Source organism: Serinus canaria, chromosome 3 (genome assembly GCF_022539315.1).
Source record: "Serinus canaria isolate serCan28SL12 chromosome 3, serCan2020, whole genome shotgun sequence".
In the NCBI taxonomy this organism is placed as follows: Eukaryota; Metazoa; Chordata; class Aves; order Passeriformes; family Fringillidae; genus Serinus; species Serinus canaria.
In genome coordinates this window covers 100,024,638-100,601,353 of record NC_066316.1, presented here as the reverse complement: position 1 = coordinate 100,601,353, position 576,716 = coordinate 100,024,638, and the positions used below count along the sequence as shown (strand labels likewise).

The 576,716-nt window shown below is 36.2% G+C and overlaps 1 protein-coding gene across 1 annotated transcript; it reads right to left on the bottom strand.

Moving 5' to 3' along the window:
- Positions 1 to 150,431: 150,431 nt before the first annotated feature.
- LRATD1 (LRAT domain containing 1) lies at positions 150,432 to 154,692 on the bottom strand. Its single transcript, XM_050972721.1, has 2 exons — positions 154,568 to 154,692; positions 150,432 to 153,990 (listed from the first exon to the last, which is right to left on the bottom strand). Exon 2 carries the CDS (start codon positions 153,951 to 153,953, stop codon positions 153,099 to 153,101), a length of 855 nt encoding a protein of 284 aa, XP_050828678.1. The 5' UTR covers positions 153,954 to 153,990; positions 154,568 to 154,692; the 3' UTR covers positions 150,432 to 153,098.
- Positions 154,693 to 576,716: the final 422,024 nt, after the last annotated feature.

Below are 576,716 nucleotides of genomic sequence, written 5' to 3'. Positions count from 1 at the left end.
ATAAATCATGACTGCTGTCAGGTCATTTGCCAGAGCATTCCTTGAGAGCTTTGTTTAAAACAACCTCGAGGCATTTTCCAGTACATTGTAAATGGCATTGTAAATTGCCCTTTTTGAGCACAAAATTATATTTCTTGTCTTTATGACACTGTTTTTATCCCTAACTATGTCTTGGTGACAATAATGCCCTGACTCCTCCTACAAGGAATTGCTTATTCCATTACAGGAATGCTTAAAGTAACTGGCAGATTTCAACCATCTAAATAACTTTAACTGCTTAATTGTGCATTAAGATAAAAACTTCCCATGGACATATTTTGTGGCTAATCTGCATCCATGAGTTTCTTAATATGCTTAGATATGTGTGACAGAGAAATAGTAGTTACTTTGAAGAGCTTTGGGGATATAGGCCTCAGTCTGGCACCTTTTGCAGCCATAAGAAATCCTTCAAAAAAAGGAGAAAAACCAGACCATACTATGTTAATAGGATAAAAGTATAGATTATTAACTAGATATAAAGCATAGGTGATTGCAGATTTAATGCTAATATGTCAAAAAATGTTTGTAAAGCCAAGACAGCATTTAATTGTTTAATTACTGAGTTTCATTGGATTTGGAGAGCACCAGACAACAATTCCTTACACAGAGTTACCTCAATTTCTTTGGAAAAGACCAAACTGAGGGTAATCAGCACTTTGTACCAAGAAGTTTGCAGGATTTTGTGTTAATAATATAGCTGGGAGCAAGATCTTCATTCAAGGTAACATTAAACACCTGTATCAACTCAGTCACTGATGTTAATGGGGCTTAAGCTTCTGCTTAATACTTTGTTAAATACAGATGTCTAAGTATGAATGGTTGAAGGCAAGTTCCATGGGAGATAGTGGTTGATTGGAGAGCTTAGACACCAAGCAGATTTCCAAACACCTTACTGCATTGCAGAAGTCATCTGTAAAACTCTTTCTATCAATAAATAAATCAACTCACTTTTCATAAATCAGCTCCAATTTTTGTTGTTGTTGTTGTTTGTATTTTTTCTTTGTTTTGGGTTGGTTTGGGTTTTTTGGGGTTTTTGGTTTTTTTTGTTTGCTTGTTTTGTTTGTTTTTGTGGGTTTTTTGGGTTTTTTTTTTTTTGGTTGGTTTCATTTGGTGGAGATATCATCAGACCAACAATATAAAAAACCAGTTCTATTTAAAATACTGTTGCAGTTGGTGTTTCTGGCCAGAAAGAGAGGATGGGAAGGTGTCATGGTTTTGGAATGGTATTCTCCAGTTAAGTGTTTCAACTGAAAGCCACTTGTTCACTCCTGCTTCCTCTTCCTCCTCTACTGGAGAGGAGAAGTGGAGACACAAAAGGTAAAGATCAGAACAATTTACTGGGAACAGGAATGAAATAAGAAAATGATCAGCAACACCAAAAAAAGTGCACAAGAGATGGAAGAGAATCATCACTATACCATGTGGAGCCTAAAAATACCTTACCACTTCCTGGCCATGGTACCCCAGCCTGGAAAAACCATTTTCCCCTTTCCTGGAAAATCATGTGATGTGCTAGAAAATAGCCTCCATGTCCCAGCCATGCCCACTCCTGGCTACTGCCAAAATTGACCCTGGCTTGTCTGGAACCAGGGTAGAAGGATCAAGAGGAGGCAGAGTGAAGGAAAATTTAAAAAAGAGGATCTGAAACACGGGAGTGGGTATTCAGTCAGGGCACATCACCAAAATCTGGGTACCAGATTTTGGATACTATGGTTGTGACTCTCACTTACAGCTATATCCCTGAACTATTGCTGTTTTCCTACTTGTAGTCTGGAGGATATGGATGATCATAATTTCTAATAAAGTTTATTATCTATACTAACATTATAAAAACATTTAGACTTACCAAAATAAGTAACTATTTTTTTCCTCCAAACTAACTTTTATCCAGACAAATAATGATTAATCAGACTGCTTTAAACCCAAAATTTCCTTTGTCAGCTGCAGTTTGCAATTCTGGTATTTTGCTGTTATTTCTGTATTTTTTTCTAAGCAGCAGAAAAATATGCACATTGAACTTCAGTCTTTTTTGCCCTTCCACAATTTTTTTATTATTCTTTCACTGCAAAATTTCATATTCCCTTAGTTTAGGTTGCTCTTTTTCATTGGTTTTAGCTGTTGTGTCTTTTTCTCCATCACCAATATTGTCAGCCAAATTGAAAGTGGATTCACATCAGTCACCTGTTTCATAGGTTATATTTACACTATTTTAAATTATGACTCCATTCTTGCTTCCTAATATCTGCTTCTACTTGCTTTGTTCTTTTTTACACTTTTTAGTGAATAATCTCTTTCAATTTGTTTTGATTTGTTTTTTATGAACTGAATTAGGTTGAGTTTTGACACCTCTTTCATTTTATTCTATTTTTTTCTTTTCCATTCATTCTGTGTATTACTTCTGGAATACTTCACAGACAGCTTGAAGTTTCTTTATGCAATATTTTCACTTGTAATTTAGGATGTTCCACATCACCTTAAAGGAAGTTTCAAACTTTCAGTGTGTTCTTGTCCTTTATTTTTCATTTACACTGATTTTAGTAAATAGCTCAAAGTCATCCACCTTGAAATGACTGCCTTAATTACAGACTATTTAATTTAAATTTATGACTACTGCTTCCAAGGTTATTTTTCCAACTAGCTCTTCTGAAGTTTCTTCCTTGTAAACAAAGCCAAATCTAAGATAGCACTAGCTTCCGGAATGTTAGGATGGAATTTATCTTAATTGTAGCAGACATATAAAATATCTACTTTTGAGTGCAATGGAATATTTTCTAGAAATGACAGTTATTCAACAGTGGCTGTCCAGGGAGTGTAGAATAACTTGCCTAGGTTTTGGCAATTAATGGTGTCAGTTAGCCAAATGAGCTCTTTTTTTGGTTCATTCCAAAATCTAGCGAACATCACTAATGTCAGAAAGAATTCACCAACCAGTTATCCTTTATATTTCATGTGTAAAACATCAACTAATGCAATATCTCGCAACACTCTTCATCATAAAGCACTTAAAAAGGAATTCAGTGTTTAGGAAGATGCTTCCAAGTGTGATATGCCCACATCCCTTTTTCCTAGGAGCCTTTCCACACAGTGCATCCTAGTGAATGTCTCTAAGAGCCAATGAAGCTCATGCTTAACTGCAGAGAGCAACAGGTGTCCAAAAAGGCTTTTAAGGCAGAGGGATTAGGACCTTGTCAGATGGTGTGCACAACAGAGATTGTTGAAGTGTGTAGGATGTGATGGTGGGAAGTGTCACAGAGAACACTTGATTTGTACTACAAATGTGAATGATTCTGTTCAAATCACTGCAGGCCTCTCTGCCTATGAAGAGTTCTTCTGCAGTCATTTTCTGTCCAAAGACAGTTCTGCCTCTCTGTTACCCTGAGAACTGTTTCAAGTGCCACTATATCTGCTTTCTCAGGATTTGCAAAGACAAGATGGAAGATATAAGGTGCTGCTAGAGAAAAATAGCAAATAGTTTATGCTTTGGGTTGTGTAGGGCTAAATTAACTTTGGATTCCTTTCCCACTTTTCAGACTCTATGAAAGACACTGGGTCTGGATCAGAAAGATCCAGAACTGGAAAGCATTGTGGAAAGATCCAGAATTGGAAAGCATTGTGGAAAAAAGGTCTTTTTTCTACATACAACAGAAATTCCAGAGTAACTACATGATGACAGATAGTGCCCAGTCTCAGCATCTGCAGCTGTAAAAGCTCTGGAGGAAATAATCTATTATAGCCCTGCTGAGGTAAGGGATGTTTTGAGGGGAAGAATGCGTAGAGGTTTCAAAACATTTTTGTCATCTTGTGAGAGAAAGTTCTGTCTATGCTATTTTTTTTGTGCTTCACTTGTAGGAATCTATGGGTGACTGCACAACAGAACGGAGTTCTCAGGTTGCTGCTAAATGAGCCTGAAATAGGAAGTCATTACCTTGGGTACAGAAATATTATTCTTAATTCAGGCTGTTTTTCAGCCCCAAGTCACTGTCAGTGCTCATCACCCTGTCTTAAAAAGATCTTCTCTTATGCTCAGCTACACATGTTGTATGGATCTCACCCATACAATCTACAGAAAGACTGGAATCCAAGATATATCAGAGTACCTATGAGTAAATTACTTTCTTTTTTTTAGTCCTTGTTATCTGAATTCAATCCAATTATAAATTCAAAGGAGAATGTAGGAGGACTTGTAAAAGTAGGACTGGAAGGAAATACTTGTGGAACCTCAGGGATAGAAATAGGTGATCTTGATGTGGACATGTGAGCACTCAGCAGATGCAAAATTGAGATGAAGACTTCATACTCTAAGTAGGTTAGGAAGGATGAGAATGGCTAAGAAGGGATGGGATGGAGAGGGAGAAAAGACAAAAGAAGAGAAGCCATGCAAATTTCTGCAGAAATATCTTACTGAGACTTTCCAGCCCTATTCCATTCCAAATGTACTCATCCAGTCAAGTGTCTTGTCTGCCGACTGCCTCATCCCTTGTCCTCATGCATTCAATGTCACTGAATATTGAATGAACAAAGCCCTTCTCAAAAGCTCTTCCATATATATAATCTACAGTGAAACATTTAGATTCAAATTAATTTCCAACTTGTATTTCAGGAGGCCTTTCTGAAGTACTTATTTTTCAAGGTATTAGAACCGTAGAATATATTTTTCAGTATTTACAAACCTCGTGCATATTTATTTTTTGAAGTAAGTTAATATACAAAGTGAAAAGGAAAGATTACATACAACCTTAAATTAATTTTTCATTACATAAGCATTATGTTAATTATGCACATGCCTTATCAATTAGTCTGTAAGCAGGAAATGAAACTGCTCAGCATGTTAGGCAGTGAAGCATGCTGTTCACATATTAAGCATTCCAGATTCTCAGGGTATTCTGTTATTTTGCTTTGATTTTGTTAAATATATACGTAAAACTTGTATGTTTCCAGAAATATTTTTTTGATGCAAAAGTGGTTTAAGTTTCTTCTGTCCCCATTCTGTCCCCTCCTTGTCCACTCTGTGACTCCATGTATCATCACATGGCTTCTTCCAATACAGTTGGCTTGGGAGTCATGGGTAAATCAGTTCAGAGAAAGATTATGACTTCCTAAAGGTTGATTCAGCAGAGAAATCCACAGAGAGTCCTCGTGGCAGAGCTAAGAGGTGACATCGCATGGAAGGCTACACACAGTGGCTGTACTGTTAGAGAAATGTCTGTGCACATGAGACACACCTACCCATAAATCAGGGTTTGGGCCTTCTGAGCACTCGTGTGTAATGCTATCCAAATATCCTGCCTGCTGCTCCATCAAGCCACAGGCTGAACCTCAGATCTTATTAGTCCCATGCAGCCTGGCTGCCATGGCAGGTCTCAAGTAGGAAGAGACACATGTGAGTGGGCACAGAACCCAGGACCTCCTGCGAGAACACAAAGGTTTTAGGATGAGGATTCAGTTTAAGATTACAGACCTGGCAGCTGTCTGGTCTCCCATTCAGCCAACAGAGGGCTTCTCAACACAGCTAGCAGAGTGATATGCCAATGTAGTTCACCCTCAGGCAGACTCCTACAGCTGACTTCAGTCACCTCAGCACAGGTACCCATTGGATACAGGTGTCTCAGGCTGTCTCCTCTCTGAAGTCAGCTGAATCACTCTGTGCATGAATTGCATTTCTTTACATTAAGTGCCCTAGAGTTTATATACCCGGTACCCATGTCAATATATTCATGAAGATACCTCAATTCAGAGTTTTTGATCTTAGCTCATTGTAGTCATAGCTAAGTGTGATGAGATCTGCCCCTGAACTGTGTATATCTCAGTGATTTATGGAGTGAAGAAAACCTCAAACTCCACTCTACCTCCCCTGTCATGCTGAGACAAATGTTCATGAGTCTGTAGCAGAGGCAGATGACAGCAACAGCCTGGGTTAAAAACAGTGGTTTGTTTCAGATTGTTTCAGTGTTCCTATTCACCAGCATGGCCAGACAAACTGCTGTGCAAGCACAGCTGGAGAGGTGGTGTATCCAACCAGTGGTGCTATAATGACAGGGCAGGAAAGTGAAGGGGGTTGGAAGTTCTTAAAGTTGTTTTGCTGAAGTCAGAATAACTATTCCTTCAGAAAGAGAAGTCTTGGAGTCGAAAAAGGTATTTCCACTTGAGCAAGTACACCTAAGGATAGTTAAAAAAATGAAACCTTGAAGAAAAATAAATGCTGGTGAAATGTTAACAATAGTTTTCATTCAGATTTCGCTTGTGCAGAATAGTTTTTAGTACAATTGCATGCTGCAGATGCTGTGTTGGTGTGACAGTTGGTATTTAGGGACCTACACACACTCAAAGGCTGTGAGTGGTCTCCTGGGGAGGCTGGTAAGAAAGGATGGTATTAGATGAGATCACAAATAGCTAAGTTAGTTGCTGTTCTTGAAATACAGTTTCTACTTCTTATATCTTCCTGTGCTTCATTCTCACTTTCCTTCTACTTATCCTGGTGTTCATTTGATATCACAATAGATACTGTGTCACTGTTTTGTTTTCTTTTATTCATTTTAGGTTTAATAAGTGAGTTTATATCAGGGCAGGTTCTGAGAGGCACCAGATGATTTTGAGGAATTACCATGCAGACCACAGAGAGATGGGATAATCTATCTTTTAGAATGAGGAATGTCACTTTTACTTACCACATTACAATACTCCTGCATGTGACAGATTCAGAACATGCAGCCTAGACAAGCTGGAAGGTAGAAATTTTGTGCATGAACTGAAGGTCTCTGATAATTTCAGGCCAATATAATTGCAGGTCACTGCTGGTGGGATGGCACTTTTCTGGCTGTTAAATGCAGCTGCAGTTCAATATTGGTAATACACAGAGTACAACTGAACTGAAACTGAGAAAGAGATTGACTTGAAGAGGTATAATGTATTTTCTTAAATTATACTTTTACATTAAGTAAATTATACTTTAAATTTACTGAGCTGTCTTTTCACATGGCTATATAAGCATAATGCTGGCACTTGGGATGTGGTAAGTATACATACTTGGAGGCAGAACATCAGGCTGGATTGCTGTTTCTCATTCAGAGACACCAAGGTCCCAAGGAGAAAAATATCTATGCTGCAAATCCACTTTTTCATCTTGGCTTTTTACCTGTGTGACAGCATTCTGCACCTGCCTGTCTACTCACTTCACTCACTTCATAATTTTTGCTGCCTGTTGCAATTTCCCTGTTTGGCCATTCAAAGCTCAAGACCCTATGACCACACTTCACAAGAAGGTAGCACACCATGAAGATGCTCAGAGGGCTGGAGCACCCCTCCAATGCAGACAGGCTGAGAGAGTTGGGACTGTTCATCCTGGAGAAGAGGAGGCTCTGGGGGCACCTCTTAGCACCTTCCAGTACCTTAAGGGCCTACAAGTGAAAAGGATTTTTTACAAGGGGAGAGAATGACAGGACAAGGTGGAATGGCTTAAAACTGAAAAAGGGCAGGTTTGGGTCAGATATTAGGCGGAAATTCTTCATTGTGATTGTGATGAGACACTGGCACAGGTTTCCCAAAGAAGTTGTGGATGCCTCTGCTCTGGAAATGTTCAAGGCCAGGTTGGATGGAGCTTTGAGCAACCTGGTCTAGTGAAAGGTGTCCCTGACCAAGAATTGATCAGGGACACCTGATCAAGAAGATGGAGCTGGGAACACCTGTAACAGAAGATGGAGCTGGGAAAGCCTTTCCAGGGAGGCAGGAGAAGGAATTGTGCCCCCCTGGAGCAGCCTGTTGGATGGGATGCCTGTAGCTATTCACAGTCCTCCCGTGTTTCACCGAGGCAGATGATGGCTACACAATTGTCAATCTCAGTAAATTCTATTGGTGAAACTACAACAAATTTCCACTGGAATACACAGAACTTTAGACACAGTTAGTTTGTTACAATTAAATACTTTGCAAAGAGTGAGAGTGTATACATTGATATAATAGGAGTTAATTGTGGTAAGATTAAATGAAAGTAGCACCTAAATACATTAAGATGACACCTTGATGCATAACTTTAACCTCAAGAAGAGAAAGAGAAAACAGAATACTCTCTCAATCGTCACTGCTTCACTTTAGTAAAAGCTGGTTGAGTTGTTGAAGCTGATAAGATTTTCTCAAAATTTATCTTATTTATATCATATGATTTTAACCCAATGTATGACATGAATGTCTGCATTAAAAATAATTTTCTTTTTTTTTTTTTTTGAAAATGTTACTCAGGAAAGGGTTTGAATAAACCCCCAGATAAACTAATACTCTCATCTGAGTCAAGCTGTATAGAAAGAATCCATAGATTTGAGACTACATCAATAGCTTTGAGGGCAAAACCTGCCCTCTGGATAAAAGATATAAAAACATCTTTTAAAAAGATAAGCTGGGAAGGTTGCTAAAAGATGAATAAGCTACATGATTCTGCTATACTTTGAAATCCTACACTCACCGCTACAACAAAAAGATTTCTTGTGCCACATTAATCTCTCAACTACCATATTCTTTATTTAAATTATGAACTAATGGCCTGCATAATTTGTTTCATTAAAAAAGACTGTTTTCTATTACAGATTATGACACTGAAGAAGAACAGCTGTTGAGGCTCCAACACTGCAGAACTGGTTTAAAGTCCAGAGTTCTGAAGAACGGTGAAGCTGAGGGCGATGCCTTAGGCTTGTGTCTTTACCAGAGTGGCCTGACTAAGTCAGAAAACCAAGGGCTAGCAAGCCAAAAATTTAGAAACATCTTTTAGTCTGTGTCTACTTTATTTGTAAAACTGTTTTGAGGAAGAAGGCATTATAGCCCACAATAAAAACTTAACTAGGAAAAAGATAATTAAACATGTTATTTAAATCCTTGGTATTCAAAATGGAAAATCTGGTTTTCTTCAAGATCTGTGTGCATTAATTAAGTGCTAAACTCAACACAGTACATGTGTTAAAAGGCTGGTGAGAATGCTTACATGCAGGTTACTCCATGATGTTTCTGTCTTTGTCTTATTATGAAGATTAAAAATATTGCTTTTTAAAAATATATTTTTATTACTCTGAAGATATACCACCAAAAGAGTTCCAGAACTTAGACTACTCAGAACAACATATTTCCTAGGTAAACAGGCAGTGTAGATACAGACATTTTATTTGGCTACAGTCATTTCTGTACTTGGTCTTCAGCTATGCAGACTCTCTAGTGTTCAACATACCCATTCACAGTTCAGTTTGCTTACAAACAGGAGGTAAAACTTAGACCAGAACATTCCCCATAATCTAAGGTCCTGTCTGCTTGATCTTGTCTAGTGGACTGTGAAATCATTGCAGTGCCTCAGTGAGGCACAGTTTTCTATCATCTCCCTGACACCATCTCACGTGGGTCTTGGAGTGAGAGATAGAACATGTAGTGGCCTAAAATGCCAAATGTCATCACTAAACTGGGAAGATGGGGGAATGCCGAACCTTGTGTTCAAAGAATGGCCTCTGAGATATCTAGAGCATTTAAAGCAGGGTGTAGCTGTTCCAAAAAGAGCATAATTATGTTTGTACTAGTGGCTATAGACTTACTTAATGATAAAATTAAAACTGTATTGCTGGACGTACTCCATACTGTATCCTGCATTCCATAGGGATGAAGGCTGCTGGTTTGTCTGTCTGGGCTCCTGTGATCAGGGCCAGGGAAATCCATGTGGAGGGAGCAGGAAACTGTGCCTTCCTAAGTTACTGGACAAGCTAAGCTGGGAAATATGGGTGAGAAATAGAAGAACAGGAAACGGTGAATCATCACACTGCTAGAAACTGGCAGGTGCCTTGCTGGGGAAAAGGTGTGACATCCAGAAACAGAGCTACAGAATACCTTAGAGCTGACTGAAATACAGGAAATCTTTAGGACAGGACTGAGAGCTTATAAAAACCCAGAAAGCCACTAAAGTCTGCTGGAAAGGCAGACTTGTGGAAGACCCCTCCCTTGAAAAGGTGCAGGTGAGAGGAGCAAGATCTTTGTTGATCCTTTGTTTAGGATTATCCCACAACTGAGTCTCACAGTCCTGCTGTACATACTTATGTGTGAAGGATTCTGCTTTTCCAGTGTGAACCTTGTACTGTGAAGAAATACTGTGTCTAATAATACAGACATATTGTAAGTTGCTGAAGTACAGAGCCTGGTGGTATGCTCACTTTAAAGAAATATGGATGGTTTCCCAAATCTCTGTGGTTCCAGGTTTTGTATTCATCACTGTCTCCAAATTTCTGGTGTGATTTCCAGAGTATGCATAGTATGCATGGTATACATAGTGACATTTGATTCTTTTCAAGAAGGATTATTATTTATGAATTTGGGTAGGAAAGCTTTCTTCTAACTAAAGGGGCAAGCTATAACAGAAAAATGCATACAGCTGGCTTCTTTTTATTTGGGCAAACCCTCATCATCACATGTCATTTTGCTTTGTTCCTGATCCCTGATTTTCTATTACCTTTTATTTTAAAAAGAGGGGGCTTGCTCACATTACTAGTACTCCTACTCCCTCCCCCCCCACCCCTAAATTACTCAATTTTAGTAAGTCTGTAAGTATCCATACTAATTCCAGCTGAACTAGGATTGTGGCTCTGATCCTTTTACTGTTGCTATTAGTGGCAATGTAGAAATTTTGATTTCTACTACACTTTCTGGATCCTGTTTTGTTACTGGAAAATGTATATCTTTCCAGAGATTTCACTTTCATGGAGTCAGTTCTAATGCCATACCACATTTTCTGAAAGAATTGCTCAAAATGTTTCATTTCCAAGCCAAAAAAGGGTTAGAAAGTATGTTAACTGCATCTCTACACCTGTTACCAATACCTGTTACCTGTTACCAACAGTCTCAAATTTCTGCCTTTGATATTTTTTACCAGATTTTTTTTTTAGTTTTATATGCATCAAATAATTCCTGATTTCTCTTATTGATTTGCTTGATCCAAGAGGCCTGTTTCTCAGCTTTCACTAGTGCAAATTTTTAAGCACTGATAGTAGATATTTTAGGATATTGCTCACCACCTTGGCCTGAATCTGTTTCCTATTTCATATGATTTCTTAACAATCTCTTTATTATCTTAAAAGCATTTTACATCAGTCTATTCAGCTTGAAGTTTTCTGGTTTTGCAAAAATTTGGCTAAAATGTGGACCTTACTCATACACCACATTGGTATGTGAGAAAGGTCCACATCCCTATATGCTGGTCATGCAACTATATTCACTATAACATGTTGGTTCCCTAATACCAAATTAATGTGAATAATAACTATGTACTGAAAAAAAAATCTTTGTTGGCATAATGCTTTCCTGTTGATGATCATGATTTACACATTTAAGAGACATAAAATTATTTATGTCTCAAACATAAGAAAACATAAAGTTTTCTCAGTTTTAAGGTCCTGCTTTGACTAATTCTACATTTTTTCCATATCTGTGTGGCTATTAAGTCTTTTCTGAATTGCACCTTTAGCTTTGGTCCCACTATCCTCTAATTCCTGAAAAAACCCCTGGCAGTTAGAGACAGTTCTGTTTTAGCTCTGTGGATAAAACAGACATGGCTATTTGCCAATTTATCCTCAAGCTGCCTCCAAGCAATAACTCTAGATTATTCTCAATGTTTCACCTGTGTGGAACTCTACATCTCAAAAACAAAGAGGAATATATTTTCAGGTTCACTCGTCTTACATGATGTTTAAAGACACAGTCTACAATCCCCAGTTCTTCTAGCACGACATTTACAATCTTCCTTGAGATCTTTTTCTCTCCACTGTATCTTGAATAAACTCTGCACAATTTTCCTTTACCCTGCAGATTCATTATCACAGATGACTGGGATAAGGTGGTGAATAATTTGTGCTCTGGTTTAGGAATGACAAGTTGTGGAACTTGTAACTTCACTTTTATAAAATGAGAGAACTGTAGTCAAGAGTGAAATAGCCAAGATGCTCAACTCTTGAAAGCCCTTCTTTCTGTGTGGTGTGTATGATTTGGGAGGTGAAGACTCTGCTTCTAATCTGCCCTTGTGAGACTCCACATTGAGTGCTTCAATCATCTCTGGGGTCCTCAGCACAAGAAAGATGTGGTCCTGCTTAGAGACCCCGAGGCAGGGCCACAAAGATGGTGCCAGGGCTGGAACACCTCCCTTATGGAAACAGACTGAGATAGCTGGGGCTGTTCAGCCTAGAGAAGAGAAGGCTTTGGTGACATCTCATTGTAGCCTTCAAGTACTTAAAGGGAGCTAATAAGGAGGGACAGCAACTTTTTACACGGACAGATAGTGAAAGGAAAAGGGAAAATGGTTTTAAGCTAAAAGAAGAGAGAGTTAGATCAGATGCTAGGCAGAAATTCTTTACTAAGAGGACAGTGAGGCACTGTAACAGGTTGTTCAGAAAAGCTGTGGATGTCCCACAGTGTTCAAGGCCAATCTGGATGGGGCCTTGAGCAACCTGATCTAGAGGAAGGTGGCCCTGCCCACAGCTGAGGAGTTGAAATTAGCTGATCTTTTAGGTCCCTTCCAACCCAATCCTTTCTATTACTCTATAATTTTTGTGGTATTTTCTCTTAAGCTTTCGTAATTAAGAAAACTCTGCTACTTCAAATAAACCACTGTCTTCCAAAGTCTATTTGGTTTACTGCTAGTTTTCTTGCCTTTGTTCTGTAGTTCCTAGGCACACTGACAAACCTGCCAGATTTCTCACTCACAGAGAGGGAAATGCTGTGCTCTGATCTGGCAGGATCAGAAGCAGAAAAGAGGTCATAGCTCAGCACTATGGGTGAATGAACCACGGGCCTGAGTAGGAGGGAAACAATGTGATATAGCAGTTGTCTGGAGTTCCCTCTGTGCAACACTTGACAAAATCTCTGTAGTCGTGCTGGGCAGCATTTTGATGTTCCAGTGAGGGAATCAACAGCAGCTGTCATTTTGAGAAAGTTAAGGGCAGATACTCAGTAATTTGGAATTAGTTGCAGGTTACTAATGCTCTGACAGAGCTGATTGGAAGAGTTCAGCATAGCACAGCTTGCTATTTACATGTTTTTGTGTCCAGAAGACATTAAAGTGTTTTATTTCTTAATGGTTCTGTAACTAATTTTTTACTGTTCCCTTTTACTGTCTTGTTTGTGGTAATAATGAAATTGCTAATGCAGATTTACTATAATAAGAGTCTTATGCTAAGTACTAACCTAAACACAAATTTACCTGAATCATATAGTGCAATTATTTTCCTTGGTTATCTACAGGCTAATATGTAAATTTAATGGGAAAATATTATTTCCTGCTTTGATAGAAAGTGTTTTAATTATTAAAAAAGTTTTGAATTAGGAGATGCATGTCTTAATTACTCCACCCTTGCCATTCACTCATCTTACAAACAGCATCTTAGCAGGATGTTGTGTACCAATATGTTCTATAGGAACCTCATAAAATGCAGGCTGAATCTGACTGTTTCTTCAAAGCATTAACAGTTGAAAGCAGCACTAACAAATAGAAATTCTTTACTTCTTTCCTATTACTATTTATCAGTTTTCTATTTTTCAATTGCTATTACTGCAATAACTATTTCACAGCTAAGTCTATTTAGCAGGGTTTTTTTTCCTTTTTCTTTCTTTCCCTCTGACAATTTATCCTTCTTCTGTTGCTATTCAAGTACTATAAAAGAAACTTAAAAAAGGAGGTAGTGGAGCACTCTAAAAGCTGTCAGATTTTAGATTGTCGAATCTCTTCAAGGCAGCTCATTCCACAGTTGAGCAAACTCAAATATGAATGCTTTATCTATTCTATTTTGTTCATGATTAAAAAGGTGCTCAATTTTATGCATAACTTGCAACCATGTCAGTAGTCCAACTGACTTTTAGAGAAGACATGCCTGGGTTTATATCTGTTTGAAATTTCCTCACTGAATCAGAGCTTCAATTCAATGTCTGGGCATCTCTCCTATCCCAAAGAAAAAAGTTCTTACTGTGTCACAGGGAGATGAGAGTGTTGTTGCTGAGATACCTGTATTTTTCAAACACAAGTGGTTGAAAACTGGACTGAAGTCTTCAGGTAGTAATAGAAGAAGATTAAAGGGAACAATTTTGCTATGGTTGATTGTGCTGAGAAGGGTAGTAATGTGCTCCACACTTGCTAAGGACTTTTCCTGAGCTCTATCATTAGCCACAGGCACAATGCACTGCAGAAAATCCTTGCTGAGTGTCAGCAGTTTTACTGGTATGACCTGGCTTCTGCTTTTACTGAGAGAGAAAGAAGTTATGGCACATGAAATGGCACATGAACTGTCCATGTGCCATAGCTGCTCTGGGGGGACAAGAGCCCTGGTGAGGCAGAAAGGGCAAGAGCTTCAAGGTCACACGAGGTACAGTTCCGCTGTACCTGAGCAAGAAAAGCAAGTAGATCTGGTTACAGTATCCAGGCTCATCCTGAGATCTTTGGACTCATCTACAGTGGCAAGGCCAGGAGATCAAGCCAGGATGCCAAGGACTAATCTGAGATCCAGTCCAGGTCAGGGAGGTGCACAGCCAGGCATGGCTGTGACAGCAGGAGCAAAGCAAGGGGTTGAGCTTAAGTGCAGCTTCTGCTGAGGAGGACAGGACCTTGCTTGTCAGAGGATTTTCCCAACAACTCTATCTACACATCTGTCTGATTCAAGGCTGCCTGGCTGCAACATTGAGCCTGACCCTGAGCCTAGGCAGTCAAACCTTTGAGTGCTCAGGGCCCTGAGTAGAGAACTGCAATGGAAATGTTACTAAATGAGTAACTCTAACTACTTATAACCATAGTTATACTTATATAGTTATAACTATAACTAACTAGTACTCTAGTTAGATCTCTGGTTGTGCTTCCTGGTATTTGGAGAGCATATTTTTCATCTTGTTTGAATTCATATTGATAGCCTGTAAGCTTTTATTTCTAGAGTGAGATTCAGGTTAAGACAGTCAACACACACTTTGACAGGGTAATCTATACTCACTGAACCTGGTAATGGTGAGAAAAATGCTTTCCAAAGGTGATTTAGAAAGCTGTATAGAAATATTGCTATTATTTTTGGATGCCATTACCTTCAAATGCAGGGGTCTGTCAGAGATTTCTCTCCCCTCTGAATAGCACTACAGGCAAAATGCTGCTATCCACTTGGGAGCCAAAGAATAAAGATCCCTTCTGGCAATAGTAATTAAATTAGTTTTATACATTTTTCTATGACAATAGGTATTGATGGTGTTTTTTTGAACTAGTCTGGCTGTTCAAGAGCTCACCAAGAACAAATTTGCAGGGTGTCCTCACCTGGAAAATTTACCCCAGGGAGAGACTGATCCCTGATCTTTTATTTTGTTGGTCCATGTTAGAACTATAGGGTCTTTCACTACAGCATCTTTCACTGTACACTTCCTTTGAGTCTGCACTACTTTGCAGAAAAGCATGCAAGTCATGAAGGTGAAGGAGAACAAATGAAAAGAGCAAAATTCCAACCCAGAACTAAGGGAACTTGTCTGAGAGCCTGAATTCCAACTTTGCAGTTCCTGGTCCTTTGCTGTGTATTTACACTGCTCAGCTACAGAGCAAAACAAAAATACTTCAACAAAGAGTTTTGCAGAGCTGACTTAAAATCACAGGAACCTTCTGCCAAATTAGTGGCATCAGCGAGGATGGTTTGACAAAAGAACTCTCCTGAAGGGTTTTTATTGGAAGGGAATTAAGCTGCAGCTTCAGTCCCCCCTTCTGCTCCTTCCTCAAACTCATAGCAGCATTCTTCCTTTTACTTCAGTATCCCAGCATAAGGAATTTGTAGCTGAAAGTGGTTCTTAATGCTGAGAGGAAAAAAAAAAAAAAAAAGCTGTTTTTTTTTCTTTGAATTCAGCTTTGTTTCTGTTATCTCTGTTAGTTGGCTTGCATGGATTTTCTTGTGTAGGCAAAATGAGAGCATTCCAGTGAGGGGAAATTATGTTTTAGTCTGGAAAAGCTGAAAGCAGATGGTTCTATAATGCCAATAAATATTCAAGTGGCATTTAGTGCATTAGGAACTATGCACTGCCAGTGTTGAAGTAGTATCATTGACAAATCTTTTTTTAAGTGTGGCAATATTCAGCAGTTACTGGTACGCTAGTGGCAGCACAAAAATATTAATAAAAAGTGTGTTTCCCTAAATTTGTGTGCATTACTCTAAATTGTCTTTTACAAGTCACTGAAGATTCAAAGGCACATAAACTGATGAAAGACTGTTGTTATATTTTGCTAAATATTTGAATTTCTTCTTGAAAACAAAGATTTGTCGGAAAGGGATGTCACTAGGCAGATGCAGCTGTGAAGAATTATGGCTTTAAAATGTGCCAAAGAATTTTTGCTTACTAATGAAGTTCTTGTCATGGACAGGTGCTACGACCAGCTTGTGATCATTTTAGGTTCACTGAAGTCACACTCTGGAACTCTCCATCCAGCTCCTGCATGGCCCTTTCCTCCCCACCACATCTTTGTGTGGAACCAGTCAGGTTTTTTATATGTAAAGCAGAGGATTAATCTCAGCAAATATGGACAACAAAAAATTCAGCCTAAACATTCATCTAATTCTCAAGTGGAAATTTAAAATACAGTAAATGAATTGTGAATAAATATGCTGCTTTCCACTGACTGTAAAGAGAATGCATACATTCAGTTCAAATTTAAATTTCTAGATAGGGAACAGTGAATTTTTTGTTAAAATTACTCCAATCAGAAGTTGTAGTACATGATTTTAAAACTTGCCTTTTTTCAGTTGGATTTTCAACTTAGAAGATGACAAAAAATAACACCACTATGAGGAACAATTTATATTTAATTCACACTATATTCTACCTTGAATTCTGACTCAGAAATAGCAAGATTGCTTATAGATACCTAGTTCCCATAGCATGTCAGAAAGCTACACACTGTGCTTTGTGTTCCAGAGTTACTGATATTCACAGAGAAAGGATGATGATTAGGAGCCTTTGGGAAAAAGGCATCAATGGGACAGTGAAGATGTGGATAGCTGGACTCAATTTCAGCTCTTCATCTCATCTCAATTTCGTCTCTTGTTACAAGCATACCATATGAAATGTTCAGCTTTCACATCATTTAAATACTAGAACAGGTAAAACAATCAGAATACTTTTTCATTAGTGGCCAGGAAAGAAACATTTCATATACGCCGACACTAACCTCAGGACTTGCACTGTTCATGTCATGCTCAGCATATCAACAAGAAGGCTGATTTCCCCAAATTGAAAGGTGATCTCTTACTAGCAGCTGAGCTGAGTGACTACCTCTCATTTAATTTAGCCAAGGGCTATTGGTTCCTAATAAGAAGGTTGTTTCTCGTTGCTCTTAACAAAATTGATCGAGGAATTGAACGAGTTTTAAATACAAAGGTATTCAGAGGAGCCTTACCCATGCAATTGTGGATCTGAAGTGACAACATGATGTCATTCATCTAGAGAAGCACTGCTATTTTTTCATGGTTTTTGTCACACAAAGTGCATTTTCCATTGTTTCATCTGTGACCAATATATTCACATCCTTTACATCTTTCTTAAAGGTCCAAGATATTGATATAGTAATCCAGTTGTTGGAAAAGCTGAGAATTTCTTTGTATCTGAGTAAGCTATGCTTTGAAAATACAATGTTAGGGGGATGTGATTGAATCTTCTTTGCAAATGGACTACAGGTTTCTTTAACAATTTTTAAATACCAGTATCCATGTTAAGCCACTGGACATGGAGTATCAAGGAGCTAGAGTTAAGATCTACATGAATGCTACATAATTCAAGATAAAAATTGAACACAACAATTGTTTTATAATGGGGGAAATAATGGTAATAAAAATGTCATAAACTTTGACAACTTTTATGCAGTTGACCAAATATTTGGCTTCTCTAAGTAAAACAAAACAATGATTTTAGAAAACTATTTTAGAGATGGTTTCTAATGATGTTCCCTTCTTCACATCAGGGCAAAAATTTATCTGAGTGACTTGGAATTACATTAAAAAAATAAAATGTAAAAGCTTTTCTAATTTAAGACTTGACATAATTGACAAAGTTGGCTTAAATATTTTGCTCTGTTTGGGAGCTGGTTTGTGAGTGCGTGAATGTCACATTTAAACTCAGATCATCAAAGAAAGGTGTTTAGCTGGATAAGCTCTAATCATCAATATTTTATGAAGTTGTATTTTTAATCTTTTTTGTTTGTAAATGGAAGCATTTCCTCACCTCACAAATGTTTCACTGGAGCACACCATGAAGATCTTTGCTGTTGAGGAGGGTGAACAGGTACTGTGTGTTTATAAAGGAATGCAGGAGTTGTAACCAGGCAATTGATAGATTTTTTCTGGCCTCATAAAAAACTTCCGTGTTCCTAAGGCAGAAATTGCCAATCTATCTAAGTCCAGTAGGCACTATCTAAGTCCATTTAAAAAACAAAATCCCTTTGCAACTAGAAACATCCTGGGAAGACTTAGAGTACTTGGGCTAAATACCTCATCAGTGGCCTTTCCAAGGAAGCTGGAATACCATGATAAAATCATTTACTGCTTCAGCTTGCTCAAATCCAGTAAACATACAAATGGGACTTCTGCTTCCAAGCTGTCAATCAGCTGTCTGTCTGAAAACTAAAATATCATAAAAAGAAACAGGTGCTGCTGAGCAAGAGAAATAAAAGAAATTGAATCGTGAGGTTTGTTACACCAGTTAAAACCCCACAAACTGCATTCACAAAAGGTAAAAGGGAATGAAGAAAATAAGCCAGATACCAGAATAAAGCAATAATTGTAAAGTGAAATGAGAACACTAAATGCAGAAGATGATAATAGTTTTCAGCTTTAAAAAATACAAAATGAATAGGAATAAATGAGTAATCAGCACAGAGGTAAAAAGAACTACAGAACTACAATCAGCAAGTGTTAGGAACCTAATAAGGAATAATAACATTTGGCATTATACCATAGAAAATTGTATAAAAAATCCTTGCTTTTCAATCCTCTGGGATGAGCTCTAAATCTTCCAGGAAGTTATCTCCTGTGTTGTTGGAGTTTTTAATTTTTTTTCTTTTGAAATAGGAGTTACAAGCTTACATGGACCTAATTAGAAATTGAAGTTGATTTCTTTTCATTCAGGGGTATTAATCTCCTTAAAAATGTCATAGTTCCTGTTACACCTGGAAATGGACACTGAGGAGCAAAAATGTTGTTCTGAGTTTGGTGAAGCAAACTAATCTGTTTTTTAGGAATATAGCTGCTGTCTCAAGCATTAGCTCACAGTCTGCTAAATCCTGTACTGCTTCTACTTTGGAAAAGAACTATAAAGAAGGTCTTCAAGAGTTTCTGACATTAATTCCATTCTGAATACAATTAATCAGGATATAAATTTCACTTTTATTTCCAAAGCAGAGGGAGAAAGCAATAGGATAATAACATGCTGATGTAAAATCTGAAGAAAGAGTTAAATTGCCAAGTGAGTGATTGTGAGAAATGGGAGCCAAATTTAGTGCAACATGTGCTGTGCATATGGGCATCAAAGGGAAATTTTTAAAAGGAAGGCTGGCCAAAAGAGAAAAATTGTCTATTGAAATACATATTACCAAAATATAGCTGAAAGAAAAGAATCAATCATACGTTGTGGTCTAGCCCTAAACTATTCCTTGGGGAAAGGGTATGGGTAATAAAAATGGACATGTGGAGCTAAACCTTCAGGAGAGGATAGAAAATGTAATAGATTTGTACTGCTGACCTCATCATCAGAGCAAATGGAGAATAGAGTGTTGTGAGACATTTAAAAGAGTGAAAACTAATAGAGCAGCAATAATGAATTATTTCAACTGCACTCACAAAAATTAATCAAATATCACAATAAATGTCAGAAGTAGTTTCCTACTATTTTAAACAAGAAATTCTTAGAATAATTATTTTTTAATGTGTAAAAGTTAAGAAATTCCCCTCAATCTGTTCTCTTGCATTTCAGAGAAAATAATGGAAAAAGAAACAGCTGAGGTGAAGGCTTTGACAAATACTGTCCATAACATATTGAGAAAAAAATCTCCATTCTCTCCGGGGGAAAAAACCCCAAACTCCAGAATGTAATCAAATACCAGTTATCTTCACAAGTTATTATTAAAATGCTACCCTTAACAAACATTCTCTATAAAAATCAAACCACAAAACTCTTTAACTCTGTAAATGAACAGATAATGGAATAACTCCTAATATCCCACAAAGAGAGAACTGATTTTGAGCAGTTCATATGCTTTGTTCTAAATGTCTATCAACAAAGCACAATAAATCAGTGGCCACAGGGTACCTGCATTCCAGAAAGATGAGCAGAGACCACCCCCCAGAGTGATAATGCCTTGTTTTCATAAGGGCATGTGCCTAAATTAGAAAATCATGTTAAAAAAGAATTAGAAGGAACAGCTGTAAGGGGATATATTTGCACATTACATGTAGATGGCTGTGCCATGATGATATGACATCAGTATTATGAAAGAGATTGAGAATCAATACAAATAATAGTTAAGAACAGGAATTTCTTAGAAAGAAAATGAAGGAAGAAAAAAATACCCTATTTTCCCCCCAGTTAAATGGTGGGCTAAATCCTAGATAAAAAAAGGAATATGAAATAAAACCCATAGCAGATTAAATTAAATCAGTAGCAAGGCTGTCAACAGAAGTTTGTAGAAAATCATGTAGAATCCTTAAAACTTATTAAAAAACCCAAAACAACAAAACAAAAAACCCAAACACATTGGGATACGGGGAAGCCAGAGATTATTTAGGGAAAACAAGATCAATATATACAAAGGGCAGTTTGAAAAGATAAATCCCTTACAGAAAAACTAGCTTTTACACCTACGGTCTGTGGGTTGGAGAGGGCAAATAGCATATGATGATGATTTAATGCAAAGTGAATTTGGAGATTTGTCTAACATTTGTCTACAAATATCAGTAAAATCATTATACAACAATTGAAAACAATAAACAAGTACAGCTAGAAAGACATGGAGATATCTAATGGAACTAGATGAATTATCAGTTGTGGTTTGCAAACTCGTGCATAAATGGAACTCAATACCAGTGATTCAGAAGTTGACACTTATGATGGGAATTTCCCAAACTATTACCTGGGAGAATTAAAACTACTGTAGACAGGATAATCTGTATCAAATCAATTAGCCAGGGTGTTATGGGGCATTTGGATGAAGGAAAAGAGTTAAAACCAGTTTTGTAACGGGAGGTCATCTGTTATGAATCTATGCACTTCTATGAATGAATGAGCCTAATTAAGGGACCTGCCGATTACATACACAATTTTCTCCAAGGCAACACCATTACCAAAATCTCTTAGTAAAGATGTTGTGAGAAAATAAAGATGGTGTCTCCATAAATAATATTTACAAGATAGGAAAACCTGTGGGAATATGCAGCCCTTACCGTGAAGGGAAGGCACTTTGCATTTTATGGGGACCTTTGATGTGTTCACAATATTATGTGCTGATAAACAGTTATTATGATTGTCAAGTTGTTTAGAAACACAGAAGCTGAATGTGAAGAACTGGAGAAGGACATTCCAGTACTGACTGAGTGGTATAGTATCAAATAAATGGGTTATAAAGTGAGGCATTGGGAAACAACCTATTAGCATAAAGATGAGCTTTGAACTGAACATTCATTTTCAAGTGCTACAGTCCCAAGGATTGGGATTTTAGCTTTGTAATGCTAAAACTTTAGCTCAATTTCCTGTAATTTAAAACATATAAAAATTATTAAGGTTAAAAAAAATAAGAACATGAAAATATAATGCACAGAGTATGTGCACTAGTAGTACACATCCTGAATGGCATGTGTTCTTTGTGTCCTTCATTAAAAAAAATGTACAGACAAGATTATCAAGGTAGTCAAAAGTATGGTATGAACTTTCTTTAAGATACAAGAAAATCTTTAAGATGTAAGAAAAGGAAAGGATTTTGTGTGGTGCAGAATACTACAGAATTTTGAGTGTCATGGGGAAGGTAAATAAGGAACAAGAGTTCTTATCTCATTTGGAAAAAACAAAAGACGTAATTAGTTTGCACAATATATAGACAAGATTATGTGCTTGTCAGAGGATAACCTGGATGGTAAAAACTAGCTGAGATTCAAAGAACAGAAACACATAAAGTGATGAGTTGCAAAATTGAATTTAGATTTGAGAAGTACATGAGCTATTAAATGTTATTAAGACTGGATGCCTTTCATTAGCTTTGTGTGTTTGCCAGAGAACACTAAATTAAAGGGGGCTTTACTTTTTCCTCTATGAGCTTTCTTATAGTCTTTTAAGTCCTACAGGTGCTTGATACATTTTCCTGGATTCTCTGACTCAGGTGCACAGAACTCTTTCCTGACATGAAGATTGAAACTGTTGTCTCTCAATGGTTGCACTTCATCAGGTAAGGGGGAGGAGAAGACATCATCTCTGTAAAATGGCACTATGTGATGGAATGGTTTTTGTTCAAACTGTCCTGATATCAGACATTAGGTATGGTTGTGGATACAGATCTACCTTATGAGTCATGTTATTTTCATTTCAGTGATGTGATGATATTGCTGTTTAGATGACTTGCTCTCGACACAGAAGCAGAACGAAGGCTGTTGGAGATTTGCTGTGCCAAGTGCTGTGCACAGCAGGTGTGCTGACATACATGTGATGTATTCCTGCTTATTCTCAATTGATATTTCTCAGCTTCACCTACAGATTAAGACTGACATCAGGAGAGTCTTTGTCCCGGTTTAGAGCAAATCTGGGAGAAAACCTCCAAAGGGGGCCCCTTCAGAATGCAAACTCACAAGGCTCCTCTCCCCCTGCCCCCAACTGGTTCAGGAAAGATTCCTCAGAGACAAGTGGAAAGAACCTGCTTATTTAACAGGCACAGCACCCCCCAGCACACAAAATGAACAATACTGGATGACACCACTCTTTCACCCCTCTGAGAAAGGTGACAAATTCAGAAAGTCTCTTCTGGGGTGGTCGCTGTTATCAGTCCCTCCAGCGCTGGGGCAGCTGCTGCAGCTACAAGGTGCAAACTCTCGGTGTTTCCCAGGTCCCAGTCCAGAGCAGGTTCGAGTAGTTCCAAAAAAAGGAAAGGAAAAACAGTCCAGAGAAAAATTCGGTCTGCCTAGCTAAACTAACAAGCTAAACTAACTAGCAAAAGCCAGAGCAAAAGCAGGAGCAAGAGCAAAAGCAAGAGCAAAAAGCCAAAAGCAGACTAAGTACTGCCCTGTCTGTGTCCTGCCGACTGTGAGGGAGTGAGCAGGGTGATAACCAAACAAAACTTTGATTTTCAGAGCCAGTCTTGAAGGCACAGAACATAATATTCAGCAGAAACAGAACACATTGATGGGGATACAAGCATCATAACATAATCCTAGGACTGTCTTAAATGAGGGGAACTTCCAAGAATAGATTTGAAGCATAGCTGGAGATCACCCATATAGGCAAGAAAGAAATTGAATAATCCAGGTCAGAAATCTGTAGAGAAATTTTTTCGTATATAGTTTTATTTAATCTTAGAATATAGTTAATTAAAACCTATTTAATAAAGAGTTGTCTGATAGCAGCTGTTTCCTAGAGTTTTGGAATTCAGATAATTGTCTTGAAGTTGCTTAAAAAGAGGGAAGAATATTAGTCTTTCATCAGTTGATTTGGAAATGTGGAGTGAAGAAAAGAACAAATACTACGTGCAAGGATCTGGAGTACTGCTTAAATGTATTGTAATACCCCAACAAGGCAGGTTACTGCAGAAAATGGCTTCTGTGAACATCAAGAGAGATCAGCACCACAGAAATATGCTATTCTCATAGTTTTATGTTTGCATTTTCAGATAGGGAAAAATAGTTGCAATTGTTCCTTTCTGTTAATGGAACTAAACTGTTAAAAATATTGATCTTTAAAAAAAATACATTATTTTTTTATCTAGAACAATTATATATCTAGATGATTTTCCTAGAGATCTTTCTTTATATGTTTTATGTTTTGTAAATAGCACTGGAATTATATTTTAAAACCAATTTTTTATTCAAAAAAGTGCAGCATTTCAGAAGACAACACGTATTCAGCGCTATATTTTGTTCCAGGAGCAACGCAGACATTCCAATGGACTCTAGAAAGATTCTGTGGTAATATGTGAATTTCCATGCTTAACATTTAGAAGAAAATAATGTCAAATAAACACCAAATCAATATCTCATCAACATGACAAAATCGTGATTGTAATTGTATATTACAATCTTGGAAAGCAACATAGAAAAGGTTAATCTTAAAAAAGAAAAGTGATTAGGAATTCATGTTTACCTCTAAGTGCTAGTTTCTTTTCCAATTAAGAGTCATCTGGTCATAGTCTTTTTTATGCATATTAAACATGATGCTCAAACAAAACAAAATGCCAAGTATTCATGCAGAGAGGAAATAACATCCTCATTAATGAGAATTCTGCATAATTTCTATTATTCAGGCACAAAAAATATAGTAATCTAATGAGCTATTTGTACTTGTTGCAAACTGTCTTGAAGATTAATCTTTGTTAACCACTTCTTTAATGTTATAGTTAATAATTAGCTAGCCTTTAGTCCTATATCATCCATCACTTTACTGAACTGAATCAATTCTTTTTTTTTAACTTTTAGGGGGTTGTTTATCTTTGCTTAAGGCTACTTTGGATGAAAGATATCTGAAAGGTTATAGAGTTCTGATTCTGTGAGAGTTTATTCTGCATGCCAACCACAAAGCCTTCTTTATGTTTCCATATTTATTGCTTTCAACAATAAAAAAGAAAATTTTATTGCCATTTTCTCCAACATAAGTGGCAACCACATAACTTTAAATCCTGTTGACTCATAAACATCTTCATACATTCTTCAGTGGAAACAGGACTAGTGAATTAGCATAAGCTATTGGGCACTACAAATATTTTCTGAAAACTGTAAAGGTTGGCTTCTAATTGCTTTTAGTTTGGCAGAGAACCTCCCCTACTTTGGCTGTTTAGGGTCTAATAAAGACTCAGGAACAAAATATTTAATTCTGGTATTTAAGAATTAAACTCTGCTGCTTGTAAGACCTTGGCTGGAAGAGGTCCATTTAGAGGTCCATTTAGCACTGGCTTTTCTGCCTAGAACTGTATTTCAATATTTGACATCTTGCTGATTTGTGGATTATCATCTATGTTCATTTTGTATAATTGTTTACCTAGTGTAATGGGTTGGGTGGGAATAATTGTAGTAAAACTAAAAAGGTAAAATGATAAATAAATAGAGAAAAATAATGCCAGAAGTTAGTCTTTATTTTCACTAAAATCAGCAAATTAATAGTTACAGTTCCCACTGTGGTGATATCTCAATCCCTTGGCACATATGTTGCATTCTGGTTTTCAGCACGATATTAGCTTTAAAGCTTTAATAGATTTATACAAAGCAGCTGAGTTAAAACTGCTTGGGGGAATATAATTTTAAATATGTTGTCTTTTGTGTGCATAACACCACAAACATAATTCCCCATTAACATATTTTCCCCCACTTAATTCCATAAAGAATTTATTATGCTCCTCCTGATTTTCTACAGAACAATTAGCTGAATTTTCAGCTAGTGAGAATAACTCAGGTGAAATCTTAAAACTACAATTGTTTGCAGCAACTGAGACTCTGTCCTCGTAGGATAAGCATGGATGGGATACAACAAATTAACAGCAAGGCATTGCAAGGTCCTTACTTGCCTTGCAATAGACCTTCCCTGAGATTTGAATGTTAATTCTAGTCCCTTGGGAAAGAACAGCTGCCTGATCCTGTGCTCAGTTACACAGGTGTAAATCAGAAAGGACTACCTGAATTCAGTGGTTTTTCAAGTGTGAAAAACACTGTGCTACCTTCATCAGATCTGAAAGATACAGTCTAAGGTGACCTGAAATAAGCTTGTAATAAGAAGTGCCTCTAAAGTACTTTCATTTGGTGTATAAATAAAGAGCAATTTTAAATATGCACTCTTTTCATTGTCTTCAGAGATATTCTTGGAGCAGGGAGAGCTGATAAGGTGTATTTTTTTCCTTCTTGACTTATAAATCAGAGGCTGATTAAAGGAACTTCAGAAATTATGTGGAACAAAGACTGCTGTTCATGGTAAATATTTATTGAGCTATTTATTCTTTGATTTAGTACCTTTTGTAACATCCATCACCTACTCAATTTTAAAACTAATTATTGCCAACTGAAGTAAAATTATTTCAGAAATTGATATAAAATGCTGCTGTTTGGTTTTCAAGATATTGCAGTACAAGGCAATTTTGCAAATTGTGAAGCAATGCTCCAGAAAGGCACTCTGATTTCTGCTTCTTTATTGCACATAGTGTGTCTTCCCTGGCCTGGACTGTAACCATAGTGGTGAGAGGGTTTGGCCAATTTGTGGGAAATTTGGCTGGCCAAATTTGTCTTCATCACTGCTGCTCTAGAAAAGGAAGCTATTAATTCACTTCAGGGAAATGAGCAGGTTGTGGAAACACCTGTCAAGGGAATGGAAGGAACATTTGGAACTCAGCTTTCCAGCTATAGCTGTGAACCTGAGCTATTTGACAATTTTATTTGCTGCCTAGCTTCCAGTGGCTGATGATAGAGTTGAAGCCACTTATCATCATTTCTCTGTTTCCAACATTACAAGAATAAAATCCAGCTGTGGTAAATGCAAGCATAACTCTGGAAATCTTTAAAGTGACTCTGCATATGGAAAGGTCCTGAGATATGTGACCTGCAGGAAAGAGTAGATGAAACTCACACCTTTTCCTTCAGTTTCTGTCGGGAGTTGCATGACGTGAACTCAAAGCCCAGCAGAAATAATTTTTTGTTCTTGTTTAACTGAAATACATGCCTGTAATTTATTCCCACAAGAAAGAAATCCAGTTTGAATTATGCTTATGTTGTTCTGTGGTCTGACATATAACGTCCATCAGATTGATGCAATAAGACTAAAAATGAAGTTTCCCTAATACCATCATTTAGATACTGTACTTTCAGTGCGTAATATTTTATCCAAGCCAGATTTTCCCATTCACTTTTAAAAAGAAATTTTTGCTTAATAAATTACTTAGTACTTTCTAGAATGTAAAGCTTTATTAAATCTTCAAAGAGTTTTAAGTATTGCTCTGTGTATTTCTGAAGAATCATAGTATCACACAAGTTCTAATTCAATATAAACCATAAAAGATCCTTTAAGGTAGCATAGATCATAACTCCACACCATCATTAATAAGTAAGAAAACATCAGATCCTAATTTTTTCTTGCATAAAAGCTGCTATGATTTTTAATGGAGAACAGATTTATACTTCCCCTCCTAAAAACTAATTCCTCATTGTTATTGGGAAGTTTGGCAAATGTTTTTATTGTACAAAATTAAGGACAGATAAAATATTCAATTATATCAAAAGCAGTGTTGTTTCATTTTACACGTTTTGGTATAATTTCCAACCAAAATTGTTTTTTCAGGTTGTGAGCAGTCTACATTTGAATATACCAGTGTGTGTATTAACTGAAGGATTATTGATTTATAAGGGAATTGTGTAAAAAGTACAGAAATTTGAATTTGTTTTTTGCCATTATTTTAGGTGTAGTGTAAACTGGATGGAATCATGACCAGATCCAAATACCTCCTTGGAAATGTTGATACTGGCAGCATCCCATTGAATCCCACCTTGATGAATCTCTATGTATGAGCTGCATAGTTATTCAGCTGCCACGTTTCCTATCTTTAAAAATCACAGAAAGTAGAGTAGATATTGTCACCTACTTTTCTAGGGATGAGCATGTGAGAGTAGAAGTGATGCACCCTGGTTGTGCAGCAAGTGCAGCTGACTCAGGACCAAGGTCAGCAGTGACCAAGTCTCCATTCCATGGTGATCCTAGTGTCTGTCATGGCAAGTGAGCACTTTCACCCCAGATGAACTTTGGTTTATAGGTTTAATGTGCCTTTCATTAATTCATATGCATGTTTCTGTTTCTCACACAGACAGGCTTCATCCATCAGAACTGTCTTCTCTTTGGAGACATATTAAAACCTGCTGTCTTAAGTATCCCAGGGGAAAGGTACGTGTTGATATGCAAGGAAACCATGGCACTCTTCATGCCTTTTCCTGATATACAGTCAATTTTTGACTTTGGAAATGGTAGCCTGGCAAAGGCAAGACCCACAGAACAACCTTCACAGAAAGCACCTGGTTTTCTTTGGTCACACAAGGCTCTGAAAGATCATTTCATGATGCAAAAACCAGCACAACTATGAAGTATTCATCTAGGAAAATTAAATTAATTACAATGTGCTATCAATAACTTAACTTTTCACATGCTCACAACTTTCCAAGACTATATCTGGGCATCTTATAACCTGGCATGTTATTTCTAAATGTACAGACTTTGCTGTAGTGACTTGAGACTGGTGCATTCACTTAAACTATCAATTTATCAATGAACAATTTGTCAATTATTAAGTAGAGAGATAAAAGCCAGTTTCTCATTCAAAAGTGTAACAAGACACAGTACCAAATGGTTTAGGAGAATACTTTGCTTATCTGAAACCCTTGATTATAATTTGGCCCCTTACAACTGAGATAAACTGACAGATTCAAAAGGGTTTACCTCCAGTTTAATAACAGGGAGTCAGCAAACACTTGGGTGTTTTGAGGAGAGGTGGAGCCTCTTGCCCTTAAATTAGAATTGACTTATGTTTTATGTCTCCAGCTGGTTTTATAGGTAAAATGAAAAAGCTTCATTTTAGCAGAAAGTTACAAGATTGTAATTTACCTAGATACTGTCAACCTCTATGCTCTGTAACTAAGTTACTGGAGGTGGGATTTCTTCTGACCTAACCTCCCTCACTTAAAAATAACTTCAAACCATGTAGCTCAGCCACTTGTAACAGCGTGAAGATATTTCCAAAGGAAGTGTATTCCTCACCTCTGCCTTTGTTTGAAGTTTAAACTCTACTTTTTTCTTTTTTTCTTTTTTCATCTTCTTAAACTTGATTTGCTAATCATTGCTTTGTGTTAAGGGCTCTGTTGGTAAGTTTTATTTGTAGGAATCAAATTTGCCAAACAGAACTTCAAAGAAAAATAAAAGGAAGTTTATTTTTATTTATTTTGAGAGATTGTGAAGGTAGGGGCTACCTGAGTCAAAATTTGCAATTTTCTAAGAGTGAATTTTTTTTATACTCTCATGAACACAGAGCTAATAAACAACAACCTTGAATAAAACTTTCATGTAATCAAAATCTAATAATCTCATAATCTACCTCTACAGAGCCATGAGAGGACAAATGTGGGAAAAGGAAGGATCAGATGTGTTTCATCTGTGATAAACTATGTTTGAGAATAGTGGAAATAGCTTCACTTGGTTCGGTATTCAGGATTACATGATGAATCCATGTGTGTGAGAACTATTTTATTATGTGAAGTTCAGGTTAGCTGCTCTACAGGGCTTGATACACAATGACTGAAATTCTTGTCTGATATTCTTGGGTAACATGAAATTCCTCCTGTCACCTTATTGCTGTCCTTAGGTTGAAAAGCCAGTCAGGGTTGTGGGTTGCCTGTGATACAATACTTATAAGAAGATTATTACTGTCCTTATTTCGTATTCTCTCTATATATTGTTTATTTTTTTTCAAGGTACACTGAATAGAAACAAAAGGTGTTTTTTCAGATTGTCACTCTTGTTTAAATTTTCCACTCTTCCCCTCAGCACACCCTCCATGATTATGAATACATTGCAGCAGCTGAACTGAGGTGCAATGATGCAGCGGAGGTGTATGAATATATTTTGAGTGATAAATGATGGCACAAATGCCATTACAAACCAGCACTGTTATGCTTACTTTACTATATCTTGAATTTCTTGTTTTTCCTTTTTGTTTTTTTAGTCTAATCACTCTATCATCCTACTTTGGCAGAGGGAAACATGTTGCATATTAAAAGACGCTGTCTTTCATTTATCTTCTCACCTTTCATGCTCAGGATCTTGTGAATTTGTAAGCTGGAAAGAAGATAAGCTTTGTGTTGTATTTGCTGTCCTTGAGCAGTCAGTCATGATTTCTGCCATCAAAACAGGCCCTGATGTTTACACCAGTAAATTGACTGTGCAGTATCATTAGATTAATTGGATGACACTTCATATTTGTTTAAGACATTATAAATCCCTGAACACTTTTCTGATTTATTTAGTTTCTTTTTTTTTCCTAATGGAATGATCCAATTTTACATATATTTCCCTTTATTTTCTTCATTTCCCCTCTCTCATTACTCTCTCCTCTCTTAGTATTCATTACTAACTTCATATCCCTGTTTTGTAAATCCATCTTTCATGGCAACACTTCAACTGTTTTAACTCCTGTTTTTAAGTTCCTTGAAGTGAGTGTGCCCAGTTTCAACCAAATTCCTTACAATTTATATGCTGCACTTTTCAGATAGCTGTTCACCCAGAACTCCACTGGTTGTGTGTGGCTCTTTATAGCCAGGATCCCTTACTCATCAAACAGAGTCGTGACCAAACATCAAACAATGCTCCATGCCAACATCATGAGGCCCAAACAAACCAATTTTGAACAATATTATGTTCCTTTTATGAATAAAATAATGATAGTATTGTTCTCAATTTCTGATCAACAGCCTGCTGGATGTTACTGTTATCATGTAAAATTTTCTATTCTTTCCCAGTCTTCAGACCTCTGGTTACTGTTGATTGTACCTTCCTAGACTGCAAAAAATAATTGTGCATTCATGGCACATGTTATAATTGTGGAAGTCTCTTAGTCAAAGTGCACATATTTAGTCCATTGATCTGAATTTTGGGTTCTTCAGCAAGGTTGTTGATATATCCCCTAAGACCATCTTCAGCTAACAGTGACAAAGTTCAACCTCCAAAAGTATTTCCAAGTTATTTGTTCACAAAAACGTTATACTATTTTGGATTCAGAACTTCAGAGAACACAGGTTTCTAGTCAGTTGAAAAGATGGCCTGGAGAGTAATTGTCCATACTTTCCAAAATTATCTAACTATTTTTCCTAGCTGAAGGCTCTCTCTACATCTCTAAAAAGGAAATATGTTTCAGTTTCTATGGCTTACCATATTCTAAGAATTATTGATATGTCTTGCATGTTATTTGTATGACATTTCAAGAATATGAAAAAAATTTGGGAAACACTATTGTTATAGCTACCTAGATAAAAATCTTGAAGTCTTCATGTATCTCTTCTGCCTTTTAGCCCCTCTTCTGAAAAATTAGAGGCTTTAAAGTGCATTTCACATTTGCTAGAGAGCCATCCATTTCTTTAAGAATTTGCTAAAACTTTAGTTGATAGTGTTACAGAGATGAAAGAACAATATTTTTTTCTGGTGGTAGTTTTTACCAGAGGCTAAACAAATCCTCTGTGAATTTCCAACTGCTCTTCAGATGTGTAAGTTGAATGATTTTTAAAATCTTGTTTTTCTTTCTTTTTCTATTTTCTTTCTTTTACAATATTCTGCATCATAGGCAGAGTTATTAAGTGAATCTGTTATTAAGGATGACTGACATTTTCTATTATAACACCTTGTTTTCAAAGGCCTGTAATTTTGACAAAGCATAACCACAGGGGGTAAAAATTTACTCACCAAATAACTGCATAAGGTTGATATCCTGCTTTCTTGCTTGAAAAAAATCAATTCTTTCATTTCCTGACAATAGGACACGCAGAAATATTGTTTTCATATATTATAAAAAGTATTGCAAACATTTTTAAAGAAGGTCTAGCAACTTCATTTGGAAAAAAAGAACTAAAAACCTACAGGAGTTGGTTTTCTGGGGAAGAAAAGTGATTAATCATCCTAATAAATGTTTTCTAAGTTGGATGACATCTGCAAAACTTGATGAAAAATTGAGAACTTGCTTATTTATTGTGCTCAGTAAAAATGTTTTTGATTATTTTTAAATTTTGGCTAAATTTGCAACTCACCTGAATTGCAAATCCACCTAAACTGAACCACACAGAGCAAAGACAATGTTGAAGCAATGCATTGTGACTTGGATGAGCACATAGAAACATAAAAATCTAATAAAGAATCAGCTTTCTTAGAGAAAAAATACATTTACACGTCTCCTCACCCCCTCTGCCTCCAGCCTTCCCTCTTCCACTTTCTACCTTTCTTTCAATGAAAGAGGAATTTTGCTGTTTTGGGACTCAGAGTTTCTCAGAGAAATGCAGTGAGAGTGTCATCCACCTTCTGCTTCAGATAATTTTTTAGGCAAAAAGTCCCTGCAGTTTCCCTGCCCAGTGAATACCATCCAGCTTCTGCAGTTGGTTCCTGTATTTTCTCTTATCTTCCTTGCCAGGAGCCCCAGAGCTCCCTTTTCTTCCACTGACCACAAATCAGAAAAAGAATCCAGCTTCAGAGTCTTGAAACCATTTGTTTTTCTGTGCCCTGCTGGTGACCATTATGGAGAGGAAAGGAAGGCAGAGGTGGAGGTTTGTGGTGAGCTTTATCTCTGTCCCAGGAATCTGTACTGGTCTAGAACTGAACAGAGAGTGAGCAATAATGGGAATTATTGCAATTCACTGGCAATAAGAGAACTTCACCCTGAGATGGGAGATCTAACCTGGCAGCTACAGTTTTGAAATATCCACTGAAAGAACAGGCTCGAGCATTTCTCACAAAGGTCCAAGCTCATAAATTGTTTGTTCAGTCCCTGGCATGGGCTTTGCCTAAGTTAGCATTCAGTCCCTGGACAATTCCCAGGGAATTACCACTGGCCACAGTACATCCCTTTGTGCTGTGGTAGTGGCCAAGAGAGTTTATTTATTAGGATCTATGATGCACTGCTATTTTGTTGAAGGACTAGAAAGTGTTCCAAAGACAATATTATTTTCTAGTATAGAAGTATACTTTATATCACACTTTGACAATATCCTGACACAGAGAGATTGGAAATGTTTTTTTTTTCAACCAGATTTAAATGTGACATCACATTATAGCTCCCTACCCTCAGAGCATACAAGTACCTGGTGTGTGTGCCAAACTCTTGAGTGAAAGGGTAGGGAGGGGCATTAAACACTGACAAAGATGAGCACAGCCTGGCCATCATAGTAGAAAATGCCATATTCAGTGAAAAAGCCAATTAGAAAATTCCTGGCATCCTTTTCTGTGCCACTTGTTTGCTCTTTCTCTCCATTTTAGTGTCCACTGTACTTACAGAATTGTCTGTGAATTCATATTTAACCTGTTCCATTGAGCCAGTCTGTGTCAAATGTGAGAGGATTTAGTCTGGGGGATTATTTTCCTTCTTTGCCACTCAGGTTTGGATGGACATTGCTCAGCCCTCATTTGTATTCAACTGCCTTATGTTTTGGTTTAAATGAGCTGGTGCAGCAGGACTGCAGGTTACTGAGGAACATCACAGCAGAGTGACTGCACCTCCATGGGAGATGGGATGTGTGATGTCCTTAAGTATCTGAATGGTGAATATTAAGTGTTATAGGTGTTGTTGAGAAGGACAATGTTTCAAATGTTATCTTTTTTTAAGAAAATGGTGAATTAAATTGAGACATTAAATCAATGATAAAATCATTTGATGATCAGCAGAGATTCAGTTTTGGATTTAGTTGATGGGAATTTTTTCCAGGATTATGATTTGTTTTCTTTTCCCTTTAAAGTTAGGCTGAACTGACTGGGAATCCAAGAAGTCCAAAGACACAGAAAGGGCACTTACAGTTATTTAAGAAATTCTGCCTCTTTGAAAAACAATTAAATATAATATACATTTGCAATTGCACATTCTTCCTGCCTAAAAGATACGGGGCACTTTACAGCTCTTTCACGTGCAAATTACAGAAAATAGAATATAGAGAGAGAACATGGACTTGGGTCTTATCACAAATTAACAGAATAAGAAAGTGGCAGTCATAAATTTTGAAGTCAAATGTTACTCTCCTAGCTACCTGAAAGGTAGCTAACAAATTCTGTATTAAACAGCCACCAGTGGAATATCCCTGGTTGTTTGCAGGTGAGGGAAAACCAGCCACCCCTCTTTTAACATTTCCTAAACACACTCTCTGTGGCACTTTCTTCTGTACAAGAAAATTCTCCACATTCTGCTGGGCAACAAATTTTTTTGAGCAGCAGGAGGGGATCATCTTGCTCCTAGGGAGACATCAGCACAGCCTGGTCTGAACAGCAGGGAGCTGGAAACTCTGATTTATTCAACTCTGTCCATTTAGTGCTTTTGAGTAAAGGGTGATTTTTGTAAAACTTGTGTCACAGCCCCACCAAGCTCTCTGCTGTGTGTCAACTCTTCTACAGAGCCAGAACAAAAGAATGCAAATATAATAATAATAATAATAAGTATAAAACCTCTTTGAAATAAAACATGGAATGGCTGTGCTATGCAGAGATTACTGAAGAGTTAGTTCTCTACTTTCCTCTGCTGCATTAAATATTTCCTATATCCTATGCACTGACACAGGAAACTATTGTGGGAACTAATGTTTCTTAAACAGATGTCACAGTCTGCTATACACAAAATATTTTGGCATTATAATCATTTGGTTTTGAGACCAAAAGTTACCCCTTGACAGTTCTGCCAGCACTTCATTTCAGCATTATATTGTTTTTCTCTGTATGTGGTTGCATGATATGCAATAATACTATTTCAGCTTTTAAATCCTTAAACAATGTATTATTAAAATACATTATTATATAAAGGGCTTGAGCATAAGGCAATATCACATGTCACTTTTTTTAGCTGTAATGTGGTCTCAGTGCAATTAACCTCCTCACACACTGTTCTGATATATTATTCTAGTTGTTTAGTGATCAGGAATTTGTAAAAATAAAAATAAAAAAAAAAACAAAACAACCAACAACCAGACCTCAAAATATATTTGTTGGATAAATCACATTATTCATTAGCTCTATCCTGTTATTTCATAAAAAGAAGTTTAGGTAAATAGTTGCCTAATAAAATGTTATGTTTGTAATAGTATTTTGGAAGAGACTTTTATATAGCAGTAAGTAAATGTGAAATTATCTCCTGGCATTCACCAGATATGTACTCTGGCAGGAAATCAGCTCTTCTGATGTGATGTTTGTGATGACACAGAACTCAGATATGTGGCAGTATCAGACAACACTACAGTGAACTTCAACATTTACTCAACTGAAAAAAGAGAGCATAAGCTATGAATAAAATATTGCACTTTAATTTTTTATTTATTCTGTAGTGCATCTTTCAAGGAATGCAATTTTCTTCTTTCTCTTGTATGAATATTGTTTCATTTAAACCTCCTGCTGGAACCAGTGGACTTCAAAAGGTTCTCCCTTGGTGGCACCTTTGAACACATCTGGTCAAGGTGCTGCCCCCAGAGCATCTGCAGCTCTGCAGGGGAATAGCCTCATCCTGGCTGGCTTTCCCATCTCAGTACAGCACTGTTGGGCAAAGGTTCCTGTTTTCAGGGAGCATTCACTGCTGCTGTTCTGCATGAAACTGCTCTTGGCAACTGCACTGACAGTGGGTGTTTGAAAATCCAGAAGAGATTGTGTGGTTTTTACACTCCAGTGCCAAATGCCTGGCCTAATGTTACCATATAGGAAATGTGAATCCCCAGTAGTATCAGAGTCCACATAGGAGAATTGTAAACCCCACTGGCAGGAAAGGGGAAATGCTCATCAGTCTGCTGGCTTCACTGTTGTCTTTAAGTGCTTATTTAAGAGAAGGTCATCAGGACTAGAAAACTGATGAGGTCTACAAGTGTTTTATTAATATGGGTTTTTTCAGGTCAAAATTAAGCTGGTGCTTCTTGCCATAGCATTTCAATAGATGTTTTAAAAAACTGATATTTTAAGTTTTGTAGGTATAACATGGAAGATACTAAGGACATGCTCATTTTCTTACACCATACTTTTCTTACACCATACTTTTGATACACATTTCCCTCAATATCTTTTATAGTATTGCTAAATTCAGTGTAAAACATGGTAAGGGAAAAGGTATTTATCTTCCAAGAACCAGAGGTAAATTATTCCCCTAATTACAGGCAGTTAACTTTCAGTTTAACTCTCCACCCTGATGTGTGAAACTTCTTATTTGTTGTTATAGATCCTGTTCAATGTAGTGTCACATGATGACAACCCAGCCTGTTGGGTCACATGCTGTTACTGTGACTTGTGTTTTCAGCTTCAAGGCTAAAGAGGGTATTGCCCTAGACAGACCTATCATGCAATAACATTGGAATAATGCTCAAGTAAAGAAGTAATTGTGAAACACTATAGAAAAAGCCCCTCTGTTTGTTAAGAAATCTGTGTATAAAACGAATTAATTCACTAAAAGAAAGGTATAATATCGTTCAAAGTAACTTCCTAACCTGGTGTTCTCCTAGTTAAAAGTTGGCCCTCTGTGGTTTAGATTTAATTTCACAGAACTGCAGAATGGTTGAGGATGGCAGGGACCTTTGGAGACTTGTCTACTCCAAATCCCTGCTCAAAGTGGGGTCAGCCAGAACAGGCTGTTAGGAGCTATGTCACTTTATTCATATCCCCAAAAGCAAAAACTCCATGACTCCTCTGAGCAACCTGTTCCAATGTTTGACATCTTCAAAGTAAAAACTGTCTTTGGGTTTTTGTTTTGTTTTGTTTTTTCTTATATTTAAATAGAATTTCCTGTATTTTTTCTTGAGCCCATTGCCTCTTGTCCTTTCTCTGGAGACCAGTGAGAGGAGTCTGGCTCTGTCCTCTTTTCACCCCCACTTCAGGCATTTATATACATTAAATAAGTGCACCCAGAATCTTCTCTTCAACAGGCTAAAAAGTCCCAAGTGTCTCAGCTTTTTCTCCAGACCCTTAATCACCTCAGCTGCCCTTCCCTGGACTCTCTCCAGTATCTCTATGTTTCTCCTTTACTGGGAAGTCTGGAAGTGATCCCAGCACTCCATGTGTAGCCTCACCAGTGGAGAGCAGAAAGGAAGGATCTCCCCTCTGCTGGCAATGCTTTTCCTCACACAGCCCAGGATGTTCCTTTGCTTCCAAGGTGCACCACTAGCTCACAGTCAGCTCTTGGCAGCTCTCAAAATCAAAGCCAGTTAATTGCATGCAAGTTTTTGGAATTAAATATCATCTGAATGGGTCACTTGAACTTGTCTTTCTTTCATCTGTTTTTAGGCAGACATCCCAGATGTATCCCAAATTAACAATTTTTATAGAACTTCTAGTGGCTTCACAAGGAGAACCTGCAATTTGTTTCAGAGAACTGTGTGGCTTGTTAGTCTGTGATCTGGCATTAGAGCATACTGAATCATCTAAATTGGACATTAGAAAGCCAGGTTCTTAACTTTGAAATAAATTTCTTGACTTGCAGTGCCATCAAAACATTAGTGTCTCATTTTTTTCCTAATTGGAAGTCTGTGCTTCAAATACCTTTTGAATGAAGATGCTTGTATTCTGAAGGTGTGTATTGATGAATTGTGTTTCTTTGAGAACTAAGGAGTTCAGTGAAATTAAGAATTTGACAGCTACACAAATATTCATAAAGAAGAAAGGTGCCACAATTTTTTTTGAGTACTAAATGTCTAGAGCTTTTAGAAACTGGAGACAAAGATCTGTAGCAGGAAATTCAGTGTGCTTTGATTGCCTAAAAGTGAGTCACTTTGTGGAAATATTCTAAAACCAAGCAAATAAAAAACTATCTGTGAAAAATAAAGATTATGTAAAAGACTTCCACATTTATTTGATAATTTAAAAATTATTTAATGCTGCTTTAATGCTGGTTTAATTCATTCCTTTTTGTTTGAACTAAACTGTGTTTGTATTGATTCTGAGAGAAAACTGAGGTGTTCAAGCACGGACAGATGTGTTCTGGTGATTTATTTCATACTGCCTCTTCTCTTTGGATTTGAAACAAGTAATAATGAGCTCCTTCCAATTCCATTGTAAGCTTAGGCCAGGGCTTTGTGTTCTACAGCCTACACATCACACAAAATGATATGGGGCAATTATATGGTATAGCTGGTTGCCCATAAGGAACAAAAGGAACAAAACTCACATTTTGGTTTTGATTCTCAGGCTGCATTTAAATTGTATACAAAGAAATTTCCTCCTGGTCTGATTCTTAAAGACCATAATAGCTTCTGGAATTCATGCCAGAGTACTTAAAGGTGGTAAATTCAATTACATTATAAGTATCTCCCTGGAATGATTTTGCCCCTGCTACTTCAGTATGCTTCTAATTTCACAGAAAATAATGCTTGTGGTTAGTGCTTTGGGGTATTCCTGAGTTGTGTTCCATTATTATCTTTCAGTGATGTACTTGCATAGCATGCAAAACTCAGAGCATTTAGGAGATGTGGTGTTAAAAAGTCAAATTAATAAGTCAAGGTTCATGATCTATTAAGATTTCCTCTCACCCTGTTCTACTTTGTAATACTACAGGGCTTCAAGAATGTGAGGGTATGAAGGAATTTTCAACCTTCACATTGCTAATGCAGGCACCCTTGGAATGTGCCTTTTATAAGGAAGACTCATGGTGAGACTGCACTGTGAATTCCTCTGCTGCCCCTCTCTGAATTTGCCTGTAGGGAAGCATTGTTCTGAACAAATGTACAGAGGTTAGGGGCAGGTTAGGAATTCCAGGAATCCCACACTTGATGCTTACAGGCATTTCTGTTGCTGTTAGCCATGTTGACCTTGTAGTCCCCAGAGATCTGCATGTAACAAGGTTCCCAGATGTCCCCTCTCAGCTTTTGACAGCTGAATATGCAAGGAAGACCTCTGATGCCTTCAGGCTTCCAACTTTTGTCATGCCCCTGAGGCCAGCATCCCTTGCTATGACACTGTGCTACAGTCAGCCTTGCAAACAGCTCAGTAGTTTCATGTCTTGCTACATAAATAGAATGAAACCATTCTTGCTGAAGAATGTCTTTCTGTCCAGCTTAAACTGGACATCGTTTCTCTCATGTGGAGAGTTCTTTGTTTTACTTCCTCATCTTGAAGGAAACCAACCTCTCATGACGACCTCTTAAGAGAGTCTCAGCACACAAAATAGACCTTCATAAGTCCATATTCCCTGAATGCCATTTTCTATTACCTATGTCTGTCTGTCAGACCACTTGGTATTTTAAAAGGAACAACAGTCTAGGGTCAAATCCTCTGTGCTCTTCTCCATTGTGTCCTCAGGGATTCTCCAGGTGTGTATTTATTGCTCACCAAAACTCTTCTACCAGCCTTTTACAGTCTAAATCCTTCTCCAGATCTTTTGATCACTTAACCTTTCTAATGATTCCATAGCTAATTCAAACAATTATACTAATTTTAATTTTAATAATCTTAATTTTGTATTTAACTCTAGATATCTGTTCCCTTAGAGGACATATTGAGTTATCCAAGTAGCAACAGATATTTTTCACCACTCAGGAGTTAGAAAGGACTTCAGTGATTGGGACTTGCATGCCAGCCATGGGCAAGGGAGTGAAGAAGGAAAAAATATGACTGCAAACAATCATGCCCCAGAAATCTAGTGAATTACAAGTCAATTTGTCAAATGCTTTTTTAAACTGGCTTTTTTTTTACCTTATGGTTCTTAAAGACCTTATTTTTCTATGCCAGCCTTACAGACTCCTTGAGTGTGTAGCCTGAGTGTAGCCTAGTTCAGGCACAAAGGAGGGGCAAGTCTTGAGGGGAGTTGGCAGGGGGATTGATAAAGACAGTCACACCAAGAAAACATCCTTAATAAAGAAATACATTTTTATGCAGACACATTTTTTCAATCCTTCTAAACATACTTATCATTTGTCATAACATTTCAAGCTTGCTGAAGAAGTGAGTAAAATTCACAGCAGCCCCAACACTCCTGTCTGTTTGAGTGAGACTGATTTCTGTTCCAGTTTCTGAATGGCAATTTCTTGAGCTGTCAGACAAACACAGGTTGTGTGTCAGCTGCAAGGAATGTGGTCCTCCATATTTCTGTACAATGACTGAAGGCGTGTTACAGCTCGATGGAACATGAGAAGGAATTTGATCAAAACATTTTATATAGAAAGGGACACTACAAAAGACCTACTAAGTCACAAAAGCACTTGAAGGAGGTTGTATGGGGACTTGACAGATTAAAAGCTGACAGCACAACTGTCACAGTCTTAGGAGAAATCCAGCTTGATCTCATTATCAACAAGGTGTGAGAGACACACAGGAACAGTAATGAAAACACATGAACAGTGGGGAAAGAAATTCAGATTACAGTGGAAGTATCCATTGTATTTTTGTGTGCTCTGGTATGCATAGGCCAGAAATAAACCCAGTACAGGAGAGAAAGGTAGTATAATATAAAAAATGAATGAGTTAATGAAACTCAGAATTTAGCCTTTTTTCAAAGCTTTTTTAGAACAGTTTTTTGCACTAAATCTATATCTACAAAGGAGTTTGTGTCATAATAAATTATATCAAAATAATGAGAAACTTCAAGAAGAAAATCCCAAATGATAAGATGACTGAATTCAAAATGTTTTCAATTTTTTAAAATTTTCACTCCTGTCAGTCCAGCTCAGACTCAAAGTGAATGAATTTTTAACTTCTCAGGGTGGTATAGGTGGGATAACTTCTTAATAAATCAGCTACAAAAAACCCCTAAGAATATTTGGCAAAACTAATACCATCTTGTATATGCTTTTGGATGATGTAAGACTGTAAATCCTGACTACCTAATATGAAACCAACTCTCTAATTGTGTAGGGATGCTTTTTATTTTAGTTTGAAAAATACCATTGGATGTTTTAGAAATGAAATATTGTAGAATAATTCAGATTTTAATGTTTTTGATTTTTGTGTGTGTAATATAACTTTATTTCATTCACACCCATGAAACACATTAATTATTATTAAATTTTATTTCATTTATCAATCATTAAATTAATTTATGAAGAACAAAATAGAAATCAATATCTGCTAGGTAGTATTTGGGATAGGCAGCTCTAGAAATGGTGCCTAGTTTCCTCATTTTTCACCAACAAAAAGAAATTGTAAAATATGACCCCAATAAAATAATTTCACATAAAAATTTGAGAATGAAAGAAAGGTTAAAGATTAAGGTCTTAGTATTTTTTGCTGCAAGTAAATACTTTACTTCTTTTGTGGTGCTTCAAGACATCCTTTGGAAGATTTTATAAGATAATGATTTACATCATTATCTTATAAAACTATGACATAGGCTTTAAATAATAGAAATAATAGTTTTTATTCTTCTCATAAAAAGGTGTTTCTGAGAGTGACTCATTAAGCTTAACTGATCTTTTCTTTTTCCATTAACAATTAAAAATATACTTCAGAGCTACCCAGTTTCTAATCCAATAAGAGAGTTTCCTCTGATCCTGCTCAGCCTTGTCCTACTCTTGCTTTAATGCTCCCCAGGCAGTGTGTGTGTGTTTCATTTGAGTAGAGCTTCCTGAACAGGAACTTTTGGGTTCTTGTGTTTTTATTCTAATTAAAGGGTACTTTTACTGTACAAAGAAAAAATATGCCAGAACTGTCCAGAGAGCTCTTCCTTGATGGAGAGGCAGGTTTTTCTGCTTTTCCAGTCCTCTACCTCTTGTTTTGCGTGGCTCAGTTTTTTTGCCTAAAGAAGGTGAGCAGAGTCATCTGGGTCCCTTAAGATTATCTGAGACATCCCAGTGGATCTAGTAACAGTGGCAAAGTGTGGGGTTTGGCTGTCCGTCTTTGCTCCCACACACGCTTAGGATGGTTCTTGCACGCTGGGCCTCAAGAGATGAGTCTGGACTCTAAGGTTTTTCGGTCTTCAGAATTGTTTATTGTTTCTTATCTACAAAGTCCCTTCTCTGCCCGACTGGGATCTGACCAGCACGGCAGCCAAAGGCACTCTGACCCTCCCCCAAGGCAGTTGCATCTTTTATAACAAAAACTACGTATATCATATTTACTTTTTATCCCCAATACCTATCACCCTCGTCACCAAGTGCACCTTCACCCCAGACCAATCCACAAGTGCCAACACCACACCAGAAGATGGACGACAAGAAGAAGAAAGAAGAGTCTTGTGACATGCCTTGATTCCTCCATTTTGTCTCCACAACCCCCCTGTACCAAAACCCCAAAATCTGTGATTTACCCTATAATTATGTCTTCCCTTCACCATTCACACCCGAGTGATTCCCACAGGTTCCATCTCCTCATGCATCGGTGGCACATCCCTAGATGGATCAAAATCAAGCCACCAAGTGCTTTTGGCAACATTCCAAGGCCCCCGAGCCCCCCCAGGGGTTCTCTCGGTAGCTCTGGACATCAGGAGTGATGTGCTGGGTTCCCACAGCAAAGGCCTGAGAATGACCCATTGAATGGACAGGAAAAATACAATAAGGCCTCTGAAAATACTGTAGATTCCAACTTTTAGACAGCTAGACTTGATTGGCTGAATTCATCCTGTCTTAAACGGAACATTATATTTTCAGTAGTGTTCAAAAAATTATTATATTTATTCCTCTGGAATGAACAGATAGATTTTCTTTTTTCCCCATCAATGGACATCAGCTTCTGTGGTTCAAAGTGCCAGTCTATGTTGTTTCAAGAGTTACTATTTCACAGCTCCTGGTCTCTTTAATAGTTGTATACAGACAATGAAGGATTACATGCATCCCATCAAGCCCAGAATTCACAGGAGGACATTTGGGAAGTGTGCACTCAGGGAATGACCAGGATGTCAGGGAAAAGGCTAAATGTACTGAGAATTACAGTGGCCTTTGTATAATGTCAAGTCTGCACCATTACTCTGCAAACCATCCTGATTGCTTGCAAAATTTTGGGTTAAAAACATCAATACTTAGCTCTGTGACCACAGATCACAGTCTCAAAAGTAAGTGTCAGTTTATTGTAACATAATATCACTACTGAGAGCAGATTCCATGTGCACTTCCTGTTGGAGCCAGGTCAGAGCTCTTATTATTTGGGGGTTTTAATATTTGTATTTAAATTTGTATTTGTATTTGTATTTGTATTTTATTTGTATTTATATTTGTATTTGTATTTGTATTTTTTTTGTGTTTGTATTTGTATTTGTATTTATTTGTATTATTTGTCAGAGATTTGATTTGTTTGGTTTTTTTTCTTCCATCATTCATACATTTTTGTGACCTTCAAGGAAGTGATCTCTCTGCTTCCAAGAAATTGTCAATATTCTTTTAATTTGCCACAAAATTGTGTTATATCATCACAACAGGCATGCCTGATGTGTTGCACAGATCTTGCTGTGGCACAAGTGTCACGTATGCATGCAATATCGAATTGATCAGTGCTAAAGAATGGGTAAAAAGAAGGTAAATTTCATATTCCCTCCTCTACCCCATCCATAGAAATTAGTGTCTAAAGCAATCTTCTTCATTAATCTCCCAAAAGAAACCTCGTTTGAGTCTTAGAGCTACACCCTATTGGCTCTCTGGGTGTAGCTGTAAATGGGGGTGAACACAGAGAGAAATTGTTGACAGGTCTGCTTCCTGGGCTATGCAAATGGGCAACATCAGCTCCCCATTCAGCTGTTGTGGCATTTACAGCTAAAGCTGGTAAAACACAAGAAGATAACTGTAGTAAGAACAAGAAGATAAGCAGGTACCTGCAAAACTTTACTGAATGTCAAAGCTGTTCAGTTGCATCACCTGTAAGGCAAAAATTGAAAAAGGCATGCTCTTTATCTCCATAGATGTAATTTCCATAATGCTCAGAAGACTTCAGGTCAATTCTAAAAATAAAATGTGCCTGCAGTAGTTAGCCAGGATTTGTGTCTAATTCAATTCACAGCAGTTGCAGAGGTGGAAGACACTGGATGTCTCTGACCTCCCTTGGTTAAGAATCAGGACCATTGAAATTGTTTGGTTGAGCTGGTGATAACAGTGAGATGGGGGTCAGATCAATAAAAACCTTTGGATCAAATTGTAAGGAGAAGTTTCAAAGTATCTTTTAGCAAGAATTGGCAAACCTCTCATATGCTGATGCCAACAATGCAGACCAACATGTAAAACTATGATCCATTAATCAATCTCCACTGGTATATTGTCAAGAATTAACAGTGTGTGATAACTACTGTACCAAAAATGACCTTGTTTCTAATGCTACTGATTAGCTGATGTAATTGCCAGGCCTATAGTTTATATTCTGAGCTGTTTCTGCTGTACTGCAGAAATGTCATTGAGGGTAGGTCTGAAAAGGGAACTGAATTTACAGCATGCATGAAGGATTAGCACTCAGCTGTACAAGTTTCCCTTATTCTGCATTAGCAGTGATACCTAATACTGTGCTGCTGGTATTATTTAAAAGGCTGTTTTAAAGTACACTGATTTTTAAAAATTTTCAGTTAATTACTGAATGAAAATGATGAGAGTCATCAACCTGCTAGCTTGCAGGAACTTGCAATGGAAATATAACAACCAATTGTAAAATGGGAAAATCATTGTGCTGAAGTGGAACATTGAAAATTGTCCATATCCTTCTTATAGACCTATGTTTTTTAAAACTTAGAGTAAGCAGAAAGATAGATTGTGAAATATTCATAGATTCTCACAGCCCATGCTATTAAAAAGACACCAGATACTGTTATATAGTGACTTTTGACTTAATTTTTCTTTTTGGAATACAAGTTATTATATTTTTAATGATTGTATTGCTTTTCTATTTGTTAATCATGATAGAATAATGAAATGATTTTTTATATGACTAGACAAGTTTTGTCACAGATTTTGGCATACTTTTTCTTATTCTGTAGATTCCAGGTGAGATTTACCCTCTTGGCATGTGGAAGCAAGCCATCTTACTTTGAGGGGCATTACTAGGGAAGATTCAACATGGATGTATGGGGTAGATGCAGCCCTTTTAGGACACCTTAAGTTAAAGGTTGAAGTGAAATCAGGGCACCAACAGTTTGAGCCAGTTTCCTAGTCAGCAACACAAAATTTTGGATGCAGATTATTGGACCAAAATTTTCTTCCAGCTGTCAAGAGCTTTGCACTCACAATTTTGTAGTTGCTCTTTTGCAGACAAAACTTACACTATGTGTGGGTACAATTTTATTTCCTTCAGGTTTTTGAAGGTCTGCCTGCTCTTACACATTGACCTGTTATACCTCATCTATAGGGAAAATTTCACAGATTTAACCTGAGATGTTAACTCACACAGATTTTTGTAATCCAGAATACACCTCTTCTAGTTAAATTTATAGATCATAATTTTGATTAATATAGAAAAGGCATGGAGTAATCTAAAGAAAGGAAAAAGATAGTGCAAATCAAATTTAGTATGGCTGAAATAAATTACAAGAATATTGCTTTTAAGTCAGTCTAACAAAAAAGAACCTATAAGCACTTAATATTATATTGAATTATTAACATATGACTTCCATATAATTGCTTATAAGCTTGAAGTCTGGCATTCCCTCAAGTGTCTGCAGAATCAAGAACTAAGTGTTCTGAATTCAGCTTATAAATTCAACACAAGGCTAGAGTTTGGGGCTTGAAAAGTTAGCTCATCTAGCAGTAATGGAAATATATATGCTCCATGCTTGTTTGTTTTTCTTTCTTATGTATGTGTGTATGAAATTCTCCCTTGCTACTAGTTATTTCACAGTATGAAGTGTTTTCAATTTGTCAAAATAATAAAAAAATATAAATCAGAAGAATTGCATCTGGTGAAGAGGGTTTGGGGAGTGGGAAAAGTCAGGAAAATGACAATCAATATTTCATTATCATATCTCTAGAGGCTTCTAAAGCACAGTTTACAAAGCATGAGACATTTTAAGACAGAAAAATATTGCATATAAATTGCATTAAAAAGTGAGCATTTGCCAATTTCTATTAAGGGAAAAGCATAGCATATATTTTCTGCTCAATAGCTTTATGTTTTAATAATTTAATATACCCTCAGCACACAAAAATAGTGGCTACTTTTTCTATTTTTTCCCTTTACACAGAGATGTAGAGAAGAAACATGAAAAAAAAACCATAGTCTCTGAAAGAGTCAGTGCAATATGTGATATCAAAATGGGACTTGCACTTTTCTGACCTTAGAAGTCAGGTTGTAGAACCAACATTCCTATTCATCCCAAAAAGCCTGGTCTCATGAAAGGTGTCCCTGCCCATGGCAGGAATGCCCAGTATTCCCATACTTCTTGGGAATGAAATGGTCTTTGAGGTTCTTTCCACCCCAAACCACTTTATTGTTCTGTGATTTTTGACTGAAGGAAAGCCACAGTGAGTGGATGCCCCAGAGAGAGGTGGAGCAGAGAAGACAAAGGGTAGAGTAAGACAGTCTGTAATCCACTGGTGCTGCTGTGACAGGTTTATTTTATACACAGCACATAAAAAAGGGTACATGTGCATTTAGGACAACCTAAGCATGACTTCTTTATACTCATAGGTGAATGCTGCCAGTGCTGTCTTCCATGTGGATAATGCAGAAGGACACAATTTTCTTTCATTTAACTAACTAGCTGCAAAATGCTTCTTCACTAAGGAGATTTGTAGCTGACTAATTGTGGCATCTTCTGCCAATGCCTTTCAAAGTAAACATGGTGCCAGAGTTTTCTTTCTGCCTTTTATTCCAGCTAGCACAGTCTGGCCTCATATATACTAATAAAATGTATTAGATCTCTGGCCAGGGCAATCCAAACTGCTTACTGGGAATTGTATCTATCCTATGCTGTTAAAACATAGCCAGAAATACTTTGGGAGATGTGATCTTGACTGAAATTCCAAAAACTTTGCACTGTAGGTAGTTATAGTCCTGTTACTTCAAGTGCATCTGTGCATTGCATAGTTCTTTAGTGCACATGCAACTTTAGAAGGAATTCCTCTCACTGAGCACTGATTTTGGGAATGACATTCAGCTGTAGATTAGAAAACCTAAATTAATTTATTGGAGTATAAACATCCACATGAATGCTGATTATCTACACTCCAAATATGAACAGAAAAAATCAAATTTCTAGAGTTATTGGAGCCTATCCATCTTTTGGTGAAGAGTGATTTGGCATCAATCATTGACCTAAGACTGGGCAGTCGGTGCAGTTTTTTGAATCATAGTGTATATAGGAAATTCACACAGCTATACTGAATATGAAAGGAGCCCATGGAGTGCTCAGGCCTCTCTGGAACAGCAGTTGGAAGCCAAAAGTGATACACTGGGCTTCCAGCTGGAAGACAGGACAAATCAGTGTCTGGAAACTTGTAATTGTTTCAATAATTACAAAGGGAACCTGGCATAGTCTTACCATTACTACCTGCTGGATGAATTCAGCTGAAATTATCTGCAAGTAAATAAGATCACAAATCAGTCCATATATTTGAACCTCACTACTATATTGAAAACAAGTATGTGCTTTAATCATTTTGCTGGTAAGAAGTGAAATTTGTAATGATTCTGCTGCCATTCTAATATATTTGAAATAAGTGGTGATATGCAGGAAATGATGAGAAAAGTAGTCCTGGAGATGTACAATGGTAAGAATTAATTTCTGACTTTTTAACAATAGGATCAGCTTATACTTATGACTGCTGAGCTGATTGAATTCTGTTCTATTATGCCTTTTGGACAGTTTCACTGCTGAATTCAAATTATAGAGGGACTATTTGGATGTAAATAATACATTTGTGGTTATATTTTTTTTATTTTTTTGTTTTTCTGTTTTGTTTGGCTTCTAAACTGCACATAGGTGTTAAGACTTTGGCAGTGACTTAGCTGCAGACATGTCCTCCATGGGAAGTGTTTGGTGGGCTGCCCCGTGCTGGGGCACAGCTGGTTCCATCTGGTTCCAGCTGACTCTGCAATGGACCCACCATATGACACAGCTGAGCCCACCAGCTGTGTGGGACTTCTGTGAAATTGTATTTAAGAGGGCAAAAAGGGATTGCAAGGTACAAGTGGATTAACACAAAAATAGTGGGGAGCAGCAGAATGGAGAGCAAGGTTAGAGGAGGTGTTGTGTGGAGTGAATAGCCACTGCAACCTGTGGAGGAAGCAGACTTCCACAGAAGATGGAAGGAAGGGAGAACAGATTAACATTTCTTGAGGGAATAGCAACCTTTGGAGGACTCATGCAAAAGATGAGGTTTTTTTTTTTGAGCAGGGCTGTATTCCCTGGGAAAGCTAGTGCTGGTGCAGAAAGCTTGAAAGCAGTTGCAGAGAGGAACCAATATGTACTGATCTTAATCCCCCATCCCACTCTGCCTCTGCACTGCTTAGGGCAGTAGAGAAGTCAGGAGTGAAGGAGTGAAGCTTTTTACCAAAACCTGCTAAAAATAGAACTCCTTAGCACCACTGTAGCATTCAGAAGCTGGCGTTATGCATTTGGCCAGATGTACAGGGGATAACACCACCGAGCGTACATGCTGATTATAGAAAAAGCTCCTGCTTAAATACTGAATTTTACATCCATATTCTTTGAGTTTTCTGCAATAAAAACACATAGGATAATCATTCCCCCAAAATCATTAACAGATGTCCCCTCCCCTCTGAGCTTGAGTTCTTCTGTCCTGGGGGTCTCCTTGGTGGTGCTTGGTGGTCAGCACCCCAGAGTCATTCTGAGCACCTGTTGAACTGGTAAAAGTTGGCACAACTGGGCTAATAGCTTTCCACTTCTTCCCACAGGAAAAGCGTTGTGAGGTTCCATGAGCCAGTGGTTTTTGAAGAATAGGCATTGTATTAAGCCACCAGGTGCAAACAATTCTTCACCTGGAAAACAGGCTGAACCTGGAAGAGGTGGAAGGAAAGGTGCTGTTTAATGTTTCTATTTGTTTCTCACAACCCAAATCTTTTTTTAATAGACTATACATAAATCTGAGTCTGCTTTGCCATCAACAGTACTTGGTATGCAATCTCTCTGTCCTTATCCCATCTCATCATCTTTCTCATTCTATTTTCCTCCCCTTCCCCTTAGAGGAGGAGGAGTGAGTGAGCAGCTGGGTGAGCTTTTGTCTGTTTGCCAAGTTAAACCAGTGCTATTTCAAACACAGTTGAGTTAGCATGGAATAGAATGGAATATGTAATAATTTCTAAAAGTCATCTCTGAAAACGTTGTATATGTACTGAATTTCTTCATGACATTGTAATTAACATTTTACACTGATTATGTTGCCTAAACCAGGGCTGAAGCACAAGAGCAGCTACTATGAGCTTGACTTGTCCATATGTAGGCATCTCACACCACACAAACTACTCTGGGGGGCATCTGGCTTTTCAGAAGGGCAAGTTTCCTGCATATTCTATTTCTTACCCAAGATATTACATACACATATCTTTTATATCTTATGAATCTGAAATCACACCACATGCTAAGAGTTAGTAAAATAGATCTGTCTTTATACTCTGCTAACAAAAGAGACTACATTTCTTTGCACTAACCTAACAAAACTTTAAAGATCTCAGTATGGTCTTGTTTGTTTTGGTAACTATCAAATTCACTGTTACCCTTACCCTTACCCAACCCTTTGTGCTCTGGGGTTTTTTTCCTACCTGTTTTTCTGACTTGCTCACTGTAGATGTGAGAGACAGGAGGGCCATACTTTCCTTAGCTTGGCAAATTTTTCTTGTCCAAATTAACAAGTCATGTTTCCAAACTGATGGTTTTATTTCTTGAACTAACAGGAAAATATGCTTACAATTGGAATGAATCTGTGTTGGTTGTACACCTCAGAAAACTAATTTTCTACATTAAATTACATTCTGGCAAATTCACTCAGCCTTAGGCAGAATATTATGTACACAGATGCCCTTTGTAGTTTAAAGTTTGGGAAATATGCTTTAAGTAAGTTGAAAATAAAAATCTTTAATTTAGGCTGGAGGTCTTTTTAGCATGACTCACCCTCATCATTATCTTGCCCTTACAGCATTACTAAAATACTAGTGTAATTAAGATGAGTATCTTACAAGATTTCTCCCAAGGAAATTTATTACAGGAAAAAGAATGCTTTCTCCTTTTTGACAATATGAGACATAAGTTTCCTTTATTTTCATAAAATTGACAATATATGAATCTACTTTATGAGAAGGAAGAATTCTATACTATTAATATATTTAAATATGATGCTAATAATTGCAGATTGCCAAATGGGTAAAACTACTGTGTTATGAATAATATGACTTCACAGTCAGAATTAAAATGCTTAATAAAGTGGCTCCAATGTCAAGTTCTATTTTCAGTCATTTCAAGTATACATTATTATCAAGGAATCTAAATTTGAGCCAATATTTTAAAAGACATAAAAGGCAGATAGCAAGATAGAGAAGTAAGAATGCACATACACACACCCACAAGCTGAACAACTTTTTCTGAGTTTTACAGAAGTATTTATTGTTGGTATCAAATATGAACCAGATCAGGTATGCATGACATCACATACCCCGAGATCTTTTATTGAAACTGCGCTAAAAATAATAATAATAAATGTCTTGATGTCCACAATCAACTTCAGAGAAAACATAAACATTTTTATCCATGAAAAATGGTTAGCTTTGTTTTGTTAAAAAAAAAATTAAATCAACAATGGTAAAAATCTGCAAAATGACCAGTGTGACTAGTTTGTTTTATCACCTCAAGAAGAGCTGAATTTTTATGTTATCGTCTTCACTGTGGTTACAGTCACAGAAGAATTTATGGGATTAGTGTACCTGAAAACAAAAGTCACCACTGTATTTTAGTGGTCATTTTATAATTTTGTCCACTTAGTAAATGTCATTTTATGTACCATCATAAAGACTGTGATACCTGCATTGTCCCTACACTTGCTATCTCAACATATACTTGCAACTGTCTTCATTACACAAGTCAACACAAAAAACAAGGTTATCTTGTTTTTTGTGTTGACTTATTTTGTCTCTTTTGCAAACTGACACTGATGAGATTATGATTAGGTAATAAAAATGAAGACTGACTAATGATATCCCAATGTAAGAGGTAATCCCTTAAATTTCTATTGATATTTATGTTTTGAAATCTAATCTGCAATGAAGTGACCAAAGTGACAAATCAGGAGGTTCCAGAAAAACTACAGAGGAAAATATTAGTAAAAGAAGAGCTAACAATGAAATCCAAATTTTTGATTTTGAAAAACCTCATGATTTTGGGGTTAGTATTAAGGATACTCCTGACACTGACTTTTGACAACGTTGTATTAGAAATGTAACACCCAACATCAATCATCCAATATAGAGCAACTAGTGTTCCTTCTCAAAATGTTCTCAAAATATTGCAAGAATTGATAATTTTATGTTATGTGTGGGATCTAAAACAAAACCCACAGATTTTCTTATAACACTTAGCACTTTTTGGCCTATCCCAGCAAAAATGACACAGTAAGGAAAAAATATTAAGAGATGCGTGTGCCCTGTAAAATCACATACAGAGTTTTAGTGGACTTTTAGTTGCTTTTTAAAAAGCTAGCTTCAGTTCTTGAAATAATCTGGCAACAGGGAAAGGGATTTTTGTGGGTTTCTTCACTTTAGATGTGCTGTCCCGATTTCAAAGAAATCTCACGGAATAAATAGATGAGAAGCTTGTACGAATAGATCAATTCAGCAACTCAAGGCTGGTTTTTTTCCCATATAGAGCAGTAAAAACAGTAATAGTTCCCTTGTAGAAAACTGGAGGACAAGGAATGCTTCTAACTCTAAAGATACATCTGAAAAAAAATTTCTTCCATTTTCCCTTTCAAAATGAGATTCAAACACTCTACCAACAAATCTGGGTTGAAGACAACAAAATGGAATGAAATGCAGCAGATTTACTGATTTCACAATTTGGGGAGAGGGCCTTGCTCTGTGCACCATTTCTTTGGGCAGTCTTTACCTTACGAAGGTTTTAAATCCTTCAGCTCAGCTGGTCAGTGAGATGGTAGATTGCAGAGGCAGCAGTTCAAAGCTGCAGGAGCAGGATCCTTTTTCACTCTCTTTTGAAGAGACATGCTAGAATTATTCCAGCCAGTTCAAATGGCAGAGAAACAGGGAAATCAAAATGTAACAGAAAGTACAAACAAAGTGCAATGTCTGTGGGGTCTCATTCCCATACCTGAGCCCTTCCAAGTGCAGAAGGTTGACCCTTGTTTTCCTTTACATTTAAAGGCCAATTCCTCCCTGACCCCCTGTAGATATGAGTCAGAGGAGTCAGTAGCATATGAGGGTCTGTGCTTTCCTCTTCTCTGGCTGTCTCCTATCGTCATCTCAAATAGTTGTGGCTTTTGTGTTCTATACCCTACTTTTTCTTTAAAAACTTCATTTATGATCTGAGGCCCTTTTCCTAAATAGACCCTAACCCCTTTGGCTGCTATTCCTTTTTTAACTGGGCTCCAGTCTTCTATGTCAGCTGCTGCTAATTGGTCCCTTAGTTGCAGCTAGGGAAATAATTGGTTTATATTGGTCTCTTTGAGCTGTGATAGGGTTTTTTCATCTTATCCACAATACTCCTGAATACCCATCATACAGAAAGATTCAGAAGATAGAGGCTTTAAATATCCCAATACATTTGGTATTAAAAATTAGTCCTCAGAGTCTAAATCCTTTGGATTTAAGTAAAGTTGCCACTCTTAACTTCTACATTCTGAGGTAATTTTAGATGAAGAATATGCACAGAATTGCTTGAGTGGGTCCAGCAATCAAAAGATCTGCTGCTTTCTAACAGAATGCAGTTACTTCCTTTCCCCATAGAAATGCACATATGCCCTTCATGGAAATCCTGCCAAATGAGGTGAAATTCATCTCCACTGTGGGCTGGGATCATACCAAACAAATGCTGAGCAATCACAGTCAAATCTATGAAAAAAACACTGATAGATTATGAAACAGAGAGATGACAGGATGTATTGTTTGTGGAAAAAAAAAAGACTTGTGGCAACTTGCCTGCTTCCCCAGGTCCTGGAGCACAGCCAGGTACATCATTATTATGACACAAATGAGTTTGTAAAGTGCATTTAATGGTGTATCAACCTTTTTCATTTACCTGATAGCAGCTTTTGATCATTCTCAAAAATTTGCAATTTATTCTGTTTGCTTTTCATTTTTCATTGTAGTACATCAGCCATCAAATTTTTTTTGCATGAATTTCAATGATGCTTACATTACTAGATCAGCAAATGTAAGAGGATACTGCATTTTATGGGATCATTTTGATATGTTGTTCATCTTATCTTTTTACCAGTGTCCAGCAATAGGGTTCTTTAATTATCCCATTTATTTTGTTGAAATAGTAATCAACTATACATCTGAAGTAATCAGCTTTAGGAAAATGAATATTTTTTTATGACTTTCAGCTACATAATTTCATAGCAACTTACAAGGTGTGACTTCAATGAAGTTTAGTCTGAATTTTTGGCATACTTCCATTAAATTTCATGAGGCCATTTTAAATAGAAAATTATTTTAGCAAAATAAAGGATGGGAATTCAAAACAAAGTGGGCTGTTTTCTGAGCTCTCTTCCAGCTTTCTCTGAGCACATATACTTGCACAGGGAGCAATGAAAATATAGGTTGTGATACTGCAGCAGCCTGTCCATGTTCAGCTCTATGAATTGCACTGTAACTATTAAGGCCTGCAAGTGAATGAGACTTCTGGGCTCATGCTGCTCCTTCTAGATTCAGCCTGAGTATAAGCTATGGCTTTCAAGTACTTCAGATCCTGTGTTTAGTGGGGGGCAAATTCCCTCTGGACTACGAGTTAATATTCTCATTGACATAATGAATTAACACAAATAAACTCTATTTCTAAGTTTTGGAATGTGGAGCAGAGGGAATGCTGTGCCTGATCCCTGTGTAAAGGCTGGGGTGTCTCATTCTGTGAGGGGCTGCCACCACAGGGATTAAGCTTCTGACATGAGCATGTCCTCTCTCTCCCTCAAGAAGAATTGTTTGGTGCAGAAGACCATGGCCAATATTGCCTGTCTCTTCTGATAAATCCACTCCTGAAATAGTCTTTGTCTCCAACTCTTAATTGAGCAGTGACTGTATGGATGTGACAAATATTGGTTTTACCCTTCTGGCAAACCTGAGAGACCCTGTGAACACAAAGTAAAATAAAACATTACCTCATTTATGCAAATTAATAGTTAACTGACTACTTTCAAAGGGTATTAAAAAAGTAAAATAAACATTTCATATGTTGTTTGCTCTTAGTTTAAATCTATCTATCTATCTATCTATCTATCTATCTATCTATCTATCTATCTATCTATCTATCTATCTATTATTGTTATTTTAGTATTTTGACCCAAAAATTCAGTATTATTTCTCAACACTGTGGTAAAGCACCCAAACAGTAGTATGACTGAAGGAAGAACTGAGTTGTATTACTGTAGTTGTATTACTGAAGGAAGAGCTGAGTGATGAGATTTCTCAGAGGAGCACTTAATGAAAAGCCATATTAGCTATTGAGTGCTACAACAAACTGTAATGAGATTTAAAGACTGGTCTACCTATTCTTTCAGAGCTACAGAAGGATTGTGTCCTTGGAGAATTTACTACAAACACAGGAATGCTATAACCAATTTAAGAGTACATCTGGATATTTGTACAAAGGAGGAATTTGTACCTGCTGTTTAGATTAAGCTCCCTCCTATTCCTGAAATATGATGATTTAAGGATTCACTGTCATGCTATATATTAATATTTTATCCTTGCAGGAGGATATTGATCTTGAACGTAAACTGCAGCATTTGCACTATTCAGATCCAAAGTTATCAACAAGTCAGATTGATCAGCACTTATTATAAAGGTTATTGTGAGGCTTAGTTCAAATGATTCATTTTATTCAGCAAATGAGTTGGAAAAGGACAGAATTTTATATGTTGTGACCTGAAACCATGGGTACTGAATACTGAATTCTTTATGGTTGGTTGAAAAACATTTTAAAGTGGATTTTATTTGGGTTTTCTCTATCTGTTGGACACAGCTTCAGTCTGTTAAATTACAAAACAATAATTACTGAGACCCTAAAGGAGAAGTTGGAAACATTAGTACAAGAACAGTCTTTCAAGTTGTCTTTAATTCAGTGTAGCAGAACAATACAGTCAATAGCAAAGCAACTACCCTAAACTGAACTGAAAGCTGAGAACTCCCATGCAACAAATTAAATTAACCATTTCACACATAATGCAACAAACTCGAATAAATATGCCTCTAAGACCTAAAAGCAGTTGCTAACACTGAGATTGTATTTGTGCTATTGGTCTATTATAAATGAAATTAAAAAATACTCTAGGTTGAAAAGCCCTGCCACTAAAGAGACTGAAGTATTTCAGATGTTGACTCTTTACAACCTAAAGGGAAGAAAATGAAAGTTTAACAAGCAAAGAATGTACCCAGTGAGAAAATGTTTCATCATGCATGCACACAGACTTTCATGCTCTTTGAACTGAATTTCAGAAGAGAAATAAGCTGTCCTATATCTTTAAAGCCACTTGGATAATTTAATGCACTTTCAGTGCTGAGATATTTTTCAATCAGTTTGTCTCCCCAGGGAAGGGTGGCAGGGTTCTTCCTCTGCCCTGGACAGTAATATGATCCGGGTCACCCTAGGGTGTGTCATCTTGTAAGTTTCAGCATAGCTGTGGGGAAGACAAAAATTTTAGGATTGCAATAGACATTGTACTTGTGGGGTGATCAAGTTAGGTGGAGGCAAGGGAATTTGGCTAAGAATTTCTTAACTGTAAAAATAGCTCAGACATAATTAGTATTGGAATAACACATAATTTGGTTTTTAGCATGTTTGAATGTATGTAACAATTTTTTGGGTTTTTTTTTAACACTGGCTTAGTTATTCTCCTATGTAATGTTAGCACTAAAATGGGAATAATATTTAATCTCTAACAACAGAAATAGAGAATATAATCAATGATTTATTTCAATATGCCTACCTCAAGGTTATGAATAGCTTTTACTTTTACTTCTTGTTGTAGCAAAATCTCTATGTCCCCCGAAGTAATTAGTAGCACATTACAAGCTTTGGCACTGTATTACTTAAACATACCTATTTTAAGAAAGTAAGAAGGAATTGCAGATTTCTGTGGTTCAAAACACAAGCTGATTAGTTTAAAATTATATCTACCAAGAACAATGTCTCTCTCAAAGCAGTCTTTTCTGTAGGTGGTTTTATGGAAATCATGCCATATATTAGAAGAATAATTTAAAACATTTTTACTCTCTGAAGTAAACTCAGAACATCATCTAATGATGATTTGTTTTGATAAAACAGTATTTTTAAGTTTAGTTCCTGAGAAAATTCTCACTTCATGCAGTGTTGGAAGAGTTAGAAAGAGTTTTGAGAGTGTTTTCCACAAGATCTATTTTTTTAATTCCCCAGTCTGAATCATTTCAAACAGGTTGGTTTATTTTAAAATATGTGAAAAGACAGAAATCTCAGTAGACTAATTAATCTTTTTTTCTCCCTCTGGGTTGAAAATAAGAGCTGTTTCTATCTTTTTTCCAATACTTTAGACTGACGTAAAGGAGATGAACTGTTCATACAAGATTTTAGGTATTTTGGGACATAATCTATGTCCATTTTGGATGAGTATTTGCCTCATAATTAAAATTTTGGGTGATGTTGTTTGTGAATCTTACTTTTCTGTTTTGTCAGACTTTTGAGAGATTTAGCAGTTAAACTACACTGATTTGCACAAATTGAAGATCTTGTATTGAGGATGTTGACCCATATGCTGTGTGCAGACAGGGAATACACTTCATGAAATCTTGAAGAGAAAAATTACTTCTTTCAAAATGATGGTATGAATGTAAACAAACAACTTGAACAGATCTTGAGGTAATGAGACACCTGATATAGAAAGTAATTCTAGACCCTTGAAACTAGTGTGACTCCCCATGTGGGTGTTAGAACAGGAAACACAAGGAGGTAGTAATGAAACAGAAGGAGAGAGAATGGGAATACATTTTCTCTATTTCTTATGTCATCTGAGTTGGCTGGTTGTATTCTGTCTTGCATATTTGTGCATGGTGCAGTGATCTGTCATGTAAATGCACCTTTAAGAAACTTTGTGGCTGATATTTGGTGCTGTTCTCAGTGACTGCATAGTTTGCATAAAAGCTTATTGGATTTTTTTAAAATATCCTTGATAGTAAATTAGGTCTTCAGCTGGAAATGCACAAGTCAGCTGATATTTTGATTGCTATAGATAAAGAACTTGAAACAGAGAGGTCAAGCCTTATGAAAAGTTTGAATTTAATTTTTGTGACTGTTCCCATTACTGTATTTTTTTTTCCTTTACTGGAATTCCATTACAGCAAATTTACAGTATTTCAGTACGCTGCCCTAGTGACATTTCCAAAGCATTTCTTGCAATTTTTAATTCATTTGATGGTGAGCAGACTCACAAAATCAGTTTCTTCATACAAATCTTCAAGTATTTTATGTACTGTTGATTTCATTAGAACTTCTCCCATCTAGAGTCTGTAAATGACAAATTCATGCCATCCAGTGGGAACCAAACAGCATGTCACCAAAGTCAATCTGGTGCTGATATGCCTGCTGCAGTTAGTGTCCCATAAAACAGAGAGAGTAGTTAAAACCCATAGACCATGGCAGAGGAGCATAAATGCAGGATTTACAAGGTCACAGACCTTGAAGAGAAAAACATTCACTCAGATCAAGAAAAATGAGATGAAAGTCATGATAATCTCTGAACCAGGAACAGGCAATATGAAGATGTAGGCAGTAATGGGGAAGCTCAGGTGGTATTGTATTTCTGGGACAGAGCTGAGCTTCTGCAATTTAGGGAACATCCCCTACTTCAACTGAAGTGATAAAAGCACTGCTTTCCTTTCAAAACTTAAAAATAGTTGTTCAATAAGAAATGCCTTTTGAGAAAAGGACACTTGTATTCAAAATACAGAGAGCATTTTGGGCCTTTGATGCTATCACAAATTACAAATTAAATACTGGAAAGACAACACAAATATTCAGTAAATTATATAGGACAAAATTTCATTTGTCCTCCTCTCTTGCTTCCCATTGACCTAACCGAATTTTTACTCAGATTATTCTGTGTTTCCAAAAGATAACTGCAAAATCAAGTGTGTGCAAGCGTCCTTTTTCTGAAAAATTGGGAACTAAAGAGATTTTGCATGAAGACCATGAGAAGCAGATTAAAACATTGGCACATGGACCTTGGTTTGAGATTTTTTTATACTTCTTATGAAATCACTTTTTCCCCCAATATTTCTCCCCTGAAGTAAATTAAAAGGAAAAAAAAAAAGAATATGAAATGAGAAAACCCACAAACATTTAGAAGGTAATGCAAAAAGTGCACCCACTTTTCCACAATGCTGTTTATTATCTTCATTGCTGTCTTTGGTGGATGGTTAGTTTTGGGGAAAAAAAGTTCTACCTTTTAAATAACTTTTTCTAGTTCTACTGTTACTGAACTATATTTGCTTATTATTTTACTTCATTACTTCATGTTGTTTACAAGAAAAGCACTGACATTTTTGTTTTCTGTCCCACTTTCAACTTTTAGTTTTGCTTTTTTTGCATACAAAGGTCATTTGCAAATGCTTTTGTCTAGACTATAGATTATTTAGGATAGAACAGTGTCTTATTGTACTGGTTTTGAATGGGGTAGAATTAATTTTCTTCACAGTAACTCATATGGTGCTGTGTTTTGGATTTGTGGCTGAAACATTGTTGATGACACACCAAAGTTTTAACTATTGATGACCAGGGTTTGCACATCTGTTTTGCTGCTATCAGTTTGATAAGGAGAAATTACATTTTGAGACCCTCTCTCTGCTGTAATTTTTTACATATGCATAAACTCCAATTAAGGGATTGAATTTGGTGGTGGGTAAGCAGTTCAGTTTTCCAAATGACAAGTCTTGAATGGTCCTATCTAAATTTACATAAGGGAGTGTTAAAAGCTGCCCAGTGTAGTGACCAAGAGGAGGGGCCCATAGCTTGCTCTTGTTTGCCAACTATTTCATTATACTTACACTTTTCAACACCAGCACAGAAAATTCTTCATCTCGTTCTTTTTGAAGACAGAATAGAGGAATCCAAAGTTTATTGAAAATTCCTTCTATTGTCAGTAGAATTTCTGGCATAGCATGTCATTAACTAGAAATTATCTTCTGAATTTCCTTAAACTTCATATGTATTTTATAATAAATATCTTGAAATTCTAGATTTTGAAGTATAAAATAAAATATAAGAAATAGAATTATAGCTCAATTCTCAGCAGTGACCAGTTTAGGAATGTGTGTCACCTTTGAAAGAATGAAATGACAATCCTAAACTAATCTCATATATCAGAGGTCTCAGAGAACAGGTTAGTCAAATGTTTGTAAAAAATAATATAGGCACAGATGATCTCGACTTGAGAATGACAAATTAGATAATCTTTTGAAATTCCTTCCAAAACCAACCTCTTTCAACTTGTCTAAAGTTGTACTGCTACTAAATTTTTATAATTTCATCCTTGACTTCCCTTTATCTAAGGAATAGTTTGGAATAAATATGCTGTTGTTCCAAACTTTCTGTTAAAAGAAATATATCACCTGAAAAAAGCTGAAAATTTTTTTCTGCTATCCATGTCATGACAATGATTTTCAATCTTTTGCCTCAGTATCTTACAAAGGAAAAAAGGAAAAAAAAGTGGAGGAGAGTGGAGAGGAAAAAAAATCCCCAAAACAGCTGCTTAGTGGGAAGAGAACCCTGGTAGCTTTGGGGAAAACAATTGATTCACTTTTTTTTAAAGTGACTGCTTGTTGTTTGGGAATAGGAATGACTGTACATTTTAAATCTAATGTAGCTCAATTCGTGTATTCAGTACGAAAAAAACCTCCATTTAATTTATGAACATTTATCTAAGAAGACATTTAATGATCTCATTTGTTCATATTTCAATCTAAAAGTAACTTTTAAGAACTTGCCACCCTTTGCACAGATGATACCCCCTCTGAAATGCAAATGTCATAATTTCAACTGGAAGACTGTAATTAGTTGTAGTTTCTTAAAATATGCTAATATGAGCCACTTGCAACCATGCAAATTGAATAGAGTGCACTATTTTCCATACTGTAAATATTGTTTTTGTAACAAAGGTAATTGCCATTAGAAATCAGAGGATATATCCCTTTTGATACTTTCCCAATAAAAGGAATCCTGCTGCTAATGCAATATTAAAATACAAAGACTTAGCATTTATCTAAACCCAAGAGGGTTCAGATGAAGTAGGTGAATTATTTCTATTTTCTGATTATAATAACACACTTGTGTAGTCCTTTCTAACATTAATCAATGAGTCACCTCTTTCTTATTTCCTATGAATGCTAAAAAATGAAGATTTTTAAATCCTCTAGGGTTTCGAGTTTGCCTTTAACTATGGACAAAAGGCTGATCAAATAGAAAGAAAAAAGCTCCACATTATTTTTGTATGTATGTTTTTTGCAAATAATTTGTTCTAAATTATGTACTTTATTTTAAACATTTCTGAATATCTTCCAGTTATTTATGTAATGTTTGCAGATACTGAGTGAGGAATTTAAAATTAATGGTTATTTGTCCAAAATATACATTAAAACTATTTGATAATCAATATTATTTTCTCCAGGAAAAATGAATAATGAAAATTCATCAAAGGATTTATATATTTACCGCCTATAGAAGAATGGGAAAGCAACATATGCAACAGAAATTACACTGGAATACATTTTCTAAACTCTCCAAACTAAGTGCAGCTGCAAAAGAAAGGATTATAGAAAAATTCCAAGCTTATACAGGCAATCTCACTGAGACTGAACCAAAACCTGCTAAACAGCAGGGACTTGATTCAGGTTTTGATTTAAGCATCAAGTGCCATTTGATGCATTGTAGGTTGTGCTTCCTGGTATCCTGCTGTTGTAGGAAAGGTCAGGTGTCTCCCACTGCTTTTGTGTCACATCCACCAGCCCCATATGGAGTATTTTGGGATCTTATGATATTGCAAAGGACCCAGTGAATGGAGCAGTAGGTGGCTATGTGCAGCTGCTTCCAAAAATGTTGGATGACTGAGGGTCCATGGCAGACAATAGAGACCTAGAAGCTTGAATTAAAATTGATGCTAATATGAAGTTAATTGTCCCTACACAGACACTGAGCACCATTTAAGATAAAATCTTTTGTACAGCCTTTATCTGAAGATCCAAAAAGATTTATGTCTTCTACAATAGTTTTATCATAAGTACTAAATTTGTGCCAACCTCTTTTGTACACCCAAGGATGTCTGACTCAAATGACAAATAAACATTTATTCATTGACAACTGAAAGAGCCCCTAAATTTCAATACTTCATTTCTAAATTGAATCCAAATTCTCTCCAATTTAATGGAGAGATGGTGATTGATTCCTCTGTTTCCTTAATCAATCTATTTTCTTTGTCTTTTCTACTATTGTAAATCTGATACATTTTTCACACCTTCAACCCTCAGCCTTCCATCTGTTTTCCCAAATTTGAAATTCCATTTTATTCAGAACATTTTTTTTCAGTAAAACATGTAGAAATATATTCTCTATGTTCACCAAAGTACTTTCCATGCTTTCTAGGCCATATATATAATTCCTCAGCTTTCTTAATTAAGTATTTTCTTGTCTTCAAGAAAAGACAAGAAAATACTTAATTAAGAAAGCTGAGGAATTATTTAAGTTTAACTTAAACTAAGTAGAAATTAGGTTCACATAATTTGTTTATTACTGACTGCAGCTACCAGTAACTTAGATTTGGAATCTTATGTAACATGTAGGTCAACAGAGAATTCGAAATGAGGTAATTTCTTTAAAATTAAAAATATATTAAAATAATAATACTACTAAACTAATTCAGTTCAATTTGAAATGCACAGTTTCCTTAATTTTCTTCCAGAAGTAGAAAAGGTAATTCAGAAGTCTATAATCTTCCAGCTGATGCTCTCTGAATGATAGTGAACCAAATTTTGCATTTTTTACGCATACATGAGTGGAATTGTCCATTATGAGTAGTCTCAGAGATTTATTAACATGGTAACCACTGTAAGTTTATGAGTTGACAAAACTGGCATATCTCAAATGTTTTCATATAGGAAGAGATAAGTTGCGGTAAAATTAACATGTTACAAGTGGTGTGAATGCAGAAAGGTTGTACAAAGATAACTTTCTTTTGAAGAAGAAATCATAAGTTCCTCTATTTTTAGCCAAGTATTTTACCAAATTGAAATTGTTTTAGTCGATTATCTAGTGATCATGTCTTGTCATGGTGACCAGTGCACTGTGTTCAATTTAGAGCAGGGATGAAATATCTGTGTTTGAACTATGACAGGTAAAGGATTTGGGTTCAAAGACCAGGATATCAGACTTTCTTCTCCTGAGCTGAAATTGCGTATTGATGGCAGAGTAAACTGTGTCAGATATGATGAAATCCAGAAAAGTAACAGACTCACAAGTAGTAGCTACAGTTATTCTATTAGTTTATTTTTATTAATAGATAACTGAATTGCATGAGAAGTACTTTGGGCATCCTGTCATTTCCAAATCCTAATACTGCTTCTTTATTGTAAACACCTGTGAAATCAATTGTACATTTCACTATATACAGCATGAGGATAAGAGAAAGCCATCATGGAAAGCAGAGTATTTTAGAAAGAGAATGTTGACTATAAATAAATGATCTCATTTTGTTATTTTAGCTTTCAGTGCCAAATGATACTACTATGAGACTTATAGGAAAGATATTATACTTACAGTTTTCCATATTTATTTTTATATTGAATCATTTGTTCTTCAAGTCTGTATGTATCATGCTGGAATTTTTTAGAAACTTAAAAGAACTAAAGAGACAGAAAACTATTTTATAAGTACTTTCTTGATTAAGAGAGAGATTATTGGCAAGCATTGTTATCTAACATTTAACAAACATTAAAAAACCCATTTAATTTCAACATTATTAAAATGTTAAAAATAAGACAACAAAAGAAATTTTTCATTTTGTTAGCACTATTTCCTAAATTTGAATTAATATATTGAATGACATATCAAGAAGTACTTGAAAAAATATGCTACATCTCTTGTTTAAAATGCTCGAGTATATATATATATATATGTGTATATTTAGATCACATATATGCCACATGTATGATCTATCTAATACACAGTCTTGTTAATTTAAACCCATGGGGATCTGCCAATAGACTTCCACTAGCTTGATAAAGTTCTTTGACTGAAATGCTTACCAGGATTTCTCTTGGTAGTATACTCTGGTGTATTTATTAATGACTACATTGCAAGATAAAATATTGTAGTAATAGAGACTTATTTCTATATTTCTAATTCTCTGTCTTGCTGTCACTTTGGAGATGAATGTGGCAGGAATGGGTAAGTTTCTGTGGCCCCCAGAATAGCACCTATTTGTGATGGAGACTGCTTTGAGGAGGGAGAGGTTTTGGAGCAACATTGGTGCTCTATGGACTTTCTCCTGTCTCTCTGTGTCCCAATGCAGGTACATAGTAATAGAGTTGAATTGTTCATCATGTGTTTCAACTTATGGTGAAAACTGTAGACTTTGCCTTAAAACACAACCACATTGATTCACCATATGGCTCTTTGAGATACACTCTCTGTACTGATCTTGGGTAATTTTCAAAGACAAAGATTAAAAAAAATACTAATTTCATCTTTACCATAATTTTTCTCCTATTGATCCTTTTAAAATCAATAGACATATGTCAAGATATTTATTGGTGCATGACACCATTGTAGTCACACTGTGTGACTACCAAATTAAGTCAAGGACATCCCTGTGGAACAGTTTCAATATAAAACTGTCATTTAAAAAGCACCTGAAAGGGTCTAGGAAATAATGCTTCTGTAGTTGGAAGATTACCCAATTGAAGATTACTGGCTACTGCCCATCCAGACATGGTTTGTCTTTATTTGGTCTAAGAAAAAAGTTCAACTGAAGAAAATAAATTCTGCCATTTTTATTTTAAGGTTAAGGCTTTTAAGTATTTGGAGGAAGTAAAAATAGGAAGATTCTCTCACAGAAAGATTATTTAAATGAGATCTTTGTATAATCCATGACATCAACAATTTTGCCCCACTCTTCCTTTTTTTTTCCCTCTATAGTTATGGTTTATTTCTGTGTTTAAATTAGAGTGATGTTCCAGTTGAATTATAAGTTTTAAATCATGTTGGACATGTTTGAATAGAGGTTGGTTGAATCCAGATCCGTGTTTATATAAATTTACATGAGGAAATGGTAGTAATAAGTCTTGTTGCCTGTGACAACACTTTGTGAAAGATCCAAATGATTATGAAGCTAAAATGAGGCTTATGTAGGATTTAGATCATTAAAAACACTTCTAAAACTCTCTCCTCCATGAATAAACGTAGTTAAATGCATATTATCATGTGGATCATGCCCAGAATTAACATTCTCCTGGATAAACTGATCCTATAAACACCTATCTTCAGTTTGGGTTATAATATCCAAGTGTTCTTCTGACTAAGTCTATGAGTATTCCTCTATCACAGTTTTCAAATCTAAATATTTTAAGCAGTCTATGAAAAATAAACTATATTTGTGGGACTCCTTCACAAGTAACTTTAAGCAATAAGGTGCACCATCGAATTCCTCCATATTTGCCCTTGTTCTGGTGTCAAACTAATATTCCTGAGTATATGACAACAGATTCCTTCCCTTGGATATTTTGTTTCCCCTTAGGACATTGTCTCCAAAATTGGGAGCAACGGGTTCAGACTGAAGAGTGACGAGAATTGCTTACAGTTTATCCCAATCTCAGTTTTCTTCAGGTTTGAATTAAATCCCTGGAGTGCAGGTGTGTTTACCTCACCAACAGGAGTAACCTCAGAGATATAAAAAGTATTTCTTGAGAGAAAATAACACTGCCATGCTGAAAAAGGTGAAATATACTTAAATAGGGTCTTTTTCACTCATAGATACTATAGAATCACAAATTTTCTGATTGTGATATAATTTCCATAACACTGTTGGGTACTTCCTGGTTATATAGATGTTTACTAAATATAAAAAAAAAAAAAGTTGAAAGCTTCAAAGATTTTGAACGTTCAATGTAATGCTGCAAAATGTAATTGTGAAGATTGCTTGCACTTTTGGACCTTTGTGTGTACATTAGAGCATATCCTTCCTCCAGGGCTCAGTTTCACTTATTGTGCAGTTAATGAACAGATAGTGGTGTGGTCCCATGTTGTCTTTATTACACTAAAGACAGAAGTGATAATATTCCCTACAGGTTTTTGTAGCTATCCTTAATATAATAATATTCAAGTGCTTCACAAACACTGATTATTTATTATTTTTTCTCAGCAGCTTCATAATATGAAGACATGTTTTTCTAATTTGACATATGGGGAATCTGGAAACAGAGGCATGACAGTCAGAAACATCCATTGTTTTTGGAGGTCAGTTTTGAATATCTAGATCTGATTTATGTCAGCATGCATTGCATCATGCAGCACTCTGGATTTAAATATAGCACAGTTTCTATAATTTCAATTGCAGCTGAAAATATTCAAACCAAAAATCACTGCCTTTAATTAAAAACACAGGAAATTAAGAACATGCAATTAATGATCACCTGTTAAATGTTTGAGTTGAATGATTTTTCCATTACATAGCCAGCACTCAATTCCCCAAAGCAACACTTATCTTCCTCTTTGATAAAAGCATTGCTTTCCCTTCCCCAAGTACTAGACATTTCCAGCTTCTGTAGTAAATGGCACAGGACTGCATAAGTTTCCATTTCACATAGCTCTGCTTCATCTACAGTCTAATTCTTTTCATTCTGTTCTTGTGCATTAGTGGGAAGAGCTGTTCTATAATATCAAAATGTTATTGTGCATACAAAAATTGGTGTAATTAATCAAAACATTAGCACTTGGCAAAAGCAGTATGAAAAACGACCAACTATATAGTTAACATTGCTAAAATTGTTGCAGGGTTATGATGGTCTCTTAATTCTCTCCTAGCCTTTCTTGTGTTGAAATTTGATGTCCAAAAATTGCTGGAAGCATTGACACTGAGGTGTAACCAGTGCTGAGGAGAGTAGAGGGATTGCTTCATGTATTCTCAGGGCTTTTGTCTTCATGCACAGAGGTGTGTGTTGTCTTTTTGCAGCTCTATGACCTTGTTTGTCATTCTCATTTCAAGACTTCAGTGACTCCCACACCTTGTAACATTGCCACCTAACCACCAGGTTTGTATCCTGTGTTTGTGCCCATAAGTCATATCTTGTACTTGTCTCCCTGAATAGCACCCAATTTTTATCTCTCTATCTTCAATTTGTTGAGATTGATCAGAGCTCTAGTCTTGTCTTCAAACATATCTTGAAGATTGCACAAGGATTTAATTTTCTCTGGTTTTTCATCCATTTTATTAACTAAAATATTGAATTGTTCCATATCCAGAGTTTAGGACAGATCTTTCAAGAGCTGTATTGGATATGTCTTTAATTTTGATAGACTGCCACTAATAACTACACTCTAAAATTAGGTTTTGAATCATTCTTCTTTAAAAATACATGAATGTTTTATCTTCAACTATGTTACTTGGTCAAGCTGTTTATGAGAAGGACATCTGAGACACTGAAGAAATCATACAGCAGTCAAGATAAATGATACATGCTCTTTTTTTCCATGCTCACAGGACCAGCTTCCATTTTGCAGAAGTAGTTTAGATTGATTTGCAAGTTTTCCTTATAAGATTGTGAAGGCTTTTATTCATCTCCATACTATTTTGTAGGTAATTAGAAATAGTCTGGCTACTTTTTACGATATTTTTCTGTAAGTAGAACTCAACTGGTCTATACTGACTGGTTTTTATTTGATGCACATTATGGTTGTTTTTTCCAACCTCCCAGTGCATCACATATCCTACAGTGTGTCAAGAGGTCCAAAATTTTCCTAACCAGTTTTGTAATTAAACATATGAAAAGCTAAAAAGAGCTTTCTAAACTAAAAATGATTTTTACTGTGCCTTGCTTTTATTCAGCTGAATTCATAGCCTTTTCTTACTACTTTACTGCCAAAATTAATGTTTTTATGGCTCTATGGTTATAAGCATTATTGGAGGTGAAGATATATGGAAAGATTAAAGAAAAAAAGACGTGTTAAACACTTCAGTCTTTTACAGACCAGATCCTCTCTCTTACTGGTATTTAGAAATGTACTTTCAGAAAGATTTTTTTCTAGTGTTAACAATCCTTTCAATTTCCATATAATTCTTCTCTTGATATTTCTGACTTAACTACTTATACAATTCTGCACTTATGATCACTAAACAGGCCATATTTTAAACATTCTATGTAATGTTTTCTTCTTTTTAAATATTGACCTCTTTCTGTACTTTCTGTCTTTTCTCTGCAACCAAACATTTAGTATTTATGTCCCTTAAATCAAACTCCTGCCTTTTCTTTTTACTTTTTTTTCCTTTCCCCTCCTTTTTGCTGACTTTCAAGATTATTTTGAATTGTATCTTTCTAAGACCTACATTTTGTTCTTTTGCCTTTATTTTCCTCATATTCTTTATGTCATTAATTCCCTTCATTTAATGATCTTTTTGTCATACAAATTCTTTCTTTAACATAGAAACATAGTTAACATAGTTGACCATTTCCTCCCTCTTGAAATACCAGTTGACTCACCTTTAGTTATTTCTCTATCTTTTGTATCAAATACTTACCTGGAAAAAATTGAAAAAAATTACTTCTTTGGAAAAAAGAAAATGGAAAGAGGGAATTCCTCATAACTTCGTTCTACTTCTGTACTTGCTCCCTTGGTCATTTGGGGTTTTAACTGTTTTAAATATTAACTATGCTAACATTTTTATGGCAATAAAAGTTGGGCAGAGAGCGCACTTAAAAGGACTTTGGATTTCTTTTGATAGTGAATCTAAGGAGAAAATTGAGGCAAATCCAAACTAACTTAGCCTTGGTTAAGTTGGGTCTCATCATAACTTTTGTGTTTCTCCACAACATGACCTGAGAGAAATTATAAAAGCACTTTGATATATAAGGCAGCATTTCTTTTTTTCTTCCCTACAGGCAGAGGATATATTCAGTATATTTTCTACTGAGATGGAAGAATATTTAGGTTAATAGAAAAAGTATATGGAGATAAGGGGCTAATGGAAAAAATTTATGGAGAGAAGATACATAAGTATCTTACATAAGCACAAAGTTAGCACCAAGTAGACAGATGACTAAAAGGGAACTACTTTATATTAGTAGCTGACTCTTTTCTGGGACATGATTGATTTTGGGAACAAGCAGAGATTTGGCTTCATTAAAAAGACAGAAGTCTTTCATGCCATTTTCTTTAGGTATAGTTTCTAAAAGACAGTAAGAAATGGAGTGATCTCCATTCTGATTGATTTATCAAGAGGCATTTGGAACTTTGCAGAATAAAGGCAATAATGAGTAAACTACAATTAGGTTTTACCTAATCAGTCATCCTTTGTGCTGTTATGCAAATATTTGGCTTTTGTCAGACTAGAAATTCTTTGAAGGGAAGAATGTGATTTCCACTTGTGCCACTATCGATCAATTAGACTGCAGAGCACAGAAAATCCACATGAGTTACTCTCAGGAACAGAAATGCTCTGGGGAGTGAGGCAGCCACAGAGGGAATGGGCTAGAAGTGGTGGTTCTGCCCTCCCCAGTCTCTGACCCAGAACTCACACACTGCACCCAGCAGAATTAGAAAAGCAGGGGGTAAAGGCCCAGCTCCTGTCTACAAATTTATTTCTGAAAACGTTGATGGAGGTGACTTTAAAAGGGAGGCATTTGCTGAAGGAGCAATGACTTTTGCAAGCCTGTGTAGTTTGCAGTGCAGGGTTTGGAAAGCCATAAAAGAAATAGAACTACTCTAATGGAAAATGATAAAGAAATGGATTTCGGTCAGGCTTGCACTTCAGAAAGAAAAAATTCTGGCTACATCCCAGAAATCATGTTAGATGGATTTCAAGGCAAAGAAATGTAAGGGGAAACGGTAAATTTATAGAAGGTAATGTGTACTCTGACCTCTTAAAAGAACTTGCATTTTACAATGTAACAATTCACCAGTTCATCTCTGTGCAGTCACATTTTCTCTTATGCTCCTCCCAACTCTCTATCTCTAAAAAGTAATTAGTTATTCATATCTTGCACTCTTTATGTATATGAAAATCAGGGATTTATTTCTAAATTGTACTGTTTGTATCATTACTAATGGAGCTGCAGCTTTAAGTAAGGAATGTTTACTCAGGCACATCAAGTATTCACTATGAAAGCAATTAAAGGGTTTGATGTTCACAGTCAAGTATTAATATTAATGTGTGAGAAACTGCATCCAAATCATTTAGAGGTGGTTAGGAAGACCTCTGGGAGTGAGACAGCCATAGAAAGCAGTGAAATGATTACAGCTGTATGGGAAAATAATGGAAACAGCTACTCTCTAAGCATCCTCAATAGGGAAGGAGGATCCTCAAAACCTAAATGAATGTGACTATAAGTGGCAGCATTTAAGTTTGATTTGCCTGCTATAAAACATTTTACATTAGTAAGTGTCTAGAGCCTTTGCACTCAAATGTATTTTTATCACTTGTCTCCAAATCCCTTTATGGATAGTACAATTAACAGCACACATGAAACAAAATTGCATGACAATAATTTGCAGACCATTATGATCTCAGAACTGGAACTGTAATTTTCATCTTCTGTTCCTGACACTACCTACTGCCAGACCTAGGGTGAGCCATTTAACTATTGGCTTGATTTTTCCAGCTATAAAATTGATGGGAAAGTTCTAATGTGTCTCAGGGTGTATTTGGAAGGTTAATCAATAGCATTTGTAAAGTCCTCAGAATATTGCATCAATAAGATATAAACTTAATTTGCTGAAAATGTGTTTGGATTGACTACCAATCTAGAGATCTCTATTTACTATGCAGCCAAAAGGATAAAAAATGAACAAAAAATTAATAAATAAAATGTGAATAAAAAATTATGATCCCTGAAGGATGACTAGAAACTGGCTTTTTTACAAGTCTCTGTGACAGTCCTTCCTTTTCCACTGCTTCAGGAGATTTGCTTTCAGATTACAGTTTCTTCATTTTTAGATGACTCCACAGGAGTTGCTTTAGGCTTGAGAATAGGATAAATCTTTCAGTGTATCTTTTTTTGGTTTTGGTTGACTTACAGGAACTGATTTGGCATTTTGACATTCAGCATGAATTTTATGCCTCTCTCTCTCTCTCCTGTATGCATGTTGTCATGGCTGTGTATGCAAAAAAGCACAAATGCATTGCTGAGGGATGTCTGTAAGTCAGTGGTTGAGGGGGAACAGCGTAGTGAAGAGAAACATGACATTCCCATAGCAACAGTGGCAAAGCTCTTTATGCTGATGTTGAGTAGAAAATTGCCAGTGATCTAAAGGACAGCAGAAATAAGCTGTGTAAGATTCTAAAAGAATTTCTTACTTTGCCAGAAACAAGTCAATTTAAGGTCGGTGTCAGACCCAGTAGCTGAATAACATTAATATGGAGCTAAAGGAAGACATTTGAGATCCTCATCATCTGAGGAGTGTATATTGTGCTATGAATTAAAAACCACTATTCATGCAACTATTTCAGAATATTTCTTGTCTTTTATCACTCCAATTTTTTTTTTAAACAAAATGGATGTTTTTCTGAACAGTCTTAATATCAAGCCTGAAATGTTCCTTTTTTTGCTGTCTTAAGGAAACATTAAAGATAATTTAATTTGGTAGTGTTTACCAAAATCTGAGTGTATTCCCCACTGGGTTTTACATCTTGCATAGCATCCATCTATTAAATTTTACAGCTAGACATGTTCTTACTTTTATGAGACCAGTATTTTTTGGGTGTAGAAACAAATTTCTAGATGCCTAAAGCAAAATAATTTTCCAGATTGCCTTTTGAGAAGATTTCTGTGAAACCCAAGATTTTTCATTGGCATCTATATTTTTATTTCTGATTAAAATTGCAAATAGAGTAATAAAATAACTGAAAAATCTGCAAGTGGCAGAAGAGTCTGCAAAGATCTGGTTTTAGTTTTTCTGTCAAAATCCTAGCTGGTTATAATTTTTCAAGTCATTTCATGCAGTGAACCAATGTTAATTACACCATGGTGTATCACAACAACTATTTAGAATTTTCTGCATGAAATTACCCTCCAACAAGCAAAATAAATTTTTCTACAGGTAGGAGATAAATCCCCACATTATCCCCACAAACAATTTTTAAAAAATCATATTGGAAAAAAGATCTAGCATTTAGTAACTCATAAAAACCTCAGCCATTTGACAATGATGTCCAGCCATTTATTTTCACAACCCATTGCTAGCTTTTCCCTTTGGCTAGGCTTTATTTTAAAAATTATATTCAAGGTACAGCATTTTGTTACTTCAAAAGTTAAAGCTACTTCTTGGAGTGCTTCAGGGAGCATCACTTCTTTATGAAATACTAAATTAGGGGGATATGCCTATCAGTCCAGGTTGTTCAGCATCACCCACAGGTTGCTGCTGTAGTGGTAATGCATTAGATGTTGGTCCCAACTATACCATTGCTGGTGTAAAAACAAAAAAGAAAAAGACTTTTCTTCTTTAGTGTTGGTAGTTTCTGACAGAAAAAGTGCCAAAACAAGCATAAATTGGGAAACTGATATGAAACCCTTTAGGCCTAATGAATGTATTTTTTCTTTAAATATAGTGAGTTCCAGCTCTTTAATAATTCCCACCACAATCCAAACTGCAGTCATAAGGAATTTTTCATATGAATGTAAAATTTATGGAGATATGTGTGAGAGGCTTCTGTAGAACTTATTCAAATAATTTCATCTGGCTGTAGATATAGAATCACAGAATGGGCTGAGTTGGAGGGGACAGATCAGTCTTGTGAAGACCAACTTCTGGCTCCGTGCACGACATCCAAGAATCCCACCACTGTCCAAACACTTCTTAAACACTGTCAGGCCTGCTTCCCTGGGGAGCCTGCTGGAGGGCCCAGTCATTCTCTGGGGGAAGAACCTTCTCCTGATATTCAGCCTAACCCCACACCTCCCACCCCAGCTCAGCTTCAGACCATTCCCTCAGGTGCTGTCACTGTCACCACAGAGCAGAGATGAGTGTCTGCCCCTCCCCATCCCCTCCCAAGGAAGCTGTAACTGCAGTGAGGTCTGCCCTCAAGTTTATAAAAAATAATTATTCAGATATGTAATATGCTACCAAACATTCTATTGTGGTTCACACTATGAGCAGAAAACTGTAATCTCTTGTGCTCTCCATTAACTCAGGATACAACAGCAAAACAGTGGCAGTAGGAAATGCAAACCTACTTTTAGCTGCCACTTCAACACATGTTGTGACAGTGTTGGTGCAGTTTCAGTCAGGGCTATATTTATTAGTTTCTCCAAATGATTGAATTGGAAAGTGATAAGGCGTATGAGTGTATATTTATTATTATGATAACTTTGTGAAATGTGATATTAATTGAAGGATTAATTCCAAAGTACTCTAGTGCCTGAATTTGCAGATTGCATGTGAAGTGGGCAAAAAATCTTCCTCCATTTATAATGCAATGCTCTTATGGTCAAGTGGGTGATATTACAGGTAGAAGATAGAAATAAGGTATTTTAATCTCAAAATGGTTCGAAACACTGACCCTCCAGTTAAAACTGTATAAGGGAATTACCTTTAGATTAACTCCATAGTCGTCATTGCTTCAAAAGTGTAAAAAAAACAGGTGACCGTTTGATTTTCTCCATTAAGTCAGGAAAATGCTTAAAATCTGTACAATGGGTCGCTGGAACAAAACATTTAAAACAGTTAGTAGGAACAACAAAGAAACTTTCACACCTATTTCATTCTGGATTTTGGCTGAACAAAAGTATGGTCAAATGATTTGTAAGTAAATATAAAATGCTCTAAAATGGAAATATCTGACATTTGAAGAAAACAGAAAGGTGAGAAATCTGGAGCAACACTAGTCACAATACATTACTTTTGTTCCAAAGGCCCTGTCATTTGTTCTGTTATCTGCTCAGTGTCCATTTTGCAATAAAATATATTTTCCATGCAGCTATAGGTAAAATTATGAACAATCTTTTCAATGTTACAAGAATTATTCTTGTCTAGAGAGGAGATTGCTTATTAGTGGAATATTTTTCCCCAGTCTTTGCAGTTTTTGTGGCTTTTAGTTTGAGTCTTCAGTAGCAAAAATGTTTTCCTCTCCTTATTGTTTTGGACCTGCTGCTTTACACTGAAGAATTAATAACTCTATTTTGGAGCTCTCTGTAGTCAGGATAAGAAAAGGAAAACACTGAATTTCGATATTTTCTTTCCTCAATGCAATTTCCTGTCTTACCTTCAGTACTGTTTTCATTTACATTACACTTTTTATTTTACAGCAGGGCAAGCACAAATAAAATACATTACTTGTTTCCTATTACCTTCCTGCACATGCTAGTGGAAGAGCACAATACTGCCTTTATGTAAAAATGAAATCCTAAGCTTATCTCTTTTCACTATTAATAGCAAACTTGCTGACCAGCATATTAAAATTATATACAAGAAAAACTGCTTTCTTGGCTGTTCATATTGAGTCAGTTTCATTCATTATGATTCTATATCTGAAGGTACAGACAGCAAAATGTGGGGTTTCAAACTGAAATAACGTATTAATATTTACAGAAAATATATGTCTTTAGATATTTGGGAGTAAGGTTTTATGGGATTTATTGTTCACTGAATTCAACAGTAATGTTGCCCATGGCTAATGGGAACAAAATGTCATGGTCATGTCAGTCTCTGACCCATCTCCTGATTTATCCTGATACCTTAAAGGAGATTCTTCCCTAAGAACTGGTTTCTGCTTCTATAAAATGAACTTGTGAAAGGTTGCTTAGCTGCTTTTGCTGCAACCTGGTGAGACATAGAACTATCTGAGTTGACTGTACTTCACTCTAGCTTCTTTGATGATGTTTTAGAGCTCCTTCATCAGGAATTGTGCCCTATACATGCAGTTTTGGCTACACATGTGGCCAGGCCGATGATTCAGGTTTCAGATTTTATTAAGTTTTGTAGGTTCCATAACTTGCTACGTTCCTAAGACTGGTTCCCTTCCCCTATAAGCCTTAAGCATTGTGATATTTAACACTACAGTGCTGTAATATAGGCCCTCAGTGCTGGGAGTGGATGCCTTTGACATCCAGCTCCTGTGGAATTTTTATTTATGTATTGGCATTTTAAATAAACAGGATGCTAAATGCTTGCATGCCTCAGTTAGGAAAAAGCATGCATTTCAAATCCTATGCAATCTGACATATTCAGCTGGATTTGCATTTGTTCACACAGATACAGAACCACAGATCAAGCAGCTAGACCAGTCCCTAACCAGTCAGAAAAAAATTGTCTCTGGAGAAAATGTTCATACCCAGAATATTCTCACCAAAATTCATTGTCTCTGTGATGATAAACAGCAGGGGAGATCTTTGGTACCTGCAAATTCAGAGCTGGTGCCTATCCTCTGAGGTTAGAACACCTGGACTTTGTATGTTGGCACTGTTCTTATCTACATTTTGTCTAAGACATCATCATCAAGTACAAAGATAATGTTGGCAGTGCCTTCTAGAGTTCAGCCATCATAAGTGTTAGATTAAGGCTGCATACCTAAAATTTACAGTGGTTTTAATTTCCTTTTTTCCCACCTGCATCTTCTGCTGCTGCTAGCTGCTTAAAAACCCAGCATCAACATACAAAGCATGGGTCACTGTCTTCCTTTAAATCTGTAAAGTGGGAGGTGTGAATCTTTCAGCTGAAATGATTCAAATTGCAGAGGATTATGCAGTTATTTTGTTTCTGGAGTCAGGATTTTAAGATTTGGAGAAAGATGACATTGGAATATTATATTAAAACCAGGAAAGGGTACCATCATTGGAAGTGTCTCTGATCAACACTTCTTATGTTAAACTTAGTAATGATAAAGCCAGATATCTCAGTTAGATACTTCACAAATATGAGCTGAATTACCTTCTAGGGAAGTAACTCCACAATCACTATAAGGGGAGCTTAATGTGATTGGCTTCAAATCTGGAAACTATATTCTTAGTGTCTAAACTTTGATGGTTTTTCTTTTTTGCTTTCTACTTTAAGATATGATGCATCCCGTGACTGACTCTGGCCAAATACAGGTACAGGTCAGGTACACCCAGCAGGAACTCTAGGCCAGCTTGTGATTTGTACTGACAAGCCTCAGCTCTGCAAGGTTTGTCAAACATTCTGTCTGCAAAGCTGGCAGTCCTCCAATCTGTCCCTCTGTTTGTGGTAAAGATTAAGGTATGCCTGGAGACCTCTGATAACTGTATGCAAGTAAAAAGCATATTATCAGGTCTGGCAGAAGAGCAAAAAAAGGTAGAACTACAAAGAGAAAATGGAACCCCCTCAAGCATGAACTGAAAAGTTGAGGCTGATAGGTAGAAAACCTGAGAGATTTGTAAATGATAGGAAAAGTGTCTGAAATCATACAGTCCCCATAAGCTTAGTGTTTCTCAGTCTGTAATCAGAACAGGCCTCAGGCTTATAGTTTTGGACAGACATTTGTTGCAGGACTGTCTTTAATTGCCTGCACCTGATTCAGTGGTTTCCTCAGTTATCATTGTGCATCATTTATCACTGCCCCACTGCCTCAAAAAATCACCACCAGCAGCAGAGACATGAGTAGTTTGAAAGTGAAAATTTTCTGCATTTAAACAACTGAAGATTTTTCTGCTTTTTATTTGCACTCCATCTGTAACAATTGCCCTCATTTTGAGCAAGAGTGTTATTGCAGACAATTATGCTTTAAACAAAGCTAAAGGGGATGAAATTGAATATGAGCGTTCAAGAACCAAGGATCCCACTTTGTGTCCTTGTTTTTCTAAAAGTTACTGGATCAACACTTCCACAGGTTTCATTCTCAGGTGCCCTCTAGAGAGATTATCTCATTTTGCATACATGTACATATATCTCAGCACTATGAGATATTTTTCCCTGGAACCCTTCTAGGTTTGACTTTATCAATAGATAAAGAAGTATGGACTGTACAACTCTAATAGTAATGATTTTTAATTCCGGAAAATACCTAAAACTGTATCAGAAATTAGCATCTTATTTTTCTAAGTGCTGTGTAAAAACTAAGAGAGCAGTTTCAGTGCAGAAGTTTATAAATTAAATGACTTCATGCACATCTGGTATTCAGAGCTTAAGGGAAGCAGAAATTATTTGTAGGATCAAACAGGCAGAGACCCTGTTGGTGAACAGAACTTCAATTCTGGAACATGTATAAGCAATCCCAAATGAACTATTTTATCTTCTTTCAATTTAGTTTTCATTTGTCCACCATAAACTCTGCAATCCAGGTAGATTTTTCTTCCTCTTATTTGCTGAGCCGACCACAGCTGTCAGAAAGGAAACTTTCTCAACTACAGATCAATCCTAGTTAGACTCTGGGCAAAATTTCACTGGTATTTCATATAGCATGCAAGGTAGCCCAGCAACCTGTCATAATTTTAAAACTTCGTGAACTCCTAACTCAGTAACTTTTATTGATACAGTTGAAATGCAACCACACATTTCAAATAAAACATTGTTGGCCAAACCAAGATTGTGTTTCACAGGTGATGTAAATGTAGATAACAAGTTGACTGCTGGAATTGTGTAGGTTGGAAAAGACATCTGGTGCAACCATTAACATGACACTTCCAAATTTAGCCGTATCCCTAAGTGCAACATCTACCACACATCTTTGACATATCTTCAGGGATGGTGACTCCACCACTTCCTCAGCCAGCCTGCCCTGATGCTTGCCAACCCTCGCTGTGAAGAAATTTTTCATAATACCCAGACTAAACCTCCTCTGGTGCAACTTGGAGCCTTTTCCTCTTGTAAAGTGAGAGAAGAGCCCAAACCCTACTGGGATGCAACCTTTTTTTAGATAGTTGCAGAGAGTAGTAAGGTCCTCCCTGAGCTTCTTTTTCTCCAGGCTAAACAACCCAAAGCTGCTCTTCATCACTCTTGTGCCTGGGTTTGGCCTGAAGAGCATCCTGCAGTGAGGAACCTCCTTTAAGTAAGCTGGAATAAGTACTGGTTTGACAGTGACTTCATGTTGAAAATGCATTTCTTTACCCTCACCATAATCACTACTACTGAATGCAGAGAGCATCCATCTCATTCATCTCAGCTCCCGTTGCTGGTTCCCCACCCCACTTGGAAGAACAGTTGTGCTGAAGCTGTGTCCTCTGCCTAATAGTTCACTTGTGTGCAAGCCTGTAATCTTCCCTGTACAGCCACTTTTATTTGGCCAGCTTTCACCATGTACAAAAAGTTTCTACAAGCAAGATTCATGTAACTTGCTAATGTACTGCAAGTTTTTCCTGTTAATAACAGATGGCAAGGATTGTCATCTTATTGACATTAATATGTTCCCCATTCCCACTGAGGCACCCAATGAGTCCCTGTTAGCTGTAGGAATCAGCCAGTTGGAGTAGAATCAACCTCCATTATTCCTTGAGGCAATTCCTCCTTGAACTTGTTTTTCTTTTCTGACTCACTATTATTTTTAGTGCTTTGGATTTATATCTTTTTAAAACTCTTATTTTGAATCCTCAAGTTAATATCCATTTCAACATTCTTTGTGTGTTTTTTCTTTTCTTTTCTTGCATAGTTTTACCTTACGTTCTGTCTTACAGCTAAGGCAACAGATTTCTATGTAAAATCAAGTCAATATGATGCTGCTGTGACTCACAAATTGAATTTTCAGTCACAGAGATGTGAACCTCAAGGCTGTGGGTTAGCTGCCTATTCAGAGTCTCTGTGTAGTAGTTTCTCTGGTATAGTCATTTGAAGAGGTTGTTGTGCAGAGGAATATTTTTAAAATATGCAGGTTACTACCAGAATTACAGTTTGTGTGTGGAGAAGCATTGTGAGAGAAAGCAGCATTGCAAAATACCCCTGCATCCCTGATGTTAGAAACATGTTACTGTACTTGTAGGTGGCTGATCATAAGTGGCATGGGGCCCAAAATACAGAGACACATGTAAGGCTCTTGAGGGACTACTCCCAGGTGGCTAATCTGCCTTGATCTCCCCAAACCCCATTTCCCCTTTGCTTGTTTGTTTTAAGCAGGCAGCTGGCTCATATTCCTAGGTCTGCTGAAGCTGCCATTACAGCTCTCTGGTCAGGTTTGCCCTGGAACTTACAATTCCTCAACTGCTGAAACGGACAAAGGATGTTGGAGCCTCCAATTCATCTTGTACTTTTCATTGCCTTTCATAGTCATGACTACAGGATGGAAAGGGACACCCTGCTGAGAAACGCTCTGCTGTCAGAGCAATTTACATTTTGCATCCCTTTGACTTGGCACTGGCTGTTCAAAAGATCTGGAAATAGCACATGTTCTCTCCAGGAGCTTTGTATGAGCACCTGAACAGATGTCCCTGAAGAAGAAGATGATGTCGAAGACACTGCGAGCTTTTGCACTTACGTTATCAGGATAGAAATACCACGGGGGTTCTCTGGGATATAACCAGCCAAACAGAGGCAAAAAGACCATTTTTGTTGTTTTCTTTCTTTTTTGCATTCATGGAGTCCCAGAGCCCAGCTTACGCTAGCATAAACTGAGAACTGATGGCTTTGGAACAGTTTTAAATACCTGTTCCTGAGTGAGTATTCTGGCCTCTCCCAATCCTACAGTGGAACTAATCCCTTCTGTGTGAAGTGAAAGCAAAGGTCTAGAAACTGTACCTGCACATTTGCAGGTGTCTCCTCCTCCTCAGCCTTGCTCACACTTTTTACTTACTTGGGTTATAAGGCAGTTGCAGAATGACCAGAGCTGTGTAGACTTTTCCAGGAGATAGAGTTGAATTTTTCCTCTCCTGTTTGCCTTTTGTGTGGCTGCTAGATGACTAAACACTGCCAGATTAATGGAGGGAGTGTTCCCCAGAGAAAGCAGATGGGCAGTGTATTCTTTGCACACACCTGGTGTGAAAGGAGAGAATTACTCCCATAAGACATATAATTGCAGCATTTATTTTTGTCTACTAAATGTGTGTGTTGCATGACTTCTGTCCCAATTTTTTCTCTAAAAATTAATCTGGTCTCTTATAATCTCTGTTCTTGCAAACAGAACAACTTGAAAAGTGAGAATAATTTTTATATGTCACAAAATTTCTAGGTCTCAGGAGGCTTCACCCTGTTAGATTCAGAAGATTCTGACTTGGATCTCTTTATAAAATATTTTAATTAATATCTTTTGTATTGATTGCAAAAATGTGGGGTTTATTTTCAATATTTTAAATATCTGACCAAAACTGATTCATTAATATTATGAGCAGAAAAAACTTTCCCATCCTCTTTTAGGATTGTCCAAAAAATGAGTCTAAATATATTGTTGTCACTAAATGAGTCTTAATCTTGAGATGACAATGAGTTAGATTTTTTATATTTATTTAGAATTCAGCAACTCACCACTTTTATATGGAAATAGAATTGTAAAGAATGTCTGAAAAACAAGTTCTGCCTTTCTGTTTAGAACAGGCTGTCTATTGATCTTATTTTAATTATTTGATTTTTTCTTAGAGAGTCTGAGTATTCCTCAACCCTGTTGAGTATCAGCTCCCCAGGAATACAACAAAGAAAAGAGGAATATCTGTATGGATACATTTGCAAAGCTGCCATCACTTCCCTCTAATGAAGCTAGTTGAGCACTAATAGAAGGTCAGTAATATCCTGAAGTGAGGAATAAAATATTTCATAATCTGTGGCTTTCACATTACTTGAAGACATACATATAATGTGCTGAATGTCACAGATATGCTCTAACCCTTCCTGGGAGTTTGTTGTACTTTCCCCCCCTCCCTTTTTTTGTGTGTAATGGCACAATTCCACATTACTGTTCTGTCCTCTTTAGGATGTTGGCATCCATATCACAGTTTGACAGAAGTTACTCCTCATCTCCAGGTCAAAAAGTTCCTCTCCTTATGGGAGAGCTTTACTTTTCTTTCTCTTTTATTAATACTGGGAACATTGTAGCTTTATTGGTTCTTCTGTTTTCTAGTGTTCATTTTTTATGTAGGCTATTCCATATGAAGTCCAAAGATAAGTCTAGACACTGTTTGAGTTTCACAGTCCCACCAAATTTCAACAGCTCATAGCCATTTAACTTATTTATAACTGTCTGGTAGACTGTTTTATGTAACTTTTCCTTCAGGCTTTCACAGTTCCCAAGACAAATACTGCTGTTTATTGAAATGACCAGCAGAAGCACAGAGCAGCTTTAAAGATATTCATTTATTTATTACTTTTTTTCTTTTCCTATGAACTGGGTGTTCTTTCCAAATTGTTATTAATGTAAAAACCTCAATACAGTTCCTGAGAGAACTTTTTGAAGGTCAGCTGAGAAAATATGAAGAATTAATAAGAAAGTTTTACTTTTTGGTCATTTTTAGCAAATCAGCCTTTAGAAAAGGTGAGGCTGTTATCATATGCTCAACAATACAAGTATCTTTTTGAAGGAACTTTCCTTTGTGAAGAGAAATTCTTCAGGGGCCACCAAAGGCAGTTTTTACTGGTATGTCCATGACAATTCTTTCCTGTATTGCACTGCATGATAATCCATGAAAGATGACAGCCAGGAAACATGGTCATTTATCTTGGTTGAGATTGGGGAAGGTCATTGACTAATGAATCAGTTTAAAGTTTTAGGTCTGGTTAGGACCAAACTAGGAAAACAGTTTCACTCATGAAATGAAATCTCACTGAGAAAGCCCACAGAAATATCTCTATGATTATCAGAGATACGAGGGGACACAGCAATATGACTTGTTGAAATCTTCATTATCTGTGCAATGTTATATGAAAAAGACAAAGAGGAATCCTAATGTTTTTATGCACAAACTGAAAATATAAAAACAACCCTCTGGCATCACTTAGGTTTAGTGAGATAATGTCTGGACTGGAATGTTGGTGTAGAGTCTGATCAGCAAATATATCAAGGAGAAAATATTGTATGTAGAGCACTCCAGAAATATGAGATGGGAAGCACAGTGAGATTTGCTTGGAAGGAAACAGGGATGTTGTAGGAAAAGTCTATCCTAGAACCTTACCCTAGCAGGTAGACAATGTTTTTCTTTGACCACAGGATAAATATTTTGGTAACACCAACATTCATTCCTTGATTACTGTTTGGAGAACATTAACCAGATCACTTTTTTTTTAAAAAAGAGACATTTCTGTAAAGCGCAGAAGTAATAAAGGAAATTCAAAGGATTGGTAACACAAATCAGTTATTTTACATTTGATTCTAATTTGATTTTTACTGAGTCCCAAAGACTGATTGAAAAATTGAGATGGAGGGAAGATAATTTGTGCAAAAGCAATCACAAAATTTCATCATTTATATTTCTAAAGAGACAAAACAACAGAAAAATGGCAATGGACTTTGAAAATCCCAACAAAACAAAACAGACCTCAGACTCAGCTTCTGTGGGTCAGCCCTGACCTGAGAGTGTTTCCATGAGACAAGGACAGTTGTCAGCTTCTAAAAGAGAGAATGTTAAAAAAAAAAATCTTTTGAATGGCCCCTTAAACATAAAGGTGCAAAGCCCTTGAACCACCACGCCAAGAAGACTTTGTGCTGAGTATTACTGAAACGGCCGATCAGACGTTCTTTCGCAGTGCCTCTACCTCTGCCTCCTTTGAGATGGGTCTTTCCTCTAACCCAGCATGACAATTCTATTGTGGTTCTCTGGATAGTGATTGACCTACCTGCAAGAAAGGGAAGAGTTATGTTGACCGTAATATGGCTGCCTATTCCAAGTACATAATCTAGATATTGTAACATTTAAAAAGGGCACATGGCCAGCACAGAGTGATTCAAATCAACTTTTTTTTTTTTTTCCATTTTGTCACTGGTCCTTGAGTTCTATGATAATTCAAATGCCATTTGTTTTAACTTCACCCTGAATTTACCATGCAGTCCATGAGGTCAGAGTGAAATTACAGCAATGGCTATCAAGTCCCTTTCTCTAATGGCAGGACTGGTTTAAGCTAAACCTACTAAGAAACCCCCTAGAATAGTTTTATTTATCATTTTAATATTCATTTTAGTGTTAATTTTAGTGCTTCATTTTTTTTACGAAATAATATTCCTTTATTTTACTTACATCCAAATATTTCTATACTTTATTTGTCTTTAATTCTTATGTAGTCAATATGAATAATTGAATCCTGCTCTCTTCATATTAGTACAATTACTTGCATAAAGTTATTTTGTCTTCTCTTGATATGTTTCTCTCATATAAACCTCTCTGGTTCTCTCCCTTCCTTTTTTGAACCTCTCCCCCTACTTTAGCTCCTTATATATTCCATGACATTTATTACCATGCAACTATGCTCCGAATTGTATGTTCGTACCACTTTGTGTGAACTGCAGAGAAAAGGATTGCTTAAATCCATCCTAACACCTCAAGATCATAAACGTAGCTTTGATTGTTTTAGCAATTCTCGTGAGATTAGTTTTGGAGTTTTTTTTAGAAACTATTTCAAAAATGAATGCTACTTCCTTTCTCCCAAGAGGGTGGCTCTGCTGGCCTCCTGCTCCATGGTTCAGTCTTGTAAATTCCTTTTTCAAGATGAACAGCTCAGCAGGTCAGTACAACTTGATTGGCTGGTCAGAGTTTAAAAGCCTTATTTCTGAGAATAAAAAATTGCAGAGCTACCAGAGGTGCAAAATTATCCATTGAGGACAAAATCCACCCATGCCCTATTGTACTGAAAACATTTGATTTCGTAGGTGTTGTACATGATAGAAAATCACAGTGGCCATTGCTATGGGAAGGGAATCTTCAGCATTCAATGCCAAATCACAGGACAGTTTTTAAAATGAACTGTTGGAACAATGTCATTTTTATAGCAAGGTGTTTCTTACTGTGATTCTCACATAATATCTGGTTTGAGGAAACATCAATATTCCTTGAGTAAAGAAAAAACACTCTACCAATTCTTTAACACTTTTCATGAACCATTTTCATGAACCTTGAAAACTATCAACTTTTAATATGGACAGGGAAGAAAACAGAACATTAGTTTATAAACACTCATACTCAGAAGAAAATAAAATTCCCAGAGTACTGGAAAAAGTGTGAGGAACCAACACCTGTGGACTCAGTATGTAATCATCAGACACCCCTTATTAACAGTGAGGGCTGCTAAGAAAGATACTGTTACTAGATTTTGTGCATCAGCACTTCAAAGCATTACGTTAATTGTTTGATGTGTGTTGTGATGTCTTGATGAACACCTCAAGCACTTCTGGTATTATATTCTTGTCAAAGATTTATTTAACCCTCTATATGGCTCAGGCTTTAAGCAGGAGTCAAGGCAGCTGATAATTTGAGGTCTCCTCAGCCGGTATGGTGCAGCCCTTCCACCAGCAGTGAAGCAGAAGGTTTTGTGGCAGGCACAAGGAAGTAAGCTTCTCCATGAGACATAAATAAGGCTGGGTTTCTTAACAGTGGGTAGGCAAAGGGCAAATGATGTTTATTTGAACATGTCAGTAAAATCATGTCAGTAGGGAAAAGAACAAACCAGATGGTGCTCAAGTGGAGGAGAGTCGTGACCACCAGCTTGCTCTGCAAGCAGCCAGAGTGGGAATCCCTGAGCGAGCAGCCATTTCTGCCCATTACCCCAATGTAAGCACAGCAGGCAAGTCATTTGCTCTGTACCTGGCTTTTAGACTGGAAAACCTATCCAATAATCCTGTTACAGCAGTTCTGTTAAATTGTGCAGCCTAAATGCCAGACAGTGCGTTGTGCAAATACTCTTTTGTACTTTCATTTTTTTATTTTAATATTCAGATGCAGATTTGCATGAATTCCCATGGTAAATATGAATACACTAAATCTGAACAGGTTATTATTATTTTACTGAAATTTTTTTCTGTCTCTGAAAACTTACTCTAAATTCATCAAAGACTCTGAAAAACAGTAGAAAAAAAACCCAACCAAGCAACTAAAAAAACCTAACCAAATCTGGATAATCAGTGGGTAATTATATTTATTTATTTTTATAGCTTTTATAGCTAAAAGTTAATTTTAAAAATTAGTATTATTCACAGGTAAATTTAACTGAAATGTTGATATATGGATGGAGTAGAAGATGAGCTGTTAGGGCAATGAAGAAATTTAATGTTAACATAAAATATTCTTTAAATTTTTTTCCTAATCTTTTTCATCTTCTGGATCAGGGTGGGGAAAAAAAATTCAGACTAAAACTTAACATGAGGGACTGCTAGTGAAGGTGTAAAATTACTGGCAGTTTGACAGGTTATCTGTGGTGTCACATTTTAGTTAAATGTGTGCTCTGTCTCTCCCCTCGAAAATGTACGGTTTATTCCAAGCCTGTGATCCCCCCTGAAGTATCATGGATGTGTAATCCCATTGGCCCAGATCTTATTCTGGGCCCACTTTGAATCTCCCTGCTAAGCTGTGAGGGAGAGACAGAGGCGCTCTTGGCTCTTTGCTCCCTAGGCTCTCCCTCTCTCCGCCTCCCTGCCTTCTCCCTCAGAAACCACGGGGGTGGTTTATTGGGTGGGATCCCCAATAAACCCTCATCTAATCAGCACCCTCAGAAGCTGTGTGGAGTCTCCTTGCCTGCCTGCTGCTACCAGAAAAGGAACAGCTTAGGGGGTGCCCCTGGGGACTCCCCAGGGATCCCCCAAACCAACTGCAGCAGTTATCAATATTAGAAGTCCATTATCAATGACAAATTTATTTTCCCTGACATTTAATTGCAAAATAGAAAGTCCACTCTACCCTTGATAAGTTGAAGCAGCGCAGGCTGCAGTCTGTGCTGCTTTTCACACAGGAGCTAGCTAGTTAATCGTAGAAGAATCTCTTTTTCCTGAAGGCTCATCTGGCTAATAGGATGCAAGGGAGAGAACAGCAATCCTACTGCATTGTGCACAAAAATGGGCCACTTGTACCTCCTACCAGTAGGGTGAATTAGAAAGAAAAAGCACTATAAAATTACTATAGTTAATTATAGCTGCTATGTACTACCTGATTGAATTAATAACTACCAAGATCACCTTTCTGGAAGACTGTTAAAACCCAGTTTTAAGAGTAGTTAAAACCCAGTTGATTTATTTAATTTCTTCATTATCATAGATATTCTTCATCAAATTAAGTCTCAACCCATCACTGACTACACACAAAGTGATTTTTTGATCCACATGCTCACACTAAACAGTTTTACATGTATGTTGGAGGCTACTTTAGAGGTGTGAGAAAGAGAAGGAGAAGAGAGCTTCTCCTAGATGGTGGGTTTGTCTTTCCTGAGCTTAATCTGTACTTTTGTATCTTGAAAAAGTGTGGAGCTAAGAGCTAAAGCCCATTGCAAAGCAATTATCCTTGATGTTCCCATTTCCTGCAGTTCCTTTCAAGGGAATGACATTGTACAGAGCTATGAATCAAGTATCACTTACCTTGAAGCCAGACATTCGTCTATTTAGATGAGTTAAAAATCAACGTTTGAGAAAACTGGGCTAGCTGCAAATGGCAATAAAAACTAAACTCTGTTTTCAAAACATTCAAGACTAACTGCAGTTAAGCAAGCTGACCTGATGACCCATCTCTGAAATGTCAGGAATCAGCAACTGGGAAAAGTTTCTCACTCTTTGATGGAGTTCAGTCTTGAAGTGCATGAAGGGTAGAATGGTCTTATTTTAGTTGATATGTGTGAACAGCAAGTGTTCCTGCACCTCAGGGATTCTAAGCAATTTTTTTTTTATACCCTGCTGAAATTTATTAAAACAAAATTGTCCTGTCTCTTCTGGCTGCTTTACTGTTCTTCTAGGGAGCCTAGGTACCTGTACAAAACATTAGGTTACTCATTAGGATTGCTCTCCTCTCGAATAGATGTATTTAAACAAAACTATCTCAAGACCTTAAATATCAATAGCATTCCCATTTCAAGATTATATGATAAATATTATCAGAAAGAAATTTTAATTATCTAAATATCCTCCAAAAAGACTCTGCAATTGCAAGAGCCACCAAACTTTGATTACTTACAATTTATCATTGGCATTGTAAGTACCGACAATACCTAGAACACTTTCAAAGCAAAATATCAACACAAAGTTTTAAAAAGAGGTATGAAATTGTCAAAGATTGATACAGACCTCTTGAAGAGAGAAAGCAGGACAAGAAAATAATGAGTTTTCTTTTAGGAATGCAGTGTGATTTTGTAAAAAAATCATAAAAATAGAAAAGCTGAACTGGTTTATTAATATTTTTTAAAATGTACTTAAAAGAAGCAGAACAGTAGATTCTGAAAAAAAAACAAGAAAAATGAGGAAATTGAGGAAAACATAATTAACATTACAAGCATAATATAGAATAACAAATGCATAGAGTAATGCACACTGTAATGCCATTGTTTTTTCTTTCCTACGCTCTGCTGGTACTCCTGTTATATTATCAAAATATGCATTCAGGTAAAATTATTAAAGATTTTAAGGTCCAAGAGAGGGCAAGTTGCACATCCTGCTTAAAAGCCCCTTTTAAATATTTATATGATATCTGGAAGTTATGAAGATGAACTTATCATTAGGTATTAACCAGATCCCTGTAGTAATAATAACAATGTCTTGACCTTCTGTAAAATCATTTGTCCATGGATCACAGATGCAATCCTCAAACTAGAGGAGATCTTGTCACTGTGTCCACTTGAGGTTCATGTGAAAGTTCTGTGTGTTCACTTGAACTTCCTCTTTGAATAAGTGCAAGTCACAGAATGACCCAGTTTAAGTAAGACATCCAAAATGCTTTTTTAGGTAACTGAAGTTTGCAAAGTTTCAAGAGAAGGAAAAGTAGTTATTTACTTGCTTGAAGACACTTATGCTTTAAAAGCAGAAACATGACTGGAAATAAAATATAGATGTTTTTGACAGATTTCAGATGTAGATGATACCTTTTTTCAAGTATTGATGATGACATTCAAGAAGAGGTCATAAATTATGGGGGTTTTTAAAAGGTAGTAAATCAACTATCTTTTTTATGTGTTTGTGGAAGGATGAAATGAAGTAGCCAGTTGCACAGTTCCTGCAATGATGAAAGAGGACTCTCTTGCAAGGACAAGGACAGTAGGAATGCAATGAAGATATCTACTTAACTAGATAATAGTTAATTATGTATGTTAGTTAATAGTTAATACTTACGTATGCATGTTCTGTGTGTGGGGGTTGGGTTTTTTATTTTTCTTTTATTTGCTTCTCCTTTTATTTCTTCCTTGTGGATTAGCTCCTGCAGGAAGACAATACCTGGCTAAGGACAGCAAGTCACCTTGCTAAATCCTCACTTTGTTCCCATACAAGTCAAAAGAAGAGTGATTTGACTAAATACTCTCTAGTTCTTAGATTAAGTTAAAGATATTCTCAATTGTAAGAGTTGTGAAAAACTAGTAGGAATATTTCTTTTTAACCAAGAAAATCTTATAAAGATAATTTCTACAATTATTTTATTTTATTTTATTTTATTTTATTTATTTTATTTTATTTTATTTTATTTTATTTTATTTTATTTTATTTTATTTTATTTTATTTTATTTTATTTTAACTTAGTTCCTTCTGAAAGTTATTCTCTATGGTTTCACATAAAACTTGTTCTTTACTGTGGAATTAGAACACTGTATCACTTTGCTGACTTTGCTATGCCTGCAAGATACTTAAAATACTAATTAAAAGTATTAAAGGAATATATCTCTCAAGTAACATGAAAGAGGACTAGGGTAGAAGAGCAAGGAGGAAGGTTTAACATTGTCCAGGTGTAAATAGAGATGAGTGAATAGTGCTACAGTTTATAAAGTGTATTCTTTACAGTCTCACGTGGTAATTTTCTGTAGCTGATAGATTCTAATCTCTAGAAGTTGCCAAACCACTATATGTGTATTTCCCTATGGACTAATATATCTGTATAACAACATTCAATTCCTTTAGAGCAAAGTTCATTAATGTGAGTGCAACTGTATTTTCCAAGTGACATTTGCATATCTAGAGTAGGGAAATAAGTGGGCTGCTGTGGGAAACTTTGATACTTGTAACATTTTAAAAAAGATTACAATTACCAATGCTAAAACTGGTGTTCCAACTTAAAAATGCTTTGTCATAAAATGTGTTTCTGGAAACAGCTGTATAGCACAAGGAACTGATGTGAGAAGGAAACCACATAACTGGTTCTATAATGCAACTTGTTTTCATGGACAGAAAAGCATATATTCTTAAGTGAAAATGAATGTTCTGTTGACCAAGACTACATCAACTGTCGCAATAGTGTTGGAAGGACTTATTCCAAGAAGGCAGGAAAAATTTGCTAAGTAAAAAAATACATCTTTAGAAAAGCCTTCAAAAATATCACCATGTAAAAATTATCTTTACACTCTGCTACATAATGTTCTAAATTAAGAGACTCAGGTGTGATTTGTGTCTTGTTCTGACAATTTATTATCACCACTTACAAGCAAGTGTTGCTGTGGTGTTTGACAACTGGGAATAAGGGGATGATACTGTTTAGGAGACCAGAAAAAAGTTAATTGTCAGCAAAAACCCATATATGCAACTTCAATTTTATTTTTTTTCCCTAGATGTGTCTCTTTGTACTAAAAATTCATTTGCAAAATGACTCCTGAAACAAAGTCTCTCTAGTGTAAATAGCATGCAGTAATGCTACTGCTTCTTTCTAGAGAAAGCATTCATGCTTTCATAATGCAATGCATGCATTTTGACTATCACAGGTCCACTGAGAAGATGGAAATTTTCTAGAAATTATTCAAGTTTCCTAATTAATGTATATTCTTGCCTTAGACCATATGCTTCTGTATAAATATACACATATGTCATTTAATATAGATTATAGTAATATATATAACTCAAAGCAGTAGCATGTTTAAGCACAGAAGTTCAATTCTATTGAAAGATACTTAAAAATATAATTTTATATTTATCTATAAATAGGAAATAATTTCATAAACACAATCTTTTCTAAAGTTTTATCAGCTGAAGGAACTGGAGAGAATTCATTTTGTTGGCCTTGCATATGTGAAGCACTTTATACCTGACTGGAGTGGTTATAGGCCCAGCTGGAGATGATACACCACACAGCTCAATTCTCACCTTCTCTTCCCTCCAGGGAATGATGGGTGGAATGTGGAGGAGAATTGAAGTAACAGTTGTCTGTCTCCTGTTGAGATAAAAACAGTTGTCTGTTGAGATAAAAATATTTTAATTAAAAATAAAGTAAAATACAATACCAGTGGTAAATAATAGTAATAGTAATAGTAATAGTAATAGTAATAGTAATAGTAATAGTAATAGTAATAGTAATAGTAGTAGTGATAATAATGATAATAATGATAATGATAATGGTAATGATGATGATGATGATGCTGCTGCTGCTGCTGCTGCTGCTGCTGCTAATAATAATAATAATAATAATAATAATAATAATAATAATAATAATAATAATAATAATAATAATAAGGATGTAAAATGAAATTGGTCACCACATGCTGACAGATGCCAGCCCCTCCTTCCTGAACCCAGACTGGCTCCCTTCTGGGTAACTCCCCCCAGTTTATATACTGGACATGTGGAATATTCCTTTAGTCAGTTCATGTCACCTGTCCCAGCTAAGTTTCCACCCAGTTAGGTTTTTTTTTGTTCCTTCTCAGTGGCAGAGCATGAGACAAGAAGAAAATTTCCTTAGGGAAAACATGACTTAGCAAGAAACCAAAATATCAGTGTGTTAGCAACACCATTCTCATTCTGAATCCAAACTACAGCAATTTAACAGCTACTGAGAAGAAATTAACTCTACTTTTGCCCTGATTCAGGCATTTTGTGTGTCTCAATTCATGCAATTTCTATGTGTTCAATTGTCAGGATATTTGGTATTTTTAAAGACCTAGCTCCTGCAATCCCTTGCTCATATTCAAGTCTTAAAGGCATATTTTATTGTCTCTGGCTTTTGCAGAAATACTGAAAGTATGAACATGAAAAAATTAAGTGTCAATTACAAAAAAGACTGATCTTTGCTAAAAAAACTTTTAAGTCTCAGGAGCCTAATCACAATATTCATAGGCAATGCATTCCTTGGTAGTGCTGTGTGGGTGAGGTAAAAGTCCTTGATATCTGTGGAAGAAAATGAGACTTTTTTTCCTATGTGATAGATAATATTTTAGGGATGTTTTTCATGTTCCTTCTTCAGGTGCATTTTAAAGAGCATTCAAGTAGACCAAATGATCCATATCTTATTTGGGGTAAATTAGCACTGTACAAAAAGTTCTCAGTTTTAAAATCTGACGTGCAAGGAGACATAGTCATTAAAATAAAATATGTGTGCCTTTTTCATAACTCTCATAGCGTTTCTTCATAAAAGGATTTATGCTTTCTTTTAGGAGGAAAAGAAACAAAAATGCTTACAAAATGTAGGTTAGGGTTTTGTGTTTTATATATATATATATATATATAGATAGATAGATAGATAGATAGATATAGATAAACATGGTAATTTACATCATAAAAATAGAACTACAAATAAGTTGGTGTTTGTGTGCTGAGGAAACTGCCCCTCTGTGCATGTACCATGCCTTTTGAGCATTAAAGTTTTATTGATTAATTCAATACAAATCAGAGTGACTTGACATTTAAAACAATTCTCAATTGTCATTGTCACTCCAATGCATGGGGTTTAAAAATAAACAAATTAATAACTAGTTAGAAAAAATAAATGGAAGTGTTTAATATGTCTTCTAAAAGTCCTTCTAATTGCTTTTAAGAATTTGCCTGTGTAGTTGAATATAATGTAAGGAAACCATCACAATATTCCACAATTGCTTTCAATTCCCATCCTGCTACAATGTTAATAAAAAAATCCCTGCAAATAATAATGTCTGTCAGTTTAAAAAAAAGTGAGTTATTTAAGACTTTCAAAACTGTACATTTCCTTTATTTCCATATTTAAATGTCAGATAAATAAGAGACAATTTTCAAAAAACTCACTTGGCTCCATTGGCTGCACAGGGATGATGGTCTTACAGTTGTCTCAGGAGTGCTCTTTCATCAAACAGTTAAAATTATCTGAGGTAGAATGAAATCAAGCATCAACCCTTTTCCTAGGGAAAGGAAGTGATAAGAAGAACAAGATAATATTTTAATAGTTTCCCAATACTAAGATGCAGATTTCAGAATAATTGACATGAGCAATTGCTGTCAAGTTCTTTGAAGACCTTGCGTCCATTTAAGAAAAATAGACCTAAATTGAATTCTTAACTTCAAGAGAAGTAAGGCAGATTTTCAAACCCCAAAATGGGAAAAGCAGTGGGAGCTGTGGTTAGCTGTGTCACATAGATGCTGAAACAGGAAGACTGATATGCTAAATAGTTTCTGAAATACAATACTAAAATTTTATTTTCCACCAACTTAATTTCATAAAGATTTCATTGCTGCCTTGTCTGGAGCAGGGATGTGGGGTCCCAGTTTGCCTAACAGGTAATCATGCAGCAGTGTGGGCTGAGGGCTGAACCTGTTGCAAAGCTGCTCTGCAGAGAAGGAAGGACCTGGGAGTCAACAAGCTGTCCATGGGTCAGCAATTCCCTGGTAGCCAGGAAGGCCAGTGGTACCCCAGGGTGCATCAGGAAGAGCCAGCAGGTTGAGGGAGTTGATCATGTCCCTCTACTCAGCCCTGGTGAGGCCATATCTGGAGTGCTCAGCCCAGTTTTGGGCTCCTCATTACAAGAGAGACAAGGAGCTACTTGAGCAGATCTCATGTCGAGCTATGGAGATGATTAAGGGACTGAAGCATCCCCGTTATGAGAAAAAGATGACAGAGTTGTGTCTGTTCAGGCTCAAGAAGAGACAACTGAGACACTTCATCAGTGTCTATCTGAAGGGAGGGTCTCAAGAGGGTGGACCAGGCTCTGCTTGGTGGTGCCCAGTAGGTGAGAGTCAATGGGCAGAAATTGATGCAGAGGAAGTTCCACCTGAACATGTGGAAGAAATTCTTTACTGTGCAGGTGAGCACACACTGGAATAGATTGTCCAGAGAAGCTGTGGAGCCTCTCTCACTGGAGAAGTCCAGAGCAATCTGGACACATTCCTGTCCCCGTGTGCTGTGGGATGGCCTTTGTTGAGCAAGGAGGCTGGACCATAGGACCTGCTGTGTTCCCTTCCAACCTGAGTCATTCTCTGTTTCTGTGAATTGAACCTGCATGTGAGTTTTTGGCACTGAGAGAACAGAATGGCTCACATATATATGTGACCACACCAGGGAAGGCCCCAAACAAATACATAAAGACCAATGAAAATAGGTGGATATTTGTGGAGACCTCCAGAGAAAGATCCTGTCCGCCAATTTCAGTACTAGAACTGAAGCAGACAGAACCTCTTCCCTGAGACAAAATGCTTTTAAGTAACTCTGATTAGACACTTAAAATTTAGGCGTTGCTACTTCCTGAATTCAAGTTTTAACCCTTTCTCATAGAGAAAGCCCAATTGGCATACATTTACCCTTCTCTTTGAGGCCCTGTAAAGAAAACCACCTAAACAGAAAATATTTCAATAAATCATCTGCTAAAAAACTAATTACAGTTTTAGTCTCCATTTTTATGTACATATACAGCTACAAAGATCAAGTAATATTATTTGAGTCACACTGTTGTGGACATTTATGTACATATTTTTGTCTGTCACAATGGATGTCTTATGTTAATTTTATATATTATAGGTGGGTATATGCACGCTTATGTGCTCTGCTTTTAAAAAGGCAGACAGGAATTTCTCTTTTCCAGTAAAACCTAACAGATCTGCCAGTGATTAAGTGACTCTGGAACATGGAAGCATACAAAAATATGATAAAAGGATGTGTGACATAAAAAGTGGCATTATATGAACTAAAACTGAAGTTTGCCTTGTATGATTCCTTACTCAGACATGTAAATAGAAGTAAAATCTTCATTTTTTCATAGCAGATTGTGTTTCATCTTCTGGTTAAGTTAGTGTCAAAGAAGTCCAAAAAATTTTATGATGTTCTAATTAGCACTCTCACAAGCTGTTAACATTTGTACTTGCAGTCAAGTGGCATTCAGAGAAGTGTGAAATTTTTCTGCCTTTGAAAATATTTAGGAAACCAATTCTCCTGAAATGGACAGGTCCACTTTAAAAGCCTGTAAATACATCAATGGAAACTGGAACTGATTCTCAGCAAGGCACTTTGGGTGTCTACTGTTGAATGAATTAATGAATAATACTCCCTAAAAATGTAAATATTCCTGTACACCAACTTCTTATGTAAACTCTTCATTTATTTGCATTAATGTTTGCAATCTTTAAAATTATAATGTCAATCACATGCTTATCAGTTGCAATGACAATTACAAATAAATGTAACTTCATTTTCTATGGGTTCATGCCTCTTGGTTGATTTTTAAGTCCAATGATGATAATATTTTTGAATATCTGTGCCTGTATTTAAAAGTCTTCTCACAGAGCATTTTGGAAGACAAGATGAAGACCATATTTGATTTTCAATGCTATATTCTAGAAACAGGATTGAGAGTTATTGGGAGGAAACAAAAATTTTCAAACTTGATATCATCTTTACCCAGTTTATGATTTTTAGAGGATGCTCAGTGGGTGCTCTAGTCTTGATTGAAATTGGACAGTAGGTTTAAAAGTTGCCAGAGAGATATACATACAAACAAAAACATTCTGTGATTACATGCACTGTTATCAGCAGAAACAAATGAAAAAAGAATCATAAACTATTTCTTTCAATATTGTTCAATGTGATGTAAGGATAACTGGAAAAAAGACGTTCTAATCTCAGGAGGGGAACTTAGATTGCTAAAAGAGAGCACACACACAGTCAAACATTCTTTAGATTTATTTAAAGAAGGAAAATTTTGGAGGTCAGACCAATGAAATAACATAGATAACAGCAGCACCTGAACTACTTCAGCCTTTTCTTTCCCTTCCAACTTGAGCAGGCTGCTAAAACCCCCTTCTGTTGTAGGTTTCCTGTCTTATCTGAGCCCCTGACAACAGGAGCCTTATAAAATCACTTTTGACCACAGTTGCATCCTAAAAGCAGAGATGAGTAATGAGGCAGCCTCTTAATCTAACAGCTTCTGATCTCCTCTCTTCATACTGCAGCCATTCATTAAGGACCCCTTATTTGGGCTGCTAACCACTAAGACCAAAAGCACCTAATCTGGCCAATCATTGCCCTCAATACTTTCACCTAAATCCCTGCCTAGGCTCCACTGGGTAGATCTAAGGTTAAGAGAATAGAATTGGGACTGTTCAGCCTGGAGAAGAGAAGACTTTGAGGTGATCTCCTTGCTGCCTTCCAGGATATGAAGGGATCCTACCAGGAAAATGCAATGAGACTTTTTTACAAGAGCATGTAGGGGCAGAACAAGCAGGGATGGCTTTAAACTGACAGAGTGAAGTTTTTTATTAGGTGTTAGAAAGAAATGCTTTGCTGATGGTATGGTGAGGCACTGGGACAGGTTGAACAGAGAAGCTGTGGATGCCCTATGCCTGGGATTGTTTCAAGGCCAGGCTGGATGTGGCTATGAGCAAACAGGTCTAGTGGAAGGCGCCCCTGCCCATGGTAGGGGGATTGGAACAAGATGTTTCTTGGGTTCCCACCCAAGACAGTCTATGATTCTGTGATTTGCTTTGAACATAATGGAGATTTAAACACTTGCTACATATGTTGACAGCTACAATGTAGAATTTTATATTTATTTAAAATAATAAATGTTTTGATTCAGCTTCCTAAACTCAGGTAAGAGCGTAGAAGACCAGAAAAAATTATAATGATATTTGAGTTGTGCAAGGCTATCTAGGATATCTCCATTACATTGCATGATGAAGGGTTTTTTACCCTGGGGAAAGGCAGGGGAAGTAGTTGAAGCCCTTGACATTTCATACTGCAATTCTGTTTCTGTAAAAAATGTCCCACCTCAGGCTTATGAGAGCATCTGCCACTGTGCAAATACAGACATGTATTGGACATGAGTCTGGACACCTTGCACAGACCTTAAGTCCAGCTCTTGACTGTTGTCTCAGAGCTCTGACTGTAACACTCTAAATGTTACCTTACACAGATTGAGGCTGTGACTTTTGAAGGCGACAAAGGCATCCATTAGCCTGGGATGAAGGGATTGGAGACTTGTCTATGAAACATCTTTGCCTTCTCCCTCTAATGTGTGATTAGAACCAAGAATTTCAGATTACTTCTCTCTCCCACACAAGTCTTCATAAGGGTCATAATTAGTTACTAGGTAGATAGGTAGTTTTGTGCAATGAGACTTTTTGAGACTCTTTTTCCATAGGTATTTCATCTTGAACCAGAAAGTAAAATTAAGTGCAGAAAAGGCTGGAATTAAACTATTTTGGTACACAGCTAATCAGTCTTCCTCACAGACAATCTCAGTTAGGCTTTTTCTTGCTTTGTTTTAACATAGAAAATTATTACTTCATTTTAAATATTGAAATCCTGTTGAGACTCTGGATCAGATCCATCTTTCCAAACAGAGATATCTACAGTTCAGGCATTTGCATGTGAACTAATTTTTTAAAGGTTGTCCTTACAGTCAATAATAAATAAATGGCTGTATGACAGCATGAATAATTTTTATTTTAAAACAGAGATTTCATTTCAGTCTGATGAAGTATCTTTCTTATTTACTTGATAATCTCAGTTGCAGCCATCAAAAATAGGTGAGATATATCTCACTGGAAATCCTGGGAGGAACTTAGATCTTTTCAAGTTCCTGAGGGCTAGGACTTAATCCTCTACTCTGTATTCTTAGCAGTTTCCTAAGCCAGAAGGATTGATTTCAGCAATTCAAAGTATCTAAAAATGTGTTCACCATGGAACTCATAATTTCTTTTTGTAATGAAACCTGAACATTAGATCACTTTTTCCCTCCTCTAGTTATTTGTTTTAGAAGATTGTTTATCAAATACCCTAGATTGAATTTTCCTTATATTTAACTTTTAAGGAAATCTTGTAGTGTCTTGGCGACTGTGAACATGGAACAATTTGTCACTTGTGGCTCTGGGATTGCACTTAGTGGTGACACAGCTGGCCAACTCTTCAAGGTTGATTGAAAGTACATTGACATAAAAAATGTCACAGTTCAGCTTCAGAGAACCAGTCATTCATTACATTACAACTGAAACCTCCAGTGGTGAAATATTGAGTGAAAATTCTGCAGAAATACAGTGTGCTTCAAGAGAACTCTGTGGTTATTATCAGATTTAGGGTGATGGGTAGTTGGTATCCTGGGCACATTCTTTAAGTACATGTTGTTTTAGCACACTGATTCTACTCTTTTGTTCTTCAGTTGTAGTTTTCAGCAGAGAACTTAAAATTTCCTATTTCCCTGTTGCATGGTCCTGACTCAGATGTAACCACATTTTCAGACAGTAGGGGAGGCAGCACAACTGCTGCTCCTCTTTGTCATTCTGGACAGAAAGAAGAGGTTTGGGATTTGTTTCTTGTTTCCAAAGTCTCAATGTGTGCAAGAATATATGCCTTACAATTGCTATTTTAATGTAACAGTGTTTAGTTTCTGATGTAATAGCTTGTTAAGATGAACCTCAGGTACTAAAGAATGCTAACATCAGTTAATTAGGGATCTAGCTATGTTTGTAAATTAAATCAGTTTGACATTGATTTTAGCCAGTCATAAGGACTATTTGGAGGGAAGGGTTTTTTCACACTTTTACAAAAAAAAAAAAAAAAAAAAAAAAAAAAAAAAAAAAAAAAAAAAGAAAAGTCAGTATGACTTTAAATACAATTTTCATCTTGTTAAATATTTGGAAAGATTTTTTTAATTAACAGTTATAGCTGGAATGTAGATTCTGTGACAGTATTTAAATAAAAATTGGAAAAGATCTGTCACCATGAGAAAAAAAAGTGAAGGAAGGATGGCAAAATCAAAACAAGCTGACATCTTTGAGTAACTCCTCCATGTGGACTAGTGACAGGGCAATGAATCAACACATCATTGTCATCTTGGTGGCAGAAGACCTCCCAAAATGAGCAATTGAGAAAAGCAAACAATACTGACAGAGCTGACGACAATGGAATTCATCGCTTTTGGGCTGAAAGCAACTTAGCTTAAGGATTTTCAAAGGCCTAAGGGGCAAATGGACACAGAAATAAAATATAAAGTTCTACTACATCCCACCTATCTTTTTAATAGAGATGTGTTAATTATATCTTGATAACAGAGAAGTTGTTTCTTCTTTCTTTCTTTCTTTCTTGCTTTCTCTTTCTTTCTTCTTTCTTTCTTTCTTTTTCTTTCTCTTTCTTTCTTTCTTTCTTCTTCTCTTCTTTCTTTCTTTCTTTCTTTCTTTCTTTCTTTTCTTTTCTTGTCTTTCTTCTTCTTCTTTCTTTCTCTCTTCTTTCTTTCTTTCTTTCTTTTCTTTCTTTCTTTTATCTTTCTTTCTTTCTTTCGCTTTTCGCCTTCCTTCCTTCTTCCTTGCCTCCTTCCTTCCTTCTTTCCTTCCTTCCTCCTCCTCCTTCCCTTCCTTCCTTCCTTCCTTTCCTTCCTTCCTTCCTTCCTTCCTTCCTGCCTCCTCTTCCTTCCCTTCCTTCCTTCCTCCTTCCTTTCCTCTCCTTCCTTCCTTCCTTCCATCCTCTCCTTCCTGTCCATTCCTTCCTCCGCTGTCCTTCCCTATCCTCCTCTCCGTTTTCCGTCCTTTCCTCCATTCCTCTCCTTCCTCCTTCCTCTCCTTCGCTCTTCCTTTCCTTCTCCTTATTCCTTCCTCCTTCCTCCTTCCTGTCCTTCCTTCCGGCTTCCTGTCCTTCCATTCGTCTCGCTTCCTGACGTTCCCCTCCTGATACCTTTCCGTTCGCTTCCCTCCTGTCCGTTTGCCTTCGCTTCCTCCCTACGTCCTCTGCCTTCGTCCTTTCCTTCCTTCCTTCCCTCCTTCCTTCCTTCCTTCCCCCTCTCTTTCCTTCCTGTCCTCCTTCCTGATCGCTTTCCCTGTTCCTCTGCGCGTGTCCTTCCCTCCTTTCCTTCCTTCCTTTCCTTTTCCGTTCCTTCCTTCCTTTCCTTCCTTCCTTCCTAGCTTCCGTGGTCCTCCAGTTCCTTCCTCCTGTCCATTTGCCTTCCTTCCTTCCTTCCTTCCTTTTTTTTTTCCCCTTCTTTCCCTTTTCCCTTCCCTTTTCTCACATTTCACTGAGACTGGAAGTCAGTGCACCCTCCAGCCCACACCTCAGGCCACTACTTATCTGTAGCAGGAAGGAAAAATTTATTTAATTTGCTTACTGTAATAGAAGCAACAGACAGCAACAGTTACTGATAAAGAATGAAGACAAGAAAACAGGTTTAGTTCTGAGATCTGATATCTTTCAGCTCCCCAGGCCTGGCATGAATTCTAAGAGCCATGGCAAGTAATGAGATACCAGAACTTAAAACTGCATTATCCTGATTTATCAGATATTTTCCTCTCAGCGTTTTTCTCTGCTTAAGAACCCCTGAAGCAGAGATTATTCCCGTTTACACCAACAAAAAGCTTAGGGTCACAGTTTTGAAGCTCTGCATATCAGTTCCTAACTCAGTATCAGACTTAAAACTTTTACTAGCTCCTCACACTTACAGCATATTGGTGCTTTTTTCCTGCTACACTGTGAGTAGAAAAAAGGCTTCTGAACCAAGCCGCAAGTAATGGCTTTTGAGTGAAAAGCTGTATCATGAACCTTGCAAAAACCCATAGAGACTCTTCCTGCTGTATGCAACCTGCAAGTTCCCAGATGTCCAGTTAAAACCCTCCCCAAATGCCAGTGGATTGTGCCTGAGGCTGGCAAAGCACATGCTTTTTATAAATTTACATTAGCAGTGACTTCATCATGGAAGAACCTGGAAGGGGACTTTTAACTACCAGTGAAATGGCAGCTGCACACATATAAATAGTTAGAAACCTGGAGGAAAAGAAAAATGCAAATTTACCATTTGCTTTTGATTGCAAGTCTACTGAAGGCCAGCTACACTGGCTTCTTCATATGTGAAATAAATTTGTTTCCAAGTATTTAATACCCTGATCGATGCAATGACTTGATTGAACTCTAGTAAAAAGAAAACAAAGTCTGCTGAAGAAGACATTAAGAATTCACACTTCAGCAATTCAAAAAGGAATCCTAATGGAAATTTGGGCATGTTGCAAAGAACTGTTGCCTGATTAAAAAACTTGCTAGACAGATAATGTTCTCAAAGAGAATTTAGAGCATGATAAAAGTTGATAGGATATTCACAGCAAATTGAATCATCTGTAAAGAAATACTGATAATATTATTATTTTCATTTTACTTTTCATTGTAGGTGTTAAATTCTATAAGTGAATGATGTCTGGCCCTCATTTATCTGAAGCATTTTTATGAGTTAAATGAAATACCAAATTAACTACTTTTGGAAGTATTTAATGCCTTACAACATAAATAAACAACTTGGAAGGAACAGAAATACAACCACTTAAATGACTGTAAAAGTCACATGGTTCATTATTAGTAATTTCTAAGGAAATAGCCTAAATATTATCTATGACAAAATTTTTCATGTTTGTTTACATATCTCTTCTGTTCTATGTTTTGTTGCCAACATTGGATTGCATCTGTGTGTGCAATTACATTTGTTCATACAGCTGGCAGATGGTATGCAACAAGAAACTCATCACAATACCAAATGGAAGAAAACTGATTCTGTGAATTATTATGTATTTATTATGTATTGCATCTTCCTGCCTTTCATTTCCAACTCGATTATGAGGCTGCTTCTGTGCATAACATTACTGGCAAAGATGAAGAATCTGTGTTTTGTCTCTGATGGCTTCCTGACCACATTTTTGAAGAAACATTTTTTTTTGTGGTGAACTTACAGTTTTCTAGGCCAAACTGAAGTTAGTTTACATCACAATTTTATTACTGTCAGGTGGTTTTGCAGACTGAGGTTCCTTTAACTGGTACAATAGAGATGATCTGGGGTCTTTCATTATATACATCACTTTTAAATAGAAGGCCTTTTTCAACCACTACACTTCATCTTTTAACTATAAAGATAATAATATTAGGTGCAGACTAAGTAGAAGCAGACTAGAGGTGATATTATTTCCTAAAAAAGTACTCCAATTACTCCCCTAGAAGTGGTGGTACATCTAAAAAATATTCATTATTGTTTGTCCTTTGCTATGAGGTGTAATCTGTCCTTCCCATGAGGCAAAAGGAACTGAATCAACCAGAATATACATATTTGTCAACAGCTGGGGAACTGCCTTGGGCAAGAGCATGAAGGAATAAGCAGCACAAGACAAAATGGGAGCTAGAAGTGTTCAGTAGATTTAGAATTAGAAATAATAAGCAAAAAGAGAGGGCATGATAACAGATGGATCTTTCTGGGAATGGAACCCTGTGAGATCAAAACCAGAGTGAGCATGTAAAAAGAAAAGAGACACATCAGCCTCTAGTTCTGTTGCAGGGCATACACAGGACTTGGCAGCATAAACTTCACGAACTTGTCCTCTGTGACACTTGCTTATAGGAGTTCTAATTTTATTCTTACTCAGCTTATTTTCAGGCAGATATCTTCTGTGCACTTCTTTTCCTCCTTGACCACCCTTTTCTCAGGAATGTTACTTGAAAGATTCAGCAAGTCAACATGTATCTATTTTTCTATATTCACTGTTGACTACAGGACACATTTCTCTCCCCATGTAACCAGATGGATCCAAATCTTGCTATCATGTGATGGTAAACTACGAGCACCTAACAAGTGAAACGTGAGTTCTTTGCTAAATGGGATGGGTATTTTGGCAACAGCCAATGAAGCTTTCTAAGCCTTAGTCTTCACTGCTTCCCTCTGCCACGCCTCTGTGCTCTAAGACACGGTTCAAGGAGTTCTCATGGTTCTAGAAGTGTCATTAAGCCCTACTGATTTGTATAGCTTTAGAATTAAGCTACCATTAAAGCTGCCTAAAACTCTTCCCCTGTGCAGTTCCAGCAAAGGAGATTAAACTCTGTGTTGGTTCTGCAATGAGTACCATGGCAATGCAAATTCACTTAAGCTGCTCTCCACAAACCATGTACTCCATGGGAACCATGAAATATCAATGTGACATATATTAGGGAAGAAAAAAGAAGTATTTTTAAAACTTCTGAACAGGCAAAGATGTGTAAATCTCCCTCTCGCATTGTAAGATATTCACTTTTAATACTTTATTATTACCAAGGCTCATAGATTACAAGTGGAATTTTACACAGCCATACTGAAATTAGTCACAAACATGACTTTCATTAATATTTTTTCTCCAGTTAATTATTTACTGAAATAGTATGAAATTGTAAAAGCTTGAGACAAGGTCAATCTAATTTCTTAGTGATGTAGAAAATAGTCATTTCTCACAAGGTTTCCTGGGTTTGAGATCTCGGAGTCTGAACATTTAGCTAATTGTGCCATTACTTTACACGCAACAGTTCCTTGTCAAGGCCTGTCTGATGTTAGACTTTTTGTATTGAATTCCTGTATAGCATTTAACCCTAGTGAATCACTATCCAATTTTGGTATCATGACAGAGAAAAAAAAACATTTTTGCATGAACTAATTTGCATACTGTGAGCTCACTTTTTCTTCTGTGTTGACGTAAATTACAACAGGATATTTACAGTATTAAGTGACACTGAAAGCACTCATCTGTGATCTTTCTTTGCATGCCTGCTAAGAGGAATTGAAAAACTATTTTATTCTTGTTATGCTCATAAAAGAGATTTTTGAGATAAGAGATCATTAATATATTTACTACTGTTATAGCATTAAAATGTGAAATTTCATTTGGGATATTATATTAAGACACTGGTGAAAACCTTTTCTGTAACAGCTGCCAGTGCACATTCTTAATTCCTTCATTAAATATGAGGGGATGAGAGGGGTGAAGAAAAAATTTAGTTAAGTATTTGTAATTTAAGGAAAATCCTTTTTTTTTTTTTTGGTTGAGGGTGGGACTGCATTAATTAGCTGTATTAATTACTTTCCTTCTAGCAGGAAAAGAGGAATTCTTTTGTCTGGTAGTTTAGATTTCATATTGACTCTCTTTTATTTGGATAAAGAAAGACTTGATCTTGTTCTACTGTTGAATCTCCCTTTAAAAGAAATCAGGATGATTTCAATAAAATGTTAGCAAGAATAGTATAAGAGGCAGAAAATGGAAATGTTTATTTTTTATTTGAGCCTTACTGATGGATATTACTGACATGCCATAAGGTCTTAACAGCCAGTCTAAAGCTGAAGAAACTTGTTCCAGTGTCAATCTATTTAAATAATTGCTTTGTGTTTGCATTTCTAGTCATAAATTCCCATCAGTAATAGAAGCAATGGAATTGACTTGGCAGTCTTAGCTAGGCTATTAGGCAGGAATAGAAAGAAAAAGACTGGGAAAGAAGATGAAAAAGCTCAGAGGAAAATGATGCACTGGTGATGGGAAAACAGCAGAGCACTGAGTATCATATGCTAAATAAAATTTAAGATTTAGCCAAATACATTTTCCACTTTCTAAAAACATTCTGTGTAAGAAGACCTAGAAAAGTGAGTAGAGAATTATTTCTTTTTAAAAGAGTCTTTTAAGAAGTCTTTTAAAGATTAAACAATTAGTGCCCTTTCTATTCAGAGATATTCTTTCAAATACCAAAAATCATTTAAAAAAAAAGAAGTTTGACCCTGGTTATGGGGCAGTTCACACATCTGATGCCTCAGTCCCATGGGCAGTGGTGGTGTCCCTCCTGAAGCAGCCTAAATGCCAGGAGTGAAGACGGAGAGGTCTCTGACATCAGAGTTCTGCTGAGCTGTGAGGGAACCTGAAGCTCCTGGTTGCTTCCTAGCGAAGCAGGCAGCCAGCCAAATGGAGATAAACTTAGCAGCACCGCTCTCCCTTCAGTGTCTTGGACACGCTGCTTGAGAAAAGTGAATGAGATGAAGAAATATGGCCAAGATCTGATGCATATGTTAGATGTGAGCACAACTAGATGATGATTAAAATTAAACTACCTCTGGTTTTGATTTTGAAGGTAACAACAACAACAACCACAACAGCACCACCAAAAAAAGGGTAGATATTTCATTGTTAATTTCAACAGCGGTGAAGTAGCTGCCTAATACGAGAATAAATCCTAAACCTGGAGCCTGAGATACTGCAGCAGAAAAGCAGCAGTGTTGCATATCTCAGTTCCTAACAACACCTTGTTCTTCAGGAGATTAACACAAATGGGCACATCTAGGCTTTTATAACCAAACATATTTACGATTTATTTTTATTATTTTTTCTTATTTTTAAAAATTCTGGTAGGTGGGGAAACACATACTATTCCAGAATTTTAATTGTTCATTCTTTCGTAGATGAATAATTACTGAAATAAATGACACTGAAATGACAGTAGAAAGTCAGATATTCCTAAAAATATTCTCCAAGTAACTAACTGTTTAACAATTATGATAAGCACTAGAATGTGATGATGCACATGGGCATTGAATAATTGGGACAAAACATTTCTGAAGGAATGAAACTTTCTTTTTGGGAGAAAGGTTCAGCACAACCTGGGCATGAAAGATAATTGACAGACTTGCTTCTAAAAAGGCTGAGGAGGAAGGATGACACTGATTATTCAGTGCTCTGAAATTTTAATCCTACGTACCTCATGCAGTGGATGCTCCAGCTGATGAGATTCACCCATCTATCTTAAAAATATTATCTTTAAAAGTTCATCTTTACACTTAGTGCATATAAATGAGAAGCCTATATATACTCGATTCCTGCTATAGTCAAGGGAGAAATATGTTGTATCCAAAAGGCAGTTCATATTTTTGGTAAGATAACAGCCCCATGAGATACCTTGTATCTGCAGAAGAGACCTGGAGCAATGGTGTTCCTGAAAGAGGTGGCTTGATTAAATCACCAGCTGGCATGAGCATGTTTCTGTAAATATGGGTGCATAACCCTGAGCTGGCTGAAGAAAAAATAAACACAGTCAGCCCCCATTCCTTCCTCCATGCAAATTTCCTACCATAATTCTGTTGGGAGGTTACTCCATATATATGTTAAGATGTTGCTTCATATGTAGGTAACCTGCTTTTGGGACAGGGATCTAACATTTCCTAATATGTTTCAATCATAATGAGTTGGGTTAGTCAAAGCAGTCTTCAATAACTGTAATCACCTCTTTTTGTTCCACATGTGAACAACTGATAGGATATATCTGAAGAGGAATCAGTGTATGGAGTAGCAGCCAACTCCTCGTATCCTATGAGTTCAGTGGCTGTAGCACAGGAGCAGTGCAGAGAGTTCAGCTCGCTGCCAGCTTAGTTCAGCTTTAGAGATTTACAGAGATTCTTCCTTTCCTATTTGAAGGTGAGTGAGTGTGATTTTTTCACACTGAACACCTTTATTTATGAAAATGTTTAATGTAAAATTTTGATTAATTCCCTAGGTTTGATAGTTTTGAATAAACGGAACCTAAGAACTGAATCTCTGCTGAATTGCTGCCTAGACTTTTTTTTTTTTTAACCTAAGTTGGTGGCACAAACAATGGAAAACAATATACAATATACATCAGTTCCATGCTTAATCAGGCAGAAATCTGCATTTTTAAAGCAGGTTTATGTTTGCACCAGGGAAGGAGGCAGGGTGAGAGAGATGGTGCAGGGTAGATTTTGGGTCTAAATAATACAGGGCCCAACAAAAAATAGCTTAATAAAAGAGCTATTTTAATAAGATAGACTAAAATAGAAATGCAGATAAGCAAATAAATGTTCTGTCCCTTAATGTGCTGGGCACCCTGCACTTGTGCCATGTCAAAAGGCCCCCATGTGGATTTTCCCACAGCATATTGTGCAGGTGACTTCTGTGGCAGAAGTGTCCCACTACTGGTCCTTTGAGCTATCATATAATTTTCTCAGAGGAAATTCTGTTCATTGAAGACAGTTGGACGAGAACTTGCTTCACTTTTAAATTAAGATAAACAGAGGTTGCAGAAGTGCAGGTGCCAAGTGAAAGCTGCCTGTAGCTTCCTCTGCTGCAATGAGTTGGCACCTGTGTCCAAGGGATTTGTGCAGCTCAGCAAGTCCTGAAGGTCACGCAGAGCATGCAGCACAGTGCAGCCCAGCACAGACCCATCCCTGCTAAGCCTGTCGTGTGGGTCACTCACACCTTGATATTCACTGCTGTCCTCGTCAGGATCACTACATTTCACCCTGTGGTCCACCTACACTTCTCCTTTCTCCAGAAGGTTTTAAATTACAGCTTATATTAGTAAACTGTTTGTCTAAGAGAAAGTTTGTTGGGAGGTTGGACTGTCAGTGGTTACTCATGGTAACTTATGGACTTCCCATGCCCTAAGAAGACTCAATAAAACTGACCTAACCTCCTCAAAACCATTACCTCTTCCTCAAGTACAGTATCTTCTCCAAAGTTCCCAATATAGATTCTATCTTTACGACAGACCCATCAAGTCTTAATTTTCTGCAAAAGAATTTCATGGTAAAGTAACTATGACCAGAAGAATCCCATCACACAGAACCTCTGTGGCCATGAAAGGCCTGGAATTCAGCAGAACCAATGTGAGCCACAGCAAGATAGGGTGAACAACATGGTGTCAATGATCCATAACCACTATATATCACCAAAATGTAACATTTATTCTGCTGCTTTAGCGACAGGGGAAAAGCTACGGAACACGGATCTTCAACTATATGTATCAGCTGGCTGATCTCAGGCTTTCAGGAGTGCATAAAATCCTGGGTAGCTATAGCAACTCAAAACTGCCTAGGTCAGGATTGAGGAGTGGGAGTCTAAATGTCTTGAGCACTCCCAGCAGAAGGAAGTGTCAGCAGAATGAAGCATAAAATCCACATTATCATTAATTGATATAGTAGAAAATATAAAAAAATTGCTTTGGAAACTAAAATACAGGTGTTGTGAATAACTCAATCTAAAAGTTTTATGGGAATGGATGCTCTGAAAGGCCACCACTTTTTTCAGTATATACACATCATTTATTTTCTGTTTTGCAATCTCCTCCCTGTTTTTGGAAGCGCTGTGCCATAAGGAGCACAACCAGCTTGTTGGAGCTCCTAGAATGAATATTTTAATATTCATCAGGAGTTTTCTCTGATCTACACAATCTTTGAGAGATAAGATACAGAAGTTCCTTAATGACATTGATCTCATTACCCTTAGATGCATCTTCACTGGTCCTATGGACTTGTTCTTTCTTTCAATTTAAGCAACGAGTGCCTAACTTGGTCCTTCTCTGTCATGTGTACGATCTTTGAACTTTGCTAATAGTCATGAATGTCTGGGAGGTAAAGAAAGACAGGCAAAATGTCTCTCACTGTTTTCTCTTCTTTTTCAGTCTGTTACTTGACCCACTCATGAACAATTATGATCAGCATTTTCCTTGATCATTTTGCTGCTGATATGACTTTAGATAGTGTCCATGTTGCTTCATACCTGACTCAACCTTTGACTACATCTAACCAGTCTTTCCTAATTTCATCCTTGCATGTCCAGGTGTTTCTCCTGGATAGCCCCTCCTCACTTTCATTTGGCAAATACTTAATCAAATTTGTGCTTAATCTATTTTCTACTCCATTTTCTGCAAGCAAAACAAATTGTTCTTGTTCTATCAGGAGGCTGCCCCTGAAGAACACCTGGCTCACCTGGGCTCCCTCAGAGCCTGCTTCCTTGTGATCCTGTCCCTCATATCCCTGACAAAAAAAGAAAATCTCATTTCCTGCTGTTCAAGTCTTTTAACTTGCCTTATTTAAGGATCTGGAACTTCCATCTACCAATCAATGAAATCAAGCTTGTTATTGGCTATCACACTCTTATCAGTCCTTTATCAGAGAGTTACAGCTCCAGCTGAGCACATCTCCTAGGCTGTGAGGTGATTGCCCACTATGGTGTGTCCCATACCAACTTCCTTCGAAAAATTTTGAGCAGTTCTTTTCCCCATTCCATATCAGATTTCCATGTATTTAAACTATTCCTTTTTGTCAAGAACACCCCCATCTTCTTAACTATCCTGCCTGTCTTTCCCTAAGATTCTGCATCCATGGAAACACTCTAGTCATAAAAACTATCCCACCTCATTTGTATAATCTCAATGGTGTCAGATCTGTGACTGCACATTAAGATGCAGTTCCTTCCTTGTGTCTTCCTGGCTGCATTCATTTGTGTACAGGCTGCTTACATGGATCTTCTACTTCCTCACTTTCTCCAGGAAACTGTGAAAGCCTCATCCTTTCCCATGCACTGTCTCTGCTTCTCTTTTACTTCATCTTTCTCTATTTTTCTTTGAGCTTTGGCCTTCATCACCTGCAAAACTGAATCTAAGCTTTTCTGAAAGCTTGTTTGCAAGGAGGCTCCTGATCCACTTTCTCATCCGAGTCATGTCTCTCACCAGCAGCTGTTCTCTGGATCATAGCAACTAAAGGCTCACTGGTGGAAGCAGCCCTGTGGCAGATGTTTATCTGCAGCATGCCTTTCCTCCTGCCCTAGTCCATCTGCTTGACTAGGAGGAGGATGGGGAAAAACCTTATCTGGCCTCCTGCTCCTTTCAGCCTAGCTGACAGAGTCATTCTGGATTCACTCAATGCTCCCTAAACATGCAGAGTCATTGGTGCATCCACAGAGCAACAACTAGAGGTCATAAGTTGTTGGTAAGAACAGCCACTGCACTCTCTCCATGATGCCCTGGGTTGCAGACAAACAGCTAGGAAAATAGTTCAAACAGCATTATAGCAATTAAAAAACATGCAGAAATAGGTGTCTTCGTACTATAGTGTGAATTTCAAATTTCTATTTTCTATTTTTTAAAATTTGTCAAATTGATGATTACCAAATGGTAAGAAGACAATAAGAATAAAAAATGCAAGCAGCAGAAAACCCCTAAAAACTATCATTCCATTAACAGAAGACATTTATCTATGCAGGAAAAAACTGTAGAAAAAGAACCACTGCCATGAAAATAATGTTCTGTTTTATTGACAAAATTAATAAATTGTGCACATTTAAAATTCAAGCTGGTATAAATATATTTTGTTTCTTGTCCAAATATCCTTTCCCTCTAGGAATACTTCCTCTGCAAAACAAAGCAAATTAAAACAAATCAAAGCAATGAACAAAATCCAATGTCATTTTGGAGAAAAAAGCTATTTTTTCTTGTTATTTTTGTTCAAGTCTACAAAATAATTTTCTACATTTAAAAGAACTTCATCCAAATCAGCATGTTTAATATGGAACTTGAGGAACAAAGTACTTTGGCTGTTTCCAGTGCTTTTTTACTAATTTTTCTTCATCAAAACTATCCTTTGGTTTTATATGAATTTATCAAGCATTTTATTAAATCTCAAAATTGTGTTACTGCAAAAAAAATTATTGAAAACTGGCTAAACTTCCCTCACAACAATGATGAAATACAAGTTGCATCACTGACAGTCATTAAAAGACCCAACCCCAAGAAGTCAAGCATCGAATCTGGATATTTGAATTTTAACTGGAATGTGTTTATGGCAACTTGAGACAGTGACCCTGTTGTCTTTCAGGGTGGTTTTGGCCTGAAATGTGTTGTATAATTCTGAATTTAAGAGTCTCTCAAGAAATGACACAGAGCCAAACCAACCAAAGGAATGGGTTTGCAGAGCCTGACATACAAATGAAATATTAGAAATAAAGAGCCAAACTGGAAATAGATCTGGTCTGATCATTGGCCATACCGTGGTCCTTGTCATAAGGTGAAGGTGGTAAAACACTGGCACAGGCCTCCCAGAGAACTTATGGATGTCCCATCCCTGGAAACATTCAAGGTCAAGTTGGATGAGGCTCTGAGCAAACTGTTGAAGATATCCCTGCTCATTGCCAGGGCTTGGACAAGATGATATTTAAATATCACTTCTAACCCAAATGGTTCTATGATTCTGTCATGGGTGTTAGTGGAGAAGAGAGGAGAGGGCATGGACCCATCTGTGCTTGTATCTCTTTAGTCTGGGTCATGTCAAGTAGGTTTTATGCAGAGTAAGTAATCCAAGATGGGCTACTGCCACTGGCAATGCCAATAAAATCTGTGATCCAATATTCTAGACAAAAGCAGTTACAAAATTAGTATCACCTGAAAAGATATTTTTATTTCTGATCATGGTTCTTTATAAACACGGACACAGATGTTTTCATAGACATGAATATAAAAATAAATAAATAAATAAATAAACTTTTATATATATATGTATATGTATATATGTATACATACATATATGTATAATAGTTCTGTTCATAAAAATCCTTTTCTGTCTAGTCTTAAATATCATATAAATGATCTTTCTGGGTTTTTTTTTGTTTTGTTTTGTTTTGGAGTTTGTTGTCTATTTTGTTTCGTTTTCCCTGTAACTTGAAAAATAAATTCTTCAAAAAATATCTGAGGGAGACATTCAGTTGATTTTAACAGCCCAGTGATTTAAACATCTCTTTTCCACAACTTGTAAAGGCCTGGTAGTGGCATTAAAAATACCAGCCTACCTTGTATTTCAACATCTCCATCTATAGCTGTGGGGCATGGTGGTCTGTGCATCTGGATAGCACTAGGAGCTGTGTTTAGGCTGCCTGCTATAAATTTGGTGCTGTAGCTGTGGTGAGAGGCTCTGGCTGCCTTTTAGGCAGATCTCCAATGTGCTCTTAACAGGTAGTGGAACAAACTATGCCTAAATTGGACTGTCTGTTGATGATGAGGCATTATCTATGGTAGCAAATTAAGGAGTGGGTATCCTGCTCTTGGCCCTGAGATCACGTGGCATGATCTTGCCCCTTCAGTATTTTCTGTGCTTTTAAACATTAAACCAGGATTGTCACAACCATACTGTGACTGCATATTGGGAGCTTTGGGAACTTTGTCTGCCCCCTAGTAGACCCTGGGAGCAGTCTGGAAAGAGAGTGCTGGTGGATGTAGGCTGAAACCCTGCCAAGCACACTCTGTCTGTAAGTATAAATACTAGTATGCTGGAGCTCAGGAACATTCCTAAGCATGGCTCAATTTATGTAACATATCCACGTTTGATGTTAGATGTTAGGACTTCTCAACAAATTTAAATGTCAGGTGGTATTAAACAGTAGGCAATCTGATTGCCTGTAACTCTTTGGCTTTAAGAACTATCATGGTTAAAAATGTCTAGATAGGTGCTATAATAGACAGCATGAGTTTATCCTCACATGGCTTCCTAGTGAGTGCCTGGGAAGTGTGCATTCCACACTGTACTCTGAGCACTCAGCAAATAACTGGAGAAGGGGTGGGCCAAATACCCACCTGCCTGAGAAAGCTTATCAGGGCAAGATTCACTCTTCTGGTTAAGCAAGGAGCAGATAGAGTTGATCCACACCTGTGGATCTCAGGATATTTGTCCACTACTCTCAGGGTTCTCTGTTTTCTCATATAATGCCTTGGAGGAGTGGTAATTTCATGCTCTTCGACATTGCAGGAGGGCAGTTACTCCTGGGCAGCTCAGTGTGACTCACATTTTCGTATGGAAACATATCTAACCAAAAATTCCACTATGAAGTGTGGCTTCTCCAGTTAAAAGAGAACTGCTATAGCTAAGAATGTAAACAAGAAACTTGTATTCCAAATACTGGTGCCATTGTTCTGTGCAAAGATAGGGGTCTATCCTATTACAGTCTTCCTTTGCTTGTTTGAGCCCAATTGTTTAATCCTTCATGCTGGGTAGCAGAGGGTACCTTAAGCAGTCCCCTAACAGTCAGCTGATTGCATGAGATGCAAATAGAATTTTCCTGCCCTTTCAGAGAAGAAAGAAAAGGCAGACTCTCAAACACCACCATGCTGTTTATTTTGTTTTTTTTTCCAAAACAAAACAGCAGTGAAAAACAATGTCAGTAATTTAATTATCTTTTAGGCTGACTGCTTCAGTTGTATTTAAAAATTACCAAATGAGGGCTTTACATTAAGCCTGTCAAAAAGGAACAGCAAATAGCAGATGTGCTTTACTTTTCCAGGGCTCATCACCAGTGAAGAGCAGCTGCTGATTTGACTGCCTTTTTTGTGGCTTACTTTGAAATGTCCTTTATTCATCATTATACACTAGTTTTATCACCTTATTTTTTTCAAACATAACATTTTTTTTTGACAACATCATGCTGATGAGTTGCAAGAAAGATGCGCTGTAGATCTTGTGGTACATTAAAGTTGTGCTAGTAGTGCAGAGAACAGGTTTAGACAATATAGAAATGTCTACAGAATGCAGCAGGGTGATGCTTATTTTTAATTAGTGGGACACTTCTCAATGAAAAGATGGCAATTGTTCTATAACCAAGGCAGGAATATCAGCTGGAACACACTGAGTGTATTTGTTCACCTTGGAAGGGAAATTGGAGTACTGTATTTGTTTCATTTAAACTGTTTAGGAGTATAAAGCAATGGCAACACTGGGAAAGAGAATTGGCTGGCAAGATTATTAAAGAGAACGTTCCTCAGCTTGACATTATTCATATTTGAATAGAGTAGATTAGACACAGAATTTTCACTGTTCTACCTCTTAACACAACTGGTAATTACAGCAATATAAAATACAGAAGTGATTTTTTTTTTTTTCCCAGGAACACAGAGGAGTATGAAAACATGTTGGAGGACAACTGCTTAGGGAATAAATAAACTACTGGAGAACTTTTGCAAAGGACTCAAAAGTTTGGTTTTTTTTGTTCTGTGGAATTTTTTTTTAAATGCTACCAAAGATTTAAACTGTACACAGAAGATCTTCATACAAAACTAGATTTTTTTTTTCTGGAAAGAACATTTTGTGGGTAATGAAATCAGTGATTACAATTAGCTGAGATGCTGCCATCCAAAGGGGTAGAATTGTTATTTCATTTTACATCCTTAGCAAAAATGTACTAACTTGATTCTCAGCCAGAAAATGTTAGTCTCATGCTGAGAACTAAGTGTGAAATTGAACAGTGGTCACAGCTTTGCATTAGAGAGTGGGTAGCAGGAATAAACAAGGGCAGTCTGAGGGAGCTAGGAGCAGGGAGGAAAGAAAAAAGCTGGTACAAATATTGAGAACTATGGGCATATTCCTCCCCTCTTCTTCCATACACAGTGTCTGACCTTATCCGTGATGTAGGAGCAGTGCCACAGTTTACCTGGGCAACCTGAACCTGTGTTTTACCAGCCTGACAGTAGAGCTTTTCTTCCTAAAATCTAATCTAAATGTTCCCTACTTTCAGTTTGAAGCCCTTTCCCCCTTGTTCTATCACTCCATACCATTGTAAAAAGTTCCTCTCCAGTTCTCTTCCAGCCCCCTTTGGGTACTGGAAGGCTCTCTACAGTCACCCTGGAGTTTTGTTTTCTCCAGGCTGAACAACCCAAACTCCCTCTGCCTGTCTCCATGGGATAGGTGTTGCAGCCCTCTGAAGATCTTCATGGCCTCCTCTGGATTTGCTTTAGCAGGTCTGTGTCCTTCTTATATTGGGGGCTCCAGAGCTGCACACATACTACAGTTGTAATAGACTATTGTGATAGTGTTTTGCATTTGGCATTGACCCAAGAAATAACCTATGGAAGATGAAAAAGACAAATTAGATCACACAGTCTGTCCTCAGAGTTACTTCCTCTGTACTGTTTGCTTACTCCAGTCCACTTTACAAAATCTTAATAACACATACTTCCAGTTCTGTCCCTCCAAGGTTAGTCTGAAATCTCCATAACTTTCAGAAATTAATTATGAAATTTAAAGTTTCTTCTGGTTTAACAGGTAGCTGCTCTTCATTATGGGTCATTGTCTCTTATGAAGATTTTAGACATAATTATAATGACAAATATAAATAACTGCAATTTTTAAAGCCAGATGTTGCAAAGCCATGCTCATAAAGTAACCTTATATAAACTGTCTTTCAATGGCAATATTCACCTCATTAAGAAACACAGCACAAATATGAGATCTGAATCTTTCTGTGTTCAATTTTTAAAGTAGAAGAATCTAGTAGAAACCAATCCTAAATACAAAGCAGGAGATCCTTTCTAACAACACAGATTAATTATCTCTGGAATCACCTCACTGAACTTAAACAGTTCAAGTGAACAGAAAATGTCTGTGGGAGGGGCGGGGAGAGGGAGGTGCAATGCCTGACTCTTGCTGCTTTAGACAAAGAAACCCCCACAGACTTTTCCTTTAGCTGTACCTTTTAATGTGTGAACCTGCTGGTAGGAATTCACATTCTGACCCACTTTCTCACAGGTATCCAACCTGGGACTATTTGGAACCAATTTTAGGTTGCTTCATACTGCTTCCTTCAGTAGTTCCTAATGACTACCTACTGTAAGTTATTATAATAACTACTGTGATTTCTTGTTTCAGATGTCTAGCTCCCCACTCATCAGGCAGAAAATGCAGACACTTATGAATGGTTCATTGCAAGACTACAGAACTACAAAAAACTTTCCAGCATTGCAATTATTGAATGTTATTACACTGATAATCCTCTTTGGATCACACATATTTGAATTTTTCTTATTTATTACAATGAAGTTTTATTCTATTGTAGATATATTTGATGGTGAAAACACATATTTTTCAGTTGTGTTGCATGATGGCAACACTGCTTCAAATAGTGAAACATACAGGAACATTTGCCATATATAGCAATAGATTTATCTTAACTTCTACAATATTAATCAGTTTGTCTAGTGAAGTATTGTCACTTCATATCTTAGTAGACCTATTTGGTCACATTTATTGCCTGTTGAAATAAGGAGATTTCAGTTTTGCCTTAAGTAATTAGTGAGTAGAATTAGATATGCAGTAGATGTATACACCTAGAAACTGTGGTTTCATTGTGGTTTATTTATTATGGTTACTCAGTAAAAAAATCTTTGATTTTTTTTACAGGAGTTAGCATGATTTTGACTGTACCTTGATATTTCACCTAACAACTAGGTACTTTTGTACCATCAAAATGGCACACACAAATTATCATCCTCAAAAGAATATAGCTAGGAGAAGAATTAGGAAAAAGGATGACAAAGTCTGCAAACATTGACATCTTCTGAAAAATAAAAAGAATCTGATTTTGGTTTTTTTTTTTTTTTTAAGTGCACCACTAGCCCTAAGAGAAAACGTTTTCACTTGGTTATCCCTCTCAGAGAACTGTTTTTTCTCTCTGGATGGACAGTAGTAAAGTCCAGGGCAATTTTATTTTGACATAGATGTATGCAGCAGAGCAGGAAAAGTGGTTAAGCAGAAAATTATTAGGCTCATTTTGTTGTTTCTGTGCAGGACCTTGGTCAGTGTTTCCATCCAACATGTCATTCAGGGCTTTCTTTGAAAAACATCACCTCTTTTAAGCTCACACAATTCACCCTCGAGGAGCACATGTGCATCAAGACTTTGAATAGCGAGTTGAGAAAAGAAAGGGTTTGAACTGATCTCAACTACATGCTTTAAAATCTAGTTGTCTGATTCTTTAAAATATGTTTATGGTCAGTAAGAGACCTAAATGCATTCAAATAGGTCAATCACAATATATGCTAGCTTCTCAAATATTTATCTTTTACAATAACAACATTTGCTTTGCATCTTGAAGGGTTTCCTCACCTTTCATCATACCTTTCCTAGCTTTCCCTCCCACCTGAGGCTCCAGTGACACACAGGCACTCTAAATGGCATCTCTCCAAGCCATGGCCCACTTAGTGACTCATGTCACTGTGTCACCTGCCTGTGCTGCTTTGGCTGCTGGTGTCTCTGAGCAGATCATCACCACTGGGTGCCATTCCCCCACCAGGCTGCTCCCAGGGAACAAAATGCAATCAAAGCAATTTCTCCCTACCACGGACACAATCCTAGACCTCTTGTCATTCCCATCCATACAATGCTACCACTAGCCTACTCTGGTCTCCACTGCCTTCATGTATTTATCCTCCAACTATTTTAATCACAAATATAAAATATACCAAACTATAGGATACTATGAGGAAAGCAAAATCTATCGTGGGCAAAAAAAGTACATAAACACTCTTTTCTACCCTTCTGCATTTCTCCTGAAGCTTTATGTAAAGGAATTTGGATATAAACTCATGGGATTTGGGCCTGAGAGGGTTTTACACCATTCTCTCCTAACTAGTACTTACAACAAACTTGATATAAATTAGCCTGGGGATAATTTTTCAATATAAAAAGAGCCTGGATAAAAGAGAAAAGCAAAAAGAAAACCAAGGAACCCAAAAGAAGCATGAGGTGCACCTAACAGGAACACTTTGTAAACCCTGAAGTAGAATTTTTCTAAGTAGCACAACTGCAAGGTGGCATATACTACAGATGGATAACATCACAACAGGAGAACACTTTTATAAATGGCAAACAGGTGTCTGGGTTTATTTAACAATCTGGCTAGCATAAACCAGATTTTTATTTAGGACTGGAATATTTGGCACATATGATATTGTTTCAAGGATCTCTGTGAAACATTTGCAGACTGATTTAAGGTGTCCCTGCAGATATTGTTTCATCTTCCAGAAATTTTCGAAAGGTCTGTTTTCATCTCCTATTAGAGTATACAGCATCCAATCACTCCCTATAGTGGTACCCTAAGCCTGTGATGTTTGCATCCTTGAGGCATGAATAGGATTTGTCCTTTTGCATGTGTAAATATGTATATTGTGTACATGTCAGAGAGAGAGAAAATACACTCCTTTTTTTTTTTTAATATAATATGAAGCTAATTTTTGTTTGTGTACAAACTATATTCAGTACTCACAAAGAAAATTGTGCTCTCTAGGTAAGCCTTTCATGATTGTACACCACAGGGCTGTTAGACATGTGCACAGATGTTTTCTGGGAGGGTTTACAGATATCTTCAGCAACCCTGTCAGTCAGCATTGAGATTTGAACATGATGGAGATGATAAAGCTCAGGACATTGGCCACTGTTCATGCAAACACTTAAAAATGTTTTCATAGAAATGAAGGCTAGATGTGGAGCAACGAACTGAGCAGGAGCAGGTATGGTTTTGCTGACTGGCCAGCAGTACTCTGCAATGAATAATTGCTGACATGATCCCTGTTATGGCTTTTTCTCAGGACAAAGATCTCCCTTCCAAGCATGGCCTAATTTAGATTAGCATTAGCCAGGCATAGCTCCAGTAGCAATACAGGCAAGCTACTCTACATGGAGCAGGTAGAAAAGAGAGTTCAATAGTTTGTGTGCTAGTCCTGGCCAGAAAACCAGCTGAGTGTACAGATGGAGCCCAAAGCCTCATACATCTAAGTTCATTTGAGTGCTACACTGGGTTTGAGTGTTACATAAATGGACAAAGGAGTGCCTCAGCTCTCCTGCAGCTCTGATCATAAGTTCAAAATTAGGCAGAAACCACTGATAACTACTAGCTTCATGGACAGGTAGTTGTATGGAAAAAGACAGATGGCTAATTGCTGAAAACAGATACACTTAGATACCATGTGTGAATGTTTAGAGCCACTGGAGCAAATCATTAATGCAAAAGGTAGATTTTTCACTTCCTAGTGTCTCCAGATTAAGACACTTATGATAAAGGTTTGTTAGTCAAAAGTGAAGTATGGGGCTCAGAACAAAAAATAACAGGTTGAAAATAAAGGATCTGTGGTACACAGGATCTAAGACTACAGGTCTGAGTAGTGTTTTAAATAAACCTTATAAATACAGCAGTGAAAAAAACCACCATTATTATTCTTAATCTACCCACAGGGAAAACAAGCTGTGTTAAAAGTTGTGTATCCGACATGGCATAGGTCAATAGCAGAGTCTGAAGCTATGTAAAGAAGTTTCTGTACTCTAATAGCTGCCACTCTGTTCCAACATTCATTGTCTGTCCTACTGGAAAAGAGCTGCAGGACTCAGCAACTTGTGAGTTAAACACATTTTGACTTTTTCCAACAGAGGAAGGGATTTCCTTTCATACACTTCCTGAAGATTATAGACTGCATTATTCCCTTTAGCAGTGCACAGGTTCATGAATGATTAACGATGCTTTAGGTCAAAAATCGCTGTGTAGGGGCATATTGCAAGTTTTACAGTGTGATCTGTTACAATCAAAAGTATCTTTTCGTGTTTCTTTTGTTGAATATACTGTTCTGTGAACTGGATAATCCTTCCAATTTTTCCCCTTTCTCAAAATTACTTGTTAGGTGGGAGTGAGAACAAAATTTCACTCCGTGAAATGGGTATTGTTGTTAAGCATCTTGTTCCTTCTTTGTATGCTTGGTAGGTGAAGAGTGGGGGGAAAAGATTTAGCTCTCATTTTCTGCAGTTTTCTTTGAGAAGTAAGGTATAATTTGCATAGTTTATCACTGCAGCTTTTTCAGCTGTTTTATTTGTGGCTGTTTTAAGGCAGCTAGCAATACTCATCTAAGTAGCTTTGTTTGGAAACCCTTGCTGTGCCTGAGTTTTAGGAACTGAAAGAAAAGGATGAGTCAGTGTAAGCTTCAGAAAGTGAGTGATCCTGCAGTAAAGATGATTGGAAGAGTACAAAGGTTAATAAAAATAGTTGCATTTTTTTGTTTGGGTTCTTCTGGGTTTTTTGAGACTGTAAGACCTGCCTGTGAGTGTAAGAAGATAATAAACCATAGAATCAAAGGAAGAATCATCTGGTTGAACCTTTCCTGGCAAAAGCATGATCCAGACAAGATGGCCATGAACCCCAACTGGCTGGATCTTAAAAGTGGCCAGTGTTGGAGAATCCACCACTTTCCTTTGGAAATTACTCCAAAGGTTGGTTGTTCTCATGGTGAAAAATTTTCCTCTCGTGTCCAATTGGAATACTGCACCTAATCTTTTCCATGTGACTTGTTTTTAAAAAAGGAGTCTCCATCCTCCCTGTAGCCACCCCTGAAATACCAGAATATGGTGATGAGGTCTCCACTAAGCCTTCTCTTCTCATGGCTGAGCAAGCCCAGTACTCCCAGCCTTTCCTCATGTGTCAGGCACCCCAGTCCTCTGAACATTTTTTGGCTCTTTTCTGGACCCTCTCCAGCCTGTCCATGTCTTTTTTTTTTTTTTTTTTTTTTTTTTTGATGAGGACCAAAATGAACACAGTATTTCAGGTGTGGCCTGACAAGCACTGAATGGAGTTGGATAATGACTTTAGCTCTGCTGGCAATGCCCCTGTTGACCACACCTTGTTGGCTTTCCTTGTCACAGCAGCACATGACCACTGGCAAACTCCAGTTTGGTCCATGCTCTTGGTTTTCCAGCTCCATCTTTGCACACGCTGGCAAAACCCTTGTAGATCTCAACTGATCCTCGTTCCCATCTCTGGTTTGCCTCTCTTTTTGTCTTGAGCAGTCTCAGCACTTAATGGATCAGAGCTAGGACAGGGGGGTTTCTCCCTCCACCTACTTCCTTTCCCTTTAGAGGGAAACTGTTTTTGTGTTTCCAGGAGAGAATTTATTACAAAACCCCAGCTAGCTCCTTGATTCTCCATGGAAACTTCCCATGGAATCCATCCCAACTGAGCTCTGAGTGAGCAGAAGTTTTCTCTTCTAAAATGAAGTCCTAACAATAAGCAAAACCCTGTATCTCAGTTTTCAGCAAAACAGATGATTTTATCTGTGATTTTTCAATGTGTTAGCTGTAGGCTACCATAACTTCTCCTAGTTTTAGGTAACAATGACTAGAAGAGGGCTACGAGAGCAATTCAGATTGGATTGAATGAAAGCATCTTCAGAGTAATGACTTTGATTGGATTAAACAAAATATGCTGCATTTATTTTTGAACAGTACTGCTCATGGGTGAATACTACATCTGCTTCCTGTAGCTGTGTTTTGTTGTTTCCCTTTTGCAGAGAGAAGAGTCAAGAAGGCAGAAGTGGAGTTCAGGGATGGCAACACAAAGGCTGGTGTGAAAAGGATAGGAAAAAATGTACTCACTGCAAATTAAAACCAAAAAATTGGCCAGGTTCAGGGAGTCACTAACGACTAAAGTACAGCAGAAGTTAATTATAATATTTACGTATTTTTTGAAAAATAAGTGATTTCTGAGCTAGAAAAATAGGTAAATAAAGCTTATTTAAGCATCATTTATGCACAGCACATCTTGACAAGAAATGAATGTCTGTTTTAAACTTTTTATTTTTACTTTGTTCTTCATCTTTTTAGACCCATTACAACCCAACTGAAAACCACCTGGGAATCTGAAGAAAACAAAAAAACAAACAAACAAACAAAAAAACCAAAAAAAACCCCAAAACAACCAACCCAAAAAACAAACAAAAAACAAACAAAAACAAACAAAAAAACTCCCAAACAAACAAAAAAAAAGCACCTGAAAAGCTAAAGCCCCCCCTAACCCCCCTTAATTAATATGAGACAATTTTCTTGTGTTTAATAGACAGAAATAGTACTACATGAAAGAGAAAACAGGAAAAGAGGAATCACAAACTCTAATCTGGTTGATGTTTTAGACAGTTCCAGTGGGGAAAAATAGGGTGAAGGGAATTGTTAAAATGTAATTTAGGATGTCATATGGCACATAGAAAATTAGGAGTGAATTTTTATATGTTACTCTAGAATTTAGGGTTAAAAGCTCCAGCACTCTGGTAGAGAATGGATTCCTTTCAAGAAAATACTTGTTATTAAATTCCATAAATCATAGTTTGGGGGGTTTTTTGTTTGTTTGTTTTTGGTTTTGTTTTTTTCAGGAAGAGATGTTCTCTGGGAGAAGGATTGTCCTTAAAGCCCATTCAATGATGATCTAAAAGTTTTTCAAACTTAAGTAGTCAAAAATTTAAATAAAATTTAAAACTTAAATAGTCAAAAATTTTCTTTTGTTTTTCTGCTTACAAAAAAAAGAGATTATCTAGATATCACATCAGATTATCTAGAAATCACACCTTCAGCCCAGTACAGGGCTTCTTGTGAAATATTTCAGGGTCAGGTCAATGCAATAGTTATAGGAAGTTGTCTGATTAGAAGGATATGAAGGCATTCTATAAGCACTCAGGTATCCCTGAAGTGTTTTAATAAAAAATATGTAGAATATTTCATTATGAAATTTGTAAATGCTTGTTTCTCATTAAAACAAAAAAACCAAAACTACCAGCACTAACAAAGAAAAAAGTAAAATAAAACTTAAACCTATGTCTGTCAGGAAAAGATCATTTGATAATTGCTGAGAGCTATTCTGTACTGAATACCATTCTTCGAACTGTGTGATTCTTCATTCTACACCTGTTCAAAAAAGATCAGTATTATTTTCTTCTGCTGCCACAGTATTGGATAATTTGTATTTTCTTACTTTGATCTCCCCTCAAAACAATCACAAAAACATTTTAAAAATGCCCTTTATACCTTAGCAAACAGCAAGAATGAGGAGCACTAATAGAAATAATAAAAAACCTCAAAAAAATCTATAACTGTCCAGAAACAAACTTGGCTCAAAATGAGTAATGACCATGGGTATATACCTTTATTTTTTTGTTAATACTAATTTATGTTTTAACTAGGGCATGAGGGCATGACAGTGTCAAGAAACAGTTGAACTATGCTATTTAAATTCTGTCTTAAATGAGGATGAAGGACCCAAATTCTGCTTAAAACGCCATCACACGTTTTCTCGCACAAACAATCTTTGATTTTATGGATGGTCCAAAGTTTTCCTTAATGCCTGGCTACAGATAAAAAATAATGGGTAGAAATGTCCTAAACTGTAGAGAAATAAATGCATTTAAAAGGAAAGTATTTTGTGGTCTTCACCATGATCTAGAACGTGGCCGTAAGAACCAGTAGGAGAGATGTGAGGCTGGTGACAGATTACTGAAGAACTTGTAACGTCACATATTTATCCAAGAAGAGAAGTTTGGCCTGAGGGGAAGGAAATTCTCATCATTAAAAAGGAGTTCTTTTTGAGTCCAGGAGAGTTCTCAGTGCTAAGCCACTGGAGAAGCATTTTTACAAGTGAAGTATACTTAAGTTTATACATTTAAGTACACAAGATACATGAAAGTCAGGACAAGAAGAATTTCAAGTGATCAGGATGCAAATGTGGCACTTGCCATTTCCTAGTAATTATTTTGATTACTGTTCCTGCAGCTGGGTTTGTTTACTTTTATTGTTTTAATCCAGTAACAAACTAGTATAAAAGACTTAGTTGAAGGAAATACATATTTTTTACAGACATTTTCTTTTAAGCATGCCCCTTTCTTCAGTGGAAATCTGATTTATGACACCTGATCCCTTTCTAGAAGATTATGGATCTTGCATCCTTGTAGCTGAGCTACGAATTGTTTGGTGAGGAGCATGACCTAGAAATGCTAGAACACAAGCAGGGGAAGACACTGATCTCTCTGCTGAGAAGTGATAGGACCTGAGGGAATGGCCTGAAGTTGTGTCAGGGTAAGTTTGGGTTGGAAAAGGCTCTTCACCCAGAGGGTGCCTGGGCCCTGGAACAGGCTCCCCAGGGCAGTGGTCACAGCACCAGCCTGACAGAGCTCAAGAAACATTTGGAAAATACTCCCAGGCATATGGTGTGCCTCTTGGGGATGGTGCTGTGCAGGGCCAGGAGTTGGACTCAATGATCCTTGTGAGTCCCTTCCAACTCAGCATATTCTGTAAGTACTTTCTTAGGAAGTGGAAGCAATAAAATCAAACCTGCTTAGAGTGAGCACACTATGAAATTACAGTTCTTTCATTCCTAGCAAGTACTGTAAACAGAGGATGCTGTAGAACAGTAGGACCATGTTTTCTACACATCATATTCCTTTCATTAGATTCAACTTTACTAGGTGTTGACTTTAAAAAAAGCATGGCACAGACTGGCTGGAAAGCCTAGGTGGAGAATGCCTGGTATTTCCCCCTGATTTCTTATACACATGTTGAAAAGTGGCAGAATTAAATTTATGTTTATATTTTTTTCTTTTTTTTTTAACTTAGCTTTTTTTTCCCCCTAAAATAAAAAAAATAAATTTACACATAAAATGTAAACTCTGATCTACTTCACCAGAAAGTTTAAAAAAAGCTTCTATTTTATCCAACCATATTCTTCTGCTCTCAGGACTGGTGTTTCACTTGTTCAAAGCTTCAGTACTGTGTACTTTTTTTATTTAATTTTTTTTTTATAGTTTGGGAGTTTTCGTGTGATTTCCTAGAGAAAATGAGTTAGATACAGTTGCTGGGTTTCATAGCCCCTCAATTCTGGTGTGCTGCATGTAAACTTCCATGGCTGAACAAACACCCTTACGTGCACTTTAAGGTGAGTGGAAAGAAACAATAAATTCTGGGACATGATTCATTAGGTCTGCTTTGCATATCCACTTCAGAAAATACTGAATTGTACCTAAAATTGCTCATTTTTCTTCATTGACTTCAGGGCTTTAGTGGGCATCTGTCATGATCATCTGTATTATATGCAGACATGAATATTTAGAAAAATGAATTCTTTCCAACTTACCTTTGAAGTTTTGCTGTACTTGGGTAAGTGCTCCTAAACAAAGCACATTTTTTCATTCTCTGCACTAAAATTTTAATGCACATAAATGGTAACTTGATTGGATGTTTAAAGTTCAGCAAATAAAATACTTTGCCTATTTAAATATTTAAAGAAAGATTAATCTGTATTTTAATAGGATAGCCAGGAATGTGGGATCTAGCCTAATCATTCAGTTTGGAGTGGAGTTCAGAATGTCATTTAATCCAGCTTTCTGATCAAGATTGAGTTTGGACCAGGATGCCCAGCACTTTGTCCAGCCAGGTTTTCAATATCTCTCCAGACTCTTTGGGTTACCTGTTCCACTGTTTTACTGTCCTCAAGAGGAAAAGCTTTCTTCTTACCTCCAGATGGGATCTCAGCTACAAAGGCCACACTTCCATCTTCTTGACGACCCTCTCCCAGATTCTGTGAAGCTGCTGTCACGTCCCCTGGAAGTCAGCTCTTCTCCAGACTGAACAAGCCCCATTTCCTCAGATTCTCTCGAAGGACAGTGCTCCAGCCCCACAACCACCCAGTGATCACTGGCCTGTTCACACAACCCAACATACTGGGATGCACTGCTGAATCTTGTTTACACTGTTCATCTGTGAGGCAGAGTTCATCCCACTCAGCCCATTCACAGGTGTTATAATTTTGATTTTTTTTCCTTCCCAGGTGAAGAATATTACTTCAGAATTAATATTGTGAATTCTTGCTGAATTTCATGAGTCCATTCCTCCAGCCTGTCTAGGTCTCTTGGAAAGACAGCTCTTCCCTTGATTGACTAATCCTCAAGCTACTATATTTTGGGTATTATTTAAACACAATTCAAATTCATATATTTAAGTTCATCTCCCATAAGAAAGGATGTTAGGAGGAAGCAAGAAAGATATTCTAGGTCTCAAAACTGAAAAAAGTAGACTTTCAAGCTGCTGAGAATTTGAACACAGTTTGACTGTGTTCTTTCAGTGCTGAGCAGCAGTGGGTCTGACCTAAAGATGCAGGGTCCTGCTTCTCTGTCTGGTCCTGATTACTGTCTTAATAACATTCAACAAAAAACCCTAGCACCTAGTAAAGCTAGTAAAGACAAGCACCTAGTAAAGGTTCCTAGCACCAACTTTAGGAAAAGACAATCTCCTAGCTGTTAAAAATCTCATCTCAAACATCAAAATCCAGGTTTAAATTCCAAGACTGAGGGTAGATTGACTCGATGGACTGTAACACGGTATTTAAATATTTGTGCCTGCTTAGACAACAAAACAAGCTGTAGGTGCCCAAAGTTCCAAATAGTTTAGATGTTCTAGGCCATCCAGATTTCAAAACTCATTGAAGAAGATTGTTGATGCCAAAATTTGCTCTGATGCCTCTAAAGTATAACTATAGCATCAGCTGGACAAATTAGGGATTCAGAAAGAGGCTGCTAATCCTAGTGTGAAAGACCTAAGTCTGTTTTGAAATCTATCCTTTTCTTTTTTAAGTGTTTTATCTTAGGAAGAAATCTAGAAATCTTTCAACATATGTAGAACAAAACCACATTTCACAATACGCTGTTTGTATTTTTTTTTAATGAACCAGATTTTCTGCTTTATAGTCAGGCCTACCTATAAATATTGCTACATACTTTTCATTAGTTTAGCTCCTCAATTCCTTCTGTTTCCCAGATTGCCTGCCAAAACGATGTGGTGTAGCTACCACAGAACAGAAAATATTTGATATAATCTGATTGATATTGTTTTAGCTGATTTTGAAAATCACCACATATTAATTTACTGTGATTATTTCCAGTAAAATAGATTAAATAGATTAATCTTTTCCCCCCTAACACTTAATTTCCCTGAAGAGACCATCTGGGACTGAGAAAATAATTTAACATATTTAAAGAGATGTTCAAATGACTATATTATTTATTTCTCCTCCATTGTGCTAATGAACGTTTTCTTATGCAAATGTAAGATTCTAGAGCTACATTGGAAACCCTCTAAATCTTTGTCTTTCCTTTGGATGTAGGGAATGAGGGATTTTTTCTATTTCTTCAGAGATTTGGTTCATGGTTTTTGCAATGCAAGACCATCAGTGATCTCAACTCTGGTGCAAATGCACACAGACTTCCTGCCAAGGAATTCAGCAATTCAGCATTGCTGTCTGATAGTTCTACAAGTTGAGGGAGAAAGAGAAGTCTGAGGGAAACATGCATGAGGGGAGAAATTCTGTTCCAATCAGAAGTCCTCCTATGCTGACGGAGGAACTCTGCACAGAAAAACACCAGCATTCACTTTTAACCCAGAAAAATGTAGGGCTACTTGAACTAACAAACCCATGGGTCTGAACTCAGGAAATCTTTAAGAAACACCCTCAGAGAAGTATTTGGAGATTATGATTGTGATTTGAACTTACAAAGTGCTCAATACTGCAAATAGCTGGAATTAGCTGGAAAACTAAATCACTTAAAATAGAAGCATAATTTTTAAATGACTGAAAGCACCTGAGCAACCTACAGCCATATGTTTTTCTACCCATATCACATCTTCAGAGCCATGAACAGCACGACTTGCTTAAATAGCTTAAACCTATTTTTAATTGAAATTAGATATGATTTTTAGGGGTAAGCCTTTGTTTAATTGCAGCTTTACAAATTCTCCTAAGACTAATGTCACTGCCATGATGACCATGACTTTACACCATGCTCATCATGACACACTGAATTAGCTTGCATGGTAGAATTAATGCAACATGACCTCATGCCATACTGAATGTCACAGAGATATTATTTTTTCCCCCCTTCATTCTGGCAATAACTGTCAGAAATAATTTTTTATTGTGTCAACTACTCAAACACTTACATCCACAATGCTATGTTTTATAAACCACCTTATCTTCAAACAGTCTGGCACTTGACTCTGAGACTATTTTCTCTAACCTTTAGATGCTTAAAGTGTTTTCCCAAATGCCTGTATTTTATTTACCTCACTAAGCTGCAACATTCAGTGCCAGTAACAAGCTCCCCTGATTATTTAATCAGTCTTATCATACAGTAAACTTCTATGTTGTGCACTGAATTTTTTTTCCTGGCCAATCCAGAAGATTTAGAATATTGTTTTCTGGCAGATCATGATTTCAGGATGCTTGTTCTCCAGATCAAGAGGGTGTTTAAAAGCAAATTTCTTTTTCAGTATCCATATGGCTGATTTTCTTTAGCATGTGGGAAACTGTTGACTGTTCTGTGAGAGCCTAAATGGATAGAAAGAGCAGTACATGTACTCAAGAGCAATCCTACAGGTCTCCAAGGAGAATTTGAATGAAACTTGATTAAAGGAAGGAAAAAAGCCTGCCATTTACAAGTAAACCTTTCACTGAAAAAGGTTTTGTGGTTTTTTTGTCAGGTATGAGTATGAAATATTACAGTGAAACTTCAGTGGTTTTGTGTCCTTGTCCTGTTGCCCTGTGTTCAAGCAAACTGCTCACATGAATAGTAGACAGCTGGTGATTTCCTAATTTTTATGTTGCAAAGAATTTCTTTTCCAGCAACTGATGATATGGGAAATACTTGCTGCAAATATTTGGCTTTCATCACTCCACAGAAATAATGCACTCCACTACAAAAATATTCCCATTTTGGGACCCACTGTAACTCTCATGAGAGCCATTTATTGAATTAGAGGAGAAGTTAAGTAATATTCTCATGGTGACCTTCTGCTCTGGAGTACACTGAGCTTATATCTGTCACTTCAATTAATTTATGGCTAAGATGGTCCTGTTGAGTTTGCTTCAATGTTTTTAGTATAAAAAAGCTTGCAGTTTACTCAGGGATTAGTCCAATCAGAGTATAAGAAATTTATCCCTTCATTGTATAAGTGAAACAGTTTGGAAAGCTTAACATATTTGAACTAGGAAAGAAAAAAAAAATCATTTTTTTGTAATTTAAATGCTTTTTGTAATTTAAATTTTTACAAGTTCATCCTTGGCATAAAGAAAGGAGAGGGGATTTGACCACGCTGCCCAATGTTGGAAACTCTTTGGTAACTCTTTAGTTAGGACAAGAGTATGCCCAGTCTGTCTGGATAGTCACAGGAGAATGATGGACTCCCCCTTTAGTGTAATGACTTGTGAATCATCATTTCCCATGTTTTCAGTCAGCCTTTGGATGAAACTTTTTTTTTTTTTTTCCACTGAAACTGCAATGAACCCACAAAAAAAAAAAAAAAAAAAGAAAAAGGAAATTAGAAAAAAAAGAAGTATAAAAACTACTGGAGGCAGTCCAGGTCATTGCAGCAATGTTTTAGGTGGTTGCTGAAGTGGATATTTACTGTGGCCCACTAAGAGAGTCTGAAATAGTTATATACATTGGTTTTGCTTTCCTATTTATTTATTTATTTAGATTAGCTTTTTTAATGTTGGTCTATCCTTTAAGAAATATTGTATAGAGAGTTTGGGATGCAGCTGCACACAGTGTAAATACCAAGTTTTCTGTTTAGTTTGCAATTTCTTTGTTAAAAATTTCTTAACTTTATATTTCCTTTTTGCCTTCTGTTAAGCAGGCATTTTCTTAAGAAATATCTACAATGACTCAAAAAATCTGTCCCCTAACTGATAATAGCTAATTTAGAACCTATAATTTTATATACTTTTCCCCATGTTTATTATTTTGCATTTTTCACACTGAATCTTTTATATCTTTTGTTACTCATTCACTTATGTAACTCTGTAATCAGCATTAGCATTGATTTTCTTACTCTGTGATGGTTTTTTTTGTTCTGTTTTGTTGAAATTATTTTCTTATTTTAAACAGTTACTTATCTGTAAGTGCAACCTGTTTCTGACCAATGATAATTTATTTGTATAACAACCTTTTTTCTCAAGAATGTTGTGAAAAGCTTGTAAGAGCCTTGTGTATAAAAGTCTTAGAAAAGTCTGAATGGATCACCCATGTTCATGTGCTATTTCAGTTTATCACAAACCTAATAGCTCTGTAAGGTATAGCTTTCCTCTGCAAGAAAACCATTTAATTATTGATGTTGAACTCTGTATGTCATATTTATCCACATATATATCTTCCTTCTTTTTCAACTGTCTGGCTTTGCATCAGCCCACAAACCTTTTCTTAAATGTCTTTTTCTTATTCTGTTACCAAATTCAGCTACCAGCAAGTAAAAGTTACCAATCACCATTAGAGCTTCACATGTCTAAGTATGAAGTATTTAATCATAATTTATTTAGACCTTTTGAGTGATTCCATGTGGTCCTTGAAAGTTGCTTATCTTCAATTTATTAATTGATTTTGAATTCAGCTCTATGTTCATTTCTGCCCACATATAAACAAACTCCAATCTGTCAAATTCTCTTAGCTATTTTTAGTGCATACTGATCTGAAAATATCTCTATATTTAATTTACCAAAAGATCTAGTGAATGCTTTTTCTATTCTTGATCCCCTATTTGTGCTACAGATCCTATATCAGGCTTCCTATTTTGCTACTGAGTTCTAAGTCATCAACAAAATGCATCTCAAAATCTCTATATTACATTTTCCAAATTATAAAAACAAATTAGCATCAGACTCTAATTTAGGCATTTATCTTCAGTGTCCTCCATTGGGCTGAATAATTTCTATCTATAAAATACTTAGAAGCCAGAAGCAGCAGGAGTGGATCCAAGTGCTTTGGATCACCTCAGCAGAAGTAACTTTCTGTTTCCTCAAGGTAATCAGAATGATCAAGTGCATAAAGGCTTATCCACTGGTGTTATAAACATTAAATTTAGGATTCAGTTACAGCTGTATATGCTATTCACTTGATCAAAAGTACAGTTTCTGCATATTTTTTGCACAATAGAAAGGCAGAAAAATAAAGCTGTTCCTGAACTCAAACTCATTTATAGAAGCAGGAAGCAAACACATTGAAATCTTTCACTGATGCTTCATAACCTGATTTTGAGGCCTCAGTGATCACAGCCTCGATCTATGAAATGTAATATTGACAGTGTCAAGTCAAATATTTCAGACTGTGGAATTTATTTAGGTCTTTGTTTAATAAGGGAAGGAAAAGCAATTTGCAGAACAATAGCAAAGACAAAGACAAATCTGTACTAACTGAAATCATAAGTAAAAAATGAAAAGAGTGCGTTAAAACTTTAAAGTCAATGTATGCATGAATTAGAATGCATTTATAATGAAATATATTTACCTCCATGTGTACATAGGAGATAAAAATGAATCCCCAAATTATCTTTACTGTGCTGATTTTCTTCTTATTTAAGTTAGGAAGTTTTAACACTATCCAGGTGCAGACTGTTACTATTTTTTTTAACTCTAAACCCAAGAATATTTATTATCCTTTCTCCCAACAAACCCATTTTTTAAAAAGCCTTAAATAATCCTATTTTAAGTTTATTCAAGAATTTAAATGTGCAATCAAAATTTTGTGCATGGATGGCTAATATGTTTCAGCAAATAAGGAGGAGGCTGCTATCATTGTGCTGTAATCGGCATTTCTGATGTTCATTCAGGCAGTGTAATTGTGATTCATTGTCTTGTTATTTCTGTCATGTCATCTCTTGAAAATGAAAATAATGTGTCTGGTGCCTGAATTTGGCAGTGAATGACCATAAAGAGAACATTGCAGTGCTCCTCAAAAACATAATTTCAACACAAAACCCAACCTGCTGCTGTAGAGATCGCAAACATGGCATTTTTCCAGATATCTACAACATACATATTGAGGAGTGGCAGCTGCTAAACAAACAAGCAGCAAATGTGTGAAATGTCATTTATCACTAATTGGAAAGCATTCAAAGAGCAATGAATTTGAATTATTAGCAACAAGCTACAACTGAACATTAAAAAAAAAACAAACCAAAAATGAAGGGGGGGAGGGAAGATACAGAGAAGGAGAGGAAAAAAAAAAAGGCAAAGAATGAGAGAATAAGAAAGAGAACAATTTGCTGTTTTATAGGAGCAGTATGTGAGAATTTCAAAGGATAGATATGGGGAAATTTCTTCCAATAATTTTAATTTTCCTTTCTGTAGGAAAAAAAAATCAAAAATAATGCCATAATGTTATTTCCTTCATTTGCACCTGGTCTTTTTGGTTTTTCTGTGCATTGCCTCACTTATGTCATGACTTGTAATCCTCCATTCAAGGACTGCCACTGACTGCTATTGACCAGCAACCTGCTGCTTCCCGTCTGAAATGAGACTGTAAATTCCTCAGGACTGCTTCCTCATGCTTCATATTTTGTCTCAGCACAAATGGCCCTGGGCCCTTTGTGAAAAGGAGTGTTATTGAGGCAATGAATGAGAATAAAGATTACAGGTAGTTAGAAAAAATTAGGCAAGGAATAAATAATGCTCTTCTTGAAGACATCTCTCCATAGCTTGATGGTTAAGGCAGGAGAAATAGATTAATTCACACTTGTTGGAGCAGGCTTCTGACCTAGCTGACAGGAGAGGTGTGGATTAAGAGCTTGGTGGCTCAGGCTTACAGGTTCTGCTGCTCCTCAGGGTGGTGTCTACATAAAACCTGCAATGTATTTGCACTTTCCTAAAGTAGTGCATGTTTTCATTCTCTGTCAAGACAAACAGATATGTTTCTGTTCTTGCTCTCTATTAATAAAATAGCTTCCAAAAAGATTCTAAACATAGACCCACCAAGAAGATTCCTAATGTAAATAATGCTAAAGTGCAGTTTTCAGAGTAAAGAAATCCAGAGGATTCCTATTTTCTTTGTGCACTATTTTACATACACTTTTTTTGTTTGCATTCTCTTCCTACAAAATATTAAGAAAAACATTGAAATCATAGCATTCAATTCATTTAGATAGATCACAAGAGGGTCTTAAAAACCAGTGCTTTAACTGTGCCATATTCACATTATTGGCAGAAGCAAAAACTAAATGCAAGGCCAAAATTCATATGTTGTGTAATATCCTACCCTACTGTCAGTTTGATTGAAGTCAGTACTGATGGATATGGTTTAGCTTTCCATCAGTGAGGGTGATGGAAAAAATATCCTAAGAAAAGAGGATTGTAATTTGTCAATTTTGAGATGTGAAATTTTTTAAACTTTGAGTTGGGTTCTTTTTTTCTTTCACAAAGCCAAGTGTGTAGAATCTCAAGTAGTCCTTTTGGGTGGAAAATTACCATAGAACACATTAGCACAGGGAGCTTTATCCTCCTATATCATTAATGAACTCAGTTTTACTTTCTATGCTTTGTGTTTGCAAGCTTTGTGTGACAGCTGAACTCTTGCTTAATACAGCAGGGACTGAACCAGGAACCTCAAGAGCTAAGAACATGAAATGCAACAGCTTGAGCTCAGAAAGCAACCCTTTGTAGCAGGGGAATGCAACATTTGTGTTGTCTGAGAATAACTCAATGGTATGCTGCAATTGCTTTGACTGTTCAGCTCTGTTTTACTTTGAATAATTTCAAACCAAACTTCTTGTTCAAATATTTATACTCAAATACCTTATTCATTTTAGCTTGGAGTTTAGATCTTTGTAAATGGCAGAGAAGCTTTTTAGATAAAAATGGCAGGCACACATAAATAATTTTATCTGATTTCCAGTAAAGCTTACTCCAAGGACATGAGGTACCATGAAACTTTAGCAATGAAAAAACCCACCAAAAGTAACTGAAGATTCAGCTAGGCTACCTTCACAGTCAGTGGAGAGAGGTAAGGAAAACTGTTCATAGCACTATTTTATTTGCCTGTTCTAGTGGAATGGAAAAATTCTAGAAACTAGAATTCTAGAGTCTCTCTTTTTTGGGTGAGAGTCCTTCCCACCCGCAAAGAGCTTTGGCTTCTGGAACATGGATGTTCAGTGCTGTCTCAGATGCCATTTCCACTTGGCTTCCAGCCATCACTCCTGAAGAGAATAGATTTTTGCATAACATTTTTGTTATGTCTGCTAACTGTGGGCTGATGTCTCAGATCCACTGCAACATTTGAAATAGCAGTGCACAGCTATGATTAGGTACCCAAATTATTCCCCTGACTATAGGCAATGAGGACTGGCAAGGGAATTAGCTAAACTTTAAATCCTAATTTCATTGACATCACTAGCAAAACTGATTTAATTTTAGTTGTGCAGGTGCAGACCATTACCTCCCAAGAGCCTCAGATTAACAAAAAAATACACCGGAGCAAACATTCTAGGCTTATAGTAGAGAGTATTTGCAAATAATTTTCATCTCCTTAGCTGGAAAACAGTAAGCATCAAAGATAGTTTTGCATGTTTATTTTTCAGCAGAAGAAAGGACTCCTGAGTAAGTCTACCAGCTGGGCTTGAGCATTATGTGTGTTAAATAACCAAAAAAGGAAAGGGAATGAAAGACAAAACAGTTGGCTCAGAAGATGAGCGAGTAGTGAATTGGGCAATTTTTAAATTTCAAGTTTCACTGTGAGGAATATCTCTACTGCTAATCAACAGAACAAAATCATATAGTTTTAAAAAGAAATGTGCATGATTGCATTATACAGTCTTTGCCTCTGTAGTATTATTATGGAAAGTTGTTTGCTTTGTCTATTAAGAAACTGTAAAGCGCCTGATCCAAGTGAAATGAATAGGAGTCTGACAGACAGTGGATGGACCAAAATCTCAGAGCTGTTCTCTACTTTGTAGTTTAAGTCCCTTTAGGAAGAGGTCATGTCTACATAGACTTTTAATTTCTTTTTTACATTCTCCGTAATATGATAGTCTTTAGTGTTTTATACAAAAAGTATTTGAGACCAAAAAAGGAAAACTCATGTATGTAATGTACAAATTACAGCAAAAGCAAAATGATTCACAGGTTAGTAAAAAGATTTATGTAAATGTTTTAATGTTGGCAGCTTTGTGACAACTTTAAGAACATGATCTTAACCCCTTCTGAGGCTAAAGGCTGACTTATGCAGCACCTTAGCTGAGTGACAACAATGCAGCAAGGCACAGTGATTTAAACACTTCCCGTGGCAGATGAAAACCATAACTAAATGGATTCCCCTTGCAGAATCATTGTGTAAATAGTAATCACATATAATTAAAAACAACAGCTCTCCAATATCTCAATAGATCTATTTCCATCTTCCTAACAAAAAAAAAAAAGACAGAAAGTAGTTTACATGTAATTTCCCCTGGTTTCATAAGAAGCCCAGTCTTCTCTGTAAATTAATATGCCATTTCATTGAAAAATAGAATCAGTGTATTCCAAAATTACAAAGGCAAAAAACACCCACCAGATTCATACAGGAAAAACAGCAGGTTTGCAGAAGAGTCTTAGAGCCTTCAAGCATTAAATTTAAACAGTGAATGTGTGTGTTGCTTTGCCTGTCACCAGAATCTGTTGTTTTTATGATGATACTTTCCATATTCAAACAGTTTTAAAATATTGCATATTCATCTTTTGCCTTCCACTGCATTTTTATGGGTTTTTTTTGTTATATAAGTTACACAGAGAGGATGCTTTCTCAACATGCAGTAATGATATTAAATCTTCATAAATGCACAGAAGAAGAAACAGGACATCAATAAAAAGTACCTGAAGGGGAAAGAGTTTTGATAATAAACAAATTTTTTAAATTAAAACTGAATCACCAGTCTGTAGTTCAACACTAACATGAATTGTTGATCAGACACATGACTCTGCATGTAATTGCTTTTCCTTTAAATTCTGCAGATATAATTCAAGTCTGGAAGAAAAACACTAAGCTATGATTCCCTACTGGGCTACCAAGGCTATTTCAAATTCTTGGAGGGTTTAAACTGAGGCATATGTGTTGAATTATTGCCATGTGAGATGCAGAAGCCCTCTCTGCAATCAAGATGAAGACTCAGCTCTCTAAAAGCCATGGATCTCTCCCCAACTGGGAGTGGTAGTGGCCAATGGTAGTGGCCAATGGAAGCTACTTCCCACAGGTCCAGATGTTTGTGCCTCTCACCCATCAGTCTGCCTTCTCAGATCACATCATACTGGGAGGGTTGATGAGGAAAATAGTTACAATAATCATTTAAAGTCATTGTTGTCCTACTGATCCCATATGGATTTACAGAAGATCTAGATTTTCCATTTTCTTCACAGTCTACCACTGATATTTAACATCTTCAGAGGCCAGATATTAAAATCCTGCACTGAATACTGTTTCTGCCTAATTCTTACTTCAGGACTTGGAGCTATCTCTATAAACCTCTCCCTTTCTGAGCTGTTCAGCCCTCTAAACATTCTGGCAGCAGATCAAGGTTGACACTTCCCTGTAAAAACAAGAAATGTGTAACTCCCAAAATGGGCAGTTCTCTGAGCACAGATGGATGAACAAAGTATAAAGGAAGTCAGTGTTGAACATTACAAACTTCCACAGACTGGCATATTCTTTAAGTTCAGTGAAAACACAAGCTGATTCCTCTGCTGACAGGGAAACCTTTTACCTACACCAGATTCAATGACTGGAGACAGGAGTGTCACTTTCCAGTGATGTTCAGCCTGTGTGTAGAGCAGCTCACACACTCTCCTGATGGCTTTTTAGCCACTACCTCTGACAGTATCACTCTCACTACAGCATAAAGGTAAGTTATCAGCTTTTGCCTGTTGTGGGCTGAGCTCTTTCAGTTCTGTAGCCATTAGTGCTGCCATTACAACTTTTAAAAAACTTGCAATGTAATTGTGGATAATGCTGATCACAACAAATCCTTATAAAATGAAGTCCTACTTCTATTTACCTCCCTAATGACTGAACTTCTCATTATTCTTGTGCTGTCAATTTGCTCCTTAGAGGACTGTTTTTATTTATTTATTTAACAGTTTTCATGAGTGATTAAGACAGCCTGATTCAATTGCCAGTCAGTTTAGTGATAATTACATGCTAGATGCTATAAATGGACACAAAGCACATATTTCCCTAAGAATCCAGAAGAAGAGGAAAAAGAATAAAAAAAAGAGCAGACTTTAGAAACACTTCTGAGCCACTTGTCTATTCATACCAGCTGTTTGACACTAGCACTCTCCTTGAAATAATTTTTAGGCTGAAATCACACAGTGATGCTTCTTCTGAAATGTTAATGTTTTCATGTCTGAGGCAAGACTAGATTATTCTCCCCTGAAGTTTTTTAGCAGGCAGTTATGCTTGCCAGCACCACCAACATTTTGAACCCCTATCAATGGCAGAGTAAAAGAACTGCTTTCTGTCTCATTTCTTTCAGGGAATAAATGCTCCTTGTGACTCACACGGTCTGACTCCTCTTGAATGCAGCTGTCTTTTTCTCATCAGAGTTCAAGTAAATTTACAAGAGGGATTTAGTGAGAGAAAACTGAAAAGCTGCTTATTCTCCAAGCTCACTATGTTGTCCTTTTTCTGAGAAACACTCATTGTTCAATAATGATATTCCCTGCTGAACTCACAAATTATATCTGGGGGAGAGACAGGGAGGATGTTTCGAAGGTTAAATTGAATGAAAAGTTTTATCAATGTGGTACTTAAAGATCATAATGTGCTATTTGTTGGGGAAGAAAAGTGGAATGTTATCTCTGGAATATATGTAAGATTTTTCCCGTGTGTTTGGAGCCTAAGAACTCCAGAAATCTGCTGTGGAGAGCCTGCAGCTTTCTGGTGGTCCATAAGTGTAATGAAAAGACAATATATACTTCTAATATAGGCTTGGCCACTTCTCACCAAGCAAGGGGTCTTATCATCTCTTTGTTTGGCATCCCATCTCTGGCCCTGTCTGACAAAGAGAGTTGAATTTAATTCCAGCTGTGTGTCTATTTGTGGTTGGTGGGATTGCTGTAGATCCTGAATGGGTGTCTGGAGAGGTGACCCTATGGGTTATCAACAGAAGAGCAAGGACAAAGTAACAGAAAAATAGAAAAGAACAAAACAGTGACTGTATGTGACTCCTTTACCAGCACTGGAAGGGGTGTGCCAACATGCTGAATGCCCCATTGTGCCAGTCAGTACCATTTGTTATAGCTAGAGGAGCAGCAAAGCAGCACCTTTGCTCCATTTTTCTCAGCAAACCTGTTTAATGATAGTTCAAAACTTATTCTGCATTTTTCTCATGGCCAGCCCATTCCCTCAGAGCACCACAAGATAATCCACATATGTATGTATACCTAGGCACTAGGTATTTGAAAGAAGAAAATAAAACTCATTGGCTTTAATGAACCTGTAGAAAACCAGCCTAGATCAAAAGAAGCAGCAAGTAAAAATTTTGGTTGCACTCTGGAAGGCAAAGAAACATGGAAGAAAGTGACAGCAGATATTACAATACTGCATGCAAGGTTTTGCAAATTGAAAACCTGACACTTAAGATGGTTTGCAGTGATCTGGTAGAGTGTTACATAGGTGATCACAGAAAGTCTTTCAAATTAATGTGGCAAGTTTGTTGCACCCTTATTTATGAATTTTTAGTATTTTAATTGTTCTCTAACACTGACTTATTGCAGCCATTTGGGATTGAGGCCAAACAGCTTATTTAAATATTTAATAATTGAAAACCTGCAATTCATTTATTGCTTTCCTCTGAAAATGGAACTTCAAAATATTTTGCTGTGGGAGGAAAAAAAATCATTATCTGGAAACAATTTGGAAGTTCTTCTGTATTTTGCAAAATTTTTGAGTTTTACAACATGATGTAGCAGAGAGACTCTGAGGAAAAAGAAATAATTTGGCTACAGTAAGTGTGTAAGATAGCTGTCCAAAACTCTTAATCTGTCCTTTTCTTACTGGCCCTAAATTGGTGTCAGATACTGTGGAAATCCTGCCAAAAGTCTTTATAATCTATAGGAGAAAAGTAAAACCTGGGAGGAGACTTAATTATTATCTTGAGAATTTAAGAGTTACTAAGAATTTGCTTCAAGGAAGCAAACTTGCTTTTGAACCAAGGAAGGTATTAAGAGGTATAAAAAATATCATAGAGTATACAGGGAGATTTACAGTGCCATTCTACAAACCTGTGTCCCAAATAAGCAAGGAATATTTGGAGCCTTGTATGAGGTATCCTGAAGGCACAAGAAAAGTTTTACTAAATGGAAGGACTCAGAAGACAGCCATAAAAACTAGGTCTAGAAAAACTCATAATAAAACCACAGTGTTTCCCTTCCTTAACACTGTGAAAAAACTAGGATAGAAAATCATTAGTAATATATCGAAAGTAGATTGGGAAATTCTTGTATCATAGAACAAGAATTGATTTTACATGAGAAATGGAGGCAGGATATCAAAAAAATGGTAAATGCTGAGACAGGAATTTAATAGAAAACAAAGAGGAAATGGGTGTTTGTAAGTTCTCCAGAGTGTTTGGAATTATAATCAATTGTAATGAGTTTTGTGGAGAGGATATTGTGGCTTTTTTTAAAATTGGAAGAGAAAAAGATAAATATCTGCATATTCTTTTAGAGCCTCAGGTGTTGGTCACTGTAAAAAGATGTCTTAGTGAGTTAGAAAAACACATGGATTAATCTATCAAGAAAAAAATACTTTCAAAATCAAATGTAAATAATATCATATTTGGCTTTTAAGGTTTGAAATTTTAAACTCAATTTACAGACTCAAAAGTTCATTGAGTAAAGGAAGATGAAGCCCAGTTTAGGGGATACAGCTGGACAAAGCATAAAAACTAATAACCTAGGGAAGTGCCTAGTTCTTATTTGTTGACTTGCATTGTGTACCTATAGAGGGAAACTGAAAAGATAAGTTCCTAAGACTTTCTACCTTTCAGTTACATGGATATATAAAATTTATATTAAGCCATTGGTGTCACCAAATCATGAATAATTGCCATGGTCAAGCTAAGACTTTAATTCTCAGTACTCTTCAGTGGCTGATATAGTCATGCTCAAATTTTCAGCTGACATTAACTTTAAAATGACCCTGAGAGAGTGCACTGTTTTATTTCTTCAGCAGAGGACAGGATTTAATTTCCCTTTTTATTTCCTCCAACAGCCACTTCACTCACTGCTGCCTGATTCTCATCTGCTGTTAGTGTCTGAGGTAGCCTACAAGAGATGAGGACAGGCAAGACCTCCAGAGTAGTAGATTTATTAAAAAATCCTTTGTTTGTCCACTAGATGACTCCCTGATCTATTGGACTTCAGCAGGAAAATCTGTAGACCCTGGGAATAAAAAATGGATGTCAGGGTGGGGTGGGGAAGATGGGAGGAAGGCTTGGTTTGGGTTCTTTTTTCATTTGCTGTTGATTTCAGTACTTCAGTATGCTAAGGCAGCATTGGAGCAATCTACCCAAGGGTCAAGACAAAAGTGAGGCTTATTTTTACAGGCAACCATTTTTTTGTTTGGTTGAGGTTTATTGCCTTCTAGAGTCTTCTAGAACTTAAAGATAAGGAATCATACACGTGCACACAGAGAAGGAGAAAACAAGCAACCTTGGCAAACTTAATAGGCAAAAGTGAGTCTCCAGTGAGAGACTCACCTATCACATGAAAAAAAAGGTGTTGGTAGGAAACAGTGTCTGATGGCCATTCCACTTATGTTATTTGGTCCCAAAAGCTCCATGAAGTTTCAATTCATTACTTCAGTAATTTTGGTCTCTTCATTAGAACTGATATTGTTATTCCACCTCTTCTACCAAGAAAAGCTTCAGGACTGTGTAGCATAAAAATTACAGATACTCTGCTCCTCACTTCTCTCCCTCCTGCCTCCTTCTTTCCTCCAGTAGGGAAATACTATGGTTCCTAATAATAAGAACTTGAATGCAGGTGTATGGAAGTAAAAAAATCAGCTCTAATTTGATGTTCCACAATGGAGCAATATCTTGATGCAAGTCTTTCTGCATCATGAATTGTAAGGCTGACTGCAGAGCTGACATCTGCAGCATTTTAGAGCCTGAGAAGCCGAGTGAGCTGACCAGGTGGATTATGCAGACCTCAGAAGAGAACTATTGGGTGAGGACTTACAATAAATCCCAAAATGTAGTCTGCTCTCATGTTTTCTGCTGAATCAAAGAGCAGATGGTATGGCTGCTTCAGAATCTTAAGCAGGCACTCTGCTGTTCACTGCTGTATGTTAAACTGGATGGCAATAGGCAACTTAACTAATAATTTTTTTAAAAGTACTTCTACTTGTTTATGAAGAGTCCAGGAACTAGCATTACTACAGCAGGTGTTTGTCCTTTTTTTTGTTTTTTAGATGTAAATGTAATGCAAATTACAGGCATAGAAAAGTATAACATGCCCCAAAATCCAAATAGATTTTACTGTGCCATTGGTTGATGCTTATGTCTGAAAGAGTAAAAGATACAACTTTGAAGATCATGTGTGAATATTTACATAGCTTAGTTTTTGATACCATGACCAGAATTAACCAACCACAATTATTTGTCCAGATCAAGAGATAATCTTAATTTCAGGAGAAGTTATGAAAAGACAATTTGATCAGCAGAAGTTTAATGTAATATCTAAAAGTATGAGATAAGAGATTTATTTTGGTTACCTGTTAAAATGTTCTAATCTTCAAATGCAAGCTGGAAATAAAACTAATTATATCTACTTACAACTGAAAAAGTGTTTTCATAAAAATAATGAGGATTTCTGAAGTATTTGGGTTTCTATTTGCATTTTCAAATCTTACTTTGAAGTGTACTCATAATGAGTCAATGAATGAATGAATGAATGACTAGTTAAATTTAATAAAACAAATGTTAACTACTGCATTTTTTTGAGAAATTTATATTATCACTTTTTGTTTCAAGATGGGATTATTTAAATATATTTGTACATTTTTCCAGTAATGAAAAAAAGTGAAATTCAAGCCTGTGAATAAAGACCTGGTACAAATTTTATTACTGTAAATGATAATTCGGTTTCAATACTACCTTTATTTCTGATTCCTTTTCTATCCTTCTTGAGGAATAACTGAAGCAGGGACTATGAAGTATTGTTGGAATTTTTCAGGCAGCCATTTTCATTTGATAATTTTCAGTCAACTCTGAAATTCATGAAGGGAGCATTTAAGATTTCTGCATATCAGTTTTTAATCTGGGTATCCTTTATTCATCTTTCTTTCTAGATAGGAAATGTCACTGCTTGATGGGATTTGATAAAGTGATTGATGGCATCTGATCTATCAGAGCATATACCATTACAATAAACTTGAAGAAAGTACAGTTGAGCAGTGAAGTAAGGATATAAAAATGCTTCCTGTCACCGTCTTGCTTTGGTTAGCTATGAACTCAAATTCAATACAGAGAAATCAGGAGGTGAAGAAAAGAACTTGCAGAGAGGTAGCTAGAATTTTTTATTACTTAAATTCACCTTTGATACTTTGAACTGTGCAGCATTAGCACTTCAATATCTTCCTCATTTTAAGTAGTTTCATGTTCTGTACCATGGCAACTACAGGCAGACTATAGCCATGAACAAATTGAGTCTAGAGAGAGCTTCAGAAGCAAGTCTGGCTCTCATTCAAAACCTTTTGAAACAGATGAAAGAGTGTCTATTGACTTTGATGGGCTTTGGCTTGAACTCTTCCAGCTTCTACAGGCAGGCTTGGGTTCTGATTACAGCTCCAGATGATGTCCATGTATTTCATTCAATTGCGCCTTAATTCTATGTATTGAACAGCACTGGGAAAAGGACCAGGGCTATAGCATGTTTGCCTCCAAGGATGATAATGAATGCAAGCACATAATCCTGTTTTTAATGCTACTGAATTTTCTGTGATTCCCTGCACAGTGACACAAATTTTGCATTTGGGATATCATCCATCACACTATACCAGGGGTGGGTGACTGTACAGGTGAGGTAAGTTGGAATGCTGATGGACAAAAGAGCACAGGAAATACTGTCCACATCAGAATTACTTCTGTAACCATTCAGGCCTGGCTCAAAATTGCAGTTATCAAGTTATAGCAAAAACCAAATTTTAATTCCATTTTCATCAGATTCAAAGCTGCGTGACAGTGGGGAAAGACAGGAATTCAAGCATATCAAGCATTATACATAATAAAATACATGTATTATATGTGATAATTATATATTATAAGGAATTTTCTATATTATAAGGGACTGTCAAACCAAGAACAAGGTACCTGAGAAATAACAGCTTTTCTGCTTTAGAAAAGACAAAGATGTGACTGTTTCTGTGATTTTACAAAGTAAGACTGTCTTTGAAAGTTTGTGGCCTTTCTCTCCACTTCTGTGAGTGGAATGTGCTGATCTAAGAACATGACAAGGAGGACAAATGGTTTACCACCTGCTGCCTGAGCACTCACCCGCAGGTCACCAGTCTTGTCAAAGAGATTTGCATTGACAGAATGTGAAATGGCATTGCCATCAAAACATATAAGACTATCTTTCCTTTGAAGAAAAGCAACAGCTACTGTAACTTTGAAGTTTGAGGACAGGAAGGCAATTAGTTTAAATGTACTAGGCACAAACGGGGAAATGAATTTGACGTTGCTTCTAATAGAAACTGGCAGTTTCAAACCATGAAAGATGGACTTCATATAGCACTTTTCTATGACAAGTCTTCAGCTAGTGAACTGATTTTGAACCATGAGAGTGGAATCACTTGAAAAGCCTTGTCCAATCCTCAAAAAAAGTTAGTCTTTTTGCTATACATAAATGGATTTCACAAAACATCTACTCTTTGTGCCACCATACCCTCATGAGCCACAGACATCTTCAATAATCCACATGTCACAGGAATAAAGCAGAGGAGATTGTGGGAGTTGCATGAATTCTTTTAAATAAAACTTTACGTATGATGTAAGAAAGTGAACTACACTATATGCTACAAAAGAGCAAACTGCTTCCTCTGCTTGCAAATGACTAAACAAGAATCTGGTTAATGAATAAATCATTGAACATATGAGCAGTTAATCACTTGAGGAATTAAGGGTATGAAACTTGGGTCTTCTGCCTGCCTTTAATTCTGTCTTATTTTTGGCTTTCTTCAGCTTACTTTAGCTCAAAGTAAGGACCTCAGCTTTAGGATCTGAGATTTCTCAGAGCTCTGGTAAAATGTCAATCAATTTTTTCTCATTGTTTTGAGTAAAAGCTAATATAAGTTTTTAATCTTAAAGCATACTAACTCAATTATAAGTGGCTACAATAATTTCTTACACTTCAGTCTCCTGAAAGCAATCTGCTGTCTCCTTGCTGTACTATCACTAACACTATCTAAACAAGTTTTGATGAAGACAATATATATCTGACTGGACATCCTGTCATCTATAGAAATATAGAGCATAATACAGTCTTTACTAGTAAGGTTACCCAGCTGATATTCTAGAAGGCTGCAAGCTTCTTTTTCCCAGAACAAAGCATAATTTCAAATGTAATCTGTATTATTTATCCATATCTTCTCTGTCTGTCTCCATGTATCCTACCTGAGATTAAGGTAAAACCAATGCCAACAATCACCTGAGAGTTCTCAGCAAATAAAGAATGTATGTTCTTATTTTTTTAACAGAATCTGCTGCAATGTGCATAAAACAGGAATTTGTAAATATGTGCTGATAACTTTTTCTTAGACATGCTTGAAGATTTCATTAACAATATTTAAAACTTTAAGTGTTATGGAAATCATCTCTCATATCATTACATCATATACATTAGAACAGCTCTCCCATTGTATCACCTCATAAAAGTTATACTCTTGTAGAACAAGCCCTCAGATTAACATTTTCTAAGAAATCAGTGCTGGGTTCTCACAGTGAAAAACCATTCCTCTGGCAGGCCACCAGAATTTAAATTTGGCAGGCTGTAGTATAGTGTAAGGTTTACTTGTTCAATCAAGCATTCAATTAACTAACATGTCAGTATGCTGGTCCTTTGTGAGACAAATAAATGGCAGCTAAAGTGCATTGAGCCATCTGAATGGATAGTTGTGTAATTAATATTTGCTTTTAATTTATTGTAAGATGTCCAGATGCTCTGGCAATCAGTTCCTGAGAAATCCTTAAAATAATTGAGTTCTGTAAACTTACTAGAGGGCAGCAGGTTTTCCTGGCTCTCTATGTGATTAGAATTGGGCAAATGATTCAGCAGACCTTTTAAAATTGCTAATTTTTTTTATTAATATGTTGTTTATAGCTCCAACATAATTTCTGTGTAATTTATTGTTTGTTTAATAACAGGGTTTATCTATTATTTATAATCTATTTCAGACTGTCATTGTTTTGGGATCATAGAGCATTCTCCAACGCAGTAGACCAAGATTTATTGGTTTGGCAGGGAAGAAAGCATGTAATTTCAGGACAATTTTTTCTCAGTTGCTCTCATCTTTGTGAGCTACTCCTGAAGTTAATCTTAGTTGTGTAAACACTGAACAGGAGAGAGAAAAGCATTTGCAGTGTGTGATTTTATTACATACGTGTTGATATGGGATGAGTTGTCCTCTGAACTTGTCCAGATGAGTAACTTAGGCTCTTTGTACAACTTTTATGAGAAAAACTGGAGAAGGAGGAGAGGAGATCAGAGCCTTTCACTGTGTTTTTATCCCTTTTCACTACAATATGTAGACTAAGATCATAGCTATATTAAACATCCCCTGAAACCACTGGAGATCCAGGCATCTTCAGAGAATGACATGGCTCGGATATCCTGCTCCCATTAACTACCAAAAAAAGCCTAAGTCAATATTGATAATTGAAATCAGGTGAATCAGATCTTTATGTGGCAACATTTTGCATTTCACCAAGGTCTGAGAGAACACGGGCTTCTTCTCAGCAACCAGATTGACTGCCTGCATTGTATGTTTTATATTTACATCACCTGGTGGCACTGACACCACGGGAATTACAAGGACATTTTTAACTATCATTCCATTGGCGATCATTTGTCAGTTTCATATGCTAGTGCAGGCCCTCGTGGAAGGGCCATTATGTGTTCCACTCTGCCATTTCCAACACTGTTTTTATGTCTGGTAAGTCTTAGAATTAGAAAGTCTCCACTCTCTGCTGCATTTGCATCATGATGCGTTGCCCCCACTCAGACATTGGACAAAATGTCATTTGTAGAAGGATTGTTCCCACAACTATCACCCCTGGCTTATTTTTCCTCTGACCAAAGTTGTATTGATTTTTCTACTGCTGTCTTCCTGGCTAGAAGTTAATGATCACACTCAATGTACAGATAATAGAGATGCCAGTATCCTTGTAGGGGTTAGCTGTGATCACACACAGCCATTCTTCTGCAAAAGTACAAAAAAAAACCAAACAACCAACCAGAGATCCCACAAGCATCGATCTACGTAGACACATTTATTCACATGATAATGGAAACCTCACCCAGAAGGTAGATTAGTTCATAAATCAGATTTAAAGAATACATTTTCAACCTTTACATCTTCATTCAAGATGTAGAGAGTTCATTTTTAAGATAAACTGCTTACCAGTTACCTTTTTTTTACATATAGTACACTATGATAACTTTTATGGTTAAAAATCCTAATATATTAAATATTCAGTAGGACAGAATATTGAATTCTATGTTTTGTAAGATTTATTTTACATAAATGAAAGCTTTTTAAAATATGTGAGTAATATTTTCCAAGCTCCACATAATCTGTCTTCAGTGTTCAGTTTCTAACTGGAGTCTGCTTTATTTTCAGGAGACAGAAGTTTGACAATATTTGGAAAAAATAACCAGTCTGACAGGTCTTCAGTGAAATACTGAGAAGCTGAGGTACCACAAATGACTAGTTGTATTTGTAAAACAGAGCACTGTGAACAAAACTAATGAACAACTCTTTCATGTTTTTGAGCTATTCAGTTTGGAACTAGCTCATATAAGGATTGGAATAGTTCAAGAACATGCATTGAGTCTTCCTGTCAATATAGCAACTCTTTTAAACTTGAAAAGGTCTGTATTCCTTTTCCTTAGCATTTTTTGTTTCAGTGAAGCACACCTGATTTTTTTAAGTCTATGAAGGCTGCTAACCAAACAGTTCCCTAAATATCAACAGGAATCTTATTTCTATCTCAAGGAAAAAAGAAATATATGACAGTCCACATATGAACATGAAACCAATTATTTCTCTGACTTTTTTGTCCCTACATTATTTCCTTTCTTGTTATCTTGGACATTATTCTTAGGAAAGTCATTAAAAGTTCAAAGGTATGTATGAGATTAAGGCTTTCAGGAGAATGAAACTGAAGATCAGGTTTCAGTACTGAGAACTCTTGCAGTATACAAAAATTTGACATTTCTGTTGCTCTTGGGGTACCTTATCAGCAGACAGTGAACTTTGGGTTCCTACAGATAAAAAAAAGTTACTAGCATGCTGTGAAATGGAAAAGTAAAAGATTATCCTCTTTATTCAATGTAAGTATGTAAGCTTGTAGCATGGCAAAATTTAAAGGGTATCATTTCTATAATTGGTGCTTCTAACTCAGAGAAGTTTTATCTGCATGTTTCTATCTGTATACAATGCAAAAGCATAAAAGAACAGCCCAAGATTTCTGCTGAATATGACTTTTATTTTCAGAACCTTTTTTTCTACCAGTCATTTTTTTTTTCCTATTTCTTCAGCTTGAGAGATAAAGTAGAAACTCTTCTACAGCCTTTAGCTAGAGCTAATGGGATCCAGGCAGTGTTGCTGCCAGGATGAATCTGCATATTAACTAACCCTTCGTGTAGGGGTCTAGCACCTGACACTCTTTTATATTGCCATAATTAAAATGAGTCGATGGGTCAATTAAAGTGAACTTTTCACTATTAATGACCTTTGATTACCCCTAACTGAAGAATCAATGGTATGAAGTCAGCACAGGCTGGAAATACTAATCCAGAAAGCCTGGCAGGCTGACATATCCTGTGACGAGGTCTGAGTCCAAAGCTAAAGTAAGCTCTGTCATATGTCACAGTTGTATCATTTAGTCTCTGATAAACATAAATAGGTCCTTGCATTCACCTAAGGTACTTCTGTCAGTGACGGCACACCTTAACATGCAATCTAAATTTCTTTAAAGAAACTGGGGCTGATGCTCTGTCCAATGTTTTAATTACCAGCAATGTTATGGTGGTCCATTATCTGTTAGACTGGATTGAGCTTTAATAGCAATACATTTACTTATTTATTTCAATAAAATTTCAATAAAATTTATTTCAATAAAATACTTTTTAAAGGGCGTCTGCTTGATAGATGAGTAATTTCTCTTACTTCCCACAGCCTCTGGAAATGACAGAACTTTCTGGCAATTATTTGGTTCCAATAGTCAGTGATTACTAGTCATGGGCTTGTACATTGAAAAGGGCCTCATAACTCCCTCAGGTGGTTTGAGGAGGACAAAGAATTTTGGATAGGTAAAATCCTATCATCCTCTATCCATTAAGTAAAGTTCCTAGAAGAAGTTAGTATAAGCCTGTGGTCCAAATAACTCAGGTGAAAAATCACTAGTGAATTCAATGGAGAGTGCCCAATCTGTAGTAAGTGCTTTTCATAGTCACACCTTTTAGCCTTTGAAATAAACTTATCAATTCAAAGAAAGATGAGAAAAATCAAGAAATATCAATGTTGCCACTTCTTTACTTTAGAACAACTACACAACAGTAGAGTAGGTCTGAACAACACTACTAATTTCAGTGATATGATTCCAAAATATTGAAATGAGGGGAAGCACATTCATATTATGAAAAAAAACCCTTGTGGCACTATCCATTTAAAGATGCCAAAGAGAAAGATAGATGGATTCTTCATTGGATCATTCTTTTATTTATAAATACACAAGTCAGTAGCAGCATAGCTCGTTCTAGAAGCGTACTTCATTATTGCCAAGTGTAGTGTTTCTTGATATTTTTCCTCCAGTAAGTAGCAATATGTCAAACCCCACATATTTAACTCACTTCTCTTAATGTCAGAAGACCATGGCATACCCTAAAGAACAAATATTTGAACAGTGCTAAAATCCTGTCAGCAAAGTCTTGGATAGCCATCTGTTACATAGATAATATACATACTGAAATGACTGACATTTGTTACCAATACTAACAAAACAGTCAAGACTTGTGGTGTATGTGTGTATGCCTAACATACAGTATGCAAATCTCTATGTATATACAAGTACATCTATTAGGTATATGTCAATATGCATATAAATTTCTGCCTAAATATTTACAATCAATTAGTATATTTTTCAGTCTCAGTTTTTATATTGCTTTCAGCTGACTGAAAGGGCATATGGAAACAATAGGAACATATGGAAGAAAAGATCTGTTTTAAGACCAGATTGTGGTATGTTTACTCATAGTGAATAACATACAATATTCCTTCTGTGGCATAAAATACTCTGGTGTGAAGAGGTGTCAAAATACAGAAGTTGGAATTTATTCACACTGTTAGGTATTTGCTATTTATTCACCTGCAGTAGTGATGGCCTCCCATCAGAACTAAACCTGGAGTTGGATTGTTTAATTTATTTCCAAATTCTACCCCATAATAATTTTCTTGAATCAGGGCTACTCTTTTATTTACATAAACTGGGAACAAGCTCTTACCTCTGCTGTATAGAGATTAACAGGAAGGATTATTGAGGTTTCCTATTTACATAACTAAACATTATGCTGTTTAGTTTATCAGCTTAAAAATGGGACTTTTTTACATGGATTGCCAGTGCCACACTGTATCCAAATAGTGTTTAAACTGTGAAAAATTGTTTTCTTCTTAAGGCTGATGAGACACTGCATATTTTACTCACCCTATTTTGCCTAGGCAGTGACGGATGGATCTCCAAAATGTGAATGGTTTTATGTGTGAGGGGTGCACAGCCACTCACCCTCTTGCACCTTGGAGAAGAGGAGGAATGGGATTTCAAGCTTAGCTCTGAGTATCTTCCTAGAACAGCCTGAAGTTTAACTCAAATTCTTCCACCCTTTCCTGCTGTAGCCACACTGGTTCCAAATTCCACCTGAGTTCCTGTCAAAATAGCTGGAGATATTGGCTCTACAGCAATAAACTCCAGGTTTTTTATTTGTGCCTAACACATCTACCCACACAGACACATGAGAGAAGTCCAAGGGATGTTTGAAAAGCATTAACTCACTTTACCTAGGAAAATGTCAATTTGCATAGATGATTACTATATGTACAAGTAAGAAAAGGTAATTAAGGCCCTTATGGCAGACATCACACACATGAGCCTTCCATTAAATTCCATAGGAGGTTGTTGCTGAGGTCTTGATCCTGGCTAAGTCCTACTCCTTGATTTTAGCCTAAAGTTAATGCCTCATGAAGGGGAGAGATCTTTTATTTTAAAAATTCTGATCGGGCAAACAGTTTCACATACATGCACCATCTGTAGTATCAGAAATGCCCCAATGTTCCATAATTAAAATATGTAAAAAACCAACAAACAACCATATTCTTAATCTGAATGGACTCTGCTAATGGAAATTCTATCATTCCTCTGGACATATCAACTTAAATACATTTGTGCTTGATGCAAAATATTTAAAATTAAGAAATGAAAGTGCATATTACTAGCTGCTCAATTATAAATCCTTTAACAAAAAAATTAGCTTATTTCTCAAAGGAAAATATGAAAAAAGAATAAAGTAACTGTCAACTTCAATGAAATTTCAAAATAAAAAAATAGAACTTTACTGGGGATTTAGATTATTTAGACTGATAATAGTATTTTGCAAAAGAGAGAATGTAAAATGCCACAACCACTCTAGAAAAATACAGCATTGGCAGTTTGTATCTCTATAGATTGTATCTATATAATCTGGAAAAAATCTGTGGATATGCCAACTAACAGATGATTCTTAGTTCATTCCCTTTTTTCAGCCTAACATCTACACTACTCTCATTTTGATTTACTAGCAGTTCAGTAAAGTATCTGTTCCCAGTCAGCATGCATTAATTTTCTTGACAATAAACTTGTAAAAAACTCTGACACCTCAAACTAATATTGAGTCAGAAGATCCATGAACGTAGGGCAGCTTCACATATTAAATTTGAACTCATAGGACAGAAAAGTTAAATATTTCATAATAATAAGGCAAGCAAATAAATTCCACACTTGCCATGGAAACACTGACACTCAAACTAACAGCAGCACTTGATCACACTCTAGTCATGTAAAGTTATCCTTTAGACCTTAATTCTGCAGTGAAACTCCCTCAGCATTGCAGCCAATCATACTCCTTAAATATTTCTGGATTACTTCTTTGGCACTGGGGTTTCTGTCTTCCTCCTGGGTTATGAAGCAGGAAGCAGAGTGTTTTCTCACTATAAGCAGCAGCACATAGAATGTTTTAGCCACATCCAAGTATACTCATGGGCAGGATACTGTCCATACACTACTCTAGAAGAAATCTCTCACAGAAAATAACTAAATCTTGAAATTAGCAGTAGATTCCCCAGACCACTACATCCTCAGCAGCTGCACACAGAGGATGGGGAGCTGGGCAGGCTGAGGCCCCTGATCCCACATGATGCTCTGTGTGAGGCAGCATTGCCTCAACTTCAGCAAACAGCTGGACTTACAGATGTTCAATACATCACATAAACGGGTCTATAAACTCCGGCAGTTTTGCACATTACTCACCTGAGTATGAAAGACACTTGAAATGAGGCAGGTGAACTAAGAATGTGCACATTCTAGCACAGACCAAGGGCCACTTCCTGTCACACCCCAAAGGCCATGTCTTGCTGCACCCTGCTTTTAACCTGAAATCCACTATATGCATCAACAGCATATGCCATAAAAAGCATGCTTTGAGGTTTTTGGTTTAGGTTGGGTTTGTTGTTTTTTTTTTCTTTTCCCCTCCATTTTATACAACTGTAACACTTGAAAGGAGAAAAAGAACCCTAAGAAAATGAAAACAAAATCCTCTGGAGACATAAGATGAGGATGGAGACAAAATCTGACAGTAGCAAAACCTATTTTGCTACCCATCCTTAGAGTCCTCTCCCAGTATGCACAACCAATAAGCAGTAAACAATCTGGTCATGACAGCAAAACATTTCACAAAGGCTATGTTTCTAGAGGACAGGAATTGAATTTTTTAATAAAATGTTAAATCTCAAAGCAATTGAAGAGATTGCATTTCGAGAAGAGAATCATATCTTAGCAAAAGAAATTCTATAGAACTGTTACTCAAATAGCTAACAGAGAGCTTGAAACGTGACACAAAAGAAAGACTACAAAACATCTTGACATTGCTGTCATATTACAAGTCAGTACTTCAAGAGCAATGAATGAGATGTAAATATTTACCCTAGGTAGCTAGACCAAAGAATTTAAACAGATTCCAGATATAAAATAAATTTTTCAGTACCTTTAGTGCTGGAAATGGAAATGTTAACTCTGCCAGGCCCACTGATCCTGAATGATGAATACAATCAATTACATTTTTTACCTGTCAGTCATTCGCATCATTGCCTTTCTTGCAGCTGACTGCTCCCTGTCTTCCAATTCTTGTTTCAAGGCACTGAATAACTTTTTATATTCACTTTTCATTAAGTCTTTTTAACAGATTCCCTACTGCCATCTCGGGTTAACACTGCTTGTTTCAGAACTTGTCTGTTTTCTTCCCATATTTCATCAGTGTTGCCTGTGTCCACAGTCTCCCATCTCAGAAAGGTGGCTCTTCTGGTCTCTGAAGTGTCATCTTAAATCTCACTCTTCCTCAAGCTCCACAAATTTTAACCATCTCCTAACAATCTGATGCAAAGTTCACTGGTCAGCAAGAGCCATTAACTTCAACGGGCTATGAATCAGAACCAGATTGCTGCCAGCAGCCCTGGACTGAAGTCTAGCTAAAGAAAAATAACAAAAGAAACTGTATTGGTACCCTTGTTGCTAATTACAGACTGCTACTTGAACACAGTCATGGCAATACTATATCCTTGGTCAATACCAGCTCTTACTATTTCCAGTATATTTTCTCCAGTCCTTATGCAAAGTACTAAGGCCTTACATTGTTTTACCTTTATTTGTACAAATTCAGAGAGATGCCAAAGGTCTCTCACAGAGCATTGTTATTATTGAACAAATAAGGTTTCACTCACTCCTATAATTTCTTTTATATACTAAGAAATATCATTCTACATTTAGCTGGGTAAGACAAGGAAAATCATCATGTTTATGAACCAGGTTACTAAATCATTGCAAAAAAATCCTCCATTAAAATGGGGTTTAGAGTGAAAGAGAGTTCAGAAAGCACAGCGAAAAGTTTAAATTTAGAATGTTTTTAATTCTCACTAGTGAGGACATAAAATTCTGATCTTCCAAGTAACCTCTGTCTAATCCCATTAATCGAACAGCAATTTGAAAAAAAAGCATTCCAGAAATCAAAAAAATAACACTATAACTCTATGTTATTCTTTTTCATTCATAAACATTCTGGTACTCATTCCCTCTTCATTTAATTCTCCCTGCCTTTTGCAACCTCAGGTCTCTAATGCATATTTTTTATAAGGGAAAAATCAAATTAATTGCTTTTGCCCACCTTTCCTTTTCCTATCAGTTTTTAATGTTTTGTAAGTGCCTTGTTGTAAAGCCAATGCCCTTCTGCAACCCCACAGAGCTCCCACCAAGTGGTACAGGGAAATCAGTTCTAACAGAGGATTTAAGCAATCTAATGTACAACAATAAGATACACAAATGCTAGGTAGAAGCTTCTGTTCATGTTAAGGGAAAAGTTATCATCAGACAGCCACTACTGCCTTCATAAAGCTAAAATATTACACATTTATTAAAAAGTATGATGTGGTTTGAGGCTATTTAAACAGTATTTGACAGTAACTACAATTTGCATTTTTACCCTATATTGTATTAAGCAAGGTAGTTTAGGGAAGTGATAAAAGTAACACTGCCCATTACCACATAATTTTGCCACATGTGTTAGCAAGGACAAAGCCAATTATATGACCTTCACTGAAGAGGCGCAGTTTTGGGGGTACAGGTTTTTGTTTCCTTTTTCTAAAGATACTTATGCTAACACTTTTATTATAATGAAGTACACTCCACCCTCGCATCTTCAGCTACAGTAGGAAAATGTTTTGTAGAAATGAAATTACTGTTGCAACAAGGTTGCTTATGACATTGTTTAATTAAAAAAAAAAAAAAAAAGTTGGGACACAGTACATTGATAAGGGGTGGAGTGTATCATATATATACAAAAGAGGGCTATTACTTCTGTCATCTGACATTGATGTGGGAAGAGAGAACAAAACCAAATGCATTTTCTTTCCAGCACTGAAACATGCAAAGACAAAATTACAAGTTGTATGCAGCTCAGAATAATAAAAAGAAATGCCCCAGTATACTTGTTTAGATTTTTAAAAAATATATTTAATCCTCTGATCTTTCACTTCAAAACTTAGAATTAAGCAATGAGTGAACAGGATCTGAAATACAGACAAGGCATTGCTCACATCACATTAAAAGGCATCTTTTAAATGCTGCTGTGGCTTTCTAAACTTACACTGAACAAGATTTTTAGTTGCTGGGAATTTGAAATGCAAGATGAACTTGGCCACATTACATCTATTTCTTTAAGTGGAATTGTAAATACAATAAATTGCTGTTCCAAAGAGGCAACATGCAGAATTCAAAATTGTTTCTTGCAGGATTCTATTGACCTGTGTATGAAGAGATATCGAAGCAGTGGTACAAAATCCACAGCTCAAGCATGAAATCCCAGTGGCTGGATCTCTGACTATACTGTTCTCCAAAATACACCACTTCCTTTTAACCACTGAATTTAGTTTTAGGAAAACAGCTGCTCACTAACTTTTTTTTTTTATTAACAAAAAAGAAAAAGGCAGGGAGGGTGGGAGGAGGGAAGAGCTGGAAAGAGCTCATGCATTATGATGATATTTAGCAGAGAGCTGCAAACAGAAAGCAATGGCAAATATTTAAAATGTGATAGATTTCAAGCGGAAATCTGAAAGTATTTTTTCCTAGTAAATAGCTTGCCACAGTTGGTTGGGACAAAATTTGGGTTGCAGCTACAGGCTGAAGCAGCAGTGTGCAGAAACAAAACAAACGGGCATTTACCCTCCACCCCAACACCCCCTTTGTCTCCCAGTTAGAAAACTATGACTGATGCTTTTGGCTGGCCACAAGGCAAATATTAGCTAAAAATCTCATTTAGCTACATCCACATCCACAGTCCCAGATGCTTAAAACTTATCATGGATTAAAGCCATGAAATAAAAATTTAAAAAGAAATTTCAATTTGAAATTTTATTGGCATGTTGCTAGAATGGTCAACATCGATTGACAGGAGAGACTTTGTCCACATACTCTGAGAACAGCCTTCCTGCACCTCCCCCCTCTTTTCTTCCTCTCGCTCTTTCAGCATTAATGCTATTAAAAGCCAAACAAAATACTGGCTATGGGTGTAAAGAATGCTGGTTTTTTTTTGGAATGTTGCCATGGATCCTGCTTCCAGTCGCGTCCCACGGAAGGAGGGTGCAGCCTCCTGACTCTACGGCAGGCTGGTCTCCCCGGGCAGGGCAGAAGGAAGATAGCCACGTACTCCTGCTCCTCCCTATTCTTTCCCATCCACTATAGCCAGGTCCTTGATCACCCTCAGTTTGCCACTGGCATCGATCCTGCGCTTCTCGCGTATTAGATCCTCCAGGCTGTGGAACCTCACCGTATGCACCTTGTTCTCTGCCAAGTGGATTTTGAGATAGTACTGCTGCTGGTGCTGGGTGCCAGCAGCCGCCTGGAGCTCCCCCCCGGCTTTGAACTCCCGTTTCCCGAAGCGGCACCAGGCGGCGAAGCTCTCGGAGTTAGTCCAGCAGATCTCGTCGCTTTTTAAGCCCAGGTGCCCGCAGGCGTTCTGCACCACCAGCTCCGCCACCAGCGGGCGGAAGCGGTACCAGCTATTCACCACCCGGCCCACGTTGCCCGCGGCCGCCTCGTACAAGCTGTCCTGGCGGATCTGCCCCTGGTGCAGGTGGATGATCTGCCCGCCGCCCACGTACACGGCCCAGTGCGGCGGCGGGTGCTCCGACGGCCCCAGGTAGAGCAGCTCCAGCAGGTCCCCCGGCTTGCAGAGGGCTGGCAGGGCTGACACCGAGTAGACGCTGAGGTCCCCAGCCTGGGGGCCGCTGCTGACCTTGGAGAAGATGCATTCCTGGCCGCGGAAAGCGGAGAACTGAGTCTCGTTCAGCACCAGCTGGTGGTGGAGGTGGTGGGTGGGCGTCTCCTGCCCGGGGCTGCCGGAGCCCTTCACGCCGTACTTGTCTGGCTGGCCTCGCTCGTCCAGGTCCTCCTCCTCATCCGAAAAGAAGTAAGCCACCCCGACGCGCAGCTCGTCCTTCTCGATCCCCGAGGGGTCCCCGGTCGGCAGTTCGCTGTAATTCAGGTGGGTGATGCGATCCAGTTGATTTCCCATCAATGACAGGGCGAGGCGAGGGCAGAAATCGCCGGATCTAAAGGAGGGTGGGGTGGGCAGACACAGACAAGAACAAGAGATGGGAAAGAGTGCACGCAGAAGGAAGGAAAGAAAGAACGAAAGAACAAAAAATAAAAATTAAGGCACATACAAAAGATTTCAGCGATGCCGCCCTATGCCCTCATCCCTTCCCGACTCCTTCCCTCCCCTTCTTACAAAGGAAAAACTCCCAGTGGGGACCCTTCCCCCTATCCCCGGAGTGCGGGGCAGGGCAGAGCCCCGACTCCGGAGCGCCGGTAGAGGAGCCTCCCCGCCGTCCGCCGCCTCCGCGCGGGGGGACGGAGTTGCACCGGGAATCTCCGCTCTGCGAGGGGAGAGGGCTCCGGGGGCTCGGGGAGGCTCCGGCCGGAGGGTCCCGAGCCCTCCCTCCAGCGGTGCGCAGCCAAACCGGGCAGCGCTGCGTGCGAGGAGGCGGCAGGAGGACCGTACGGCCCCGGAGCTACCGGCCTTGCCCGCCCAGTGCCGGCATCCCGGCCGGGACCCCGCAAGGCACGGGCAAAGAGCAGGCGATCAGCACCCCCTGCCCGAGGGGTCCCTCCCGTCCCGTTCCGTACCCGTGGTCGCCCAGCGCCAGAACCCCCCCAAACTCCTTTAAAGTCGTCCTGTCCCCATGGGCGCCGCAGAGGAAGCGCCACCCGTGCTCGCCACAGCCGCCGCCCGCCTCCTCCGCCCGCGCCGCTCTGGGCTGCCCGGCCCCTCCGGCGAGGATAAGTAGCGGCGGCGCCGCTCCCGAGCCCGCCCCGGCCGCGCTCATTGGCCGCGCCCGGCGGCGGCGGGGCTGAGCCGCGGCTCTGCCCGCCTGGGCCCCGCTGCCGCCACCGCCGACACGCCGGGGATACGCCGGGCCCCCGCCGAGCCCCGACCCCCGGGCTGCCCCCGCCGGGCCCGCACCCCCCCGGGCTGCCCCCGCCGGGCCCGCACCCCCCCGGGCTGCCCCCGCCGGGCCCGGGGCTGCGGCAGCGGTGCGTCCCGGGGAAAGGGGGTTGGGGATCGTGCCCACCGCGTCAAGCCGCTGCCAAGCTACCACTGCATCAAGCAGAGGTATAAAAGAAAGAAATAAAAATAAATTTAAAAAAAAGGGGAAAAAAGAGTAATTTCTGTCAAACTAACCCGCCAGGAGGGACGCACGCGGCCAAGAGTTGCTCTGTTCTTCGAGGCTGGGAGTGGGTGCTCCTCACCTCTCTTCAGCAACCTCAAGTTGCACCTGTGCTGTCTAAGCTGCTCTCCTGGGCTTCCTTTTGCTGAGGAGAGAGGCATTTGCAGAGAGCTGTTCCTCTTGCCTGTTACACCTCCTATTTTAGGACGGCATGAAGTGCCTTAGGGAGGTGCCTGTCTCTTGCCATCGCCTAGATGAGAAGTTGGAATGCTTGATGTTTGGCAGTAGGTGAGATGATTCTGTCTACATCTGGACAAAGGAGCAGTTGTGGGTTGTCCTCGGATATGACTAGAAGACATGCTATGGCTTAAGTAAAAAAATGAATCTGTCTGGCAGTAGCAGTCTATTTCTTCTGAAAATATATAAAATCTAAAAATCTGTCATCTGTAGTAGCTATTAACAATAGACAATTTTGCACCTAATTTTGCACATTATGGAAATGGAACTCAGAAATTATTTGTTCATTTGACCACTCTTCCCCCCATGAGGCTGTGTCAATGATGGGATTGTAACCTGGTCCTTCTGTGCTCATAGTCTTGCTATACAACTGTATGAACTTCTGAGAAGTGAGAATTTACTCTTCATGAAAAAAAAATCTAATGGCATTCTTTCGTTCAGATGTGAATCATATTAAAGTACCATTTTTAGCTGGAAGTAAATCTACTCATTTCTTTGCAGTGAAAATAGTTTTGTCATCTAGCCATAAGTATTTTTGCTTTCAGTATTTATGGATAATATCTCTCTTTGCTGCTGTCCTTTTCCCAGTCAGTCTTCAGGTTTAGTTAACTGAGAACAATAATGCCATCACTTTATTCTCATTATAGAGAGACATTCATCCTTAAAAATAGTGAATTACAGTTTTTTGAGGTTCAAGCTGTATACCTATGTTCATATGGATCAAATGCTGAATTTCCTAGATAAATGTGCTTGAATGACCCTTTTCTTTTTCCATTCAAATATTGATATAGCTGTCTTTCTAGAATGGCATCTTTTTGTTATCATTATTTTTTTTTAGCATATGCAAAAGCATCACATCATAAATGGAGGAGAAAAAAATGATGTGCTAAGTGAAATTCAAAAATTGACATCAGTTATTTTTTCACTGTGGCAATTATACTAATCTGTTGATGATTATGGACTTTCCATGTCTCATAAACTCAGGGGCTGTGGCCTGAGATTCACAGGAATTAAGCTGATTTGCAGCAGTTAAGGATGCAACATTCATGGTCTGTAGAATCAGAAAGATAATTTGAAAAAAAAATTCAATATAAAGATTGTTTTCTAATACATGCTTTTTAAAGTTTCAGAGGACTAAGCATAACAGATGGATGTTATTTATCTCTAGAATTGTGTAAATACTTTTCTAATGATTGTTAGAAATTATATGTTCTTTTACAGCATGACCTTCACCAACTGCAACATTTTAAATTAAATTATGAAGACACTCTAATAGGTTTAGAGCTAAGGCTGTAAAACAGTCTTTAAATATTTTGATTTTTTAAAAATAACTGTTAATGTGCTTCATTTTTAAAGCTAGTCCAAGTTGAAAGCCGTTTTCTGTAGACCTTGATCGACAGTTTCTGTTTTCTAAACACTTTACATTTTTCCCGTTTAAAGTCTGCATCTTTTTAGGTTGCACTCGCACAGTTCACACTTCCCACGTTTGCCAATCATCAAGGCTATGTGGAGTAATTTTTAGATAGTTCTAAACAAACAAAACATTATTTCATCCTTTCCATGCAAAACAGTGGAGAACAGACTGCTTCAGCAAACTGCAGGTGCAGAAGGATGGAGTCTGGGTATAGGAAAGGCTCTGCCCTTCGAGATAGGAGGAGTATCTCCTGCCAAATTTTAACCTTTTTTTTGGCGATCCCCTGTGGTTTTGCAAGTCTGCTCAATGAGAGTACTGTATCTCTTGTTGAAGCACTTACAATCCCTTGCAATTCACCTCTCTTCATGACCTCTATTCAAGACACTTCAGCACCCATTTCTTTGTTTCATTTTTGTTCTCTTCTCTGTACACTGTCTCATCAGTGCTTTGTGCTCTACCACTATTCCTCAGGAAGAAATTTTCCCTCAGTTTCTCTTCAGTCACTGTTTCATGATAGTGACAAGAAGTTGATTCAAAAAAAGAAAACACATACAAAAAACTCCCCCCATCAACCAGCAAACCCCAAGCTTTTGCATAACTGTGATTAAAGGACGCTGCTGGAGATGCCTCTTTTGTCTGAGCTAATTTGGTTAATAAATTTATTATCTGCTTTAGGTGTTTAACTCCTGAGTGCTTCCTTAGCAAAGCGGTGAGTGCAGGCTTGGCTGCTCTTAGATGGTGGCCCTGGCAATGCAGCCTCACTCTGTTCACACTTCATTGGCCAGCTTCAGCCTCATTAACTGGGGTCAGAATCTCTCCTTGCACAGGACATGGGAATTTACAGTCCTCCTAGAAAGAAACCCAATAACATCATCATCTCTGGCTCTGTCCTGGTCTATGCTGAGAGAGTGAATTTATATTTTTCCATTACTATTTTTTCTTTTTGTGCCTTTTTCCATGCTTGGCATTTTGTAACTGTTGCATTTATATTTAATTTAATACAGCAAAAACCCTTGAAATATGTGGCAAAATAGATAATCAGTAGCTTATTTTTTAAACCTTATTTTTTAAATGTTCTTTTCATCCTGCCTTGAGCTGAGCTTTGGAGCCTTGGACCCCTGTTGCTAAAAGTGGAGCTGAAACCACCATTGATTTTAATGAGGGGAGAACATTTGTGCAGAAAAATTTAGGAACACATGTTTCAAAAAACAAGCAGAGTTAAAAAAAATTTATGATAAGGGTGGAAACTTTCCTATCTGTTATGAACTTTAGATCATAGAAATCTGTCCATTACAATCCTGTTAACATCAAATCTCAGAGGCCCAGAAGCTCTTATCTATTTCAGGAACTCTACACTTGGTAGAAACTAAATACAGTTTCTACATTTTCTAACTAGTCTGGGAGAGTCCTGAGGTTTTGGGTAGGCTGAGGGAGCTGGGCCAGTTCAGCCTTGGGATTACTGAGGGAGACCTCATCAGTGTCTATCACCATCTGAAGGGAGGATGTCAAGGGGATGGAGCAGCCTCTGCTTGGTGGTGCCAGGCAGTAGGACAAGAGACAAGGGCAAAAACTGATGCACAGGAAGTTCCACCTGAACATGAGGAATAAATTCTTTACTGTGCAGGTGGGCAGACACTGGAAGAGATTTCCCAGAGAGGCTGTGGAGTCTCCTTCACTGGAGATATTCAAGAACTGTCTGCACACAAGCCTGTGCTATGTGCTCAGGGATAACCCTGCTTGAGCAGGGAGGTTGGACCAGATGACCTGCTGTGATCCTTTCCAGATTTTGGCCCTTCAGCCTTGAACAGCTTTTGCCATTTTTATGCAGTGATGGTGAAATATAAGATGTGAAAACTCAAGAAGATAACTGTGGTCACAGTTTTTCTTTTGCCTCTTTTCTGCTCTTGTGCTGGCTTCTGGTGACTTCATGATTCTTGCATTCACAGGGTCACTTGTAAGTAAAATTGTACAGGACGTGTTTTTTGGCCTTGAGGTACAGTATATGCACATAATTGATTATCTGTTTGAATGTTCTAAACTCCAAAAACCAAATAACTGCATCAAAACTACCTCTTAGGAATTTTTCCTAATCCATTTTAATCCCTAAAATATATGGAAAAATAGTATCTGACTTGTGCCAAAGCTTTTCAAAAGGCTGTGCTACCAATTAATTTTGTGAATAATACTAATTTTATGAATAATACCTCACTGATCCTTGGGCTGGGCCTGTGTAGTCAACTGCTTGGGCTCTACCCAGCTCCTTTCTATCAAATAACACTTTTAAGTACTCCTAACTTAATTTCTGATCAAGTGATACAACCAGAAAGATATTGCAGTAGGAAAGATTTTGAGGAGGAATGGGAAGAAATACCTTAATTTAAAAGTGTTCATCTTTGGGAAGCTGTTATGTAGACAGACCCCCAAATGGGCTAGTCACTTTTAAGTTCTCAGAGAGCAGCAGGTCAGGGTGCTGGGCAGGGGCAGGGTTTGGGGAGCTGGAGTTGCACCCAGGTGCAGCCTTGCAGTGCTGTGGGAAGAGGAGAAGAGCAGGAGGGCTGGGCTGGGGCAGTGGAGGCCAAGCTGAGGGAGGTCATGGCAGTCATGCAAGGCCATCCCAACTCAGCAGCCTGGTCCAAGCATGGGCCAGAGCTCTGATGCAGCTCAAGCCAGGGCATGAAGCCCCAGCCTAGTTCCTCAAAACTCTTTCTCATTAACTTTGCTTTTCTTCTGGACATCTTATCCAAGGTTCATCTTGTCAGACCTGATCTTGAACAGAAAATAGCAAAGCCTGAGGAAGTGATGGAAGAGTTTGTAGATCTTGCACTCAGATCACTGACAGGAGCATCATATTCATTCTTTAGGAGTATGAAAGAAAAATAGCTGACAGACTAGATTTTCATTTAGATGTCTGTGTCTGTACAGTAAATGGAAACTGAACTGAATTCATAGGCTTTTTTTTTCAGGGGGGAGGATATTATAGCTTAAATTACTACTATAAGCAAAGAAACCTTTCTCTTGATTACAACAATATCCTTTATGAATTTTGGAAGAATTAGATGTTGATGACCAAGAAGTTAGATCAATTAACAGTGGATTTTATTTCTTGATTCTTCTATTTCCTGGATTATGTCTTCCTCAAAGTTATTTTGAGTGTTTCAGAATGTCACCATTTTCATCTAGAGACAGAAGAAACTAAACAAAAAACCAACAACATCAAAACCCCTCAAGCAGACATGGCCACAGTCAAATAAGGAGAATTCACTTATTCATAGTAGAATATTACACTTAGGCAAAGTTTTTGGGGTTTTTTTTAGGTTTGGGAATGTAAATTTTATACTATTTCCATAAATTTTATTTTATTTTTTCTGTGTTATGAAATTTAAAGTATAGTCTAGTCTTGTGGGGAACCTAACCAAGTGATTGTAGCCAAAGAAGCAGTGGCCATGTGTTTGAAAGGTCTTAGTAAAGCAAGCTTGATCTTAAATGTACTAGTTTATTCATATATAGCTCCAGGTAAGTTTAGTATAAGAGAATTTTTATTATATTATTTTTACTTCATATTTATTTAGTCCATTTGGGCTTGGGGTTTATTGGCTGGTTGGTTGGGTGTTTTTGTTTTATTTTTTTTCAGTAAAGACACAGTTTTATATTATGTTTAATAATGAGTAAGAGGATTCCAATTGATTGCAAACTTTCACCCCATCTACCTACTTCCTCAGCTTCTTTCATAGCTTATTCTGTGACCATGTAGTTATAGGGTGAGCTTAAATCCACAGCACTGCTATAACAAGGTGTTGAATATCTGCCAGAAGAAAACATCTTTTTTAAAGGTGTTGGCACTCTGGAGCTGGTGCTCTGAAACTGAAACAGTCATGAATATTGTTCCCTTCTGAATATAGGATTTTGACATGGCTTTAATAAAGTTGGTTACATTGTTCATTCTGTAAGAGGAGAATAATAATGGCAGTCTACTAGGAAAATTTCCAGAGTCTCCTCTAGTTCTTGCTGCAAATAAATCTGAAATAAAAATGACATTGTAATGTTTGTACAGGGAAAAATATCTCTGGAAAGAAATGGAACTTTGAAAAATAAGCTGCTAGAAGAAAAAATTCAAAAGGGCTTGTAATTGTATTCTAATGCAATCTTGTTAGATGGGCTACTAACAAGACTGGCAGATCAACATTTTGATGTCTTTCTTCAATTAACATTTTGCAATTGCAGACAGGGTTTCCTAAATCAGTTGGAAAGAATGGAAACCTTTTTAGAAATACCAGACCATAAGGAATAAAGCAGTGGATCTTCACAAAAATTACATTTTAAGTGTATGAATCTCCACTGATGATGTGTTTACTTTGTCCCTAAATGGCTTAACAAGAAAGAGATAATAAATATATTTGCAAGTGCACACTAGTTACTTAGTTATGATTATCTTATTATTAGCTCTTTTCCAAACTACTAAAAGAGAAAAAGCAAAATATTTTCTTAAGTATGACATTTTCTTGCATTTCCCCTTAAAAACTAGAGAGATTGTCCACTGTACTTTCTTTTTTTTTTTTATTTTTAATTGTAAATCTGTACACAACCTCATATCTGTCTGCTTCTATTATAACAGGGTTATTTGCTTGAATTTTTCCATTTTCATATGTGCTTTGGGATCCTTTATTAAGTCATTGTTCTGTAACTGCATTCTATTATAATTTCACTCATTTTTAATAATATGTATGATATTTCTGCTGCCCTGAAGGACTCCCATGAAAATTAAATGTTGAAATAAAATAAGCATCCAGTGTTTCTTTCTTTCTATTAGGCTAGTTAATATTTTATAAAATGTATTTTATCAGTGAGTCTTTCAATACCTGAAGTTAAAAATGACTTTCTAAATATTATAAGCACTAACAAATACCCCTTGACTGAATAGCAAAGCAGAAATCCAATCTGTGTGACACTTGCTATTCATAAACATTTTGAGATTCACTCTCATGGTTTATGCTGCTAGCTGAACCCTTTTGACTGAGTTACAGAACTAGATTCAGTGAGGGAATCATACCTTGCTATATATGAAAACCTTTTGAAGGGAGCTTCTATTTTTCTTTTTCAAATACAGAGCCCAGTCCTGGAGACCTAAATCATTCAAGTTGCATATCAGTTTTAGGGCAAAACCAGCATCACCCTGCCTACAATAAGAAAAGGCTGTCAGAGATAAATGCACACAGTTTTCTTTGAATCCAGTGAGATTTCTGTCTGCATTCAAAGTTAGAATACAGCTGTAGATGCTTAGGAATGACAAATGCATACAATTAGAATTCACTCCATTTACTAAGGTATATAAGTACTGAATAAAATCATTGAGATTACACGGTGATGCCATTAAAAGTAAGTTTCTGCTCAACAAAAGTTGAGTAGCCCAAATTTGTAATTTCAATACTATTGCCAGTAGTAATTTCCAAGCTACATTTTCCCAGTCTCCAAACAATCTTGGGTCCATTGAGTCATGTCTATTCATGTATATAATTCTTTCACCTAAAAGTCTGTCTCAGCTAATTGGCTCACAGGTTAACCCTGTTATCTTCATACTCTTTTTTTGCTGATTATGTGCATGCAAAACTATTGTTTACAGAAGGATTTTTTAGAGTTGTAGCATACTAAACTGTAACCAACTACTTTATGTATAATACATAAATGAGTGTAGACTACAGCTCATTTTACTTAGCTGTGTTGTTATTTCAATAATAATGGAAGAAAAAAGCCATGAAAATTTTATGTCCATCCCTAAGTTTAGAAGATGCAGCATGATTTGAACATGATCTGGACAAGTTGCATAAGGTATGACAGTAGTACCTTAACTTCTTCCTTCCCCCTTTAAAAAAAGCAGAAATAATTTGATTTTTGTAGAGAAAAATGTCTGACTGAAAGAAAAGAAAAAAATATCTGACTTGAGACAAGACTGGTTTTGTAGCAGTTTGTTTTACGCTTAGCTGCGGAAAAAAGTATTTTAGTGACCCTGGTCACATCACTGAGACTTAGGCTGGTGCCATCAATTATTATTTAAAGAACTGGAAGCACTTTTCTGTTTAAAACATGGCCATATTACTCATCTTAGGTGTCAGAATTCTGGGTTTAGTTCCTTATGTATCCACAGTGGTTTAAAACTCTGTCATTCAGTTTAAGTGTGTACATGTTAGTTAAGACACACTACAGGCTATCTGGCTATTCTCCAGTTACAACATGGTAATTTCCTTGTTGAGAAAATTATTCAAAGAAACATTAACAAAACTTTTAACTTACAGATTTGAGTACTCACATGAGGGCAAAGGAACCTGGATTCCTATTTCTGTTCCCATAGTTCAAAGACTATTTAATGGAAATAGCCTTAAGATGAGACTGTTCATCCAAAAATAGATGCTTTGATCTTTCCAGGTGTCATGATTTCAGATTTTACTGCTGATTATGGATTGGGTGGACAAATGCATCACAATTTGTGGCAGGCATGTTTTAAAAGCTCATGATTTCATGTTGTGCTCAGGCCTGAGGTGGATGGTTGGTGTTGCAGAAGAGCACAGAGGAGGATCCCTGGGGATTTAGCAGGAGTTGACAGCAGGCCCCTGTGGATAGGTGCTGTGCTGCTTGCATTCAGGAAACTTCAGGCACGCCTCTAATGAGAAGCACTAACCTCTTGTAAACTCAAATCTACGGTCTCTCCTGGGTTTAAGTGCCTCCAAGTTTAGGTGGCAGCTGTTACTTTGCTTTTCAGATTACAGTTTCTGCCTAAACATCTCCATTTTCCCCAAATCCTTATTTAGATGTTTAAATCCATTATTGGCTCTATCCCTTAATCTCTGTTCTGCTTACCTTCTCCTATGTAAATGGGAATATTCATGCTTCTTTCACTCACAGAAGGTATTCTGTGTTGCCTGATAGCAATTACACAGGACAAGGGCTGTCTCCAGGGGAGACATCTCTCCAGGGAAGGTATAAGTGAAATACAACAAACATGGGATATGGGCATACTGTCAAATGCAAATAAACTTCAGTAATATAACTACATACTCATTTCATTTCACTTTCCTGATCCTTAGACCATCATTGATGTTTTATATACAGTGCTATAGGAATTATATTATTTTGGATCTCATCAAGTTTGTGGGGTAATAATCCACAGGAGAAATGAAATTCTGTGTGTGAAAGCGTGGCCCATGCAGGCTCTGTGCTGTGTTTGCAGGGTATGAGAGGATTGCTAATGATAAAAGGCCTTTGAAGACTTTGATCCCTGGGATGAGCTTGTAGAGATTGTTGTTCTGTGGCCATTTCATGGGGAGGTAATCACCTGAGGCTGAGATGTCCAGAATATGGTGAAATTCACAATTATACACCCCTGAAATGGCCAGTGAGTCTCTTAGCTCAGTTTTAAAAATGCTTATAAGTTCTGAAGTTTTCCAAACTCTCCCCCACCTCCAAAAAAATTAACCTATGAAAGTGTAATTTTCTATTGAGTCAATGTTTTTGACCTGAAGAATGGTTTTTTTTTAAATATGCATTTTTTATTGGAAAAAGGAGATAATTATATATGAAGCCTAAGTGGAAAGTAAAATTTTATTTTGAAAGATGAGGGTTTTTTTCCTAATTAATTATAATGAATAAATGCTAATGTCAAAGCAAAATATTTAGAATCTGGAAAATGCTGAATATTTTTGAATGAAGAGTTTTGCTGAATTTAACTTGGACTTGAAAAATGTTTTGTATGATTGAGTAATATATTTCTTTATACACTTTTTCCTTGCCAAAAGGAAAGAAAAAAAGGAGCTTAAAAAAGTTTTTAAATAAAACATCCTGACTGCAGCATGCAAGCTGGGTTTACAACTGGAGTCATACACAGTATTGGACACATGAATACTTCTCCAGACCAGAAGCAGAGAATTCTTTGCAACCCCACAGATACCTGCTCAGGGAAACGGGGCTTTGATAACCTACCCACACCAAATATGATTAAGCCTTATTATATGTCTAGTGAGGATTAGAGATAAATGAAGCTAGTTAAGAGGAAAGAGTCTGAAAAGATCCAACTGTAATAAGTTGGACTGAAAATGGTGTAAATCACACATGTTGATCTCAGCTTTAGCTGGGCCCATGATTCTTAGTGCATCTTTTATTTGACACATTATTTCTTTCTTGTCTTTTCCCCCCCCCTTCTGTTCATAAGTAGCTTATGAGAAAATATATATTTTATCAAATATAGAACTGAGCAAATTTTTTTTGTGGAATAAATTTCATTAACAGAAATTGTGTCTTGTTTTCATATACACTTTCTGGATTATTACTTGTGCTTATGAGCAAAGGCTTGAAAAAGTACTTATAGTACGGAAATGTTTCTGGCACATGATTCAAACTCCTAAATCCTCTTTGTAAATGAAATAATGGGGATTTTCATGGTATCAGGATAATATCCCATCAGTACAAGATAGCTGGAAGAAACCAAATCACATCTAAAGGAGAGATAAACCACTTTATTTTTAAACAAAATTTTTTAACCCTTCATAAAAAAAGAAGAGAGAGCAATGCAATTTAATCCTCAATGTATTTTATGGGAGAGGCTAATAAATTAATTGATTTCCATATTTTCCACTTCAGGATAATCTTCAACCTTCCTGAGCAATATCTCTGTGAGTATTGGTCAATCATGAATAGTCTTTCAAGGGTCTTTAGGATTCCAGAGTCCATAATCTCCCAGAAAACCTATTTCAGCACTTCACTATTCTTACCATTTTATTACTACTTTCTAATATTCTAATTTTGAACATTGTTGCAGTCTAAACACATCATTTCTTCTTCTCTCTCTTAGGCCATGGAAAAGAATTTATTCCTTCTCTCCTACTTGCAACATTTTATATATTTGAAAAATTTCTGCTTTTCAGTTTTTTGTTTTTTCCTAGAGAAAAGAATCATAATTCATTCATGTTTTTCTTTCTCTCCAGTTATGTTTTTTAGAATCCCACTTGTTCATCCTATTCCACTGAGCTCTCTTCAATTTTAAATCTTTCACAAACTGTGGTGTTCAAAATTGGAAAAAGAAACCCAGCTGAGGCTTGAACAGAGCAGAGAAGAACAGAAGAATTGTTTATAGGTTGTCTGACTATTTCTAACTTTTATTATGGTCTATGCCTTTTTGCATCAGAGTGGCACAGTTAATTCACATTTAGATTGTCACCCAACTAATCCTTTTTCTGTGAAACTGTTGCATTACCAGGTAATTCCCCATGTTCCTGTTCTGACCTTAAAATTTTGAAAACTGTGGATCTTGTGAATTGCTACAACTTATTCCCCTGGTGATTATATTCAGAAATTCTTTCATTTTAGCAGAACTCTGTATCAGTAAGTCTCTTCTTGACAGAAACCGCCTTCTATAAAAACTGAAAGACCCTGAAGAGTTGTTAAACTCTGCAGAGGGAGATGAAATAAGATTTAAGTAATAGATGGTCCACTACACAGGAAAAATTTACTTGCCATAGCTGATGTCAAGTAGTTAGAAGTCATTGACTCTTTCTCCAGGTAAAACCATTTTTGGAAATGGAGTGAAAAATGAGTTTTGAACACAATGAGAGAGAGTGGACTATGGATGTTCAGCTGTGTTTTTATTCCTAGACAATTCAGATTTCCCGAATTGCACTCTTGGGGGGGGGGACTAGGATTCTAGGATTTAGCAGAAGGGCTTTTTTTTTTTTTTTTTTTTTTTTTTTTTTTTTTTTTTTTTTTTTTTTTTTTTTTTTTTTTTTTTTTTTTTTTTCTGTTTTAGACTCACAGAAGTGGTAGCTGGAAGGGGAGTGTGGTGGTCCATGTAGTGCACCTCCTCTTCAAAGTGAGGCTAATGCCTGGATTGGTGTCAGATGTGGCTTTTTCTAACCTTGTCTTAGAAAGGATGGTGGTTTCTCCACTTTATAGACTGCTTCAATGCTGTGCTACCTGTACAGAGAAAAAGTTTTCATAATGTCCAATTTGAATTTCTCATGCTGCCACTTGCTATAGCTGCTTCTTGTTAAATTGTCTGTCATTCAAAATATTTGGTCAGGTCATGTTTTCAATGGCACTTCTTCAGGAGGTAGGCTGCATTTGGGCTGTGCCTTAGCCTCCTCTTTTCCAGGCTAACACTTACATGTTTCTCCATTTATTGTAGGCCATATACTCCGGGCTCCTGAACAGCTTGTTTGCTTGCAGACGGACTCTTCTAGTTTCCTGACACTCCTTGTGAGCTGTGGAGCCAAAAACTGGACAAGCCTCTCCAGGTGCCGCCTTGTCAGTGCTGTGTAGAGTGACACATTAAGTCTTGGCCTCATTTCTACTGGTGTGGCCTAATATGCACTTTGTCTTATTCATGTTGGTGGTGCAGTTCTGCTCATATTCAGCTTGATAATTACTGCAGCCCCTGGGTCCTTTTGGTCAGGTGCCACTCAGCCAGCTCTGCTTCATGAGGTCATTCCACCCCACACACAGAATTCAAGCCTTCTCCCTCCTGATCTTCACAAACCTTCTGTTGACCCAGTCTCCACTTTTCTCAAGGTTCCCTAGAGCTGAATCTGTATCACATGGTGTGTCAAAAAGTTTTTCAGCAAATTTTCTGAGGGAACATTCTGCTTCATCATCCAGGAGGAAATATTGGACTGATTTCCAGCCCTAGAGTACTTGTTTCATTACCAACTGTTACACCTGAAGCCATTGAATATTGCCTTGGGACACAGTGCTGCAGCCACTTTTCAGCCCAGTTAAAAGACTGTTTATCCCACCACAGTTTCTCAGCCACAAGAATGTGGGGAAGGCATTGCCAAATGCCTCAGTGGAGTAAAAATTACAGGAACTGTTACCATTTACTTTCCCAGTCCATAATTCTGTCATAGAAGGCAACCGTGTTGGCCAGGTAGGATTTGCCTTTGTAAATCTGTGCTGGTCTTGGTGGGCTCTTGTCTTTTGCATGCTCATAAAAGGAGTATATGCATCCTCCATCCAACCAGGGATTGCACTTGGTGTGTCCAGCTGATGGTTCCCAGGATTGTCCTTCTTGCCTTTTTTAAAGGCATGATCTGGTATTGCTGTGGTTTTTTCTTTAAAATTACAATGGCCAATCTTCCACAGCCTTAGGGCTATTTTCAGGCTCTGCAGATTAGTTTTTCTAAATAATCCTTCTGTTTGGAAGCAGAGGGTTTGGAGCAGGCTTTTCTGGTAAGGCTGAGAAATACCCAAAGTATTTCAGTTTTGCTTGTCATTCATTACCAGGTTATCATCCCTGTCCATCAGCATTCACTCATTTCCTTGCTGAATTAATTTTTCTCAATTGCTTTTATGAAAATTGATACCCTAGGTTCATCAAGCAGGTTGAATGCTGCACTACCTTTTACATTAGTAGTCATGTAGCTTCTCCATACCCATAGTGGTCATTATCCCCAGCAAATGACCCTGCTGTTGTGTTGTTCTGTGGGAGAGAACTGTTGTCAGTACTTCAGAAATAAAGACAGGAGTTAGTATTTCATATTGGTTGACTATGATTAATGGATACTTTTTACAGGGATGTCTTTGAGCTTTTTGCCAGTAGAATATTCATTGACCATAGAGGAGATTGTGATTCTGTGCCTTCTTTGGTGCTGGTTAACATCATTTTAGTCCAGCCTTTCCCTCTAAACCATGAGCAAACCAGAACAAATGTGCAGAGTTGTGATGTGCAGGAACCACAAGGGATAAAATGTGCTCATTCATTCATTTGGGATGACTCCTATGTTATTGAGTGATGTGCAATGCCCTCAGTCTCTCTGAGGCCTGGAAATGTGTAGTTCCATGCACAGCCCTGAGAATGGTGTTCAGTCAAACAAATTCTGGCAAACTTTTGTCCAGAGTATGCAAAAATGGGGTTATAGTTTCCTATTCATGTTTAGAACTGGTCAAATTTCTTTTTATTTTTTAAAAGATGGTAAAAAAATCACACCTGAGTGCAGTTGTGATGTCTGGGCTTCAAAGAATGGTTTGTCTTTATAAAATCAGGTAGCTAACACTTTTTAATGTTAATTTCCCCCTAATTCAATTCTCCCAAATGGTTGAGTTCTTTGATTGAATATTGCCCACCAAAGAAACAGCCTCAGGCAGGCATCTGTCATAGAAAACTTGATCCCAATTCATTAATATTTTGCAAAATGATAAGCTATGAAAACAGGGATTTGTAATTTGAAGTGTCATGGAGCCTCAATAGTACATTATGTTAGTACCTTCCTGCACATGTAAGTTACTGGTATGTGATTGGGCATTTATTAAAGCTCTTGAACTATTTTTTTCTTTTCCATAAATGGATGCAATGATTTGGCTCAAAGATGCTTTGAATCTGTGTTGTTCTTTGTTACACACCTGGGAACAAAAGATTTGTAATAAAAGTGAAATGGCAGTCTGAATTCAGAATGCCCATGCTTTTTTGTTTTAATGTCTCAGCTTTCATGCTATTTTTATGTTGTTTCTTTCATCTTTAATTTTACCAAGAGATTCATATTAGATGCATTATTAATCCCTGTAACACTGCCTCCCCTTCTTCTGCTCAGTGTGAGAGATTTCTGGCTCCAAGAGAAATAATAATGTGTGAGATTATTTTCTACATTTAAAACGCGAATAAAAAAATAAACAATGTGGATTTTCTAAAATCTCCATGCACTATAATTTTCTTCCAAAGATTTCACTGATGCATTAGGACTGAGAGGCATAAGCAATCACCAAAAGCTTTTAAACAATGACTTTGGTTGTGTACTTAGTAACCTGAGAATTCTCAGCATGCAGCACCTTATAACACATATTGCACTGGAAAATAAACAGAAAAGTGAAGTGTGGTAACTGGACTTTCTGTAAGAGTTTGACATAGATTAAATGAAACACAATTCCAATATGTTGACCAACTGCAATAGAAGCAATTAAATGTTTCTCACTGATGGTGGTTAATGGGACCAATTACAGAATGTGTTTTAAAACATGACTGGTGCAGTTATGATGCAACAGAAAGGGAGAGGCAGGGGAAGGACAGTAAGGGACTGTGAATGTCTAATAGAAAAACTGATCATTTTGGAACTGGGTTTTTGGGGGGGGGGTAAAGAGAAAGCTGATTGCAAATACTCTTCCACTTTGTTATTAAAATGTACCTCATATTCTTTTGATTGTTTTATTTAATCTCTAAGGGATATCATAGCTGCACAAACTGGTCAAACAAAAAGAAGCAGCATGCATGGTGAAAGTCTGGCCATAGTATATCTACATAACTACAAAAGGGAATAATAACATAAGGGAATAACTACATAACAAAAAGGGAACTCATAGGACTTCTCATAGGACAGTGTTGATCAATGTTAGCAAAATCAGCTGATGGTCATCTGACTTCTATTCCAGCCAGGGAGCAAGAAGAGTAATCCACTTGAACAGAAAGTTATTACTGAAGGATTATTTTGGGCCCAACCCAAAAGGTAATATGCTAGCAAAGGACAATAAATTTCAGTGTGAGGTAAATGTAGCACCTTTGCAGAAGACTGCTTTTCTTCTATTAGAAACAACAATAATTGCATGAATTAATATTTTCTGAAATTTAAGCAATTTGAAATCTTTCATTTACCGCAGTGCTGCAGCTCTTCTCCCACCATCTTTTCCCAGACAGAGATGTGGTACTGCTGCTGTGATGCTGCTCCCAGATGCAGATACAAAGGCTGAAGGTACTGGGAGGCACGGTGGAGGCCCAGGGAACATCAAACATCCCCTTCCACACAACCCAGTTTGGATCTGGAAACAGAATTGACACATCCTCAAAGCACTCTGCTACACCAAAAATAACAGCTCCTCTGTGGTTCTGGATCCCTTTTTCTGGTTCTCAGCTTTCAGTTCAGGTCTCTCAGCTCTTGGTGTTCATAGCTAGCAATGAGAAGGGCCCATGTTGTGGTGTAGTCCTGCTCTTCTCAGAGCAGTGCATACCCTAAGGTCTGCCCTCCTGACAAGAACAGTCACTGGTGCTTCAGAGCACAGCACAGAACTCTAAATGTGTTCCATGTTCCAAAAATATCATGAAAACCAACTTAACTTGTACTCTTAGTGAACATGTACTTTCATCTAAACCCAGAAAAATTGCTCTGTTTTCTTTAACAATGCTAAGGTATACAGAAATTAAAGTGTCCAATATATTTCATTTGTTGTATACATGTAATATATTGCCAGAGACATTTGACTGTTTTATTTCTAGAAAAAGTGCCAGCATGATTTGAAAGTGGTAATTCTTCCACAGTTTGGTTAGAAATAGGCTAATAGGGGTTTAAACTGGGAAGAGAGAATGAACGTTAATTGTTTTCAAATAACATAGTTTAAGCAGCACAGTTAGTTTCAAATAGCACAGAGGTAATCATTGAAATGTGTAAACTAAGTGTTTTTTCCGGTAACTCCAGCTTAAATTAAAAAAAACCAAAAGTAGAAAAATTATGCCAATTTACAATAAGGCAGGTGTACTGAGACTGGCTAAGACTGAGTTAATTTTGTTCATAGATGCTTATGTGGCACTCAGTTTTAGATTTGTTGCCAAAACAAAACTGACAATGCACTAATTTTCCAGCAGTGTTTTCACAGCATCAAGGCTCTCTGTGGTTCTCAATGTGCCCCACTCCAAAGAGGAGACCAGGGCATGCACAACAAGATAGAAAGGGGGATAACCTCAACAATCCAAAGAGATATTCCTTGCTGTATAACATCATGTTCAGCAATAAAAGGAAAAAGAGGGGGTCTTAGGGAGGTTAGCAATCTTTTGATTGGGAAATGGCTGAGCATTGTTCAGCCTGTGGGAGGTGGTGAGTGATTGCCTTTGCAACAGTTGGGGTTTTTTGAGTTTTTTGTCTCTTCTTCCACATATCCTTCAGTTATTAACCTTATTTTTATGTTTTTATCTTTTTATATTACCCAATTTTTATTGCTTTTATTCTTTCTTTTCCTTATTCCTCATCCAACTGAGAGCTGGGGAAGTGAGCAATCAGCTGTGTGATGCTTAGCAAACCACCAGGGTTAACCCAGAACAGGAAGGACAGAAAGCCTGTGGCAGACCTTCCTTGTTATTAACTTGTTTCATGGACCTGTACTAAATGAGTATAAAATGTCCATGTTCTGCTTTTTTAATCCATTACAAGGCAATGGAGATCAGTGCTATTGGTTTCAGTAAAGCTGCTTCTGATTCAAGCTGTTCTACCTGAGATGAGATTAATGTCTGTTAAAGCTTCAATTAGCTTTATTCTCATTGTAGTCCTCTGTGAGAAATATTTCACAACAGAAAACAAATGTAATTGGGTAGAATTCATGATTCATAGAACAACACCTGCTGTTCCAAGTTGGGACTGAAAAACACTAGGAGAGGTGTTAGCACAATGTGAGACAAATGCTGAAAAGGTATAAGTGGCTGCAGCACCATTGTTTTCTATGTGGTACATGCATTTCAGCCTTTTTTTTTGTGTATTTAGACTGGGATTTAGCAGAGTTATTATAAAATTTTTAATAAGAAATATAAAAGTGAGGCAGCTGGAGTGCATTCTGCTCTTCTTGATTTTGTTTTTGTGGCTGATATTTCTCATACAATAAACAAGCTCTGTTAGAAGTATCCTCTTCTTCAAATTTTAATAGTATTTAATCTATAAATACTTCTCTAAATACCTCTGTTTTACTAGTCATAATGAAATACATTCACTGCAAGAGTCATAAAGCAGATGAGGCAGTGAAAATGCTTAGTGAGTGTTAGAGCTAATAATCATAATGATGCTAGAGCAGTTGGAGCACAGCACACAAAGACACAGCAAGATGCTACCATAAGCTCCATGCACTCCACTCAGAAGCAGTGGTAATAGATTGTATAACAGGAATTACAGGCTGCACTGGAATTAGTGTCTACCTCTGGGATTGGTTTGTGTTAGCAGAGCCAAAAATGACATAAATGTTCATTTGATGTTCAGAATACTTGCTCTTTTTCAGCATTCCTTTTCTTTCCTGATGCTTTACAGACTGAAGATTTTTTGTTTATCATCACTTTTCTCTTTGGTCATTAGCTTCAGTTTGAGGAAGAAAGAAGGTTCATCTTTTCTATCACATTTGGAGGTACAATACTCAGTAGACCAGCAGTGTTATGCTGTATCAGGTCTTAGCACATCACCCAGTGCTGCAGAGCTGTGATGCTGACTCACCTGGCTGTGAGGTGTTTGGTGCTTGTACAGAGAGGCACAGGAAATAAATAAACTTAAGTTTCTGGGAACTGAAAATTCAAAAAAAAATCTAAATGGAATAAACTCTTGGCATGAAAGGAAACAAAACTGTCATTCAAAGCTGCATTATGCATTATGGCATTTAATTCATAGTTGGTCATTTTGGATGACTATGTATATATAGTGTATACACACATATGCATGCATGTTTATGCATATTTATGTGCACATGTCCTAGGAGCCCAGTGGAATTGCCACCAATTTGGGACACATTTTAGTCTGGAATAGCTCCAGAAGAACTAACTAGCTAAGCCTTGCTGGAATTTATGGATAAGAGCAACATTAAGAAAATTAGCAGCAAGACCAGTTATTCTGCAAGAGGGAAGATGGTAAAAAAAAATTAAATAGACTAAATCAGACACCCAGTAACTTCATTAAAACATAGAGCTAAAAAGGAAGTCTTCACTGTGAATTAGATACCTACCCAGTCCCAGGTGAGTATCTTCCAAAATCATCATACCTGCCTTGTTCCCCAAGTATCTGTATTTACTTTCAGCTCAGATGTCTCTGCATCCACTGTGACGTCTTTCTATACAACGTAGAAATTAATTCTAGATTTGATCATACATAATTAAGTAATGGTGACCTATACTTCAGAAGATTATCAATGCTGATATTGTCATAAATAACTAATAACCTGACAAATAATACAGTATAAACTTAATTAGTGCACAGCACTACATGCCTCAGGAAGAGTGTTTCAAAGACCCTGTTTTCCTAACCCTGATTGATGATTCCTTTTGAGCTTAATAACTGCTCAGAGCTGGAATCAAATATTGTGTCTTTGCTAATGTCTTGAATGTATTGAATTATTGTGCAGAGTGTTGTAACTACTCTAAAGGAATTATTGGCTATGGGTTTGCTGCTTTCTGAGTGGGTTTTTTTGGGGTTTCTTTCATCTCAATGATATTTTTCATCCATGCCACATGACAAAATTGTTTTGAGAAATGAACTAATCAATTAAAGTGCTTCATATAACAGATATTGAAACAAATCGAGGGATTCTGGCAAAGGAGACAATATACAGGCTCAGAAGGGACCAGTAAATAAAGGGGAAGTAAACGTGAGGCATGCAGGGAAATTCAAATCTAGGTAATAACACAAAATAAAGTAAAGCATCAAAACACACTCAGACAAATAAAACCTAACTAGAGAATACCTTGTTTTCTAGATTGCAGTGGTGATATTTTTTATTTTCCTGTCTTCCAGAATTCCAGTGTCAGAAGTGACTATATGTAATGCAAGTTTCTGTTCTAATCATTTAAAATATGTAAAACTACCAGGTTTCATTTTGAGTTAAATGGATCTATCAATTTTTTTTCTGCCTAGGGCTGTCTTCTGCACCTATTGCAATCACAAATAAAATTTTTAAATAGTAAATCTTGGTATGGGATTGGGGCTTGGAAAAAGAGTACTAAATAAGGTGGCTTGAATGCAATTCAAGAGTTAGTATTTTTAGCAAGTCTTCTATAATGGGAAAAGGGAGAAAAGCTTCAGTGTAAGAAGAGGAACAAAATTAAGCAGAACAAAACAAATTTATCTTGGTTTTGTTTGTTGCTTTGAAAGTTTTCCCCCTTCCTTTTTAGAAACATTCCAAAGAGTGGACCTTATATTCCTTACTGTGTTTGAGTCCAAAAGTGCATTTGGTTTTGTGGAGTAAAAAGTACTGAATTTCTCATGGCATGATTAGATCTGCAGCATGTAACTACTATTTGTATAATAGCTTGCAATTATTATTTTAAAAATATATAACTAGTATTTGAATAATATATATATTGGCTATTTTTATAAATAATTAAAAAGTGTTCTTGTAGATCAGGAAAAATTTTATTTAAAATATTTTTCTCATGTTAGCAGGAGTAGATTTGTAAGATGATTTTATCCCCTATGCCACCCCTCCCCAATATGGAGCTTGAAAAACAGTGTCTGTCCTAGAGAAGGTATAATACATTATTTTGGCCATTAAGTGAAAAGGTTAATTTTTTATCTTTTCCTCAGACTTGTGATAAAAGAGGCTGAAGAGTCTGAAAAGTCCATAGGGAAAGGAATATTTTTTTTCAACTTGTAATCCACTCTACATTCTAAAAGGCTCCTGGGCCCACTTATATTAATTTACTTACAGTAAATTTTTCCTCTTCTCAGTCTTTGATACCTCATGTGTAAGCAGAACATATGTATGCAAAAGTTGACAGTAGTGGTTTGTTAGTTCTTTTATGCAGGCAGAATGTTCATGGTAATTAATGATAATTCAGCACTCAGTTATGAACAAAGAAAATGTTAATATGTCTGTCAAAAGTTCAGCTCAAGATATAAAAGAGAAAAAAAAAAAAAGTAATTTGCAAGAACCTTTAAAAGATACTACAAAATTTTTAGTTTCAGTGCCAGACAGTATATGTCAGCTTTCCTTTTTAAACCTTTCTTTATGTCATGGTTTTTACTTGGTTGTGAAGATTGACTGAAGCTGAGTTAGTTTTGAAGAGCTTAATTGGGAAAAGATAATGCTTCTTCCTGGATAAATTTTCAGGAGAGAAACCCAAAGGAACAAACAACCCACATGGCTGAGATCAACATTTCTTTGTACAGCCACAAAGCTTTGAAAAGTATTAAATATTTCAGTTTTGTGTTACTCTCTTAGAGACATTGAGAAGTGAAGAATTTTTTTTCCATTTTTTTCAGTAGTAATGCACCTATGCATTTTAAAGGTCATGATTTTTCACTTTTTCATACTTGTGTAAATCAAACAGAAAGGCTGCACAGCTCAAAACTGAGTGCAATAGCCATGCCTTGCTCTTGGAACACCAAGCAGTCATGAAAGTGTAATCTCTCCCTGAAGTGGTGCAAGATGGCTAAAATGAGTGTAATGGCTCTTCTGTTTCAGTGTTTTTCTGGAATAGCTTGGGGTTCTGAAGCATTTTATATTTTAGCAGGCCATCCAACAAACTGAATAACATCCAAGCAATGCACAAGGACTACATAAAAAGGAAAATGGACAGCAAGGGCAGCAAGTTAAGCCTCATTCACTAGAGAATGGATCTCATTATCACCAAATGTTGGCTGTTTAGAGAAGCACCTACATTTTGGGAAGCAGCCTTGCCTCCTGGTGCAGCATGTGGGGAGAAAAAGATCCTGGAAATGCAGTTTCTCATGCCTGTTTTATATACCCACATAGGAAATAATGAATGGCTCCAAGAAATACCTATTTCTCTTTACTCCCAGGGTCTAGGCCACTAATTCAGATGTCAACTCCTACTCTGTTAACTCTCATGTTTTTAGTTTAGATTCACTTCTAAGTGGGATTTTCATTTTCCTGGATAGGTTTCTAAAATTGTTTTAAGTTATAAGGGTACAAAGTAGAGAATATTAAAGTAACTTCCAAGCTTTATGGAAGTTACTTTAAGCTCATTTAAGGTTGGAAGCAAAGTTAGAAGAGGAACTGTAGCTGGTCACTGTGTATTTTATTAGCTATATCTCCTAAGATTTCAAGAGGTTTGGAGGGAAGTTTGAAAATGGTGTATTTTCTGTTGTCCCAGTGAGATATATGCCTTTTTTGAAAACCTCCCTAACTCTGAGCCTACTGCCCACGGCCTTACAGGCAGAGGTTGAGCTGAGCACAGACAATACAGCTCCAGTTGGAGCTCCTTCTGAGCTTTCAGAGTGAAGGAATTGTCTGGATTGTTCCTTACCCTGCAGTTTCTGCCTGCAGAGGGCCTGAGGCAATAGGTAGGAAGGAGTCAGGGCCACTCCTCAGCTAATGTCTGACACCAGTTCAGTCCTTCCACCTTGGGAAGTTCAGGTGGAAGGACTGAACTGTTCAGGGAAGTTCAGGGAAGTTCAGGATACCCTTCTCTGAAATGTGTCACTTCCTTCTGGATCAGTCACATTTCCACAAGTGTTCTACAGCATTTCTGTGTTCCCCAGTGTTATTTATCCCACTAAATGAAGAATTCTACACAAGCACGCTTCTAAATAATTATTTTTTTCACATAATGTTTTTCCTCTATCTCTTGCTCCCCACAAAAGGCACAGAGTTTCAGAGCTTTCCTTAGAGGAGTTAAAATTGTCATGCTTTCTAAATTCATTCATGTTCCATGACTAGCAGAAGGTTGTTTGCTCACGGGGTTTTCGTTTCTTGCCTGGGTGTGCCTGTGTTTTCCCAGGCTCAGTTATGCAACGTGGCAGAGGCAGATTAATGATGGACAAGGGCATGGTTACTCCATGGTAAGCAACAGCTAACTGTATGTTATTTGTCAAGATTCCTGTTGAGACATGACGCTCAGCTTTCACTTTGAAAAGATATGAACACATTTGGTTGTGATCGCATAGGTTAGTGTCAATCAACAGCTTTAAATCAAAAAATGTATTATTCAAACCCCCACTTCAATCAATATGTTTGATTCTTTTTACTCTTTTAACTGAAATTGAAGAGAGTCCACATTCCCTACAAACTTGATTTTACTGTATTTCTAGTAATTTTAAGTAACAAAACTACTAATAAAACATCTCCACATTTTTGCTACACTTAAGTAATCCGAGGCATTTTTCATATTGCCAAAGTTATTTCCTTCAATTTTTAATCTTATTTTTAAAACAGTGGATTTAGAAAAAAAGTACACCACTCCCAAGGTTTTATTATACCAAATGAATCTCTATGTAAAGTCACTTAAATCACAGCTTTATCCTGAAGCTAATGAGAACTGAGGGTACTTTGAGTCTTAGATGCACAATTGCATTAATGAGAAAAGCAGTAGCTGATATGACAGATACCTGTTATGGGTAAAGACCAAGAAATTTGCACAGAAAATTTACTTGACTCTGGCACTTTAAATCAGAGAGGCTTCAAATCAACTTTTTACCTTCATGGTTTTTCTTTGGCATTTGTTTTGGGAGTGTGTTTTACAATGGAGCCTTCTAAGATTTTGCATAGTCTCTGCAACCTGGAAACTTAACTTGGCTGATGAATGAGGATGATAGGTCAAAAGGAGACAACTGCAGCAATTCCAGATGCTCCAGCAAGAGTAGACACATAAGCACAGACAGCATTTCTGCAGTGCAAGCCCCAACAGGAATGTGTGTCTGTCTGACTCACAGGAAAGGCAACATGTTCACTGCAAAGTTTGGAGGACTCTGGAGTGCATCTTGGCAGACAAAAATTATTCATGGGCAAAGAGTTATTAATCCCTGTCAGCTTCACTGGTGGCAGAAACTCCAGAAAGGATCTGTCAGGTTCCCCCAAACTCTCCAAGCCAGGTGTCAGGGAAGAATGAACTGTGATTCCATACCACATGTAATTAATGAACCTAAAGCATAAAAAACCTCTGAATGATAAAGATCAGTGTTACACAAACTTCCAGCTGGGTAAGCTGCACTCCCTATGTTTTGTGGTGAAAGAGGCATTTTTCTCCCCTGCAAAATTGGACTGACAATTCATGCATACAAAATTAGTGTGATATGCAAAGAAGAGGGTCTTCAGAAATGTGAAAATTTGAAAAGGATCTACTTTTTTTCATGAAGCCCACAAGCTGGTTCCTAAAGACAAAAAAACTTTATCTGCTAAGGGCTCACTGAAATGCAGCTGGCAGGAGCCCAGCACAGGGTCGCTGGTTAGGGGGAGACAACTACAGCTGCTTCAATTGTTTTTGTATTTTGTTGGATCTTGGGTATTTCCTATTACTCCTCCTGTGAAAATTTACTTTAAGGGAAATTTTGCACTGCCAGCAATTGTTTGGAGGAGAAGAGAGGACAGAAGCCCTAGCTCATATATGTGCTTCTTCTTGAGCAGCTAGATGGCAGTTCCCAGAGGCCTTTATTTCCCCATTTTTCTTTCCCTGTGCTTTGCAATACAGACTATCTGATCTTCTTATACTGACATCAGTGACAGCTTCATATTACACTGGAATGGGTTTTTACTGTCTGTTCAGGAATGGAAGGGCAATCTGACATGATGTGTTTGGGCACGTGGTCAATTTATGTCGTAATTTTCATATGGAGAAATTAAATACTATTGCTGTAATATCATGGTAATGAGGTTGTGTACTTTAATTAACACTGAAAGTTCCAATATATATTGTAGAAAAATATCAGAAATATAGTTTTCTCCTGAAATGAAAAGAAGACCTTACTGAGGTTATATATCTTTTCATCCCTATGTGTGCATGTCATCTGTGTCTGCATACTCCTTAATTCCCATAGGTCAATAACCTGGACTGGAAGCTGAGCTGTAGCATTCAGGAATAACCCATACAAACAGGAAACTTTGGGGTTAGGAGGTGTGCACACAAAATGGGCATGCCCTGCTTCCTGAGCATACCTGACATTCTCAAATTCCCCTGCAGTCTACTCTGCATACCATGTAAGAGCTCAGAAAATATATCCAGTCCTTTCACTTCACTCTCTGTAAGGAGCTTTCAACATGAACCAGGTCACAGTGGTTTTTTTCTGCTACATAGATAAGATTTTGGATTATAAATCTTACAGATAAAAAAACCCCTCCACCCTACCAATACAAACCAAAAAACCAAAAAGATGTTATTCTAGGATAATAAAGTACTTGCCTCAACTGTTCCATTTTAAAATAGGGATAGGATCAGTCTGCAGGCTAATAGAAATGACACTGTTTTTTGCTGTAAGTATATACCTTACAAAGTATAAAGGTAGATCAATAATAATTTTTAGAGCTTCCAAAGTTTATATTCATATATGAAAAAAAAGAAAATCTTTCAATATGTAAATGGGTAAATCATTGAGAAAGAGCAAAACCATGGTAAAATATAAACCTTTCTACAGCAGAGTGCAAAATTCATAATTTTCTGAGGATTAAGATGTCTCAGAGACCTTTCCATTTGCCCTTGACTTTGGGCAGGTATTTCAGTCACAGCTGTAGAGTTGGCCAATTACTCCATCAAATCCAGGCTGCTGTCAAAGGAATTGCTTAGTGGAAAAACTGACAGAAGCACAATTCACACCATCCTCCAGGTCTGCATCAGTGTAGCCAACACAAATCACTGGAATTCACAGAGTGATTCATAGGGATATGAGTTTGAAAAGGTTATGAAGAAAAGGAGAAGTCTATAACACTGAGATTTCGGCAGCTGTGAAAAATGTAGCATCTGATAGATGTATTGTTGTTAAGTATAAGCCCATATCTGCTAAGAAAAGTAATGCATTTCCATGTTTGACAGCCCATGAAAATGTTTTATTATACTTCCAATTAAGACCAGGAAATTGCACTTTTAGGTGTTCCAAACAGGCACTGAAAACCTTTGGATTGTTATTTTTTTTTCCAGCAGGAAATATGGGAAATAGGAAACTCAGCTACTCCTTTTATTGTCCTAGCTAATTCTTGATACATCATTAAAAATTTTAAATCCACGCTTTTCATCAAGTACTTTTCTTTGTATTAATTATCTAATTACAACAGACTCAATTAATAGTCCTTGTAAAATGTGGTTCCAGGCAGTTGGAAAGGTCCATCTGGTTAGAAAATATTTCCTTATTATGGGAATTGCTGTGAGAAGTTTTACTTATATTAATTGCTAGCAGAGTTTTTAAAAAGGGTGTATATAGATATGTTTTGGAGGGTGACAAGAAAATCATGAAGAAAATGAGACCTTTCCACTTTTTTTTTTTGGTATGCACCACATCTCTGAGGCTCCAGGTACACTGTTTATCACAGAACAAATGTTTGAATGAAATGAATTTGCATTCACTGTCAGAAGTATGATGTTTTAAAAACTATCTATGTCATATGTTCCTACATGGGTTTTTCCTAATGGTTCTGGTAGTCTGGTGGTTTGCAAAATAACCACAGCACTAGAAACACAAGATTAATTAAATTTAATGGAAAGACTTGATAATAATATTGTATGATGGGTTGTGAGAAATCCTAACTAACTCTGGATCAAAAGACCATCATCGACAGTAATTGAGTTAAACAACTCTTTCCCAAATTAAACTAACAAACAAGAATTTTTAATAATACTGTTATTCCTGAGCATGAGACTCATTTTTGCACCTTGTCATCCATTTTATGAGACATGACATTTATAAGCATATGTGTCTATAGCTATCAAGGTAGCTAGATATTGGTTATGCATGTATAAACATTTATATATTTATTCAGATTCATATAAAATCCAAAGTCTATAAATAGACAATGCTATATCTCTATCATGCATTAGGATATGGACAAGCAGATATTCACAGATATGATTCATGTAGCACCATCATTACCTATTTCTTATGAGACAATGATGGAGCCTCAAGACTTCAAGAAATGTGAGGACTACAACCCTCCTAATTTTTGAGAAATTGAATTTAGAATTAAAGTTTGAATCTTTGAACCAAGGTAAAATGGAATCAGGTGACATACATTAAGGTTTCCAAAGCCATGGTTAAGCACTGAATGAGAAAAAAACAAATGAAAAAGACATCTATAAATATAATTTCAGTCCAGATGTTAAAGAATGCCACTAACCCAATGTATTGTGACAAGTATCCCCTTTTCTCCCTTCCTAAATTCTTGTTGCTTAATGTGAGGGAGAGGAACTTACTTTATCGAGTAAAATCAGATTTGATTCCAGTGGCTGTGGCTTGATTTAAGACACCCTACATTGTGAGATTCTCAGTAAAATCACTGCAGCTAGCAATATTGTAAAGAGAAAGATAAATTATATCATAAGTGAAGGTTTAATAAATTAAAAGTGCAACTTCAATGCTTATTCTCAAAACCACGTTATTTTCCATCCATACACAAAATGCAATTAACAGAAATTGGTAAACTATCCCTCCAATTTAGAAGACAAATAATTATCCTAAGTCCATACCACTTTGTTGGAGTTTAAAATTAATTTAAAAATATCTGATTCTTTTATAAACTGAGAATATGCTGATTTGAGATAACATTTCTTTCCAAGATATTAGAAAAACCCATTCTGATCAGCACAACAAGGACATTGAGATGATTTCTGACACTACTAGATGAGACACTCTTGATGCTGAATGCAGCTTAATGGAAAAAATACTCTGTACAGTAGTGCAGAATATCAATTGTTCATCTCATTTATTTCTCCCTATTGGGTATATATGGAGTGGCATCCTAACTGAGTGTTAATGAGGGATTAATTAGAATTAAGTGCTTCAGTAGCAGTTGGTGATTATTAGCTTTTTTTAGGATTGGGCAATTTAATTTTGAAACAGTTCCCTCACATTTCCAAAATGGGTATAAAACAAATAGAAAGGCTGTTCTCCCTTCTCCCCTCAAGCCTTGAATTTGCATTCCTTCATACAGTGACAGTTTTAGGGTGATTTTTAATGGCAGCATTAGAAACTTGCCCCTCCTGCCTCTGCAAAGACAAAGGGCTGTCCAGGTTTTCAGTAAGCGCTTTATACGTCGCTTGCATCACCAGGTTTCACGTCTGCTGTGAAGAAGCCATTGCTAGCAGAGCAGAGGTGCTCAGTGCCTGTGCTCACTCAATTCTCAGCCTGTCTGCTTAGCTGTCAAGCCTTGCATCAGGGACATGGAAATATATAGGAGATCCAGCATTTTATAGGAGGTGAAGTTTGAAAATAAACTGATTTCCCATAGGTCAGAAGACATCTGCCAGGTGATAATGACTTAAGGTCACGGTGGAACTATGCTAGATGTGACCCAGAGACCACAGCTGAGTCTTTTGGTATTCCTTCAGTCTGAAAAAGATTAGACTTTCTGTGAGAAGCATCTCTATGCATTTTCAGACAGCAGTGAGACTGGTGATTTTAATTTAGTCCTTATCAATCTGATATGAGAAAATAAGCAGCAACACCTTCTTAAAGAAGCAATTTCAATATGTTCTGGCAAATACAATAGAAATTAACAATACATACATAACTCAAAAGCAAAAGCAGAAATTACAGAGAGGGAAATGTCTACAATATCTTTCTTCTTTTTTTTTTTTTTTTTTTTTTTTTAATGGCTAACATTTCTTTTGGGGAGCTTGCAGTTTGATGCAAGGTCTGATATTTTTATTCCTTCAAGGTATTTTGTGGACATTATTGTTAGGGAAGGGGGAAGATAATGACCCTCTAACATGAAAACAAGGTGAAGTAAAAACAAGTTGCAGTGCTTTATCACCTTTCCAGTTACTCAGTTTCCCTCATGAGAATGCTGTCTGAGGTTTCCATGGCAAGCCAGAGCTGTAGAAGTGTGTCACAGGATTTAGAGCTTGCACAGTGCTCTGGGTGGTGCTGTGGGGCAAACAGGACCCTCTTTAGAAATGCTGCTAAATCTGCATATGCAAATGAAAACTTACTTTGAAAAATCAGCATTTTTAAGTTAGTCAAGTTGGAAACTTAATCCTAAAATATAATTTGAATTTCACTAATTTCACATCACTAAGAAGTAAAAAAATGTCTAGAACAATATTTGAAGTAATAAAATATGCATGTACTCCCAGGCAACATAAATTAATATGTACTGGACACAAAGTGAGAATGGCCAACATGGGCTTATGAAAGATGAAATTACAAACATGATTAATAGAAGCAACGGGGTTTAAATATCTTACTTAAAATTTTGTAGTTATTCACCTTGGTCAGATACTGCTATCTAATACAAAATTAACATGGCCTTCATAATATTAAAATCTGGCTAATTAACAAGCCCAGCTTTGAGCTGAACTTGACCATCTCCAGAGCTCCTTTCTAGGCTCAGCTATTCTTTGTGGTTCTGTCATGAAAGGGAAAAATGTAATCTTTATCTTGGACACAAGTGTGACAAGCCAGAGTAGAACTGAGTCTACTAATGCTGAAGTATTGAAGATAGAGATAAAAATCCAGCAAGGTTCTTCTAAAAGTATCTCCTTCTTTTATTTAACTTAGGCATTGCTGCCTGTACTGCTGCAACATGCTATTCAAGCTTAACAGAGAAGACCCAGTAATGTCATGTTATATCCACACAGAGTTCAAGATTACTGCTAACAATATCACTTCTCCTTTTTTTAATTAGCATGTATCAGCAGGAGTAAAGACCAGTGTCTCCTACTAATGTCTGCAATTCTGCGTGGTAATTACCACTCATCTTGCAAGCTTTTAAGTACATGCAAGTTACTTAAAATTTAAAATGTCTCTTTATGAAATAAGAAATGTTTGCAGCACTGACTGAAGACAGAATGGCTGTGTTGACTCAGGCTTAGAAAGAAAAGAGCAAGGTATATTGCATACTCATAAGTATGCAGTCTCTAACACAGAGCTTGATATTAGTCAGAGGATGAAAAGTCCTGTGTATACAATTTTTTTAAGTTCTATCCTGTGTATACAATTTTTTTAAGTTCTATCTCAAATTTTGTTCATCTCAGTGAACCAGAATGCTTATTAATCATTGGAAAAATTACTGTTGAAAAGTCTGTAACATCATAACAGTTTCATGCACACATATAGTATACACTTATTTGTGCATTTATATATATAAGGTCTTTTCTGATAGATGACTACCAGAAAATATTTATTTCAAGCTAATCACCTTGCTGAAACAGAAAAGATCTCTCTGTGTGTAGAAAAGATCCTCCAGCTCAGAATGGCTCAGCCAAAGGAGTGGCATCTTTGTAAGGTTTACCTTCACTAATCCAATTAACAGTGAATTTATTAGTGAATTAAGGGATTTTTTTTTTAAATTCTTAACCCAAGCATGAATTTAACTCAGTGAATTCCATAGCCATTTTAATTAAGAGAGGAATTAAAAAAATTAAAAGAAAAAAATAAAGAGAGTGGAAAAGTAGAAAGCAGTCTGGAAAGATGGTTGTCAATTATGCTGAATTGTGTCAGAAATAGAGAATTAACTGTTTAAAATAATAGAAAATGTCAATTTGAGGCCAACAAGCAATTTTGTTAGCAGCCAAAATCAAAAATTATGAGCCTTTTGTGGACAAACTGTCAAAGCAAAATTCATCTGAAGCCAGAAAATGAAGGAATTCTTGCTGAAATGAAAGCCTGTTTTGTTGAAAGAGTAATGGCATGTCATGATCCTGTGGGAATATGTTCCTGTGGCAAGGACATCAGTGGGGAAGAAAGGACAAGTTCCACAGGTGCCTGAAATAGCTTTTAACTGTTCCTGGTACATGGCTGAATCAATGTCACGTAGAGTCAAAGCCACGAAGGAAGAGAGATCACCCCTTTTTGAAGACCTACATAAGCAAGGGTTTGGTTTTCAAATCTGAAGTATAAGACACTACTATGAAATATTTGTCCAGTGCTGAGATAGCCCTTAAAGAGCACATGCACTGAATAAAATATATTTTTTACTATAGAACAGGATCTTTGAGGTATTAAAAATAAAAATTATTTACTTTTAAAAGCAAGCACAGCACCATGGAGTCAGATTCAGAATCTACCAATATCCTGTCTTTGACAGCAGCCAAAAATTAATGCTTAGTAAAGGACTGTAAGAATAGAGTGAGCACACTGTAATGCTTTCCTATAATAACTTCTCACCTTCCAGAATTCTGGACTAGAGTCACCAAAACTGCAACTCTATGGTTATAACAAAGTGAAATATTAAGAAACACATAAAACACTGATATATACAGATATATATTCATATGCATCTACACAAAAGTACCTGAAAAATTGTGTATACATGTAGAATCATATACACGCAGCTTTACATTACTGTCTGTGCATATCAATGTATGGTATAGATCCACTTAACATTTTCTCCTGTCTTTACCATGAATTTGATGTTACTTTATTAAATATCAGGAATGTTCTGTTGTGCAAAAGACATAGCTTATAGTGGATCATCAGTCCAATTTAATTCAGTAAAATAGCTTGTTCTTGCCTTTCTGCCTTCTTATGTGTTCATGAGAACATCTTTGACTTAAGAATGTTCTAACGTTGTCAATTTGCAATGAGCTTTTTGTTGAGGAGATTTTACAGCTGGTTAAAGCCCAGTAAGTGAGCTGTAAGTATGACCAAGACTTAGCTCTTCCTGTCTTCAGTGGCTGGGTCTGTAAATTTTGGGGGGTTGCATTAATTAAATTATTTTTGTAAGAGAAAAAATAAAAAACAACAAATTTTGAAGTTTTTTATTTTATTTCTCTGGAGAATAAAACCAAATGAGTTAAATTTGGAATTAAATTTTTATCAAAATGAGCTTTCTAGTTTATAAAAAAAATAAATCATGTAGTCATAAAAGATCTCCATGCCAAACATTCATAGCTACAAGGGTCAATGTTGGCTGTGCATGTGGGTATATGTGTAGGAGTGCATACAAAAGCAGTGCTTTATAAAGCTGCAAAACTGGATCATGCATAAAATCACTCACAATACCAGTAGCTATACAATCAGGAAAGAAAGATTTTCCCTGAAGCCCATTCTCTAATCTTATAACCCCCATGTCAACAACACTAAGCATTTCACATTTAAGAAAACACAGTCTGACATATTAAAACCAGTACATAATGTGCTTTACAAATTGCTATACAAAATCAACTACACGTGCCTTTTTTTCAAACGGTTTCAATTGGTTTATTAATAGATTTTCCTTGGCTCAATACCTGATACCAACAATCAATGAAGATAGGTCTCCTTCAGCAAGATTTTCCAGCAACACTTGGAGAACAATGGGTGGAAAACAAAGCAGTTACTAAATGTTTTTCATTTGTAATAAAAGGTCTTTTTCCTAATTCAAATGGTGCTGAAAGGATGGCAAATAGAGGCATCAATACCAGAGCAGATGCCAGGCTTTCTTAGCCTGCCTCAGCAGAAGAAAATTCACTATCTTTATGAGCTTTATATATCCATGAGACTTCATTGGCAATGCTTTGCTGTTGGGATGGACTTAATAATATTTGAAAAAAACGAAGCAAAAATATAAAGAAAAATTGGTGCCTACTTACCTAAGCTCATAAGAGGGTTTCTGAGCTAATTTTTTAATAAAGCCAGCAAGTGGGTAAATATTTCCTTCCTTCCATTTCAGAGTGGGATGGTTTTCTGACCCTGGAATAGTAGGTAGCCAAACACATCCCAAGAATTCGACTCCTGTTGCATCTCACTGGATTGATAGTCTGTAAGAAAAGTAGAGTAAGGGGGGAATGGATGACAAAAAAGTTGAAGGGAATATTTTTGAGATTTTAAAATGTTGAGAAATTTCAGTTCATGCCATGGACGCTTTTTGTAGAAAAACTGCGCAGCTCAATAAACAGCTGTCTACTCAAACTATCACTTGCATGAGCATACTGCTTTTTTTAACTACAGCACAGATTGTGTGGGGGAAAACTCCTACAGCTTAAAGAAATAAAGGAAAGGTGGAGCATAACTTCATACCCTGACACTGTTGACACCTGTAATGTCCACCCTGCTATAATGCCACTACAGGACTTTTAACTAATTTCAGAGTAGAGATTGATTTATCCTTATATACTTCCATTTTGTGTTTTCAATTACAATGTGGCTTTGTTTTTGTCAGCTGAAGATGATTAGGGCCTTTTTTCCTAAGCATGTGAACGGCAAAAGACGTTGAAATGTCCCAAGGAATTCAAAGTGAATTTAAATTAATTTGTATGACAGAAAGTATATGGCTGGTATCTACAAAACACACACAAAAAATCCTTTGTGATTAGAGAAAAGCTCAGTTCTAATTATTTTTTGGTTTTGGTTTTGGTTTTTTGATTGTTTACTTCACTCTGACAAAAATTCTATTTATTTGAATATAAACATGCACAGGCACACTAGAGTAGAATTTCCAAAAGTGCATGAACAGCTTGGGAGTGCATAACTTTGACGTTTGCCCAGATAAATAGTGCTAAGTGTGGTGTGGTTTTAAACTTTAATTTATGCTTTCTTCCCTCTTAGACTACTGGTCCAGCCTTGTACCACCTCTCTAAATATCTGTGTTTAGTCACATTTCTTCTGTGTGATTAATACTGCTTACAGTGCACCTCATATATTCCTTATCTCAGTATATTTAATATCTATGAATGAATTTGTTTCAGCACTGCTGTATGCCAAGGATGAGCTCACAGACATATCAGTTTTAAAGGAGTGCTTCCTCAGCATTTTCCCAGTGTCATAAACAGAGGGTGGAAAAGCAGGTTTCCAGAAGATTCACCACATCTGAGAATAATTTTCTATAGCATGGAGCCAGGAAGGTTTAATTCATAAAGAAACTTTGCTCTGTAGAGTAATCACTCCCAGGGACTGAATTTGCAGTTAGTATATTTTCATTTAAAGCTAGGTTGGTTTGATGGTTTTTGTTGTTTGTTGGGGTCTTTTTGGGAATACTAGTAACAGTGCACACACATGTGTGTAAAGAGATGACAAGTTCACATTCTTTTCTCTGACATATACCCTGCTCCTCCAACTCTACCAGCCTTTCTAAAACTCAGATTATAGCTTCTCTTTTAATATGTTTTAATGCCTTCTTTCTAACTTTCTTCACAGAATATCTCCAATTTATCAGTGTCCTTTCCAGATAATAAAAATTCCCAAGGGCTTTTCTTTCTTTCCTCTCCTGATCCAGGTTGCCACTTGAGGCCCATCCATAACCTCAGCCAAGTTTCTGTCTGTTTTCTCCCTTAACTCTCAGGTGCAAAGTATAAGAATTTGAATACTGCCTATTTTACACTACATCCCCATGAGCTGGGGCTGAGTCAAACCAGAATTGACACGAAGGCTACAGGAAGAACAAAGGAGTTATAAATATCAAGAGAGATATTTATGTACATTCTTTGGACCTTTTTTTGGCATCAGATATTTGCTATTTTTGACTACATTTCATAATCTGGCTCATTATTTGTCAAACATAATTTTGTTTATTAATAAGTGTTTATAATTGCAAACAAATATGGTGTCTCCTGAAAGCTGAACATACTGTGAGTTATAGCTGTGAAATCCACTCAAAACCCAGAAAATAATGCAGCCCACCTACTGCATGCAGTGCCAAACCTTGTAGCCACATTCCTTAAATGAGTGGCTTTTTGAGCAAAGCTTGGCCTGTGCTGGGGATCATTCCAGGAGTAATTAGCCAACCTGTCAGCCATAGCCCTTCCCAGGCAGGAGAGCGAGCCCAGATCCAGGCTGCACACTCAAGGGGCTGTTTGGATGGGGATCCAGCTTGAAGGAAAGGCCTGGCACAGGACACTGCCACTGTGGCACAGACCAGACACCCGTGACTATGGCTGCACTGAATGATGTGGATTTGGTCTTCTGCAGTTGAAGTCTGCTGCTGGGGGAAATGGGTCTGTTTTAATTACTATTATCTAATCTGAAATGTCACTAAGAGGCAAAACCCACCATTCTCAAACATCCCAAATACACAGAAGAACCTAATATTTCCTTTTGGTTCCATTACTCCTTTCCACAGGAAGGAGTGGGATGTATATATACAGAGATCTCTGATATAAAGGGGGAAGAAATCAAAATGGGGAGAGAGATCTCCCTTCCTTCAGCAGTTTCTTTATCTGTTGAGAATATGACAGGGAAACTGGAACATCAAACCCAACTCACCTTCAAGACAGGCATCTAGGAGTTTTATAAGACAGCATGCCACTCAGGTGTCTGAATTACCTGGGCTGAACTCTACCCAAAATCTAATCTGCTTGTGAGTGGAGTAGATTTTAATATAAATAGGTTTCTATTACCTGTAGTATTTCCTTTCACTTCTTTCCTCCTTGAAAATGTGTTTCTCTGCTTATGTTTCCATTTGCTGTGACAATTAACAATATTTTAACATATATTTGAAGTGTTTCTCCTTATTGGTCCCAAATGCTGAAGCTAACAGTGCTATTAAGGGCTGATTTGTTTTTTGTATTTTATTAATGTTCTCTAGAGGTAGATAATCCCTATGATCCTCCTGTCTAAAACTGCTCTGGAACAGATACCTGGTGAATTTCAAACAATAAAAAGGCCAGCACTTTAGCTAAATTCCTGATCTATCTCATGTTTAAAATTCATGAGTTTGCTTTGCACATTTGCCAGCCTCTTGATTTGAGACTGTGAGGAAAAAAAAAAAACAAGATTGAAAACTCGATGTTAATATGTCATGAGACTCTAAGATAAAGGAGAATGAAAAATAAAGCACTGAAGATTGTCTTTTCTACTGATTTCTGTACTTTTGTAATCCAAATTCTAGGTGAAAAACAAAAAAAGGGTTTTTTTTTCCATTATGAATTGTGCACTGTTTAGAATACTTTCATCCAAATATAATTAAGAAGGTTCCATATTTATTTACACTTTACTCATCATTAACCAAGCAATTCCATATGTTTAACTGGATACAAAGGAGCTATTGTTCATATCCTTAGTTTGTAATGCTGATTGTTCCATCTCAATAAGCATCTGTCCATATTAAAGGGCTATATGAAATATGTCAAATTACAAAATGCAGTTCTAAAACTTAAAAATTAAATAGCTAATTAATTTTTATCAGTTAAAATAATTGGTATTAAATAAAAATTGAATTTCAAGACTGCTAAATGTTGGACTCCATTTCAGTTGCTGATAATTTTGCCAAGTTTGGATTGCTTTGGCTAAAATTACCTGGAGGTGTTCATGCAGCCAGTTCTGTTTTGTTTAGATTTTTTTTTAACTAGAAAAAGGGAGTGTTTTTATTTTTAAACCAGAGTATTTTGCTCAGGATTGCTGCCCATGAAGCAGTCAAAGAAATGGCAGTGCTATCTTAATTTGTCTCCCTAGTGACTAGACTTTTTTGATAGAGTTATTACATAATTACATACTAGTTTTTTTCACTGAGCATTTCATCAGGGTAGAGTAAGGAGGCCCCTCAGGTAATAGCCCAGGACTGTGCAATTACAAAAAGCCCTCCTTGTCACTGTCACAGGCTCTCTGGAGTCATTTGCTGCAGAAGATGTCAGGTGAACAGTGAGTGAGGCAGGAGGCCATGAGTTGAGGTGAGAAGCTCTTGGGAGGAAAGCAGAAAAATGATGCAGCAGGCTAGAAATATCTTACTTCTCAGAGCTAAATAGTTAAATTAGAATGTTGTACAAGCACAACTGTGATGCTTGTGGCGTCCAAGTTGTTCAGTCCTGCCCCAGATATCTCTCAAATATATGCAACGTATCATGTAGACACACATAATTGTGTGATCCTTATTTTCTAACTTCCTCTATTGAGGCTCTAGGGTCTGATTTGCAGAAATTGTGTACACTCACAGCTGCCATGACTGTCTGTGGGATGCTGCTTTGAACATCTGAACTGCTGTGTAATTCTTAGTACTTCAAAAAATCAGATTCTGTGTGTCTGTGATTGAATGAGAAAATTAGTGGGCACTTTGGACATTTGTATCTGTGTGCCTCAGTTCTCAATCTGTGAAATGGGGATGATAATTTCATCAGATGGTTGTGGAAGCAGTCATTAGTCTAAGAAGAGCACTCAGATACTACACTGAGAAGTACCAGAAAAAAAGGCAGAGGAAATGAATAACTCTGTATTCAGAGCAGGGTTTAAATAACATGCAGTGGGTAATCTGTTGAACCTCTCATTGGACATAAATGAGAAAACAGCAATTGAATAGTTGCTCGTTACATGGATAGTTGCCATTCTCTACCCTGACAGCAACAGTAAAGAAAAAAATCCTGTAATTAAAGGCTGCACCAAAATTGAATGCAAAAAAGACATTTCACTATATTTCCTTTGGAATCTGTAAAACTGATATTTATGCACTTCTGACTGCTTCTCTCCTAGGTTATCCTCTCTTTGTTTCTTTTCCTGTTAAAAATTTGTGCTAAAAAAACTACAATGACTTTTTGGCTGAAATTTATATCTCCATGAGAAGGAAAATAACAGTTGAAATTGCTTATGTAATGTTTACCTAGGCTCTTGACTGCTTTATTTAACTTGGAAGAGCAAAATGTGGACAAAATATGTTTCTGATTCATTGAGTCCTCTGCTTATTTTTTCATAATCCATTTAACATGAGAGATGTATTTCATTTCCTGTGATCCCAATTTTGCTTGTGCTATCCAGTGTAGGCTCCCTATCCATCTTTTTCCTGAGAGTAAAACAGAATTTGAGGAAAATAGCCCTGTAAAAATTTGAGCTATTTGTGAAAATAGCTCAGTATACAGTATGGATATCTCAGTTATTATACCTACAGATACTAAATAAAATTCTGGTTTTCACTCTGAATTTTATTTAACTGCTGTTGATATAACATTTAGGAATACAGTCAACAAATTGCTATAGAAACATTTTGTTGGTATAGTTACAACAGTTACAGGCTGCAGAACTGTTTTCACTGAAATGGGAGACCATAAACTACTCTTTTGACAGTGACATGCCACTGGAAATGTGTTATACACTGGTCAATGGGAATAGAAGAGATTGCCTTACTAATCATTGGCAGAGACCTCTTAAAATACAGCAATGCTTTTTTTCTGAGCTTTTTTTGCCATTTTATTTCATTCCATAACATGTGATAGAATAAAATGATAGCTTTCACATTGATTTATTCCCAACATACAGCTTATCTAAATTCAGCATGTTTAAATACATTAAACAATGCAAATAAGCAAAGCTTTTCCCTCAAACTTCCCAGAATTAGCAAAAAAATGTTCATGATATCATACAGTTTCTTTTAAACTCTGAATGAACTGAAATATGGGTGATATCACATATCCAGAATAGCATTAATTCCACTGCAGTTTAGAAATCTGCTGTGTGTACTTTGCCTTTCTGACACCCAACTTCATCTCCCTTTGTACTCAAAGAAAACACTTTAGACCTTGATCTATTTAGCACATTACTAAGTCTATTTCCAGATAAGATGCACAACACACAGAAATTATTTCTTGGTTTACTATGAGAAGCTCAGGGAATCTGTACAGAAAAATGCACTTTTCCTGATAACGTTCCAAAATGCTGCTAAACCCATAGATACTGTATTAGTAGCTATAAATTAAACTAGTAGCTCAATTAAACCAGTGATCTGCATGAGCAGTGAAATACCCACAACTAGACAGCTAACTTATTTGAACAGTCATTACCATGGGTAGGATTGGGGCCAGTTGGCGTTACCCAGTTTGTCCTTTGGTACAAAGTGGGAGTCAGCCAAGGTTTGATGGAAGGGCAAGACAACAAACCAAATATTGAATTTACAAGTGTGCATGAGATTTATACCTACACTGCATCCCAGGATATGTATGCCAGTGAGTGAAAGGCATCCATTCTGCTCTCCAAAGGGACTAGATTAGCTGGAGACAAGTGCAAATGTGGCAATGACAAGTGCACAGTACTAAGTCTCTGGAGTTAGGAATAAATTTTAGTATTTCTCTTCTAACAGTCATGCTATCTTCCTCTTCTTAGGTAGGATTTCAGTCTTTAAACATATTTTTAATGAGCCCTGCTCTTGCAAGTGAATGTTTATTGTTAGGCATACTAAGTGAAACATCTTTGAGGCCAGTATGTCACCTATTGCATTGATGAGACTGTTATATGGCTTCCTGTGGCAGATACTACTTAGATAGGTAGAAATCCTAATGTTGCTTTCTTTTATTTCTCTGTGTGTGATAATCTGAGATTAGCAGTAAAGGCACCAAGAAAGTAAAACTCCCCCTAATGCGATTATGTTTCAAGTAAGTGGAGATATAACTGGGGAGTGTGTTTGATATATTTCATCTATCAAAACAAAAAGGGAACAAGGTAAAGAAAAAGAGAAAGGTGCATGCTAGAATTTTTGATATTTCAGCTAACGGAACAGTAACTTCCTAAATCTCATCTTGTATATTCTGTGAATACCATTAAGGATCCAGACAATACTGATAGTGGCGTTTCAGTTATTTCAGATTCTAAATTATGCATACTAAATTTAGAACAGGCAAGTAGGTAAAACCCAGTAATTATCTATACTTCACCCTGTATGGCCATACATGCTGACAAATCTGATCCATGGAAAAATATGAAAAGAAGGTAGAAAGTCATATTAAGTGAGACAAAGCCAAATCAGACAGTGCAGGGCCAAGTTTTTGAATAAAAGGTAAGAACCAAGGAGAAAGTGGATTAAAAGAGTGATGATAGTAGAGACAGGGAAATGTGCTGTAATTCTGAGTTCTGCAGCTACTAAGATTATAATGCAAAGTGATAATAGTAAGCAGTTTCCATTCAGTTCTTCACATTCTTCCTTTCTAGCTGGATCACTATTATTTATCATCTATTTTCATGTTCCTTAGCCTTTTTGCCTGTCATATCCCCAACCCTTCCTTTTTTTTCACCTCTTCAACTTGCATCTTTGTATTTTATCATATGTTCCTCTTCCTTCTAGATAATTCTTTTTAAATTTCTTGTAAACTGCCCTCTCAGGTCTCTTGTTGGTTCTTGTCAGTGTGGTCTACATTATGGATATGACCCTAATTCTGAGGGGAATATTGCTGATAGGAAGAAGAATTCATCAGGAAGTTTTGGCTATTAATTTCCAAAGAAACTTTTGGAACTACTCTTCCTGTGTCATTAACTTAAACGATAACTCTGCTGATGTGGGTTTCTCTGGAGGACTCAGAAGGGAGTGGTTTCTGGAAGCCTGAAGTGTGATGAGGACTGATCCAATACATTGCTTGTTTTAAAATCTCCAAGGGTGGATGTTCTTTTATTCTGGGCAGACTATAGCAATATTTGATGAATTTAACCTGGCAAGCCTGAGAGCAGATTTTGACAATTAAGACCAAGCCATTAATTTTAGTGTGTTTTAAGTAGAGATGCAAAGAATTTTTCCAACAGACTGACAATACTTAGAACAAATTAGGCCTTTCAGGAAGAGAATCTAGAAAAATAGGGAGACATGGAAACATATATGTTAATAAGTATTGTTCTATTAGAAGCAGCATTTGCTTGCTGCTTATAACTTACAATAGTGACTTAATTGATCCATAAGTTTTATTGTAATTTGAAAGTTAAGATCTACAAGAAATGATACAGTTTTGTCCTCAATCTTAGATTAAAAACCCCCACAAAACAAAACCGAAACAACCTCCAGCAAATTAAATTAGACAGAAATAAAGAGAAAAAAATGGTCAAAATGCCAATTGATGTTAGAACCATGAAGAGTAAACCAGTGAAATTAAATTCTACCTAATTCTACCTTCTGCACTTTATAATAATTACTCAAAAGCTAATGTCTATGAAAGCAAAGGTCATTTCTGTAATTTTAACAGCAAAAAGCTTTCAGTTAACGCACATCTTGGAAGTACTGACTGCATAAATCTTTTAAAGTTAGAACATTTGTGAAATATATTAAATCAATACAATTTATTCTGAAAAAATCTTAAATGTACAATCTTACAAAGGTGAAACATGTTCATGTCACCATTATTCTGTGATAATTCAGTTCTTAATGCATTCAACTGTGAACTGCCTACTGAATAGAAACAATGTCTCATAATAGAAAAATCCATTTTTCAGATAAAGACAATTTACATGTCACCTCTACTCCACTGCTTGGCATTGTCATTAAAGAAACACTCTCAATCAATATTGCTCATTTGCAAATTAAGTATGTGAATATATAAAAGGCATTGACATTTGTCAAACTTTAGCCCTTTCAGTATGTTTGGGGGTCTCACATTGTTCACAAGTGTTCAAAACCCTTGTGAAAGCTTTCTGGTTAAAAGCCCTTCTCTGCTTTCTCAAACTTACATTTCCAAGACATAGTAGTAGAAAGGTCTTGGATACTACAGAAGACCTTGCTTCATCAACTGAAGCTCGTAAAAAAATTAATTACTGATCTAACATATTTGTGGAGTGGCTCATACCCAAAGTTCTCAGCAGCTAGATTGTGCTCTGCAGGTATGGGAAGGCTGATCTTAGTGCAATTGAGGTGAAGCCCAGAGGGAGTCTTAGGGCCTATTAGACTCCCAGACACAGTACCCAAAACTCACAGGGAGAATTTATTTAAAATATGTGCTATTTGAAAGGCAGATAATTCAGCAGCTTGAAATATCAGAAAAATTATGTATGAGGGACTGCTGTAAATCCAGGGCTTTCGTGGGAATGAAACAATCAGTCCCTCTAATTGTGTGAGTGAAAAGAGTGCAATTGTGATTTTATGCTGTTCTCTCTCTGCAAAACCTTTCCAGCATGCATTGAGGAGTGTAGGTCTGCAGTATTGCAGTATTATTGCAGTATTGCAGTACCAGTATTTAACTACACTTATACATTATCATTATTTAGACAAAGAAGAGAAGCACTGCACCCCAGCCATAACCACCTTGGAAAGGAGGTTTTTTGTTTACTTGTTTGTTTGTTTTGTGGTGTGGTTTTAGTTTGCTTTCAGTTTGTTCCCCCATCCAACTGACTACTTACAGGACTAAATTTTAAGGTATTCATTTTCTGACTACAAGACTAATACTTACTGAATAAATTCTTATAAAATCTCCTAAGATCAAAAATATAGAATGGTTGCATTCAATCTGTGTGTTTACTAGTAGGTAAATCAACTGAAATATGTCCCTCACCCCAGCTAAATTTTGAATTACTGTAAGTACTTGTTTGGAAGAGTGGTCTAGGCAAAAATATTGTCAAGAAACATGCAAAATTTTAACAGTAGATAACTAAGTTGCAGTAAGTTCATTAACACAAACCTGAGGCTGCAGAGTGGGAAATGATGCAAAGGTACAACCATTCCCAACACAACTCTTTGACTTCAGTGAGTTAAAATACATAGGTTAAAAGATGAAGCACTCTAGCAATATTTTTGGTAATGAAGAATAATCTCAGACTTCCTCAGTCAGCAAACCCTAAAGAAGCTGAAGTAGGTCTAATACATCGAAACACAATTTAGAAAAAACAAATCTATATGTCACAATAGGAATATTTTATAATGCTTGGATGTACTGAGAAAGTTTGAATTTTGTTTTTTTTCTTTTTGTTTTAAGAAATTGCATCCTTCAGGCAGTAGCTAAAATCTTTTCCCTTGGTTTCAAAGAAGAGTACAATAGTCCCAGTGATCCCTTCTTCTATGGCCAATAAAAATTTTCCTGAAGAAATGTACTAAAAATAGGGCATTATATAACATTCATTTCTAACTTTACTTAAGTTACTTTTAAATTATTTTAAAATTTATTTAAATGAAAAAGAAGCAATCATAAAGACTTCTGCTTGAGCATCTGCAAAACCCACTGTTTTGTTCTAATAGTTCTAATACCACTGGGGTAGTATTACATAAAAAATGCACAATAATCCAAGATATCTTATTCTCCAGAGTGGAGTATATTCCTCTGCAACACTTGAGGATTTCATAAGAACTGGCCAGTCACCCTTAGAAATTGTGTTTCAAAAACAGTGAGTTTTCATGAGGTATCTTCTGCCAAAAAGAAAGCCCAGATATGGTTCTTCTGTATAAACCCTTCACTCATGGACTCTGTGTGCCATCAGAATGTTTTGTGCTGTTTGCAGAATGTCTCTTTCATCATGTGCCTTTTGGAGAGCCTGGATGACTGACTGTATCCATTGATCCACCCTAGAGGCTAATTTTAGATATCATGAAATCTAAATTGGAAGCACCTACAAAGCCTGTTTAAGTCTTGTTTCTATTCCAGGAAATAAATATTTAAATTTTCCCAACATCTCAATAAAAATAAAAATAATTAAAACACAGCTTAATTCCAATACATAAATACTATCATAATTCTAACTCAGACATTATTTTCTCTCCTCTACAAGTCTCTATAGTCTGACTTCGAATCCTTACTTTAATAGGGGCATTTTTCAAAGCAATTTATCATATTTCTTCTGTAAGAAAATGCAAACTAAAATACTGATTGCAAAAAGTTCTAGTTTCCTTCCCATGTCATCTTCACCAATGACTGTAATGGCCTATAATTTCCTACATTTTTCATTTGCCAGCTCAGTTATGGTTGTGTGAATTCTCTCACTTTTTTGCATCATCAGTCCCACAGACTGTGGTGTCTTCCTGGTAATCCCACATAGCCTTGACTCCTTTGTTGCTGGAAGATGTAATTGGCCAGCACTATTTGCCATCTTTGTTGGTGACATAGACAAAGGGATAGAGGGCACCCTCAGCAGGTTTGCTGATGACACCAAGCTGTGCACTGGAGGAAAGAGATGTCATCCAGCAGGACCTGGACAGAGTTGGGAAGTGGGCCTGTGAGTGGCTTAGGAAGTTCAAAAAAACCAAGTGCAAGGTCCTGAACCTGCCTGGGGCAATTACCAGTGCAGCCTGGGATGAGAATGGATTGAGAACAGTCCTCAGGAAAAGGCCTTGAGTCTGTTGGTGGATGAGGAGTTCCTAATCAAGCAATGTGTACTTGCAGACCAGAAAGTCAACCTTACCCTACCTGCACCCAAAGCCATGTGGTCAGCAGGGCAAGGAGGTGATTCTCTACTTCTTTTCTGCTCTTGTGAGACTCCACCTGGAGTGCTGCATCCAGCTCTGGGGCCTCCAAAATAGGAAGGACCTGTTGGAACAGGTGAAGGAGAAGGTTAGAGCACCTCTCCTGTGAAGCCAGGCTGAGAGAGTTGGGGCTGTTCAGTTTGAATAAGATTCAGGGATGACTTTAGAGCAGATTTCAGTAATAAGGAACCCTACAGGAGAATTGGAGAGAGACTTTTACAAGGGATTGTAGTGGCAGAAAAAGAGAGAATGGCTTTAAACTAAAAGGGGGTAGGCTTGATTAGATATTAGGAAGACATTATTGACAGTGAGGGTGATGAGCCACTGGAATATGTTGCCCAGAAAGGTGGTGGATGTTGCATCCCTGGAAGTGCTCAAGGCCAGGTTGGATGAGGCTTTGAGCAACCTGGTTTCTTAGAAGGTGTCCCTGCCCAGGCAGGGGGATTGCAACTAAATTATTTTTAAGGTCTCTTCCAACCCAAGTCATTCTATGATTCTGTCTTTATGTTGTGTGCTCAAGTCCCCTGACAATCTTAAAGGACCTCCACAGGAATCACTTCTATATTTTTTATTTATTTTATTGGGGTATATCTGGACACATTTGGATCTGACAGTATCCAAATGTCAACCCATAAGTGTGAATAGAAGGGAAGAATGAACCTCAACCTGTGGGGTTCACCTCTGCTAACACAGTCCTCTGTGCAGTTTGTCTTTGCTGAAAGGGAGCACTTGATTCTAGTTCATCCTCCCTGGCACTACTCCCAGTTCCTTTACTGCAAATCTGAGCAACCTTCCTGACCAGTTCTCTTCCGTGGATTTACTTCATCACAGGTACAGCACTCTGCATTTGCCTTTCCCGAGATCATGAGGTTACTGACAGTCAGTTTTTGCCATATGCAGCCAATCTGTCTGAACAGCATTTTGCCTGCCTTTGTATTGATCACTTTCCACATCAGTTTTGTGTCCTCTGCAAACTGGGTCATGAAGTTATTAAACAGTATTAGTTCTAGTCACTGCCCTTAGGGAGTCCTATTAGCAATCAGTTGCAAGTTAGACTTTTTCCTGATGATCATGACCCTTTGAACCCTGTGTGCAGTCAGTGTTCAATCCAAATCATAATTTATCCATCCAGTCCAACTCTCTTTAGTTTGTATACAAGGACACTCTGGTCAAATGCTCATAGATGCTGTGACTGTGTCAATATACTGCTGCAGTCAAAGTTAACAATGCAGGCAGAAGTCTGCTTTGCACCATGAATTGTATCTCTTGGTGTGTAAGAAACAATTATTAGCTTATGTATTTTATCTATTCCAAAATGTCTGAAATCCTCTGAAAGCCTCTTTTTTAATATATATACTTTGAAACTAGTATATAACCAACCAAGTTGGTTCACTCCTTAAGAGACTCCAAGACAGTTAAATGAACGGGTTTCTGAGAGCAAAGGGACAGAGCAAAGTTCTTTGACAGTATAAATGTACTTTTATCTTAAAACCTGGACTACTTATCATTTAATTCCTCTGCCAGGAAAATTCTAGCAGTGGAGGGAAGCATGGAAAGTACAAGGATGCTTAGTGCAGCTCTCTATGTGTTTCCACACAAAAAGATCTTCTAGGACATGTAATTTCAGGAATGCTGTGTGTCCACTGGTACAGAGTGTTGTCAGGACCAAAGTTCTGTACAGCTAAACAAGAAAGATTTCAAATTTCTTTATAACATGGAAATAGCTGCAAACCCCTGATCCAAAGAAAGACAGACTCAGAAACATTATAATCTGACTTCAGGATTTTAACATTTACATCAAGGAACTTTTTAAAGACTGTGATTCTTAATGGTTTGATCAAAAATAATTCTTAAAAAATTATAAACATGAACAAGATGCATAAAAACTTCAGAGTAGAGCAGGTGGAAAATCAAGTGTGAAATTGGCAATTTTTTGAGTTATGTGGGAAGTCTAGGGCTTTATTATTAGACACTGTGTGACTAGAACTGAATTGCTGAGGTTATGCTATCTAAACAATGGAAATTTATTATGTTGAATTAACAGGATCTCTAATCCAGATTTTAAAAATGTGCAAAATTATGATTTAATTGAAATGAGCTAGACAAGGCATGACCAGTAAATGATTTAGACCGGTGTAATAGGAATTTTACTAGGAGTAAAGATGAAATGGAATGTCTCATTTTCGAAGTAACCTGTTGATTTCTTTCCTGCCATATCTGCACACATCAAAGGGGACAAGGCTACAGAATATTGCAACGACAGTTAGGAATATAAATTTATTCCTTTCACTTTTATTTACTCTGTTATATTGTGACAGTATTAACTTATAAGCATCAAGACTAGATGATATCATATGTAAATGGAAAGTTTTGAATTAAAAAGTAGTTGTTATTAACATATATCATCGCTGAACAAGGAGATCTCTATAATTTCTGGTAAATTTATTTGAGGTACACTCTATTTTAGGCAGACACATTTCCAGCTGAGAAGGACTCATACCTGAATTACTGGAAAACCACAAAAAAATAATGGAATGAAAAAATTATTTTTAGTTGATCATAGAGTCATGGAACGGTTTGGGTTGGAAGGGACCTTAATGATTATCTCCTTCCAATCTCTCTGCCATAGGCAGACACACATTCCACTAGACCAGGGTACCTGGGGCTCCATCCAGCCTGACCTTGAACACTGCCAGGGATGGAGCATCCACAGTTCCTCCAGGCAGCCTGTTCCAGTGCCTCATCACTCTCGTTAGTTACTGTAAAATAACATTATCTGCCTTTTTAGATTTTTTTGTCTGTTGTTGCTGTTGCCACGTTTTACAACAGGAAGACCCTAATCAGAGCAATCATGACTTTGGTTTGCACATTTCAGAGGCAGACACTGAGCAATCTAATTCTTCTATAGTTTTGCTTATAAGTCAAAAAACTAATATATCAGTACAACTTACATGACACCTTTGTAATGTTATGAACCTGATTATGTTGAAAAGCACAAAATTAGTGATAAGAATTAACTAAAGATCCCAGAGTCTACATTCCTGACTCCAGCTGTGTCACAGTTGTAACCATAGAGTTAATAAATTAATCATCAAATAAAGAAAACTAACAGCTGAAACATAAAAAATTGTGTTTTGCATGACACTATTTATTCTTAATTATTCTTTGCTTAAATGTCAAAAATGCTTGTTCACCTGGGACAGGTGTTGCAGGTTTGCCTCTTTTTACAGAAAGAAAGAACAGATAACAACTAAACAATGACACCACATAACAATACCACCCAAAAATATAGTTGGGACACTTTTTCAGCAGAAGGATCAATACAGGCTTCTGAAAGCATATCCTGTCAGTGTGCCACACCCATCATTCTCTCCCTCTAGATTACAAGGTTATCAGTGAAGCTGTCAGTCACAGCAGCACAGTCAATCTTCAGGAGCCAAAGCTGCATTCCAAAACTGTCCACAAACCAAAGAAACTGCCAGCAAAGAAAGGAAAATGACTGTGAGTCCAAATGCCATCAGGCTAAAGTGGCAGACCTTGATCCATGCTCATAGATATCTCTGGCAGACTTCATACCTTCCCCAGAGAAAGCAGATTTTGCTCAAATTCCCGTCAATAAAAATTGCAGATAACACTGTTGAAGTTAGGAGTTTTTAGAAAATTAAATGCATAGATAATTTTTTTTATAGCCTCAGTTATCTCTGTGATGAAAACCATTACAAATTGCACTTGGACAGGGAAATATAAGATTATACATCTTGTGCAATAGGACTTAAAAAGGGATTTTACCTGTACTGCATTTTTCAGTTGTTTTCAAGCAACAGTCTTCATTTGAGAGGCTGATTATTCATAAAAAAGACTTCATAATTTATTGCTGAAAAATGATTAGTTTCTGCAGTTCAACTCCCTATCTATTTGTAAAGAACTGGAAAGGCCTAATCAGGACTTAGATATTACTTGAAGGCTGGGAATTTAGTTATAGCACTAACTAAAATGTAAATGATAGTAAACTGTGAGTAAAAGGTGTTATAGCCACGCTTGAAAAAGCTAGTTTTTCCTTTCTCTTTAGCTGTGACTGTTTTGGTGCTCACAATCTGTGACTGTTGACAACATAGGAATACATTCTGCATCTACTTCTTTGACTGTGGAGCTTTTTTTTTTTAGTGGAAATCAATGGCTTTTGCCTTATAACACAGAAAGAAATCTCAACAGCACTTATGGCAGCTTGAGCATGTAATTTCTGTTAATATTAAGGGGAACTTCATATCTAATCTACCCTGCACAGCTCTAAAAAGTTTCTTCAGTACATCCTCTCTTTTTTCTGGAGGTGCCATTTGTGATATTGCTTGTCACAGGGACTTGATAAGCAATTTTCCTTTTTTTGTTCCAAGCAACAGCCATTGACATTTCTCTACCTAATTCATGTCACCATTATAAATAGTTACATTTGGAACTATTACGTGAACATACTATTTATACAAGGAAGATGGGGAATCAAAGCCAATATTTTCCTCTGAAGGATGCAAAACTAGAAGAAAATTTTTTTCCTAAACAGATGGGATCAATCAGTATAGGTTAATGTGTATTTTCAGTAATGCCTGTCCTTATTTTACCCTGTGGAACCCTCTTTTAGCTGATTTTAACAACATGAGCTGCATTTTGAGGACACCTGAAAAGTAGACAGACACCCTTATAGAAGCCAGATATTCCTTGTTTCAGGTTATTAGGCATCCACAGATTTACAACTTTTCCTTACACAGTTCTTAATTTTCAAAACCTGTAGTTAAAAATTTCTGCTCTTCCATTTGCATAATGACTTTTCACTGCAATTTAACTGGTAGATCACCAATTTAAAAATATCTTCGGCCATTCCTAACAGATTGTTCTTTCAATCTGATGGAGCAGTAAAATGATTTTCCAGCCTGCCTTCAGTTTTGAGGAAAGGAGCTGCAGTTCCCAAAGAATATGTTCACTAAAAATCACCTCAATTGACACCATGGTATGTTGGCAGCCTTCCTTAGAGAGGCCAAGCACTATCTGACCTAAGTCAGATTCTCACCCTGAAGAGAATGACTCTAGAAAAGAGCATTGTGTACTATGGGATGCTTCTAAAGCTCTCCTTTTTTTTTTTTTGCTATAAATTCATTCACCCCATTAAAAATTCATTACAGTGCATACTAAGTGATTATTCCTTCAGAAAGAAAAAGCACTGGCTTTTCAGATGCAAGTATAGCTATTATAAGGGCAATAAACTGCTTTGTATTCAAAAGGTATTTGCAGTTACATAGTGAGTTTAATCTAACTTGTCTACTTAGGTAGCTAAGCATGAGCTGTTACAGTTCAAACTAATTACCTTAGGCTAAATATGTGTGTTGAATCATCCTTGGGAATTACTAGTGACCAAAACAAATTTTTAGGTGCCCAAATCAGATAAGAAAAATCCTATGCAGTTTGTTTAGACTATTAAGTGCTGATAGTGATAGGTCAGTTCCCCAGTGTCCCAGAGCTCTGGGACACAGGACAAACCAAGCACTGATACCATTTAGATAAATTTGCATGCATGACATGACATGACTGGGCACAGTGTTAATGCATTCTGTCTCTCAGGTGGCTTGCTAGCCTGTAGGCATATTCCTGCACTTCTAACACATTTATTTTGGGACCAGAACTGGATTGCACTGTCCTGGTTTGGGCTGTAGGTAGAGTTAGTTCTATTGAAAAATCTGTATTATTTGATCCCATCTGGGCAGTGAATTAGGTGTAAAGGCAGCTTCATCTGAGCATACAGCCAGTGATAAACATATCCAGCTTTTATGTGAACACACATGAGGACTTGTGGGAGCCCATCTAAGACTGCATTGGATGTTCTCATTACAATTTTCCTTTACTGCTTGGATCCAGATCTTTCTTTCAACTATTTCAGTGAAAGCTTTCTATACTGATGAAAGCATATTCTTGCCCATGTCAGGAGAGAGTTTGTCAGGAGATTAAGGATTGAGTTCTTGTATATCCAGCTTGAAAATAACTTTTGCAGCCAAGCATTTCAAATTGATTTGGCTGTTTCACTATTTCCATGTTTTTATATACTAACATTTGCAAGCAATGAAAATAATCCTTTTATTTTTTTTTATTGTGCTTCTTTTTCTTCAGGACATGAAATATAATGTGTTTGTTGTGTTTTGTTTTAAAAATCTCCCCCAAATCCCCCCAAGCCAGCAGAGAAGAACCAGAGTGACAGAGTAATGAAAACACAGTTTTGCCCTTGTCCTCAAAATATCATCCAGGTCCCTGGCTGGACCTTATATCATCTGTGTTGAATGCATGGAGATTTTCAGACTGGTCATTCTGTCCCTGTAGAATATTAGTGGCAGGAAGGATTTTGGGGATAGTCTTTTTTCTCCACATATCGAGGTCCTCATAAGAAGAAATTCCAAACTGTGAGAGAGTTCTTTTATATAATGAATTGTTTTAAGGACCTTTAGGCACAGCTAGCATCTTTCCTCACTCCCCTGAACTTTTTGTTTTCCTCCTTTTTCTGAACAAGACTTCTGACTGTTTCAATGCCCCTTTAGCCATCCAAATCCCAAATAACTTCTGCTCAAATCTAAAGTTTAGCTCCTCAGTCCTAAAGTCTGTCCCATCTTCATTGCTTCTTTACATTTTCAGGATCTCCCTCATCTTATCAACTCCTGTTTTTCTTCTGTTCCCAAAGGTGCTCCTCACTCTCAGGTCCCCCAAAGAACTGCTGGCCTCTTACTGCAACCTTTTAACCTTGACTTCAGCTATTAGTGAAAAATTTTCACATGCAGACTGAGCTTTTCTGTTCTGCCCTGTCAGCCAGATGGGAGAGCAGAAGCAAATAATGACAATAATGGCTCAGCAGAATCAACATTTTGCCTTTCCATAAGAGGCAGTTCTCATTCTTTCTCCCTCCTTCACCATCTTCACATCATAGTTTGGGTTCCTCTCTTTGCTTTGCTGCACAGATGATTGGAGCCTCATTAGCCATATGAGCTACAATAACATCATCTGCAGATCTTAGCCAGGGCAGAACTGAAGTAATATTCCTCTTATGCAGGCACTAAAACTCAGTTGCTTATGCTCCTTATTTGACTGTTGCAATTATCCCTTCCCTGCCTTTCACTTTGGCAGACTAGCACTCTTGAAGTTATTTCCCAGGTGCAGTACAGGGGCTGCTTGAAGGTTAAGTACACAGCTGAAATGCACCCAGATTGATGGGGAGGGGGCTAAGAGGCTTTCACAGAATGGACATAACCAAGTTGTGACAGCTGGGGACAAAAGAGGGGGGCCTGGTGTTATTTTCTTTACTAGTGCAGAAATAGTCAAAATTTTTACTTTCCCTGTTTCAGCTTTCTTATAAAACCATTCCAGTGATATCTTTGCACTTATATGTGCATTGTACAACTGTTCTGTGGATGTACACCAACATGGTTCTGCTGATGTCCAGGGGAGATATGCCAGTGCCAAAGTTGTAAGTTACAGGAGTGTGTAGAGCTGTTCACTATTCAGTGTTTTCCTGAAGCCTGGGTTCATGTGACTATGTCAGAATCTCAGTTCTTCCTAATAAATTAATAGGTTGCCATAAAAAACTTGAAAATACAGCACTTGAGCTCTTAAAACACAGTGTCTAGACTATAAAAATAAGGGAAAAAAACCCATTTCCAATAATAGTAAAAACAATTTCATAGGTAATTTTGATTAATTTCATTACTTAAAATATGACTAAAGATTTGTAACATCAAAATTGACTAGATTTCTGCCATGTTTTACCTTGCCATTCAAGCACAAGTCCAAAGCACTGCTGACTCAACCAACATATTGGCATGTTTGTTCTTCTGGAGTTAAGATTAGATTGTTTTCTGTACTTCAGCTGCCCAGTATAGTAATTGGACCTACCTGCTCAATTGTGTTTCTACTAAAACAATTTGTTCTGCTGAGAAATCCCACATTACCCAATGTTTCAGGCAACAGAGCTTTGGAAGAGAACAATTTTTTCTGTGGGGTGTGTTTTGGTATTTACTCTGTTGCACTTTTTCAATTCTGTTACTTTCAGAAGATAAGCTGACATTTTGTTTTTCATTTTAGTTTTTCTTCTCAAGTGTTTGTTTATTTGTTTAGAGTTTTTGTGGTTTTTTGTTTTGTTTTTTTGTTTGTTTGGTTTTTTTTTTTTTTGGTGACAATGACTGGCATTTCTGAGCTGAGGTTTTTGACTATTTAGAATGATTTTTTCAGGCATAGGTAGTCTGTACATTGTCACCTTAGTCCTTCCTCTTTTCCCCTTCTTTTCATCAATAATAAGCAGGTTGCATCTGGGTACAAAAACCAGATTTTCCTGACAACAAGCCCATGTGAAGTCAAAGGAAGCTTGATTCAGACAGGATCCAATCTACATCTGCTAGCTTGGATGGCTTACAGTATTGTCACTCATTCTGTTAGGACGGGACCCATCTGTCTTGTGTGTTTATATTTAGAGAAAAAATGTTCACATTGCCTAAATTAATTTTAATATCACATGTTAATAAGGACTATTTAATAAATAGCTATTGAAATAAAACAAAAATGCTATAAGAGACTTTATATTTGAGTGAAAATTGTTTCTCTTTAAGGAGGATACATAAGACTCTAAGGTTTTGCTCTCCTCACCTGTAAATATAAATGTAAATTACATCATATAAATCAGATAATTTTCAGATAAATATGTAGGACAAACCTGAATCTTTGTCTGCCTTTGAGGGATGTGCATGAGGGATACAGAGCCCTATGCACTTCACATTTCTAACAGGTGGGAATTATTATGCTTTGGCTCTTTCTCCACCTATGGGAAACAGAATCTCCAGCCTAGTTATCTCTGAAAATAGTTTTTAAGACAAATTTTTAAACAGACAGGAGGAGAGCTAAAATGTCTAAAATAAGTAGGGGGAAGTAAACTCTGGACCTGCCTCAATCTAACAAGGTCTTGTTAATCTTCTAAATTCTTGCTATGTAAAGATTAGAAACAGAGTTTACATGACTATTTAGACTTCATTTTTAGATGTCTTGTTTGGTGTCTCAACACATTCATCCTACCTCTCTCAGATTCTTTTGCAGAGTATCCTGAGATTATACATGTGTGCTTTATCTCTCCAGGACTGACTCAGGCATCTACACAACCATTTTCAAAGCAATCTTATACTCCTTTTCCACAGATAGCAATGTAAAGAAATTGTGACCAGATTAAGAAAATAGTGTTGATTCTTCTTAGTTTGTACTTATTTCCCTTATGCAATATACTCCAGTTTTCAGGGATATTGCATCTTCTAAATGGGTCTCATGCTACTGACTGAGATCTCTCAGCCAAGCAAGACAGCAGGATGATTTCCCATGCTTTCCTGAGTGTTTTTAGAACGTGTGCATTTTACTCTTTGTTTAGTAGAACCAAAATGTATTCATGATGATAACAGTCACAGTGAAATATGGGTCAGGACATCCCAAGTGCAGCACCATTGATTCACTGTCTCTCATTTGTTTACAAAGGAATAATGCCCTTCAGATATGATCGGCTTGGAAAGAGGTCAAAACAATGTGGATGATAGCACAGGCAATAAATACTTTATGATAATTGTACAATAATTTGTGTGTGCCTAAGAGAAGAATTTAAACCATCATTATCAGATTTTCTCACCAGATGGTTTAGAACACCTACTTTTCCCTGAAATGGAAAGAGTTAGGCCCAGGGAAATATATCAGAACAAACTTAGAATAGCTAGTGCTGGCATCTAGCACAGCTGGAAATAAATTATGCTTCCCAGGCAGCAGTGCAGAGCTAAGTTGAAACGAGCTAACTTTGCTCTTTGCAGCAGAGAAGCTCGTTTTAAGAGGTGCTCCACATTCCAAGGCCAGGCAGCTTCTAGTATGTGACCTGGTTCTTTTGAAGCAAGCTCTCTGTTCTCATGAGGGGCATTCCCGGGAGAACAGATCTGTGTCCAAGCAAGAGAATCCAGTGACATATTTGTTAACTACAAACATATGGATCAGAAGTATTTCCTTCTGTGGCCAAACAGTGCCTCAGTCAGAAGTGCTCAGATCTATTGGGGAAATATAAAACCCTTTGGCTGTGCAGCAGCTTAGCTTGTGCTCTCAGACTCCAGAAAATGTGATTCATGCTTCCCTGTGTCCATACATAAAAGACTATTCAGGCCTGTGTCTGGTACTTGATATCTGGTCTTCAGGGAAAACCTGGGTAGTACTCAGATTAGACTTCTGGCACTCCACCCAGCATGGAATTTAGCATGGAATCTAAACCTGAAAAGGAGCATTTCCAAATCTTGCTCTGTTCACACGAAAGGCAGTCATATAATCAATATCTTTGTTTTTGCAAAGACAGCATGTCAAACTGCTTGAAAATAACCTCCTTGTCACCCATCCTTCCCTCCCGATTCCTGAAATAACAGTGAATGAATGTTCTTGAAAGCAGTACAATTTCACACCAACTGAATCCCTATTTTCTGAAAATGTTGTATGATAATTTCTGAATAACATGTTACTTTAAAATACTTTGTATACATTCGTGTGAGTTTGATCCCTTCTGCTTCTAAAAGGCTGTCAAGGAGTCCTGACAGTGATCTAATGCAGGGTGAGAAAGGGGAGAAGGAATTGTTAGCAGTACAATATCCTTTGCTGTCTGTCTGGGATGAGCACTCTGTAAGAGGTAAGATTGAAGAAGAGCCCTACAAGGAGCTCAGTGTGTGATTTTACTCTTTGAAGGTAGGACAATCTGCAACTGCCACTTCCTTGTAATCCTGAAACACAGAGAGAAGCTACTAAAACTGTACATTTCTTGTAAAAGGACTAAACTTCAGCTTTTAAAATTACTGGGGGAATCAGATCCATATAGATTATTTGCAATACTTTTAACTTCAAGCTGTAACCATGAAGCAATTGACAGAGTTTTCCTTGCCAACTGCTTTCTAGAAAAGAAAAGCAATTATAAAACCAGAGAAAAGAAAGGGGGAAAGGGAAGTTTCTGGTTCTTCTAGGAAACAGCACAAGAGATAGAATTCTTTCCTGTCCTCCTTTACAGTCCCTACTAGCTTGATTTTACGTCTGACAGGTATACCAGAAGATCTTGCTGTGATGATCTTGCAACTTGTTAGAAAACAAAAGTTTTATGATTTTCTTGTGATTATGTTATCAGATAGGCAAAATAATTCTGAATAATTGCTACACAGTCTTTGAATACTAAATTTTTGTTTATTTATGTGTTTATACATTCACTACAATTCTTGCTAAGGTTTTTTTGTTTGTTTGCTTATAGAAAATTATTTTACTTGGACTCAGGCCTTTGTTAGCAACACAGGATTCTTGTCTTCTTGCAATTTTTTGTCAATAAGTTCAGAAGAGAGCAATGAAAGGAATGATTGCTCGGCTGATTGTTGCGCTGCAGCTCACGTACATTGAAGTGTGAATAATTTAAACTGTGCTGGCTTGTCAGTATTGGATTTGTATGTGGTGTGAGGAGAGCACAGAGGGAGGTGTCAGATAAATCACACAGTAGAAAAGAAGAAAAAAAAAAAAAAAAAAAGAAAAAAAATTTCCCAAAAGATTGGATCAAAGGTGAAGAGAAAAGACTTCTATTGTGCATCCAGCGCAAAGAAAGACAGGAGGGTAAATCCCTTCTTGTCAAGGAGCTGGTTTGGATACTCAGTAACTTTAAAACAAATTGAATCAGCCTACAGCACTGTTCAGATCTTCTGGGACAAAAACGCTTTCTGAATTCAGTGGGAGTGAAACAATTTTGAAGGGTGCCTTTCAAAGTCATTACTTTCTTTTCTTCTGAAATCATTGCTTTATATAGGAACTGTTTAATAGAACATGGGAACAGAAAAAAAAACCCCAAACAGCTGAGCATTAGGAAAATAACACACTCAAGGCTGAAGGTCAGTAATCTGTCCCATGTTATGATTAAAGATTGAGAAGAAAAAATAACTTTGTTATGTGCCCATTTCTCACCTTCTCCATTTCAAAATAGGTGCAAAACAAGCTGCAAAATCTTCCACTTACAGAAGAATCTGGTGCAGTAAAAGGATTTCTGTGTAAGGGTTTTACTGAGATTTTTATTTGTAGTCCAGGGAGCCCATAGCTAACGTTATTGGAGCCAGCCAGCCATCCTCTGCCCCCTGTGATGGGCAGCTTGCCTGTGTGAAAGCACAGTGACTGAAACCAATGGGCACATTTTACTACCAGGCTAAGGGATCAGCAGTGTCCCATAGAGTCATTCTGAGGGTTTCTCTGTGTACTGCAGGAAGCACAACTGAAAATAATCCCCACCCCCAAAGAGCAGTCTTAAGTAGCCCAAGATGTTGATTTGCTCATCAGGAGTTTTGGCTGTTACACTTTACCTTGCTTACCCATCTATTTATCTCTGCTTTGACAGAGCTTGACGTGGCCTTTGCTCCATGCCTCAGACTCAAAATAGAGACTGCAACCATGTCTTTGCCATGTTATATCACAGGGTTTCAATGATTTCCAGTCCTCTTTATCTCACAGCATCTGATTAACCTCAGTGAGGGGTCAGACCAGATTTGTGGGTTTGGCTATGCACTGAACATGTCATCTTTACCAAAACGAAATACTGTGAGGTACAAAAAGAAGGTCTGTCTAGCAATCACTGTAAATGCTGTTTTTTTCCTAGGGGAAGAAAAATTGCTGTGCTGATATAAAACTGATAAAAAATATTTGGAGATTAGGAAAAAAATTCCCAACAAACAAAACCCAAACATGTTCCCTCATGGCTGATACTGAGTTCTGCTTACTTAAAATAAAAATGTGTTGCTTAAATAAACATGAATGAGGAGGATGGGTTCAGAATTTCAGAAATCTTGAGGTGTTATGAAAGCTGGAAAAGACAACATTACATTTTCAATGCAGCACCACAAAATAATGGTCCCAAGACCCCCTATTAGAAAGGTACAAAAAGCATGTGATGAGGTAATATTGAAATGAAAGTCTTTTCAGATAAATTTTCCCTCTTATCATCTATGAGAGACTGGAAGAAATGATTACTGGCTCAAAACAACCAAAGTGTGTGTGTGTGGGGGGGGACTGGGCAGGGCAAGTTCCATGCTGGGGGGATGTGCTCTGCTCTGCATCCCACAGGAGGCCAGAGCAGATAAAAACCACTGCACAGACACTCTTGTGGTCACATCCCTGTTGTCCTTGGGTTTTGTGGTAGTGGACACCACCCTGGATCCAAGGCCACAGCAATATATTGCTTCTTTCTCTCTCTGCCTCTCTTTCTCTCTTTTTCTACTTAGAATCACCTCTTGAAATCTGGGTAGTTTAAGGTCGGATGGGTTAGAGTTTGCTAAGTCAATACTTTGCAAAATTCTTTATCCCAATTGAATGTCTGCTTGTCAGTAAAGTCTGGGCTCTTTTAACCTCATGAGAACTTTTGTTGAGTTTTCCATTGCACTGACTCAAGGAAAGATAGTGCCTTAAGCCCCTTTTAAATAAACTTGCCAAGCAAGGACTTTGCATCTTCTTATATCATACCAAGTATATTTGGGAAGAAGGGTAATTTCTGATTGCCTACAATTCATACCAATATGGTTCTCAGCATTTTCAGGAGTTGCTAAGACTTGCCTTTAGAATCAAGGTGCCACTGTACCAAGAATACCCTTCAGTGATACTCTCCCTTTTCAGTTTTGAAAAGGACAGGAAAAAGGAGTTAATAATATTTATTCATAGATATAGTATATGAATCAGAGCAGTGCCAGAGATTTTCTCCAGTTCTGAGTCCAGCTGGCAGAATGTGACTACATCCACTCTTATGAAATTATCTTAGTCTGTAACCAGCATATTTCTGCTAACCTCTGAACCATGCCTAGAATCTTTTTTTTAGGAAGTAACTGGCTCAGGCCAAAAATCATGCTAAGTAATTCTCTGAAAATTTATCATTAAAGGCATTTGAATTTCATTCCACTAACCTTTTTCCAGTCTGACACTGATGAACAGACTGATAACTGGTAAGTCCAGCGCATAAAATTGTTCATAAGATTTATACTTCAGGTGCTGTAGAGAGAGAGAGATTCCCCTTCTTCAGATGGTAGCAGTCACTAAAACTAGACCACAGGACCTGTGCTACCTGTCACATATATCTAATTTATGATAGGGTTTTGATTTGAAAACAAAAGGAAATTGTTAAAATTGTACAGTTTTAATTATGTTAGTGTTAGGATAACACAGAGCTATAGAACTAAGTCCTGGTTAAATAGTTCTGGGCCAGGTTTGATTTAATATCTATCTATATATATATATTTTTTTTTAATATATATATATCAAAGAAAAACCTTATTCTATTAAATTGAATTAAAAAAAAATTAACTCTTCCACTTCTCTAAACCTTTATGGAAGAAAAGCCCAAAGTGACCATCCTTTTGGAGAAAGATAATATCCTCTCAATTTCAGTAGGACTAAATAGTTCCCATTTCTTCACAATGTTGATGGTCACTATCTTTCCTGAAAGCTGCTGAAGTGGACTAATTTTGGTAAATGAGATATGAGACACATTTGAAAGAAGCAATTGTTTCTGAATTTCTGCAAAACCAGGGGAAAAATATTATGCAGAATGCTAAATATTTGCTTCCTAACCTTTTCATTTACAAGAAGTCTAACTGAATCTAGACAGAAGAGGCAAGTAAGTATACAAATCTGTCTACCTGGTTACACTGAAATAAGTCTGCTGGAGAAAGAAGTGTTCTGTCAAGGTAATGGTGGGGGAACTCAGGACATGTACCGAGTTAAACATTCCCCTCCAATGAAAAAAGAAATTTTAAACACATCTGGTTTAGCTGAAAAGCTCTGTCTTTTCATGGCATCCCAAGAAATATCAAATAGGCAGAACATAAAATTAGTATCTTGCAGCACTTTTATTACATTTGCAAGTTTAAATCTTATGGGTAATATGTTAATATAGTAAACTGAATAAATGCAGGTAAATCCACAGCTTTGTGATTAAGCTATGAAGGTTAAAATAGGTTTTTATACATTTATGGTTGGTTTAAAAAGGATTCTATAGTCTTTATGGTTTATGTTCAAGACCTTTTTCTGTAACATCGCATTACTTTGGTGTAGAATTTGGTAAATTTCTTTTCAGCCTTAACTTTTGCTCTCAAGTACACCTGTATGATAATTATTTACATGGGATAATTTTCTTCACAGCAGACGAAGGTAAACCTTGTACAAAGTAAATACAGAAGAAATTGTCTTCCTTGTTGTCCTTAGATTCAGTGTGTAGTTACAGGGTTTAGTTATATCATCAGTCTGTATCTGAATTTAGCATGCCCTTAATGGTTTGGCTTTTTTCTCCTTCAATTCAATGCTATTAAAATCTAGCTGCATTTATCATTTAGAAGAATGTGCAATGCATTAGCATAAAGTAAAGAAAGAGAAAAAAAAATTTCTTTTGTGCCCAGGCAAATCAGGCTACCAGACAGATTGGAGAAGGGGATACCAGAGAAAAACATATGCTTTAAGACTGAAAAATGGTCATTAACAACTAATTTTTCTCTGCTGTCTCTGATGTAGTGTTTCATAAATTTGGTACATGATTTAAGCAAAATCATGTATTCAGTGCATATACTCAGACCCTGAGAGTCTTTTCACTGATCCCACTGAGATTTTGGTTTCTACACAACGAGTGCAGCAAGAGATTGAACTAATTCTATGTTAGATAAACCCCATTATTCCTCTGAAATAAATGGAATACCATGTACGTACATCAGTTCATAAGATATTTGGATTATTTTTTATGTATGGTCTTTGCATCTTCAGTGCCAGTATAATCATTATTTCCATGAAGCTGATAATGGTAGAAAAGAGGAGAAGAAATAAAAGAAAACAGTCCAATGAACTTTTTTGTCTAAAAAGACAAAAATTAGTATTTTTGCACTGAGAATAACTAAGAAATCAAAACCACTTTTACTGCACCCATTTTACTGTACTGACCATCCTCAAGGAGATTTGGATGCCTGCAGTCCCTTAATAATGCTTATTTTTTCAATTTTTTACCTCTTTCTAGTACTCCAACATCAGTAATTTCTCTGACTAGCAAAACTTTTAAAAGGGAAAAGTTCTACTTTAGCAAGTATTTTCACTGCAGTTTCCCCCCAAATCAGCTCTATGCAAGTTAAAACATTGAGGCATTGGGGTCAAAGCAATCCCCAGTGTCCCACATAAACAGAGGCACAAACAGATTATAGCTGGTGGAGAACAAGAGGAGCTTAAAAACATCTGATGTGAGGTGAGATTTATTTTTAGGAATATAAGTTTATAAAAGTTCATATAAGACAGTAAGTTCTGTCTTTCACAGAAGACAGAAGTAAAAACCATGAAGCAAAAACTTTTCCAGTACATTAAAAAATAATAATAATTAAAAGGATTTATTGCATTGCCATTTTATTTTTCCGTTGGACATATGAGTTGGTATTGATTGGGGATTTGTGGGTGCAGCTGTAGTTCATGAGGCTGGACCATAAGTGCATATGGTTAAACTTCAATCTTCAGACAAACTGAAAATTCCTACTGAATTTTTTTGTCTTTATTTTTTTATTTTATTTTAAATCTTTTCCTTGTAGCCTAAGATAAATCACAGTTTTTGTTTTCTGAACTTTCTGGCTCAAGAGATTTTAAAACCACTCTGTACCTGAAATCCATTTTAACACTAAACAAGTGTGGAGACAGTAGAAAAAAGTGCAAGTTTTCATCCCATCTTGTGTGCCATTTGGGATGTCAATAACAGTTTAATATCAGAGTTAGGATGGAAGCTGTGTGGGCTTTCTACCAGCAGTACTTAACACTCATCAGTGAACTGATGTTAGCATCTATAATTCCAGAAACAGGTAAATAAGCTTACCTTGAACTCACTTGTCATACAGAAAAGTGGGTTTCACCATACCCCCAGTTTACTTGTATTGTTATGTATATTTGTCTGCCACAATAAATATCTTCTTCTTAAGTAGCCAGTTATCCACCCTGCAATTAAGATATTAAAACATGTACTTTTAATAAATTGTCTTAAGGTTAATGTGATTTTACAATACATTACTTCTGTTTACATATTAAAAAAATCTTTTTACTCTGTTACTGCTGCGTTCATTTAAAAATTTTCATTCAATTTCCAATATACTTATTTTTTTGACATGCATGACGATAGCTTGTGGGCAATTGAGCATTTTCATTTGTAACTGAACCATATATTTTGCTTGCAAGCTTCATATAATTTTAGCCAAATTAGCAGCAGTTAAAATTTTGCTTGACCTATAACAATGAAAGTTCCTGATCACAGATATTAGGACTGTATCTGTAAAACATTTTTAGGGGATTGTATAAAACTGCCAATTTCAGGGGCCAATATAATGGGTTGGTTAGCCTTAGTGTTTTAAAATATCTGAATTACTCAACAGAAAGTGCAATATAAATACTCAGTATAAAGTGTGCCTTATTAATAATCTTTGCCACCCTTCTCTCCTTTGGATGCCTGCAGAATTAACTTGCTCTGTTGGTTTTGCATGGCTTAGTTTTTGGTGAGGAGGGAAGAAGCCAGCCACAGAGTGATTTTCTGCAAGAAGCTACTAGAAGCTTCCTCCGTGCCTAGAAAAGCCAACCCCTGAGTGGCTCTGACAACAGACATACTGCTAGAGAAACTGGTAGCACCTCTGTGGTGACCTATTTAAGAAAGAAATCAAAACCGCAGGCAACTTTTCCAAGGCTTTGGGAGGTGCCATGGCCGGGGCCATCCTGGCACCGTGAGTAGCCATGTGGCCACCACCAACACACGGCCACCACTGCCACATGGCCACCGCCACCACATGGCCACCGCCACCACATGGCCATGGCTGCCATGAGGCCACTGCCACCACATGGCCACAGCTGCCATGAGGCCACCACCGCCACACGGCTGCCTCTGCCATGCCGCCACTGCCGCCACACGGCCACCATTGCTACATGGCCACCGCCACCACACGGCCACCACCACCACATGGCCACCACTGCCACATGGCCACCGCCACCACTGCCACATGGCCACTGCCACCACACTGCCACTGCCACCACACCGCCACCACTGCCACATGGCCACCGCCACCACACGGCCACTGCCACCACATGGCCACCACTGCCACATGGCCACTGCCACCACTGCCACATGGCCACCGCCACCACTGCCACATGGCCACCACCGCCACACAGCCCCTGCCAGCACACGGCTGCTGCCATCTCGGCACAGTCAGGGGTGGCCTTTGCCTGCCTGCCTGCTCCTAGCCTGCCACACCACAGGCAGAAAGGCAGCAGCAGCGGCCGTGGCTTCTCTTTCCCTGTGCTATAGCACGTGGCTTCTCCTTCCCTGCTCTGTAGCATGGCCACACGGGCCCCGTGGCCGCAGCCATCTCAGCACGGTCCACGGTGAACTGTGCTTGCTTGGACACTTTCAGCCACCCGTGCTGCAGGCAGCAGGGCAGGGTGGTGGCAGCGGTTTGTCCTTTTCAGTGACACAGCAGCCAGCACCGCTCATGTGGTGGTGGCGACGGGCGTGATGAGCTATTCCCTGACACAGGACCTGGACAAAAACTTTTCAGCGCTGCAAAATCCTGCAGAAATCTTTGAACTGGTGGAATTTGCAGTGGTTCTCACAATCAGTAGTGTTTTTCCTTTTAGCTGGAGAAAGAGGAGAAAGGGAGGACATGTAGAGAAAGACAATATGGCAACACAAAGGTCAGTGAAAGGAAGGAGTGGAGGCAATGCTCCAAACATCACAGCTGAGATTCTTCTGCAAGCCGTACTGAGGACTATAAGGCAACAAACCGTCTCTCCGTAATTCATGAAGTGTCTGGGGAGATGCAGAGATCCACCCACAGCCCGTGGGAAAAGGTGCTCATGCTAAAAACAGGGGATGTTGAAAAGCTCTAATCTAGTGGGAGACTCAAACAGAGAGAGAGGGCTCTTGTTTCCAGAACCAGAGAAAGAGGACCCCTGCTTCCAAACTAGAACAGCCTATCCTTAAAAGACCACACCCCATTAACTAATGATCCACACAAAACAGTTTTGGGAAGACTGTGGGAGGGACTCCCATTCCAGAAGGGTGGGCAGGACTGCTACTCCTGAAAATTAGACTTCTCCACCCTGGAGAAGTTCCCAGAAAATTGTGGGGAAGAACCTTATGGCATAGGAGAAGAAACTCCTCTCCCTAAGCAAAATGAAGAAAGATTTTGAGTGAAAAACTGACCAAAACTCCCACAATGTTTCCCTGTGCTGTCAGTGGGAAGGATGGCAGGGCTGGAGGGGAGAAAACGGTGTTCTGAAAGTTTATTTTAGTTCTCATTATCCTCCTTTAATTATGTTCATAATTTTTTTCTTTATACATTTGAAATTTGAGCCTCTTTTTCCCTTAGAGTGTTTTCTCCTGGTCCTTGACTTTTTTCCTTCTCTTCTCTGACCAGCTGTAGCAGAAGAGAGTAAGCAAATGATTTTTGTGAGTACCTGCTGCTTAGCTAGTGTCAAGCCATGACACTTGCCCAGAAGGCTCTTGGTCACTTTTTTACCTGAGCTGGATGAAGGTTGGAATTGGACAATTCCTTTTCTAAATTACTGATTGCTTTTATCACTTCAGCATCTTTTAAAAAAGGTACAGCACATTATAAAAAGGTCTGGACTGAGCATTAGTTACTAATTTAGTGTTAAATTTCTTTTTGAAGGTGCAGAACTGAGAAATACCAATGATGAGAAATGTTTTATTGTGGACTGCTGCTTTTTTATGTATTATATTTTATGATTATTACTAATGATACTAATTATGAGACTACTGAGCAAAGCTTTCATTTTCTTGGTAAAGAAACTGTCATGGGCCAATTCATATTTTTTTTAACCAGAGGCCTCAAAGCAGGTGAACATGCAGGAACTGTATAATCACAGTGAGTGTAAAACAACAGAGTCTGTGTGTGAATTTAAGGCAAAGGATGTGTAGAGCTGCTTTCATAAACCAGGAATGTCACTTTTTATTTTATTTAAATTAGAGTAACACTGGTTGCAACAGCACAAGGTAAGCACTTGTGAAGTGTTCGTAATTTCTACCTTCATTTAATCTAATACATCCTTTATGCTTCTCACTCATCCCCATATGCCATGTTTACCCCTTGTAATCTGGCTGAGCAACACTTTCTGATTAATCTTCATCTTCAAAGATACGACTCCACAGGAACATGCCAAGACAGTCCAATTTTATAGTAGCAAAGTAACAACAACAGTTTATATTTGCTCACAGTTAATTTTGTACTAGATACTAATGTTGGTCTTGTCCTGAGGTATTTAGGATCAAGTATTTTCTCATTCCATGCTGAGCGAACACACATCAGGTTTTTAATTACGCAGTTGTGAAAAATGTTATAGATAATCCTTACTAATTTAATAGAAAATTACTTTCCCTTTCTGTAGGCACCTCACTGGGTTTCTGGAATATCAAAGTACACTATCAAAGCTCCTTTACTGCTGATTTTTAAAGACCATAAAAAAGAACAACTTGAGCTTACTAAAAGCTTACTTAAGAAACAAATCTGTGGGATTGAAAGGGACCCTGTGGGGTGACTGAGATGACCTTTTAGCTTTTTACCTACCATTTTCCTGTGGACCTCAGGAAAAAGATTCTGCATCTTCCCTCTTTTCTAATTCCTGCAGCTCTTTATATGGTATTCAGTTTTCCTCATAACTAAGCTATTCTTTATTTTCCTGCTATAAAGTTAATGACTGCTTCATACCTTGCTTCCAGGGGTTGTAGTAAACAGTCATTATTATCTCACTTTATGAATGCAAAGAAGAGACAGGATGACATCAATGCATTCCTTTATGAAAATATTGAGATTTATAGTTCCAGTTGACTTTAAGTCCATGACATTGTACCTGCACTTAGCTATCAAATAAAATATGCTGAAGTGCCAGTATCAGTCTCCAGATCCTTTAATGTGTCCACAGTAGGTAGCCCACATAAAGATTAGCTATTTAGGTAGGAATAACAGCAAATAAACACAAAACATTTTTTTACAATATTAATCTTTTTATAGTCAAATTCACTGTTAAAATGCTGCAGATACCAAAAGTGTAATCGAATTTTAAGAAGTGATTAAGCCAATTTACAGTGCCAAAGTTCTCAAAGGTTATTAAATTTAAAAAAGGAAAAGTGTTATTCTCTATTTGAACTTCAATTTGTCAGAAATTGGGTACTTTCGGTGTTACACCCAATACTTGTGCTATTCTTCTGCCACTTGACAAGCCCCTGTCAAAAACATAGTCCAGACTCTATAAATCTCTCTGATTAAAGATTTATGTTCTTATCTCCTTGTGTACATTCATATCTGCAAAAGTAGCACATTTAAATATGTTTTCTGTACTATGCTGCATGACATTTCTTTCCAAGATGTACAATTTTTGTTCTAAATATAAAGGAGCTAATGAGATACATGTTTCAAGAGTTTGAGTACTTTATATAAATCTAAATTTTATATATATACATACACACACATACAAATAAATGTGAAGGATCTATATTGATATCAGTGTTGATAGATATACAAAACACAGTTTCCAATCAATTTTTATAACCAAATGAGTTATAGTGGTTATAAAATATTCTCACTGACTCATAAAAATATATGCTATGCATCTCAAATTGTTTATTGACACCATATTCAATGATTCTGTTTTGATTTTCTAGAGTGAAAAGCCTTGGATCAAATAATGTTATTCAGCCTGTATTTTAGCTATAGGAAAAAAAATTAAACATTGTAGGTACAAAATCCATATGCCTTTTGTATATGTGTGAATTATAAAGGGTTTAAATAAATATATCTGGATAGATCTTCTAGTCCTTTCTTAAATGCTAAGGAAAAGTCAAGATATTGCTATACACATTAAATCTCAGATGAATATTTCTCCTCATGACATTTCAGCTTTAAAATTATGGATATTCTCACTAAGAAACAAGATAAAAATTAATGCAACAGTTTGACCCAAAGGCAATTTAATGAAAACTTGTGTAGTAAGATGTATCAGCTGTAAATTTTTTTCAAAAGCAGTTTATAAAAGTGATAGGAGAGTACACATATGTAGATTTTCCAGCTGTTTGCTAGTCTTTGCTGAAAAGTAAGTTAAGAAATACTCCTTTAAGCCAGAATTCTTAATGAAAATATTTTTAAAATACTTTCTATACCACACTCTATAATTAAGAAAGCCACAGAAAGATATTTCTTATTTTTTTTTCTGGTGCCTGAGAATTCAAATTTTTGATTTGAAGAATGTGACAGACTTTTCATTTTTATTTCTGTATCCTTCTGATATCTTCCCAGGGCCATGTCTTTTTTTTGCAAATGTTGAAGATCTGTAATCTGGATTAATTTTGGATCATGCCCCATATCAGAATGCAATATTTCAGGGCTCTTATTTACCACAATCACAATTTTCAAAGTTTATTTAGAGTCCTGGATTCACTACCTATATGTTATCTAAACAGGAATACTTTTAACGTCTCAGTAAGTGCCTTCTTATCTATTTTATTTTATTTAGCTCATCATAGAAATGGTGTTGGCTTTGAGCTTATTGAGAACCAAACCATATGTACAAGCCTTTAGAGATCTAAGTTTACCTGAAATTCAGTTTCAGCTAGAGATCTAGCTAAACTGAAATTACTTCCACAGCCTGGAAGAGGCAACAAGTATTGCCCCATAAACACAACCCTGTAAAGATCAATAGTGCCTTAAAATAGATCCTGCTCAATCACAGTCATTACAACATTTAAAAAAAACCTATTTTTTCTCTTCCCATGTTGACCAGTTTCATTCTTTAAAATCAAATTGTGGAAAAAATCCTTCTCCTTTAAGAAATGTTTCTTCTGTCTCCATCCTAAATGACATTGTTAGAAGTAAGTGATCTCAGAGGCTTTCTCTGAAGGACTCAATTGAGTTGGGCATTTGGCCTTTATCCAAGAACCAAGTAAGAACTGAAGAGTATTACTATGCAATTCCTTCTGTACTGACAATGACTTTGGCTGTGCAAGTGTCTGAAGTGAACAGTATGGAACACCTGTGTTTTACCTTCCAGTCTGAGGAGATGCTTCCTCAGACTGGAAGCTTCCTCAGGCTGGACAGACCACAGGCATATTGCTCAGGCTTCTCATTAAGTTGAATTAAAATTCTGCCTTAAACATAAACATTCATGTTTATATCTAGACAATTTGTAACAAGGACCTTCTTTGGTTATTTCTGTAGAAGAAGAATAAAGGTTTCTAAAACACTTGTAATTAAATAATTGTTTTCAATAATTTCCACAAAGTATTTATTAATTTATTTTAAATGTTTTGTCTCACCATCCATTTGTTAGCTATTTTAAATTTACACATACACAGATTTCAGATCTACAAAAACTGTATGTGTGACTGTTGCTATACACAAAAGAAGTTCTGACTAGATAAAAAATCTAAATTTATATAGACTTCACAGTCACATCTGACTAGGACTGTTTCTTCTGTTGTGAAAGGATTTAGTCACAAGCAAAATTTTTAACCCTGTTAAAGACCTATCATTTTAACTTGTAAATCCTCCATTTTTTGAATAAGTATTTTAGAGTTATAAAAATGGCAATGACCTAGCCCAAAATGATTCTGTAGTCAGATTTTGTCCAGAATGAATGTTAGCCCTAAACAGAAGCAGCAGAGAACTGAAAGTAGACCTGCTTGGACAGTATTTAATAAAATATGGTTCTCATTCCTTTTCACAAATTAAAAAAAAAAAACCAACAAATTAATGAAGGTTAGAAACACTATTGTCATTCAGATTTTCACTCTTTTTCATCCCATTCCTTAAATAACATGATGTATATGTTTATTCCATTAATAAATAGACACAAAGTGGTATTTTTTCAAAGAAAAATTGAATGAAAACATGAAGTTTAGGTCCAGAAAGAGAAGAATTCTGTAATGACAGCCGTGAGTAAACAGAATGGCAGGAGTTTCAAAGTGTGAAGAAGTTTTCCTTGATTTGGTTATCTAAAATAGATGCAACAAGATAAGGACATTTGGTTCTTCATGTGTTGTAGTGAGTTCTCAGCTTTATTACTGCAGCATATTAACTTGTCTAGTTTTAGCCATTATCTCCTTACAAAAAGCCTTTGATGATGGGCACAAAGCAGGCTCACCTGTAGATCAGAGAGGCATTTCTGAGATAAAAACATGCTGAAACAAAATCCATAAAATACCAGTGAACTGTAGCTGTTTCCATAATTGGAATGTGAGGTGAACATCTCCCTTATGCCATTTTCTTATTGATCAAACTCAGGGTTCTAGGAACTTATATGAAAGATTGCTTTGGAACTATAGATCATTAAAAATAATTGATTCTCACAGAAGAAATGGATTCTGTGGTTCTAGTTTATGCAATTTCTGATTCTTGGTATAATTGTTAATTTTTGCTTCTTGATCAGTAAATAAAGCTAGCAAAGGTTGTAACACCATTGGAGGAAGAAGTTTTAGGCAGTGAGCAGTTCCCTTTTCAAAATTACCCATCCTCGTCCCCTGTACAAGGGAGGATAGGAGAAGGGCAGGATTAATCCGATTATTCTTCTCTCTTCAAAGCCTTTAAAAAATAAATAATTAGAAATGCAAAACTTCTTTGTCAGTACTAGGAATGTGTAGGATAGGAGGCAGTGAGCCCTAATCCATAAAGCATTATGAGGCAAATATTGGACTGCCACTGGAGTTGATGTGGTGTTTAAAATGCTTTCATTTAATTGTGCATACACTTCATTGTGTTAGACATTAAAAATGGCCCAAATCCCATGAGCAGAGATGTTAAGCAATAAATAGATAAATTCAGAGTGGACAATCTCACAAGGAAGACAGAAAAGAAAAGCAATCCACTAAGAATAAGCAATGGAGGATGAATGTGGGAGAGCTAGAGAGAGAGTTAATCAAAGAATTGAAACATGACAGGGAAGCATGTACAGTATGTACAGAAAAGAATGGAAAAGTAAGAGAGCTCAACAGACCATTGGGGCATCAATCAAAGCATGTGGTAACACAGGAAGTGAACAAGAGTATTAGGAAAACCACACTTTCGTACTGACTTAATGCACCCTTGACATTAAGCTGCTAAAAATGGTAAATAATGGAGTTGAAAATATGTTTCAATCAGGACTGACAGAGATAACCACAGACATGTATAAATGAATGTGTTAAAAAGAAGCAATACGAGGGGGAGACTACTTCTGAACCACTGCCATAAAGCTATGAAGTGAGAAGTAAGATGGTAAAACAAATAGTGCATTAAAAGTAGCAGCACTTTTTAGTGACTCATAGGAGTAACACACAGAGAGTTTTCTGTTTATGAACTAGCCATGAAAAGTAGAGACTTATTTGTACAAAAGAAAGCATCCATTTCACTAGTTGCTTTCTGCCTTGTTGCATCTGTAAAGGTTTCTTTGAAAATTCCCCACAAACAATCAAACATGAATAGGGTAATAAAGAATAGCACTAATTAAAGTTAATTTTGAATGGAAATAAGTTACATTCCTTATTCATACTTTAAAGTAGAACATTTTCATGCTACTCAGAAAATTATGTGAAAGTTGGGAGTTTAGGCTTAGCTAAAACTGGGAGTTGAACAAAAGGACTGTAATATGGGTGAAATAAGAAGCTACACATGTGCTGGGCATCATTAACAACCTCAGTTTGCCTTAACAGATGCTTTACAGGGTCATGGTCTACGCTGGTTGCAGAAAAAGGTATGGCTTAGAACTGTGTGGGGGTGGCTTTATTGCCATTCTGTACCACCCCCATCATTGCTGGGGGTGTGGGAAGAAAAATGTGGCTCTAGTGCATCCTTTTGTTCCCTCTCTTCCTCAGGAAAGTTGCCAGTACCAACACTTCATCTCTGTCCCTCTCCCACTGCTGCCCATTCCTTCCCAGCTCCCGGGAGAGCGCAGCTGAGACTGAACGGAGCTGAGCGCAGCTGAAAGGGGCCGAGCCCAGAGGAGCAGGGCAGTCTCAATGCAGATAATCTGTTGTTCTGGGGGGGTTTTCTTCATTGTTTCATTGTCTTGGGCTCAGGGGAGGGGATTACCAACTGCAGAGAGCACCCACCATCTTGTCTTTGTCTCGGGAGTGAGCACGTGTCGCTGCAGAGCTGCAGGATTAGCTGCTGGCTTGGTTTTTGTCTTGTTGGCCATGTGGAACTGAGTAAAGGTGGTGAATACATTTTGCCTGTAAATCATCTTCTCTTTGGTCGTTAATACTGTTGCTACTACTAGGCATTTCTTCTTCTGTTCCTGTTTGTTTTCAGTAAATTCTTCTCAAGCCAAGTCCTTGCCTTTGTCCCTCTCTCACAAGATGGAGAGCATGGAGAAGGAGAGCAGCTTCTTCTGAGTTTATTTCCCAGCTGGTCTTAAACCACCTCATGGTCCAATTCTGGTGTTTATAGAAATCAGATTTTCTATTAAAATAGCAATGTTCTAGCTGTACTGCTAAAGTAAGATTAAGTTTCTTAGTTGATGTATGATTTTTAACAAGCTAACACAGTCCTGTAAGCCTCTCCATTTCTTTGTGCTGAAAATCTGTAGATAGTCAAAGTTGTTGAGGCATCTGAAGTTAGTTTGTTAGTAGAGAAGACCATAATTACAGGGAAAGTATTAGGACTTAGTACTGTCCTACATCCTTCTGATGGAAGCGTCAGAAATTACTGAGCACTGCTGCAAACAAGTGCTGGCAAATTTCGTATCTGGTTGGGTGACAAAGCACTCTGTGTTTTCACCCTGAACTTGCAGCTGCAGTATTTTGAACAGTGATGTCAGCAGATCACACAGGTTAAATAAACTTGCAATTTCCTGGCTGTTGCCTCGTGGAGGACAGCTGCTGAAGATTTTTGCACTAAAATATTTTCCAACTATTTTCTCAGTATCTCTGAGGATTATTTGCTTCAGTTCTTTTCATGCGCAATACTGCTTTTGGTATCTGTCATGTTCTAAACCAGCCCATCCAGCCTCGCAATAACACTATAAGCAGAAGGGAATAGTTTCTAGGGATAGTCATGACCTTTTTTGTTACTAACATTATTTTAGGTCATGTATTTAATGGTACCAGAAATCAAGTTTTGAACTCTTAAATATCTTGAAGGAACTGGAAAAAGGGGGGAAAAAGTATGGAGATATGTAGATCACTTTTGCAAGTGTTCTTTCTGCTTTTCAGGGGCAAGGATATCTGTTTTCAGGAAAAACAGAAGCCTCTGTGCACAAGAATGGATTTAGATGGATCTTATGTAAAAATGCAGTGGGTAGATGCCAGGCAGAATGATTACCTGATTTTGTACCTCTGCTCTATCAGAGAACTCTCTGTGCAGGAAGAGCAGAAGAGAATCATGGACACTGTGACTGGCAGATAAGACTTTATTTTCCAGTGTGTTGCTTCAATAAAATGTAACTGTCATTCTTCAGTGAATTTAAATGAGAATGAACATGTGAACCTTTATAGGTCCCAGTAAGCTGTACCCTGTTGTTGCTACTGCTCTTTGAATCTTCTGTTAATATGCACAATATGGAAAGAACATTTTATAAATGTAGAAAAAAATACAGAGAGAAGGATTAAAGGCTGTGACATATGAGAAGAGATTAAGACAATTTAATATACTATGCTGCTGCTTGAAGGAAAGACTATAAAGAGTGATATGACTGCATACAAATACCTCAGAGGTAAAGGTAAAGTGAGAGTTGCAGAGGTTATTATAAAATTATTTACTGTAGTATCTCTTCTACCATCAACATAGGCTATAAACTCTGGGAAATACAAATTGAGTGGAAAAAAAACCAGGAAAAATTTGGAAGTTGAATACACTGTAGAGGAATATTTAGGCAATATTTTAGGAAATAACTTAAAAGGTTAAGACTTTTAATGCTTCATCTTGCACCATTAATATCATTGGGGATCTAAGAAGTGACTTGAATAAAAAATTAAGATAGGGCCCTTCAGGCTACAGTCTGAACAAGCCAAATAAGCAGTTAATATGTGACATTCACTTGCATTAAAGATATTTTAAGAGCTGTGTGTGAGGGAATATCAGAGAAAGGATTAGAAGGGGAAATCCTGATTTTTCTGCAGAGGTAGCTGACCTCGAAGGTTTCCAAACTGACTTTCATCAAGTATTTTAAAAGTACAAGGTAAGGGTTTCTCTCTTGTGGAGAGCAAGCAGATCAGTTACTCATTATATTCCATATGTTATGGGTGCTACAAGATGTTGATGCTGTCTCCTGTCAGATGCACCACTGGTGAAGGAGGCTTCTTGTTACAACTCAACTGTATTTAGTGCACAACAGGACTAAAACTATTGAAATATTAAATTCCACATGGCTGCAAAATGGCTTGTTTCTATAAATATTACCATGTGACAGACCACTTTCCTGTAGGTTTTTTCACAGCCTTAGGTGTTTCTACAGCCTAAATGCCTGCTACAGAACTCTAAAGCTGCTGTACAAAGGTACAGTATCAAGAAAATATACACAATTTAAATGGGCTGTTTTCCTTGTGACAGCAATTTCATTTGAAACATTTGCTTATTTAGCACTCTATACTGTTCCCATAAACTGTCATAATTTCAGAGTACAGCCTATAATTTTATTTAAATGACTCCAGTTATAAGATTTATGGTGTAAAACTGGTTTGAATAATAGCCAAACTACAGTAAGACTGAATTTTCCATACTAAACATACTAAATGCTGACCCTTCTTGTGATTTAATGGATGTTTTTGGGGGACATTAACTCTATTGGTAGTCTCTAAGATAATGCACAGCTGTGGAAATTGTTGTCTCTGGGTGCTGTGGTTGCTAAGAGTTTACACATTTCATAGGAAGATTAGAAAAATTAATGGCATAGAAATCTACTGTAGGTTATTAGATACTGACAAACCATTCTGGAAGAGGAAATTCCTAAGCTGCACATTTTTCAAAGCTGATATAGTCCTCAGTAGAAGTGTCCTTGCCTTCACTTTACACTTGACTCCAGGCATTCCTTTTGGTCGTTGTCTGAGAACAGATTTCCTGTTAGGTGAAGTGAGTATGGCTGCAGTCCTGAGTGAAAAGCTTTCATCAATAAAATCTACTCACTTTGGTCTTTGTGTATGCCTGCAGCTCTCAGGTATTTATCTGTCTAACTCTGTGTACAATTCTGTTTCAGTCTGTACATTATAAGGTATCTTGAGAGCTATTATGTTAACAAGTGGGAGACTGATTTTATAGTTTATGCACAAACAGAACCTGATGGAGGATCCTTTTGATAGGGCAGGCTGTTGAAATGCACTCAATCTTTTCCTTCTGTGATGAAAATAATTGTGTGAGCAACTCTTATCTGCATACAACTTTGACGGATGCTCAAATTACAGGATCTGTACTGTAATTTTTCTTCATCTGTGGCTATAACATGAACAGTGTTGCATATGCTTTTCTTTTGAATCTTTGGAGAACACTAGTTTGCATTCAGGAAAAGGTTGGTGCCATGAAATCTAGCCAGATGCCACTCAGATTAAAAAAAAAGTATGCACTTCCTGAAATTTACAAGAGAAAAAAGAAGAAGAAATAGTGCTGCAAAATAATACTGACAATAGTCCATGAACAGATTACATACAAATTAACTACAGTGTAACTAGGGGTACAAGAAAAGGCAACTTCTTCAGATTTCTTCATTGGAAACAATTGGACTGTCATCTGAAGAGTTATCCCTTAGACATATGACATTATTTACACTCCTCTAGGAAGAAGATATCCTCTCATTGACCTTCATGCACTTATGTATCCTTTAATGATTTCCTTTGGGCTTTGTCAAGACACATGCTTCTGCATTTGGAATTAAATAGAAAAGGCACCATTTCCTATTTATTATTATTTCTCAATTCTTAGATATCCTTATACATTTTTTCCCAAACACTTTCAGAATGAAAGTCCCTTTCAAAGCAGATGTATGTTCTGCTGACTCTTCCTCAAAATGACATGGCCATTCTTAAAATTCTATGCAATCATATAAGACCAAACGTGAAAAGAGATTCCTAAGAATAGTTCCTTTAACTGCAAATTAGAGCTTTCTAAAGCTGGTAACACAGTGAAAATCTCTCTTGAACCTAGTTCTGTTATTTTTACACTGAGCAGCACCTTAATCTATGAGCAAATCCATATGATTTCTTTTCACCTTTGTGTTCTCTATTTCATGTGTATTAAATTGACCAAATTCAGTCTGTAATGATGAAAGTCTTTTATCAGAGCAAGGTTTGCTGTAGGTTCTTTGCAAGAGATAATTTCATTTGACCTGCAAAACCTGGAAAGAAATTAAAATATGTTCAGTAAGTTATGTTACATATTAAAATAGAACTTGCATATATAAAGTTACAGCACCTAAATTGCCTAGAATCACAGAATATACAATAGGAAAGACCTGTAGTATATTACCTAGTCTATCCTTAGGCCCAAGTGTCAGGTACTTTATGTATTTTATACTTTATGCATTAATAGATATCTGATTAGACTTTTCTTTAAGATGAACATTTTCTGAGGTTCCCATGATGCCCCAAAGAAATCTACCACTAGTCTCACCAGTTTTTATCTCTATATGAATTCTTATTCCATAGTTTATGTCAGTTTATTCTTGTCTAAACTGTCAAGAACACAAAGGTCTGAGGATACACTTTAAAACACTTCTAATCTGTATTTGGGGAGTATTAATTCTCCACTGCCACCCCCATTTGAGAGGGCATACTCTCCTTTGAATTCTCTTTAAATTGATAAAAAAATGCAAAACTTTCAGTCTTCCTCACTGCTCAGTTTGTCTGTGAGATCAGAACTCTGATCTTTTTTCTCAAAGCTATTCTCTTAATCTCAACCTTTAATGACATAGGAAGCTGAAACTAAACAGAGGTTAATGCAATGCTGAATAATGGAGAAGGATTACCTACAAGATACACTTGACTCAGACAGCCTGATATGGAATTTCTGTGTTTCAGAAAAGAGTGCTCTTTCAGCCTGTCATATTTTATATATGTATTTTATAGATTTTGAGGAACATCATAAAATATTAAAGCCATTAGGTGAAAAACAGATGTAATTTTATATGAAACTGCTTTAATTGTTAAGTTGGATGCTGTGCCCAGTCTTGAGGATATTCTGGCCAATTTATACTCTCAACCCCTTCCCTGTGCTCACACTCAAGACACTAATACAAGATTCAGAGTGATTATTTTGTCAATTATGGCACTTGAGCACCACAGAGGTAGTAAAATGCTGTATAGAGATCAATTTATGGACAAGAAATAGACAGGTGGAAGTTCAGCCCAACAAAAGGTGGGTTAAAAATAGGAAGTGAAGCATATTGAAGGGTTTGCATGGTACTCACTTTCTTTTAAAAAGATATAAAACCATCACTACATCATTTAAGAATGTTATCATCATTTTCTCTGTTTTTAAAAAGTGGTTTTTATCTCATCTAATTTCAGGCTTCTGTAAATTGGACATCCAATTTCAAATTATATACTTTGGGATTCTTAATTAGCAATGGGAATATCAAAGCACCTGTGAGGATCGATTCAGTCACTCTACACCACCATCTTAAGGGAACTTGAATTGGTTTCTGAAGGACCTGTTTCTCCACAGAGACCAAACCCAAGGCAATTTCATGCCCCCTGTTTTGCCTTGGACAACATTCCTTGAGATACCTCTGTGAGATGAAGACAATTCAAAATTTCAGTCAATCAGATTAAGTGGTTTTAAACAACTCATAGCCCGAACTACTGACAAGGCAGAGGGCAGTTTTTATTTAGAATGTTGACTTCAAGCAGTTCAATTGCATTTGGCATTTTGTTGCTTAGACACTCTTTTCAATAAAGGTACAGTCATATCAGATGATTAACAATATTAACATCCTAGTCTTGTAAATTTAGATCAGCAAACTGAGACAAGAGTAAAAAATTTAACTCTTTTGTGTTAAGATATCAGTCTACCAAAATACCACATATATTTGTCATATCACTTCAATGGCTTTTGGTGGATTTGAAGTACCAGAAGAATAAGATATTATTTGAGATGATGCCATGCTTGAACTCCAGTGAATGAAACATTTCTTTGAGTACCAATCTGCTGTTTGTAGATCACTGTGACAGCATGACTGGAAATATATCAGCTTTGCTGCTTTGAAGTTTTAATGCCATCCTCTTTCATTTATGTCATTAAATATAGATATTGCAGAAGGTTGAAGCCCTTTGTGATGTCTTATTTGAAAAAGTGTTTTGCAGCTGTTTATGAATATATTGGACAATGCATTTACATTTTATTTCATGGTAAGTTTAGCAATGATACCTAATTATACTAAACAGGCTTAAACCTGATTGTGAAAAAAATAGGATCAAAAGATTGAAAGAAACTATAATTCAAACTCTATCACAAGACTTAACAATTTCTTCTCTCTTTTGGGATGGTCAAAGGTGGAACTTTGTCATATTTTCAAACTAAACCTGGAAAGTACTAAGAAATCTGACCTCAAAGGAAATGTCTGATTTCAGTTTGTGAAAAGGGCTCTGGAAAAACACCAACAAATTAAACAACATAAATAAGTACATAAAATTTATGGAAAGAAAATCTGAAATTGTTTTTAAAAAATATTACATTGCATGGTTTTGTTTGTTTGTTTGTTTTAATATAAATTTTCCTCAGAATACAATGATAATTAAAACTTAAGACTGAAAACCAGCCATAAATCCAAGATAAAAGGTAATAGGAAACAAGCTGAGAATAGCAATATGACTAAAGACTATAACTATGATGTCAGGAAAATAGGCTGTTCAATTTCTGCCAGGCAGTTTTATTAGTGTAAGTTTTGCCTTTGGCTATGAAATTAGCAATGCATGCTAATTTCAGCTATTGACTTTGACTGGTAAATACGGTTCACTTATTCTTTGAGGAAGAAGAAACAGCTGTCCTCTAATATTAATTCTTTTCACTTATTCCATATTTATGAAATACAGCCCAAGCTTTCCCACTCATAAATAATCTCTGTATTCCTTTCATAGAAACCCAATCACTCTTACAGTTTTAGTTCCTTTTCTTTCAGAGGAAAGAAATAAACCCAGGGCATCTGTCCTAGAATCCCTAAACTCTGTGATTTGTGTCCCCTGCCATTAAATTTTGTATAAAAATTTAATACAATAATAATAGTAATTTTTAATTAAAAATAATAAAATATAATAAAAATAATAAATTTTATTCCAGTTAAAATTAGTGCTATCCAACACTGATAATAAGCTCTCAAATACAATAAAAAGTCATATAGAAAACAATATTTAACGTACTTAAGAATGCTGCTGCTCATTGCATTTAATCAACAATATGCAAAGGACTTTAATTTTATAGAAGTTACTGTCAGCCCAGAACTTCATTGAGTCCCTTTTTATCTATTCTAATCCAGAATCCATGGAACATACACTAGTATTTTGATTTCATAGATTTTGAATTTATAAAAGTTCCTGGCCATCCTTCTGAGAATTTCCTCTGGGTTAAAAATGTGAAGCTGGAAAATCTTTGAGTTTCCTGTGTAGAAAAGTGACATGACAGCCATGGGAAATGCACTCTTTAGGAGGGCAGATTCCATCATGAGACTTTGGTTTTAGCCTACCAGCTTGAGTTCAGCAGTTTTGGAGGCTTTTTTCCCCCCAACTCTCTTATGTGCAGCATTAAAACATTCCCATTTTCCTCTCTTCTTTTTGCCCACATAATAATTCACTTCCTCTCAAGCCACAGTCACTTGACAGGGAGATATTGAATGACTAATGCCATTGAGGGCACAGCCAGATTTTAGCAGCACCAGTGAGTATGATGGCTCTGTCTGTGCCACTCTGAAATTGAGTGCTCAAGATGGGCTTTCAGTTCTTGGCTCTGCTCGTTTTCTGTCTAAAGATATTTGCTAGATATCTGGGATGGTATGATAGTGTACTAACTACCAGCATGCCAGGCCCAAGCCCAGGCCTGCCATCCTGCTGGCCTCAGTGTCCCCAGCCCCAGGGAAGTTCCTGATGCTGAGGCTGGAATGTCCCCAGCTGCCCCTGGCTGCCCTGGAGCTGGCTGGCCTGCTGGGATGGGTCCTGGCTGCCACAGCCTGCCCTGACATCCCGGCAGAGATCCTGCTTCTCCCAGCCCCCAGGAGCTACTGGCCTGTGCTGCATGCTGAGATATTTCGCTGTTCTTTCATAAAATAAAGATTCAGTCAAGATCCTGTCTTGACCAGCTGTCTGTCTCTGAGGTCAAAGATTAAAGATGCCTTGAAGACATTCAGAGCGGAGTGGGCAGCCTGCATAAGTCAGCCTGCATATATACAGCATACACAGGGTGCACCAGAGATGGAGCTGCTCACAGGAATGCCAGTGAGGGCCATGCAGGCTGCTCCAGCTGCAATTACACTCTTCAAACACACAGCCCTCTCTACTTGCTATTTTCATATTGCAAATGGGTGAATGTCTTCAGTGTAAATCTGCTTTAATTTCAAATATTATTCCGTTATCTACACAAAAATAATGTCCATTTTAAAAAGTAAATAGATAACCTCCAAACATATGGAGTCTTACTCAGTTAAAAATAAATATTCTTTTGCTTAAATTACAAGTCTTAATGTTTACAAGTTAAAAAAAAGATTAAAAACTGTTAAGTAATTCCAGCAATATCCAGTTTTGATTTGTATGGGTTTGTACAGATTTGATCAGTGTTGTTAAAAGGAACATAAATTTCACTATTCTATTTCTGAAATTTTACTGCTTTTTCAAAATACCTTTTGAATGTCATGCTAAGCTTCAACTTTTTAGCATAAATATCAGCTTTCTAAGGAGAATTTCCAATAAGTTCATATTAAGCTCCAAATTCTAAAAGTGTTATGCAAGATTTTCAAAGAGCAGAGACTAAACTCTGGAAAATATTTACTCTGCAGAATGAGACACAGCATTCTCCTCCAGTATGTCAGAAAAAAGATCACAAATTCAAATCATGTTTTGAAAAGTTTCAGATATATAAAGCTGCATGCCTTTTTTTCATTAACAAAATTTGTCTTTTGATTTTACAACAGAGTATCAAATTGAAGTCATGCTGCAGAAACAAGCTGAGTGTTAACATAAGAGCTATCATGGAATAATACAGATATTTTTGTCTGGTTAATGCCAGTTATTTCAGCATGGAGTCACAAAATATAATTCAGTGTACATCTGGTTTATTTGTTTTGTTAGTTTCCTATTTCCTCAATATCTTTTGCTCTTCACTGGAAAAAAGAAGTGAAATCATGAACATATTTTCAGATATTTTCACAGCTACCTATGAAAAGAATTCTATTTTTTTCTAGCCCATTCAAATAGGATCATTCTACCCTGAGATAAAAAAACAATAGTGTTTTTCTCTGATACAAAAAGAATAGCAGACTGATTTTTTCTGTAAATATGAAAGAGATATCACTGTTAAAATCTGAGCTGCAATTTAGGGATGATATTCCTTCACAATTTCAATTAATTTTGTTTAACAAAGGATTATGTTGTAGGACATTGCACACATGGCATCAAATAAACTTATTCTGAGTCTCATGTCTCCACTTCAACTGATAATAATAGGTGGAAACTTGTCTTTCCAGGTACCTAAACTGAAAATCAAGTTTTCCTATACTTATTACACATTTCTTTCATTCTAAAAATGTTCAATACTTTCCTATATGTAGGCCAAAAGCAGCTTATGATTAAGCTCACTCTTTGAAAGAGACTGACCTGTCAGTTCTTGCCTGTGCAAACCTCTCACAGAGTAAAGACTTGCCCTGCAAAGGTTTGGAAGTTCTTTTGTTGTTGCTGTACCCTCTCACTGACTCTGGCCCAAGCAGCAACACAAATCTTGTTTGTTCCTAGGCACGTCAGAAACTTTATACACAAGTCTTGTACATTTTCTTTACATAGTTCAGACTCTACAAGTATTCTATGATATAATCCTGTTGGTTTCATCCTACATGAGTTCATGATTGACAAAAAGGATCATCTGTTCCAATTATCTTCCAAACAGCGAAAAATGTCCTGTGTTTCATTCTAATATATTTTCTTAAACATTCATCAAAAGCCAAGAAAAGATCTTTTGGGTAGTGCCTGCCATTTGATCACCAAATTGGAAAAAAGGGATTCTAACAGAATCAGATGTATTTTGTATTTGCTATTTAATGTCTTTTAAATCTAGCTGAATTCCCCAGATTATTTGTATCACTAATAAATATGACAGTCAAATGTTTTTGACCTTTGATGTACTGTGACTGATGGTGACCTGTAGCACCAATCCTATGAAAACTTTGCCTGTGGGCAACTAGCAAACAAATGACATCTCTGCAGCAAATCTGCACACATCTTTTTAAAACTGGGACCATGCTCAGAAATTCTAGGTAAGCACTGTGCCTTTTGAGCCTACATAATTTATGCAATTCTAGCTGATCAAAGCAAATTTAAAGTTCGACAGTTGAACAAACCAGGATGCTACAACCCTACCTAAACATTCCTAATACCAAAAACATTTTTCTCTTTGTTCCTTTGTCCTTCTTTCCAAAAAACCAGAGTATTTTGGTGCCAGAACCATAACCATAATGTCTTATTTTTGTCTGGTCTTTTCTTAGAAAAAGTTATCAGACTTTCCCCTTTGATGACCTACACTTGGGCACTGGTTTCTTTACATATACACTACTCATACAGAAACTTTGTGGTTAGATACCAAAATCCTGACTGCACCTGAGAAAAAAAAAAACCACTTCTTTTTTATTTCTAAAACTTAAAGCATAGGAAAAACCCCACTCTTTTGCAGTTCTCAGCAATCAGCATTTCTTTGAAGTTTCTGCTTTAGCGTGTGACGTTGCAAAGATTTTTCTGTAAGATTGGCAGCAGATTAAATCACAGATTGGACAGCATCTTCCTTTGAAGTTTGCATGACTAGGTGATTTATTCATGAATGTCCAACAGTAAGATTTTGAAAGGTCGATTTTTATATCAAGTGTCACTTGAACAGCTTCTGTAGTGACCAACTATTTATTGAGAAAAGGCTTGGCTGAACATACCAGAGTGGAATGAATCACAGAAATCTGCTTACAAAATAACAATGCGTGTTCTGCTATCACCTGCCCACAGACTTGCCTGAAGTTAAAGATTATGGTAGGGTCTTCATGCAAGAGATACATCACAGAGTTCACAGGCTCTCTGGTATCATCCTCCTGTACCTTACTGTTCTTAGTATTCAGTCTGAAACCTTGACTGTACACTTAGAAAAACATACTGGTAAATAGACAAGCAGTTTGGAACAAAGATATCTTTTGTTTGCAGAGGATTTTTGGTTTCTGTTGAACACACTGTACTAGAAAAAAAAAGTGGGTTTGACTGTAGGAGAGCTTTACCCTTGCAAAGGAGGAGTGTATTCAATTTGCTTCAGCAAGCTGCTCTGTGATAGATGTAGCAGAAAATATAACAGGATAATGGCCTCTCTTGTAAATTCATGTCTGCAGTTTGATTATAGCACTTCTAAAGCTTAAAATAATACATGCTATTGACTTTATTATAGTGCTGTTGGTCCATGTTATAGTTTGTTCCCTAGGTTACAGCAATAAAAAACAAATATTAAATTTTAAATACAAGAAAAATACCATATCAATTAATTTTAAACAAATAATAACTGACAGTTGTATGGAATTTTTTAGAGATTCTCAGACCAGACCAGAACTCTAACAATTATTTAATTAACTTAGAAAGAAACTAGGAAAGCAAACTTTTTTCTGCTCTGAAACTGGGCAGCTTCTCAAAAGAATGAAAAATTTTCATTACACAACTGCTAGTTTCAAAAAGAGCTTCAAGGAAATCTGAAGGATTGTCAGCCTGCAGCTCTATGTAAAGGTACATAAGTAAGCAAATAAGTGTATAAATAAATAAGATTAGGCCAGTGCATTTCAAGTTTCAAAAATGAAAACTATTTATTGCATCTATATAGGATGTAGAAACATCATTGGAACATCAGGTTTATGCAGCATTTAATTCTTTGTAAGAAATACATCTGTAAATGTTAGGCACAACGTCTTGGGAAATACATCTGGAATTGTTATTTCAGGCTGGAGGGATGGATGAGGGTAATTCAGAGCAAGGTGTGTCCCTGATGAATTACCACAGCCACAATGTGCATTTTGATCTTCAGAGGCAGTTCAAGTATAGCTTGAATTGAAGTTTCTAACTGAATCACAGTGCATAGTGGAAAAAGTTAGACAAAAGTCTCTTTATTCATTAGAGTGCCAATAAAAGTAGTAAAAAAAAAGATAATTTTAATGATCTTAGGAACTTCTAATAGGTATACACTGGAGTGAAAGATACATAGGAGTGAAAGAGATTCTAAGCAGGCAGATAATAATAGCAGAATTCAAAGAATGTTATACTGAAGCATCTTCCTTCTGTGCTGAAAGATACAAATTCTTATCCAATGCTTGGCATTGGATTCAAAGCTAATATGGTTTCTGTAGGCCATGCCATTGCTATTATTTCTAAACAGATGACAGAGGTTAGGTTTTTGATCATTAAAATAATGTTGCAATCCCTATATTCATGTGGCTACTAATTCATTTTTTTCAGAGATGTCAATGTTTTCTCTAAGTTTTCAAAGAGAAAAAAGCTTTCCATCATCTTCATTGTGTTTACTTTCTATCTGAAAAGTAAAATATAAAATCCATCCTCTAAAAAAAAAATCTGTCATTTTTTTCCTCACATAACTAATCAATTAAGGCCAAGAAAACAGAATTAAAAAATCTAACATTCCAACTGAAGTATACCTCATTAGGCGTTAAATTCATACTAAGACACATAAATATCAACTACATATTAAAAGATATGAATAATTAGCTGGTATTTAAAGGACATTTAAAAATAGTGGACATGAATATTTAAAATTATTTCTGAGATTTGGAGGTGGAAAACAGCACTGAAAACTAGAATAGTACTTTGAAGCCATGAGTATGCATCTTGTCTTCAAAAGAGGGCTTGATTAGGATGGAATAATAAAACATAGAACCACATAGCTAACAATGAAAAGAGACAAAATCCTGAACAGCTGTTCCCAAATGATCATCAGCAAACCTACGCATTGAATGAGTCAGGGGTCTTGAGAAATAGAATCACGTTTTGGTTATATCATTAAACTTCAGTATACATAAGAAAAACTGAAAACTTTCAATTTTTCTTCCAATTTCTGACTTGGACTTTTTATCTCCAGTAAGACAGAACCTAAATAAGTTTCAGGTTATATTACTGTGATTTACATTTCTTCTCTCAAATACCCTGGCATTATTGCTAGCATATAGAACCACATGCTGCATTCTGCTTCTAAAGAGCCTTGTGGGACTGTGAATGTTTATTTTCTGATTGTATGCTGAACTGATAAATATTAAGGTTGAGGAATATTTTATGGATCACCATAATATTTTTTTTAAATTCAATTCTTTTGGTATATTTAGCACCATTTTCTGTTTGCTTTCCTCAGACAGTCATCTGGCTGAGCTTAGTTGAAAGGTTTTCAGTCAGGATTTTGAGCCTTAGACAGATACCACAATCTACCAGTCATGGATATAAACTAACATGATTTCAGCCAACTAAACTGAAGAATATAACTTATACTTGAAAGAATAAGCCACTGAGTCAAATATATTTGTAAAGACAGTAAAATGACTGAATAAACCCTTGTATTTGAGATAATCAATGCATCCACAGATATGTGAAGAAAAGATGCACAAGCATCTTTTAATGTCTCCAGGGAGGTCTGGTTATGTAAGCTTATAGGAACATGGAATCACTGAATGGTTTGGGTTAGAAAGGATCTTAAATATCATCTGGTTCCAAACCCCCTACATGAGCAGGGACATCTTCCACTAGGCTAGGCTGCTCTCAGACCCCATCCAGCCTGGTCTTGAAGCCTTGTAGTAAGCACACCATGGCAGAAAAATTAAAAAACCCTTGTATTTCTCAAATGAAATTATTCTGCCTTTGTTTTTACATCTGAATTTTATTTTTTTTTTAAATACTGGTGGCTCTTTTTGGTTTTTTTTTTTTTTGGAGACAGGCTCTAGTCATCATTATGGCAAAGTTAGAAGAACTTCTGACAGAAAAGACTTGAAAAATTCTCAGCATTTTTAAAAAAACCATCTGCTTCCATTTCCCTGTATGTGCTATTTTCATTGTCTTGGAAACAACATGTGAGCTGTGTACAATTTTCTATATGGATTCAAAATCTGAGCTGCTTTATTCAAGCTGTTACAGGAATCATTCAACTGAAAGATATTTGAAATTAGAGATTTTTTTTAAATTGATTTTTGCTCCCAAAGCCTCCTCCCTTTTTACATAGTGACTTAATTATGTACTTGTGCCAACCCACGCATATTGTCAGCCAAAGGACTTTTACAACACATGCCTGTACATGTTTTCAAATTAAACTGTCATTCTCATAGGGAAGTCAATGACAACAAAGGATTTAACAGATAATGAACAATATTTTGATATTCAATCATTTGTTTATCTGTTTTCTGAAAAATCTGTGCCTATTTGCACTTAGGCAAACATATTTTAAGAAGCTTCATATGTACATATAGTTATATAACAATTATGCTTCCCAGTCCTATACCTCAGGCTACAGATGCCCCTCTGAAGTTTAAAGCTATATGTCAACATAAGTTTACTCTGTATTAGTGATAAACCTTCCTCATGTCACTCAAAGGTTTAGGTCTCTTTAGGAACTTGTGGTGTCTAATTTCAGAAAGAAATGAAGATAATAAAAAAAACTCTCCATACAGTTGAACTTTAACTAGCAAAACAAAAAAAAATGTGTCAGTTTCAGCAATATCCACTGCTTCAACAGTGAGGTGATGCAAGGGCATTAGTAATACTCCAAGGATTTTTCTTGGTTTTGTTTTATTCATTACATTTTGCATAATCCTTCTTCATCTAATACAGTACTGAATAACTGATAAAGAAGAGAAAAAACATTTCTTTTCTAAAATGTTTTCCCAACTTATATTCTAGTATATAACTCTCCTTGAAAATCCTTGCTTTTTACATATTAATGCATTCCTGTAACTTCAGTGGCTTGCCCTGTCTGGCTTTTTTGCACCAGGGTTTCTGTAAATAAAGATATGTATATTAAGCTGTAAGTGGAAATTTTATATATTTATATAAGTATATACTTTTTATATTGCATAAATAAATGTAATTTCTGCTTATATTTGTGTCTATTGTACATATAAATATTATGTATATTGTACATATGATATTTATTGTATTTTGAACAACCTAGATTTGTAAAAAATTCCTTGGGAATCTTTGAGATCTGGCTTATATGTCTTGTTCTTTCACCTGAGTTGGCAGAGGTAGACATATTTGCTTATTAACTGAATGCAGTTTTGCAGGGATTATCTGCAGTTTTAGACTCTCACAAATAGGTGGCACTAATGAATTCTTTATTTGCAGTAATTTCTGTGTTCCCAGCTATGAAAGTAGAAGTGCTTTGTGTCCTCTGACACATTGCATATTGACCTTTGCAACCAACAGCACATTTGAACTTAGTTATGAGGGCTGAAACAGATAAAGAGAATTCTGTTTTCCACTTCCATGAGATTAATAACTTCTACTGAATGTAGCAGGAGTTACTCACTCACAAGATTAGAAGAAGTCTGCCAACGTGCTGCATTAAAATAAGAAAAACACATTGTTCTTTAATATAGATACACATCTAGAGTGACATAATGTATTGACAGTGCCTGTGAAAGACCTGATTAAACTAGCTGGACCTGAAATATTACCCGGCATGCTAGAAATGTCAAATAAAATTATCTCAAAATGTGAATTTGAGTCACATTCCCTGCAGGTATACACTGGGGTAGCCTTCCTAGTGTCAATGTAATTTTCAAATTCAGCTATCAAAAACTGTGGTTTATTAGCATTTTTTGAATAAAGTGCTTCCACAGATACTGTTAGGTCCCTAAGCAGAGTTGATCAGTTCATCAAAAACCCTCTGATGCTTCCAGAGAGGGAATCTGACCTCTCTCCATGCATTGAATGTGCACACCTGTAGGCAGGTGAGTATGTGTGCACATGCACAATACATGTACATGTATTTGTTAATGCTGAATGAAGTTATATCTACAGAAATCTTGTTTTGTTTTATTTAATTTTATCAAGTAATTATACTGAAATTGCCCTGTTTGCATAACAGTATGACTAGATCCTCATAGACAAAGAAATGATGAGAATTTAAAGAACCTTGTGAAACTGACCCTGTATTTTACAAGTTTTGATATTTTGAAGGGTATGACAGAAAATATTTTTAATTAAATCAGTAAACTTTTTGCCCTAAGGAAAAGGAAGACTGTTGAGTCACATTGCAACAAACTTTTTTTAGAAACAAATGTAAGCCCTAGAAAAAATAGCACAGAGTGTGGTATTTCAATACCATTCAAAATTTTAAAAATTAATTTAGCAATTAACCTTATGTTTGATGGATTAGGAATTTTAAACCAAGACAAGTTTCCAGAGATATAATTTTATGAAAAACAAAAAGCAAAAAGAGTTGAGCAAGGCATTAGAATTAGAAACCAAGTCATACTTGGTGGATCCACGCACCCCACATTAATGTGAGCACCTTCTGCACTGCAACTGAAGGAACACAAGGAAACAACATCCATCAGAAAAATAATTCTGTGTGGCCTTCCATGCTATAATAAGGTGGGAAAAATACATATCATTCTCTCCTGTGATGACCTGAGGGTCTAAAAATGACAGTATTAACACATTAAGCCCTTTTTGTGCCACTTTGGTTTGAAGATAGCAGACGAGAACTGTTCATGTCTGTAAGATAGATATTCATAGATAGATGCTCTTACCTTCTAAATCAGATGACAGATTTTAAAATATCCATGGAAAATTAATCCTTTGTGTGGTAGTTGACTTTGTCTGGATGCCAGGTGGCCACCAAACCATGCTGCCACTCCCCTCTCAAGTGGGCAGGAAATGAGAAAATATGAATGATGGAACATTCATAGGTTGAGATAAGAGCAGGGAGAGATCACTTAACAATTACTAAACCAAAAAAAAACCAAAAACCAAGATTAGACTTGAGAAAATTAATTAAATTTATTGCCATCAGTCAGTGTAGGATAATGAGCAACCAGGCCAAATCTTAAAACATTTCCCTCTACCCCTCCCTTCTTCTTCACTGCTCATTTTCTCTGCTTTCCCTCCACCCCAGTGATGATGGGGGATGTGGGCTCCAGCATGGGGTCCTCCATGTGCTACAGTTGGATCCCATCCATGTGCTACAGCCGGATCTCTGCTTCACTGTGGAACCTGTGCAGGGGCACAGCTGCCTCACCGTGGCTGCATCATGGGCTGCCAAGGAGTAAATCTCTGCTCTAGCACCTGGAGCACATTTTCCTCCTCCATTGATCTCCATTGACCTTGAGGTCTGTGTGGTTGTTGCTCTCACATATCCTCATTCCTCTCTCTTTCCACTGCTCTGCAGCAGATTTTCCCTCTTAACTATGTTATCCTAGTGGTGAACCCTTACTGCCTATGGCAGATCCCACTTAGAGCCCCTGGCATTGGCTCTGTCAGACTTGGGGGAAGCTTCTGGAAGCTTCTCACAGTAACCACCCCTGTATTCCCTCACTACCAAAACCTTACTATACAAACTCTGTCCAAAATTGCTTGTAATATCTCCAGTAACATACAAATGTAGTCCATGGAAGCATGATTGCTGGCCCAGGCCAAAAATATGCCAAAACCACTTGCAAGAGATGACAAAATTATGGTACTTGGCCTCTGATAGTGTTAAACTTAATTTAGTTCTCACATTACTGTTTAAAACAAGGCACCCCACACATGGTTAGTGCAAGGTTGCAGCCTTATTTCAGTTACTACTTATGACAAGATGGCAAAAATTAAAAATCAAAATTTCAAAAATCTGTGGAAAACCAGGAAGAAAGGAAAAAATAATTTCAATATTGAAAGTGTTCACAATGCTGTGTTTTCAAATTTCCACAAAAGTGAAAGCTTTTTAAATGAATGCAATAATTTGAAAGTCAATGTACATAATATTTCTGATAGATACAAGAAGCATGGCTGTGTCTTTATTGTTATGTACAAGGAAATATTGATGAGGATGCAGTAACAGGTTATTGGGAGAAAGTAATTAGAAAAAACTTGTGAAGAAAGCAGAGGAATGGTGAATAAGTGCTGTGAAAGCAGATGATGAGGGGAAGGAAAGAAAGAAAGAAGAAAGAAGAAAGAAAGAAAGAAAGAAGAAAGAAGAAAGAAAGAAGAAGAAGAAAGAAAGAAAGAAGAAAGAAAGAAAGAAGAAAGAAAGAAGAAAGAAGAAAGAAGAAGAAGAAAGAAAGAAAGAAAGAAAGAAGAAAGAAAGAAAGAAAGAAGAAAGAAAGAAGAAAGAAAGAAAGAAGAAAGAAAGGAAGAAAGAAAGAAAGAAGAAAGAAAGAAGAAAGAAAGAAAGAAAGAAGAAAGAAAGAAGAAAGAAAGAAAGAAAGAAAGAAAAGAAAGAAAGAAAGAAAGAAAGAAAGAAGAAAGAAAAGAAAGAAAGAAAGAAAGAAGAAAGAAGAAAGAAAGAAAGAAAGAAAGAAAGAAAGAAAGAAAGAAAGAAAGAAGAAAGAAAGAAGAAAAAGAAAGAAAGAAAGAAGAAAGAAAGAATAAAGAGAGTGAAAGATTATTTATACACAAGGTAGCTTATATGAAAATCATGGAACTCTGAGAGTTAAGGGCTGTCCCATCTTTGGAAATTTTTGAAATCCAACTAGACTGAGCATTAAGCAGCCTTAGAGCTGTCTCTTCTTTGAGCATAAGGCTGAGCCAGAAGCCTCCTGAGGTTCCTTCCAACCTGAATTATGTTACAGTGCCAGATCCCAGCATTAATAAGAATAGCTGGGACACAAATGTACGATGGATGCAGTTCCACTGATACAGAAGTTAATTATAAATAGTGTATCTTTTATGGAAATAGCTGTGCCTGCCCTAATCCTCATCTGATAAATATAACTTCATCCACACCCACACTGGGACAGCTACTCATTCTTTCCAGGACAGTTACTACAGTCCATGTTTCCAATGCAAAGAAACCCTTTATGGCTGAGGAACAAAAAACCCAACACTATCACTCTCCTGTAAAGAAGCAATTTACTAAAATACCATCAGCATCCATCAGCTACTAATCTTTAAGTAGCAATAATTACTAAATGTTCTTGTACCTACTAAACTAGACAAAGACAGGATATAAACACATTGGTAAATCACTTAAGCAATAAATTACAGTGTGTGCCTTGCAGCTTGAGTAAATACTGTTGACTTGGAGTTCACAGTAAGAACACAGAGTTTCACAAAGTTACCTTGCCTGAAGTAGCAAAGCAGGTCTCTCATATTAAAGCACAATTTTTCAGGGAGAGAAATCTTTGTTTATAGATTTCTTTGAACATTCTTCAGGAGCATAAACAGAGACACATAATTAAATACAGGTTATGTCTGGAAAATTTGAAAAAAGAATATTTAGACCTGGGGATTAACGTGGGAAAGTGCTCTATCCAATATCAAAATCTAGTGTTATACCACCAGTTTCAATGTCTGGATTTAATCCATCAACAACTAATCTTGCAGGCCAAACATCTGACCATTTTTTCATCTATCTTGTCATTGACTCATCTGGTCTAGAGGGCTATGACAGTATTTTGGAAGACAATGTTAAAGGCATACTTTAGATTGCTCTAAAACTTGAAAGACATACAATGTATAAAGATATGAAAATTGGTTTATCAAAACATGAAGTCAATGAAAATGGTTTGGCAATTTTTAAAAAAGATAGTTCCAGTGCTGTTGTATGTAGCTGTTTCAAAATAAAAGCCAAGAAATTTTTGTTTATGCACTCTTTAATGCTTTTTATTTTAGTTTCATTGTATTTGCTTCATGCTACATATTATAAAAGAAAAAGTGCTGTCTGTGCGCTGCATGTAGCATATACACCAAAGGGTTATGTTTCCTGCAATAAGCAGTGTCACAGAGAAAGAAGCTCCGGCCACTCTTTCAGCTTCTCCGGTCTTTACAACAACAAATTCTTTTTTAAGCTTTTGGGGTACTTTGCTGCTCATTCCTCATTCAAATATTTCTGCAAAATGATTTTTTTATCATATTTTACCATGTCACTTTTATGAATCCCACAGTCTGTTTCTCATTGCAGAATCAACTGCATTTAATCTTCCAAATAATTTTTTTTTGTTTGTTTGCTTTTTCTTTACAAGTATCTACACTGTGTTCTTTGAGGAACTATTATGTCACAGTCATCAAACCACTATGCTGCAACAATGGAAACATTGTACAGACAAACAGGCACCAAAAATTAATTTTAGAATTAAAAAAAACTTAGAAAACATAGGCATCTGCCAGCAGGAAAGCTTAAAAAATTTAGTACATACATGGATGACTCAGATGTACTCAGTTACTCAACATTTCTCAAAGTGTTACTTATTTTAACTACGGCTTTTTATTTAGCATTTCAGCAGATTCTGCCTGTCAACTAGTAAGTATCAGACTTTACAGGTTTTTAATCCAAGGTACTTCTAAGCACTGTTTTGGCTACACATGACATGAACTTGGACTTCTCAGATCCAGGTACTGGCTGGGGGTGTCCTGGGTTAACTGCTTGAAGGGGCATGACAACATGGGAAAGTGAAGGCAAATCTGAGTTCCCTTGACTCTAAGATAGTCAGCATGTGAACTAGCTTCAGTTTAGGAGAAACATTAGCATCTTCAGTCAAACTGGGCAACTCAGTTTGCCCAGAGAAGTTTTAGAGAAGCTATGGGTACCTCATGCCTGGAAGACGTCAAGGGCACTGGATGAGGCTTTGAGCTACCTGGTGTAGTGGAAAGTACCCCCTCCGATGGCAGGGGGTTGGAACTAGATGATCTTGAATATTCTCCCAACCCAAAAAATTCTATGATTCTATGGTTGGAACAATCTTTAAAAATCAGTCTGTGTGATCTCAAAATCAATGTCTGCTAGGTTGTCTGGAGACTAAGATGTGGCTGGCCAGCCCTGGACATAGCAAATGTGCTTACTACCTGTTTTGCAGTCTGTAGGCAGTGCAAAATCTCATAAACACACAACAATGTTGCTCTGGTGTTGCACAACCCATTACAGAAAATCTGTGAGTGAATCCTAGTCCTGGACATAATAAACATACCAGCTTGAGGATTTTATAAGCTTTATTTTGACCTGTGCTTTCCTCCTTCTTTAGCTATAATCCCTGAATGAGCAGAGGTGGCAGCACCATCTGCTTTCCAGGAAGGGCAGAAAGTGGTGGCTGCATCATGGGGAGTATTTAACTTTTTCTGAACTCATCATAAAACAGGTAACATTATTATTGTAATGTAACAGACACATAGTTATCATTATCACCAAAGGAAAAAAAAAAAAAAAAAAGGAAAGAGAAAGAGGCAAAAACCATGAAAACACACCAACCAAAAACCACCCAAACCCAAACCTCATCTCCATTCTCATGTGAACAGGAGGTGAACAGGAGGCTCCAATCTAAACAGTGTCCTGGCCTGTGCCCCAGAACTGGGTCATTCATGGAGGTGGAGGTCCTTACCTCATTTTTGCCTGGTTTCAACTAGGACTGTCCCAATATCCTAGCCCAGCAATCACTTTTAATAAAGAGCCTGGGTATGGCCACCTTGTTCTGGATATAAAGGATTTTAATGGCACGGAACAGTCACCTCTCTGCCAGGGAACACTCCCTGCCCTCCTTTATTTACAGGTACAGCTGAGAATTCAATGAGCTAATAATAAGTAATGGAGTAATTTTGTTCTGGGAAGAGAAACAAAAAGAAATATTTGATGATGGAAAAAAAAAACACTCAATGTCGAAAGCCATGGGAACTGGCTGGAGAGTAGCAAGTGAAGCTCATAAAATTATTTCTCTATTTAGAACACAAAATTTTTGAAGCATGATCTGAAAACTAAATAACAACAATGAACGTTTTAAAGGAAAATCTTTAAGAAAAGAAATCAAGAAAGGCTGTTTTAAAGGCACAGGGTTTTCCATGTAAACAGAGATCCCGAGGACTGGAGCAGCAGAACCAGAAGCACACAAGCTCATTTCTGAAAGCCAGACATAAAAGTAGGACTTGCATTGTCTCAGTCTGTTGCCTGGATTTGAAACAAAAATGCTTCTCACAGTAGGGAATATGCTCAGTAGTGTACTGTGTCCAGGGTTGTGTCTCCATAATCTCAATACTACTGAAATTTCTTCTGAGGCAAATTCTGTACAAAGTTTTCTATCCCAAAATCTAGAAAATGCATTATTCCAAATAGTTGGAACTGTTTTGTGTTCTTTAAGGCATTAAATAAGAAAATAAACAAAACAGTAGATTGGAAATGAAAGCTTCATGAGTGACAGCACTGATGATTATCTGGTATATTGCTTCTGTGTTTCACACAGTTTTACAGCATTATTCAGCCATCTTCTCAGAAAAAGTGCACCTCTGGTTACCAGCATCTCCCCCTCACTTTGCTCCCTTCTTTGAAACAAATGCTATTGATCAGTAGAAGCCTTTTCTGAAATTGGCAGAAAGGTGTGAACCTGTTAAAACTATCTTATTAAGGCTGAATATAACAGGAAAGGAGAATTGATTCATACTAGATTTATATCTGTTAGCTTTGTGCTGCAATTCCCTATTTGTAACATTTCATTACACACTTTCAGAAGCTATTTTTTGGTCTTTTTATTTCATTCAGTGGATTTTGCTTTTGATATCCTGAAAGAATCATCATTATTTTTTCTATTTCTTTTCTAAACACTATCTTGTACATATGAATTTGTAATCAACTAAATCTTGCAAATTATTTTTTTTTCCCCAGAGGAACTTAAATCAACTGTGCCCAGATTGGCTTGTTAGCTATGTTTAAAATTAGTGCAGAAAATTTAATTTTGTGAATATATTTATATCAACATATAAATCTTCAGTCAGGTCAGATTTTTTTGTATATGAACAATGGCAGTCTCTGCTTAAAAGACTAAAAGAAAAGAAAGTTGGAAGGACAATGTTTTGAAAATAATTTCCAGATGAGTGCCACAGTTAAGGGGAACAAGTTGAAATAAATCAGAACTTCTGACTGCCCAGACTTACTGTGTTCTTTAGCAGTTGCCATTTAAGAGCCCAAACAATGGTTCAGTACAGGACAAAAGAGAATGTTTTGAGTCTGAAGCCAACTGTTCAAGAAACTCAGCCACCTTCAGTACCACATCTTTTTGACAGCTAAGAGAGGTGAACTGGCATATATATTTTGATTTCTATTTTAAAAGGGGGATTTCTAAAATACCACTTTGAAAAGAATTGATTCTATAGTTTCTGTTGCCTTTAATGAGAAGAAAGGAAGACTTAGACTATATCAGACCAGTCAGGTCCTTTAGAATAAATCCCCACTGTAACCATTCATATATATTTGGGTGTTTCTCTAACACAGCAGAATGTGTTACTAATGTTGTCTATATTTCTTGCATTGTCTTCAGCTCAGTTTGAGCCCTGAGGGCTCAACCTTGTGTCTGAACAAATATTTTACAATGACTATTTTCTAAAACAAATGTATCTTTGAGTTGCCTGAAGTTAATATTGAATTTGAGCTGAGTTAGAAGAAAGAACAGGGTTTGGAAATGTGAAACAAACCAACTCAGGCTACAGTCATGAGCAGATCAGGCATGATTTGTAAAAAGGTAAGGAAAGTTCTGAACATTTCTGGAAGATTTCTTAACCAATGGGCTGAAAATTACCTTTGTGGTGAAAGAAATAATGAACTTACAAGGTTTGGTCATACAAACCTAGAATTTTCCTCCTTTTTCCTTATTGGGGAAAAAAAACCTAGAAAAATGTCTAAAAATGAAAGTGCAATGTTTTGTTTCATGTCTTAGTTCATCTGTGAAATTAAACCATCAATAAAATTCAACAAACAAATAAAACACATGTGCACTGTTGTTTATTTTTGAATGTAATGAAGTGTAATCATTCTCACAATGTGATTTCCTGAATGTTTGATTTGAACTATGCATATCGCCATTGCTGAAATGGAGTCTATTTGAAGCAGTTTTCATTTTTAAAAGTGTATTTCAAGCACTTTATTTCAAAAATTAGGTAATACTTTGTAACTGTGGGGATTTGAGCTGGTATTTGTTTGGTTTAGTTTAATATTTTTAAAAAATTTTTCTGACTTCTGGTCTCAAATCCAGTTATAAAACAGTGTATCAAAAAGGTGTTTGGTTCATCATGCATAATGAAGCATAGATCTTTCCAGTGCAACTTCTGAGTTTCTGAATCTATACTATTTTTTCTTCTGCCACTTTTTTCTCCTTTAAATTGCTATTTTTTATTACTACCACCAAGTTCTTAGACCTTTCCTCTTAATTTCATCAAAATGCCAATGAGCTTGGTTTGTTCACCTTTTGAAGAAAATTGAACTGCATCTTGAGGAACAGTTTAATGATTGATATAAATTTCACAGCCTTTTAAAGCTCAGTGTAATTCCTCTAAAAATATGTTAAAGCAAACAATGTAGAATTTTTCCAATAATAATACTACTACTAATAATAATAATAAAAAACCCCACAATGCAATAGCATTTATTTGATGACTAAATGTGAATGTTTAACTGAAGAAGGTTCAGAGACATGCCAGAAGAGCAAGCTTGCTCCTTTGCAGGTTTGTGTCCTCTGGAGAGTTTAATAAATATCTTTCTTGTGAATCACACAAATTTTGAGATTATAAAAGAGAAAAGAAAAAAAAAAACAATTAAAATAAGAATTTTTTAAAAATATTTGCATGGCTGAAGAAATTATTTAACCTTAAGTTATTTAACATTCAGGTTGTTTTTAGTCCATAATCTTAGCAGGAAATTAGCAGGAATGCAGTGCTGTCCCTTACTGAGCTTTGGGTTCTTAAAGGCAATTATTATGCTCAAATGTCTAAACCCTGGTCCTGAGCTTGTACTCTGGTCTTCCAAGGCAAGTACAGAAAACAGAAGAATTCAGCAACAACCTCATCCTGGTGGACAGTGGTTACAGGTGACCAGTGAGACTATAATCAGGTGTAATGTAATCTCTAAAAATGGTATCAACTGATCTGACTGAAGAAGACTCAGTTATTGTTCCATGACCCATAAACAGAAGATCCTATAATTGCAGTTGGAAAATGTTACATGTTGCAGCCTTCTCATGCAGACAAAACTGTGGTGAATGCACGAAGCTGGTGGAAGACACCTTATTAAAACAAAACCAGACTAGTGCTGAAGTAAGTTATAGTTACTTAGCAGTGAGTGCAGTAAACATCTGACTTTCAAGTGAATGTGGAGGTTCACTGCCATGCAATAACACTGTGGTTACCTGTAAATCTCTTTCCATGCTTTTCTAAAGTAACCCTAAGTTCTATAAATGACACAGATGGATAAGGATATGTAGGATATGTGCTACTGGTCTGCTGAAGGTGACTAATATGCAATGACAAAAAGCATCCCATGCTGTGTAACAGTTCCCTCTGCAGGTAGTCAGGGCTGGTCTCACCATCCATCCCTCAGCTACGACCTGAGTTGTTTTGTGCCTCAGCCCTGATTGTCCTGTGTGCCACTGGAGGGACACATGTGACAACAGCCAGCCTTGGTCTCAGGAAGGACCCCAAGGCTGCCCTTGAGGCATCCTCAGCCATCAGCTGCAGAGACAGGTCGTTAGAAGTTGATGTTTGTGTATATATATATATATATTATTACTATTTTTATTTTAAATATTCTTAAGCAATGAATTTAATTTAGAATATTGCTGCAAATAAAACTGGAGGTTATGTTTGATACACACTACATTTCCTTTTTATTTCACCAAACATTCAGTTGTTTTTGATGTTTGATTTGTTGCAGATATACTTCGGGGTTCTGTTGTTCTTTAGGGTATTTTATTTAGGGTAGTTTGTTATTATGTAAATTGGTTCTTACTTCTTGACAGCTAATGATACGTTGTGGTGTAAAAGCATGAAGATTTATTACCATTCTGAACAAAATCTTTATTTTCTGTCTAATATAACAGTGGGTGTTCACATTATCCATGTAAATGGTTAGTTGTTTTAAAGCTTACAAGCTCTTGAACTCAGTAAGGTATTAAGGCAATGATTTCCACCAGTTAAACAGATTTCCACTGTGAAAAACAGATGTCTTGTCATGAGTTGCAAACCTGTTCCCACAAATTTACTTTAATTTCACATTTAAAGGTATAAACAAAAGTCTTTGAATTCACTGTTCATTTAACATTCCTAAAGCTTTATATAGATCTCTCTGAGAATTTATTCATATCTTCTAATTCTTTCTTTCTTTGTAGTAAAAAATAATACTTTTAAAAAAAGAGGTTATTAAAGCAGGTTAGTCACAAGGAAACTTTGGGATGAAACCAGAGGGAAAAGTTCAATGGGAGCTTTCATATTTTTAAGAATTATCAAGGACAAGGGCCCAGATAGAGATAAAGGGTTGGAAATCATAATTACTTTAGTCAGGATTCAGGTGAGTTGGAAGAGAAGGAAAAATATCAAGACTTTTGATTAATCCTGTGCCATTTGCTAGACCTTGATGTTGAGACCCTCTGGGGTTTACTTCATAAGAAAGGTAAGAGTTTTTTCATTCTCCAGTGAGTCTGAGTGCATGTATGAGGCATTAAAATGCACAGGTGGAAAGCTTCAAGAGCAGATCATTCTCCAGACCCACACTGTGTCAAAGTGGTTGAATTGAATTTCCTTATAGCCCAGTGTATTGGGTTTATTGGGTTCCTGACCTCTTTTGGTTTCATATCCAGTGTCAAGCTGGGACAACACTGCTGCTGGTAAGGTTATTTTCTTAATATACCTCAATAACATGAGTCTCTTCAAAGGACTTTTAAAATTAGAATTGTTTATTACCTATCAGGAAAGAATTTGCAACTACAGCAATATCTGGCTATTGCTGGTATTCAAACAGAGCTCTCCTTTTTTGAGAGATGACATTAATAGATAAGAGCCATGGGGAAGAAAACTGGTTTGTCCAGTTTTATGGCTAAGGAAGTATTCCCAGAATGAGTAAATGAGGAAATCCTTCCCATTTTATTCTCATAAGTACTCAGTATATTATTAAACATGCTTATGCAAATATGCCTATAATAGTAAAATAAACAGCGTGAAAGGCTGTTTTGTTTCTCTGAAGTCTACTTTTAATCTCTCTCTATGCCTATGAATTGTTTGGGAGACTTCACCTGAGGCAGGAACAGTAAAGGATTGCTCTGACAGTGGGTCCCCTCTTATGCTGCTCAGTCTGCTGGTGCCTGCATAGAGCACAGGGACACTGGTGCAAGCATCTGTAAGCAATTCATTGACATGTGTGTGGCCCTCCTTCCAGGCTAAAATACCAGTGCAGACATCATGCTGGTAGAGCTGGACTGCTGTTCTTCCAGGCCTATTTCTGCTATTTCAATCCCTCCCAAATAAAAGGGGTAGGGAGGAAGGGGGCTGGTTCTTCCCTTGCCAATGCTAGGTTAAACCATAAAGCATATTAGAAATTGTTCTGTCTTTCTTTGCACTTGAGAGATGCTAGTGTTTAGATGTCAGCTGGGTGTTCTGGATGCTGTGGTGCTGCAGCAGTCTGGCTGATTTTAAATAAGGTCAACTGAATACTTTTTATTTTGATTTTAAAAAACACCTTTTGCATGAATCATAGAATCATATAGGTTGGGAAAGAGCTCTAACATCATTGAGGCCAGCTACTAACAAAGCAAATCTGTGTAACTGGAGAGTTCTATGGAAGCAGCTAATTTCTGAGTCTGGGATGTACCTAAGAATTTCTGAATACTTTTAAGTAATTCATTATAATCAGCAGGAAGTAGTCATCCTGGTGGAAGACCATAATGTTATGTGAACATGGATGGGATTTAAACTCAACTTAGTTTTCCAATTGTGGAGCAGCAGTGTGATATAAAGATAAGAAAAAGTTGCTCACATTTTGCTGGTAAAATAATTGGTTCAGTCACATAATTACTGTTAGAGCTATGTGCTGATCCTGCCATCAGATGTTTGCCCTGCTCTCAAGGTGCTAAAACCTAATACAGAGCAAGTTATCTCAGTGCATCATCTGTTTGAGGGCCCCACTATGACTTTTGAAGACAGACTGAGGACATACATGTGCCTTCATTCATTATGAATGTCTCTAACACCTCAACAGAAGACAGCCAACCATACCTTGGCTCCTGAAGAAAAATGACACTGCTGTGCTAAGCTGGAAACAGTGGTTGCAGCTCCTAAGTATATTTATTTCCACAACTGTAGTTAAATCACCAGAGTAATAGCAATAACACAAACATCAAAATCATACCTTAAAAAAGCTGAAAGAAACAATAAGATTTAAAGTCAATATTAACAGTCTTTGTCAAATGTTGTGTCTTATATGCTGAAATTCTATACTCTTTATAGCTCATACGGTGAGAGGTGAAGCAATATATTCCTTTGACAGACCTATACTTCAAGTATATTTATGAAATGGGTTTATGTTAATATGAGAATTCAGATAGAAGTGTCTACATTTCACAAGAGATGAAACTGAGATGAAAAAGGGGCTAACAAACCCCTGTTTTTTAGGAGTATATCTTGAATCCTCCCCCACCTGCTGATGGAACACCATGAGGTTCTCAGGTCGTGTTGAATTGCAGCATATTTATCTCTGTAGAAGAGAGCACAAAAGCCCTCAAGAACCAAAGTGACTGTGCTAGTGACCATGTGTCCTGGATAAGCTAACATTCCTAAAGGCAAACTAATAAAATAGGTTTCAGCTTTATACCTAATAGCTCAAATTATATGATAAATGATATCTTTAATCTAGTGACCTTTATGCCACCAAGCAACATTATGGAATTTCTGCTAAACGACAATGTTTTACTCAATTTCTGTAATAAATTGACCAATCCACGTAGAGTCATGCTTTCCCCACTCCCCAATTCTTTCTGAGACAACCATCCATTCTGTAAACTGGATGGTGAAAGGATCCTTCACTAGCCAAAATAATTAATGCTGTAAAATGGTATTCATGAAAGAAATTAGACTAATAAAGATACTGCTTTTTATCTGTGGCTCTAGACATCCATCTAAAATCTGATAAGTGGAAAATATTTCCCTTTTACAAGTAGGCCTGTACCAGGATTTATTTTAAGATGATCATTTTCATCCTGGGTACATTACACAAGTTGCATCACATTAAAATCTAGTTTTATAGTACAAATAGCCAGGCTTGAAAGTATTTTCTTATTTATTTGTTCACTGAAAAGCAACCAAATATATGAAATTAATACTTTCATTGATTTTATATATTCATATATACTTTTATGTGGATCTTGCAGCAGGAAATATATTGATAAGGGAAAATGCACTGAGGAAAAAGGAAAGCTGTTTCAGGAGAACTGTTATGTGGGCAAACTGACCTCAGAAGTACAGCCTAACACAATTTTTGTCTGTAATGTTATAAACAAATAATCCTTAATGTGTTGTTTATTTTTTTCAAAATGTACGGTAGTATCTGAAAGTCCCAGCCAGGCATGGCTCCCAATATTGTGAGCAGCACACAAATTGACAGTGTTCCAGAGGGTTCACACTCTGGTTTTCAAGGCACTTAACTGCAAGAGGGATGAGTAAATGGAGTGTGAAAGGACCACTAGTAGGATAATATACTTTAGATAAAAACTGGTATAAACTTCACAATGGACTTTGCAGAGCACGTTAAAAACTCTCTCTTATATCTGAGCTTCCTGTCTCTGCCTCTGATGGCTATTTCTTTTTGTCTGCTGGCAGCTTTGCCCAATAATAAATATAGATAGTGTCCAAGTCACCATCCAAGATTTTGAGAAACTGGTTTGAAACTACTTAAGTAGCAACAATAAGAAATAAAATCCATGTATTCTTAAAGAAAGAACTTTTGAAAGAGACTAGCTGCCATTTTTATATAAGAAATGTGAGGTCTGCTTTGACATGAAAATTTACTCAAACATAACAAATTTAGAAGCATTTAAAATACTTTAGTTTGAAAATATATGACTGTAAAATTCTGCTAGAAACTTCTGAGATGTACTTTCATTTGTTACTAAATGTACTTGAACAAGAAGAGTCTGAATTTAGATTTTTAGATTTTTGGATTTAGTTTTTTTTTTTTTTAGATTATTTTTTCTCTAAGTCACTTATAAAAAGCAAATAATAATCTTCAGCCATTTAATTAAATGTTTTGTTGCTTTGATGTTATTCTGACATAGATTTTTAGTTCTCCTGTTAATGACAATGCTTTTTAGATAGATATAACTACTTACATTTTTCTGAACATCATAATCAATACATATATCTTTAAGTATAACACTAAACCTTACTTTTTACTGCAAAACTAGCTGTTGAGATCTAAAATTCAGAATGAGCAAATGTTCATTTATAATAAGCATTTTACATGTATTATGCATAATTATTAGATTCTTTTTCCATTTTCCCTTCTGCTTCCTGTCTTCTCTGTTGCCCACCAGTGAGTTATACATTTAAGAGATGGAAAGACATCTATTGACTGCAGAGTTAAATTCAGTTAATGTGCCTCACTCTAGCAGGACAATGCATGTAGCACAGCAGGCCTAATTTGCTGTCCATCTATAGCTATGAATATTGCCACCAAATCTCTGCAGTCAAGGGGTTTTCATTACGCTCAAATTCTGTGGTGTGGAATTCTCTGCAAAAATTTAATGACCCAAGTTCTTATTTGAAAAAGTACTCTTTTACTATGGCATTCTGCTTGAGTGCCATGCACAAGTGAAGTATATAACAAAGTAGATCCACTGAAAAAAATGAAAATGTAGCCTGTCATAGTATTTGAAACAGAGTGTAACCAATGAAACACTTTTCTAAAAGAGCAGTAAAGGAGCAGCTTGGTAGCTTTTATATATAAATATATAAATTCCCTGAGAATGGGTTCTTCTAATAGATGGCCAAGTCTGTGAGAACACTTCAGTGCACTATTTTCCGGAAGCAGAAAGCATGGCCGTGGCTTTGAGAGGTGAATTCTGCTGAATGTGTGAGGTTATTGTCGTGTTTAAAGTCAAAAGACAAATTCAGCAGGGGAACATTTTTCTTAAAATAGTTGCCACAGTAATAAGAGCCCTGTTTTATGGTTGGTTTATCAAAGGTGCTGCACACAAAAAAACCTCTGCTCTATTCAATATCTTGTTCTCATTATTCCTATTGCTAGTAGCACTAATCATTCCCCTATTTTCAAACTGATCATTGACATTGTGAATTCACTGTCGAGAAAAGAAAGGAGGAAAAAAAAAGAATTTGACATTTTTTCATTGGTATTGACATTTTGTGATAACTTATTAAGAGATCAAAGTTGCAGCACATCCATGAACACTTGTAATTTTCCTAATTATCTATAAAACTCTTCAAGTCAAAGCTCTTTCCTGTGATCAGTTCCTTTGCAGCTTTAGTAAGAGCTGGGAAGAGGAGGATGTGTTCTGGTCCATGCTGCAATTTACAGTGCACAACAAAGTAGGTGCTGTTTTGGCTTGAAGAGAAGTACTCACAGAGTAGGTAGTTCAGGCTTACACAGGGTCTTAGATAATAACTTAACCTTCCTTAAAATATATGGGTGTAGGAGCAGAAAACAAACAATTATGTTTTCAGAGGATAGTTAGACTCTTAACATTTTAGAGCATGTCATTATATGATGTACTGTTGATAATACTAAGCTGCAAGCAAATCATTAACTAGTTTCCATGTCTGAAAGGGTAGAAAAACCCTTTACTAGACTTTTGTGTTTCTGCTAGAAAAGGGCTATAGCTTTAAAGGTAAACTGAAGTGTTCCTGGACATTTGGCCTAGTTAAAGAGGTATCTTAACCACTGAAAGTGCCAGCATTTATATCACAAGCTGGGAAAATTACCTGACCTGTCAACACCTGACCCTTGGATGGAGCTATTACATAAAGTGCCAAAATCATAGTAAACCCCTACAAGACAGTCCAGTTCCCAGACTTGCACCACTGCCCTGGCATTGGTCTGGCTACCAGTGAAATTGGAGCCTGGTTCTTCTTGGGGCTATGTCTGAGAAGAAAACTTAAAGGTCTCCAGGGAAGGAAAAAGTCTATTTGGAAGAAAGTAGCTTACTACAAAAACCTCTCAAAACATAAACAGCAATTTCAAATGTGTTCTGATGCAAGCATCTGTAATCCTGCACTTTAAATTCAGCAAGCAACTGGACTGGAAAAGCAAAGTAAAATGTCAATAAGAGATGTCAACAAATGTTGAGATGTTACTATTATACAAAAACTGGAAACATATCTAATCCTTTCTAAATTCAATCAATTCAAATGGAAATCAATACATGCAATGACAGAAAAGAAAGATCACTTTGAGGACACTGTTTTTAACAAAAGTGTTAACTAACATCTGCAAACCATAATTGATGGTAATGAAAATGACAAAGAAGATGATGATGGTGTTGATAAAGAAGAAAGTAATAATAAAAGAACACTTCATTATGCAGGAAGCTGTACCCCAGGCATAATGCCAACATCAAGGTGAAATAGCTACAAAAAATTTTAAAAAAACCCTCAGATTTGACTGACTTCTAGTTTTTTGTCAGTGAAGTGTTGACCAAAAAAATTCCTTTTACTCCTCATTTGGATGTCATGACCTCTGAAAAATGTGGCATTTAACAAAACCACTTGAAGTACTGCAATCTAAGGATGGTGCCCCTAATGGTACCAGCACTGTGAACATTATCATTAAAAACTGTTTACCTCCTATGGTCATTGTTCCCACAGTTATGTGAGCCCCATTAAGCCTGAGGTCAAATTTAAACTGAGAATTTGGAGACAAGTCTCCTGAGTTGAAACATAATCAAATTGCCTTGGGATTATTTACAAAGAGAGAAATGGAGACACTTTTTACCTTTTACTTTTCTCATTACAGAAATTCCTTTTCCTTACCCTGTAAGGAAAAGAAAGAAGGAAGGGGGAGAATAGGCTGATGATAGGGAATGATTTAACAGTGTCTTATATTAAATGCTGACAGTGTAGTCATAGAAGTAATACATCAATGCCAATATTATTGTTGCCTGCATTTTTAACTCTGGTGGCTGAATTAGACTGTATGATTACTAACTAGTAGAAGACATGAATCTGGCAGCTGCTACTCAATTTTACCTGACAACATTCAGTATCAAATAACATGCTTTTCTCTATGTTTTTAATATCATCAGGAAAAAAAAAATAACTTGCTGTTGGCAAATAATAGAAAAGGATTGGAAAAGCTCTTTTTTCCTCCAGTTTCTCTGTTCAGTATGCATCAAAAAAGAGAACTTGTTAAAAAAAAAAAAAAAAAGCTAGCCATGGTTCTTTTAACACCGTAAGAAAAAAATCAAATGAAGAGAAAATTCAGCAATTTATGAATAGCCTTTCTTACATATCAAAGTTATTATTGCTCAAAAGGAAAAACAACCCCTATAAGGATTAAAGTGACAAAACCTCCCCTTCTTAAATTAAGTATTGTTTATATTACACATAATTCAGAAAGTAAAACTCAGCCTCACAGGAAAACACATCCCTTGTTTCAAACTCACATTCATTAATTCAGTGTTACTTAGAGGCTGAATTTATCTTTAAAAGATGTGGTAAAACAACCACAGACCAGTAATTCATAAATTTATGATCGTCTTTTTTCCATAGATGTGAAAGCTTTTACAAAATTAGATGGGTTTTTTCCTTTCCTTTTTTTTGGGGGGTAGAAATGAATATTTGAATAACTGTTTCCAGATAAAGTTTTGGGCCCTTGTGGGACTAAAAATTTCAAATCAAGTTTATGTAGCCTTTAGACAAATTACTACAGAATCCTTTTTACTATTTTCTATTCAGAAATGTAGGCCAGCCAGCATTACCCAAACTTCTGTCTCAAATAAAGCACACTCCATTCCATTTCTGACAGCAATGTGTGTACTCCATTAATGGGGTGCTGGCTCGCTCAAGCAGCTCTGTATTAAGTAGGACTATAGTTACATCTAACAGCAATCTATATTGTTAAAAGGAGGTTGTTAATTCTACAAATGCACTGAGGGATATTTAAAATAAAAAAAAATCACACCACATGTAGCTGTTGGCATGAACCTATGATAGGATTCTAGATCTCATTAGACCAGTTCTAACTTTTCTCATAACAGTCTGGAAAAGGCAATTACTTCATATGGACTGCATTAAGATAATTCTAATATTTTCACAGAAATAATTGAAAAGAAAAAAATGTGGGTAAAAGCTGTCGTGTAATTCATGTGCAGTGGAATAGTTAGTCACAACTTCAGTTGCTACCAGTAGCAAAACTATCCTTAAACAGATTTGTGCTAAACACTGTAAAAATGAATGGGAGAAAAAGCTTCTGTTGGGTACCTGCCTAGGGCAGAGAAGGGAACTCCAGCTCCATAAACACACTCAGCTGTTCATAGGTGGGTGTTGCTCCTGCTCCCTTCCTGGATGCTGGACACACAGTACTGAGTCATGCAAATGATACTTGTAAGCCACCTCTAGGCAGTGGATGATGTTTTGATCTTCCTCTTGATTTTTTTTTTCTACAGAGTGGCTACTACTACTCTCTCCTGCTTTTTTATAGGGAGCATGCTCTTTCCTGTACCACCATTCTCCTGAGCTTCAGCTTCTGCATCTCTCCAGCTTAACCACCCTGTGTCCATTCAATGATAACCCCATCCACGGAATCTCCTGTTAGCTCCCACACCATGTGGATCTCCAATCCCATGCACAGAACATCCTCCCCTACTCTGCACACATCTGTGCTCTCTGCCAGGGCAGCTGTGTGTTCACTAGCAAGCTCTGCCAGCATTTGGGGACCAGCAGGCACTGGTATTCTCACAGTGTCCCACACTGCCTCACCACTGTAGTGTCTCATTGATTGAGGAATCACAGCAGATGTAGCACAGAAAGTTCAAGAGATTGCATCAGGACTGGGTGCAATAATATTTAATGGGGAAAACCTTCTCTTAATTCATAACAAAGCAGTGAAAATGAGAATTTTCCCAGAACCTTTCTTTTACAAAGATATATTAAAAGCACTGTGGGTATTTAGGTTAACTGTGCAAAAGTCAGGGGCTGCCTGGATCGTGCATAGATAGTGCTTAGCCTCAGAAAGATATTCTGGCTGGGTAAATTCCAGAGAGATAAGTATGCTTTGTGCAAAAATAGAAATGTGCTCATTTAGAGGTTTGAAATGACTAATTATGAGAATTCTGAAGCATTACTTTGCTCTTTCTGGGTGAACTAGAGAGATTCAAAATTCCTGATTTGCATAAGGCATTTGTCAAAATGAGTAGAGAGAACACAAACAGGTAGAATATATGTAGATAGGGCTGATAAGTACAGGAACATAAACTTACTCTTGTAAGCCAATTTTCTTTTTTCTTTTTTCTTTCTTTTTTTTTTTTTTGTTTTTGTTTTTGTTTTTTGTTTTTTTGTTTTTATTACAGAGCAGTAGTGGGACCATCAGAAAAAAACAAAACAAACAAAACAAACAAACCACTGAACACCTGGCATGTAGTGCAGGACCCAAAGCCTGAGGACACAAGTAAACCTTCAGGTCACAAAGCTGTCTCTTTAAGTCTTTACCAGTGAATAGTAGGAGACAAGGTGGGAGGGTGTTGGTAACACACCAGTGTTTTGGTCTTTTGGGCACTGCTGAGCAGCACTGGCACAGCACCAGCACTGTCTCTCCAACACCAAGGGGCTGGGGTGGGCAGGATCCTGGGAAGGGAAACAACCAGGCCAGATGATCCAAATTAACCAAAGGGGTATTCCACACCATATGACATCAGCTTAGATATAAAAGTTAAGGAAAGGAGGAGAAACTGTGGGCATTTGTTATTTTACAGTGTTTCCCTTCCATAGGAACCAGTCTGTGTGCTGAAGCCCTGCTTTCGGGGAATTGGCTGAACATCCCTCACTGATTGGAGGTACAGATTAAACTTGCTTTTCCCCTTGCTTATTATGCATGTGCTAACTTTCACTTTTTTTGCTTTAGTAAACTGCCTTATCTCAACCTGTGAATATTTCCCATCTCATTTTCTCTACCCTCTCCCTCTGAGAACCGATGGATTGGCTTGGGGTCTGCTGGCATCCAGCCAAGGTCAACCCACTACACTGCTTTTGCATATGTTTTTTGTTGTTGCTTTTTTTGAATGACATAGATATAGTGTGTATATATATATATATACATATAAAATATGTGTATGTATGGCTATACTACATAGACAATAACAGACAATTCTAGAATAATCAACATTTTAAAGCTACAAAAGTGTTTAAGAGCATGCTAGTCCAAACCTTCTATCTTAGTAATTGAGAGCAAATAGAATAACAATAAGCTCTTAGAATTCAAATCTCAGACTATGTGAGGCTATAAAAATCATCATTAATATTCTGAATTGTATCTGAAAGCACATTCAAAGCCAGAAAGGAATTTAGTGCAGGTGTCAGCAGGATTGACAAAAATTTTTGTTCTGCATCCAATTAGAGTAAAAAACCGTAAGAGATGATGATCTTAACTTTTTCCAGAATATTGAAAAGGAGATATCTTTGAAAATTAAGGCTCTCTCTAATTGTGAATACTTTGGCAAGTATAGTCATTATTTCATGAAAGAGCTTTACAATATTTTTATTACAGCTTGCCTGCAATGTTTCTATTTCTTCTGTTTTTCAGACCTGAAAACCTATTTTGAGTCTTCCCAGAAGCCACAAAAAAAAAATACTCCATCAGGTTTAACTTCAGTAGGTAGTGGCTATTATTATCAAAGGTTTATGCCACATTACCCACAATATTTAAATCAAGTTAAAGATCCTAAATTTTAATTCATTGCATTAAAAAAGCCATTTCTAGATCAGAAAGTTAGTTTGATATTGAATGTTGTCAATGCTCTACTCCAAATAATATGTCCCTAACCTGACATTAAAATGGCAACAGATAGAAACTAATAGAAACATCCTATTTATTTTCTATCCTAGAGTAAAAAAGCCTTATTAGACTCTTGTTTGCCATTGGAGTCTGAAAAAAGCATCTGAAATTAAGAACACTTGTTTTTTCAGTGCATATAAATCAATAAAACAGAAGAAAAAAGATAAAATGATAATGTTATTTATTTTTTGTGATGTTGTTTCATGGAAGAAAAACCTGGGAGCCATCTGATATTTTAAGTTTGCAGCAAATTATGTCCCCAGATGTTTTCAGTGGCTGAATTGCCATCATTTTCCAGTTATATATTGAAAATCTGTCATAGAAATTGCAACTTTCTATTATTAATTGAGATATGAAGAAGAACTCTGACAGAAGCATTTCTTCTCCCTAAACTTGACAATGAATGCAGGCTAAGTTTTCATACTGAGACTTCATTCCTTCAATGGGCTATGTAGACTGGTGAAAAGATTTAAACTGAATTAAAAACAATATGCATATGGTCTCATGCTGCTCTCCTAGGTTTTCATTTTCACTTTCTCGTTACTTTTATAAAAAAGCTATATTGTCTTCAAAATTTCTTTCTCCATTCCAGACACAATACCCAAGAAAATACTAGAAATGACAGAAACAGAAGTTTTACAAGGTGCCACTTGGAGCTGTAATCAAGCTGTTCCTAATAACTCCAAGAAAGAGCTGGAACCTGCTTGCCATGGAGCCTGGAAGCTGTGCACTGCCAGTCATCACTCCTAATTTAATGCTAGTCATCCAACTTTCCATCAAGGAAGGGACACATCAGCAATACATTTTCATTAGGGTACAACAAAAATTTAGGTCTCTAGGTATTTTTACTTGGTTATAGTCTAACAGAAAAATAATCTGATTGACATTTGCAATGCATGTTATCTCAGTCTATTAAAGAAAGCAAAAACTCTCTCCTCCCAAATAGGGAGCCTGAGAAATACAGCTTTTACAAAAATAAAGGCACAAACCAATTATTCTACTCACAGGTTCCTTTTCTTTTTAATAGAGAAATTTAAGTGATGAAATATCTTCAATTCCCCATGAAAAACGGCTAAAATTTTTAAATTATTCACAGAATTTGAAATTATTCACAGAATTTGCACAGTATTTTCCTTAGATTTCTGCATAATTCCTAAGAAGTTTTTGCCATCTTTAGCACAGAGATTGCCTTCCCCTGTAAGCAAATACTTGTCAAACTCATTAAGTGAGTATGCATTTGTCACATCTGTCTAGCATGCTAATTTTCATAATGGATGACAACTCACAGGTGCCTCTAGTTGTTTTGCATTAATTTATATGATCCACAGAGGGGATCTAAATTTTCCACCTTTGAAACTCTGCATAAAAAGCAAGAAAAGTCTTATAGTTAAAGCAGTTACTTGGTGACCTAGGCAGCAGAGAACATGCATGGGAATACAATTCCCTGATTGTACTTAACTCAGTGGAGCTTAGAGAACAATACCAACTACACATTTCTCATTTTTTAGCCATCTAACTTGAGTCTGATTTTTCAAAGTGCAAAAGCATTCAACGGAAATTGTGCTTTGAATGTATAAAATGCAATATAAACACTTCAAAATGGGATCATACATTTCTTATACTGGACACTTAGAATTTCTAGAAACCATTGAATTTAATCAATCAAAGGACAACAAACCTTATTTACTACAGTGGGTATAATACTCTGTTTATTTTACAAGACCTTATAGAAATAAAAATTCACAGTTATTTGTGAAAAAGACAAAATTCTGCAATGGGAGAAATGGCACAAGATATATGACACTGTTTTATGAAAAGCAGTTGAATGTAAGTTCATGTATCACAAAATGAGAAGATGTTTTAATATCTATTCAATCACATTGGAAAAAAGTGGTTCACAATGTAACAAATATTATAATACAGCAGGATTAATAATTTCATTTGCAGTTTTCCATTAAAAAATTTAAATGCTTAGTTAGAGCTCTGTCATGATTTTTGTTTCTTTTCACACTCTTCAATAAATATTTGTTTTTTTATTTAAGAAAAGTGTTCAAATTATATAGTGAATCACATACAATTTTTTAAAAATTATGGGACTGGTATTACAGATTAAGTTTTTAATACCTCCTTCAAATACCTAACTCAATGCACAAGGCATGCATCTCTCTTTATATCTGGAGAGAATTAGGTAGCCCTGTGAGGGTTCTTCTTCTTCACTTCTCCTCTACACTTCTACACTTCACTTCTGCACAGCTGTGAAGAAATGCAACAAAGCATTTCTGTGATTCTATTTTAAGACTGAATTACTGTAATTTTGGTGCATTTAGTTCCCATACATCACAGCAGAAATTTGTGCACTCCACTAAGTAAAATAAAAAGCTTTCATTTAGACTGGATTCTCCTTAAGTCAAAGATGTTCTGCTGCCTTGCTGTTCCTGATGTTTCTTGTAGTGTTCCTAGAAACCATAGTTTTAAAATTATTTTTAGCCTTTAGGCAGCATGGAATACCAAATAATTCAAAATAATGTAAAGTCAAATAAAATCCCTTGGTAGCAGTTTGTCAGCTAGATACATTAAACCCTAAAAAATAAATTAATCTTGCCCTGAATTAATTGGTGCTTACTACCTCCATTAAATCTACAACGAGACTTGCATATTTTACATTTTGCAAGATTTTTGCTATTTCTTTCCTTCAACAAATGAACCAAATTAAATAGTTACATTTATAAATATAAATAAATATTTATATATTTTTATATATTTATATATTTTTAAATATTTATATATATATAACTTTTATATATAACATTTATAAATATAAATAAATAACTACATAAGAAGCTTATCTGAAAAAAACCCTAGTACAAGCAGATTCCAGCTTTACTCAGAGAGCAATATTTCACATTTTTATTTTTTAATATGATGGTATTGAATATCAGTCTTAGCTGCCTCTTCTGAAAGCTAATGTCCTCTATTCCTTTAAAGAAAGAAAAAAATGGCCTCTGTGTCCATGGTGTAAACATGCTTAGCAGCCCTTGAGGGCCCAATCCAACCTGGCTGGAGACAATGTCTGTTTTTTGATGGAATTCAGTGTATAGTTGAATTGGGCCTTAAGGGCAGGGCTGACTAAAAAATGAGTTATATCAAACTCTAAAAGAAAAAGCTCATCTCAGCCACAGTCCAAATCACGTCAGCTTTAATAGCAGCTGAATCTGCCCTCAGTCCTTGGCCATTCTGTAAATCTTACCAGCAAAGTGGTGTTTAGTGTAATACCAGTAGGGAGTATGCAAGGAAAACAAAAATCACAATAAAATTCAATGTTAACGATAAATAGATTCTTTTACCTCCAAGAACATTGCTTTTCTAACCAAAGTCTACAAATCTTGTGGTTTTCAACACTTTGTGGACTCTCCTGTAGATATTACAAAGTGTCATACAATCAGACACATAATTGGAGAAGTCCACATAGATATTTCAGGATATGCAGACAAATAAATATTTCAATGTATTGTGATTTTTGATAGAAAACCTTTAATATAGCTGCTAAAGTGAATGAGTATCTGCATAGGATACTGAAGCCTGAATTCATGACTTCAATCAAAGCAACTAGCTGCATGCAGCTCCACTCAGAGATGTGAAAGGCAGCAGCTCTGCTTGAACATTTAATTTTAATTGTGATAATACTGGCATTCTCCCTATGAAAAGCTTTAAAGGAAGAATGAATAATAATAAAATATATTCTTCTTTTAATCGTATGCAAAGAAGAGAGGAGAATAGTCTCAAATGTGAGAGTAGAAAATAATTAACAATCACATAAAATTATAGCTTTGCTTAAGATGATAAAGTGGATATCCCGGATTCTGCAAGCTGTGAAGTAAACTTTCTAGAGCCTACCCATTCAGGAGTGATCGGAAGCTTGATACTGGAATTCATCAGAAATTAATGCTATTCTCTTTTGATATGTGTCTGTGGAATTAGGTAAATTCAGGTATAGAAACACACGGAGATCTCTTGGATTTGGTTTTTATTCTAATTTATGAAGGGCTAAGAAAATAACATATTTTTTCACTAATCAGTGAGGGAAAATCATTCTGTTTTTCCCTAAAGCAAATTGGTAGCACTCATTGAATTAATCAACAATAATTCATGAATTAGTATCAGTTTAGGCAGATTTGCAGATGTTTTATGTCAGGAAAGCAATACAAACCAGATTAGTTGGCCTGCCTCATGACTTCTTATGAGCTTGATAGCAAATGGAACTAGCAATTTAGGGGCAGTTGAAGAGATAATCCTTTCTTAATGCTTCAATTTTTGCCTTTTCTTGAAGATACAAAATGTTTTCCAGCTAGCAGAAGAAGTTCAGAAAACTTTGCTTTTCTGTCACAAGTATGAGGAAAATATGTCATTCCAGGATTCACTCCCTGTAATGAATGGGTTATGTAGGGTCTCTAAGACGAAAGTTTTATCTTTCACAACAGACTTTTGCCAGAATTAATCCCTTGGGGATTAATTCCCACTCTTTAATACCATCTGAGTAGAGGTTCTCTTTGCTGGTACACATCAAGTAAGTGCAATTTTATAACAATAAAGCAGGTTCAGCCAAAGTAATAAATGAGCTTCCCCAAGGAAGAGACACTATTCCAATAAATGACACTGAGCAAGGAATCTGATAGTTCTCTGTGCATCCTGGAAGACAGTAATGTTTCAGAGACTGAAATTCAGCCTGGTATGAACAGGTCTTCCACCTAAACATCTTCAAATTGCCAGCAACTTTTCAATGGTAATTTTCTCCCTGGAAGGCATATTTCAGTATGGATACTATGGAGGGCTATTATGTGCTACAGGGTGCTGGGTAAGCAGAGGTAGGAAAAAGCTCCCTCTGGTCTCACAGATGTCAGCAAACTCTCCCAGAATCACAATAGCTTCAGGGATAAACAACAGAGACTTCAGCTCATTCTGCTATTCTGAATTGGCCTGCTGTGAGTTTGTCAACCTCAGATGTGAGCAAGGGGCAGAGATTACAATGACTGTATCAGAAGTACCAGAGCGTTGTGCTAGAAGTAGAGACAAGAATTTACTCTCATCTGTGAGATTCAGGCAAATGGGAGAATATTGAGTAGTTTTAACAGTAAATTTGGCTGGAACACCTTTAAATTACAGCCCCTGCCAAATGCAAACTAAAACAAGAAAGCACATAGTGTTGAAAATTCTTTCAGTCCATGTGCAAAAACATGACAAAATGCTGTTTCTCTCAGTCATTGGGCACGTCAATCTGCTCATTGAGGCTGTGACTCTTCAACCCAAAACATTCTCTCCCAAGAACTCTGGTCTGGGAATCACTAAGCCCATGGATAATATCTGAACACCTGAGAGGCATCATGTAGACATTTTTACACCTATTTCTATGCCTGAAGAGTTCTCAGTGTTTTACCAAAGCCATCTCAGGTGGCATTTCTACTACACTTGCACTACTTCTTGTAAGGCTTGTCTCCCACTGACTGGTTCATGTGGCTCCTGTTACAGTAATTCTCATACCATGCACCTCAAATAATGGATTACAAAAATTTAAAGGTATATCCATTAAAACCTCAACCACTGATCCCTTTAGACCAGACTGAGTTTAACATTGCAGTGAACTGCTCCCATTGCCCTTTCTCTGGCCTGCAGGTCCCTTGGGTTGTACCTGCTCCAAGTGAAGCTTAAACTATGAGGTGCAGGGTTATACCTGACCTGCCTTGGGCTAGACTCATACACAGCCACTGATTCTTCAAGGAGCTGAAACATGAACTGTTGGTATTTTGAAGTGTGTCTTCTCCAGAATGGACTAATCCTCAGGTCCCTTCCAAGGTATACCTGCTGTGGCATAGTGTTGAAAACATTTTTGGAAAGCTCTGTAGTCGCCATCTCATCAGAATTCAACACATTACAAAAACTTGCACAAGACTTCCCATTTCTCTTTCTTCTTCACATAGAGCACAAGGCAGGAAGGCGTGAAAAAGGGGATTGTGACAGGAAGTTTCTTTCATAGCTGTAATGAAGCTTTCTCAGAAGGCAAATCAATGTCTGCAAATAGTGGCCCGTGTGTACTTGAAAAGTAACAGTCCCTTTCTCTTTTTGGTAGTTATAGTTTTTTGGTTCTTTCATTGATGAAGAGAGGAAGAAAGCACATGGATGAAAAATCATAATGAGATGAAAAATTTTCCCTACAAAGTTTTCCACCTTCCTAGATTCAAAGAGGTATCTGAGATGAAGACTGTGATTAAGACTTTCTATACTATGCACCAGTATAGAAAAATAGAGAATCTGACTCAGTTTTTGACTTGACACTGACCTTTTAAACACACCTGAGGAAACTGCATAACTGCATGTGTTGTGCTTATTCAAAGACCAGTAATCTGCAAAAAATCCTTTTTCTGCATCCTCTGAGATTTCACAGTCTTGTCAATGCATCTGTGAAAGGAAGCAGTCCTTGACTTGAAAAGCAGGTCTGTGTTTAGCAACTTCAGAAACATCCAGCTGGCTAGGACAAATGTGGCAATATCTGGAAGGTGGCAGCACATGATGGTAGAGTGAAAAATTCCACAGCCTGCTGCTTTATTGCAAGGTACTATTATATTAACTACGAAAATATTTATGACCCATACTCAAGGCTCATTGATTTCTGGCTTCCCACATTCCCAGACTTGTTTTGCTCAGTTTGTTGCTGAAGTTCCTGATTCAGCAAATCTTGTGAGTGTGTAATATCATGAACTTTTTTAATTTGTTTGTCTGCCTACTGGCCAACTACTAGTGACTTTCACAACAGTAGGGATGGGAGTGCAACAGGAGGTGACGTGGCAAAGTAGCTGGGACCAGCTGCTCTTGGCAGGGGAGATCAATATCTCTGTCCTGCCCATCTCTTCCTCCCCTGCCTCCAGTAAATCTGCATCTGCAGAATTATGTGCTTAAATACTTTTAGATTCAAATAATTCCAAGAAAACCCCCAGTTTCAAAGCAATTTGAAAACTACAAGTGAAGTCAACTATTGTTTACATATTGTATCTATTTCAGAGGGAAAACACCCTTGGGAGGGGTCAGAACATTAAATATAACACAAAGATGTTAATTTGGGTTCTAATCTGCTTTCCACTAGTGTTGCAGTCTTAAAATTTACACAAAATAATACAGAATAATATAATCTGAAAGATGATCTTAGCATCATTCCCATCAGTTGTTAATCATTTACAGCTGTCAGTTTCTATCCAGTACTTGCAAAATAATCCAGATTCTTTTTCAGTCAGTTAAGAATGTGATGAATCAATCAGGAAGGTATCTTTATGCACATGAATGACAAGAAGGTGATCAGGAGTAATCAGCATGGATCCACTAAAGGTGAGTCATGCTTGTCCAATCTGATTGCCATCTGTCATGAGGGGAGAGAAGTGATCATTGTCTACCTTGACTTCATCAATCCTTTCAACACTGTCTCACACCACAACCTCACAGGTAAACTCAGAAAGTCTGATGGGATAAGCAGACAGGGAGGTGGATTGAGAGCTGGCTGAATGGCAGATCCCAAAGGGTTGTGATCAGTGTCAGAGGGTTGATTTGGAGGCTGGCACAAGGAATGTCCCTCAAGGTTTAATACAGGGATGAGGTCCAAATGCAAACACCTGCTGGACTTGAAAGCAGTATGGTTTGATTTAACTTTCTTATGAATACTTAGAGAATACTATAGATTTCTATAGTAGAAATTCAGTTTTTGCCAGAATTAATGTCAAAAATATATTTTAGAGGCACACTTTTGCCTTTTAGTAGTATTCAAAGGCTATTACAAAATAATACTGGCTGATATTTCACTTGTCATACAGAGCATTGCCAAAACTGCCATATCACTATCAAAACCACTTCAGAATATGGAATAGAAATGTGTTCCAAGACTGGTATTCTCTGCTGTTTTAGCTTGCTATAGTTATACTGTAGTGGAGAAGAGCAGATATCTGCTGTACAGAGACATTAACCTTGTACAATCTGCTGCTGCAGAATTATTTTGAATAGACCCATTCCCTAGTTCAGCAGTGGCTTTATAGAGGGAGATATTTCCAAGCAAGGGTGAAGTAGGAATTTGTGCAGCAAGCACACTGTCAAAATGAGGTCTGATTTATCATTTATGCTTTTGGTAGCCAGAATGATCACAAACTTTCTGTTTCAGTATGAAAAATTGTGAGGTATATGGGAAAGGTGCAGGCATCACAGAAGAAAGCACTTAGAGAAAATTGTTTATTGAAATCCCTGCAGCTGGTTGTAGTTTAGAAGAGTACAATAGAATCATTTGGTTGGTGAGGGTTAAAAGGGGTACAAGGATAAATGTAGAGGGGGAAAATAAGAGATAAAACTGACTTGAGAAAGGTTGTAGTTGAATTTGGCTATTAAGAGCACTTATATTTTTTTAAAAACTATTCTCCAATTAAATATCTGAAAAACTTAGCTAATAAAATGTATCAATTAGTTCAGCACAGACTCACATGTTAATTAGAAACTTGGTAGCTATAGAAAATTAAACCATAGAGGGGAAAGAGGTCTTTGCCTACAAATACAGCCAGCAAGAAAGAGAAAGAAAGTGAAATATTATCTACTGATCCAAAATGTTCCTGACAAGTAGGAAAATGTGTCGTCTCTTAATTAACAAAGGCTAGGTTCCATCTATATTTACAGTGTGTGTCCAGAGATTGTCAATGTTAAAGACTGTAATAATTAATTTGGCTTCAGACAAAGCCTGGAATTCACTGATCATAGTGGTTGGAGTACTCAGCACAGGCACCAACAGAGGAGGAGAGAACAAAGCACTTTGCTGGCTGTTGCTGTTCTGTGACATTGCTCTTTTTATGAATGACTTTGAGTCAGACAGTATCAAGAAAAGTACATTCTCATACTAATTTCACACACATTGTTGTGATGGTTCATGGGTTCACTGGGAATGATGCATTCTGTCAAATCTCACAAACAGTCTTTTGCCATCTGCTTAGAAGTGTAACATTGCCTGCACAGAGCAATTCATGCTGCTTGTTCACCCCTTCCAACTTTCAGAGGTCTGGGTCCAAAAACTAAGATTCTTAGTCCAGAGATCTATTAAAGCAATTCTTGTTCTCAGTCATGTGCAGAGAGCGTGCTTCATCACCTGGAGGATTCCTGCCAGGATGCTATGAATCATTACTCCAGATCCTTAAGCAAAACCTCATTTGTAAAGTATGGATGTTGCCTTATTCCCCCTTAAAACATTTTTGGTTGTTGTTTTTTTTTTTTTACTGCATTTTGTCTTGTCTCTATGAGTGATTGGGAGGTCTGTATACATGCTGGAGGCAGTTGCTGATTCACCTCCAACCGTGACATTTCCCATAGTGGTAGCTATTACACTGACACAGAACGACTTTGTAAGTTAGGATTTATACTGAATTTTTGTACAGAGGCATCTATTATTCAAGGCAGTTTAAATCAGGCCTTGCTCAACATGCATGAGCACTCTCTAAGCATATTATTGTGTGTGCAGATGTTGCAGAAGCTGTATACATCTAAAAAGGGACAAACCAGAAATTATTTCTGTTGAAGTAATTAAGTTTGTAATGAGGTGACTAGCTATAATAATATCCTTGCAAAAACACTTGGAAGGTGAGCCTTCTGTGTGACTGGTAAAATTCTTCAAACTTTACAACTGTGTATTTCTCCGTCTGTACTGCAAAGGCACATTATCTATGGGGAGGATCATATTTTAAAAGGGAGAATGTTCCCTGAACCCACCTACTCTGTCTTATTCTTATCACTGCCTAAAGGAAATTACAACAATTACTTTGCTGGAAAAGTAATATCAAAAGAAATATTCATATTACCTTTAATAATATTCAGTAGGAAAAAGCAGAGACAGCTGGTAACATCTGCATAGCATATTTCCTTTCACTCCCTGAAATCAGCAGCACAATAAAGGGCTGTGTCAATCAGCTGTTGCTACAGTGCTGTGTTTTCTCTGTCCCAACCATTCAGTAAAGCTTGCGAGAATTCATAATCTGTTAATGACACAATCTAACCAAAACTCTTTTCTGAAATTTTGCAGTTTGACAAAGTGATATAGTCAGATGTTCTGCAAGAAAGAAATACGTTTTTAGTCATTTACACTAGAACACTTTCGGTGTAGTTCTGAGCCAACAATGGAGCAATTCCATATGCTGATCCATCCTTACTCTGGCAGCAGTTCTGTTGCTGTTGACATATATATTCATACGGCTAAGTACGAGCAGCAAGAGCAGATTTTTCATATCTGGAGCTTTATTTGCTGTTTAAGACCTTTATTATGCATAGGAGAAGCTAAGGGCAACAAAATAGCAAAGTAAGATCCTATTAAGCTTCAGAACCCATCTGAGAATACCTATGTGCCAGGCCACGGGCACACACCATTACACCATTAGAGTTAGCACTTTATCTAAGAAATAGTCTTAGATTTGCAAATGTAATTCTCAAGTCGTAAGTCAGGGGTCCAGCTCTTTTTCTGAAAAGTCACTACTTAGCATATCTTAGGTGAAAGGAAATAATGACTAATAAACTGAAAAATAGGAAAAAAACCCTTTTGAACTTAAAATTTACACATTAGATTGAAAAGGCATCCTAGTTATTAAAGGAAATTTAAAAACTAAAATACTTGGCAATGACTTAATAATATAAGGAAAGTATAATAGCTCCTCTTAAAAAATCTTTAAAAACACTGTGAAGCTATTTACAGCTATTTTACAAAAAAACCCCTAGACTTGCCTTAGAACACGTGTAATATATTGCGTCCCTGCAATTCATCTGTTATAAAAAAATCAGATTTTAGTTTTGCTGAAATCTTGGCATCTATCTATACCAAACCTTGGCACATAGGAAAGAAATAAGTTGTTTTGATGATTATTTAAGTACAAGAAACTAATTTAAACAGAAACAATGTTGTATTGCTCAAAACAATTCTTACTGTAAATCAAGTGAATTAGTTAATTATTAGTATTATCACAGAGCCTAGAGATACAGAAAATCAAGGTCCATTGTGCTTGTGAGTACAGGAAGATAGGAGTCAGTCTCTGCCCTGAAGAGCTTTCCACCTAAATAGACAACTCAAACTGGAAAAGAAAATCACTGCAGTGGAGGAAATGAAGCACAGATTGCATCACTTGTTCTTTGTATCTGAGAAGGTTTTGAGGTGTTGTGCACTGCACCTACCTACATTTTTTTCATACATATATTTCTATACACATAAAATATCCATTTGATGTAGCATGATGTAGCCCATAATATATTCTAATTCAAATATGTTTTAATAACCTTAATAGTCTGCCAGGAACTATCAGGCAGTCCATAATGGAGTTACCTCAGGACCATATAGGGTAAAACATCATTATTATGACTTTATTAAATGACGTATTTTCCTTCAGTAAAAGATAAAACTTTTGACCTTGTAATAAGAACACCCTTTTTGCAGTTATGTTTAAAGGGTTATAGGTGGAATTATTATTAATAAAAATTCATAATTCACTCATTACAGAATATGATTGAGATTACAGAATATGATTTATTGGGGGAAAAAAAAAGAAGAAATACAAAAATTTTGACCTCTGAAATTCATGACTTTTTTTCTGCCCATCAAGTGTGAAGATGGACAGACAAAAGTAAGCTGGCTGTAGGTTTAACAGGCATGTTTTTTCTATATTGATTGGGAACTGATATATGCCTAAGTTGACTTGTTCTGCCACCAAATCTCTTCTCAGGATCTCATTATGTGAGATCAAGATACCTTAATAGCTTGGCAGGTTTGTTCAATATTGCCTAGGAACAAGTGATCCTGATCTACTTGTGCTAAAAATGAGCAAACAAAGAAACACCCTAAAAATCTATAAATATGTGTTCATTGCTTGCAAATGGAAAACTTCCTATATCTTGAGATAATTCAACCAAGAATAAGAGAAAAAAAATCATGAATTTGAAGGTTTTAGGAAGAGCTCATTGCATGTCTTCACAGCTAAAATTCCATAATCGGGGAAGAGGATGACATTAGATTAAATTTCATTAAGCAAAAGCAACAATAAGAATTCATAGTATTTTATGAAAGAAAGAAGTGGAGACGTGTTCAACAATATATATAAATTAAAGGTTAAGGATTTTAATAATTTGAACTGGGAAGATAAATGTCATGTGAGAAGGGGAGACCCTCGCTCTTAGTGTGGGGGGATTTTCTGTGTCTGTAGAGTTTGATTTTTCTGTCAGCACCGTGGAAAGCTGAGACCCTTGTGCCTGCCCAGTCTGTCAGTGTCCCATTGTGGGGACGCTGCACTGAACAGTCCTGCTGAATGGGAGGGTGGTTTGACTGACTTGTTCAGGGGCACATCCCAAAAGCATAAGAGAGATTCTTTAGAGGGTCTTTCCACTTTATGACAACTCAGGTCTTTCTCTTCATTTGGGTGTGTTCCCTGCTGTCAGTGACTGCCAGAGCTCCTGAAGAACTCACACCAACAGTTTATGGAATAACACTCTTTATTAATATAAAATTGTGACAGGGTAAGGTTCAAGGACTGTTGGTGACAGGATCTGACTGCAAAAATGCATTCAAAGAAACACACAGAGAAGCTGTAATCCCAACAAAAGCATTCAGCACACAAAGAGTGTGGTTCTTTCCCAATAGGTGTCCCCATGGGGGAGAAGACAGGTTCAGCCCCTTGACTGATCCTAGCAGCTATCATGGAGTCTTCCATGATAAATTTTCTCCATTCTCAAATTTTATACTATCTCTTAGTGTTTAGCTGGAGCTTATGTGATCCTAGTAATACATACCTTTGTTACTGATTGGTGTAGAATTCTCTTGCTTTGCTTTTGAAGATACAGTCAATAAAATTTAGAGCACATGACCAGTGAGGAGTGGCTGTGCCTTGGAGGTGGTACCTTTGGGTTGGAGGTGTGTGCTAATGTTACAATTAGGTTATCACGAACCAAGTCCATCTGAGGAGAGCGATTTCAGCACAGCTGTTGGCTCAGGAGCAGGACATCTCTTCTCTCTCCTCTGGCTGACAGGTGCTGGGTGGTTTTTCAGCTGCAAATTCCCCTCCCTGGCAGGATTTCAGCAGAGCCTAGTCGTGGTGCCTCCACTCTGCTCCCTGCTCTGTTCCATCCACTTTAGCAGGGGCTGTGACTGCAGATTGGGGAATCACCATGGAATAAATTACAAGCATGGCAACTGCATTCCATTCAGGTAGCAGCAACTGTAATTTACCCTATAATTTCTGTGCTATTGTAACGTCTGTTAAGATGCGAGTTTTACTTCTCAGTTTCCTCTAGTTTTACCCCAGTCATCTTTCCACAATAAGCAAACAAACAAAGAAATCCATGGCTAATAGAGGTAATGACAATTATTGCTATTTGTTTATTAAATTATAAAAATGAAGAACAATTTGAGTTCATTAGTAAATGGACATATATTGCTTAAAATACCACAGAAAAAGCACAAGTGTTTAATAATTTTTTCCCCAGAATTTTAGAAAAAACAGGGTGATTGATTACAACACACAAGCATGACAAAATGCTTTCCAGACCATTAGTAACTGTGAAAGATATTAAGCAACATCTACTAGGTATAAACTTTTTAAAAACTGCAGGTTTGGCTGAATTACACAAGATTATTAAATGAGCTAAATGTGAATTTTTCTGGCCAACTAATGCTCATTTTTATTAAATCTTGAAGCACTTAAACATCACAGATGTCAGAAGACTATTAACATTAAAAGAAGGCAAGTGGATTACTCATGACCCAAGCTTCATTTGCTGGGCTGTTAAGCTATTTGGGAAAAAGAAATGTACAAAGGATCCTGAGGAGTTTTAAACACACATCTTTAATTTTGGCTGTGGGGTCCATCTCAACTATCTCTGCTAATTCCATACAAATAAAGTGTTCCTTTTCTTTGCGACCATTGCAGAACAATTTTGCCTCCTCTAATGATTTAAAAGGACTTTTAACATAATATTTTGACTAATAAAATGTTAGTTTTCAGTATGATCAGACCTTTAAAGGTTTTTCTTTCGGTCTCTTGGAGACCTTAAATATCTGTCCATTTTGGATATGCATCAGAAACTGTGGCCTCTCTCCACGGCCACGGGGGCTGTGCGGGTGCCCGGCTGTGTGCCCCCGGCCCGGCCGAAGATGCCACACGAAATGCCACTCCTGGATTCCCTCCGGAACGCTGGCAGTGTTACCGTCTGTGGTGAGGGTGGCACAGGCGGGATCTTGGCTATGAGGTACCGAAGCAAAGGAAGGAGGAGGGACGCCTGTATTGCTACCAAGGATCGTTTAATCTTCCACGGCGGGGTTAAGGACGGGCGACAAGGAGGACTCAGGCGGGCGCTGATAAAGGGAGTGGGTGTGATAGGAGGAGACACAAAGCTTACCAATAACGAGGACCCAGGGAGGAGCGTGGGTTACAGCTAAGCCACTGAGGGTCACACAAGGGAGGGGAAAAACCCCAGGGGCAAATCATACATCAAATTAAGGAATGACTGACACAGAGAATTCTCGAGATAAGGGGGGTGGTTACCATGACAGGCAGGGGAGGGGGGCAGCTCCAATAGGGAGAAACCATTGTGAGGAAAGGACATGGGGGGAACCGGGGACCAAACCATTATTGAGTAACAAAAAGAAGAACCGATTCTAAAAACACACAATGCCACAAGAAACCTCCTTAGAGCATCTTTAAAAACATGCAAAAATCAAAAAACATAAAAAATATGATCTAGTAAATTTCGGATGTTAATGTTTATCTTTAGCGAGCTATATTTACTATCTGAAATGTAAAATGAAGTAAAGATAGTTCACCTTAGCAATTCTAATAATGGCAAATCATATTAAACCCGTCTGTACTGAGCTTCATTCACATCTATAGGTATAATTGTATTTTTGTGGTCAGTTTTTTCAGTGTTTTTTTTCTAGAGAAAATAATTATTTCTGAAATAATCAACGTATTGTTCCTTCACTAATGCCTATATAGAAAACTATTCATATTCAAAGGTATTGTTACTATCATGATAAAGGCTCTTCCGAATGTGTGTTTCTGTTTTTTGCTAGCCCCAGAGTGTGTTCAACCTAAATTCACAGTACCCCTGCAATAACAAGAGTTATTAACTCCTTCTTGAAGCAGGGGATTGTCTGTCTTTTTATCCCCGAACACAATGAGCTTCTGCTTATGTTTTCCTCTCATGACCTCAACTAAGATGCAACCAAGTCCCAGATTAATGAACTGTGAGCTCCATCACAGGGATAGTTTAACATACATTTTCTCTGGGGCCTTACCCATCTGCAGGCAGATTCACTGTATGCTGCAGCAGTATAATGTCTTTTGTACACCCCAAGCAATCTGCTTTTCCATCTGTGGTGTCTCTGGATCTTCTTTCTGTTGAATAGCCTTGGGGAATAACAGATTGCTCTTTAAGGCTATGCCTTGCATAGGAACAATACATCTCCAGATGCTGGCTACGGATTTAGTTCTTTAACTGGAAGGCTAAAGCTTGTATGGATGAGTTAGCTCATCCATGGGTTACCATAGCTTTCCAGCTGGCCAGCTTTCACAGTGTAAGCTCCTCCAGTTGAAGGGCTACTTTTGTTTGGTTTTTTTAATTTTACTTTCCTCTTCCTAATCAGTACACTAATTAGCTGGCAGTTTAAGAGTGTGATTTCTATACCCTGTGAAGCTAATCAGTTTAAAAACATGAGGACACATGGCATTTGAGCAACTTTTATTCTTTTTCAAAGAGGTGTTGGTCATCATTCTGCTCTTCAGTTTCTTATACCTCAGCTTGCAATTATTCTCTGTTCTTAATGAGCCATCATTCAAGATGTGTTTCATCTCTTCTATCAGTTCTGATAGCATCTTCATTAGATGTTCAGATGGAACATAATTTTATCTGTCAGCATTGGTCATCCTTTTGCCTCTACTCCAGAAAAGCTTTTTCTTTTTCCTGCATACTCATTCTGACTAGTTAAAGAGCATCCTCTGCTTCCTTTTGCATTAGGCTCAGGTTGGTGTGTGTTAGCTGCCCAGACACTCCTCTTTTCAGATCTTTTAAAAGTTGGAAGGAATATCTGTTGGTTATCTGGTCTGACCTCACTCCTGTGCACAGCATTGCAGGTGTGCCCACATTCCTGGTTCTTGGCACTGAGCTGCTGCTGAGCAGTGCAGCACAGAATGCCAAAGTGCACTTCCAGCATCAAGAGTCATCAGCGGCAGCAAAAGTTTCATTCTCACTCTTTTGGTGGATCATCTCCTGCTTCTTCTTTACAGGCTGTGGTACAGCTCTGTGAGGTGTCAGGCAGCACACAGCACTGCAGAGCTCCTCTACTTTACACTTGTTGGTCACTGTGAGACAGCTCTCCAGGCTGCTCAAGCTGTTTTACAGCTTTTTCTCAGGCACTCCTGAAGCACTGCTTTTCTGGATGTGCTGTCCCTCTTCTCAGCTCCGCATTAATCAGGATCCAGGAATCTGAACTCCACTCCTTGGCTAACTAGTGTAAAAGAGAAAATAGGGAGCCATGAGGCAAAAAATTGATTCTGGATCTCTCAGCTAGCCTCCAGTTTGTCCTGCCTTACTTCCCCTTTTCCCTGTTCAGTGAATTTTCCCTTCCATTTTTCATCATCTTCCAAATTCAGCATGGTCTTTTATCTCAAATTGTAATTCTTAAGAAAGAGTAGTTCTGTGCCAGATCTTTCTGTTCTCACATGCAGAAGTCTTCATCCATCTGGGTCACCAGTCTGAAAGGCAGTTCCAGCAGTTAACTTTAACAATGTTTGTTTCAAAATGTGTTTCTTGGCCCACTGCAGGTGGCAGGTGCAGTCCCAGATCACCTCATGTTACATCTACCACACTGCATTAATACTGCAAACTGAGCATGCAAAGCATCCCATTAGCTCTACTACTGTAACAGACAATCACGGGAGGTGAAACCCTTTATTTTTGCTAAAATCATAGAATCATTTATGTTGGAAAAAACCTTTAATAACACTGTGTGCCACTGCTAAACTATACTGCCAAGTCAAGCACTAAACCATGTCTCTAAGTGCCATATCTATCTGATCTGATGTTGGAATATGATTTCCCATTTTGATTACACTTCTTATACACTACTTCTTTCTCCAGTAGATGTTATTGTCCTAAATTGAAAACAATGAGAAAAATCATTTCCATTGGGGTAGGACATATGCCTGTTCATATATATTTTGACCCGGTTTTGGAGGGTTTTGTAAAATTTAATAATATTATTTAAGTATATTTAGCAATGAGAAAAGTCTTACATGAATATATCAAACTTTGAAAAATGGAAAATTTATTTCATTTTTATTCTTATCTGAAATAATCATCCTATTCTCTTATTAACAAAACAGTAGTGCACGTTTTTATTTTGTGTGTCTATTCCTATGTGTTAATGTCCCCTCCATCACTCTTAAGCTTTCTCCAAGAGTCCTCTTAAAGGATCAGCTGACCCTTGTGCAATTTCTTCATGTATAACAGACTTCCAAGAGAAGGGAAAAATGAACAGCTTTCCTTGATAACTACAATATTGTAGAATTGCTAATAGTATTGCAAAATTTATGTTATAATTTTATAATTTTATAATTAATTTTATAATTTTATAATTTTATTATTTTATTTTATGCTACAGCATCAGGCAAGGCAGCATTTTCCATCCATGAAGCACATGGGTACACAAAGTCATACATAAGGCAACTGGTTTGACAGCAAGATACTGACTACAGTAAGGCAAATAAACTGGGACATTAGCACAAGTACCTGGAAGTAGATCTGGCTCTAGTAAGTAATTATTTTCTTTGTTCTCTTGATTTCCTTGTTTCCTTTGCACTACTGTCACCCATTGAACAGCAGTAGTAAGTTATTAGCTGTTTCATAAGAGAACATCTCATTTTTTTGGGGAGGCAGCCTGTGCTGCAGCAGTTACTGACAGTCACTGATGTATATTCTTTGCATGATCTGATGTTACAGCAATTCAATAAGAGATACATCAGGCCAACTTAATGGGACAGGCAAAGAAAGCTGTTGCCAGATATTTTCTATTCATTCTGATGAAGATTAGCAAAACAAATTAAAAGATTTTTAAATCTGGGACAACTCCAAGGGCTGTTTTGGTAGGACAGTTTATTATCATGAGGTAATTTCAGTTAAGTGAGATTGCCTCCCATTATCAATTTTGTCTCTAGACATCTCTAAATGACCAGGCTGTGCTGAGAAAGGGGAAGGTCAGTTGTCTGTGCTATAAAAGTTGAATTTGAAGCCTAATGCTGAGTTAGAGGCACATCAGCATAGTATCAGCCAATGATGACACCTTTGCTAGAAGAAACAATGTCAAGACAAACAACTGTTAAAATCAAAGTAATTGTTTTAAAGTTTGCAAAAATAATTCAAGTAGGTGTTCCTACACTGTTTTTCCTGTGACCTAGCACTCACTCAGAAGCACTTAATACAAAATCCTCTTAGTCACAGACTGGTGATAGTTTAGCAGTATCTATCTAACTCTCATATAATTCTAATTTTGGACTACAAAGGGGTTCTTAAAAATGTTTTAATTAGCTGTGATAACCTTTGTGCATGGTGGCATGTTCTTGTGGGACAAACCCTTTGTCCTATTTTAGACTCACCAGACAGTGATCAGATTATCAACATCATGTACCATGGTCTATTAACAGAACTGGATGGTTTAGCATTTGATCCTGAAAAAGATTTGCAGCCTGATACTGTTTCTAATGCAGCATTTAGTGTATAGTGACTCCTAGGGGCTGCCCAGGAGAATGAATATTCTGAGCTCTTAATTCAATTTTTTTTCTCCAAAAGAAAATAAATTTCTAATTTTGGAAAGGATGATTAAAACTTATGGAAAAGCACTGAATCCCACCACCTGGGAGATTACAAGTAGGAAGATGCAAGACACCATTCAGAAATTTCACATTTTTCAGAATGGTAAGTACTATTTAATTCCCTTTTTCTCTGGTCAATCAATATAACACTTTCAGCCATAGTCTCACCATGAAGGAAATATAACCTAGATTCATCAAATAGAAATATGGGATATAGCTCTAGCCAAGTACCATATACATTATTTAAAACTCTAGTGAACCGCTTGCAGACATTATAAGGGCACTTTAAACATTAATAAGTCAGTTTCAGTAAACAAGAAGATAAACCAAAATCACAGTGTTTGTCTTGGGTATTTGGAAGGTTTTTTTTTTTTTTTTTGCTTCAATTCCTAATACATGCCTCTTTCTTTTCTCTCTAACAAAGAAGAATGGTTTACACTTAAATACAGATGTATTTCTGATTTTATCCCCACTATGACACTGTCCACCCAGGATAACATCCAGAGTATGCCATTCCTCTTACATCGTTTTCACAATGAATTTGTAGAAACTCTGTATTAACACTCCCAGGAAAATACACTTATTTATTATTTTATTTGGTGCTGAGATAGCCACAATCTCTTTCAATTTTTTTTTAATTTTTTTTAAGACAAGGTTGATAAGACTAGGTAAGTATTCTGTTGAGAAGGACAAAATAAAGACAGATTCTTTATCACATCTTTAGACTGGAAGAAAAACATCCAGTTCAACTATAATGTTTGGCTGCAGGATGAGAAACTCTCTGGGCTGTAGGATGCAGGAGATTAAACTCAAGGGTGTTAGATTTTATTCTTAGATCTACCAAATATCAGTTATTGCTCTGAGTTGGTGAATAAGTATAGGTAGGGATCAAAACTCACAGAAGAGTGAATAATGAAAGAATGGAGAGTTCAAGATTAGTGAAAGAAATTGCTGGTGGGACATGTGAAGACACAGTCAAAAAGCTGCACAACCCTGTCACTGTTTCATGTCACATAACAGGGAAATGTAGGTGTTGACTCTGGGTGGACCCCAGATGCCCAGCAAAGAAGCTCCATTGCTCCACTCGTGGACAGGGTGGGGAAGAGAAACTACAAAAGGCTTGTGGGTCAAGATAATGGCAGGGAGAGATCAATCACCAGTGACTGTTGCAAGCAAAACAGACTCCACTTATGGAATAAAATATTTGATTTATTAGCAATCAAATTGGTGTAGTATAATGAGAAATAAACTTAATCTTAAAACATCTTGTCTCCATTCCTTCCTTCCCAGATTCAACTTCATTCCCAGATTCTCTCCCTTCTGCCTTCCAGTGACTCAAGGGGACAGGGAATGAGGTCTATGATCAGTTCATTGCACTTTATCTGTGCAATATCTGTACTAATCTCCTTGATCCTCAAGGGAAGGACTCCTTGCACTCTCCTGCTCCAGTGTGGGGTTGCTGCTGTGGGGGATAGTGCTCCATTAGCTTCTCCAACATGACATAGGCTGCAGGGTATGAACTGCTCCAGTGTGGATCCTTTTCCATGAGGTGCAATCCTTCAGGAACAGGTTGCTCCAATTTTGGTGCCCCATGGGGTCACAAGTGCTGCCAGCAAATCTGCTCCAGTGTGGCCTCCTCTCTTCATGGGGCCACAGGTCCTGCCAGGATCCTGCTGAAGCAGAGACTTACCACAGTCACAGCCTCCTTCAGGCAGCCCAGCTCCACTGTGGGGTCCTCCATGGGCTGCAGGTGGATCTCTGCTCCCCCATGGTCCTTCATGGGCTCTGGGGGCACAGCTACCTCACCATGGGCTGCACCGGGGCTGTAGGGGAATCTCTGCTCCAGCGCCCAAAGAACCTCCTGCCCTTCCTTCTACACTGGCCTTGGGTCTGCAGGGCTGTTCTCACATATTCTCACTCTTCTCTCCAGCTGCAGCTGCTGTTCAGGGGTTTTCCCTCTCCTTCTTTAACAGTGTTATCCCTGAGGCATTACCACCATCACTGATGGGCTCTGCCTTGGCCAGTGCATGTTCATCCTGGCACAGGCTGGCATGGACTTTGTCAGATGGGGGAATCTTTGGGCAGCTGCTCAGAGAAGTCCTCCTTTCCTGCACTACCAAACCCTAACCATGCCAAACCCATACAGGAGCTATCCCATTTGTGGATGCTAAAGGCAATGTTACACACACAGTGTTCTTAGCATTGTCCCTCATTTTTCCTCTGCAATCATTATATCTATTGCTTCTTATCCTCACAATTAATGAAATCCAACTGTCATCTTTTAAATCCATCTACTTATCAGTAGTTATTTCCCCTCTAATCCATCTGAGTTAATTCTTTCAACTAAAGTCTTCAAAAGTGTAGCTAATTTTTCTTAGTGCTTTCATGGTGTTTTTCATGTTCAAAACATTAAACAAATGTTAACTAATTAACAAATATACAGAGCTAAAAATCTGCAAATCAGTCATCAACACTGTATTTTAGTTTATCAATTAAGATTTCGTAATTTTTATTTTATCAGTAATCAGTCATTAATTCTTTGCTAATTTTCTGAAGGAAAATTGCAAATGTAGTCTTAAAGAAAAGCTGGCATGCCCCAGGCTGCTCAGTGGCACTCTGGTGGACATTGCCCCACCTTTCCAGAAGATAAATGCTTGTTTTAAGACACAATAAAGTATGTGAGGAATACTGAACTTCTCCACAGGTGGAGTCTGTGGAGCAAGCTATGGGACTCTCCCAATGCTTCACAAAATTGGGGTTCCCAGCATATGAAGGGACATAAGATACATGTGCTAATTATATTTGTATTCCTATTTCTTTCTTTTCTTAAATCAATTTTATTACAGTATTTGCTGTTGAACCTTTCAGAATAAGATCCAAACAGAATTCTTCACCCTTCATTCCCTTGCTGCAGAGCATCCTCTGAGCTTTCCCTTTGCTTTCTGGTATATGGATACCTACATATAGATGGTATAGAGATGTGAGTCACTGCAACTTGCAAAATAACAATTTGCATGAGGCCAGGCAAGCCAAAGACAGACAAGTGTAACTGCATTCCATATTGGTACAAACTGGCATAGTTTCACTCAGTTTATCCTTTCTAGGGATTCTGATTATGAATATTTAAATTTGTTTAAATAAACAAGCAAAACTGAAAAATGCCCCAAGGCCCATATTTTGGAATAGAAATAAGTGTTCTTCCCAAGAAGTGTTCCCTTCTAAAATAGAATTAAAGTAACCTTGCAGTTCAGAGAATCATAGAATCATGGAATATATTTTGACCTGGAAGTATCTTCAAACCAAACTCCTGGCCCTGTACAGGGCCACCCCAGAAATCACACCACATGCCTGAGAGCTTTGTACGAATACTCCTTGAACTTGGCAGATTTGGTGCTGTGACCACTTCCCTGGGGATGCTGTTTCAGTGCCTAACCCCTCTCTGTTCAATGGACCATTCTCTCTACAGGGATCCTCTAGTCTCCAGACCCCAGCAGTTTTCATTAAAGTCTTTGAAAAGAAGGAACAGGAAGGGGCAGAGGATTCCTGTGTATTTTCAAGCCTTAGAAACTCCATAGCTAATTGGGTTATTCAGCTCTTCCTGCCTACTCTCTGAAATGCTTCTTCAACAGAAGATCTAACAGAACCTAAATATAACAGGAACATTTCACTTTAGAACAGTTATTTCCTGCACAAAGAACTGTGATTTCATAATAGCAAGCTTGTGTAGGAGACTATATTCAAAAGCTTTTATTATATACCATCTATCAAGATTAATTATTTCACTTAGCCTAAAGCACATCAGGTTAGTCTCTGTTTTCATTTAATTATCTTCCTAGTTATCTTTTAATTATCCTCTTTTCCTACCAGTGCTAATATATCTAGCTACTATCCTGCATCTTTTTTCCTTTACACAGGAGAACACACATGATTTTTGAACTGCAGTACAGCTTGTGCCAATGTTTTGTAAATGTTATCTACATTAGGAGTTTTTTCTTTGAAACCACAGATTTCATCATGGTCGAATGCCACCAGTACAGTCACTGATTAGAGTAAATTAGGTGTTCAATTATTTAGTGAGAAATATTATAATCTGAAATGTTACCCTAATAATTGCTTTCTCTTTCATTATGTACCTTTGCATGCATTAAGCAGAATATTGGTATGTGAAGCAGTTGGGATTGACCTTTCAGTAACCACTCATTTCCTTGCCAGTGAATAAAAGATCATACCATCAACCTAGCTTGGGTAGCTTGGGTTGGAAGGGTCCTTCACGATTACCTAATTTAAAGCCTCTTTTACAGGGTAGGGAACCTTGAACTAGACTGGGTTGCTCAGAGCCCTATCCAATCTGGCCTTGAACACTTTCAGGGAGGAGCATCCACAACTTCTCTGGAGAATCTGTTCCAGTACCTCCCACTAAAGAATTTCTTTCCAATATACAATGTAAACCTACTCTGTTTTGATTTGAAGCCATTCCTCACTGTCCTGTCACTGCATGCTCTTGAAAAATGTTTCTCTTCAGTTTTCCTGTAGGCTCCTTTGAGGTACTATAAGGCCACAATTAGGTCCCCCTGAAGCCTTCTCTTCTCCATGCTGAAAAATCTCAACTTTCTCTGCCTTTCCTCACATGAGACATGTTCTATCCCTCAAATTATTTTGGTGGCCTCCTCTGGACTCACTCCAACAGTCCATGTACTTTCCATGCTAGGGACCCAAGGGCTGTGTGCAGCACTGCCAGTGGGGTCTCACCAGGGCAGAGCAGAGCAGAGGGGCAGAATCCCCTCCCTCCCCTGCTGCCCATGCTGCTTTGGATGCAGCCCAGGGCACATTTGGCTTTCTGTGCTGAAAGGGGCTCATGGCTGGGTCATGTCCAGCCTCTCACCCAGAGCACCCCCAAGTCCTTCTCGGCCAGGCTGCTCCAGATCTGTTCATCCCCCAGCCTGGATTGATACTGGAGATTGACTCAACCCAGGTGCAGCACCTTGAACTTGGCCTTGCTGAACTTCATGTGTTTCCTATAGGCTCATTTCTTGAGCTTGTCCAGATCCCTCTGGATGGCATCCTACCCTTCAGGTGTGTTTACACACAATCTTCTCATTGAATCCATCTCTCTGATTTAGAGAGAAGAATATTATGGGTGAGCATGTTAAAGGCTTTGCAGAAGTCCAGTAAATGATGTCCGCAGCCCTTCCATTGATCATTGATGCAGCCACTTAGACGACCGCTTCTAGAAGAGCAAACCACACAAGCTTTGGACTGTGATTGAGGAGGATGTTTTGCCTCAGTACTTTTTCATTTTTTCAACAAGAACATTAATAAGCAGCAAAACAAAAGATGTCCAATTTCCTAGTGGACTGCAAGAGATGGCCCCTTGGGCAGTACATATTAAATTTTACCATTCTCTGCTACAGAAGGTGGATAAATTAGCAGAAACAGGGGAAAGCTGGATAATGTTACAAAGGCTTAAACATCAGTGACTATTCAGTATGAATTATGCTAAAATAGAAATTACAAGGAAACTGAATGTCATGCTTCATTGGACAGCCTGATAATGAAGAGAATGTAGTGTATTGTCTGTTTACTGTTACTTTATCAAGAAAGATATGCTTCATGTAACAAAGGGAATAAAATATAAAAAGCCCTCAGCCAACCAAGAAAGCTTGCATAAGGCTCAGCTAGAGATAGGAGCTTTGCTGAAGGTACATCTGCACAAAATGTGCCATCCTGATAAACTGCCAAAAATCTGTCAAATGTAACCCCTTGACAATGAGATGATTACTAGTCCCAGCTTCAGCTCTCCATGTCTTCTACTAGAGCTGGAGACATTTAAGTAGAGGTGGGCCTGAAGGGATTCAAGAAAGCATAGGAGAAGATATCTTTATGTTTTCCCATATATGTACTACTTCTATGTTTGGAAAACATGTCAAAAATGGAAAATAACAAAGAGACATTTGTTGCTTTGCCCAGTGTTCAATACACTGCTGATAACAGAAAAACTAGTCTCAATGAAGTAGATATATTCTCAAATGAACACATTGATGTTGCCACACATATAAACAGTGCTTTGTTGAGCATTCACACAGCATATAGGAGACAGCAAAATTTCCTCATTTTTTTGACTTATAGCAGTGATTTGAACTTAGGTCTTCTCACCAAAATGTGATTTTAGTGCTATCAAAATAACTTATCGCAGAGATTTTCTTCATCTTGCCAGTTAAAACAAAGCTTTTTTTCTTGGAAGAATTAAATGTTCATTTTGGCTACAAGCAGCCCCACGCACAGCTCTACTACCTCTTTCTCTGCCTCAACCTGCCTCTGATTAGTTTGTTACTCGTTCAGCACAGAACATCTTCAGAGCAGCCCCCATCAGGAGCCCCCATCAGGAGCCCTCAGACAGCTCTGGAGGAGGATGTTGTTCCCTGCTACCCACACAGAGACACTGGAGCAAATGACTTTGGCCGAAGGGCCGTGTCCTCCGTCCCCACCTCGCTCTGTGGCACTGAGCCCAACACACTGGAGTCTCTGCCAGCATGATGAGATCATTCCACACTCCCTCTTTGTCTGCACAGCTGCCCAGAGCTGGGAAGGTAAAGGATCTCATTTAACCTTTTTCCCTGGAAAGGGGAAGATATTAAAAAAGGAAATATTGCAAAGTATTAAAAAAAGAAAACTCTGCTTCCTGCAGACATTGGTTTGGGCAGTACTTGACATCAAAACATGAGGAGAAATTTGTAGTTCAAGGGGTTTTCACTTGTCCCTCTAATAATTGCAGATAAAATTGTGTGCAGCGGTGACACTGCTTTTTGTCAATTAGTATGAGATGAAAATGTTTGTTGACTCCAATTCGGCATGTATCTATGCTAATTTCATGGTGTGTTTCCAGATTATATCCTTCAGTTTGACAGATATGTGAAACGTTTTATGGCAACATCTGATTTATTTTGTTAGAGATGCTGCCTAATGAGAAAAGTAATCAGTCCCACTAGCCTTTGCTTTCAAATATCAGTTCCCATTAGAGACATTTCTGTAAACCCTTACTGCGCTTCTTAAGTCTATTAAGGGGAGATTTTCTGACTGAGAAAACTTTCCAAATCCACACATCATAATTTAACTGAAATATAATTATTTTTGTAGTGTGTGTATTTCCTCTTTATTTTGCTAATAGCTTCCTTTCGCTGTCAAGATTTGAGCAAAGATTTTTTTCTCTTACCAGACAATTATTCTTATTTCTTTAAAGTGGTAGTGGAAGCACAATTAATCCACAATCTGTAATGATGTAGCCATTGCCATGACAATACCTTGTCACACTTCTTTTATGGAATAGGCTGTTGAGATTTGTCATAACCCAGAAAATTCTTCCTTGTAATTGAACACTTTTAAGTTTGATACCAATTTACAGGTATTAAATGAAAAAAAATAATTATACCAGATTGATAGATTATGTTCTTTATCCTATAGATAAGTGCTATGGTACAATTTCCAGTATCATTCTTCAGTCAACTGGAGAACTATGTAAAAAAAATAGACTTGCACCTCCTAAATTTATGGTAAATATTTCTTTTTCCTCATTTATTCCCTACTTGCATATTATTTATTAATATAAACCAATTGGTAACTTATTCTAATATTACATGAACAAACTTTACTGTGTCAATTTCAAAGGACTAGATTTCCCACTAGTACTACTCCTTGTGCTATGGCTTGGATTCTTTTTTGCTATATTTTACCAAAGATGGGAACTTAGCTATAAGAAAAAAGTACCAAAACTCACAGTGTTTAAATTCCAGAGCAGCTACAAATTAACAAATTTGCTTTGATATGAAGAGAAAATATAGGAACACACTAAAGCTTAATTTACAATCTTATCTATGTGGTTCACAAAGTCCAGATTACTAATTATTACATATCTATTGATAACTGCAATGAATGTCTCCATTATAGAGGAATCACATTTTTAGCATGAATAATTTTCAGAAGTCCTATGAAATGCTACATAGTTTTAAGAAAGTTTCTTATCAGTTCCTTATTGAATTTTTAACATCTTGCAAAAAACCTCATTTCTTCATCTGACATTTTTAATAGACTTTTGTAAATAATCTGCAGTGTTCTTTTTTTTTTTTAACACAAAGCCATGTAGCTGCTCACAACTTTCATTACCATTGCCTCATAAAATGTCAAAAGAACCAAATGCAATGAACCTGTTATAATGTACATGACATACCTGGTATTATTAATGAAAAGTTCCTGTAATAAAATGAGACCATTTATCTTTGTTCAAATCAGATCCACATGCCCAGACTCTAGAGATAAACTGGCTTCCTAAGTGTACTCTTGTATGCCGAATCATTAAATTTTGTGTTAAAAATGACAGAAAAATGCATTGTGTAAAAAGACTATATTAAGAAAACACTAAAAAATGAGTCAGAGAGTATAAAAGATCTTGAATCATCTTATATTCCAATATTGTGCAGATTAATAAAAGCTATAAATTCCAGTCTAGGCAATCCAAACATTTAGCAACTCAGAATCATCTTCAAATTACTTTTCTTCTCATCTGTACTCCTTACCCTTTTAAATGAGTTTTTTTTTATGTCAGCAGTTGAACATCTCAGGTTCTTCTAGAGCCCCCCAGCATGTGAACTCAGAGGAGAGGAAAAGTCCATCCGCAAGGGCTTTGCTTTGAGAATTTCAGCTGCTTATTCTGCAGGAAATTTTCTTTCTCTCTCCCTTTAGAAATAAAACACAGATGAACTTGATTTTTCAGAGCCTTGGGCTCTTAGACAGCCATGAAGACCATAGACCCTCTGGATTCTTGCCAGGATGATTATCTAATCATCCAAGAGAAGAGCTATCTATCCTTCTGTGTTTTAAGCACTTACCTGAGGTGCCTGATTTAGGAATAATATCATTGGAAGGTATCCCATCATCCCTGAAGTGCTCTTCATGGCTGGTCTGGAGAAAATTTAAGACATGCTCCCTCTCTGAAGAGGACTTGCTTCCTCCATCATTATAGAAAAAGTGCAGGCATCTAAGTGCTCAGTATGGGCCTTACTTACCTACCCAAGGACATGCTCGGGAGTGAACTACTCTTTTACTTCTAAGGCTCACTCTCCAAAGAGTTACTTCTGCCACAGAACTACCATGTGAATATCTAGGGTAAAGGTGTCGGTCCATCCTTATAGTCTTGCTCACATCCTCTCTTAATTTCTAGTCTTAATAGACCTTCAGTTTACCATATACAATTGCGTGTATATTCTTACATACTAAGTAGATAATTTCTCATCATGAAAGGGCAAAATTCAAGTAGGGCAAATATTGAATACAAAACTTAAATGAAAATTTCTGCAATCATGAGCAATTTAATGTTCACTTGCTAGTATATGTGTTCCTAGGCAGTTATAGTGTCACAACATTAAAAATCACGATGTGATTTGGAAGTGGAGGAAAACTGTATTTTAGAAATTAGTCCCTCTGTCCCAATGAATTCTTTCTGGGGTGCCCTGTCACCACAGGACTCTCTTTTCAAGACCCAGTGCAGTGGTGGGAGGCATGGGGTACATCTTCAACCATCCACTGGTTGTTTCCACCATTGTCAGCACATAGTGCTTGCCTTGGCAGGTTTGCAACAGTGTGATGCAATTGATCTGCCAGGCCCCCCCATATTTCTATTTTGGTTATTGTCTCCCATACCACAGGAGCTTTACCAGCTTGGTCTGCTTGACTGCAGCACACGTTTCACAGTTAGAATAACCTTGAAATATAGTGTCCATGGGTAGGTTTACCCTTTGATCACAAGACCATCTATATGTCGCATCACTTCACTGGTGACCTGAGGCATCACAAGCCCACTGAGCCAGAAATTATTACTCTGGTATTTCCAGTCAAGATCTACCTGATCTTGGCAGCTTGATCCACCATTGTTGCAACACTCTTTGGTAACTCAACCCTTGGATATGTGCGCATCTACAAGGTGGACTTTTACAGCCAGGTTCTCTACCCTGGCAGTGATGTCTTGTCACTCTTAGCCCAGATGGGTTTTCCTCTCTGCTGCCAATTGGATTTTTTCCTTCTTTCAAGAAGGCCAGAAAGGTGTTTGCTACCATTCACGAGTCAGTTTAGAGGTAGAGTCTTGGCCCCTTCTCTCATTCGACAATATCTAAAGCCAAGGGGATGACTTTAAGCTCTGCAACCTGATTTGACCCACCTTGTCCCTCAATAGCTTCTGTGACTCACCTCATAGGACTCCCTCCACACAGCAGCTTTCCATTTTCAATCTGCCTCTATGATATGGCAGGAAAAGTCAGTGAAGAGAGTGTATTGCTTTTTATTTTCAGGTAGGTGACTATATGGTGAGGTCTCCTCAGCACATCACCTTCTTCTCCTCCTCTTATGACTGGAATTTTCACTTTAAGAACAATTCATTATGATCTTAGAGAGCCTTGGGTAACTGGGATATCTTATCCAAGACTGCTGTGTAATCAAAGAGATCCTCTTGTTCCATGTGGCAGCTGTGGGATGATGTGTGAAAGGGACTTTACCTTTGAACATCCAGCCCAGCACTGCCAGTCAGGGTAGCAAGAGGAGCTGTTCTTCAGTACCAGTCATTTCTGAAATAGATCAAACCCCTTCGTAAGCTGCCAAGGTCTCTTTTTCAGTTGTGGTGTTAGAGGCCTCAGATCCTTTTATCTCCATCTTCAGAACCCCATGTGTCACTCCCTTGTCTCCCTGGGTGCTTCTTGCCAGAGACTGCAGGAAGGACCATTCCCCTCGGCTACAGTGTAGAGCACATTTTTACAAATAAAAACAAGAATGACAACATTCCTGCCCTGCTGTGTCCCCCTCCCATCCCTGAGCCTGAAACAATGGATAAAAATGATCAAAAGCTTGATCATCTGCACCACACTGCGATGCCTCTCTGCTGCAGTGGGGTCAGGCTCTGCTGGGGTTTTTACTCTGTGCTGGGCCTTCTCTGCTGAGCTCGGTGCTCCTTCAGCACCACATTCTGGAGCTGCATCATTTCTTTTCCTTTCTTGGAGCAGGGCACACATTCTGATGGGCTCAGTCTCACTGCCCCTTTTCGTAGAGCAGCATCTTGGGCCTGCATTCACAATCCAGCCATGTTTGCCACTTCCTGAGCTGTGTTCTGAGAGGACCAGAAGGCACAAGCAGAGACAAGAAAGGGCAGGGTGTGCTGGGGCTGGGCCTGGCAACCTCTCTTAGGAAGAGATGGAAACAAAATGGTGTAGTTCCAGAAAAGGTGTACTCACCCTTTCTTCTTCATGAAACCATGTTCCCCAGAGATGGTGTGCAGGGTATAGAACAACAGCCTGGTCACGAGCATGCACTCTGCCCCCTCCCTGCAACCAGAACACACACAGTGTGTGTGTGTGTTTACATTTAACTGAAGAATGATGAGAAGCCAAAGAACATGAAGGAAATCTACCTAATATTTTGGAATAAGTATTTCACATTCACTATTCTATATTCAGTTCATCTATAGAGAGTTTAATTCTGAAATAAACTGAAATGCGCCATTCAAAATGGTGAGCAACCACGGTGAAACTGCTCTGAGATAGAACTATTTTGGTCAAATCAAATGATAGAACATGAATGATTGTGGAAAAATGATCAGTTTTCTTCCTGTAGACCCATATCTTCCTCTTATACAAATGATCTTGCTGCAGGATCTAAAGTGAAAAGCCGATGCTAGTAGTAAACAAAGCTATAGATGAGGAGTTGAGTATTACTTTTTGCAAAAACAAGCCAAACCAAAAATAAAACAAACAAAAACCAAAGAAGAAATAAAATACCATAATAAAAAGTGGCTATATATTTCTTATTCCTGTTATAGTTTCTGAGAACAATGAAAACAGCTGTAGTAGGAGTTAGCACTGTGGGTAAATGAGAGCCAAGCACAAAAATCACAGAAATCAGAGATTAAGCCACTGTTACATAGATGAGACAATAAAGTCTTGGCAAATACTGAGAATATTAGAAAAAAGAGAGAGATTAAATATACAAACATATTTCATTTTTGTTTGTGGCGACTTCCTAACAGAAAATTTTATGGCATTGTACAATACTACTCCTGGAAAAATAGATGACAGGTATAGAATAATATTAAAAAAGAAAGAATTATCAGGAAGATTTTTACATCTATTTCCATTTTCATTACTTTTTTTAAATGAAAATTCACAATTCAACTTTTGGCAATTTTCTGCAATTTTTATGCAATCAACCATAAATATTGATTGCATTCAATATTTATGTAAGCTATAAATAAAATTTCTTATACATTTCTGGTTAACCAACTTTGTTAGCACTTTGATACTTTAAAGCACTATATAGCAAATTCTTTAGTTAGGTTCTCCTGTAGCAACATTTGTCTAATGAATTACTGTGCTCAGAAGCACCTATTCAGTCCCAAGACAAAAGGCATGAAGAGCACTGTGGGGATGCTAACAGATAACTACACTGTCATTATTATTAATAAATCCTTAGGATGAAAGAAAAAAAGAAGACATTTCAAATACAGAGACTGATTTAAAAACAAGGTTTGACAGAACTAATACAAAGGCAGATTATGCTGCTCTATCAGGCACCTCTATAACCAAGGTTAAAACTAATCCTAAAGCTAAATTGTTTTAGTTTACTTCTTAGAGCATTTAAAAGGGAATTAATGATTCATGATTTATTATGTGAAAAGTTTCAACTCATGATTCCACTACCTATACTTGAATTAAGTTACTTATAAAAACTCTGCAGTCTCCTGTGGTGGGTTGGTGAAAGCAGTCTCAGAGAAGATTCCCTTTTGCCTTTGCTTCTTGTCCAAGAGCAAGAGGAAGCCCCTTGCTGAGTTTCACATCTGTCTTTGAGTGTATAATGGCAATGTAAGCACCAGTGTAAGCAGTCAGCACATGTAGGGTACCAAATTAACTGGACATAGTTAAGAGATGCCTCTTCTTGTCAAATAAGGAAGTGTATTCCAGTGTCTGTCCAGTGCTGTGCTCTCAGAAGCTGGGAATAGAACTGAAATAGACTCATATAAAGCTCATACCAGCTATTTTTAATTATCATTGAAAGAATTTTTCTGAATATGCTGCCTAGCTGAACTTTCATTTTACCTGATAATGTACTGAAAGGAAGGTAAGCCACCAACTCAGTCCAGGGAGGGAGAACAGATCCCTTGTCAGTCACTGAACAGCCTTCCTTCTGCTCAAAGACAATTTAAAAATGCAGTCATTAAAAACGCTTTGATGCAAGCATCCTTAAATTTAAATTCTATTTTGGCTTTATCTCATCAAATCCTGCTGCTTAAGCTGAGTTTCAAAGATGCTTGACTGTATCTTAATAGAAGTGCTCTGTTTGAGTCTGATAACTGAACGTCATAATCTAGATCACTGTAAGTATGAATTTCCAAAAAAATAAGATACCCCCTTATCAACTGATCAAAACTGGTTTTTGATAGGAGTCATAGTGCATGCTGCTTACATATCTGGAGCAGTGAAGTCCACTGGGTTGAATCCCAAATATGACCTGGCATACTTCCCTACTTCAAATACAAATTAAACTTTCTCAGTTAAAAGAGAGTCAGTAACAAGGCAAATTAATGGGTATTTTTAAGAGATACTGAGATACATTGAAACACTAGAGGCTTGTCAAGGATATAACACTAAAACATATCCTGAGATGTGAAAAACCTTCTACAAGGTCTCTGTGTTACATCAGGCAATACTGATACTTCTGCTGGGGGTAATTTGTTGATGAATTTATCTCATTTATTTATCTGACAGAGGAAAGCAATTGCATTCATTTTCATAAACATTAAGATGTTATCAAGATCTCAGAAACTTGGCAATTTAAAAAAAATGGCTTTTTTCTGTAAATTGAATTAAACCATATGACCCTCAGATGATCTGGAGGATAAGCTCTTAATTGCTTTCACCTTTATTTCTTCAGTATTGTTTGAGTGTTTTTGTTTAATTTAACACTTCAGCAAACTATTCAATGAAAAAAAATTGTGAAATATGAACTTCCACATTTTAGCTTAAAGCAACAATGTAACACAGTCAATATAAATCAATTCATTCTTTTTGTGATGAGTTCCAGATGTAGACTTTGATATTTCATGCATCACTAAATCTATCAAGCAACAATTGTTTTCTTGGAGCTAATAGAGATGGAACCTTTCATTTTTCTAGTGTCTTTTTCCTATTGCTGATGTTAAGCTTTGCCTTAGCTGTTTCAGACAGAAATGAATGGCTCCCCCAAGGCAGAAAGAATCTGTAAATTTAGCTTTGTATTTCACCCCAAATCCAATTATTATAACAACCCTGCTACTACTGTTATAGTTAAATGCCTGTCAGTGTTTCTATTATAACCCTTTCTGTGGAAGTTTATAACTCAACTGTTTTAAAAAATAGTGCTCGAAGCTAAACCTTCAGGGATTTAGGGTTCCCGCCCAGAATACATTAAAAAGCAATCTAAAACAATAAACCTGCAAAGCCTGCCATGCCTCCGCTTTTTAAAACATCTCTTTGTCTGTTTTTTATCTTTTTGAATTCAGAAAAAAAAAACCAAAAAATCAAAACCTGAAAAAGAACATTGAAGATGTCATTAATCTTGTTTGCAAGTCAACAGAAACATCAGACATCTGGACTGAAAATGTGGGAGAAATTCATCTCTGGGAAAAACCATTTTTCAGAATCTGCCTGGGTGCTGCTATGGCTGCAGACTGCTTCATGCTGAAGTATCTCCCAGTGTAGGCTGCAGTATGGGACAGCTAATGCCTACCTGTTATAGCTACCCAATTCAAATATTGATGCAGGCAAATGAAAAAAGGGACAATAGAAATATAATCAAATTACTTTCCCCTACATTTTAAAAAATCGCAATAGGAAGCAATAGAGGATAGATCACTCATTGATCCATGATTTTTTAAAAAATCAAGAGCATCATAACATATCAAACTCTGTCTTTGCTTATTAACTATAAATAAAGTCCCTTCATCTCCCTCTCCCATAGTACGATAACCTGTGAAAAACAGCACTCATTGAGCAATTCAGAAGATCAGTTTTGAACATGAGGAAATCAATACCTTGGATGGGGATAGAAACCATCACAGATGTGCTCTTAAAACATAGCCAGGAGCAACCATTTCTAATATATATCACTTAACTGAAACACTACCCTGGGGAACACTGGAATGAGCTATGCTACCTTAGGAGGGAACCTTTTCAGAGAGCTTTGATTATCAGCTTTTTTTTCTGTGTTTCTGGTTAGCTGATGTTAATTCTTGTTTTGCTGCCAAGCATTCTTCATCCTTTATTTTGTTGACTTTTTCTAAATTAATTCAGGAAATTAAAGAAGGTTTACAGTTCCAGAGGGTTCCCTAGGTTTGCTTGAGTAGCTCAATACGTTCTGTCCAATTTGCCTTACTTTGAAGTTATAACACTTCCTGTGCTATTGTTCTCTGGCTTTAAAACTCCTCATAATCTCACTACATACTAGACTCAATTAAATGAGCCATCAGCAAGCTGTCACCCCAGCATGACCTTTTACAGATCCTTAATTTATATATTAGCATTTACTAGACTCAGTACAATATTTGCTTTCCCTTACTTAGCTTTTTTGAATTTTGAGATAGATAATTGAAAACTCTCTCTTTTTCTTTTTCTTTTCTTTTTCTTTTGTTTGTTTTCTTGTTTTGTTTGTTTGTTTGTTTTTCTTCAATGTGGAACTTTTATTTCCGCTTGCTAATTTCCTTAACAGTATTTTTTTCTTTTTTTCTTTTTTTTTTTTTTCTTATTTTATATGAGGTCTAAGTATTTCAATGGTCTTCTTATAGGAAGGAAAATTATTTTATATATGTGGATGGAGTTGACTGGATAGGGTAGATTCATTCAGTTCTAGGAATTGCATCAATTAACATCAAGTGAGGATTTGCCTCAATATGTTTTGTACAACATGTTTAGCATTCTGAGATGGAGGCAGATACATGCCAATGCTTCAGAGTTTTTACCTTTTACTGGACCTGAGCAGTCTGCTTGATTATAGGCTGTATTTAATAATTTAATTTAAGCACAGTTCTATTATTAGTGCTATAATGTAAACCATTCAGCTTACTCATTGTTTCCTGAGGCTGCTACAGGGTATATACCTTGCTAGGAGACGTAGCATACAATATTTCAGTGTTTCATTTACAATGCTAAATTCTTGCTCTGTGTAAATACAGTCTAAATGACATAAGCAGTTCTTAGTATAAATGTATGGAAACAAAGCCTTTTATTTATATTGCTTTGATAAGTTGTTGCACTACAAAGGTTAAACATACTTGTAATATCCTGCTTTGATATTTGCACCTCATTTTACAAGGAACTCATGTGAACAATGGGAGTCCCCTGGTACCAAGCTGTGGTTGTTCATGCAGTCCAGTGATTAAACTCTGCTCAACCACTCACTCCCCTCAGAGTGAGATGGGGGAGAGAACTGGAAGAGTAAAAGTGAAAAAAAACCCCAGTGTACAGAGCACTAAGGAGGAATTTGTGCATTCTCCTATTGCAACTGACAGCTTATGGACAAAAGTCTGTGAAATTTCTTGCACTGTCAAGTTTAACTTTTTGAAAGACTCCTCTTGAAAATCAAGGTCAAATCGCAATTTCAGGAGGCAAATAGGTTTTACAAGCTCTGTCATCTCCTCATTTTGCCTCTATGCAAAGAAAATTGTGTCTTGTGTTCCAAGTCACAGTACATTTATTCTCAGATAGTTTTACACTGCATTCACCACCAAATATTTTCTGTCAAAATGTTTATCTCAGCTATGGAACTGTTACAGAAAGTGACTACACTTCTATGACTTGGAAGGAACAGATTTCTTCTGGGGTTGGCACATCTTTTGAATAACAGTATTGCTGAAATATTTCCAAACATTTAAGTACAGTGTGGTGATCAGTAAAACAGGAGTGCAGATATTTCTGTACTGTTTATATAAAGGTTATAACTCCCCCCACCATACATGATGATTGATTCATGTTAAAACTGAATGCTAATCAGGTTCTTGTAAGGATCTGAGCATCATGAAACAGTTATTCTGACATAGTAAAGAAAATATTTTCAAAACACAACAGTAAATAGGATAAAAAAATTCCTTCCAAATGATAAACTAGGGATTAGTGAAAATTAAGATTATAATAAAAATAAAATATTTCACTGCAAATGCTCAGATTTTTTTTTGCATTATATATTGAAAACATCAAGGTTCAATTAAAAAATATTTACAAGAAAAAAGCAATGCCTGAATTCTAAAGCATGACAAAGGAAAAAGCTCAGGTGTGCACTCAGTGACACTGTGGGCTGTCTGAGTAGATATATCCCACACTACTGGGGCCAGAGAAGGAGAGAAGGTAGGAAAATTTGTTTATGGATGGCTCTAGAGCAAACCATAACCTGTGTGGTCACCTGTCTGTGACTTATGGTTTTATTTCATTAATCCCTGTTGTGTAATCTTGACTCATTCCTACAGGAAAGCAATGATGTTGAGCACTGTGAGAGTATTTAACCTGGAACCCTATGAAAAAAGTTTGAGTATAGAGAGGTGTTGAGATGGTATTAATGACTTAGGGATTCATGAAGAAAATCTTGGTCTTCATTAAAAGCAATACACCCTAAAAAAACTCACAAACAGACAACTCAGCATTGCTGTTTACAAAGAGTTTAAGGCAAGGGAGGATGGCAGTGAGCATGGGAACAGGCAGTTAGGTGGCATGTCAAATTAGGTGGCATGTCAGTCTTTCCTGTGTGTACTGCTGACTGTGCATCTCTGCTTGCCAAGTCTCTTCACACAGTAAAATAGCGCCAGAACAAAGTTGTTCATGAGGAAGATTACATTTTAACCTTCAATAGGTAGCCATTTAAACTCTATGCATCAGCTGGATATGTCATTTTGTCAATAGCATGAAACACAAATCAGGAGCAGGAATCACAGCTTCAATCCCAACTCCTTCTCCTACTGACCACACAGACCCAGCCCAGGTCAGAGTCCAGAGAGAGAAAGCTTGCAACACAGATGAGATTAAGCAGGCACCCCTTGATTTTTTTTGTAGTAATGTAGTATCCAGCTTTAACCTTTGGATGTCTTTGTGGTTTTTGATCTGACCATGAAGCTCTTCATTGAAAATTGAAATCTTTGCCTTTCAATCTCCTCATTTATAGGTTAACAGGGGAGAAATAATATTAGTTGGTAGTATCATTCATGTATGATATTCCCCAGGAGACCAATGTAAATCTCCATGAGGCTTGAAGGGTTACTTGTATGTTCTTTGCTTTTCACCTGCAGAGCGTGATTTATCAGGGACAGGTTTATGATGGAATACATTCTTCCCTGTCCTGGTTTAAATAAGTGCAAGGAACAATGCTGGGTTTATAAACATGACTGGCAGTTATTTTTGATTAACACTTTATCTCCTATTGAATCTTTCTGAAGGGAGCATAGACTATATTAGGACTCATTTATTCAGTTTAAAAAAATATTGAGTTCTTCATGTTATTTAACATGCTGGTAATCTTTTTGTTTATTGAACAGCCTTCATCATCATAAGTCTCACTAGCTTTTAGCATGCAAATAGGTAGAGGTGCTGTTATGGAAATTTTAGGATTCTTACCTAAAAACCTCAGAGCTGCTGAAGAGAAGTAAATATGCCATTCAATTCTCAGTGTCCAAATTCACTACGAGGCAAGATTGATCCAAGAAAGGACAAATCTATACTCACCTCGGTTAATTCCTAGTGTATAAATGAATCTTACTAATGTTGATCCATTACATATTTCATTCATCTCTTGCTCATAATGCTCTGAATTTTGTTGCAGCATTTTAAAGGTCCCTCCCTCCCTCTGCACATATTCTGAATAATCTTTTCCTTTCTCCACCTAGATTACTGCATACAGTTTTGATGTCCCCAATATAAGAAGACAATGGAACTGTTGGAGCAAGTCCAGAGGAGGCCCATGAAGTTTATAAGAGGGCCAGAGCACCTCCAGAGCACCTCCCTCTCTATCTCTATGAAGAGAGATAGAGAAAGTTGAAGCTGTTCAACACAGAGAAGAGAAGATCGCATGCAGACTACTTAGCAACCTGCCAGTATCTTGAAAATACTAATAAAGTCATAGTAAGTGGAAAGTCATGACAATATTTGCTAAATTAGCTATCAAATTCCCATTTGAAAAGATAAAATCAAATTAAATTCAGTACCAGTATCTGAAAGGGACCTACAGGGAAGCTGGAGAAGGACTCTATCAGGAACTGTGGTGACAGGACAAGGAGTAATGGGTACAAATCAAAAAAGGAGGAAATTCTTTTAGATATTAGAAAGGAATTCTTTACAGTGAGGGTGGTGAGACCTGGAACCTGTTGCCCAGGGAGGTTGCTGATGTCCCAACCCTGGCAGTGCTCAAAGCCAGATTGGATCAGCCATTGAGCAACTGGTCTAGTGGGAGGTGTCTGTCCCTGCCCATGACAGGAGGGGTTGGGACTAGATGATTTTTAAAGTCCATTCCAACTCCTTAACATTCTATTATTCTATGATCTTGCACTATTCTTGTAGAGATAGAGAGGGGCAAGACTATTTTGTGATTGAAACAATGTGGAACCTGACTTTCTGCTCAAGCACTTCCATCCAACCACCAAAAAAAGTTGGTTTGATTGTACTTACAACAATGTGGGGGTTTATTGGCACATCCAATTTATAGCTTTAAAATTAAGTAGAACTATTTGTCTTAGACCACAGGTGGTGCCCAAAATCTCAGCTCTTTGACTAAGGCCTGTAGCTTCCACTCTCTGTAAGGCACAGGTGAGCCTTTGTTTGAGGAGCTCTTTGCCATGTAATTGTAATATCTCATAAATAATATGCAGGGATTCTTGTTTGTTTTTTCTGTAGAAATGACAATATGACAAGGAATGTGGTGAAAATTTTTAATTTAAAATATGACAATATGTTTAAATTCTTCAGTGTTTTTTTTTTCCTCAAAATACTTTGGGGAGGACATAATGAAATGGTAATAAGAAAGACAAGAAAGTAATACAAAATGAAAGAATGAGATTTTTTTCCCTAAGGATTAATAGTAATATTATGGAAAAGTCATCCTGGTTCTTGTAAAAGAAAGTCTAAATATAAAGAATTTTTAAAGGACTCAAAAATTGTGACGACAAGAGACATAGTGTCAAAAAAGCCCAATTAGTTTTCTCAAAGGTACTTGACAACATTCTTCAATTAAAGATTTTGGAAAAATAGGAAAAAAACCATAATGGGGGAAACCATTAGTCTTGTAAGTTAATTACTAGTCAGAAGCTAGAAAATCAAGGATAGGAATAATTACACTGCTTTCACAGTGTATAGAAGTCACCAATGGAGATCTACAGGGACCTGTTCTAAGGCTTTTTCTTTTGAAAGTACTAATAAAGTCACAGTAAGTGGAAAGTCATGAAACTGTTTGCTAAATTAACTATCAAATCCACATTTTAAAAGATAAAGTCAAATTAAATTCAGCACCAACAAATGCCAATTATGTACTTGAACAAAATCCCCTATCTTTGATTACAAGGTAAAAGTCCCAGAGTAGTAATAACAAAAAAGATATACTAGACATAAAGCCGTTCTATCAAAACACTGCTGCAGTTCTTGGAAGTGGTCAGAAAACTGCAATTGGATATTAGCAGTTTCTAGATGTAATTTCTAGCAGGTTGCATGAAACAGGACAGGACCAAAGTTTGTTAAAGGATTTTGTTATAACTGTAAAACAATTTTTACTCTTGCAGATTTCTGGGTCAATTGAAGTTTCAGAAAGCATCATACCTCTAATAGCAAGTTGGTAACACTTTTTATAACACTATCTTTGGTTGTCTTCAAATTTTCAAACTCCCTGTACAATTAAAAAGAATAGAGTAAGAAAATAGTGAGAGAAAAATAAGCAGGAAAATATCCTAAAATGTTAATAGTGTAATAAATTTAAGTAATTGTGTAGTTATTTAGGTTAAGGATATTGGGCATAGAAATTTTAATGATTGGGTTGAAAATCATTACATTTTTTAAAATGGAATTGACAGCACTAATAGAAGGCAACAGACAATATACTTAAAATTCTAATAGAATTGTGAAAATATTGAATGCAGCTAGACAAAATTGCCCTATAAACATTGGATTTGTTTCAGAGCTTTATGTAATTGATATATTTTTCCTGATGTGCCTTATTCTACCCCTAGTATAATGAAATAAATGATTTAACTTTATTTTCTAAAATGCATTCCTAGACAAAAGTGTTAGCTGAGCTATGCACTGACAGAAAAAAATATTCTTTGCTAAAGTCCTTGTAGAGGATTTCTAACTTCCCTTGGAACATTCATCTTTAAGGCAGGCATCATAAAAAATTGATACATAAACAAACACTGACCTAAGTGAAAGGAAGATGGAAAAGAAATATTTGTAGTAATAAGATTTGTACAGCTAAGGGGTAAGATGGGTCAAACCAAAACTATCAGCACCACAATGAAAAAATCCTGATATAGTCCCCTAACACAGCACTAACATCTTGCCATGGTGGTGAACTCTGTGACCTTAGCAAGATCTACTGCAATTTCTCAAGAGAACTCTGTGTTGACCTCTATCCTTGCTGATACACACAGGAACACATTAATGACACAGATGTGCTACTAGGTAGAAACATAAGCTTCTTTTGGAATTTTTCAAATCCCATTGTTCATTGCTAAAGGACAGGAATAAATTAAATAAACTTTGTATGACACAGAAGTGTCTTGGTTATAGGAAGGAGAACATCAGGAAATGTCATGAGCTGAATGTAAGGGAACATTATTACATAAAACATGTCATGCAGATCATCAGCTGCACATTTGAACACTACCTCAGCAAAATCATCAAGCATTTTTTTAGAATGAATCTGTCATGAACCATTGCACAGACTTTGGTCTTTCAACTCAGCTGCTTGGGAAAGTTGATTTTTCAGTATTTCCTGGAAATTAAATCCAGACAGATTTAATCTAAAGAAATTTACCCTTTCTGTGAGAGGCTATTCTTTAAGGGTAGACAGTTTCATCCCAAGTATGAAAAGAATAGTATCCATATTTACATTAATTTAATGTGCAGAAGTGTATAGCAGGCTCTTATTTAGAGAGTTTAATAGAGAAATACAAAAAATTGTACAATATACGTTAAAGCATAATGGTCTCCGTAGGGTGTGAGTAAAAGATTAAAATATAATTGGCTAATTAGGAAATCATTTATGTTCCACTTCTGTTGGTAAGATATATATAAAATAATTTTCATTAAGAAGAGGCCTCACTGTCAAACAAACATAAGTTGCTAAGAGGAGACAAATATTTAGGCAAGAAAAATAAAGAACATTTGAGGTGATAAAAGAAGATTCTTTTCTGCTGCTGCTTTCTTAACCAAGCTTATAATTTTCTTAAAGCACAATCTCATAAATAGGGGACCTTTTTTAATTAAATGTAAGTAAATACAGTATTTATTACAAAACTGCCATATATATATTTGTATATATATGTATATATGAAATTACATTTTCAACAGTGCTTGAAGATTTTAACCTCTACCCCTTTAAAGTGGCTATGCTCAAAAGTATTTTCCTGCTTCAAAGCTACTTGTATAATTCACATTTTAAAATAGAAAAAAAATGGCCATAAATCCTTAATGCATATGATAGCAGTAAAAATAAGCAGAAACACTATTTTCCTATCTGTAGAAACTATTCATTATAGAGTGACAATAAGTTGCTTCAGGATTCTGAACTTCTTGTGATTAATGTATTTCTTGTTTGCATCAGCTTCACTTCATGCCTCGCTGCACACCCAAGGTGTCCATTAATCACCAGTGCTGCACAGTCTGTCATTTCTTGTTGCTTAAATAACACAATCACTCGTTATAAGAGGTTATGGAGAACTACACCAAATTTTTATTCTTTGAGCTTTAGGATTTTTTAAGTGGCTTTTGCAAGACATTCTATCATGATTCTAGCAAGTTGACAGACACATGAAAGTCTCATGTAGAATTAGAGAGAGCAAGCAAAATCTTTTTAATGTGCAGATGCCCTTGTTCTCCACCTGAGGACTCAGCATACTGTGCAGTGGGTTAGGGTAGCTTTATTTAACACTCTCAGATGCAGTGGAATGGTACTGAATTACATGGTGGTTGTAACTTAAAAAGTGATATTTTGCCGCAATGAAGCCTCCAAGGATGACAATAAAATTACCATGAAATCTATAAAAAAATGGAAGAGAGACACTGAAATCTCAAATACATCCTGTCAAATATTTCTGGGGGAAAAAGAAGATTCAGTTTTTAATGATGGTCACAATTTCTTGCCCAAATACCTTAAGAACCCAAAATTTTCTAATCCATGGATTTCTCTGTTTTCTAAAGGTCTATCTCATGTGTTGTAGTCTCAAATTATGTTTCTCCCAATAAAGGATTTAAAATAAAAATAATACATTATTTTTGACATGGGACAAGCAGTGTTTTTATCAATTCAATAATATATGGGTAAAAGCAAGAGGGAAAAATGGAAGAGTTCTGGTTGGAATAGAATAGGAAGGAATGTACAGTGATCATCCTGTTCAACTGTCAGACCACTTCAGGGCTCGTGAAAAAGTAAACCATGTTGTTAATGGCATTGGCCAAATACCTTTTAACCACTAACAGGCTTAAGGCATTGACAAGCTCCCTCTTAAGCCTGTTCCAGTGTTTGACCACCCTCTCAGAAAAGAAATACTTCCTAATATACACCCTAAATCTCTCCAGGTACAGCTTTGAACATTACCTCACGTTCTATTGCTGAATGTAAGGCAGAAGTGATCAGCACCTCCCTCCACAATTTTTCCTCTTAGGAAGCTGTAAAGAGCAATAACATCACCCCTCAGTCCCCTTTTTTCCAAAGCAGACAAACCCAGAGACCTTAGCCACCCTTCCCAGGATGCTCCCTCCAGCCCCCTCACCAATTCTGTTGTCCTTCTCAGGGCACATTCAAGGATTTTCACTTCCTTTCTAAATTGCAGGTCCCAGAACTGCACACAGGATTCACAGTGAGGCTGCACCTACACTGAATTCAGTGAGATAATATTTTTTAACTGCTAGTTCTAGAATTTAATCTTTCTTTTGTTAGAAAACTGGATAATGTTCTCTTTCTTTGAATACTAGAAGAGACAAATGCAAGCATCCAAATTTATGCTACTGGCTTAGGAAAAGTTTTATTTATCTTAAGCAAATAAAAGCTGAAAAAGATCATTAGCAGCTTTTAGGAAAATTAACTTATGTAACCTTTTTCTGTTTCTAGACCCTTTAGAACTCTGTAACAGTACATCTTTGGAAATTGCAAACCTCATTGCTGGGGCAATGATAGGACCTATTGTTGTAATGCTGGTTTAAAAACCCCTCCAAACCATAGATGAGAACAGGAAAACTTTGTATTTAATATCAGTTTTCTTCAGAACCACCAGTTCAACAAGAATTAAAACAATTAAGCAAAAGAGAGAGGACGATGACCATTTCCCATAAACAACCAAAAGCAGGCATAAACCAAAGCAGAGAAAAACAAGAGATTTTTTAAATTGAAGAATGATTAACTGCAATTGTGCTCTACTTGGATTCAGGAGCAGCACTCTATACTGATTATTTATTTCCTAACACTAAACTAAGATTAATAAACTATACATATGCTTCACACAAGTATATGCAATAAATTCCGAGAGCTTGTATGTTTTTTGTCTCTGGGAGGTGACTTTGAAGAGAAATCTGCACATTAAAAAATGTTTTGCTATGGTTTAAATACAAAACCAAGCAGTTTTGCTGTTTTGTACATGAAAACACAACTCTACACTTGCCAAGAACTCTGGGAATTACCACCTCATACTCAGGAGATCTTTCCATCATGAAAGTCTCATGATAGAATGTTCCATTGTTTGGCTATGTTTTATTGATGAGAAAGTGAAGCAAAAAAAATATTTGAGTCCAAATTCTTCCTTTATTATGCTCTGTATCACCAGTTTCTTCTGACCTTCAGAGAGCAAGTAAATCAGAGAATGATTTGATGCATGTTTTGCTCAAAATCTCTTGAAAATCTGTTGCAGTTTAAAACAGAACTTATTACCAGCCTCCTAAATGAATTCTAAACCTTAAGATTGCCAAGTAGGATTTCAGTATTGTTGATGTAAATTCCACTGTTTTACTGTTTTAAAGAAATTAATCCTATAAATTTTTTTTCTTGAGATCATGCTATTAAAATAAAGAAGCATTGCATTATTAGATGTTTTAAGCATGCCAAAAATTGAAATTGATAAAAAATTCTATTGGCAACTAAAATTTTCTTGTTTAGCATTCAGACTCCAGGGAGATTTGTATGTCATTATGATATGATGTGATTTGTGTGTACAGCATGTAAATAATTTTCCTAACACATAGACCATGACAGATATGTAGCTGCAATTTCTATAAAGGCTCTTCATCCAACAAAGAAAAAGAAAATACATAGGTATGTTTTATGTGGTATAGCACACAGAGCTGACTTTGATAAGTACAAGCAACTGCTTTGAGAAGAGCCAAGTCAACTGCTTATTAAAAGAAATTTGTTGAATATTTATGATTTAAAATACACTTTCAAGATGAGAAATTTTTGCAGTGTTCACAGATTATTCAAATACTTTGAATAGTGAGTAACCTGTTTTTCTTCTTTAGAATATATTTCTATTCTTTATTAGTGGGGTCTGTGAGTTATGGAGTGCATGGAGTATCTGTACTCCCATCAAATAAAAAGTTTTTTTTAGACTGCTGTGGCAGATAAAAAAAGGGTATGGCAGCTGAAACCTGTGCCTTTATTGTATGCAGATAATAAATACAACAAAATTACAACAAAAAAGTAGAATATAGGGTGGGAAATAACATAGATTTATGACTAACATATCTTTACAGAATTTTTAATCAAAAGCTTCATTTCATAATCTTGGCTTGGGCTTTTTTACATCTTAAAAATAAAAATAAATTATAAATGTTTTTTCATAAGTAGATACAAGTTTAAAAGTCACCAGAGAGAGAGTTTGAGAGAGTTTTTACATAGTCTGTAGGTGATATCATCTGAGACCCAAGCTACCAATGCAGCAAAAGGAAAGGAGCGTTCATTAGGAGAAAAAAAGAAAAGTGAAGGATTCCACCAAAGCCATACAAACTGCTTTGTCTACCTCTTTAAGCTCAATATAACAAACAAAAATAATATTTGATATCTTTAATTACAAAAATCTATAAAGATTTTAATGACTGAGAGTAGGTGTCCTGGTTTGAGCTGGGTTAGAGTTAATTTTCCTCCTAGTAGCTGCTATAATTCTCTGGTTTTCATTTAGATTAAAATAATGTTGGTATATTGATGTTTCAGTTGTTGCTGAGCAGTGTTTATGCTAAGTCAAGGAATTCTCTGCTCCTCACCCCACCAGCAAGGAGGCTGGGGGGACCCATGAAGTTTGGAGGGCACGCAGATGATCCCAGCTGACCTAAGGGATATCTCAGACCATGTGGTGTCATGCCCAGCACATAGAGCTGGGGCAAAAAGGAAGGAAAGGATGTCCAGAGTGATGGCATTGTGATGACCTACCCTTAAGGGGGAGGAAGCACCTCAGTTTCCTGAAGGTGCATTGATTGAAAGGACTGGCAAAAGTCAGAGGATATGCACACAATTAGAGACAGTTAGCAGTAAATTACACACTTGGTATGGAAGTTGGTATATTAATCCCTGGTTTACTACATAAGCACACAGCAGCGCATTTTGGATAATGAGGTAGGGTGAAAGGGAAGGGAGAAATTAAAGGGGGAGAGATTTTTGAGGAAATAGAGAGACAAAGAAAAAAGGAAAGAAAGCAGAAGACGAAGAGGAAAAAGGGATGAATATAGAAAGAAATAGACAAAAAAATAAGAGAGAAAACAGAGAGAAGAAAAGATTGCCAGTCCTGGTTCTAGTTCAATCCAGCTGGTGAGATGTCCATCCTCGTTTCAGAGACAATAGAACTGATAAACTGATTAGTGTTGATCCAGCCCTGTCTGGTCGATGAGCTGTCCAGCGTCCTGTGGATGCTGCCTGAACTTGACAGGGTACCTTTTTGCAGAAAGGCTTCTCCACTCAAAAGACAGGTTTTGTGCTTTCCATGTAACTTAGTTATCCCTGTAAGTTAGTAATATACAATCCTTTCTTTCAGGTGTTTCTGGATATGGATCTGAGAACTTTGGTGGTCTTAATTCCACCCTATTTCCATTGTCCACTTCCTACTCATTCCTGCACTTACAATGTACTGTGTTGTGGATCTTTCTCACAGAAAATTGCTGCCCTATCTCCAACTGTCCCACCTTCTTCAGCCAAATACTGTTTGTTCTTACAGCTTGTTAGTACCAATAATCCATGGTTACTACCAGTGATTCTTGCTGTTATTACCAAAAGTCCTTTGTTGGCTCCACAACCATCTGGATGGTTATTGGTGCTTGAGATATGCACATTAGCCCCTTATCTTCTGGGAACTGAGAGCTCAAATGGGTCTCACTTCGCACCACTGTTTATAGGATTGCAAGGGCTTTAGTCATAGCAATTATCCATCCTGGCTGCAATTTGATTCAGTAACTTTCTCTGAAAGTTTAACAAAAAGGGTATTATTCCACTTGAGTTGTTATTCAGGTGAGAAAAATAAGTTTCTCAAGGCTCTTCATTAAAAAACAGATGCTCATTAGACAACACAAGTTCCTGGGAGCAGACTGTGTTTCTCATAAGCTCAAGAGGGGTTTAGTCCAGCTGCAGTTTGTTAAGGCCAAGGCCTAACAAGCATTTCTCAGGTCACAATGAGGCTGGGGAGGAGGGGGATGCAGCACCACAATCCATTCTGTGACTAAAGTCAGCTTCTTTGGGCATTTGTCTTCCCAAGTCATTGTTAAGTGTGATGGTGCCCTGCTCTCCTGGGGGCGACTGAACACCTGCCTGCTCATGTGAATTTGTGAATTAATTCCTTGCTTTACTTTGCTGGAGTGTGTGGCCTTTGCTTTCCCTACTAAACTGTCTTTATCTCAATCCGTGAGTTTTCTAGTTTTTACCCTTCTAATTCTGTCCAACATCCCACTGGGGAAGTGAGTGAGAGGCTCTGTGGAGCTAAGCTGCCAACTCGGGTTAAACCACAACAGTAGGAAAATGCCAATATATGATACAAGTCCTTTGGATATAAACATTATAGTAATATAATACTTGATATTAATGCTGGCTTTAAGCCAAAACACTCCTGATATATTCAGCATGCTGAAGAATCAGCTTCTGGTAAAGAAGTAAAAAGCCACCATATGTGGTGATGGTGGAAGGAAGAATACTTCATTTTTCTCTAGATATTGAGATTCACATAGACAATAAAGCAGAACTGCAAAAGCAAAAGTTTAAATCTCATTATTTCAATGAATGCCAACAAAAAAAAAAAAAATTAAAACCCAATCTCAAAGAAAATAAACAAAAAATCCCCTCTGAAAACTATCAACAAAAACTCCATTTTAATTCCTGCCTCAACTACAAGTTTCCTGTGGTATTCTTATGAATTACATGACAAGCCTTTTGTCATTACTTTTTGATAATGATTTAACTCTCATTTATGACATCTTGCACAACCCTAAAACTTCATATGTATAGTGGTAAGCATTCACACTTGTGACTGATAAAAATGGGGGAGTGAGTACTTGCAAAGGTAACAACCCATACTATCAAATTGCTGGGTGGCAAGAGGTCTAAGATGAGCTGCACAGCCAGGACCACAAAAGAAATTATTATTTCAGGCTTGTCCTTATTTCTGAAATGCTGTCTTACACCAAAAAGGGCATCCATAAATGAGCCATCAGGTCTACTACAGTTTGAAATCCCAGGAAGCAAAATAACTACCTATAAATATTGTACAGCATTTCAATTAATATTAGTAAATACAGTGGGACTGCCTTTAAAAGATGTAGGAAAAACATGTATCAGTCTCTGTTCTGGGTTGCTACTAATGTATTATATTGAAGTTATCATGGTTCTTATGGGGTTCAGAAAACGACAGGCTATCATAAAACACTATCAAAGGTATTAGGAAATGTTTCCTGAGTAATATAAATTCTAGCATCCCTTAATTAAAGTGCTTAACTTACTTTCTGAAGAGATATTTTTTAAGAATCTTGTTGGCATAATCATTTACCTCTTTAAACTGGTTCCATGCCAGTGTGACTGAACTCCTGTCAACAGAGTCAAAGCAAGGCAAAACTTGTGCAGTGAGGTGAAGAATCAGGAGTAACATGAATAAAACAACCAAACTGAACTTTCACCTTGTCAGAGTTTTTTCTTTTTAATTTTTATATAATTATGCTGAGCTAGAGGGAATGTATGAGGGAATTAGGATGTGAAAAGAATGGTGTAAAACTGCTAGTTTCTTTTCCTTTTTTTTTTTTAATTTTTTAAATGTTTTTAGGGGAGGTGTAATTTTTTTCCCATCTTTAAAATAACCTGCCAGCTTCTGGAGCTCATTATATTCAAGAAATGAATCTAAGCAGCACAATGCCCAGATTTCCAAGTGGAATTTACTCCCAACAAGATGATTATTAGGAACTTGCATGGGACATTTCCTCTACAGTGCCAGAAAAAGGCTGCAACTTTGGTCCTCACAAGATCTCATAGCTGAATGAAATTAAGAGGATGTGTACTACTGAAAAATATCTTTCATCGTGAAAAAATTAAATTCTGAAATTAGAAGTACCTGAAACACTCAGGAAATCAGTACTTGAACATGTAGCTGTCATCGTTTGAGCCTGGCGCAATGCCAGTGCCCCCACGAGATCACCTCCTTCCCTGGCACCCACTGTGAGATGTGATCAGAGACAGAGCAGAGCAGGCTCCAACTTGAGGTTTAAGGGAAAAAAAACTTTATTAACCTAAAACTACAAAGGAAAACACTAAGGAAAACACACAAAATACATAGAACCCAAGACGAAAACCTCCTAAATTTCTTCCTCCTCCCCCCACCTAGATTTCCAATTCCATTACCACCAAATCCACCCTTTAGATAATCAGTTCTCAATTCCTCGAGAAGAGAGGAGTCCCTCTTGCACCACAGACTTCCCCAGGAAACAGTCGAAACTTCTCGTGTTTCCATGTCACATGTGGCACCGCCCGGAGAACATTTTGCCATCGTGACCTCTTCCTTCCATGTCCAGTGCTCTCACCACTGCACATGGATCAGAGCTGCTTCTAGGGTTTTTCCCTTTAAGGATACTTTGTCCAGTTCCAAAAAGAGCACAGTCCCTCTCCTTTTGGGACACCTGTCCCCCCCAAATTTCACCCCCTGGGGCCGAGGGGCCTCTTGAACAGAGATCATCTTCCTCTTCCTCTTCTTCGAAGCGGAGGGCACCACCACCACCCTCCTCACCCGTCGTCTCTGTTCACACACCTCCACATCACTGCACTCTCCTGGCTCTGAGCCATCGCCTCCCCCTAGAATGCAGTCTCTGTGTCACAGGAACACAAGGGGTTCTGCTGTGGCTATACAAGAAAAGTCCAGCCAAAGACCACTCCATCATCTCCTCCCACCTAGAATTCTTCTCAACATCCTCTCAATCTCATAAACTTCAGGAGGAATCAGCATTTGCAAAGTTTCCATCTTCTCCAGAAGGGTTAAAAGTCTCAGGCTCTGCCGGTTTGCTTCATGAACTCCCACGCCTGGCTGCCCTGCGGGGCACCCCCCCCTTCTCCTTCACGCCGGCCGCTATCACCGGCACCGGCTCTGGCTCTCTCCCTCTCTCCGGGGGGGGGGGGGGGGCCAAATGGAGGATGGCTGCCCAAAGCCCTTGCAATGTTCTCCTCCACCCTTGGGCCCAGGCCTGGCCTACCTCCGGCTACATGGCTCCCCTCTCCCCCCCTGCCCAGCTCGGCCGGGCAGGGGGGAGGTCTACTCACTCTCAAGCGGGACTCCAAGAGGAAGTTCCCCTGGGCGATCACAGCTTTTAACCCCTGTGTTCTCAGAGGCGTATCCTGCCCTCAGTGGACAAACCAGGTGCCAATATTAAATCTGAACACTGATTGGCTTGCCCACACCATCACAAAAACTTCATTTCCTTTCAAACCACGACAGTAGCATACTGCCCTTTATTTCTCCCAACACATCAGTTAACCCATTGGAAACTAAAGGACCAAACTCTGTTTTCACAGCTGTATTCAAATCCACATTACCAGTCTCCATCTGCCTAGGCTTCAGAACTGTAGAACTCTGAAGCAGGCCATGCAATTCCATGTGTTGGAGCTCTTCCTTTTTCCTGGAAAGATTTCAATATTCTTTGGGTTAGAAAAGGAGTGGCTGTAGGTAGATGTGTGAAATGTGCCCAGGCTGTTGCTTGCACTGAGGTCAAATAGCATAGAAAGGTCCTCATGCTTGAGCTACAGCTCTCATCTTCCAAAGGGAAGCAGCTGCATGAAGACTGTCCTCTGAAACTGTTCCCTCTCTATAACTCCCATCATTTACTCAGGAATTGCTTATGGAAGTTCTTGTTGGCCTGGATCAAGGCAGCACCAGTAACATTTTAAACAATTTAATATTGTAATCAGATTCCAGAACTTATCAAGTTCCTTTGAGGACTTCTTTATTTTTGGCCAATATAAGCATAAACTCTGTATTAAAGTGATACTGCAGCTCATAGATTTGTGTACATACAAGAAGATCAGAAGATCCTAGTGGCAGCAAACATTTAAAACAGATGTACTATATAATTTACACACATAATCTAAAATTATTACTTTCCACAAATCAGGCATTTGAACCCTTGCTTGTAAGGAGAAAAATGACAGTAGGAAGAAAGGATTGCCACCTGGACATATGACCATGTGCAGTATTGGGTGATGACTACCCCTAAAATGTTACCAGATGGAGCCTATTCCCTTTAGTTGCTTTCCTCCATCATTTTTTTGGAGAGTTATGATGTTGTCTAAACCTCTTAGAAAATAAAATAATCAGGACAGACTAATCTCTCTTAGAGAGACACTTCTCAAGAGTGTTATAGTACACAACAGTCTGCACTGACTGGATGAACACCACCACAGGTTTGACAATTATACACAGACATAGGGGCAAGCAGAAATGAGGTTGAAAGATCCTGATTCCTGGGCAAGGCTATCATCACTTTTTTGTGAAACTAGCTTTTGATGTCAAAACCACACATGAATGTTTATCCACAATACAGCAAAACACCCAAAAGTATGCCTGGACTAGTTTATAGTTTCCATTTATCAAAACACTTCAAAACTAGAAAAGGAGACAGGATCCCTTCTTTGAGGAGTTTGCATTTTATTTTGGGGACATTGTATGAATGTTTCTTAATTTAATGTAGCCCCCCTCATGAAGCAGAAATTCTTACTTTGTAATTTTGTAATCTCATTTGGAAAGATACCACAGAGCTGTGGAAATAACTGTGTCTTTTAACTCTTCTACAATTAGGTGATTCAAAGATGACAACTCTATGTCACCAAAATCTATTTACTAGATTTATTCAATACTTCAAATTGCTTTGCATGCTAGAAGAAAATTTGGAAGATGGAAAATCTTGTACTTTTATTGTACAAAATTTCAAGCTTGAATATCTGCTAAAAGACCCCTCAAGAATGACAGACTGTTATCAGTGTGTGTAAGATTCTGGAAGGACAAAATGCAAAACAGAAATAATCAAAATGTACAAAAGATAAAGGGTACTTAAGCCCTATTGTTGAGCTTTGGATAAAATGAAAATGTGTAAGATTGAGCTAGAGATGGAGGAAAAGAGAAACAGAAATGTACAGAATAATTGGACTTCATCAGATAACCTGAATCAGTGGAAAATGCATTTGCATGAATAAAACACATGCATAAAGCAAGTGTTACTAAAAATAAAAGCTAATTTTATGATCATTTTATTCCCTTGTACTTCATTTAGTTCATATTCTAATGCAAAAGAAAGAAAGCTAATGCAGGCTTATATAGAACTGCTTTCATGATCCTAGTTATTATCATAACTGTATTTCTGTCAGAAGTTATTGGAAAGCAAACTATTCCGTGCACATTTTTATTGTTTTCCTCCACTGGTTTATGTATTGCCCTCATATTGCATTACTCCCACACTGCATTACTCACACAGCTTTTTCCTCTCACCTACTCAAGTTCCTATGAAATAGTCTTTATTGATCACTTTTTTTTTTCCTTTGGCTGGGTGGGTAGATATGACAGTTTTCCTGAGCAGCTGTGTTAAACATGGTCTATTTCATTTAGACCTGTAGTAGACAGAACACCTGGAGTAGCATTGTATGGTTTTCATCAAAGCTTTCTGCAAAGCAAAATCAAAAGACAGTTTAAAAAAAAAACGGGGAAGATGAAAGGGAAGTGAGGATGAGAGAGACACAGATCACGAAAAGAAAGAGTTGTCTTAACATCTGTTTTAAGAATTTATTTCATATTCTGCCTAGTTCCAAAATGCCTGGTCATCATGGGTACCTCTTCCTTTGCCAATAACAGCCATCATTCTGACAAGGTCATAAGAGATGAAACTGCAAAGTGCATTGTACTCCACAGTTAAATCTTACTGCTTTGAGACAAGGAGACCTTGCTATTTTCTAATCCCAAGAAAACATAAAAAAATTTAAGTCTCTGATTAGAGCTCATTGGTTATTAGGCACATTTCAGAGAATTATCATAATGATGGAAGCTGAACTGGGGTATGGCAACAATGTGAAAATCCTTTATCTCCCAACCCTGCCCCAGTTGGACACATCTGTTAGAACACCAAAACTAGTATGTGATTAATTATAGGCTGTACCAGACCAGAGTCTTATCTTGATTAAGCCACTAGAGTAACTCTAAAGAAATCTAGAGTAACTCTACAGAAATAATATTTTACTCCAACTAAGATGAGCATGTGGTTTCCCACATGTAATTCTTGATTTCTGGGTCATGATAGCCATGACATTAAGCAACATTAGGAAAGTTTCAGGGTTTTGTAAATCACTGCAACATGATAGAAACACCCAGAATGTGGAGCTTGACACAGTAATTTCTGTACTTGAATCCATTTGACCTAATACTTCTGAAAAATAAATTCCATAAATTCCATGAGGGTACACAAAGGCAAAATCAATGAATTGTTGGATGAGCAATAGACGTAACAACTTGTTTCTTATAATTGGTTTTCTAGACCTTACTTCTCGTGAAATAAACTATACTTGGTTCCTTTCTCCTTCTCTCTTTCCCCTAATATTTTCTAGTTTGCACCAATATGAAAATTTCACCCTCAAATTCCACCCAGCTCTCTGTGGTGTACTCAGTACTGGCAGCAAGAGTCAGCATATGCTCCGCCAGACTGCCAGCTGCTCTCTATGCATTTCTGGACAGCCAGCAGATCAAACAGAAAACATAACTATCAAGTCAATTTTACAGCCTTCTTTCACCAGGAGAGAGAAATTCTCCTCTGACTAGTGATTTTTTTGTTAAAAAGCTGGAAATTCAGACCTGTGAAATCTCTAGCCTTCAGCTGTACTTGTTAAAACTCAAGGCTTTTATATATTATTTGAGATAACTGGAAGAGAACAGTCATTTCTGTCTTCCCTTGGTTTGTTTCTGGTTTAGGAAGTCAGAATAAATACAGAGTTAAGATTCCTTCTGTGTGAGAGCATATGATAATTCATTAGTAATTTTTCGTCTTCTTGGTCCTATGTAACATTTAGACCTATATAACATCTCATCAATTCATTAAAAGAAGTGTGAAATGATACTTCTAGGAGCCTACTTCTTCATTTTAGAGCATGATACTATCAGTATACATCATTTATCAGCTTCATAAAATCTTAAAAAAGGGAAAAAGTATTTATAATCAAATCTTCCTTCATTTTTCTACACTTATTAACAGCTCACAAAGAATATGAAAATATATCCAACTAAAACCATGTCTGCTTAGCAACATCTTAGAATGAAATCAGGATAATAAATAAAGTGGATCTAAAGTATTAAATCAGTAAATTGTTGAAATTTTCCCTTAGGAGGCCATTTTCCAGACATTTATTTCTCAATTGGCTTCTATTTCTTTCAGGTTTGGATACCTAAACTTTGCATCTCTGGAAGAGAGCAACCTCTGTGAAAAAATGAAAAAAATTTCTATAATTCTCCCCCTAGCCCATGAATAGCTGCAAAACTTTCTGTTTTCTTCTCTGCTTTGGAAATTTGTTGCATTGCTTCTTCAGTGATGTCCATCTAATTTGCTGAACCACTTCTTTAAGGCAACATTATATTTGCTGTTAGTGGCATCTTCTTATTTACTGTTTTGGCCAGATAGTCAGTTTGTCCCAGTCGATGGAGACTGGAGTTCCATCACTTAATCCTTTTTGATAGATTTCCAGAGGTTATGTTTAAAAAAACAAGATAGTCTTTAGAAGGGAGACAGAAGGCCCTTTCAAAACTAAATAGTGAACTAGGTTGGTATCTTATTTATGATCTTCTCACAAATTTGAGAAGTGACTGACTTCAGAAGGCTTTACTTTATTTCTCACTTATTCAGTTACATAAAAGTCTAAGTGAAAATTAATCCCTTTATGTCAGTAGCCATAGGTGTTTTGTTTTTTTATGTTTTCCAAGCATTCAAGTCTTGAGAATTCAAAATTACCAGAGAAAAAAACCCTAAAAATCTGCAGGCAGTTAATAGAAGGAAGTAGATGAGTGAAAAACTGTTTATAGATGCTTAAAGAAACATTCAAAGGATTTCTGTTTCTTCATCTCCTCAGTATTTCAAAACAATCAGCTTTCCTGAGAAAGATGATTTTTTTTATATTAGAAACTAAGTTACAAGAGGGATCTCATCTCATCTCATCTCATGTACAAATGTAAGTTAAGGTTATCATGTTTCATATATTTCAGTTTTGAACTGTATTGTGTTTGTAGTCTCTCAGATGCTTTATCATAAACAGTAAGTACAATTTTTCTCATCAAAGTAATAACATTTGTAAGAACTGAAGCTCTGTCTTGCTCACTCACAACTGATCTTTCATAAATGCTTTCCATCATGCTCAAATACAGACAAAATTTTATTTTCTTAAGAATATATTACTCTGCATTTCCTCCTATGAATACACACAAACCCAGACCTTTGCTGACAGTCTAGTCTATACCAACCATGTGCAAAATATACCCTTTGCTTCATAGAACAGACTGTAACTTCTCCCAGGAAAATGAGGCAATGTTTATTGCTCTTTGCAAATAATGGCACAGGTCTATATACACAGGACACAAAATAAAGAATGATTTATTGTTTTCCATTCAATTCCAAACATTCCTCCTCAAAAAATTTCATAAGCTTAAATTAACTCTGGAAAAAATAATTCAATCTTTTATATTCATTGGATAAAACCTTTGTTCCAAAGGCTGGGGACATGGCCTAGTTTCTAATGCCAGGTCCATCCAGCATGGGCTCATGAAAGGCATGCCTGGGTTAACCAATCTTATCTCCTTCTAGTACTTACTGAAAGAGGAAAGGCTGTGTATGTTTTCTATCTGGACTCAGTAAAGTCTTTAACACAACATTCTCCTGGAGAAACTGGCTGCTTATGGCTTGCATGGGTGGGTGCACTCTTTGCTGGGTAAAATATGGACAGCTTTGTGTCATATCTTTGCTGTCAGCCTGGAGGTGGGGTCAAGTGCAGACTCTGTTCTTTTGCAGACTGCACCAAGTTGGATGGGAGTGTTGATCTGCTGGATGGTAGGGAGGCTCCCTACAGAGAGATCTGGACAGTCTTCATCAATGGGCCAAGGCAAATTCCATGGGTACAACCAAATGAAGGGCTGAGTCCTGCACTTGGGTCACAACAACCCCAGGCAGTGCTGTGGGCTGAGGAAGAGTGGCTGGAAAGCTGCCCAGCAGAGAAGGACCAGCTGGTGCTGGGTAACTTCTGGCTGAACCTGAGCCAGAGTGTGCCCAGGTGGCCAAGAAGGACAATGGCACCTGGCCTGTATCAACACCTCTGTGGCCAGCAGGACCAGGGCAGGGACTGTCCCCCTGTACTCAGCACAGGTGAGGCAGTACCTTGAAAGACATTGAGGTTCTGGGGTGTGTCCAGAGAAAGGCAATGGAGCTGGTGGAGGGTCTGGAGAGTCACTTTGGTATTGATGTGATATTCAGTCTAGGAAAAATCATGTAACTAATTATTTTTTCCCAATGCTTTTTTGGTTTGGTTTGGTTTTTGTTTTGTGTTTTTTTGTTTGTTTTGTTTGTTTTGGTTTTGTGGGTTGCTTGTTTTTTGTTGGTTGGTTGGGGGTTTTTTTGTTTTGTTGTTGTTTTTTATTTTTTTTTATGGCACACATTTCTATTTTAAAATTTTTACTGTTAGTGTATCCTTTTATAAGCACTGCAGGTTTATTCTCTTGAAGTAGCATTGATTTGTACTTAAGGGTTTGATGCCAGTATAATTACAGTGGTAATGATAGCTTATCTTGTTCAAACATAAACTTAATATTTGGTCATGTGAGATATCACAGAAGTGTTTTGTTTACAAAATCCGTAGGCAACAGCACTTTTCCCCCTATTTTTTTAATAGTATTAAATGAAAACTTCTTACATTGGTGCATGAGTTTTGACCTGTTTGATTCTCCTGTTAAATTTATATTATATTTTAGGAAAGGGGACACACAAAACTAATACAGGCATTTCAGAAGTGTACTTTAAAATTTATAAAAAGCACTTTTAACTTGTTAAATAATGCCTACTAAATGATCCTGGACAGTTTCAAGGACTGCATTTCATTTGTGTCAGTGAAACAATTCAAATGAACAGCATAATGTGTGTTCACTGAGTGATTTGATTATGAATTTTACACAGCTTGCAGGAATTTCTTTCAGGCTGAGATTCTGAAATAATAGTATCTTTGGATATAAAAATTTTTATTTTAGTAATTTTCAGTTTGCATGGTCATGAAGAAATCTTTAGTAAGAAAAAGCAGAAAAATCAGGAAAAAACCCCAAATAACTGGAGAGTTGACAGACACTGATGTCAATGTTGAAATAGTTTTTACAGAACTATTAGGCTCAGGAGCTCATTTTCACCTAAACTTGTAATTTTCATTAAGGTCCTAAGTCTCACTTTTCTTGTAATGGGTATTGATGCTCTTGTATCTCAAGAACCACAGGTGATCTTTGTTGATGGTTTCATTTGTATTGAAAGATATACTCCTAGTGGGAAAGAGTCTTGTCTGTTGCTGGGTTTTGGTTTTGTTTATTTTCTTTTTTTTTAGGTTTTGTTGAGGTTTTCCTGTTGGTTTTGTCTTTCTCTCTATTACCTCTCCCTCCCCATTCTCTCCCCAAGAGGCAGACAGGAGAGGCTGCTGCATTCTTTCATATTTTGAATTAGACAAATTTTAAGAAAACAAGAATACAGATAATAAAAAACCAAAAGATGGATTAGGGATATTGAAGGGATTCAGAAAATGGGATTGTTATTATGTGAAAATAAAAAAAGAAAGTATTGAAATTACAAAAAAATAAAGCGCTGAGCCTAATCTTAGAATAATGTTAGAATAATTAAAAATATGAAAGGCATACATAATTGTAAAAACATAGCGATAGAAAAAGGCAATTAGAGGAGAGCACTTGTCTCTTCTGAGTAGTTAGAAGTTCTGTATTTACACAAATACAGACATGGTGATGACCTGAAATAATGTTTGAGAGGTGACTGCTTCTTGAAGGCTCAAAAGTTAAAAGGCTCATTCTTTGGTTCCATGATTTAAAGCAGTCATTTTTTTTCAGAAGAAGAAGGAGGGAAAACTGTCAAGCTGTTTGACTGCTTGACTTTGGTTTTGCTCTTTACACAGGGATGAATTGCACACTAAATAACCTCAATATGATCTTCAATAAATTATGCTTACTTTTTATGATGTATTCATTTGTATTTTAGAATTTAGTGACTGAGATTCTGCTGTAAACCATGCCAAAACACATACTTATATTAGAGGGAAAAAAAGAGGAAAGGCTATAATTAAAAATGCATGGATCATATAGACTAGTCAGTGACTAAGCAAGGCAGAAACCAGGAAATACTAATTTATTTTTAAACTTTGTAGTACCAGAAACGAGCATCTCCGTCTGTCAAGAAACAATGTGGACATCTGAATACACACCGTTAGATTTTATTCATAGCTTGTCTTGTAAGAGATGGAGTTCCTATTTTATGATAGAGTCCTTTGGTTTTTTCTGGGATAGAGATAATTTTCTTCATAGTAGCTGGTAGAGTGTATTTTGGGATGACAATAATGCAGGTAAACACACTGATGGTTTAGGTTTTGCTGAGAAGTCCGTACATTAAGTTAAGGAATTTTTGCCTCTTCCTCCACCTGACCGGGGGGGGGGGGTGGAGGGAGCACAAGGAGCTGGGAGGGATCACAGCTGACAGCTGACCCCAATTATCAAAGGGATTTCTCTGAACTTATGGCTTTATGCTGAACAAAACAAACAAAAAAATTCCAGAGGAGCTGGCCAGGGAGTAGCGGTGACTGCTTGGGGACTACCTGGCAATTGTATTATTCATTATTATTATTATATTATTATTATTATTATTATTATTATATTATTATTATTATATTATTATTATTATTATTATTACAATCCCTTCCTCTTCTGTCCTAATAAATTGTCTTTCTCTCAACCCATAAGTATTACCTTTCTTTCAATTCTCTACCCCATCCCATTGTGGAGCAATGAAAAGAGGACAGAGGTTTTTCACAGTCAGAACCCAGGAAATTCCTCTGGCTGCCCTGGAGGACTCGAGCCCCTGCCCAGGGGGTTCAGAGAGCTTAGCACAGAGCCCAAAACCCTTGGGCCTTTGATTTAGCCCTTGGAAAAAATAATTACCAACGTTATATAAAGAATTACCAACCACAACAGTTTAAGTAGAATGATAGTGAATTTATCACAGGGTGATAAATAAATTTTTTGGGGTTTTTAGCATGGGGTTTCACGGGGCAAGATGGAGGAATCTGGGCATGTCCAGCCTTTCTCCTTCTTCTTTTTGGCCTCCATATTCTGCTGTGATGGTGGCACTTTTAGATTGGTTCAGAGTAGAAGCTCTCTGTCTAACATAGGTGATAGGTATTAGAAAGTAATTGTAAATATTGTAGATGTAGTTTTTAGTATAAAAAGATAACACCACCCCAGGGGCAGGCAGAGTGCCTCTGACTGTCCTGCTGATCGGACCTGGGCAGGTCAGGAGAAAGAAGAGAAGATAAGATACAATAAACAACCTTGAGACCAAGAAATGAAGAGCCCTGACTCCTTCTTTGACCGCTGGGCTGAGAAAAGAGACTTTCTAACTTATCTCAGGGTCACTGACCAGCTAAAGTCCCAAGATTTCACTACCTGTGGTTTAAACCACATTTGTCAGTGATATCTGCCAGTATTTGTCTCTTGGGTTTTGGGTTGTTTTGGTCTTTTTGTGACTATTGTCTAACATTTAGTCAATCTATCTGTTTGTTTACCTATAATACATTTATATAGGAAGTATTGGGTTATCTTTTTGATGCCATTTGGTTAAACTCAGCTAGAAGATGTCTGATTTTCAAATGTTTTCATCCATATCTTGATCTAGAGGGCACGCTTTATGAGCTGAGATAATAATTTTTGTGGTGTTGAAGGCATTGTGTAAGAGAAAATTTAGATGTATTTCAAATTATTTAGAACATGAAAGGGAATTTAAAAAGCTTATTTAATTAAATAGATTTTTTTTAAATCCAGGTGTGAGGATGAGGAGATGCAGTGTTGCTGTCTGAGCACTCAGCTGCTTGCTCATGGTCCCTTTCCCCTGTAGGATGGGGAAAGAATCAGAAGCTTAAAAGTGAGAAAGAAACACAAGAATTGAGATAAAAACAGTTTAATAATGAAAAAGATATACCAAACAATAACAATAGCATATAAAAATAAGAGCAACAAGAAGAAGAACAACAACAATAATAATAGTAATAGTAACGGTAGTAGTAGTATGGGAAAAAAGGAGAAAACCCATGTGAAACTATTGTGAGTAAAAAATTGCAAGAAAATAAGACCCAGTTTGGCACAATGAAGTCATAGGCTATAGGTTTATTTCCCTCTTTTAAACTAGTGTTTATGAAGAAGGAGAAACACAGGAGGTAAGGTAATTGACTTCTGAGATATGCTTTTTTAAACTTTATTACTAGATAAAAAAACAAGTGCATATACTTAATGCACCATTTATTGGCATAACTGGTCTTCATGTTTATGAACTGGGCTTTTTTCATGGTTTTTAGGACCTAATATTTAAAATTGGTTTGTGTTCAAGCCCAGGAATATCCATTTTGTTCATCATAACATAAAACAAGACAATACTCTCTTGTGCAAAAATAATGGAGTAGGTTTAAATTGCATCCTAAGTTTTCATCCCAATTATCATCATGTATTTAAGAAGCTAAATGAAAATTTAGGCCAAAATCTACTCCATGAAAGCCTGATGGTATTTTTTAGAATGGATTGGATCATATTTGTCATTAGCAAAGAGCAGAATGCATGCAATAATACACAAAAACTAAAGCACTATTCTAAACTACCTTTTTATTAAATTGAAACAGAAGGTATAATTCCCAACTACAACATAACACTTGAAGATTTTAATGCTTTATTCTTTGATTTTCTGGAGTTTTATCCATTAAACTCTCTTTAATACCGTGCTTCAGATTGTAGATAAATTTGATTTCAGATTTATCCATCTACTTTTGGGACCACTTTGTAGATTTCTTAGGATGGATTTGGGTAAATCTAAGTTATTCCACCATGACTTATGGGTGTCTGAAGAGGACACACATTAGATTTCACAAATTTTAGAGCTGATGTTGCGTATCATTCACTGGTTTTTCAGTGTACTGGGGAAGTTCTAGGCTTCATTCTTTAAACAATTTTTGTATCTCTCTCCCAGGCAAACAAGCACATACATGTTAGGAATGATAGTAATTCCTTTAAAATTGAGTGAAATAAGTCTACTTAATCACCTCCTCTTGCTATTGTCAAACTTTTCATGTTCCCTTCACATTAGATAAAAACAATTTAAAAGGGTTAAGTGTCCTGGGTTACTCCTAGCCATGAAGAGACAGAGGAATCTACAAGGGAAATTAATTTCTCAGGCTCATTAATTTGTGCACTTGAGCAAAAAATAAATATAGGCTTGGGCTCAGCAAGAGTTTTACAGTATTAAAAAGGAAGAATGTATTTATTAGGAAGAAGAATTATTAAGTGTAAAGGCCACATAAAAAGGAAAAAGATGTTTAGTGTTCAGGTTTACTATGAAAAAGAGGGAGTTTCTTGTAAGAGATGTATATTTAGAGCATGCTGTTAAAAATGTTGAGGTCCAAGCTCCAATTCCCCAATGGGTCATTCACTTAAGAGCTGGACTCAATGACTGTTGTGTGTCCCTTCCAACTCAGAATATTTTGTGGTTCTGTATTGGTATGTAATAAAGTTTCTCCATTCAGTTTTCAGGTTTTGACAATATTAATAAAATTATCACCATGTATTAGAAACTGCATGTTTGTGAAAACTGCAAAATGGTTAATGGCGAGTCTTGTCTTTAATCTCAGGCCAAGTGTAGCTTCTGCAACAAGATTAAGTTTCTCTCTGGACAAAGTATTTGACTCACAAAATTTTAGTCATAGGTTAAATACTGTAAGCCTATTTCATAACTTCTGCTGAAAGGTATTATAAGAACTCCATCTGTGTATTTCTTTCAGCTTCTAAAATGAATGTCAGTTCGGTTTGTAGAACTTTATATCAGTCAATAAAAATTTACTATGACTCAAACTCACTTTAAAGTGGTGAGTTAAAGAATCACCTAAACTTTGTTCTGATTCTTTTCTTTGGAAGAACAACATTAAATGACATTTTATTTTATTTTTTTTTAAGTATGCTTTGTACCTGCATGTGTGGAGTCAGTCAAAACCAAAGCTTTTGCTTTGGTTTCATATAAAGAAGATGAACTGCTTTTCAAGAAATGGTGCAAAAGTCATGAAGGCTGCTTTGTATGCTTCAAGTTATTATGTTCATTTAATAGCAAACCTTGTATTCAATTAGGTCTTGATGTATGAGTTTCATTTTTTATTGCAATCCATCAGAGGTTTTACAGCGTGAATAGCAGAACTGCTAAATATGACAAACATGTCAAAATCAGTGAAGGATTATGATCTGATATGGATATTATAACTGTTTAATATAATAACAGTACAGTTAGAACTATTTGTCAACATTTTTTTATAAATTACCTAATCTTGGGTACTGTAGTAGTGTACCTACATGTATGGTTCTAAAGGACCAAAATTCAAAGGCTTTGCAAAGTGAACTATCTTTAAAGAAGCTATTTATTACCCACAGTATCCTTCCTGAAATTTTAAGAATTATGAGTAAACTGAAAACTGCCAAATGTATTCAAAATTATTCTCTTTAACAATATGTTTTTGTTGAAAAATATTTGCATTCTATTAGCACCATAATAGCCAAAATTCACTAGAGTTACACTGAAATACTGGTAAAAAAATCTGGTCAGTCCTAAATGCCACTGTCACAGTAGTGTTTTTGCTATAGAGACAGCACTGATGATATCAAGGTTCATATGAGGTAAGGGGTATGTAAAGGAATATAGTATATCCAGGAAACTTCCTAGTTCCAACATTGTACACAGGTAGAGACAGACTTACAAATGCAGGTAGAGACAGACTTACAAATTAATTCTATTATTAAAAAATGCAGGATACATAAACAAGATTTTAAAATTTTTATTCAGCTCTAGAAATATGTGAAAATTCTGAAGAACTGGAAAATGTGAAAGAAAACAGAGTGTAATTTCACAGATGAATCTAAGAGAAGTTTCTCAGGAATTATAAACCAGTTACTAGTCTGTAGCATGATGGAGTAATAATAGAATGAAGACTATTTATACTGTAGAATTGCTGGTCTTCCTGATAAATACAACTATGTTGATGTGTACTTTGATTTCTCCAAGGTATTTGAGTAATATACTAGATTTTGTTCAAAAAATATTATACTATATGCAATTATCACTGCAATGAGTAGATGTAATTTAAAAGTGGTTTGTTAACTACAATTCCCTATAATCCAACAGAAAAATAATATTTTTGAAAAATATCTTTTGAATTTTTTTCTCCTCAGTTTTTACCCATGACCTATATGACATGGTAACTTTCTAGTATGGCTGCTAAATCACACCTGGTTGATGAGGGAAGAACTGGTAAGTAAAACTAACAAATCTTTTCCCCTTTAGTATAGCTAAATCCAAGTGATTGCAAATTTTGCATTTGAGAATAAACAATATATGTGATATACATCTATATAAATTCTATAATTCTGTAGATCAGCAATTTAAAAGAAGGCAGGATTTGGCATCAAAGTTTGATTCTACATAAATTCCCACTTGTACTGTTCTTGAAGAAAAAGAAAAAAATAAAAACAGTAATGAGGAACACCAAAAAGGAAGGGTTTTTTTAGAGAGTATGTAGAACAGCTAAAATTCTATTCCCAATTCAGGAAAACAATGAATACTATAAAATGTTAGGAACATCACCTGAAGTGGGGGCACAGTTCATATGAGTAGAGTGGAAATCTTGAGAGAAGCTAAGTTCTTCTGAAGTGGTTATGTTTTGTACTGCCACTTCTATAGGTTGCTCCAGATGCTCCCAGTAATTCAGCAGCACATGAAATAGGACTTAGTTGAATGCACCTGTTCATTCTTGTTATAAATGACCCAAAATAAGTGGAAAGCTTTAAAGTTCATTATTATATTGATATGAAAATATCTATCAGTGTACAGATTATGAACTGGATATTATTAATTATTACTTCAAAAATTATCTATGTAGCAAGAATTTATTTTATTCCCTGTTCCTTCTAAAACACTAAAGGAAATGTCCTTTAGGCATATTTTTGCCTCATGAAGAGCAAACATCACACTGAGACATCTGTATTGCATGTTACATAAATATCCAGAATCACATGTAGCTTATCTGGAGTCTTCTGTCCAAAACTTCAGCAGTTCTCAGTTACTTAGGATAGAGATTCCTGTCTTTATGTTTGTGTACATGTACAAAGGTGAATGCTTAACTTCATCATAAACCTTCAACATGTCGCGGTGTCCACATAGAATACAACAGTTAACCAGAATGATCTAAGTAACAATTAAGGACATAAAAATGAATAATTTTGGAGTAGAGAATAAACATACATACACAAGGGGCACTTATTTGAATAACTGCAGTATCAAACAGGTTAAAAAGGTTACAGTGAAGTAAATAAATTATAAAGTGCAAAGGGCAAACACAAACTAAAAATGATTATAGCAGCTAGTCAATCATACAGAGATATGTGCATAGATAGATAAATAATTTATTTCCTAAGTCTGAAGCAAGTCTGCATTGGTAGGTAATTATAATTTGACACTTCTTTAATTTGAGTATATATCAGTTGAGCTCATATGATATCAGTTGAACTCATATGAGCATGAATCACTTGTGTAGATTACATTTAATTCAGTGTTCAGATTTAAGAGAAATGTGCTTCCATCATTCTGCTTGAAGTAGCTATCTATCTGATGAATGACCTTCACTAAATTACTTTTTTAGAACTTTGAACTGTTGTTTTGCCCTTCAGCTATATTATAATAATATGATTACCTGTGTCCTAATTCAATTTTATACTGTTGAGTATTACTTATTGATATCTCTACAAACACACTCAACACTTTTATATTCCTAATAGATGAAAAAAGTTGTTCATTCATTTATTATTTAAAAAAAATCAGTCCATCAGTCTATAAATAAAAGAATACTGAATATAAGTTTTTAATGGTTATCTCATGCTTTATGGTTAATTACAACCAATGCAGAAAAGTTTTCTTGGGTGTGATTCCACACTTGAAAAAGTCAGGACACATGACTGAGACATGTTGAGACAAAGCATAGAGACCAACAAGTACTAAAAAAGATATTATTTAATCAAATTGTTCTTTTAACATTGTTCTATCTCCTCTTTCTCATTTGGGGTTTGTTTTTTCTTTTTTCCTTTTTGCTTGAATAGAATTGGTTCAGTTCTTTAGTATTGATTTCCCTTACAAATTCAAAGGCATGGTAAAAAGGATTCAAGAAATGTCTGATCCTTTGCCATAGTCTCATTTCTCACTTCACTCCAGCAACAGCTTTAGTCAGAACAGCTGCAGCATACTGCAAACACACCGTGGAGAGGGAGCTTGTAACTTGCTTTTGAAAGCTGGCAAAAAAGCAGTATAACTGCATGAGAGAAAAGATAAACACTGAGAAGAGAGCTAATACATGTGGAGTCTGTAAAAAAGGGTAAAGTTTGAATTTGAAAGGCATCTATCAAATACTGTCCAAAGGTGAACAGTTTTTTTATGTGTATTTACATAATGCAGGAATTAATTGCTCTTGGGAGTGAAGAAGACAACTAGTGGATTAAGGAGAGGTGGTAGTAAAAGACAACACTCATGAGTTGATAAAGTGAGAATTAAAGTTTATTTTATACTTGTGCACTACTAGAAGCATTTTAAGTGTAATTATAATTTAAAAATTTCCAAAATGGCTCACACATTATGAAATTATCTAAAGACAAAACTGCAATTTTTCTTATTGTTCAGGTAGTATTAGATAAAAAACATAATCCAATGCAGTGTCCTAAAAGGAATTTTTCAGCCGAGTTTCAAACTGGAATCTGAATAAATGTTACTTCTAGGAAGCCTACAGCCAGTGCTTATTAAATCCTTGTTATAATGGCAACAGTTGTAAATGATACAATTTGTTAACAGATGGCTTTAAGTTATAAATTTAGTAATTTTTAAACCTTTATATTTTTATAAATTTTGACACCACAAATAAGTCACAATGATCTTCCAATTTATACATATATAACTATATTTACATTGCATAAATATTTATATTTCAATTTTCATTTTGCTAAGTATTTTTAACAAATTAATTACAAACATAGTATTTTTGCTCTTTGTTTTTCATATGAGACTGTTTCTTTTCTCTGAATTACTAAAATTTCCAACAACAAAACTTTTGACAGGAAGTGACTGGTCACTTAGCAGCATACCTTTTTAAGAAATATACTTTGATGGTAAAATTTCTTAAATCCTATATTCACAAAAAAAATCAACAAACAAACCACAAACACTCAGCATTTATCTAGTTACTAAAATAATTAAGAAGCTTAATGAATCTCAGGAATATACTCTAGGTTATCCCACTTCTTGACAACTGCGTCATCCGCATTCCCATTTTACAGTGCAGATAATGAAGGAGACTAATTCTTTATCAGCCCTTTACTAACATTACTATGACATGATGGCTATCTAAAAAGATGTCCTCTTGAGCAGTCAGGACATTTCATGCTCCATATTCCTTATTGCATAACTTCATAAGACCAGGTCTATTTGTTTTAATAATTGCATTTTTGTAATTTTGTTTGTGACTATCATCCTAGTCAGTAATTAATGTCCCACATACAGGTTATTAAAAGTTCATTTCTGCCTAGACTGAAAAGAATCTTTGGCACTCTATGAATGGAGAGGGGAGAGCTTAGATAAATCCCTGCCTTTCCAGGTTTCTGACAGTAGGCAGAATCTTATTGAGGCACCCCAAAACCCACTCTTACTGGCAAGTTCTTAATAATGACCAATCAGGCCTACTACAACATGAATTATTTATTTAAATATGCCCAGGAATCAGACATGATACTTAAACAGATTACTACTACACAGGATAACACAAAGGAACTACAAGTAGATAAAAAATACAGTTTAGATAATATTAGTAAATGTACCTTATGTTGCAGCTAGCAAAGAAATAGTATAGATTAGGAGTCACTGTCTCTTACCAAGGAATGACAGCGATGGGCAGAGACTCTCCCAGTTTCTCTCAATTCCAGGGAAGTAACTTGTTGCTAACATTTTAACACTGAGAACTCTCCACACACTCAGAGAATTTATAAGAGATTTCTGATTTAATCAAAATGGTCTTTTATAGTTGCAAAAATGGTTGTGTTCTACAATCACTAATTTTAGGTTTTACTTTCTTACCATTCAAGCCAGGATGTGTTTTGCTGGCTAAGGAGGTTCTCAGACGAGATAATTCATCACATGACAACTTATCCTGGCCTAACCTAGCCACATGTTATGGGGAGATAAGCTTTTGCTGTATAATGGGTTAAAGGTCCTGCCACAGGTACCACCACCTCAGTAAAATTTTCCTCAGAGATACCACTGTTTTTTCCTTACAGTAATGTTTATGTCAGTGTCACGACTACAGATTGCACTTTGAGAATTTATTCTTCCTTATAGAAAAGCTAACTACATTATGGAGCATGGAAGACTGAAAATACTAAAAAGCTTAATAAATCTCAAATGAAAAAAAATATTTTATGTTGCATTATTTTTTAGTAACTCCGTGATATTAACTGTTACTGTGGAGACACCAAATCTTCCACTCAGAATGAAAATGACATTGTTAATAACATTAATTCCATCCTCCTACAGGAGCTCTTAGAAAAATCTTTCAGCATCATAACCATGAAAAATAATCCCTAAGATGAGGTGCTGAATAATGAATATTTTGTCTAAAGACTGATTAAAAATATTTCATCTCTCTTCACTCACATTTTTGCTATATGGCTACATTAGCTGTAGGTAGGTGTACAGAAGTAATGAGGATAAGTGTCTACTAATCTTTCTTACCAGTTAGAGAGTGGGATGGGAAGAGGGACAAAGGTCATGCAGCCAGAGCTACTAACAAGTTGAGAAATACTTTTTGAGAAATATAATCTTATCAGGAATATTTTATTATTAGCAGGTTCTGTGCTATAGGTCCACTCTGGGCATAGCCATTTATCTGATCCTTTTTGAGAAGATGATAAAGGAAAACCAAAAGAGAACATCAAGCCATCAGTGAGTCTAAGGATGCACAATGGAGTGTAGTATTCCTTTCTTACCCCTGAGAACAACAGCCTCATGCAGTGGAGAATTAAACTTGTTCAAGTGCAAGTTCAGTGCAAGTTCTTTCAGCTAATTCTCAAAATGTTCCATGGGCACAGTGTTGAATGAAGAAGCACTGACTATAATAAAATCAGAAGTTGAAATTCTGGATTTTTCAGAATATATTCCAGAGTAAAAACTCTGCTGTGTGACATTTAAGTGGCAATATCACTATCTGAAAGCCAAATTTCAAATTCACATTGAAACACATCCTAGCCAGCCTTGTATATCTGAATTCACAGACATTCATCACTCAGCAGTGGACATTAGCCAAGACTGACATGAAAAAATTGTACCAAAAAAGCAAAAAGTTCTAAAATGTGATAAGGAAATTTTTGCCATGGTTTCCATAGGATGCCACATGAAGACACCTTACTGTTATAAACTATGTCAATCAAATGTTCTGTCTTCATAACAAGGGGCAAGTAATTTATAGAAAAGTAATTAATTGACTGATTACTCAATTTTCACAATTGTATTTAAAGACCATTCTGTTGTGAACCACAGTTACAATTTTTGAAAAAAAAATTAACATAAATTCATACTGTCTGGACAACTTCTTTTAAGTTCTTCTTAAAGCAACATTAATAAAATCTACTCTTTGGAAACAACTTTGCATAAATCCACATACTCCTTCCCTCACTTCATCTGGGAAAGCTGAGAAAACTTAAGAAAATGTAGAAGTTTAATGTCTTGCTTACAGGTCTTGCTTACAGGTTAGCAGATTTATTTTTTTCTTTGACTATGTGTAAATAAAAGATTGCATATAAATAGTGGAAGAAATAAATATCAAATAAATTTTTAGGAGGATTAGAAGGATAGTGGACAGAAAAAAAAATAAGCCTGGACCTTTTTACAACCTGGAATAATCTTCTCTTATACTTTAAGACTCTTTTGCCTGGTTTTGGAATGAATGATGAAACTGAACAGTAAAATTGCATATGTGAAGAATTGTATTTTGTTCTCCAGGATGTCCATGATTGCCTTTAGTAAGAAAATAAAAGTTGCTATATAATAGCAAATGTTGGAATAAGAGGTCAGTGTAAGAAGAACATAACGTAAATAATGTAACATAGAATTGAAAATTTTAGAAGAGATCTGCCATGAAATAGATGACAAACTATTTTGTCCGGTGAACCACTAAACTACCAATGAAACATTTAATTTTTTATCAGCCATGTTGAATAACAACCTAATAAAAAAAACACCCAAATGCTACTACATCAATTGTAAGTTTCTACCATCAAATAATAAGAGAATAAATCCCTAAAACAAGACAAAAAAGGAAAGTTTGAATTTTTCAGAATTTTCATCCTTCACAATTTTCAGATAAAACAAAACAATACCACTTGAAATTTCAGCATATTAAGAGTTTCTGATTGAAATATTTACTCTGTATATTTAAGTACCATTGGGAATTATTATTTCATTTCTATGATAGAAAAACTATGACGCATGTGTCAAAGGCCCTGGGGTTTTGTTTTCTCTCCTTATAATATTCTTTTGTGGTAAAAACACAAGCAGTATACTTAGTAGTACATTTGCTAATAAAAATTAATTGTAACTCCTTAGAATAAAAATAATAACAAGATGTTTAGATTAAAAAAGTTCATAAAACTTTGATTGGAAGATTTTCTGTATGATTTAATAAAACAGTAATAAAGTTCCTTTTCAATAAGAAATAAAAATAATAAATAAAAATACTAAACAGCTGTTAAGAAACACTAATGAAAGTCACAAATAATTCTTTCTCCACATAGAAACCTCACTAATATAATTTGAAAATTAGAAGATATTTTAAGAGAACATTGATATATCTAACTTTGTTCATGAAAGGTGTTGCAAGATATTGCAGTGAGAATGACTCAACAATTAATGAGCTTTATAAATAAATAAATAAATAAATAATATGATTATCAGGACCTATTCACAGGAACTGTTAATGGCAATGGAAATGTCTCTGTTTCATCTCCAACCTCCTGGCTTTCAATTATGATCAAACAAAGTCTGGATTACCATCCTTCCGTTTTCTTCAGAGCTCAGTCATTATTTTAAAATCCTCATATTGCCATTGTGCTATGCATATTTAATAATTCAGGACACTTTTGGAAAATTTTCATTGAAATACTATGGTTAAAAAGTGGCTTTATCTCACAGTAAGCACTTCTGCCACAAGAACCCAAAATTTACCAAGTCCCAGTTCACATGGGGAAGAGTTGGGCCCTTCACTGGTCAGTTTCAAATAGTAATTTATATCTACTTAAAACTTATTTTCATTATTGTCAGAGAAGAGGAATTTCCATTTATTTTTTTCTTTGTCTCAGTGGTTCTTTATTCTATTTCTTGTTTGAACCACACCAATTAAAAATGAAACTTTGACTTCCTAAAAGTAACAGTAATTCATATTAACCTGCGGTGGTCCAGGAAGTTTTTGATAATGTAAGCATGGCAATAATTTGGAAGGATATTAAGATACCATGCATGAAGAGCCACATAAATATGATGACCAGAGTAAAAGAAAATCAGATTATAGAGGGCAAAATCACTGCCCTTTGGGGATTAATAACAAATTGTGCTACAAGCCTACTAATTGCAACTCACTAGAGTAAAAAGATTGTTTTTTACATCATCTTATGATAGGTTAAAAAATTACTAATAATTCAGTAATGAAATGGTAAATGTTTCCTCAGAATATATAAATTGTAAATATTAAATATATTACATATATCAGAATATATAATATGGCTGGAGCATTCCAGCCATAGCTTGTAGAACAGGACACCAGAAAATATTTTATCAGAAAATTGTTAAATTATTATCTTAAATAGTTCTGCTGAGATCTTATCCATATAACAAATAAATAAAATCAATTTTGCAAAAAAGTACATGTATTTGTCCCATACATGTGTGTGGATCAGGAAAATTTGGTATGATGGTGGAATAAATAATCTATTGCCAAAGAAGGTAACATTTTTGTCTTATATATCCAAATGATATGGTTAATAAATATGGAGAGGAGAAGAAGAAGGAAAGGAGGAAGCACAACCTGAGGTTAAAGAATAAATTACTGGATGTTAGAATATTTAAACCAGAAATTAAAAGATTTTCTAAAAAAATAAAATACTGATAGCAGCCTTTCAAAAGGAGCATCAAGACAAAAAAAAAAACCAAGAAAATTATTTTTAAGAATAATCTAAATCACTGTATAAAAGGAGTTTGATGATTGAACCTGTAAACATTTCAAGTCTTTTAAAAGCCTGTTTGAAAAAAAAAAAAAAAGGCAAAAACCCAACAACCAAAACCATACTCCAATAGAGACTTCTGGAAGAAAAAAATGAAACCATGACTTAGAAATACTTGGATTGTTTGATTTTAAGCAAAGAGAAAGCCAACTCCTGCACCACCTAAAGAGGACATCTGCCATTCTGGAGCATCCTGTGTTATTCATGTTTTTTTTTTTTTGACAATGAGAGTAAGGGCCATCATTATCCTGGAGTCATCACTCTGTCTTCAACCTGGTTTGAAGAAACTTGTGTCTGTACATCTTCTGTGGCATTCTGCTCTCCACCTTACTCTTACTTCTGTATGTCTCTCTCTATCCCTTTCATTTTCCAAGTTTGAGTGGCCTAATCAAGAAAGTGTCTCAGCAGTGAAAAAACAATAAGGGACCAAACATTTACAGAAAAATCTGATGCACTTTACTGTCACAAGTTTAACACATTTTTAATCTGATTAAGAGACCAGATGCTGCTCTATGTTTTTTCAGCAATGAGATCATACAATACCAAAAATAGGAAGCTTGCAAATATTTGTTACTGTTCGTGTTTCAGTTGCACAAATTTGCTGTTTAAAAATATCCTTACATGATAAAAAAATGTTTGTCCCTCGAGAAAAAGTAGGCAACATCTCTCATCATCAACAGAATCATGATAAGCAGGGTTCTTTTGGTAGAACATAATATACCGGAAGAAAAATAGAAATTGTGACTCCTGGTATGTGCAATATTAGCAACTTTGTTTTTCTAAATGTTTTACCTTACTCATTACATATTACAATTACATATTGTCTTTCTGTAATCAAATTAAATGGGATTGTCAGAATAACATTTCCAACACTAATGGGACATAAATCCACAAATCACATTAGCTGTTCTATGTTATAAGAACTCACAAGCACTTAATTTTTCTTAGCTTTTTCTGAGCCCAGAAAACTCCTCTGAGCATGGCCTTTCTTAGAAAAGCAAACCAACATGGTCTATCAGTCATGTAGACTCAGGGCAAAACTATCCAAGAATTTACAGCAGTACTTGTTTTATTTTCAGAAATCTGTTGGATTGTTAAACTTCAGGAATACCTGTTAGCATGCCCAAGTACTGCCATGTAAAGAAAACTAGACATAATAAGAGGGCACTGATTATACAAGTGATGGTCTTTCAGGTGGAAATAACCTGATTGCTTTCTTTCTAAAGAGAACAAGAGCAAAATATCCTACATATAATTTAAAACCTCACCCTGCAAAAAAAAAAATCTATTTCTGTTTATTTGTACAGGCCTACAAAACACACAGTCATGTATGAAGTGTGTATGAAAATGTGGTCAGAATTATGGATAGGAAAGAAATAACAGTGATTGTCCTGAGCACAACTCATCTTCTAGGAGTTCAGCTGGCTGAATCCAAATGAAATCTTGATCATGTCTTTCACTGGTAGAAGCTATCATGAAAAAAGCTGGAAGGTTGCCCCTTCTTTCCTTAGGATCTGTTTTTAAATATTCTGAAGCATGATCAATGCCCTCACTAGCAAGGAGCTTTGGTGTGGGCTTAGAGTGTTAGAGACAGAGTCCAGTGTGCTGACATGCTCCGGGTCAGCCCTAGTGTGATGCTGGTCTGTCACAGTGACATATGTCCAAGGTCAAATTAACCAGTGGGACAGCATCAAAATTGAGAAGATATAACCAGGGCAGACATAAATACAACCAGCTGAATTTCTTAGTTTAGGCAAAATCCTGGAAGAGGGCTGAGGAACTTGATTTTGGGCAGCAATTTGGAGACACAAGCAAAGATCAGGTAATAAAAGAAGACGATAAACAAATGTTTAGGCATAGCCTGAAACAGGAAAATTGGAAGATGTTTTCAATGTACTCTACATAGAGATACTTTTTTTCTTGCCATGGTCAGTCAAGAATGCTGTCTAATATTTAGCTGTTCAGATTACCTACTGCTGCATCAATAACTAGTCACTGGGAAAGTGCCTGCTAGTATCAGTGACAACATCAACATCAATATAAATATTATTCCCATGATTTCAGATAAGTATAATTTTATATATTACCCCTTCAAATATTAATTTATAGGTAGAAGAAATGTTAGTGAGATCAGGCAGAAGAAAGCTCAGTGCAATTATATCCTTTTTTTTTTTTTTGAGCAGTTCTGTCAAGGTTAATGAGCTAAAAGAAATATGAAAATGAGTGAAATAATGAAGCAAATCTTTAATTTCAGTAATCAGTCTTTCAGTAAACAGCTGCCATTTAAGATTACAGAGTTTAAAGGATTTTCATTAATTTATCAGGTATAGAATTTTCTTGTAGTTGTTATGGTTTCTGTATATTTTGCTCTGCAAGCTCTTACTGCAATAGGTTAGTACTTGGAAATTTTCCCATTTAAATTTTAGATAATAGTTTCTAAGCTCATTTTAACAGTGAATGCTTTTACAGCCTATGCTTACCAAGTTTGATGTGATCCTATTTACTGCAGAGGTTCTTTAAAAACTCAGATTGATCATGAATAGAAGAGTGATGAGTAAAAGGTATGAGAACTGGGAGGATCTATTTTTGTAAAACTCTGCAACATCTTAGTTATTTGGATTGTGAAATATGAAAAGTAATTTCTCTTCCTGATCAGATTTAGGTGTTTCAAATTTATGGGGTTTTTATGTGCAATGTGAAGCATTTTATCAGCTGCTGACAATTAGAGGTCCTGTCATTCCCAGTTAACACTTTGTTGAGTTACTATTAAGCATAAATAATATACTGGCCATAGCCTTTGTCAACTTGATTTCCCAAAGACTGTGGTCAATAACTTGTTACATTTAAAATAGCCACCAAAACTTTGTAAGTAATGGAAGAGATGAATGATTCAGTGGTCTTTGGGAGATGCCAGTAGTATGCACTGGGGTGGCAAGGGCAGGTGTGTTCTAACTTAGCTCTTTGAGATAAGGTGCTAGCATTACACTAGGAAAGATGAACAGCAGATACCTGCCCCTAACAAGTTAACTGCAAGGGTTAGGTACTTCAATTAAAGAATCCTTAATTGCCAATATCCTTTGTCCTAAGCTGGGATAATTAGGAAATTTTAAAGAATGGTTTATTACTTCCATACATATTTGTGGAAGTAATAAATCTGTGTCTTTACAGAAAGAAACAGCACAAGAAAAGAAAACATCAATCTTAATTACAAGAAATGTCTACCTGAAAGTTTGCTCCTGCAAAAGCATCTTCAACCAAATCTAAGTGAACAATAATATAGACATACTGTGTTGGTATATAATATTTATATAAGTGTATAATAAAACCTGTGGGGACTCAAAGAGTAAGTCCTCTTGAGGATAGACAACAATTTGACCACACCATTTTTTAAATTTATTTTTTTACACAAATAATGGTATTGCTGATTTTTGTATAATTCTAGAACATGAGTCTGAATTATTAAAGGATCCACAATTTAGGTCATACTTTTGCTCATAATACTAAGGTCAATAGGCCACTGTTTAGTGACCTTAGTATTTCCTTTTTTCTTTTTATTTCTTTTTTTTTTAATATAATGAAAGGGATAATGGTCACAGTAAACTGAAATATGGCAAACATCCCTTTTTAATGTAGTTGCTTCATCTACTTAGGCATAATGCTGCTCAATAACTACTTTTCACTTTAGGCTGTTAGGCTCCAGAGGTGCCTATATGCTCATATTCTGCTAAATAACAGAAATGACAAGAAGTTGTGTCAAGAGTATGAACAAATCCATCTGAGGTACCTCAAATAAGTAGACTGTATAGCTAAAATCCCTAGAATTGGTGCATGTATCTTCAACAACCTATGATATACAAGAACCTAAATCTCACTCATAAATTATTGTCATGCATGGACTTATGAAAACCATAAATCATAAATGTAGTACTTTAGTTTCATACTCTAATAAAAAGAAATTTTTAAAATAGCATTTTCTTTTTCAACATGTTCAAAATCATGCTTGTAATCACATTTATCCATTCTTCAAGTAAACTCTGGGTTTTACTTTCCCATGTACTGCACAGAGCATAAAACAATTTACAAGCAAACAGGGTTTCTGATTTGATCATCAACCAAAGAAAGACAGAATCAAATTACAGACTAAATAATTATCTAAAGGTCCAAAAATGATTTTTATTGGGGATGAGATTGAAATTTACACAGCTACCACAAGAGAAATATCACTTTTTTTTCAAGTCAAGGGAAACTGACATATTTCTTATTAAAAATAAATTGGTGTGTAATTCCATAATACTATTATTAATTTCACTTCTTGCTATGACATTTTGGCTATATTTGTTCTGTCTTGCAGAATGAAGCCTGTTTCATGGAATGAGCAAATACATTTTTCTCTCTGTTTTCTGTTGTTTTCATAGAAACATAACTCTAGATTCAAGGAGATGTGAGTTCTTTAATCTTTCTAACTAATGAAATGAAATTATTCAATATGCCTATTACTGTTCTCACATCTATCACAATTTTATATTAAGATATTCTTTTTTTTCCCCTCAATCAACTACAGAACTTCCCTAAATATATCATTCTGGTAATTTACTTACCAGCCTAATATAATCAGTCAGATCAATTTCACATCTAAATCTGTTATCCAACATCATTTGCAGTCTAATCTTTCCAAGCATGATAAGGAAAATCCAGTTTCCCAGATTTCATATGTTTGGGCTTTCAAAGTTTTACAAAAATGATTCCTACTCTATTGAATTTGATTTTTTGAGAGCCAACATAAGTAGAAATCTAGTTGTAAAACAGAAATAGTCTTTCCAATTTTAGGTCAATTTTTCATATCCCACATATGAACTAAGGCTTGAAATCACCAAAGCACACAAGAAATTGTTTAAGCTGTATATATAGGTTGCAAATTTTGATTCCTTAAATATTTTGCTCTCAAATACCTTACATACTTCCACTTTGCAATTTAATATTTATCCCTATTTTATTCACTCAGATCTTTGAAAAATATGAAATAAAGTCCTCCAGAAGACAAACAACAACAATGATAACCAAGAATTTTCTGGTGTGAGGCATTTTAATAGTACAAGTAGCTTTTTTTAACCATTGTTGATGTTTCATTGGCAGAAATCAGTCACTAGGTCCAAATTTCAGCAGCAAATGGAAGAAAAATCACTAACCTTCTAACCATTGGATCTTTTGATTATTTTGCCAATATGTGTACTAAAAGATGAAGAAGAAAAATGTTCATAGGGAACCCTCCTGCTTGCTGATACTGGAATCAAAATCACTTCCCCTCTGCAGTTTCACTGGCAGATTGATCTGCAGTAACTCTCATAGGTTTGAAACAAATTTTCTTTTTTGCAAGGCACATCTCTCTCCAGACCCCACTGCACTCTGCTATTGAAAAAAATTTGCTATCCCTACAAATGCCATGAGAGTATAAGATTTTGATTTCTTTTGCCATTAAAAGAAGAACATAAGTTTTTTGTGAGCACCACAGTTTTGGGAAGTGAGAATGAACAGGTGAAGAAGAATTGGGAAAAAAATAAATCAGCATTTTCCTTTCTAGACACAGCCAGTTACAGCAAACTCGACAGTGCAGGACACAGCTGAGCCAATCCACAAAGTTTGTTGCTGCTATAAAAGGAATACTCACAGCTTACAACCACAACATCTAGGACTACAAATCCCTAGAATTTTATTAGAAGTTTTCTCTTCAAGAAATGTGAACTATTAAAATGTATAAGCAGGCATCTCCAAATATTTATGGATAACACCTCAGCTCCACAGGACCTAGAAAACATTGTAATTCCTCATGAGGAATAGAGGAGTATCACACATGAAAAGCTAAATAATCTATGTGACAGTTATATTTTTGCATGTTACTTAATATAAAATAATATGCAAAATATGTAGTTTTATTTTCTTAAGGAAAAGTATGAATGAGAGAGGATCTAGAGTTCCAAACACCTCAACTCTTTGAATATTTCTCTCCAAACAGTTCAGCCAGATGCTGAAAGTTCTGATGAAAATGAGAATTGTATCAATACAACAGTACAACCTTTGTGTTTATAGGTATATCTGGACAGAAATACCAAATTATGTCACAACTAGAGTAAACACAGAATAGGATGAACTTGTCACTCAGCCCATGCTGGCCACAGGACAGCAGAAAATAAATCAGCCAGAATGAAGAGTTAACACTATGGTGTTGCAATGTTGTGGCAACAGTAAAAGTACTGTTGGTGCTTGTCCTGCTTAAACTCTTAAATTTGGCATGACAGAATCAGCTTTACCTCACTTTATTACCAATTGCAGCACCATGCAAATATACCATAACTATTAAACCCTAATATTGTGTATGGGAAGGTTTATGGTGCATAACCCCTCATTCCCCAGAAACATGAGGCCTATTCCTAGCTGCCATGAAAACATAAAAATCAGAAACTCCTGAAGAAAACAAGAGCCAGTAAACTGAGCCGTGCTAAGAGACAAGCATGTCTTGGGAGATTTGATTCTGCAGATGAAGATTAATCTGAAAGGACTGAAGAAGTTCTGAAAACACACTCCTCTCCCCAAAAACCTTGCTAGTTAAGGCACATTTATGGACCCACCTTGCTTCTATATTTTCAATATTTAGCACTTGCTCTCCATGTCTTCTGAAAGTGTAGAGATTTCAGTAGGTGGTGTAACATTAAAAATTAAAGTCAAAGTCTTGCGGATCCAGTCTTTTATTTAAGACAGCTGAAGAGACAAACCTTTTGTCTCATTTTCCTAACAGTTCCCATACTTCTGGGAAACCAGGATTTCAGTAGCTCAATTTCAGTCTAAATACTTTGATGAGGCAATAAAGGCCATGTAATAGCTTTCACTATGAAACTGCGGCTTAAAGACACATCTTTAAAATGCCACCTCCATACTTCAGAAACTATGGGAAGTTTTATAAGACCATTTTCCATCCATATGTAGAAGCAGGGGCCACTAAGGAAAATGGGACATCAGTTACTTCCACTATTTCCATTTAGTAGCCTATAAACTATAAAATATTGAAAGCATATAGAAGATTAATTTCGCTTGGAACACTTTTTGAAAGGTTCTCTTACCCTCAAGACATAATGGAATGTTATATTTTGTGTTCTTACCATATAAAAGTTTCTAAGCTCTGTCAAAATCCTGGCACACATCTGGTGTGGGTAAAAGCAAGACTACACAGCAGCACAAAGTGCTCCCCTCTGTCCAGCAAAAGCTCTCTTTGGCGATGAACTGAGAAGAATAGTTTCTCAATCCAAAACTTGCATACCACCAGCAAATTTCTTTTTAACAAGGGATTTCTCTGAGGGCCACTTGCTGATTTCCTTTTTTCTGCTTGGACCATAAAGGTTCAAAGATCCATAAAACTGACCCAAGATCCCTGCTTTGAGTATTTGGAAAGATTTTTTTGCTGTAGCATCTGGAGTTGTAATGCTTTACCTAACATTACCAGCTCTGTGTGTTCAGAATTCATGAACTGAATCCCACTAAGCATAACAGGCTTTTAACGATCATAAAGAATTAAGAATAAGCAGCACAGCAACTTTGGTGCTGTGTGTAGACTTAGTTGTTCACATGGTTGTTTTCTCCAGCACAAAAGTTAGAAAGTGAAACTTCAGCTGGAACACAGAACTTGTCACACATTTCAAGACATGGATAAGTCTTGTCATGAATTTCAAGACAGAATCTTTACATGATTCTGCATGAGGGTGTCAGTCATGACTGAAAGGTAAATGCACTTTTCTCCAGAAGATTAGAAAAGCTTTACTCTTTTCAACTGTAGAACCAAAATGGATTTTTAATTTCAGTCCCTGTGAGGCTTACTTTCTGAAAACCACTTCAGAATAGCTTGTCCCTCACTTAGCTGATAACATTGGTGATCCATAGTAAGATACATGATTTGAAAAGCAATGAAGAATGTGGTACGCTCTAATTGCCTCTTGACTGCAGGTAGGTTATTGAATAGGCAAAATCAATGTTACTATACAGAGAGCAGGCTTGGAATTAAGGCAGTCTTATTGAAGAACTGGTCAAAAGTCATTTCCAATTGAAGAGTTTTGTATCAGAAAATGCTAATTTGCCCATTGCACCTTAACTGCTGGTCAGGACTGTCCAGTTTTGAGAAAGCCTACCCCAAAAAGAAATAAAAGCTGCAGAAGCAATCCAACATATTCTATATAGATCACTAGGGGGAATTAAAATTTTCATTATTTCAATTTACTTACTACTTTGTTATATTCCTGTGAATAAAAGGCAATAAGTGCACTTTTGGGTCTTTGTCAGTAGTACTGGCCTTCCTACTATGTTCTTATTGCAGAAAAAACATATTATACAATTGTTCTGATATATATATTCAGACATATATGTTCCAGAAAACCTGCTGTTAAAATTATCAGTTTTATTCATATGGCTTATGAGAAAAGTGATTATTTTCTCCCCCTCTCCCCACAAGCAAAACCAAAAAGAAATCCAGAAGAAAACACCACAGGGCTTTCTGAATGAGACAAATGGGATTTAGAAAGGAGATACTTAAGTGAGATGCATGTCCTGCCTTTAAAAAATATCTTCCTAATTCTCTATCTCACTGTTTATTCTTTTTTAATCCATTTCTCTTAGCTCAATAGAAATGCATCTCCAAATAGGGACTATACCATGTAAACTATTACATATTTGAAAACTAAAATTAATTTTGAGGATTTCAGACCAGTATTTGAAGTTCCAATAAAATGAAGTTTCAATAAAAGCTGTGTTCTGAAAATTCATCTTCAGGACTTTTGCTGAATATTAAGTGATTACCCCGTTTCTGATATTTAAACTTTGTATATCCCATGTGCATAAGACTTTCCAAAAGGTTTTGTAATCTCAGAGAAGTAAATAGATAATAAAAGAGTTAATTTCTAGGAAATTATTATGAAGAGTTTTTTGCAGCTTTCTGAAGATTTTAATTGTGCTTTTTTTCCATAGTCTTTACCATTTTTGTATGCACGTGTGGGCCAGTTTCTGAAAGAAAAATGTGTCTGTTATTATCTGATATAATATATTTTTTTCTGCTATAACTTATGCATTTATGATTAGTCATTGCATTTTCCTAAGTTTTTCATTTTTTAATTGTTCCTGTATGACAATAAAATCTTATAATGTATAAAATACTGTGTATAAAAAGCAGCATACATGGTAACACCAAGATATTTTTATACAAGATAGTTTGGAATTGGTAGAGCTCTCAAAATTACTTTAGCTGTATGATTTTAAAAAAGAAAAATTGGATTTTTAGGCAAAACTATTTTCCCCAGGAAAAATACTCTGATTTCATAGCTTATGGCTGGTATTGTTGCAAGAAGATACCAAATGGTGTAACTATCAATCCATACCTGTCCTGTGCAAACAGCATAACCACATTGCAAGAGCCAAAGTTAAATTTCATGCTTCAACATGGTTAGACATATTTTTTGATTACATGTAATAAGGATTCATTTTGTACATCACAACAGCGATTCCCCAGATGGATGAGATGGTGTGGCCCAACAAATTTGCAAATAACAAGTCCTTTTGCAAACTGAAGTAGTTTCCTATAACAAATATGGCAGCTGTATGGTGTAGGAGCATTAACCCAAGGTTTTAATACTTTTGTAAAGGACTGTAAATATTCAATTCAATTTTAAAACATGAGTAAAAAGAGAAACTGATTCTCACTACAAATTCTGTTACAAGAAAGATGTTATTATCTTTTCTGTGGTAAAGATGTTGATTTTTTTGCATGGATGCTTTTACTCAAAGAAAACCAAACCCCACTGATGAATTCTAGTGGTATGAAACATTAAAAAGTCTGCACTGTATTAAGAAAAACTCAGTGTTTACCAGTGGCTTCATTTTTAATGTTTCTTCTCATGAACCAAAAATAATTAAAGATTCTGAGGCAAAACTTTATAAGAATTTCTCAAGAAATTTTCAGGGATATTTGTGGAGCCATAAAAGGCTGTTGTTCCAAAAAATACATTTCATTTAGACCTATGATGATCTGCATGCATTTTCTTCCCGTTAATCTCTACTGGCTTAGTAGATGACAATGCTTTCTTTCAGAACTGGGTGCAGTTATCCAATAATTAACTTATCAAAGTCCCCAAGTATCTCATTCATGAGATACACTCCCATTATTAGAGGCTAATTAATTATCTGGGGATAGACCAAGGGAGAAGACTCAAGCCTACATTAGCTTGAGTAAGTTAGTCCACATTAGTAATTCATTGCTGTCTACTTGAAAAATTGCATTTTAAGGAAGTCTTTTATATATTTATCTAAGGAGAGGGGTATTCCAGAGGGAAGTTGTCCATATTTTCTGGCAGCCACACTTAATGTGATTAATACTTCTCTTCTTCTACCATTCCAGTGGGGTTACTGCCAGAGGAAGGTTATAATTAAGACTAAACCAGGACACTGTAGCTGTAAATCATTCAAACATGTTTAGGTGAGTTTATGCTTCTTGCCAGATCCTTAAGCAAACTTTGACTTAAATTGTACCAGTAGCATCAGTCTTTGAAAAATCATTTCCTAGTATTTATCTTTTGGCTGTGAATAGATAATAAATCTTAATATGCATCCACACAAATATTCAATGTGATGAAGTGAAAGATTTGTGCCTGACAGACTTGGCAATCTTCTCCAAAGAGTTGGAGTGCTGGTGGATGAAGGAAGAACAACTGATATCTTCTACCTGGACTTGTGCAGAGCTCTTGACACTGTCCCAGATGACAACCTCTTATTTTAACTAAAGAGACATGGATCTGATGAATGAACTACTTAGTGGATGAGGAATTGGCTAGATGTTTTTACTCATGCAGTTGTGGTCAGCATCTCAATGTCCATGTGGAGACCAATTAAGGTGAACAATATAAAAATATTTTCTTGTATCTTCAAAACAGCTATTAAATAAAAAAGTCAACATTGTGAATGGCATAATAATAAACCATGCTTAGCACCTCAAGATATCTATGCTTTGGAGACAGGGAAAAAAATGCATAAAATTACTTCACACACAATTTTCCAAGAAAAAAAAAATGAAGGCAGAAATTTAGTAAAAAAATCTGACATGAAAATAAACAAAAAATTGATCAAGTTTTCTTCCATTCTCTTAACATCCTTTCTACCTTTTGGTAGCTTCTCTAGTAACAAACTGCTTCTGACTCTTCAGGTGATAGGATTGTTTTTAGTTTCCAAGCATGGAAGAAGCAGGTAATAGATCTCTCAACTGGTGTGGGTTTGTATTGCAACCTAACACGGCTCTTGAAAACAAACACCTGTTATTTGTCTGTTCTATGTGCTATCTGACATCCTGTAAATTTTATTTGTCATTTGGGAAAAAAGTTTTGCCCATCAGTTGCTGAGAAGGAAAAAGATCTACTTGGACTTTATGGACTAGGAAGGCCACTACTGCTCTGATCCAAAGTGTCATATTTTTAGTGGTCTGTTTTAGATTTGTGTTACCACTTCCTTTGAAGGAAATGTTACAAAGTCACAAAGCACCTCAATCTTTCTACAGACCTAATATATACACAGCAGAGGGATATCAGCAAAGGCTGCTCTCTTTAGAAGTACTCATTAATTAATGAATAGACAAGCATCAATAAATGCAGGGTATATAATAGCAGAGTCTGTACATGGCATTAATAGGTTCTTTTTGCCTTGGGTTTTTTGTTTGTTTGTTTTTGTGGGTTTTGTTTGTTTGTTTGTTGATGTTATGGTGACATTCTGGAGGGCCATTTTTCCCAGCAGTTATTCTTATCACAGCAGAAAGTCATCCTTACCCAGAGCAGTTTAAATAGATTTTTTGATTCCCCAATAGAAAAAGTATGAAGTCTGTGATATTTGAAAGAGACTTGAACAGTCAAAGGATTCATGCCTGAAATAACACCAAACAGTAAAATAGAGACATCCTGTTATTTTTAGAAAGAAGGAATAGCTAAGGAAATTGCTCATGACTTTGCCAAACTGAGTTTTAACAGATTATCTGTAATTAAAGAGGATTGGGACTGGACTCCTGGACTCCTGACAGCAACAGCCCCAAATGACTTTCATAGCATTTAGCCTAAGGCACAACTGTAAAAATGTGCCAGAATTTCTACGGATTTCAACATGATCATAACTTATAGACTGTATGTGAGAGCTACATTAATTATGTATGTGAGGCAGCTACTCACACCACAAAGCACAGGAGGCTCGTTGCTGTGCTAAGGAAACCTGTGTAGGTGTTAACAGTGGCTTGAGTTGTGATGCACAGAGTAATGTTGTGAATTTCCCAACCACCCAAAAGACACTTCCAAGGATGGAGGGTCTTTTTGCCAAAGAACATCAAAAGACTTTTAAGAATGATATCAAAGTCCATAAACTTTGGTTCTCCAGAATTTTTGGCAATGTTAGATATCATATCAGAGCTTTTGTGTGCTTATTCCTAAGCCATGCACCCAAGATGGAAATACAGAAAATGGTCACTCGAGACACTGTTGGTTGGTTTATTTCCCACAGTTTTTGTCATGTATATAAGTCTGAGGTGACTGAGATTACTTTGTTTGGTGGAGTTTTTTAGCAGATGAGATTATGTTGCAATCAAAAAATAAATGTGTTCTCATCTCATTTTAAAAAACAATGAAAACCTGCATCTCATACAAATAAAATTTTGTCCAGGTCAGTGTATAAATGGACGACCTGTTCATCCTTGAACTATTGCCATTCACCATGTGGTATACTGCTCTAAATGGCCGTCTGTTTCATTTTATATTAATATATTGGACATTTCAAGCCTCTGATGCACATTTCTTGTCAGAATTAACTTCAGCGGCTCAAGAGGTCACTGTTTGCCCAGCTGGAAGAGGCAATCTGCTCAGACACCACAATGAAAGCTGACAGAAACCATGAATCATTATGCCCACATGTCATCCTTGTTTCATTTTCTGGAATGGCCTGGAGGCATTCTCACAACACAGCATAGCAAAGATGCTGCCTTCTAGGTGAATCTGTTACAGCAAAGTCAAACTCCTAGTTTGTACCACTGGTGAAGGTGATCTCAAGTGAACAGCTTTCTCTTGAAAGTCTGATAGAATCCCTCTATTTCAAGATACAAGAGATTTACAGCTTAGAAAGTCTCAAAGAGTTGTGCTGCGATGAAGGTCTGAGCTCTCAACTGAGATAGTTTTCATCTGGCATGCTTGAAATATAGTCCAAATGGAACAGACAGTGTCCTTCAATACATGGTGGTTAACAGTGTTCAGAGGCAGATAGAAAATCAGGAAGTCAGAAACATTGGAGGCTTAAAAATACTGTTCTTAACCAAGACCATGCATGAAAGCTCTTCAAAATTTTATATATGATCTTACCAATCTGTGTAGTCATTTTTCATCAATGACATCTTCCAGTCCTTGTATCATCAAAACTCTCACTAGCTAAGAGAAATTGAATTTCAAAATTACGTTGTCCATGGTGTAAGTAATTTTTGGTTTTGTCTTATTCAGTACACTTTAGATTGATGAATCAGTGGATGTATCCTTATGGGTTGAAGGCAATGTTGTAACTTGCAAAAATGGAATTAAAAAAAATAATTCCAATATTCCTTTTAAATTTTTGTAGGGATTTTTTTGTTGCTTTTTCTTTCTTTTTCTCTGTGTCTAAAAAGCAGGGACCAATTTAGTAATAAAGCATGTTTCCAAACAAACTGTCATAAAAATTAGAAGATTTTAAGGTTTGCTCATCTAGAATGCTTTCTTTATCCTTTAATGATACAGCATTTTGTCTGTTAATTTTAAATTTAGTTCCATAGAATGACAGCTATGGAAATAATTTTTAAAACAGTTTCTAGAACAAGGAATAAGAGACATATGCACACCATTCAGCATGCTTTTCTCCAGCTTAAACAAACACAGAGTTCCTCAGCTGCTCCTCACAAGGCTTGTGGTCCTTCACTGCTTCTGCTGCCTTTCTCTGGACACACTCCAGCCTTCCTTCTTGAAGTGAGGAGACCAAAAGAGAATCATAGAATTAAGTCACACATGCTTTAAAATTAAATCAATACATGGAAAGAGGGAAAAAATAAAGTTGAATGCTATGCTTATTTTAATGCATGTTATGTTCACACTATGTTAAATAAAAGGTTTAAAATAAATATATATGATATGGATGTTTTTCTTAGATAGCATTTTCCAAATGTAAATATTTTTCAATTAGGATGAGACATTATATTTTATACATGACAAAAAGACAAATAATATATGCTTCAAAGCCATTTCTGAATGTTTAATTTTTTCTTAATGTGCTATCCTTGAATACTGTAATATTTTAATTGTGTATGAGGAGAAGACTGAGTGCCCAGAGACATTTTGGTAACTCTCTTTCATATTTCTTGAGTTTTAATGGCAAAACACCTAAATGTCTGTTGGGTAGACCCTTAAATTTTTGTTAAATTAGCCATAAAATCTCAAAGGTGGGGGTTTAAACTTTCTCTTAATTTAACCCCCTCAGCACTGCTGAATTGTAAAGTGGATTCTAACTCTTATTCCCATCAAAAACTGACATTTTCCACCATATGTGCTTTGGGCAGCTCTCTGTGGCATAAGGGCAACTGCAGTCACTGGGCCTATTGTTGTAATATGCCCTTGGCAGAAATATCACTGGTTTTTGACCTCATATCTTGGGAATACAACAGAATTAGGAACTGTAAACAAGTCACTGTCTTTACTGTGGTTCTTTCCCATACCTCACTAATAACTCACCAAGACCAGCTAGTCTAGAAGGCTAATTTTCATGTCATATTGTCTATCTACCTCCAAACTCTTTCACTGATCTATTTTCCCAGGTCTGGTTCAGTGCAAATTGGCTATTTCAGAGATGCAGTTTCCTATGACTGATAGTTAAGACTCGTGGCTTCAAGGATTGTCACTGTGTGGAATGAAAGGAGGAGATAAAGCTAGGAATGCAAAATAAAGTTGCTGTAGTAGCATTATTTATTACCTTATTTCCTTGTTTCTGTTAATCATAATAACCAATACCAGCCACTGTCTTGCATCTGTACATTGAGAAAGTAGACATGCTGTGACATGGATTGAACAGGAGGGTTAGAGCTCCCACTTCTCTTTTCTCTATGGAACATTCATATAATGACAAATCTCTTCAATCCTAAGGTTCAGGCAGCATGATCCTAAGCTGAAAAATTTTAGAGTTTTGAATTTCAGTACAATGAAAGTTAACAAGCTGCTTATCTGAGAATAAAAGGATCTCTTTTTTAGTCAACATTCCCTCATGGCAAATGCCTTATGGTTCTTTCTTTATAAAGGACAAAGGGTCAAGTCATGCCAAAGACTGAGTAATTTAGCAATGGGCTAAAAAATGACTTCTGAAAAAAAAAAGAAATAGGCTTCTGCAGAACTGTACACAAAATGTCACACAAGGCTAAAAGGTGATAAAGTTCATAGCCTGATGAACTATCAGAATTATATATTCATAGTGAGATGTTTTGCTTGATAAGGAAGATGCTAACTGCATTATGAACTGGCTTCTTCTTCTAAAATAATAAAGTATTACATTATCAGTAACTCATATTTGAATAACAAAAACATGGGTCATACCAATAAAGTTGCTATCTAGGGTGAAAAGAAAATAATTTCACCTCTCTCACTCAACTGTTCATCCAATCTTACAGCTAAGTTTCAGCTCTCTCTGAAATAAGGCCTGTGAATAAAGGGGTGCAGTGGGCAGACACCACTGAAGATGAGCACTACACAGCTCTTTGTTCACTTCAGACTCTTCAAGAGATGGGGGAGTGAAAAAGAAAAAAAAAAACAACAAAAAAGAAAATACTGGGGTGAAAAAAATATAATTCCAAAAACTGAGGGAAGAGGAAGGAAAAAACCCCATCAAAATAAAGTCATGCAAATTCAGTCATTGAGTTCAACAAGAGGACTGATACCCCACTACTCTCTGGTTTCTACCCCAGAATCCCAATCTCTTCAGTTTGTGTTGCTCAGCATGAGAAAAATGATGAAAAATAAGGGATGGAGTTTATCCTAGATCCATCAAGGAAAGGGTTGATTTCCTTCATAGGAAGTTAGATGGTCTATGTTTTGGGTTTATGGCTAAGACAGCCTTGCTAACATACCAGAAATAAAATAAAAAATCATAAAATAATAGAATCATAGAATGGTTTTTGTTGGAAGAGACTTAGATCATCTGTTTCAAGCCCCCTGCCATGGCCAGGGACACTTTCCATTAAACCAGGCTGCTCAAAGTCCCATCTTGTACACTGCCAGAGATGAGTCATTCACAACTTTTCTGGGCAACCTATTCCACGCCTCATCACCCTCACAGTTAAGCAATGTCTTCCTAATAACAAATATAAGACTAACCTCTTTCAGTTTACAGCCCTTTACCCTCTTGCTATCACTACTTGCCCCTGTAAAAAGTCCTTCTCCAGTTCTCTTGTGGCCTCCTTTAGGTACTGGAAGATCAATAGAAAGTCTGTCTGCAGCTTTCTCTTCTCCAGAGAGTTGAGACACCAACTCTCAGCATGTCTTCACAGGGAAAATGATCCAGCCTCTGTTCATCTTCTGCCTCCTATCCAGGAGAGAAAGGGTAAGAGAGAAACTAGATGGGCATTTAGGTTCCAGATAGGGTCAATTCACTGCAGGGAGCCAGTGATGTGTTTTACTATCCTGAGAAGTGTAAATTCATCTGCTGTCTCTTGTATAGTACTCTGTTTTGCAAAACTTCTGATATATCTGTTGTTCTGTCTCTACTTCCTTGTTATGTTTATGAAAATTAAAATACTTAAATGCAATCATTCACACAAACCTGTTAATAGTCACCTAGCACTTCATGCAGCACTTCTTTTATGGCAGCACTGATTCCTATCTTTTCCCTTATACTTTCCTTGCCATATAATATTTCATTAGTCACAAAGGGATGAAGAAGTTCAAGAATCCATCCCAAACCTCCTTTCAGAATCTATCAAAAGTTTTTTTTTAGATAAACATCATTCCATTTATTACTTCTTTCATTTCTATTCTCTGTGTTATTAGACTCCTAATCACTTAGATTAGACTCATAGAAATCAATCATGAGGTCTGTCACTTGGTCATTTTGGCACAGACTTTGACCATTTAGATTTAAACAGACTTTAGGTTTCTTACATTTTGTAGTTTTCAATAGCTTCTTCATTGTTCCATACATCTTTTGTTATTAATGTATCATTTACTAATTTTGCACTCTTCTCAGTATCTCCTAAACGTTTTGATTCAATACCTACTTTATATTTTTGTTGAAATGGAGCACAGCACATATGATGTGTTGTTATATGGTTTATTCATATTGCTCTTTCTGTGGCTAGTACATATTTTCCTAAATATGGTGGGTTATATTTTTGGGTCACCAGCATATTCCAGAACAGGAACTAATCTGTCATATTGAATCTTATCAAAATCAATAAACACAGATAATTCTATAAGTACTTAATTAACAAAGATATTATGAGAGCAATTTTATATATAGTTGTGAAAGCTTATGAGGCTGAGGCACATACAGTCTATTTTCCTTGTAAATTATACTTGAAATCACCAGTGTGGAAAATACCATTTCACCCTTGATTTGTTACTTTGGGGAAAAGAACATTAAGATTCACATTTCCTTCCCTACCTTCACTTTCCAGAACTCATCTGAAATGTTACCATAACTGTGGTAAGTAGTATGTACTGCAATGGAGTTTCACAGGTATGTTAAAAGGCCTGATTTTTCTCAGCTATCTGTGTGCCTATCTGGCATGTCATGTTGTCTTTTCTTTTAAGAAATATAATGTTGATGATATCTATTTCCTTAGTCCTTTAATGATTCCATATTTTTTTCAGCTCATTTGTTAACATTAGTTATAAGATCAGCTCAGCACAAAGCAGAAATGTGGGTGGTTGGAAGGGGAAGGATAAGTTTTGTTTGGATATGAAGCTCTTCTCCTGGGGTGAAATGTTCTGAAAAGGACCCCATAAATTAATAATGAGATTTAGTCTTTTAAAAAAGACAGCTCTCTTGTGAGAGAAAATCTAATGAGGATTAACCCTTTCTTTGAGTTGTGGAATTGGCGCTTCCTAGTGTAAAAGGAATTATTCTGACAAGACTTCACTGTACATGTAAATATTCTACAGCTGAAGAATTGAGTGCAGCACAACCATCTCTACTGGGGGAGTTCTGACAGCTGTCACAAACTCTCTGGTCATTGTCAAATGACTCAGTCAATCCCATTACTTACCTTTTCACATGCCAAGGGAACACAGCAAGCTTCAAGCAAAGGAAAAGGTAAATTTGAGAAGCTATTACAGACTGTTTGTAATAGTGGTTTTATCAAATTAATATACAAAACCTAATTTTAGAAGTAAATCAAATGCAGACAAATCCAAAACATTAACATCAAAACAACCAGGATTCATTTATGCAAGTTACAAATGGCCTTTCAAAATCTTGGTAACCAACCTGTTTATTTCATATCAGCCCTAAATGATGCCAATTTGGGTAACAAAGAACCATTTAGCCTATGTTAGGTTTAAGTAGTGCAATGCACTGAGAAATGTCTGAAGTGATGTAAATTTAAGCACTGATAGTAGAAGAGAGGCTTGAACTGTGTTGAAATCAATTTAGAAAGTTAAAGAAATAATGAATGCCAACAGTGCAGAGCCCTGGTATTATGCAATAAGAAAGTAAAAGAGACAGATAGGCCATTCTAGAGAATTGAATTCCAGAAGTCCATTTAAACTAGATTAAGCCAGTAGGAAACTTCTGTTTTGAATTTGAAAATGTCACAATGAACACAAAATGGAAAACATCTTCTATAATGTTCTTTGCAATCTGTGATTCACTTCCCAGTAGAAACATGAAAAATAATCTGTTATAGCCAAATATTGATTAAAAGGGGTATTTTGATGGGGTCTGCATATATATATTTCATCTATTAATAAGTAAATTAAAGGTTAATGAAACTATGTGAACAATGTATAATGCTGAATAGTACAAAGGTCGGAAGACCTTTTCCATTTCTGCTTGAGGCCCAAAGTAACATTTAGATGTTCACAATATTTTCAAGCTTTATAAATGTTACATCATTAGCTATTCTCTGCCTGGAGAAAGAAAAACTGATGGGCTTCAGGAGTGAATATATAAATAATACAATATTAAATAATGTTTGATTTGAGAAATGATTTCACATTCAGTTAGTTCTGAAATTACATAATTTCTGGTAAGTAAGTTATATTCTGTAAAAAAAATGAAATGCTGTGCTTATAAGAAGACAAAAAACCAAACCTTATTATTTTAATAATATTTCTATATTAGCATCTGTCTAGGGTTTGACAATATCATCTGTAGTACCACTTAGATTATTTAATGATACATAACGAAATGAGTAAAGTCTGGAATCTTTAATGAGAGCAAATGGAATCGACTGAAGTTCATTCTCAACATAATCATAAATACTGCATTTGGCAAAAGAAATTGAAAGTGTGAGCTTAAGCAAAACTGGTTCATTCACTTCCCTGTCATGCAAGAGTCAGTGGATACTGTAGGGATAAATCAGGAAAAGTGTACCATTGAAACTGAAAGACTAACAGAGGTTTGAGAAGGTTAAAAGAAGTCACACTTGCAAAACTTTCTTTAAAATATGATGCAATATTTTCTTTGAAGTACTTTCTAAGAATTAAATGCTGGGTCTGGAGAAAAATTTCAATTAAAAGAGAACTATTGTGAGATTACTTTAGGAGAATATATGCAGTTTGCTGTAAATCTGTTTATTCTCAGTCCTGAATTTTCTTGCAAAAAATTAATTAAGATTATATGACAGCTGTACTGAAAATGAATTATGCATTTCTTATAAAATATCTACATCTAATCTTCCTTATTTATAGGTGAGCCCATGATCAAGCAACCACAAAGAAGCACACAATGAGAGAATAGTTGACACCAGCTTCCTCTAGAGTATGGGACTTTCAGAGCTCTTTCAATCCAGTCTGTCTGCTCAACCCACTTACCCAGGACTGTGTTCAGGTGGCTTTTGAGTATCCCCAAGGTGGGAGGCTCCACCAGATATCTGGGCAATCTGTGCCTGTGTTCAGTCATTCTAACAGAAAAAGGGTTTTCTGTATTTAGCTGATACTCTGTGTTTCAGTTTGGGTCTGTTGCCTCTTGCCTTGCCACTGGGCAGTAAGAAAAGCCTATTTGGTCTTCTTAACTCTCTCCATTCAAATATTTTTACATTTTTAAGAATGTTTCTTAGCCTTCTATTCAGATTAAAGGTACTCAGCTCTTTTAGTGTTTCCTCACAGGATAAATGCTCCGGTTCCTTAACCTTCTTTGTGTATTTTCACTGGACTCTCTAAGATGTCTGTCTTGTACTGAGGAGCCTAGAACAGGATTCAAGACATAAAATGCTGCCCCACCACCACTGAGAAAAGGGGAAGGATACCTTTCCTCAACCTGCTGGCAATACTTTGTTTAATATTGCTGAGGATTCAAACATTTTAGGCTTTTTTTTTTGTGTTTAAGTTTTGCCAGGAGCTCCTTGCTCATGTCTACCTCTTGGATGAATTGCTTTTGAGCTAGGAAAAGGGGATTGCTGAATATCAACAAACTTTCTTGGGCCCTTCTCATTGAAAGGGCCTTATCCTATGGGATACTTTCAGGTAGATCCCCGAAGAGGAAAAAATCTGCTCTCCTGAAGTCCAGGGTTGTGATCTTGCTTATTGCCTGGCTCTTTCCTCTCAGAATCCTGAACTCTGCCATATCTTTGTCACTGAAGTCAATGGTGCCTTCAACCTTTTGCTCTCCAATAATTCATTAACCTCCCTTGTTAATGAACAAGAGGTCCAGCAGAGCACCTCTCCTTATTAGCTTCTCAGTCACTAATATTGGAATTTGCATAATATTGTCTTGCAATTTTCCTATACGAAATACTTTTGAAATCCTTTGTGTTAAAAAAAAAAATTTTGTTCAGAAGCACCAGCAAAAGTTTTTCTGCTGTAAAACTTTTCATTTGGTTACTCTGATAGGTTAGGGAAGAATTTTTCCCCAAAAAGAGATTATCTCATTTGCTAGGAAATTTGTATGTATTATGTTTAATTATAAAGCAAGCAAGCAAGCAAACAAACAAGACCCACAAAAACAATCAAACAAAAAACCCAAACCAAACAAAAACCCCAAAATGAAGCAAAAAAAAAAAAACTCAAAAAAACCCCACCCAAACAGACAAACAAAAAACCCTGAAAAATATTTCTGGCTTGGTTTTTTTTCTGACCTGCTTTTGTAAAAAAAGAACATAAGGTGATTTATTTCAATTTTTCATGTATCTTTTATACATATTATAGACACTTTTCTGCTTTAAGTTCTCCCAAATTTTTTGTGTTTGGGATTTGAAAAAACCCTATATTAAATTCCTGATCAAAGTTCAAGAACTCATAAAAACCATGAAAAAATTCTTTTTGTTTTGGCTTGATGTAAAACTCTTGAAATCAATAGGTGCTGTGCCACTGGCTTCTCTGGACCACAGGTGCAGTCCTTAGGGGAAAGGTGTGAAGAACACAAATTTATAAAACATTTTGAAGATATAATAATTACTTTCTGTGCTCATCATGGATAATTTGAGCAAAGCTCAGTTGCATTTGATCACATGAAATACTATTTCCTCTTTAATGGCCCAGATAAGAGGAGTCGAGGAGCTAGGACTGTTTATCCTGATAAAAGGAAGTCTTGAAGGGGATAAAACAGAAATTTTTAAAAGTTGAAGAGTAGAGTACCAAGAAGAGAGGGTTCTTTACTGAGAGGTGCAGTAAAAAAGTTAGAAATTGGTCATAAATTGAAATTCAGGAGGGTTGACTATGTGAACAATCAAGCATGAGGGTGTGTTGTTCTTTACGTATTATTTAACATTTGTCCTTGGAGATCTTCAAATTCTAGTTGGAAAAAACCATGAACAACTGGTGAGAATTCAGTTTTCACCCTGTTTGGAGCTGGTGGCTGGTCTAGATTTTCCCTGAGATCTCTTCTAACCTGAATGACTTCACAAATCCTGAAGGCACTGGATCTTTAGGACATTTCCCATTACCATTATTTTTAGTGAAAGCTAACATGCGCACATACACACAAACATATGTATATATATATATATATATGTATAATATATAAATGAATCTATATGATTCTACTGGTGTCTTAATAGTGATATCAGTAATGATTTACCACAAATGAAAAAATACACATTTTAAACCTTCCCATGTTAGCTTTCAGTTTGCATCCACCCCTACATAATAAAACACAAATCAAAAACCTGACCTGAACAAGTTTTTCACAACTTTGTCATCATGATGAACAGAATTTTCTCTGAAAATCAAAGATTGGCAAAATATAATTATTACAGTGACTTATAGAGTAAATTAATAGTGTCTTTATTTTACTTCTGCATTAAATGTAATTTAAATATTGAATATTTTCTTTTGAGATAAGGATTCAGAAAACTTGATAGGACAAAACCAACATTCTGAACAGCTATGAAACATATTTGAGAAAACATTGCCTTCTACTAGATGAACTTACCTAATAACAGTTTCTTTTCAGTCATCTTCACTTTTACCTTCTGAAGATGTGGCTTATGAAAATATAATAATTCTTATGGTAAGTTTGGTAAATTTAAGAACCTACACTATTTAGTCAAATAAATTCAATTCCTTTATATATAAGTAAAAAAGAATAAATAAAAGAACCCCAAATGTTTGAAGCTTCAAATTCTCTTAAATGCGACCTTTATTAATTAAGTGCAAGAAAAACTTTTGAGATCTTACATTTTTAAGATTTGTAAATAAAATCTAAAATAGTTAATATGGGTATTATGGAAGTAGGTATAAATGTGGATTTTTTTAATTTGAATTTTGAAGGTCTAGATAATCTTGTTTTGAGTGCTGAATACACTGAGTGTTCAAAAACTATTTTATGCCATAAACTTAAAAATCTGGTACAATTTTATTCACTCATTTGTGATCTAATTGAGGAAGACCCTAATCATCTATCCAATTGAAAATAAATTTTTGAGAGGCTGCTTTTTCTTTCATGATGGAACTTTAGACAGATAAGTGCTAGAGTTCTTATTTTGCAACAAGCCTGGAAATTTTGATTACATAGCATAATCATGCAACTTCATGGTACAGTTTTCAACCTTAAATCACAAATTATCATAGTGTTAGGGCTTGTAATGTCAGTGGGGGCAACTATGAGAAGGGAAGTAAATCCATATAGGTAAGGTTCCCAGTATCTCTCTTTTGAACCCATGGAAAGTGCTAGAAAGTATTTGAAAGATATGGTCCTTAGTTCCAGTTGCATGAAATATCAGCAATGCCTAATATGTTTATAATATTTAATTCTAAGGATGAAATACATTGCATGAAATCCATTGTAGGCACAAAATTTAAATAGTTTGCATAGGGTTTGTCAGTGCATAATTTAGAAAGGGATTTATTTTTTTTCCTATTTGCTTACTCACTTTTTTCTGTAGAAACACAAATTCAGTATTTTCTGACTTAGTAGGAGGTTTTTCTTTATTCCTTCTGGTTTTTCAAAGGTTCATTGATAGCCAGTGATTTATTAAATCTTTAATAAATAATATTATAGCTTATCTCTATCAGCTCAAATCAATACAATGCTGTGAGGATAACGTCATTGTTGACCTTTATGTTTCGTATCATTTTTATTAAACTTGGATAACTTAGTAGCTCTTCATTTAGAGCCTGAAAATCAGATGATATAATAAGCATTTAAAACTTTCTCAAAGTATAAAAGCTCCAAGAATAGAAGAATCCACAATGTCAGCTTGTGACTTAATCTCTTTAGAAATACCTAAACTCGGTACATGAAAATATAAATAAGCAAAATTTCAAAAAATATGTGTATATACAATTTTATTTTACACACATATAAATCTCTTGCCACCATTTGTCTCATCAAGATGCCAAAATTTTAAAATTTTTAGAAATATCTGTTACTGTATATATTGAAATTAAATATAATTGTGGGTCTTGCACTCAGATAAGGACTTGTTGCTACAGAAAAGTTGATAAAGGTCTTTAAATTCTTTAATAAATACTTATTAAAAGAGGAGCCGATAGAGGCATTATTATTTGATTTTTACTCAGGCCAAAATTAGGGCTTGGAGAAAAATCTGGGTATGGAATACTATTTTCTGGTTTGCTCCAGCATCTCCTGTAAATATTTACATTCTCAAAACTACTCGTGCAGCCTGGTGTTCATTCAGCTGCTATCTTCCAAGGCTCTGCTCTATTTTCTTGAGGAGATTATTAGTGTCAATTAAAACATTTGTATATACACCATACTTTAGAAAAAATATTATAACAGTGTTGGGAAAACTACCCCTCTGTTCTCAGTAGTGCAGAATTAAACTTTGCAACATATTGGATGTTACCCTTAACACTGAACTCCATTATTACTTGGTCTTCAGTAAACCAAACATAAAAATTAAAATAGGAGAATCTTACCCAAGTAATCAAAAGTAACCCTTTTTGCAACTGATGGGATAATTTCCCCATCTCCAAGTATGACTACTTTTGTCTAATTAGTAGCAGATGAGGATCATCCATCACTTATTTGGCCATTCTCCCCTCTTAAACTTTTCTGATAACATCCTATGGGCTAATAAAACAGTTGGAGAAAATACTGTTTAGACTACCACAGGCTACAAATATTCAGCCAGAAGTGTCTATTCTCTGTACTGACAAGTGGAATTTGTGCACTTTAGAAGTCCCCAGCACTTAGGTTCAGACATCATTATATAGGGCAGAAACTGGAAAAACAAACTAGTTAACAAGTTGGTAGATGAAATGAAATGCATTTCCAAGAGTTAGAGGATGCCAAACAACAGTAGATGATGGTATCTGGCACAAATTCAGTGTAGTTTACATTAGCACCTTCATTCAGGTGGTTTCTTCAGTAATTTCTAGTCAATTGCTGCCTGTGAAGAAGAACTCCTGCAGTACTCTGCAGAGGGGCTGCTCACAAGAAAGGACACTAGCCCAGGCCCTCACAAAGACTTCCTGTAGACAAAAGGTCAATGATCCTCCTAAAAATTCAGGGTGAGGTGAAAATGAGAATAAAAGGGTAAATAACAAGAAGGGAAAAAATTCTAAGTAAAAGACAAACCTGGTACTGTTCAATGAAGGACAGAGGTCCAGGAATGGAACAGTTAATTCACCTCTAAAAACTGGGGACTGGTGTTTAGTGGGAACAAATCTCATGCTCCTATTTTCAAGAGTCTGTCAATAATATTATCCTACAGCCTTCTCTGACTTCCAAAGGTTTCTTCCATGATAAACTCCTGCTTTGATGTTCCTAGCCAAAGCTGAGGCAGAAAGTTATGCATGATGAATGGCAGGGGAAGCAAAAGGTCAAAGAAAGCTATTTCAATTCACATTTTTGCTTTTTAAAAACTAGTTATTAAATGACTTGGCAGCTTTGTCTGTCCTAGGCTATGGCAACAAGGTGATTTGTCAATTTTTTCCTTTATATCTTCTGTGATATTTTTATCAAGTGAAAGGCGCTGGAGCAGAGATTCCCCTGCAGCCCTGGTGCAGCCCATGGTGAGACAGCTGTGCCCTGTTGCCCATGGAGGTCCATGGGGGAGCAGAGATCCACCTGCAGCCCATGGCAGATGCAACACCAGAGCATGTGGACTCCTGAAACAGGCTGGGATCCTGTGGGAAGCCCCTGCAGGAGCTTTCTGTGGCCTATGGAGAGAGGAGCCCACACTGGAGGAGGTTTGCTGGCAGCATTTGTGACCCCATGGGGGACCCAGGAACAGCAGCCTTTTCCTTAAGGACTGCACTGTGGGATGAGCCCACGCTGGAGCAGATTGTGAAGAACTGTGCCCAAAGGAAGGACTCATGTTGGAGCAGTGTGTGCAGGACTGTCTTCTTTGGGAGGGACTCCCACAGTAAAGCAAAGGAAGAGTGTCCTCCCCCTGAGGAGAAAGGAATGGCAGAGATGTGTCCTGAACTGACCACAGCCCCCTTCCCCATGCACCACTGTGAGGGAGCAGGCAGAAAAATCAGGATTGAGCTGGAGTTCAGAAGTAAGGCCAGGGTGAGAAAATTAATTTTTCATTTTCCATTTTCCTATTCTGACTTAATTGATAAACCATAAAATCCATTTTTCCTCAAGTGGAGTTTGCTTTGCCCATGACAGTCCCTGCTGAGTGATCTCTCCCTGTCCTTATCTCAACCCACAAGCCTTTCATTTATTTTCTCCCCTCTCCCCAGCTGAGGAGGGAAGAGACAGAGCAGCACTAGGTGTGCCCCTGCCATCTGACCAGGGTCAACCCACCATAATCTTAAACATTTGCTGGGCTCCAGTAAATATTTAAATACTTTATTCCAGAAGCTTACAGTATGAAATTTCAACAAAGTTCCCTGAGAGGTAAATGCTAAAAGAGAAATCTTTTCACAGCTCACTTTGAGAAAAATATCATTAAAACAGATGTTTTAATGTGTTTAGTCACAGGTAGTTACATACATATTTTCCTCAGCCTGTGAAAATAATGGGGAGGAAATACTCTACAATCTGTGTGTAATATTAGGATTTTATAAATATTAAAATGAAAGAGAAAAGGCTGCAATACCTTCATTATTTCGGTTGAACTATAAAGAGTGCTTAATATATTTTTTCTGTTCTTTTAGAATTAACTTATATTTTGGGTTGGCTATCTACTCCATTTCCATAGATACTGCGATTTTATTCTTTTTTAAATGAAGGAGGAAAAAGAAGAGATTTTTATAGACCTTTCAGGAGCCTTTGCAAAGACATCAATCTGACCTGAATTCTTTTCTACCTTACAATTTTTGTTACCTGTGTTTCCCTCATAGATCAGTGTTAAAACTCCTCTTGGATTTCTGGATCAGACTTTGAATGATTTTCAGGCATAATGTATACAAAGACTGCTAAAAATAAGAATAATATATGTCTGCTACTTCAACTCTGCAGGCCACATTTGAGATGCATAAATTCTATTTTTATATGATTTTTCTTAGATTGAGCTATGAACAGTTACTAGTGAGCATATTTTAAGACTGGTTGAATTTTTATATGCTCAACAGTAGTATTTCTGCAGAGATATAATGAAGATTTCAGTCCCTATATCCTAAATCTTTATTTTACACATTTTTAGGAGCTTTATGGTCTATCATATTTCATTGTTCAGTAGGGCCCTGAAGGCAGTAGGCATCTTTGTAGTGATTTTAATGAGCTTTGGGTCAACTTTATTATATTCTGGGAAAACAGAGTATTCCTAGGTGACAATACAAATTAAGATTTTGAGTAAAAGTAGATATTCAAAGAATTTAAGCCCAAAAAATTATTATGATAATCTAATTTTCTATTCCATATAGATATAATATCACACACAAATTACTATGTCAAACCATGTGGGAATATTGAACATAACTAGTGTAAAAGAGGATCAAAAAAGGGATTGTGGAGAAAATTAAGAAAATGAACAGAGAGAGAAATTAAGTTGTTAAGAGCTGGTAAAAATGGAGGTCTTCAAATGGTCTTCCTCAGGAGGAAGGAATTTTATCCATATAAAATTTATCCAGATAAAATTTTTCTTAGCAGCTGGGGCAACACCTAGACTATGCACATACACACTCCAAGTTCTACTCTTATCTACCTTTCCTCAATATGGGACTAGGAATCATGATAAACATCCCAAACAGTACCATAACTAATGGGACTCTAGGTCAAGTGGTCCAGACTTATCTTGATGGGAAAATTCAGGAATTTCTGTCTCTTACAGTATCTCAAATATTAACCTATAAGGCAGAAGCAATAACTTGGTACTTTAGATCCCCCCCCCACCCGAATATTGTCCATTACCTTAAAGCATGAGATGTGGTGGTGAGGAACCTGGGAAAAGGAAAAGATGAAAATAGCTGGATTGCAATCCTAATTACCAGGAGAAAAAACTTTGACCTGTTCAGTCATCTTCTTGGAAGAGTTCTGTGAGATAGACTTCTGGAAGTGAGCCCAAGAGAGCTGGCTGACTTTAAAGGATGATCTCCTTTAAGTTTAAGAATGAATGATTCTGAAATACAAAAAAAAACCAACAAAAAGGCAGCAAGAGGTCTTCATGGACAAACAAGAGGCTCCTGATAAAACCCTAAAAAATATATAAGTGGGAGCAGGGTCAGGTCATACAGTCAGCAATCAAAGGCAGTGTTCAAATTGTCACCTCTAAAATATTATGTGCCTTCACCAATACTCCACAATACAGCTGTAGAGCCATGAGACTTTATCTTCCTATTTTTTCTGTGTTTGTATTTTTTTCTGGTTTAGTCTGCTATGCTGTGCTTTGGTGCCATAACTGTTCCAAACCCCTTGCAAAGGGCACAGTCACCACCAGAGCCAGTGTGTCACTGCAGTACTTGCAAGCAGAATGTCATTTAGGTGGAACAGCATCACAGGAAACATTTCATCTCTCTTCCTGACACTTGAGCTTTCTCTTGAATATCTACATCAGCTACTACTGACTGAGCCTGATGATGCTAAACGACTCAAATCTTCCTGGAAACAAATTGTATTTTAACTTTCCTAATGGGCAAGCATTCTTCTCTCCTCTCCTCTGGTGGCCTGTCCATCACTTGTGTCATTTCCCACTCAGGCATGAGGTGTGGTACTTACAAAGGCTTGTGAGATAACTCTCAACCTCAGGATATTTGTGATCAGTAGTGACACTGATGGGGAATGCCATTTTTTGCCCTGGAAATCCTTCTTGTATTTCCTGGAGAGTGAGGAAAAGAAAGTTTTCATTTATCTTCTTTGTCGGGGTCTCTCTCTCTCTAGCTGGTCAGAGTGACCCCGAAAAAGTTCAAAAGTTTCTTTTCCCAGCCCGGTGCTTGAAGAAGGAGTCAGGGCTCTTCATTTTTCGGTCTCAAGGTTATTTATTACATCTTATCTATAAAATTCTTTCTCCCTGTCCAGCCGAGATCCGTTCAGCAGGACAGTCAGAGGCGCTCCGCCCTCCCCCAGGGCGGTGTTATCTTTTTATACTACAAACTACGTGTACAATATTTACAGTTATTTTCCAATATCTATCATCTATGCTAGACAGTGAGTTTCTACTCTAGACCAATCTAAAAGTGCCAACATCACCAGACAAGATGGAGGTAGAGAAGAAGAAGAAAGGCTAGACACACCCAAATCCCTCCATCTTGTCACCAGAAACCCCTATACCAAAAATCCCAAAACCTACATCCACACTCTGCAAATACTTTATCCCTACACCATCTAAACTGCCGTGGCCTCTATCTCCTCATGCAAAGGTGCCAAGCTGTTCCATGACCCGCACTCGAACCCGATGGTGTTCTTGGGCTGTGTGCCAGGGTCTCTGAGCCCCCTGGCAAGGGTCCCAGGAAACTCCGGACTCCCAGAGGGATGCCCTGAGCTCCAACACTTCTTGTTTCTCCTTGTCACAGAGAATAATTGCTGATACTCAAACATCTTTTCAGATAGCCAAGAACATTCTGATTTTCAGATCAATCATCTCATTATAATGCAGATATGTATATAATATATAACGTTCTCTAACTCACCCAATGAAATATAACTAACTAACTAAATAAATTAATACTCTACAAGATCTTATTTTTCTCTGCACAAAACAAAATATTTTTTTTCTGGGGCAAAAGCAATTCAAGCTTACTTAAGTAAATAATAAAGGTAAATAGCATTCTGGACTTGGGAAAGAAATGCCCTGTTGTTTCTTTAAAAGTATGTGGTTCTGATATAATGGTCTAAGGACTTTGACATGATTAAAACTACCTAAGTGTTTGGAATTTTGGTCTCAATAGAATTAGTTGCTGTTCCATTACATGTAATATGAACTGCTTGGACTCCTGTGACTCAGTGATGAGTATAGTCACAAGACAGTTAAATTTCTATCAATTTCGGGGTAGTTTGGATCAGATTTTACATTTTTGCAGTATGATTGCTTTTTTTCCCCAGTGAAAAATGTGTGTAATTTTATATTGTGCATAAATTCCATCATGATTTAAACGCTCCCTGCCTTCTCAAAAAGAGATTCCTCTTGCACAACCAGAAGCGCCCCTGAGCCGCATGTGATTGCATGGATGGCAGGATATTGATTTCACAACACAGACAGGAACATAACTTTGAATTACTCTAAAATTTCAGCTAAATGTGTGAAGAAAATTCTTCCTAACTGGCATAAATATATATATATATATATATATATATATACGTATATATACATACACAAAAATATAACAATTAAATAGATGTATATATATTTCTCTCTATGCATATTGATATATAGATAAAAAATTTATATATTTATTTTCTGTCTAATATATTAAGATATATTTATCTAATATGTACATATTAATATTTTTATATATATTTTTCCTCATAAAAGGACCAATCAGAGAGGGGAGCAGAATATGATCATTTCTGCTGTCTGTTTTCTGTGTGCTCCATGTTTCTGCCTGTGTTTTCATGTAAATATTTTCATGTAAACATTATGCATGTGTGTGCTCTACATGCTTAGCCTTTCTACAGCTTCAACCTGGCTGCAGAGAAAATGAAAGTTTACTGGACAGAAGAAGTTTTGAAATTTATTTGTCCAAACAATGAAACGTAAAATTACTTTAGTGAAACCTTTGTAAAATCATTCATTGTGTGTCAATTGATGTTGCAAGTATAGAAATTATGTAATTATGAGGATGTAAAATGGATTTTTTTCATTATGTGTGAGAACTGACTAAAGTTCTATTTGCTTGAAACTTTCTATAGTTTTTAAAAGCAAGAAAGAATATAAATTCTGGAACTAATTCTTATTTTCTGTTAATATCAAACTGTGAATTCCTATTATAATTTTCACACTATTACTCAAAACTGAAGAGTAAAATCAGTAAGAAATTAGAAAGGAAGCTCTATATAATCTAACTGCAATTTGATGACCAGTGTCTTTAAATGCATGAGTGAGCTGAAAGTTAAGACTGTGAGAAGCTGAAGGGAGAGGATTATTCTATTGTCTAAAATGTGTCTTCAAGACCCATTGACAATTCTTTTTTGTTTGCTGTGTTGAAGGTGATCATCTAAAACAGATCAAAGTGACAACTCACTTTGTACAAAAATACATCTGTTTGTACCAGGAAAGAACAATTTAGTCTTTTTATCTTTTGTTTGCAACTACTACTCCAATAACTTTTGGAGAAAACTGTTTTCTGGTGAATTTAGAACAGGTGTTTGAATTACTTTAAAATATTAATGAACTCAAAACTATGCTATAATTCAGTTAAAATATGGATTGTGGGTCAAGGGCCCCACAGGCAAGGTGAAACAGAGGGTAACCACAAGTGACAGTACATCAGAAAGGGGTACAGCCACAGCAATAGAGAAACTGCTCTAGGGACAGGCACACATGTAAACCACTGCAGGTGAGCCTGAATTATGCAGGTGGGAGCATAAGACAATAAAAAAAAAATAAAAAAAGAAAAAGTAGAAAAGCATAAAAGGCTTTTGGGTTTGCTAAAAAGAATTATTTAGCATTTAAAAATTGGGAACAGCTCGCGGGTAATAATGATGGATGAAATAAGAGTAATTTTTTTGAAAATGTGCTGAATTTTTACCTCTTTAACTTAACTCCTTGAAAAGGAGTAAGGTAAAAAAAAGCTCTTCAAAATACTCTTGGTGTAGTTTTGACCAGAACAACTTGGAACTTGGTTAAAATCCATTCCTAAGTGGTATTTTACACTGTGGGAAAGGGAAAGGGAAAGGGAAAGGGAAAGGGAAAGGGAAAGAGAAAGGGAAAGGGAAAGGGAAAGGGAAAGGGAAAGTATTGAGGCATGTTGCACATAGATTCTTGCTGTATGTTTGTTGCAGGATTAAAAAATAAAGTGTATTTCTAGGACTGCATTGCAGATTTGCTGAGTTTGTATTTTCTACTCACGTAGCCACTGAAGTAAAAAAAAAAACAATTGCTGTAATTGCCTCTCCATGTATATATATTTAGGCTTTATAAGTAATTTCTGTGATTTCATTAAAAAAAGGAAATTTTTGTTATGAACTAAAATAGTTTTCAGTGTTATTGGAACTGCAAAGAAAGCTCTAAGTATGTCCGAACAAATTGTGCATTCATTCTGTTATTTGCAGATTGTTTTTAAAATGAATATGCAATATTCATTGGTTAAGGCAAAGAAAATCATCCTGGAAATGTATAAGACTATTTTCCTCAAGACATCCTAAGTCTTCATTAAAAGTGACACCATTCCTACTGGTTTAAATAGTCTTTTTGCTTTAAATCCTGCCTTTACTAGCTCACTTTGTACTGAAACACAGATTCAGCAGGGAGATGTAAATGATCAAGAGATACTTCTTTGTACTACCTCATATTCAACAATATTTGACCCTTGCTATTCTCTAAGAAACAGTATCTTGATCCATGTAGAGAATCAAATATGCTCTAGGTCAGAGTTTTATTAGAGTCTGAGGCAGAAGTGTCACCTAATAAATGAATAACACATCTTCCTGCACTCTTTATATTTTTGCTGCCATCAGAGATCTGACCCATGGCCCTACTGCCCAATACCTATAACATGCTGTTCAAAACCCTTGCTTTTGAAACTTTTTTGAAAGTTCTTCCTTTTGAACAATTGCTGAAGAATGTATTTATTTCATTGATTAAAAAACCTTAATGAATGTGAGGATGAAAACACTCTGCTGGGTTGATAAAGGAAAAGGGATGTTCTCACAGCATGAATCCCACTTCTGACATTGCAACAAAAACTTGATAATTTTTGGGTCATTATTTATTTTTTTAAATCAAACTGTTTTGTTATTGGCAGTGGTACTGGTCTTTCACCTATAAGTGCTAAAAACTGGAGCTGACAATAGTTGCCCTGGTGACCTAGGTTGTTGGCTGGAGAATATCACCACACCTGTTGTATTTATCTCACAGCAGCAAGGTGCCAAGGAAATTGCTGTCCTAATTTGTCTAGAGGTCCCCAGCTCATGTCCTGCTTATCTGAATCCTCTGTAAATCCAGATCACTCAGTAATTTTTTTCTCTTAAAAGTGCTTGCCCAAACTTACAGCTTGCTCCATGATTATTTTGGATATGGAGAAGTCCCATTAGTTCTCTTTTTTATCTACCTTTGTCATACAAACTTCTTTAAAAACCCCTCAGAAAGGGGAGGTTTTCACTGTTCTTCCCAGTAAACCTTCACTGTTAAAATGAAGTCATTCAAAGGATCCAAACTGACATTTCTGAAAAGTGGTATCTTCAGTTCCACTGAATAATATATGGAGCACTTTGGATTGTGTTCTCTGTCCGTATGAAGCATCCTTGTTCAGGTGAGAATGTCTTTATCAGCAGTTCAGTCAGGAAGACAAACAGATATGTTAGTCAGAAGAGAATGCTGGAGGTTTTTCAGACCAGACTTCTAGCTGGATTTATTGCTAGCACAGGTGAAATCAGTCTGTTTTCTCTAGCCAGGGTTTGAGAACTTGCAAAGAGGGAGATAACCCATTCCAGAGAGGCATTAATCCAGTGATTTCCATTTAACTAAAAACTTTCCTGAAATAAAAAGATTTATTCTCGCAAAGATGGCTGGACTGGAGCTTCTTGGTGATGATGGTTCTGTAATACCTGTGTGTGCCAAACTGCTTCATATAAGCTATACATGTCCAACATAGCCAGTGTATTCTTCATTCACAGCTAATTACAGGGAAAGAGATATTGGTATATTACTTTATCATACCTCAATGGCTAGATGACAGAATTCTATTTACCCTTAAGGGGGGTAAACCTTTATTTTATTAACTTAGCATGACTTAATATTTACACCAACTTTGTAAAAATAACTTTTATTTAAGTTACTACAGATTTCCCACACTGAGAACTGTGTAAGAATTAACTTGAGGATTTATCTGGTATCTGGATATTTTGACATAATTGTTTCTCTTTCTGATGAATTATATTATTTATTCAACAAACAGATGGGATGCCAGTAGGGGTTACAAGTCAAAATCCCACATTAAACACTTTTAAATTTTTTTGATAATGTACTGAACCCTGCTGCTATCCTAGGACTACTGAAGAATTAAGTCCTTGTCTTTGAAAAAAAAGTAGTCTTCTAATGCTGATAAATATTTTCAGATTATTTAACTTGCAAAATTTCATTGTAAAGAGCTTACGTGATGAAATATAGCAGAATAATTTTCTTTCTAAACTACATTCCTGTCATTAAGGTCTTCAAACATTACACACTTGATTTTTTGAAAAGCTAAGGGCAATTTATATTTAATAATCCACAAAAAACCTGACAACCAAACAAAAAAAAGCAGGGCAAAAAATCAAATAAAAAAAAAACTTTAAAAAAATGAATTTGGAAACTTCATTCACCTCTTTTGCTCTCATGTTGTGGAAAAGCACTAACATCAGCACAGGAGCTTATTTGCTCTGTATAAGCATTTTGCCTCTTTTATGAAAAGGCCTAAATTATTCATGGATGAATAAAATATCTAACATGAGAAAAAAGATGCAGAAACCCAAAGAATCTGTACCACCAGATTATAATAAGAATGAAGAAAGAAGCTATGTGAACACATATGGCTTTCTGTTTGAATTTCCAGTGAGCAAACTGTGATTTCCATGGGTGTAGAAGACATCAGTGATACTCTGGCTAAAGGAAGGGAGTGGTTGCAATAGAGCTACTAGAATAACATATTATCATGCAAAAGAGATTACTACAGGGAAATGGTAGTTTGAGTAAAGTTTAAATGTTTGTATCACTCCTGAAACAATTTGAGATTTTTTATTACTCTTGAGAGACTCATGACATACCTAATAGCATATAATGATTATGTATGTGAGTAATACATTGGAAGAGATTTTAAAAGTATTTCAGGGCAAGAGTGAGACCAAAATAAAGCTGAGCAACTGAAGTCATTCCTCTAAAAGCAGAAAATACTTTTATTTGCTCTGACAGCAATAATTTTTGATGAAATTAATTGCACATGAAAATCATTGATGAAATGTGCAGAATGGACCTGATAAACTTGATCTGTGGCTCCCTGGCTTATCAGTGTTGGTTGAAAAATACTTCTGTACTACAGAAAATACAATACACTCATAACTTTAACTCAGTAGTCAGAAAAGTCCATTTTCTGACAGTTTTTCTGGGTCATTTTATTCATTTAATACATAATGCATTCCCTGCTCCACCTCCTGCTCCAAACATGAATTAGAATTTTTTTACCCTGATTCTGCAAGGTACATAAGCATTTTAAAGTAAGTAGAAAGTGAGGAGTACTTTGGTGTCTGAAATAGAACAATTAAAGGCTGATGTGTAAAAAGAGATCCACAAAACTTTGTTCCAAATTACCCTTAGGTGAACACAGGGGAGGACTTACAGGAAGTGCTTGAGATACTTTAAGGGCTCCTTGGTATAAGATAAACATCCCTTTTTCCTACCTTGCCCTTTCTGTCCCTTTCCTGCCATCCTGTGTTTGCCCTTTTACTTTTTGCCCAACATTCAATTGAATCCATTAAGCAATAAAACAAAATAGAATATTTTTGTCTCTCTTTTTTTTTTCTGTAACTGTGTTAGTTCTCTGTCCATTTAGACAAGCTCAGGTTGTAATGGCAGAACAAAGGACTGAATGCCAAATATGCAGCACATGGAAGGAGTGATAAAGGAGGTGAAAATTTATACTGGCAATGCCATTAATTGTAATTCTTTTCCAAAATTCACTGTATGTCTTTTGTTCAACTTGAAATAAACTTTAGTAACTCAATGTGATCTCCTAGGCACGTACAGATGCTGTTTCCTGGTTTGATAGGAAGAAGCAAAAGCAGGAAGAAGCAGCTATCTGCCATCTTTCAATTAAAAGAAAAAAAGAAAAAGAAAAAAGAAAAAGAAAAAGAAAAAGAAAAAGAAAAGAAAAAGAAAAAGAAAAAGAAAAAGAAAAGAAAAAGAAAAAGAAAAAGAAAAGAAAAAGAAAAAGAAAAAGAAAAAGAAAGAAGAAAAAGAAAAAAGCAAGGTTCTTCATCTCATGAAGTAATACTTGTGGAGCTGCTGAAGTGTCAGCTTTTAGAAGTCCCATCCAAAGACACCCAAAACCAATTTTTAGTAATGAAAGTAATCCCTAATTTTTTAACAAGAAGACTTGTCACAGTTTAATCCCCTATAGGCTTGTTAAATGGAGTTTACTTTGTTGATGGAAAAAATAATATTTTTAACTATGGGTATCCAAAGTATAAAATGGGATATGTTTATGATGCAGTTGCTGTAGTGAGAGTACTTTTACCATTTTTAGCAGACCTTTGATCAGATGCAGTGATAATTGTAATAATAAAGACAGACTACAAAAACCCAATCAATAAGGAATAGTCTGGGATAGCAGCAGGGAAGAGTCCCACTGAAGTTGGAGGGAATGGTGAGGCGAGGAAGGAAGTGAAAGATGAAAAAGGAAGGTAGAAGAAGCAGAAATTTAGAAGAAATATTTTCCTTCTGTTTGTCAACCACAGCTTAAGCTGCTGAGGTTCCACTTAGCCTTGCTGGTCCTGCTGGTGATGTAACAGAGGCTTGTTCTGCCTCTGGCAGGCTGACCCTGCCTGGATGGCAGGTGCCACCAAAGCCCCTCTGACTTCTTCAGATGGAGATTTTTGGGGCTGGTCTGTATCTGGCAAATGAAAAGTGAGAAATCACAGTTATTTTATAGCTGTGTAACTGATCCATTTGTGAAAGTTTGCTGCACTACTGCATCTGTTCTGCCTTACAGGCAAATTACATGGTGAATAAAAAGGGGAAATAGACTGTAATTATTGTGGCAATGGTTACATCCACTTAGGAAACACTAAAACAGTTATTATCTTTTGTGATTACCATACTTTTAGACTTGATTTTTTTTAATGAATCTTATGTAAGTGACATGTTTTCCTTAAATTTTTATTCCATTTGAAAAAAAAAAAAAGAATGTCCAGTATCACATTTTTCATTCAGAACAACTTATCATCTAGAGTGACTTCTGGAAAATATTTTTTTTTTTAATGTAAAAAAGGAGAACTTTTTCTCTCTAAATTAAAACAGATTACAAAAGGTTATAAAACCCCAAGAATTTGAGAGTCATATGCTCTCCCTCTAGTGTATGAAATGTAGAGTTGTTAATTTAATGTTAATATGCAGATAAATAACAAAAATTAAAAAATGGTTCTGATAATATACTTAACTTTTTTAAAATGTTCATAACAAAAATTATTAAAATCTTCAAATTCTCTTTTCCTTCTTTCTTTCCCTTAAAAACTCTTTTACTTTTATTTTTACAGTAATTTGTTACTTTAGTGGTAATAATAGTAATTATTGGCCATAATTGGAATCCTAATAGAAAATGAGGACAATGAAAAAAGGGCAATTTTTTGGGATATGAATTATAAGCCTTCATACTATTAATTTAAAGAAGAAAATGATGGATTGAAAAACCATTTCAGACTCTTCAAGGCAATTAAGACTGCAAGGGAATTTGTAGTAGAGGTCTGACACTACAGTGGGAATCAGACCAAATTTCCTTGCAAACTACTGACTGGCAGACAGATAGATGCAGATAATTGATAAAAAAAGTAATTAGTATTAAGGTTCAGTTCAGTTCTATTTCCCCTAGTATTTTTTCATTGAAGCATGCATATATATGCTTTTTCTTGATTTAGTCATGCATTCTAGATGTTCATATATGAACATTAGTACTGTGTGTGTCTGTATGTTCAGTCATTTCCTGAGCAAACTGTGGGCCCACTGAAGACAGCACAGTGAATTTCCCAACACAGATAGCACAGTATATTTCCCAACAGACATTGAGATAAAATTATCTTCAGAAATATGCAGACAGTATTTCAGGATGTTATTTGATTACGGATATTGCATAAGACTGTAGATGGTTTGGAGAACACTGTCCTTTGATTACTCTGTAAATTTCTCTTTCATACATATAAACATATTCTTACTTGACTTTAAAACTGTGGGTGTTATTTTTTCTAATGACAAGAATTACTTATTAAATGTCACATTGCAAAGTATCATAAATAAAATCATGATGACATAGAATGTGAAGACTATTTTTTATGTAAATGCCCCTGCCAAATGATTTTAGATTAACTTTTATAGATCCTATATTTTAGCACTTCTCATTGTTATACATGCCCTCATTTTAATATTTTTTCCCTGAAAAGTTCAATAACAGAATGCTTATAAAACTCTTATGGATTAATATGTTATTGGTTTTACTTTAAAAGTAAAATAAGCACGACATTCAGTAAGAAAAAGATGAAGTATGCTATTTTTCAGAACTTATGAAATGCATTATTTTTCATAAGTATGGTTAAATATTTGTATTTTGTTATCCTTAATAAGAGCAAAGTTGCTAGCAGGCCTTTTGTAAAATTTTTAATTGTATATACATTACTATAAAGTAACAATGTTTATTATAAAGTTATATCTTCTTTTGCATATGAAACTACATTAGGCATCAACCTATACTACATATTACAAATTTCCTTATCCCTTTATTTATTTACATTATTATTTATAAAACTGAAAAATAATTTTATTCAAAATAAATTATATTTAATACAGAACAAGACATGAGAATAAGAAATTTTAGGAGTGATCATGGGAGAAAGAGAAAATGTACTTGTGACAATGTGAGTTGGCTTCACTGTCTCATAGGAAGAAGATTTACTTAAAAAACTATGGGAACGACTGCACTGTACTGTGATCCATGAAGTACAGCTGGTCTAGGTAGAGAAAACCTCTGCTGCCAGATTTCACCAGAGCTATCCTGCCTAGGACAAATTACTTATATCATTTCCATGCTGCTTCCAAATCTGGGCCAAGAGCAATGTGGCTTTAATGGACCAGGAAATCTTACCCAAGGTTTACTGAATTTTAAAAGCAGCAAGTATCTAGTGTTTTTCTTTTGCAACCAAAAGAAGAATACTAGATACAATATCATGTTCAGCAAAAGTCTTCTGGAAAATTAAGAGTGGGGTAACAACTCACATTTTCTACCTGTTAGCCTATTTCTAGGAATGAAGAATGTATGAAGAAATATTTGATTAGAAATGCACTTCTAGGTAGTGTGCTTGAGGGCACTTGTTTTGCTCCCAAGAGAAGACAAAATAGAAAAAGTGAGGGTCAAAGGCAAAACATTTCTGTCCTGCTCTGGGTGTGTGCTGATGTCAAAGGCAGTTTGCCTGTTTCAGGAATACAGCAACACACAGGAAAACTGCAGCTCACAGCAGTCAGTGTGCACAGGTTCATAAATGGAGGTTTACCATGGTTTATTTTCCAAATCAGCTTATTTTGGAAATAAAAGCTACTTGGATGCTTTCTGCTGGGGTTCAAACATGGGTCTGCTTCCTTTTCTTCACAGTCAGAGCTTGTGTTCTCCTCCAGGTGAGAAATTATGTGACCTTGATCACAAACTTTTCATGCAGGTTGATTCACTGCCATGGCTTGAAGAAGCTGATAGCCAGACAATTTCATAGCTTTTCATTTTCTCCTAATTATGAAATCTGAGATTTTATAATTCAGTTCATGCATAGAAAGACAGCTTTTAGAGACATGCTTGTCATGTTACACCTCACAACTCTATTAAGAGAAGATGTAGAAGTAATGTAGTTTTGTGTTTAATTTTTGGCTGAAAGTTAAAGTGTTCTGCAGTAGTCTGTATTCAGCTCTTTCACAATACACCAAGAAAATTTTACACTTTAGTGTAAAATTTCAGATATAACAACATTCAGATGTTCAGAGCACAATATAGCTTCAGAGTCTGAATTATACTTCCCAAAACAAAACAACATTCTTTCAAGAAGGAAGTTACCTACTAACACAGGAAAATAGATACAGCTGGATATATTTTGCTGACATTATTGAAGTATTTATGTGAATGAATTCCACAGAAAAATCCAGTTCAAAAGCAACATGAAGAAAAATATAATCTCATAGTTGTAAAATAAGTCTTTTTCTATTTCAGAAAATGCCAGTTTTCCTATTCTTTAAATTGACTGACCTGGTCTTTTCTCTCTGGAACCAGACTCTAGATTCTACTGAGTGACCCATGGGAAGTAAAACACTGCAGTTCAAAGAAATGCAATATGGTTACGTTGCCCTACTAGCCTCGGGCATGTTTCTGCTCCTTTTGTGCTTGTATGACAGCTGTGTTAGGATGCTGCTCAGCTAGGTTAGGATGCTGATTTTATCTTCCTTTATACCTTTTTTTTTTTTTTTTAGCTAGAGTTAAAAAATTCAGTGGGGTAGAGACAATACACCTGACAATAAAGAGCATGAGAGCTTCAAGGAGGAGGCAGATATTACAGGAAGCCTGTGAGCATTAGGAGGAAATCTGGAGCAGCCTGGAGGTTTGAGCAATTAGTGAAAGATATGAAGGAAGAGCAGACTTGGGTCTGGCTGGGACCTAGGAACAACTCTTGAGAAGTCAGAGGACAGCCACAGAGGTGAGAAGGAATTGGTGAAGCAGCAACCAATAGTGAAGGATCACTGCAAAGATATAAGTGAGAAGTGAGACATCAAGACAGAGGGAATGACAAAAAAGAGATGTCAATGGCAGGTAGAAGACAGCTGTGAAAAAAACAGGCAACTTCTTCTTCTAGGAATCAGCACAAGTCCAGTGAAATGTGATGATTTGTCTTTGGCAGTCTTTAGGTAAAGTGAAAGTCTCTGGAATAAGACTTTGTAACTGTTATTACTTCAAAAATCAGGGAATATAGGCAAAATTCAAGTCCAGAATGCTAAAGAAATGCTTCTTCAACTGGATTAGATTCCCTATGCTGATGCCATTTCCAAAACTGACCAAAAGACAGAAAAGGAGTGTTTGGCTGACAAAGTGCCTTTTTAAATGTCACTTGCATACCTGTGTAGTAAATTCAAAGCAGAATGCCTAATAGGTACATTTCATACAAGGGATTTCATTATACCTCTTGTACTCTTACAGCTACTGCTCTTAATTCTTTTTTTTAGCAGAAGAAATAATCCATCATACAGTTTCATGGTCTTGCTGTCTTCTCCACTGTTCTCCACTGTGGCTGCAGAGAATTCTGCTGCTAAGCTAGTTCAGATCTACTTAAAAAGAGAGACTGTGTGCAGATGGTGGGTCAGTAGGGATGTTTGTGCTGCACAGCACTGAAATTCACTTTGTTCCATCAAACCAAATGTAATTATAAGTTGGATTTGTTTGTTTGTTTGTTGGTGGGTTTTTTCTTTCCCTCAGGTGTGGCTTAGGAGAGATAGATAACAGGCTGGTGTCAGAGAAGCCAGCAGGTTTCTTTACTGATAATAAGATTTTGCCTTTTGCCCCTTGCAGTGATATTTCATTACTTTTTTTCTGTGTCTGAGAACCTTCTTAAAGTCAAAATATTCAGGAAGAAAGTATATCATAAGTTCTTTTAACTTTGACATTAAATAATTCTGCCAAATCCTGTTTCTCAAGGTTATAGAGGAAAGATGAAAATACAGATTAAAATATGATTTTGCAAAAATAATATTTTTATCAAATTATGTTTCCAACATTATCTTATTCTGAACTTTGAGGTTCATGGTGCAAATTCAAACTTGAATCAAGCTATTTTTATGCTACAGTTTTACATCATTAAGTGATGCAAATTTTAAAAATATCATGAAGTTGATTTTCTCAGCCTGTTTTTCTGCTGGTTCCTGAAACTGTCCAAAGTACTTTCAGAGCATGCACAGAAACATTTCTGTAGAGGGCTGCAAGAATTCTATCCTCTAAGTTGCTTTTCCAGAATCAAAGACAAATTAGGTAAGGGGCAAATGGTTCTCTAGGATAGCAAACACAAATGTAATGAGGTCATTGTATAGTGTCAGATGTTATTAGTAGCTCTCTCTATATAAAAGATCACCTTCAGGGTTTTAAAGCAACAGTTTATCCCAAAAGTTCTATAATGTGATTCTTCTTTTTGAAGGTTTACAAGAAGTTGTTGCTGCTGTGGTTGCTGCTCAGGTTTTGCTTCTCTTCACATAGAGTTAGTTTAGTTGTTTGACAGGTGACTGCTGCAAAGGAGGATGTACAGCAAGGGTACTAATGGCTCATTCACAAACTGTGGTGTGAGGCTGGAGACTTCCTCCAAACATTTGAATTAAGGCAATATGTACTAGCAGCCTATGCCTGTCGAGTGCTATCAGCCACTTGATGCAGGTGAAAAACTATACCTGTGCTTTCACTGCTGCCAGCTATCACTGTATAATTAATTTACTAATATATGATTTTTTCTATTTTACTATGAAAAAAATATATATACAGTCATTATTTTAAGTTCTCCCTTGTAAAAAGTAAAAGCATAAGTAAAAAGTCACCACTAGTGGCCTTCTGGATGAAAAATGCTAATAATTTGGAATTTTCCTTATTCTTCAGATTATGTACTTCTTGGCTATAATCATTTCCTTTTTTTTCCTCAGTAGATCTCTCAAACAAACAGCCTCAGAAAAAATGGAAAAGAAACAAACTGAGTACTCCATACTATTTCAAGTGAAAATATTAAGTCCTAAAAGATATTGAAAACATAATATTTACAGAAAAGTGATGTTCTAAAGAACATCATATATTATGTTGTGGTAGTTTAGTTCTTTCTTACTCCTAGCACATGAGAAAGAATCAATTTGAAGTAAATATTCATTTATGTATCTCAAAGAGGTTTTTAATTTGTCAGGGCCTTATACTAGTGCAGGACCTGGAGTGTTGTATGTCTGAATAATAGAGTTATTCTTCACTTTTCCCTAATGTGGGGATATGAGAGCTCTACTTCTCTTTAAACAATGGAATATTGGGCTCTTAAGGGGAAATGATATTTCCTGAAGTTCTTGACCTGATCATCTTTAATGTTTCTCCCCATATAATCAGAAAATATTTGTTGTGGATTTCTGCTTGTCTCCTCACATCTCTTTAAAGGAAGTTTCTTGTTATAGAGAGTTTTTAAGATGTGATACCTAAAAAATTAATGCTCAGAAAAGAAAACAGAAACAAATGAATTAATATGTTAATATCAGTTACATGTAAGGTGCATTCTTAGTCCTCCAGCAGGAATACATCACTTACTACAGAAATTAGATAAAGGTCCATTAGGGAAAATTGGCTCTAAAAATGTGTTAGGGAAATTATATTCTTTGACATACAATCATGCAGTCCACTAAAACATCATATATGAAAAAAGTGGATAAAATATATTTCTGCCCCTTGTCCATCTTAGGCCTTGTGTAAATGTCCATATTTGCAAAGTAAGATGCAGGAAAGTGTCTGGATGCAACCTTGTAAGGGACAGATAACAATAAATATAATTGAGACATTCAACCATATTGCTGAAAGCTCCTGGCTAGGAAAATGTAACCACCACTTAGAAAGGAAAGATTCCAGAAAATTATTAAGCTAAAATGTAAACAGAAGTGCTATAAAACTCCCAGGAGCAGGTACCAAACAAAGAAACAATCATTTAAAAATGCATAATATACATCAGTGTACAGTTATCAGCTTACCATGACAGTCAAGACTGTGAGTTTAATTTGGATAAATAGATTGGGAAATAAATGTTGTTTTCACTGGCAGGTAAGGCTGTTTTCAGTTCAGATAAATTGTTCCACCAAGTAACTTATATTGGCAGGCTTATGAGAAAAGAAAATATGTTTGAGAGCAGAGAGTACAATTGGGAATGGATTTTATTTGTTTAGATATTTTCATATCAGGTGGCAAACCTGTAAGTTTTGAGGGCTCATTGTGCCACTAGCAGCAACCTAGATTATTGCATGTCTGAGTTGCCTAGGCTGCAGCATATATTTTTTTCAAATGTATGAATTGTACAAATGATAGAAAACACCTCGTTGTTTTTAAGCTGTGGCAAAGGTTATATACAGTTGTGGTACTTTTCACCTAGACATTTTCCAGACAAACTAAAATAGTAGCATTATTGCTTATTATTCTTTCTGTTTTCTTCTCTTTCTTTCTGCATTTGTCTACATTAACCATGTTTGTTGACCATGTTTATCAATTTGAAAACCACAATAAAAATGTAAGTAGTTAAATTTTATAAATAAACCACAAAATGCTGGAATTAATTTTACATGGTTACTTATAATTTAGTCTTATTATTTTCATGTTATAATATAGCTCTGTAACTGTCTAATTGTGTGGTTTTAGTGGGAATATTTCCAGACTTGGTGAAACAATTGTTTAAATATTTTTGTTACTATTTTTAAAAGGAAATTGAAAAGTCAGAAGTCTGTTGTAGTGTCATGTACTTTTTGTTACAAAATGAGATTATTAATTTCTGTGTAAACCAGAATGGAAGGCAGCTAAAATACATTGGAGATCACTTTCAAAATCAGCCACCAAGAGCTGTAGCTAGATAAATGTGGTTATTTCAAATTTATGGCACAATACCTGGGTCAAAGGACTTATCCACATTAGTCGGTTTTTCTGTTATAAAAAGAGGAAGGAAGGAAGGAAGTGGCGGAAGGAAGGAAGGAAGTGGCGGAAGGAAGGAGTGGCGGAAGGAAGGAAGTGGCGGAAGGAAGGAAGGAAGGAAGTGGCGGAAGGAAGGAAGTGGCGGAAGGAAGGAAGGAAGGAAGTGGCGGAAGGAAGTGGCGGAAGGAAGGAAGGAAGTGGCGGAAGGAAGTGGCGGAAGGAAGGAAGGAAGTGGCGGAAGGAAGTGGCGGAAGGAAGGAAGGAAGTGGCAGAAGGAAGTGGCGGAAGGAAGTGGCGGAAGGAAGGAGGAAGGAAGTGGCGGAAGGAAGTGCGAAGGAAGTGGCGGAAGGAAGTGGCGGAAGGAAGTGGCGGAAGGAAGAATGAAGGAAGGAGGAAGGAAGGAAGGAAGGAAGGAAGGAAGGAGGAAGGAAGGAAGGAAGGAAGGAAGGAGAAGGAAGGAAGGAAGGAAGGAGAAGAGGAAGGAAGAAGGAAGGAAGGAAGGAAGTGAAGGAAGGAAGGAAGGAAGGAAGGTGGCGGAAGGAAGGAAGTGGCGGAAGGAAGGGAAGGAAGGAAGTGGCGGAAGGAAGGGGAAGGAAGGAAGTGGCGGAAGGAAGGAAGTGGCGGAAGGAAGGAAGTGGCGGAAGGAAGGAGGAGTTGGCGGACGGAAGAAGGAAGTGGCGGAAGGAAGGAAGTGGCGGAAGGAAGGAAGTGGCGGAAGGAAGGAAGTGGCGGAAGGAAGGAGGAAGGAAGTGGCGGAAGGAAGTGGCGGAAGGAAGGAAGGAAGGAAGTGGCGGAAGGAAGTGGCGGAAGGAAGTGGCGGAAGGAAGGAAGGAAGGAAGGAAGGAAGGAAGAAGGAAGGAAGGAAGGAAGGAAGGAAGGAAGGAAGTAAGGAAGGAAGGAAGGAAGGAGGAAGGAAGGAAGGAAGGAAGGAAGGAAGAGAAGGAAGGAAGGAAGGAAGGAAGGAAGGAACTCTGAGAATGAGACAGTGTTTATAAAGTAGCTTACCTGACAAAACCCCTTCACTTCAGCTGGGGGTAGCAAACCTGGCCTCAGCAAAGCACATGCTGCTTTTGCAACTGGCCAATTTTTTAAGTCATTCATCCTTAGCATTTCAGCATCTCACACCTTGTTATTCAAACACTTAAAAAATTAAATAGTGTAAAGGTTTCAGAGACATCAGAAAGAATGATACTATGCTTTTCAAAATTCTTATTATGTTTTTGGGTTTTTTTCCTTTTTTTGATGAAGCTAAATCTAGCCAACTGGTATGTGTAGAAGAGTCTGACATGTGTAACACTGGTAATACAAACATCCTTAGAAAGGTAGAATAGCGGCCTGCAATCCATGAGGGCCATCCAGATTTGATCCACAGTGTATATATAATAATTTAAGGTTACTGGAATGTTCTAGACCTGGACAAAAATGCATGAAAAGAAGCACTTTAAAACCATGCTTTGTCAATCTCAACATGGAAAGCAAAAATATACTGATTTGAACAAAATTTGTAACTCTGAACTGTCAAAACAAATTGTTTAGGAATTTGGCTTCGATGGCATGAAACCTTCCAGCTATGTTTGAACAACTGACTCATCTCAGGTTAGTATAATAATATCAGTTTAACAGAATATATAGATATGAATTATTTAATACATTGTTTCCCAATTTATAAAAAGAATACTTGCTAGTTGCAAATTTTTCCAATGTTTTTTTTTTCATTTTGTTGCTTAATGTTTTTTTTCTTGTGAAATTTACCCTCATTGAGATCAGGTACACTTTCCTTAGCAGATCTCCATAGTAACTTCTAGTAAAGTTACTCTAATAGCAAGAACTCCAGGACACATGTAAGCATATTCTAAATTATGGTCTTGATGCACTTATTTTTTTCTCGTTACCTTCCTCACATAAAAAAGACCATCAGTGTCAAAATGTGGACAATGAATACTAAAGGTGAAAAGCTTTCAGCAGCTTTTCACACAATGAGAAGTGAAAAATATTGACAATAAATTGGAAAAAGCAGCAGATCTGATTTACTTCTTGGGATAAGACAGAAGAGAAAAACATGTCTTAGCTGTGCAGCAGGGGGAGGGACAATGGAAGAGATTTTGACAGGAGTACTTGACAACACTTTCCACATGAGAGTAAGTGCTTTTAGCAGTGTGTTGAGTGGAAAAAGGATTCAAAAAAACATCTCTTGGTCTAAATACTGTTGTGTGTAACTGTCACTCTAAATTACCTCTATTTGCTTTACATGGAGCAGCTGGAAGTAAGATAACAGGTACATGTCAGGGCATGGGATGTTTCTAAACTTTATTCTAAACTTCTTTTCACAAATCTTCCATGCAGTGCAGGATTCCTGTCCATCCTGCTGGTGCTGTTGTATTCCCCATGATCTGCAAATATAAACAGGAAGAAGTCTAGGGATGGAGGAAACACCTTTCAATTGATAAATTTATCTTATAAAATATATCAGTTTTCTAAACAAATTGCTTAGCTTTATTCTTTAGCTCATTGCAGTTAGTACATTCCTTTACTAAACCTCTGCTCTTTTCTTTCCTGATGATTTATTTCTGAAAGGGTTGAGTTGGTCAGAGGTAAGCAATCTTACAATAGGTGTAACTCTGAGAGGGTTTAAGAGAATGCACCTAAAATTTTAGGAAGGATGGCACTTTCATCAGTTACTAAGGAATCTGCAACACAAAATAGATCCCAGACAAAGAGATCAGAATTCACAAATACACCCTGAAATCCCAAAGCTTTAACAGTGGCTAAATTCTCCATCTAATAAAGGAACTTGGCTAATCTGTAGCACCTTGATGAACAAATACAGGGAGTGATTTTGTGGTTTTTGTCCAGTATTGTATGTTATGCATACAGCTACACATATTTGTGTGTATGTGTGCATATTTATACACATACCTGCATATGAACACAGACATACCTGAGCCAGTTTTCTCTGTAATTTTAAAATATGTCTTGTATCAGGTAAGGCCTGTTGTGCAGAATCAGTCTTTCATTTTCTATACATAAAAGGCTGCAAACATTTAAATTAATTCCATTGATTTATCTTCAAAAGCATATAGTTTTTTGGAGAGATGAATGTAATAAATATTTATACCTTCTGGAATTATTATTTAGAATATTTCACATAGGAATGAAAGAGAAGGTCAAAATTTAATTTCTCAGAAACTGTGAGAAAACTCTGCCTAAATAATGAACCCCCCCCCCTTGATGCAATATCACCATTTACCAGCATATCTGGGTTACAGTAAAATCTGTTAAGTTCAGAGAATTTAACTGTATGGACATTGGCATTAAGTCCTTATAACCATTTTATAATGTATTTTAATAAAACTTTTGTAGATCTGTTGTACAACATAATGCAAGAATCTACACAGAACTAAGGGAATATGGAAATTAATTATCTACGCAGTAGAAAAGGGAATGTTCTGCATAAAAATGCTAGAAATTCAGCATGGCTGTTGTCTCAATTTACTTCAGTTCATATACAGCTTTACTGGGATCAATATTCCCAGTATGAACACAGACCTGACATGACATGTTATTAAAGTCATGATATTAAAGCCACTGGAACAACTGGGAGAGTATTGAGAAGCAAAAACAACTAGCAAGTCAAACTGAGAAACTCAATATTTACAAAGCAGTTTGGTAAAAGCTGACTTACTCAGATACTACCTCTAAGAAATTTGAAAAAAATAGAGAGATCTGTGTTTCAGTTTCTAAGCATTTCTGATTTTAGCTGTGAAATAATATGAAGCTCAAAAAACAAGAAAATAAAAATGTGTAAATTTCCTTAGCCTTTAAATTTCTTACTCCCTTCTAACCACCCCGTTTTTTACTTCCCAATCTGAAAGAAAAACTGAATTATTGATCCAGAATTGTCAAAATGCTTTAACTGGAGACAGCTTAGCATTATACTAAAATTAATTTTTACTTTTAGACCCTTCTGAAAGTGGCATCTTCATGGCTTATGTTTTGCAGAAAGGAAGTTGTTGACCAGATTGCTGCCATTTCTACTTTTCTGCAGTCTTTCATCTCAACCAGTGTCTATTTATAAGTCATTAGCTTGTTCATAGGTACAAAGAAAGTTTTGGCTGTCCCATAATTCAAATTCCAGAAAATTTAGATGTAATGACCCAAAACATCATGATTAAATTCTCCCAAACTAAAATCTGACTATTTTACCAAGCAAATATATTTGAGGAGAAAAATAGTTAGAATTTGGGGAAAACACAATTTACAGAAGCTATGTTTTCTTTTTAAGCATGCTCTTTTTAAAAGAAACTTTCAAGGTTCCAACTGTAATAAACAGTAGAATAAGACATCTGCTATCATTATTATGTTTTGTTCATGAGTAATATGAGTTTTTTTGTTAAAATTAATTTTATTACAACCTTTTAAAACAGCATCTAGAAATATAGTAATTCTCCCAAATACGTATTTTCTGTGAACTTCTCTCTTGTTTTGTGTTCCCAAGATCAAATATTGTGTCTGTTTTACACACTGAATCTCTTTAGAACATCAGATGTTGTGGTTCCACTCCACTTGGCAACCAAGACCCACACAGCCACATGGTTATTCCCCTACCTGGGTCAGGGAGGGAATCAGAAGGGTGAAAGCTGGAAAACTCATGGGTTTAGATACAGACAGTTTAATAGGGAAAGGAAAAGCCAAGCACACAGGCAAAGCAAAACAAGAAAATAATTTCCTGCTTCCCAAGGGTAGGCAGGTGTTCAGCCATCTCCAGGAGAGCAGGGCCCCATTGCACTAGTGGTGACTTGGGAAGACAAATTCTATCACTCCAAACATCTCCCCTTCCTCCTTCTTCCCCCACTTTAGATACTGAGCACGATGTCACATGCTATGGACTCCCCCTCTGGTCAGCTTGGGTCACCTGTCCTGGCTGTATCTCCTCCCAACCTCCCTGCATCCCCAAATTCCTCACCAGTGTGGCAGTAAGAAAAGCAGAAAAGGCCTTGGCTCTGAGTGAGCCCTGCTCAGCAATGACAAAAATATCTCTGTGTTATTAGTTCTGTGTTCAGCACAATTTCAAAACATTTCCCCATACCAGCCTGCAAAGAAAACTAACTCTACTCCAGGGAAAACCAACACAGCACAGCACTGGGAGGTGCATCCTTACCACTGGACCTAACAAACCTGGAAATATATATTTGTGTCAGGCATAATTAATGAATTCCAACCATCACCAAATACAATAATGTGCCTGCAATTGGAAAGATGTTTAAAGTTTAAAACAAATTGCAAAGCCCAGGTTTCAGGAAAATCTCGGATATTTTGGTATTTTAGTAAACATCTAAAAAATTATTTAAAATGTGGCATTTCTTCTGTGTGAGTGCTATTTGTCTAGGTTTCCTGATTCCCTTTTAATAGAAACATAACCCCCTAGGAAACTTTTGCCACATTGTATGACACCCCTATCAGTAAGACCATAAAGCTTTAAATTCTTTGGCTTTCTATGTTTTAATTTAAATCCTAAGGCTTCTATGCTCTTAAACATTGAGACCATAAATTCTTTCTGTCTTCTGTTTCTTTCTCTATTTGCCTTATTCAAAGAGAAAATATAATTAAATTTTTGCTTGTATAGCTTTCTTTAGAAAGACTTTGAAAATGGCAGAAGGTAAGATTTCATCTTTTTCTGTATTCTCTTTCATGAAATCTTATGCCTACAATCTGCTGAACAGACAGTGACATCAAAATACTGAATAGTCTATATTAATTTTTCTCTCCTTGAGCCAAACCTCATCCTTATTTAACTTCTGCTTGGAGATGGAATTCAATCCTACTACCAAGATATTCAAGGATAATTACAATCAGTCAGGGTTGAAATGTTTGAGTGAGATTGTTCACAGCAAACACCTTTCAAGATTAGGATTTACCAAGTGAGTTAGAGGTTATACCTGTTTAAAAAAGTTTTGATTTATCTGTGCTTGCATTTCCAAAGGGCAAATAAAATAAGTTGTATTTTATGTTATTACTTTTATATTATTACTTTTTGTAATGCATAAGAGTTCTGATAGTCCATTCCACTTGCATCTGTCTATGACCCTGTCACTTGACCTCTGGAACAGACAGCACAGTCACTATTAACAGTAAAGCACAGCATTACCAGTGTTCTTTGGACAATAATTTTTTAACTTCATTATTGTGATATACTGGAGAAACTTCAAAACTCCATTAATCCAAATAGTGCTAATAACTTCACAGACATTACCTTCCCTTAATAGTGGAAATTTGACTACATGATATTAAAGTATGACAATATCTTAAAACTTCCTGTTTGTTACTCATGCTATTACACTTGCAATAGACTGTTGTCAATGTCCTTCCTCCATCTGAATTGCCTTTTATTGGCATTTTGTTGGCATTAACTTCTTTTTTTTTCTTAGTAAGACACTGCATGGAGTCCCACACACTGAGCTGAAAGCAAACACAGATCATTTTGATGAGGAAAAAGCAAGAGAAAAAAAGAAAAGAGAAAATGGAAGTAGACTGAATGAGGAGAGAAAAACAAGTAAAGTATAAAGTTCAGTTAACTTCTTCCCTCATAAAATAATAAAGTAAATCAATCACATTCCTTAATACGTCCACTTAAGGAAACAAATGAGACAAAACTCACAAACCTAGTAGACAATTCCCCAAAGAGGAGTTTGTTGGGTTTTTTAACAAATCTCTACTGCCTTTACAAGTAGTCTGTGAGGTTGGTAAGCTGCATCCTACCAGGAACTGAGCATCCTCATCTGGCTGACAGAAATGAACAGAAACTCACGTGACTTATTGCAGATATTTATGACAGACTTTTACATTTGATTACAGCCAAGCTGTAGTCTCCATGGCAGCAGAGAAATTATTTCTGCTGGTAAATCATCTTGCATGATACTAATGCAAGATTAACTGCATAATTAATTGCATGCTAGTGCTCTGCCAGTGAATATACTTTGTACCTGGCTTGCAGTCAGAATAACAGAATGGTGAACTTTGTGTTTCTCTTTCTTCATCCATTGTACACCACCTTGAACTGTTTAACACCATATGATGTAGAAATGAAGACATTAACTATGAAAAGGAATTTTTTAATGGACCTGATTATTTAGAGAGCTCACTGAACTTCTGCTGGTTAGCCTGTGAGAATATTTATTTTTTTAAAGAATTTAACCTTTTTGTTGATGGTATTTGCTGCAGTGCCTGCATTATAATGGGTTGTAATTGTGTCATGCCATGATGTTCTTTTCAACTGGAACAATGAAGCATCCTTTGGAAATGCTAGGAACAAAGAAAAGGGCTACAGGCCTATGCTTTCTGCTCTAGGTTTGAGAGAGATTTTTTAGGGCTGTTCTCATTTAAGACCTGAACTTTTTCCTTCTTATTGCTGTGTCCTCTCTTATTTAAGGCTGTGAAAACTTACTCTTGGCTTTTTTGTTTCTTTAATCTTATCATAATGAATCAATTTTATTTAGTAGAAGAAATACTCTTATATGATTTTAAACACAGGAGATCCATTTTTCAACATGTTCAATTATTATAAAACTGAGATAAATTCACAGCAATTTGAATCTTCTAATTCCATGCACAGAGTAAAGGTCAACACTTTCGTATTTGAGTCCTTATCATTAGAATTTCACAGTGCAAACCATTTCTTTCAGTTTTTACATCATAGTAAGAAAAAAACTTCTTCTGATTAGACCAGAGAATCCAGCTGCAGAAACGCTCAGCAAAATAACCAACTATTTTGCACTTCTGACTCATACTTCTGAAAATTTCATATTAATTTTTGTCTCCAGCCCACATTTTTGTAAAAAAAAAAAAAAAAAAAGGCTTGAATAGGCTTTTCAAAGAGAAAATACCATTGTCAGTGTCTGTTTTGAAAGTATATTAAAGTTCAGATAAGGAATGCAAAAGATATGAATATGATGCAATTTTGTTTGGATTTAATTCCACTAATCATTTATATTGACTAAAATACAGGGCTGTAAAACAGATTTTTCTAAATAATCAGAACACTATTTAATGTGATTTTCTACATTGACATAACCAAAAAGCTGAGAATTTGTCTCTAAGCTGGGTAAGAAACCGTGTTTTATTTTGATTTGTGATAATAAGCTGTCAGGTGCTTCAATAAATGCTAAGTGTTCTTTCACCATAGAAAATATATTTCTGTCCTTTTGCCAGCTTTTTCTTTGCAAAACAAGGCCATGTAACACTCTCATGGTATATATGCAGACTGTTCTCACAGTAAAATCATCAGAGTAAATAACAAATAGTGTGGTAGACTGTTTTCAATATTCACATTATAGGACCTAGGAGAATTATAGACAATGCCTGGACTGCCTATGTCCAGCCTTATATGAAAAAGTTAGATGATGCACAGAAAGTCAGTGACTATAAAAAGTAAGAAAAACCAGCAAGAGACAGACTCCTATCTCACTATTTTACTCATCCTACTTATATTATTTCAGTATATTTTTTCACTATTTTCATTACTCTTCTTGCAAAGCAATGTGTTCTTAGGACATCACAAATGTGGAGATGCTCTTTATTCTGAGTTTTTCAAACCTTATAAAAGAGTTGCTTATTATTCATACTCAAGGATTGTGTTGCTTGTCCTTTGCTGGCTTTCTGTTGTACCAGTTGAGAATCTAAGACATTTTTTTTAACTTAAAATAATGAAATGGTGATTTTGAGATGATAATTCTTTTTCTCAAGCAGGTCACGGATTCTTTTAGGGTATTACATATGACAATATTTCAGTCATTTACACAAGATGTCATTTACTATGAGACATAAAATTGATTCGGGTCCTGTTCAGCTTCCTCAGACAATTGCACAAGATTATGCAGTAAGGATCTTGCTTGTGAATGTTTAGGGGTTTTTTTATTAAAAAATTTATAATAGAAAAAAGTTTAAATATAGAAGGAATAAAACTAAATCAATGACATAAGAGTAAGCAAAAGCTGTTCACTCAGAGGAAAAAAATAGCAGACCCATTGGTCTGTTCTCTACATGAACCTCAGTATTCAGTCAGTCTCTTGGCTGAATAGGCTCTGAAACACAGGTTACAACCCAGTCCCAGCTGAGCAATAATCCTGTGAATTTGCAGAGTGAGAGAGAAGTAGGGGAAAGTGACAAGTCTGGAGTAACCTCAAGAAGAATCTAGTAAGGATTCTGCTTAGATTTAGAAAGTTGTCAAAAAGTAAAGAGTGGAGTTCATGGAGAAAAAAAAAACGTCTGAATGACTGCAAGTCAGTTTGGAATATGGTCATTCCTAGGGAGGTGATCAGCCTCCTGTAAATTTTGCAGTGAGTTAAGGCACCTGCGCTCTGGCTGTGACAGCAGCTGGAAAGGAAAGAGTAGTGATCCAAAAAAGCAGTACAGAACTAAGCTCTGCAGTAGAAATGCCCACTAGGAGTGGTATTGTAGACAATTCTACCTTTAAGCTTCTCATATTTTATAAAAAATAAAAATAAATAACATTGTGAAGTGAACCTGACAGTTTTTAAAAAGCATGTAATTGTCTGTCCTTTATAATGCTGATGAGCATTTACCCAATAAATTTTAATAAAAAAAGTTCAATTATTCATGATTTGCATATTTTGAAACCCTTGCATTATGGTTGAGGTTCAGATAAATGCACTTTAAACAGGAAACTTTGCACATCAAAGCTTATTCATGTGTTTTATTCATTTATTCATTATTGCTCTCTGAGGTCCATTAAACTAGGAGTAATCTCTCATGGAATATGATAGTGTTGGAAACTCATAATTCTATTTTGATCGATACTGAATCACAGTTTCTACCTGTGACTTTCACAGCTCAAATTTCATTAGTCATTATTACACACAAATGCACAGGGTAATCTCAATATTATAAAATTCTATATGCTGTTGTTAGCTGTATGGAGGGAGCTGAGGTCTCAGTCTGGGCTGTTGTACACTGTTGGCATTAATTGGTTGTAATTCATATGTGATATTTAGAAAGACAGGAGTTTGTATCTCTGTTTTTTATCTTTGCTTTTAACACTTGATATGTATAGAAAAGACTAAGGTACAGTAAATGAAAACAATTGTATTTTGCACCCATGTTGTAAAAGCAAAATTTCCTGTAAAATAAAACAGTAAATTCAGCTTAGTGCCAAAAAAAAGTGCAAGGGGTTCATTTGGGATCCCATCCCACAAGCTCTCAGAGTCACTGTAGCTCTGGGGTTGTTCCAGAGGGCTTGATTGCCTTTGCTTAAATTGTAAAAAGGTAGATTGCAGAATTAAAAGTTTACTGTGCAACTCAAGGCAACTCTAATTTTTTTCTTCCTGGTGTTTGCAATTCACAAGGTTTCATTTTTTCCTGCTGAAAAAGCACTACAAGACTTCTTTGGAAGATGGTCAGAGAACAAAATAAGGTAATAATTTCAATTCTGCATTAACTATTCAGGTTGCAGCATTTATCATATAATAGATGCTGCTGAAACTACAACAAATCACCTGTCATAAACAGTTCATAGGCTGGAAGACAGAAAAACACATGAATGTTTTATGTATCTACCTCACTGTTCAAGTGTACAATTAGGACAAGTAAGGTCAAGTGTGCTATTCAGAGAAGTTTTGGCTAAGCTGAATTCTGTGTACTTCAAAGTAGAAGTGGATGTTTGGGTCAATGATGTGATATTGAACAGGAAAGAGGAGAAAAGCCAAGGGGAAACAAGACTTTCCTTAAAAATTTCTCGTACAGTGCTGTGAATTAATTCCAATGGGAAGCTGATCATCCCACAGGCATTTTTTAACTTGCCCCTGGAGGGATGGGGAAAAGAATTAGAAGTGCAATAGTGAGAAAAGTCATGGATTGAGATACAGACAATTCAATAGGTAAAGCAGAAGCTCTATGCACGTAAAGCAAGATAAGGACTTCGTTCATTATTCCCACTGTCAGGCAGCTGTTCAGCCATCTCCAGGAAAACAGAATCACAGGTAGTGGTGATTTGGGAAGACAAAGGTCAGTGTTCCAATCATCCCCTTTCTTTCCTCTTTCCCCAGCTCTACATGCTGAGCAGGATGCCATGGTATGGGGGGTCCTTTTGGTCATCTGGGGTCAGCTCTCCTGGCTGTGTCCCCTTCCAACACCCTGGGAACACCCAGCCTGTTCACTGTGGGGAGCAGGGGTGCAGTGAGAAACAGAGAACATCTTGACAGAGCACAGGCACTGCTCAGTGACAATTAAAACATTTGTGTGCTATTAACACTATTTTGCTCAAAATAGCACCGTATGAGCTATTATGAAGAAAATTACCTCCATCAGAAACAAAATCAGTACAAATTACACCTCTTGTCCTAAACCATTTGTGACATGCTCAAATCCCTCATTGTTCAATACATCCATTAGCCCCTCTCTTCCTATCTTTTGGTAGACACACATATATCATAAAATGGCTTCAGCTGGAAGATAATCTAGTTCCAAATCCTTTGCCATGTGCTGGGACATTTTCCACTAGACCAGGTTGTTCAGAGCCCTTCCAACCTGGCATTGAACAGTTCCAGAGATGAGGGCTCCACAATCTGTCTGAGCAACCTGTTCCTGTGCCTCATATCCTACACCTTATCGTTCCTTTAGTCCACAGGCACCACTTTAAAATGTCCAGAAGGTTCTGTTGAGTTCATTTCGACCACAATGATCTTTTTTTGGTTTAGGTGCTATAGTACCACTGAAATTAATGTGATGACAAAAACAATGATCTTCCTATATATCTCACTAGCTATTTACTTGAAATATGAGTATGTCTAGGAGGCCATGGAACTATATTTCCTATTCATCCATTCCTATCTCCTACACAGAATTTCCCCTGTTTCTCTGTAAAAACATAAAGAGAGACTTAAGAAAATAAAACATTTATTTTTAATAATGCTAAACATTACTGAGAGCTACATCTCCAGCTGGTTGAAGCAGAAAAGTCACATTTGAATATATTAAGCTTGACTTTTAAGAATGTGAGTAGTTCTGCTTTCACTTGCATCTTGATAATTGATTGTTCTGCTGCATTAAGAGTAAACACAAGATCCTTCTTTCTACACTTGATCTCAAGTTTAGTATCACACTAGCTTAAAGTTAACTTCAGAGAACCAAAATAGCTTTTGATTAGATGCTTCAAAGCATATATGTCTTCAATATCAGCTTAATTACTTTTCTTATCTGTGGTGAGTGAGTGACTGTCAAATGAATCTGAGTCAAGTCTGACCTAGAAGGGAATATATCTAGGCCTCACTTCTGGCTATACCATGAAAGATTTTTGATACTGTTAACGCTGAATTAAAGAAATTACATGAAATATAACAGATGATCAGAAGATCAAAGGTAATATAAGAGAAAATCTCATTTACTTACCCTAGAAAATCCTGTTAATTTATATCCATAGATTTTGTGTATGTGAAGTGTTGCTTGGGCTTTCCAGAGTCTTTTATTCTTCCAGGGAATGTAATTTGTGAGAGTTTATATGGTTCTCAGCTTATGAAGATGGTTGGGATAAGCACAGGCCAGGAGCCAACTAAATTCCTTGGAATAATCTGTGCTGTAACAAAATTTAAATATTTCAAAGTGTCCCCTTCTCCCTAAGGCCTTGAAATTTCCAAATGTTTTGTGTTAATGGGATACAATTACTTTTAGCAGCACCATTTTCCAGGCAACAGCAGCATCTCATAATTTTACAGTAGCATAACCTGCAAGAACAAAACAGCTCACCTTAAATCTATCTTGTTGTCTGAAAATGCACTAACAACAAGATAATTCTTATTTCTATGACATTTAATGGCAAATTGGTCTCTGTCCAGTGGTCTGGACTGATCAGGGCCGAAAAAATTGGCAGTTCTGCCTTTCCTTGTTTCTGACTCTTTTTTTAGGTCCATTATGGACAAATATCCTATGCAGGAAAAATATCCTTTGATGGTTTCAAGACATCATCCCTTGTTTGTTAAGAGTCCTCCAGAGAATGATAAAAAATAATGATCCATTAAAAGAACATAGTGGAATTGTCACTTTCCCCACACAGGATTTGCTGGTATCATGGATATTCTTAGCCTGGGAAATTAGAGATAAAAATTCATTTGCAAAATTGTTCCCTACAGTCTGTGGTTTGCATAATTTACTTTAACTTAGTCATGCAGTGATTCTTGAAACATTTCACTTGAGAATAAATTCTAGTTTTATGTTCTAGTTTACATAGAAATTTCCTGACATGCAGTCCACTCTATCTTTTGCATTAAAGTATTATCTTTATTCAAACCTTAATTCAAATCATCCAGTTCATCCACCTTGAGTGATTAATTTCAAGTTTTACCTTTGTTGGATTTTTGTGAGAGCATTACAAGATTTTATTAAGCAGTCAAAGTGGGTGTCAACTTTACAAAGACTGCAATCTAGTATTCACTATCAAAGAAATCAAAACAGAAAATTAGGATGGAAACAGTAAAATCTCAGCATTTGTAATAAATAAGCAACACATTAGATAAAAGTATTTAGTAGTATTTCTATCTGGCACTGAAGGTGTCAAGCAAGGTGAGTTCAATGGGAAATATGGTAGTTGGAACACAGCAATTTATGGTTATGCAAACTGTATGCTTTCAGCCTTTCTCCAGCAAAAAGTGATAGACATGCTGGTACTGACCCTGGAAAATGTATTTGAAAAAAAATACTCCTTCCTTTCTACTCAAAAGTACTGTTTCAGGAGGAAAAAAGTGTTCAACAATAACTGCTTTTTCATACACTAATGGTAAAAACTTCTGTGTCAGAAATTAAAGTGGTGCCCTTTGATCACTAAGCTGTTTTGATTATGAAATACAGCAATGTTGGAGAATATTCTGGTGGGAGGAAATAACGAGGTTTTCTATGATCCAAACACTGTTAAGAGCTGGTATTCACTGCAATAGACTATGACTGCTGGTTAAGTACATTTTCCTATGCATAACTATTTATACTGGGCCCTCTTTGGGAAAAAATTCCATTATTTTTGCTTTTCTCTTGGAGAAATATTTCCGTATGTCCCTGTTGACCTAGAACCAGTGTCAGAATTAAAGTTTGATGCCAACAACACAAAACAAATCCATGTTTTAAAACAAGTCAAAGTTAAAGGAAATATAATCTCTACCACCCTGTTTTCTTTCTTTATACATAGTCTTTTATAGTCTTTTATACATAGTCTTCTACCCTTAGCAGCAGAAACAAAAGGCAAAGAATCTAAAATGGAAAATAGATATAGAAATAAAAAACTGTTAAAGCAGCAGAAAGTAGAAACAGTCATAACCAGGACAAGAGTGAGTGGAATTCCAGCCCTGTGTAGAGTTTAAAAGGACATTTTATTTCCTCAAATACTCACTCTTCATATCTTAAAGACAAATATACATGTGGAGTGGTGAAAAATAAAATCAACTTCTTAATCCTCCCTCTCCTCCTTTTCTTACACAGACGCTTTGTGGACACTACAATTGCTCAAGAGAAACTGTAAATTGACTCTTAATAGGCACAGCTCTTATAGAACATAATGTGTCATATTGCATTCTTTAAAGTATTTGCCTCAAAAAAAAAAAATCATTATAAATGACTACTTTAGTAAATATTTAATAGATTTCCATTCTTCTAAATAATTAGCAATAAAATTATTGCTATAAAATATTAATTAACGACCAACATGCTGGAACTGTATCTCTTTTAATAACACTGAAAACTAAATTGTGTAAGTCAAAAATATATTTCAGTAAGTCTCAAGACAAGGATCAGCTTAAGTGGAAATAGAGCAGAGTTCACTCATCTTGGTTGTAGTATCTGAGATGGGCACAGTGAAGTGTTTGTGCTCTCTCCTTGCACAGAGAATCCTTCTAACAAAACAGAGAAAGAAGATTCTGAGTCTTTATGTATTTAGGAAAACAATGTTTGTGATACTGAGACAATATTCTTTCTTTGCTCTTCTAGGCACGAATTATCCAATTAAATGAAAGATAATGCAAAAAAAAAACCCAGGGAAAACAAAAACCAAGCAGGGTATGTAGCTGTTAATTAACTTTACAAGACTACTTGGAAAGGAGTTCTGTATATATTCACTCAAACACACCAATTTCAATTTTCTTGACCTCATCCTTGTCATCCCTCTCTGCCTGTACAATTTTGTTTTAGCAGGCATTTATATTTCCTAAACCATGAAAGCTGACTCATATACAAACATGTGATGTTGTGGTAATAATGTTGGCATGTTAAGACAAAAGAGCCTGTCACCTGAGCCCTGTCCAGGATAGCCCCTGGTTTTTTTTGTAGCATGACATTCAAATATAAATTTACATATAAACAGAATTGTTGGTGACATTTAGCCTAAAATATGTATATTGCTTCTCTAACAAAAAATGCATGTTTATTGAATTTCAACTATATTGAAATCATATCTATATCTATCATATGTCTATATCTATAACTATCTATCATATCTATATATTTAGATATTTGCATAGGTACAGTGCATTTAATTCATTATTAATAAGAATGTGGCTTTAAAATTCATAGTGTTGAAACATACAGAAAAAAATAAACCCCCAGTATCTGTCATTTGCTGTTTTAGTGTGCCTGAGACCAAATTGATTCCATGTATTTTTAACATCCAACAGAGGAGCTGAAAGCTTATCTAGGCTATACTTCTTTTATAAAGAGGATGAGATGACTAAATTCTTAGCTGGGATAACTGTCTCCCATCCAGGGAGAAGGGAAAGAACTTCACAGAGATAGTTTGCACTGAGAGAGGCTGAGCTCATTCAGCCTTCCCAACAGGATTTTCCCAAGACGATTATTTGCACTGAAGTTGGAGACATACAATGAATTAATCACAATGTACTCATTTTTCTTCAGAGACTGTAGAAGAGTCTTTAAACTTAACTTTCCCAGTCTAAAGGCATTATCTCACTGCAGGATGAAAAAAAGAAAAGAAAATAAAAAAGAAAAAGAAAAGACAAATATTAGGAGGTGGATATCATCAAACTAGCCAAATTATTTTCTAATAAAGAGATGAGAGATCATTCCATAACTTTTTTTTTAAGTGGATATTCTTGTCTGATAATGACCAGAAAGGAAAGTGATTCATTTCCATCAGCATATCTCAAAATAAGTCAAAAAGGTATTTACCAATTGACAGAAAAGCACTGGTAGTCCTATTTGGAGCAGTTACCTAAATTGCCTCACTGATTAGTGGCAGTGGAGTTGTGTTCTTTAGCTAACACTGCACCAGTTTAACAAATGAAAATCATAAAACCTCAGTGGGGAAGTGAGTTTGTTCTGGCAAAAGGGTAACAGGCCACCACTGACAGATCTCATTGATTTCTAGAGAGGGGAAAATGAAAAGAAAATTAGCAAAATACAATGCATTATTTTAAAAGTAGGATAGAATGGGGAATATAGTCTTTTTTTTAAATGCAAAAGTTGTGTTGATATTTCAACTTCACTGACCACCAGTATGAGGTGTGTGCTGATTCCCCAACCAAACTATTTAAAATGAGGTAAAGGGCCCTGCTGTGCTTAATAGCTACATCCAAAGTCCCCCATGTTCACCAACAATAAAAATTCTAAAAGGAAAATCTGTTATTGAAGGCAAAACCATCAGAGATCTTTATAATCCCATAAATACAGCATGTAGAAGGCTTACATGCTTATTTTGTTGGTACTAATGGAAACTATCCATGCTAATATACACTGTATGGAAAAATGAATAGACCTCCTCTGTGTGTTTGCTGGTTTAAAAGGTTTGACTTTTGATCTTACTAAGAAAAGGCAATTATTTCTCCTCTTCTGCATAGCTTGGCTGATGTTTCAGTCTGGGATAAATGCCACAGAATTTTTTGTTCATACATTTCTGTAAAAATTAGAGGAATTTATTTTGTGGAGGCTGCTTCTAGAGTATCTGACCTCAGAATCAGGCAGAGAATGAAGTAATGAGAAGGAATGTGAGAAGAAATTATTAAAATGTGCTATGCAGCCCCCAAATACATGTAGAAAAAAATGCCTCTAAGTTACATGCAAAAATACAATTTCATCATTAGAATCTGCAGCTATCAGTGTGCATTTTTGCAAGAAATTCACAGATTTTTGAGGCAGGATGGTATTTTGTTTAATATTTTGCCTGTTCCAGCTGCTTCATTCTCCATATTGACTTCTTTTGTCACCTGTGATGTGGTTTGACATGCATGAAAGATATGCATGAAAACAGTGAGAAATTCATGACTATACTTTTAAAAGACTGCCCAAATTTTATAGAGTGATATATGTGATTTCTAGGTCAAATAAAGTCTTTATTATCCACCTACTGATTGAAGATATCCCTTCCTCCAATTCAGGACTCTATCAATACATGTAACTCACCCTGTGAAGACATTGAGTCATTCTAACCCAGTCGTCTTCCAGTCTTACCTCCACTAAGATAAACAAATAGAGTGTTCTGAATTCTTCACAGCATTTCCTACAAGCCTTGAGAGCTTTTCTGGCATTTAATTTATTCCTTTCAACATTTCTAAAACTTAAGTGTTTTCTCACAAATGTGTCAACAGTATAGACAGTGTTTAAGGGCTCTGATGGCATATCCAGGGAAAACCAAAAAGAAAAATCCTATACCTTGTACACCACTCTACAGCTCAGACAGCCAATTCTCCCCTTCTGCACAGTCCTGATCCAGAACTTCTTTTTGTTGGAGCTGGCTCACTGCTCCCAGACTCATATTTCCTCATCATTTATCATTCATTCGGTCTTTTCATCTGCACATTTTACTGGCAGGGATTTTGTGTTTACTTATGGTTCATTGATTAAACATTGAACAATGTTGGAAGTTACCATGCACATGCAATGTCAGTAGAAATTCACATGAGAAATTGTGTTCCATCTATAGTGGTGTGTCAACTGCTTTATATTCCACTTCATGTTTGCATTATTATTTTCAAGTACTAATATTTATTCCAAATCTAATAATCTGCTAATCTTTATTCCAAATAATATACAGGACTTTCTCACAATTACCTTACAGGAAGCTGTTTCCATCAGTGCAGTTATTATTATAAACTATATTTCTAATTTGAAAGAAGAGAATCCAGTTTTTTTAATAAAAGATATTTTGTTTAATTGACGTTTGCTATTATTTAATCCTTTAATTCCATATAAATAAAACACATTGCACTTTTTATCTTTATTTTATTCTTGAAACTCAAACCAGGCTATGTTACCTTGAACTACCTCGTTGTCCTTGTTAACTTTCTTTAGCACTGAGAAACAACACTACTTTTTCAAGGCCTGCATTTTTAAATTCTTTTTCTTCAGGATTAAAAACTTTAAAAAAAAAAAACAAAACAAAAAACCAGTAGTTGTCTCAACCAACATGACTCTGTTATGGAAATTTTCCAGATCATGCACTGTAAATGTTTATCACAAGTGTCTATGATACAATATTTTCCTTGCTGTGTACTACTTGTTCTTTAGTGGACTTGAATCTACTTCATTAATTCATTAATAAATACATGATAGGAGAATTGTAATTCTGCTTTGTAAAACCCAAACCAAAAGGCCAACCAAAAAGACTTGACTAAATACTATGTAAACTTTTCTCAGTAATAGACCTCAGAAACTTAACAGGACTTTTTGTCATTCCTATTTCTGTAAATATGCTTGTGAATATATTTGCTATAGATTTATAGATTTATAGATTTATAGATAGAATATAAAGATATGAGACCTATCTAAATATATGTATATAAATGAGACAGTGTCATGTGTCATTTTCCTTTTTTAAAAATTTTCTGCAACTACTTTGCTTGAGACACTAATTTCCATAATACATTTAAAATACAGCCTATTATTATTTATTTCAATTGCAATTAGTTTGTGATTATTGGTTTCTGGAAAAAAAAAAAGTTTAATTTATTTATAGTACAAGAAAGTAAAGAAACTTCATGCAATCATTAGGTTCTAACCCATGTGTGTTAAAAAACTTATCAGTTCTACATACTTTAGAAATACTAGTATCTGAGCAGGAGTTCCAAACTGAATCTCTCAACCCAAAATTTCCAACAACAGTTTACTTTTTACTACTGAGCATTGCATACAAATGTTTAAACACTCTCTCATTCTTCAAGATCTAACTGTCAAGTTAGGAAGAATTTCACTAATGGCTTTCATTGACAGCATGTTGACCAGAATCCTGTGGCATTCTTGGCTCTGCCAAAGCTCTTTGTGGTGGGCTAAGTGGGCATATTTTCCTGTTGTAGGATTTATTCTGAGAAGAATTCACATACTTAAAAAGAAAGAAACAAACAAAACTTCAAATCCACAGTATATTTACATTTGTCATTTCAGTAGATTCTGAAAAAAGGTATTTAGTATTTTGTTTTATTCATTAATTCTAGCTATGACTAGTATTATCAAGGCTCCTTTCAATGCTGTGTTTACAGTTCATTCAGCTCTTATGCAGAATTGCATACAATTACATCTTTAGCACTTAAATATTAATGCCACACCCATATTAATATTTTAAAATCCCTCTGCTAATTCCAAGTAGATCATGTGACACCTTCTTTCCTTCAGAACCTTGGTAAGGTCCCTGTTGTCCTCTCTAAGCTCTAGTTCTGCTTTACCATGGTGCAGTACTGTGTGAATCCTTAGCAAAGGTGTTAGAAAGCCTTATTCAGACTTCAGCGTGGAAACAGTTCTTGACTTATTGAGATAAGGTGACCCAAGAAGAAAAAACATTAACCTTTACTGATTGGTCAAAGGGGCCAGGGTAAGGAGCAAAAGGATGCTATTAATTGAACTCAGAACTAAAATTAAAATCTTTTGAAACCATTTATTTTCTAGAACACGAGATTTTAAGCACTTACTATCATGCAGTTGTAGTTTAGTTCCTAATGTAAGGGATTTTTAAACATCCCTAAAATCCTAACCAGTCTTACAAATGTCAGAAATTCACTCAGTTTAGTGGATTTAAAAGTCGTATGCCTGCTACTCTGGGTTTGGTAAATATCATGCAAATTGTATGTAATGATCCTTTGTAAATATTTAGGAACAGCATCGGAATCCCTTGGGCTTTTTCTCATGATGTGAAAATTACTTGAGAGCTGATAGAGTATAAAAAGTTTCTAATAAAGACAAGATCTGTCCCCTTTTCCTCAATACTTTCAAACATATCTGCTTTCAGATCTTTTTTGTTCTTATCATCAAGAACATAAAAATAGCAATTACTTATGTACTTAATGAAAAAGAAGGCCAAGGAAAATCTTCCCTGAATTTGTTGTATCTCCATATTAGAGGCACTGCATGAACAATTTTAAACAAGCTGAGTGTGTGCACCAGCAAATAAAGCAGAGTAAGAATTTGTCCTTGTCTCTGTGTCGAACTGAAACAGCTCTGCTCCTGTTTACATGCCTAAACATGATTTTCATTATACCAGCTGCTGACATGTCCAAAATACTTATTGGGAACAATTCCTAACTATGGCTGTATGGTTTATGTCCAGGGAATTGTTGGCATATGTTCAAATAATTTAGACCTTGGATAGCTACCTAAAATAGACTTGTGGTGGTCTTTTCAGTTAGGGTCACTATTTGATGCATTGTTTGCAGGGGTCTTAGGATGAGACAAGAGACAAGAAAGTTGACTCTATGTTCAGAAGGCTTGGTTTATTATTTTATGATATGTATTATGTTAAAAACTATACTAAAAGAATAAAAGAAAGGATTTCATCAGAAGGCTTAGCTAAGAATAAAAAAGGAATCAATAACAAAGGTTTGTTTCTGACCGAGACAGTCTGGACTGCTGGACTGTGATTGGCCATTAATTAGAAACAACCAGATGAGACCAATCACAGATCCACCTGGTGCATTCCACAGCAGCAGATCATCATTGTTTACATTGTTCTTGAGGCCTCTCAGCAACTCACGAGGAAAAAATCCTGAGGAAAGGATTTTTCATATATCATGTTGGTGACATAGACATTTGGATTTTAGTTTAGGTTTTGTTTTGATTTAGTTCTTGATTTAGAATTCCACTCAGTCACCTGATTTGATGCATTTTCCTCTAGAATGAGTCCCACCTCAAGTGAAGCTACACTGCAGATAACTAAAAATGCTGCTGCTTCTCTGTGTCCCCTGTATAAGACCTTTTTATTAATGTATGGAGGACAAAATTTCCTTCAATGAAAACACATGGTTTAAACAGAGGATTAAATATCATGTCCTTAGACAGAATCATGAGGATTTTGAGCTGAAATACTGGTGGGCCATACAGAGTGAAAGAAAAGAAGAGATTTGTGTCAGAGAATTGTATTTGTGCAGAACCAAGGAGAAAGATGAGAAGATTACTGTGGTTGTCACAATATTATATGCCTTGACCTGTGGGACTGAGCCAGATGATCTCAAGTGGTCCTTTCCAATCTGAACAAGTCTCAGTTTCTACATTCTGTATTCTTCATTTATTTCTTGGTAGGTCTAATGACAACAAAGCTTTAGAATATATGTGTGTATATATATATAAAAAACTGTATAATTATTAAAATATTTTTCATCTAAAGGAAATTTTTAACATGAAATCTTTTTTCCTAATTAGATGTCTGGTACATAACAAAATAGTTCCAAACACGCAGTCTCAAAGCCTGAGTGCTGACAATGACTAATATATTCCCTTGATATGCTGCAAAGTGGTGAGAAAGTTGTTCTTAGAGGAAGAGTCTCTTCTGTTCTATCCTGGAAAATGCAGCAAAAGCTGATGATAGCTGCTGTCACTGTGGGTCAGTGCCCATAAGGTTTGTGCAAGCCTTTTGACAGGAAGTCTTTCATCAGTGATCTAAGTACTTTTGCCCTACTGCACCACCATATTCTTGAATCCATCTTTTAAAGCACAGAGACAATATGTTTTCTGTGGTCTATATCCACTTGACATTCCAAAGGAAAATTTTATTTTAAAATATATTTCTACCATACTGCCCTCTATAACCTCCTTTTCAATGAAAAGAATGTAAATGGACTTTGGCAGTGCTTGTAGACATACAATTCAAATATATTAAATTACTTGTGGGTAATTTGAGAACTTTGGATGGTATAATACAGTACATGAATATGATTAGTTTAACCTGGAGAACCCCATTAATAATACACAACAAGTGCTTGTCCTGCCTTTATGACTTCATGACATGTTTGAGGGGGTTCTTAATCTTACTCTAAATGTCATTTTGAATATGATTAAGCTTTCTGAATGTTCTAGGCTAAGTGTGTCAGTCCTGTACTCATTTTTTGCAACCTCTCCCTGGACCTGCTGCGGTAAATTCCCTATTTTTCTTGCATTGGGAAGATCAGAACTGGATCCAGCAGTCCAGATGTGACTCCATCAGTACTGAGGGGAGAGAGAGATGATAATTTCTCTTGAACTTCTGGAAATGCTCCTTCTGATGCAGCTCAGAACACTGTTGGTCTTAATGGATGTAATGGTGCATTGCTGGTTCATAATCAACTGGTTTACATCGATACAGTTCTTAGTGCTGCTAATGCTGAAGTTTATCTGATGAAAGTCTTGAAGTTCTGAATGGTTGCTCAAGTCACAATTCTGTAAATTCTTAAAATAGAACTTAAAATAGAGGAAAACCTCATAAAAGCCAGAGGTACTTGTGATTTGTCTTATCTAGCTTGGACCAAACAGATCTTTCCATAATGGATATGACATAGCAAGAACTTGCGAGGAACAACCTAGAATTTATTTCCCCCAAAACCCATTGTAAAATATTCAGATTTCTGAACAACTGTGCCTGCTTGGTATGCTGTTACCATGTTGTCCTAATGTCTACAAAGGCAAGTCCATTTCACAGTTAAGAATGTGTAGGTCTTGCAAGTAGAGTGTTATGCTCATACAAACAAGTTATCCTATTACAAATATAGTGTGCCTGCTAGAAAGTCTGATATCAGATGGATAGGTATTCCAGTTGGCTGACAAACAGGACCCCAGGGTTCACAGGGTTGTGATCACCTATATGAAGTTGTACTGATTTAGGGCAAATTTGGGAGGAAACTTTTGAAGTTGTCTCCTCTATAAAGCAAATTCAAGCTGCCCCTGCCCCAACCACTTTGGAGGACAAAAATCTCCTTTGATAAAAGTGGAAAAAGCCTGTTTATTTAACAAGAAAAGTTTTCTCACAAACACAAGAGAATGAATAATATTTAACAACAGAACCTCTTGTTCTGAAGAGATGGCCAATTCAGAGAGTCCTTTTTGAGGCGTGTAGCTTGGCTCACTCAGTCTCTTTTCAGTCCCTCCTGTGCAGGAAAATGCCACTGTCCCGGGCCCTGGTGGGCCACAGGCATGAGCTCCTGGTGGTTTTTTTGGGTTTTCAGCCAAGAGCAAGTTCGAACAGTTCCAGGAAATCACCACAGTCTTGGGAAAACTTTCTTTGCTGTAGCTAACAAGGAAAACCAGCAAAAAAGCAAAGAAAAAACTACCTGTCCTTCTCTTGCTGTCCATGCTGAAGACAAGGCAGTGGGCGAGAAGGAATGCAGAGGAGTGAGTGCAGCTCCTGCAAACATACTCTGTGATTCTTCCCTTCCCGTTCAATCTCAGAACCACTCTGAAAGGTGCAGAACTTAATATCCAGCATAAACAGAACAGACAATTGAACAAAGTCACTCTAGGACAGAGGTCTAACTTGTAGGTTTTTGTTGTTCACTAGTGTTGTTCCTCAGGAGTTGAGACTGGACCAAAAAGGTTTAGCACTTTAATAATGGCTTGGATAATGAAATGCACTGTTCATAGGTGACACTAGTTTGGTGAAGGAAGCCACCCTGGAAAGCAGAGCTCTCTGAGGAAACACCACCTCCCCACAATAAGAAACTCTGCCATTAATTAGGTTCTCAACTCAAAGCGATCTCAAAACTGAATCTTACATGATGGGATAAAGGAGCTACAACCTATCCAAAAGGAGCAGACTAGAGCCTTGCATTTTCTTCTGCATGTATTATTCTCCTTTTGTAAAATGCAAAAACTAAATCAAAGACTGTCAAGCTGTCTCTTACATAAGGCTTCCTGATTAGTTTCTATAAAACCTTATTTTTATAAAACTAACTCCAACCAAATATCTTCCAAGTAGTTCCAAGGATAAATATCTTTCTAAAGTAAACATCATTTGTAAGGCATGCTATGAAAATTTCAGAACAGTAATTGACAAATAAATAGTAAAAAGGAAAGGATGACATTTTTTAGAAATAAAAACAAATCACAATATCAAAGAATTACAGAATATGTTGAGTTGGAAAGGACTCACTGTTGGACAATACTCTTTTTTTGGTTTAGAGATGGGGTAACTGAGAGGTGTTTAAAAAACTTTTATTTTATTTTCAGTCTTATGAAAAGGATGGGACAATAGAGATGTTATAATTCACACTATCACAATCAGAAGCCAACTATTTTTAATTATAATAAACTATAAGCATTTCTTGGCTTATCCATTTTTTGTTATGCTATATTGTAGATGTCTTAAAGCTAATTATCTAAAACTACTTTTCTTGGGTCTTACTACAATGTATTTTTTATAGTTTTATTTCTTTAAAATATTTAGTTATACTTGTAAGGTCATCTTTTGAAACATTTCTTCTAGCTTTATTTCTCTCTCAAAAATATCTGTCTCATTCTATGGCATTTTTAAGTCAGCATTTCTTGTCTCAAAGTTTATGTACAAATACATACTGTGTAAACTTTTTGTTAAACTCTTGAGAACTTTCTACCAATCCATTTCCCACACCCACAAGGATCATTGAGCCCAGCTCCTGGCCCTGCACAACTGCACCCCCAGTAATTACATCACCTGTGTGAGAGTATTGTCCAAACAATTATTGAGCTCTGCCAGGCTGGTGCTGTGACCACTTCCCTGGGGAGCCTGTTCCAGTGCCCAACACCCCTCTGAAGGGCTGAAGAACCTTTTTCTAATATCCAACCTAAACCTACCCTGGTACAACTTCAAGCCATTTCCCTGTGTCCTGTCCCTGGTCACCACAAAGAACTGTGTCTGCCCCTTCTCTTCCCCTCCCAAGGCAGCTGTAACTGCAGTGAGGTCTGCCCTCAGTCTCCCCTCCAAGCTGAACAGACCAAGTGACCTCAGCCACTCCTCACACACTTCTCCTCAGGGCCCTTCACCATCTTTGTTGCCCTCCTTTTGTCTCTCTGTAATAATTTAATGTCTTCTATCGTGGCCCCCAGAGCTGCCCCCAACACTGGAGGTGAGGCTGCCCCAGTGCAGAGCAGAGCAGGACAATCCCCTCCCTTGCCCAGCTGGCCATGCTGTCCCTGATGCCCCCAGGACAGGGATGGCCCTCCTGGCTGCCAGGGCATTGCTGACTCGTGTTCAACTTGTCATCGACCAGGATGCCCAAGTACCTTTCTGTGGCGCTGCTTTCCAGCATCTCATTCCCCTGTTTGTCCACAGACCCAGAGTTGTCCCATTCCAGGAGCAGAATCCAGCACTTTCCCTTGTTGAACTACTTGTCATTGCTATTTGCCCAGACCCTTATTTTTCAAGGTCTCTCTGCACGTCCCCTCTGTCTTCAAGGGAGTCAACAGCTCTTACCAGTTTTGTATCATCTGTGAACTTGCTCAGTATCCCTTAATTCCTTTCTTCCAGGTAATTTATGAAGATTTTGAATAGCACAGGGCCGCAGTACTCGGCCCTGTGAACATCGCTAGTGACAGGTCACCCACCTGATGTCACCCCATTCCATATGATCTGTATGGAATGGAATCATGGCTGTGTCCAATCCAACCCAGTTGCTCACCCATCTTATGATGAGTTTATCCAGTTAAATGCTGGACATTTTGTCCAAAAGGACACTGTAGAGATCTGTCCTGCAGGAGAGACAGTACCAAAGACTTTACCGAAATCCCAAATATTACTGTTAGATTACATTGACTCTCTTCCCTTGATCAGACGAGTGGGTTACCTTGTCATTAAAGGAAAACAGGTTTGATAAGCAGGACTTCCCTCTCATGAAGTCATGCTGGCTTTAACCAGTGTCTTTTTTTGAGGTTCTGATGAGAATCTCTTTTTCCTTTCTTTGTCTCATGTGGGGAATTTCTAGTCTCCAAACCTCTTCACTGCAGATAGGCAGAAGAGCTATTTCTCATGTTGACAGCCTTCTTCAGAATAGAAACTGCTTGGTCAAAGTGCTCTTTCAAACTTCAAACTTCTCCATCACACCCATAATAATGGATGAGTTTTCTTAGAGTCCATGTCAATAAAGCTGGATGTGCAGACACCTCTGTTAAAAAGATTTACCCTGAAACAGCTTCATAATGTCAGAGAGACTCTGTGCACTGAATAGAAAGGGATGCATAGATCACCACTCTGTGTCTCTAACTAAGGGGAAAATGGGATACTGGTTGTAATTTTTCACAAGGCTGGAAGAAGAAAAAGGTCATAAAAGATATGTCAATCCCAAGAGAAAGATATTAAAATAAACAGAAATTTCTCATTAACTGGAGGTCACAAAACTCTAAATTTATTTCAGTTGTTGCAATTGATATCAGTAAATAATTTAATGCAGATAACCTGTGTGATATAAATTATTATAATCCATAATGGGTAATTAGAATGGTTGTACTTTAAAAATGAATAAAATTTAAATAGCTATGTTAACCGAACATTTATTATGCTGTTTTATATATACAAATGTGATGTTTGTGTCCTAATTTTACTGAAGAGAGAGGGTTCTCAGAGTCCAAGAAATGTGACGATTTTCATGCTCTTCATGAATAGCTGGAGGGCAAAATTTGAAATTATACATATTTGGAGCATTCAATGTACTGAAAGAAAATACAGAGAGAGAGAGAGAGAGAGAGAGAGAGAGAGAGAGAGAGATGACTGAATTCCAGCCTTCCTGTGAATAAACCACAATTTTTGCTTGACAGAGCATTAACATCAGTACACTTCAGCTAGGAATATTCTAAATTATCTGAAATCACAGAGGGGGCTGAGATTTTTAAAGTTTTACTCACAATGGAGATACAAATCAACAAGGGACACCTCTACTTAAAAGACAGAAGTAATATATATTGCATGTATCCCTGTTTGAGTTGCAGTATCCTTACTCCCAAAGATGGCTTGTGTCACATGAAATTCTTTTTCAGCTCAAATATTATGGAAACTTTTTGAAAAATTATCTACACCTTGAAAAGGGTTACAAATTGTGGTTGGAATGTACATGCTTCCCTCTTTTTAGTATTGAAATTATCATTAGAATAGCTTGTTTACCACATTATTGTTCAAAAGAGGTTTTCATCATAATAACATTAATATGTAAATATCAAAATACTTTTAAAAATAATTCTGACTTTTAAAAATTCAATTATTCATGGGAAAAAAGTAAAACCACCAAATTTTCAAGTGCTGCTCTCAGATCAATGCAATGTATTCCTTTAAAAAAAACCAATCCTTTAAAATATTATATACAGCAAAGAAAGTTTGGAAGGATAGCATATTCTAAACACAATAGAAAAAGGTAGTCATTCATATGTCTTAAATTTATTTTAGATTAACATATGTTATAAAAATCCATTTTAATATTTGAACACAAATGCTGATGCTTTTATGGAGAATGAAGAAAAGCTCTGCTCAATTTTGTTAATGAGAGAGGTATGGTAAATTGCAGTGCTCTTGCAAGTATATATGCTCCAACAATGGTGGGGAATTAGCTTATTTGAAATAAAAAGCCTACAAGTCCTCAAGGATGGTGGAACAATTCAATGCTGTACAGGATTAGTTTTCTGAGAGCATTCTGTGAAGGTCCTGAGGGTCTCATAGCTCACTTATACCAAATTTTTAACATCCTCATTTAAATTTCCTCAGACTTAATAATATGCCCTTAAGTCAGAATTTGCTATTTAGGGAAAATATAAATACAGCAATTATCAGCTTAGTACTACCCTCAAAGACAATGAACATGCATAAAATCATCCTGCTGGGTTTGTTAGCAATCAGTAGGAAGACTGGTGTTTTCATACCTCCTTGGACAGGTGCTGTTAGATGTGAGTAAACTGTGCATATGAGCATCCTCCCCAAGTCAGGCACAGCACAACTACAACTGGATCTTTTACAGACTGGAAAAGGCTCCCAAACAGGTTTAACCTTCAAGTGTACAGAGCATTGTGTACTGTGGATTTGAAAATAAATAAGCCAAACCGGATCTTGGTTAGTATATACTTCAATACTACTTCTCTAGAAGTTATCCAAAATATTGTGTGCCCATGTGCATACTGAGACTACGGGATAAAGAGAATGGCAGAAACATTTCATATTTTAGAGACCTGGTTAATGCCTAATGAGGTCAAAAATTTCAATTTAGAGACAAGTTCTGGGTCTTTTTTGATCTGATCATTTTGGGTGAAAAAAAATTACAACTCAGAAATACAGTGGCCTGTAACAAGAAAAAAAGATTTTGTTTGCCTCATTTTGTCTTTTGGTGTTTTTTTGTAAACATTATATATAATTTCACTGATGTAGAAAATAATAGTATCATAAACAGTTTTGTGACCAGTTGCATGTATTTGAAACTTAATGAAAGTAAGTCTTGAAAATTTTCCCCCTGATAATTCATGCTGCTACATAGCCAAGACTTTCTAATATTAAATACTTCCTCAGCAGAAAAAAGCTTTATCCATACTTACTAGTCATTTCTTGAAAATCCCCAAAGCAATGATGTATCCCACATACGGCTAAGATTTAACCACACATTTGTGAGATGTGCAGACATCTCTAGAATTTATTCTGGAAAAATTTTGAATAATTTAGACCTAGGTTACCTGCACTTCCATCACCATATACTGATTTTGGGTAGTCCCAGTTCCAGAAAAGTTATTCAACCAGCCTCACAGAGGGAAAACTGAAATGCAATCAATGCTTTTGATCTGACAGAGGTGAGTGATGTGTGGTGTCCCTCAGGAATTATTTAGGGACAAGTACTGTTTAATAACTTCATCAGTGACACAGACAGAGGGTTCAAGTGCACCCTTTACAGCTTTGCAGATGACATGAAGCCAAGTGGTGAGGATCAAGAAGGACAATGCCATCCAGAGGAACTTGTCAAAGTTTGAGAAAGGGGCCTGTATGAAGTTCATGCAGTTCAGTACAGGTGGGGACGGATGGAGAACAGCCCTCCATAGCAGGACTTGGGGCTCTCTTGGATGAAAAGCTGGAGAGACAACAGTGTGCACTCACAGCCCAGAATGCCAGTCATCTCTGTGGCTGCATCCAAAGCCCAGTGGGCAGTGGGGCAAAGAAGGGGATTCTACCCCTCTAGTTCCCACTGGTGAGACCTCACCTGCAGTGCTGCATCCACCTCTGGCATCCCCAGCACGGGAAGGAATGAAACTGTTGGAGAAAGTTCAGAGAAAGGATGTGGCATTCACATTCACTGAACCTGAGAGGAGCAGTGAGAGAAGCAGAGAAAAGAATGATCAAATCTTATCTCATTTGCTGTGTCTGTGTTGTGCCAAAGTGGAATGCATTGTGGAAGATTGTTTACCTGAAGGGAATTGGTAATTGGATTCTGGTGGGAGTGTTTTGATTCACTGACCAATTGAATCCAGGTGTGTGTGTGTGTTGGGACTGTCGGCTGACAGTCACGAGCTGCTGGGCTGTGGAGTGCAGTTGAGTGCTTGGCAGATTCAGTTTAGATGTAGTGAAATGTAATATAGTGTAATATAATTTAGAATAACATAGCATAATAGAGTAATTAATTAGCCTTCTGATAAGATGGAGTCCTCCTCATCATTTCTGCCAAGGAGGTCACCTTGCTTCCGATAGAAGTACTCAAAGCTGCTCAGAATGCAGCACCTCTCTTAAGAAGGCAGGCTGAGAGACCTGTGTTTATTCAGCCAAGAAAAGAAAAAAAGAATAAAGCAAGTTTTACCCAGGCAGATAGTGATGGGACAGGGTGGAATGCCTTTGAATGGAAAGAGGTCAGGTTTAGATTGCATACAGGGAAGAAGTTCTTTACTGTGAGGGTGATGAGGGTCTAAAACAGGTTGCTCAGGGAAGTTGTAGATGTCCCATCCCCATGAGTGTTCAAGGCCCCGAGCAACCTCATCTAGTGGATGTCATGCCTGCCCATGGTAGGGTGGTTGGAACCAGATCATCTTTATAGTGTCTTTCAACAGAATCCACTCTATAATTCTAAGAATATTATGAATAATTATGCAATATAAAAAAGTCTCTTAATATTTCAAGAATAATAACTAATATAGAAACTGAGAAGTGAGAATTAATATTCATTGAGGAATTAATAATGTGGCAATATCTGACCTACTCAAAAATTCAGAAGAGACACCTGTCATAAGGTTTCTGGGAAGAAAAATGAATAGCTTTGTTAATGATCAATTAAGTTTTAAAATTACCTTTAATAAATTCAGAACAACTCAAAGTTTAAATGGGCATTGCGAGACCTTAAAAACACATACATATAAACTATTATTCTTTCAACTTTTTTGAAACCTATTAAATCTGGATGGAAATGAAAACCTATCACAGAAAATAGACTCATTGAAATAACTGAAAACAAAGTTTAATTTAAAATTCTCTTTTACCTTAAGAACAAAGCCATGAATAAAGTTCTGTTCTACATCAAGAACAAAGTATGTCATAAATATACTGAATAATCATTAAAACAATTAGACATCCAAGAACTGAAATTGAAACCAGGAGCAACCCATTAAGATACTAAAAGAAAACAGCAGAATGATGGAAGGAGTTATGTTACGTACTAGACAAAGTTTCAAAATGTGCAATAAAAACAAAGCTTTGGTTTGATTATAATTGGTACTGATAAATGATCATCAAATTGTGGAAAATTGAGACTATAAACAGCATGGGTACATGACTGTTCCAAGAAGGAACCCATGGACTGGCAAGAAAGTGGAGAAGTCCATTCTGTGAGTGGGCATTACAGATATGCTGCCTTGCTTCTCGCATTGCATTGTATTAATTACATTCTGTTCCTGCTTTCCTGTGGGGCTTGTTATGACAGACATTTTATATCACCATTTCAAGAATGTCCTTTGTTTGCTTTGACTATCAGATCAACCCTTGTAAAACTGACTCCTTGTACTCCAAAGTGGGACCAATCTACCAGTGCAGTTATTGTGCACTGGGGCAAGGTTGGAGCACTATGTTTTTATCTTCTGCCTTGTGCAATCACATCAGCAGCAATAGCAACAAGCAGCATCCATCAATGGCCCTGCTCTAAGAAGAAACACTTCACTATACCTGAACTTAGCTGTTCAGAGCCAAGGTACAGATGCAGATTAATTTACACTACTCCAAACTGCCAGGTCTGTACTTGTTAAAAAGAAAGGGAAAAGTGAAAATGAAATTCAACAGCTACCACTTTCCACCAGGGTCTGGTTTGTTAGAGCAATGATGCTTCTTTGCACTGGGTCACTATGCACAATGAAAATGAAATTTTTAGCAAAAGAAAAAATGTAGGATAGGAAAAATTTTGTTTTGTGCATAAGAAAATGGAAAAGTACTGGTATAGCAACAAGAGTCACTGTCAAGAAGACAGCTCAATTGGTTCATTTGGAAGCTTACAACCTCGACAACCATTGCTACACCAATAGTCAGTTTAAGGACTGAAAAACCATTTGGAGAGTAACCTTCCCTGTTCCTGATCTATGGCATCATGGTAATGGTGTGTGCAATCCTATCAGGCTTTGCCCAAGTGGAGCTCTCAGCTGCTTTGGCAGTACTGATGACACAGACATAGCCTACCCAGACTCGCCAACGTTTATGCTTCAGCAACCTAAAGAGATGGTATTCCACCATTCTATAGGTTATTTTTTGTGTCTGTGGATAGCAACCACCACTGTGAGATGGCCTAGCAAAATACATGGTGGCCATGCTCACACCACCTCCCTAAAGTATGACAAGGGAACATCCATGTTTAACTGTGTGCTGTAGACAAGATTAATGGAGCCTTGGTGCCATTGCTACTTGTCAGAACACTTTGAGATTCTTATTACCATGGCTCATAAAGTTCACAAAAGCAACCTCATCTATCACCATTACATCTTCCGTTACCACCTGAGGAGTTGCCAGATGGCCAGGGAATAAGTTTTTAATGGAGAAATGGACTTAGATCACTCTTTACTTAGTCTCAATCTTGTTTGGTATTTGCAAAAGCAAAAGGGGCACATGTGAAAAGAACAGGAGCAGAAGATCAAGTAAAGCCATGCCTACTACCTGTGCCAGCTGAGTCTAGTTCACTAATCTATGTGAACCAGAAATGAAAAATCATAAGGGATATTTTGGCTGAAAATTTTATGTAAATTTTTGACATCTCTTTTCCTGCACTGGGAAATTTCATAGATAGCAGATGTAAGACATTAAAATAAGTAGCAATTTTTTTCCCCATTTCCTTCTTTTCCCTGATGTCACTGAACTGTCATAGTGCAGCCTCTGGCAGGCACTGGCCTGAAGCTGGGAATCCAGATTCAGTTGTGTTTTAAATCCCAACCCTACAGCCTTTGGGATCAAAAAAATTCATTTGGCAGCTCTAGAGGTTTTATTCCAGCACTGGTCTTTTTGTCATTGATACTAACTTACACTGAAGGGCCAAAAAATATGATTACACTTCCACAGTGAGCAATGAAGCATGTAAGGCTCTATTAAAAACAAAATGCACAGTGAAAAATGGAACAAATTAATTTGAAACAATTTCTGGTTTAAAGTGTAGAGGATGAAGAAATGCTGGTTAGTTACCAGTTACTCTTTTGCATTTGCAAGCAGCAGGTGTCGAATCAATGACCTGACATCAGTCAAGAGCAGGACTCTCAGGCATCCACTCTCCTAGCAGGAGAAGTAATTTGGAAGCTGAGGGACATGCAGTGACCTCTCCTATAGAAGTAGTGATGCGTGGGCTGTGAAAGGATGGGGTGGCAAAAGTAGTTAGGAAGCAGAAATGGAACTGAGTCTGCAGTTACTTTGGCATCATGTAGTAGAGTCTTTTATAAAAAATTATATTAACCCTTTGAATCTACAGCAGCCTTATGAGCTCAACAAAGAGGGTAGATATTGCCTGGCTATGAAAAAAAGGAGTTATTCTGATGTGTTTTAATAACTTCTTTCCCATTGAGAATCCATGTCAAGAGCAGCCAAGATCCTTTGTATTTCTGCAGCCACCTCTCCACCCTCTGCCTATTTTTGACTGTGATGTGATTTCTCTATTCTCAGCTGAGCTGGAAAGCTCTCTAGCTTAATTTGTTTTTTTAAATAAACTAGGAAATAGAAGAGGTCAATATTCTCTCTCCATCAAGACAGAAAAAATGTCCTTTTCTTAAAACTATGAAACATGTCCAGCATTATAACATTCTGAAGATGTTATAAAGGCATGTGTTCTCTAAGTGGAAATAACAACAGAGCAGGAAAAATGTTGATGTGAGGGGTTAGATAAGGATACCTCAATTTTGGGACAGTGTCTGCATGAAAGCTTTAATGAATCTGGGAGCCTGAATCCCTCTTTGAGAGAGCAACAGCAGCAGTCCTTGCAAGTGGTTGGTGGATCAACAGAAGTTAGTGATGCAGCAGGTAAATTCTCAGGTAGGTAAGGCCTGACAAAGATTTGCAGTCAATATTATATGGTGAAACATTAGGTTTTGAGTAAATTCAATTGTTTCCATTAGAAATGGGTTGAAATTCTTTATGATTCCTGATAGAAAAATATCAATTGCTTAAGCATATTAATCTCTTTGTTCAGGATCTTCTGTCTTGAACAATTTCCATTTTGTTTCATTTTTCACCCTGGAAAATAATCAAGAACTATTCTGCCAAGAAAAAAATGAAAGTATTGGATACATTATAAGTCTTTTAAAATTTATTTTTAATAATGATGGCAAAGCTGAAATATTTCAAGAGTTTCTGTTGCTAAATTAAATTTCGGGGGGGTTTTTTTTAGGCATTTTGAGGGAAGACTGACTAAAAATCTGATCTTTTGGGTAAACTTTATGTTGAAAAAAGGTGGTTTAAATGGCCTCACTTGACTCATTTCAGTATGAAGAAGTATCAGCAAGAGAATAAGAAGGGAATTAAAATCATCAAAAATTAAAATTTTTGATGATTTTAAAATTAAAAAGATTTTCAGGAACACTGCCTAGATCTCAGTAAGTTTATCACAGTTCTTCAGTAATTACCTCCTTATTGACATTGCTTCATTTCCTTGGCATAGTCACTCCCATTTTAGTAAAGAAATTACTGTTCTAAGCAGTTTGAATTTTTAATTTTAAATCACTTATGAGAAATACATTCCTCTGTTGTCAACTTATACAATATTCCTCCATGACCACTATCTGAACTAAGTTTCAAAATCTGACAGTGTCATTCTTGTCCATTCAAAAATAATCATGACAGTCATGACATTGGGGTAAAGCTATAATTAACAATTATATCTCTCTATATATATATATTTTAATTTCAATGTATTTAGAAACAGGATAAATTCTGTTTGGTTTATTCCTGTAACTAGGAAGTCTATACATTTAGGTGCTCACATAATAGAATAGACATTTTTATGTAGTAAATTCCTGCTACAAATCTCACTGCAGTTTTCCAAAATCTCATTTGCCCCACTTTTTTTGCTCATATGACTGAAAATATATGGGCCAGCAACAATTTTCACCCGGCCTAAGCATGTCCAGCAGAATACTTCAGCTATATTGAAGTTGGCCTCATGTACATACATGCCCATAGACGAAACATCAATAACAGGATTAAGATATAAATAGCCCTTTGCAGATATAAAAAGCATTTTTCTTTTGACTTTCTTGTATCAAGTGAGTTGCAAATGATAATATATATTTCTTGAAAAAAAAATGCCCCTATTCAATACAAAATTTATATTTAAGTGCACACAGAAGCAGAGAGGTAATTTTCATATAGAGCAATTTTGATGATTGGTTTTCTGTCTTATTTAAGAGAACTGAAAAAAATTCTGTAAAATAATTTTCTAATTTAAAACATGTGTGTATTTCATAATTTGTTACATCTGTTGATGAGAAAAAACACCATGTTTGTACTGTCTTTTCAAATTATACATAAAACACAAAAGCACAAATTTATAAAGCACCATTTTTTGCACCAAATTTCCATAGATTCCAAATTTGAATCAAAATTTGGTAACACAATTATCTGTATGATGATTATTTTTTGACAATGATAGAAAGCTCCATTTTCTTATTGCTTGTTTTACATGACTTTCATTATATGACAAAGGTAGTCCAAGTATCTCCTCTAATCATAAGTATAGACTTTGATCTCTGTTCTAAATTGAGATTATTAAAATCCTTGTATAAAAATCTCTACTCTGATGGATCATTTTAAGTGGAAGCCTTCTTAGCTCATCAACTTTTTTGGGAGCAGGTGGTGAATATGATCCGGTGGTTACAGTTGGGCTATTTCAATAGAGAAATTCACCACTTGTCTAAATAATAACCAAACAAATTATCTACTGGCATTTCCCACTCATTAAATAAAATTCACATATATATACATGATTGAGCACAGAAAACTTGAAAGTCCTGGGTAATGATCTGCAGTATTCTTGTCATCACCTTAAAGAAGAGCAGCATATTTTGCCAGTAAAATGAAATTCATACTGAATATATTCTGCATATACATGTATATTAATATATTATAAATATATTAAAAAAAGAAATGTTTACAACCAACATACTACTCATTACTTCCTGGATTTACCCAGATTTAATGCCTTGAAATAGTTCTCAGTGTTGTTTTTGAGTTGGCTTAAATCTCTATGGAGCCAAATAAAAAAAGGCATGAATTTTGTTAGTTTGAAATGATGTTTAAATACATACAGATTCCCCACATTTATAATCACATGTGATAAATGTGTTCCTCAAGATGGATATACAGAATGTTTCCAGTACAGCTGAAAGGCTCAGATTTTACTTTTAATTTTAAAATTCAGCTAAAGTAATTTCTGATGTATGTAGTTTTCAAAAACCTTACACATTCTAACTATAGATAGGTACATCAATGAATGAATGAAAAAAAAGCTGATTCACTTTCACCTGTTTTAAAGAAAAGAGGAAAATTACTTTTTAAAAAATTATTTTAATGAGGAAGAACTTTAAGGACAAGCATCAAGAATGAGATATATTCCTTTCCTAGATTGAATCTGGGTATTTTTATCCAAAAATTGCTTAATGTAAAAAACATGAGTAGCATTGAGAGCTTCATTCCCACACTTTATAGATATGATAATTTTTAAGCTACTTTTAAGCTACTTCCAGCGTGACAAGTGGAAGCAGATTTTCTGAAGACTGATTTACTTTATTAGCAGCTTAAAAAAATCTGAGTCCATGATCACTTAAAATTATACTGCCTCCCATCACGTGAAAGAATTTTGGTTTATGTTTTACTAAGTTCATATTTATCTGAAAACTGATAAATGCTTATGGATGTATTCATTGGCTATTTAAATTTTACATATGCAGCCAAAGAAAAAATTTACATTTCTCTCATCCAGATCAGAATATGTCAGGTGTAATAGACATAACACAGCTTTTAATTCTTTTGAATTTCATCTTGATCATCAATTTTTTGTGTCTTCCTAGTCGCCTGTAAATTATATTTCATTTGCCATTGCTGTGGTACTCTTCTGCTAATTAACAAGATCCTTTTCTGAGTTTAGAGGCTCCATAACAAAGGAATTGCAGACTGTGATTATTTAAGTCTTTAATAGTCCTGATTCAAGATTTATGGAATTGAATTTATTGTGACTATTCCTATGTAATATCAAGAGTGAAAATGTTTGTAAAATTTGGCCTGACACTAACAAGTATAGCTATTAAATTTGTAGCTATCTTTGTTCTTTTCATGGTCTCACTCTGTCCCCTACTACCATTTTATTTTCATAGTTCAAATAGGTGGGAAAAGACTGACTTAGTACAAAATGAATTTTTTTCTCACTTATTTCCAAGGAAAAAGGAAAGTTCAAAGTACCTTTGAAGATTATGTTTATACCATTCTATTTTGTGGATATGCTAATTTTGAGGGCCAAGACGTGCATTGAATAAGTTCACATCATTTTCAGTGGAAAAAATTTCCTAAAGAAAACTGAAATATAAAAGTGATATATTATAATTTATTATATTTGCATCAGTTATATAGGTGCCAGTGTTTGTCAGAGTTGAAAAATTTGTAAATTAACTTAACAAGTAAATCAGTAGATTGATATATGTTCTAACTTTCATCAGGAACCTGATAGCATATTTTCAATTGATTACAACCAGACAATAATGTAACTGTATATGCCCTGCACAGACTGTCTTGCAGTTTGTCTGCAGGAGCATGCCCAAGACAAATAAATTTGATCTGGGAAAGTAGTCTTCATTTAATGTAGTCTTTGCCAACTCTAGCTTAATTCAGAAAATAAAGATTATTTTATTCGTTAGTATGAGAGTCTGCCTAAGTGCAGACTCATTTTCCTCATAACTCTCTTTATAGACATAGCAATGTTGTTTTTTTTTTTTTTTTTTTTTTTTTTTATTCAATAAAAGGTATACCAGCTGAACATGAGTCAGCATGTGGTCAAACAGACAAGAAGGCCAATGGAATCCAGGTTGTGTGAGAAATAGTGCGGCCAGCAGAGCAAGGACAGTGATTGTCCCCTTGTACCCAGCGCTGGTGAGGCTGCTCCTCAAATCCTGTGTTCAGGTTTGGGCCTCTCATTACAAGAAAGACATTGAGGTGCTTGTCCAGAGCAGGGCAACGGAGCAGCTGAAGGATCTGGAGCATAAGCCAGGGAAAGGAGGCTCAGGGAAGACCTCATCACTCTCTACAGCTCCCTGAAATGAGGGTGTAGCCAGGTGGGTGTTGGTCTCTTCTCCCAGGCAAAAAGTGTCACAGCAAGAGGACATAGTCTTAAGCAGGGCCAGGGGAAAGATAGACTGGATATTAGGAAAAATTCTTTCAGAGAGAGAGTTCAAATATTGGAACAGTGGCTCAGGAAAGTGGTTTAGCCACCGTCTTTGGAGATATTCAAAAGACATCAATGTGCCACTTGGGGACATGGTCAAGCGGTGACCTGGCTTTGCTGGGTTAGCGGCTGGACTCAGCGACCTCAGAGATCCTCCCCAACCTAAAAGGTTTGATGATTCTATTGTATGATTTCAAAAGGTACAATCTTTGCATTCTGAAATCTATATCTTATTTTAAATCCAGTATGTTTCCATCCAATGGAAACAATATTTTTCATTTTTTACTTTTAGTTTCACTATTAGGCATGTAATTATTTTTCTAATTTCAGTGAAAGCAGGATAAACACCTTCATCAATTAAAGATGACTAATGATTTTTTAATTGTGTTGAGAAACCTTTTCATAAGGAAGGCAAGCAAAATTATGAAACTTAAGATCTGAATTTCAATACCACCATTATTATATTTCTATTATTTGCTTCCTATTTAAAAAAATAATTTATCTGCACAGTCACAACTTATGAGCACAATCCATCAATAAAGTGATATTACCATAGTTCAGCCTTTAAATTATGATCTATTTAGAGTACTGTAATAGCCTCTGGGATCCTTTATATATAGTTTCCTCTAGTGTTTATTTTTTAATTTGTAACATGTACCACAGAAATGAGTTATAGTGATGAATTTCTGTTTTGTTATTATTAGTTTTTTAGATTAAGCATTTTATCTTGCTGGCTGCAGCCAAATAAATATAATTTACACACAGAGCAGTCTATTATACTCCTTCAGTGCATGGGGTTTCAATTTTCTCAATTCAAGTGCAATCCCTATGGCTTGCTAACAATACTGTGTGGTGATCAAAAGCTGCAAAGTAATTATTAACAAATATATCACATTACCATATAGGTACAGATCACTGCTGGACCTTGCAGGAATAATTTTTCTGATGTTTTATTTTCCTCTACATTTTTCAGAATAACCACTTAACATTTAGGTTGTTATTATTATGCAATTATTGAAATATTAAATGTATTTAATACCAAATTTAATAATTTCCAATTATTTGTATAATAAGTGATCAGGTCACAGCTATGGAAATGTGAGGTTTTTCTCTAATCAGCTGCAGGTTCTGTATCCTTTGGATGTCCTTTTCCATCATTACCTTTCTTGCCACCACTTCCCGTGTTAATCATATAAGATTTTGGCAAAAGCCAGGCATTTTTTGCATTTGCAAGATGTATTTTTTGTGCTTGCATGGCAAACCTCTGGAGACTCCAGAGGTGGCTTCTGTTGGAAGCTGCCTGAAGCTTTCCCCATCTCAGGCACAGCCAATGCCAGGCAGCTCCAGAACTGGCCAAGGACTAGCCTGTCACCAAGAGTGGTAGCACCTCTGAGATTACAGAGCTAGGGAGAAAAAAATGCTGCAAAAGGACAGATGGAGTGAGGACTGAAAATATGTGAAAGCCACAACCCTGCAGACCCCAAGGTCAGTGCAGAAGGAGGGTCAGGATATGCTCCAGGTGCCAGAGCAGAGATTCCCCTGCAGACCGTGGTTCAGACCATGGTGAGGCAGCTGTGCTCCTGCAGCCCATGATGGTCCATAAAGGTGCAGAGATCCATCTGCAGAAGTCATAAGGTTAACCCCATCACACCAGAAAATGAAACTTTGATACTGACACTATCTGGGCTATAATAAAACAGACCATAAAATTCCAAACTATTCCATTTTATAATAACGTCTTGAAAATTTCCCAAGCATAATTTTTTATGTCAATCAATTTTGAGGAAGAAAATTCCTTTTCTGTGTTGTTCAGGAGCATTAAGAATTAAAGGTTAATGCATTACCTGTGTTGGTCAGGAGCATTAAGAATTAAAGGTTAATTTCTTCTTGTTTAATTTTTTCACACTAAATGCCACCTTATTGTAGTGTTGCCACTTTCATCTCATGGCTGCTCAGTATCCCCATCTCTATTTCACCTTTTGATTGTCCTGTATACTCATTTTTCTGTGTAATAGGTTTTCTCTAGGTTCTCCATTATCTCCTGTCTTCTTCAGTAACCTTCATTACCCCAAATTAAGAAAAATGTTTTACTGTGTGGGTGATTGAACACTGAAATATTCTGCTGGTGAAGTTTTGGTGTCTTCTTCCATGGAGATTTTCAAAACTCAAAAGAAAATTCTCCTAAAAAACCAGCTTGAGGTGACCCTGCTTTGAACAGGAATGAGGTAAAATGATATTGCAAAGACTGGAAAACTAAGGCTGTAAAGCTAGCTGTGAGTGGCTGACTAGCTCAAAATTACTACATTAGCAAGAAGAAAGAATCAGATAAATCAACATAATTTAAAAGGCCTTTCTATAGCAGACTGTTTGGGGACATCTTCAATTAAACACTACTTCCCCTTGCTGAAGGGCCTTCCCTTTAAATCTGGACTTAAATCTCCTGTTTAAAAAGAAAGAATAAGTTTAGTTTCTTATGTAAATCACTTCTCAATGAGATGATGTAGCAGAAGTAATATTTCAATTCACAGTTGAAAGAAAAATAATCAAACTGAGAAATAGCCAAAAAAGGATCAGACGGAATTAGCATGATAAATATGGCCAAAGGGGCACTGAATAAATTATTTTTTCAGATCTACACTAGTACTTAATTAATATACTTACAATAGTTGTTGTATATTTCTGATAAATTTGGATATGGTAATTTGCAAACCAAATGTGAATGCTGTAGAACATTTTTTTTCTGTGATTACACAATTTTTCCATATTGACAAATCACAATGCCAACAAAGGCTTTAGATTAACTAGTTCTGGTGGTATAAAATCAGGAAAATGTAGCCATTGCTAGTTTCTTCATCTATAGCTGTTCTTTTTGCCTTGTATGTCTTTGTCTATTTAGGTAAAATTTTTAGAGCTTTTGGAACTGCACAAAATGAGTAGAGAATAACCTCAGTGTCCTCTTCATTCATGCTCTCAGTATAAAATCAGGTTGAAATTCTACATGTGTGTGTGAACAATTGTTGTAACATAATAAAAGCTCTATTTGCCTACAGGGCACAGCACTACTGACTTTTTAATTCATTACTTTGTAAAACACCTTAAAACATCCAACATCTGAAAAGCAGCATGAACAATTTAATTTTATTATTGTGAATGTATAAGAAGATTAAGAAATTACAGGTATATTAGTTTTCTTCTACATACTTGTCACTGCAGAAATGTAGAGGTACATGATTAAAGTAGAAGAGCAGAAATAAAATGCTAATTGAGAATAGCCACTACTTTTCTAAACAGTAAAACCATTTATGTTATAACTCAAGCCTTACTCATGTTCCAGACATTGTTCACATTGACAAAATTCCAAATTGCAGTCTTGAGATCTTAGGCTAGTGTAAGTAATTAATTTTCTTAGTTAATTTTCTTCACAGTGGCTGGTCTAGGGCTATGTTGTGGATTTATCCAGAAAACAGTGTTGATAATATAGAAATATTTTTGCTATTGCTGAACAATATTGCTTTTCTACTTTTTACTGCTACTTTCTACTGCTTGGAATTTGTGCTAAATGTCTGCATAAATCCATAATTTTCCCAGGTAAATACCTTGGTTCTGTATAATCACAATTTTAAAAATTCCTTAATTTCAACTATTTGGAAATGCTTTTCAGAATGTTTAGCCTTCTTGCTTGCTTCATGCCTGCATTACTTAAATGATCCATATTTTTAAGGTCATTTTTTTTGTTATGATATTGTAACATTAAGATTTATTTTATACTCAACTATTTATATATACAGCTTATTTATTATATTTTTATGCATTCTTATAAAAAATGGTTTTGCACTATCAAAAGTAAGTATTTCTATATTTTTTAGCAGTCTTTACCCTTTGACACTGTTAGGTCTACGACTGGACTCGATATTAAAGGTCTTTTCCAACCTAACTGATTCTGTGTAGATGTTTGTGGCTATGTTTTTTTAAATATTTTTCTATATTTGTTTTTTCTGTTTTTTAATGGATAAGCAGCTTGACTGTATTGATACTTGATTTTATATGAATATTTAAGTGTCAAGGTGAGCCCACTCGTGAGACAATCTTAAATCTTATGAGCAGATATTTAAGGATAAGCTTAAAAAACAAAAGGAAAAAAAAGGAAAATCCAAGAGTAACAATAAAGCACATGTTTGTGTAGGAAAATCTGTTTTCCCAATATTAACTCAGTTTTTTTCCCTTCTTAATAATTTGCTATTACATTATATTATTCTGTGCTTATGTTGACAGAGATTACTTCTTGTCTTTTTCTTTTACTGTGTATTAAATTGCATGATAATCTATCTTTCATATTTCTATCCCTAAGGCATACCAAAATTTCTGCAAATGTAGGTGTTAGTGAGCCCTATTTTGCTTAAAATGATGAGTTTTGCATATTTCAGCCATGAGAAATGATTATTTATGTAATCATTTTGTCATCATTAGAGGATGAAGGCTATATTTTTTTTTTCATTAGCAGAGTACACCTACAGACAGGAGTATTAAAGAATTCCCTGCTGGCCTATAAGATGTCTGAGAACTGTGCCCTTTCTCACACAGACTGTTCATGAAATAATTTACAGCATATCTTATTCTTTTGCTCTTTGGCCCTCATCATTATTGGTTATTAATTGCCAGGTCACTTAGGAATTGAATTATAGTACTAATATATTTCCCTTAGGGTACTGATTATCCACTTCTCTTTCCCCTGGTAGCAATAAAAGTCTCTCATGAAATTACTGGCTGCCAGCACTGTGTTGTTACTACAGTTGAACAAACTCATTTTTGTCAAGATATCACACTAAAAAAATTGCTTCTGCATTATTCATGTAATAACTGCATACAAAGTAGAGATGAAAACCTGCTAGGAGACTCAAGAGCAAGAGCAAAGCAAGGGCACATATAATTGTATTAATAGCAAAATTACTGAATTAGTAACCAAAGTGTGTGTGTGTATATATATATATATATATATATATATAGAACTTATTTATTTTTATAGACATATATTAAAAATATAATGTTTTTATATATTACAGATATAAGCAGTCTAAATTTGAGAAAGGCATTATATTTTACTGAAGAGGTATACAATGTAAACTCTAGACTTTTGTCTCTACTATGACAAACAGACTGAGTGATTTCTTTTGAAAACATTTTATTTTTAAGTAGATAAGTTCATACCTTTTAAAAACTTAGTAAAATTCACAGGACACAGGATCTCTTTTAAGGAATGTAGCAACAATTTCACTGGTAGCCTCAAGTCTTCATGCCTGGGCAGAGCAGGACAATCCCCTCCCTTGAGCAGGGGGGATGGCTGGTCCAGTGTACCCCAGGACACGTTTGTCCCCATGGATACCCTTTCTTTGGAAGTGCTCAAGGCCAGGCTGGATGCAGCTGTGAGTCCCTGGTCTAGGGAAAGGTGTCCCTGCCCACAACAGGGAGGGTTTAAGCTTGATGACATTTAAGGTGCCTTCCAACCCAAGGCATTCTATCAGCCTATGATTCTGTGATCACAGACTAAAAGTTTTTTGGTTTTTTGTTTTTGTTTTTTTGGGGTTTTTTCCTCAAGAAACATTTCCATTTTCTGTTTTATGGAAGCTGAGACTCTTCTTTTGCTTCCATTAGGAAGTAAAGTTCTCACATTTCTGTGAAGTTCATGTGAGAACTTGATGTTGTCTCAACATGTGAGAGGTGAAACAGCGTTGTGGCTGTTTGCTCTTTTAGTGCCAGTAGTCTCCATCCCAAATGTGATTGTCATAACTAGATCCAAACTGACTTATCTCCTGTAGGTTTTGCCCATGGTGGAATGTGTTAATATGTAGTTAATAATGTGAAAGAGCAAATTCAGAAGTATTCTACACTGTCGGGACCTTCTGCAATGGTGTTAATGATATCTTTACTGAAAATGTATCTCTAGAACCATTTAGTTTTCCTTTTCACAAAATATTATTACCAATGTGAAATTGTTCCTGTATTTGACTGTCCTACATAGACCTTTCCTTCCTGCAGTAATTTCCTGCCATGGCTTATCAGCACACAACAGAAAAGGAAAATATATAAAAAATGCAGTCTTTTTTGGTCTGAGTAATAACCTCCTTGTAAGTGCACAGCAAATGCTTTACGGAAATCCTAGTAATTTTGTGATTTATGCCATGCTTACAAAATAGGGATAACACATTAATCTATCAGGATCTTTAATAAGCCCTGTTGATCCAAATTTATTTTTGAATTATGTAAGTAATGGTATTTCTTTTTGATATGTTTTTAGAGGTTACCTACTAACCTCTAAAAAATAAGAGGTTAGTAGGTAACCTCTGAAATCAGATTATTTGGACAGATTAAACTCAGACTATTAAGAAAAGCAATATGCTTGTACTCATCACCCATGTCTTGAATCAGGCTTTGAGGCACCTACGCATAACATTGTAAAGTTTTTTGGAGAACACAAGGATTGGTTAGTGTTAAATATTGCCTGTATAAAATGTGCCATAACTATCACAAGGCAGAAGAGAAAATGAGAAAAATCTATAGATCAGTGAGGAAAAAGTTTTAAGGAACAAGAGTAAACTCTGTTTCAACAGCTGCTACCTGCAAGCCTTTAGAAGGAGAGTGTATCACCTTCTAGTTTGAAAAATATATTAGGAACAAACTTTTAAATTTTTTGCTAACTAATCTGAATGTTCTCAGGAACAAAAGTTTTTCTTTAATTCCTGGTTTGTTTTTTTTTTTTTGTATTCTAGTCCATTTGATTTATCTGATTAATTAAAAATTGCTCAATCCCATAGATTAGATTACTAGGCTTCAAAGAGGAATAGCTACTTAAGGGTAGATAATTTCTTCTCTACTTTGGATAGCGATCAACACAAAGAACAATTTATACCCTGAAAGTAATCAAGGATGTCCTCAGTAAGAGCCTTTTTTGCATGAATGATATTCATCTCTTCCTCTTCAGTAGCCTGTATCCTTATCCCAGAACATGGAAAACTAAAGGAGCGCATTTTTAAAAAAAATATTTTTAATATTTTCTTCTTTCATCCTTTATAAACGTTATAATTTTATTTAATCATAACATATATGTAGACTATATAACCCTTCTCATAATAAATGGGTCAGGGTATATGCACTCCAGAGGTATTTGCTTTTCCTTCTTCAGCCAGGTTTCTTTGACCAAAGATTCCTTATCTGAATTGTACATCATCTCCTATTTATTTCAATACTTGGCTAGTGACAAGTGCACATAACAGGATTTATCAGAAGCAGCAATTAGCCACCCTTGTGTGTAAATCCCATTAATCACAATGTCAAGCTCGATAACCATTGGGTCAAATGATAACTTCTGACCTATAATCATCTTTATCTCTGGATAAATGAATAGCCCATTAATTTTAATACTTGGGCAGTTTAATTGTATATTAATGAAGATTCCACCTATGTATTAAATCTTAAAAATGCATCAGAACCAGACTCAAGTATTAGAAATTTGCATATTTCTTGTTTGCAACCAAGAGAAAAAATGTAGCATCTTCAGAATTTTTTTTGTAGAAATATTGCTTTGGTCTATAAAAAGTAACAAACAATTCAGACAGTTTAAATTTCAACACCTTTCAGTATGGATTAATTATTTATCTATATACTCAAAATTATCACCTTTTATTGATCAAATGATGCTTCATGAAAAGTTTATTCTCAAATATAATGGGTTTTTATGTCTTTACTTTTTTTTTTTTTCTCTGCATGTTTTCCATTTGGAGCATATATTTGATTGAAGTGTCAGTGTGGCAGACCCTCAAAGGAACCGTCTATGAAATTATTTTCTGAGGTCAATGTAATGACCAAAAACCATTAAATGAAGAAGATGTCAGATAATAAAGGTCTGTGTCCCAGTTACCAGCTTTTCTCAGAAAGTAAACAAAGGAGCCAATATCTGAGCATAAATGAGTCAAAAAAAAATATGATTTTTCCTGATTTGCACTGTATGATTTAAGTCCAGCCTTAACAATATTAGAATCATCAGAATGCCAAAATTCAAAACTGTAAACAAAGAGAAAATTTTATGGTTCGTTCCTACCAGTAGGAGAGTTGCACCAAAAATAGATTAAAAATTCATCATTATTCGGTTATCTATGTTTATAACATCTTTATTTATTTGTCATGCTCTAGGTTTGATTTCTTGCAGTACAAGATTAAATAGTGAAAAACAAACAAACAAACAAAAAAACCCACCTCAGTAAAAATGTGCACTGCAATGTGTGTTATTTCAGTAATATTTAGGTCAATATCAGATTGTTGGATGATGTATCTGGACATGCATACTGACAGAAATTATGTGGGTGGTACAGAGAAAGTAAATGTCAAGTACAGCACATTACAAGGGGCAGTACTGGGTGTCCTGTATGAAAAGAAGATTAGAGTAATCTATGACAGTGAGTTTTAAAAAACCTCAACTATTTTAAACAACATTAAGAGTAAAGAAGATTAAAAAGCATATGCTAAATGTATTTTCATAAAAATTAAATTAATTAGATGTGGTTCTGTGAGATCTTTTATGTTTGGCTACACACTGAAGGACATCATGAAAGAATGGTGAACACTGGACTGGTGATAATGTTATAGCAGTATGGATATATGTGCAAGTGTTTTGTGCTGAGATAGAGAATGGTTTTAGACTTGTCAGGTGCTCACACTGCCAAAGTGTCTGGCTCTGGCTCTGCTCTCACTTCAAGGTTATTGATCCATTTTTTAACATAGGGGTAAAAGTCTGCAGTAGTTATTGCAAAGCTAAATCATGGTAAGACATTTGTCTCATCTAAACACTCCCTAATCCATCAATTTCACTTCCCACACAAAGAAAAGAAGATTTGGTTCTTAGCTTCACTCGTATCAATAAATGGACATGAGAAAAATTTCTAAGCATACTTTAAGTATGACATTTAAAATGAAAGTGATTTAAAAATCAAAATATTGACTTTTAAACTACAATGGTAGTAAAGGCAGAACTACCAAAACTAGCTTCCTAACCTGAATCAAACTTATTTTCCTTGGGCATGCCCCCTCTAGACATTTATTCTTGTATCCAAATTACTTACCACTAATAATGCTCCACTGTTCTCTCTACTTTCCCTAAACTATTCATCTCACTCCATGCTCAGCACTAATCTTATCCCTCACCTTAGTTTGAAGAAAAAATTACTTTTCTCCCCCCCACATTTTAAGTTTCAACTGACTCTTCTGGTTTATTCTACTATTATTGAGTAAAATTTTTCCTATAAATTAGCAAGCAGAACTGCAGATGTGTGGCATTAATAAAACACGCTGATTAGTCCTTAGGGACCAAAATTCACTATTTCAAATATTTTTGAAGGAAATTATAAGCATTTTTTATTTAAAGTATATCTGTGGCATGAATTTAGTAGTAATTTTCTGTGTTTGGCAAGATCAAGGATTGAGTTTTCAGTGTTGAATACTGGTAAAATAAGATTTGAACATTTTAAGCTGCAGTCTAGCTGAATTAGCTATTTAATCTCTTGATAAACAGGATTTAGAGTTAACCAATGCATTTCAAAATACTGGAAAATGGAAAAATCTCACTGGGGCTAAATTATCCACCTGAAGCTCACTTTTGCTTCTTGTACAGCATGATAAAAGGTAATCTAGAAAATAAAAATAACAGATTATTTAGACACTTCAGTGTTTTAAAACAGATATTGATTCTTTCCTTTTAATCTTTACAGTCATCAACACAGCTGTCCTGCTCATTGCTAGACACTTTAAATCCCCTCAGAACTGAATCAATAATGACACTTTATACCCAGAGGCAATCAGGCCATATCCTTGCTGTTATAATCACCTGTAACAGGTGGAATGTTTTCAAGAAACTGCTGATCAAGCAATAAATCCAGAGAGTATTCCAATATGGTAAGCAGGTTTTATTTTCTTGGATATCCTGACTATATTCCCAATAAATATAATTTACTATAATTCAAGAGTATGAAGAAAATAAAAATCCTTTTTTAAACAATCCTTTTTGGAATCTTTATTTTTTCTCATCAGAAAAAAACACCATCAATAAATTACTGATTACATTGCTGGATCAGTTACAAAACTGCAAAGAATGGCAGAGAAAGAAGAAAAGTGACCTTCAATTAAGAAAGAACTTTCCTGTTTCTTTGGTTCTAAAATTTCTCTTTGCTTAAATGACATTAAGTTATTCCCCTCCCATATGTCTATGATTTAATTATAATCAAAGCTGTCAAGAAGGTATTTTAAATCACAGGGCTTTGCCAATGTTTTCTGGCACAAGCACAGAAATTTTCTGTGCTAATCTTTGCTTTGAATTTATTTATATTAATGGCCATAATTCCTCAGACTGCCCTCCTAAGAAGTATTAGGGATTGTGATGGAAAGAGAAATAAACTATATATCACCTATAGCAGTGAGCAGCTGGTGTTTAAACTGTCTGAATACAAACTTAAGGCAAGCAGTTCTGACTTTATATGACATGGGTCTTTATGGCTCAGACACTAATAGCACCCAATTTGTCCAAGCCAGCCCTAAAGATTGCCATGAAGTGATGATTGTAAGGCATTAGAAAGAACATCTCTTTAAGTGGGAAAGCTCAAAAAAAGCTAAGGAGGTTCCAAATGGTCACTGAAAAAATTATTTTCTCAAGCAGAGAACAGAAACAATAGAATGTCATCTGTCCTAATGACTAGATACTTTTGAAAATTTATTAATTAGAACAAATTTAAACTCAACCAAGCTTCTAAATTATATATTGACTATTCAGAGAGTTCTATTTTCAATATACAGCACTGAACTATCAATCTTAACCCAATATATTTGAAATTTTCTGTTTGACTGCTCCATCTGCATTCTTTCTCTCAAGCTTGTGAAGCCACACTCTGCTATGCCTTACACAAATGGACCCACCATCTATTCCCCACCAGGCAGAAGGAGGGGACCTCTGCCTTGGAGGGGAGTGGAAATGGATTCCTGCTCAGGGTGGCTGCTGAAACCCCCCAAGGTACCTCACCTCCCCAAGTGCCTTTATAAACAGGTATGAGGGCCTGGAATCTGAAAACCAGGAAATAATGTGAATGAGCATCCATCTGGGTTGGAGAGATCATCTATGGCAAAATAATCCATTCTGTGATTCTGTCACTCTGTGATACAAAAAAGGGAAAAAATGCTTCTGTTATCACTGTTGTAATTTTTTTCATATTGATGCAGATAATGTCTCTTGAGAGATATCTCTTTCAAAGAAATTGGTAAAATTTTGTTAGATTATCTCACCCTTTGTACTTAAATTGTAATGAAATAGCTTTGAACCTCTACAATGATTAACACTGCAGACATTACAAAAGAAAAGATCCACCTGGAAAATACAAAAAGACTGAAACCTACATTGCTTTCAAAGGTTTCATCTATATTCAGTTGCTGTAGAACTTTATTTTCTTCTTTCATCTTTCTAAAAGAAAAGTTGCATCACATTCTCTCTTTTAAAATTTTAAGGATTTTGGTCCATTTTTCATTAATTATGACCAGTCTCCTATTTACCTATACTTTCTAGCAAACAGTGCACCATCTGCACAAAACATCTCGATAGAGGTACAACTGGTACATTGCTTTCTGCAAACCTAGTTCTTTTAAAACTGGACAACTCATTAATCACCATGTAATTGCAGAGCTGCTGCTGTAAGATGTCTATGGGTGCAAAATAATAAAAACTTTTTTTAGGAGGCAGATGGTACCACTCAGTCCCACTATATAAAAGCAGCTTGTAATCATTTGGAAAAAAAAAATCTAATTCTACTGAAAGCTAAAAATAGTTGTAGTGCATTCATTCTATCTTATGTACTAGGTTCTATTTATGTATTTAGAAATATGATTGACACTTGTAATTCTTTCATCAGAGGGAAAAACACATACAAGTGTATTATTGTTACATTTGAAGTAATATACCCATATATATTGATGCAAATACTATTTCTGCTGTCATGCGTTAGATAAATTAACTTCACATTTGTGGGGGTGAAGTAGGAGGAATATGTCTTCTCTATTTTGCACTTTGAGATGAGCCTCATACATTTTGAAATTCTCAGGTCAACCATGAGAAAATGTATTCCTTGTAGATAAACAAGCAGAAAATTCCAAGGTGCCAGCACAGTTATGTATGGCCTTTATTCCGAAGGCACAAATACTTTTAAAAATAAATTTCCCACAGGAATGCAAAATGGTTTGAGGATATACACTGGGAGCTTGACCATGATTCAGAGGAAGTTTGTGCCATATTCCTGTTTATCTAATAACTTTAATAATTCATGTTTGACTGGTGACCAGGACAGTAAATAGGTAATCTGCAGTGAACTGGGAAAGGAGCACCCAGGAGGTGTTGAGCTGCTGCCTTAAGTGCATAAATTGTCAACAGATAAATCTCATACAAGTAGCTAAACTTGAAACAAAGTTTTACCATGTATCCATGAGGTTTGATCTCCTTGAGTGGCATGTGATTAAACAGATTTGTAGAAAGTTAATATATACATTACAGTTTTATAATCAACTTATTCCACGCTCTGCTTATGGTTCTAAGTATTGAAAAAGCAGGCAAAGAAAGTTTGTGCCTTGGACCTTGTTTCTGATATTTCTAGATTTGATATTTCACTTTTATTATACTCCTTTCTATTAAGCACACAGGATCTGATGACTGCCTCTTTTACAGTTCCTACAAAGAAACAATATACATTCCTCTGCCTGATCAGAGCACCTAATCATCCCTGGCAATCAAAAGGTTTGTAAATGTCATTGCACTTTGTCACATCCTTCCAGATGACAGTGCAACAGTGATGATTTCACTCAAGTGATAAATCCTTGTTTGACCTCCAAATGCAGCACACATGAAACTGAAAGCTGGCATTTTCCCACAGAAAAGCCCTAATCAAAGTTGTCAAATATGCTTATGTTCTATAGAGATGGGTTGTCCAATACATTTTAATTAAAATTGACATTTTTCTCTAATTCATATGATGCTACCTTAATAGCATTTTAGGACCAAGCTTAACTCTTTGCTGTGTCTTAATGCCAGTGAGCATTGTAAACTGTAATCTGTATCATATTTAGGGACAGGTAGAACTGATTGACATCCAGAGCACAAGATTTCCTTATCATGGAAAAAGGCAGGCTTTATAATTTTAAATTTTACTAGGCTTTTTTTATTTCTGCCTCTGAGAATTTTCTTTACAATGCTTTTTCTGCTTTATGCAACCACATTGTGATATAAATGACAGAGGAAATTTTAAATATTTTTTACTGAGTCACTTCCAGTATTCTACCACCTTTCTGCTTTTTCTCAGAAATTACAGATAAACAAGGAAACATAGGTATATACTACCATTTTACTTTCCCAAGAAAATAATATGAAATTTTGCTGTATTTTTAATAACAGAAATCAACATTTTTGTCTACCTTTGCTGAAATTCAATAAAGTGTGGGTTTTAGGCCCAGAAGAAGAAACCAGACACTTCAAGAGAAAAACAACACCAAAGCAAAAATTCAAAGTATGTGTCTGTTGCTGAACTTTGCAGTGAGACTTGTGGTCAGATGTGTTTAACTGCAGGAGATTTTTACTCCAGAGTTGACTCTCCAGGCACACTTTCCAGACCCACTCTCTTACACAGAGAAAAAGGGGTATGGCCTGGGCAGGATTCTTGTTTCTACCTACTACAAAGTAGGTAGGATCAATCATGTCTCATGAATGTCTGTTTTGTTAATTAGCTGCAAAAACAATCTGGGATAATGATATCAAATATATATATATATATATATATATATATATATATATATATACACATACACGAGTTATATATACATTATATACACACACACACATATATATACATATATATATATGTGTGTATATATATATATACATTATATAAACAGATACATATATGTAAACACACACATTTATATATATCCACAGAGATATAAATACATATATAGGTACACTGGTTGAGTTTAACTCATTTCACACAGCTGGCAGTCAGTAATTGAAAGAAAACAACATAGCGAGTTTTGTTTGATTTATAGGTAATAGTGGCATGTTTGCATAAAATGTATCAAAACATTGTGTTAGTGTTACATAATGAACAAAGAAGCAAACTTAATATCATCACTTGAAAATATAAAGATAGTGGGGTTTTCTGTTGTGAATCTATTGTCTGCCTGTTTCTTGCTTAATTTCAAAATCTATCTGGACCTTCTACCTAAAAAATGCAATAGAATCAGAAAGACAGAGAAGGGCAACAAGAATGGTCAAAATAATGGAATATCTTTGGAGTGATGAATGAGTCAATAGACTGTGACTCCATAACCTTGAAAAGACAAAACTGAGATTCTGTAACAGACTTTAAAATGAGTGGCACACAGAAGGTGAGCAGACATGATTATTTACTTCTCATGATATAAAACCTGTGCAATTTCACATGAAAATAACACTGTTGAGTTTAGAGTAATAAAAAGAAAGATAGATTAGAGACACTAGATAGTAGACAAAAAGAGTTTAGACAAATTCACAGAAGAAGAAAAAAGAGTGATGTGTAAATAGTAAAATTAATTTTGTCTTTATTTTAAAGAGCTCATTTATGAATACAAAGTATGACAGTTTTAAAAAGAGGTGAATAGTAATTTTTCTCTGACAGGTGAAATGCAGGAAACAAATTCAACAACTGGTTCAAGCTTGTTCTATAGGATTCCTGAATACAAGTCTTTTAATGTGAGCCTTTGAAAAGATCTGAAGAGGAAAAAGCTGCAGCACTGAAAGTCTAGTTATGTTTATTCTTAAACTTTTGCAAATTTGGTGCCACATTCTCAAGAGTCAAGTGTAAAACTCTAAATTCTGTCACCTCAGGAGAGATAGGACTCCTTAGAGGCACTGTTCTAAAAGCCAAATGAGATGCACATATTCAGTGTTTTCCCTCCTTTACAAATAAGGAGAAACATTTCCGTTTCCAAGGTTGAAAACATTATCTAATACACTAAATCACAATAGTTCTTGCACTGCATTCCTGGAGGAACTGGTAACTTTTTCAGTTTTCTCTGCAGAGGCCATACATTATTTATGAGCCAGCCAAGTAGTTTTATCTTCAAAGAAAGACCAGAGATTCTCACTGACATCCCTGAGAGATGGTTTGTGTTTTTCATTTTCTTTTTTAATTGATCAATTTATTTTAAGACTTCATCATTAACTTAACAATGTCATTTCAAGCATATTGGTTGGAAGAATCTTGGTTTTCTTCAACAGCTTTTCAACAAGCAATAGAGTGGAACCTTGTCAGATAGAAAAGGTGGAGCCCATGTGATATTATTAGTAGAAAAGAATTTCAAAGGAACACATCTTAATTATAGAGCTTTTGACAGTTCAGAAGTGTGAGTTGTGGTGTTTCTGTACTGGGATAATTAAGCCCTGACCCTGAAAATGTTATATATATGAGCAGCTCTAGGTAGACTTCATATACCCTAATTTTAGGCATTAAAAAATTAGTATTTAGCTTCAGCTAATTATACAGCCTTTCTATAAAGAGACCAAAGAGTGACAGAAGCTTCTTTTCAAACAGTTATCTGGGAGAAATTGTCATCTGTAGAATTCTGTTTCTCTCATTGTCTGAAAAGGAATAGAAGTTATTATTCAGAAGAACATCCAGACTGATTCTTAGGTACCCACTATCTCTAAATCTGATCGAGTCCTGAGGGCTACTTTCATTATTAATGAAGTATCACAAAAGACAATTTCTGAAAAATGCAAATGGAAGGTAGCGAAAATGATTTACCTTCTGCAGATGCCTATTTGTCTGCTTTGACTGTATAAGTGACTAGTTCAGAATTAAAAATGTACCTTTTACTGTTAAAATAAGGCATGTGCAAGCCATTCATCCTTACATTTTATAGCTAAGGTTAAACATATTCAATTAAAATGCTTCCAAAAAAATCTCAACATGACTTTCTTTGCATCTTATTCTGTCTAAATATATCTAAAAACTCTCCTGTAAAATAAAGGGATTAGGGTTTTTCTATCTCTCAAGGATAATGGAATTTAAAATGCACTCAAGATTTTAGGATGACTGTTCCTACAAAAAAGGACAAGAGTCAACATCATAAATCTACAGAATTAAGGTTTTATCATTGTACTCAATTTAGCACTGGTGAACATAGCAGTTCATTATAGATGTATATGCACGTAATATACTGCCTTATTTTTTTTGTCTTTCTCTCCAAAACTCAGACTGTATTCCAGAAAATAAATGAAGGCTGGCTCTACTTTTAGACTTATACCAAAGCTGTATTAATATCTATTCCACATATGAAAAATCATTCCATTGATTCAAAATGACAGTGACATTATACCTGATAGATATAATGAAAATAATGCTCAGTCCCACTTTGATAGCTGTTCCACCCTTCAAAATTGCACATTTCTACAAATTTGTCATTTTGGGGCAGGAGAAAGCATCTTTTAAATAGAAAAAACACTATTTTATTTTAGACCACACCTTGTCTAGTGAGAAGTGTTCCTGCCCATTGCAGGGGTCCTGGAACTAGATGATCTTTAAGGTTCCTTCCAACCCAAGTCATGTTCCATTCTACTGTCGTGGTTTGACACTGGCCAAACACCAGGCACCCACGAGAGTCACTCACTGACCCTCCCCTGCCACAGCTGAGCAGAGGAGAGGAAAAATTAACAAAGGGTTTGTGAGCTGAGATAAGGACCAGGAGAAAATATTCCAAGGGCAAAACAGTCTCAAGGTAAAGGTACAAAGTGAGTTTATTACTAACAGAATCAGAGGAGGATAATGAGAAGCAAAACAAGCCCTTAAAACACTGCTTCGCCCCAGCCCATCCCTCCTTCCCACCGACAGCACAGGAGACAGGGCAGGGGGGTTTGGTCAGCTCATCCCCAAGATTTCCTGCTGCTGCTCCGGGAGAGGAGTCCTTCCCCTGGGGGGCCATGGGGTCCCTCCCACAGGAGACAGCTCTCCATGAACTTCTCCAGCATGGCTCCACTCGTGAGCAGCATTCCTACCACACCAGTGTGAACTCCCACATGGGCACACAGTCCTCCCAAAGCTGCTGCAGCGTGGGTCACTCCTCCATGGGCTGCTCTCCTCCAAGGACAGGCTGCTCCAGCCTGGGGGCAGGGACCCCTCTCTCCACCGGGTCCCCCATGGGATCACAGCCTCCTCCAGGCATCCACCTGCTCTGGCTTGGGAAACTCCCCCATGGGCTGTGGGTGGATCTCTGCATCCCCTGGATCCCCATGGGCTGTGGGTGGATCTCTGCATCCCCTGGATCCCCATGGGCTGTGGGTGGATCTCTGCATCCCCTGGATCCCCATGGGCTGTGGGTGGATCTCTGCATCCCCCTGGATCCCCACAGGCTGCAGGGTCTCAGCTGCCTCACCATGGTCTCACCACAGCCTGCAGAGGAATCTCCAGTTCCTGGACCAACTCCTTCCCCTGCTTCCCCCTGACCTTGGTGCCTTTAAGTTGTTTCCCGCACCTGTTCTCATCTCCTCCTCTTCTCTCACTAAAATAAAAAACTGTGTTCACTTTGTTTTGATTTTCTTCTGAAATATTTTATCACAGAGGCGTTAACAGCATCTCTATTGGGCCCAGCCTTGGCCAGCAGCACGTCCTTCTTAGGGCCATCAGGGGTTGGCTCTGCTGGATGTGCTGGAAGCTTCCAGCAGCTTCTCACAGAAGCCACCTCTGTGGCCCCTCCACTACCAAAAACGAGGTTGCGTGAAACCAGCACATCTCTGATTTTAATCCATGATTCTGTGACTGTAAAAAAAAAAAAAAATCCCCTTTACAACAAACAGAAAGCTGGAATTTTTTGACATCAAATAAAAATATAGGCCTTCATTAATTTGTAAAATTGTCACTTTTGTATACCTGATGAAATTATATGTTTTGGAGCTCGTCAGCAGGCTATACTGTACAATGGTATCTGTAAATATATTTTAAAGGGGAGCACAAAACAACTTAAAATATGATAGCATTGTGTTAGACAACAAAACCCAATTTAATGCAGGAAGTAAACATAGCCTCTCTAATTAGTTTTTAAACTTATTTCTGTATTTTAGAAGGTATCTATTTAAATCTCACCATACACAGACACTTCTGTTGATTGTTTTCTACTTCTTTCTGATTCTTTATGCCCCTCACCACTTTCAGTAAACATTTTCTTCCAACTGCAGTAAAAGGGCACTTTTAACACTATTGCTATCACCTATTTGTTTGGCTTTACTCCCTGTGATGAAACAGTGGCTTTGGCTGGGATGGAGTTAATTTTCTTCACAAGAGCTGGTATGGCACTGAGTTTGGGATTTGTGCAGGAAAATGTGTTGATAGCACAAGGATATTTTCATTTCTGTTGAGCAGGGCTCACTCAGCATCAAGGCCTCTTCTGCTTCTTAGCCCACCCCATCATCGAGAAGGCTGGGGTGCACAAAGAGCTGGGAGGTGACACAGCCAGGACAGCTGACTTCACCTGACCCAAGGGATATTCCATACTGTATGCCATGCTCAAAATGTAAAGCTGGGGAAAGAAGAAGGAGGGGGCATGTTTGGGGTGATAGAGTTTGTTTTCCCAAGTCATTGATACCCATGATAGAAACCTGCTGTCCTGGGGATGGCTGAACACCTGCCTGCCCATGGGAAGTGGTAAATTAATTCCTCACCTTGCTTTGGAGGTATGCACAGACTTTATTTTACCTATTTTCTTTATCAGAACCCATGAATTTTTGGGTTTACCTACCCTGATGATTCTCTTTTCCATCCCACTGAGACATGGTGAGTGAGTGTACAGCTGTGTGGGGCTGAGCTGTCTACTGGGGTTAAACCACAGTGCATTTGCTCCTAACCTTCACTTTGGAAAGTAAGCTTTTGCTCACAAGAGTGATTAATCTCAATGGCCAATAATTTTTTAAGTGGGGTGTGCTGGAACCAGCTGACATCTTTCAGGCTGAAAAAGGGGTTGTGGTGGTTTCCTAGGAATATCACTTCAAAGACCTGTCAGGGAATGTGATGTCAGAGACAGGACAGGCTTTAGAACTGGGGACTCTACATGCAGTTTTATTCAATCACTTTTCTATCTGCCTGTAGATAGCAGATGACAGTTCTATTGAACTTAACAGACCTCATTCCCCATTATGGACGTGATAATTACAAATAATACCAACTCTTTACAATTCTCTGCATTAAAAAATGGAAAGCATAATTGTATTCACTACCAATAATAATCAGCACTAAGAGCTAAAAGTCATAAACAGATAGATGTATCTAAGGTGAAATAATTTAGATGATTTCAAAAGATAGGGAACAAAGAAAACTACGTCCTTACAATTGACACCACATTAATATTTTCCAGGTGTCTTCCAGAGAGGTTGAAATTAATAGGATGAGTCCTTTGTTGAAAGTAAGTAATATGCATAAATTCTCACCTATCTGGAATGTCATTATAAATCCTTTCACATCTAAATGTATTGGGGTTTTTTGTCCTACAAAAAGACAATACAAGGATAGTTTAATGCACTGTGAGGATGTGAATAGGCATATGAAACTAGGTTTGGCGTTTTTCTGGGGAAAACAACAATTAAAGAAACTCTTCAAGAAGAGTTTCTTCTAAGACTAAATAAGTCGCCTAGGATCTTGGACAAATTTTATTTTCTTATTACTGCACTCTGAAATTTTGGCATGATAGATCTTTCATAACAAACAAGAGGAACAGCGCATTTAACAGGAGTTACAAATAACTTTAGGCAAATTGCTTTGTTTACAGTAATTTGACAAATTTGGGTCTTGACATCAAGAAAAGAAGTGAATCAGATAAGCTCTGATGTGTAGGGAGGCTTTTGGTGAGAGCAGAGGCATAACAAAGATATGGATGTCAGCAAATCAAAGCACTCCATTAAGTTCCAGAAAAATTCCATTAAATTTGATAGCAGTGGCTTAAATATCAAGAAGTTAGTCATTTCAAGTGAATGCCAGGGTTTGCTTTTCTGGTAATAATCAACAGTTATGCAATGTTTATTAATTTACCTTTTTGCTTTTTGTCTTCACATCAGAACAAACCTGGCCTTTTGAGAATGGAATCTTGTTGTTAGCCAACGTGGAACTGGCCAGTTCTTGCTTCTGCTTTATTTCAGGCCAAATCACTGCCAATTCATGGTAAGTTTTTTTAAATTTTGTTTTGTTTTGTTTTGTTGTTTTGTTTTTTTTACAGTAGAAATATGTACATGTTGAATCTGCAGGAAGATATGGCAATAACTGAAATAAATTTAACTTTCTAAGTTTTAATTGCTAAGTTAAAAAACCAGTTGGCTGTGACAGCTTTATTTTTTTTTTTCCAGCATGAAACTTGTTTACTCAAACCTGGCAGAAATTCTGTTTTACAGGTCAAAATGTATTTCACTCCCTACAGAGCTTAGTCAATTGCAATAGAATCCCCAGGCAGGTTATGCTTTTGTGAACTGGTTTCCTATCAGCTCTTTCCTTTTGATTCAAATGCAAAATGCCCTTTCCTCAACAAATGCTGTGTTTGGTAGGTATTTTTATTTCTTTATTTTTTCCTTAGATGACAGCCTTGGCTACAATCTTAAATTATTCTCATATAGACATTCTCAGTAATTATGAATGCTGTGTATGTACCTAAACAGCAGTCATAATCATTCCTTCATCTTAGAGGTTAACTGGGTAATGCCCAGTTAACACTGGGCATTACCCATTCTACACTTTTTCACACTTCCAAATGAAAACTTGTGTTAATCTAATCATATCAAGCTTCTGAGGACTCAATCACTTATCAGAAAATATTGTGCATCACGAAAATAGGATCAGACATATTGACCTTTTCATCAGGTTCTGAAATAGTTATTGACAGGAGAAGAAATATTTCTTTTTGATTAAGTAAACAGCATCACAAAGTGTCCTCTAGTCATAGGAATATTATTTTCTTATGTAATGTGGCTGCATTTGTTTCAGGAGATTGTAGGTTTGGCACCCCTGGGACTGAGTGTGAATTTTATCTCTTAGCCTTGGTTGAATCAATATGAGGTGTGGGTTTACTCATTGCAGCTATTCCCAAAATATTGTTCTTGGCAATTGCACAGGTCAATAAACTTTCAACACTTTCTTTCATCCTGCACTCATTCCAGTGTCTGCAGCACAGTTCCCTACCTTACAGCTCTTAAAAGTTAAAACTATCTCAGTTCACTTTGCATCTTCCTGATGCAGAAACAGAAGAGAAAATTTTCTTCATGAGTTTTTCATGTACTTATTGAAATGGAAACAAAGAGGAAGGGACCCTCTGGAAGCTCTAATTAATCCTACATTCAAAAGCAGCACTCATTTCTAGCTTCAGCATGTAATCTATCCATATACATATGTCAAATTATTTATACAATTCCCCTGCACCCATCTTTATTCCTATCTGTGTCAAATCTCGCTCCTTAATAAATTTTCAGTCAACCCTACAATTAATTTCAAACAAAATTTAGTCATTCCTCTATGAATTACTTTAAAGTTCCAACAGCACCCTATCAAAATAGCCAGATTACACAGCATTAACAAAAAAATTGTTGGCCATGAATTGGTAAGAACTACACAACTCACTTTCTGCTACTGAGGAACAGAGTCAGGAATTCTGGCATCTCGTTTAAAGCTGCAAAGCAACAAAAGTCTTACTGGTCTTTTTCTAGTACAAACCCTGTTGTGTATCACAGTATTTTTCTTGGATGTAGGACAGTATATGGACTGGAAAAAGGAAGGTATTTGATTCCTGCTTTTTGTTTTGTTTTGTTTTCCCTGGTTTCCAATACATTTTTGACAAGGATATGTGTCTGTATTTGGTTTTCATTGTCTTTCCTTCTTAGGTTCAATATCATCATGCAGATTGACATTGTTCTTATTATTTAACTGTACTAATTTGGGAGTATGCCAAAGTTTGCATTCCCAGCTTAGCACGCTTGTTGGGTGTTAGCAAATGCTGTGACCAAATCAATCTCTTCAACATTTTGGATGAAGTTACATTTTTTGTGGGATAGAACATCTCAGCTGCATGAATGTGTAGTACACAATATGTATATATTTTACTGCCTTGCTTGAGGTGCTGACTGAAATGGATGCAGGCTCATTGGTTCTTCCATTTTACTCCATTTCCTGGCATTCCAGTGTTGGATTGTCTACCAGTCAAGGAGACTGGAACAGAACTCCTCTGTTGCTTAAATACAGTTTCTTTTTTATATCCCAGGAACAAAGGGCAAAAAGCCTATTTGATTGTATACGTAAGAATTTCCAGCAGTAGCACAATAATTCTTCCTGCTCCATATCTAGAAGTAGACTGCCCAAGAAAATCAAGCTGAAAGGACTCCATGGGTTGCATTTGCCCCAGTTTTGTCCTTCATCTCGAGTACTTCGGGTCCTACCATTTGCATTATAATGCCTATATTCCATTTGAATGTCAGTGAGAGATTATTGCAGAAGAAGATATTTCCTCATAAGTTTGAAGATACCTGTTCTTTTTCTCTATTTCTTTTTTCTTCTTTTTATTTGCTTGCTATTTATAGCTAAGCTCCAACAGTAAAGAAAACAAGATAGCAGTAAGAGAAATAAGACAAACATCTATGACTCAGTTTTAGCATTTGATAATCCCTTTTAGAACAGCAAAGGTTGGTCTGTTTAAAACCATAAATTGTGTCATGGGTAGTGATGTTTCTACCTGACACCATATAAGAAGCAAAAACTACTGGACAGAACAGGTCTATAAAGCAGTGCATGATATACAACCAAAACAAAACCTGCCATGCCTTGTAGGTTAGCAAGAGCTGAAGACAGAAAAAACCCCTCTATTATTTCTTCCTTCCTGCCAAAGTGAGACAGTTCCCCACAGTGTAATTTTCTAGTGTTTTGCCCAGCCTCATTTTAAATTATTCTAACAATTGGGCTTCCACTGCTTCCCTTAGGAAGTACCATAGATGACAAGTTGACATTCACTTTACACTTCAGTCCCTAGATGACCCAGTTCAATGTAATGTGACATGAGTTACATTTGATGGACTCCAACATTTAACAGGCTTCAGTGCAGTGTAATATGCTGTGAACTGTTGATTTAAACCATATTTAGCAAAACTACTGCAGCTAAAACATAAAGATGGTTGAAAATATTGATAAAATAAAATAAAATAAAATAAAATAAAATAAATAAATTAAATTAAATTAAATTAAATTAAATTAAATTAAATAAATTAAAATAAATTAAATTAAATTAAATAATTAAATTAAATTAAACATAGATCTCTGGGCATTAATTTTAACCACAGTAAAACTATTTATATGGCAGAATACATGTACATTTTCTCTCCTAGACTGTATGGAGAATAAACTCAAGAGGCAAAAGTCAAAGATTAAACTTTGAATATTAAGAAAGTAAAGTCTGTTTTGTGAAACATGATTAATCTTAGAGAGTCAAAAATAAGGATCTAAGAACATTTTTAAAAGATGACCACACATGTAACTACGTGTTCAGGCTCTCACTGCCTTTAAAAACTCATGCCATAGATTTTAACATGAGGTATTTTTACCAATTTTAACTGCTGGCTGTACAAAGCTTTGTGCCAGCAGTAGGAAGGGGATAAGGAGATGGAGGAAGAAAAATCACTTAGCTTCTGACAGTAGTGCTGGTAGGGCATTAGCACTGATCAGTGGTTTAGATATTATTGTATTGAAACAAAACTGCAAACAATAAATAGGAGAGCAAGAGGAGCTGAGCAGTCAGGAAACCAATGGAGAGAAAACAGGTCCATGACTGGCACAAGTGCACTAGTGTAACAAGTGTACTAATTAAAATGAAACAGCTTTGCAGGACCATCAAGTCTACCTCATATAGGGTCTAATGAAGAAGACACTCAAGCGTGTTTAAACACACAGCTAAGGAGCTACAATTCAGAAGCTGACAGAATACTGGTTTTGTCAGAGGAATGTTTTTATGATACATGACAGCTCTTGAAGTCATCTAATCTAATTCCTAGCAAAACGTGCTTTCCTCCCCAGCCTACTCTGCTGTTTTGTCTCTCTTTTACCTTGGTAGCCAATCCTCAACGGTGTCTGAGGGGTTTGTAGTCATCACCTACAAAGTCTTTGAAGTTAGACTATAAATAGGATGTGTCTTGTCCTTATGGTCTGTGAATCCCTTCTTCCACTTGAGCAACTCATTCATCTTCTCTTGAAAGGAAATCACTTTGACTTCTTACAGAAAATGAAACATACAGCATTCTTTTCAGGTCACAGTCACTGTGAGATTAGGCACAGACACCAGTGGTTCAATCTTTTATCAGAATATGTATTCTTACAATGTTACGGTGCTGCATCCAGGCTCTTCCACAGTGGCCAGAAGGTGAAAGGCTCTCCTGATTTTATGCTGTCCCTTCAGACTATGACAGTAGATGAATGTCAGTTCCAACAGCCAAAGACACTAAAGAGAATGAAGCTTCAGAGCATCATGGCTTTGTCCCCTCAGGTGTGAGGGTAAGTTGTCCATGTTAAAGAAAGTAAAATGGAAGACTTATTTGCCACCAGAACAAAAAGCAAAATACAAATCTGAATCAACATGCTCATAAAAACCTCCTTGCTCTCTTTCTGCTTCAGCAATCCTTGTTCAAGAATTCAGGTGATATTTAGGATTATTTTTATTTTGCTTAAAGTGATAGTCATATAATTTTCTTTTTTTTAAGTTTTATATAAACAAAATATTCACAGTGAGAATTCTAAGAGTTATACCTTTTTCTGACTACAAAGAGAGCAGATTTAGAGAGAACCTGAAACTCAGCAAATATTTGCATTTAAGCTGTATATCATTACTCTTTACATTTTATTTTGAAGATTGTGTCCAAGTGTTAACTATTGTAATATGACTTTGAAAAAAACATTGAATGGAGAATTTTCAAAGCAAGTAGTAAGCCCTATAAATGTCAGACAGTAAATCTGAAGAGCACTGACTGAAAAAAGGAATACACAATACAATCCTTTTATCAAAACTGAGAATGTTTTGCACTTTTGTAAAATGGCTTTTGTTAAAGAGTATACTACAGGTCATGCAGCATATTCCAAAGTATCTATTTAAAGAAATTTTGTCTCTAAAGCTGTGAAGGTATTAGGAACAGCAATAGGAATGAATCCAGAAGTGTTCTGTCACCATCATAAAAAATGCGCTCTAAAACCAGTTTGTGTTCACTTGCTTCCTTTTGCAAGGAGAAAGAAATCCACTTTTCTGAGGCTGAAAAATGCCTGAAATGTGGTATTGACATCTCCTTTATTTTTCTTCTCATTGAGACCACCTGTCTTTTATAAATCCTCTAAAGTCTTAAAAATTTAAAGAAATATACTAAGGACTCAGAAATTGTTCAGGGGAATGTTATTTGTTTTTGTTCATTTTCTCTCACTATTAAAAACAGCTGCTTAGTTCTCACATAGTGAGATTAGTTATTTTCTGGAAATCATTTACATTGTTTTAAATTAATCCTTATATAAATTTATATAACTGTTATATGCCTTACTTATGACAATGTCAGAATATTTCAAAATCAAGCCTGAGAATTACTGTATCAATATCACAATATCACAATATCACTAGCAAAATAACACACACTGGAGTTTTCCTTCATTTATATTCGATCATCCTTACATCATGATGTAATTACATCATCAAATGCAGTAAAACCAAAGTAGTTTTGAAGATAGAAAAAAACAGACGAGATTATTTCCTGATTTTTCAAATTTAAAATTTTTTAAAAATTTAAAAGAACATTAAAAAATGAAGCAGTCTATTTAGTATAAATAAATCCTTTCAGAACCTATCTACTTGCAACTAAGTTTTAATGTTTCAATTTTGGCTAGGAAGAAAGATCTCAGCAATATTGTGTATGAAAGAGAAAAAAAACTCTCAGCCTTTTGGTACCAAGTAATACCATTTGGTCACTAGAAAAGAGGTATTATTTACTACTATATACTTCTTATCAAAGAATGAAATTAGCATTGAAACACTGAGACATTAGTACAAAGACTAGTTAACCAAGGCAACGAATTGGTGAAAGAATAATATTCTCAATTCAGCTAGTCTGGGGAAGGTATGGGTTGTTTCTTTGGCTAGCAAATAAGACAGAAATAAAACAAAACTAATGACCACCCCTGGAAAATTAAATTACTTGACATGCTTTCATTTCATGAAGGAAAATGATAAAATAGCAAAGCAATGAACTGAATGAAGCAGCATTGCTTCTTCATCATGAATGGAATAAATCTTGAAGCCTGTGCTGCTAGAAGCTACATCACAAAAAAAAAGATTATTTTACACTTCTTTCAAAAGCTGACATACCTGTCCCTTGGTCAGACACAGCTCAGTCATTTCTGTGTTCCAACATGACACATGGAAATATAATAGTCATTCCATGTTATCTTGCATTTCCATATTAAAAAGATCCAATAGCTTGAAAACCTTAATAGCTTCTTCCTTCAAACAATAAAATAAATGCAAACTCCATACTTGAAGAGGCAAAATATGATAATACTGATAAATAGAGAGAAAAAGCACAACTGAAGTTTTATATAAGATGCTTCTTATTAATTTGTCTCTTTCCAAATGGTCTCTGACTTCATAGTATAAGATTTTGTGTTGCCATATGGTTTGTCTTAGATTGTTCACTTAAATGATTATCTAAACTATTGATAAAAGTCTAATTAACTGTTTCTTGAAATTAAGCCTTTTATCTTTAGTGCTAAAAAAACACTTTGAAAAATAATTTATTTACCCTGATAAAACAGCTTAATGTAGAAAATAGTACTATATTTTATTTTTTTAAAAAATAAGTTAATTGACTATCAGTAGCTGGACAATTCTCTTTCCTTAGCAGTTCTATTACTCACAATTAAAATAGGAGTAGAGCTACATATATAAAGTGAATTTTTCTAGTTCTTTCCACAAATTCCAATGCTGTGTCAGTGTTTTTCTCTGCACTTCAATTTACAAACCAACAAAGGTCAAAATGAAACCTAATAACAATGGTGACATGGGAATTTGAGCTTTCTAAACTTAATTAATTTGAGGTAAAAATCTCCTTTGTACTGGGATAGTTTTGTATAGTCTTTTTTGAAGTCTGTGTGTGCAGACTGCTGGCAAATTATTTCTCAAGAAAATGACCAAAGCTTATTCTCAAGAAGTTGCTTCTCCACAAACACACAGCATGGCCTTCTAACCTTCACAGAGATTATTTAGGATCTAAAACCATAAAATTAGGTCACAAATCAGATATCCTCATTGTAATTGCCAGAATTCAGCACAAAAATCTCTAATTGCAACCTGTCTAAGGTAACACATGTTGGGCAAATGTCCTAACTCAAGCTATCTACAAGATGTTGTGTGAATTCCAGTCTCTTCTCCAGGGCAGAAACTGGAAGCTCCCTCTATAATATGCTGCCAATCACAAGAATAATAGGAAGTTTATAAAAAAAATATACCAGTGCCTAGACAACAATACAAACCCTTCATTAAAGGCCAACATGGCTGCAAGGTAAAACATGAGTTCCAAATTTTCAAATTTGGCTAAGGACAAGAGGATATTATCAGAATAAGTTATAGCTCTACTGTCATAGAGCCAGTGTTCTTCTTCATTCTAGTTTTACTACTGCAAAGGTTAATGATTGTCTGCATTAGGACAAATGGGGAATCTTAATGTTTTCTTTTAATTAATTGCTTTTTTTCAGTATTGCTTAGTTATTGACTTAAAGGGAAGACAGAATTGTATTTCTCTCATCCCCACCCTACTTTTGTAGATTTTCTTCTTGCACCCTTTGACCTCCTTTAAATTGTTGCATAAAAATTTATTTCCTTCACTGATCATATTTCTGACTGTTCGTGCCTTGCTTAGAACTTTCTTTTTACCTGAATAATCATATGAGGAGAGAATCATTGCTAGGAGCTTGCCTAAGGCATCACATCTCAATACAGAGGCTTGCCTGAGCCCTAGTTTCATTCTCTCTGCAGAACTGATTATGCATTTGCTCAACCAGATTTCTCCACTCAGTCACTATAGTGTTCAGAAAAGCAGAGGGCATTTTCTTTGCTTTCAATCACTTTCTTTCCAATCTCTGTGAGGGTTTTTTTCACACATTCTCTCATTGCATTTTGCTTTTGAGCTGTGTTATGACCAAGCCATCTAGGAGTTTATTAGATGTAAGTATTCCAATTGTTTTAAATAATATTTTTTACTGTAGTTCAGCTCTGTTTACAATGCAATGATGCAGCAAGGGCCTATGAACTGCCCTTTTTTTTTTTTTTTTTGAGTCACAGCAAAATATCTTTAAATGTAATCAGCTCTCTTCTTGAAAAAGAAAATTCATTGAGCTTCAAAATAGAATTTACAATCTGACTAAATTTGGATCAAATAAAAAATGATCATTTACTGTCCATTTTTTTTTACTTATTTTATCTTTAACCTAAGAACTTACTTACATGATCACTCCCCTAAACACTGGGAAAAAAAAGAAATTAACTAAGACAAAAGCAGAAAACAAAAATACAGTCTTTCTTTGTCTCTGAATAAATTCAAACTTGGTAAGTATCAAATTTTTCCTTTGATTTTTTGTTCTAGTTATTGAGTTCCACTTAGATCACCCTTTTATTGTCAGATAGTTACAGGGATTATTTTCATAGAAGTAGTGTCAAAGTCAAATAGTAAGTGTTTCATTGTGTGACTAGCATAAACAGTCAGAGTTGCACAAAATTTGTTGATGCTCCCAGTCAGATGGATTTTCTGCTGATGGCAGTGATGCTCTTTGTACAGCAGTTGTTTTCTTGTGGAAGCACTGTAAATTTGCACACAACTTTGCATACAACTTCCTGGCCTTTTTATCTCTGAAAAATCTCAGTTTAACTTCAGTAACTTTTAGCCTTATGTGTCTCTCAGAAGCAATTAATTAGATCATGAGTATACTCTGGACTGCAGAAGAGGAGAGTACAGGACTCTATGCAGATAATCTGTTGGCTGAAGCTCCATCAAAGACAGGCTTCATGATTCAAGTGCAGTTAAGAGCAGCATACAGAAATGCCTTGGGACATAGACATATTTTAAGACAAGACAGCAAAAAAAGAACTTTCTCTAAAATAGAGTTCATGCATCTGGCAGCCAGCCTCCCTCCCTGGAGACAGGAGTCTCATCCACGGTTCTGTTCTACTGCTGATGTGAAGTTATTAAGAGAAAATTGTTCAAATGTCAATGTAAACTTAACTGAGTCTTTCTGTAACCATAAGCAACATAACCATTTGCAGGGAAAGGAAACACATTATTGAGGGACAAAAATAGATGTGTTTCCTGGCGTGACAAACATTCCTTCAAATTTGAAAGAAAAGGAACGAACCTAAGACATAAATGCCAGGTTTTGATATTTTTAGGAAATCTATCAGTTAGATTATCAAGAGAAAAATGTAGATTGCATACTTGAAGTGGGGAGGATTTAAACAAAGGGAGAGATGGAGTGGTTATTTTCTATGACATTTTATAGCATGAAGCAAAGAGCAAGATGCAGAGCATAAGGCAGGGTGAGAAAAAGATTAAGGTATGTCACAAACCTGTAATTTTATCGAGGCCATGGCTTGGCATCTACAGGAGTGATGGGTTTGAGTTCCCAGGCTCACCTTCTCAAGGTTTTTGCAGCTCTCTCTGAGAGTGAGAGACCCAGGGTTGAGCAGTTATTTTTCAATATGTACTTTTCTGCTGAAAAATGATGTTCCTTTGACTGGGATTTCTTGTGTAAACATGTCAGGCCCAGCCAGACTGAAGCCCCAAGAACACTCACATTTTGGCAGGTAGGACCATCCCCTTGGCTGCATAGCTGTGTTTTGTCTTCAGCCCTCATCACCACACCTAGGCACAGCCTTCCCCTAGGAGAGGTTCCAGTAGAAATTATGCCTTTTTTTTTCCCCACCACAGCAGATGGCTTTGCAAATAACACCAGGTCTCTGGGCAGAACTTGACCTATCTAAATTCCTAGATAATCAGGACCCTAACAGCAGGGGCAGATAAGATAATTTCTTTAGATTTTATCTCATAGCTACACCACATTACCAAGTCAGTGCTGCAGGATTTTTCTATCTTCCCTTTTTTTAATCAGCTTTAAGCACCAGTCTTTGCCTTGAAGTCACTGCTGAAAATATTCTCCCACTGGAGAGTTGGGACCTTAATCAGGTCCCTGTTCTTCCTTACCTTGAAATCAGACTCTCAAGTCATTGTTCTCTTTTTGCTCCACTGAGCCAAAGGTTTCAGGAAGGGCTACCAAAGCCTAACCTGAGATGTCTCAATGTCATTCCTCAGTCTGTGAAAATTCCTCTGAATGGAATTGTCTCTAGACACCTCTTCCATTTTTGACTGATTACTGACCAAATCACAAACTCCACTGTAATGGACACCATCTCAACAAAGAACTTTGTCTTCAAAGAATACTTCTGGCCAAATTAATTCCCAGATCTACTTGCACTGAATTCAATATATATTTTAAGGCTGAATTTTTTCCATCACTCAGTGACAAATTAAGAAGAAAATTTACACCTCCCCTGAGATATTGTATGAAGAAAGGTGCCTAAGCATTCTCCTGGATGTAATTTCTACCCTTCAGCAGGAGTGATCTCTTAGACAGTGTATGCACTTGAAATCCAAAGTAATTATTTATCCATGACCTGCTACTACTATTCTGTTAAAATTGACATCCATGAGGCATATTTTACAAGACTAACCAATTCTGAAAACATGCTATTGGAAATAAACCAAACAAACTGGAAATGGCACATACCAGGAAAGAGAACAGAGCTCACAGGGAACGGATCATAAAGTTGAACATTTGAGACTTGATGTAAATACCCTGAAAATCTGCAATGTACTTAAGTACATGAAAAAGTGGTCTGTGTCAGCAAGCATATTGTTTCAGAAATTGACAGAAGGGAGTCATAAAGCTTGCAAAGTGCTTCTGAGAAGGAAAGCAGCCCCTGGTGCCAAGCAGATAACTGATCCTTAAACAGCCACTAAATGTTTATGCTCTAGACTTCAGCCCTAACAGAGAATTTGCCAGATAGAGATTATAATTAATAAAAAAAGTAGTTAGATATTTAACTAAGGATCTCTATTTTTTTATGCACACCATGCAATGGACCTTAAAAATTCATTGGTAATTAAGATGCATGATTAAATAATCGTCATGTAGACAGAGAAATTTTATTTAAAATACTCAAATTCAAAGTTATAGACTAAATGCTAAAAAAAGGGATCACATTCCTTGATTCTCTATATTTTTATTTTGTTCTAAAGCAACAAGCAAAAAAATTTATTATCCAAACAAGAACACCAGTCAAATGGAATGTGGTGGCAAACTGACCCTTGCAAGTGTGACATTTATCCACTGGGTGTAAGATTTTCAGCTTCAGATGTACTCATAGGCCTGATGGTTTTATAAAGTATTTTTTTTCTTGTCTATCTTCTTTGTCAGGTTATTTTAATTGACAGTTCTTCTAATTGTCTTTGTATATGTTTGTTGCAGTTTTTTCTTAAGGTAGCAATAACAATAATCAGAACACTCAGGGTAGACTTAAGAAGTTCTTTTTTCCTAACTGAACACTGTGCTCCATGGATGGCTTCCTAAAAATATTTAAACACCCTTAATTCTGTCTGGGATACTCTGTTAATTGCTTCTGAGGACAAGAAGAGTGACATGGCATTTATATTACTGATCCTTGAGTTACAAATTCTCTTTTCCCTTAGATGACATCCATCAGACAATTACCAGAAAATTATTTAAGCTAGGGGTACTCTTCCTTGTCAAGAAAGAGAATAATGACCTTCTGCAGAAGTCATGCCTCCTACCTGTACTTACACATCTTGGGCCCAAGTCTGTCTACGATTGCAGAAAAATCTTTAAAAGACCATGTAAATAAAACTTCTAGGTGATTATGGGAAGATGAATCCTGCATGAAGATGAATCCAGATGATTTTTCAATTCATCTGTAGCAAAATGAAGCACACTCTCACTATTTTTCCTCCAAATGACATCACATGAGTTGGTAATATAAATAATAAAAAATAATTTTGAATGGAACTAAGAACGGGAGAATTATGTTATGGCTTGTAGAATTACTGCATCAGAAAATTTAGTTGACTAATGTTTCACTTACAGAAATGAATTATTACAAATTCACTTTACAATGATCACATTTCAAGGCACCACTGCTAAGATCCTGTTCTTTCATTGTGTTCAAGGAACATTTTTAAAATTCATGGAGTTTCCATATAGATCCAGGTTCTGATTTTAACAGCTGCCTCTATCATACACAAGAGGTCACCTCTGATGACCCTTTCACTGCATCCTCCCATTTGGCAAAGAGATAATTTTGTAAGGATTTCATTCAAGATCAAGCTCAGTCTTTCTAATCCTTCAAATTATTCTGCTTTGTTGTGGACATGGAGGACCGTCACCACAGGTGGCAGTGAAAACAAAACCATGCTTCCTTTATCAATCCAAAAGAACCTTTTCCCTTTTTGTTGTTAAAATAGATGCTTAACCAATTTTTATGTCAGGAACTCTCCAATGTTCTGGAATTTTCCCTCTGATTTCTCTAGGCTTATAGAGCACAAAGTGTCTTATCAAGCCCATGCATGGATAAAATGTTATTTTTTGGACAAACGAAAATTTTATAAATAATACAACATACCACTACAAATATATGTTTATACTAGTGTATCAAGAGGGATCAATGCTAACAGAAAATCCTCCTGAATGGAATATTAGGGTAGGTTCAGCACAACTTCTTTCTTATGACATATGTTCTGTATGTTTACACATGAATTTTGTAAATGGCTTGAGCATAACAAATAGTGATGTTTTAAATATAATAAATGGAATTAATGTTTTAAATAGTGAACCTTTATCATTAAATTCAATTTAATGGTAAAATGAAATAAATAAGAGACATTGGATCTTTCTTTGTAAAAAGTAAGCAGAATATTATGAACTGTAAAAGTGCAATACTATCAATAGAATTCTAAAGTATGTCCAGAACATCAGAAGAAAAAAAAAATTTGAAAAAAAACAAAGCACAGTTTAACGTGAACATTCAAAAATAAAGGGTTTTTTTCTAAATCCTTTGAAGAAAATAGAATTGTTGCACTGAAATAACAATCTTACCCTAATTAGTCCAGAATTATCTCTGTCTTAATTTGAAATAAAAATTTATAGAGGTTTTATTCCCTCTATTGCTTCTTGACTTGTTTCATTCTTTTGCTTTCACTTTTACTTTCTAATACTTTGGTTTTAGGATTAAGTATGCACAGCAAGTTGACCCTGTTCTGACCTGATTATCTCATCACTGAAAATCCTATATTCAGGGAATTTCAAAGAATATGGTTTCTAATGCAATCTTGAATTAATTCTGTTGCATATTTTTCAAGCATATAATTTAAATATATATACTAATGTCATAGATCACTTCATATATATAGCAGTAGTGCTGAGCTCTGGTTGTATAATCCCTTCCACATAAAGGTCTTTTTCAGTATTAACTTTAAGCTATATATAACTCTGAAAAACTATCATTTTTTAAAGTCTTTAATTTTCCATGTGTGATCTCATCTTATCATGATCCTTTAACCTTTTTATCTCTGTGTGCCCTGGTTACATTTTTGTTTTGTTTTTTTCTTGTCTTTTTCTTTTTGGTTTGCATGACCTAGTTTTTGGTAGCAAGGGGACCAAAGAGGTGGCTTCCAAGCTTCCACTGCATCTGGTAGAGCCAACCCCTGAGGGCTCCATCAATGGATGTGCTGCTGGCCAAGGCTGGACCAACTGGAAATGGTGGTAATGCCTCTGTGATAACATATTTAAGATAAAATCGACACAAAAGTTGTGTTGCAGTTTTATTTCCAGTCAGAGAAGAGAACAGAGAGAACATGTGAGATGAATAACTCTGCAGACACAAACGTCAGGGGGGAAGCAGGGGAAGGAGTTGGTCCAGGAACTGGAGCTGAGATTCCTCTGCAGGCTGTGGTGAGACCATGGTGAGGCAGCTGAGACCCTGCAGCCTGTGGGGATCCAGGGGGGATGCAGAGATCCACCCACAGCCCATGGGGATCCAGGGGATGCAGAGATCCACCCGCAGCCCATGGGGATCCAGGAAATGCAGAGATCCACCCATAGCCCATGGGGATCCAGGAAATGCAGAGATCCACCCACAGCCCATGGGAATCTAAGGGGATGCAGAGATCCACCCACAGCCCATGGGGATCCAGGGGATGCAGAGATCCACCCACAGCCCATGGGGATCCAGGGGATGCAGAGATCCACTCCCAGCCCATGGGGGAGTTTCCCAAGCCAAAGCAGGTGGATGCCTGGAGGAGGCTGTGATCCCATGGGAGACCCGGTGGAGAGAGGGGTCCCTGTCCCCAGGCTGGAGCAGCCTGTCCTTGGAGGAGAGCAGCCCATGGAGGAGTGACCCATGCTGCAGCAGCTTTGGGAGGACTGTGTGCCTGTGGGAGGGACTCACACGTCAGCAGTTTACAGAGAGCTGTTGCTCCTGAGATGGACTCATGTCACAGAAGTTCATGGAGATCAGTCTCCTGTGGGATGCCTCTCACACTGCAGCATGGGAACAACTCCTCTCCCTGAGCAGCAGGAGAAGCCTGAGTGATGAACTGACCATAACTCCCATTCCCTGTCTCCTTGAACTGCTGGGAAGGAGAAAGGGATGGGGGGAATGTGATTTTTACGGGTTTCTTTTACTTCTCTTTATTCTGCTCTGATTTTGTTACCTAAAAATTCACTTTATATCTCTAAGTTGAGCCTGTTTTGCTTGTGGTGGTACTTAAGGAGTGATCTCTCTCCCTGTCCTTAACTCAGAAATCCTCTGTTAATTTTTCTTCTACTTTTCCAGCTGCAGAAGGGAGTGAGTGAGCAGATTTCATGGCTGCCTGGCATCCTGCCAGTGTCAACCCATGACAATTTTGGGCAAATTTTTATATTACTTTTCTGAAGAGAAAATGAAGAATTAATTAAAGCTGAAAAGTTTGAAGTGTTTTCTTCCTTTTTTCTTCTTCTCTTCTATTTTAAATGTTACTTTGTCTGATTAATTTCCCACAGGAATGCATTTTCTAATCTGGGTGAAAGCCTTTCAACTTTTTAAATCATTTTGCCATGACTTTAGATCACATAACCATATGAGATGTACCCACAGAACAGAAGATATAATTGAAACTCAGGAAAATATTTTGTTTAGGATCGTTCACAATTTCCTGGCTATGGTTCATTCCCATTTTGTTTTCTTTGACAGTAAACTTCCTTTGTTTAAATAAAAATGGTTGTCTCAAAGGAGGTAATAACCTGTTTTAAATCCAAAAAAGATGAGGACTGTGAGGGTACATAGTAAAATTATGTATTTAATTTCTGGCAATAAAAGTGAAGAAACTTTGATCCAATATGTCCTGACAACTAGAAAAGGTGGCAGCTGCCCAGGCTTGATTGGTTTCTCTAGAAGTGAGGTGGCCCATTATGCTAAGTCTCTACATTGGGCCCTGGAACAACTTTCCAGGCACGAGTATTTGGTACAAACTTCTTCCATGCCATGGATTTGTCCTGGGATGCATCCCAGCTACGTTTATCCCTCCCTGCCCTGTACCTCACATAAACTCAGGCATCAGATTGAAAGGGAGCCATGAGCCATGTTAATAAGTGTCTGTCCTAGTCCAGATGACCACAGCAATTGAATGAATGTTGAAAAGGAATTGTTCTACATATAGCAATAACCATAGAAATGAAAGAGCTGTTTTACTTTTTGTCTATAGAAGCTATTTTCAAAACTCAAGAAACCATGCAATGAATGAGATCTTACATGCAAGGCATTTATATCATTCTGTAGAGCTGCATGTGGACATATTGAATTCCAGAGTAGAGTTAAAAATGAGTTTAAATTCACCAGGTGCTTTCCCTCAGAATATATAAGCAACTCCTTTGCAATTTCGAAAATGCAATGTTCCCAAATGCATTGCAAATGTTGATTGTTTGAGATTTTCTATGGGAGAAATCTCACATTTATCTTCCTCCTCATTGTTACTCCAGAGTCCACCAAATGCCTAAGAGGGAAAATTGCCAAAGTTTGGAACCCACATAGGGACAGGTTTTATTGATAGAGAGCAAAGTGTGCAAAGATCTCAGTACCATCCATAATCACTATAGAGGGGCCATTCAATTAGTTATAGTTTTTAATTACTCCAGCACTCAGATGAACTGCAGCTTCACCATGGCATGGTGCTGCTCCCTTTATGTTCTGGTGATGGGACACAGCAGAGAAACCCCCAGCATCATTAGCCTAAGGCCTGGGCATTTGTAAGCAAAGGATGCTTACAAATTGTTGTGTGATGCCTGTAATTCTGAAATACTGTGGATTATTGAAAGCAGTTTTCTGTCCACATGTTATGTAATTAAATGAAAGTATTTGTTTATCTGTGTTTTAAATCCTTATCTCTTAAATTTAGCACAATTGCAATACAGTTTATGAATTGAAAAAACACTAGGAAGTATTTTCATGAGATGTATGGCAAATTTACAAACAGCAAACAGCTTGGAACTTTTTTTAAATTAATGAACAGGTTCTGAACAACCATACCTGTTGTGTTTTCCCAGGAACAATTTAGCAGAAGTGAGGTAACATATCTGCACCCTGCCCTCTTTGCTTATTAGTACAGGCAGTTTGTCCTTGGTGAGCTACAGCTCACATTTCCCCATTAATATAAACTATAGTTTTAAACCAATAATCAAAACCCTTGATTTTTTTAATGAAAAAAAACCTACTACTGAGTTCCCAAGAAGCTGAATTATTCTCCTAAGTATTTATAATGGCACCATCCTGAAGGATTTCTGGCAATATCTAAGATATTTATATGAGGGATTCAATACAAGTAAAATCAGCTGCTGCTGAATCTGCCCTTGAACTGATGTATACTGCAGTCAAGTAAATTTATTAAAATGAAGAATATGAATTATTACCTAATACTGCAGAGCAAAATTTAGTTTTATTTTCTCAAACATTCATGAAGGACTAAAATTAAAGGATATTAAGAATAATTTTATAATACTAAAATTAAGAGTTAGTGTGTGATGGAGGAACTCTTGAATGACACTAATAAAACCAGTTTTTATGATAAATTAAAGCTTAATAAAATATATAAATTATTCTTTATAATAAGGTTATATAATATAAGGTTAATAATAAGGTTATATATATATAATCTTATTCTAATAATAAGGTTATATATATATATAATTTATATTCTTTTATAAATATATAAATTATTCTTTTTAATAAGTTAGTTACTTCTGTGGACTCTTAAAATTTCAACATTTCATTTACTAAGTAATAAGCTATCTATTAAAGGTAATTACTTCACAGACCAGTGTAAACTGAGCTACAGTTTAGCAGAAGGTTAATAAAACAGACAGAATATTGTGTATCCTGTATAGGAGGAATATGGGGAAGAGAAGGAAGCTCAGATATAATGGAAAAAAATCCAGGAAACTTAAGTGTAAGGGAAATATATATGAGGAAAGTATGCAACAATATAATTCTCAAATGCATATCCTGAACCAGAATCAAGTCTTTTACCACCACTGGAGCTGTAGGGCAGCTTGTATTTGTGCTGTTCTACACCGGGTGAGGCTGATTTGATTTCAAATAAATGTTTTGCTTTATTCCTTGACTGTTTCCTAGAGACAGTGAATATATTTATTTTAAGCAAAAGCACAGTAATAAACTGCAAGTATGCCATAGGGACATTTTAATTGTTCTCTAATTGTCAAAGCACCCTGTTGTACTACTTGTGGCACTTGGTGGCACATGAGGAAACTCAGTCATGATTTCTTACTTGCCTATAGACTAGGAGATGGCAATATTCTGCATGAGAAATGTCAGAGATGAGTCTCCTTTATTTCTCCAGAGACTTAATGAACTCAGGGGTACCTCATTCCTGTAAAATTTGTTGGTTAAAATTCTGTTCAAACATTTTGGATTTTAGAAACAGATTCCAAGAATACAATGCTACTTATTAGTTCCCAGAATAACCTCTTTAAAAAGCACATATATCAAGATAAATATTTTTAAGTTTTGAAGGCAAATGTAGAAAGAGATTCTAGAAGATTTTTGGGTATGCAGAAATGTCTGAAATTTTGGAAGGGCTTCACAAGGATCATCAACATGCAGCTCCTGGTGCTGCACTGGACAGCTCCAAAAATGAAACCATGTGCCTGAGAGCATTTTCAAAACACTTCTTGAACTCTAACTGCATTAATGCCCTGGCCACTTTCCTGGGAACCCTATTCTAGTACCCTAAATTCACTTCTGGTGTAAATCGTTAATTTCATAAAAAACAGAGTTTGTGATCCTGAGTAAATCACCAAATTAAAGGCTGAGAAACTGAAGCCTAACTAGAATCTACTCATCTAATTGCAGTTGTAGAAATTATAAAAAGGAAGCAATCAATACAACACATTATTTTAGTAATATTTCACCGCCATGGCCATAAGGAAATGTAGATAAATAAAAACTGTCCTTACAAGCTACTTCTCAAGCTTAGAACTGGTCATTTATTAAAGTTTAGAAAAAAACATATAAAATGCATTAATGTTTTATTCTTTTTCCTACACTGAATTTTAGATTTAAAAAAAAAAAAACCTATTAAAGAAGGAAATATATTCTCAACTTATTTCTAAGGGTTGAAAAATAAGGAGAAGTGATGACTTAGATCTTGATAAAACATGTTCTGGTTCCACTTCACTTGCTAATACAATGGTGCTGCCTAATTCATTCTCAATCTCTTTACAAAATCTAGTGGGTTCTTTTCAGCCATAATGAGAATGAAAGTGTTTAATTGCTTGACAGTAAATCTGAAGATACACCTGGTATTATTCTGTTCAAACCAAAATAGAGAATTCTGTGGACCTGGATTAGAATAACTGTGGTTTCAGAAAAGACATATTACAGTGCATATATTTGCAAGAGTGCAGCAATTTAATTGTCGGCTTTCATAACTGATCAAATACTCTTTAATTCTCTACCATGTGATTATAGATTTCTTCCTATAGTGATAGAATGTATGCTATGGAGCACGAAGACAAACCAGAACATGTAGCAAATGTCCCGTGACTTTACCCAAGGCAGTGAAACAATAAGATGTTCTGCAGAAAATCAACACCAACCTCACTTTGTCATTCTTCCCTATAAGTTTAGGTTAGTGCTTAAATACAGCTCAAATCAGAAAGCTAAGTTTTGTCCTGGAGTAATTTTTTGAAATAACACAGTTTATGCCAAAGAGTAAAAAGGGTATGGCCTTTAGTCAGTAGGTTTTGATGGGTATTTTTGGTTTTTAAACTGCAATGCTGATTCAATAACTGTGTAAGAAAATACTTGCCTCTACACCTGAACCTTTCTGATAACACACTTTTAGGTTTGTTGTACAAAGTAAAAGTGTTGTGACTTTGGTTCAACAAAAATGTGCCTATGAGCATATATTTATGAATGATATTCTTTCCAATTTCTTGCAAAAGTGACTTCACCAACAGATTTATCATCCTCTGCTTATGAAAATGGATCACCTGAGTGGTATATGAATTTGGCACTTAAATATTCTGAATTAACATGCAGAGTTAGAGTAATTTCTTCTGAGGGTTAAGGGATAAATGTAACATAAGGACTGAATATTTTTATGTGAAAACACAGTCTGTTTTTTGAACATTCATGATCAAATACAATAGAATTTTATCTCCATCTTTGTGGTTCAATGCTGCCATATTGTGCTGCTTGATTCTAATGAAGTAATTAAAAGGAAAGTTTCAGCAGAAAGAATCAGAAGATTTTTTTTTTGTTCTTTTGGAAAATTAGTAAAAGTCTGTGTGGAGAAAACACCTGTAGCTCAGGTATCACAGACTCCCATATGTGCTAAATACAGCTTTATCTTGACTAGAAGAGAATCACAAAGTACAGAAAGCTACATATGGGTAAATGGCTCATGATTTTGAGTACACCCCCTTTTAGTTATGAAAATATTCTGACAATGCCTTACTCATTAAAATGGTCACAGGCAATCACATGAGTTGGAATGTAATTGATGCTGTACTGCATTTGGGAACTTCAAGGTGCAGAACAGACTCTCAAAGCACACAATGATTCTGTTAAACAGGGATAAATATATTGTCTTTAATATTCCATTTGTTAATTTGCTTTTGCCTTTCATATTCTGATTAGTTCTATTTGGTTTAACAGTTTTCAGTAGAAGATGTCTCTCTGTGCTATGTCCAGAGGCTGAGTGGCATGAGATTTTAGACAATGATATGCCCATTATAACCTAAACAAAAAAAAGGTTTTAGTTCAAAACCTGCAGACATTCCAATAGTCTTTCTTTTCCCCATAGCCTTTATTTTTACTTCCAAGGAGGTAGAAAACAAGCCACTTAAACAAGTTTTCAGTAATGCAAAATGCTCTACACTTCCCACTCAATCCTTTTTCAAATTGCTTCTGCAATGTGTTTATTTATCAGCTCTCAAGCCAACACAACATTATGTAAATGAGAGAAAATAAATGAATCAACTAAAAAAACCCTTTGGATGCAATAATGGCATGTCATGGAGAAAGCCCTTAGAAAAGAAGATCTTGATATTTTACAGACCTCTCAAAAAGGGTAGGAGTTGATGTTCAAGAAAATTATTTATAAGGAAGAAACAAACTTAAAGGAATAGAAGACCCAATAGCACATGTTTAGAGAGATTCTAAAATACTATACAACCAAGAGAGGGAAAAAAAAGTATTTTAAAACAACTAAGAATAATTTTTTAATAAAAATTACTGATTCTTTGATGTTAAAGGAAGATTTAAAATACTACCTGTGCATAATTTTGCTTCACTTTCTACAAAAATTTTACAAAAAAATCCATTCTTTCCCCTGTGCCTTTCCAGCCTCCAAGCAGGACTGAGACCACTGTTTCCATTTACAGAGAAAATATGAGTTTGTCCCTGTAAAATAATTGTTGACATCAGTGTACAAGAGGTAGACTGTACAAGGAGTAATCTACATAAACAAAAGGTAAGAGCAGAAATGTGGGCTGTTTTAATGGGTTATCCACCACTCCCAGAACACAGTTTTATGCTCCTAAAGCTCTATTTTCAGTTAGGTATATAGTTGAAAGAACCTAAAAAGTAAAATAATTCTGTCACTGGGTGTGAAAAATATTTAATTCCTCCACCACTAATAGTGCATAGATGTTTCTCTATTGACTGGTACCATAAATACTGCAATAATGATCCTGGATTTTAGTCTTGCTAATTTTTAACAATTTTTGTTCTATATCAGTCTGTAGATATCTTTTCTTATAATACAGAAAAAAACCCCAGAAATACGATCATTTTACTACAAGTTATATTCAACTATAATTAATTATAAAAAGGAGGTAAAAAAAGACAAGCCTTAGTTTGTTATATTTGCATTTCATTTCATGAAATAAATAGCAAAATGTAAATGAAATGCGTCTAGAAAATTGCAGAGGGAAAAATAACATGGAGGAAAAAGTAACTCAGAATGAAATGAATAAAAAACTAAAAAATGGGTATAAATAGGGAGATATAAACAACCTGTAGAGAATAAAAAGAATGAAAGCAAGATTATATTAAAAAAAAACCAAATCAGAGTTTCAATAGAATAGTGAAAATCCTTTTAACTTGGCCTGAAGGTAAGACAATCTTTGACTTTTTAAGTTGGCTTCTTCTACACTGGTGCACCTTAACAATATTTTATTTACCAAAATTGTTCAGCAACTACTATGCCATAAAAAACACTGATGCATACAACCTTTGAAAGTGAGCCCATATTTTACTCAGGAACTTTAATAAAACTTATGGATTTTTGCCACTAGGCAATCCAGTTTGAAGGTTTGGGCACATGCAAGGCTTTGTTTGCATATAAATCATTGTTATTTGCAAAGATTTATGGAAACATTAAAACTAAACTTTCAAACACTGAAAACTAATTGCATATATTCACAAAATATTCATAAGTCATAAATTTACATTCCTTACCAAAGAAGAGTGTATTTTAATTTCTTTAGGCATATTGACTATGTTAATACAGTTGTGACTGCTCACTCTTGGAAGAATTGGTATCTTTCAAACAGGTACTGTGCAGTTCTGTTTTGTGAATGGCTGAGACATGATCCTGCAAATGAACAACTGCAGTTCTCACTGAAGTTTTTTGGAGGAAACACTATTAATTTTTGGAGGAAACACTATTCTATTTCAGAGACTGAAATCTTCACTTTTGTTTTCAATTTGCACTGAATAAAAGGTATCATACTAAAAGTTAATGTTTCTTGAAGTGGCTCTCATTGTTTAGATTGAAATAATATAATGACTTAGATTATTGCCAAAATGTTTATGGTGTCAGAGCTCCTCCACACAGCTGTGATGACACTGTAGTTATGGTAGCACACATAACTTTACAGAGAGGAGTAGTGGCATTCTACTTGACACAAAAAAAAGAGAAACATCCACGTTCAAAGTAAAAAGACCAGCAACTCAGAATTACTTTGGTTGTGTCTGTTCTCTGGTGGAACTTGAACAAGTCATGAACACCAGAGGTACTCCTCTGGTAAAGAAACATACACATTTGCTACCACATACTGAAATGCTAATTTGAAACTCCTGGGATCATTTAGGGGAAGTACTAATAAATCTTAGCTCAAACCAAGCCTGAACTTCCTCTGTACTCAATTTTTTTCAATGCAGAGGAGTCTAATTTAAAGGTTTGGGGTTTTTTTTTCTGACAATCTCTTAAATTTGTGAAAGATTTCATGGTGCATTTGATATAACTGTTGATAGAGAAAGACAGGTGTCTTCGCAAGTTAACGGGACACTTCCTAAGCAATTTATCTACAATGGGTGAGCTGCCTTGCCTCAAGGCTGTCCTGAATGAGTGAATGGCAGTCCCAGCACACAATAAGCCTGTGGAAGTGCCTGATTTGCCAGAGGCATTGGAGACAGCCAGCATATTCTGACTGCACAAATTTGCCTGCTTTCAAGGCCATTTTTAACCATTCCAGATGTCTTTTGTAAGAAGGTGTTTCTTTCTAATGAGCAGAATGGGAGACCAGCCTCACTGGACTAAATTTGTAAACACTTGTTTGAGTGTGTCTTTCTACTAGCACCAGTTCTTCTAGAATCAATCACAGTGTAGTGTAAGTCTTCAAAGCCCCACTGTCCTCTCTTTCCCAGTTCCTTCTCTTTCTCTCTCTCTTACGCATAAATAAGTTATTATTAAAGAATACAATTTTCAGCAATTATCTGACCCCCTTATGAACAGTTAATAAGTGATAAGAAAAGTATAAAACAAAGTGAAAAACATAAAATTAGAAGCATTCATTTCAGGGAAGTTCAAATATTTCACAACTTGACCAAATTGATAAAAAGTGCAGTAGACATCAAGATTACTTTAGAATAGGGCAATAATAAATACCTGTAAAAAACATGGAGTAACTAGAGGAAATATTATTATTCCCTTTGATATTTACCTTATGTTTATTAGTAAATGTAAATTAGTTTTTAATTATTATTAGGCCTCCTTAATAGAAGCTGAAGGATTATGAATCTCAATTAAATGTCTTAGAACACAAATCAAGGCTGGAGGGAACACTGCCCTCTAGCGATGTCATGGAAGTTAACCAGATCATACATCCAAAAAATTCCTGGCGGTGTCATAGAGGAATAAACACAATTCTCAAGCAAGAGCTAGCGCATTAAACTTCAAGAGACCCTTAAACTGGGAGGCTGCTTTTCTGATCCATTCAAAAATAATCCTATCAATGATATTGTGCTTCAGTAGGAGATAATCTGCTTATAGAGAGGCAGACATATATCTTTAAGCAACTGTAATATTCTCTTTAAAAAAAGCATTGCTGAACATAAATACACTTATCTTTTCTACAACAAAATCAGGCACATATAAAAGAAAATTAATCAGTCTAAACTAATAACAATTATACATAATTGCTTCACTATTGGCTCTGAACTCTAGCATCTGTGCTGCTGAGCTTTGCTGTTATGATATCATTACACACAAACAATTCTGAAATGCTCATTAAGATATTCCTGTTAATCTGACTCCACTCCAGGGTAAATCTTCTCTACTACTCTAAAAAAAGAAAGCATGAATGATCTGCTAACCAGAGCACTCTTTTACTTTTCACAAAAGCAGACTATCAGGAATCTCAGGTAATGCTACATGGTGCAGGAAAATATTTCCTTATTAAGGAAATAATCAAATGGATCAAGTACAGCATTTCTAATGAATTCAGTACCTGTAAAATAATGACACTTTTTTTCAGTTTTGATTGCTTCATTACTGGGGAATACAGTGGATACATACAATTGATATGTATTCACCAGTAGTGAAGCAATTAAAACTCAAAACACAATATAGTTCTGAGATCACTCTCTGATGAAATAAGATACAAAATTTATTTGGAATGTTGTACTAGATCAATTGAGAATTCATTCCATGAAAGTAATTGCACTACTGAAAGAGTCAACTACTATTTACCTGAGAAAGGAGAGGATTTAAGATTAAATTTAACTAGGGAAAAGCAAGGATGTCTAAAACAAAAACAAGTATCCTGCACAACAGGATAGGTTTTAGATTTTATTTTATGCCTAACAGGAAAAGAGGAACAAAAAATAAAACAAGACACAAGGAACGAGGGAATAAATATTGATATTGCAGCAGCAATCGACTTGACATCATAATCTCTTGTCAAGCTGCACAGTGTCTCTTGCTCTTGTATTGAAATACAGCAGCTCCAAATGTCATCCTAATTATACTGGTGGAGCAAAATGTCCTTAGGGAAATACAAAATGGAAATAAACAAACAGTTTTCTCATGCTGTGGGAATGGCAGTAACAGTTCCATATTAGTGTCAGAGAATATAATATTCCACTTGGATTTAAAACATAAGTTTTTTATTTATTTGGCTATTTTGTCATTATTATACTTTATAGATATTTACATCTGTGATGATGATGTTTCTCTGAAAAAAAGATTTTCTTTTTTTCAAAAATCTATATTCTAAGCAAAATATATGCCCTACTAAGCTCCAGATGAATTACTTAAAAAAAAAAATACACATCATTGTAATTATCAGGGTTTTTTCCCCCTTATTGAATATGAAACCTGTATTAATAAGACCAATATTTTTTTTTCTAACATGATTATTGTGAATCAGTATTGTATTATCAACTCCTTTAAACAGATGAAGAAGAGAGGCCCAGAAAGAAATGTGCTGGAGTTTCAGAAAAGAGCCATTGCTACTCTTACAACAGGAGACAAACCCAATGCAATTCTTCCTGGAATGAGGATGCACATAAACAGATACAGAAGTCTAGAAGGACACATTTTCAGATGGGGCACTGCTATAGAACCAAAATACTTTTCACCTTCAGAGAAAAGAAAATGCAGTAGCTATAAAAATAGAAGCAGCTGTAGCAGTAGTAGTAGTAGTAGCAGGAGCTGTAGCAGTAGTAGCATAGTAGCAGTAGTGATAACAGCAGTAACTGTAAAGATTGTGACTTTAGATATTCATTCCCTGGAGAGCCTCTTCCTTGGCAGGAAAGAGTCACAGTGCTAAAGCCCAGTCTGCAGATCAGAGATTTGCTGGAAGGGACAGTGTGATGTTGACAAGCATGCAGGGCAGATTGTCATGTTTTTCCTTGCTAAATTCTTGCAGAGGAAGTTTCTACACCTGGGTGTCACAGATGCTTGTTTTCATACACACAGACACCACACAAGCTTTTATCTTTATTCTAGCAAGGCATTTATTTTTGGTTTCCCCAGCTAGGGGAAGTTGCCCACAGAAAATTACTGTCCTCTCCATAGTATGTATAACCAATCGTGTTTTATAGAGTAGTTCACATTCACCTTCATCATAAAGCTTTCAAATCACACAGGAAGGAAAGTTGTTCTCAGAAGTGGAAAAATAAGGGTATGACAAAAGATGTTATCTCCATATATCAAAATTATTTCCTTAGTGGAAAAGTTGAGAACAATTTTTGTATTTTTTGTGATAAAAGATCAGAGCACACATGATATAAGAAAGGTTTTTTACTCGGTTTGAACAACTTCTCCCACTTCTTTCAAGAGTTCCCCAGTGCCTAAACCAATTCAGGTAATAAAAGGTCAGCATTAATGCCCCCATTAATTTTCTGTCCACTAATGAGTGACTCAGGTCCTTCTAACCCCTTCTAAAAATGATATAAATTTGAGATGTTTCTTGCAGCTTCTTTCCTTTCCCAGCTAGCTGACATGAGCATCCTTACATCATTTTCCTCATATTTGCTCAGCACCGGTGATGCCACACCAGGGCTGGACCCCCCAGTACAAGAGAGATATGGATGCACTGGAGAGAGCCAAGAGAGGGTGACAAGGAGAAGGCTCAGGGGGACCTTATTCATGCTTACAAACTGCAAAGATGAAGACAGCTTCTTTAAAGCACTGTCCAGCCACAGGACCAGAGATACTGGGCACAAACTGAAACATAATAGGGCCCATCTAAACATCAGGGAACAGCTTTTCACTATGAGGATGACTTACCAGAGGTCCTGCAGAGAAGTGGTGGGATCTTGGGCCATGGAGATATTCAAAAGCCACCAGGACACAGTTCTGGATGTGTCGCCCTGTGCAGGTGATAGAGGTTGACTAGATGACATCCAGAGACAAGATGACTTTTCAACCTCAGCCAACAAATTCACTGATTCTGTGATTTCTGAATTGAAGTCTCAAAAATAACATTAGGAACTGTATGTCTTATTCCATTGGTACCTCAGTTAGAAATGTTATCTATGGTCTAAAATTAATGGGATTTTCAGATATAAATCTAGTCTATAAAGACGTAATATTATTTCCAGAGAAAGGATTAAATATGATAAATGATATGCTTAGGAGAAAGAAAATATTTCTGCTGTTCTTTTATTTAAAATAGGAAGAATTTCTTCTACTTGCATTTTTTTAATACCTTATGATATGCAATATTTTGAAAAAAGTTAAAAATATGTGTATGTGGGTATATGTTTGAACACTTACACAGTATGTGCATATCATGCAACAGTGACCCATCTAATTCAGACAGCACATTCTATTTCACTTTACTGTTATGCACCTATGTAATGATAAAAACTACAATTTCACATTCTTTTCTATACCTGTTCAGGAATTAAGTTCAATAGATCATTTGAAATGAAGAAAGATTATTTTATTTTACAGGTCATTTAATCTTCTTCTGTATGTTTGTAATGAACAGTAAGATCATTGATATTATGAATCTTGTATTCCCTAGTTTTATGGAGAAACAAAGACAATTTCAAGAAGTGCAGCTCATTTTCAACCAAGCCTGTGTCTAGAAAAGAACAGTTATAAATGAGGTGTTTTGTGACTAGAAACCCCACAGAATTTTAAAAGAAATTGCAGCGTCCAAAAGCATGAGAGCCATCATAAAAAAGTTAAGATTACATCTCAGGCACTAGCTAACATATCTACTTCTACTAGTTCTCCCACTGTGTATCTTTATTTTAAATATTTTCTGCCTTTTGAACTAGACTAAAATAGCATGTGCCTGTTGCAGTAATGACTGGAACTGACACTGTGTACATCACACTGTGTTCCTGATGACAGTAGCCTGTAACCCCATGATGTGAGTCAGGTTTATACCTTTGTGCTCTTACACAGGTACAACAGAGTAGCCCTTCTAGCTCCAGTAATGGACTTGTGCATGTCTGGACTCTTGAAAATGCACCATGTTCAAGCTGGCACACTTGAAATGGGACTTTGCTAATATATCACTGGGTCATTGAACTTCTGATCATTGGTATTTCACTTCATCCTAACTGGTGTTTGAAGCATGATCAAGAGTTGTGAACAGCTACAATCAAGAGAATAACACTGTTTTTTGGTATATATTTTCAGAGTATTTTTTAAAGTAAAAGTGGAGCAGAAGAGATGAAGTAGACTTTTTTTCTTGCAATTATTCCCTCTCAAAGAATAACTTTTAGCCCCTGAAATGCTGTAAAGATTTTACACTCTACCTTTGAAAATCTGCAGAGGAAATACAAATGTTGGATTTGCAGATCTAAATCCTATTTATGGCAAACAAATCCAGCAGGCTATTGTTACCAGAATGAGGAGGTCATACCCTCATGTTCCATCTGCTCTTAGTTGTACCCATTCTTTTTGCTAGGGAGCCAATTACACTTACATGACCCAAGAAAAATAAACCAGGAAAAATATGAAAAGCTTTCTTTTTGGTTACAATGGAACTGAAGCCTTAAGGAAAAGGATTTCACATTCAAGAAGATGAAAGGAGGTGAGGTGCTGAAATGGTGAGCTGTTGAGTCAGCTGCTCCCTGGAGCAGGTCTCTTTAGACTGAAGTATATCATGGCTGTATTATTTTCAATGAAGAATTTTATTATATATATATATATATATATATTACATGAATCACATCCATGAAAGTGTAACTGAAAATCTGTTCATGCTCTCTCTCAGATCTAAATGCCCAATTTTGAGATGTTGACACTTGCCTCTTCCTATTCAGAAGTCACAATCCTGAGTTTTTTCTGCCATTTGTACCAAAAAACAAACGTGTCCATCATTCTGACAAAGTGTGTGCTGAAAGAGATCTTTCTTTTCAGTAAAGTATCACTTAAAATCTGATGTCAAAATTTGTTTCTTTTGCTTCTTTTTGAGATATCAGCCAAAATCTACTGGTAGCCAGCTCTTCCTCCTGGGTTGTGGAGAGTCCTTCCTTCAGCTGAAGTCCTGTTACTTTATGCAGCATAACCAGCAGCCTTTCTGGGCTGGGTCACAGAACAGCCTCTTGGCCTGGGTATTAGTATTCACTGTGTGTGGATTTTAGTATTTTTTCTATATGTTGTTGTTTTAAATGTTTTTAATATTTGACAACAGGTAAGTGTAGAGTCAGAAAATCCAAAATATGGCTTAAAAATTAAAGGCATCTTATATATAAACATTTTTTATAATATGGAGATATTTGATAAAATTAAAAATGCAGAGAGAAATAATAGGGGATAAAAAGAGAAGTCATAGGGATTTCAGATACGACTGTTCCTTGTGGGGCTTTGGTAGCAATGACAAAGTGAGAGCTGGGAGAAGGAGGAAGAAAAAAATCTCATAATTTTTTTCACGTTTAACACAAAAATATTAGAGATTTCTTCTCTTTGAAGATAGTGTTTCCTTAAACTTTTCAAGAATTAAAAAATACATAATGTTAGCAACATTGGAATAGGGTACATCATTATCTTTCATATTTCAAAAAAGTCAAAGTCTGTCTAAGCAAGAATTGAGCTAATGTCTACTTTTTGTTTGGTAAGCCACTATGTTCCTGAACAGCAGCATTATTTAAAGAGAAAGCCAAGTATAGGATTTTTAGGCCAAATAGAGGAAACCTTACAGGGTTTCACAACCTTCTTCAATCTTTTGTATTCTCAGTGCCTCCTTGTAAGACCCCTGCACATCTTCACACACTGCAACCTTAGACACATCAAAGACAGTGAACGGTGTCAGTCTTCCCATCCATAAGCATCTGTCTGACTAACAGATGAATTCAATATGACAAGGGTCAGTGTTTTTTTTTCAGATCCTGTCAACAGCAATTTAAAATCAGTGAAGCTGGTTAACATTTTTATTTCCTGAGGTAGCCAAAATTATGTCTGTCATTTAGAGTGCCTTTAACCTTGAAGTCTGACAAGTGAACCCCTGTACTTTTGATGGCCTAATTAGCAACCTGTTCAAAATGTCCAAAGTGACTCTTAGGAGGAAAGGTTAACATAGGGGCTGCTGTCTTTTATCCTCTTTGGGAAAACTTAAAGAAATCTTTACTTTATCAGGTATTTTTGCAAAATCAATTAATCACATGCTTTGACATTGTGATTTAAAATGTCACCCAAATGGTCTGAAAATTATATTTGGAAATACTAAACAGCAGTTGGTTATAAAATTAGATGAAAGGTCAGGAAGCATTGCCTGAAGTTTTTTTATTAATGAATTCCTTGACAGTGTTAAAACCATTGACAGGCAACAGGCAAAGTACTTTGTGGAAACCAAATATAGCCAAACTAGAAACAGGTAAATAGGAACTGGGCTGGGCATGCTTTGGAGTTCATCTATTTACTAACTTCTTATATGTACCGAAAAATGATAGAATAGTTTAGTCCAACGCCCTCTCATGGGCAGGGACACAAGAATAGGTTGCTCAAAGCTTCATCCAAGCTTGCCTTGAACACTTCCAGGAGTGGGGCATCCCCAACTCTTCCAGGCATCTTGTTCCAGTGCATCACCACCCTCCCAGTAAAGAATTTCCTCCTTATATCTAATCAAAAACTTCTCCCCTTCAGTTTGAAGCTACTCCCCCTTGTTGTGTCCCTACAAGTTAAAAAGTTCCTTGCTACCTTTCTTGCACACTCCCTTCAGGTACTGGAAGGCTGCAATTACATCACCCTGATGTCTTATCTTTTCCAGGCTGAAAAATCACAATTCTCTCAACCTTTCCTCACAGGATCTGTGCTCCATCCCTCAAATCATCTTAGTGGCCTCCTCTGGACTCACTCCAACAGGTCCATGTCCTTCCTGTGCAGGGACCCCAGGGCTGGATGCAGCCCTGCAGATGGGGTCTCACCAGGGCAGAGGGCAGAATCCCCTCCCTCTCCTGCTGCCCACGCTGCTTTGGATGCAGCCCAGGACACGTTTTTCTTTCTGGGCTGCAGGGGCTCATGGCTGGATCATGTCCAGCCTCTCACCCAGAGCACCCCCAAGTACTTCTCAGCTGGGCTGCTCCATATCTGTTCATTCCCCAGCCTGGATTGGTACTGGGGGTTTCTGTGCCCCAGCTGCAGACTGTATTGGTCTTGTTGAATCTCATGAGATTGCCATGGGACCAATTCTCAAGTTTGTCCAGGTCCCTCTGGATGGCATCCCATCCTTCAGGTGTGTCAACAGCAACACTCAGCTTGGTGCCATCTGTACACTTGCTGTGGGGGCACTCAATCCCTTCATCTACATCATCACTGAAGGAATTAAACACTGGTCTCAGTATAGATCCCTGAGGGACAGCACTTGTCACTGATGTTACTGGGACTCTGAACTATTGACCACTACCCTCTGGATCTGACCTTCCAAACACTTTTGTATCCATGTAACCATCCAAACACCCACCTTATCTTGTGGATAAGGTGATCTTCATGGATTACTACCTAAAGACATTGACAGTACAGCTCTAATATCTGCTGCATATAATGTACATAATGTGAACAACAGGGAAAGAAGGATGTAAATATAAAATGCACAGAAGAGAAGATGTAAAACAAGTAAAAAGACAGAAAAGTAATTTCAAACTGCAGGATTAAGGTCCTGTCATCAACTGCCACTGAATATAACTTGTCCAACTACAGAGCTGCAGATTTATATCTCTCTTTTAACATTAAGTCTCCATATTCACTATGATTTTGTCCATCTAGTGGACAGTTTAGTAGAAAAAGTAAAAATAACATTAAATGTATTTATATTAGTAAATATAATTTACTAAAAAAAAAAAAAAATCAGTCAACAAAGTTGTGCTATTTCTGAAGTCATATCAGTATAGAATTATACCCTCTTAATATTCCATAAGCATGACATGGAAAATAGGTTTTGAGATTAGTTTGTGATGCCACATGTAAGAAATTATCCACCTGCATGTAATGTGTCAGGCAGAAATGTCATATGCAGAAGAAAGGAGTCATGCTGAGAAAACTGAAGAGTGAAGGCAGCTGTGAAGACAAATATAACCACTTAAAGTGCATGCAGGAAATAAAGCAATGTAACTATAATATAGGCAAATGTTGGTCTGGGTTAGAGGCAGAAGGGTCATGCTGTGTCTGGTGCTATTTCTCTTCCCTTTCTCTACAGAAATTATGATTAATTTGGAGCAAAACTGAATAGAAATATTTCAGCAGCAAGCTGGATAAAGCAAGCATAAATTGCATAGTTTCACTGAAATTAATGGACCTATCTGAGGCTTTTATCTGGACCAGTGAATAGAAACATGTGACGACTTTGACAGCTGACAAAGGTGTTAGAATGAGTCTGGTTTCTTTTACAAAAGGAAAATATTAATGAGCTTGAACTCTGAATACCTATCTGATATAAAGAAGTGTGATATTTTCTAGTTTGTCAGTCTTCAAAAATAGACTGCAAGAACACAGAAAATGATGTGTCTACATTGTCAAGTTTCTAGTTTAGTGATTAGTTATTAAAAATCTTATAAAAATCTGAAAAGAGTACCTGTCAGCTCCCAGTCTCCCTCTCCCTATCAGCATAAAAAATTGTGTTTACATTTTCAAATTACAAAGGCAACTATTGCATTAACTGCATAAAGCTTATTTTAAATTTCATTTATATGGAATTGTCCAATTACTGCTGTTTATATTAATATATATATTTATAATTTTTCCCTGTACGCTAAAGAGTGCAATTTCATAAGTTATGTATTCTTATTGGAATTTATTTATTATCTCAGTAACAGGGATAATCCTAGACACATATGAATGGGAATTAATCAAAAACACATCTAATTATGGCATGGTCCGATATCTGTTCTGCTCATTCTCATGGAACTGGATGACCAGCTTCACCAAAGTGCTTTCCTCTTCTTCCCTTCCTAGAATGAATACTTGGCTGCAGAATTCCAGCTCCTCCATGAAGATGGGAAAAACCATTTTTTCTTCTAGAGTGGTTTTGAACATCAGGCTGCTCCAGCCAAGCCTCCAAATTGCCCAAGTTTTCTTGGGTCAGCTGCTGTTCAAATGGTGGTACGCTGAGAAAAAAAAGCTTTTATTCCCACTTAATAAAGCAATCAAATATAGCCCATCTTGAATGAAAGAAGAAATGCACAGGTTATGATTTAAAGGTGAAAACAGATAAAACATTAAACTGCAAAAGCCAAACCCATTCCCATAATAATATCAATTATGAGAGCTCAGTTCAGCTTCATATGTAGAATTTCTAGGCCATACAAAATGTGATTATATTTAGTAATGTATTTACATGAATACTACCTATAGTAATATATTTCAAGTGAATTCTGTCTGCAGATTTTTAAGAGATGGCTGTTTATAGAAATAATTTTATGGTCACAATTTTCATTATTCATATTTAGTGTAAATTGTCCACTTATTGTGCAAAATGCTTGCTAAAATTGTGTATCTTAGATAATAGGTCATCCATTTTTTTTTCTGCACTATCTTGGCAAATCATGCACACACAAAAAAAAAAAAAAAAAAAGCTGGTTGCTAAATAAACAACTCACAAATAAATGTTAATGCTTCCAGTCCTTTTACTTATAAACCTTGCTTCCAGCATATTTTTTTTTCAGCTTTGCAGGGAAAAATATCCATATATTGTTTGGAATAGATTATATATAGTTTCATGTGACTCAGGTAGGCTTTTTCTGTGCTGTATATACTCCCAGACTTTTTAATTCAGGTACAATTCAATTTGTCATTAATCTTACATGGTGAGATAAGAAGTAGATGCATTAGGAATGCTGGTTGAGTAAGATGCCTTAGAAGGAAACTAATGGATGTGATCATGTGCATACAAAACTACCTGCAAGGCAAAAGTTTATAGGATACAGAAATGGCAAGATAAGGAAAGACAAGTAACATTAGAACAGAATGATTAGTGAAACACAATTCCATAAAATCATGCCATAATAGAAAGGCGCATGAAAAGTCATATAAAACCTTTGAGGTAGAAAGGAAGGACATTTGATGACATTGTTGTGTTGGCAATATAGACAGCCCCAAAAAAAATTATGCACAGTATAGGTATGTATAAATAGATAAATAGATATTTAGCAGATATTAACCAAGCTAGAGAGATCTTTATTCCTTATCAGAGTTAGATTTTTCCCTAGTTTTTGTACAGAGTTTCTGCCTGGATTTTAATAATTCTAAAGTGTGATGAACTGATTTTATTGCATGAACTATTTTCTCCTGCAGTGGAATGAAGAAGATAAACTTTTCAAAATGCAATAGGAAGGTCACTTCTCTTTATTCAGGATCAGATAAAATTGCCTTAACTCCCAGCTCTGAATAATAATTTCAAAACCATTCCTTACATCAATTACTGAACTGCTTTTAAGAAAATTCTGGATTCTAAGTACAAATCCTTGCAAATTTTAAATATATGTCAAATGAATCTGCAGAAAAAAATGTGTGGATTGCTAGCAAAATAGTATGCCCTTGGTTATCCAGACCAAAGTAGTTTTGGCCCATTCCCTGAAGGCAAGGGTAACTGAGGTTTGTGCTAACAGATCCGTTAGGGCAGATAAGAGTGAAACAACACTGATTGACAGGTGGATAAATAGATAGATAGAAAGATAGATAGATAGATAGATAGATAGATAGATTAGATGATAGATAGATGATAGATAGATAGAGAGATAGATTAGATGATAGATAGATAGATAGATAGATAGATAGATAGATAGATAGATAGATAGATAGATAGATAGATAAGGTTCATTTAAATTTTCCTGCAATAGAAAGAGGCATATAGTCTTAGTCTTTTTGGATATCATTATCAATAGCAATATAACAACATAAAAGTAGAAAGACATCACCACCCATAGACCCAGTGACAAGATTTGATTGTTGCAATTTCATTGTCTGCTGGTTGAAGTGATGGTGGACTCTTCATCCCTCAGGGGTGAGGAAAGCCCATGAGGCATGAAGTTAAGTTCATATGCTCAGGGTCAGGTTGAATGTCCAGGTGTGGGAGGGATCACTGATGGTTTATGGCACCTTCTGGACATGACAGCTCCTTCTCACCCAGAGTAGTTTATCTGGTTATGACCCATCAGAAGGAATTACTATCTTCAGGCCTATGTGTGAATGTCTAGAAGCCTTCCCTGAAGGGGACTTTTACACCTGAGTCAGGTGTGTAAGAGACAAAGTTAGCATGATAAAAGGCATTAATTCCACCTTGACAGGATCTGCCTCTTCACTTATCTGGCTCAAATCCCAGCAACTAACCTCCAGTGGTGGTTGCAGGATCCTTCTGCACCTGGGCTTCTACCTTACACACCATCACCACAACATCCTCTGGTTCTGCAAATGGCCAATTATTTGAGTCTTAACCCTTAACATTTTAGACTCTCCCACTGTCAGTGCATCAAATGAAAAAGTTGTATCTCATCTATCACAATGTCAGATTGTGTCTCTGAGCTAGAACTGTGGTCAGCACAAAAGCTAGCCTGGCTAATTCTCCTACTGATGCTCTTATAAATTACTACTTCCTTGTGAGGGATGGGATACATAAGGCAACAAGAGACCTTAAGGCTCCAAAAATCTAATATGATTCTAAATCATAGTCAAAAATCCATATAATGTCAAAATACTCTTCTAAATTAGAGGCCACAGATGAAGAACTTGTAATTGATTGTCTGTCAGAGTTGAAATTAGGATACAGTTTAATTACATTCTTATAGCAAATATGAAGACAAGAAATGTTGCAAAAATCTATAATTCTGAAGAAAAGGTTGCTGGCCAAAAGCATATTAAAAAATATTGGAGGTACTTATGGTTCTACTAATGACAATCATTTCAGCTATGTAGGTAGATATAAAGAAACACCACATGCCCAGTCTGCAGTGCAGTTTTCAGGGGGCAATTCTGGGTCTTGCTAACTGCTTCTAACCAAAGGGTGCCAACAGAGCTGATAGACACTAGAAATTGCTAAGGTTAAAAAGGACTAGACCTTACAGCAATTTTAAAAAGGATTCTTATGTGAACAAAAGTGAACAAATAAGACTTGGCTGCAAATACACTATTTTTTTGTTAACAAATTTGAATAATTGTACGTAACTCCTCATTGCTTTTAACTTCACTAATGCTGCCTCCATCATGGATAAGTGCCTATATTTCAAGTAAAGTAGCTGAACAGCTTGAGATAGATTAAATTAATGGGTTTTCAGTCTTTAACTCCAAGACAAACAGATAGGTTTTAGCAAAGAAAGCAAAATAAATGGACTGGCCTCTAGGAGATTGTTTCAGTGTTGTCTGTCTTGTTTTGGAAATATTTTTACCCACCCTTAACTATGGTCCTGTAAGATTTGAAAATTTTGTGTTCAAATAAAAAATCTGTTGAAGTCAAAATAGGAACCCTTGGAAGATCCTCCATTACCAATGAGGAGAGGACCTGAAAAGGCAGCAGGGTGAGGCCCAGACCCTTCTTATACTGTCTGTCTGCAGTGTTGATTGCAGTGTAGATATAACTCAGGCTGTGTGTAATGGGAACTGAAGACCAGAATCAAGAAATCAATTATATCTGAGTATTTCTTTGCTAAAACCATATCAGAAAATAACAGAGATTCCAAGTACAACATGTTTATTGCAAGAGCAGCTAATGCCTCCACTTGTCTGTGAAACCATGCTGTCCTGTTCAAGCTGGCTGTTGTTGGTTAACAGCAGTTATGGAGGTATTTAAAATAACTAACATGTGTTAATGATGTCTAGGAACATGATTTGGTGGTGGTGGTGGGCTTGGCAGTGCAGGGTTAATGGCTGGACCTGATGATTTTTTAAGTCTTTTCCAACAAAAATGATTCTGGTCTTCTATGACTGTGATTTTGTGACCAGGCATAGAGCGAGAGGGAGTTTGTTTATCTAAACCAAAACCGAGTAATTTTTTGATTAGCAGTTCAGTGGCAAGGAAAACCATATAGCACTGCATAGTCCCTGCATCTTGCTTTTTTCATAACCAGTGTAGATGAAGTCCAAGGCCCTGAACATCCTATGGAGCACAGTCAGAGGAAATGTTTTAATGGGAATTTGGATGTTTAAAATGTGGATGTTTGGAGAGTTTTGCTATTGAGGGAAGTCTTAGACTCCATTTTAACAGAAGGGGTATCCCTCTGAATTCAGCAGGTGGTTAAACAAACCTGTGGAGAAGTAAAAAATAAATGAATTCACATGAATTTGAATGTAACTCGCACAGCAAAGGTTTGATCCAGCTCTTTGCAAAAGTCTTTATTGAGACGTTTTAAAATTACCAAATTGTTGTAAAACAGGAAATACCTTTTAGTGTGCCTACACAGATATATATATGTGCACACTAGAAATTATGTGCGCGCACACACACACACACACACACACACACACACATATATATATATATATATAAATATTTTGTAAGATCAATCCTATCAGAAAGCAGTTAACAGGCTGACCTTTATATTTCCAATCATATAATTTTGTCTAATTACAGAATTTGGCACTTTACCAAATGAAAAATCTTTTCTTCTAGAGGTATCCTGTCATGGTTTACAATGTGAGAAACCTACTCCTGTATCCTGTATCCAATCTCCTGGAATACTTGCTGTCTCTTTCCAGACATGTTATTGTATCATAGTTATTAAAATTTTTAAAACGGCAGTATTTTCAATGTAGATACAAACCAATTCATCTGTACTTATTTGGAAAAGAAGGTCTACAGGCAGCTTTAAATACAGGTGATATTATAAACTGATATTTTTTTGGTTGAGAATGTAAAAGCCATAACAACCATTATGTACATTAAAATCATAAAACAATTGAAACAACAGATACTAGAGGTAATTAATCTAGGAAAAGTCTATTTAATAGTTTGCTTTTGGATTCCAAAATACTTGAGATTGGAATGAATTCTAAAAATAAATAATAAAAAAGCTCTTTTACTATTGTAGTTTAAAGAAAACAGACTTTCTTGGGGACAAAGAAATGTAGCCAGCTTCTGAGGACAGACCCTTTTCCATTAATGTAGCTGCAGCCATAATATATTTACAGATAATTCTGCATGCTCTTTGTGAAGCATTCATGATGAAATTCTATAAACATATGACAATGTGCAGATAAAAAAGGTCCAGAAACTGTACACTGGGAATGCATTTACACAAAGAAATAACTGTTTTGTAATCACCTGTAATGAAACTAAAAGGCTGCAGTTATTTCAGTAGTTCATAGAAATTACAGCAGTAGTTCATATTTGACAATTTGTCCAAGTAGCCAAAAAATGGATAAGACATTTTAAAAGATAGACAAATTACAGCTACAGATGGAGCAGCAAGATCAAAATTCAATTTTTCTATTTAAGGTCTGGTGTTTAATATAAAAGAATGACAATGAATCATTTTAGTATCTTTTGAGCTGTTTTATCAGCCTGATGCAAGTGCAAACTTGTAATCACTCTTAAGGTTCTGGCAACAACACAGTTTGGACATTTGCCTCCTATAAGTGACTCTTGCAAAGTGTCAGTTTTGCCTGCCTCAAGATATGACCATAATAAGCAGGACACAATTTGATCTCTTATCTAGGTTGTCAACACTTTGGGAAGAGATGATTTTTTCACTAAAACGAGTTATGAAAGAGCAAACTGCTGATAGTAAAGATTGATCTGTTGCTAAAATGAATTTAGAAAAGATCACAAATGAATGAGTAGAAAAGGGATTTAAGAATATACTAATATTCAAATATATGAAAGATATTCTTACAAAATGCTAAAATATGTATTTATATCTACCAATGGTAGGAGTGCATACTAATAGTAATAAAAAAGCCTAATGTAATTCAAAATATTTGATATAGGTTAGAAAATCATCATTATACATATTATCTATGGAGATTGTACAATTTGTATTAGACCTTATTTTGAACAGGTATCTTCAGGCAATACCAGACAAAAGCATTCTATGTCTAGACACTTTTGGTTATGTCCCTGACCAGGGATACAGACCAAATCATCTCCTGAAGGCACTTTTAAGACTGTACTTCTAAGCCTTCTTTGTGCAATTCATTGTTTCTATTCTGAAAAATGACAGCTTGTGTAAAAATTGTGATGTGTACTGGAACATCTATTAATATTTTATGAAAAAATCTTTTGAGAAAGAAATATTTTGTTAAGTTCTGTCTACTTTTATATGACAAAAAAAAAGAGAGAAGATGATTCTGAACACTATTAATTATCTGTGTTGGTGGCTCTCACTTTAGTAACATTCAGTATTACACTGAGATTATTTTTTCCCTTGCAGAAATAGCTCTTTATATGCTGGGTTCTGGATTTTTCAGATGTTTTTTAAATTCTTTTTTATAGTAAGCCTGAAATTACTTTTTCCTTAGTATTGCTGTCCATTATTACTGATTGCATTTGTAGAGGAAATAAAGAATTCTAAGCCTTTCCTTTTCATATTCCTCTATCACATGCTGCATTTAGTGTTTTATGCTTTGCATACAAAAAATAATGATGCAACTAGACTTGGTAGTGTCAATACAAAACGAAAAAAAGTTGTTTATCATTCTAGAAGCAAGGTGATTTTCCTTTGGTCTGAGTAACAGTAATTATTTCTGCTTGAAATGCATTCAAGGCAGCTGTGTAGGAGTTGAATTGTTTAGACTTCACAGTTTGTTTGGGTTTTATTGGTTTTTTTTTTCTCTTCTACTTATGGGTTTTTTGGATTGTTTTTAAATCAGTTGCAGACAGTCAAACCATAAGCTTATGGCTATCCCTTAAGATACACAGATATGATGGAATTAAAATAACACCCTTTAGCAGAATGGAAGACATAGTGTGAGCAGAACTAGCTCATGAATACATTTTATAGCTCCAGAGGGTTCACCAAAACCAACAAAGTGGGTTTAAAAAATGTCAGCAATGAGGAAAAGAGAAAAGCCTGGATTCCTCTTGTTAGTAATTAGAAAAAGCCTAACAAAACTACTATCTCTGCATAACCATAATTCAGTTTTTCCAAGAAGTATCCTTAGTATCTGAATTAGTAATAGGTTGACTGATCTAAGGAAACTTGAGTTTCTTGTAAGATATGCCACTGTGCTGTACCATTCTAATCATTAGTCCTTCTTTTAGAAAATGAAATGTTAAAATATTTTGCATCATTAAGGCTCCATCTAATATTTCTGTCATCCCCCTGCTGTATTTTAGCAATGCATTGCTGTGCAGTGAGAACTGCCCTTAACTAAGGGAGTTTGGCAGGAAAAATGCCCTCTGTTCAGGGGAAGGCCCTGCAGTCCAATATGAAGTGCAGAGAAATAGATGCTGATTTAAGTCAGTTTTTATGGAATGAAGCTGAGAATCTCAAAGCTATGACATCTGTTGTAAGAGTGTGCAAGGGCAGTTGAAGATTCAGAGCCTCCTAGGGTAAGATAGAGACCAGTAAGAGTAGAGAGGAGCTCTGAGAATGACGATAAATAAACTCTATTGCTTCTGTAAAAGTTCAAGAAAGTCCATATAGCTCTGAATTATGTCAAAAAAAAAATCAGCAACTTTTTTTTTTTGTCTGAAGAATTCTACTTTTCAAAAGTAGAGTTTTCCATAAGGAGTGTTAGGCCTACACATGGATGTGTACAGATTGGCAAGAAAAAAAATAGTGTTTGAGTTCTGATATCTGTTTTTCCTTATCCTTGGGGAATGAAGACAGATTCTTTTGGGAAGGAAAGTAAGTGACAAGTATAACTTTGAACTGATAGCTTTAACAGAAAAATAATATTAAAATATTAAATAAAATAAAAATAATATTAAATAATATTAAATAATATTAAATAATATTAAATAACATTAAATAAATAAAATAATATTAAAATATTAAATATTGATTTTCTAACAAAAATCAATTGTTTATTTCATAAAATTACTGAGTCCAGAAAATTTGTTTCCAGATATATGTTCTCCTGTTGCTATTAGTTAGTCTCCTGTTTACTATTAGTTTCTCTTTAAAAAAATAAAAGTAGCTTTAGAATCAACATTCTCAATTTGAAAATCTAATTTGTGCTACTTTATTTAAATTGAAGTCCATATATCTTTCTGAACATGCTCATTAGTCTCCCCACATCCCTAGTTCTTTGAACTAACTTAATGAAATTTTTTCTCAATGTTTTCATTTGGATTCCAGTAAGATAATGTTGTCTGTTTCCTTCATAATCCCTGAATTTCAAAAATACCTTGACTCTGACCTATCTGTGTTTACATAATTCCCTGGATCATGGTGTCTAAGCCTCTCACAAATTTGATAGCAGTTGCTTCCTTAACACCTTGCCGGAAGGCACTCTTTCACCTTAAACATTTTGTAACAATTTTTGGCCCATTTTTTTATAAAGAATTGTGGTAAATTTTAAAATAGAAATATCTACCTAGAAGTGTGTTGATCTCTGGCTTGTCTAGTATAGAAACCCAGGGCAGTTACTCAGAATACAGCAGGACAGTTTCTGGTTCTGTATAAATTGAGTAGATGCAATCACCCCTGTGAAAAACTGCTGTCCACATTTTGCTGATTGGGAAGAGTTATAAACAGGAGCTAAACAAATAGGAATAGATCACAGAAGAATCCTACTATGAAGGCAAACTGCTTGTCTTAACCTTAGGCTATGGATTTAATCAGGGGATTTACTTGTCTCTAACAAAGAACTCTATGCTGCAGGCTGTTTTTTCTGAAACTGATAGCAATCTATGTTCACAGTCACTTACATGCAGAAGTTACATCTGCTGAAATATTTTTTTTAAAAAAAAAAAAAAAGCAAAACCCAAAATAAATGTTGTTTAATAATCTATGGGAATAAGAATTTATTTGCTTTTGCACAATTGTAAAATGATAATGAGAAGCTCAAGAGATTTTCAATTAATATACAATGGTCTTCACTTTCAACATATTGCATATTTTTCACTTACTCTGTTTTTTAATCTTTAGTTTTATTCAGTCCTTTAGATTAAATAGTTAACTCACACCTCAGAGGACAAGTGAGCCTCTATTTCACATTGATTTTGAGAAATCACTTACAACTTCATTACTAGTTCCAGATATAACACAGGACCTATACAACACAGATGCACATAAATAATTGTGATTGCAGAAGTGCACACCTGAGTGGTTAGACAGCATGAATCAGTGGCAAGTTACACAGCTCTAGTGACTCCAGCAGTATTTGGATGCAAGTTAAAAAGGATTCAAAGGGCTATTTTTTCACAAGTACTTTCTACAGATAATTTTGTAATATTTCGACATCCCTCAGGTGTGGTTAGCAACTGCTCTGCTCTGAAATATATACTGGAGATAGTTACCAGGACTTTAAAGTAAGATCTCCCTAGACTTTTTGCTTTATGTCACCTATCTTTTCCCTTCCATCTCTCAGCTACTGACATTTTTGTACTTTGGTCACCATCAACAATACTCTTATGACATGATTATGTCCATTCTATCTTTCTTAATTGTTATGGAGTAGGTGAAGATACAAAGAAAACTGCCTGCCACTCTATTGATAAAAGTCATCTTGGTGCCAGAAATATACTAGAGAAGTTTCAGTAACATTTTTAGAAATTTGGGCACATATTTCATAATTTTAAATAAATGTTGAAATTTTTGATATATTATGTTAATTCCATTTCCTATTTTAGCTCTTTTTTGTTATATTTTATTGCATAAGTTTTCTGTCTCCTCTCTCATTTATTTCTTAATAAAATGGAGAATAGCAATGTTACACTGTTCTTTCATGTGTCAGATGAAAAATAAAAAAATGCATAACTACATGTCATGGTTTAATCATAGTCAGCAACTAAGAACTACACAGCTGTTCACTCACTCACTCCCCTCCCCTGTGGGATTGGGGAGAGAATCAGAATTGCAAAAGTGAGGAAGCTCATGGGCTGAGATAAAGAGTTTAATAGCTGGGGGGGGGGGGGAATTAAATAAAATAATAATAAAATGTAAACAAAAGGGAAATAGCAGAAGGAGAGAAATAAATCCTAAAACAAGGAATGCAAAGGACAATAACTGCTCACCATCCAGTAACTGACTCTCAGCCAGCCCCCAAGCAGTGCGCTCCCTGCCAAGCCCCCATCTATCTTTGGTGCTGAGCATGGTGCCATACAGCATGGAGAGTCCATTTGGCCAGTGGGGGTCAGGTGTCCTGACCATGCCACCTCCCAGCCTTTTGGGCACATCCAGCACTCTCACCTGGTAGGACAGTGGGATGAGCAGAAAAGGCCTTGGCTCTGTGTAAGCATTGTGCTATCAACACACTTTACAGCACAAAACCAAAGCATAGCTATGAAGCAAACTAATTCTATCCCATGAAAAACCCACAGAAAAAATAAAAGGAATAAATGAATTGAAAAATGACAACCAAAAAATATTTAAACATTTAACTTATTAGCACATATGTTAGATATAAAAATCTTTGCCTTCAGTGCAGATCCTGAGTAGTATTTGTGGAAGATTGCAATCTAATGTTGATATTAACCTTTCATTTTTCTTTTTTTACGAACATTTTCTACTGATACTGAAATTTCTTCAGACTTTTCATAATGATCCTTTCTAACAACTAATAACTCCAGTGAAGGAACCTCCCTGAAGACATTTATCATGAGAATACTAGTGTGAAAAATTATCTTAAATAACTTTGCCTATGACATATTTATATATGTTTTGTGCTGATTCAAAAATTTTCACAGTAAAATAACTTTATGCATCTAATGGGACATATTTTTGCATGATATCAAAAATATGATGTGCAATATGCTGTTGAACTTTTCCATTTCTGCCTATTAAACTAATTGGAATAACAGTAACAAATTTCTTGGTTTGTCTACTAAGGAACATTTTCTAGAATTATAATTAATTCAGTTGCAAAAGGTCTTTTTTATTCAGGACAGCTGACATAGCATATTGGAAAATAATCAAAGTAGAGTTTGATATTAGCATTGCACCTTGAAAGTACATTGTAGTTTTTGCATCTTATCTTTTTTAATCTTAGGGAAACTGTGCATAAATATCCTGGAAAGAGAGACAAGATAATAAGCCAAAGCCACCTGTCCAGAAGATGAACTCCAGACTTTCTTCAGACTGTGATCTGATATTTTGTATTCTGTAAATTGTAAATATTTCTTCTGTGCACTTGTGTTTGCAAGAACATAACAAGCCAAGTTTGGAACTACTGCTCATTACAAAATTACAAAAAGCAAATGACAGAATTCAGGCTTTAACTGTACATGGATTTGTGAGCTGTATTAAAATCACCTAGCTGGATTTCTTATTTTAATATCAAGTTCTTTCAAAGGACTTTATAGGAAAATTTGTCTAGATACAAAGTTCCTGATATTACTCATAAGTTTTTCAGGGCAGATGCTTTAGCAGCTGTAGTATTAAGTCAGTAGAATTTAGAAAACTCATTGAAAGACATCCTTTATTGCTACTTAAGTGTGAGTGTAATATTTCATAACAGAACTTTGGAAATCAAGTTTTCAAAATTAAATAATATTAATAATTCATCAAGGTGTTGCAATATAGGACAGTCCATATTTTACTTGCTCTCCTAGCATGCACCATTTCTGAAGTATTATAAAAATATCAAAAGATTTTAAATTCTTTTGTAGTAAGGTACTAAAAATTCCTTCTGATGTTCAATGTTCACTAAGAGCAATGCCAGAAGGGTTGGTGTCTCATATTCTAAAATTTGTCAGCAATGTTACTGGCATTTGTATTTTTACATAATCTAATTAAGTAATTTTAATCTGTATTGACAAATATAAATAAATTCATTTATGTGAATGTTTGTGCCTGTATAAACACATAGAGAAGAGAATGCATATGGATACTATATACTTTTCTTCTGTATTATCTGTATCTCAGAGATGGCAGGGATTCATATTCTTTTTCTAATGGAACAAGCCACAAAAGCCTGCATGAGTTTCCTTGGAATATAATACTTTAAAGAATTATTAAGTGCTAGCATAAGAACAGTGTGGGGATTTTGTTTTGGGGTTTCTTTGTGTGTTTGTTTTTGTTTTTTTATTTTAATGTTGTGCTGGATCTCATAGGGGGAAAAAGAAGTAGGAGTAGGTCCCAGAGGGTGGTAGAGAAAATACTCTGGAATTCATTAATGAATGTTATTTTTTATTGTTAAATCATTCTTATGCAAATTTTATGTAAATTTTATGAAATGCTTGTCCATGCATGAAAAGAATTGGTATCTGCAGACGAACATAATATCTACAAAAACACTGAAATTAAATCCTTGTTGTTTTCAATTCCTAACAACACAGAGTTACTGAATTTTGCTTCTCCATAACCTGTTTCATTTCAATGCAAATTATTTGTAAAATTCACAGGCTTATTATTTTTTGTTACTCAGAAGTTAGTACAACCTCTAACCTGGTTTTCTTTGACTACTTATACAACAACCACCTCATACAACCTCATGAGGTTGCAGTAGGGTTAATTTGACTAGGTTGTTCATAGTGAGAATTTTCTGCCAACAATATTTGACATGGTTTGAAAGCATTTTTTAGTGCCTTTATTAAGTTAGATATGATATTTTATACTGGAATTTAGCAATGTACATGAGCTTTAAGCATGGTCATTTTCATTAGTATATGTACCAAGATATTTCATTTTTGTGCTCTTTATATGTATCAAACCACAAGAAAATCATGTTCTTGACATGTTCAAAATTCTCTTTAAACTCATGTGTCTGAAAAAGGATTGTAAAAATCCTAAAACGTGTTTTCTTCTGCTACTAAAATATATATATTGTTAATGTAAGTTTCACTAGTGGTAAAGTTCTAAAAGAGAATTAAATTCTTCTGTGGGTAAGAAAAATGAATATTTACCATTAGAAATAAATTGTATTTTCTATACAAATCATGGGAAAAATTGTTATAGCTTTAAAGTTCAGACATCAAGTAAAAAATTTTCATCATAAAATTCACTTTAAAACAGCACAATGTTTGTAAACTAAGGAATGTATACCTAATTCCAGAAATAACCTATGGAATTTTGTATTCTTTTTTTTTTTTTTTTTAATTGCTTGTAATTTCTTTCAGTGCCTGAATCTTCCACACTCCTTTCTTCCAGAGAAATTTAAGGAAGAAATTCTAACTGCTACAGTCCAATAGTGCAAATACGTCAGAATACAGGGAAAAAAACCCGCTAAAACAAATACTACACCACTACAAAGACAAATGCAGTTATGGCCTGCCTTTTCTCATGCACTGCTTACATGTGGCTTGATAGCTAAAAGGTAAAAGACATCAGTAATCTCTACTACCTGAAAGCACATGCAAACAGTAAATAGATTTTCTCATCAAGGAAGTGCTGCTGTTGCAAAATTGATCCTTGACCTCACTGAGGTCACATCAAGCTGTCCAGCCACACTGGCAACTTTCCACAACTTTGCTTTGTTTCCTTACTTTCAGGTTTGTAGTTTGGTGTTCCTGGATTAACTGTATTGTAGCCTATATATGGCAGACTGCATGGTTTCTTTGTCAGTGGCTGCATTTTTGCCTATATTCTTTGTGTTTCCTTCTTGATTTAGTTTTCTTTGTTTTAAGACAGAGTAAAACGGTCCTAGGCAGAGAAATAGAATACGTACTTCAGAATTTGTCAAGCACACATACCATGGTTTATTCATGGTTCTGTGAAGCCCTGGCCATCTGCATCAAAAATGGAGCACGGCACATTGCCTGTGAATGTCCCATTGCACATAATCCTCACAAGAGAGGAAAACTCTGCTTTAACTGGAAGGACACCCATATTCTGGCTGTGGCATTATGGTCAACAGACCATGGATCAGCAAAAGCAACTGCTTCCCATTCCTGTAGGCTTGTGAGAATATACAGAAAATATAGTTATGAACTGAAAAGGGAATGAGAATAGGTAGGAAAAGGGGTCGTCAAGACTGTGACAGAGTTTCAGGATTTCTTTGCCTAATTTAAGTTCCATAACAAATTTAATAGAACTCATAGTGGTGATAGCTACTGTTAAAGAAAATCTCTATATGAGAGGAGAAAAAAAATATTAGCAAGGTCATGAGGGCTGCACACAGATCTGTGAAATGGGATCACAAAAGATTTGTTGTTAAGCTTATGGAAAGGAACCATAAATCACCATTAAGGATCTTGTCTCTTCAATAAGCTACTCTTAAGGGAAAGAGATGAGTTTGAAAAACTATTGCAAGTGTAGATAACTGGTAAAAAAATGGTAGGTGGAACATGAATACATATCTTAGACATACAGGGGTTCAGCAACACATGAAAAGTCAGATTGTGAAAGTAAGTGTGCCTAGGGAATTAGGGCACGAACAAAATCAGCAGTGGGAAAACACTGCTTTTGGAAAAGGAAAGCTGCTTGTATTTTTCTCTGAGAAAAAGGGAAAACTGACTTTTTGAAGAATAGTAAATACAGGCATAAATTTAAAAAATCTTTCCTATGTTTAATTTTACATTTTTCTCTGTCCTCTAAAAATTTTTGTGTTGACTAGTGTAAGTGTTGAGATGACTTCATGTCTGAGGAGAAAAAAAAAAGGACAAAACAGCTGTACCTACTAACAAATACTATAGATTTGTGCTTCCTCTCAGTCCTGTTCAGGTGGCTCAGAGAGAAAAGGTTGATCTTAACATTCTGTACTGTGCAGTAAGTGCAGCAGATGAGCAAAGGGAATGAAGCTGAAGGACCTCTCAGCAGATGAGAATAAATAAGGCTGGTTATTTATTGTTGGTTACAATGATCTCTGCTGATGTAAAAGTAAAGGTAAAGCCAAGGTTCAGGTAACATTCAAAATGTTTTATAAAATGAATAAAGGCAAAATTGCAAAAGTTTTAATGACCTGATATTAAAAACACCCTATTCTTCTGTGTGATATTATTTTATATTCTTCAGCTAGAGGAAGGTTTTTGCTTTTAAATAGTTAAAATTAAGCAATTGATTAATCAATGCCTCATTATTACACATCTAATAACAAAAACTGTAAATATGTTTTCCTTCATTGTCATTTGTTGCAGTTATTGAACAGGCAATATCAATACATACCTACATAATTTCAAGAAAGACAATGCTTTAAAAATGGTACTAGGTCATGAGACAGGAAGAAAATAACATTCAAAGGGAAGATATCATTAGAATGTTAAAGGGGATCATTCATCTTGCATGTTTTGTGGGTTTTAAGGTTATAATTGTTTAGTACTGCCACAAAAATCAGCAGTACAAGATGTTCTAAGAGGTTAATTGCTTCAAAATGCACTTAAGTCTGGTTTCCATGGCTCTCCCACTCACAGCCCAGAAAATACTAAATGTGACAAATGTGACAGTACTCACAGCATTGTAAAAAAAAAAAAAATAATTTCAGGTAACTGCATTACAGAGGAAGAGGTGGGCAAAAGTTCTCCAGGACTGGAAAAATTACTTTGATTTTTTAATCGCTCTTTCATGGTGGTTTGGACTTCTTTTTAGTATTATAAAATCAGATAATAATTTAGGTTAGGAAATATCTCAGGAGGTCTTCAGCTCAATCTCCTGCTTAAAGCAGGCTCATTTATGAGATTAGACCAGGCTGCTCAGGGGTTTATCTGGCTGGGCCTTGAAATTTTCAAGGCAGAGGACAGAAAATCATGTCAGGACAAGATCATACTGTGGTAGATCACTGAATCATAGAATGGTTTTGGTTGGGAAAAACCCCTAAAATTTCCCCTAGTTCCAAACCCCCTGCCATTGGCAAGGACACTTCTCACTAGACCAAATTGCTCAAAGCCCCATTGAATCCTGTCTTGAGCATTTCCAGGGATTGGGCATTCACAGCTTCTACGGGCAAGCGGATCCAGTGCCTCACTACCCTGAGTGTAAAGAACTTCTTCCTTATATATAACAAAACCTTTTCCTCTTTCAATTTGATGCCATAAGCCCTTGTCCTCTTGCTGCACTACTACTAATGTTTTGTGAAAAATCCCTCTCCAGCTCTCTCCCAGACTCCCTTTAGCTACTGGAAGGTGCCATAAGGCCTTCTCCAGACCTTCTCTTCTCGAGGCTGAGCAGCCCCAACTCTCTCAGCCTGTCCCCACAGCAGTGATGCTCCAGCCCTTTGATCCTCCTCAAAGCTCTTCCTGGGACTTGGCCCAATGGATCTGTGTCCTCCTTATGTTCAGGTGCCCCAGACCTGGATGCAGAACTCCAGGTGGGGTCTCACCAGAGAAGAGGGGTAGAATTGCCTCTCTCAACTTGCTGTCCATGCTTCTTTTACTACAGCCAAAGACACTGGGCTGTCTTTCTGGGCTGTGAGTACCCACTCCCAGCTCAGGTAGAATTTCTTTTCCACCAATAATTCCATTTCCTTATCCTCAGGGGCTGCTCTCAATCTATTCTCCACCCAGCCTGCATTAATGCTTGGAATTCCCCTAATCCAGGTGCAGGACTTTGCACATGGCCTTGTTTAATTCATGAGGTTATCACGAGCCCAACTCTTCAGTTTTTCCAGGTGACATCCCTTCCCTCCATTGTGTTACTGCACCACACAGCTTGGTGGTCTCAGTGCCCTCAGTCCCACTGTCCATGTTCCTGACTAAGATCTTAAACAGCTTTTAAGTAATGTCTTGAGACACTGCTGTAAAATCTTCCTTGGGCTTTGTGGTGCTGAAAGCTGATCCTTTTTAACTCTTCAGCAATTTTTAACATAGTGCGATGCAAACAGTCAGAGAACAGCTAAAGATTCTCTTTTTACATTTTTTCCACTGACAGATAAATATGCAATAGATGTTAAAGTTACATTACCAATTATTCACTCCATTTATTTTGCTGAGATTAAAAGTTTTACAGGCCAAAATATGATCTATTCAGCCCAGAAAGTGTGGCTAGAATTAAGTAACCCTAGCAAGAAGGCATTGGGAAGCAGCCACTTCCTCAGAAGCAAATCCTCCAGTACTTCTTTGTAGCTCAATTATCTTTTATTACATTTTTGTGTCCTTTTGGAGTACACAGTCTATGGATTAAAAGTCTGATAGGTAGACATGATAAGAATCCATAGCTTCATATTAAAAGGAACCATACTTTGAAACTATAAAATAGTGCAGATGTGAAGATTTGTGTTTGGATGTGATGTAAGGGATATGGTTTAGTGATGGACTTAACAGTGTTAGATTACTGTTTAAACTTAATGATCTCAAAAGATCTTTTCTGACCTAAATGAGTATGTTCTATGTAGTCCTGAGTTCTTTGAAAAATCAAGTTGCAATAATTTCAAAGTGGACTTGAGGAGATAATGATTTTGTTCAAAGTTAAAATTTTAATTATTCAACACTGTATAAAGGAAAATTTTCCTGAGGCCTTCTAGAGGCTTTTTCTTCCTAAACCCTTCAGAAGAAGTCTTCCTACACCCTTCTTCCTTCATAGCAGTTCCGTAGAAGCATATAAATTCACATGCTTGAGTTTTATATTGATATTTCAGTATAACTTGGGGATTATAATTCTATATTACAGGCATGATTTGAATAAGATGCATGAAAAAGATTCAAAAAGAAGCATTGAAACAAACTTCCTTTAAAGGGAGCTGCAGGAGCATGACTGGTCCACGACAGAGATGCTCAAGGAGCTAAGGGTGACAGGCAGGGCAGGGTCCTGGGCACAGCTCTGCACAATCTGAGCTGTACCAGGATGGTGATGGTGACAAGTTCTACCTGCAGTCACAGAGGGCAAGGAAATGAGCCATGTCTTGGGGCCATCCATCAGGCAGGTCCAGAGACTGAAAACAATGTGACCTATAGCACTGATCCAAGATCCATTTTGGAAGATCAGCTGGGACAGCAGAGAGCAGGACTGGGCACAGTCCAGCTTACAGCATATGCTTGCTATGTCCAAGCCTATCCTTTCATTGAAGAACAATAAAAGTCCCAGGGAGATGGGCAGGGCCAGTAGGCTTTGGAAGGGCACTCAGGTCCCTGACAAATGGTTGTCTTGTGAGTGCATTTCATATTGGCTGACTTCTGACTCAAAAGTAACTGTCATATCTGGCCAGGTGAGAAACTGGTCTTAATATAATATATCCATATTACTACAGAGTTTTTCAAAATTTATGAAAACACTGGAATTAAGATGAAGATGAGTTAGGGATGCTAATTATGATATTTGCTATTTTCAGAATACCAAACCTGTAAATTTTTTTTCCTGGAATTAATTTCTTAAGATATTTAAACGAAGTCAATTTTCTTTTTCTTCTTTTCCTCCTTTTGTTTTTTGTCCCCTCATTTTTCTGCAGCCTTCTCTTCCCCACCCCCTCCCCCAGCCTTGTGCTCTGTAGGCAATTAAGTTTTGAAACTGAAAAAACAAGTGAAAGGAAATTATAGCCTCTAGGAACCAGCTGTGATCTTCACATCATCTGAAAATACAAGATGAGAGATGTGTCCTAGAAGGAGGCATTTGATTTGGTAAAATCTCTGATTCTTCCTTTTTAAAGAAGCAGCTAAAACTTCTAAGAACTTCACACCTTTATTCTGTTTTATGTGTCCCTTTTTATGGGGCTGAGGATTATCAGATGAGAGGAAAAGAACGTCTTTAATCTTCAGTATAAGACAGAAGATGCAGAGAGAGAGGATTGTGGATTGACCTTCACTGGTCTCCAGGTGTCCACCAACCCACTAACACATACCCTCCTTAACAGGACAGAGGAGAAAAATGGTGAAATATTTGTGGGTCAAGATAAGCACAGGGAGAGCACTTAGCAATTACCATAGGCAAAACAAAATCAACTTGGGGATATCAATTTCTTACCAATCAAACAGAATAGGTTATGGATAAATAGAGACAAATGTTTTAAAATTGCACCTCACCCCTTCCTTCTTCATAGGCTCAACTTCCCTTTAGACTTTTCTACCTCCTTCCTCCAAGCAGCAGTAGGGACACTTTGTGGTCATGGCAGTCAGTTCATCACATGTTTTTGCTGCTCCTTTCTTCTCATGTTCTTCCTCTGTTCCAACATGGAGTCTCACCCATTTGAGACAGTCCTTCATGGCTTTCTCCAATATGAGTCCTTCCCATGGGATTCAGTTCTTTGGGAACTGCTCCAGTGTGTTTTCTTTTCATGGTGTGCAGTCTTTCAGGAACTGACCGCTCCAGTGCGGGTTGTGGAGACCCTGAGAGGCATAACCTGGGTCAGGGAGACACAAGAAGCTTCCCTCAAAAGCTGTCAGATCCCATTGGCTCCTTCCCTTGTCCCTATGTCCCTGAGCCACTCCCTCCCTCTTCCCCCACTGGCCCTCATCTTTGTACTGTCCTGACACCACTGTTCAGCCCCTATCTCTCCCCACAGAAACCTGGACTCTCCCCATCCTCCTCAGAGTCCTGCGTTTTGGACCCTGAACATCTCACCACATGGCTGAATTAAACATCTGTGGATACCATGCAAAGCCCTTTTTGCTTCCTTACCCTGGACTTTATTGGCAGCAATCTCAGCTGCAACAGTGAGTCCTGTCAGCAGACCTGCCCTAGCATGGACACCTCTCCATGGGGCCACAGGTCCTGGCAGCAGCGAGTCCTTATGCAAGCTTTCCATGGGGAAACACCTTCCTTCAGGATCCAACCTGCTTCAGCATGGAGTCCTTCATGGTCAGCAGCAGGGCAACCTGTGTTACCATGGGCTGCAGGGAAGCCTCTCCTCTGGTACCTGCAGCCATCCCTACCCCTCCTTCCACACTGACCTTGGTGTCTTCCATGTTTTTTATCTCACATATTCTCTCTTTCTCTCTCAGCTGCTGCATAGCTATTTAATACTTTCTTAAATATGTAATCAAACAGACACTACCAATGTTTCTGACTGGCTCAGCTCTGGCCAGCAACAGGTTCATCTTGTACCTGGCTGGAACTGTCTCTGTCCAACATGGAGACAAGTTATGGCCTCTTCTCACTGAAGTCACCTCTGCAGTTTCCCACCTGGAAAACCTTGCCATGAAAAACAGTAAGATATTTCCCCAATAAAAATATTAAGACTGGATGACAAATACTATTTCTGGAGAACCTTTCATAATTCTAAATAGTGGCAATCAACAAATATTTCACTTTCTCAAACCTCCTTCTAACATTTATCATTTCCTACATTTTTTATTCTCCTGAAGTATCTAGTTTTGTAGTGGAACTAATTTATAAACCTTGCTTCCCTGTCCTTTTTTTACAGCTTTTCCTGTTTCAATCTTTTCTCAAATAGAGCATCCTAAGTGGCAAAACAAATTATATTAGACAAAGAGCAATGCCACTGATCATTCTCCACACAGAGCATAAATTGATTTAAAAAAGATGGAACTGTACTCTAGAAAGCATTAATACTTTTTTGAATTAGTGATGGAGGAGACCTGTCTGGGTGTGCATGAACTATATCACATCAGCATCATCTGTAATAAAAGATTTTGACTGATGTCATGCATATGGATGAAATAAACAGATGATGTTTCCTAGAGGAAATGATCAAGATGTCAAGAGAAAACAGAGTAAGAACAAGAGGCCAAATGTAACATGCAGGAACATTGAGAAGTAAAAATTCAAATCTTAATGTTTGTGCAAAGGAATTTGCAGAAACACCTCAGGAATAACACATCAGTCTTCGCTGTTGGCTAACCTATGGTCAGTACCCAGAATGGTAACACCAACACAAAATCAGACTTTTCCAAGCTTTCCTTAACCCTACTCTTAAACACCAAGCAGTGCTTTCTGTTAAAGGACAGATCCTGTAACTGTCCAAACTTAGAGCAGGCAAAGAAGGAAGATAAAATTTGCAGGGTAACTGCATTCAGATTGTCTTTCTCTAGAAATGTGCTCTAGTTTAGCTGGCTCCAAAGCAGTGGATTTCCTGATACTGGCAATCCATACTCCCACACAGACATGTACACTTACAGAAACATGCTACATTAACATCAAAGGTTGCATATACCATCTCAAACTTGTCAGGATGAAGACTTACTTTTGCTCATTCCTATTCTGTAGGATTTCTAAGGCTGTGGCTATAACTTTGTTGACATATTTCAAAACTGATAAATTTAATTATATTTTTATGATTTTAAAATGGTTTTGATACTAAATGGCATTCCTATAGAGTGTAAAATATGTATGAAAGAATCTTCCTCTCTTCCCTGTGATTTATGATATATCTTTCATCACCAAATGTTATTATTTGCCACATAATTGGCATGCCAAAGAGACCTAGTTGGGAATTTATTTTTCTTTTCTGAAAGATTAATTTTGAAGGGAGAATAAAGAATATCAGCCTGGAGAGTTAAGTTATTGAAAAAGCTATAAGCAACTGACAATGGAACCTTTTATTGCTAAATACCACGAAGGTCTCATAGGCAGTGTGTGATAAATATGAATCCTTCAGGATATACAAAGCAAACCTGAGAAACAGATGACAAGAGTGAGCTTGATGAAGAATAAGTAATAAAACTGATAAAGAGTGAATCAAGCTAAAAGAATTTGATACCATTTTCCTAACTACCTTCCAATAATAAGTATCAAAAAATGAAATTGGAAATGAGGATTTTTTTAACATAATGCTTTAAGAAAATACTGTAATACTCTGCCAAATGACATGAAATAAAATTTATATATTGAAAAGCAATGATCTGTTTATATGTGATGAAAGATTTCAAAAATTCAAGAGAATTTATTGGTTTAAACACTTAACAGAATTTTAGGATTACTTTGAAGAAAGTAATGGAGACATGACATAAGAATACAAATTATACAAAATTATTTCGATGACAAATAAGCTTTCTCAGATTTTAAATTGACTTCCAAAAAATCAAGATAAAATTCCCAGTGGAAAATTTAATAAGGCCACTGCTTTCACTAAAAAATTATAAAGCATTTGACATCCAGGTATTTGATGTCAAAATTGCTAAAATCTCTTAGCAATTTTTTGGCAGTTTTTCATGGATTCTGGGACACGACCTCGTGATTGCCAAGTTCATGTGACACGAGTACATGGCAGTGCACCCACCTCTGAGCCATACTTGCTTTAGAACAAGAATACTCACCAAAAAAAAGTCCTCATATCCTGATTCATCTAAAATCTCAAGGTTTATTGCAGCTCTTCAACAGATTAAGTGGACACTTTCTTAAAGCATAAGTTCTATGGACAACTGGATTCATAAAGATTCAAAAGCACATAACAGTTAAAACTTCTGTGCATATTTCAGCTTATTTTCCTTTGTTCAAAAAAACCTGCTTGACTCTGTATCCATTTCTTGCTATGTTGATGGTTCCAAACTGGAAGTCTGGTATTTCTCTCTCTCCCAGCATGGAGCCTTTGCAGTTTGTCTAACAGGCATTCTGTTTCTGATATAATTTCCATAATTTCTTTTTTTGTTCTCTCCTCTCCATCAGTTGTCAGTGAGACACCCCTAATTTAAAAAAAGAAAACTGCAAAAGCCCCCGAAAAAAAACAAACAAAACCAACACAAAAACACCACCTATCTGCTTTCTCAGAAAAGCACAAGTAGTGTTATTATCTACTGAAGGTTATATATTTTAGCTACAGAACCACAGAATCATTTAGGTCGGAAAAGACCCCTAAGATCATTGGTTCCAACCTCTGATTGATCACCTCCACATAGAGTCACATCCAGTCATTCCTTGAACACCTCCAGGGAGGGTGACCCATCACATCCCTTGGCAGCCTGCTCCAATTCTTGGCAAGCCTTTCAGTGAAGGAGTTCTTCCTAGTGACCAAGCTGAACCTCCCCTGGCACAGCTTGAGGCCATTTACTCTTGTGCCACCACTTGTTGCCTGGGAGAAAAGCCCTACCTCCACCCAGTTATAACCTCCTTTCAGGGAGTTGCAGGGTGGTAGGGTCTCCCCTCAGCCTCCTTTTCTCCAGGCTAAACACCCCCAGCTCCATCAGCTGCTCCTCATATGACCTGTGCTCCAGACCCTTCACCAACTGTGTTGGTGGACTTTCTCCAGCACCTCAGTGTCTTTCTTGCCATGGGGGGCCCAAAACTGGGCACAGGACTTGAGGTGTCACCTCACAGTGCCAAGTACAGGAGGATGATCCTGCTCTGGTCCTGCTGGCCACACTATGCTGATACAGGCCAGGATGCCTTTGGCCTTCTTGGCAACCTGGGCACATGCTGGCTTGTGTCCAATTGCTGTTGACCACCACCCCCAGGTCCTTTTCCAGTGAGCCACTTTGCAGACACTCTTCCCCAAACCTGTAGCACTGCAGGGGTCTTTGAGAGCAATATTCATGGGGGGCTTGTTTAAATTAAACAAGGGCTCTCAGATCTGGTTAAGTACTAGGTGTACAAAGATTTTGTCAGAGTGTCACATTCAAAATACAATGTACAGTCTAAAGTGTAAAAGGATAATTCCCAGTCTGAAATGCAAATTACACATCCTAAATGGTTCTCAAAATCATGCCAATGGAGACTGTTTTTTTCTTTTTAATTTTCTTTTTTTTTCCTCTAAAACTAATTAAATTTTAATATGAAAACCCTTGTAGATTTTACTTGGCTCATAAATTTCTGTTTCATCAGTTGGCTAAAGGTGAAAATATTGTATTTCTTCTACTCATCAAAGGTTTACAGGTGAAATATTTTAAAGAAAAATTGTATTTTTAAAATGCCATTAAGGACGGCAGAAATTAAACCCATTCTGGGGAAGTGCTATCTCGGAAATTTTAGTATTATCTTTCCCCACTTTGAATAAAATTATTATAATTTTTCTGTCCTCAGAAGTAAAATGGGGAAATATTTCTTCTCTCAGGCTCACCTAATCATGCAACTTTTGTTTATTTTATCTCAGTCAAGTCTCTGTTCTTTACTTCAGCTACTGAATTAAATGTGCTGCTGTGGCATAACTGTTCCCTCTTTTAAGTTGTGTTATAATATTTTAGTGTTTGATTTTTCAGACCCTAGAAAAAGTTCTTGCTTTTGAGGCCAAAAATGAGCATGTCCCTGTTTTAATGATTTAATTTAAATGTAAATGAAAAATTTTAGTATAAACATTTTTACTTCCTAGGCCTGATCCGGTCCAGATAAAAGAAAAAGTGAAAGGGAGTATGTTTATCCTTGGGTAAAGAAATCTGCAAAACTAAACTCCAAAGTTTCTAACAATTTGTGTATTTCTTTAAATTTTTTTAAGAAAATGATTAATAAAATAGGTCATAAGGACAAACCTGTTACCAGTTACTATTTCTGTCAAAGTTAGGAACATTTCCAGTACAGACCATTTGAATTCTATTTGAAGTATGTCTTTAATTCTATAAATATAAGCATTTTATACTTGTAGTGAACCGTTCAAACCACACAGAACTGGTGGGAGGGTATGGACTAACTACTTTTTTTTTGTGAATTAGTACTTTGTATCTTAAAACTGGGCTGCTTTTTTTGTGCTTCTCAGGCTTTATACCTATGTCAGAAAGCACAATGCTTTTTCCAAAAAGGCCTTTGAATTTGTGGTAAATTATAGCATGAAAAAAAAAGGTGTAATGACAACCACCTAATACTTTATCCACTCTAATCAAAACCATTAGCTCGATAATGTGAAAACAGACAGAAATGCAAAATTCACACTTTACAACTTTAGAACCCTTTTACTGTACACTGATAAAAAGAAATATATATTTATGCAAAGTGCTAAAGTACAAACAAAGCATCTGAAGGAATATTGTCCTAGATAACAATTTTCAATATAGCTAGAAGGCTATTTTTTTAAGCTTTGCATATCTGATACTACCAGATGACTAAATATTGATTAGAATGCATTCTTTTAAAATCCTTTTCATATCTGAAATAGTTTTTCCTGGAGGTTTCTGTTTCCTTTGAATCTCCTTTGAAAATCAGTATTGCAATACTGGTTAGAGTGACATTATAATCTGGAAAGTGACTGTCACCTTCTTAATCAATAAATCTACTCTTCAACTCTTATCTGCTTAGTCACAAGAATGAATTTTTAAAACTTCTTTAGCCATGCTGTGCTAACAGACTTTATGTGTGATGGATTGGATTTTTGTCTCCTGGTGTCTATCAGCTGAATCCTTTCCTAAGTTTTGCCTCCAAGAACAAGTTCCAGCTGACTGGAGCTTGTTTACCTCCAGCTTACCTTTGCAAGTCCAACTACTTCAAATAATAAGTTTTTGGATGGACTCTGAAAGGATTCTGAAAAATGCACTTATCACAGAGTACGCAACATTTTCTAGTGGAAAAATTTGTGCTGGTTTTAGATTACCAAAAGATGTAATATGTATCCTTAGAAGTTTCACTTTGTGCTTAGCTTATTATCCTTGTAGCATCAGGAGCTTTCCTGTCAACCAGAAAAAAAGCCTGGTAATATCTAATGAAAAAATAAAGTAATTGTAATTTCTAACTTAATTTTAAGGTTCAAAAGAGAGTAAATGTCCACTTAAGTAGTTTAAAAGTCTGAATGGTTAGTTAAACCTCTATATTATCATTGGGTTTGTGGCTATTATTATTATCATCATTACTATTATTATTATTATTGCCTTTTTAAGCTATAATACCCATTCCACTTCAGGTGAGAACTAATGCAGGGAAATTCTAAAATCTCTGACATAAAATCATAGAATAGCTTTGTTGCGTGGTACCTTTGAAGGTCACCTAGTCCAGCAATCCTTCAGTGAGCAGGGAGTTCTTCAGCTATGTCAGGTTCCTCAGAGTCCCATCAAATCTGACCTTAAATGTTTCCAGAGATGGAGAATCTGCTACCTTTTGGGGTAACATCCTTGTTGTGAAATTTATTCTTTCTATGCAGTCTAAATCTATCTTTTTTCAGTTTAAAACATTGCCCCTTGTCCTATTGCAACAGGCCTGGTTAAAAAGTCTGTCTCTCTTTCTTATAGGTCCCCTTTAAGTAATGAAAGGCCAGAATAGGGTGTCCCCATTGCCTTCTCTTCTCCAGACTAGACAACCCCATTCTCTCATCCTCTTTTCAAAGGAGATATGCTCCAGCTGGCCCTCCTTTGGACCAGCTCCAACAGGTCCATGTCCTTCCTGTGCTGGGGACTCCAGAGCTGGCAGAGCAGAAGGGCAGAATCCCCTCCCTCACCTGCTGCCCATGGATCTTTGGATGCAGCCCAGGGCACGTTTGGTTTTCCAAGCTGCAAGGGCTTGTGGCTGGGGTATGAGCACCTGGACATGACCCAGATGGGGTCATGACTCATGCCTGGGTCATGTGAAGCTGCTCATCCCCCAGCTCACCCAGATCCTTCTTGGGAGGGCTGCTCTCATTCCCTTCATCCTTCAGTCTGGGCTGATACCAGGCCTTGCCTTGATCCTGCACGGCGCTTTGTTGAACCACATGAAATAACCATGGTCTCACCTCCCAAGGTTGTCCAGGCCCTTTTGAATGGCATCTTGTCCCTCAGGAATGTCAACCCCACAAGTCAGATTGGTGTCACCTGCAAGTTTGCTGAAGGTGTGTTTCATCTGACCATCTATGTCACGGATGAGGACATTGAATGGCACTGGTCCCCCTGAAGAACACCACTTGTCACTGATCTCCATGAGGACATTAGGTCATGGACTACTACCTCTTGATGTGTCCAGCCAACCAATTCCTAATCCTCCAAACAGTCCACCTAACAAATTTATTTCCATCCAATTTGGAGAAAAGGATATGGTAGGGGGAACATGTCCAAAAGCTTTACAGAAATCCAGATAAATCACATCTGATAAATCACACCCTTTGTGATCACCCCATAATAGAAGGCTGCTGGCTTGGCAAGGCAAAACTTGCCCTTAGTGAATCTGTGCTGGCTGTCCCAAATCATCTCACTGCCTTCCATATGCCTTAGAGCAGCTTCTAGGAAAATCTGTTCCATGGGAATCAATATCCTAAAAGTATCAGATTCTTGAGCTAAAACTGAACTTAGTCATTTTTTGTTTACTGCCTTTTTTGTATAAAGTCAGATGCTAGAGGACCAATAGCAATGCATCAGTTTTCATCCACTGGCCTTTGTGATTTCTAATCCTATATATTGTGGATTCAGTAAAAGACTGCTATTTATTTCAGGATTTTTATCCTTCCTTCCTTCCTTCCTTCCTTCCTTCCTTCCGTCCTTCCTTCCTTCCTTCCTTCCTTTCCTTCCTTCTTCCTTCCTTCCTTCCTTCCTTCCTTCCCTTCCTTCCTTCCTTCCTTCCTTCCTTCCGCCAACTTCCTTCCTTCCTTCCTTCCTTCCTTCCTTCCTTCCTTCCTCCTTCCTTCCGCCACTTCCTTCCCTTCCGTCCACTTCCTTCCTTCCCTTCCCCACTTCTTCCGCCCCTTCCTTCCGCCACTTCCTTCCGCACTTCCTTCCGTCGCCACTCCTTCCGACTTCCTCCCCACTTCCCTTCCTTCCGCACTTCTTCCTTCCGCCCCTTCCTTCCGCACTTCCTTCCTTCCGCACTTCCTTCCTTCCGCACTTCCTTCCTTCCCCACTTCCTTCCGCCACTTCCTTCCTTCCGCCATTCCTTCCTTCCGCCACTTCCTTCCTTCCCCACTTCCTTCCTTCCTTCCGCCACTTCCTTCCGCCACTTCCTTCCGCCACTTCCTTCCGCCACTTCCTTCCGCCACTTCCTTCCTTCCGCCACTTCCTTCCTTCCGCCACTTCCTTCCTTCTTCCGCCACTTCCTTCCTTCCTTCCGCCACTTCCTTCCGCCACTTCCTTCCGCCACTTCCTTCCTTCCTTCCGCCACTTCCTTCCTTCCGCCACTTCCTTCCTTCCGCCACTTCCTTCCGCCACTTCCTTCCTTCCTTCCGCCACTTCCTTCCTTCCGCCACTTCCTTCCTTCCTTCCGCCACTTCCTTCCTTCCTTCCTTCCCTGTTTGCTTTGAATGCTCACTCAGCCTTACTGCTGGTTAAAAGTGCAAACAAAAGCATGAGCCAGGAAAACAGCCATGACCAGATAGGCTCTAGCTCACAGGTCCAGGTGTCTGGGGAATTTGGCAGCTCCCTATAATGTTCTTCATGGTGAAAGGGTCTCCCTGCCACAATGATATGAATTTGGGAGAAGTGTTTAAATTAAGTTCCTGATAGAATCAGAAGCATGGAAAAAGCAAGAACGTGTGTGTGTGACTCACACTCAGAAACTTTTATATATAAGTTTATGGCTAAAAAAAAGGTAACTTTCAAAATAAGTGTTTTTTGAAAACCATTTTTATTTTTAGTTGTTTTGCAAGGTTTTAAAAATGATCTCTTACTGTGTTGTTACAGAAAAGTTTTATAGTTTTTATTGCAGGCTGTCAAGAGTGTAAGAGGTCTACTTTAGGACCACCAATTCCAGTGTTGAGAGAGACTTACAGCAGCCTTTTTTCCCAGCATAAAACTGTAGTTTCTGAATGAAGGGGTCTAAATTCTCTGTTTGAAAATCCCTGCCTTGTTTTTGGTGATCAAAACCTAGTAATTTCCTTTCTAATTAAAGTTTTACTTTACAAAGTACTTTAAATTTCCTTTCAAAATCTTTTCCAAATGTTCATATGAAAAGAGAGGAAGAGAAAAGCAGACATAAAGATATACAGTAACATCATGGAAGTGTTTTAAAAATAATTTGACAATTGTGCTCCATTTTCTGCTTGCAATTGTAAGTGGTAGTTGTTTACACCTAGAAAAGCATATGGACCTTGGAGATACTGAGCAGGATGTTAAAACCGAGTCCAGTGTTTGGCAGGGAATTAAAGAGAAAAAAACAACTTAGTTTTAAAAAAACATAGATCAGAATTTTAAAAAATATACATTATGGATTCTTTTAGACTAATGAACCAACTGGTCCTCTGTTACCAGGTCATTGGAGAGCAAAAATGGGACCATGGATGCACTGTTCAGATGAACGAGAGAACATTTGCATTGAAAACACCTTCAGCCTGAGAAATATAAAATGGCAGGCTTGCCATAGATGAAAAACCTTCATCCAAGAATTATGTTGAACCTGGATTGCCTTGAGGGAAGCATTCTAATACAGACAGCAGCATCTTCAGTTTATTGTTTGTTTGTGTGTTTGTTTAATTACCAGTAGTTAGTAGAATAAATTTCTGTTTGTCTTTCACTGTAAGAATTTTTGTTTCAAAATCTGGTAAAAAACACTGAGACAAATGTGGGAGTTGCTACAAACTTACCTGTGAACAATAGCTAACAGCAAAACCTTTGATCACCATACTGCAGACACAGCAGAGTTTCTTGTATAGGACATCATATGGAAAAACAGCTAAGAGACACATGTTCTGTCAACTGAAAGCACATATTTACATGTGTCTAGGAGGACTTCTGCCTTCTTTGAAATGAACACAATATATTATGGGTTGTTCTTAGAGTGAGATTGGCTGAAATAGCAGTGAGGTCATAACAATTGTGTATAAATATCTAAGAAATTCTGACTTATGTAATTCTTTTTTCAATAAAGTATGTGTATCTGTGTGAGCAGAAGCACCAAATAAATGTTGGTTCAACACCTGGTAAAAATGGAAATAGATTAAAGGGGTGCTAAATTTATAAATGTATATAACACCTTTATGCAAGATTTTACCTTTTATCTTTTATTCTCTCCATTAAAAAGCAAACTAACAATCAATATAATATTTTAGGATTTCTGCACACCTGTAGTCATTTCCCATTTTCCCATGACAGTGCATTTTCATTAACTTAGAGACTTCTGTTTTTGCAAAAGGAAAAGTTTGATTAGATAACAGGAAATATCAATGCTTCTCAGGAGCTGGAATAGTAAGACCAACCTATTATTTCCTGCTCTACTGGAAATGCCTTTGAACCCAGCATAGACTAACACAATAATGACTAATTTCAGTAGATTTTTTCAGCCGTTACACCTTGGATTCCACTTAATCTAAAGTTTTTGATATCAGTCATTGTCCCTGAATGGCAAAAATTAATTTTATAGTAAGCAAAATTCCTTTTTCCAAAACAGAAGTAGTTCAGAATTTAAAGAACAGAGGAGCCATGGATACATTTATTCTTTTCTCCTGGGAAAAGACAATTGACTATTCTTTTTCATCCTGCAAAGACAATTTATCACAGTTTTCAAGTTATGGTTTATCTACAGAATGAAGAGCATTATGTCATTCCTTCTTATCAGGATCCATGAAAAGTAGGCTGCAACACTAATAGCAAGCATGTTTACTACAAAAGATTCAAGTAATCCATTTAGCCTATTTCCCCATGCCCAAGACTACAAGAGTTACTGTCCATAGTACATAGTCCTTCCTCTCTTTGGAAGAGAAAGGGAGGATGTACTAAATATCTCATTTTTTAGAGTTTAATTTAGGTATGATTAATCACCATTCAATACTTTTGACAAAATCCATACGGCAAAACTGTTTTAGAAACCAAAACAAAGTCTTAAAGGTGCTGTTCTACAATCCTTTGCTGAAGTTAAGAATTATAATTATTTGCACAACCCTTCTGTAAAGTCTAACAATTATTTCAGCTACACTGCTAAGATGCACTATTTTATATTGTCTTTTTATCCTGAGGAAAGTAAAGAAAATGGATACACATCTTTGTGACTAATATCCAAACTGAATAGAAATGATGGAGTTTTGTCTTGATATAGCATATTTAAATTTAGACAGACATGTACAGTAGTGTTGATAAACTATAAACTGCTGTAGCATGTTTTTAATGTAGTCAGAACAATTGCTTCATCAGAGAGAATAAGAAAATCTATTACTTTCATAATGGGAATACATCTTGAATCTGAAAATGCTAACCCAGGAAGCTGCCTTGCAGTTTTACAGCTGAAATTAGAAAATAAATCAATATATCATCCTTCAACTGGCAAGTGTATTATAAACATTTATAATGAGCATCTCCTGAAAACAGCACTATTATTCTACTTCATTTCTATTAATGACATTTACTTTGGCAATAAAATAAGAATTGCAAAGCTTTTGTCAAACACAGAAATAAAAGATTTTGGTCTACATTGAAAACATATTAGACAAAGACCAGGAAATGCACCTTTGCCCTTACAGATTAACATACCTGTAAGCCCCAAAGTCTAAAAAAGAGTCTTGAAATCTATCTTTATCAGACTAGCTGCCAAGATCGAAAATCAATCCACCCAAGAGATGAGCATTTCTTTTTCCAAGTGATGCTGTGCCACTTTGAGCCATGAAATATCATGAAGGTCTGACAACTTAGACAAAATAGATCAGTACAGAAGCACAGGTGGGGTGAACCTGGAAGAAAACACTTCCTTTAATAAATAAATAAATACATAAATGAATTCATTTACTCATAGAGTTTTACCAATGCCTTTTTTCACAACACTGACATTTGTTTTCTTTGGGGTTTGGGATTGTGTTTTTTAGCTTATTTTGGTTTGGTTTTAGCTGTAAGGTTTCTTTTTGTTATAGTACCTGGGATAAGGAGATGGCAGCTAATTTAAAGGTGGAAAACTTACCTGGGACTGATTTATGCAATGCCCTGTAAAATGTATGTACACACAGGGCATGCAAACATAATGCAGAGGAAAGAGGCAGTTGGGGGTCTTTTTAAGAGACACCCAGCTGAGTGAGAGCTGGTCTAGCTGCATCCATGGTGTAATTCCACATGTATATGTTTTGCTTTAACCTGGCAGGCAGCTGAAAATCACAAGGCCATTCATTCACACCCTCATGGTGGGATAGGGGAGGGAACTGGATGAAAAGCAAAACAGGTAGCTGAGATAAATTCAATTGAACAGGACAGAAAATGAAGAAAAAAAATCATAATGATAAAAGAATCTGGAAAACAAGAGATGCACAATGCAATTACCCACCACAGGCTGCCAGATGCCCAGCCCAGCCTTGAGCAGTGGTTGCCATGCCCTGGCCAACTGCTCAGAGGTGTTTCTCCTCAGCATGACAGCACACAGGATGGAACATCTCTTTGGACAATCTGAGTCAGCTGTCACAACTGCATCTCCTCCCAGCTGCTTGTGGGCTTCTGACAGGACAACTGGCAGCATGAGAATCTGAGAACACCTTGATAAAGTGTAAGTTAAACATCAGTATTCTATCAGTATATTCACATCCTAAATCCTAGTAGCACAGCACTGTACTAGCTACTAGAAATAAATTTAACCTTACCCCAGTCAAATGCAGTACAGTATAATTCCAAATTTCTGTTCATAGAAAAGAGTGAGTGGCCTTCATAGTTCCTCTCATGCTCAAATTCCTCAGATCCTTAGGAAGCTGGACAGAAAGAAAACAGGGATTGTGTAAACAGTTACACAGAATATCTCTGAACAAAGAAGAAACTGCTGTGGGTTTGGTTTGGGTGGGATTTTTTTTTCATTGAGTGCTTCTTTATTCTGATTGTCATTGAAGGCACTACTATTCTACCCAAAGGAGGATCCTACAATACTTATTTTGCTAAATATCTATAAGAATTTCTTCTGCAAATGGTATAAATAGAAATACAGCAAAGAAGCTCTGTTGCTTGGGTCTTGTGTACACATTTGTTCTGATGGAGAATTGATTCTGATGAGGTAGAATTATATAATAATAATAATAATAATAATAATAATAATAATAATAATAATAATAATAATAATAATAATAATAATAATAATAATAATAATAATAATAATAATAATATTTACTGAGATATAGGTGAGGAGCTCTCACGAGCTGCCATATTGCAGAGGGTCCAAAATATAATTTTACAAACAAATCAGGTGTCATTTGTTTCTCTAGCATGCATAAATAGAAAAAAAGCTTTGAATGCATTCAAAAGAATAGGACAAACCAGATGCTGACAGAGACAAAGCCAAATTTTAAAAAAATGGAGGCACACAATCTGCATAAACACCTCCGAATAAAATAGTAATAAATAGAAAGAAATAGAAGACAACCTCAAAAGATTTCATTTTGAGTGTTCACTTGTACACTTTTATGGTAACTAAAGTTGAGAGTCAAAGGTGCTGGTGTAAAATTTCACTAGTCATCACACCTTTTATTTGCATTACAAATAGTTTGAACTGAAGAAATTAGTGCAGGCTAAAGATAAATGATTCAATATTATGTAACAACTCTATTTTAAATGTAGACTGTGAGTTGACAGTATTTTTCCCCTCAGATAGTTGCAGTTAAAGAGATTATTATAAAATTTCCCTAAAATTAAGTAATTTGTCATGAATTTACAAATGCAATACCTGACAGCAATGCATCCAATTACAGTATCCATTACTTCCAATCAAAAGGGAATTTTGAGTTTTTACATATTTAAACTCCTTTTTTTTTTCTCCATTATGTTCTTCATTTTTAACCACAAAGGTTTCGTTTTAAAGAGGTGTCCTTTAGGTGTTCTGATGAGTTTGTTGTATTGCTACAATAACCTAATTTGCCAACGTTCGTAAACTTCTTCAGCAGAAAGGTTTTACTTAATTCAGTACTGATATGCCAACTTTAATTTTTACTCTGCTTCTCAAAGCTGATAAGAAGAAAATTCTTTAACAACCCCGGGTACTTAGCTCATACTAATAAAACGTCTTCTCCTTCCCTGCAGGGACAAATTTAATATTTATTACTTCACTGACTCTACCATGTGCAGTCAGTATAATGTCCACTTTTTCTGAGCCATGACAGAGTTCAACAGCAGTTCAGAGAATTCCCTGCATTATTTTACTATTACTAACATCACACTTCTTTTATTTGCATTACAAATAGTTTGAACCATAGAAATTAATACAAGCTGAACATAAATGATTAAACTTGATGTAACAAGTAAATTTAAAATGTAGATTGCAAATTGACAATATTCTTTCCCCTCAGTTTGTTGCAGTTTAAGAGATTGTTATGTTTCCTCAAATTTAAAATAATTTGTCATTTTGTCATTAAAGTCATGGATTTACAAGTGTATCACCTGACAGCACCACATCCTATTACATTATGGATGATTTCTAATCAAAATTCATTGTACTGAGCTTTCATTACATTTTCCAAACTAAACCAGCTGGTTCAAATTTTTCATCCTGAACCTGAAACTCAGTTTTTTGAAGTGTTTCAGTGTTATGTGTCTGTACATGTTTGTATTTTCTGAAATCACAGATAAATAAGCAAACAAATGTGAAAACCAAAACCAGACATCTTAAAAAATCTTCTGAAGATTAATTTTTGAAACAGATTTCTCACTACTAAAAAGGATTTTCAATTTGGCATTGTGGTGATATTTAACAAGCTATAAAAGTACACTCATTTTCATGTTGTGGTGTTCTTTAAAGGCAGATAATGGGCTTGATTTATTTTACTTCTTTTCCCATAAAAACTCTCACTATCTGATTGAGTTTCACTAATTGAAATTTATCATTTAAAGTGGAAATTATGTGTTGCAGACATTCTGCAAACATTCCTTAAAATGGATTGAGTCTTCAAATATGTTTCTTTTTCTTCTATAAGTATTCATCATGCCACCCCTGAGGCAGGCTTGGGTGCTGTCTGGGAGAAAGTCGGCACAAGTCAAGACTGCAGTAACACCTTAACAGCTGGGATGGCTGCAGACCAGAGCTGTACCTGTGACACAGCTCTGTGTCACCAGCTAATATAGATGCCACCTATGGATGGCACAATATGGATGGTGCATTGCATACAGATGTCTTGAAATATTTTGTGTGAAGATTTCTTGGTACAAACACTGAACAGAGGAGAGGAAATTTAGGAAACAAAAGGAACAACAGGTTTCAAGGTATTACGAAAAGATTGTCCTAGGTTTCCTCAACACTTGGTGAAAGGAAATGGTTGCAGATAATCTGTGTCTTAGGAGAGTTATCTGGGCCAATTGAATGTGCTGCACTGTCTAGAAATTCCATCCCATATAAGAAGACAATTCCCAAACATATAGGAAGCTTGACTATCAGTCTTCTAACTGGCTAAAATCTGATGAAATAAACCATGCCTATCAGGGTATGAACACAACACAGATTCACAAACAGGTATATTTTAGAATACAGTATACAGGGCATTTCAAATATTTACTTTTTCCTATTTCTACAAACCTTTGTCTTATTTTATTATCTGAAACATGTAAAGAATAAACCTTGAAGAAGAAGAAGAAGAAGAAGCTTAAAATATTGAAGTCTTTTCACTTCAATATTTCTCATTTTTAGTTGTAATATTTTTAACAAAAATTTATCTGGAGTCAGCTTGGACAGGTGTTTTCTTCCCTTTTGTCCAAAATGTGAAGAAAATCCTGGTGGGAAATTTTGTTTTCAAATTTGTTAGCATGTGCAAAAGCTCTTCTTTAAAAGGATAACGTAGGAAGCAAACCTACAGAGCGCTGTTCTACCAGTCAGAAACAAAAAATTAGTTGTGCATCTCTCCATTTTGTTTCTGGCTCACTTCAGATGGCATTTCTGTTTCAATCTTGCTGGGAGAACATCCTGAAATCTGCTTTAAAAATTTAAACTGAAGGCTGCTGTCTATGCTAAAAACAAATAGAAACAGTAGCGTCCCACAATGCTGTTCCTTGCTATACATTCAGATGATGGCACACTGGCAGTTTGAAGCCTGAGGAGAGTGTTTGTAATTCCTGTAATACCTATCCCACTATGGAGTGCCTGTCAGTTAACAGTAACCATAGCTCTGACCTTTCTCCATCGCTTGTCAATAATTTTTCACATTTTTCTTTCCAAAATGGGAAAAGAATCCTACACAGCATCATGGAATGTAGTCTTCAAGTAAAGATCTTCAAAAATGTTTTGCTATTTTCTTTTAAAAGGTAATAAAGAAGGTTAAAAGGAACTCTTGAGAAGTTTAGCAAAAGACTGAATAACAAGTTTATTATAAAAAGCATTTATTAAAGGCATTTTAAAATTACATTTTAAAGTTTTGGCTAGAAGTTGGCAAAAATTATGGATTAGAGTGTTTTACTTCTCTGCTGTTCAGGAAGTAAGGCTTTACATGTATGATTTGCAAGTAAATAGAAAACTACTTTATTTTTAAACAAAGCAACATTATTCATGTTTCCTTGGGCCATTTTGGAGAGGTGTGAGGAATCCAGCTACTGCAGTACTCTGTATTGAGTACAGAGAGCAGCCACACTCTTGGCTACCAGTTGCTGCTTTCATAGTCAGTGAAATTAATTAAGGTATTAGTGTCCAAAGTGTCATGTATTTTCTTCTACCCATGGAAATCCATCTTATTAATACTTCTGCTTAGTACTGTTGCATCCGCTGTGAAACTATAGTGCTTTAGTCTCTGATAATTTAATTTGGAAAAATACTCTGGAGAAGAATATATTCTAAATCTCTAAAGACCAATGGATTAAATACCCTGGCAACCTGAAGGCAGAAAAACACAAGCAAAGCCTTGAAATGTATCATGGCAAAAATCAGAATGCACTTCTATTTTAAGAACCTACTCTGCAAAATCCTGGTTAAGGACAACAACATTATATTTCACATTTTCAGTATTAAAAATTCTGAGACTTGAATGACACTTGAGTGTTAGTTTATCCTTGTTGCATTTTCTCTTTTATTCAACTCATTAAAAATTACTAAGCACATCATAATTTTTCTTAAGTTTTCTTATGTACACTGTAACAGTTTTGCTACCCAATTTCTTTTTATCAAAACCTGCTCAGAACACATGTTAACATGTGAAGAGGAAAAAAAAATTATTCTTATCAGAGCTTGGAGAATCTCATAAAAAGCGAAAACAGCATGCACAAGAACAATGTCTGCAACCAGAAAGCTTTCTATGTGAGACCTCAGAACCTGAGCTTCTTTAGTGCTAAATGGTGACACTGCAGCAGTCAGTTGTCCATCCATCACACAGTGAATTTATTCAAACCATACTGGTCCTGTGAGACAAAGTTACCAGCATCTCATCTTTCCTCCACATTCACAAAGACAGTAATTCTATCTTTTAGTTTTGTCAGACTTGATTTTCCTACAATAAATCCAGGAGAAATATTCCCAGTCACCTTTTTATGTTTCAGTACTTTCTTTCTTCCTCATTATTTAGACCAGCTGTCATGTGTAAGTTCAGGCAATAAACAGATATTTCTAAACTGTTCCCCAAAATGTCACTATTGTATTTGTTTACAGTCTTATGGAATGAAGTTAATTTAACATCAGTTAATGTTAAACCTCTTCTACTTGTTTCCAAAATCTCTTTAGGTACATGATGAATCACCCCCCTGCCCCCCCACCTTCATTCTTAAAACCTCAAGATCCTACCTGGTTAGTAGATAATTTGAATAATAAGAAAAATATGTAGGAAAGCTACCCAGTTTTTCTATGAGACTAAAACAATCCTTTGGATCCATGACTAATTTTTGCCCAAATTATTTTTGCACTTCTTATAAGAAAAATATGTATCAGATCTGTGTGTATCAGACCTGATAAACACTTTAGAAGCCAAAAAATATTACTGAGAACTGCTCTAAATGTTATGCATGTGGATTTGCTAATAAACTCTACACAAGATAGAGAACAACCCATTAAATAATTAGAATTAAATTAAATTTTGCTCTATTGCTTCATTCATAATTCTCTGTGCACTGTGAATGCGTCTTGTGAAAATAAATGTATGATAATGCTATGAAATACATCATAGCAAATATACATTAGGGACAAAAGAATGCTCAGACATGATGTTCCTTGATATTGCCACCTTGTTGATTTATGCAAGGTAAATTGCAGCACTCAAAACATAAATAAAAGTAGCATTGTTGACTTTCTACTCGCTCTACTCACTGTGGTTCTGCCCCTCATTTCTGCATTATCTAAAGGTCCCTTTCCTACAACTATATTCATAAACAGATTTCTGCAAGTTACAAGGCCCTACTTACCAAGATCCATAAAGGCAAAGCTCAATAAGGAACATCAGGAATTCTGTCTCTCCTCCTCTGTATATTACATACAGTGAAATTTACCCTTTTATTTGTCTAAAGCACATCTGTTAGAAATAAATCCAGATCTCGAGGCATCAAAATATAGTAAGGATCTATCAATTTTCTTGACATTTTATTGCTATTATTTATTATTCTTGTTTTTTAAAAAATCATCATCAGCCTCTCTATTTCAGAATACTCAGAGTTTAATTTTCTGGCACTTATTTCTTCTTTCTTGAAAGGTGTTTTAGCCTTTAGTATGTAGTGTTCTTTTATGAGTGAGGATATTTACATTCAGTCATGATGTTATCTCTCAGTCTTCTGATAAAAGGTAGGTAGAGATCACCACAATGTCCACTTTGGTAGATTTATTCCTCAAAAATCTTTTGCTACTTTTACAGTTTTTACCATCCCGAAAGTTCTCTCAGAAAATGATGCAGACTGTCCAAATTCTATACCACGTAGCATAATGAATTTCAGAATTTTTGATGCACAATATCATTCAATACATTCTTTCTGTGTTTATTTTCTCATTATTTATTTTAATTTTTTTTCTCTGAAGACAATTAGATTTATAAACTAATTAACAAAAAGAAAGCTGTATTATTTTCACATCTGAACTTGCTACTCAATATGAGTTTGCTCATTTAGTTACACTGCATATCACTAACTAATAGAATTGCGTTAATTTGAAACAAAGATGTAAAATGAGAAGATTTTGATGCTGATGCTAATTTCATTTCTGAATGAGGTTTTAATATCATTTACTGCTAACTTGGCAATAAATATACCTGGACACTTCTAATAAAGCAAACAGAGTAGTAATATTTGTGGATGGATTTCTCTCAGATGCAATGGGAATAGTTGTTTCAAAGCTAATGAAGAACCACTGGAAGCAGGAGAAGAAAGTCCAACAGATGGAGAAAATTGCTTTTTATTCTTTTATTTTAAGGTCTGTAGAATTTGTTAACTCACTGGAGTATAGAATAAATCTCTGTAGATAACTATTATTGGAGTGCTTTGTCACTGAGGTGTAAGAACCAACATTGTGGAGCATTATTATTGTGATGTTTTTGTATATATAGTCCATTGGTAACATTTCCATTTGTACTGCTGATAGGCCTTAATTGCACTCTTATGAGGACAGCATCATGCAAATGGGAACTTGTGTTTCTCCCAAATAGTAGCAAGAAGGAAGGAGTGAAAGCCTTCAAGGAACATATATAGGCGAGTTAAAACTGGTAATACAAAAAAATAGAAAGTTTGAAAATGAAAAATGAAATTGTGACTTTATATTTGAGAAAAATTGGAGGGTGGTTTATGCTTTATTAGGCATAGAGTGTACACTGGTAGCTGATGTTAATACCAGCAACAATGAGAAAAAGTCTATGAAAAAGATGTTTACAGCAGTGGTCAGAGGTCATTAGATTCATAAGAGAAGTGGGTCTGGAGGGATCAAATTCATCAAACACAATCCACAGTCCTGAGTGTTTCCCAGTGAGAGACATGGAACCTTAAATTAGAACCCAGCTGCATGAGGATTTGTCTGTCCTGTGCCCCAGGACGGAGATGCAGGGTGGTGCCTCAAAGCTGGGGTCAGGATGAAATGAGATGAGCTGTGTGAGCCAGGGCGGTGAGATGTCTGCAGGTCTGCAGGGTCATCCTCCATCTGGGGACCGTGTTTCAGCTCTGGCCCTGGCCTCTGCATCTGTCCATGCTCTTCATTCATGGCCACGATCTTCCCAATGGACCTGATCCTAACTCTGGTTCTGGAGCTGAGCTTCAGTTCTGGATTTAGAGACAGTGACTGAGTGTCTGCAGATTGGCGGTGAAATGCTGGGGAAAGAAGTTCAGCGGGGGAAATGGGAAGACAAGGAGTGGGTTTTGTCTGACAGAGTCAATTCTTTAGAGTTGAGTTGTCATTTGAGTTACTTACCCAAAGATTCCTCAAAAACAGTGGGGAAAAAATAGGCACATAAGAGAGCTTCATCCTATCCAAAAAGAAGCTCTGATATACAATTCAGAAAAATGGCTTATTTGTTTCTGAAGACAACTGGAACATGGAGAGATGGGCAGAAAGTTGAGTAAAGTAGTAACAGTCCAGGAAGTCCCAATGTGAGTGAGCCCTGTCACAGGACCCCGTAAGAAGCCTTGAGCAGAAAACTAAACTCTTAGACTGAAGTTTTGCTAGGCTAACACAGAAAGCAGTACATCTAAAATACATTTTTATTTTATTAGCACTATGATCAAGGAAAATAATTTCTGTTCTTCTAAGCAGCAGCATTACATGGAACAGTCTCATTCATTGTACTGCCTTACCAGTAACTAACATAACCTAATAGACAAAGAATTTTTGGGCAAACGAGTCAAAATGGAAGACAGAATATACTCAAGCCAATAAAAATAAGTATTTTCTAGAGATCAGGTAGCACAAAATCGAAATATTTTTAAAAATAATTAACTTGAATACTTAACCAGAAACTTTATTTAGTATAGGATATTTCAGAAATGTTAACTACTATTCGAGTGCAGTGATATAAGTTAGCAGCAACATAACAATGCTGCAAACAAATCTTAAATGAGTATACATCTGAACCTCAGAGAAGAAATTAGGCAAAAAAACCCAAATCAAAACACTCAGCCAAATCTTTGGTTTCAGACCACCTAAAAATAAATACAAATTTGCCTCTAAGTGTGATACTTTCACCCTCAGATCAGAAGCCTAAAGAGCAAGACAAATGATAGTCATTACCTTGCTTTTATTCATGTCTTAGACAAAATTCCATTGAAGTCAATGAGGGAATTTTATATAAGACATAAAAAATAGGTGAAAACTTATTTTATTGCCTGGCAGTTTGTGTAATAAAAAGGAAGCAATAAGAAGGGATAAAAAGATTATTAAAATAAAATGATTGTAAAGTAGTTTTTGGTGTCAGTAGCATGTATGTTTGCCTGTAATTCAAATAATGGTGAAAGGAATTTCTTCCCTTGTAAAGTGCAGTGATCAAGTATTGTTTAGTAGGGGAGTAAATCATTTTATTGAGCTTAAGAGCACCTCTCCTTTTCAATCACTTAGTGTTGATTACATCCATAAAGTGATTTAGAGTATTGCAAATTCAGTCATTATTCTGGAGATAAACTTGAAGAGTTCCAGGCGCAGTTTTCTATATTCAGTAGGGTTCTTTCCATAGTTAGAAATATCTTATGTGATCTATCTATCTTGAAGCATTAGGGCTTCAAGATAGATAGATCACATAAGATATTTCTAACTATGGAAAGTTATCATATTCTGATGACAATAATTATAGAAATGTTATGTATTGGAAAATCTTTATTTAAATTTATACTGGAGTTTCCATGATAAACTGTTCCATACTATAAGGCTGAACATTTGCAGAGCCTTGTTGCATCACAAGAACTGTATAAGTGCCCTTCTGTACCATGACTCTGAATATTAAAAGAGAGTGCCACACAGTGGTTTGAAAGGAAAGGTTTTAAAACCTGATCTCCACTCAGGAGGCTGAGATAACTTTGAATTCATTAAAAAGATTTCAGGAATAAAAATTAAAAAAAATAAAAATTTGTTTTCCTTCTATATAGTTGAGGACACTGTTTACTCAATGCAAATTCCTAGGGAAGTAAGGATTTTAGAATTTCTAGACTCATAGAATAACCTAGGGTTGAAAAGGCCTCTAAGATTATCAAGTTCAATCATAAAACTAACACTGCTAAGCCCACCACTAAACCACATGCCTAAGTGCCACATCTACACATCTTTAAAATACCTCCAGGGACCGTGTCTTAACCACGTCCCTGGGCAGCCTTTTCCAAAGCCTGAAAAATCATTCCGTGTAGAAATGCTTCCTAATATCCAATTTAAATCTCCCCTGGCACAACTTGTGTCTGTCTCCTCTCTTCCTATTGCTCATTACTTTGGAAAAGAGAACTCCTGCTCTCCCATCTCTCTCAGCTGCTCCACATCAGACTTGTGCTCCAGACCCTTCATCAGCTCTGTTTCTGTCCTCTGGACTTCCTCCAACTCCTCAGTGTAGTCATAGCCCCAAAGCTGAACACAGGGCTCGAGGTGCAGCCTCACGGATGCTCAGTGCACAGGGACAATATTTTCCCTAGCACTGTTGGCCATACTATTGCTGATACAGACCAGGATGCCACTGGCCTTCTTGGCCACCTGGGCATATTCTGGCTCATGTTCAGCTGCTGTTGATCAGCACTTCCAGCTGGGAAACTTTCCAGACACTCATCCCCAGTCAGAAGCACTGCAGGGATTGCTGTGAGCCAAAGTCAGGATCTGGCATTTTGCCTTGTTGAACCTCATATGATTGGCCTCAGCAAATTGATCCCTTTGGAGAGCCTTCCTGCTCTCCAGCAGAACATCATTCCTTCCCAACTTGGTGTAGTCTGCAAACTGACTGAGGGTGCACTCAATCCCCACGCAATGTTTCTTAACTCCTATTTACTGACCACATTACATGTATTGCTGTTAGAACTGCACTTCAGTTGGGTTATAAATCCCACCACTTTTGTAGGGGAAGAAGCCCTCATTTCTGTGTGACTGTTCTCAGGCATTTTCCATGGTTTCTAGCACAGAGATAACTCTTTAATCTTTTCCTCCTTCTAATCCTCCCTCCTGACATTTCCATGATTTTGTAATTCTGTAATTGCTCCTCGCAGGCATCTTTTTGCAGAAAGATATAATATATGGTCCTTGGATTGCCATCAAGGGTGGCCATGGGGCTTACTTCCCCAAAGGTGAATCTAAAATGTGTCAGAAGAACATATGATAAACCTGAAAGCTGTAATGTCATGCAGAGCAGCAATAATGTCTGAGAAAATAATTACAGGAGTTAAAATCAAATCATATCCATAGTAACACTTCATTAGAAGATGAGAGCGAACTACCAGGAGATTATTCATAATAAAAAGCTAAATTGCATGCACTACTGAATAAAAAATAATGAATCCCTCAAAAACCATTTTTGGTATTTTCCATTCTAAAATACAAAAAATGTTGCAGATAATGAAAAAAAAAAAAAAAGAGAAACAGAACTTCTTTAAATAAGCACTAGGTTTAAAAAAGACTGAAAATTTCAGCTCATTTTCACTAAGCTCTAGTAAGTTCACAAGTCTAACTTTTGACAAATGGTCTCTATCACACTAATGTTTTATCAATTAAACTGTGTCTTCTGGGAGACTGGAAATTGTTTCTAATGATGTGAGGCAGCAGTGTCTCTTCACTCACAATAAAAGTAGCTTTTATTGGCCTCTGCTAATACCAATGGGATTTTTTTTAGTTAGAAAAGAGAAAAACATTCATGAATTTTACTGTGGTAAATGCCTGAAAAGCAGAGTTCTACAGTTTCTAAACTTTTTTATTTCTTTTATACAACCTGATATCATTTTTCCAAGTCTTCTTTCATGTGCTGTATTTTAAAAAGCTAATTCAGTTTATATTTTGTTCATTTATGTACTTCAATTCACATTTTTTTGAAATTTATATGCGTTTAATCAGCAAGACCAACTGGATTTAACAAAAAAATAATTAGTTTTGTTTTACTTTCATCCAACAAGGTAGACATACAAAATCTTAAAATGCTACCTGAACACATCATGTATTACCAACAGTAATGATTTTTGTAAAATCAGTAGTAGCAATGAGAAGAAATTGGTAGAAACCTCCCATTCTATCCAATCCAATTGGTTAGAGCACAGACAAAGTCAATAGTTTTGGAGGAGCTTCTAAATTATAATTAGGTTCCACTGATCTCTCTGTTCTAAACTGTTCTGGTTGTGGTCTAGTCTGGCATGAATGGATCTTTTTATATATATTAAAGGTAAAAATAAGAGTCAGTTGTTTAGACTGAAAATTTCTTTTCCAATAAGTTAGCTGACATACAGCAATACATAGAAGATGGTGTTTCCACTTAGTGCTCTGGTTTGCAATCTCATTGTATACTCCTTCATACAGGTGATGGCAAAGCAGTTACGGATTAGCTTAAATAAATAATTCTGGGTGAGAAAGTGATAAATCAATTGGGAATAATTGCAAGGTCACAGTTGTTTGAACTTGCACAATAAGGCAAGTTAAGCATAATCAAGATAAGTTTTCCTAAAATTAACTTACAAAGGAATCACTGGGAGAATTTAGGTCTCTTTTACATTTTATTTAGAGTTTCTATTATTGAACGCATAGAACACAAAAATAGCAAAATGTGGGAAAATATTGATTTCAGAAATATAAACTGACTCCTTCTCACCCCTCCCCAAAATCATTGATCCAAGGTTTTGACAGCATCCACAGTTCCTAATGCTGTTTCTTATTAATAGATCATTTAATGCTTTAAAGAGATGGAAAAAATGTGAAGTCTATGCCCAAAAGCTAAAGCCACTAGGAAAAAAAAAAATCCTTAAAATTGAGTCTTTTTTGTGCAGATCTTTGTATTAGCCAGAAATTGCACCCTCTGCTTAATAACTTACACTTGACAGCACCTGTACTCTAATTTCAGTGCTCAATTTGGGTGTCACTGGGACCTTTAGTTCCACTTTCTCTAAATGTAAGCCATGAAATCTAGACTGATAGAGTCAAGAAATTTTTTTCATGTAGATAAGCTGAGACAACAAAGTTGAATCTCCTAACTTGGGAAGTTCAAAGCACCTCAGCTAAAGAAGTTAAGAAAAAATAATTTCAAATTTAATTTTCCTATATCCAAAAAATAATTGCTTTGGATTCTAATATCATATTTGAACATAGTACTAATTAGGAACAGATTCTATTCCAGATTTAATGACAGATAATAAGCTGCAGTTAGACTGCTCAAAAGTGCAATAAACGTTTTATGGAATGTAACTAGCACTACATACCTGCTCAGAATAACCCATTAATCCCAAACCAGAATTTTTATTTCTTAAATAAATAATACTTACAAAATAGCTCTGTCTTTTGGTCTAGATCTTCCTCTCCACATCTGTCAGTTCCCTTTAATAAATTTTGATCTCATTGCGATTTTTCATTCAAATTTGACAGGTCGTTAAAGATCTCAAAGATACTAAATTTCTATGAAATATTAGGTTTCATGAAGTGTGGTCAATGGTTGGGACTGAGGATGAAAACTAGTATCTGTGTTTTTGGTCTGCAACCACTCTGTCATTATATTAACATCTCCCAGTCAGCTGCATGACTTTCTACCTTCCTACTTTTTCCTTTAGATAAGCAGGAGATGAAAGAAAATCAAAGGACACAAAAGGAAAGGTAAGAAAACATAAAGGGAGGTGGAAATACTTGTGCATAGCTTTCATTAGGGTTTTTTTGTTTGTTTGTTTGTTTTTTAAGAAAGACACTAGAAGAACAGCAGGAACAGGAACATGAACATTTTAGAATATTTTTTGAGTAACTGGGGGTTTTGGCACAAGGGAAACACAGTAGATTCCTTGAAAGAAAAAATAGTTTTCTTTCCATTGTTCACATCTGCTGTGAATACACTACATGTATTGGTGTATTTACTTATGTGCTCTAGAATACGTATACTTTGACTATACTAAATTTTAGATGGAGTTATACTTTTGATACCTCCACAGAATATACCAAAAGGTACATATTTTTCCTCCTTGAGGAATATGCATTTCCCTGATTTGATAATACATAAACAATTTTTTTCTCTTTTTAAATGGCAGACAGCCCTCCCAAAGTGTAGACAGTAATGAACACAAATAAGATCTTAGCAAGCATCTCATATTTTTGAGCATATCAGTGCACATAATTATAAAAATGTTGTGGAATGAAAACAGATTAGATTAATTAATCAATAATTTCAATACTTTTTCATACAATTTTTACTTCAAATAATCATAATACTGTTGTAGTACTTTATGATCTTTGAAAATATATATTTATTCAGAATTATATATTATTTTATTACAATGCATCAACATTATTACAATAAAAGACTATTTTCACAATATATATAGGTATTTCTAGTTACATTTGAAAACCTGTAACCTTCTAGATAATTCAATTTATTGCAAAATGAGAACTGCTTCCTTCAGTAATTGGTTTGTTTGTTGTTGGTGGAACAACCACTTCAGACTGGGCTTAGCATTGCCAGGTTCTCTGATCTCTGGAGATCAAAACTGAACGAGTGTGACAGCACTTTTTGAACCCAGAAGGAATCCTCTAACATTTAATAGCAATTGTAACTAAATACAACGCTAAACAAGAAAATTACATATTACGGAATATTGATTTGTGTGGTTTTCAAATCCACTGAAATGCTACTTGAATGTAATACACATATTTGAAGTTGATGACACTGCACACAGAACTGGATTCACTTCAGTGCTAGAGCTTTTCATGTTTATACTTCTCATTAACCTTACTCTATTTTGCCTTCCCACCTGTCTTTATAATTGTCTTAGTCTTGGACATGAGGGGGTGGAGCTTGGAGCCATGTGGTCTCACCTAGGCTGTTATTCTGAAATGTGTACCTAAACTATTCTGGCCACTCTAAACTATTCTGGAGGTGGTGAAATGCCTTCATCAACTGTCACATAAAGACATGTACAATATTTTGCTTATATAAAAGGTTTTAAAGCTTTCAATTTAAAAAAGTCTTGATGTAGACACTTACAACTTGAAAAGTTTTGCCAGTTTAGGAGGTGGTACCTTTTGAACAGGCTGAGATGCATCAGTACATAATCCCAACAAAGAATAGAGGAATGTACAGAAACCATCGATGCATTAAATAAATAGGAAACGTAGTGATGAAGCTGTGTGTGGACCAAACGTGATTCAAAGTAGTTTCAGAGCTTTATAAAAAGAAAACGATGCAGACAGTCCTTCCCTTAGGAGTTTGCTTACTGGAACTGCAGTTAAGATTGTTTTATTTTTTTAATTGTTGTTCTTAGTATGCAGCCATTTTTCTTTGTACACTCCAATCCCAAGAGTCATTGCTGGACAAGTCACATATTTTACAAGCACAGCAAAAAATCTAAACTGAAAGAGGTTTTGAGTCAGACCCTTAAAGTTTGAGTCAGACTCTAACTTCCTAGAGATGTTTAAAATATTAATGTCAGTTTGAATGGATTAATTAGCAGTCATTGATTAGCAAGGGTAATTACTATGTCAGATGTCTCTAATTTACTGACAGCTGCATTACAATGTTTAAAAAAGAATTTTTCATAAAGTTTGAAAGTCATTTGATGTACTTATATTCAAGAACAGGTTTAATTTTCTGGTTATCATCATAATAAATACTTTTCTCCACAAGCTGAAGACAGGAAAACATGGTTAAAAAAAATTTATGTGAACTGAGCAGCCATTTAATTTACATATATATGTATAGGAGCAAACAGTATCCTGCAGGGGGTACTTTTGACTTTGTACTATAAGGCCAAGAATCTATTTTTTTATCATATCCAGTGATTTTACTATTAGTACTATAAAAATTTCTGCTAAAGAAAAGGCCACAGTAGTCAGGTATTAATCTGGTTTCTTCTACTACTAGAAGTTTACTTCTGTAATAAACATTATAAATAAACATTATTTTCTACAGATCTAGAATTTAATATTATTTATGACCTGTCAAAAATTGTTCTCCTGTTAGTTTCTCTTTATTCAATTCATACTTAGAACTAGGCTTTTAAAGATCGAAATGACTGTCAAGGTGCACCATAATAAGATTTTATGGGTGACTTTAACTAACAATTGAAGTTGGGGCAGTGCAGATCTAAGGAGTTTTCAGGTCCTTTTCTTTCATTTTTCTCCATTTTGGATATGCCTACAAGGAAGAAGCCAACAGACACCACATAGGTTACCTTTGCCAGGCTCTCCTAATAAAAGTTAGTGGGTAAAAGAATTGTTACTGATAAACAGGACAATTGCCATATTAAAACAAAGCTACAAAGAACCAAACTAAAGGAGAGAAAAAAGAAAGAATATCTACATTTACAAAACTCAGCTACAGTCAGTACAGCCTAAAGTCAGGTGAAATGTACAGACATGTGACCTCGGGCTGATTTGAAGGGTGCTTGACCTTAGCAGTGTGAGCACGATCATTCTGCAGCACTTGGGCAGTCACAATTAATGATACAATACAGATGATGCAATTTTATTTTTCCTAATATTTTTCCATATTTTCATATTCTGTGAATGGCAGTCTTAAGACCAAAAGGAAAAATGACTGGGCTTTTCTAAATTTTTTCAGGCCCAAGGTTTGAAATCATGTGTGAACTTTCAATCTACCAGAATGACATTTTTATACTACAGTAAAAGTGATACAAATTAAATGTGCTAAGAAATATCATGAAGGTGTGTGAGTGGAAGAACTGCAAAAGACCTGCTGGAATTGTGTGATAAAATATGAATGAATGGCATCACTCTGGGTGTGACAACTCTCGTATTAACCTTAGAGGCAGTGTCAGGAGTGAACTATCACCAAAATAGCCCATGTTCCATTGAAAATTGATAGTTCACTGTAAAATAATGCCTTTGTGTTAATATGCTGCATCCAGGAAGATCAAGAAAGGAAGACCCTGGAGGAAATGAAGGAGACAATTTATTTGACATTGGAGTTTATGTATTGACACTGAATGATGGCGAATTGTAGAACACAAGAAAAAAAACCCAAAACTATGCATGAAAGAGCTAATCCAATAAATGGATTGTTTTTTCTAAGTAGTTTAATTTTAAGAGTAGACATCATGGTCTAATTGAAACACATTTAGAACCAATTTACTCTAAAAACATAATGGTAATACACCCGAAATTCTGAAGCTAACTCATATTTGAACCCAGAATCATAGAATCATAGAATGTTTTGTGTTGAAAAGTACTTTAAAGATCATCTAATCCAACCACCCTGCTGTGGCCAGGGACACCTTACACTAGACCAGTTTGCTCAAAGCCCCATCCAACCCAGCCTTGAACACTGCCACAGGTGGGACACCCACAGCTTCTCTGGAAAAGCTGTTCCAGTGCCTCACAATCCTCACAGTTAAGAATGTGTTCCTAATATCTAATCTAAACCTACTCTTTAGTTTGAAGCCAGTTCCCCTTGTCCTGTAACTACAGCTCCTGATGAAGAGCCCCTCTCCAGCTTCCCCATGGGCCCTCTTCAGATAAGGGAAGACTGCTCTCAGATCTCCACAAATCCTTCTTTTCTCTGGGCTGAACAAGTCCTGACTTTCTCAGCCTGTCCTTTTGGAGGAGGTGCTCTACTCCCCTTGTCAACTCCATGGCCAATATTTGTGCTTGCTCCCACAGTTCCATGTCCTTCAACCTGAAAATGAAGAGCACAACAGACCGTGGTTCTTCACAAATTAGCTTGGAAGTAAGGGGAAATTTCAAGACAATTAGATAGAGAAATAGTCAGGCTTGTAATCCCTTAGCAGCAGACAGAAAATTTTTACAAGAGGGAAAAGCCATTAGTCAATCCTTTTTAAAGAACTGAGAAAGGAAGAGATGGATAAAGCAATTAAACTATTAAAGTTCTATAATTATATTATTGGGTTATTAATGTGAATTATTCATTTGTGTGATAGTGTTTAATATATCAGATCATTTTGAATGGTTGCATTTTTTAACACATTTTTAAATGGGGCAATTTTAATGCAGCTCTTCTGGGAATCTGTACTACTGAAACAATTAAGGATGATTCTAATTTTCTTATTTTTCCTTTTGAAACGTTTGTACTATGCTTCAAACATGCCCATGGTCCACAATGAAGATATAGATATTGCCAGACTATCTAATGAAAGAATACTGCACTGTTACAGAGGTAAAAATCCCAGCAGGAAAACTAATATTGCCTTTGGTGTCTGAGCCAAATTCAGATTAGCATAATTGAATTCCGCCTACCTAAATTTTTCCTGCAGGGCATAAAGCAGACAGTTCAATCTCCAGAGTCATGTGGGCTACAACCTCTTTGAGAAAAGCAGTAAAGGTGCCAACAAAGCTAGTTATGAGGGAATCTGAAAAAAACACATATAACTGCTTAGATAAGAGTGGCTTTACATGTCAAGATAATTCATTTATCAAAATTATGATTATGATGCTGTTAAAAATGAATTATCTTTGAAAGTCAAACAGAAGGATATTTGGAGATGATAATGGTCACAGATTAATTGTACTGACTTTGAATCATGTCTCTGTGCTTTGCAATTTTGCTGTTATTTACATGACTCTTCCATTTCATTCCTAAAACCCAGACATTTTGATTGGCTTTCCTGACAGGAGGAATCAACATAGCGTGCAGGAGAACACATTTCCTCAGGGAAGCCTGAGGTTCTACTGAAGTGGGAAGCTGGGTTATGATCCTCTCCAGAAGGGTGTGAGCCTTGAAGCTAAGTATCTGCTTGTAAACTAGCAAAAGGTTTTGTTCTCTGCTCCTGAGGTCAACTACATGGTCTGTTCAAATCTATAGCCAAGAACATTTCCTAATCCTCCAGTGCAGGGAAACTGTATATCCACATTGCTTATGGGGCATGCCACCTGGGCTGAGCTGTGTGTGGGAATTTTGTAAATGAATTTTGTACATCTCAAGCCAAAACTGAACCCGGCATCATTTTAACAGTGGCAAAGAACAAGGAATATAATTTATAGTTGTTGACTTTGAGTAATTTGTTGCAGCTAGCATAGCCTAAGAGATTAGAGCAAAGAAAGCCATGAAAAAACTACTCAAGCTTTCAGGTTCCCTTTCAAATGTAGTAAGAGAACTCTGGAATTGGAATATTCTTACTCAGATATTATTCTGATATGTCCAGGTGGATTCTTTATGTCTCTAGAGAGTGTGTGAGAGAGAGGGAGAGTGTGAGCTCTGTCCCTGGGCAGCCTGTTCCAGGGCTATGCCACCCCCAATGTAAAGAAGTTTTTCCTCACGGTGAGGTGGAATTTCCTGTGATTTAGTTTATAGCTCTGTGTACTGTCAGTAGGTATTGCTGGAAAGAATCTAGCACTGTCTTCTTGGCACCCTGCCTTTGAGATATTTATATGCATTAATGAGATCCCCTCTCAGTCTTCCCTTTCCTACACTAAATAGGCCAAGGTCCCACATTCTCTTCTCATAAGAGAGATCCTCTAGAGTTTTGATCATCTCTGTGGGTCCTCTTCAATATCTTCTTGTCTGTTTTGCACTGAGGAGCCCCCAGCCTGTGCTGTTACTTTGGGTTACTCCTCCTCGGGTGCAGTACCCTACACTTGCCCTTGAATGCCATCAGATTTCTCTCTGCCCAGCTCTCCAGCCTATCCAGGTCCTACTAAACACTCATCAGCCACTCCTCCAGCTTTGTATCATAGGCAGACTTGCTGAGCATAGACTGTGTTCCTACATCCAATCCCTTGATGAGCTGAAAAAGACCAACCTCAGAAATGATGCTTGGGCATCTGACTGCAGGCTTCCTACTGGATTTTACTCTGCTGATCATGACTCTCTGAGATCTGCCATTCAGACAGTTCTTGATCCATCTCACTTCCATTCATCCAACCCACGTTTCCTGACCCTACCTATGAGGATCTTATGGGAGACACTGTCAAAATCTTTGCAGAAATCCAGGCAGAAAATACCCACTGCTCTTTCCTTATCAGCCCTTCCCACCATGACATGATAGAAAGCTATCAGATTGGTAAAGAGTGATTTCCTCTTGATCAATCCAATGATAAATTATAACTGATTTCTGTTCTCTGGTGACTAGCAACAGCACCTGAAGGAACATCATGAAGATGAGCCAGGGAAGATAAAGGCTGGATCTTAGGAAAAGGTTCTTCACCAAAGTGGTGTTGGCCACAGGAACAGGCTGACAAGTAAAATGGTCATGGCACCAAATCTGGCAGAGTTCCAGAAGCATTTGGTAAACACTCAAGCACATGCTGCGACTCTTGGGGGTTGTACTGTGCAGGGTCAGGAGTGTCAAGATATTTGAAGTCAAGATATTTTATAAATCTATGATACTATCATTGTCGATTTCCTATGAAAAGTTGATCTATAGTAACTCTACTCAAAACAAACATAAAACTGATTTGTACTTGGGAATCCTGCAAGTTCAAGAAAGAACCAGTAGCAGATGACAGCCCATTTTAAGAGTCACTAGACTGATTCAGAAAGCATTGATATATATTGCAGTAAATATAAAAATGTTATTCATTTATTAATCAGTTAATCAAGCCTTTGAGCTAATCAGAACATCAAAAATATCACACTTTCATAATTAAATTTTCATCCTTGATACTCATAAAGCTAACTCACGAAATAAAAAAATCACACTCACATACATGTCTAAACGCTGTGAAAGGAATAGTCAGCACATATAAATTCCAGCTGTTGGGACCTATTATTTGAAGTTCTCCACCTCCTTCTTCTCTCTTATGTACAATCTTGTAAGGACAACTTTAAACCTTACATCGAGATATGGTGTAAAATTTCTTAGAAACAAATTTCTTGCATTTTAAATTTTTTCTAAATATTTTTTTTAGATTAGTGAAAAAACCCCAACAATTTTATTTTTAATAATTTACTCTAGTATTAATAGAAGCCTTCAAAACTATAAATGCTTAAATAACTCCTATTTTAAAAAATGCTAAAATATTTAAATAGAATTTAAGCACAAAATTTGCTTGCAAGTGTGAAATTTCCTTAAGATGGAGAACTTATCAGAAAAAAAATCTTATTTGAAACATACTATTGGCAAGAAATATTTTGTCTAAATGCAAAAAGAATAATTATAATTGTTTGTCAGTCTTGTCTCCTCTCATTTGTGCAAGTGCAAACTTAGGAAAATGCCAGTGAAGTCAATGGGCTTGAACTTCTATAAAACCCTGATATAAAACTGGAATAAGTAAGAGCAGTGTCTCTTGTGAAAGATATAAACTTTATAGTCTGTGCAAAAGTTATGCTTCAGTGATTACAGTTAAGAAGTATTCTTGCAACAATGTGACAATTTGCAAAGATCATGAACTGGATATTTTATGTTCATATTTATTTCAAGCTTCATTTGTGGCAAAGGATCATTAGGAGTGGAGATGATTAAAAATAGAGGAAAAAGAGGACTACATAGCTTTTGCTCATAAAATCATCAGTTGACTTTTACCAGCAGACTTTGTGAAAGTGGATTGTATTCAGTGAAATTTCATCAGGAAGGTTCCTTACATCCAAAATAACATTTCTCTCTAAGGGGAAAAAAACAAATGACAGGACAGGTAGGACTCATGTTCAAGCCCCTTAGTGTGTTTTCAACACCTGAATAGTCATTTAGAGCAAGCAGAGAGCTTTTTCTTTTCAGACCTTTGTTCCACAAAGGACATTTTTTTTTGGACTTGTCTCACTCTTATAATATTAGCAGGCATGAGAGAAGAAGACAACTATCAAAGTTGTCAGAAAATGAAGTTCCTGTTTTCCATCCTGCCTCATTGAGGATAAATGCTCAAGTGAACAGGTTTTGCTGATAGCAAAGCCCTGACTCTAGGCTAACTAGCTGCTCATTAAAATGATACAGTCAATGTTCTCCTGGGCCTTGACATTAGTATATCTGTTTGTTCAGCTTCATCTCAATAATTCTTTTATCTCATGTTCAGATTTACTTTAAAGGAACAACTTCATTCACTGTAGCATATGTTTATATTGCCAAGAATAATTCAAACATTGCAAATTAGTACCCCTCAAAAACCCCAGAAAAATTTGAAAAGACCATATTAATATTTCTTGTAATTTGATCTCCATTGTATCATTTTTAAAATTACTCAGTAACAAATTTCAATAGGAGATTTCACAATTCCAATTATTGAATATAACAGACAAATAGACCCACCACAAGTTCTAAAGTCCCTTTTTCCCTATTTTATATCTTTCTGTAAAGCTTCAAGATAATTCATGGCTATATGGCAAGACAATGGTGTATTGATTTCCTGAAACATATTCAATTGTTTGATAAGGTTACTGCTCTGGGTTGTTTGTAGTCACTATTAATCCTTTAGATTATAAACTTTTTTCTCCTGATTATGCTGTGAAAGTTATGACCTGCAAGACCAGTCTCATTCGTGGGTACTTACATTTTTATGGATTCCATAGTATAACGCTATGAAAATTTTAGAGCTATCCTACCACCTTAGTTCTAAAATCTTGTTTCTCTTAAATCAGTTGAATTAACTGAATTACTCAATGGCAATATAGAGATGTATATCCAAAGTTAGTGACTTGTGTGTAACAAGTCTGAACTAGTTTCTTTTAATGTTCTCCTGGCCTCCATCTTCTGTTCATTCAACAGCGACGTGAATCAAACTACTTTATTAATTAAAATAATTTAATAAATGGTCCAGGCATGCAAATAGGGACAAGAGAGCAGAACATGTTTAATTAGGCACATATATGTGCTTAGGACACTTTCTAATGGGAAAAAAAGTATTGGATAAGTATAAACAGAGTACAAGTAGGAATATTATCCCGATGGTTGAGAAAAGAAAAGCAGGGGATTTGCACAGCAAATCACTTAGAAATTCAGGGCTTTTCTTGCTAACCTGGAAACTGTACAGTTCTGTCATTCCAAGTTTACAGGACTGAAAGTTTCATCACAACTCTAATTTACTGATTTCAATTGAATAGAAATATAAATTATATGGCAGCATCTTCACATCCATAAAAATAATTTTAATACTATGAGTTCTTTTCAAAAATTATTCGTGTGGTGAATGTGAAGTATATTCAGATATTTATAAAAAAGTATGCAGGTTTTAGCATTTCAAAAACATATTTACAGAGCTGATATTTATATAATAATGCAAAATTGTCAATATACTTTGAAAATGTAAAAAGCAAATCAACCAAAAGTGCTTTAGTATCTTATGCTTTAGTACCTTATGCTGAGCTATATAAACTTTAAATAAGAAACTATATTCCTATTTAAAGTTTATATAGCTCAGCATAAGGTAATAATTATTATTATTATTGGTATTTTTATGGGAAAAGAAGGGACTGAGGTATATGTCTGCAACATCATGCTAAAAATCTGCCTCTACCATATAGCACATATTTTCCAATTGAATAGATAAAGGAAAAATTGCTCCCTGTATTTCCCAGCAGGCAGGCATAATCTACATGCATTTACAGCTATTGACAGACACATGATCTTGCCTGGAAACTGAACTAGACCTAGGGAGTATTGTATAAAGTCCTATCTTTCCCATGCTTTGAACTTCTCTTACTTATTCCAGTCCGATAACTATTTTACCCAGGTTTGAATTTAAGGTTTCAAACTGTATCCAACAGAATACAAGAACTCCTTGTACTGAAATTGTAGATCCCCAGACTCATTTAATGACAAGTTTCATCTACAGCATGCTTACTAAATGTATATACAGAATTTACGATTGGGTCAGAAGAGTATTCTCTTTTCTTCCAAATTTGGGAATCCATTTTTGAGTCAGAGAAAGATTAATTCTATAGATTCAAAAAGTATACAAGCAAGCCAAATGGGAAGATATATCAGCTTATTTTTGAACATGTGGAATCAGTCTTGCTCCACAGTGATGTCTGTTTGCAGCAGAGTAATATCAGCACAGAGATATTAGGCAGGGCTGCAGAGCAGATCACAGAACTGAAGCAACCTTTTCATTTCAGATTCTTCAGGTTTTTCCTTTGTCCATTTCACTATGTTCACTGAGTAATGAACTTTGCACTTTTATTAAATGGCTTTAGACTGCCACCATGGAAAACAGCTTGGCAGAAAACTTACATTTAATGAGAATTTGGGCAGGGATTATTTAATAAAAATGTTTGAGGGCTGACTACGTTCCAATGATAAATGTGTCAAAGTAAGACCTTCGGTTTGCTCACTGGAAAACAATAACTTCAAGAGTTTTCTTCTCCTAAAACATTCTTCAGTTTAGTGTTCATCTAATATCTTGAAATATCTACATATCTCAAGCATTCAAATGGATTTCAATGGGATCTGGGAATAACTTTTGAATGAAAAGAGGCTACAGAGCGCTGAGCTTCACCTACCTGTGGGCAGAGGACACTTCCTGGCTACCAAGAGAGTGTAGAAAAGTATGTGCTGAGATACAGCAAGAAATGAGACTATGAATGAAAAGAAGTATTTAAGTAAAATGCATATGGCAAGTGATATTTTCAATTCATATTTAAAATATATAGCATCTCTCATTTTTGTAAAATCTGCATCTTAAAAGGACCTCCTCAACCAGAGCTTCATCTGAAATTTCAACAGACTTTCAACAGAAATGAGACTAGCATAGCCATGAATGAAAGGAAGTATTTAAGTAAAATGCATATGGCAAGTGATAATTTCAATTCATATTTAAAATATATAGCATCTCTCCTTTTTGTAAAATCTGCATCTTGAAAGGACCTCCTCAACCAGAGCTTCATCTGAAATTTCAACAGAATTTAATGGGTTTTCTCTTCTCTCATTTTTTAAATACAAGCTCTTAAAACTTGTGGAATCCACAACACCCTGTGGCACTGATTTCTACAATTTAATGATATATAGGATAAAAAAAAGTTTTCATATATTTTGGTAAAACTTCTTGAGTTTCTTCTTCTGATGCCTAATGTAGTGTTTTAGGTGAAGTAGCAGAAAAGCAGTAGCCACTTAATTTTTCCAGGTAACAAAATATTTACCTCCTTTTTCCACATGCCCTCCTTCTTTCACATGAAGTTGTTTTCATCATTTAAGTAGACTCCTTATATGTTTATGGTACATATTTTTGAGAACAACCAGTCTGGTTAGGGACAATAATGAATTTCCTAGAAAGCTGGGGAGTCATCACGTTTTTGGGTTTTGATTTTTTTTTTCTTCTGGATGCTATGATAAAGGATATAACAGAACTGAACAGCATCCTGAAAATAAAGGTAACTATTCAGAAGCTTCCAGTTTAGAAGAAGGAAATAAAACAAAATCAGTAAAGGAAAGTGGTTATCACACTGTCTGTTTCATGGACATGAGGACTGGTGACCCTGCCTAAGTGTGTGTCTTGAAAATCCATTTTCTATTGATTAGGTCAGTGACTGCCTGGTAGTTGCAAGATTTGCTGAGGTATCTTAATAAGACTGCGAGTGAGAAAGACATCACAAATTGCTTGTGTTTGTTCTTATCCCTACCACAAGCAGGGACAAAACTTAGTGTGCTGTCAATCCTGTCCCCTCCCCTACACTCCTTCTCACCCAAATTTCTCCATGGATACAAACAGAGAGGTCAGCAGCAAATTCAGGTTGTAATTCAGTGGTATAGGCTGTGGGGCCAGGACACAGCTGTAAAGATGTGTTCACAATGGTCAATTTCAAAATGAATTAAACTAAAGAGATCAGAAGGATAAGTTGGTTGAGAAGTACTGCTTGTCACAGAGAGCATCTATTTCTCCAGTTTTCAGAGGGCCTTGCTCTGCACAGCTATGCCACATGCCAGGCATGACCCTTTGCATCATGTAACTATAAACTTGCAGTTATAATATATCACTTGATCCACAGAACATTTATTTTCACATGGGAATTGCCATTCCATCACAGAAGTCAGACTGCATACCTGCTTGAGGAGCACAAGCAATATGAAGTTAATTATTAAAATTTGGGGGCTCAGCCAAGGTGCACAAGACAGCTCATGACCCTAAGTGCCACATCTGTACATGTTTAAGGTACCTCCAGGGCTGGTGGATCACCCACCTGGGCAGCCTGTTCCCCAGGCAGCTTGTTCCAATACCTGACAACCCTTTCCATGCAGAAGTTATTACTAACATCCAATCTAAACCTCCCCTGGCTCAGCATGAGGCCATTTCCTCTAATCCCATCACTTGTTATTTGGGAGAAGAGACTCATTCCCACCTGGCAGGCAGTTGTAGAGAGTGAAAAGACCCCCCCAGAGCCCCCTTTTTTCAAAGCTAAAAATCTCCAACACCTCAGCTGCTCCTCATCAGATTTGTGCACCAAATACTTCTTCATATAAATTTTTATGAGTACTTAGCAAATGCTAATAGTATGCCATTCCTTTAAGTTGTTGACTTTTCTTCCATCACCTGAACAGTTTCCATTAAAACTCTTATAAGACTAGTAAACCTTGCTTTCCAATATTTAATAATATTACTCCATCAAACTGATTCTTGTAGTTAAAGAATATAGCCCAGCTTCTGTAATTTCCAAACTTTTCTGGCTACCAAAGAGTTTTCAGGTGAGCACTGTTTTTCATGGATTTGTTATGTCTATGAAAATACAAGAACAAGCTGTTTGTTAGAAACCTCTGAATCCACTTTGAAATTGAGAAAGGCATAAAATGAAAATAAGTTTTATTTGAGCTAGACCAACATGACAACTCATAAGTTTTTAATTTCCAGAGTACTGTTTTGAAAAAAATTCCCCAAACAAACCTACAGATTATAAATTAATTTTTTGACTAAAAATGAAATATTAGATTTTTTTTTCTTTTTCTACTTTTCCTTTATCATCTTACTTTTCCTTTATATCTTATTTCAGTTTAAAATGAGGGGATTATTTGAGCTTTGGCCGACACTGGTTGTTTATGAGAATGCAAGTAGAATGTTCTTAAAATATGTCCGGTTTAAAGTGCTGTCATTATCGCCTAGTGCTCTCCCAGTTACTAAAATTACATAAAATTTTATGTAACTCCTCCCTTCCTGGACAGCAGATCTGCCATTATAAAGTGTTTTGGGCATAGCTAAGCATTTCAGGGAAACTTTAATTTAAAAATTGCATCCTAGAAAATTAATTCACTGTGTAGAAGTCATCATCTTAAAATTCTCATTAAGCTACTGGTTTTTTTTATAGACATCATACATAGGATGTTTATGTCCATATCTTCTATTGCTTTGAAGCTTGTGTCAAAAAGATTTGTCACAGAAAAAGCTTTAATGACATTTATAGTTCTCAGTGTCCTCTAAGAGAAATGAAAACACATCTGTCAGTTCAAACTTTGCAAACTTTAATCAAGAACCCATGTGTTTGAGACACACAACCCAAGTTAAAGAAACTAAAGAATGGACACACCACTTCAAGAAAAGACATGCATTTTTCTCTTCCATAATTTTTTTGTCACAGAATCACAGAATCATTTAGGCTTAAAAGGACCTCCGAGATCATCAGGATCAAGGGTGATCCCCACTTGGCTATGGCCTTTTTGGCTTTATGGCAGAGAATAAGGTCAGCCCAGAACTGCCTTTTCTCCAGGCTAAACACCCACAGCTGCCGCGCTGCTGCGTCGAATGCACTTCACTCCCCTCCGAGCGGGGGGGAGGCGGCCGTGGCTGGCTCGGAGCACAGAGCAGCCAGCAGCGGGGGGGGGCACTACCCGGATCTGTCAGGGACGTCCGGGCTGCGCCTCGGCAGAAGCAGCAACAGTATCGAAAGGAGCGGCAAAGCGGAGAAGCCAGAGAGAAAAGAGGGTCTTAACACGCTTGGTGTAGTCCAGTGATTTTAATGTATCATTGTTTCCACAGAATCTGGAGGGAAAAGACAAGGACAAAAGGGGGAGAAGCAATATATAAAGGGTTGTACAAGAACCAATCGGGGAAAACTGAGGAGGGGAATCAACATAACTGACACCGGTGGCAACAAGTGATACACGAACAAAGGAGGGGCTCGGGGCACCTGCCCAATCACCCCCTGTGGAAGGGAGAAGTTTCTGGAAGGATGGGGGGGTTTCAGGAGATGAACGGGGCTCTGGAGGAGGGGAAAGGGGCAGTTGCCAGGGGAACGGGGGTGGAGACAAGGGCTTGGCAGCGAGCCCAGACAGGGAGGACACCATTCGAGGGAAAGGGGGAACCAGGACTGAACCATCGAACTGGGTATAGGGGTGTAACTGGGGGAAGCATCGCAAAAGGAGAGAACAATACAAAACAGGGGAGATAACTCAATTGGGAACTGAACACACACCACAACACACAGCTCCCTCAGCTGCTTCTCAAAGGACTCACCAGAACAGCCACCAGCCTTGCTGCCCTTCTCTGAACACACTCCAGCACCTCCATGTCTTTCTGGATGTCTGTGCAGGACAGTGTTAAAAGCTTATGTGTGATGCTCAAACAGTGAACTGTACTACATAATTCAGTATAGATGGGTCATCTCAAAGCAAAGCGAAGAGATTTTGAAAGTTTTTCTCTATTAATGCCACCAAAAACTTCAGGAACATTGTAATAGTTGATATGAGAACTCTAGGAAACAGAACATGAAAAAATATACCAAAATAAGATTATCTATTTTATAAAAAAAATTTAAGCTATATTTTAAAATTTATTTTAAAGTTTGATTTTATTTTTTGATCAAATAATTTTATTACTCAACGTTCATATTTACAACAGGAAAAATTCCTTTTACTACAGAGCTATAAAACCAGAGTTATGAAGTGTTTTGTCTGTCCATCACAGTGATGAAATAAATGCAGCACAATAATTGCTCTGAGTCACCTCTAGCTGAATTTCTAAGATGAGTTTAATGGCCCATACTACAAACATCATGTCATTATCTACCTCCAGGGTTTCAAATTTACATTTTCACATTCTGTGATACACCACATTTAAGCATTGCCACTTAGAAATGATTTATTCCTCATTTCACCCCCTAAAATTAGTTACCTCAAGGTGCTGTAACTAGGCTTGGATATATAGGAAGGATTGACTAATCTGTCTGGTTGCACTACTACAGAACAAACCCCATTGCTCACCTGGCAGCATCCAAATTGCTGCAATTCCAAACCCAGGGTTAGAGCACAACTGGCACCAATTTCCCTTAATATATTGTACCAGGCTTGCAGTGTGTGGCTGTTTGACATCTACTAGTGGCACAGAATTGTCCTTGTAGTAGAGATAGAGACAGCTGGATCTGGGTTGAAAGAGTGAGTACATGTGTCAGAACTGGACAATTTATAAATACAAGATCAGTGTGAAATGCAAAAAAACTCCAAAAAAATCCAAAAAAAGCCAAACAAAAAACCAAAACCAAACAAACAAAAAAAAAACCCCTCAAAAACAAAAAAAAAAATCCCCCGAAACTAAAACAAAAACCCATAACCAAAACAAAACAAACAAAAAAGTTTGTTTCAGGTGCCCAGGAATCTAAGAAGCTTATATTAGTAACACAGAGATTAAAAAAAAAAAAAGAAAACTGACACAACACCCACATACACATCTAATCCTGAGCTATGAGTAAGCCTGTCTGGTCATTTGGGGGAGCAGAAAAATAAATATGGCTGGGAGAGGCATAATTGTGATCATTTTACACTGAATCATATATTATATGATAGCATCTCTGAATCCCATATTCTGGGATATATTTTTCACATACACACGTAGTCTCTCCTGTCAACCTGAAAACAGTCACCACAAGAGATTAGGAGGTTGGATTTAGAAAAGGAATTTCTCTGGCAGATGCAAAGCCTTGTTCCTCTTGTGGAAGCACAGAGAGGTGTTTCAGCAGCTCATAGATCAGGAAGCTGCAGAGTGCCAGTGCAGGTGTCCAAGCACTGGAACTGCATCAGCTGGACAATTAAATTGGGACTGGTCCCTGGCAGGCACTTGGACAGTTCAAGTGGCTCTCCTCGATTCAATGGTTTAACGTTAGTCTGGAAGCAGCCATCCCCTTTAAAAAGACAAGACTTGACACTTTTCTGGTTGTTGGTCTTGATTGGACTACACAAAATCTTTCTAATGCAGAGAAAATCCTTATTTCTTCTGTTTTGTTATTTGAAAGTCAGGCTCAAGCTTTTTCTTTTCTTTTTTTTTCCCACAATAATTTTTTTCTTATCCATAGCTTCTGATGTATTTAAAGAGACTTCTGTGCTTTTGTAATTTTGGGATTGCTCAAATCAAGGAATAAATGAAGAATTAATTAATAAATGTATAGTATTGCATGCATTGCAGAAGATAGTCTGCCAAAGCTATCATTCATGTAGTCACAAATTTATCTTTAAAAAATTCTTTTATAAAGTTTCCAAAGAGAATTTTTTATCCTATTGCTTTTTTGTTTTTAAGGGTGGGAAGTAGACAAACAATGTTCTTTTTCAATTTAGATTTCCTTTGATTTCTCATGTAGTAGTAAAACTTCTATTAATTAATGAGAGAAGGAGGAAATGAATTAGCTCGTGTTTAAATGTACAGGGTTCCTTTTCTTCAATGTGATAACAAGAGATAAATATGTTTCAGCATTTCATCAGCAGAGCTAATCAGTATTAGACAACCTAGTGTAAAAATAAATGTTTTGATTTTATATGGATAAAATCTCGGAGAGTTTCAATTTCATTATGTCTATGCATCACTCTTGGAGGTGATTTACTAATAAAATTCTACAAAGAAAAGCCATTTATAAAAGAAATGATAAACAAAATGAAGTCAAATCTGTGTACTCCTTTGACAATCAGAATGTTCTGAAAAAGGTATCAGTGAACAGATAAAGTTTCAAAGCTCAAATAAACCTCAGGGGTATAACTGAGAGAAAACCAAGAGATTTCTAATAAAGTTTCAGGGTGATTGGTGATTGTGACACTTTTGTTTAAAGATGCAATTCATGCCAGATAAAAAAGAAGTTTTGTAAAAAAATTCTGCTGCACTACTCTTACAAAAAGCACTTTTTCTGTCCTTAAGTTTTCTTGTTAAAAAAAAAAAAATATGTATGAGAAATTATAGTATTGTACAGAGACACAAAAATCATTATGATCTTTGTTTGAAGTTTTGTGCACTATATCTTACAGCAGGGACTCAGGGGCATCCACTTCTAAATGGAGCACTTATAAAATTTCTCGAGGGATGAATGGCTCAGAGAAGCAGCAATGGGAGGCAGAAACTGCTTTTTCCTTGCTGCTTGTCTCTGCAGTAGCTCCTGCTGATGTACAAGTTTGTGTACTACCAGCATTTCAAAAATATACAGAACGTGTAAGTGTGTAAAGGGATTGTGGTATACATACAATATACACTAGAATGTGCACATAAGACATAATTTCTTCATGAACGACCACAAAAAAAGGGGAAAAACTGGAATAGATGAGATCTATAAGAAGGAACATACAGTAATTCAACTGGCAGCCTAAAGACCAGTAGAATAGTCATGAAAGAGCTGCATAGTTCCTCTTGCTTAGCATAGAAATGAGCATACATTATTCTATTCAATAATATTGGCTGTTTTAGTGCAAACATACTAAAATATGAAGAATGTTAATTTAATGGGCAAATATGTAATTTCTTTCCACCAACTGCAGCATAATAGGCAAACTGGTTTAATGATCTTTCTGATAAGACAGGTGTTTGTAATTCTTAAACACATAATTCAATGTGCCTGTGGAATACTTCCTAAAGGACTTTTTTATTGAATTGTAATTCACAGCAAAAATGTGTGAACCTTTGAATGCTAAAGGAAAATGGGAATGGGAAGATTGATGTCTTCCTGAAATAAGGATTTGAACAAGGTCAAATGAAAAACCTTTTGGGCAGATTTTATTCCCTCATTGGTTTTAAAGGGAGCCTAAGGCGATTATGTGTAGAGTAGGATGACAAAAATTTACAAATAAAACAACTAAAGAGACAAATTCAAATTTTCACAAATATTTTAGAGACTGTATATGTGCTGTACTAAACTTTTAGAAAATATGCACAATATCTTCAATTTCTGCTGTGACAATTACACTGGAGAAATGAAGTGAATTTAATTCTGATAGATCACCAGGGCAACTTGAAATATTAATACATAGTGGAAAAAAATTGTCAGACTGACAGGAAAAAGGACAGAATTTGTTTTATAAACAATATACAAGGCATTCAGAATCAGAATTACGTTTACAGATTCTTCTGAGGGTGAGCATAGGAAGACTGTTAAACTGAGATACATACATAAATGTATAAACATTTTATATATGTATATATAATTAGATGGGTGAGTAGATGGAGAACAGATATCTTCTATTTTTAGGTAAAAAATTATGACATCAGATATGCTTTGAATGAATCATGAAACTATTCTTGAGTGGAACATGAAGTCCAACTTAATAAATACATGCATCATATTTGAGACACCATATTTTTCATAGACAGTTTACAGGACATGGATCTTTAAACTCCCTTTCTTCATTTAAATGAATGCAGCAGTGAGCTTCAGAGGCCTTCCCATAGTAATACAGAAGCATCAGCAGAGCAAGGAGGCAATTCACCCATGCTCTGCATGTTCTCCCACCCTGAATTCTTGGTACAATTTAGAATTCATATTTATTCAATAGTTTCCAGTTGAGGCTTCAGATCTATTCCAATCACTTACTTCTTTGAACCTGCACCTGCAATTTAGACTAAGACCTTAAGCCTCAAATTATTCATACCAAACCAATAAAATTAGTCATCTGCATACATTTTTTTTCAATGAAAAGGCTCACACAAAAGAATATAAACTTGGAAGCAGGAAGACATTAGGAGATTACACTTCTGCCTTCAGTAGAAATTACACTTTGAAATTACATCCAAGAGAACACAATATGCATAAATACTATTTTAAAAATGAGAAATTTAAAGATATGATTCAAATTAGACATATTTTTAAAATTTCAGGAGATGAAATTGAATTAAGCTACCTTCAGATGGACACTACATTTGCATTAAAATCAAATGGAGGTCTAGAAATTTACCCCAAATATTTAAGCTATATCTTTAAAATATGTTACAGGTCATATCCAATTTAAAAAAAAAAGTAAGCATAAGTCAATTTTATATACTATTAAGCATAGTGAGTCTTGACAACTTCTCTAAGAAAAAATAAACAACCAGCTTTATTTTGACAAAAACATTTAGAGGAACATTTAGATGAAATGCAAATGATAGATTGCTGAAATTAGGCCTATTTAAACAAAGTTGAAAGATTTCCTTTTATTCAGTGTCCTTATGTACTCTCGTTAGAAAGCAAGACATTGATCCCTCTAGACTTTAGAGTTAATTACATTCTGATAGCTCAGATGTTTCATCTAGATTGGGCCAGACAATTTCATGCTTCAGGACTGAGGGGAACAAAGAAGGAAGGACAAATACAGGAGAGTGAAGATTTCTCAACACACTTTAAGTGTCTGTGGTAAGATTTGGTTCAATATAAAAGCAACCAAATGGAAATGTTGATATGCAATCATCTCTATCTGTGCAAAGCACTCGTGAGTCTACATTGGACTGGCAGATACAACTCAACACCCATGGAATGAAGGAGCCTCACTGGAGGGCATTTCAAATGGAACTTTATACTTTTGATTGGACAACTGAATTGCACTTTGAATCAAAAGTCGTGTCCTAGAATGGATATTCAGCTGTTCTATGATTCAGTTTCTTAACTTTAAGTTTTTTGTTGTTTTTTTTTTAACCATGGAAAGATTGTTTTCTGCACTGTATGGTTTAGAAATGCCATTGAAATAACCTAATAATAAAAAATATGTTCCTTGTAATTACTTGTTGAAGAGATAAAGGCATAGAGTCTGCATTCCATTTTCTTTCTATAAATCACATAAACTTTTTATTTTATGTGATTTCTTGAGGTTCTTTACATTAAACAAGACAATTGTAAGGTTAATATTGTATTGCCAATGAATTAATTTGGTTTATTTGATTTCTGATGAAATTTACCATGTTTTTATACTCTATAACTTTCCCTCCCTCCCAATTTGATTCAGTGGCAAATGCTTATACTCATAGAAAGGGAAAATATGTTATTGGTATATTGTTCTTCTTACTAAAACAAGATTAGTTATCAATTAAATTGTGAGAACTACACAAATATGTGGTAAACTTTTCTTCTAAATAAATATTTATATAGGCAATCCCCAAACCAATTTGTGTATACAAGGCCAGCTAAGTGAATGCCAAGGATAGCATAAAATTTATTTTACAATTAAATGATACATACATATATGTGAAATATACCTTTTTAAAGTGTACAATGGAAAAATTTATTTTACAGATTTATTAATATACTTTCCATTATTCTAAACTCTTTAATACCATCAGGTTAAAAAAGACTGCATTAGAATCACAAGAGCTGTAGAGGTTTAGTAGAAGAAAATACTCAAAAGATAAACTGCCACTTTGAAAAGAAAATTAATTCTATTACAACCAGCTGTTTAAGAGAAGTAGGATAAATAGTTCCCCAGCTTTATGCCTCTATTAGATTTAAAGAGATTACCTAGACCAATCTTCTGACTTGCAGTTTCCTGAAATTATTGTAATGAATCTCATCCTCCAGGTAGAGAATATGATTTTTTTTTCAGAAATTTGAGACAAAAAATTTAAAAAGCATTCCAAACTTTTAGTCATTGCACTCTGTAGCAGACACTTCTTTTGCTCTTTTTCATAGAAACACTCCCTCATTTGAAAATAAATTTGAGTTCTGGACCTGAAAGACAATAGAAAAATTCAAAGATGAGTCTCTAGAAATGAGATTGAGGAGTATACTACTTGACTGTGGCAAGTTCCTCACTGAAGTCTTTCCCTCACTTTGGACAGAGTCTTTCTAAAGCATTGCCATTCCTACCATTTAATGTGTTTCAGTCAAGAACTTAGGAAAGGATTGTTGCTTAGCTAGTACTTAAACAATGCATTAAATACATTTTTCTATGATACTGAAAATTGTTTGAACTTTTCCTGATTGCCCCTCTTTCAAAATGGGTTTTCTTCACAGTTTGGAAATGCTCAAACTATATAGTCCTTTCTCTTTAATGAGGGCAACTCTCACAGCTGCAATAAAATTCACTGGTTTAGTGGTTACTGAGTGAGTTTAGTTATTTCTAGATTTGTATTACATCATTTCTGCAAACTGAAATCTATTTTTCAAAATTTATTTTGAATTAAGTCACTAACTTTCAAATTGTTTGAGTGTAGGGTGTAAGTTATCCAGGGTGATAGAAGGTCTTTTTTCATGTTTTCACACTGTCAGCTTGAAAGGCCTGGTTACAAAGGCGCAGAACGAAACATTCTTCCCATTTGATTAAACTAGTCTGAAGGGCAAACTATGAGAAAATAAAAAGATACTGGGTGTCAGAGGCAGCCTCATTATTCTTTTAAGAATAGGAAAAAATTACAAGATCAAGTATTTCAGGATTGCAAGAGCTGTGTCTGATTAGCCAGGTGCAGGAATTCACCATTTGTGTAGTAATGGGCAACACAGCCAGAGAAAGTCTGTGGCTCCCCAAGCTGAGCATCCTTTGTACATGAGCCCACTGTCAGCATACCCATAACTGATTTTGCAATGTGGATCCTAAATCCTCAGAGCATTGATATTTTCTAGGCCTCAAACTTCCTCTGCCTTCCCTTATCTTGGTCCTGAATTGCAACACTCCTGCATGGGAGGAGGGAGATTGTCTGTACGCTGCTCTGTCTCCCTCCTGCACCAGAAATTTGTTGGCCCTTCAATTTTTCCAGGTGACAATTGCAACAAGCCTAGGTCATCCCAGGACAGAAAAACTGCTCCTGGGTTCAGAAAACAGGGCAAACTTACATGTTTTCCCAAGCAAGATTTGTCCTCCTGTCTTCCAAACTAATCCTATATATGCTGACTTACCCTATACTCAGCCTGATTTTCATACATGTCCAAATTCAGTTTCCCAGGAAGGCACAGGGATCCTAAACATTCTTAGGAATGGGATACTGATATGTGCATCAGGTGATTGAAGAGTAGAAGCACAGAGCAGACATTTTAGTAAAATGGTTGGGACAACTTTTTGTTACAGAAAAATTTTCAGCCCCACTGCTTACCTTTATTTTAGAAAATAAGAGCCACTGAAAAAAACATCCCTATTCCTTGAATGCTTTTTCTAGACTACAATTATATCTTCATTTCCATCTTCTTTTCCTGGATGCATTTTGTTAAATAAGTATATATTACAGAAATTAAATATAAAATTACAAGATTAACTAACCCCATCTTTCACTAAAAATCTGTGCTGAGCTGAAGTTTTATAATTAACTGATCCATTTTAATAATCCATGTTTGCCAGAGAAGTTATGTTGCACTCTCTTTTCTCATTCCCATCGCACTTCTGTCTTCCTGCCTTTCTATTCTTTCCTCTCTCCCTGCTCCCAGGAGCACTTTGCTGGGCTTTCTTAGGGTTGTCTCAGATTATTCAATCCACAAATTCCTCAAATCACATAGAGGACATATACATTAGTAAATGAAGCAAGGTTAGGATTTGTGCAGCCAAGCTGGCATGATTTGTCAGCTTCCACATTACTTTTACTAGCCAAAACAAAGTGGTGCATCCAAATCACTTTTCTGAAATGGTCCCTGCCAAATCATCCTTACTTATTCCCAAATTAGACCTGGGAAATATTTGTATAGTTCTAATTCACATTGCCCAAACCCATGCCAGGGATCTCTTTAAAAAATTACAGTATGGGCAAGCCACTTTATCATTTTGTTCAATTTACTGTTGCAGGTATATTCCATTTATTCCTAGTTCATCTGATTGCAGAGTTCAGTAGCTTGGCCAATCTGTAACAGAGAATCAAATAAACACTTATGTGCTGAATGAAGCTTAGTTTGGACAAATAGCAAAATGTTAAGAGATTCAGAAGACATCTGAAAAGGAGTGATACTCCTTTCCAACATGCATTTTCCAACAGTTTTCCATAAATCTGTTGCCCTAAGCTTTAACTATTACAATGCAAAATCTTAATGTGAGGAGATAGATGTTGTGTTATGAAGCTATATGATATAACCTGTAATGGATATTTGCTGGGTCTTTATACTGTAGCTCTATATTGCCTAAAATGCTTTTCAAAATCCTTCTAATTCTGCAAATACAATTAGATTTGATTCTTTTCATGGATATTTCTCAAAACCACATGGTTTCAAACACATCATTCAGAGCTGTGTTCCTGATTCTATACATCTGTCCAGATGTAACCCAGAATGTTTGTCTGACCAGTCAAAATAAAGCAATGTTTGTTTGACCAGTTTTTGGATAAGACTGAAAGTTTGCCTTTAAAACCTATGAAGGAGCTGGAAGAATAATTTATTCTGTAATCATTATTCTAATGTTGCTGTAATAGTTCTGTATCATATAGCAAACATGTATAAACACCGTTATTACAGACCTGGAGAGAAGTTTATAATTTTAAATTATACAAATGACCAGAATACAATATTTTTTTGAGAAAAATATTTCAACATGAATAATACAATTTGCATTAAGTGCAGAAATTTTTTGATTTATTGTAAAATGGTCAAAATCACCTAAAGTAGTAGGCTAAATTTTTTATCTTCTGAAGTAAAACCAGCCAATTTCTAGACTTTTAATATAAAACTATGCATATATTAAACAAAAAACCAACCAAAAACAAACTAACAACAAAAAACACCACAACAAACAGAAAACAATTGTGCCCTAAGCCCAGCATAATTATATTTATAATGAAGAAACATTTTCTAGAGGTTAACTCATCTCTTCAATTAGGTTCTACTACATTTTTAATATTTTATTCTAATTGGCCATTTTTTTTTGTCTTATTCTTTGATACTTTTTAAATATGAAAAAATACAAATATAAATTCAAATATGCAGAAGTGGATAGTTTATATTCTCTAATTTCCACTTAACGTATACTTGAAAAGCTCAGTAAAATTAATTTTAGCTTTGGAAATACTGGAAGACATTTTCATTCATTATTCATCAAATGTAGGAAAATGACACAAGAAATCTTGAAGTATTTTATAGAAACAACACTTGAAAGCTCTGTGTCTGTTTGGACACAAAATGACAGCGGTGTAGAAAAGCCAGACTCAAACTTTGCACTTTAAGTTTGTTTATGAGAGTTTGTGTGAAGACTTGAAGCATTATTAAAGAACCATGTAAATGGATTTCCAATAGACAGTGACTAAGAAAAATGGAAAAGGTATCACTAAAGTTTGAATGGATGAGATTCATCTTCCTGAAAAGCCACCTGAAACTGAAATGGTTCAGCTCTTTGTCTAGATTCCCTCAAGGCAGTGGCAGTAAATGGTGGCTTCCAGATGACAGTTTGGCCCTTTCTCCTGCTGTAATCTGGCAGGGAGCTTTGACATGAAGCACCTTAAGGAGGTGCTGACTTCCCTTTACTCTTAGAGGAAGCCTCAACTGTTTTGTGACATTATAAATGATATATTTTTATCCATAGGGTAGGATTGTTCTACTAAACTTTACCATATAAATTCCCACATCTCAGCTAGTCATCCTAGAGTTTTATTACTCATGAAGATAGAGAAACACATCTGGAATTCTTTCAACTAATATATCTTAGTAGTTTACCTTAGATTTTAAATAATCAGGTGTTTATGTAATAAATAGGCACTCTCAGAAATGCTTCTTTGTCTTCATTGTCCATTGAGAAAAGAGAAATGGCAAGTTAAATACAGGCATTCACACTTTAAAATTCTAAATTTATCCTGATGAGTTCCTCTAAAGGTTCTCCAGCAGAAGTAATTTCATTTTGATGGAGCATATCGGAAATTTGATATCCATCAAAAAACAAACAAAAAAATCCAGTCACCCACAGAGGAAATATCTGTAGTTATCCAATCCAACTTCTTTGTGATGCTAAAGAAAAATTCTCTGGGATTTGGATCTGGCAAGAGAAAAACAGACATCAGATCATGTCAGGATAAAGATTTAAAGATATTGTTTATTACAGCTGAAGTTATAACAATATCTATGTAGTGTCTCTCTGCATTTTCAGGAGATTTTTTGTAGGAAATCAGCACATACATTTCTTAAAATATGTAATCAGGGTTAGGTATTCAGGATTAAGAACATGGAATTCCTGAGCACCAAAACACCTCTAACACTAGAATATGAATTGGAAAAGAGATACTTTTCTGAGTGGGTTTCTACAAGAAGAATGCTTCATCAGCTCTGTGTTTCATTCAGAGCTCTGAAACTACATGACAGCAGGGGAAATCAGATGGCTAAATTTGTTATCACCCTAACTATCTTCATCATTCACTCAGATTTTATTGCTCAAACCTACAGATCTCTGAGTTATTTGTGCAAGAGGTCCTGCATTGCTTAAGTTTTCACTTTCCTAAATATAAAATAGAGTTATTTCAATTTAATATGTTAAGTTAAACTTATTTCTTCTTGCCATGCTGGTTTAGAAACTTTCTTACTAATTATCAGGCATTCTGCTCAATGGCAGAATCTATCAGAAGGACAATGTGGGGAACAGTCTGGTAGCTGTAGCTGCTTCAGCTGTCTGATTTTAATCCTCCATCATATGTCTGCTGGAGTCTTTAGTGAGATAAAGCACTGCCAAGGATCAGACAGACTATTAGTGAAAGAGATCTTAATTAAGAGTATTGACTTATTGTGAATTTAGGCCATAGCTTTTTCTCCTACTCTGCCTTGAAAATACAAGGACAAAAGTTCTCAGGGGGAAAGTTAGCTGACTTAGGTACAACAAAACACAAGTACTATTTTTATTTAATTTCAAAACAATGTTAGTACTGGTTTCTACCCAGCACCTCCTCTTAAATTGCGCTGTCACTAGATGAATTACAACATCTTAAGTAAATTTCCTGAATAGCTTTTCTAAGAAGTCTTTTCTTTAGGCTGAACACATTTAATGCTTGTATTAAAATTACTGAAATTAAACCTCCACAGTATGCCAGGTCCACTGTTCCATACACTGTCCTACTATAAGAAGCTTTAATCTAAATATCAAAGTCAGGATGAGAAAAAACTAAAAGTAATGAGAACTGGCAAGAAAAATATGGCAAACTCACTTTTTCCAAGTTCATCCTACAAAGCCTGTCTTACAGATTACTGAATTAAATAAATTTAATATTATATAATTAAATATCCATTGAACTTTATAATTTTATGATAGCTGAGGAAAATAATGTAAAGACTATATATCATTTCTTTTCTGTCAAACCCAAAAATACTTAATTCTTAAAAAACTTCTTATTTTTAGACAGACATCATTTCTGTAAAAAGGCTTCTGCAGAAAATATATATAAAATGCATTTTGTGAGAAAGGTTTGGAACAGAAAAAATATCTGATTTGATGTTATGGAATTATGAATATACCTAATACAACATAACATATAGGGAAAAAACCCTTTGATAGCTTTTATGTATAATAAACGCTGACACATGAAGAAAAAGAAGGAAGTCTTTGTATGGAATACAATATTCCATGCTGTTATTCAGTTTGTCACAGAGACTTGAAATTTTATTAGGAAAAATATGGTCAAGGACTATGATATTTATTTGTTAAAGATTACTAAAACCAGGGAAGAGTTGTATAGGATGAATTGATAATAGCCTGTTGTGTTCATAGTATTAGAAATATTATTTCCAATACCCATAATTGAGTGTGCATAGTTTTTAATTCTAATGAATTTGCAGTTCACTGAGGAAATGTGAGCAAATGTAGATAAGAAAATGTTAAGATTTTATTTTTATGGTATTTCTCCAAGGCTCTTTAAAATTTGATAGATAGCTGAGACAGGTCAGTATGGAAGTTTTTATATGACTTTTGAACACTGAAAGATAAAATGATGATTTTTCTCCATAATATAGCTAATCTTTCCTGTTGGTACAACTATAGCAAAAATTCATATTTGCTGTTGCACAGTTTCATAAGCACATTTTGAAAGCCATGTCTTAGTCACAGATGAGTACCGTCTGCCTGCTTTTACTTTGAGCAATATATAATTTATCTTTATATGTCCTGTCCTGAAGAGTTATCAGTTCTTTTATGCATACCACAATAGTTCTGCTTTATTAACTTGCCCTTTATCAGATTCATCCTCTAGGGCAATTGTCTCTAATCACCCATGTGAACCCACACATGAAGGTGGCTCTGTGGATGACTAAGGACACAAAGCATACCCATCACATAACCAGAGGCAAAGAGAGGAGTTTCAGAGAGAATTTCACAAAGGGAAAATTTTAACACCTGCTTTTCCCACTGCAGTGTGGGATTAGACTACTTTGTACCAGAGAGGGGACCTGATAGCCCATCTACTGATCTTTGCACAACTCCATTAGTGGCATGATTCAGCTCTGAAAAACCCAGTATTTTGACCCTCATTTAGTGAGAACTGTGGGGCTCAAAATCCATAGACTGGTGTCTCCCACAAGCAGTCATTCACAAACAAGCCAAGTAGTTAATTTTGTGTATTTTGTTTCCTTCAGAAAGTGAAATACAAATTGAAAGATACTTAGCAAGAGAGCAAATTGACTCAGAAAAAGAGACAGATGATTTGTCTAGGCCCAAATAATTGTCAGATACGTTCCATATATATTGAGCTGAATTCTTTCTGACAGACTCAGGTAGTACAGGAGAAATGCTATAAATGGGAGATGAGTGAATTTCTGCCTAAGACATACCTTCAAACTTTCATGTTCAATTACCCTTGCACATGTAGCTACAAGATGCAGGAAACATGCCATTACATTACATTACATCATCTATCATATCTGTAGTTGATAGTGTTGGTTTCCAGAGATCCAGAAGCTCACTTTAAGTGCTGTAGAGTAAGCCAAAAGCATCCAGACTTGTTTTTTGGAAGGAGCCCTAACAGTAGGAAAATTATCCTTCTCAATGAGCCAGAACAAACCCAACTCATCAAACATAATTTTGATAATGAACATCACCATTTTACATTCAAATACTCCCAAAATGGTGGCAATTTATTAATGTCACATTAAAGGGCTCAATTCATTATTCTGTTTCAGTAAAGAGGCAGTTAATGAGTGATGCATGCACATGGACAAGCTTCTAATTAGAGTTTCTCTGTGTGTTGAAAGCTTGGTGCTGGGATACTGAGTGACTGCCAGCAGACTATTGACTTTTTTCCCTCTTTACTGAACATGCCTATTTATACAGCTTATTGCTAATGAGATGCTAATTGAGTCTGCCATATCGAAATAAAAAAACCCTTGAGTTTATTGCTGAATCCTCTAAATGGAGCTCCATTTCAGAATATTCTCCCAATCCATTTTCCTCTGCACTCTTTTTACTTGATTGAAAAATAATTTTGAACAGTAGGAACAGGATGTCAATTAAAAAAAACCCAAAACAAACACTACCACATTATTTCTAATATTAGTTTAGAAGAGAACCTAGTAAATTTATGCCTGAGTATTTACATGTAGTTTTACTTAATGTCAAAATTTACTCAAGTCTGTGGTGAATACTGTGCAAAAATGTACAAATGCAAGTTTCAATGCCCTGGAGATATTCCAATAAAATCATTTTGCATGGAATGCAAGCAGCCTAAATGATCATCACAAAAACAAGAAAGCACATTAAGAAAAGTAGAATGAAGGCAAAGACTAGAGCAGTTAAATCATTTGATTAGCTAGTTAAGGTTTGCACAGGAATGAAAGCAAATCTAATGTGAAGATAAAGCCCCGCTTTTATGACCTTCAGCCTATTATTCATCTGGCACTAAATTCAGTTCTGCCCATTCTACACTCTTTTTCTATATAAGGTTTTATACTTTTAGGATAAATTTTGGAGACATTTTAAGCACTGTTTTTAAAACAAATTCTTTACAAATGTTTAATGTTTTTCAGGTATCAGTGGCTGAAGAATTGATTAATGTCTTTGGGATAAAATACTTTCTAGGCATACCAACTAAAACAAGACTGCGAAACCCTTCATTGCATCATTCATCATCATTCTTTTGTAGTGGCAGCAGTTCACTGTGATTTGCCTTGTGATTTTGTTTGAATGTTTCTGCATGGTTTGTGAATTCTCCTAGGCTTTGCAAGTAAAGGATAATCACAAGGAGCAGAGGACAATGTCAGGTGAAAAGTCTATAGTGACCTGATAAGAATTGCACCTCCAAAATAGGCTGGATAAGCTCCTCCATAAACAAACATCAGAAGTGAATAATCATATCACTGTCCCTGCTGTGAAAGACACTAAGATGCATCAAAAAGAGACTGATTCTGGAAAGCCACCAAATCTAGAGGGATGTTGCCTAAAGAGTTGTAGGACTTGGAGTCCAGTGGAAAGAGAAGATGCAGGTTGTATAAACTGAACTGTCTAAGGGAACTGGTAGAACGTGAAATGTTTGGGGAAAGGACCAAAAAGGGAAAAGAGATTGATCAGTATACTCATCTGGAAAGCTCTGAACCTGTTCACTGCAGTCTATATTTTACACTTTTATTTAATCTTTTTCCTATCTTGGAGTTGACTGAATTTCCTAGATGAGGCTCGTGTATAATGCTAGTGAACTCACAGCCAAAAAAGCTGAGTCCTAGGAGAAGAGTTTTATTCAACAAGCTCCTGGAGTGGAAAGTTGATGCATGAGGGGCCCAGCTCTGGATGACAGCTACTGGGGGAGACTGGGGTCTGGGAGCCAGCAACTGGCTTGACCATATAGGCCTCACTATAGAAGAGATTTGTATGTGCATGTGCATGTGTGTGTGTGTGTGTGTGTGTACATGCCAGTGTATTCCACTAGCAAGATTCAACCCTGCCCTGCAGGAGGAAAGGAACAGGATCAAGCCATTGGTGTTGTTCACTGTGTTTGTGTGTGTGTGGCAGCACAGGAGTGGCTCTGTGTGCTATTTGTAGTGTATGTGTGTTTGTGGAAGGGTTGTGCTCACCTCACTGCTGGCTGGAGGTGAGAGCATGAAATATCAGTGGCCCTGAAAATATGGGCTGTGACAGGAGGAAAGAGCCTGGGCCCAAATTTAACTGTCTCAAAATATTTTACTAAAAATCTCAGTCTCTGAGCCAGATAAGCTAGACAGCCCTCATCACTGGAGATGTTTAGATTAGGGAAATATCTGTCAAGAATGGTATAGATGCAATTGATCTTACTTGGGGCAGAATGGACAAGCTAAATGAGGTCACTTCCAGCTTTATGATCTCATTAATCTCCATCATTTGGACCATTATTCACACTCTTGGAAATAAAAACAGCCATTGACAAAGCTGGACTTGCTCTGTCTGAAAACAAGGAGGTTAAAGGGTGAGCTTGTGTCCTGAAGGAGGCTCAAAAGGTGAGCTGCAGCTACCTGAAGAGCAGGTACAGACCAGAGAGTCACTCTTGTCAGTAAATAAAAGATGAGATGAATAAAGGGAATGAAAAAAAGTGTGGGTCAGATGGTTCAGATTAGACATTTAGGAAAATATTCAGCATTAGAAAAGCAATGTAGCACTGCAGTAGGGCTGCCAGAGCAAGTGAAGAAAACTTTCATCCTTTGAGTGGTATTTGAAGCTCAGCAGGATAAATTTGCAGGTGGCCTGGTCTATTATTGTCAGTGGTCCTGCTTCATGTGGGAGCTGAACTGTATGACCTGCAGGAATCCCTTACAACCAGCAGTTCTGTGGTTCTGTGACCTTTGACAGCTGCTTTGAATGGCACTGTTTGGGCAGGTCATGTTCCAGCAGTTTGTTAGCAGGGTGGACACAGGCAGTCATGAATTAGCTGGGTACCTGATATGAGTGTGGCTGGAGTTTTAGTACTTCTGTGTGATCAGTGCTGAAACAGAACTTCTCTGTTTCATCTTCAAGATAACCCCTTTTACAGCATGATACTTCCTCACAGCTGTTATATCTGAAACAGCAAGGCTGAGTTTTCCTTAGGATTCTAGTATCAAAGGGAACAGCCTATACTGTGGAATACCCATGCCTTGTAACAAATGATCAACTTAATATTTTGTACTGAAATGAAGCTTTTATTAGGACTTCTAACAAATGTTTTTCTGCAAAGGAAATCCATGGCAGTGCAAAGCAGTTTAATGAAAGAACAAAACACCAGTTAAGAGTCTTCAGATATTAAAATTAAATAAAAATATATATTTTTTTTAAATAAATCATCTTCCTCCTCTGCTTATGGGCTTCAACAGATAACATGCAGATGTACAGAATGAAATAAGCTCTCTTTACAGGCAATAGAGACATGACCCCTGTAAGGGTCTCATTTACACACTCTAAAGTTAATATTTAAAAAGATGGAAAGGAATTGTATCTATTATTTTCATTTTCCACAAAAGGTCACTAAGGAAAGTAGCTTAGATGTATTTGTTCATATTTTAGGTGTCTCTGTATGCATAGATGCCAAATAAACTAGAAGTCTTTGAAGCATTACAAAGCAGACAAAACCAGCATAGTGTATGCTGGTTATGATGGGAGCAGCTTATGATGGGCTTCAGAATCCTGCAATCTTAAGAGCTGAGCTTGTAAAAAAAAAAAAAAAAAAACAACAAAATTCCTGGAAATTTTCCCCACTCCTTTATAGCTGAGAGGTACTAGACAAGTTTCACAGATGATTTTTGTTACTCACTGGTGCTTCTGAGTTTCCTAATCCATGATGCATGAAGCTTTCTTTAGGAGATGGTGAGAGCTAAAAAATGGCAGGGATTTCCCCAGGTTTTGGTTTTGTTTTTTTGTTTTGGGTATGTGAACACTTTTGGACAGCAAAATGATGCAATTTTATTATTTCATATCCATTTTACCAGGCCATAATAACGACTTGAAACAGAAGGAAAGCCTAGTCTGATTTCCAAAGAGCTGCCTATTGACCTGAGATGACTATTTAAGGAGGGTAGAAAGTATATAAGTGTTCCAGAGCTTCAGTAGCAGTCATGTACAGCATCCCAAATGAGCCTTTCAGAGCCTTTCACATAACATTTTCCTTCTACCACCATCACAAACCCATCAGTCAAAAAAAGGAAAGAGTTGCTAGCTTGAAGATTTGGATAACATTAGATGCAGTGAAACTGAATCTCCTCTCAACATGTCTAGAAGCTGAAGCTTAGATGTATGGAGAATTTTGATACCAAAAGCTTAAACTTGTCCTGTAACTGTTTTAATGTTTCTTTGTTTATGTAACAGGCTGGCACATACTTTGAAGTAGTCATCTGCTCTGAAGAGAGACAGATGGCAATTCATCACACCTATCTTAGACATATACATTTGGACAGGATGAAAAACCTTCTGGAAATGCTTAACTCTTTACTGGATCCAACTCCTATTTATGTTCTTAATTCTAACTTTGGAAGTTGTCATTGAAATTGTGCCTGATATACTGATATGTCTACACCATAAAATGCAGCATGGTTTATTGTGGTATGCCTTTCTGATGTGGAAAGATTATATTATGTAGTGTTTTTCCACGGAAACAAAATATTTCAGGACAAAAAATACACTACCTTTGGAAATTATTATTTCAAAGATAATATTATTACTTCTTTCTGCATGATAGCACTTTAGTATAATCCATCATTGCTCTGTGATGTGAATACTTGTCAGCTGGACCATATGTTAGGGAACTTTGCTCCACGCCTCCCAGTGCTTCTGAACCTTACAGAAGCCCATAAAATATTTTATTTGAAGCTATAGGGTTGGCTTACCACAGGTGTCACTGAAAATAATAAGGACTTAGGTATTTCAATTTCTTTTTAAAAGGTGTTTTATAGTGGAGTCATCTGACTACATATACCATCTGCTGTATCTAATACTGTGATACATTACCTATGCAAGCAATTAGATACACCTTTGGAAGTAAGAAAGATAGGCTCAACAACAGGTGAGATAAATTGCCCCACAAGTTACATCCAGACATCTAAATTTAGTCAAAATAAAACCCACACTCATAGCTTTAAAAGAAGTAGCCAAATACATTTTAAATTTAAAGTGGCAGAAATGACATCAAATGACAGAAAGAAATCCTATGCTGAATTATTTCTTGTACATGCCTTCCTATCTTTATTTGAACAGGAGAAAGATCTATAATTGACTATAAGGCATAAAATGATGTCATTTCCAGAATTATAGAACAGTAAGGAAGGCAAGGTGAGCCATGTCACATGACATACACATAAAAAATACCTCCAGTTTGAAAGTAGTAATGCAGCTGTGGAAGGTGCTGATGAATCTGAATTGCTGTACATTTTTCATAATTTACTATCTAAACCAATGTATTGGCACTGAAAGAGGAAGAAAAAGGGATTATCAGGATGGTCAGGAAGAACAAACAGCTGTGTGTGCGAGGACAAAAAAAACCACATGGAGGTGGTGATGCCTTGAGAGGCAACCTAGAACAGAGGCTAGATAGTATTAAAGGAATAGAGTAGGTATTTATTAGAAGGCCTTCAAAGGATACACTCTGGGCAGTACAAGAACCTGCTGAGGCTGCACCCAAGATGGATGACAGATCACATATTTTCACACTTTTATAAGTTTTGGTTCATTTACATATTGAGGTTAATTGTCCAAGTACAGCTTCAGGTTATGCAGTCCCATCCTCCCAGTTTGCTCTCCTCTATTCACTCTTGTTTACACTTTTTGGGCCTGAACCCCCATGGTGTTCTTGGTTCTTGGCTGGAAAAGGATTATTTTGTCTGACTAAACTGTAAGCAGAATTTGCTAGCACTTTATTTGAAGTTCAGAGTGACACACTGATGCAGAATCTGGATAATATGAAAGCTAAAACTTAAGGCATCAGTGGAAGCAAATGCTAATGCCCACACCAGGAGGATTTCTCTCAGCAACGCACAGCATCTCTGCATGACAGCACAAGGTGGAAGGGCCAAGGTGTTACTAAATCCCTCAGCTTCCACCAGCACATCTGTGTCAGAGACTGCCACAGCACATATGAAAAACATCTCACATTCCAGTTGGTTTGCAGAGCATATATGGGACCAAAACAAACTGCAGGGATTGTTACAACCTCTGTTACCTCCTCCTCTGGGATGTCTCTCAGTCTGGCCATGCAAATAGATGTCACTTTTAGGTTGAATAAACTATTGTTTTTCTTTGCTGGGATGGCTGGGGAGGGGAAAAATAGTGGATCATTGTAAGATCCTGATGACTTAGTCTGACAGCAGCTACTAATCTATGTGTCCTTGGCTTCAATGAGAGGAAATACATTTCTGCTCATTTACACCAAAGTATTTGATGTTTTAAATAAAAAACAAGCAAACAACCAACCAAACACCATAAAACAGACAAGAAACCAACAAAGCAAGTTTTCTATAGACTATGACAAAGCTAATATATTTTAAGCATAATATTGCAATCTTAAAGGTTGCAAATATAACAAATATGATAGTAAAAATTATTTTGGAAAGGAACTGGATATATTATTAAGCAGTCAGCCTTAAAAGAGACTTCTAATAGATAAGCTTATCAGCTTGTGCTCTTATCTAAGCCTTCCTCTTCTTTCTACTGGGAGTACCTGCAAAGACTGAGATAATATACTTGGTATCTAGCTAATTTTTATCTCCTGAAAGCACACTACTTCTTAGGAGTCAGCCCTTCATATAACAGGTTATGCATATACAGGATGTGTGTGCTTGTGAACAAATATATATATATTTTAAAATATTTTTTCATACCTCTTTGTGTGTATTTAGGCACAGGAAGTAAACATGTAATAGCTAATCAAATATAATTTAATATTATTTAATTGGTGTATTTATATTACTAACTATTTGTTCACCTTGTTTTTCATAGCTAGTGGCTCCACATCTGTTTACCAGTATGTCTCATGGAAAAAGACATTTTTCCAAATAGGTTTTCTGCACAAAAATACTCTCTCAATTGTTTCTGATTTAAATGTGAATTATCTTGAAATACAGTGCCATTATTTGCAGTGTACAATTGCCTTTAGAAGAATTAAATATTAGCATTATTACAGTTAATGCTATGTTGCATTTACTTCATTATTTTTAGGACAGTTTCTTACATATTTGATGTGAGTTCCAAGGAATTTAATATTCTTCTCTTTTTTCTTTTTTAAAATTATTCATTTTTTAAAAGCTTAATTATCTGGGTGCTCATTTTGATAATCCTGTAGAGGAACTTTATTTACAGAGGCTGAATATGTCACATTATCTGAAAATAAGGCCCATTCTAAGATCAGTCCTTTTCTTACATGGTGAGAAATTGTCATAGAGTCTGAATATTTAGTGTTATATTTAACATGCTTATTTAAACTTAGTATCCATATTGGTATTTGACTGCAAAGCTCAAAGATTTTTACAACACAGTGAAAGGGATACTCACATTGTCCATTTTATGCAGCTGTAGGCATCTACCACACAGAGGTAGAACAGCAGAATCAGAATAGCAGGTTTTATGCCTCAAGTACTTGAAATAATAAAGGAATTTTCCACACTTATATGTTCAGAGAACTTTTGACAATGTTTTCAGATTAAAATTTCAGCTGGAATCAATGAACTATGAGTTATGAAAAACAAAATAGCATTTTAATAGTATTTTAACTAGCAGGAGACTTAATAAATATTTACATCAGTTATGCTTTCAGTTATTTATGTTGTAGGGATTGCAGTAATATGTGGATGGTTTCAGAATATCTTTTATCTTCACCTCCAACTAACCATATATTTTAGTTTTCTTTTTTTGGTTACATAATTTCATAAAATAATTATATTTTTATTCCACATCTGTACTTCATTAAGTTCTGGATGGCATTTTAGAAACTCTTAGAAAACATGAATAATTTCTAATATACTGAAATGATCTTGACTACAGAAATTTACCTGAAAGGAGTTTAGTTCACAGAAAAACCATAAAAAGATGGTTTTCAGTCATTGATTGGTGCACAAAGAAAGACAAATCTAATTAAATTCCCAAGTTGTAAAATGAAGTTTAACACTTATTTAGTAAAGCATGTAAATAAGATTACTATGAAATGTGGTGAGTACAACTCTCTTCAAAATCACTTACATTTTTAATTTGATTAGCAAATTCTAAACACACATAAATATACCAGAGTATATTTTTATGTTCAGTATTAATTCATATAAAATGAAAGCCATCAGCATTTAAAACATGATCTCTGACAGAAAATAAAAAAAAAAAAAAAAAAGGAAAACCAACTATTATTACATTTGGTTTCATATAATGATGTTGATATTGTCTTTATTTGCACATCATAACACCCATTCTTAAACTGATTTCAGGCTCTATAAACTGTATTAAGTTCATTTAGTGCATCATTGTCTGACTGATGTTTTGTTTTTTCAGACCACAGCTGTACATGACCAACAACAGCACAACTGTTTGTCGACCTGGAGAGCTCAAACATATTCAGTACAATGGACAATTCATGTGAATGTCAAATAAAGGCTATTTAAAGTACTATAGAATATTAATCTGCTAATTGCATTTGCATATCTGTAGGCTTTAAGGGTGAATTATTCTCATTTTAGCAATTAATTCATTCAAAGTGTCTGTATTTCTAAAAAATCAACAACTTTCTAACATCATGAGTTAGTCTGTTAAAAGTTGTAAGCTCTCTACACAGCCCTTGTAAATATATCCAGCTCTTTTTTATACAACTCCAGCTGATATAAATTGGACTACCCTGAATTAAAAGCAAGGAGACTTTATCTTGCCTATAATCTAGGAATTCCAGCCTTGTGCATGAGTTGTTGTACTGAAGAAAGTTACCTCATAAGGTAAATAATTACAATTCTGCCTTTGAGGTTAATTTGTCAGGAAACAAAAAAAATCTTAATATCTCTTGAGGATGATGGTCATATTTTTTGTACATTTATTAAGGCAACATTAAGAAATTTAAAATAGAAATTACAATTTTTAAAATTTATTTTGTATGGTCCTAGCACTGAGAAGTCAGAGTGATGAAGCAGGGTCTAGCTTTGTGCAAATAGAAAGTGCTTATGTATAAATTAAAGTTTGACTTTATTAAACTTCTAAAATGTGTTTGATTCTGTAATTTGTAGAGTTTTTAAACAATGTGTTTCATACTGACACTTTTTTAATTTTTGCCATATTAGCATCATAAGTTTAATTTTTTTTTCTTTCTTGTAGAGAGATAAACAACTTTAAGGGATGATTCACCTACTTTTTGTTTTTTAACCCTAGTAATAAAAGTTGTTGCTTTTTTAGGTCATTTGGCTTAAAAAAGACTGTCTAGTTGCAAAAGAGATGGATCATCACTGTAAATCTTAATCAGAACTCACTCTTTGTATGATGTATAAAGAAAGCTCAGTATCTCACAGAATAAGACTCCAAATTGGGAAAGTGGAAGCTGCCATTGAAAGAACAAATGTAAGTTACACTTCCTGGGAGGAAATTGGATATTTTCTTTCACTTGAGGATTCTAATCTTTAAATTTTTTTGGTTTAGAATACTTGAACTGGGTTAGTCAAAACATGGGGGTACTTCCAGGAACTTCCACTATTATGAGTAGCATCTTTCCCTGTTAAAGCTTGGTGTTCTACATTCTGTTTCCTGCTTCTGCTCATATCAGGGCTGTATGTCAACAATTATTCATCCTCTACTTCACCAGTAAAGATATAATTTATTAAGGGCTATAGCTTTTCCAGTCCTTTTTGTTTTAATGTATTCTAACACTATAGAGTAATCCAGCCTCAGCTAAACTAAAAAAAAAAAAATAAAAAGCACCCTTTAGGAACTAGAATGCACAAGAACAATGCAGAATAAATAACATTGAAAATGTATTTATATTGAAAAAAGAGATGCTTACGGTTCCCAAGCCTAAAGTAATACACAGACAGAGCCACACTGGTAGGAAATATAAACCCTAATCTCAGCCCAGATGAAGTAAAATAAGTATTAGAAGGTCTATTTCCCCAAATTTAGGTTAAATCCTTCACCAATGAGCTATTTCTGTGTTTTAATGAGGTTTAAATGATATCTGTGCTCTGAGAACTGCTGCTCCACAGGTACTATCAACTTTCTGACACTGAGCACATTGGTGCCATTACTATTCTACCTAGCAGCATAAATTTAAGCTACATCTATTCTAGTAGATTACAAAATGTCAGGGACCATTCCAGTTTTCAGTGTCATCCCTAATAAAGCTGGGGTTTCCACTTCTAACAACCATTTTTTTGAAGTTTTCCTCTTTCAAAGTCTGAGAGACTTTAACAGCAGGATTTAGGCCATTAAGTACCTAAGTTCAATTATGAGCACCAGCAGTAGACTTGGATATGCTGTACACTGCAATTTAATGGTTAATGCTGCAGCTAAGGTGACTGGGGAGCTTTAGAAAACAAAATTAAAGTAATTATGGAATTAGGCAGCTTCACAAATAGGTTAGAGTTTCAGGAATGAGCACATCCAGACTCGTGACATCTAAGTCTCATTTTCATCAGAGAGACTCCTGAAATTAAGATAAAAGTATCTCCTCAAGTACTATATTTTTTCCTCCACTAAAATAGGAAACTACATTTTTGAGGTTAAACATTGAAGTCTCCCTTTGGAAAACTGAATGAATTAGTGATATTCTATTTCACAAGAGTGAGCTCCCTGTTAACCTTCCTCTTATGTGGATTGCAAGTCTGAAAAGATTAATCTAATCTTATACACCATTTCCATTCATGGCTTCTCATTGAGCATTATGGGTAGATTTTTTGGTTTTTTTTGGTTTTTTTTTTTTTTTTTTTTTTTTTTCTTTTGTCTGCAGGGTATTATGCCATCATTCAATCTACAGCTTTAAGGCTATTCTCAGCTGTCTTTAATTCTTTTTAGCCATATATTTTGTATGTTTCTAGCACATTTTTTCGACTACCTCAGGAAGTCAGGTTGTTATTTCTCTACTATCTTTATGTTCTATCAAGAAGCTAAATACGCTGTTATAAAGAAAATGAACCCATATATAAGACAAAATTAGTGCCTCACACTGACATTCTGTTTAAAACACAAAGCTCTTAATCCAACATTCCCTGCAGGGGCAAAAATCACTTGCAAGCAAATATTAGCACAAGACACAGAGGATCCCTAGGAGCTGGGAATTCTGTTGAGCTTGTAGCTGCAGTTTCAGTGTTCTTGAACTCATCTGTCATAAGAACTACACAGTCTCAGATTTCATTAATATTACTTTTTCATTTGTTCATTTCCAAGTCATTTGGCACAGGATGGAATCTAAAAATACTGAAAACATTTACAGTTTTGATCATTTTGTGAGAGTTCCTATTTCAGCAATTTCATATTTCACTTTATAAACAACAAAGCTGGCATAAATTTGATCTATAATTTTGTGCTAAGCGTGGGCTGTTTTACTTTACAAAGAGTAAGAGTTTTGAAGAAAAATTTAAGCCATGTGGTCTTTGCTTGGAATATTATCTAATTATTGAAAAATATAAATATTTGGGTGAGGGTTTGCGATGTTTTTATACATATATTTTAAGTGGCAAAACACTACTTGGAAAAGTTCTGTCTATAAGTTTATTCCTATTAAGACTTTCATCATGACACTGAAATAGTTTGTGTTTAATTCCTTTTAAAATTTGCCCTGTGCTGCTGAGTTCTACTACATTTAAACTTAAATTACAGATTCCTTAGCTGAAAAATGAAAGAAACTCCTAGACAACAATAAAGGACTCCAGAAATTTTAAGGAAAGAAAGCTCATATGAGTTATAGTTCATTTCTGTACTGTTGAACTTCCATTTATAATTACAGCCCAAATCTCTTAAATATATCACCTCCACTTACAGAAAAGTATGAGAGGAGCAAGAAAGCCAAGGTGTCTCAGGGAGGAAATCAGCCATTGCTTATAAAACATACATCTGGAAAGAAGCTTCTTCTCTTTCCAAGTTCCAGGGTGAGTATATCAATGATCATTTTTCCTGAATTAATGTTTCCTACTTGTTATGAGCCAGGAGTGGCCTTCAGCTTAAAAAACCCCAAACTGCCTTTTCCCTTTTTGTCATATATCTAATTTCAGATGCAAATACGTGTATAAAGAATAGACCTAAAATAATGAAAACACAAGCAGCATGCTACAGCTGTCACAAGGCCTTCTGGCAGCAGTCAGGCATTCTTGCAATCAGTAATTCTATATTTATCTTTTGCAAAAAATGCAATCATTTATATTTTAAAAATTCTTCCCAAAGCATATCTAATCATTGTATTTAGAAAAAAACCCATCAAATACTGCTTTTGATGATCTCAAAAATTTTGCACAGATATTTAAAGTTTCCATAGAGCTCCTACCAAAAACATAACAAGTAAAGGATTTTTGTTTAATGTGCTTTTAAAATTATACGTGTGTGTGTGTGTGTGTGTGTGTGTGTGTACACACATATATATATAAATGTATATGTACATTTATATCTATATAGAATTGGTTATCAGGGTTTTTTAATATTGTTTATAACACCCATTTCCTCTGGTTTTCATATCCAGATGGAGTTCTGTAAAAAGTTTACTCTCTTCTATGTTGTGCTATCAAATGCTAATATAAGTTATAATATGAAGTTAGTTTTTCTTAAAAAAAATGCTTTTGTAAGTTTCACTACACTTTAAGAGATGGATATCACATCTAATTTTAACGTCTAATAAATAAGAGAAACCTGTAGAGATTAGGCAGAAACTCTGAGACATGAAAACTGACTGACACTGTTTTCTGAAAAAAGCTTGGCCTGTGAACAATGATCCCTTTGCACACGAATTCTTGTTTTGTTCAGATACATTATATATCTAAAGTTTAATACTGAATTACAAAAAATAGTGTTTACTTCCAAGAGACCTTTGGGAACAATAGCAACTTTCAAAGGCATCCCTGAATGATTTTTGTTGTCATCTATAATAACTGTTATTACTGGTTTATTTGTCAAGTTAATGCAAGTTGTTGTAAATATTATTTCAGTCTAATGTGCCTTAACTCATTTCTCACATAAATACTTTTAACAGTAGCATTTTATACTTGGCTTTTTATCTACTAATATAATGGTAAGATAGGACTAAGATATTAAAAACTTCTGAGGTTGTCTGAGGTCGTCTGAGGTCGTCTTCTGTCCTCAACCTAAACCTGAAAGACAGAAACCACAGCTAATAAATCTCCATGCACATTCTTTGCTGTTCCTTGGTAAACGCAAGTTTTTGTAGAGTAACTACCTCAGAGAAGTGACAGCAGGACAAGGCACCTTCATAAAGAGAATACACAAAATTTTTATCCACAGATGGAAGGTACGTTACACCTCTGTACCATGAAAAACTACAGTGTAGTGCAAACACAGAAAATTAGTTCTTTGAAAGATTTTGTTGCTCATAATCTCCACATTTATTATACAGAAATCAGTATTTCCTGAATTCTTTTCCTATGGTTCAGTTAGAACTCAGATGGTGATATAACTTTGAGAATAAATGTAAAAGCTCAACTTCCATGCAGGTGGAGTTCTTGGCCTGGACAATGAGTAAAACTACCAGTTTCCATCTAGAATTTGTATTAGTCAAGATATGTATTTGAACTTTTTATAGCTATTATGAGAACAACCCTGATGTCCTTCTGCATGTGTGGAGCTAATTGAAACTGAACTTCAGGCACTGGAAATAGCAGGGGAATGACTTTCCTAGATTATGTGAGTAAAAATGCTTATATTCTGTCACTCTATATAAGTTTAACTCATATGGCAAAAAAATTCTATCTGTGAGACATTTTAACTTAGAGCAGAGAAAAATAAACCCTTTTATATGGCATAGTTGAGGAAGGAGTCTGCTTATCATCTAGTGAGGCTAAAAGTGTTCTCTGTGTTCTGGTTATTGTTTTTTCATCTTGATAGACAGGATGGTTTTTAACAAAAAGAACAGTCAGTGAATTAATCTACAAAATCTATGTTATCTTTAGTGAGATGATTATGAATGGCTTTTAGAATTATATTTGAGTATATACAGTAGTCTTGGTTTGAAAAGACAGGTGTCTATTAAGGAAATCAGGAGCCTCCCCTGAAATGGAAAATGCAAACCCCCTCCCTCGGAATTGTTATGAATTTGAAATTAAGGGAGGCTCTCAGACAAGGATGTAGGAGCAGGAATCACAGTTCTTTATTAGGAAAGAAAATAAAAATAAAATAAACAATGAAGTAATACAAAACAACACTGACAGAGTCAGAATATGACCTGACACCCTGTTGGTCAGGGTGTTGGTAGCAGTCCCATTGGAATGGTGGCTGCAGTCCTCCTGGAGGGGCAGATGTGGTTCTGATGAAGCAGTAATTCTGTAGAAGGGTGGAGTTTTCCTCTGAAAATCCAGTGGAAAAGGCAGGTTTTCCTCTGGGAATCCAGTGGAAAGGCAGTTCTGGTGTCCCAAATCTCAGAGTATATCCAGTTAGGAATGCTTGGCTCCATCCCCCAATTCGATGCTGTAATTTTATCAGTCATGCAGTGACATTCAGCAGCCCATTAACAGCAGATGTCTCCCCAGAGGGAGGATTGGTTTGTGGAGGAGATAAAGAAAACTGCCCAATTAACAGAAGATAATTGCCACACATCTGACAGATGGCAAATAGAATACACACATTGCCTTGCAATCTAAGACAACAGTCTGAATGCTTCTGCTTGCAACAGGCTCAAAGAGGTGAGAACACCATTTTGAAATATCTGTTAACATGTTGAAATTTATGTCTTTTTAAATGGAAAGCCACACCTTTAGCAATACTGAAATAAACAAATAGAAAAATGTTTAGAATGGCCCAGAGCATTCCCTTGAGCATTCATCTGAGGTACAGAAAAATCAGAATCAAGGTCTTGCTCAGTGTTTTGCCTCTGGCCTTGAAAATCTCCTATCAGTGCTCACCACTCTCCAAGTTACTGTATTTCTTTTTCATTTCTGCTACTTCCTAACAGTGACATTGGCTGTTCTGGAACTTCATTATTCATTATCCTGGGTTTAAAACTACAATGTGTGAAGGCCTTGTTTTAACCTTTTACCTGAATCAGACATATAAAAAAATTAGGGAAAATGGTTTTCAGTGAGTTAAGCACTGAATGAATAATCAAGTTAGGATGGATTTGTCTGTTTCTCTAAACACTTGTAAACAGAAAAAACCCCAAATCTCTGAAACTACTGATAACAAAAGACTGATTTTAAAACTAGTATTCTTCAAGGACTGAATGTCCTTTTTCTTCTAAAAGTTTCTCAGTTAGTTCTAATAAAAAATATAAGGGGGAGAGAGACTGAGTCAGACGATGGTAGCGCTTGTCAATAGGGAAGGGAAGGGACTAACAAATACACCTCCCCCCAAAAAATCCCCACCAACCAAATACCAAAGCATAATGTTTCCATTTGTAAGAATTAATCACTTTTTTTCATATTTTTATTACATCCTTACCTACCAAACACTTTACATCTCATTTGTCACTGAAGTAGTTTTCATCTCTTCCAAACTGCAAAGGTGTTTTCCAAGAAAGCCTCAAGTTTTAATCTTAATATGCTCTTTATTACTTTTGTTTCAACAATCTTTATAATTTTTGTGCATGTATATGTATATAATTTCATACCAATTAAGTTTAATATTATTGATCCACCAACTATCCACCACTTCCGCTCATGCTATTTTTAATTATCTAATTTCTTTAAAAATATTTTACATTAGTAATCACAAGAGTCTTTCAAGAAAACACTACAGTCTAGGGCATTTTTAAGGGTATATGCCATCAGAAGGTTCTGTGGGTTTTTTTCTTTCATTTCCCACACTGAAATGCGGGGTTTAAAGCTTCTTTAAATTCAGCTGTCTCATTTTATTTCTGCTTGGATTTCTCATGAGCAAATGCTGTAAGAACAGGACCCCCCTGTTGTCCAGTGTTCACTGACTTCTTGTGAGCACATTCTCCCTACTTGGCCACTGGTATCACCTCTGTGCAGCATTCAAGGTGGGTAGCTTTGATAATGTCGTAAAAGCGTGAGAATGTTTTATTTCTTTATAACATCATCAGAGCTGTTCAAGGATAGTAAATGGCCATTTATAAACATGGTGCTAATTCATTATCAAAACTAGGAAAAATCTCATTCAACAGTAATTAAGTCCAAGGTAATATGTCTTTGTTACTCTTCACCAAGGACTCCTTTCTGACAGCAGTTACAATGAAAACCCAGCCAAAAATCTATAAGCTTTAATTAATAATTCGGTTTTGAATCTGAAAGACAGTGAAAGTCTAAAAGCCAGTTCTCCTATCCTGTAAATCAATAGCCTGACTTTTTAAATATTTTTTGGAGCTTATTGTGTGCCAGAAAGAAATCCATTAGCACACACACAAAAAAAGAGCTATTATTAAGCTATCAGCAATACATCTCTGACTGGATATCTCATTGGTCTGTGATTTAGTGTCTCCTACACCTGTGGAGCTACCTTCAAACCCTATACTGGAAAAATAGAAAAAAGAAAGCTCATTTTAGAAAGGCAAAACTAATATATCCTAAAAGGCCAGGAAAAAATAACATGTAAGAAGCACTCTAGTAAGAGAAAAAAAAATATTATTACTGATAACTTCTTAGTGTTTATAAGAACAGAGTGGGAAAAAAATTATTTATGCAAAATTGCAGTTCTTAAGGTCAATGAAAGGAGACATGAAGCTAAGTATTAGCACTATCATTCCAGAAAATATGATACACTGCATATTTAAACAAAAATTCAGCCTATAAACCTGAGGTCATAAATACTGACTTATTTGATATTAATAAAGCATCAACTACCTGTATCTGAATTTGGATAGACAGGTAAAAAAATACAGACACTTTGATGAGACTTAAGCCAAATCAATTGGATTACTCAATTAAATTAGTAAAATTTATTAATTAAACCAATCAAAATTACAAAAAGTTTGGAAAATTTGCCCTTCAAAAAAAATTTCCAAGTATTGAATTTCAGCCTAATATTTTAGTCTAAATAAGTAAAGAATGGTATCATAGAATAACTCCTTAAATTGAGAAAAGAAAGTAAAAAATCCCCTCTTGACATTAATTACTGCCATGACAGAAAAAAAGAAATGGTTTGGGGTGAGAAAGTTTCAATATGAAAAACACTCTAAGAGGAAGAATACTGCTTTACTGGAAAAAAACCCCTTTTCCCATTTATTAATAATCTTCTTATAAGAGAGTAGATGAAGATCTGTCATAAAGCATATCAGGTTTTGGTTCCAGGTCCTGAGCATGATGTCTCCTGAAAATTTTCTAGAGTCAATAATTTTACATCTAGAGGCATTTTTTTATGCTGTATTCACAAAATTTCACTAGCTTATGACCAAGATTTCTCATTTCTCCAAAATTTAATGTAATTATAGAAGTCAAAATGTTCTTGTGGCATAGTTTGAAGGGCAAAACTATTCTTCACATCCATGTACTCACTATCTTGGGGAACTCGATACTTCCTTAGGTCTCCAAAGCCCGGTTGCAAGTTAGGTGTCCAAGCTAGGCAGATCAGAATATCTGGTGCATTTTTTTTAAGACAAGTTTTCCATACAAGTTTCCTCAAAGCCCTTTACTGTATTTAGAAATTCTGCTAATTGATGTAGTTTTTCCTGAGTATGCGTGACCAAAACTGTAAATGGCAACTGTAAATGTAAATGGTGATCTACATAGATCTCACCAATGATATCTCTCTACTGAAGAGAGATATCTGAAATACTCCTACTCACAGATGTCTTGAGATGTCTTCTTTATTATCCACATTCTATGAAACCTCTGTGACTGGCAACAATGGAGGGGAATATGGAAAGCCCATTTCTTGATCATTAAAACAGCATCAATGAGGCATAAAAGTAGACTGCCTGAATAAAAAATAATGGAAAGGATCTCAACAGAGGCTTGAGTGAGATTTTCATACGTGAAAATATATATGCAAATAATATGGAAGTACATAATTTGAAAATATAAGAATGACAAATGTAAGTAAGACTAAAGTTTATGATGTCCACCACAAAGCTGGAAGTTGCAGATGATAAAGAAAGAATATAAAGAATAAAATAAAAATAAAAGGTAAAATAATAAATTTTTATAACATCTATCTAAACTTCAACTTAGGGTCACCATTGCTAAATAGATTTTCATCATTCTACTAAAGAAATACTTAGATACAGAATTATCAGCCATTTATCAGTGTATTTTTTCACCTTCAATACATCATTAAATTTTCCTTTCTGTTCATTTCAAAGAGATAAATTGAAGCATCTACATTAAGAATGATGTTTACCTTTCAAAAAAAAAAAATGGAAAAGAGAAGGGAAGAAAAAATAAATGTAGACATTATAAAGGAAATATTCCAAAATGTGTTTTATATTTAGGATAAAGAAACAAAAGTCATATAGTTTTATTTTGGCAACATTACAGAACAAAAATTTATGAACAATTATTGCACTGGGAACAAAATAATCCTTTAAATTATTTATTCAATAATTTTTCACTAGTGTTTCAACTAAAAAATAAATTTAATGGACTCTCAAGGGTATGTTATATATATAAAAAACAGAATCAACAGAATCATTACAATTTTTCTTTGGTAGTATGTCAAAAAAAAAAGAGAATTATGAAACATAAGAGTAAATAGATAAGTCAATAGAGTGTAGATGCTAAGTCAATAAAAACACTCTTTTTTCAAATGCAAATGGACTGTCTGTGTAAAAGAGAGATCACACATGGTAACTGAAGAGTCAGAGGTAGATTTATGAAGAAATTAATCTCTTCAATGTTATTGAACACAAAGGACTTTACCTGCCAAGAAATTTTATTTTCAAACCTGACCTCTAATTCCTGTTAGGACTTCACCAATGACATCTTCCTGGTACACTCTAGGTGAGCCTTAGTGGAACGGGGCAGCTTTTTAAATTGCATACTATGATATTTCAATCATCCCCTGCATCATATTTAATATCCTGGGTTTTTACAGCAGCATTCAGATGCCTGTTCATGAACTGGGTGAATATTAGTTTCTGACCTCAGTGATAATCATAAATATAAACACTACTTGAATCCCTTCTATACAGAAGTCAGCTTTGAAAGATGAGCATATCAGTGGTCAAGAATATATTCAGATTCACACAAAGCTTTGCTGACATCAACCACTAGATCAGACAGCAATAAAAAGACATAATCCGTTTTCTCAAGAATCTTTTAATGAGCAGATCAAGGATTTCAATGTCAAAGAGGGTGCTCATTTGTCTTCACTGAAAATAAGCTCAGTAAAATTAACTCTAGTATGCATATTAAACTGGCAATTGGCATTAAACTGGCAATTTTATTTATTTGTTTTGTTTATTTGTTTCTTCAGATTAGTTTTTTGTTTGGGTTTTTTTTCACTTATTTGATTATTATTGTTTTATTTTCTTTCTAATGACAATTTAAAAGTGATATTAAAATAAATGTAAGATACATGAACAAAGGTAGGTAGGTCTGTGTGCGTATACATGTAAGTAGGGTGAACTATGGCAAGAAAAAAAACTTGTCTGCAGATTCTTAGAAATGTTTGCAATCACTGTTAGATATTTTTACCATGCCAATGATATAATGAATTTATCTGGAGAGGCAGAAAGATTTGGAGTGAACTCTAGTATCATTCATTTTAGTTTTGCCTCAATAATCTTTCAAAAGGAGCTTTGACGGCGTTAACCATCTTGAAATTAAGACTTTATTCACAAAATATTTTTTATGGGAAAAGAGGAAATGTCTTATACATTAAGACAATAATCTATTGTTAGCATAATTGAAATCTTAACAGTCTGAGCAAAGCACCTTTATCAGTTACAATATAATTGCACAAACTTAGAAAGGCTGCTTCTATACAGAAGTTCAATAGCAGTAATAATACAATTTAAGTTGTTACACACACACATTTTCTGCCTCTCTTTCTAATGCTTTGCTCACCCATCCAGTTCTCTTCTAGGTACTGAAATAATTTTCTTCTGGCAATGGTGATGGGATGTATCACAACAGGGTACCAACATCTGTGGTCTTATACTGGGAGCAATATGATGATGGAGTTGATGAGTTCCTCACTTTACATCTAGATCCTCTTATGGTCATTTTGTTAGAATGCTTTTACATCTTTGTTTGTTTCTAGCTGGTCTGCACTCCCATGTAACAACAGAATTTACTATTGTCTTTTGAGAGTGTTGGAGATTATTTCATTGATTTCTCTCTTACTCCCAAAGCTAGCTTTGTCTAGCTCCAGGTCTCTATTTCTTTAATTGACCATTGGTACACAGATTATAGCCATGGGGTTGGTTACCAGTTTTAGGTCTGTGACCCTTTTTCCACCATTCCTACATTCCTGTACTTTTCTATGTAGCCTCCTGGATCTCTACTTCTCAATGCCTCTATTATCACTCCAGGCCTGCTTTATTCATAATAAATCATTATGGAATTTGATAATTTTTAAGGTTCCTTCCAACCCAACCCATTCTTCCATTCTAGGATTCTATGAGCCTATGAGTCTATGATTATGGTGCTGTTATAGTAATGCCACAGAGCAAAACAAAACTGAAACAGGAAGCCATTGCCAATTAGTCTTTTTGAAAGGCAGCTGTCCCAGCTAAGCAAAATAAATCAGAGTTCAGAGAAGACAAACTTAACAAGACTTCAACACATATGCTTCAAAACAAAAAGTCTGTGCCATGTTACCTACAATTGCAATACTGTTTCATGGGACTAAACGATTACACAAGCCAAGAAGACATGAAGGAAAATAGAATCAGGAAAAAAAGTTTAAAAAAGTAAAAAAAATTAAAAGCTATTTTTTTCATGGCTTTTCAACATATAAACATAGAATGATATATTGGTTTGTGTTGAAAGAGACCTTAAAGCTCATCAAGCTCCAGCTCCCCAGCCATGTGCAGGGACACCTTCCACTAGGCTGGGTTGCAATGGGTGAACAGCTGGCTCACAGGTCGGGCATAAAGGATGACAGTGAATGGGGTGACATCAGACTGGTCACCTGTCCTTAATGGGGTCCATACTCAGCCCTGTGCTCTTTAGCATCTTCTAATTAATCTGGATGCATGACTGGAAGGAATACTCAGAAATTCAGAGATGATACAAAACTGGGAGGAGCTGTTGACCCTCTCCGAGGCAGAGAGGCCCTGCAGAGATACCCCAACAAATCAGAGCTCTGGGAAATCACAAACTTTATGAAGTTCAACAAGGGAAAGTATCTTGATTCTGCATTTCATACTACCTTGCTCACTTATGCAGCCAGCCAGGCAAAGACAGATTGTTCAGTAGTTCAGGACTAATCACTCTCTTTTTTTTTTCTTTTTTTCTTTTTTTTTTTTGGTGAAATCTGGGGCTAAACTGAAGGTTTTAAACTTCTGAAAGACATGACTGTCATAAAATTCTGAACCTAGGATCAAGGTTGGTTGTATATGCAGACCAAATCAACAATAACCATGGAAGTGAAAAACTTGCTTGAATTCTTCCTATTCTAAACCTAAAAATAATTAAACTATACAGAATCAATTGAATTGATTCAGGTTCATTACTGAAGTTACTTGGCATTTGCTGAACAACAGCTCTGCAAAAAATTCTCTGATGTACTTCCTCCCTGTGATTTGTGTTCTGTCTTGTTGACTGTGACCATGCTGCCAAAACAAATTCTTATCTGTTTTTTCTTTGGAATGGAAAGTTGGTAAACATATAAATATATGATATTTTATCTATATGTAATATACATATTACATATAGATAAAATATGTATCTATATGTACCTATATTTAGGTTCCAGTTTCTATCTCCCTTTAGCTGTATTGACACACTAAAAGGTAACCAGCTGTGAAGGCATCAGTGGGGAGGAAATCAATGATTTGGTGCTCAGCAGTTCCCTACCAAATGCTGAACTGTTGACTGACTATCAATCAATTGCTACAATGCTCCTACTGAGTACCATAATGTAAATAAAGCACATGGCTCAGAGGAAGAGGCAGCAGGATTCGTAACAAAACTGAATGGAACATCAAAGAATATAACAGAAAGTGAGGGGAGGTTCTAATGAAAGAACAGAACAAAGTGGGCAGAGTGTCAAACAAGGCAAAAAATTTCCATTCCAATGTGTATGTGCAATTATGTTAAACTCAAATTTGGTGCTTAAAGACAGGAAACTGCACAAATATAGAAGGATGCTGAAATAATTTTGGGCTACTGCTATTCTCCCTTACCTTCTGCTTCTCAAATAAACTCCCAAATTTTCAGGAAATCTTTTGCATTCCATTTTCAGTGACATATAGTAACAAGTGAAGTATAAGAACACAGGAAAAAAGCAAAGCATGGGAAATATGAAACAGATGTAAATCAGTTATAATGTTGTGCAACACTCACTGTAATTGCTGTCAATAACAACCACAAAAAAAGAGAGATGAAGAATAAAGCTGTAAATGCAAAGATTTTTTGCTTCTTGAAAGTTTTGGTTCTTTTTTGTTTAGTAAGGCACTGTTAGTGCACAATCCAGATTAATAGACAATTGTTGACTCCAAATTTATGTCTTAAATCTTAACTGTGTCAATCTCTGACTACCTTTGAACAGAAAAATATCAATGGAGTAAGTTTAAACCACAGGAAAGTCTGTCAAATGAGAGTGGCATATGAACCAAGAAAGCAAAATGACTAAGATGAACCAACTAACAAAAAAAAAAAAATCAGGACATAAGACAAGCTTATTATAATAGAAGACCCAAGACCAGGAGTGAAAGATTGAGTAGTTGAGATCTGTCTAAAAACTCTGAAAGTTAAGGAATATTACCATGATATTCTGATGTGTTTTCATTTCTAAACACATTTGCAGTTTCAAATAATCAGATGAAAGAAAAAGAAATAACTGATCACTTGGGAAGTAGCACTGGAGAAAATGGTAGTCTCAAGTTTGTATAGCATAGATTCAGTTCCTTGCTTCACCACTGAGTTTTACTGTAATGGTGAAATTCAATCTGTGTGCACCTCAATTTACTCTCTTTAATGGAGAGATAATAGTACATTCCTACTTCTCAGGAGTGCTATAAAGATTAATAAACGCAATTAATGACTATGAAGTCCATAGACAGTTTGATATTAAGACCATATCAATCCTCTATATAGATGTTAAGAAGTAGGTGAACTAAACTTCTTAGAGATTTTCCAACCTTTTAAATAGGTACTGTCTGAAGGGTGGAAGGTGCAGGTGGTTTTCATCAGCTTCAAACAGAGTTGTTCAAGGTCTGTACATCTGAAAACCAAGCTATCTTGTTAAGTGCTGTCTGATTTCTGGTTAGATGTGCTTTTAACACAAATCCCTGTCAGCCCTTTCTTACTTTTGCCATGCTTTCACTTTAAAATCCTGTCTATATTATTTACTTTCATTGTTAAAGGACAGCAGTATGTGATCAATAAAAGAAGGCTCTCCATGTTAATTACCATCACTTTCCCTATAAATATGTAAATTTTCAGACTCATAATCTCACTGATTACCATCTATTGACAATTTCAGAAATTGGAATGAAAGGGACTTACCCTACTTTTAAAAACAATAAAAGAGGTAGAAATGATGCATTATTAAAATGAGGACTTGTTCTATCTTGGTGCTTGCTTCAAAGATAAGCATTGGTACATTTTTATCTTTGTTCTGTTGGTACAGTGTGTGTCAGATAAGGCACTTTGCCTTATTCCTATTTTTTAATCGTTTTTTAAAGTTATCTCAGGACTAAGCATAACAGAGGTCACTTCTGTCTTTCTGCTGCTTCAAATTTCACTAAGGCATCAGCTAATCACTAAATTTCTTTCCAGTGCTGCATTCCTTCCTCTCTAACCCTTCATCTATTTAGACATCTGTCAAGGTTAGCCTGAGAGGAGCAGATCAGTTATGAAAGATCTCTGTTTGGGGCAAAAAACCAGCCGAGTGAATGGAAAGAATTTCGGAACTATATTGGAAGGTAAACAAGTTAGGAAGAACCCACTTGGGAATTTAACAAAATCTTGATATTGAGGTAAAAATTGAGCTTTGTTGACAGACATTTAAAACGAGAGACCACCAAAGACAGAATCCTATCTATTTCTCAGAGTCATGAATGTTTACTACTGGGAGTAAGAGCAGAGTCTGGTCTTCACTCGTATTTATCATTTTCTTTCTAGTATCTTTTGCATCTTATTGAACACCTTAGAGAGCTTATTCACCAAGGAGAGATTATGAAAATTTCTTTTCATTTTTTTCCTATGAAAAAAATAATTACAGGGTCACAGGTTCATCAGGTTGATAGGGATTTCAACAGATCTTGACTCCAACTTCCTTCTCAAAGCCCAATCAATCTAAAGACAGAACAAGTTTCTCAGGGCTTTTGAGTTGGTCATAAAAATCTCCAAGGAGGAGGTCTGCATATCTTTCCATTCAACATTTTGCATTGCTCAACTGTCCTCACAGAGGAAAATTTACCTTATATTGTTGGGTATTAGGCAGTGTCCATCTTCACTACATTTCCTGTCTCTTTCAGCACCAGGATCATATTTTACTCATTTAGCATTTGTCTATTGATGTAGTAATAGAAGATCAAGCCCTTGATGCAATTCAAGCTGCAAATGACAACTCTGCATGAGCTCTGGCTTTCCAAGCAACATTTTCTCAGACAGGGATTCTAAATTCTTCCTTTATAGCCTGTTCCTGTTTCCATGGATTTCTCTTTGTATTGGAACTCCATGGTTTACCCATTTAGCATACTTCACTCGTTTTCCTGAGTTTCAGGATGGACCATTCTAGTGCAGCTTGCATCTCTTTATCTGATGAATCCCAGAACAATACTCCCTTGATGGAATATATCTTCCTGCCATTCACATGATAAAAGTTAAAAATGCAATTTATATTTTCTCATTAGTAGAAAGAGAAGACTGTTTACAGGAGGATTTATCCCTCTTTTAGATTTTTTTCTAAGATTAATATGATTCTTGGCAGAGCTTAGTTAAGTATCTTAGAATAGACTTTTTACTTTCAGCAGATAGCTACAAGATCATCAAGAAAAGATCATCTCCAAGTTTGGGGTTTGGGATTTTTTTTTTGTTTGTTTGTTTGTGGTTTTTTTTTTTTTTTTGTGGGTTTTTTTTTTTTTTGGTTTGGTTTGGTTTTTGGAGTTTTTTTTGTAAGATATTATACTGCCTTTTTTTCCCCTCTAATGACTTAGATGAATGACTAGGGAATGTGACAGAATTAGAAGATACACCCTTTCTTTGCCTCTTTAGAAGAATATAGTGCAGGTGTGGAGGATGAAGATTAGGTTGCTTTTAGGTCTGGAACTTCTGAATGTTACAGCTAATATCTGTGACAAATTTAATGTGGCAACACAGAGCACTGTGACCAGACAAATTTTCAAGTGTCCCAACTATTTTACAACCCAGAACTTCTCCATCACTTACTGGGTGACATTTCACAGCCTGTTGGCTTGTCACAGTCACTAGGCTACATGCAGTTCTCTAAAGAAAAATCATTGAGCACTCTCAGAAAAGGGAGTGTCCCCTGACTGAGAAAGGCAGTGGTAAAGTTACTCATTTCTTTGGTGGAATACTTCCCATCAAGCATGGATATTCACACAGCAATTGATTAAACCTTTATCAGTTTTCTCTAAAAACAGTGAATCTTTAGTAAATGTTGACTAAGGATGTGAAATTAATCTCATCTTACCAAAGATGGAAATATATCACAGCATTTCATAAAAGGCCCTGACTCTGGTTGTCAGCTAAAACGGGAATCTAGGACGAGAGGCTTTGATTGCTTAGAAACACATTGCAGAAAGCTCATATTACACAAGATTAATCCAAACCTTGCTGATGATTATTCCATTCCACAGCATCAATAAACATAAATATTCTGAAATAATTTGAATAATCTGAATAAACATAAATAATATGAAACTTTTGTGTAAATGAAACACTTATGTAGACAACCACTCAAAGATAAACGTGGAAAATTGCTGTTAGAAAATTGAGTGACTATTACAAATGTTTCTTAATAAAATCAATTCCCATATTTTCTCAATAAACACTGATAAAAGTTGATAACGTTGTTCTTACCAAGAAAATTCCAATTAAATTATCTGTATTGACAATGACTGGGTTATCCATTACATAACAGAAGAAGAACTAACTGAGCAAATCACAGTATTAGGAAATATAGTGAAGTGTGCTGTTGTTTTAGACTGAGTACTAGATATGGGCATCAGCTAACTAATTTGAAGAATTAACACTTATTTGACAGATGACAAGCTGTGTATTTGAAAATTTTATTTCCTCTTCAAATACATTCTTATAACCTCCTTATTTGTCTTCAAAAGCTTTTTTTTATCCCCTCAAGACCGATTTGTTTAATGATAATAAATAATTTGATTATCAGTAGTAATTCTTCTTAGAATTTTTCTCAATGCAATATTGATTTAGGGCAGTTCAAATGTGTTGAAAATTTCCCTAAGCAGGAAAAGGAAGTATTTGTTATGAATTATCTTCACTTGTTAAAAAACTTTTCCAATATCTGTAGCTTGATAATTTTTGCTGTGATGTATGCCCTGCTATTCTAACTCCCCTCAGTTTCTAGGTCACAGGAGAACATATAGTTCCTTGCAGTCTACATAAGGTGACAGAATTTCTTTTTAAATGTAGTCTTGCTGTAATTATACATTTCTTCAAGGGGATAAAAAAAAGCACACATAACATAGAAACATTTCTTCAGAATGGGCTATGAACTATGTCAGTGCAGAGAAAACTCTCCATTTACTGAACATAAAATCTTTGAACAGATCTAGCTAAATTTACAATGGCTCTAAGATAAAATACAAGTACTTTTTCAAAGTCAAAATTTATTCTACCATCAAATCCATTTGAATATAGAATGCAGATGTGGATGAGATATAGCAGAAATTCACTGCTTTTGGATTACCCTACACAAAAAAAAGTCAGAGGATACAGAGCAATGAGAAGCTATCTTCTAGAGGCAAACATTCAATTTGCACTACTCTGTGAGTCCATTTCAGCTAAAAACCCTGACATTTAGTTAGCTCTCTTTCTGAATGCTCCAAAAGGTACAGATGGGATTGAGCAAAAAGCACTTTCTCTAATGCTGAAGATGTACTGTCTAAAGCTTTCAGGCAGGGAAGTGACATTTGATTAATTTGGTACCAAATATCACTGCAAGCAGTGTAAAATGAAACTGTGATATATTATGAAAACAGCCACTTGATGGTATAAAGCATAGAGCTTATTTGTCAGAGCTGTGCTACACTCTTATGTCAGGTAGGACTTGACCCAAGGGCTCTACAAAAGTAGCAAATAGAACTTTCTTGTTCTTACCTTTTATGCAATAAAATTACTTGTTATTTACAGAATATAATAATAAAAAATATTTAAATTACATAAAATTCTATTAAGTACATCAATAATAAAGAAAGAAAGCATTTTATACTGCCACTAGGTCACAAGTACAGAGAAAAGAAAATGTTAGAAAATATTTTTTCTGTCTCATGTTAGAAAAAAAAATGAGGCTGTATAAAGTTTTTGGTTGCCGGTATCACTAGTGATGCTTTCAAAAATTCACTGAATTTATTCAGTTAGTTTGAAGTTGGAAAGAACTAGGATTCACAGAAATTTTTCTGCTGTTTGGCTGGAAAGAGAGCACAGCTGCTTTGATCACAGATGATGGTGCCATGACTTTACTTGGCAGAAATTCTTCTTTTGCCCCATACAAAGTTGATGGAAGCAAAACTCCCAATGGATCAGGGTAAAAGTCAGATGCTATTGTACACACATGAGTATTTTACTTTAAACACACAGGTATTTATGAAAGGTTTTGTGACAAGGCAGTATTTCTACCTCTGTCTATATCCCCAAAGCCAATCAACAAATATCTAGCAAGCTCATTTACTTAGATAAATAAAATAAAATTCCTAATGCCTTCAACATAATAAGCTGCTGACAACAGAAGTTTACAATAAAAACAAAAGATATTATTCTATTATTAATGATCATCAATATTCATTCAGTAAACAGAATGAAAACAATGAAACAAAATGAACAATGAAAAAAAATATTTTATAAAGAACAAGAATGAGAGAGATTATTTCAAGTAGAGTGGTGCAAGAATCTATCTTATATCAGATTCTCTAAAGAGAAATATTCCAGACTGAAATGCATATTTTCATCTGTGTGTTTTCAGGAAAATTCATCACAAAAAAAAAATTCTAAATAATTCACAATTAAAATTATTAATTTATAACCACAATAGGAATCAATTTCCTCTCAGAATGAAAACCTGCAACTAAACAGCAAAATGAGAGAGAAGATAGAAGTAGTGAGTGATAATCCTAACTGAATTCACTGTGAAAACTTAAGTTGATCTTTAAATAATACATATTCATTAAAATCAAAAAGCAAAAAGAATGTAGAAATGTGAAGTTATTCTTTTGTTTTAATTATTCATCTAAATTGATCACCCATCTTGCTCTGGGCAAGCCACTATTTTCCTGCCAGTAAAAGTGAGAGATTACAGCTACTATGTTTCATTTTTATCAACCCCATAAAGATATTTTGGAATCAAATGTCTAATACAGGCACTTCAGTTCAATCTTACAATTAAAACTCCTTTTAAAAACCTCGAGTACATGGCAGCAAAAGTTTAAAGGCTCAGTCTAGCAGACCTTGCTGAATAATGCAGAGGCTGCTGTAGCCCCTTTGAAGTCAGCATGACCACCTGAATGAGTAATAGCCCTGGAACAACTCCTAAAGGCTAATTCTGTTGGCTTTTCTTAGTTACATGAATCAAAAAAACAGTTTTACCTGCAAGGTACTAAGAGTGACTCAGTCATTAGTGAAAAGAGTTTCAAACGTTTTGTTCAAAGTAATGGACAGTCAGCCTGCAGAACTGTGAACTATTATTAACAATTATTGTTCTCTCTTGGAAAGTACTCCCATCCCATTGCTAGAAAACAAAATGAGGCTGGTAGAAAAGCTAACAGACATCTGATAATATCTCATATCTTTTTTTGCTTTAAGGAAAACCATTTCATCTTCTTTGCTGGTGAACAGCATAAGATCTATTTTCAGTACAAAGATATAAAGTGTGAAGAAAGGGCAACCATTAACTCCTATTGAATCATTGAGATTAAATTTTTTCAGCCTTGTAAGACAGCAGTAACCATTAACAAATTCATTCTATAGAAATGAAGTATTTTAAACAAACTTTTCACAGACCTCCTCAGATCAGAGAAACTCCCAGTGTTGAAAGCAGAATATTTGTGAAAACACATATGTCCTTCTTAGGGAAGAAAACTCACACATTATCCAAAGTACACAAAATAAGGATCTAAATACCAGTAAATGTTTGGGTACAAAGGGAAATACTTTGGGAAAGGGACCTTGTCAAATCAAAAATACAGCAGTAGATAATTTTTTTTCCTCAGATACAGAAACTAACAAGGTCTTGTAAAACTGTTCACAAGGGTAAGTACAGGAACTCACAAGGAAATTTACCACTTTGTTAGCCAGTTAGGGTTTCCAAGAGGAAAATTTAACAGCTTTTGCCAGTTCAACAGAAAAAAATTCTGTTCTCTGTGAAGAAGGACAGCAGTGTTACTGAGATAGAAAGTGGCATATGTATTTTGGGCCTCTGCATAGTTATGTCTGCTATCAGAAGACATTCAAGAGACAAAAAATTAGTTTTCCAAATTCAATCAATGATGTAAACTTAATTTTGAATCAAGTAAAAGAGAATTCTCTGAGGAACACCTAGTGGAGTTTTGTTGCTTGTATGAATTTTCCAGCTGATAGATATTTAAGTCTGCAGCTGAGACCAAAGTTGGCACTCCCAGACAAAAGCAATTCTATCTAATCTGATAGAGTGTTCATGACAGTGTTAAGGAATTGTTCAAAACCAAACTCATGAATAGAAGTGGAGTGTAAAAATATTTAACTGAAATATAATGGGGAAATAAAAATCAATACAGGCAAACATTGAAGAATATATTGTCCTGTAGAAGGAATTGTTGAGAAGAAGAGGAAATAAGGTAATAATTTTATAGCTTAGAGAAGGTAAATCACTAAGATGAGAACCCTTAGAGAAACCACAAATGAAGGGTCTCTTATGATTATTCTTAACTGTACCTTTATATATCTAAGCTGTGGAATATGTCATGTTAGGAATTAGCTGTAGGGCAAAAGAACCTAAAGAACAAGCATGGCTGTACAATAAAATATATATTACAGAAAAAAGGAAAATATTATTTAATCTGCTAGTCGTAATGCAAAATACAATGAAAAACATGAGTCATATGCTGCTACTTAGAGTAACAAAATGAGATTCAATTTCTTTGACATAAGAGAAAGAAAAAAGCCAGTGATTATTCCAAATCTCAGAGTACAGATGTAGAAGCAAAAAATCACTGAAACCACCTGGATATTCTTAAAATGCAGATGAGAAATGTACTCTGGATGAATAAGAATATTGTCTTCACTAGATATTGCAATAGACTTCTAAGATATCAAGTAGCAAGGTGTCTAGTCTTTATTGATATAAAAACTAAAGGAAATCAAATATGAGAAAAATTATAAAATTCTAATGAATATGTCATGATAGAGAAGAAGACAGTGTTGTAGAATCCTGTTTAAAACAGAAAACCAAGAATAATGGATTGAGGGAGAAAGTCCAAGACATGAGCATAAGTTTTCTGTCACACTGAGAAAAATAAACAATAAAATATTCTTTTTTTACATATTTCATTAAGAAAAGGGAAGGGACCACAGACCAGAAATACATCTGGGTTTTATTCTTTCTCATAGCAGAAAGATGAAGTGCAAGAAGAACAGAACATGTATGAGAGTTATCCGCCACTGGATAACTTCAGCTGAAGTGTAAGTCAAAGGATGTCATCAAACAAATATCAACAGGACACTAAATAGCTTTAGCAAACAATGCAGAAAATCACTGTAAACAAGAGCCTTAAAGAAGGGTTTCACAGCCAGTCAGTTTAGAAGGGAGAACAAATATATGCTTCAGCAAACAAACACACCATGAGCCCAGCCCTGCTTCCCAAGCTCCATGCAAACTCCATGCCCTAAGGTGCCATATGTTACAGAACAGAACATTCTCAGCTACAGCCAGCAGGAACCATAAACCAGCTGGTTTAATCAGTTTCCTGGCATCAATGGGGACACAACTGCACAGCTGTATAATGTGATGAATGAAAAACACCAATTAGGAAGGAGTAAAATGATACATCTCCGAGGTACCTGCCAGATTTGCCAGCAGAATAAACTAATAAAAGAAATTTGCAGGTCTCTTTGGCATCTATTACATATGTCTCACAATAAATATTGCAAACAATCAGTTTACTATTGACTAAACATTTACTGAAAACCAAATCCCTCTCAGCACTCTTGCAATCTATTGTTAGTGTAAGACAAGCTTTTTTCCCTCTTTTTTTAAGATGAAATGCAAGACATTCATTATATTCCCTTTAAATTTAAGAAGACAGTGGGCATGTCTGTACAGTTGGCAATAACCACTATTCACAGGTAACGTGATAGCATTGCATCTTGGATTATCCAAAGACATATGACTCCAGTTCCTAGGTATCAGTCATTCCCCTCTGGAACTATCATTCTCTGCATGTCTCTATGCTCAACTTAATTTGATTAAATGACAAGTTTTGATTTATTTAATTTATTCCTTTACCAAGTGAAAGTAGTCAATCCCTTTCATATTTCCAATGGATATTATTCTAGGGCTTTTTATTTTAATTTTTTTTATTTGGTTCATCAGTTTTAAGCTGCAAAACTCTCTAATCATTTGTTTCCTGACATAAAACAATATCAAATGATCAGCTGGAGTTTGACAGAGTTAATCAGTCAAGCCAAACCACATCTCTAGACATATAAAATATTATCATAAAACTTAGCCTTCCTGTAATGAACAAAATTTTGCAAAAGTATTTTATAACAGCATTGTAACATAAGATTTTGAACACTTGTAGCCTGGAATGTTGCATCAATCCCACTCAAGTCAAAATTGAATGCATATATTACATATGAAATGGGCAAAATAAATCAAATAAAAAAATCCTTAAGCAAAATATGAAATTTCATTATCAAAGCAAAAATATTCAATATTCACTAAAGGAAAAGAAAAAAACCATCTCCAGTTGGTAGAAATAAAAGAGTTGCAGCTTTATTGAATCTTGTCTAGAGAAAAATAATAATTCAGTGCATCAACAGTGCCATCATCTTTGAGGTATTTGAAGTTGGGTAGAATGCAGATATTTGCATATATTATATTTAACTTATTTGAAGTGGTTTCATGAAGGACACATCTATAGGCATAAATAACAGCTCATCTAAGAGCTTGAAATAAGGCAGTTAATAATCAATACTCTATAATAACTTTTTTTTTATCACTGTCATTTGAATTAACTTTGAGAAGTCCCTTGAGAATCAGCAGGTTCATTCAGGGAACACAAAATGCAGATGGACACCAGGGATATTGTCAGTGAATACAAAACTGCAACAGTCCTGAAAGCTCAGGTTATAAGGAATTATTTTAATGAGTTAGCTTTCAAACTAGGAAGTTTTGGTAAATTGGTTATATTGATAAGGTGAAATAATCAAGTTTACACATTCAAATATAACACCTTAACTTAAGACTGTGCTATACATCTGAAAATAAAATTAAAAAAGAAAAAAAAGATGTTTTTATAATTAAGGATCTGTTTAGAAGTGTAATGAGAAAAAGGGGAATGAAAGTGTGGAACAATGTCACACCCATGGTCCATGCAAAACAAGACAATGGAGACCAAAGTACTTCTCTGGGAAAAGAAAAAATACATTTTGAGTAATCTCTTCTGTGATTTAGAACACAAGGTCCTGTTAAGTGTTTTAGGAATCCAATTGTGTTAAAAACATTGCCTTGATTTTTTTGTGGCCTTCTTTGTTGGCAAGTTCTGCTCCTCAGGGTTGATTTGGCGTTAAAAGCTTCTTGCCTCTTAAAATCTTGACAGCAAAATATTAAAGTTTAATTTAGAAGTGTGATTATCCTCTGTGATACCATGCAGCTGCAGTTCTCTTAAACAATCAAACAACACACAAAGGAAAAACTGTGGTGAGGTCCAATTCTCAGCATCTGTTATACAGCCATATAAGTTTGATAAAGTTCTCCCTTCAGAACAATCAGATCTACTGAATAATTTTAACATATTGTATATCATTTTAACATATTGCCTAAAATAATGTACATTTGATGGAGAGCTAGCAAATCTTGTTGGAAGATAATTTTGACCATAAAACCACCATGGTATTTTTTTTTTTTAAGCTGCAGTGGTGAGTGTCCACAGAGATCAGCCCGGACACTGGACATCAGAAAACACCACAGAGCACTAACCCCGTGCACACACAAAGGAAGTCTCTTGTCAGTGCAAAGCAGAGCTGATCTGCACTGATAAATAAGCCTGTCAGGAATGGGAAATGTCTGGCTTGTTGTATCATTTTGGGATTTGCCAGTGTTGGCAGGATTGATGATATAATTTGTAAAGCCATCAGATCCAAATTTAGAAGCAATTAAAGAAAATAAACAGAATACTCAAAAAGACTGCAGCAAAAATAGAGGAGAAAAGCACATACCTGAAGAAATAATTTTAAACAATGGCAATGTGTACACAAAACTTCTGAGACCTTACATGGAGTATTGTACATTAATCTGGACACTTTATTAAAGAAAGTAGACTAAATACCTGGAAACTGCATGAGAAAAGGCTGATTAACCATTTTGGAGGCTATAACTACTACCTGAAAAGAGGCTAGAAAATTCCAATTTATTGTTATCACAAAGAACTAAGACAAAATGATGAGCCTGTGTAATATTTTGAAGGATATAGAGACAGTTGGTATCATCAGCTACTGGAAAGGCAAAATTGCCTCAAAATAAAAATTGAAACTGAGACGCTGACAGGACCATGAGCACTGAGTGAAATCAAGAGACAAGTGCACTTTGAAAACAAAAGCAGGGTTTGGAATGGACTAGAAACTGCATTAGGAGGGGAAAAGGTGAGTATAAGTTTCTGTAGCAACTGGAGTATGGGGAGAAAAGAAGGAAAGAAAATTATACTCCTGTCCCCAAAGGTAGAAGCTTGAGTGAGCTTGAAATCTCAATTACACTCTTAGCCCTTGAGATGCTCCCTCAGATTGGAACTGAAGAGATAAACCATTCTGCTCGAGAGAAATGGGCAAAAGTTGTCTCTTCGTGACCCAAGAGTCCAGAGAAAAGTCATTGTCTTTGTGGTTTACTCTAAAAAAATTCTGTTCAAAAGAGGTATGAGGCTTCACCATCAAATTTCAAAATCTCACTCCTTTCTAAATTTTTACTTAGATTTTCACATTCTAAGTGAAAAGCAGACAGCAGTAGTGCTGATTAAGGATGCCCACTGGGAACAGGCACAAATGAACACTAACTCATTCCACACAGGCCCTTGAAGAACTCACAGACAGCATTAACTTCTGGTCCCTGCTTTCCCAGAGGGCTATTCAAGTGATTATCAAGAATTGAAAAAACTACACAGACTTTTCCTTTCCTTAAGTTTTCAAATTTATAGATTTGACTCTTTTCAGAAACAGCAAATTATTCCTTAAATTTTAAGTAGTATAAAGGGATGGGAAAGAGTCTGTGGTACAAATCATCAGTTGTCAATTGTCACAGAATTCACCTCACCCATTCAGAACATTCTCAGGACTGAAGAGCTG

Bases quoted from the DNA above. Each gene is read 5' to 3' on its own strand.
- LRATD1 (XM_050972721.1), bottom strand. From the start codon at position 153,953: ATGGGAAATCAACTGGATCGCATCACCCACCTGAATTACAGCGAACTG.